The sequence below is a fragment of the Mobula hypostoma genome, chromosome 8, assembly GCF_963921235.1.
Source record: "Mobula hypostoma chromosome 8, sMobHyp1.1, whole genome shotgun sequence".
In the NCBI taxonomy this organism is placed as follows: Eukaryota; Metazoa; Chordata; class Chondrichthyes; order Myliobatiformes; family Myliobatidae; genus Mobula; species Mobula hypostoma.
In genome coordinates, this window is record NC_086104.1 from 9,063,887 (window position 1) to 9,565,735 (window position 501,849).

General features: G+C 44.4%; 3 protein-coding genes across 8 annotated transcripts; 1 reads left to right on the forward strand and 2 right to left on the reverse strand.

The window, feature by feature from the left end:
* Nucleotides 1-10,586: 10,586 nt before the first annotated feature.
* pex3 (peroxisomal biogenesis factor 3) lies at nt 10,587-70,495 on the reverse strand. The gene is made up of 12 exons (XM_063055443.1): nt 69,989-70,495; nt 68,327-68,458; nt 63,179-63,260; nt 58,879-58,922; nt 54,480-54,604; nt 45,603-45,669; nt 30,586-30,640; nt 26,310-26,472; nt 23,007-23,077; nt 16,573-16,695; nt 13,776-13,872; nt 10,587-11,125 (listed from the first exon to the last, which is right to left on the reverse strand). The coding sequence occupies exons 1-12, from the start codon at nt 70,059-70,061 to the stop codon at nt 11,042-11,044; spliced, it is 1,116 nt and encodes a 371-aa protein (XP_062911513.1). The 5' UTR covers nt 70,062-70,495; the 3' UTR covers nt 10,587-11,041.
* A 159-nt stretch (nt 70,496-70,654) lies between these two features.
* adat2 (adenosine deaminase tRNA specific 2) lies at nt 70,655-161,112 on the forward strand. 4 transcript variants are annotated; one of them, XR_010018878.1, is made up of 7 exons: nt 70,665-71,383; nt 106,792-106,896; nt 117,588-117,738; nt 126,159-126,265; nt 152,420-152,492; nt 152,822-153,201; nt 159,865-161,112. XR_010018878.1 is itself a non-coding variant. In XM_063055444.1 (6 exons), the coding sequence occupies exons 1-6, from the start codon at nt 70,736-70,738 to the stop codon at nt 152,851-152,853; spliced, it is 1,116 nt and encodes a 371-aa protein (XP_062911514.1). In that variant the 5' UTR covers nt 70,665-70,735; the 3' UTR covers nt 152,854-157,178. The 4 variants fall into 4 exon arrangements, 2 of the variants coding, with proteins under 2 accessions (XP_062911515.1, XP_062911514.1); XR_010018879.1 differs by lacking the exon at nt 159,865-161,112 and adding an exon at nt 159,795-159,808; XM_063055444.1 differs by lacking the exon at nt 159,865-161,112 and having other exon boundaries at nt 152,822-157,178.
* Nucleotides 161,113-219,595: 58,483 nt separating this feature from the next.
* aig1 (androgen-induced 1 (H. sapiens)) lies at nt 219,596-485,277 on the reverse strand. Of its 3 annotated transcripts, XM_063055446.1 has the most exons (6): nt 485,124-485,277; nt 366,201-366,356; nt 352,426-352,527; nt 274,123-274,238; nt 241,133-241,296; nt 219,596-231,837 (listed from the first exon to the last, which is right to left on the reverse strand). In XM_063055446.1, exons 1-6 carry the CDS (start codon nt 485,262-485,264, stop codon nt 231,797-231,799), a joined length of 720 nt encoding a protein of 239 aa, XP_062911516.1. In that variant the 5' UTR covers nt 485,265-485,277; the 3' UTR covers nt 219,596-231,796. The 3 variants fall into 3 exon arrangements, with proteins under 3 accessions (XP_062911516.1, XP_062911517.1, XP_062911518.1); XM_063055447.1 differs by lacking the exon at nt 352,426-352,527; XM_063055448.1 differs by lacking the exon at nt 274,123-274,238.
* Between the last annotated feature and the right edge of the window lie 16,572 nt (nt 485,278-501,849).

The following is a 501,849-nucleotide window of genomic DNA, read 5'->3' on the forward strand; positions in this document are numbered from 1 at the left end:
CTGACCTGCTGAGTTGCTCCAGCATTTTATGGGTGTTGGTATGGCCTTAGGGAGTTGCTGCTCCTGTCCTGGATTTGGAGGGCCATACCCGAAGTATTGAAACAGAATCAGGTTTATAATCAAAGTCAATTTAATATCAGAGTATGAATCATCATCATCATCATCCTCATCATTATGTGTCATGTCATATGACGTAGGTGATCGTGGTCTCATGATTGTTCTTGGCAAATTTTTTGACAGAAGTGGCTTGCCATCGCCTTCTTCTGGGCAGTGTCTTTACAAGATGGGTAACCCCAGCCATAATCAATACTCTTCAGAGGTTGTCTGCCTGGTGTAGGTGGTCACATAACCAGGACTTGTGATATGCACCAGCTGCTCACACGACCATCCACCACGTGCTCCATGGCTTCACACGACCTTGATTGTGGGGCTAAGCAGGTGCTACACCTTGCCCAAGGGTGACCTGCAGGCTAGCGGAGGGAAGGAGCACCTTACACCTCCTTTGGCAGAGATGTATCTCCACCCAGCCACCCAAGAGTACATATAAAATGAATCCCATGATCGTATATGGTAATATGTAGAGAATATTTATACTACCATGAGATTCATCATCTTTCAGGCATTTGCAGGAAAATAACAAAATACAATAGAATCTATGAGAAACTATACGTAAGTAAAGACTATGTATTGCTAGCTGATTTACAGAGGTTAATAAGACCAACTTCGACAACCACAAACAATCTGGCAGAGGAACTCAGCGAACTGAGCAGCATCTGAAATAGGAAAATAATTGTCAACGTTTCTGCATATGGTCTTGATCTGAAACGTCATCAGTACCTTTCCTCGCACAGACACTACTCAAATCTCAAGCTGCTGAGTTCCTCTAGCATTTTGTGACTTGCTCCAGATTCCAGCATCTGCAGAATCTCTTGGGCCTTTAAACTTGACAGCATTCAGGTTGTTGGGCCAGAAGCATAATTAAGCCATTACACCATTAAGGAGATAGAGAGATGGAGGGAATTCCAGAAATAAGAAGGCACATCGGCAGTGATTAGATGAGGTATCAGTTAAGGGAATGGAAACCTGGAGATGTCAAAGGTTAAAATAAATTTATTTTTGAAGTATGTATGTGTTACCATGGGCTACCTTCAGGCAGTTACAGAAAAAAATAAAGAATACAATAGCATTTACGAAAAACTATACATAAAGACGGACAAACAACTAATGTGCAAAAGAAGACCCCTTAATAGGACCAAGTGTGTAACCAGATTAAGGAAATGTGTAAAACTATTAGGGTTGTTTTCATAGGGGATTTCAATTTCCCTAATATAAACTAGACCCTTCTTAGTGTAAGAGGTTCAGATGGGGCTGAATTTGTTAAATATATCCAGGAAGGCTTCTTAAATCAGTAGGCGGATGGTCCAACAAGAGGAGAGGCCGTACTGGCCCTAGTTGTAGGACAATGAGGCTGGCCAATTCACTGACCTTTCAGTGGGTGAACAGTTAGGGAACATAGAAATATAGAAAACCTACAGCGCAATACAGGTCCTTCGGCCTACAAAGTTATGCTGAACATTTCACCTTACAACTACCTAGGCTTTACCCATAGCCCTCTATTTTTCTAAGCTCCAAATAGCCATCCAGGAGTCTGTTAAAAGACCCTATCGTTTCCACCTCCACTGCTGCTGCCGGCAGCCCATTCCACGCACTCACCACTCTCTGCATCTCTGTACCTGCTTCCAAGCACCTTAAAACTATGCCCTCTCGTGCTAGCCATTTCAGCCCTTGGGAAAAGTCTCTGACTGTCCACACAATCAATGCCTCTCATCATCTTGTACACCTCTATCAGGTCATCCTCCGTCACTCCAAGGAGAAAAGGCCGAATTCACTCAACCTATTCTCATAAGCCATGCTCTCCAATACAGGCAACAACCTTATAAATCTCCTCTGCACCCTTTCTATGGTTTCCACATCCTTCCTATAGTGAGGCAACCAGAACTGAGCACAGTACTCTAAGTGGGGTCTGACCAGGATCTATACAGCTGTAACATTACCTCTCGGTTCTTAAACTCAATCCCATGATTGATGAAGGCCTGAACACTTGCTGTATTTCTGCCGTGCATTTTTCCAAGAGCATCTGCTCCCAATTTATGTTCCTAAGTTCCTGCCTAATAGCATCATATTTCCCCCTACCCCAATTATATTATTTCTCAAATTGTCTGCTCCTATCCCTCTCCAGCACTATGGTAAAGGAGACAGAGTTGTAATTACTACCTCCAAAATGCTCTTCCACCGAGAGACCTGACACCTGACCAGGTTCATTTCCCAATACCAGATCAAGTACAGCCTCTCCTCTAGTTGGTTTATCTATATATTGTGTCAGGAAACCTTCCTGAACACACCTAACAAACTCCACTCCATCAACACCCTTGCTCTAAGGAGATGCCAGTCAATACTAGGAAAGTTAAAATCTCCCATCACAACATCCCTATTATTATTGCATCAGATCTAACATTATTCCACCGAACCTATTATTATAGCACTGCCCTATTATTACAGCACCACCTTATTATTGTTGCACTCATAGAACGTTTGATTGCGAAAGGCCCTTCTTTCATGGGATTGATGAAGTTGGACAAGTATGTACTACTTTGCAGCCGCTTCGCGATCCTGTGCATTGGAGCCTCCATATCAGAAGCGATGCAAGAAGTCAGAATTGTTCTCTACCATTCTGTACATCTGTAGAAATTTGCGAGGGTCTTTGGTGACTTACCAATTCCCTCAAATTCTTAATGACGTAGAGCCTTATTATACTCCAATAATTGTTTCACCCTTTGTCAAAGGTATTGTATGGGACTCCTCTTGGTCTCATTGAGATGAGTGAGGTCACATGATAAATAAATAAAGTTGAACTCTGAATGCCAGCGATGGAGAACTACAATATATATTTGCGTGAGTGGATGAGTGGGAGGATCGGGGGCTTGTTTTAGTCATAGTCATACTTTATTGATCCCGGGGGAAATTGGTTTTCATTACAGTTGCACCATAAATAATTAAATAGTAATAAAACCATAAGTAGTTAAATAGTAATATGTAAATTATGCCAGGAAGTAAGTCCAGGACCCGCCTATTGGCTCAGGATATCTGACTCTCCAAGGGAGGAGTTGTAAAGTTTGATGGCCACAGGCAGGAATTACTTCCTATGACGCTCAGGGTTGCATCTCGGTGGAATGAGTCTCTGGCTGAATGTACTCCTGTGCCCAACCAGTCCATTATGTAGTGGATGGGGGACATTGTCCAAGATGTTGTTTTCCGTGTTTATTTTTTCATTCTTACTTAGCACAGAACAGGCTCTTTCAGCTCGATGAGCTGCACGACCAGGAACTCTCTGATTTAACACTGGCACAACCACAGGACAATTTGCAATGTCCAATTAACCATGCTTTGTTTTATCGTGTCCGGCTGAGCTTTGTGGACATGCTATACTGGCGCCAGAACGTGTGGTGTCCCTTGCTGGCTGCCGTCAGCACATCGTTAGGCTGTGTTAATTGCTGACGCAAATGGCATATTTCACAGCAATACACACAAAATGCTGGAGGAATTCGGCAGGCCAGGTAGCATCTGTGGAAAAGAGTCAACGTTTCAGGCTGACATCCTTCATCAGGACTGGAAAGGAAGGGGGAAAATGCCAGAATAAAAAGGAGGGGGGAAGATGCCAGAATAAAAAGGTTAGGGGGAAGGGAAGGAGGATAGCTGGAAGGTGATGGATGAAGCCAGGTGGGGAGGAAAGGAAGGAGCCTGACTGGAGGGGAGAGTGGACCATGGGAGAAAGGGAAGGACAGGGGATCTGGAGGTATGGTGATAGCCAGCTGAGAAGAGGCATGAAGCCAGAGTGGAGAATAGAAAAGGGGAGGGGAGGGAATTTCTTTTTTACTGGAAGAAGAAATCAATATTCATGCCATCAGGTTGGAGGCTACCCAGATAGAAAATAAGGTGTTGCTCCTCCACCCTGAGAAGGATGAGGATTGTGGCAGAAGAGGAGGCTGCGGACAAAATACAATTAAGTTGGTCAGTAAAACTATTGAAATTCTTTTCTTTGTACTTTTGTCAGTTAAATAAAGGTTCACGTGAATTAACATATCACAGATTTTTGTTTTTATTGCATTTTGGAAAATATCCCAACTTTTCTGGAAATGGGGTTTGTAGATAAAGAGGATATATCAGGGGTATGTTTTTTGCGCAGAGAGTGGTGAGTGCATGGAATGGGCTGCCAGCGACTGTGGAGGAGACGGATATGATAGGGTCTTTTAAGAGACTCCTGGATAGGTACATTGAGCTTAGAAAAATAGAGGGCTATGGGTAACCCTTGGTAATTTCTAAAGTAAGTACATGTTTGGCACAGCATTGTGGGCCAAAGGGACTGTATTGTGCTGTAGGTTTTCTATGTTGTACCTCACTCTATTCCCTTTTATTTTCATACTCTAAGTCCCCATGTTAGACAGCTGGATCGATAGATAGATACTTTGTTGATCCCAAAGGAAATTACAGTGTCACGGTAGCATTACAAGTGAACGGATATACAAATATTAGAAGAAAAGTAAGAAAGAATAAAAAATAAGTTACCTCAAGCAGTCTAACAGGAGGGGTCATCACTTCCCCAGCTATAGGTGACTCATTGTAGAGCCTAATGGCCGAGGGTAAGAATGACTCATATAGCACTCTTTGGAACAGTGCAGTTGTCTTAGTCTATTACTAAAAATGCTCCTTTGTTCAGCCAAAGTGGCATGTAGAGGGTGAGAAACATTGTCCAGAATTGCCAGGATTTTCGATAGGGTCTTCTGTTCTACCACAGTCTGCAGTATGTTCAGTTGGACTCCTTATAACAGAGCCAGCCTTTCTCATCAGTTTATTGAGCCTGTTGGCATCACCCGTGTTGATGCCATTGCCCCAAAACCACCGCATAGAAGATCGTACTGGCGCCAACAGACTGGTAGGATGTAAAGAAAGGCATGCATACTCCAAAGGACCTCAGTCTCCTCAAGAAGTAGAGGCTACTCTGGCCCTTCCTGAGATTCTTCCCACACTTGTTTCTTTATTAATTCATACTCAGAATTACGTGGGCATGTGGCCAAGTGGTTAAGGCATTGGACTAGCGACCTGAAGGCTAAGCCAACGTGTTGTGTCCTTAAGCAAGGCACTTAATCACACATTGCTCTACGACGACACTGGTGCCAAGCTGTATGGGTCCTAATGCCCTTCCCTTGGACAACATTGTTGTTGTGGAGAGGGGAGACTTGCAGCATAGGCAACTGCTGGTCTTCCATACAACCTTGCCCAGGCCTGCGCCCTGGAGAGTGAAGACTTTCCAGGTGCAGATCCATGGTCTTGCAAGACTAGCGGATGCCTTTTACTCAGAATCAGAATCAGAATTATTATCACCAGCACATGATGTGAACTTTGTTAACTTAGCAGCAGCAGTTTAGTGCAATACATAATCTAGCAGAGACAGAGAAAAAAAAACATAATAAATAAACAAGTAAATCAATTACGTATATTGAAAAAATGTGCAAAAACAGAAATACTGTCTATTATAAAAGTGAGATAGTATCCAAAGCTTCAAAATCCAATTAGGAATCAGATGGCAGAGGGGAAGAAGCTGTTCCTGAATCACTGAGTGTGTGCCTTCAGGCCTCTGTATCTCCTACCTGATGGTAACAGTGAGAAAAGGGCATGCCCTGGGTGCTGGAGGTCTTTAATAATGGACGCTGCCTTTCTGAGACACCGCTTCCTAAAGATGTCCTGGGTACTTTGTAGGCTAGTACCCAAGATGGAGCTAACTAGATTTACAACCTTCTGCAGCTTCTTTCCGTCCTGTACAGTAGCCCCTCCATACCAGACAGTGATGCAGCCTGTCAGAATGCTCTCCACAGTACAACTATAGAAGTTTTTGAGTGTATTTGTTGACATGCCAAATCGCTTCAAACTCCTAACAAAGTATAGCCGCTGTCTTGCCTTCTTTATGACTACATCAGTATGTTGGGACCAGGTTAGATCCTCAGAGATCTTGACATCCAATCTCTCCACAATTGGTATTGGTTTAATACAGTACTGTCACATGTAACAAGAATCAGGTGACTGAACAGCGGCACTCCAATTCCCCTGTGTATGGTTCACTGCCACTGTCCATTTAAGACTCTGACTGCCAATGAATGCCTGCCACATTCCTTCATGGAACGTCTGTCCTGAATTGAATTGAATTGACTTTATTATTTACATCTTTCCTATACATGAGGAGTAAAAATCTTACGTTACATCTCTGTCTAAATGTGCAATTTATAGTAATTTATAATAAATAGTATGTACAACAGGACAGTCAATATAACATAGAAATACAATTGTATCAGCGTGAATGAATGAATCAATCTGATGGCCTGGAGGAAGAAGCTGTTCTGGAGCCTGTTGGTCCTGGCTTTTATGCTGAGGTACCGTTTCCCGGATGGTAGCAGCTGGGACAGTTTGTAGTTGGGGTGGCTCGGGTCCCAAAGATCCTACTGGCCCTTTTTACACACCTGTCCTAGTAAACATCCTGAATCATGGGAAGTTCACAACTACAGATATGCTGGGCTGTCCGCACCACTCTCTGCAGAGTCCTGCGATTGAGGGAAGTACAGTTCCCATACCAGGCAGTGATGCAGCCAGTCAGGATGCTCGTAATTGTGCCCCTGTAGAAAGTTCTTAGGATTTGGGGGCCCACACCAAACTTCTTCAACTGTCAGAAGTGAAAGAGGCACTATTGTGCCTTTTTTGCCACACAGCCGATACGTACAGACCACGTGATGTTTAAGCCAAGGAATTTAAAGCTGTTCACTCTCTCAATCCCAGATCCATTGATGTCAATAGGGGTTAGCCTGTCTCCATTCCTCCTGTAGTCCACAACCAGCTCCTTTGTTTTTGCGATATTGAGGGAGAGGTTGTTTTCCTGACACTACTGTGTCTGGGTGATGACTTCTCCTCTGTGGGCTGCCTTGTTACTATTTGAGATAGGCCAATCAGTGTACTACCGTCAGCAAATTTAATTAGGAAATTGGAGCACTGGGTGGTGACACAGTCATGGGTATACAGAGAGTAAAGGAGGGGGCTTTGGACACAGCCCTGAGGGGCACCTGTGCTGCAGTTCAGAGGGGCAGAGGTGTACTCAAAGGCTTCATGCTGAACTCTCAGTGGCAGTACTATTACTAGCACAATGGTTTATGATTTTTTTTGTCTTTGGATTTTGTGTTGTCTTGTTTATTTAGAGTCTGAGTTAATTCTAGACCTTACTCTGCACTTGGGTTCACCACCATCCATAGCTCTCTTGTTACATTACTGTTTAATTGTTATATTTCTTTGCAGCCTTTCTCATGTTGGAGGATAACACCTCCTATTCTGTCTGGACAGCCTCCAACCTGATGTCATGAACATTGATTCTCTAACTTCTGGTAATTTCTCTCCGTACCTTCTTTTGTAGCTTAGAAATTAATTGTCTGCTTACATTTTATATAACTACTGTACTTATATACATGTAACTATTTGGAATGTTCCCTAGTGGCCACAGTATGTGCAGTTGTTTCCTCAAGAAGGTCGAAAGTGTACTGGTTGGTGGGTTAATTGATGATTGTAAATTGCCCCATGACAGCTTGAAGGGTTGGAATGGCCTGTTCCCTGCTGTATCTCAATAAATAAATATATAGTGGTTTGTACTTTCAGGTTTTTGTATCATTTGATGGGAGAGAAGAATGTCCGGGTGGGTGGTAGCTACATTACCAAGGTTGTATCACAGGTTGAGTGCGCTAGGGCTTCTCGCTTTGGAATGAAAAAGGATGAGAGGTGATTTGATACAATATAATAAGGGGCATAAATTGACTGGATAGCCAAAGACTTTTTTTTCCAGGGCTAATATGAGGGGGCATCATTTTAGGAGTGGTATTACAATAAGTATATTTAGGAAATCATTGGCAGTGATGTGGATGATAGAAAAATGGGAAACTATGTATGAGGGAAGGGCTAGATTCATCTTGGAGAGGGAATAAAAATTAAGCACAACATTGTGGGCAGAAGGGTCTGTACTGTGTTCTCCACTCTAATCTTCAGGGAATGACATCTTGTTGTAGTGGAGTGGCTTATGTGTTCCTGAGATCCAGTGAGCAAAGTTCAGTTCCTGGTAGTCACCCAGGACAGTAAGGTCAAGGGAGATGTTCCAGACAAAGCGTGATCCAACCAAAAATCTCAATGGTGGACTGAGGGAGAAAGCGGAGGAAGGCTGCCACAGCCAATGGTCCCCAGTCGTCTTGCATTCCATGCCATTTGACCCATAGATTCATCATCCTCTGGCTAAAGAAATTCCTCCTTATCTCTGTTCTAAAGGGATGTCCTTGTATTCTGAGGCTGTGCTCTCTGGTCCTAGATTCTCTCACTATAGGAAACCTCCTCATTATATTCAATCTATCTTGGCCTTTCAATATTTGATAGGTTTCAACAAGATTCTCCCCCACCCCCACCCCCATTCTGCTAAACTCCAGCGAGTACAGACCCAGAGCCATTAAATGCTCCTCATGCGTTAACCCTTTTATTCCCAAGAACATTTTCATGAATCTTCTCTGGAATCTTTCCAACATCTTTGGAACCTGTCTTGAGCCAAATTAAGATGGATAAATCCCAGGGCCTGACAAGGTGTTCTTTCGGATCCTTTGAGAGGCAAGTGCAGAAATTGCTGGGAAGGGCCTCCTAGCAGGGATATTTAAATCATCCTCAGCAACAGGTGAGGAACCAGAGAAATGTTGTTCCACTGTTTAAGAAAGGCTCTAAAAATAAACAAGGAAATTGTAGGCTGGCGAGCCTGACAACAGTAGTGGGAAAGTTATTGGAAGGTATTCTAAGGGACTGAATATGAGAACTTGGATAGACATGGACTGATTGAGGATAATCGGTATGGCTTCATGCATAGATGGTCATGTAGGTCTAACTTACAGAGTTTTTCAAGGAAGTTACCAGGGAAGTGGATGAAAGCAAGGTAGTGGATGTTGTCTACATGGACTTTAACAAGCATTTGACAAGGTCCCACATGTGAGCTTGGTCAAGAAGGTTTAGTCTCTCGGCATCTAGTAGTAAATTAAATTAGATGTTGGCTTTGTGGAAGAAGCCAGAGAGTGGTAGTAGGGGGTTGCCTCTCTTACTGGAAGCCTGTGATGAGTTAATTGCTGTAGGGATTGGTGCTGGGTCCGTCATTGTTTGCCACCTATATCAACGATCTGGATGATAGTGTGATTAAATGGATCAGCAAATCAACAAAGATTGGGGGTGTACCAGACAGCAAAGAGGAGCATCGTGGCTGCAGTGGGATGAGGACCAGCTGGAAAAATGGCAGATGGAATTTAACGCGGACAAATGTGAGGTGTTGCACTTTGGTAGGACCAACCGGGAGAGGTCTTACAGTAAATGGTAGGGCACTCAGGGGTGTGGTAGAACAAAGGAATCTGGGAATACAGGTCCATAATTTATTGAAATTGGCATTCCAGGTGGATAGGGCTGTAAAGCAAGCTTTTGGCTCATTGGCCTTAATAAATCAAAGTATTGAGTACAGGAGATGAGATGTTATGCTGATGTTGTATGAGGTCTAAATTGGTGAGGCCTAATTTGGAATATTGGTCACCTACCGACAGAAAAGGTTTTTTTTTGGCATCCGTTAGTCTCGTGAGGCCATGGATTTGCGCCTTGGAAGGTTTCCAGGGCGCAGGCCTGGGCAAGGTTGTATGGAAGACTGGCAGCTGCCCATGCTGCAAGTCTCCCCTCTCCACGCCACCGATGTTGTCCAAGGGAAGGGCATTAGGACCCATACAGCTTGGCACCGGTGTCGTCGCAGAGCAATGTGTCTTGCTCAAGGACACAACACGCTGTCTCAGCCAAGACTTTAACTCGCGATCTTCAGATCCCTAGACGAACGTCTTAACCACTTGGCCACGCGCCAACACAAAGAAAGATGTAAATCAGGTTGAAAGAGTAAGGGTCTGGAGGCCCTGAGTTATGTGGAAAGATTGAATAGGATAGGACTTTATTCTTTGAAACAGAAAATTGAGAGGAGACTTGATAGAGTTATATGAAATTGAGGGGTATAGTTAGGGTAATAGCAAGCAGGCTTCTTCCACTGAGGTTGGGTGGGACTACAACTAGAAGTCATGGGTTAAGGGTGAAAGGTGAAATGTGTAAGGGGAACATGTGAGGAAACTTGATTCAAAGGGTCGTGAAAGTATGGAATAAGCTGCCAGCACAAGTGGTACAGGCCAGCTCGACTTCAACTTTTAAGAGTCGAGATAGGTACATGGAGGGTAGGGGTGTGGAGGACTATGATCCCGGTGCAGGTTTATGAGAGTAGGCAGTTTAAACGGTTCGGCATGGACTAGATTGGCCTAAGGGCCTGTTTCTGTGCTGTACTTTTCTATGACTATGCAAGCACATCCTTTCTTAGAAAAGGGGCACAAAACTACACACAGTACTCCGCATGCAATCTGACCAATGCCTTAAAAAGCCTTGTCTGCTATGTTTTTGAATGAGAAGACAACACAGATTAAGGATCTCCTTTGTGCTCTGTTATTTTAATACTGTACATTTGTAACAGATTTTTTAAATTATTACAGCAAGGAAACCAAAGTGAGAAGAGCAAAGGAAGAGCTGCCACACATTTAGGAAATCCCAGTCTCAGCTGGAACACACATACTTGCTCACACGCATACACACATACCGCAGTAAAAATACATACCCACACAACCCCAGGTCCAATCTATAACAGCTTATAATGTACAGTACACGAGTACAAATAACAGGCCGGTACAAAATATTTACAGGCAGATTAATGTGATTGTTTCCAGAAAGATGCTGTAGAAGCTAATGGCAAACAGCCATTAGAGACAAGGTGTTTAGTTGAGGGACGGTACCTCTGAGAATGACAAACATTTTCCGTCATGATAGGCAAGAACTGAGGCCGGGCCCCTCACTCGCTCACTGGGAGTTACTTCTCCAGCTGAACGGGGGAGCTGAATGCTTCATAGATGTTGGCGGCAAAGTCCTTGACTTGGTCCATCAGCAGAAGGTCCTGGACAACAGTCAAACCAGACAGTCAGTGATGTTGAATTTACACCCCACTTTAGCCTGAGAAAGCACCCAGAGGCAGGCTTTTCACAGGTGCACAGACAGACACAAGTGACTGCAATAAGAAAAGAATAACCAAAAGCCAGCCAAGATGAGGGTTTCAATAAATGCTTTAATGAAGCAGAAAGCTAGAAGATAGAGGTCATATCAATGCAGGTGCTGGAAATCTGAAGCAGAAGATGCTTGAAACATTGAATGTAGAACATTACCACACAGGATAGGCCCTTCGGCCAATAATGCTGTGATTTCATTTTAACCAATGATCGATCTAACCCTTCCCTCCCACATAGCCCTGTACTTTTCTAACATCAGTGCTCCCACCCAAGAGTTTCTTGAATGCCCCTAATGTATCTGCCTTTACCACTACCCTCACTCTCTTGGATATGGACCCCAAGATCACTCTGTTCCTGCACACTGCTGTTAACCATGTATGTTGTCTTCAGGTTTGACCTTCTAAAATTATCACTCCACAGTTAATTCTATTTCTCTCTCCACAGACACTGCCTGACCTGCAGAGTGCTTCCAGCACTTTCTGTTTTTATTGCAGTAGATGGAAGGTATGAATTCAGACAAAGGGTTAGGATGGTTGACAGAGGCTACAACAGCCCTAAGTGTGCGTGCAGATCAGTTCCTAAGTTGGATCGAGTGTTGGCATTTGTAATTTAATCTAAAAAGCGTGAGGTGATGAAGTTTGGGAAGTGAAATTAGGGTAGGACATGTACCGTGACTGTTAGGATACTAAGGAACAGTGCAGTATGGGATTGCAAGTATATATTCCCCTCAAAATGGCAACAGAGGTAGACAGGGTGCTGAAGACGGCATATGCATGAGGTATCAAAAACAAGAGAGCATATGCTTAAAAGTGAGGAGGATGAGGTTTTGGACCTCCCCTTGGTGCTGTGCTCCAGTGTTCACTCAGTTGGAGACGAGCTGAATTATGTTTGTTTTTGGCTGCACTAGCACAAGATGAGGTATTGCTGTGTACTCGTTCTTGCAGAAACGTGGCTCCAGGACAACATTCATGTACCATCAATCTACAGGCCATGACACCAGGGACTTGGGCTATATTATTACTTTTCTGACTTTTTGCTGCTACCGTAATTACATATGCTGTATGTGTCTTGTGCTGAGTGTTAGTGCTCTGTTTTGTGCCTTAGCCTTGGAGGAAAGTTGTTTTACTTGGCTATATTCATGTGTATGGTTAATGACAATTAAACTAGAACTTTTAAAGACGTAACACATGGAGAATAGTTGATATTTGGAACTCAGTGCCAGAGATGATGATGGAAAGAAATACACTCACTGTTTACAAGAAGCATTTGGAGAGAAAGCAGTACGCCAGGTGCAGCCTAACCAGTGTCCTGAATACCTATTTGGTTGCCATTAAAAGACTAAGTTCACTGTTCAGAAAGCTCAACATGCCAAATATATCTCTTCACGTTCCTTTTAGTTTGAGGTTTTAAAAGTGAAAGATGGTGAACAGATCAAACAAAGCTTGGGAAACTTCAAATTTTGGAAGTGACCCTGTAGTTATAGGATAGGAAAGACTTTGCAGGGGTTTCCAACCTGCGGTCCACTAACTCCTTGCTTAATGGTATTGTTCCATAGCATAAAAAAGGCTGGGAACCCCTGACTTAGAGGGATATAGGTCAAATGTGGGCAAATAGGATGAGCTTAGATGGGCATCTTGGTTGGCATGAACAAGTTGTGCTGAAGAGCTTGCTTCTGTGCTACATTGGCTTATTAAACTGAGAATTCACAGGGAGATCTGAGTACTGGGACGGCACAGTGGCGTAGTGGTTAGCACAAAGCTTTACAGTACTAGTGAGCCGAGCTCAATTCCTGTTGCTAACTGTAACGAGTTTGTACGTTTTCCCTGACCGTGTGGGTTTCCTCCGGGTGCTCCGGTTTCCTCCCACAGTCCAAAGATGTGCCGGTTGTTAGGTTAATTGGTTACAGTAAACTGCCCTGTGATTAGGCTAGAATTAAACTGGGAGATTGCTGGATGGTGTGGTTGGAAGGGTCTGTTCCATGCTGTATCCCAATAAATAAATAAGTACTGGGAACTACTTTACTGAAAACGGTAAGATTCTAGTTTGTTTATTGTCTTTTGTCAATTCCCAAGTATAAAGGAGAATGAAATTATTGCTATTCCGGATCCAACGCAGCTTTAAAATATATAAGCTTAAAGAACAATAAAAAGCACAATAAACACATAAAATCGGTTTACATACTGTATGTATAAAAACTGACTCAAGGTGCAGGAATATCTCTTAAATGAAATGATAAATTACTGGTGGTGGGCAGTACAACGTACAAGAGACTATTACATACATAGACCGATTGTATATAAATAAAGCAACTCTAGGTGATGTATATGTAGTGGTGGTGGGGTGAGATGGGCGAAGGTCTGATGGCCTGATGCTTTGAGTCCGGTGGTCCTGGTGTCAATGTCAAAATCGAGAAATGAGGCAAGTTTTAGCCTACTGGTGTGGGGAAAGGGGAGAGCTTGGCGAGCACTGCTGGGTAAATGATTGAAGCACAGTGAAAGCAGGAAGTGTAGAACTTGGATTCATAGAAGGACAACCACTCACCCGAACAAAATGGCTGGGAGTCTCGCTGCAAGTCGAATGGATCTGCCCATTAATAATGGGGATGACCTTGGCGAGGGGGAGCTTTGCATTGGATAAGCTGTAAGGTTGTGGAGAAGGACAGATGTGAAATATGAGTACAGTCTTCTGGAAAAAGAAATGAATTTATGCAATGGACCCTGGCCAGTACGGTCCACACCTCCTCCATCCTTCCAGGAATTGTGCCCAGAGCATTACAGCTCATCAATTAAACACGTTAATCTTCTCCCCTTTGATTCTTTATCAATCATCTTAAATTGATTTTTAAGGTTGTTAAGGTGCCCACATGGTTAAGGCATTCAACTAGCGACCTGAAGATCGTGAGTTCGAGCCCCAGCCAAGGCAGCGTGTTGTGTCCTTGAGCAAGGCACATAACCACACAGTGCTCTGAGACGACACCGTTGCTAAGCTGTATCAGCACTTGTCCTTCCCTTGGACAACATCAGAGTCGTGGAGAGGGGAGACTTGCCGGTCTTCCAGACAACCTTGCCCAGGCCTGCGCCCTGGAGAGTGAAGACTTTCCAGGCACAGATCCATGGTCACACAAGACAAACGGATGCCTTAATTAAAAAAAAAGGTTGTTATAGATGGGATGGTGGGGGGGGGGGGGTAGTGGGGATGAACGTTGTTCCCAATGGCATGTGATTCAAATAGTGTCTGATAACCAAGCCCATCTCCTGACCTTCACATGTGCCTTAAAAAGGCAAAGGGGAGGGAGGGAACGTTGACTCAGACCATGAGAGGCCTGCGTCAGGCATTTTCATGCCTTACAAGGTGCAGATTGGAAGTCTATGTGGGGCGCCACTCCTCGTACAGACTAGAGCAATGTGTGATTAAATGCCTTGCTCAAGGGCACCAACACGCTGCCACAGCTGAGGTTCAAACTAGCAACCTTGAGATAACTAGACGAACGCCTTAACCACTTGGCCACGTGAGGCGAAAGCAGGTTACTAGGAGAAGAAAAACTCTGATCTCAAATCTCCACTGCCTTCTAGCTATACCCACACATAGGGAAGACTTCAGGAGTAAATCCTGAGGAAAACTCCAGAGCTGGAGTCCCTAAGGCAGTCCTACATTGAGTTCAACGCAGACTGCCAACTCCTGCGACGCCACTGGTGACAAACTGTATCTGTCTCTGCCGTTCCTTTGGATTTATCAGCTGCATGGTGAGGGGAGGCTGCTGCATAGGCAATGGCTTGCTCTCTGTATTCCACAGCCCTGCCTCGCGTATCACGTAGACAGCTAGTCACAACATCCATGCTCAACCCTGACCTGCATCTTAAAATACTGGTTATTGACCCCCAAAGGCCGTAGGAGCCCATGACCAACCAAAGTATCTCCTAATTAGAGCAGCTGAGCACAGAAAACAGGCCCTACAAGCCGTTTAGTCTGTGCCGAACTATTATATTATTATTTGGCCTGGTCCCATCGACTTCCATACCCGTCCCATCCATGTATTACTCATCCAAGTTTCTGTTAAATGTTGAAATTGAACCCGCATCCAGCACTTCCACTCACAGCCAGATTCTGAATGAAGAAGTTTCCCCTTTGGGCCCCCTTAAGTATTTCACCTTTCACCAAACGTGGTGTTTCTATGTGCAGTCTGCTGTGGACCTTGCCCCGGCGGAACTTTCTTTTGTTTGCCTATGTTCATGTGTGGTTGAATGACAATTAAACCTGAACTTTTTTTTTCCTGAGTTCCTTTCCATACCTTGCGTGCATCAATTGGCAACATTGCCGTTTCTTTAGCATTTGTCTGTTTTTCACAAGGCCGAATTGCTAGCTTGATGCTCAACCCAGCACAGATGGAAAGCGTGCAAGGAGCTGGCCAGATTCGAACCCCAACCCCTCATCTTGAAGTCTGGTGTGGATGCCACTGTTCCACCGGCTGGCTTCAATCTGAGCTTTACATGTAACTTATGACCTGTCGTTCTAGTGTCACCAATCCTCAGCGGAAAAAGCCTGTTTGCACTTACTCTACCGCAAATAAATTCTCAACAATACTCAAAGGAGAACAACGCACTGTTCCCTACTCCAATAAATAATTCTTCATCTCCAATATTATAGAGCATATAACATTACAGGAGTACAGGCTCTTCGGCTCACAATGTTGTACTGTCCCTTTAACCTACTCCAAATTCAATCTCACCTTTCCGTCCCACATTGCCCTCCATTTTTCTTTCATCCTTCCGCATATCCAAGAGTCTCTTAAGTATCCTTACCTGCAGTAGTTGTTAACGCAAACAACACTTTTCACTTAATGTGCGTGTCATTAGTAAATCTGAATCTAATGTATCTGTCTCTACCACCACCCCTGGCAGGGCTTTCCACACACCTACCACTCTGTGTAAAAACCACCTCTAACATACCCCCTATAATTTTCTTCAAACACCTTACAGTTACAGTATACCCACTCATATTAGCCTTTTTCACCCCGGGAAAAATTCTAATATGCTTCTTATGTACACCTCTATCAAGTCACCTCTCATCCTCGTTTGCCCCAAAGAGAAAAGCCTTCGGTCACTCAACCTACCCTCATAAAAGATGCTCTCTAACCCAGGCAGCATCCTGGTAGATCTTCTCTGGGCCCTCTCCATACCCCTTGCTCCTGTTTGGTGCCCAGAATGAAGCACAATACTAATTAATATTTAGTGCAACTCGTTTGATTTGCAGACAAGATTTCGTTTGAGGTTTCCCTGTAGAGTTGGGTCCAGTCACAGCAAACGCCAAACAACGCCACACTACAGGTGGACAAACTGACCTGTTGACCTTTCCATTCTGAGTGGCCGCCTCTTCTGTGGGCTTGAAGAACTCTGCCATGTTGTCCAGCAGTCGGCTAAAGCCTCGATTCAAGCAGGAATTTAGAACAGTGTTGAAGTCTGCACTGTGGTATATAAACAGAGTGACAATTAATGACCACATTTTGGGCAAGTTAAAACTCAGTGAATGGTTAAAAACGTGGGTATGTACTACAAAGGACAAAAGTACCACTTGTCACTTCAGTGAATTAAGGAGCGGAGCTGAGATACAGTGAGAGTTCCCTCCAGCCTGACAGCTCCTTATAATAGGATAATTAAAGATTCAAGATAGCTTATTGTCATTCTTCAGTACACAAGTGTAAAGGAGAATGAAACGATTGTTATTCCAGAACTGATGCAGCATTAAAAGAAACACAATCACCATAAAATATATATAATTTCAATTCCTGCTGCTACTTGTAAGGAGTTTGTACATTCTCCCCGAGACCACATGGGTTTCCTTCCACATTCCAAAGTTGTACTGGTTGGTAGGCTAATTGGTCATTGTCAATTGTCCTGTGATTAGGCTAGGTTTAAAGCGAGGGATTCGCTGGGTGGTGCGGCTTGAAGGGATGGAAGGGCCAATTTAGTGCTCTATCTCAATAAATAAATAAATATAGAAGTAATCCTCTCAAACACGAAGTATAAGTAACTGTTTGAGTTTGGCCATCCAGATATAAGATTAGCTTATAGGTTCCTAAGGCTGTCATAGCCGGGAGGGGGTGATAGTGGGGATAAGCTTCCCCTTTCCTCTCCAGTCCCGATGAAGGGTCTCGGGTCAAAAATTTGACCTTTTATTCTTCTTCATATATGCTGCCTGACCCGCTTAGTTCCTCCAGCACTTTGTGTGCATTCCTCAAGTAGAAAGTTATGACACAGTGACAGATAATTATTCCAACACGATCCTGGCTGACTTTCTTCAGTTTACCTATCCCTTCACTCCGATGGCTCAAGGGCAGCGAACACACTCCACCTAGTTATACAAGGCTCACCATGATCCGTCCCGAAAAATCAGACCTACATTCATTCCTAACTAAACAAGGCTTCATTCTGAAAATTCTCATATTTTCCAGATTCCTCGATTGCCTCACCAGATGCTATTTTTAATAAGTCTCTGTGGCACAGAAGCCTGAGGTTCCACAGCCTAAATATAAGCGATTCTGCAGATGCTGGAAACCCAGAGTGACACACACAAAATGCTACAGGAACTCAGCAGGTCAGGCAGCACCTATGGAGAGGAATAAACAGTTGACGTTTTGGGCCAAACTCTTCATTGCTCAGGCCCGAAATGTTGAAAGCGTATTACTCTCCATTGATGCTGACTGACTTGCTGAGTTCCTTCAGCACTTTGTGTGTGTTGCTAAGGTCTCACATCGCGAAGTTCAGGAACAGTTATTATTTTACAGCCATCAGGCTCCTGAACTGACTAACCAGATTAACCAGGACTCTGTACTAATTCCACAACCAACAGACTCACTTTCAAGGACTCTCTATAACTCAAGAGGAGCTCAACCTTGTCGTGGCTTGGAGGCTTGTGTGCTTCAATAATCTGGAAAGCCATATTGGCTGGAGTCAGGGCTCTATGCTTTGGCTCTTGGTAGGGTCACCCATACCAAACAGATCAAATAGTAGAGGCCAGACTAAGAATGGTCCACCAGTCCTCCAGGTTTTTTTTTGGGTGGGGGGGTTCAGCTCAGGGCTAACAACCCCGAATGGTAAAAGAAAATCATTACAGAAATGAAGAATCCTTCTATATTTGAGTGTGATGGTATTCCTGAGTCTCCACCCGGGACATGCATGACTGACAGTTGTGAAAACTGAAAAGAAGCTACTGACATGATGAAGGAAGCCCTGAACACTGCCAGAGATGGACCTTCACTTCTGCCCTAAATGTTAGTGGCATAATGGGCAGCATGATAATAAAAATTCTCAGTATTCCTTATTTTATTTGCGCAGTTCATCTTAGAAGAGTACAGCACAGCAACAGGCTATTCAGCTCACAACGTTATGCCAGATGAGCTAAAAAACAAATCAAAAGCACCCAAACAATAATCCCTCCATCTTCCTAACATCCAGTGCCTATCCAGACAAGGCTTAAAGGCCTCTAATGTATTTGCTTCTACCACCATACCAGGCAGTGCATTCCAGGCATCGACTGAGTAAAAAAACTCACCCCTCACATCCCCCTTGAACCTACCCCCCCCCTCACCTTCAATGCATGCCCTCTGGTATTAGACATTCCCGCTATTAGACCCTGGGAAACAGATACTCTTTGTCTACTCTATCTATGCCTCTCATAATCTTGTAAACCTCTATCAGATCTCCCCTCAGCCTCCACTGTTCCAGAGACCCCAAGTGTATCCAGCCTTTTGTGATGCACATGCCCTCTAAACCAGGCAGCATCCTGGTAACCCCTTCTGCACCCTCTCCAAAGTCTCAAAATCCTTCCTATAATGGGGTGACCAGAACTGCACGCATTAATCCAGATGTGGCCCAACCAAAGTTTTATAAAGTTGCAACATAACCTCCTGACTTTTGAACTCAATGCCTCGACTAATAAAAGCAAGCATTCCATAAGCCTTCTTAACCACCTTATTGACCTGTGCAGCCACTTTCAAGGAGTTGTGAACTTGGATCCCAAGATCTCTCTGCTCAGCAACTCTGTCTCCATGCATTTGGCCTACCCAGGTGCAACACCTCACATTTATCTGGGTTAAACATCATTTGCCATTTTTCAGCACACATCTGCAATTGATCTATATCACGCTTTATTCTTTGCCAGTCTTCTACACTATCCATAGCTCCACCAATCTTTGTATCATCTGCAAACTTACCAGCACATCCATCTATATTTTCATCCAGGTCATTTATATACATTACAACAGAAGTCCGACCACAAATCCCTGCAGAACTCCACTAATTACAGAGCTCCATTTGAGTAAGTCTCTTCAACCACTACTCTCTGTCTTCTATGCGCAAGCCAGTTCTGAATCCAAAACAGCCAATTCGCCATGGATCCCATGCATCTTAATCTTCTGGATTAGCCTCCCATGTGGGACTTTGTTGAAGGCCTTACTAACATCTACGTAGACAACGTCCACTCATCTCACCTCCTTGGCAAAAAACTCGGTCATGTTGGTAAGGCACGACCTGACACACACAAAGCCATGCTGGTGCTCCCTAATTAGGCCATGGGACTCATATATCCCAAGGTTAAGAATTGTCTCCATCAATTTCCCTACAGCTGACGTAAGGCTCACAGGTTTACAATTCCCAGGATTTTCCCTCGTTCCCTTCTTCAATAGAGGTACAACATTAGCCACTCGGCAGTCCTCCGGGACCTCGCCTGTGGCTAGAGAGGACACGAAGATACTGGTCCAGGGCCCAGGAATCTCGCCTCTTGCCTCCTTCAATAACCTGGGGTAAATGCCATCAAGCCCTGAGGACTAATCCACCTTAATACTCATTAGGAGGCCCAACACCACCTCCTCCTCGATCTCTAAACGCCTTAACCTATTTATACATACAGCACTGATCTTCTGGCCCTCCATATCCTTTTCCTTGGCAAATACAGAAACAAAGTACTCAATAAGCATCTCACTCACATTCTCTGCATCCAAGCAAATGTTCACCCCTTTTTCCTTGAATGGTCCCACCCTCTCCCTAGTTATCCTCTTCCTCTTGATGAATGCCTTGGAATTCACATTAATCCTACCTGCCAAGAATTTTTCATGGCCCTTCCTGGCTTTCCCAATTCCCTTCTTTAGTTCTTTATACTCATCATGTGCTTTATTTGATTCTAACTTCTGGAGCTTTACATACTTTTCCTTTCTCTTCTTGACTAAATTCAACACGTATTTCAACACTCAAAGTTCTCTTATCTTTCCATCCCCATCCTTCCTACTCACAGGAACGTACCTTTCCTTTATTCTGTGCATTTGATCTTTAAACACCCTCCACATCTGATGTGGACTTGCCAGGGAAAAGGTGTTCCCAATTAACACTTCCTGGTTCCTGTCTAATGCCCTCGTAATTTACCCTACTTCAATTAAAACTTTCCCACAAGGGCCAAGCCTATCTATTACTATCCTGAAAGTTAAGGAAATGTGACACTCAAAGCTGCTACGCAGGTTGACTCTGTGGTTAAGAAGGCATACAGTGTATTGACCTTCATCAATCGTGGGATTGAGTTTAAGAGCCGAGAGGTAATGTTGCAGCTATACAGGACCTGGTCAGACCCCACTTGGAGCACTGTGCTCAGTTCTGGTCGCCTCACTACAGGAAGGATGTGGAAGCCATAGAAAGGGTGCAGAGGAGATTAACGAGGATGTTGCCTGGATTGGGGAGCATGCCTTATGAGAATAGGTTGTGTGAACCCGGCCTTTTCTCCTTGGAGCGACGGAGGATGAGAGAAGACCTGATAGAGGTGTATAAGATGATGAGAAGCATAGATCGTGTGGACAGTCAGAGGCTTTTCCCAAGGGCTGAAATGGCTAGCACGAGAGGGCATAGTTTTAAGGTGCTTGGAAGTAGGTACAGAGATGCAGAGAGTGGTGAGTGCGTGGAATGGGCTGCCGGCGGCAGCAGTGGAGGTGGAAACGATAGGGTCTTTTAACAGACTCCTGGATGGCTATTTGGAGCTTAGAAAAATAGAGGGCTATGGGTAAAGCCTAGGTAGTTCTAAGGTGAAATGTTCAGCATAGCTTTGTAGGCCGAAGGACCTGTATTGCACTGTAGGTTTTCTATATTTCTATGTTCCCTAACTGTTCACCCACTGAAAGGTCAGTGAATTGGCCAGCCTCATTGTCCTACAACTAGGGCCAGTACGGCCTCTCCTCTTGTTGGACCATCCGCCTACTGATTTAAGAAGCCTTCCTGGATATATTTAACAAATTCAGCCCCATCTAAACCTCTTACACTAAGAAGGTTCTAGTTTATATTAGGGAAATTGAAATCCCCTATGAGAACAACCCTAATAGTTTTACACATTTCCTTAATCTGGTTACACACTTGGTCCTATTAAGGGGTCTTCTTTTGCACATTAGTTGTTTGTCTGTCTTTATGTATAGTTTTTCGTAAATGCTATTGTATTCTTTATTTTTTTCTGTAACTGCCTGAAGGTAGCCCATGGTAACACATACATACTTCAAAAATAAATTTACTTTAACCTTTGACATCTCCAGGTTTCCATTCCCTTAACTGATACCTCATTTAATCACTGCCAATGTGCCTTCTTATTTCTGGAATTCCCTCCATCTCTCTATCTCCTTAATGGTGTAATGGCTTAATTATGCTTCTGGCCCAACAACCTGAATGCTGTCAAGTTTAAAGGCACAAGAGATTCTGCAGATGCTGGAATCTGGAGCAAGTCACAAAATGCTAGAGGAACTCAGCAGCTTGAGATTTGAGGAGTGTCTGTGCGAGGAAAGGTACTGATGACGTTTCAGATCAAGACCATATGCAGAAACGTTGACAATTATTTTCCTATTTCAGATGCTGCTCAGTTCGCTGAGTTCCTCTGCCAGATTGTTTGTGGTTGTCAAAGTTGGTCTTATTAACCTCTGTAAATCAGCTAGCAATACATAGTCTTTACTTATGTATAGTTTCTCATAGATTCTATTGTATTTTGTTATTTTCCTGCAAATGTCTGAAGGATGATGAATCTCATGGTAGTATAAATATTCTCTATATATTACCATATACGATCATGAGATTCATTTTATATGTACTCTTGGGTGGCTGGGTGGAGACATATCTCTGCCAAAGGAGGTGTAAGGTGCTCCTTCCCTCCGCTAGCCTGCAGGTCACCCTTGGGCAAGGTGTAGCACCTGCTTAACCTCCACAATCAGGGTCATGTGAAGCCATGGGAGCAGGTAGTGGATGGTCGTGTGAGCAGCTGGTGCATATCACAAGTCCTGGTTATATGACCACCTACACCAAGCAGACAACCTCTGAAGAGTATTGATTATGGCTGGGGTCACCCATCTTGTAAAGACACTGCCCAGAAGAAGGCGATGGCAAGCCACTTCTGTCAAAAAATTTGCCAAGAACAATCATGAGACCACGATCACCTACGTCATATGACATGACACATAATGATGAGGATGATGATGATGATGATTCATACTCTGATATTAAATTGACTTTGATTATAAACCTGATTCTGTTTCAATACTTCGGGTATGGCCCTCCAAATCCAGGACAGGTGCAGCAACTCCCTAAGGCCATACCAACACCCATAAAATGCTGGAGCAACTCAGCAGGTCAGGCAGCATCTATGGAAAGGAATAAACAGTTGACGTTTCCAGCAGAGACGCTCCATCATGACTCCTAAGGCCATATGTATTATAAGACTAAAAACCCAAAGCTGTTACCCCCAAAAATCCAGAATACAGACCTTTCCAACATATCCCTTGTTTCACTAAGGAGTCTGAGAGTGGTTAAATCTTTATCGGTCAAACCACAAGCCTGTAGAAAGAAAATCTAGATTTAGAAGTTGCAGCAATAAGTCATATATGGAAAAATTATACTCTAGTTTACTGTGCAAAACACAATGCTGGAGCAACTCAGCAGGTCTCTGTGGAGGTAGATGGATGGTTGATATTTTGGGAGGGTTGCAGAGGGAAGATATAAAAAGGTGAGAGGGAAGGAAGGGGCGAGACAAGAGGCTGGCAGCCAATAACAACAAACGAGGAGGGAGAGAATGGGCATTTGAGACCATGTGGGAGAGGGGAGGTTGGAGTTAGGATACAGTAGGGTGAAGAGTAGCGATTAATACAACTGCTTTACAGCATCAGCGACCACTGATCGGGGTTGGATTGCCACCACTGCCTGTAAGGGGTTTGTATATTTGCATTAATCACTGCCAGTGTGTCTCCTTATCTCCAGAATTCCCTTCATCTCTCTATCTGCTTAATGGTATGATGGAAGCACAGCATCACTTGGGGGCTGCCGAGTACAATTTGACCCGACGTAAAATGGCAGATTTCGCTGCAGGTTTCAACACTTTGATGTACACGTGATAAAGAATGCTGATCTTGATCTTGAGAAGAAAAGAGCAGTTGCAGCTTGGTGGGGAAGGGAGGGCAGAGGAAATCTGAAATTTAATAAATGGATAGGTGCTGGAATACGATAAGGAAGGTGGTAAGCGGAACCAGATGACGGAGCAATGATGGGGAGATTGTGTTCGGGTGACAGAAAAACCAGCTAGTGTGTAGATGGAACCAACAGGCTCTCGCAAATTTATACAGAGGTAATGTGGAGATTATTCTGACTGGTTGCATCAGAATGGAGGGGCCACTGCGGAGGGTTGGAAAAAAAGCTGCAAGAAAGTTGTAAACTCAGCCAGCTTCACCATGGGCACTCGCCTCCCCAGCATTTAGGACATCTTCAAAAGGTGATGTCTCAAGAAGGTGGCACCCATCCATCCATCCATCATGAAGGACCCCCACCACCCAGGACAAGCCCTTTTCTCATTGCTACCATCATGGAGGTAGTAGAGGAGCATGAAGATACACACTCAACGTGTCAGGAAAAGCTTCTTCCGTTCCAACATCAGATTTCTGAATGGACAATAAAGCTATGAACACTGCCTCACTACTGTTTTTCGCTTTCTTTTTGCATGACATTTAATTTTACTTTTTAATATACATTTATTATAATTTATAGGTTTTTAAAAATTATGTGTTGCAATGAACTGCTGATGGAAAGCAACAAATTTCACGACATATGCCTGTGGTACAAAACCTGATAGTGATTTTGAGGCTGACGGAAGTAGGTTGGAATAGCATGCAGCTGAGAGGTCACGATAGCCACTGGAGACAGAGAAGAGGTAGTCTGTAAAATGATCAACTAGTATACACTTGGTCTTGCTGATGTAGAGGAGATCACATCACAAATACAGTAGGCAAGGTGGGAGGAAATGCATGTTAACTTTCGCCTGCCCGGAAGGGTCATTTAGGTCCCTGGATGGTGGTGAAGGAGGATATGGCGCGGTAAGTGCCAGGTGGCGAGGAGTGCCAGGGTGTCACAGAGTGGCTGGTCCCTGTGGAAGGTAGGAATGGGTGGAGACAGGAAGATGTGACTGGTGGCGGAATCCTTTGTAACTACAGAAATAATAAAGGATGATTGTTCACAAGAGCAATCCCGGGAATGACAGGACTAATGTATGAAAAGTGTTTCGACGCCTCTGTGACTGTACTCACTGGTGTTTAGAAGAATGAAGGTGAGATCTCATTGAAACCTATCAAATACTAAAAGGCGTACATAGAGTGGACATGGACAGGATGTTTCCTGTAAAGGGAGAGCCTAGGACCAGAAGGCATAACCTCAGAATAGAAGTTTATTCCTTTAGAATACAGATAAGGAAGAATTTCTTTAGCAAGAGGGTGGCAAGTCTGTAGAATACATTGCCATAGATGACTATTGAGGCCAAGTCATTAGGTATACTTAGAGAGAAGGTTGATAGGTTCTTAATTAGAAAGGGCATCAAAAGTTAAGGGGAGCTAGCTGGAGGTTTAGTAGGATTTACAGGGATAACAAGTCAGCCATGATGGAAAGGCAGAGCTGACTCGACAGGCTGAATGGTGTAGTTCTGTTCTGATCTCTCATGATGCAGGTGCTGGTGATGAACCATCATTAAGAACACCTCACCTATCACCAGGTCACACCTTGTTCTCATTGTTACCATCAGGAAGGAGGTACAGGAGCCTGAAGGCACACACTCAACAATTCAGGAACAGCTTCTTCTCCCTCTGCCATCAGATTTCAGAATCGACTTTGAACCCATGAACACTATCTCACTACTTTTTTTATTTCTATTTTTTGCACTGCGTGTGTATGTTCACGCTTTATCTCCCCTCTATTATGTATTGCACTGTACTGCTGCCACAAAGACAGCAGATTTCATGACATACACCGGTAATATTAAACCTGATTCTGGTAGGGTAAAAGGTGAGGACAAAGGAAACTCCTATTGCTGTTCTGCGTGGAGTTAAGGTTGGGTGAGATCTGAATACCCTGAAATAAAGCAACTGTGAGTGATGGGGGCTGTAAAGTGAGGATATTTCAGATGTCCTGGAGTGGAAAGCCTCATTTTAGGATTGGACGTGGTGGGGGGAGAGGGGGAAACATAGTGTCCTTACAAGAGACAGGATAGAAGGGGATATAGGGTGGCGCAGTTGTTTAGTGGTTAGTGTGATGCTTTATAGTGCTGGCTGTAAGGAGTTTGTACGTTCTCCGTTACTGTGTGAGCTTCCTCTGGGTGCCCTGGTTTCCTGCCACATTTCAAGGACGTACGGGCTAGGGTTAGAAAGTTGTGGGCATGCAACGTTGGTGCTAGAAGCATAGTGACACCTGTGGGCTGCCCCCAGCACAATGTTTGGACTGTGTTGGACGTTTGGGAAAACAATGCATTTCACCGTACGTTTCGACGTACATGTGATAAATAACGCTAATCTTTGCTGTTGTTGCTCGTGCTGTTCTGCTGACCAGTGTGGGCACGCTATGATGGTGCCGAAATGTGGGGCGATACTGGCCAATTGCCCCCACCACATCCTTGGGTTGCGTCAGTTAACATAGAGGATGCATTTCACTGCATGTTTCGAAGTACACGATAAATAAATGAACGGGAATCTGAAAGCAATTCTGGTGTAATTGATGCAGAATTGCCAAACAGGTTTGTCTGCAGGGTCACCCTTACCTGAGAGGATAAGGCAGCTTCCTCGTCAGGGATGAGATAGCAACAGAGCGGACACTTGGTCACCTCTGAATGGCTGGGGTCACTGGGTTGTTCCACCTGCCGCCGGATTTCACCCAGGTATCCTTCCAGCTCCTGGATCGACACGCTTTGCTTCAGTGACAAACTGTGGGGAAATGGACTGGCCGTTAGCAACCGCATGGTGTCACACAGCATAACAAAGCCAATGAACGTGGGTCTCTAACTGCGATTATAGCTTGCTACTCAACCCCAAGCAAAATGATTGGGCTAGCGGAGGAACTCAGCGGGTCAGGCACCATTAGTGGAGGGAAACAGGCAGCTGACTACAGACAGAGATCTCTCGTCAGAGTTGGGAAGGAAGGGAACAGATGATTGAGGCCACTGTTGGTTGGGGTCCATTATGGATGTCTACGTGATACACAAGCCTGGGCAGCACGATATGAAGAGCAATATGTTGCTTATGGGCTTATGCAGCAGGCTCTCCCCCTCCACAAAGCTGATGAGTCCATAGGAAGGGCAGATACCGATACAGTTTGACACCAGCAGTACCGCAGGAATTGCCAGTCAGTGTTGGACTCAATGTAGGACTACCTTACATAGAAACATAGAAAATAGGTGCAGGAGTAGGCCATTCGGCCCTTTGAGCCTGCACCGCCATTTATTATGATCATGGCTGATCATCAAACTCAGAACCCTGCACCAGCCTTCCCTCCATACCCCCTGACCCCCGTAGCCACAAGGGCCATATCTAACTCCCTCTTAAATATAGCCAATGAACTGGCCTCAACTGTTTCCTGTGGCAGAGAATTCCACAGATTCACCACTCTCTGTGTGAAGAAGTTTTTCCTAATCTCGGTCCTAAAAGGCTTCCCCTTTATCCTCAAACGGTGACCCCTCGTTCTGGACTTCCCCAACATCGGGAACAATCTTCCTGCATCTAGCCTGTCCAATCCCTTTAGGATTTTATACGTTTCAATCAGATCCCCCCTCAATCTTCTAAATTCCAACGAGTACAAGCCCAGTTCATCCAGTCTTTCTTCATATGAAAGTCCTGCCATCCCAGGAATCAATCTGGTGAACCTTCTTTGTACTCCCTCTATGGCAAGGATGTCTTTCCTCAGATTAGGGGACCAAAACTGCACACAATACTCCAGGTGTGGTCTCACCAAGGCCTTGTACAACTGCAGTAGTACCTCCCTGCTCCTGTACTCGAATCCTCTTGCTATAAATGCCAGCATACCATTCGCCTTTTTCACTGCATGCCCACTTTCAATGACTGGTGTATAATGACAACCAGGTCTCGTTGCACCTCCCCTTTTCCTAATCGGCCACCATTCAGATAATAATCTGTTTTCCTATTTTTGCCACCAAAGTGGATAACTTCACATTTATCCACATTAAATTGCATCTGCCATGAATTTGCCCACTCACCCAACCTATCCAAGTCACCCTGCATCCTCTCAGCATCCTCCTCACAGCTAACACTGCCGCCCAGCTTCGTGTCATCCGCAAACTTGGAGATGCTGCATTTAATTCCCTCATCCAAGTCATTAATATATATTGTAAACAACTGGGGTCCCAGCATTGAGCCTTGCGGTACCCCACTAGTCACTGCCTGCCATTCTGAAAAGGTCCCGTTTATCCCCACTCTTTGCTTCCTGTCTGCTAACCAATTCTCTATCCACATCAATACCTTACCCCCAATACCGTGTGCTTTAAGTTTGCACACTAATCTCCTGTGTGGGACCTTGTCAAAAGCCTTTTGAAAATCCAAATATACCACATCCACTGGTTCTCCCCTATCCACTCTACTAGTTACATCCCCAAAAAATTCTATGAGATTCGTCAGACATGATTTTCCTTTCACAAATCCATGCTGACTTTGTCCGATCATTTCACCGCTTTCCAAATGTGCTGTTATCACATCCTTGATAACTGACTCCAGCAGTTTCCCCACCACCGATGTTAGGCTAACCAGTCTATAATTCCCCGGTTTCTCCTTTCCTCTTTTTTTAAAAAGTGGGGTTACATTAGCCACCCTCCAATCCTCAGGAACTAGTCCAGAATCTAACGAGTTTTGAAAAATTATCACTAATGCATCCACTATTTCTTGGGCTACTTCCTTAAGCACTCTGGGATGCAGACCATCTGGCCCTGGGGATTTATCTGCCTTCAATCCCTTCAATTTACCCAACACCACTTCCCTACTAACATGTATTTCGCTCAGCTCCTCCATCTCACTGGACCCTCTGTCCCCTACTATTTCTGGAAGATTATTTATGTCCTCCTTAGTGAAGACAGAACCAAAGTAATTATTCAATTGGTCTGCCATGTCCTTGCTCCCCATAATCAATTCACCTGTTTCTGTCTGCAGGGGACCTACATTTGTCTTTACCAGTCTTTTCCTTTTTACATATCTATAAAAGCTTTTACAGTCAGTTTTTATGTTCCCTGCCAGTTTTCTCTCATAATCTTTTTTCCCCTTCCTAATTAAGCCCTTTGCCCTCCTCTGCTGAACTCTGAATTTCTCCCAGTCCTCAGGTGAGCCACTTTTTCTGGCTAATTTGTATGTTTCTTCTTTGGAATTGATACTATCCCTAATTTCTCTTGTCAGCCACGGGTGCACTACCTTCCTTGATTTATTCTTTTGCCAAACTGGGATGAACAATTGTTGTAGTTCATCCATGCAATCCTTAAATGCTTGCCATTGCATATCTACTGTCAATCCTTTAAGTGTCATTTGCCAGTCTATCTTAGCTAATTCATGTCTCATACCTTCAAAGTTACCCCTCTTTAAGTTCAGAACCTTTGTTTCTGAATTAACTATGTCACTCTCCATCTTAATGAAGAATTCCACCATATTATGGTCACTCTTACCCAAGAGGCCTCTCACGACAAGATTGCTAATTAATCCTTCCTCATTGCTCAAAACCCAGTCTAGAATAGCCTGCTCTCTAGTTGGTTCCTCGACATGTTGGTTCAAAAAACCATCCCGCATACATTCCAAGAAATCCTCTTCCTCAGCACCTTTACCAATTTGGTTCACCCAATCTACATGTAGATTGAAGTCACCCATTATAACTGCTGTTCCTTTACTGCACACATTTCTAATTTCTTGTTTAATACTATCTCCGACCTCACTACTACTGTTAGGTGGCCTGTACACAACTCCCACCAGCGTTTTCTGCCCCTTAGTGTTACGCAGCTCTACTCATATCGATTCCACGTCTTCCCGGCTTATGTCCTTCCTTTCTATTGTGTTAATCTCATCTTTAACCAGCAACGCCACCCCACCTCCCCTTCCTTCATGTCTATCCCTCCTGAATATTGAATATCCCTGAACGTTGAGCTCCCATCCTTGGTCACCCTGGAGCCATGTCTCTGTGATCCCAACTATATCATAATCATTAATAACAATCTGCACTTTCAATTCATCCACCTTGTTACAAATGCTCCTTGCATTGACACACAAAGCCTTCAGGCGCTCTTTTACAACTCTCTTAGCCCTTATACAATTATGTTGAAAAGTGGCCCTTTTTGATGCTTGCCCTGGATTTGTCGGCCTGCCACTTTTACTTTTCTCCTTACTACTTTTTGCTTCTACCCTTACCGACTCCAGCACCAGACTTTTCCTCGAGGTTTACTTCCCCATGAGCCGCAAGGTGGTGGAGGTTTTGAGTTCAGAGTTTTCCTTCTCTTAGGTGAGCTACCAACCACAACTAATGAGCCCATCTGCTCAAAGCGAGTGCTTTTAAGGCCTCACTAACCCAACTTCACCCCTTCTCCTGTCAGTAGAAACAGTTCCATCGGGCTTTGTACCTAAGCCACACATGAAGGCCAGGAGCTGGATTTGATTGTCAGAGGCTGTTTGTGACGCATGCCATTGGGAGCATTTAATAGGTAATAGTTATGACAACCTTAAGGAACCAAGTGGGCAGAAGCTAGAACAAAAATGATCGGGAGAGGGGGAGGAACATAAGCTGGCAGGTGATGGGGGAAGGTGGGTGAGTGAGAGGTTGGGGGGAAGGAAATGATGTGAGAATCTAGGAGATGATAGTGGATGAAGCAAAGGGCTGAAGATGGAGGAATCTGATAGGAGAGGACGATGCCTTCCCCACTCACTTATCTTGTATTAGTGACCTCTCGTTCTGGATTTCAACCCTGCGGAAAAGACGACGATTGTCCAAACCCCTCATGTTGTTATAAACTATTAATGACACAGTCAGTACATAACATTGGCAAGTACCATGATATTTACCTTCCAATGACGTTCTGTACAGCTTTCTTCACCACCGTTATCAGTTCATTCAAACCTAAAGTGGGAGTCAGGTGGGGGTAGCAATAGAAACAGAACACAGCCGTGGTTACCTTGTGTGGAAGAAGCTGCCCTGAAGAATTCATAGCCACATTTACACCCAACTCATCAGGTCTACTTAAAGCAGGTTCTTGATTAGTCAGGGTGTCAAAGGATATGGGGAGAAGGCAAGAGAATGGGGTTGAGAGGGATAATGAATCAGCCATGACAGAAATGCGGAGTGGACTCGATGGGCCCAACGGCCTAATTCTGCTCCTATGTCTAATGGTATGGGCAGCACAGTGGTTAGCTTTACAGTAGCAGGGATCGGGGTTCAATTCCCACTGCTGCCTATAAGGAGGTTTGTAAGGTTATTCCCGTGTCCACATGGGTTTCCTCCAGGTGCTCCGGTTTCCTCCCACATTCCAAAGACGTACCAGTTGATAGATTAATTGGTCACTGTAAAGTGTCCTGTGATTCGGCTAGGATTAAATCCAGTGATTGCTGGGCGGCACAGCTTAAAGGGCCAGAAGGGCCAATACTGTGCTGTATCTCAATAAGTAAATAAATGAAGGCCTTATGGTCCAATTCCAATACCAAAACACAACATGCCCCTGGGTCTATCAGTACCTGGAGATCTTTTGTTTTGTGGTGATAATGACCCTGGGTCTACGTTATGAAGGGTAACTCTGCTGTTTTTGTGACTGTGCTGTGGGACCCGAGAAAAGATCTGAAGGGATACGAGCAAAAGCTGGCTCTCTCAGCTGCATAAGCTTTGGGGAAGAGCTCCTTCCTCAGTGCCCAAGACAGTCAGGGTGCATGGGTGTGCCCAATGCTGCAGTCACAGACTCTTATACATGCAGGGCTCCCCTCTATCTCAGTGAATCTTAGCCAAGTCAGAATGCAATCTTTGGAAGCTCTCTTGTAAATAAGTCCCTCATCACGGCCCTGGACCTATACCTCTCAGAATTTAATAGTTTTCGCTTTAAAGCTACAGCAATTTCCAGGATATGGATTTAGCTAGAAACCCTGGCATTTTTATCCATCCTTAACTGAACAAGACACTTAACAGTCAACTGGTTTGGTAGGTACATAGACCAGAATGGCAGGAACAATTATATTACGTAGTGAAGTAAATGACTTTATTTAAAATAACAATGCTGTGATAAGCATTGGTTCTTGATTTATTTAACTAAATTTAAACTTAGCTGCCATGTAGGAGTGTAAAATTATAATTACCGTGTGCATTTTCTGACTGAACATCATCCCTCAAACTTAGAGTACAGACCCTACGACATTGCACTGACCTTTTACTGTACTCTAATATTAATCTAACCCTTCCCTCCCAACTAATCTTCCACTTTTTCAACCTGTGCCTACCTTAAGAGTCTCCTAAATGTCCCTAACGTATCTGCCTGTACCACCACCCCTGGCAGCCCGTTCCACACACCCATCACACTCTGTGTAAAGAACTGTCATAAGAATATAAAGCATAGGAGTAGAAATAGGCCATTCAGCCCACTGGCTGTCTGCTCCACCATGGCTGATTTATTATCCCCCTCAATCTCATTCTCCTGCCTTCTTCCCATAAACTTTGATGCACTTACTAATCAAGAACCTGTCAACTTCTGCTTTAAATATACCCAATGACTGGGCCTCCACAGCTGTCTATAACAATAAATTCCACAGATTCACTGCCCTCCGGTGAAAGAAATTCCTCATCATCTCAGAATCCCTTGTATTCTGAGGCTGTGCCCTCTGGTCCTAGGCTCCCCCACTATAGGAAACAACAACTAAATGACCATGTCTAGGCCTTTCATTACCTTTGCAGATTATACAAATATTAGTAGAGTAGTGGATACTGAGAAAGTGTGTTAAAAGAGGTGAACAAGTTGATCAACACAGGAGATTCTGCAGATTTGGAAATCTAAAGTTACACACCAAATGCTGAAGGTTCTCAGCAGGTCAGGCAGCATTGATGGAGAGGAATAAACAGTCGTCGTTTTAAGCTGAGAGCCTTCACCCGGATGATTATAAGAGGCATAGATAAAGAGGACAGTCAGAGACCTTCTCCCCAGGACCGAGATGGCTAACATGAGGGGGGAAATTTTAAGGTGATTGGAAGAATATATGGGGGGGGGCGGGAAATGTCAGAAGTAGCCTTTCTTCACAGCGAGTGGGGGTGGTTCATGGAACACCCTGCCAGGAGTGTTGGTGGAGGCATATACATCAGGGACATTTCAAAGTTCAAAGTAAATTTACTATCACCATAAACAACCCTGAGATTTATTTTCTTACAGGCATACTCAATAAATCCAATAACCATAATAGAATCAATGAAAGACTGCATCAACAGTGTGGACAACTAGTGTGCAAATGACAAAAATTTGTGCAGATACAGAAAGAAAGAAAAAAAAGAAATAATAATAATAAATAAGCAATAAAATTGAGAACATGAGAACATTTAAGAGAATCGTAGGCATATGGATGAAAGAAAAATGGGAGTGCTAAGTGGGAGGGAAGGGTTACATTGATCTTCAAGTAGGTTAAAGGGTTGGCACAACATCGTGAGCCAAAGTGACTGCATTGCATTGTGATACAGCAGGATATACCGTAGATCAGTTGAAAAAAAATGGATAGAGAAATAGCATTTGGAGTTTAATTTGGTGCTGCATATTTAGGAGGCTAAATACAAGAGGAAAGAGTACTGTAAGTAGCAGAACCCTGAGAACCTCTTAGGGAACTTGGGGTGCAAGTCTACAGCCGCAGGTTAGTGTAGACACGGTAGTAAGAAGCCATAAAACAAAATAACTTTGGTCAGTCTGGGAACAGAGTATAAAAGATGGCAAGTGAAGTTCCAGCTGTCGAACACTCTGGCAAAATCACATTTGGAATATTATGTGCGGTTCCGGTTGCTCAAAGGAAGCGGAGGCTTTGGAGAGGGTTGCTCAAAAGGTTTGCCAGGATGTTGCCTGAATTAGAGAGTATGAGATTTAAGGAGAGGTTAGATAAATTTGAATTATTTATTCTGGAGCATCAGAGGCTAAGGAGCAGTATGGAGCTGTAGTGGAGTGTGTATCAAGCTTCAAATTCCTTGGTGTCCACATTTCCGAGGATCTCACCTGGTCCCTGAACTCCTCCATCCTGATCAAAGAGGCGCAACAGTGCCTTTATTTCCTGCGGAGCATCAAGAAAGCTCACCTCTGTCCCAGGATACTGACGAACTTTTACCACTGTACCATTGAGAGCACACTCACCAACTGCATCTCAGTGTGGTATGGCAGTTGTCCCGTATCGGACCGCAAAGCAGTCCAGCAGGTGGTGAAAACTGCCCAGCAGATTATCGGCACCCAATTGCCCACCATTGAGAATATCTACCATAAACGCCGCCTGGGCAGGGTGAAAAGCATTATTCAGTCTGCATCTCACCCTAACCATGGACTTTTCACTCTCCTCTCTTCTGGTAGGTGCTACAGGAGCCTCCGTTCCCGCACCAGCAGGCTCAGGAAGAGCTTCTTCCCTGAGGCTGTGACCCTGCTGAACCTCACATCACAGCTCTAAGCAGTATTGCACCCATATTGTACTGTCTCAGTACTTTTATATTTGTGTGCTGTAGCACTTACTTTTTATTGCAGTTATTTTGTAAATAACACTATTCTTTGCATTTCTGATCAGATGCTAACTGCATTTCATTGGCTTTGTATCTGTACTTGGCACAATGACAATAAAGTTGAATCTAATCTAATCAAATAAAGTTATCAGAGGCAGAGGCATAGATGGTCATGGATTTTTCCACAGCGTAGAAATATCAAATACCATGGCGTTATATTTTTAAAGTGAGAAGGAGAAAGTTTAAGAGATTTTGTGAGGCAATATCTGATACAAGACCCTACAGAGGAGAGTAAAAAACCTTCTCTCCCATTTGTGACATTTACCACGAGTTATATACAAAGAGCCGCAAAGTATTGTTAAGGATCCCTACTCACCACCCCACAATGTCTCTGATTCACTAAAGTCATGAGCATCAGGATGAGAACTGCCAGATGGGTAACAGCTTCTTCCCTCAAGCAATGAGACTAATAAATACCCTCCCACTTCTGAGGTCTTATCACCACGACAGCATACTGTTTACCGTACTGTTGAACGTTTATTGTTTATCTGTGCTGTGCACTACATGCATTTTGAACTATAATTTATTTGTGGCTATATTTTGCTTTATGTGCTGGGTGTAATATATGTTTTAGTAGCTCCACCATAGTCTGGCGTAACATCATTTCATTCAGTTGTACATATGTACAATCAGATGACAATAAACTTGGATATACGTTTCTCCCACCACAGAAGGGGTGGTGAGTGTCTGGAACACTATGCACATATAGACCATGTGCCGGCAGATTCAATTAGTTTCAATCGGCAAAGTGTTCAGCACAGTGTAGGCCAAAAAGCCTGTTACTATGCTGGACTAATTTCAATTCTGTCCTATGACAGCCATCACCCCTTTCTCAATAAGAGAACACTATCGACTTGGAGGTGCTGAGATTGCGGAGAATGTTCCTCATGGTCACTGAAATCTCGGAAAACGGCAAGGTGCTTTCACTGAAACAAAAACTTCACTGGGCAAGACGGGATGGAGCATATGAGGAGCTCCTTACTCCAGCTTCTTTGGTTCCAGTCTGCTTATTCTGCTCCACAGATGCTGCCTGACCAGCTGAGTCCCTCCAGCATTTTGTGTGTGTTGCTCTTACAAAGGAGTCCAATTAACCTAGCTGAACCTACACATCTAGCTGAACACTGAGGCTGTCTACAAGAAGGGTCAGAGCCGTCTCTATTTCCTGAGGAGACTGAGGTCCTTTAACATCTGCCAGACGATGCTGAGGATGTTCTACGAGTCTGTGGTGGCCAGTGCTATCATGTTTGCTGTTGTGTGCTGGGTCAGCAGGCTGAGGGTGGCAGACACCAACAGAATCAACAAACTCATTCATAAGGCCAGTGATGTTCTGGGGATGGAACTGGACTCTCTGATGGTGGTGTCTGAAAAGAGGATGCTGTCTAAGTTGCATGCCATCTTGGACAATGTCTCCCATCCACTACATAATGTACTGGTTGGGCACAGGAGTACATTCAGCCAGAGACACATTCCACCGAGATGCAACACAGAGCATCATAGGAAGTCATCCCTGCCTGTGGCCATCAAACTTTACAACTCCTCCCTTGGAGGGTCAGACACCCTGAGCCAATAGGCTGGTCCTGGACTTATTTCATAATTTACTGGCATAATTTACACATTACTATTTAACTATTTATGGTTTTATCACTATTTATTATTTATGGTGCAACTGTAACGAAAACCAATTTCCCCCGGGATCAATAAAGTATGACTATGACTATTCTCAACAATCAAGGACACATATACAGCAAGATGCTGAAAAGGGCTGGTAACGTCATGAAGGATCCCACCCACCCTGCTCATGGACTGACTGTGTATCCCACTCACATCAGGGAGGAGGCTATGCAGCATACATGCCAGGACCACCAGACTCAAGAAACAATTACTTTCCCCAAGCAGTAAGGCTGATCAACACCTCCACCCATTAAATCCACCACTGCTTTATTATTTCATATCAGTCACCTCATGGACAGCCTAACATCAATTTATGGATGCACAATCTACGCATATAAGCTATCTTATGTATTTATGTTTACTGCATTAATTATTGCGTTACCTTATTGTGTTTTTTTGTGCCGCATCCAATCTAGAGGAACAATTATTTCATTCTCCTTTACAATTGTGTACTGGAAATGACATTGAACAATCTTGGATCTTGAATCAATGTCGCTTTGTCAGTTTTCTCTTTAATATCGAATCTCTTTACAAAGTTCCCATTGAACCACTTCCAGCGCCCTCAAGCAGATGACTGCAACTTAGTTCATCAAAGCAGAAATAAAATCCTCCCTCCTCCTAATGGCACTTGTGCAAGTCACCTGAAGTTTGTATTGCTGACTGTTACCATGGTGATGCAGGGACAATGCTTCACTACTCTAGTTATCACCTTTCTGCACACTCATCCCAAATTGTAAATTAGAGTCCGCAGCATCATATAGGCTCTTCCGACTATTTATTCCATGCTCTCTGTTATTCTGCCTGGTCCTATGGCCCTAGTCCTGAATCATATCCCTCCATACCCCTCCCATCCATGTATCTATCAAAACTTCTTTAAAACGTTGAAATCAAATTCTGAACAACGTACAGCGCCAGATTCTCTCAAATTTACATAACATGGAACACTGTACAGGCCACCTGGCCCACGATGTTGTGCCACCTATTTAACCTACTCTGAGATCAATTTAACCCTTCCCTCTCATGTCACCCTCCATTTTTTTTCTTTCATCCATGTGCCTATCAAAAGTCTCTTAAATGTCCCTAAGGTATCTGTCTCTATTCCCCAGCAGTGGGTTTCACACACGCACCACTCTGAAAAAAAACATATCTCTGAGATACTTCCCTCCAATCACCATAAAATTATACCATCTCCTATTAACCATTTCTTTCCCAAGGAAGAATGTTTCTATTAAGTTACCCCTCACCCTCCTTTGTTCCAAATAGAAAGTACAAAATCTCCTCAGCACCTTCTCTAAAAACTCCACATCCTTCCTATAATGGGGTGACTAGAACTGAACACAATATTCCAAGTATGATCTAACTAGGATTTTATAGAACTGCAACTTTACCTTGTGGCTCTTAATCCCCCAACTAGTGAAGGCCAACACATCATATGCCTTCTTAATGAGCCTGTCAACATACACTGCAACTTTGAGGGATCTATGGACACAAGACCCTAAGGAACAGAATTTGGTCATTTGGCCCATCAAGTCTGCTCCACCATTTCATTATGGCTGATCCAATTTTCCTCTCAGCTCCAATCTGCAGCCTTCTCCCCATATCACTTCATCCCCAGACCCATCAAGAAGCTATCAACTTGCTAAGAGTGGTTTAAAGTAAAATGGGAGGGGAATGGGAACCAGTATGATAGAGCTGAGGATGAGCCAGCAGGTTTACAAGCAAATGATAGATGTAATATGAATGTAAGGAAGGACAAGCCATTAATCAATGGTACAAATGCAGACAGAGCAAAGAGTTAAATTGAAACACAGAGGCAAAAATCAAAAGGGCAAAGAATGCAGGACTGAAGGTGCTGAATTTAATTGCACATAGCAATTGGAATAAGGTGGACAAACTCATGGCACAATTAGAGATTGGTCAGTATGATGCTGTGGGCATCACTGAGTCATGGCTGCAAGAAGGCCATAGTTGGGAGTTTAACATCAAATACTTTATATTGAAGGACAGGCAGGAAGGCATAGGCGGTGGTGTAGCTTTATTGGTAACAGATGGATTTACATCTTTAGAAAGGGGTGACCTAGGGTCAAAGAATGTTGAATCTTTGTGGGTGGAGTTAAGAAACAGCAAGGGTAAAAAAAACCATGATGGGAATCATAAATGGGCTCCAAACAGTAGCCAAGATGTGGGGCTGAGATTGCAAAGGAAGCTGGAAAAGGAATGTAATAAGGGTAATGTCACAATTGCAATGGGGGACTTCAATATGAAAGGGATTGGGAAAATCAGGTTGGTGTAGGATCGCAAGAGTGGGAATTTGTTGAATACCTACAAAATGGCTTTTTAGAGTAGCTTGTGCTTGAGCCTACTCGGGGAAAGGCTATCTTAGATCAGGTGTTGTGTAATAACCCAGATATTTATCAGGAAGCTAAGAGTAAAGGAACCCTCAGGAAGCAGTGATCATAATATCATTGAATTCATACTGCAATTTGAGAGGGAGAAGCACAAGTCACATTAAAAGTGCAGATTGTTATTAATGAATATGATATAGTTGGGATCACAGAGACATGGCTCCAGGGTGACCAAGGATGGGAGCTCAACATTCAGGGATATTCAATATTCAGGAGGGATAGACATGAAAGAAAAGGAGGTGGGGTAGCATTGCTAGTTAGAGAGGAGATTAATGCAATAGAAAGGAAGGACATTAGCCGGGAGGATGTGGAATCGATATGGGTAGAGCTGCATAACACTAAGGGGCAGAAAACGCTGGTGGCAGTTTTGTACAGGCCACCTAACAGTAGTAGTGAGGTTGGGGATGGTATTAAACAGGAAATTAGAAATCAGTGCAATAAAGGAACAGCAGTTATAATGGGTGACTTCAATCTACATGTAGATTGGGTGAACCAAATTGGTAAAGGTGCTGAGGAAGAGGATTTCTTGGAATGTATGCGGGATGGTTTTTTGAACCAACGTGTCGAGGAACCAACTAGAGAGCAGGCTATTCTAGACTGGGTATTGAGCAATGAGGAAGGGTTAATTAGCAATCTTGTCGTGAGAGGCCCCTTGGGTAAGAGTGACCATAATATGGTGGAATTCTTCATTAAGATGGAGAGTGACATAGTTAATTCAGAAACAAAGGTTCTGAACTTAAAGAAGGGTAACTTTGAAGGTATGAGACGTGAATTAGCTAAGATAGACTGGCAAATGACACTTAGAGGGTTGACGGTGGATATGCAATGGCAAGCATTTAAAGGGTGCATGGATGAACTACAACAATTGTTCATCCCAGTTTGGCAAAAGAATAAATCAGGGATAGTGTCAATTCCAAAGAAGAAGCATACAAATTAGCCAGAAAAAGTGGCTCACCTGAGGACTGGGAGAAATTCAGAGTCCAGCAGAGGAGGACAAAGGGCTTAATTAGGAAAGCGAAAAAAGATTATGAGAGAAAACTGGCAGGGAACATAAAAACTGACTGTAAAAGCTTTTATAGATATGTGAAAAGAAAAAGATTGGTTAAGACAAATGTAGGTCCCCTACAAACAGAAACAGGTGAATTGATTATGGGGAGCAAGGACATGGCAGACCAATTGAATAATTACTTTGGTTCTGTCTTCACTAAGGAGGACATAAATAATCTTCCGGAAATAGTAATGGACAGAGGGTCCAGTGAGATGGAGGAACTGAGGGAAATACATGTTAGTAGGGAAGTGGTGTTAGGTAAATTGAAGGGATTAAAGGCAGATAAATCCTCAGGGCCAGATGGTCTGCATCCCAGAGTGCTTAAGGAAGTAGCCCAAGAAATAGTGGATGCATTAGTGATAATTTTTCAAAACTCTTTAGATTCTGGACTAGTTCCTGAGGATTGGAGGGTGGCTAATGTAACCCCACTTTTTAAAAAAGGAGGGAGAGAGAAACTGGGGAATAATAGACCAGTTAGGCTAACATCGGTAATGGGGAAAATGCTAGAGTCAGTTAACAAAGATGTGATAACAGCACATTTGGAAAGTGGTGAAATCATCAGTAGTTGTTCTCAAATGGCAGGGGGAGGTAACTGTGGCCTACAAGGGAAGTTAAGAACTGCACAAAAAGCCAAGAAAGGGGCATAAAAGGTAGCAAAAGTGAGTGGGAAGTTAGATGATTGGATCTTAAAAGCTTCACAACAAAAGGCAACTAAAAAAGTTACAAGAAGGGAAAAGATGAAATATGAGGGCAAACTAGCCATTAATATAAAACAGGAAACTAAAAGTTTTTTTTCTGTTATATAAAGAGCAAAAAGGGAGGTGACAGTTGATATTGGACCACTGGAAAATGATGTTGGTGAGGTAGTATTGGCGACAAAGAAATGGCAGATGAACTTATTGAGTACTTTGCATCAGTCTTCACTGTGGAAGACACTAGCAGTGTGCCAGAGGTCTGTTAGTGCCATTGCCTTAACAAAGGAAAAGATGCTAGCCAAATTCAAAGATCTTAAGGTGGATAAGTCACCTGGACCAGATGGTCTACAGCCCCGAGTCCTGAGAGAGGTTGCTGAAGAGATAACGGATGCATTGGTCATGATCTTTCAAGAATCACTTGATTCTGGCAAAAAAGTGGTAAGCGGAATACAGTGTTTGGAAATGTATGATAATGCATTTTGGTAAAGGGAACAAAAGTGTAGACTATTGTCTAAATGGAGAGAAGGTTCAAACATCAGAGGTGCAAAGTGACATGGAAGTCTTTATCCAAGGCTCCCAGAAGGTTAATTTACAGGTTGAGTCTGTGCAATGCAATGTTGGCATTTATTTCAAGAGGAATAGAATATAAAAGCAAGAAGATAATGCTGAGCCTTTAAAGACACTAGTCAGGCCATATGAAGTATTATCAACAGTTTTGGGCCCCATATCTCAGAAAGGATGTGTTGTCATTGGAGAGAGTCCAGAGGAGGTTCACGATGATGATTCCAGGAATGAAGGGGTTAACATATAGCTTTTGGCATCTATGGGCCTGTAATCACTGGCCTTTAGAAGGGGGGGGGGAAGAAATTTCATTGAAACCTACTGAATGCTGAAAGGACTAGATAGAGTGTATGTGGAGAAATTGATTCCTTTGGTGGGGGTATCTAGAACTAGAGGGCACAGCCTCAAAATTGAGGAGCGACCTTTTATCACAGAGGTAAGTAGGAATTTTTTAGCCAGAGAGTAGTGAATCTGTGGAATGCTCTGCCACAGACCACAGTGGAGGTCAAGTCCGTAGGTATATTTAAGGTTGAATTTGATCGATTTCTGATCGGTCAGGGCATCAACGAATATGGCAAGAAGACAAGTGAATGGGGTTGAGTGGGATTCGGGATCAGCCCTGATGGAATAGCAGAACTGAATGGCCTAATTCTGCACCTGTGTCTTATGGTCTAACCTCTGCCTTAAATATACTTAAAGACTTGGCCTCCACAGCAGCTTCTTGCAAAGAATTCCACAGATTCATCACTTTCTGGCTAAAGAAATTCCTCCTCATCTCCATTCTAAAAGGATGCCCCTCTATTCTAAGGCTGTGTCCTCTGGTCTTAGACTGTCCCATCAGAGGAAACATCCTTTCCACATCTACCCTATCCAGCCCTTTCACCATTCGATAGATTTCAATGAAACCACTCCTCATTCTTTTAATTCCAGTGAATACAGGCCCACAGCCATCAAATGCTCTTCATATAACAAGCTATTCAATCCTGGAATCATTTTTGTGAACCTCCTTTAAACCCTCTCCAGATTAAGCACATCCTTTCTAAGATAAGGGGCTAAAATCTGCTCACAATACTCAAAGTGATACTTCATTATTGCTTGATAAAACCTCAACATTTCTTTGTTTTTATATTCTAGTCCTCTTGAAATGAATGCTAACATTGCCTTTGCCTTCCTCACCACAGACTTAACTTGCAAATTAACCTATAGGGAATCCTGCACAAGGACTCTCAAGTCCCTTTGCACCACTATTTTTTGTATTTTCTCTCCACTTCTTAAATAGTCTACCTTTTCATTTCTTCTACCAATATGCATGATCATACACTTCTCAACAATGCATTCCATCTGACATTTCTTTGCCCATTCTCCTCATCTGTCTGTCCTTCTGTAGTCTCTCCACTTCCTGAAAACTATCTGCACCTCCACCCATCTTCATATAGTTTGCAAATTAATTCCATCATCCAAATCATTTGCATATAACGTAAAAAGAATCAATCGCAACACAAAACCCTGTGGTACACCACTAGTCACCGGCAGCCAACCAGAAACCACTCCCTTTATTCCCATTCTTTGTCTCCTGCCAATCAGCCACTGCTTTATTCATGCTACAATCTTTCCTGTAATACCATGGGCTCGTAGCTTGTTAAGCGGGCTCATGTGTGACACCTTGTCAAAGGCCTTCTGAAAATCCAAGCACACATCAACTGATACTCTTTTGTCTATCCTCCTTGTTACTTCTTCAAAGAATTCCAACAGATATGTCCAGAAAGATTTCTCCTTGACTACATCCTACTTTATCATGTGCCTCCAAGTTCCCCGAGACCTCATCATTAATAATCACCTCTAACATCTGAGGTCAGACTTACTGACCTATCATTTCCTTTCAACTGCCTCTCTCCCTTCTTGAAGAGTGGAATGACTTTTGCAATTTTCCAGTCTTCTGGACCCATTCCAGAGTCTAGTGATTTTTGAAGGATCATTACTACTGCCTCCATGATCTCTTCAGCCACCTCTTTCAGAACCCCGGGCTGTACAGCATCTGGTCCAGGTGACTTATCTACCTTTGGACCTTTCAGTTTCCCAAGGACCTTCTCTCTAGTAACGGTAATCACACACTTCATGACCCCTGACACCTGGAGCTTCCAGCATACTGCTAGTGTCTTTCACAGTGAAGACTGATGCAAAATACTTATTTAGTTCATCCACTTTTACATTGTCCCCCATTACTACCCCTCCAGCATCGTTTTCCAGCGGTCTGATAGCCTCTTTTACACTTTATGTTTACTTTCTTAATGACTTTTTTTAGATGCCTTCTGTTGGATTTTTAAAAGCTTCCGAATCCTCATAATTCAGAATCAGGTTTATTATCACTGCATGTGACGTGAAATTTGTTAATTTAGCAGCAGCAGTTCAATGCAATACATAATAGAAGAAAAAACAAAATAGTAATAAATCAATTACAGTATACAAATATTGAATAGATTAAAAATTGTGCAAAAAGCAGAAATACTACATATTAAGAAACTGCTCCTGAATCACCAAGTGCATGCCTTCAGGCAATGGCAACAGCAAGAAAAGGGCATGTCCTGGGCCGGCTGGTGGCGCAATGGCATCGGCGCCAGACCCGGGAGCGGAGGTTCCCGGGTTCGAAACCAGTCGGGTCCCCTCCCAAGTACGCTTTCCATCCGTGCCGGGTTGAGTGTCAAGATCGCAATTCGCCCTCGTAAAATAAAAGGAAAAATTCTGCGAAAATGTCTGTGAGAGGAGTGGCGCACCACACAGTCTCTCTCTCACTCCACGCCTTGTAAAAGCCATGAAAAGGACATCACGGACGCACGCACACACAGACGCACACGCACGCAAAAAAAAGGGCATGCCCTGGGTGCTGGAGGTTCTTAATAATGGATGATGCTTTCTGAGACACTGCTCCTTGAAGATATCCTGGGTACTTTGTAGCCTAGTACCCAAGATGGAGCTGACTAAATTTACAAACCTCTGCAGCTTCTTTCGGTCCTGTGCAGTAGCTTCCCCGTACCAGACAGTGATGCAGCCTGTCACATTGCTCTCCACGATATATCTATAGAAGTTTTTGAGTGTATTTCTTGACATACCAAATCTCTTCAGACCCCTAATGAAGTATAGCCAGTCTTGCCTTCTTTATAACTGCATCAATATGTTGGGACCAGCTTAGATCCTCAGAGACCTTGACACCCAGAAACTTGAAACTGCTCACTCTCTCCACTTCTGATCCCTCTAAGAGGATTGGCATGTGTTCCTTCCTCTTACCCTTCCGGAAGTCCACAATCAGCTCTTTTGTCTTACTGATGTTGGGTGCCATATTGTTGCTGTGACACCACTCCACTAGTTGACATATCTCACTCCTGTACACCTTCTCGTCACCACCAAGATTCTACCGACAATGGTTGTATCGTAAGCCAATTTATAGATGGTGTTTGAGCTATGGCTATCCTCACATAGGTGTGTGTGTTGTCCAGGTAGTCTAAAGCCATGTGAAGAGCCATTTAGATTGCATCAGCCATTGACCTATTGTGGTGATAAGCATATTGTAATGGGTCCAGCTCCTTGCTGAGGAAGGAGTTCAGTCTGGTCATGACCAACCTCTCAAAGCATTTCATCAGTCTAGATGTGAGTGCTACTGGGTGATAGTCATTAAGGCAGCTCACATTATTCTTCTTAGGCACTGGTATAATGGTTGCCTTTTTGAAGCAAGTGGGAACTTCCGCCCATAGCAATGAGAAGTTGAAAATGTCCTTGAATACTCCCACCAGTTGGTTGGCACAGGTTTTCAGAGCCTTACCAGGTAATCCATCAGGACCATCCGCCTTGCGAGGGTTCACTCTCTTTAAAGACGGCCTAACATCAGCTTCTGAGACAGAGATCACAGGGTCATCAGGTGCAACAGGGATCTTCACAGCTGTAGTTGTATTCTCCCTTTCAAAACGGGCATAGAAGTTGTTGAGTTCATCTGGTAGTGAAGCATCACTGCCAATTATGCTATTGGGTTTCACTTTGTAAGTAATGTCTTGCAAACCCTACCAGAGTTGTCATGCATCCAATGTTGTCTCCGAGCTCGTTCGAAATTGTTTCTTCGCACTTGAAATAGCCATCTGCAAATCATACCTGGTTTTCTAGTACAGCGCTGGGTCGTCAGACTTGAATGCCACAGATTTCGCCTTCAGCAGACGATTCACCTCCTGGTTCATCCACGGCTTTTGGTTTGGGAATGTGTAGGCATACATTCATCCACACAGATTTTAATGAAGTCGGTAACAGTTGCAGCATACTCATACAGGTTTGAAGATGAATCCCTGAATACAGGGATTCATCTAATTCACACTAATTTTTGCTCTATTATATGTCCCCTCTTTGGCTTTTATGTCGGCTTTGACTTCTGTTGTTAGCCACTGTTTTCTCATTTTTCCTTTAGAAAACTTCTTCCTCTTTGGCATAAATATATCCTGTGCCTTCCAAACTGCTTCCAGAAAATCCAGCCACTGCTGCCCTGCCGTCATCCCAGCCAATATTCTTTTCCAATTAATTATGGCCACTTTGTCTCTCATGCATCTGTAATTCCATTTACTCCACTGTAACACTGATACATCTGACTTTAGCTTCTCTTTCTCAAATTTTAGGGTTCATTCGATCATATTATGATCACTTACCCCTACGGGTTCTTATACCTTAAGCTCTCTGATCAATTCTGACACAGACCCCAAGATTCCCCTGTTCCTCCACACTGCCAAGGATCCTGCTATTAATTCTGTACTTTGCCTTCAAATTCGACCTTCCAAAGTGAAACACTTCACACTTTTCTGGGGATGAACTTCATCTGCCACTTCTGACGCGTACTTTGATTTTTAGATTTACTTTGAACTTTGATTTTGAAGCTGGTACCTGACAAGAGTAATGCTTACCGTCACCGAGAAGGTGCTGTATACTGGACAGGTACTGCTGCTGAACCTCAGGAGGGGCTAACGGCGTCTGCAACACAGAAGTGAAACAGTAACAGTAGTGGAGGGTTTAAATAAACAGCAACAAACCGGGTTGGCTGCTATATTAACATCAATACAAACAGTCATGAAATCTCTCATGGTATCCTTCTTGCTTATGTACAATGCAAAGTACTGGACATTCAGCATGACATCGAAGACTCTGACCCACTTCTACAGATGTGCTGGGGAAAGCATTCTGACTGGGTGCTTCACAGTCTGGTGTGGGAACTGCAGTGCACAGGCTTCAGAGAATGGGGGCTCATCTTGGGAACAGCTCTCCATCCATCAAGGACATCTACAAGAGGCAATATCTCAGGAATGATGAGGCATTGGTCAAACCGCACTTAAGAGTATTATACGCCTCATCTAAGAAAGGATACGCTGGCATTCCAGAAGGCCCAGAGGTGGTTCACAGGTATGAAAGGGTTAACATATGAGGAGCATTTGATAGCTCAGGGACTGTACTCGCTGAGTTTAGAAGAATGAGGGGCGGAACGTCTTTGAAACCTATCAAATATTGTAAGGCCTAGATAGGGTGGCCAAGTGGTAAAAGCATTCGCCTAGTGATTTGAAGGTTGCTAGTTCGAGCCCTGGCTGAGGCAGCGTGTGTATCCTTGAGCAAGTCACTTAACCGTACATTGCTCTGCAACGACACCGGTGCCAAGCTGTATGGGTCCTAATGCCCTTCCCTTGGACAACATCGGTGTTGTGGAGAGGGGAGACTTGCAGCATGGGCAACTACTGGTCTTCCATACAACCTTGCCCAGGCCTGTGCCCTGGAAACGTTCCAAGATGCAAATCCATGGTCTTATGAGACTAATCGATGCCTATACAGAAAAAAATAGGGTGGATGTGTAGAGGATGTTTCCATAGTGGGGGACTCTAGGACCAGGAGGCACAGCCTCAGAATACGAGGATATCCCATTAGAACAGAGATGAGGAAGAATTTCTTTAGACAGAGGGTGGTGAATCTGTGGAATTTATTGCCACAGATGGCTGCAGAGGCCAAGTCATTGGAAATAGTGAAAGCGGAGTTTGATAGGTTCTTGATTAGGCTTAAAAGGGGAAAAGCGTCATGATGAAATGGCAGAGCAGACTGAATGGGCCAAATGTCCAATTCTGCTCCTACATTTTATGACGAAAAACTATTCTGGGGACTGCCTGTGTTGACTGTGCCTGAGGAGCTAACATTTCCTAGCCTCCAAAATCGGAAGGTTGTGGGTTCTAGATACACTCCAGACACTTGACAGCAAGGAGAAAAGCTGGCGTCCCGGTAGGTTTCTGAGGGACAGCCAAGGGAAGAGCAAGATTACCATCCATCAGAAGAAGTGTTAAACTGAGGGACCCTTCCATTCTCTCAAGTGGATGCCACAGAGGTATTTCAAAACTCAGCACAGGGCCCGGGTCAGTACTCGCACTAAATCATTTACAATATTAAAAAAAAATCTGACCATTATCACCTTGGAGAGCTTGCTGAGAGTGGAAACAGGCCCTGTGGCTCATCAAGTCCATGTTGATCATAAACCAAACATCTGCAGTAATCCTACATACTCCCATTTCATTCCCCTATGTCCCTATCAAATCCCCCGACGTCAGGAATCTCTCACCTATACATTAGTGGCAATCAGAATCAGGTAGTTTGTCATCGATGTACGATGCAACATGTATTATTTCACAGCAGTACAGTGCAAAGGCAAAAAAGATCTATATATGTCAAAAATAAATAAATTATACAAAGGAAGAGCAAAGCAGTGAGGTAGTGTTCATTGGTTCACAGACCATTCAGAAATCTGATGGCAGAGGGGAAGAAGCTGTTCCTAATTCGTTGAGTTTGCATCCTCGGGCTCCTGTACCTCCTCCCTGATGGTAGTAATAAGAGGCCACGTCCTGGATGGTGAAAGACCTGAAAGATGGACATGGCCTTCTTGAGACACTGCTTTCTGAAGATGTCCTTGATGGCTGTGAAGGTCGCGCCCGTGGTGGAGCTGCAGGAAAACGGAGCACCAGGAGGGAACGCACACAGTCACAGAGCGAACTGTACACAAATAGCACCCGAGTTCAGGATTGAGCCTGGGTCTCTGGTACTGTAAGGTCGTCATCTACCCGAAAGAGCTCTGGGATAATGTTGTAGTATCACACACGGAGTTTTTTCAAATCAAATCAAGTTTAACTATCATTTAACCATACATGGATATAGCCAAACTAGACAGCATTCCTCTGGGGCCAAGGTGAAAACATACAAAGCCCATTCAAAATAGCGAGAAAAAAAAAGTCAGGTTAGAAAACACATACATAGCCCTGAACCACATGTCTCACAAATTGATGGTACAGTCCCCAGCAATCCAGCCAGTTATTCCACTGATCGAACACTGGAGGGCAGCACTGACGGGAGAGGCCTGCTCCCAACTGAGCACGGACGCCACGCTACCCCACCTCCGGTGTCTCCTCACCCAGACTGCAGCAGCAAGCAAGCCCACATCTTGAGACAAGCAAGGCTACGTGGCTCCCAAGCGGCCTGTCTCTCCACCAAACAAGGGAAACAGGCCTGTGGCATCTTACATTATCAATGTCCAACAGGGTCTTGCCATCGGAAGACCATCACCCATGGTTAAGCTGCACGCTGCTTGTGCACACTAACTCATTTGCTTTTGACTAGCAGGGAGCACCACATCCTGCAGCCTGGTCGGCTCATCGTTCTCCAACCTGCCGCTGGCTACACCAGTCAATGAGCAGCTCACTGATGCATTACCTGCTGTACTTGAAGTTCTTGGAGTCCAGTATAGTCTTACAATCATCAAAAACTCATTCAACAAAGAAAAGAACAACATCGGTTGGCCCCCCCCAAGAGGTTGCTGCATCCGAACGTGTCGTCATCTCACTGGAAGTTCAATGTAAGTCTGACTTCTCTCTCTCTTATTCTTGGGATATTACAAGATATCCTAGCATGCCTTGCTCGACAAGTAAGATCTCAACTGTTTGATTTCTGTATGCTGCAGTCTGGATCCCTATTCAAATGCTGGATTATTGGTGTTTGTTCACTACAGTCACATGTATTGAGATACAGTGAAAAGCTTGTCTTGCACACTGTTCATACAGATCAATCATTACACAGTGCACTGAGGTAAGACAAGGCAAAACACCAACAATGCAGAATAAAGTGTAAGAGCTACAGAGAAAGTGTAGTGCAGGTAAACAATGAAGCCCAAGATCATAACCAGGTAGATTGCGAGGCAATGAATCCACCTGTCGTTCAAGAGGTACATTCAAGAATCTGATAACAGTGGGAAAAGCCATCCTTGAGCCTGGTGGCACATGCTTTCTACACGATGGCAGAAGGGAGAAAGAATGTCCAGAGTGGATGGGGTCTTTGATCATGTCAGCTGCTTTACTGAAGCAAAAGTATAGACAGAATCTTTAAAGGAGAGGCTGGTGCAATGTGCTTATCCACAAGTCTCTGCAATTTCTTGCTGTCACTTGCAGAGCAGTTGCCATACCAAGCTGATATACATTCAGACAGAACTTCACTTAGCAGGGTTACTGACAGACAGTTGCAACTGAGAGGGCAACATGGGTAACAAGTTTTTTTTTTCTAAATTCATCTTTGTAAGGCAGACTCCGCAGCATCAAGAACACCTTCAAAAAGTGATACCTCAGGAAGGCGGCATCCATCGTTAAAGAGCGCCATCACCTAGAACGTGCCCTCTTCTCATCGCAACCATCAAAGAGGTGATACAGGGAACAAAGACACACTTAGCATTTCAGGGTCAGCTTCTTCCCTTCTGCCACCAGATTTCTGAATGGACAATCAACCCAGGAACTTGCTCTCATTTTGCACCATTTAATTTTTATATGCATTTCTTACTTTAATTCATAGGTGTTTTAAAATTATATTGCATTGCAATGTATTGCCGCCACAAAACAACAAATTTCATGACATATGTCAGTGATATTACACAATTCTAATTTAGTACAGGCCATGTGGCAATGATCCCCTGGCTTCCAGTGCCACCTTCTGGCAACATTAATGTACTGCAGAGGTTATTTGTCATCCTCTGTATACTGTACAATGAAGTTACCAGAGGTTTTCAGGGTAACAGGTCTTTCAAATCCCCAGTCTTGACACCGCAAACAGAAATTCATCACAGAGTCACCTCTTTCTTCACAGGTTTTCAGTGCATTATACATCAACAAGTTAAACTCGTGTGAAACACTGTATCTCAAGTATAATCAATCAGTACCCAAGGGCCCTAATCATCTGGGACAAGCCTATTTCTCATTGCTACCATCAGGAGGTAAAGGAGCCGAAAGACCTAGACTCAATGATTTAGGAGCAGCTTCTTTCCTTCTGCTACCAAATTCCTGAACCTTGTGTGAGACCGGCCGAAGAGTCTTTTCCATAGATGCTGCCTGGCCTCTTCCAGCATTTTGTGTGTGCTGCTACCTTGTGATTCCTAATTTTTGCACCTTTTACTTCTGTAATTTATCATAGGAATTTTTGTGTCTTGCATTGTACTGTTGCCCCAAAAGACCACAAATATCACGACATACATGTCAGTGATAACACATCTGATTCTGAATCTACCACTGAGACACAAAAGACAGCAGATAGAAACATAGAAAATAGGTGCAGGAGTAGGCCATTCGGCCCTTCGAGCCTGCACTGCCATTTATTATGATCATGGCTGATCATCCAACTCAGAACCCCGCACCAGCCTTCCCTCCATACCCCCTGACCCCTGTAGCCACAAGGGCCATATCTAACTCCCTCTTAAACATAGCCAATGAACTGGCCTCAACAGTTTGCTGTGGCAGAGAATTCCAGAGATTCACCACTCTCTGTGTGAAGAAGTTTTTCCTAATCTCGGTCCTAAAAGGCTTCCCCTCTATCCTCAAACTGTGACCCCTCGTTCTGGACTTCCCCAACATCGGGAACAATCTTCCTGCATCTAGCCTGTCCAATCCCTTTAGGATCTTATACGTTTCAATCAGATCCCCCCTCAATCTTCTAAATTCCAACGAGTACAAGCCCAGTTCATCCAGTCTTTCTTCATATGAAAGTCCTGCCATCCCAGGAATCAATCTGGTGAACCTTCTTTGTACTCCTTCTATGGCAGGAAATGGGAATGAAAGAAATGGGAGAGAAACCCAGCGCGTCAGGCAGCATCTACAGAGGGAAAGGTCCGAAGCACTGACTGATCACTTTCCTCCACAGATGCTGCCTTACTTGCTGAGTTCCTTCAGCATCATAGTTTTGACTCTGATATCTATCATCACTAAGAAAACAAAATACTGGAAATGCACTTCAGGCCCACCAACATCGTTGCAATGAACTCAGACCTTCTAATTAGCATTCTACAAATGATCTTGATCTATGATGTTTAAAGGAATCTCTCCTGCTTGTTTTTCAACGCCTGATCTTTTTCCTCTGGGAATCACTGTAGTTATGCTGACGTTTTGAGTTATAGAGCACCACAGCACAGAAACAGGCCCTTCAGCCCATCGACTCCATGCTAAACTATTATTTGCTGAACTAAGCAGAATAATAGTTTGGCATGGAGTGTTATTATTCTGCCTAGTTCATCAAATAATAGTTTGGCACAGACCTTTAAACCCTCTGTATGGGGACCTCTGTACTTATGGTAGTAATGATGACCTCTTGAAATTTCCATTTTTTTAATCACCCGATAACCACCAGGTGCAAAGCTCCAGGCTCCTTCAAATCCCTCCCTAAAGCTCTCCTCTACCCTCTGACTTCACAATCCTCTAACAAAGCCTCTGGCCATCCACCGCTAATTCTTCCTACAGTATACAGGTTCCAAATGGAAGACTGTAATCATTTATTTTTATGCTAATTGCTTATTAAAATGATTCTAGGAATGAAAGGGTTATGCATGAGGAGCGTTTGATGGCTCTGGGCTTGTACTCAGTGGAGTACAGCAAAATAATTGGAGGGGGAATCTCATTCAAATCTATCGAATATTGCAAGGCTCAGACGAAGTGGACGTGGAGAGGATGCTTCCTATTGTGGAAGAGTCTAGGGCCAGAGGCACAGCCTCAGAATAGAGGTATGTTCATTTAGAACAGAGAGGAGGAGGAATTTCTTTAGCCAGGGGGTGGTGAATCTGTGGAATTCATTGTCACGGACAACTGTGGAGGCCAAGTCACTGGGTGTACTTAAAGCAGAAGTTGATCGGTTCTTGATTAGTAAGGACATCAAAACTTATGGGGAGAAGGCAGGAAAATGGGGATGAGAGGGAAAATAAGATTAGATTAGATTCAACTTTATTGTCATTGTGCCAAGTACAGGTACAAAGCCAATGAAATGCAGTTAGCATCTAACCAGAAATACAAAGAATAGTGTTAATTACAAAATAACTGCGAATAAAAAGTAAGTGCTAGAGCACACAAATATAAAAGTACTGAGACAGTACAATATGGGTGCAATACTACTTAGCGCTGTGATGTGAGGTTCAGCAGGGTCACAGTCTCAGGGAAGAAGCTCTTCCTGTGCCTGCTGGTGCGGGAGCGGAGGCTCCTGTAGCGCCTACCGGATGGGAGGAGAGTAAAAATTCCATGGTTAGGGTGAGATGCATCCTTGATAATACTTTTCGCCCTGCCCAGCGCAAATTGAGATGTTCTCAATGGTGGGCAATTGGGTGCTGATAATCCGCTGGGCAATTTTTACCATACGCTGGAGTGCTTTGCAGTCTGATACGGGACAATTAATCAGCCATGATAGAAAAGCAAATGCCCAGTTCTGCTCTGATGCCTTATGGTCTAAGGTGGATGTTGAGTGGTCTCAAGCAGGTCTTGACAACATAAGAAAGTGAATAAGGAGTGCCGATGGGTTCTTGTTTATTAAGGGTGTTAAGTGGGAGAAGGCAGGATAATGGGGCTGAGAGGAATAATAATTCAGCCGTAACTCAATTCTTCCCCTTTTCCATCCGATTTCTGAATGAACATTGAGCCCATGAACACGACCTCACTTTTTTTTTTGCACTACTTAATTTAACTATTTAATACACAGTTGCAAGAAAGTTTGTGAACCCTTTGCAATCACCTGGTTTTCTGCGTTAATTACTCATAACATGTGGTCTGATCTTCATCACTAATAGACAAACACAATCTGCCTAAACTAACACACACACACAATTGTATTTCTTCTCATCAATACTGAGTACACCATTTAGTCAATCACACTCTAGGTTCAAAAAAGTACTTGAACCTCTGGGGTAATGCCTTCTACAAAGGCTATGTGGAGTCAAAGTGTTTCAATCAATGAGATGAGATTGGAAGTGTGGGTTGTAGAGGTGCCCCGCCTTATAAAAAAGGTACACAGAATCAGGTTTCTGACAGAGCCTGCTCTTCTCAAGTATGATCTCTTTATGTGCCCCATGACTTTCAGAGGACCTTAGAAGAATTGTAGCGATGCACCAAGTTGGAAAAGGCTATAAAATCATTTCTAAAGACCTGGGTGTTCATCAGTCCACAGTAAGAGAAATTGTCTCCAAATGGAAAAAATTCAGTACTGTTGCTACTCTCCCTAGGAATGGGCATCCTGCAAAAATCACACCACAACGTGCAAACTGAAGCAGGTGAAAAAGAACCCAGAGGTAACAGCGAAAGACCTGCAGAAGTCTCTAGAACTTGTTAAAGTCTCTGTTCATATGTCCATTATAAGAAAAACACTAAAAAACAATGGTGTTCGTGGAAGGACACCACGGAGGAAACAACTGCTCTTCAACATGGCTGCACGTCTCGAGTTTTCAAAAGAACACCTGGATGTTCCACAATGCTTCTGGGATGATGATTTGTGGACAGATGAGACAAAAGTTGAACTTCTTGGCAGAAATGCACACTGCTATGTTTAGAGGGAAAGGACACCGTACACTAACACCAAAACGTCATCCCAACTGTGAAGCATGGTTTGGGGCTGCTTTGCTGCACCTGGGGCTGGACAGCTTGCAATTGTTGAGGGAATGAATTCAAATTTGTATCAAGATATTTTACAGGAGAATATCAATGTAGTGGTCTGTCACTTGAAACTTAACAGAAGTTGGATGATGTAACAAGACAATGATCCAAAACACAAGACTAAATCAACAACAGAATGGTTTAAAAAGAAGAAAATTTGTGTTTTAGAATGGCCAAATCAGAGTCCAGACCTTAACCTAATTACCTAATTGAGATGCTGTGGCATGACCTTAAGAGGGCTGTTCATGCAAGATATCCCAGGGATATTGATGAACTGAAATAGTCTTGTATGGAGGAATGGTCCAAAACTCTTCCTCACCATTGTGCAAGTCTGATCAGCAGCTACAGGAAATGTTTGCTGTTAAGAGATTCCACCAGTTATTAAATACAAGGGTTCACATACTTTTTCCAGCCTGGACTGTGAACGATTAAACAATGTGTTCAATAAAGATATGAAAAGTACAATTGTTTGTGTGTTATTAGTTTAGGCAGATTGTATGTGACTGTTATTGTGACTTAGATGAAGATCAGACCACATTTTATGAGTAATTAATGCAGAAAGCCAGGTAATTGCAATTTTTCTTGTAACTGTATGTAATATACACAAACATACACATATTAAACTTGGTTCTGATTCAGAATGCCGGAACAGACTTGTCCTAATTCTACTCCTATGTCTTATGGTCTTAAATACAAGTTGCAGACAGTCTTTTGGAATGCGCTGTGTAATTTCAGCAATTTCTGGAGATTTTTTTTTGTCACCATTTTCCAACTGTTCGCTTTTTCTAAAATAAATGTTTCAGAAGGTTCTCAGAACCAGCTTACCATGCCATTCTTACCAACCGTTGCGTTGTCCAGGTAGATGTATCCTCCAATTATATTTAGCTGGACCCTTAAGAGGACAACCAGCATGCAAGTACTATACACGGCTACAATGGTCCGGCTGAAACCTTGGGGAAAAGAGGGAAGAGGAGGTGGTGGGTGAATGAACGAAGAAAGGGAAAGAAAGATAAAGATCAGCTTTATTTGTCACATGTACATCAAACCATACAGTGAAGTGCATTGATTGTGTCCGCAAATGTCGCCATACTTCTGGCACTAACAAAATGTGCCCACAACTTACTAACCCGTACGTCATTGGAACATGGGAAGGAATTGGAGAACCCGGAGGAAACCAAGGACAACATACAACTCTGATCTTGATCGCTGGCCCTGTGAAACATTACACTACCATTTGGTACTGCAAGATTTGAATATCTGAGCTCAAAATGGGGAACAACACGACCATGAGCTGTCAGAATTGGAGCTCAAGAACAACTACTATACCACAGTGTATTGGTATCTAAGGACAGCAGTAACCAAGGCTTTGAGCCTGGGTATGTGATAATGAAATATTTTGATTGCTTCATAAGCTGGCTTTATGTGCACAGGCACCCCCTCGTGGTTAGTGCAACGCTTTACAGCAGCAGCAATCAGGGTTCAATTCTTGCTGCTGTTTGTAAGGAATTTGTACGTTTACCCTGTGACGGCATGGGCTTCCTCTGCCTGCTCCAATTTCCCAAAGACATACAGTTGGTAAGTTGTAGACATACCACATTGGCGCTAGAAACATTGCAATACTTGCAGACTGCCTCCAGAACATCCTCAATCTGTGTTGGCTGTTGATGCAAATGACAGATTTTACTATGTTTTGATATACATGAGACAAATAAAGCTAATTTTTAATCTTTAAAAAGTACCTACAAATTAAATTCCTAAAGCATTCTTTAAATTCTCGTAATGTGAGCGTTTTTCTCAATGATAACATTTATTGCCAATATCCTAATTGAAATGAATGCCAGTGAGAAAGCAAGTAATGGGCAACATTGCGGGTCTGGAGTTGCAAACAGCCCGAACTAAACAAAATCATCAAGTTCAAGTTCAACTTCTGTCTTTCAACAATATACATGTACACCACCAAACGAAACATTTCTCCAGACCAAGTTGCAAAACTCAATACATATAACTCACACCCAGTACCCATAAAGTAATATTACCACTAGAAAATTAACAAGTAGTGAGACGCATATATGACACAAGTTAAACATAAACAATATTATGCGATGGGACGAGTGGCCTAATTCTGCTCCTATGTCTTATGGTCTTGGACTGCAGACTGCCCAGGCAAAGAAGGTTTTTAAAGAGCATAGCTTCTCTTAGCACAGCAGGCAGCAGGAACCATTTTGCTTTACTGAGACAAGATAAGGGTGTTATTGAAGTATGCAGGGATGACATTCACTGCATGTAATTTGATAATAAATTTACTTTGAACTTTGAAGGGGCACGCACACCAACTAAGAGACAAATATTTTACTAACTTCTTACTTCCTTAGAAGTTTGTGAAGATTCAGTTTGTTATCTGAAACTTCAACAAACATCTATAGATGCACGGTGGAGAGTCTACTAACTGTTGCATCACGGCCTAGTATGGCAACACCAATGCCCTTGAATGGAAAAACCTACAAAAGATAGTGGATAAAGCCCATTCACCATGGGTAAAGTGCTCCCCACCATTGAGCACATCTGCAAGGAGTACTGCCAGAAGAAAAGTACTATCTTCATGAAGGACTCCCACCATCCAGGCCATGCTCTCTTCTTGCTGCTCCCATCGGGTAAGAAATACGGGAGCTCCAGGACCCACACTACACAGTTCAGGAACAGTTATTACCCCTCAACCATCAGGCACCTGAATCATAGGTGTTAACTTCACTTACTCCAATACTAAACCTATTTCACAATCTCTCTCTTAAGGACTCTACAACTTGTGTTCTCAATATTTATTATTTTTTTTAATATTTGTGAAGTTTGTTGTCTTTTGCACATTGATTTTGTCCAGCTGTCGTGGGTGGTTTTTCTCTGATTCTATTGCATTTCTTGGTATCTATTGTGAATACCTGCAAGAAAATGAATAGCTAATAAAAAGATTGAAAAAGAAAGAAAGAAAATGAATAGCAGGGCAGTATATGGTGAGATATATGTACTTTAATAATAAATTTACTTTAAACTTTAAGTAAACTTTAAAGGTTGGGAGCTTGTAGTTTCTATGACTTTAATATCTGTATTGCGAATCATAATTGATCTTGCAAATAAGGAATTTGAATATTTACAAGGCCAACAATTGGTCAATATGCAAAACTGCTAGTCAATTCTGTGTAAAAAATGGCATTTCTCTGTTCAGACTTCAGATCTGAATAAATAAATAACCAACCAAACAAGACAGTGTGGGTGACAGGGATCATGCTGTTCGCCATATGAACGAGTAAATGAAGTGTGACCAAGGAACGAGTGTAAGTTTTCAGAGTCTAATTAATCAGCAGCGACATAAGGTTTTTAACCAGATGGACTGATGAACTGAGAACCAAGGGTTACAACTTCAAAATCCGGGAACAATTACTCCGGACTAAGACAAGGAGAAATTCCTTCACCCAGTATAATAATAATAAGATAATGAACTCTATTGACACTGAGTGGGAAATTCTTTCATTACAGCAGCAACATTTAAAAACACACACAGCATTGTGCATAATAATGATATACAGAATAGCAATATACTCAACAATAATTTACTAACGTGCAATAATAATGTACAAAATAATTGTACTACGATGCGTGTTCTCCTGTCACACAGAATTGAACTGTTGTATATGCTTATTGCATTTGGTAGGAAAGATTTCCTATAATGATCAAATCTTTGGAGATTCTGCACCCCAGAGGGCCATGAAAGATCAGTCATCAAATTCACTCAACACGAAGACTGTTAGATTTGTGAACATTAAGAGAAACAAGGTGCATAGGGATAGGACAAGAATATGGTGCTGAGCTAGACAATCAGGAGATTTTGATGAAAACAAAGCAGGCTCCCAAGGGCTGGAAAGCCTGCTCTTCTTTTGTTCCATGTTCCCTCTTCTAATATACTATGATGGGATTTGAACTCCCTATCATTAATCCAGGCCTCAGGGTACAAGTACTACCCCACTAGACCGGGATTATTCCTCAGTTCAAAGCAAATTTATTATCAAGGTATATGTAACCTTATACAGCAAAATGCAAAAGTCTCAGGCACAGATATACTAGTTAAGGTACTTAAGACTTTTGCACAGTACTGTAGTAATTGTATGCATTGCACTGTACTGTTGCCGCAAAAAAAAGCTAATTTCAAGACATGTGAGTGATGATAAAGCTGATTCTGATATGGGTCTCTATTGTTCAAATGACCTTACCTGGCGTCCCAGGCCTGGCGTGTCTCCACACACATCACCCTCTGCCTCGGGCACTCCTTCTCTGCCACCTGTCCCTCACCCCTCCTGCCGTGCTTCACCCTCCCCATTCCCAACATCCTTTGCTCCCGCCAGATCCACAAACTCTCTCTCTGCTCCATGCTGACGAACATAACACCGTGCAAAATTCTCAGGCATCCTAGCTACATATTTGAACAGTACTACCTTGAGACTACCTGGGCGCCCTCCCAAGACTATGGTCAACACGCTCCGAGAAGACAACAGCGCGGCTAATGTAGATGAAATCAACACACTGGTGAGGGAGAGGGGGAAGTGGAGAGTCCATCATCGTGCCCGACGCCGGCCCCCTAGGCCTGAGTCAACGTAGTAGTAGTAGTAGTACTTTAAGACTCATTTTCACACAGAAATTTACAGGAAAATAAAGAAATTCAATAAAATTATGAAAAACTATAAATAACAAACATTGACAAACATCCAAAATGCAAAAGAAAACAAATAATGCAAATAATATTTTTTAAAAAGTAAATAAATAATACTGAGTTGTGGAATTTGTCCAGTGTTGAGGTGAGTGAAGTTATCCACGCTGGTTCAGGAGTCTGATGCCTGAAGGGTCATAACTGTTCCTGAACTTGGTGGTGTAGGACCCAAGTCTCCTGCATCTCCTTCCCAATGGCAGCAACAAGAGGAGCATGGCCTGGGTAATGGGGGTCCTTGATGATGGATGCTGCTCTCTTGTAGCAGCACTCCTTGTACATGTAGTCAGGATTACATTACGTCTGTACTGCAGTGAATACAGTTTTAAAGAGAGGAAATTCCCCTGAAATCATTGTCTGTGCATTCAAATGTACTGACCAAAGATTACTAATGCTGGCATTCCTATCCAATTCTACATCTATAAACACCACCACCGTCACCTTAAAATACTACAGAATAGAAAGCAAGCTTACTTATTATCCTGAGATCCTCCCAAATCTCCAACTTGTTAGCAGGTCTGGAAAAGAGCCAAAAGAAGAAAAAATTATAAATTGGGCACCACAGTAACATAGGAGTTAGCACAACTCTATTACAGCTTGGGGCATCAAAGGTTGGAGTTCAATCCTAAGGTCCTCTGTAAGGAGTCTCTCTATGTCCTCTCCCCGTAGAATACATGGGTTTTCTCTGGGTGCTCCGGCTTCCTCCCACAGTCCAAAGGTGCACCAGTTAGTAGGTCAATTTGTCATTGTAAATTGTCCTGTGATTAGATTAGGGTTAAATCAGGTTGCTGGGGGTTGCTGGGTGGGGTGGCTTGAAGGGCCTACCTACTCCATGCTGCATCTCTAAAATAAAACCATGAAACTCCTACAGTGATGAGTGAGGCCATGGAACGTACAACAGTACAGCACAGAAACAGGCCCTTCGGCTCACAAATCGAGTTCAGCAAGATGTTCTCCGAAGGCAGGGGTTCATAACCTTTTTTATGTCATGGACCAATACCATTAAGCAAAGTGTTTGTGCACCCCAGGTTGGGAACTCCTGTTCTAAGGAGTTGTTTATTGGTGGGTCCTCGGGTGGCTGTTGAGGCCAGTCCAGGTTCCCCATATTCTGATGCAGTGTGGGCAAGAGTAAGTGGTGACTGTGGTGAGTGGTCAGGTCTTTTGGTTGTTCAGTCTCTCCTTTCGCAGCTGCCACTTGTTTTTTGCGGAGGTCACTCTCATGTAGCGCAGCTCTCGCTCAAACAGATTTCCTCCAAGCGTATCCGTTGAGTGCAACATCTTCCCAGCTTTTAGAAGTCATGTTGAATTTCTTCAGGCTGATTTGAATGTTGTCTTTGGAAAGTTTCCTTTGCTCACCAGGGCTCACTGACCTTTCTTCAAATGGGATTGAAGGATTTGTTTCGGGAGATGCGAGTTAGGCATCCGGATGACATAACCTATCCGTCATCGTTGGTGTTGCTTTATCACGGTGGAGATCCTGTTCATGTTGATCTCCTCCAGTACGCTGGTGTTAGTGCACCTCTCCTTCCAGGTGATCCTTAAAATCTTTCATAAGACTCTTTGGTGGTATTGTTCCCGGGCTTTCAGCTGTCTACTGTAGGTGGTCCATGATTAAGCTCCATACTGTAATATCAAAGACTCTTTTCCTTAACCTTGCATCCGCTACACCCGTCGTAAATTAGGGGATCCTCTTTATCGAGGTCCTCCGGTCCACCCACCAAAAGCGGAACCCTGATGGCCAAACATTTTAATTCCAATTCCCATTCCAAAAGGTCACTTGTGTGCCAAGATAAGGCTACCCTCAGGATAGAGAAGCAACACCTTACATTCTGTCCAGGTAGTCTCCAACCCTATAGCATAAATATTGATTTCTCCTTTGGGAAAAAAATCCTCCCCCCCCACCCCTCCTTTGATTCCCCCAGCCTCTTACCTCTTCTCAGCTGCCTATCACTTCCCCATGGGCCTGCTCCCCCTTCCCTTTCTCCCATGGTTCACTCTCCTCTCCTAATCAGATTTCCTCTTCTCCAGTCCTTTACCTTTCCCACCCACCTGGCTTCACGCATCATCTTGTAACTATCCTCCTTCCCCTCCCCCTACCTTTTTGTTCTGGCACCTTCCCCCTTCTCTCTCAGTCCTGATGAACGGTCTCGGCCTGGAAAGTCGACTGTAGATGCTGCCTGACCTGATGAGTTCCTTCAGCATTTTGTGTGTGTTGGTCCACTAGCACTGCTCAGGGGGTGGCAGATCTCGAGTCATTGGCTGTTTTTTTTTTGAGGAGAGAATATAGGGAAAGCGTCAACTTTTTCAAGGGTGACCTACCTATAGTGGGGTGACCAGATCTATGCTTTGTTTCCATGTTTTTGGTAGAGGGATAAATATTTGTCAGTATAGGCAATATTCCGCAAAGGCACCCTTCTTGTGGGCTTATTCCGTGATTTGGGGCGTGTGACTAGAAGCTGGGCACTTGGCAGAACTGACCATGGATCAGGCAGCCAAAACTGCAGTAATAATACTTGGCCCGAGTGCCAATGAATCAATCCTCAGTCATGTCTCCTTGCCAAGTCACGCAGGCTCAGTCAAGGCCAGCAACAGGGTTGACTGTTGGCAGTCAATTAAAGACCAGCTTATGGATACATAGAAGACAGCAGTACATACAAGGCCCTTTGGCCCATCTATCCTATGTTAAACTGTTATTCTGCCCAGTCCCATCGACCTGCACCTGGACCATATCCCTCCCATCCATGTACTTATACAAACTGCTCTTAAATGTTGAAATTGAACCTGCATCCACCACTTCCACTGGCAGTTCACTGCACACTCACACCACCCTCCAAGTGAAGGAGCTCCCCTTCGGGTTCTCCTGAAACATTTCACCTTTCACCCTTAACCCATGATCTCCATTTCTGGCCTCACCCAACCTCAATGGAAAAAGCCTGCTTGCATTTACCTTACCTAAATTACCCTTCATAATTTTGTATACCTCCATCAAATCTCCCCTCATTCTCCTACACGCCAAGGAATAAAGTCCAAACTTAACAGAAACATAGAAATCTACAGCACATTACAGGCCCTTCGGCCCACAATGTTGTGCCAACCAAGTAACCTACTTAAATCTTTCCCTACACCTCAGGTTCTCAATCCTGGCAACACCCTTGTAAATGTTCTAGAAGTTAGTTCAGTAAGGGCAAGGCATCTAGGCACATTAAGAGACTTGCATAGTGACTCAACCAGCCACGTTAGCTGTTGGTTATAATTTTTTTTGCAGAAACAGAAAATGCAAGAAAAAGCTGTTACCTTACTGAAGTTTATCTTAATATCCGAGTGGCATAGTAATGAATGATTAGTTAATGCTGTATAGCACCAGCAATCAGAGTTCAACTCCTGCTGCTGTCTGTGAGGGTGAGACTAGAACTAGATGCCATAAGTTCAGCGTGAAAGGTGAAATATTTACGGGGAAACTGGGGAGGGAGTTCTTAACCCAGAGGGTGGGGCGAGTGTTTCTTCCAGGTATTCTGGTTTTCTCCCACATTCCAAAGACATACAGTTACGGTTAGAAAGTTGTGGGGGGGCCATGTTGGCACTGGAAGCGTGACTGCACTTGTGGGCTGTCCCCCAGCACATTGCCAGATGCATGTCACTGCATGTTTCAATGTGCATGTGACAAATAAAGCTAATCTTTATTCTTCCAGCTCCTCCAGTCCAGTATCCAAACCTTTCAACACTGATTACTCCAAAGAGTAGCTCACCCCTGAATGAATTCACTTCTTTTTTTTTCACAAGTTTGCATTTACAATTAGAAGCACTGCTTCTAGTTGTTCATGCTTATTTTAAAACAATGTCCCAAATTTGCTTTATCTGGCCAGTTCGGTATTTTAATGTGGTCTCCCCTTAAATTGCTAAACTTGCTGCACTGAAGAGGCCATGTAAGGAAAATGATTTACACCAAGTTCCATTCCCTGCTTCAGCCATATTCCAGCCTTCACTTTCAGCTGCACAGAATTAAATTTTTTCTCCACTCTTTACTTATAGGATCCATTCTGTTGCTTTTTAAACTCTGCAGCCTCCCTCCAATGACCGTAGGTTGATTTTCGTAAAGCAGAAAGCAAAGTTATAGACCATGGGCAATAGAAAAGTCACTGTTGCAAACAGTGCAGCGAGCAACACTGTCATTATTTTGACCCCTATTAGGCAGGGGTACAGTTTAGTGTAGTCTGGGGTGACGTACGTTTTATATTTTCTTTTTTTTTGGAACACTCCGTCATGGCACGCTCTCGCTTACTTTTTTTCTCTCTCTCTTTCTCGTGGTCGCTCTCGCGCTCTCGCTTGCTTTCTCTCGCTCCCTCACTCGCTCTTAAAAAACTTGATTTCCGTGATATTGTATATAATTTGTGGGCATCAGGGAGCCACTATTAATACGCGGGAGACTCCCGGAGGCTTCCGGGAGAGGTAGGATGTCTGTTACTAATCAAGAACCTATCAACCTCCGCTGTAAATATCCAATGACTTGACCTCCACAGCCACCTGTGGCAATAAATTCTACAGATTTACCACCCTCTGGTTTAAGAAATTCCTCTTCATCTCTGTTTTAAAGTTGTGTCCTTGTATTCTGAAGCTGTGCCCACTGGTCCTAGACTCCTACTCTAAAGGAAACATCATTCCCTCTTCCACTTTATCAGTGCATTGTACTGACTCAGAAATGGCCTATGTATACAAGTTTTCCATTATTGTGGCACTTGAATAACCGTGGAAAAGTTTTTGCTGTTTTCATAATTACCTGTTTTTTAGTAGACATGTGAGACTCTCTGAGTTAAGCTGCTGCATGATTGCTTCTCTCAAAGTGGGCAGCATCGAGAGCACTGTCAAAGCAAAGGCAATCGAGTGTGAGGATTACTCGTTTACTCTGTCAAAGCTGTCCCACACCGATGGTACATTTCATTGCATAAGACACAGGAGCAGAAATAGAGTCTGTTCAGCCATATGGTCACGGCTGATTTATTATCCCTCTCAATCGATTCTCCTGCCTTCTCTCTCTAACCTTTGACACCCTAACTAATCAAGAATCTATCAACTTCCACTTTAAATATACCCAATGACTTGGCCTCTATAGCCATCTGTGGCAATGAACTTCACAGATTTACCACCCTCAGGCTAAAGAAATTCCTCCTTAACTGTATTCTAAATGAATGTCCTTCTATTCTGAAGTTGTGCCCCCGAACCAAGACTCCCCCACTCTCAAAAACATCCTCTCCATGTCTACTCTAAGCCTTTCAATATTCAGTAGGTTTCAACGCCAGTGAGTACAGCCCCAGAGCCATTAAACACTTCTCATCCATTAACCTTTCACTGCCAGATCTAATGACATTCCTCTGGATCCTTCAATGTGCTTGGCGAGCCCATTCAAAAGCCATGGGGAGAGAGCAATTTATCATTGAACCTGACAGGATAAGGAGTTTCAGTAATGTCGACAATAATTAGGGCACCATGGTAGTGTAACAATTAGCACAGCTTGGGCGTTCCGGAGCCATTTGTAAGGAGTTTGTACGTTTTCCCCGTGACTGTGTGGGTTTCCTCCAATTTCCTCCCACAGTTCAAAGACATGCGGGTCAGCAGGTTAATTGGCTATTGCAAATTGTCCTGTGATTAGATTAGGGTTAAAAACCAAGTGGTTGCTGGGCAGTGTGGCTCGTTGGGCCGGAAGGGCCTATACTGCACTGTATCTTTAAATAAATAACAACGAAGGTCAGTCACAATGTCATGACATCTTATGCTTTTAAGGTGCTGGCACATTGTCAGACCAATTAAAAGTCAATAATATCTTGAAATTTCATTTAGACTCCAAAACATAGGAGCAGAATTAGGGCATTTGGCCCATCGAGTTTGCCCAGCTATTCAGTCATGGCTGATCCATTTTTCCCCTCCTCATCCCACTCCCTGTAACCTCTGATGTTGCATCTAATCAAGAATCTATCAAGCTCTGCCTTAAATGCACCCAATGACCTGGCCTACACAGCTGCCTGTGTTAATAAATTTCACAAATTCAGCATCTTCTGGCTAAAGATATTTCTCTGCATCTCTATTTTAAATGGACACGCCTCTATCCTGAGGCTGTGCCCTCTTGAATGACTCCCCCACCATGGGAAACATCTACTCTGTCTAGGCCTTTCAACATTCAAAAAGTTTCAATGAGATCCCCCCTCATCCTTCTAAATTCCAGTGAGTACAGATCCAGAGCCATCAAATGTTCTTCATCTGATAACCGTTCATTCCCAGAAACATCCTCGTGAACCTCCTCTGAACACTCTCCAATGCCAGCACATCTTTTCTTGGATGAGGAACCCAAAACTGTTCACAATGTTCAAGGTGGGGCCTCACCAGTGCCTTATAAAGCCTCAGCATCACATCCCTGCTCTTGTATTCTAGACCTCTTGAAAGGAATGCTAACATTGCATTTGCAATCTTCAGGGTGTCCTGCACGAAGACTCCCAGGTCCCTTTGCATCTCAGATTTTTGGATTTTCTTCCAGTTTAGAAAATAGTCTGCATTTTATTTCTACTACCGAAGTGCATGACCATGCATTTTCCAACACTGTATTTCATTTGCCACTTCCTTGCTCATTCTCCTCACCTGTCTAAGTCCTTCTGCATCCTACCTGTTTCCTCAACACTACCTGCCCCTCCACTAATCTTCGTATCATCTGCAAACTTGGCAACAAAGCCATCTATTCCATCATCTAAGTCATTTATATACAGCATAAAAAGAAGTGGTCCCAACACCAACCTCTGCAGAACACCACTAATCACTGGCAGCCAACCAGAATAGGATCCATTTATTCCCACTCGCTGCCTCCTACCAATCAGCCAATGCTCTAACCATGCCAGTAACTTTCCTGTAATCCATGGGCTCTTAACTTGCTAAGCAGCCTCATGTGGCACCTTGTCAGAGGCCTTCTGAAAGTCCAAATATACAACATCCACTGCATCTCCTTTATCTATCCTACTTGTAATCTCCTCAAAGAATTCCAAAAGGTTTGTCAGGCAGGATCTTCCCTGAAGGAAATCATGGTAACTTTGTCCTATCTTGTCCTGTGTCACCAAGTACTCCATCACCTCATCCTTAACAATTGACTCCAATACCTTCTCAACCACTGAGGTCAGGCCACCTGCTCTATAATTTCCTTTCTGCTGCCTTCCTCCATTCTTAAAGAATGGGGTGACATTTGCAGTCTTCTACTTCTATGGCACCATGCCAGAGTCCAATGATTTTTGTAAGCTCATTGCTAATGTCTCCACAATCTCTACCACTGCATCTTTCAGAACCCTATCATGCAGTTCATCTGGTCCAAGTGACTTACATAACCTTAGGTCCTTCAGCCTTCTGAGTACCTTCGCCCTTGTAACAGTAACAGCATTCACTTCTCTTCCCTCACACTATTCAACATCTGGCACATTGCTAGTGTCTTCCAGAGTAAAGACTGATGCAAAATATTCATTTAGTTCATCTGCCATCTCCTTGTCCCCCATCTCTGGCCTCATTTTCTAGCAGTCCTATATCCACTTTCATCTCTTTTTTTAAAAAAATACACGCTTGAAAAAGCTTTTGCTATCCACTTTGATATAGTTTGCTAGCTTGCTTTCATATTTCATTTTTTCGCCTCCTAGTGATTCTTTTAGTTGCTCTCTGTAGGTTTTTAAAAGCATCTCAATCCTCTATCTTCCTGCTAATTTTTGCTTTGTTGTATGCCTTCTTTTTTTGCTTTTACATTAGCTTTGACTTCCCTCGTCAGCCACGGTTGTACTATTTTTCCATTTGACTATTTCTTCATTTTTGGAATACCCTGTACCTTCCTCATTTTTCCCAGAAACTGACACCATTGCTGCTCTGCTGTCATCCCTGTCAGCATCTCCTTCAAATTTACTTTGGGAAACTCCTCTCTCATACCACTGTAACTTCCTTTATTCCACTGAAATGGCATAATTTACTTCCTCTTTATCAAATTTCAAGTTGAACTCAATCATATTGTGATCACTACCTCCCAAGGGTTCCTTTATCTAAGCTCCCTAATTACATAACATCCAATCAAGTATAGCTGATCCCCTAGTAGGCTCAATGACAAACTGCTCTAAAAAGCTATTTCTTAGGCATTCAACAGACTCACTCTCTTGGGATCCATTACCAACCTGATTTTCCCGATCGACCTGCATGTTAAATCTCCCATGGCTATCATAACATTGCTCTTTTGACAGGTCTTTACAATTTCCCATTGAAATCTGTGATCCATATCCCAGCTACTGTTGGGAGACTTGTATTATAACTGCAATTGGGATCCTTTTACACTTGCAGTTTCTTAACTGAACCCACAAAGATTCAACATCTTTCTAATGATTTGATGGCTTTCTTTTCCAGCAGAGCCACAGCACCTCCTCTGCCTATCTTCCTATCCCTCCGATACAATGTATAACCTTAGATATTTAGCTCCCAACTATAACCATCCTTCAGCCACGAGTTTGTGACAATCTGTAGTAGTGCAACAAGATCATCCACCTTATTTCTTATACTCCATGCATTGATATAGAACACCTGTACTTTCTACCTTTTTTGATTCTGCATCCCTAATGCACTGATACTCACCCTGCTGGTTGCAATTTTGTTCTATTATCTGCTTTACTTTTTTTACCATCTGTCCTATCCTGAGCCCCTTCCCTCCTGCCAAATTAGTTTAAGCCCTCCCCAACAACTCTCACAAACCTGCTCGCAAGAATATTGGTTCAGGTGCAACCCACCTCTTTTGTACAGGTCATGCCTCCCCCAGAAGAGATCCCAGGAGTATCTGAAGCCCTGCCCCTTGCACCATCTTCTCAGGCAGTCATTACTCTGCCAAATCATCTTGTTCCTACCCTCACTGGCACATGGCACAGGCATTTGTTGAGAGATACAGGCAGAACTAGAAACAGTAACTTTAACTGACCATCTCTACCTGTTCTCAAGAACCAGCTGCCTTTTTGAATCACATCACTCCCCAGAGGCAATGTAATGAGTAGATGTTAAAATTCAGGAACCGGGAGCTGTGACAAACTGAGAATCGGCATGGGACAAAGTGGGGGGGTGCGGGGGGGGAGCCTGAGTGATGGTGTGGGACAGAGTGGGGGGGGGGAAGCCTGAGTGATGGTGTGGGACAGAGTGGGGGGGGGGGAAGCCTGAGTGATGGTGTGGGACAGAGTGGGGGGGGGCCTGAGTGATGGTGTGGGACAGAGTGGGGGGGGGGAAGCCTGAGTGATGGTGTGGGACAGAGTGGGGGGGAGCCTGAGTGACGGTGTGGTACAGAGTGGGGGGGGCCTGAGTGATGGTGTGGTACAGAGTGGGGGGGGCCTGAGTGATGGTGTGGGACAGAGTGGGGGGGGGAGCCTGAGTGATGGTGTGGGACAGAGTGGGGGGGGGGAGCCTGAGTGATGGTGTGGGACAGAGTGGGGGGGGGGGAGCCTGAGTGATGGTGTGGGACAGAGTGGGGGGGGGAGCCTGAGTGATGGTGTGGGACACAGGAAGTAATTTCTTTGATAGTTGCCACAAAACAAATGGATCTGTACTCGTGAAAGATAATATGTAAGAGCTCAACAGAGACATGCCTTAACAGCAAAAGCCTACCATTCCCCAGCACAACCAATGGTTAACAAATTTCACGACACACGCCAGTGATAATAAACCTGATTCTTATCCTAACATGTTACATATCCAGTGGACATTACTTGGGTTCAAACTTCAAATTCTTGACACACTTTGTAAGCACAGAGCAGGAGATCAATATTGCAGCAGCGGGTTGCTGTAATATTTATCACAAACAATTGCACAGGTACTCAGTGCTAAGCTGTCAGCAGGTTCCTTCAGGCCATGGGACAAAATTGCACGGCAGTGACAGAGAAGGTTTTACCGGTCATGTTGCAGGTTCGCTGGTTACTTTCGAAGTGGTACTGTCGTCGTGCTTGTGCAATGTACTCAGCTGCTTCTCGCTCTTGCAGGTCTCGAAGCTTCTTTTGTGCATATTTCCCCAACAGATACGCACCTAAGAGGGAAAACAAAGCTCTTAAAAGTTGTAATAGTCATGGCACATAAACAGCCCAACTAGTACATGCCAAGCTATACTCTGCCTAGTCCTATCAAACTGCACTCGGACCATAGCCCATCCATATCCCTCCCACCTATGTACAGTACATATCCCAATTTCTCTTAAACATTGCAATCGAACCCACATCTATCACGTCTGCTGCCAGCTCCTTTCACACTATTAACATCCTTTGAGTGAAGAAGATCCTCTCAGATTCCCTTAATCATTTCAGCTTTCACTCTTAATCGATTGACTTCACCCGAGCTCAGTGGAGAAAGCCTCCTTGAATTTACCCTATCTATACGGCTCATAAATTTGTAAGCCTCTAACAAATCTCCCTTTGTTCTCCTGTGCTGTAGGAATAAAGTCCAAACCTATTCAACCTTTCCCAAACTCAGGTCCTCAAGTCCTGACAACATCTTTGTAAATTTTCTCTGCGCACTTTCAATCTTATTGATACTTTTTCCTGTAAGTAGATGACCAGAACTATACACAATACTACAAATTTGGCATCAGTAATGTCTTATAAAACTTTAACATTATATCCCAACTCCTGTACTCAGTACTCTGATTTATGCAGGTATATGTGCCAAAAGCTCTCTTTATGACCATTTATGTACTTTATTATTAGTTAAAACTGCAGACTGCTATGTGTATGTATTTTTGAATGTTGCTGCTGTACCGAACGAATTTCCCACACGGGATCAATAAAGTATTTATTATTCTAATTATCTATCTATGACACCACATTCAGGGAACTATGAATCGGTATTACCAGATTCCCTTGTTCGAACACATTCTTCAGTGCTGCACCATTCACTGTGTCCTACCCTGGTTTGTCCTCCCAAAGTGAGGGGAGGACTTCTCTGACATTTGTCTGTATTAAATTCCACTAAATAAAAACAAAAATGCTGTGTACCTTTGTTCCCTGTACCCTCTCTCCCCATAGTTTCTACCTTCCCACCCTTCTCCCACATAATCTCTCCCTCACTGCCTCTTCTCACCAACTCTCCCCCACACCTTTCCCCATTCTTTCCCCACCACCCCTTCATTCTGCCACCCTCCCCCTCCTATCTCTGTTCCCTCTTCCCTCCCTTCCAAGCACTCACTTCTCCCCTATCCCCCCCACACTCCCTTCCCCCTCCTCCCCACTGTCCCCCTCCCCTACATTCCCCTCTCTCTCCTAAACTCCCACTCCCTTCCACCTCCACTCTCCCCTTACTCTCTCCTACCCACCCTTCTCCACACCACTCTCTACCCCCACCCTTCTCCCCCCACAGCCACCCTTCTTCCCCACCATACTCTCTCACCTCCACACCCACCCTTCTCCCCCTACCATACCCTCTCCCTCACACCCACCCTTCTCCCTCACCATACTCTCCCCAATCTATTTTCACTTCACCCCCATGTCTCAACTCCATATTTTTTCACCACTCCCCTTCTCTCCCCTCCCCCCAACACACACAATCTGTATTCCCAGATTTTTACCTCCTATCAGGGCTCCAGTGAACAGGAATTTCCTGCGGTGCCGCTTGACGAAGGCCCAGGCCGAGTGCAGCATACTGCAACCGGGAGCGCAGAGGTCCGAGGCCGGCCCGGTGCCTACTAGGGGTGGTAGTAGTGTGTGTGTGTATGAGGAGGGGGTTCTGTCCTCACTCCGGGAGGAGTAGATAAGGGAACGGGGTGCACTGACACTGGCGCCCGCCCGCCGGCGCCGCGCGTACCCGATCCTGATCCCCCCGCGCTCCAGATCCCGATCCCGATCCCAATTGTTGTACCACGCTCCGGGTTTCGCAGCAGATCGAAGATCCGGATCCAGCTATACTTCAGGCAGCTGTAATTAATCTCAGCTCCTATTGTCACGTCTTTTTATCTGAAACATCAAAGCGTTGGTTTCAGATCACTTCCACCGGATTTATCCCTGTAATTCGGATTAATCTCCAGTTTGAGAAAGGACCCGGCTCCCTGTTTTCCTGCGTCCCACTAGAATATCGGTCCCCACAACTGTATTCACTGACAATTGTTCCGCATCCAAGCCACCCCATTTAACAACAGAAAAATAACTAACGCATGAAATTTTCACCACACAGTGAAGACTGTTGGTTCATGCTTCTTTTGAATTTACGGCTCAGAATCCTGTAATCATTCCGCGAGGGGTAATGTTCCTCCACAGGAAAGTCCGTTCGTATCTGTCCGGGCGAAGCCAATGATTTCCGTTTTCTGGTGCCTTATCGCATGGAACTTCTGGGTGGTGAAGGGGAGAGGGGAGCGGGTAAAGTTTACTGTGAGTTTGGGGGAGACCGAGGAGGAGACGGTTCCTGTGGGATTGGAGGAGGAGGAGGAGAAAGAAGAAGAGGGCCCTGTCAATTTGGGGGAGAAAGAGGAGATGGAGGAAGATGTCTCCATGAGGTTGGACAACGAGGAGGAGAGGAGCCCTGTGAAGTTGTAGGAGCAGCGGGAAAGCATCCCTGTAAGTTTGAACGAGGAGGAGAGCGTCCCTGTAAGATTGGAGGGGAAAGAGGACACTGTGAGGTCGGAGGAGGTTGTGCGGTTTCTTGTGAGGTTGGGAGAAGAAGAAAAGGAGGAGGAAGAGGTGGCAGCAGTGGTCCCAGTGAAGATGGGGTGAAAGGAGGTTCCTGTAAGGGAAGGGCAGAAGGAGGGGGAGGACATACCTGTGAGGTCAGGTTCAGGACCAGGACCCCTAATAAAGGTGAGGTTGGGATTCAAGCAGCAGGGGTTACCGTTGAGAAAGGGATTGGAAGTGTGGAGCTCAGTGAGGATGCCCAAGGGATTCACGACAACAGAGAGGATGTCAATAAGAAAGAGTTTTGGCTGCCCAGTGAACAAGAACAGCAGAGCTGGATGGAACAGGCATTGAGTACGGTGAGAAAGTGTTTTTCTAAGAATTTACAGGTATTCTTCTAAACCAAAGATAGTGAATTCAAATCCTGAGTATGAAATCTGGTGTAACACTCCAATTCCATATTGAGAGCATGCCACAGATAAATCAATGTAGCACTGGCCCTTTGGCCTACAATGTTTAGCTGAGCCAAATAAATTAGTAATCAAAAGGCCAGCTAAACTAATCCCTAATGCCTACATAATGTCCATACCTCTCCATTTTCCTCACATTCATCTGCCTGTCTGATCTCATCTTAAAAGTATCTAATGTACAGTATCTGCCTCTACCACCACCACAGGCAGTGCATTCCAGGTACCCAACACTCTCTGTAAAAGAAACCTTGCCTCTAACATCACCTTTAAAATTATCCCCTCTTTTAAATCAGAATCACTTTACTGCCAGTGTGTGAAACAGACCAGAGATGACTGAGACTTAAGTACAGAACACAGGACAATATTATAGCAGACAGCATAATAGCAACCAACAATTTACAAGACAATAGTGCAAACAGCCATGAATAATCAACAGAATGGTCACATGCACAAACGTCAATAATCAAACCGAAATAAATGTGAACATATGAACAGACTCAATAATTACTAACAGAACAAGGAGAGCAGGAAAGACTATCTAACGGATGTTGTGCAAGGACAGCGAGGGCATTACACCTGTGTGAGTTTTGTTGAGAAGCTGGATAGCTACAGGAAAGAAGCTACAGAGATGATGTGTAGTCTTGGTGGTGATGCATGCCCTCTGGTAGTAGACAACTCAACGTTGCCTTACATAATCTTATAAACCTCTGTCAGATCTCCCCTCAGCCTCCTCCGTTCCAGAGAAAACAACCCTAGTTTGTCCAAACTCTCGTCAGAGATGTCTTCTTTCTGCCTTTCCTCTCTTTCAGTTGGAGGTAAAACACCACCACCCGAGAGAAAATAATTCTTTGATCACAGCGTTTATTGAATATGATCGTGAAATTCTCCCAGTCATGAGTCATCTCACAATCGCCATCACTGAAATTGATTATCAACTAATAGCCTCATTCATTGCTTACATATTTTGTCTGCGAATTCACCAGTCTGCTGCAGGCTGGAGGCCAAAGGTGGCCTGTGCTGAGGTTAGAGGACTGTGCATGGGTCTGGGTGGGTAGGTGGGTGGGAGGAAGGTGGCTTGTTTTGCTGTTACTGCTTTATCGCCTGGTAAGCTCTGGTTTGTTGTGTTCTGTGTTTCTGCTGAGAATTGTGGGCACACATATGGGCAACTCACCGACTGCCCCCAACACACCTTCAGCTGTGTTTAGAATTAGGTTTAATATCACTGGCATATGTTGTGCACTGTGTTATTTTGTGGCAGCACATACAGTACTGTGCAAAAGTCTTAGGGACATTATATATATATATCCAGGGTGCTTGAGATGTTTGCTCCGTACTGTAGTCACTTTAAGTATTGCACTGTACTGCTGACGCAAATTTCATGTCATACATGAGCGATGATAAGCCTGATTCTGCTGTGGGTCTCCACAGTGGACTGAGTGTGGGAAGGGAGCAGAGAAAAAGGAATTATGGTTGGGAAACGGGGAAGGGCAGGAAGCTCCAGAGAAACATTCTGTAGTGATTAATAAACCAATTGTTTGGAATCAAATGTCGTTGCCTTGTGTTTCAGGGCCGGGTGTGTCTGCACCTGCACCTGCACCACCCCCCACCCCGGCACTCCTTCAATGTCCCCTGTCTAACAGCCTGCCTGTGACACTCCACCGTCTCACACCCCGCCTGCGACACTCCACCATCTCACACCCTGTCTGTGACACACCATCCATCCCACACCCCGCCTGCGACATTCCACCGTCTCACAGCCCGCCTGCACACTCCACCATCTCACAGCCCGCCTGCACACTCCACCGTCTCACACCCCACCTGCGACACTCCACCGTCTCACACCCCGCCTGCGACACTCCACTGTCTCACACCCTGCCTGTGACACTCCACCGTCTCACACCCCGCCTGTGATACTCCACCCGTCCCACACCCCGCCTGTGACACTCCACCCGTCCCACACCCCGCCTGCGACACCCCACCCTGTCTCACACCCCGCCTGCGACACTCCACCCTGTCCCACACCCCACCTGTAACACTCCACCGTCTCACACCCCGCCTGTGACACCCCACCCTGTCCCACACCCCGCCCGCGACACTCCCCCTGTCTCACACCCCGCCTGTGACACTCCACCGTCTCACACCCCGCCTGTGACACTCCACCCTGTCCCACACCCCGCCTGTGACACTCCACCCTGTCCCACACCCCGCCTGTGACACTCCACCCGTCCCACACCCCGCCTGTGACACTCCATCCTGTCCCATACCCCGCCTGTGACACCCCACCCGTCCCACACCCCGCCCGTGACACTCCACCAATCCACACTGTGCCTGTGACACTCCACCCTGTCCCACACCCCGCCTGCACACTCCACCCATCTCACACCCCGCCTGTGACACCCCACCCTGTCTCACACCCCGCCTGTGACACTCCATCCGTCCCACACCCCGCCTGCACACTCCACCCGTCCCACACCCCGCCTGCGACACCCCACCCTGTCTCACACCCCGCCTGCGACACCCCACCCTGTCTCACACCCCGCCTGCGACACTCCACCCTGTCCCACACCCCACCTGTAACACTCCACCGTCTCACACCCCGCCTGTGACACCCCACCCTGTCCCACACCCCGCCCGCGACACTCCCCCCGTCTCACACCCCGCCTGTGACACTCCACCGTCTCACACCCCGCCTGTGACACTGCACCCTGTCCCACACCCCGCCTGTGACACTCCACCCGTCCCACACCCCGCCTGTGACACTCCATCCTGTCCCATACCCCGCCTGTGACACCCCACCCGTCCCACACCCCGCCCGTGACACTCCACCAATCCACACCGTGCCTGTGACACTCCACCCGTCCCACACCCCACCTGTGACACCCCACCCTGTCTCACACCCCGCCTGTGACACTCCATCCGTCCCACACCCCGCCTGCACACTCCACCCGTCCCACACCCCGCCTGCACACTCCTCCGTCTCACACCCCGCCCGCGACACTCCCCCCGTCTCACACTCCGCCTGTGACACTCCACCGTCTCACACCCCGCCTGTGACACTCCACCCGTCCCACACCCCGCCTGTGACACCCCACCCTGTCTCACACCCCGCCTGTGACACTCCACCTGTCCCACACCCCGCCTGTGACACTCCACCTGTCCCACACCCCGCCTGCACACTCCACCCGTCTCACACCCCGCCTGTGACACTCCACCCGTCCCACACCCCGCCTGTGACACCCCACCCTGTCTCACACCCCGCCTGTGACACTCCACCTGTCCCACACCCCGCCTGTGACACTCCACCTGTCCCACACCCCGCCTGCACACTCCACCCGTCTCACACCCCGCCTGTGACACTCCACCGTCTCACACCCCGCCTGCGACACTCCACCCGTCTCACACCCCGCCTGCACACTCCACCCTGTCCCACACCCCGCCTGCGACACTCCACCCGTCCCACACCCCGCCTGTGACACCCCACCCTGTCTCACACCCCGCCTGTGACACTCCACCCTGTCCCACACCCCGCCTGCACACTCCACCCTGTCCCACACCCCGCCTGCGACACTCCACCCTGTCCCACACCCCGCCTGTGAAACTCCACCTGACCCACACCCCGCCTGCACACTCCACCCTGTCCCACACCCCGCCCGCGACACTCCACCGTCCCACACCCCGCCCGCGACACTACACCCGTCTCACACCCCGCCCGCGACACTCCACCGTCTCACACCCCGCCTGCGACACTCCACCGTCCCACACCCCACCTGCGACACTCCACCGTCTCACACCCCGCCTGTGACACTCCACTCGTCCCACACCCCGCCTGTGACACTCTACCCGTCCCACACCCCGCCTCTGACACTCCACCGTCTCACACCCCGCCCATGACACTCCACCGTCTCACACCCCGCCCGTGACACTTCACCCGTCCCACACCCCGCCCGTGACACTCCACTGTCCCACACCCCGCCCGCGACACCCCACCCTGTCCCACACCCCGCCCGCGACACCCCACCCTGTCCCACACCCCGCCCGCGACACTCCACCCGTCTCACACCCCGCCTGCGACACTCCACCGTCCCACACCCCGCCTGCGACACTCCACCGTCTCACACCCCACCTGTGACACTCCACCCGTCCCACACCCCACCTCTGACACTCCACCCGTCCCACACCCCGCCTCTGACACTCCACCGTCTCACACCCCGCCTGTGACACTCCACCGTCTCACACCCCGCCTGTGACACTCCACCCGTCCCACACCCCACCTCTGACACTCCACCCGTCCCACACCCCGCCTCTGACACTCCACCGTCTCACACCCCGCCTGTGACACTCCACCCGTCCCACACCCCGCCTCTGACACTCCACCCGTCCCACACCCCGCCTCTGACACTCCACCGTCTCACACCCCGCCTCTGACACTCCACCGTCTCACACCCCGCCCGCGACACTCCACCCGTCTCACACCCCGCCCGCGACACTCCACCGTCCCACACCCCGCCCGCGACACTCCACCGTCCCACACCCCGCCCGCGACACTCCACCCGTCCCACACTCCGCCTGTGACACTCCACCCGTCCCACACCCCGCCTGTGACACTCCACCCTGTCCCACACCCCGCCTGTGACACCCCACCCGTCCCACACCCCGCCCGTGACACTCCACCAATCCACACCGTGCCTGTGACACTCCACCCTGTCCCACACCCCGCCTGCGCACTCCACCCATATCACACCCCGCCTGTGACACCCCACCCTGTCTCACACCCCGCCTGTGACACTCCATCCGTCCCACACCCTGCCTGCACACTCCACCGTCCCACACCCCGCCTGCACACTCCACCGTCCCACACCCCGCCTGCACACTCCACCCGTCCCACACCCCGCCTGCACACTCCACCGTCTCACACCCCGCCCGCGACACTCCACCCGTCTCACACCCCACCCGCGACACTCCACCCGTCTCACACCCCGCCCGCGACACTCCCCCGTCTCACACCCCGCCTGCGACACTCCACCCGTCTCACACCCCGCCTGCGACACTCCACCCGTCTCACACCCCGCCTGCACACTCCACCCTGTCCCACACCCCGCCTGTGACACTCCCTCCTGTCTCACACCCCGCCTGCGACACTCCACCCGTCTCACACCCCGCCTGCGACACTCCACCCGTCCCACACCCCGCCTGCACACTCCACCCGTCCCACACCCCGCCTGCGACACTCCACCGTCCCACACCCCGCCTGCGATACCCCACCCGTCCCACACCCCGCCTGCGACACCCCACCCCTCCCACACCCCACCTGCGACACCCCACCCGTCCCACACCCCGCCTGCGACACTCCACCCGTCCCACACCCCGCCTGCGACACTCCACCGTCCCACACCCCGCCTGCGACACTCCACCGTCTCACACCCCGCCTGCGACACTCCACCCTGTCTCACACCCCGCCTGTGACACCCCACCATCCTACACCCCGCCTGTGACACTCCACCCGTCCCACACCCCACCTGTGATACTCCACCCTGTCCCACACCCCGCCTGTGACACTCCACCCTGTCCCACACCCTGCCTGTGACACTCCACCGTCCCACACCCCGCCTGTGACACTCCACCGTCCCACACCCCGCCTGTGACACTCCACCCTGTCCCACACCGCGCCTGCACACTCCACCCGCCTGTGACACTCCACCCGTCCCACACCCCGCCTGTGACACCCCACCGTCTCACACCCCGCCTGTGACACTCCACCCTGTCCCACACCCCGCCTGTGACACTCCACCATCTCACACCCCGCCTGTGACACTCCACCCTGTCTCACACCCCGCCTGCACACTCCACCCATCTCACACCCCGCCTGTGACACTCCCCCCGTCTCACACTCTGCCTGTGACACTCCACCCTGTCTGACACCCCGCCTGTGACACTCCACCGTCCCACACCCCGCCCGTGACACTCCACCCATCTCTCACACCGCCTGCGACACTCCACCCTGTCTCACACCCCGCCTGTGACACTCCACCCCATCCCACACCACACCTGTGACACGCCACCGTCTCACACCCCGCCTGTGCACCCCCACCCTCACCATCTCCTGCATCCTTTGCTCCAGCCAGATTTACGAACTCGCTCTCCGTTCTTTCTTGACAAAATAGTACTGTGTGAAATTCTTACGCACCATAGCTACATAGCCCCAATCTCCCCGCCTTCTCTCTGTACCTCTTCATTCCCCTTTGGTTCTGCAGCCATGATGAGAGAGCAAAGCACTATTACTGATTGCCAACAGAAAATTAAAGAGTCCTCCACTGCAGAATAGGAATGTCAATAGCAAACAACAGCAGCTGGTGTCTCATCCAATAACTCTGATTGACAGTCCAGCTGTTTCACTGCAGTCTCCTATACAAATGTTTTCTGGTACAGTGATGTTGCACACTTAGTCAGTGAGAGAGTATAACAAGTTTCAAGGGGACTAGACTAACACTAGAAAATGCTGGAGGAACTCACCATGTCAGCTGGCATCTGTGCAAAGGAATAAAGTGTTGACATTTAGAGCTAAGACCCTTTATCGGGTCTGGAAAGGAAGAGGGCAGAAGCAAGAATAAGAAGATAATTTCAAGGGGATGTAATGCTGAGGTTTTATTCGGCATTGGTCTGTCTGATCACTTTTGGAAACTGTGAGCAGTTTGGGTCCCATATCTAAGAAAGGATATCCTGGCATTGGAGATGGTCTGAAGGATGTTCACAAGAATGATCCCAGGAGTGTGAAAGAGCTAACATATGAGGAGTGTTTGAAGGTTTTGGGCCTGTACTCACCAGAGTTTAGAACAGTGAGGGGATCTCAAACATTGAATGCCTAGATGACGTGTTCCCAACCCTTCTTATGCCATGGACCCCTACCATTAACCGAAGGATCCATGGACCCCAGATTGGTAACCCCTGGCCTGGCCTGGACTGAGTGGACATTGAGAGGATGTTTCCCGCATTTGGGGGGGGGGGTGTTTAGGACCAGAAAGCATAGCCTCAGAATAGAAGGCTTTAGAACAAAGATGAGGATAAAATTCTTTATCCAAAGGGAGGTGAATCTTTGGAATTCATTTGTGAAGGCCAAGTCATTGGGTATATTTAAAGCAGAGGTTGATAGGTACTCAATTAGTAGATGGGTGTCATAGATTACTGGGAAGGACAGAGAATGGGGTTGAGAAGGAAAATAAATCAACCATGATCGAATAGTGGAGCAGACTCGATAGGCCAAATGAGCTCATTCTGCAAAATGTAACTTAGACTACAAGATCGGATTTCTATAGTACTTTAACATAAAACAAGACCTAAATTATTTTTGAGGTACTTTCCCTCAACAAACTCTGACCTAGATCAGTTTTAGCATATAACCTAAAGCTTGGTGAAAGACACTCCCATGCGATCATAAGACATAGGAGCAGAATTAGGCCATTCAGCCCATTGTCTGCTCTGCCATTTCATCACTTCTGATTCATTTCTCTCTCAAACCTGCTTTATCCCAGTAACCTTTGACACCCTGACTAATCAAGAACCTACCAACCACTGCCTCAAATACTCCCAATCTCCCAGCCTCCACAGCTGCCTGTGGCAAAGAATTCCACAGATTCGCCACTCTCTGGGTAAAGAAATTTCTCCTCATTTCCATTCTGAAAGGACGTTCCTCTGGTCCAAGACTTTCCCACGATAGGAAACATCCTCTCCACATCCACTCTTATCTATCCCCTTCAACATTTGGTAAGTTACAGTGAGATCTCCCCTCATTCTTCTGAATTCCAGTGAGTACAAATAAAACACTCCTCATGTGATGAGCCTTTCATTCCCAGAATCATTTTCGTGAACCTCTGACAGCGGTTTTAAAAAGCTCTGGTTACCCCGTACACACTGCAACGGATATTAGGCGTTTTCAGATTTATTCATTCTGGAGACCGTTTCTGAAAATCGCCGTTTTCGGGGGCTGAAAACGCCGTTTCAGTGTGGACGGAAGGTCAAAACGAAGCGAAAAAGCTTCTTTTTCAAAATTATCCGGCATAGTGTGGACGTAGCCCAGATCTGCTCACAATACTCCAAGTGAGGCTTAACCAGAACCTTATAAAGCCTCAGTATTACATCCTTATTTTAATATTCTAGCCCTTCAAAATAAATGCTAACATAACGTTTCTATTCCTCACCACCAACTCAACCTGCAGGTTAACTTTTAGAGAATCCTGCAGAAGGACTCCCAAGTCCCTTTGCACCTCGGATTTTCAAATTGTCTGTCCGTTTAGAGAATAGTGTATGCCTTTTTTCCTCCTTCCAAAGTGCACTACCATGCACTTCCTGACATTTTATTCCATCTGCCACTTCTTTGGCCATTCTCCTAATCTGTCTGAAGTATTTTCTAACTGCTGCCATTTCTTAACTCTGTCTAAAATGTTTCTACTTCTTAATGGTCTGACCCATGGTTGAAGCAGGTATATTAACAGTGTCGGCACCAGTCTACTCATTATCAAGTACATATGTACAGAAATGAGCTTGAACAGGGGTCAGTAACATGAAGGATCCTACCCAACCTGTTCATGGACTGTTTGTCCTACTCCCATCAGGGAAGAGGCTAGGTAGCATCCACGCCAGAACCACCAGACCTAAAAACAGTTACTTTCCCCAGGCAGTACAGCTGATCAACACCTTGACCATTAACCCAATTAACCCACCCCTCACACCCTCAACCTACCACTACTTTATCATTTTCTGTCAATCACCTTACGTACAGAAACTCCTGTACCTAGTGTCACTCCATGGGCATACAGCAATCTATTGATATAAATTATCTTATTTATTTATTGTGTTTTTTAATTTTTATTATTGTGTTCTTTTTGTGCTGCATAAGATCCCGAATAACAATTATTTCGTTCCCCTTTACATTTGTATACTGGAGATGACATTAAGCAGTTTTGAATCTTGACAGATACATAGATAGGAAAGGTTTAGACCAGGGGTTCTGAACCTTTTTTTTTAATGCCATGGACCTCTTTGTCAGTCCAGTGAAGCCTATGGATCCCTTCTCAGAATAATGTATTTAAATATATAAAATAAAATACATAGGATTATAAGATCAACTGATTAAATTGAGAACAAGAGAAAGTCTGCAGCTGATGGAAATCCAAGCAACACACACAAAATGCAGGTCAGGCAGCATCTATGGAAGAAAGTATAATCAAAGTTTCAGGCCAAGACCCTTCAGCAGGACTGAAGAAAAAAAGATGAGGAGTAAGAGTTAGAAGTTTGGGAGGAGGAGAGGAAGAAACACTAGGTGGTGGGTGAAACTGGGAGGGGGGGAGATGAAGTTAAGAGCTGGGAAGTTGGTTGGTGAAAGAGATACAGGTCTGAAGAAGGGGCGGGGGGGGGGGATCCAACAGGAGAGGACAGAAGGCTATGGAAGAAAGAAAAAGGGGATAAGTACCAGTGATAGGCGATGGACATATTAGATTAATATACAGTTAACAAAATATTTTAAAAACTAATTTGTGATTAGTAATATATGTGCTTCTTTATTAATACATTAAATAATAAGACTATGCATTTAAAAATAGCCAAGTTAAAATTGTGAAGACTTAAAAGAAGTGAAAAAGATGGTTTTATGATTTATCCAGGTGATGCCAACCAAAAGAGCATTGTAAGCAGGCACCATTTTGACCAGAAGTCCCTTTTTTTTATCTCAACCTGAGAACAACTCATGTTTTGGTATTATTTATTTATCTATATATTTATTGTTATTGGTAGTATTATTGTTATATTTACACAGTTTGTCTCTTTTTTTTTAAATCGGTTGTTTGTCAGACTTTGTGTTTAGTCTTTGATTCTGTCGTATTTTTTTGTTTTACTGTGAATACCTGCTGGAAAATGACTCTCAATGTAGTATACGGTGACATACAACATCTTCTAGCTTGCGCTCCTTCATCTCACCCCCACCTTATTCCCACCTCCTTTCCAGTCCTGCAGAAGGGTCTTGGCCCAAAATGTCAACTGTTTATTCATTTCCATAGGTGCTGCCTGACCTGCTGAGATTATCCAGCATTTTGTGTGCGTTTTTCTGGATTTCCAGCATCTGTAGAATCTATTCTGTTTATGACTTGCTGCTCCACTGCAAACTCTCTTCGAGAGATGCCTGTCTGGATGAAATTTAATTCTTCTCTTCAACAGGAGTTTAGGGAGATCCTCTCTCACTGCTCCCGCCCCTCCCCCCCCCCCCCCCAGTGATCTCTACTGCCTTCCAACTGTTCAACCATGTGTTCACCTAGACATTGCACCTCTTCTAGCTTGTACCCTTCTTGTCCTCCACCTTCTTATTCTGGCATCTTACTTCTTCCGTTCCAGTCCCGAAGAAGGGTCTCAGCTTGAAATGTCGACTGCTTATTCATCTCCATAGATGTTGCCTGACCTGCTGTGTTCCTCCAGCATTTTGTGTGTGTTGCATATGGTGACATACAGTGATGCCAGAAAGTTTGTGAACCCTGTAGAATTTTCTCTATTTCTGCACAGGTATGACCTAAAATGTGATCTTTACTTTACTTTATTGTCGCCAAACAATTGATACTAGAGCGTACAATCATCACAATGATATTTGATTCTGCGCTTCGCGCTCCCTGGAGTACAAATCGACAGTAAATAGTAAAAATTTAAATTATAAATCATAAATAGAAAATAGAAAAGGAAAAGTAAGGTAGTGCAAAAAACCAAGAGGCAGGTCCAGATATTTGGAGGGTACGGCCCAGATCCGGGTCAGGATCCGTTCAGCAGTCTTATCACAGTTGGAAAGAAGCTGTTCGCAAATCTGGCCGTAAGTCCAGATCTTCATGTAAGTCCTAGATAAAGACAACACAATTAAATAAATAACACAAAACATTATACTTACTCATTTATTTATTGAGAAAAATAATTCAAGATTACATGCATTTGTTGGAAAAAGTATGTGAACCTCTGGGATAATGCCTTTTACAAAAGAGAAGAAAATGCATATTTTGGAATGGCCGTGTCAAAGTCCTGACCTTATTCCTATGGAAATGTTGTGGAGGGTTGTGAAGCAAGCAGTTCATGCGAGGAAGCCCACCAACATCCCAGAGTTAAAGCAGTTTTGTAATGACCTAAAATACCTCCAAGCTGATGTGCAGGACTGATCAAAAGTTGCTGGAAACGTTTGGTCGAAGTTATTGCTGTATAAGGTGGCGGGCGGGGGGGGGTGGTCACACCAGTTTCCAAAAGCAAAGATTCACATACAAAGGTACCACAGATAAATGTAATATTGGATAATTTTTATCAGTAACTAAATGAACAAGTTTTTGTGTTATTGATTTAATTGAGTTCTTTTTATCTAGTTTTGTGTGAAGATCTGATCACAGTTTAAGATACTTATGCAGAAAAAGAGAAAATTCTACAGGGTTCACAAACTTTCTACCATCACTGTAGGTACTCTGGTAAGAAATTTACTCTGAACTTTTTGAATGTTGAATCAGAGCCTAGAAAGTTGCCTCGGCAATTTGGTTCAGGCATCATTTGAAAACCATAGACGAAGGAGGACAGTGATTTAAAATAGTGCATTGAGACCCCTAAATGCTTAATGTTTATTAATGGGATTCAAAAGGCTAAGTTAAGGTGAGATGCACTATTTCAGAACAAGCAGTGCATCAATTTAGAGCAGACATGTTTCATGATGGGAGTCTCCCAGCCAATCCTACTATGGTAGGATTAGTCATCGAGATGTTAAGAGCCATTCTAGATGTTAAGCAGCTTGTCGTTGTTGAATATTTTCCATCCCTGAAGAAAGAGAAGAATCGGAATCAGGTTCATTATCACTGCCTTATATGACGTGTGGGGTGCATAGGGTGTTTAGATAGAGGCTTGTCGTGTCCATTCTGAGGCAGCTCACTCACCTTTGGGGTCCACCGGACACTCAGCTGTCAGCTCCAAGTTGGACACTCCAAGTTGCTGTTTGCATTCGACAGAAGCCACAGCCCGGTACACTCCTTCGACAGACAGGCTAAACCTGTTATCAGGGACGTACCTGTATATACAGAAAAGGGCCAACAGTATCAGGAAGGATCCCACCCATCTGCCTTGGACTGTTTGTCCCACTCCCATCAGGGAAGAGGTTACATAGTATTCACACCAGGACCAGCAGACCTTCCTCATGCAGCAAAACTGATCAACATCTCTGCCCACTAACTCCAACACTACTTTATTATCTCCTGTCAGTTACGTTGTGTACAGCCCAGCGCCACTTTAATGGACATGCAATCAATCTGAGTAGATAAACTACCTTATGTATTGTGATGTTCTGGGTGGGGGTGTGGTCGACAGCCTTCCCCTGTATTTCTAATGACCAGTACTGTTTATTGTTCTTGTTTTAAAATGCTTTTGTGGGATTATGGTGGGAAGTTTCAGTTCATTCATTGTTACATTTCAGCTTGGGTTATACAGTTATTTGCTTGTGTATTTGTGGGTCACCCTAACTGTAACCGGGGTGTGTGATGGTCACCTCCCCCACTGGTGTGAGACTGGTTGGGTTCAGTCTCCAGCTCATGGTGCCTGATCTGTTTTGTGTCTATCACAATAAAATGGTTGTTGAGTTAAAGAGCTTCCTCGTCTGTCATTATGGACCAAATGCTCACCACATTGGTGTCAGGAGTGGGATGCAAGTTCGACGATGAGATTGAAGAGCTACGACGATGCCTTAAGACCCGGGGAATAAGAGGAGGGGCTGAGCAGTGTGCCTCACCCCGCACCCCTGGGCAGGACTGATGATGACAAGACTTGGAGGGCGAATCTGGGAACCGGGCATTGTGCCTTCCCAGGGAGCCCCGACGGAGCGAGCGTACCCAGGCTCCCCAACCTGGAGGACAGGGCAGAGCACATCACTCGCCTCCATAGTGACCCACACCTGGGAACCCAAGACGCCGTAGCCATGGAAGGATGGGCACCATGGAGCAAAAGGAAGATCAACGGGCCTCAACGATTTGTGCCTCAAGGTCCACCCTGAAGCTCCCCAGATATGATGGTACCAGCTGCCTGGAGCCTCACCTAGCGCAAGTCAAACCCACGGAGACAGCGGAGCACCTTGCCTTAGCACTGGAAGGAGATGCCCTGCGGGCCCTCCTCGCCCTAACGCCAGCCCTTGTAGTGGCGCTCAAGTGGCGTTTCAAGCAGAGGTTGTGGGCGGAAGCAATGAGGGAAGAACTGTGCCGCAGACACGCCATATGGAAGAAAACTTGGGGGCGCTTGCTGCAGATCTCTGCCACTGTGGTCAGCGTGGCTACCCCGGGTTCCCTCCCGCGGCCCAGAAAGAGCTTGCCCGCCCTCCGCGCCTTTGTAGAGGCGCTGACACCCGAGTGCCTTCAGCAGCATGTTTACCTGATGTGACCATCATCGCTGGACGAGGCGGAGAGAGCAGAAGCGATCTTAGTCCCCCAAAGTGTTCCAGCATCGCCCCATATGCAGTGAACCCGGGTTTGTGTCACCGAGGCGGAGGAGGAAATTGACGAGGAGGAGCGAGGAGGAAATTGATGAGGAGGAGCCCATGAGACAAGTCCGACCGTCGCCACGCCAACCCCACCACCAGCCACGAAATGACCTCTGCTACCGGTGCGGTAAGGCAGGTCATTTCGCCTGGGAATGCCCCGCACCGGCACCACACCACAGCTCAGAGCGGCCATTAGGAAACGCCGAGCGGACAGCGCCGCCCGAATCCTCCAGCAGAGACTTCCGTTGTGGGCCGTTTGGTTGAAGAGCAAGGCTTGTACGTGGACTGCGTGGTGGAGGGCATCAGATGCCATGTGTTGGTGGATACAGGGTCAACCATCACTATCATCGGTCCCAGTGTTCTCCCCAACACGCACCAGCCATCCCTGTCTGGGTGGACAACGACGGCAGTTCAGCTGGCGACGGTCACTGGTGACTGTGTGGCGATGCGAGGGAAGAGGAGACTGCGCATCACAGTGGGGAGAAACACGGTGGAGCACGAAGTGTGGTTCGCCGACATCCGAGAGTCATGCATTCTTGGCCTGGACTTGCTGTCCCGCTGGGCGGCCCGTGTGGATGTGTTGGGTGCAACACTCTACCTAGGTGCTGAAGCCGTGGCTCTCCAGCAGGGCAGCTCCAGGAAGCGGTCCCAGTGGGGGCAGCAACCACCGCGGCCTGTGGCAGTGCAGCAGACCCGGCAGCGGCCCAACACCGCACAGCTGAACCACGGGCAAGCACGGTGACAGCGACGACCTTCCCATCGTGGACTAGCAGCTGCACGCCGAACGGGTGAGCGATTCCTTGTTGGCCCGGGTGAGGGAATGGCTGAGTGTGAGACGATGGCCCTGCCTCTTGCCTCACACAAACAGGCAGAAGTGTCAATGCCCTCCGGAACCTTTGGACCTTGCTATGGACTCTGGGGTTACTGACGTTCTGGGTGGGGGGTGTGGTCGACAGCCCGCCCCTGTATTTCTAATGACCAGCACTGTTTATTGTTCTTGTATTAAAATTGCTTTTGTGGGATTATGGTGGGAAGTTTCAGTTCATTTATTGTTAGATTTTAGCTCGGTTATACAGTTATTTGCTTGTGTATTTGTGGGTCACCCTAACTGTAACCGGGGTGTGTGATGGTCACCCCCCCCCCCCGTCGTGAGTTCATTCTCCGGGTCATCGTGCCTGGTCTGTTTTGTGTTTATCACAATAAAACTGTTGTTGAGTTAAAGAGCTTCTTTGTCTGTCATTATGGACCAAATGCTCGCCACAGTATTTATATTTATTGTGTTTTTTTTATTGTTGTTATTATGTTCTTTACCTTTTACGGGTTTTTTTGTGCTGCATTGGACCTGAAGAAACAATTATTTCATTTTCCTTTACACTTGCGTATTGGAAATGACATTAAACAATCTTGAATCTTAACTCCATCCAAAATGGTTCTACTGTTTGACTGTTTGACCATCGGTTGAGGCAGATACATTAATAACATTTAAATGATATTTGGACAGGTACATGGCAGAGGGATATGGGTCAAACACAGGCAAACTTAGATGGCCATCTAAATTAGATTTTACACTTTTATCTGCATTGTTATTGATTTTTCAACACACTTGAGCTCAACAACTCAATGATTTAATCTGTACAAATTCCACAACATAATGGATTCACTTTCAGGGACTCTACAGCTCATGTTCTCAATATTGTTTATTTTTTATTATTATTTGCATATTGGTTGTTTGTCAGTCTTTTTATGTGTGTAGTTTTTCATTGATTCTATTGTATTTCTTTATTCTAAATAATGCTGTGGGGAAGGGTTTAAACTAGATTTGCAGGGGATGGGAACCGAAGTGAAGAGGCAGAGGACGGGGCACTTGGAGCACAAGTAGACCCAGCTTGTAGGGAGGTTGTGAGGAAGGATAAGTAGATGATAGAGTAAAGGGCGCTCAGCCTGATCGTTTGAGATGCATCTACTTTAATGCAAGGAGTATCATAAAAAGGTGGTGAACTTAGAGTGTAGATCAGTACATGGATCTATGACATTGTGGCCATTGCTGAGACTTTGATGTCTCAGGGGCAGGAATGGCTGCTGAGAGTGCCAGGCTTTAGATGTTTCAGAAGGGCCAGGGAGGGAGGCAATAGAGGTGGAGGCTCTGGCATTGCTAATCAGAGATAGTGTCACGGCTGCAGAAAAGGAGGAAGTCATGGAGTTGGTGTGGATGGAAATCTGGAACGGGAAGGGGGAAATAACTCTACGGGGTGTTTTTTATAGACCCTCCAATAGTAACGGAGACATCGAGTAGCAGATAGGGAGACAGATTCTGGAATGGTGCAATAATAATAGGGTTGTTGTGATAGATTTTAACTGCTAATATTGACTGGCATCTCCTTAGAGCAAAGGGCTTAGATGGGGTGGAGTTTGTTAGGTGTGTTCAGGAAGGTTTCCTGATACAATATGTAGATAAGTCAACTAGAGGAGAGGCTGTACTTGATCTGATGTTGGGAAATGAACCTAGTCAGTTGTCAGATCTCTTGGTGGGAGAGTATTTTGGAGGTATTGATCAGAACTCTTTCTCCTTTACCATAGAACTGGAGAAGGATAGGAGCAGAAAATATGGGAAAACATTTAATGGGGGGGGGCGGAATATGATGCTATTGGGCAGGAACTTGGGGGCATAAATTAGGAGCAAATGTTCTCAGGGAAATGCAAGGCAGAAATGTGGCAAATGTTCAAGGAACATTTATGTGGTATTCTGCATAGGTATGGTCCTTTGAAGCAGGGAAGGGATGGTAGGGTAAAACATCCATGGTGTACAAAGGATGTAGAATCAGAATCAAGTTTATTATCACCGGCATGTGACGTGAAATTTGTTAACTTAGCAGCAGCAGATCAATGCAATACATAATATAGAAGGGAAAAACAAAATAATAATAATAAATAATAAATAAATAAATTGCAGCATACATATGTATGGGGTCTTTCTTTTGTTACGTTTAAAATGGCAACCTTGTTATGTTAATCTGGGGAATGCGGCTTTGTTGTGCTTTAACGCTGAAGAGAGTTTGCGCTAGCAGTTTGTTTTACTTTAAATTGAGATAGCAGCCTTTTATTAGCCAGTGGGTGGTTATGTATCGTTTTGTTTTCGGATACCATGCTGTATGATATGACTGTGGACTCAGTTTTGGCGTGGAGTCGGTGGAGAGACGGGGAGGACGGTGGAGAGACGGGGAGGACGGTGGAGAGACGGGGAGTCGGAGGAGAGACGGGGAGGACGGAGGAGAGACGGGGAGTCGGGGGAGAGACGGGGAGTCGGAGGAGAGACGGGGAGGACGGTGGAGAGACGGGGAGTCGGAGGAGAGACGGGGAGTCAGAGGAGAGACGGGGAGGACGGTGGAGAGACTGGGAGTCGGAGGAGAGACATGGAGGATGGAGGAGAGACGGGGAGTCGGAAGGGAGACGGGGAGTTGGAGGAGAGACAGGGAGGACCGCGGACGTGCGGGGGTTTTTGGCGAGGAGTCAGAGGAGAGACGGGGAGTCGGAGGAGAGACGGGGAGTCGGGGGAGAGACGGGGAGGACGGAGGAGAGACGGGGAGGACGGTGGAGAGACGGGGAGTCGGAGGAGAGACGGGGAGGTCGGCGGACGTGCAGAGAGGCTCCGGTCTATCACTCCGGGTGGTCCCGAGCCGGGAGTCGACAGGATCCAGGTGGTCATCAGGAATGGATTGAGCTCCAACGGTTGCGCGCGAAGAACTTGGACTTTGATAGGTGTTGGCGACTTTTTTTTTCATTACTTCCCTCTCTGTATCAAATGCATATTAATGTCATAGAATTAGTAATATCTATAAAGTGTATTTGTTAAAATTTACTGGGTGTGCTGGCTGATGATTGAGGTTTGTGATTGATTCGGGCAGCAACCAACCCTGTGGGGAGTGTTGAGGTGGGTGCTGGGCTGGATTTCCCCTAGACATACACGAGCCAATATGACTGAACGTTACAAGTGGGGGCTACTGTCCTGGATTTGGACTTTTCGGGAAAGTTGTACTTGTCGTTGTGGTAAGTGGTGTGAAGATGGATCGAGATAAGATTGTCAGTTGGTGTGAATTGGAGGAGGTACCGGTGAATCATGCGTGTGTGGTAAGCGGGGTCGATTATCACATTTCGGCAGAGGTACTGGTGCGAGGGTTGAGTTTGATTAAAGGTATCAGGCAGGTAGAACTTGTAGCTAGAAGGGGTGGGAAAGAACTGGAGGCTAGCTGGATGTTGGTGCGGACGAGTGCCGACGTCATGACGTTGGAACTACCAGCGACAGTCCACGCCCCGGGGAAGGCGGGGCCGTGGGGTCTCCACACCCTTCCCGAGGACGCAAGTGAGGAGGTGCCGGGAGAAGAGACTCCTGGCCCTTCCATCACTGAGTCAGGGGAACCGAGGGAGGGTGTTGCAGAGCCGCCTGTATTACAGCCGGGACTGGGGGAGGAGAGGGTGGAGGCAGAACCCGAGCCAGAGGGCTCACAGGGGCAGAGGGATCCCGGTGAGGGGGAAGGTCCGACAGAAAGGCCCGAGGGGTCAACTGGGGTGTCTGAACAGGGAGAGTCAGCAGAGGAGGTACAGAGGCCTCAGAGGAGTAGGCATCCCCCAGAAAGACTAACTTATATAGCGCCGGGAGAGCAGGGTGTGATCTCTACTGCCCTGCAAAGTTATGTCACTGCTTTATGCACCTGGGTTGGGTTTTGTGTTTTACAAGGAGCGCTGGTGAACTCTGTTAACATCATGAGGGCATGACTTTTTGTGGTGGGGGGAGAGTGTACACGGTCTTTCTTTTGTTACACTTAAAATGGCGACTTTGTTATGTTAATCTGGGGAATGCGGCTTTGTTGTGCTTTAACGCTGAAGAGAGTTTGCGCTAGCAGTTTGTTTTACTTTAAATTGAGATAGCAGCCTTTTATTAGCCAATGGGTGGTTATGTATCGTTTTGTTTTCGGATACCATGCTGTATGATATGACTGTGGACTCAGTTTTGGCGGGGAGTTGGAGGAGAGACGGGGAGTCGGAGGAGAGACGGGGAGGATGGTGGAGAGACGGGGAGTCGGAGGAGAGACGGGGAGTCGGGGGAGAGACGGGGAGTCGGGGGAGAGACGGGGAGTCGGGGGAGAGACGGGGAGGATGGAGGAGAGACGGGGAGTCAGAAGGGAGACGGGGAGTTGGAGGAGAGACGGGGAGTCGGAGGAGAGACGGGGAGTCGGAGGAGAGACGGGGAGGAAGGTGGAGAGACGGGGAGTCGGAGGAGACACGGGGAGGACGGCGGACGTGCGGAGAGGCTCCGGTTGATCACTCCGGGTGGTCCCGAGCCGGGAGTCGACAGGATCCAGGTGGTCGTCAGGAATGGATTGAGCTCCAACGGTTGCGCGCGAAGAACTTGGACTTTGATAGGTGTTGGCGACTTTTTTTTTCATTACTTCCCTCTCTGTATCAAATGCATATTAATGTCATAGAATTAGTAATATCTATGAAGTGTATTTGTTAAAATTTACTGGGTGTGCTGTCTGATGATTGAGGTTTGTGATTGATTCGGGCGGCAACCAACCCTGTGGGGAGTGTTGAGGTGGGTGCTGGGCTGGATTTCCCCTAGACATACACGAGCCAATATGACAGAACGTTACAAGTGGGGGCTACTGTCCTGGATTTGGACTTTTCGGGAAAGTTGTACTTGTCGTTGCGGTAAGTGGTGTGAAGATGGATCGAGATAAGATTGTCAGTTGGTGTGAATTGGAGGAGGTACCGGTGAATCATGCGTGTGTGGTAAGCGGGGTCGATTATCACATTTCGGCAGAGGTACTGGTGCGAGGGTTGAGTTTGATTAAAGGTATCAGGCAGGTAGAACTTGTAGCTAGAAGGGGTGGGAAAGAACTGGAGGCTAGCTGGATGTTGGTGCGGACGAGTGCCGACGTCATGACGTTGGAACTACCAGCGACAGTCCACGCCCCGGGGAAGGCGGGGCCGTGGGGTCTCCACACCCTTCCCGAGGACGCAAGTGAGGAGGTGCCGGGAGAAGAGACTCCTGGCCCTTCCATCACTGAGTCAGGGGAACCGAGGGAGGGTGTTGCAGAGTCGCCTGTATTACAGCCGGGACTGGGGGAGGAGAGGGTGGAGGCAGAACCCGAGGCAGAGGGCTCACAGGGGCAGAGGGATCCCGGTGAGTGGGAAGGTCCGACAGAAAGGCCCGAGAGGTCAACTGGGGTGTCTGAACAGGGAGAGTCCGCAGAGAAAGTACAGAGGCCTCAGAGGAGTAGGCATCCCCCAGAAAGACTAACTTATATAGCGCCGGGAGAGCAGGGTGTGATCTCTACTGCCCTGCAAAGTTATGTCACTGCTTTATGCACCTGGGTTGGATTTTGTGTTTTACAAGGAGCACTGGTGAACTCTGTTAACATCATGAGGGCATGACTTTTTGTGGTGGGGGGAGAGTGTACAGGGTCTTTCTTTTTGTTACACTTAAAATGGCAACTTTGTTATGTTAATCTGGGGAATGCGGCTTTGTTGTGCTTTAACGCTGAAGAGAGTTTGCGCTAGCAGTTTGTTTTACTTTAAATTGAGATAGCAGCCTTTTATTAGCCAATGGGTGGTTATGTATCGTTTTGTTTTCGGATACCATGCTGTATGATATGACTGTGGACTCAGTTTTGGCGGGGAGTCGGAGGAGTGACGGGGAGGACGGTGGAGAGACGGGAAGTCGGAGGAGAGACGGGGAGGACGGTGGAGAGACGGGGAGTCGGTGGAGAGACGGGAAGTCGGAGGAGAGACGGGGAGGACGGAGGAGAGATGGGGAGTCGGAGGAGAGACGGGGAGTCGGGGCAGAGACTGGGAGTCGGGGGAGAGACTGGGAGTCGGGGGAGAGACTGGGAGTCGGGGGAGAGACGGGGAGTCGGAGGAGAGACAGGGAGGACGGTGGAGAGACAGGGAGTCGGAGGAGAGATGGGAGGACGGTGGAGAGACGGGGAGTCAGAGGAGAGACGAGGAGGACGGTGGAGAGACGGGGAGTCGGGGGAGAGACGTGGAGGATGGAGGAGAGACGGGGAGTCGGAGGAGAAACGGGGAGTCGGAAGGGAGACGGGGAGTTGGAGGAGAGACGGGGAGGACTGTGGACGTGCGGGGGTTTTTGGCGAGGAGTCGGAGGAGAGACGGGGAGTCGGAGGAGAGACGGGGAGTCGGAGGAAAGACGAGGAGGACGGAGGAGAGACGGGGAGTCGGGGGAGAGACGGGGAGTCGGAGGAGAGACAGAGAGTCAGAGGAGAGACGAGGAGGACGGTGGAGAAACGGGGAGTCGGAGGAGAGACGAGGAGGACGGAAGAGAGACGGGGAGTCGGGGGAGAGAAGGGGTGTCGGAGGAGAGACGGGGAGGACGGAGGAGAGACGGGGTGGACGGCGGAGAGACGGGGAGGACGGAGGAGAGACGGGGAGGACGGAAGAGAGACGGGGAGTCGGAGGAGAGACGGGGAGGATGGTGGAGAGACGGGGAGTCGGTGGAGAGACGGGGAGTCGGAGGAGACACGGGGAGGACGGCGGATGTGCGGAGAGGCTCCGGTCGATCACTCCGGGTGGTCCCAAGCCGGGAGTCGACAGGATCCAGGTGGTCGTCAGGAATGGATTGAACTCCAACGGTTGCGCGCAAAGAACTTGGACTTTGATAGGTGTTGGCGACTTTTTTTTTCATTACTTCCCTCTCTGTATCAAATGCATATTAATGTCATAGAATTAGTAATATCTATGAAGTGTATTTGTTAGAATTTACTGGGTGTGCTGGCTGATGATTGAGGTTTGTGATTGATTCGGGCGGCAACCAACCCTGTGGGGAGTGTTGAGGTGGGTGCTGGGCTGGATTTCCCCTAGACATACACGAGCCAATATGACTGAACGTTACAAGTGGGGGCTACTGTCCTGGATTTGGACTTTTCGGGAAAGTTGTACTTGTCGTTGTGGTAAGTGGTGTGAAGATGGATCGAGATAAGATTGTCAGTTGGTGTGAATTGGAGGAGGTACCGGTGAATCATGCGTGTGTGGTAAGCGGGGTCGATTATCACATTCTGGCAGAGGTACTGGTGCAAGGGCTGAGTTTGATTAAAGGTATCGGGCAGGTAGAACTTGTAGCTAGAAGGGGTGGGAAAGAACTGGAGGCTAGCTGGATGTTGGTGCGGACGAGTGCCGACGTCATGACGTTGGAACTACCAGCGACAGTCCACGCCCCGGGGAAGGCGGGGCCGTGGGGTCTCCACACCCTTCCCGAGGACGCAAGTGAGGAGGTGCCGGGAGAAGAGACTCCTGGCCCTTCCATCACTGAGTCAGGGGAACCGAGGGAGGGTGTTGCAGAGCCGCCTGTATTACAGCCGGGACTGGGGGAGGAGAGGGTGGAGGCAGAACCCGAGCCAGAGGGCTCACAGGGGCAGAGGGATCCCGGTGAGGGGGAAGGTCCGACAGAAAGGCCCGAGGGGTCAACTGGGGTGTCTGAACAGGGAGAGTCAGCAGAGGAGGTACAGAGGCCTCAGAGGAGTAGGCATCCCCCAGAAAGACTAACTTATATAGCGCCGGGAGAGCAGGGTGTGATCTCTACTGCCCTGCAAAGTTATGTCACTGCTTTATGCACCTGGGTTGGGTTTTGTGTTTTACAAGGAGCGCTGGTGAACTCTGTTAACATCATGAGGGCATGACTTTTTGTGGTGGGGGGAGAGTGTACACGGTCTTTCTTTTGTTACACTTAAAATGGCGACTTTGTTATGTTAATCTGGGGAATGCGGCTTTATTATGCTTTAACGCTGAAGAGAGTTTGCGCTAGCAGTTTGTTTTACTTTATATTGAGATAGCAGCCTTCTATTAGCCAATGGGTGGTTATGTATCGTTTTGTTTTCGGATACCATGCTGTATGATATGACTGTGGACTCAGTTTTGGCAGGGAGTTGGAGGAGGACGGTGGACCGGGTTTTTGGCAGGGAGTCAGAGGGGAGGCAGGGAGTCGGAGGAGAGACAGGGAGGACGGTGGAGAGACAGGGAGTCGGGGGAGAGACGGGGGGTCGGGGGATAGACGGGGAGTCGGAGGAGAGATGAGGAGGACGGTGGATGGGGGTTTTTGAGGAGAGTTGGAGGAGAGACAGGGGGTCGGAGGAGAGACGGGGAGGACGGAGGAGAGACGGGGAGTCGGGGGAGAGACGGGGGGTCGGAGGAGAGACGGGGAGGACGGAGGAGAGACGGGGAGTCGGGGGAGAGACGGGGGGTCGGAGGAGAGGCGGGGGGTCGGAGGAGAGGCGGGGAGTCGGAGGGGAGACGGGGAGTCGGAGGAGAGACGGGGAGGACGGAGGAAAGACAGGGAGGACAGCGGACTTGCGGAAAGGCTCCGGTCGATCACTCTGGGTGGTCCCGAGCCGGGAGTCAACAGGATCCGGGTGGTCGTCAGGAATCAATTGAGCTCCAACGGTTGTGCACGAAGAACTTGGGCTTTGATAAGTGTTGGCGCCTTTTTTTTTCATTACTTTCCTCTCTGTATCAAATGTATATTAATGTCATAGAATTAGTAATATCTATAAAGTGTATTTGTTAAAATTTACTGGGTGTGCTGTCTGATGATTGATGTTTGTGATTGATTCGGGCTGCGACCAACCCGGTGGGGAGTGTTGAGGTGGGTGCTGGGCTGGATTTCCCCTAGATATACACAAGCCAATATAACGGAACGTTACACATATATAGAATAGATGAAAAATTGTGCAATAAAAACCAGAAATAATATATATTAAAAAAGTGAGATAGTGTTCAAGGATTCAATATCCATTTAGGAATGGGATGGCAGAGGGGAAGAAGCTGTTCCTGAATCGCTGAGTGTGTGCCTTCAGGCTTCTGTACCTCCTTCCTGATGGTAACAGTGAGAAAAGGACATGCCCTGGGTGCTGGAGGTCCTTAGTAATTGATGCTGCCTTTCTGAGACATCGCTCCTTGAAGATGTCCTGTGTACTTTGTAGGCTAGTACCCAAAATGGAGCCGACTAAATTTATAACCTTCTGCAGCTTCTTTCATTCCTTTGCAGTAGCCCCCCGCCCCCCCCCCCACACCAGAGAGTGATGCAGCCTATCAGGATGCTCTCCACGGTACATCTATAGAAGTTTTTGAATGCATTTGTTGACATACCAAATCTCTTCAACCTCCTAATGAAGTATAGCCGCTGCCTTGCCTTCTTCATAACTACATCGATATGTTGGGACCGGGTTAGATCCTCAGAGATCTTGACACACGGGAACTTGAAACTGCTCACTCTGTCCACTTCTGATCCCTCTATGAGAATTGGTGTGTGTTCCTTTGACTTACTTCCTGAAGTCCACTATCAGCTCTTTCATCTTACTGATGTTGAGTGCCAGGTTGTTGCTGTGGCACCACTCCACTAGTTGGCATATCTTGCTCCTGTACGCCCTCTTGTCACTACCTGAGATTCTGCCAACAATGGTTGTATCATCAACAAATTTATAGATGATATTTGAGCTATGCCTAGCCACACAGTCATGTGTATATAGAGAGTAGAGCAGTGGGCTAAGCACACACCCCTAAGGTGTGCCAGTGTTAATCGTCAGCAAGGAGGAGATGTTATCACCAATCCACACAGATTGTGGTCTTCTGGTTAGGAAGTCAAAGATCCAATTGCAGAGGGAGGTACAGAGGCCCAGGTTCTGCAACTTCTCAGTCAGGATTGTGGGAATGTTGGTATTAAATACTGAGCTATAGTTGATGAACAGCATCCTGTTTATGTTGTCCAAATGGTCTAAAGCCTTGTGAAGAGCCATTAAGATTGCATCTGCCATTGACCTATTGTGGCGATGGGCAAATTGCAATGGGTCCAGGTCCATGCTGAGGCAGGAGTTCAATCTAGTCATAACCAACCTCTCAAAGCATTTCATCACTATAGATGTGAGTGCTACCGGGCGATAGTCATTAAGGCAGCTCAGAAGAAAGGAAAAGCTTACGAAAGGTACAAGAAACTAGGTACTTGTAGAGTTTTAGAAAATTACAAGGTTGCCAGGAAGGAGCTTAAGAATGAAATTAGAGCTAGAAGGGGCCATGAGAAGACCTTGGTGAGCAAGATTAAGGAAAACCCAAGGCATTTTTCAAGTGTGTGAAGTACGAGATGATGAGCCGTATGAGAATAGGACCAAAATGGTGCGATAGTGGAAACGTGTGCATGGAGTCGGAGGAGGATAGTGGAGGTACTTAATGAATATTTTGCTTCAGTATTCATCAGGGAAAAGGTCCTTGGCAATTGTGGGGATGTTTACAGCAGACTGAAATGCTTGAGCATATAGACATTAAAAAAAAGGATCTACTGGAGCTTTTGAAAAACATTAAGCTAGATAAGTTGCCCGACTGGACGAGATATACCCCAGGCTCCTGTGGAAAGCAAGGTAGGAGATTGCTGAGCTTCTGGCAATGATCTTTGCATGATCAATAGAGACAGGAGGATTAGAGGGTTGCAAATGTTGTTCCCTTGGTCAATAAAACAGAGTAGAGATAACTCGGGAAATTATAGACCAGTGAGTCTTACTTCAGTGGTGGGCAAGTTGTTGGAGAAGATCCTGAGAGGCAGGATTTATTAGCATTTGGAGAGACATAATCTGATTAGGGATAGTCAGCATGGCTTTGTCAAGGGCAGGTCCTGCCTCACGAGCCTGATTCAACTCTGAGAATGTAACAAAACATAGTGATGAAGGTAGAGCTGTGGATGTATTTCATTAAGGCATTTGATAAGGTTCCCCCATGCAAGGCTCATTCAGGAAGTAAGGAGGCATAGGATCCAAGGAGACCTTGCTTTGTGGACCCAGAATTGGCTTGCCCACAGAAGTCAAAGGGTTGATTGTAGATAGATCATATTCTGCATGGAGGATGGTGACCAGTGGTGTTCCACAGGGATCTGCTCTGGGACCTCTTCTCTTTGTGATTTCCATAACTGACCTGGATGAAGAACTGGAAGGGTGGTTAGTAAATTTGCCGATGGCACAAAGATTGGAGGTGTTGTGGATAGTCTGGAGGATTATCAGAGGTGTCAGTGGGACATCACTAGGATGCAGAACTGGGCTGAGAAGTGACAGATGGAGTTCAACCTAGATGAGTGTGAAGTGGTTCGTTTCAGTAGGTAAAATTTGAAAACAGAATGTAGTATTAATTGGAAGACTTTTGGCAGTGTGGAGGATCAGAGAGATCTTGGAGTCCGTGCCCATAGGACACTCAAAGCTGCTGCGCAGGTTGACAGTGTTGTTAAGGTGTATGGTGTGTTGGCATTTATCAAATGTGGGATTGAAGTCAAGAGATGTGATCTACAGCTATATTACTATATAAGACAGCTACATAAGGCCTTGGGATACCCCAGTTGGAGTACTGTGTTCAGTTCTGGTCACCTTACTAAAGGAAGGATGCGGATACTATGGAAAGAGTGCAGGGGAGATTTACAAGGATGTTGCCTGGATTGGGGACCACACCCTATGAGAATAGGTTGAGTGTACTTGGCCTTTTCTCCTTGGAGCGACAGAGGATGAAAGTTGACCTGATAGAAATGTATAAGATGATAAAAGGTATTGATGATGTGGATAGTCAGAAACTTTTCCCCAGGGCTGAAATAGCTAACATGAGGAGGCATAGATTTAAGGTGCTTAGAAGTAGGTACAAAGGGGATGTCAGGGGTAAGTTTTTCACAAAGAGTGGTGGATGCGTGGAATGCACCGCCAGTGACAGTGGTAGAGACTCTTACATACTCTTAAGAACATGGAGCTTAGAAAAATAGAGGGCCTTGCAGTAGAGTAATTCCAGGCTGTGTCGAGAGTAGGTTACATGGTCGGCACAACATTGTGGGCTGAAGGGCCTGTAGTGTGCTATAGATTTCTATGTTCTGTGTTCTACTGTGAATGCCTGCAAGAAGATGAATCTCAGGATAGTATATGGTGATGTATACATACTTTGATGATAAATTTATTTTGAACTTTGGATGGTATGGTAGTGTAGCAGTTAGTGTAATGCTTTACTTTGCCAGCGATCAGTGTTCAATTCTCGCCGCTCTCTGTAAGGAGTTTTTACATTCTGCCCATGACTTGTGTGTGTTTCCTCCCACGTTCCAAAGACTAACAGATTAGTAGGTTGTGGGCATGCTGTGTTGATGCCAGAAGCATGGTGTCATTTGTGGACTGCCTGCAGGACATCATTGGACAGTATTGGTCCGTAAGGCCAGCAGAATTAGGCCAATTGGCTTATCAAGTCTGCTCCGCCATTTCATCACGGTGGAACAATTTTCCTTCTCACCCCCAATCTCCTGCCTTCTCCCCATATCCCTTCATGCTCTGACTGTCAGTGACGCAAATGGCGCATTTCACTTCATGTTTCTATTTTTCAATGTACATGTGACAAACAAAGCTAATCCTCTAATCTTCTTTTTCAAACTTTAATCAGCATACAAGGCAAGCTTTTCTCTGCATCTTGGTACCTGTGGCAATGATAAATGAAATACCGAGAGATGGGGAGACACAATAGAGGTGTGTCGAACAGGAAGATGATGGGTAGGAGACTATGAGGAAGAATCTTTCACTCCTAGGGTGGGTGAAAATCATGAACACACTGCTTGAGGGGGTGGCAGAGGTCGGCACTCTCGCAATGTTGAACAAGTAAAAAAAATTCAACAAGAATGAAAAATCCTACAAAAAGTAGTGGACGTGGCCTAGTACGTCATGGGTAAAGCCCTCAAAACCATTGACAACATCTACATGAAATGCTGTCACAAGAAAGTAGCATCCATCAACAAGGACCCCACCACCCAGAACATGCTGTTGAATCACTGCTGCCATCTGGAAGAAGGTACAGGAGCTTCAGGACTCACACCCCCAAGTTCAGGCCCTTAAACCAGAGAGGATAATTTCACTCAACTTCACTTGGCCCATCAATGAAATGTTCACACAACCAACAGATGCACTTTCAAGAACCCTTCATCTCGTATTCTCAATATTTATTGCTTGTTTGCTTATTATTATTATTATTTCTTCTTTTTGTATTTGCAGTTTGTTGTCTTCTGAACTCAATAGTTCAATACAGTTCTATTTAATATCAGAGAAATGCACGCAATATACATCCTGAAATTCTTGTGCTTCGCAGGCATCCACGAAAACTGAAGAGTGCCCCAAAGGATGAGTGACTGTAAAAACGTCCCCAGCTCCACCTCCCACGCACAAGCAGCAGCAAAGTCATAACCCTCCCCACCCACTTCCACAAAAAAAGCATCCGCACCCTTCACCCACCCAAGCAAGCAACAGCAAAGCCCCCAAGAAAGCCCATGAACTATAATATAACAAAAACTAATTGTTCACTGGACAATTCAACATATTACATTCTCCCTCCCTCCCTCCCTCCCTAATAAAGGGAAAAAGAGGTGTAAACACGAGGAATTCTGCAGATGCTGGAAATTCAAGCAACACACGTAAAAGTTGCTGGTGAACGCAGCAGGCCAGGCAGCATCTCTAGGAAGAGGTACAGTCGACGTTTCGGGCTGAGGCCCTTCATCAGGACTCCCTCTTTCACAGTGTGATGGGAGACACAACAAAACAACTTGCTAATTTGCAATGATAAAATCTGTTACATAACTTTTTTACTGAGTTTGCAGACTGGAGAATCGGCAACATGATCTCCTAAGATGAGAGGGAGCGCGATTCATCGGGTACAGAGCCTTCAACAGCTGATCCACTGTTCCTGATGATCTATTTTCGCCACAATGCTTCAGTTAGCAGCACTGACATAGAATCAGCCCATCCACATGGCCACGAAACCTCAGAACCCCCAAGACACTTAAAGAACTACTTTCATGCTGTTTGACTCCAGAATTATGCATAAATGTACATCAGTACTAGAATAACTCCCTTCTTACCTTGAATTACACTCAGTGATCATTTACACACTGAGTTTATGTTTGTGATCTTCTGCTGCTGTCGCCCATCCACTTCAAGGTTTGACAGGCCGTTCTTTCAGAGATGCTCTTCTGTACACCACTGTTGTAATGCTTGGTTATCTAAGTTACTGTTGCCTTCCTGTCAGCTTGAACCAATCTGACTGTAGTGTTCTTGTGCAGTGTGTTGAAACTCTGACTAAACACCAAGTTAAACCGGAACCAATGAAAACAGAGTCGTAGTAAGGTTAACCATTTACTGTTCAGTCTTCCACATTAACATCGTATGGTAAAAACTGTTGATAAAAAAAATACTGTCACGAACCCCGTGACGGGAATAAAGAACCAGCAGAGATGGAAAACACTTTGGAGTCCAACATTGCTATAAACTAATAATATTTATTAGTAACTACGCAATACAGTAATATAAATGTAGATGAATCAAACAGGTTAGCAATGATTATATATATATATATAAGTAAGTATATTAGTAAGTGTGGAAATATATGTATGAAAAACCAAGCTTCTTTAAGTCTAGGGCTAAAAAGATACAGTCTTACAGTGATGAGTAAAGTTCAGTTTGTGGTATTGAGTTGAGTAGTGATGGAGAGAGAGGGAGAGATTTGAGTCTTCAGGTGAGCTGACGCTGTTGATCTTCTCGTTGTCCTTCGAAGTCCTTTAAAAGTCACCGACTGTTTTTAACAAAGGGGACTGGTTTTCTGTGGTGGAGCTATCCCCCAGGCGAGGGTGGACACATGGATAATTCCCCACCAGTCAACCGTTTTCCTCTTTCCACGGCAATAGCGATGGATCGATCCGCCTGATCAATCCTCCAAAACCCACTTTTTCTGTGGGCACAACAGTGCTCATTCAGTGTCCAGAACATGTGTCTGAGGTCTATCATCTGACCTCCTATTTTGTCTTCTCGTGCTGAGCATCAACTGTCGTTCAAATAACTCCTCCTTCCTCTCTCTGAAGAAATGCAAGCAGGCAAAAGTCCTTGAAGAAAGTGTCAACAACCTGCCGAAAATCATAACATCGAGTGTCCATTAAATAACACCGCCTTCAGTCACCATAGCAACTTACGAGCTGCTCGGTGCTGTCTCCAACTCCAACTCAGTAGAAATCCAAAGTTACTTCCAGTGCCTTAAAGTGACAGTCCAACCGTTAGTCTTCGTCTCTTTCTCTCTCTTTTACAAACAAGCTGCTGGTGTTAAATAACTCTCTCTCTCTTTTCAAAAGCACTGTTCATAGGGCTACTTCAGGATCCCATCACAATACAAACATATACAACGTCTGTTTAATTCTGGAGACCAGGCGCGCTCTCTTCTTTTAGCAAGTGTCTCCAGCCGCCCAGAGTAGGGAGCGAGGGGGTGTCACGTCAAACCGCCATCGGGCTTGAGCCGACCCCGCGTTTGAAATTGAAAATCTGGCACGCGCGCCGCCCCAACCGCCACTTCCTTAACAGAAACCGTGTTAATATTTTTACTTCAAATATATTCTTATGAACTTAACGGTGTTGCTTCTATAATGTTTCTTTGTGGGTAGAAACGGAGCTCTTCACGATCATGCTGTACGCATGGCACCCGCCTTTACACCTTCCCGAACCGGAAGTTACCCATAAGACGCGGCGAAACAGGAGGTGACATCATCACATACCGCGATATACCATAGACAATGGATTTACCTTTGTTATACTGTAAGATAATTATCAACCTTTAACTTTAACTAGAAAATAGTTACAAACAAATCATTTAAAACGTAGACCCAACAAAGTCAAATAAATGCCTTAAGGGCTACACACCGACTATTAACCATGCATTTTTGCCCCCAGAACTGCTTCTTACTGGATGTTTTTTTTACAGCATTCTCTATAAACTCTACAGACTTGTGTGTGAAAATCCCAAGAGATCAACAGTTTCTGAGATATTGAAACCACCTGTCTGTCACCAACAATCATTCCATGGTCAATTTCCATTAGATCACATTTCTCCCCCATTCTGATATTTGGTCTGAACATAAACTGAACCTCTTGACCATGTCTGCATGCCTTTATGCATAGATTGGCTGATTAGATATTTGCAAAAACGAGCAGCTGTATGGATGTACCTAATAAAGTTGTCACTGAGTTTATATGCTTAAACTGATAATGATCAAGCTATCTTTCTATATCTCCCTTGAAAAAAATTGTTTTTGTACATTGTTCAACAGTCTGAAATAAAGGAACATGCTCCTTTGATGTACTGTTGTATTAGCTTGCTTTACTGGTGTATTACTCTTCTACAGCTTTATAGATGTCTCCTTTGAAATGTAATGGGCGGTAAAGGCTCTGCACAATTAGAAAACCTTTCCAGAATTCCCAGCACCTCTTAAACCTTCAACATCCATCCTTATACGTCCTGATGAAGGATCTTGACCCGAAACGTTGACTCTTTATTTCTTTCCATAGATGCTGCCTGACTTACTGAGTTCCTTCAACACTTTGGTTGTGTTTGATCTATAGGTATCAGTGCTTCTGCGATGAATCTAGAGCCTTTGTTCTAGATTAAAAACACCAATAAAATGGATTTAGTTCATCTTCAAAGCAACATTGTAGAGTTTATCCTTTTAGTGGGCTGACCAATTGATGAGTCATAATCCTTCAGTTGCAATTAAACAAAATGAAGAACTCAAGGTAATATGGGAACACAAATACTGTACTCTTATTGTAATGCAGACAAAATGTAGGAGGAACTCAGGTAAGGTTAGGCACCATCTATGGAAAAGAGTAAGTGTCGACTCTTAATTCCTCTCCATAGAGTCTTGGCCCAAAGTGTTGACTCTCCACAGATGCTGCCTGATCTGCTGAGTTCCTCCAGCATTTTGTGCGTGTTGCTCTGGATTTCCAGCATCTGCAGAAAATCTTGTGTTTGTGATTATACTGCACTCTATCAGCAGGGGTCAGTATTGGCTTTTGAAATGAAGATAGAGATCAGCTTTATTTGTCATGTACATGCAAATACACAGTGAAATTTTGCATCGTTGCTTGCAATATGCTGGGGACAGCCCACAAGTGTCGCCACACTTCCAGCGTCAAGATAGTAAGCCCTCAACTCACTAACCCTAAAAGGAATTCAAATTATATAATAGATCAGTTGACAAAATATACAGTTTGGCTTTGCCAAGAGTGGTAATCGATTGTACCAAGATTACTGGAACAAGTTATTTGCTTTAGCACATTATCTGTTACAGCTGGAAAATTACCAAAAATGAATTACATTTCAAAATTCTGGACACTCTCCTCTCCTGTCAATTCCTCCTTCTTCAGCACCACCCAATAGACTTCACCTATCACCTTCTAGCTTGTACCTCCCACACACCTTGTTCAGGCTGTTCCCATTCCTTTCCATATAACCATATATCAATTACAGCACGGAGACAGGCCATCTCGGCCCTATTAGTCCGTGCCAAACTCTTACTCTCTCCTAGTCCCACCGACCTGTACTCAGCCCATAACCCTCCATTCCTTTCCTGTCCATATGTCTATCCAATCTAACTTTAAATGACAATATCAAACCTGCCTCAACCACTTCTGCTGGAAGCTCGTTCCACACAGCTACCACTCTCTGAGTAAAGTTGTTCCCCCTCGTGTTACCCTTAAACTTTTGTCCTTTAACTTTCAACTCATGTCCTCTTGTTTTAATCTTCCCCACTCTCAATGGAAAAAGCCCACGTCAACTATATCAATCCCCCTCATAATCTTAAACACCTCTATCAAGTCCCCCCCTCAACCTTCTACACTCCAAAGAATAAAGACACAACTTGTTCAACCTTTCTCTGTAACTTAGGATATGAAACCCAGGCAACATTTCAGTAAACCTCCTCTGTACTCTCTCAATTTTATTGATATCTTTCCTATAATTCGGTGACCAGAACTGTACTCAATACTCCAAATTTGGCCTTACCAATGCCTTATACAATCTCAACATTACATCTTAACTCCTATACTCAATGCTCTGATTAATAAAGGCCAGCATACCAAAAGCTTTCTTCACCACCCTATCCACATGAGATTCCACCTTCAGGGAACTATGCACCATTATTCCTAGTTCCCTCTGTTCTACAGCATTCTTCAATGCCCTACCATTTACCATGTATGTCCTATTTTGATTATTCCTACCAAAATGTAGCACCTCACGTTTTTCAGCATTAAACTCTATCTGCCATCTTTCAGCCCACTCTTCTAACTGGCCTAAATCTCTCTGCAAGCTTTGAAAACCTACTTCATTATCCACAATGCCACCTGTCTTAGTATCATCTGCATACTTACTAATCCAATTTACCACCCCATCATCCAGATCATTAATATATATGACAAACAACATTGGACCCAGTACAGATCCCTGAGGCACACCACTACACACTGTCCTCCAATCTGACACACAGTTATCCACCGCTACTCTCTGGCGTCTCCCATCTAGCCACTGCTGAATCCATTTTACTACTTCCATATTAATACCTAACGATTGAACCTTCCTTTCCAGTTCTGATGAAGGGTCTCAGCCTGAAATGTCGCCTGTTTGTTCCTCTTCCTTAATGTTGCCTGACCTGCTGAGTTCTGTCAGCATTTTGTGCGCGTTACTCTGAAAATTCTGGCATTAGGATTTATTTTCTGTCCCATCAGATTTTAGATTTGCTGGTTCTAGGTTTCCAAGATATTGTGATTAGAGTTGGAATTGCCTTCATACTACATATTTCTTCAGGACAATTTTGCCTTTTTTTTTATCAAAGATTCAAAAGAATTCAAAGTACTTTTATTATCAAAGTACATATGCAGTTTACAAGCTGAAGATTTGTCTTCCCCACAGACGGCCACAAAACAAAGAAAAGACCGTGGAACCCATTCAAAGAAAACATGAAAAAAACACAACTCATGCAAATGGAAATCAAACCACAGAGTCTTTGAAACAGTCTTGGAATGTCCAGTTTAGTTTAGTTCAATTAAATTTAGCACTCTGTTGTTCATTCACTACAGGTTGCAGTGCCACTCCACCCCGATCAAAATTGCGCTTTCAAAATCAAAAATTCAGGACCAAACTACAGTACTTCTCTGTTTCTTTTGCTTTTGCAATTAAAGTAGGAACATTGAGCAATTCTGCATTTGGGAGTGCATATGCTGGACTTCAGTTGATTCTGTTTAACACGCCCAAAATGCTGAAGGAACTCAGCAGGTCAGGTGGCATCTATAGAGAGGATTTCCCAGCAGCCACCCATTTCAATTCCATAAGACATAGGAGCAGAATTAGGCCATCTGGCCCATCCAGTCTGCTCCACCGTTCAATCATGGCTGATTCTTGTCTTATCTCCTCCTCAATCCCAGTTCCCAGTCTTCTCCCCATAACCTTTGATGCTATTGCCAATCAAAAAGCTATCAATGTCTGCCTTAAATACACCCAACAACCTGCCTCCACAGCTGCATGTGGCAACAAATTCCACAAATTTACCACCCTCTGGCTAAGGAAATTTCTCCGCATCTCTGTTTTGAAAGGGTGCCCCTCTATCTGAAGCTGTGCATCACTCTCCCACCATGGGAAGTATCCTTTCCACATCTACTCTGTCTAGGCCTTTCAACATTCGAAAGGTTTCAGTGAGATCCTTCTGACCCAGAGCCATCAAACATTCCTTGTGAACCTGGAATCATCCTTGTGAACCTCCTCTGGACCCTCTCCAATGCCAGCACATCTTTTCTAAGATAAGGGTGTCGAAACTGTTCACAATACTCAAGGTGAGGCCTCGCCAGTGCCTTTTGAAGCCTCAGCATCACATTCCTCCCAATCCATTCCCTTTCCTATTCTGATATATCAGTCCATAGCCTCCACTGCAACAATGAGGCCACTCTTAGATTAAAGGAGCCAATACCTCATGCTCCATTTGGGTAGCTTCCAACTTGATGGCATCAGCATCGATTTCTTCAGCATCCAGTATTTCACCTCCTTCTCTTTCCATTCCCCAGTCTGGCTCCCCTTTTATCCCCTCTTCTCACCTCAGAATCAGATTTAATATTACTGGCATATGTCATTAAATTTGTATATAAAGTAGTTAAATAAGTCATGCACAATCAGTAGTGAGGTAGTCTCGTGAGTTCAGTCTCCATTCAAAAATCTGATAGCAGAGGGGAAGAAGCTGTCCCTGGATTGTTGAGTGTGTGTCTTCAGGCTCCTCTACCTCATCCTTGATGGTAGCAATGAGAAGAGGGCACGTCCTGGGTGATGGGGGTCATTAATGATGGATGCTGCTTTTTTGAAGCATCGCTCCTTGAATATGTCCTGGACGCCATGGAGGCTAGTGCTCATAATGAAACTGAGTCCACAACTTTCTGCAGCTTATTTCGATCCTGTATAGTAGCCCTCGCCACCCCCCACCACCATACCAGACAGAATGCTCTCCATGCTAAATTTATTCTCCCATCACCTCACTCTAGTGCCTGTCCTTTCACTTCTCCCATAGTCCACTCTCCTCTCCTATATATTCCTTCTTCTTCAGCCCTTTAGCTCTTCCACCTATCCCCTCGCAGCTTCTTAGTTCACCCCCTCTCCCAAACGCCAACCTTCCCCCTCACCTGGTCTCACATATCACCTTCTAACTTGTAGTGCCTCCCTTCCTCCCATCTTCTTAAACTGGCTTCCTCCTCCCTTCCTTTCCAGTCCTGATGAAGGGCTTTGGCCTGAAACGTTGACTATATTCCTTGCCATAGATTGTGTCTAACTTACTAAGTTCCTCCAGTATTTTGTGCGTTGCTTTGGATTTCTAGCATCTGCAGTATCTCTTGTGCATGTGCGTTTTATTGATTCTATTTGTTTGGTTGGCTTACAGGCAAAAGGAGCTTTGGAGAAGGGTGAGGTGCCTGTTGGGTGTCTGATGGTTTACCACGATGAGATATTGGGACAAGGGAAGAATGAGGTCAATGAAACTAAAAACGTAAGTTAATTCAATATTCAAGATTGTCAAGCCGAGGAGTGGTAGTGGGGACAAGCTCCCACTACCTAAAAGTGCTCCTCACGGCATGCGCCTCAAATAGTCTCCGACAACCAAGTCCAACTCCTGGCCTTCTCGTGTGGCTTAGCCTCTAAGCCCGGCGGAACTGTTTCTACTGACAGGAGAAGGGGCGAAGGTGGGTCCTGGCACCTTAAAACCAGTGCTTCGGGCAGATGGAGCTAATCAGCCTGGGAAGGCAGTCCATCTAAGAGAGGGAAAACTCTGATTTCAAACCTCCGCTGCCTTGCGGCCATACCCACTCATGGGAAAGGCTTCGGGAGTAAACCCTGAGGACAAATCTGGAGCTGGAGTCCCTAAGGCAGTCCGACGTTGCTTTCAACCTCGTTCTGGCAACTCCTGCGACGTCACTGGTGCCAAGCTGTATCGGCCCTTGCCCTTCCCTTGGACAACATTGGTGGCGTGGAGAGGTGGAGACTTGCTGCTTGGGCAACTGCCGGTCTTCCATACAACCTTGCCCAGGCCTGCGCCCTGGAGAGACTGAACCAAGACTTTCCAGGTACAGATCCATGGTCTCGCGAGACTAACGGATGCCATCCAAGATTGTTTAATGTCATTTCCAGTACACAAGTGTAAAGGAGAATGAAATAATTGTTTTCTTGATCTGATGCAGCACAAAAAACAAAGGCACTAAGATAAAGAACACAACAACAAAAAGCACAATAAATATAAATATGTAAGATAGCTTATATACGTAGGTTGATTGTATGCCCATAAAGTGATGTTAGGCACAGGAGTGTCTGTACATAAGGTGAAACTGACAGAAAGTGATAAAGTAGTGCTGGTGGGAGTGTGTTGAGGTGGGTTAGTGGGTGGAGGTGTTGATCAGTCTTACCGCCTGAGGAAAGTAACTGCTTTTGAGTTTGGTGGTCCTGGTGTGGATGCTATGTAGCCTCCTCCCTGATGAGAGTGGGACATATGGTCCGTGAGCAGGGTGGATGAGATCCTTCATGATGTTGCTGGCTTTTTCTGGTTCCTTTCTCTACAGATGTCCTTGATGGCGGGTAGGCTGGTGCCAGTGATGCGTTGGGCACTTTTGACTACCCATTGTAGAGCCTTCCTGTCTGCTGCAGTGCGGTTCCCAGCCATGCAGGAGGCTCTCCTTTACACATCTTCCGAAGGACGTGATTGTTGATGCATGTAGCCCAGCTCTCTTCAGCTCCTCAGAAAGAGAGGCATGGCTGAACTTTGTTGGTTGTGTATTATGTGTCCTGGCACCATGAAAGGTTGTGCGGGATGTGCACTCCCAGGAGTTTAAAACTGCTCACAGTTTGCACTGCTGTGCTTCCAATGTACAGAGGGGTGTGAATCGTGCAAGTTCTCCTGAAGTTGATAACCATTTCCTTTGTCTTGTTGACATTGAGGAAGAGGATATTTCCCTGGCATCAGGCCTCGAGATCTACCATCTCCTCTCTGTAGGCAGTCACATTGTTGTTGGCGATGAGCCCCACCATTGTTGTGTCATTGGCGAACGTGACAATGTGATTACTCAGGTGTTTGGCCCGGCATTTATATGTGAGCAGAGTGTACCACAGTTCGATCAGCACACAGCCCTGGGGAGGGGCACATGTGTTGAGGATGATGGGGATAGAGGAGCAATATACGGTGTGCAAAACAGCACAGCAAAACACACGGAAGATTGTTTATTACTTGGCTTATCAGAATCAGAAATTGGGTTTAGTCACTCTGTCTTGTATGGCGTGAAGCCAAATGTAAGATGAGCTTAGATGGGCATCTTTGATAACATGGATGAGTTGGGCTGAAGGGCCTGATTCCATGCTGTATGACTGTACGACTCTTGTCTCCAGGCTTCGGAAATGTTGCCTTACTGCAGCAGTCCAGTGCAAAGGCATAAAAAATGCTATAAATTACAAAATAAATGAGTAATAAAATGAAAACTGAGGCTGCGTTCATGGACAGTTTAGAAGTCAAATGAAGGAGGGGAAGAAACTTTTCCTAAATTATTGAGTGTGCTTCTTCAAGCTTCTGTACCTCCTCAATGGTAGTAATGAGAAGATGGGATGTCCTGGATGATGAGGGTTCTTAACGATGTGTAACGCTCAGCCATATTGGCTCGTATATGTCTAGGGGAAATCCCGCCCAGCACCTGCCTCAACGCTTCCACGGAGTCGGTTGCTGCACCACTGTCGCCCGAATCATTCCCAAACATCAATCATCAGCCAGCACACCCAGTACGTTTCACCAAGTACACTTTATAGATATTACTAAGTCTGTGAAATTAATATAAATTCGATACAGAAAAGGAAGTAATGAGAAAAAAAGGCGCCAGACTTATCAAGTTCAAGTTCTTTGTGCATAACCGTTGGAGCTCAATCGATTCCGGACAACCACCCGGATCCTGTCGACTCACGGCTCGGGACCACCCGGAGTGATCGACCGGAGCCTCTCCGCACATCCGCCGTCCTCCCCGTGTCTCCTCTGACTCCCCGTCTCTCCTCCGATTCCCCGCCAAAAACCCCCGTCGGCCGTCCTCCCCGTCTCTCCTCCGACTCCTCGTCTCTCCTCCGACTCCCTGTCTCTCCACCGTCCTCCCCGTCTCTCCTCCGACTCCCCGTCTCTCCCCCGACTCCCCGCCAAAAACCCCCGTCGGCCGTCCTCCCCATCTCTCCTCCGACTCCCCGTCACTCCCCCGACTCCCCGCCAAAAACCCCCGTCCACTGTCCTCCCCGTCTCTCCTCCGACTCCCCCCAAAAACCCCCGTCCACCGTCCTCCCCGTCTCTCCTCCGACTCCCCCCAAAAACCCCCGTCCGCCATCCTCCCCGTCTCTCCTCCGACTCCCTGTCTCCCCTCCGACCCCCCTGTCTCCCCTCCGACCTCCCCCCGTCTCCCCTCCGACTCCCCGTCTCCCCTCCGACTCCCCGTCTCCCCTCCGACTCCCCGTCTCTCCACCGTCCTTCCCGTCTCTCCTCCGACTCCCCGTCTCTCCTCTGACTCCCCATCTCTCCGCCATCCTCCCCGTCTCTCCTCCGACTCCCCACCTAAACCCCGTCTGCCATCCTCCTCGTCTCTCCTCCGACTCCCCAACTCTCCACCGTCCTCCTCGTCTCTCCTCCGACTCCCCGTCAAAAACCCCCGCACGTCCGCCGTCCTCCCCATCTCTCCTCTGACTCCCCGCCAAAAACCCCCGCACGTCCACCGTCCTCCCCATCTCTCTTCCGACTCCCCGTCTCTCCTCCGTCCTCCCCCAAAAAACCCCGTCCACTATCCTCCTCGTCTCTTCTCCGACTCCCCGTCTCTCCACCGTCCTCCTCGTCTCTCCTCTGACTCCCCCTCAAAAACCCCGTCCACCGTCCTCCCCGTCTCTCCTCCAACTCCCCCCCAAAAACCCCGTCCACCATCCTCCTCGTCTCTCCTCCGACTCCCCGTCTCTCCACCGTCCACCTCGTCTCTCCTCTGACTCCCCGTCCACCGTCCTCTCCGTCTCTCCTCAGACTCCCCCCCCCGCCCAAAAACCCCTGTTCCCAGTCATATGAGACAGCATTATCACCCGAGAAAATATGATATATGAACACCCACTGGCTAATAGCACTCTGCTGTCTGTATTAACCCAAGCAAATGTCTAGCTAGAGACTTTCTCAGCATTTAACATAACAAAGAAGCATTCCCCAGTATAATATAACAAAGAAGCCATTTTAATTAGTGTATGCAGTAACATAAGAAACGAAACCCCCTTACAGATGGATGCCACTATCTTGAGGCACCAGCCTTGAAGGTGTCCTCGATGGGGGGGAGGGTTGTGCCTGTGATCGAGCTGGCCGAGTTTATAGTCCTCCGCAGATTCCTATGGTCTTGTGCATCAGCACCTCGATACCATTCTGTGATACAACCAGTTAGAATGCTCTCCACCGTACATCTGTAGAAATTTGCGTCAGTCTTTGGTGACATACCAAATTTCCTCAAGCTCCTAATGAAATATAGCCATAGTATGCCCTCTTCATAATTGCAACTCCATGGTGGGCCCAGGATAGACCTTCCAAGATATTGACACCCAGAAATAGGAAGCTGCTCACTCTTTCCGCTGCTGGCCCTCTGTGGACTGGTGTGTGTTTCCTCGATTTCCTCTTTCTGAAGTCCTTGGTCTTACTGATGCTGTGTGGAAGGTTGTTGTGACACCAGTCGATGCACTCCAAATATTAAAAATCTTTGGGGTTACTTGGAGAAGTGCTGATCCAAGTCTACAATCACTGGCAACTCTACACAGGGTTTGGGAAAACAAGGAGCCATGCACAAAGCATGTCAACACTCTGAAGTTATCGAATATTGAAAGGCAGAGATAGAGTAGATGTTTCCTATAGTAGGGGAGTCTAGGACCAAATGGCACTGCCTCAGAATACAAGAACACCCCTTTAGGACAAAGATGAGGAAGAATTTCTTTTGCCCAAAGGGTGGTGAATCAGTGGAATTCACTGCCACAGAGAACTTTGCAGGCCAAATCATTGAGTATATTTAAGATGGAGGCTGGTAGGTTCTTGATTAGTAATAGCATCGTAGGTTACAGGGAGAAGGCACAAGAATGGAGTTGAGAGATAATAAATCAGCCATGGTCAAATGGTGGCAGCACACTCAATGAGCTGAATGGCGTAAATGTGCCCCCATGTCTTATGGTCTCAACTAAAGTCTGTTCATCCATCGGCCCATGTTCACTAACCAATTGTGGTCCCCTGTCAGGCAAAACCTTGGTTTTAAAACATCTCATTCTTGTTTCACTACCTTCTGTGACCTTACACCTGTCTATCTCTACAATCTTTCCCAGCTCAATCACAAATAAATACCTCCAATCCTCCAAGTGTGAGCTCTTAATCTTCCCTGAATTGAATTGCCATCGGAAGCATGTGCTTTCAAATGTCAACAACCCAAGTCAAAATGTCAACATCTAGCCACCTCTTTTCATTACATTAACCTCTTTGAGTAAGCTTTTGTTCACTTGCTCTAATTCCTGTGGATTTTTTTCTATTCCCAGAGGGTTGGAGGTGGAGTCATTGAAAGTTGTTATTTTATCTCCTAATGTGGCTGGATTTTGACACCTTTTACCCTATTAAAGGTGCTTACAAATACAAATTGCTGTTGAAAAGCTGCATTGACAAGGCCCGGCTGATAATGTAACTACCAATGCTTGTGAAGGTTAACAGAAAATCTGTAATAGCACAAAGGAACGGAAGTCATCTGATGCCAAGGTTGGGTTTCAGAAATCTGTAGATTATTAAATAAAGGAAAGATTAAGGTGCATCAGAGACTTAAGAGATGACGTATACTGAGAGGAAGAGTAATAAAAAACTGTTGGAAGGTAGGTTGGGAGAAGAATGTTGATGTGGGGAGAATATTTCCTATGGTGAGTGAGCCTAGGACCAGAGGGCATGGCCTCAGAATAGAGAGATGGCCATTTAGAACTGAGATGAGGAGGAACTTGTTAAGCCAGAGGGTGGTGAATCTGTGGAATTCATTGCCAGAGGTGGCTGTGGAGGCTAAGTCATTAGGTATACTTAAAGTGGAGGTTGATAAGTTCTTGGTTAGTCAGGGCATCTGGGTTTATGGGAAGAAGGCAGGAGGATAGGGCTGAAAGGATAATAAATTAGCTGTGATTGAATGGCAGAGCAGACGATGGGCCAAATGGCTAAATGCTGCTCCAATGTCTTATGGTTTAAGACGGAACGTCCGAGGTGAGTGGGTTCTTTGATTATATTGGCTGCTTTACAGAGGCAGCAAGATGTGTTTTTTTGAAATGCACATTAAGTAAGCGGATCCAACTTATGCATTGAATAACTTGTTGCAGAATGTCTCCAACTTGCTCTTGTCACCAGAGCTGGTCAATGACTTCAGGAAGGTGGGTCATTGCATGTGCCCCTGTCTGCATCAACAGTGCTGAGGCTAAGAAAGTTGAAAGCATCAAGTTCCAAGATGTGAACATCACCAAATGCCTGTCCTGACCCAACCAAGCTGATGTCATGGCGAAGAAAGCTTACCAACACCTACTTCCTCAGGAGGATAAAAAAAATTTGGCACGTCCCCATTGACCTTGTCAAATTTTATTGATGCGCCATTATGTCTTGGTATGGCAACTGCTCTGCTTGTGACCACAAGAAACTGCTGAGAGTTGTGGATACAGCTCAGTACATCACAGAAACCACCCTTGCCTCTATGAACTCATGTCTGTACTTGCTGTCATAATCAAAGACCCACCCATCTTGAACATTCTCTCTTCTCCCCTCTCCTACATTGCGGAAGATACATAACCCAGAAAGGGCGTACCACCAAGCTGAAGGACAGCTGCTAACCTGCTGTTATCAGACTCTTGAACGGACCTCTTGTACAATAAGATGGACCCTTCACCTCACAGTCTACCTCGTTATGATCTTGCACCTTATTGTTTACCTTCACTACACTTTCTCTGTGGCTGTTGAACTTCATTCTGCATTGTTATTGTTTTACCTCATACTGGCACGGTGCACTGTCTTAATGATCTGCTATGTATAAACAGTATGCCAGACAATTTTTTCACTGCATCTTGGTACATGTGACAATAATAAATCAAAACCAATGCCTCTACGGCTCTACTTCCTCAGGAGGCTAAAGAAATTTGACATGTCCCCATCAACCCTCTCAAATTTTTTACCAAAGCACCATAGAAAGCCTCCTATCTGGTGCATAATGCCTCGGTATGGCAACTGTCCTAAACGGGACTGTAAGAAACTGCAGGAGGCTGTAAACTTATCTCGGCACATCACGAAAACCAGCCTACCTTCTATGGTGTTTGTCTATACATCACTGCCTCAGTAAACCCTAGAGCAGATTAATCAAAGACCCCAACCATCCCGGGCATTTGCTCTTCTCCCTTCTCCCATTGGGCAGAAGATACAAAAGTCTGAAAGCACATACCATCAAGCTCAAAGACTGCTTCTCCCTGCTGTTATAAGACTATTAAATGGTTTCTGAATACAATAAGATGGACTCTTGAACTCACAATCCACCTTGTTATGATCTTGCACCCATTGGTTACCTGTACTGTACTTTCTCCAACACTCTATTCTGCATTCCTTTTGTTCTACCTCAATGCACTGTGTAATGATTTGATCTGTATGAACAGTATGCAAGACAAGCTTTACACTGTATCTCGGTAATAAACCAATTCCATTTCTAATTTAATAACTAATCTACCTAGGTTGTTGACCACTCCTCAGTGATTGCCCTGCCTTTGAATACAAGAATAAGTGGTTATATATTCTGGTCAGAACTGATCAATGACTGACTCTTTTGTGGCTTAAATGTTCTGTGTCACTTTACCCATGTCTGTATGTTCGAGGTTTTGCTTCATGCAGGCAGGGACTGCCACACATTTATCCACTTTGGTTTCAAATGCCTTATGCTGATGATGCTAATGTCCAGTTCTACATTGGTCCCCATCTCCCAAGTTCCTCAGCCATCTTTACTCACTCCTTAATGGCCTCGAGACTGCTCCGCATCCACCTTAAACCATAAGGCATGGGAGTAGAGTCAGGCCATTTGGCCCGTGAGTGTGCTTTGCCACTTCATCATGACTGATTTATTTTCCCTCTCAAACCTATTCTCCTGTCTTCTCCCCATAACCTTTGACACCCTGACTGATCAATAACCTATCAAACTCTACTTTAAATATACTCAATGACTTGGCCTTCACAGTTGTCTGTGACAATGAATTCCACAGATTCACTCCCCTCTGGCTAAGGAAATTCCTCCTACCTCTGTGATGGGGGATTCCAGGTGAACAATGTAGTCTTTGGGGTAACTGCCAGTCTGTGTCGTTACTGTTAGTTTGCTCACTCTTGAGTGCTCAGTGGTGAGTGCTGATGCTTTTATTTTGCTGGTGGGGTGAGGGGGGTTGTTGCTTGTTGCCACTTGCACACTGGCAGGGTGGGGAGCTGGGGGTACTTTGGGGTTCTATCATTTAACTGTTGTTCATTCTTTGGGAACTCCTCTGTTTTTGTGGATGGTTGTGAAGAAAAAGCATTTCAAGATGCATATTGTATACATTTCTCTGCCATTAACTGTATCTTTGAAACCCTTTAAAGCCTTCTATTCAGAGTCTGTGCCCTTTAGTCCTTGACTCTCCCACTATAGGAAACATCCTCTTGTCCACTGTCTAGACCTTTCTATATTCAGTAGGTTTCATGATGCCCTCTCACTCCTCTAAAGTCCAGAGAGTAGAAGCCCAGAGCCATCAAATGTTCCTCATATAGTGACCCTTTCATTCCCCCGATCTTTCTTGTGACCGTCCTCTGGACCCTCTCAAATGTCAGCAAACTCTTTTTTATATAAGGGGCCCAAAACTGCTCATAATTACACTGACTCCAAGCCTATCCATACATTGTCAGCACTCTTATTATGAGACCCAGTCCTTGCCTCTTTCTCTTTTTTTTTAACCAAAATAAGCTTTATTCCTAATAAAGATTAATTACTAGAGTAAACTGTGCAATGCCTTTTCATTCTTACATTCATAGTCAATGCTTTCTGTCCTATTTCTATTATATTCCGACTCATTAGTGGTACTGCTGCGACTCGTGGCCCCCTGGGGTAGCACGCTAGCTACAATGATGGAGGCATTTCCTCCCCAACCCAGACCCTCCCTGTCCAGGAGATGAACCCAAGACTGTGGTCCTTCTCTACCGAGACCTTGTGGTGGCTGTACCAAGCTTCAGTGCGTCCCTCAGCATCTACTCCAATTGGTAGCATTCCTGCATGGACATCTCGATGTGTTGTGAGACCAACAAGGTGTTGTGTTCTATTACATTGCTTAAAATCGATCGGACTGCTACCTCTCATGCGACTGCCAGAGGTGGTACACTTCTACAATCCTCAAGGGGTTTCCTCACCCTCCCCACCTTCCTCTACAGTAGCAAAAGAACCCTATAATGTTGTCCTTTTTCACCAAGCCCTTGAAGTTGCTCCACTGAGTTTCAGTGTATCCCTTAGCATGAACACCTGTGGCCTGGAATGTGTCTGTCAACGGCATTCCTCCATGGATATCTCGGTGGAGGCAGACCAACAAGTTTCGGGCAGATCAAAGGCCGTCTTTCATGTTGAGTTGATGATACTTGCCTCCTTCTGTGGATTATCAACTCACCGACAAACAACAGAGAGTTGAGACGTTGACCTATTGCCTACCTCCCTAACATTGAGCCGCTGCCTTGGTGAGAGAAGGGGAAGGAAGCAAGGAAAAATCTGTAGACAATTCAAAGCCATTCCAAGTGGAAAAACCTACCTACAGCAAGTGGTGGATACAGCACAGTCTGTCATAGGAAAATCCCTCCCCACCACTGACCACACCTACAAGGAGCAATGCCCAAGAAGGCAGCATCAATCATCAAGGACCCCCACCATCCAGCACATGTTCTTTTCTCGCTGCTGACATCGGGAAGGAGGTACGAGAGCCTTCAATCCTACACCACCAGATTTAGGAACAGTTATTACCTTTCAACCAATCAGGCTCCTAAACCAGTGTGGATAATCTCAACTCTGAACTGGTTCCAAAACCTATGGACTCACTTTCAAGGACTCTACAACACATATTCTCAGAATGATTCATTTACTATTTATTTATTATTATTTGTTTCTTTTATTTGAAGCTAGTTGCCTTTTGCTCATCAGTTGTTGGTCAGTCTTTGTTTATGTATAGTTTTTAACTGATTCTGTTTCATTTCTTTGTGAATACCTTTAAGTAAATGAATCTCAGGGTAGTATACGCTGACATATGCATACTTTGATAATAAAGTTACTTTGAACTTTGATTAATAAGGAGATGGTTGAGCACTTCTGAATCAGAATCAGGTTTAATATTGCTGGCATTTGTTGTGAAATCTTGTTTTGCAGCAGCAGTACATAGAATATATAAGAGTAAAATCTGAATTACAGTAAGAAACATGTATATGAAATTAAATTTGTAGTTCAAAAAGAGAGCAAAAGAACAAGAAAAAATGGTAGGAAGGTACTGTAAATAGTGTTATTGTCCATTCATAAGTCTGTTGACGGGGGGGAAAAGCTGTTCCTAAATCATTGAGTGTGTGTCTTCAGGCTTCTGCACCTCCTCCTTGACGGTAGCAATGAGAAGAAGGATTGTCCTGGGTGGTGAGAGTCATTAATGATGGATGCCAACTTTTTGAAGCCTTTTGAAGATGTCCTTGATGTAGGGGAGGCGAGTACCCATGATGGAGCTGGCTGAGCAACTTTCTACAGCCTTTTCCAACCCTGTGCAGTGGCCACTCCATTTCAGATGGTGATGCAGCCAGTTAGAATGCTCTCTGCAATACAGCTGTAGAACATTGCTAGTATCTGGTGACATACTAAGTCTTCTCAGTCTTCTAATGAAATATAGCTATGTCGTGCCGCCTTTTGTAATTGCGTCAATATGTTGGGCCCGGGATAGATCTTCAGAGATGTTGATGTCCAGAAACTTGAAATTTCTGACCATTTCATTGTACCATTGGCAACATCACGCTTCAAGTTCTTATGCTTAAAAGAAGCAATTTGAAGGTTTGAGAGAAGGTTCATAGCAATAAAAGTGATCTTTCTGTAAGTCCTTAGTCCTATATTGTACTCAATCCATAATTTATCTCTGTTCACACAGGCTACTCGCCACGCGGAGATGGTCGCCATTGGCCACGTCTTGGAGTGGTGTCGCCAGAAAGGCATGAGGTGGCAGGAAGTGTTTAAAGAGACGGTGTTGTACGTCACTGTGGAGCCTTGTATCATGTGTGCTGCCGCCTTGCGACTGCTGAGTATCCTTTCAACGGTTTTGAACTTTCACACAAGGGACAACTTGGGGAACCAGCTGAACATGCTCTGAAATGAACATTTGTATGTTAAGCAGCATTCCCTTGCTCTTCCTCCATAGAAAAGGACAAAAATTCTCAAAATTGGAAACCAGTAGTCTGTTGACATTCTGGGCAGTTTGGAATCCAGAGAAAATCACAGATTGGGAAAATTGAGGCAAGAGGTTCTATAGATGTTAGAAATCTTGAGCAACAGACGCAAGATGCTGGAGGAGCTCAGCAGGTCAGGCAGCGTCTATGGAGGGAAATGGACACTCAACATTTTAATCACTTGAACAGTTGGCTGATTATGCTCCTCCATAGATGTTGCCTGACGTGCCTTCAGGTTTCTGTTTCACCTTCCTGATGGACCTGGTAGGAATTAGAAAAAGGCATGACCTGGGTGATGGGGGTCTGAATGATGGACGCCACCTTTTTGAGGCATCTCACCTTAAAGATGTCCTGGATGTTGGGGAGATGAGTGCTCATGATGGAGTTGATTAAGTTAACAACTCTCCGTAGCTTATTTCGATCCTGTTCGGTAGCCCCACCACACCCCCCACCCCCTCCATACCAGATGGTGATGCAGCCAGTTAGAATGCTCTCCACGGTACATCTGTAGAAATTTGTGTGTGTCTTTGGTGACATACCAAATCTCCTCAAACTCCTAATGAAATGCCTTCTTTGTAGCTGCATCGATATGTTGGTTCCAGGTTTGGTCCTCAGAGTTCCTGTATACTCTGTTATCCCCCAGCTTCATTTTTGGTGACTGCTATTAGCTTCTAGGACCTGATCCCTTAAATTTTCTCCATAAGCCTCTAAGCCTCACACGTCTTGTTTGCACACAAGAGGTACTACAAAATGCTGGAAATCTAGAACAATACTCACGATGTGCTGGAGGAGCTCAGTAGGTCAGGCAGCATCTATGGATGACTATAGACAGTTGACGTTTTGGGCCGAGACCCCACATCAGAACTGCAAAGGAAGGGGAAAGAAGTCGGAATAAGAAGGTGGGGGAGGAGAGGAAGAAGTACAAGGTGGACAGTGATAGGTGAAACCCGGAGAGGGGGATGGGGTAAGTAAAGAGCTGGGAAGTTGAGTTATAGAAGAGATAAAGGGCTGGAGAAGGGGAAATCTAATAGGAGGTGACCAGAAGTTTGAGAAATCGATGTTCATGCCATCAGGTTGGAGACTACCCAGATGGAATATAAGGTGTTGCTCCTCCAACCTGAGTGTGGCCTTATCATGGTAGTGTAGGAGGCCATGGACTGACATGTCAGAATGGGAATGGAAAGAAGAATTGAAATGGGTGGCTGCCTTGAAATCCCGCATCTTGTAGCGGACAGAGCAAAGGTGCCTGAGGAAGTGGTCTCCTAATCTACATAAATTTCATCAACTTTTTCTCTAACTCTCACCCTGCCCTCATATTCACTTGGTCCATTTCTGACACTTCTCTTCCCTTTCTCAATCTCTCTGTCTCCATTTCTGGAGACAGTCTATCTACTGATATCTTTTATAAACCCACTGCCTCTCACAGCTATCTTGACTATACATCCTCCCACTCTGTCACTTGTAAAAATGTTATTCCCTTTTCTCAGTTCTTCCACCCCGCCTGTTCTCAGGATAAGTCTTTTATAACAAATGAAATGTCCTCCTTCTTCAAAGAAAGGGTCTTCCCTTCCTCCACCATCAAATGCTGCCCTCACCCGCATCTCTTCCATTTCACGCACGTCTGCCCTCACTTCATCCTCCCACCGCCTCACCAGGGATAGCATTCCTCTTGTCCTCACTTACCACCCCACCAGTCTCCGTATCCAGCGCATAATTCTCCGCAACTTCCACCATCTCCAACGGGATCCCACCACCAAGAACTTCTTTCCTTTCCCCCCCCCCACCACTTTCTGCTTTCTGCAGGGATCACTCCCTACACGATTCCTTTGTCCACTCATCCCTCTCCACTGATCTCCTTCCCAACACTTATCCTTGCAAGCAGAACAAGTGCCACACTGACCCTTGCACCTCCTCCCTCATTCAGGGCCCCAAACAGTCCTTCCAAGTGAGGTGACATTTCACATGTGATTCTGTTGGGGTTGTCCACTGTATCCGGTGCTCCTAGTTACGTTACAGGCCCTTCAGCCCGCAATGTTGTGCCGACCATGTAACCTACTCTAGAAACTGCCAAGAATTTCCCGACTGCATAGCTGTCTACTTTTCTAAGCTCCATATACCTATCTAAGAGTCTCTTAAAACAGTGGTCCCCAACCACCGGGCCGCGCGGAAACGTTACTATTTGGCGATATGAAATGATATGAGTCAGCTGCACCTTTCCTGATTCCCTGTCACGCACTGTTGAACTTGAACACTCCCCCACCCCCCACCCCGGCCGTTGGCCGCTCCGCAAGAATATCGTCAATATTAAACCGGTCCGCGGTGCGCAAAAGGTTGGGGACCACTGTCTTAAAAGACCCTATTGTATCTGCCTCTACCACCATTGCTGGCAATGGCTTCCACACACCCTCCACTCTCTGTGTGAAAAACTTACCTCTGACACTCTGACATCCCCCTTGTACCTATTTCCAAGCACCTTAAAATTATGCCCCTTCATGTTAGCCACTATGGCCCCTTGGTCAGATCCAATGAAGATTGAGAGACCGCTTCGCCAAACGCCTACGCTCCATTTGCTGGAAAAATTGGGATCACCTGGTAACCACCCATTTCAGTTCTCCTTCCCATTCCCATTCTGACATGTCAGTCCACGGCCTCCTCTACTGCCATGATGAGGCTACACTCAGGTTGGAGAAGGACCACCTTATTTTCCATTTGGGTAGCCTCCAACCTGATAGCATGAACATCGATTTCTCGAACTTCCGGTAATTAGACCCCCCACCTCCTTTTCTTCACCATTCCCCATTCCTGGTTACCATGGACTCTTCTCCTTACCCGCCCATCACCTCCCTTTGGTACTCCTCTCCCCTTTCTTCCATGGTCTTCTGTCCTCTCCTATCAGATTCCCCCTTCTCCAGCCCTTTGTCTCTTTCACCTATCACCTACTATCTTATATTTCTTCCTCCCCTTCCCCCACCTTCAAACTCTGACTTCTTCCCCCTTCATTTCCAGTCCTGATGAAGGGTCTCAGCCTGAACTGCTGACTGCTTATTCCCATCCGCAAATGCTACCGAGTTCCTCCAGCATTTTTAGTGCGTTGCTCTCTTTATAAACCAACCTTTCTGACCTCACAATCTACCTCAGTATCATTTTCCACCTTATTGTTTACCTGCACTGTACTTTCTCTGTAGATGTTACACTTTTTAGACTCCATTCTGTTATTGTTTTACATTGTTCTATCTCAGTGCATTGTGTATGATCTGTATGAACAGTTTTTTTCACAGGATCTCGATACATGTGACAATAATAAACCAATTCTGATTCCAATACTAAGCTTTTTTTTAACCTGCCCAATGGCACATATAGGGCATGTTAAGCTGTCAAAATTCATAGTAAATTTATTATTGAGGTACATGTACGTCACCTGTTTTCTTCCGGGCATTCACAGTAGGACAACAAAATACAATAGAATCAATGAAAAACCACTCACTAACAAATACAAGTAAACAATGTGCTAAAGAAGGCAAACTAAGCAAATAGAAAATAAAAACAAAAATAATAAATAAATGCATATATACATCATTTCAATAATTCTAAAAACCTGTGTTGTAGAGTCTTTGAAAGTGAGTCCGTAGGTCGGACTATGTCTGACTTAAGCTCCAGTGAAAATCCTCGAGGTGTTTTTGCCAGGTAGTGTTTAAAAAAAAAAGTGTTGTTTCCATTTGTCAAGGGTGACCAATACCATAAGATATTCACTAATAAGTCCAGGAGAAGTGTTTGATGGTATAATTTATGATAAATATCCCTCATAAATTCCAATTATTACTGACAAGGTAATGAGCTGTTCTAGAAGTCTGGATTTTTCTTACTTCATCCCACTGTTTAATTATTTCCAGTTAAGAGTTATCAAGTCATGCAAGTCTGTTACCCCCATATTATTTCATAGCCTAATAAACAACTCTGTCTGATCCTGTTCCCTCATTGCTGGCTCCAAGTGCTGGTTTCATTTAATTTTAATTCTATATATATATATTTTTTTTTTACCAGATCCAGGGAACTTTAATGACTTTCAGAGGCTACAATGAGCGGTTAAAGATCTGCAGCGAAAAGAAAGAGAGAATGGCAGAAATTATTAAGATTAGAAGATTTTAATTAAAAAATTAAATATATCTATACCTTTTGCCCAGAACACCTTCCTGCTCTTGAGATTTCATTATGGAGTTGTTAAATATTCTGACGCGGTGTCACTTTCTGCTGCTATTTGGAACAGAGTGGATCTATTTATAGAGGTAAATTGCAGCATTCTGTTGGCACTCATGTGAACCACACGACAGAGCAGCCACTTGGGAGAGTGATTAAGTGGGACGCAAACCTCTTCACCCACAATCGTACTGAGCAGCAATTATCCCTGTTGCTCTGTAGCTCCTGTCGTATAGTGGAATGAATGAGACCACAGCTACAGTGTGGGGGTGGCTCGGAGGCAAGTGTAAGGAGGTCTTGCAGGACGTCCAGGGGCTTGGCTTTTCTCCTTGAGGATACGGTGTTTTGCACCAAATCTTCCATCGTTCATTCTTTCTCAGGAGCGTAATGCTTCACAACTCCCTGCCTCTAATTACCTATTCCTCCCACACAACATTCAAATCCAAAATGTTACCTTACCACTGCTCTCTGTTTTACCTTTTCTCTCGTCCTACTTTAGGTGGAATTCAGTAGTAGAGCATTTCCATAAATAACTTGCATTTCTACAGAATTATTGAGAACTTTTACAGAGTCATAGAGTTGTACAAGATACTGAGTCTAACTGAGCCAAGGGGTCTCCCTGAACTAGTCCCATTGGCCTCCATTCGGCCCACATCCCAGTCTAAACCAGGGATTCCCAATCTTTTCTTTAATGCCACCGACCAATAAGCAAGGGTTCCGTGGACCTCTGCTTCTAAACCTTCAACCCTGGTCAATCCTGATGAAGGGTCTTGGCCTGAAACATTGACTTTTTATTCCTTTCCATAAATGCTGCCTGATCTGTTGAATGCCTCCGGAATTTTGTGCATTGCTCTGGACTTCCAGCATCTGCAGAATCTCTCGTATTTAAGATTTCTCAAGCCGTTTCGCAGCCAACTTAGTATTTTAGTGCAGCACACGCAGACTGCTGGAGGAACTCAGCAAGTCAGGCAGCATCTACGAAGAGGAGTAGGCAGTCGACGTTTTGGGCCGAGACCCGTCATCGTGATTCAATGAAAGGGAGTCGAAGCCAGGCTAAGAAGGTAGGGGCAGGAAGAGGAGTATGTGCTGGCAGGTGAGAGGGAAGGTGGGTGGGTGTGGAAGGAAGGATGAAATAAGAAGCTGAGAGGTGATAGGTTTTCTTTCCCTGGAGGATATTAGACAGGTGAAGTACGTGACATCTGTGAGACCCAACACAGATAGGGGGTAACACACACAAAATGCTGGCGGAACTCAACAGGTCAGAGGAATAAATAGCTGATGTTTTGGGCTGAGTCCCTTCAGGACTGGAAAGGAGGGGGGAAGATGCCAGAGTAAGAAGCTGGGGTGAGCGGAAGCAGTACAGCTAGAAGGTGATAGGTAATGAGAAGGTGATGAGGTTCTAGGTGAAATCGGGTGAGGGGGAAGGTAGATGGTTGGGTGAGGAAGGAGAGGATAAAGTAAGAAGCTGGGAGGTGATAGATGGAAAGGGTAAGGGGCTGAAGAAGTAGGAATATGATAGGAGAGGAGAGTAGACCACAGGAGAAGGGGAAGGAGGAGGAGGAGCACGAGAGGAAGGTGCTGGGCAGGTGAGGAAAAGAGAAGAGTAGGAGGGGAGCCAGAGTAGGGAAAATAAAAAGAGAAAAGGGGACGGGGGGAAAACTACTGGAAGCTAGAGAAATCAGTGTTGATAACATCACGTTGGAGACTGGTATGAGGTGGTGCCTCTCCTACCTGAGAGTGGCCTCAACGTAGCAGTAGGGGAAGCCATGGACTGACATGTCAGAGAGAGAATCAGAAGTAGAATTAAAATGGGTGGCCAATGAGAAGTCCCACCTGTTGTGGCAGACGGATTGCTTGACAAAGTAGTCCCGCAATCTACATCAGGTCACACCAATATCAAGGAGGCTGCACTAGGAGCACTCTTTCACTATTTCTGCTCTCCTCTCTACGTGCCAGTCACCTCTCCTGTCCTGGATCACCTATCACTGTACGCCCACCTCCTTATAGTGTGACGCTATTACACCGTGGGACGTTGGAGATCTGAGTAGAGTTCCAGTGGAGTTTGTATGTTCTTCTTGTGAACGACGTGGATTTCCTTCAAGTATTCCGGTTTCCTCTCTCATTCCAAAGATGTACTGGTTAGTAGATTAATTGGTCATTGTAAATAGTCTGTGATTAGGCTAGGGTTAAATCAGTGAGTTGCTGGGCGGTGTGGCTTACTGGGCTGGAAAGGCCTGTACCACTCTGAATCTCTAAATAAATACCTATTAGTCTTGGTGAGGAGTCAAAATCAGATTTATTAAAACTGAATTGCATTTGTTGTTGAAATTCATTCTTTCGCTTCAGTTCACTGTTGGAGTGAATAACGATACCCATTTTTGTAACGCTACGAAGGTTGTCATAGCCTGGAGTGGTAGTGGGGATAAGTTCCCACTACCTATTAAATGTTTCTAATGGCATTCATCTCAAACAGCCTCTGATAACCAAGTCCAGATCGTAGCCTTCACGTGTGGCTTAGCTACTGAGCCTGGCGGAACCATTTCTACTGACAGGAGAAGGGGCAAAGGCTGGTCACTGGTAGCCTAAAACCAGTTGCTGCAAGCAGATGGTCTCATCAGCCATGGCAGGCAGCTCAGCCAGGTGAAGGAAGACTTTGATATCAAGCCTCCACTGCCTTGCAGCTATACCTGCTCATGGTAAAGGCTTTGGGGGTGAACTCCAAGGAAAGATCCAGAGTTGGAATCCCTCAGGCAGCCCAGTGTTAGATTCAATGCTGACTGGCAACTCCTGTGATGCCACCCATGCCAAACTGGACCAGTTTCCGTTGTTGCTTTAGATTCATCAGCTGTGTGGAGAGGGGAGCCTGCTACACGGGTAACAATTGCTCTCCATGTGGTACTGTCCTGACTTGCGAATCATGCAGACAGCTGGGACACCATCTCCATGGTTGACCCTGACCAACGGAGGGCCTCAAACAAAGACTAAGTAACAAAACTTGGTAAGAACGCAAGGAAGCATTTTATCTTCCCTTGTGAGGTGGGAGGGTCTGGAACGCACTAAGTAATAGAAACAGTTTCTAGAACCTTCATATGGGATTTTGGGAAATACTTCAAGGAAGAAAGAATACAGGGCCATGGGAAGAGGCAGGGAGTGTGAATCAGAAAACTACCTGAAAGAATTGAGTAACACACCCAAAATGCCAGAGGAACTCAGCAGGTCAGGCAGCATCTATGGAGAGGAATAAAGAGCCAATATATGGGGAAGGGTCTCAGACGGAAACGTCGGGTCTTTATTCCTTGCCATAGATGCTGCCTGACTTGCTGAATTCCTCTGGCATTTTGGGTGTGTTTCTCTGGATTTCCAGCATCTGCAGCATCCTTAGTGCTTATGAAGGGAAGTAACTGTTCTTGAACTTGGTGATGTGGGACTTCAAGCTTCTGTGCTGTGAGGAGATGGCATAGCCCAGATAGTGAGGATCGTTGATGATACATGTTTCCTCTTCAGGCAGTGCCTCAAGCTGATACTACTGATGGTGGGGAGGGATGTGCCTGTGACGTATTGGGCAGAATCCACTGCTCTCTGCAGCTTCCTACATTCCTGCACATTTAAATTCCCAAACCAGAATATGATACAAAAAGTCAGGAAACTTTCAACAGTTCATCAGTCGAAGTTTGTAAGATTATTGTGCTCCTACATCTTGAGTCCTGATGAAGAGACATGAATCAAAACCTCGACTCTATGTTTCTTTCCATAGATGCTGCCTTACCTGCTGAGTTCCTGCTGCATTTTATGTGTGTTGCTCTGGATTTTGCAGCATCTGCAGAATCTCTTGTGCTTAGGAAAGAATTGACGAAGGCAGATGTGACGGGTTGGCTGAGGTCTTTCTGCCTTGTGTCATTCCGGGCCAGCGGCCATAACGTTTGGCATTTCCCTTTCCAGGAACCAATTAGATTATTAAAAAAAAATGCAAGGGAAGTCCAGGAGGTTGGATGGGGAAGAGGGGCTGGTAAGGGGTGGGAGGGAGCTGGGTGGGTGGTTTTATTTGGAAGAAAGGCTCTTTGTTTTCCTGAACTTCATGTCAGACATTCCACTAGTGGTGTACGGCTGTCGGAATGAGCGTTTTGGAGGCTGCGGTTCAGTGCTGAATGTTCCCGCTGATAATTTACAACACACTGGAGCACCCTTCCAGGTAAACCTATTACAATGATCTGCATGCAACGCCTTTGCATAATAAGTTCCAACTAGTGCCCTGGAGGCGCACGGGACCGTGGATCATAAGACGTGGGAGCAGAGTGGGGCTATTCAGCCCACTGGGTCTGTTCCACCATTCCATTATAACTGATTTATTATACCTCTCAACCCCATTCTCCTGCCTTCTCCCTGTAACCTTCGACACCCTTACTAATCAAGAACCTATTAACCTTTGCATTAAATATACCCACTGACCTTGGCCTCCCATGGGGAGGAATTTTGTTAGCCAGTGGAATTCATTACTACAGGCAGCTGTGGAGGCCAAGGCCGAGACCCTTCAGCAGGACTAGAGAAAAAAAGATGAGGGGTCCGAGCACGAAGGTCAGGGGGAGGGGAGGAAGAAGTACAAGGTGGTAGGTGATAGGTGAAACTGGGAGAGGGGGTGGGGTGAAGTAAAGGGCTGGGAAGTCGATTGATGAAAGAGACAAACGGCTGGAGATGTGGGAATCTGACAGAGGACAGAAGGTCATGGAAGAAAGGGAAAGGGGAGAAGCACCAGAGGGGTAGGTAGGTGAGAGAGGGAAATGGGAATGGGGAATGGTGAAGGACAGGGGGTTGGCATTACCAGAAGATGGAGAAATTGATGTTCCTGCCATCAGGTTGGAGGCTATCCAGACAGAAAGTGTTGCTCCTCCAATCTGAACGTGCCCTCATCATGACAGTAGAGGAGGCCGTAGACTGACATATCAGAATAGGAATGGGAAGTAGAATTAAAATGGGTGACCACTGGGAGATCCTGCTTTTTCTGGTGGATGGAGGGCAGGCGCTCAGCGAAGCGATCTCCCAGTCTACGTCAGGTCTCATCAATGTACAGAAAGCCACGCCAGGAGCACCGGACACAGTATATGACCCCGACAGACTCACAGGTGAACTGTCGCCTCACCTGGAAGGACTGTTTGGGAGCCTGAATGGTGGTGAGGGAGGAGGTGTAGGAGCAGGTGTAGCATTTGTTTCACTTGCAAGGATAAGTGCCAGGAGGGAGATCAGTAGGGAAGGACAAATGGACAAGGGAGTTGTGTAGGGAGCAATCCCAGCGGAAAACAGAAAGTGGGGGGAAGGAAAAGATGTGCTTGGTTGTGGGATTATTCTGCCACTTCCAACAGGATCCCACCATCAAGTGCATCTCTCCCCCCCCCCCCACTTTCTGCGGGATTGCTCCCTACGCGACTCCTTTGTCCATTCGTCCCTCCACAATGACCTCTCTCTTTGCACTTATCCTTGCAAGCGGAACAAGTGCTACACCTTCTACCATCACTACCACTCAGGGCCCCTGACTGTCCTTACAGGCGAGGCAACACTTCACCCGTGAAGCTTTTGGGGTCAATCACTGTATCTGGTGCTCCCGGTGTGGGCTCCTGTATATCAGTGAGACCTAACATAGATTAAGAGACCGCTTTGCCCAGACAATAGACCCCACCAAAATGCTGGAGGAACTCAGCAGGTCAGGCAGCATCTATGGAAAAGAGCAAACAGTTGATGAATTAGGCTGAGACCCTTCATCAGGACTGGAGAAAAAAGATGAGAAGTCAGTGTAAGAAGGAGGGGGAGGGGAGGAAGAAGTACAAGGTAGTAGGTGATAAGTGAAACTGGGAGAGGGGGAGGGGTGAAGTAAAGAGCTGAGAAGTCGTTTGGTGAAAGGAGTAATCCCTGCAGAAAGCAGAAGGTGGGGGAGGGAAAGATGTGATTTGTGGTGGGATCCTGTTGGAGATGGCTGAAGTTGCAGAGAGTTATGTGGTGGGCGCAGAGGCTGGTGGGGTGATAGTTGAGGACAAGAGGAACCCTATCCCTGGTGGGGTGGCGGGTGGTTGGGGTTAAGGCAACTCCTACTGTCAACTCTCCTCTCCTATCAGATTCCTCCTTCTCCATCACTTTATCTTTCATACTTGCCTGGTTTCACCTATCAACCTCGCTATCTTCTTTCCCTCCCACCATCTTTTTATTCTGGCATCTTCCCCCTTCCTTTTCTTTCCTGAAGAAGAGTTTCCATCTGAAACATCAACTGTTATTTCATTTCCATGGATGCTGCCTGACCTGCTGAGTTCCTCCAGCATTTTGTGTGTGTTGCTTTGGACTTGCAGCATCTGCAGATTTCCTTGTGTTTATTAAAAGCAAAACAATGCCCTTTCCTCCCTCCCATCCACCCACACACACGAACAGTCCTCCACTCACAGGCCAGGCCTCCTATCACATGATAGGCCTCTCATCAGAGGTCTGGTTTTCAATCACAGGACAGGCCTCCAGTTTCCAGACTTTGGCTATTGAGCTTTGACGTCTTGATTTGTGAGCGCCCCGCAAGCGCTGATTATACATTTGTTTGTTTGTTCTATGCCGTGTCGTATGACATGGGAGATCATGGTCTTTCCATGACCATGATTGTTCTTGGTAAATTTTTCTACAGAAGTGGTTTGCCATTGCCTTCTTCTGGGCCGTGTCTTTACAAGATGGGTGACCCCAGCCATGATCAATACCCTTTAGAGATTGTCTGACTAGCGTCAGTGGTCACATAACCAGGACTTGTGATCTGCACCAGCTGCTCATACAACCATTCACCACCTGCTGGTTGGGGGGCTAAGCAGGTGCTCCAACTTGCCCAAGGATGACCTGCAGGCTAGCGGAGGGAAGGAAGTAAAGACGTATCTCCACCCCGCCATCTAACTGGTTGTGATAAAACACGCAAAGTACCGGAGTAACTCAGCAGGTCAGGCAGCATCTAAGGAGAGGAATAAGCAGTTAATGTTTTGGGGCAAGACACCTTGCCAAGATGGGAAAGGAAGGAGAAGGTGGGTGAGTAGATGAGGGGGCATGACGTAAGAAGCTGGGTGGGGATAGGTGGAAAATATAAAGGGCTGTCGAAGAAGGAATCTGACAGGAAAGGCTCTGATCTTCGGTATCGACCCCTGGACTAGCCGATGGCAGGAGCCCAAACTTCAGATTCAAAAGATCCTGGAGTGTGTTGCATCTGCAGGATCTCTTGTGTTTATTAGTTTAAAAGGATGCCTGGAAGTCATCAATGTCTTGGAAGTCTAAAAGGTCTGTATCCATGCCCTATGACTCCATAACTCCTGGGTTTTTACTGGAAAGAGTAGCTTCATGAGTCAAGATTGTTTATGTCATTCTCCAGTACAAGAGTGCAAAGGAAAACAAAATGATTGATACTCTGGATCCAATGCAGCGTTAAAAACACAATAAGCATAAAGAACACAATATAAATATACAGTAAATATAAAAGCAATCCTATAAAACAGAATGTAACTTTTCGAGTATAGCTGTACATAGAGTAATTGGCCACATTACCAGGCACCTCCTGTATCATATACCTCAGACACTGCATAATGCTACTCCGCAGAGCGCTGATTCAGTACAACGCGGTTATTTAATTCTTTATTGAAATTTTTAAAAAATAACAAAAATTAATTCTAAACAACACTTAAAACTTCTCAAGAGCGGCCACTATTACAATAAACATTCAATCAGCCAATGAGAGTGGATTACATACGCTCTGAGCCACTCATAGCCAATCACGTATTAGTTCATACTCTGCCTCCCCCGCGTGTGTAGAAGTCCTTGCCCCCTCGCCAATTTATTCTGTTTTTTTCACCGATAATGTCTGGAAAACGGCCTGTAGCTTCCAGTGAGGGTAGTACATCTGAGGTGTCTAAGAAAAGCATTAGCATGGATGTGAAATTGCAATTGGTACAGCGTTTGGAAGCTGGGGAGCGTCAGGTTGATGTTGGTGCCTCTTTGAAATTGGCTACATCGACAATCAAAACAATTATAAAATAATGCAGACAAGATAAAAGCTTCTGCAACAATGACCTCAAAGTTATCATCAATAAAGGTGACTCATTCAAGGAGACATTTGCTTGAAGAAGTGGAGTATAGACTGAATATATGGATGGGTGACCAAACGCCACAAAACATGCCCCTAAGCCAGCTGATAATAATGGAAAAGGCAAGAAGCATCTTCAGTCATATTCAAGAAGAGGAAGAAGATACATCAGTAACATTCACAGCCAGCAGAAGTTGGTTCGGTGGATTTAAACAGTGTAGTAACTTCCATAGCATATGTATCTCTGGTGAAGTGGCTGGCACAGACAGCAAGGCAGCCTGCGATTTTCCTGCAAATCTGAAGGGCATAATCGAAAAGGGTGATTATCCTCCCAAGCTTGTCTTCAATTTTGGAAGAGAATGCCCTCTTGTACCTTCATCTCCCGAGAAGAGAAACATGCATCTGGGTTCAAGGCTGCAAAGGACCAGTTAACTCACTTGCTAGGAGGCAATGCTGAAGGTGTCTTTTAAGTTAAAGCCTATTATTGCGTATCACTCTGAAACACCACGAACAATGAAAGGCATTTTAAAGTCAAGTCTACCAGTGATCTGGAAATCAAACAAAAAAGCCTGGGTGACGATTGATGTTGTCCAAAGTTGGTTTGTTTCACATTTTTGTGCAGCAGTGAAGCGGTATTGTGAAGAGCATGGCCTTCAACTTAAAGCATGTTGGTGCTTGATAATGCCCCAGGCCACCCTAAGAATCTTGACATGCTTTGGACCTGCATTCCTGTAGAAGTAGTTTACCTTCCACCCAACGCCACTTCATTACTCCAACCAATGGATCAAAGAGTAATATCAAATTTTAAAGCCTACTACCTTCGTCACACAGTCAAGCAACTTGTAGAGGAAACAAAAGGTCAAGACAAACAATCCATAACATCATGAAAGCTGTAGACAATATCAAAGCAGCCTGGGATGAAGTAACTTCAAACTTCATGAACGGAGTGTGGAAGAAGCTATAGCCAGAAGCATAGCTTGACATCCTAGGATTTCAGGCGGAACCAGTCATCCAAAACATCGTTGAACTGGCCAGTGAAGCAGGATGAGAGGATGTTAATGATGGCAATCTTGAAGGCTTACTACATTCTCATGGTGAGAGCCTTAATAACGAGGAGCTTCGAGGTTTGGCAGAACAGCGCATCCTGGGTGAATCTAAGGACACGGATGGAGAAGAGGAAACATCAGCAAGGAACTCACCACAAAATTCCTCAGTGCTGGCATCACCACGATCACACAAATCATGGACCAGTTCATCGATAATGACCCTGACAGGGAGCAAAGCAAAGAGAGGTGTTCTTGGCATGATTTTCTGCTGCCAAGAGCAGCTTCATGAGAGGAAACTTAAAAAAAGGCTGTCAAATCTCGAGGCCTACTTGAAGAAGAAGCCTTAATTTAGAGGAGGACCCACAGCCTAGTCCCTCCTCTGAGATGTAACCACCACCCGCTCCCCTCCGCTGCTTCTGTGATGTGTTGCTGCTCCACTGATGTCCAGGTTAGGCCTATTTACGTGTTTGTTACTCCACAAATTGCTGTCTATACATAAAATAAAATCTCGTATATCTCTGGCTTGATTGGTTTTCTAATCAGGCACGCGTGTCCATTTACATAATGTTATAATGACCTCGCAATGACCACTGATTTACATAGCGGTTCACCTCCGAGGAACGCATCCTCAGCGTTGAGAGGGGTCTGAGCGTGAAGTGGCCACTGAGTACACATTCATGGTTAGCTGCTGCTGTGGCCCATCCACTTCAAGGTTCAGTGTATTGTGAGCTTAGAGATGCTCTTCTGCAAACCACTGTTGTAGTGCATGGTTATTTGAGTTACGGTCACCTTCCTGCCAGCTTGAACCAGTCTGGCCATTCTCCTCTGGCCTCTCTCATTAACAAGGTGCCACTCTCTGGATGATGTTTGTTTTTCACACCATTCTCTAGAGACTGTTCTGCATGAAAATCCCAGGAGCTCAGCAGTTTCTAAGATTATCAAACCACCCTGTTTGGCACCAACAATCATTCCGTAGTCAAGTCATTTAGATCACATTTCCTCCCCATTCTGATGTCTGGTCTGAACAGCAATGGAACCTCTTGACCATGTCTGCATGCTTTTATCCATTGAGTTGCTGCCACATGATTGGCCAATGAGAAATTTGCATTACGAGCAGGTGTATAGATGTACCAAATAAAGTGGCCACTGAGTGTAAACAGATTGCACGTACATAAAGTGACACTAGGTGCAGGACTACCTGAACATAAAGTGACCTCATTGTCACCATCATTGAAACTAGCGTTTCATTCCAGATTTAGTTATCAAATTAATTTAAATTTTCCAGATGCCGAGTTGGAATTTGAGTGCCAGTCTTTAAGTTGCCAGTTCCTGCCTCATTACTTGCACGGTAATATAAACACTGTGTTAACACAGCACTGGTTTCTGTGATCAAAGGAAACATGTTGCTCCATTTGATCTGAGCCATAAGACTGAGATGCAATAGCAGAAAAAACTGGTATTCTGTAGCTGACACAAAATACTATGGGTGCGATCGTGCTTCTTGTGAATAGGAAGGTCCTGATGATACTGAATGCACACAGTGCCGCAGCTGGTAGAGTCGCTGCCTCACAGTGCCTGGGTCCCAGGTTCCATCCTTACCCAGGGCGCTATCCGTATGGAGTCCAGACCTTCTCCAGAGTGTTACCCTAGAATGCTCCAGCTTCCTCCCGCTTGCCAAGACATGAAGGTTAGTAGGTTAACCCACTGTAAATTGTGCAAGTGAGTTCATGTACGGAGATCCAGTGAAAAACCTGCCTTGCATTACTGTTCATACAGATGAACTCATTACACAGTTTACTAAGATCACGCAAGGTAAAACAATAACAATGAAGGGGCGCAATGGTAGGGAGTGGTTAGCTTGACGCTGTCACAGCTTGGTGCGCCAATTCTGGCGTTCCTCTGTATGCTCCTTCTCTTGTGCACGTGGGTTTCCTCCCACAGTCCAAAGGCATATCACTTTGAAGGTTCATTGGTCTTTGGAAATTGTCCCGTGTTTAGGCTCGGGTTAAATCAACGGCGTGCTCGACAACATAGTTCAAAGGACTGGAAGGGCCTATTCTGTATTGTATCTCTAAATAAATAAATAAAGTGTAATAGCTACAGAAAGAGTGCACTGTAGATGATCAGTAACGTGCAAGATCAAAACAAGGTCGATTGTGAGGTCAGAGAGATTAGTAATTATACTAGTGAAGGAAACAGAGAAGTTTTCTTACACAGAGAGTGGTGAGTGCGTGGAATGGGCTACCGGCGGCGGTGGTGGACACGGAAACGATAGGGTCTTTTAAGAGACTCCTGGATGGATACATGGAGCTTAGAAAAATAGAGGGCTATGGGTAAGCCTAGGTAGTTCTAAGGTAAGGACATGTTCGGCATGGCTTTGTGGGCTGAAGGGCCTGTATTGTTCTGTAGGTTTTCTCTTTCTATGTTTCTAGAAAAAGGCTTAGAAGTTTATGGAGAGAATTTAAGGGGTTAGCTCCTAGAAGCTAATAGCAGTCACCAAAAGTGAAGACGGAGAGTGATGGAGTAGACTGAATCACAAATAATTCAGTGTTGTATGGACTGGATATCACAGAGAAGGGAAGAGAGGTTGTGTGAGCTAGGACAAATAAGATAGAGGGAAGAGTCAAGAGCCTGGAACTGGGTAAGGCTCAATTTTCTCCACACATGCAAAATAGTGGAGGAACTCAGCAAGTCAGACAGCATCTATGGAGGGAAGTAAATATTGACATTTCAGCAATTGAAATATCAGCTGTCCATTTCCCTCCATAGATGTTGCCTGACCCGGGTTCCTTCAGTATTTTGTGCCTGTTGCTCAAGATTTCCTGTATCTGTAGTTTCTTTTATTTTTGACTGTTTTCTAGTCTTGAACGTTGACCTTCCGAACACTTGCACTGTAAAGCGTTATGCTCGCCACTGCACTACAGTCTGAAGTGTGAAGGAGATCCTCTCAGGTACAAACAAAAATTAAAAAAAAAACAACAGGCATCAGCCCAAGGTCAGTGATTTGCTGCAGAAAAATCCCATTGATTCAGATTTATTTATCACGTGTGTATCAAAACGTAGACTGAAATGCATCATTTGTATCAACAACCAACCCAATCTATTGATATGCTGGGGGCAACCCGTCAACATAGCATACCCACAATGTTCAGCAGAACAATTCAAGCAACAGCAACAAAGATTATCTTTATTTAAAGATTAGCTTTATTTGTCTGTGACTCTGTTGTCCATTCATCCCTCCCCACTGATCTCACTCCTGACACTTACTCCTGAAAGTGGGGCAAGTGTTACTTCTGCGTATTCGCCTCCTTCCTCCCACCATTCAGTACTTCCAGGTGAGGCAACACTTCACCTGAAAGTCTGTCAGGGTCGTCTACTGTACCTGGTGTTCCCAATGCGACCTCCCCTACATCGGTGTAGATTGAGGACACCGTTCTGTCTGCCACAACAGGTGGGATTTCCCTTTAGCCAACCATTTTAATTCTACTTCCCGTTGTCTCCTCTACTGCCACAATGAGGCTACTCATTCCAAGTAAGAACTGGAATTTGATTGTTAACAAGGTAGGACAAATGAAACCTGATTGGTTGAGGACTAAACATCATCCCTGATGAAGATGGCAGAGCTTGTCATCGAAACAGCGGTTAAAATTGATACCTGTACCTGACTGGAAGCCGGAGAAGAGCTTATTCAACACCTTGTTCTGTCTGAGTAGCCTCCTACCTGATGGCATGAACATCGATTTCTCTAATTTCCCCTCTCCTTCTTTCTTTATCCATTGCCCATTCTGGCTTCCCTTTTACTCCTTCTCCTCACCTCCCTATCACCTCCTTCAGGTTTCCCTCCTTCCCTCTCTCCTATGGTTCACTCTCCTCTCCTATCAGATTCCTTCTTCAGCCCTTTACCTTTTCCACTTGCACCACCCAGCTTCTCAATTCATCCCCTCTTCCCCACCCACCTGGTCTCACCTGTCATCTGCCAGCTTGTATTCCTTCCTCTCAACCTATCTTCATATTCTGGCTTTTTCCCCTTCCTTTCACAGTCAGTCCTGATGAAGGGTCTCAGCCCGAAACATGGTCTGTTTATTCCGCTCCATAGATGTTCCCTGACTTGCTGAGTTCCTCCAGCATTTTGTATGTGTGTGTGTGTGTGTGTGTGTGTGTGTTACTCTAGATTGAGCTGAAGGGCAGAAGGGTTGAGGGGAGAATGTAAATTGGTATATTACTGTCATATACTGAGGCACAGTGAAAACCACTGTATTTTGCATGAAATTGACCGTTGCATCAAATCAGGACATCAAGATTGTCTGTCTGTCTAGGTACCATATCCGATGCGGACTTTGGTGACCATGTTTTTCTATATAGATCTATCCTTCGTTTTTTGGATGACTTCCATTTCCTTGATGTGTAGCCACCTGGCTACGCTTTTGATGTACATAAGCCGATGTCTTCCTCTAGGTTTGCTCTCCTCAATCTTTCCAGAGAGTATGAGTTTTTCTAGTTCATCTTTCTGCATGATGTGTCCTAGGAATCTGAGTTGTCTTTCTCTTGTTGTTGGTATGAGTCATCAAACTGCTTGGGCTCTTCTGAGAACTTCTTCATTTGATGTGTGTGTGGTCCATGGTATTTTTAACATTCTCCTATAGAACCATATTCAGCTGCTTCTATTTACTTGTTATTAGACTGACAAGATAATTGAATTTGTTGACTTGTTTGATGTTTGCAGTTCTGATCTTGATCACACATTGTCTTTCTGGAGATGACCATGCTTTCTGTCTTCTTGGTGTTGATTGAGAGGCCTCTGCAATTACTTTCTGCTGCCACTATAGTGAGTAGCTCTTGAAGTTTTGTTTCTGAGTCAGCTATTAGTACGATGTCATCAGCATATCTGATGTTATTTATATTATGGCCTCCAATTGTGAATCCTTTAATGTCTTTGATACTTCTCAAGATATTTTCACTATACAGGTCGAATAAGTCTGGCGAAAAGACACAACCTTGCCTGACTCCTCTCATGACATTCACATACTCACTCACTTCTCCTGCTATTCTGATGGATGCTGTCTGGTCCCAGTATAAGTTTCTTAAGAACTGTATATCTTTCCCATCTACGTCAAGATCTTGAAGCATTTCCAGAAGATCTTGCTGTCTGACAGTGTCAAAAACTTTTGTATAATCAATGAAACATAGGTCGATGTCTTTTTGTACCTGGATGGCTCGTTCACAGATCATCCGTAGCATATCAAGATAGTACAAGGGAAAATAATAACAGAATGCAGAATAATGTGTTATAGTTACATAGAAAGTGCAGTGCAGGCAGACGGTAGTGTCCAAGACAACGACAAGGCAGATTGTATAAGAGAACCATTCAGCAGTCTTATAACAACAAGATAGAAGCTGTCCCTGAACCTGGTGATATGTGCTCTCAGAGGATTTCTAAGGTGAGGAGTTACTGGGGCGTGGGGAGCATAGGGGAAGTCAGATTCAGACTCATTTATTTATCATACATACATTGAACCATTCAGTGAAATACATCATTTGCGTTAAAAACCGACACAACCTAAGGACGTGCTGGGGACAGCCCACAACCATTCTGGCGCTAACATGGTACATTAACAACTTTCAGCAGAACAACAGAGAAGGCAACAAGCAACGAAACAACAACAACAACAAAAAAGCACTTTTCAGCGCAGCCACCCACGTATTTACAAAATCCTCCGACCCCAGGACTGCCCTTCTTCAGCCTCCTGTGCATACGTAGAATTGCAGACCATTGAACTTCAACTTGGCCAGCTGATTCTCAGACCTAGGTTTCCGCAGATTTCCGGATTTCCGATCGGCCTTCCAGGTTTTGATCTTCGACATCGACGCCAGGGCTCGCCGATGACAATAAATGAGGACCCTGAACAGTGGACCTCAAACTCCAGTCTCACTGAGCAGGGTCACCGGCCCTTGTGCTTGCTATCACCATAGAACTCTGATTCCAGGGCTGCGGTCCACTCAGTGACGGGGGAGGCCTCCAGCCCTTGCCTTCACAGGTCTGCCGGCCCATCGTCCGACCACTGATGTCCATTCTGCTGACCTTCAAGCACGGAGCACGGGCAGGGGCCTATACTAACACATGCAAAATGCTGGAGGAACTCAGCAGGTCAAGCAGGAGAGGAATGAAGAGGTGATGTTTCTGGCCATGGCTTCCATCAGGACCGGAAAGGAAGGAGGGAGAACCTCCCCCTCCCCCCCCAACTGTTTGCATTTTGTGTGTGTTACTCTGGATTTCTGACATCTGCAGGATCTCTTGTGTTAATGAGAGGCCTAAACTCTGTCCTGACCCCTAATTCCTTCACATTTATTTATTTAGATAGAGAGCACAGAACGTGTCCTTCGAGCTGCGCTGCCCAGCAACCCCTGATTTAACCCTAGCCTAATCATGGGACAATTTACAAAGACTAATTAACCTCCTTGCTGGTACGTCTTTGGACTGTGTGAGGAAACTAGAGCATGTGGAGAAAACCCATGCGTTCCATGGAGAGGAAGTACAAACTCCTTACAGAGATAGAACTCCGAACTCTGATGCCCCGTGCTGTAATATCTGTCTCTGAACCCTATCCATCCCCTATCTCAACTCCCTGTACCCAATGCCATCCCTACAGTCTGCAGTGAGGCCAGTGCTTGTGATTCTCCGGGTGATACACCTTGTCGTGCCTCACTAACAGGTGAATGACTGAGGATCTGGAGGTGTCGCAGTCCATCATTGCCTGCCCCCAACTCTCATCCCACCGAATTGACCTGCTTTGTGTTGTGAGCTAATTTAATTAATCTTAGGCTGACAACTTTGATGAGCCCTAGGGGAAAAAAATATTTCTACTATCTAATGTTGCTTTAACCAGAAATTGTGTCAGAACAGAGATACTTAATTCTATTTATTTATTTCATGACTTACTTTTCAATAACATACGCTTACTGAGCTTGTAGTTAAAAGTTGGCAGGGTAAAGCTGAACAATCACTAAAATACAGGTGGGTGAGAGGAGATAAGAACGAGGTGCATGGAATTTGAAGAGGGTGAGGTAGAATGAATAAGGATTTATTTTCCTTAATGCAGGTGCTTAAATCTAAAACTATTAGTGCAAAAGTAAGTAAGTTATAATTACTTACTTATGATGGAGGTGTATACAAAATGATAAGAGGATAGATCGAGTGGACAGCCAGAGACTATTTCCCAGGATGCAAATGGCTTATACAAGAAGCCAAAATTCTGAGGTGATTGGAGGAAAGTACAGGCTTGGAGGTTAATTAATCAGCGGTAGGTTTCTTTCACAGAGGGTGGTGGGTGCGTGGAACATCCTGCCAGGGGTAGTAGTAGTGGTAGAGGCAGATACATTAAGGGGCATTTAAGAAACTCGTAGGTAGCCTTTTGGTTGATAGAAAATGGAGGGCTGTGTAGGAGGGAAGTGTTAGATTGATCTTGGAGTAGGTTAACAGTTCCTGGGCCAAAGAGCCTGAACTGTGCTGTACTATGTTCCGTGTTCAGTGACACACTAGCCTTCATCATTCAGGGCATTGACTATAGGAGTTGGGATGTTATGTGAGGCTGCACCTGGATTTTGGATACCCTGGTATAGGAAAAGCTTATTAAACTAGAAAGAGTGCAAATGTTGCCAGGACTCAAGGGCTGAGGTTGGACAGGCAAGGACTTGGAGCACTGGGGTAGTGGCGATCTTATAGAGGTTTATAAAATCGTGAAGAGCATAGATAAAAGAAAGAAAAAAAAGATAAATTAGTTTTATTTGTCACAAGTACATCAAAACATACAGTTTTATGTCAAATCAACTCGGTGAGGATTGTGCTGGGCAGCCCACAAGTGTTCTGGCGCCAGCATAGCGCGCCCTCAATTCGCTAACTGTTCATCTTTGGAATGTGGGAGGAAGCCGGTATTGGTCCATGGCATAAAAAATGGTTGGGAGAAAAAGTATCGAGGGATATGGGTCAAATGCTGGCAAATACCGAGCTCAGCTCTTATCTTTGAAGCAAAGAGGCAACTTGATAGAAGTGTGCAAGATGATAAGAGGCACAGACAGAGTGGACAAACAGAGACTTTTCCCAGGATGGAAATGGCTAATTTTAAGGTGATTAGAGGGTAGTATAGTGGGAAATGTCAGAGGTAGGTGACTTACACAGAGTGTTAAGTATGCACAGCCGTACATGGTGGCAGAGGCAGACACATTAGGAACATTCAAGAGAATCTTGGATAGGGACATGGATGAAAGTTAAAAATGGAGAGTTCTATGGGAGGGAAGGGTATTGATCTTGGAGTAGGTGAGGTGGTCAGCACAACATTTGTGGCCGAAGGGTCTGAACTGTGCTTACTGTTGTATGTTCCATGTTCTAAATAGGACTAGCTTTATAGCATTTTCAGTCAGTATGGATGATTTGAACCAAAGGGCCTTTTTCCTTGTCGTATTAGCAAGGAAACAGCGTGGAGAAGACAATTTATTCTCCAACGGGGTGGGGGGGGGGGTCAGAGTAGTTATTTAGGTCGAGAGTGTAATTAGTGGGAGGAGAAACAGTGAGTCTGGCAGTGAGAGCAAGTGAGAATTTTATTTATTTCATTATTGAGGTACAGCGTTGAAAAGGCCCTTCTGGCCCTTCAAGCCACGGTGCCCAACAATCCGCTAATTTAATCCTAGCCGAATTTACAACGACCAATTAAACTACCAATCGTTACGTCTTTGGACTGTGGGAGAAAACCAGAGCACCCAGAGGAAACCCATACAGTCACAGGGGAGAACGTACAAATTCCTTACGGGCAGCAGTGGGAATTGAACCCTGGTCACCTGTACTGTAAAGTGCTGTGCTAACCACTGCACTACTGTGCATGATGGTGAAGCTGTGGGCTGCACAGGGCCAGCATCCATTGTGCAAATTAGACTCTTTTTTTCCCCCCAGTAAGTGAAGATGGAATGAATTCAAACCTAAGCTGTGTCCATTTTAATGCAAGGTGCGTAACAAGTAAAGTAGATGTACTCAAAGTTGATGTTTCCAATTGTGGGGAAGTCTGGAACCAGAAGGCACAGACTCAGAATAGGGGGACATCCATTTAGAGCAGAGATGAGGAGGAAGTACTTTAGCGAAAGGGTGGTGAGTCTTTGGAATTAATTGTCTGTGGAGGCCAAATCATTGGGTATTTTTAAAGCAGAGGGTCATAGTCAGGACGTCAAAACTTACAGGGAGAAGGCAGGAGAATGGGGTTGAGAAGGATAATAAATCAGCCGTGATGGAATGGCGAATGATCAATAAGCTGAATGCCCTAATTCTCTAATGTCTTGTTGTTTTATGGTCTAAAGCTCTTAATTGAGATGAGGGCTTGCTATACTGTTGCTATCACTGGAACATGACTGAGAGACAGGCAGGACTAGCAACCCAATATCTCAGGGTATGGGGTTTCCAGACGAGGCGGCTTATGTAAATGGGGAGGAAGTATTGCACTGCAGGTTAGAGACTAAAGGGGGATATCCAAGATAGGTCCTCAAACAAGACCATGTGGGTAGAGATTACAAACAAAAAGAGTGTTGTCTCCTTTCCGGTGTGTATTACAGACCTCTCAACAGTCAACAAGAGATAGAGGGACAGTAATCAGATATCAGAGACATGCAATAAAAATAGGGTTGTAATACAAGGGGACTTTGATTTCCTAAGTTTTAGCTGGAATTGCCTTATTAATAAAGGCTCTGAGGTTGGCATTTTTGAGGGTGTGTCTAGGAGAGCCTTATGACAGTGTATAGATCAAGGATCAACTTTATTTGTCATGTATATTTGCATGTATTCGGAATTTGCTGTGATGTGTGGGTCAGGTTGTGACATGCAACGAAGAACAACATTCAAAGTAAATGTATTATCAGAGTACATATATGTCACTATATAAAGTCCTAAGATTTACTTTCTTGCGTGCGTCCTCAATAAATCTATAGAATAATAACCAAAACAGAATCAATGAAAGCTTGCACCGATTAGGCACACCATCTGAGGCTATGTTTTCTGATCTTAGACTCTCCCACCATAGGAAACATCTTCTCCACATCCACTCTATCGAGGGCTTTCATCATTCAATAAGGTCACCCCTCATGCTTCTGAATTCCAGTGAATACAGGCCCAGAACTATCAAATGCTCTCCCTATGACAAGGCATTCAATCCAGGAATCATTTTTGTGAACTTCTTTTGAACCTCTCCAATTTCAGCACATCCTTTCTAAGATAAAGGGCCCAAAACTGCTCACAATACACCAAGTGAGACCTCACAAGTCCTTGATAAAGACTCAACATTACATCCTTAATTTTATATTCTAGTCCTCTTGAAATGAATGCTAATATTGCATTTGCCTTCCTCACCACCAGCTCAACCTGCAAATTAACCTTTAGGGAATTCTGCACAAGGACTCCCAAGTCAATTTGTGCCTCAGCTTTTTTGAATTTTCTCACCATTTAGAAAAGTCTACCCTTTTATTTCTTCAACCAAAGTGCATGACAATACACTTCCCTACAGTATATCCATTTGCCACTTCCTTGCCTATTCTCCTAATCTGTCTAAGTTCTTCTGTAGCCTCTCTACTTCATCAAACTTCCTGCCCTCCACAAATCTTCATATCAAAAGCAAACTTTGCAACATCCAAATCATCCAAATCATTGACATATAACATAAAAACCTCTCTGACGGTGGTGTCTGAAAAGAGGATGCTGTCCAAGTTGCATGCCATCTTGAACAATGTCTCCCATCCACTACATAATGGACTGGTTGGGCACAGGGGTACATTCAGCCAGAGACTCATTCCACCGAGATGCAGCACTGAGCGTCATAGGAAGTCATTCCTGCCTGTGGCCATCAAACTTTACAACTCCTCCCTTGGAGGGTCAGACACCCTGAGCCAATAGGCTGGTCCTGGACTTATTTCCTGGCATAATTTACATATCACTATTTAATTATTTAAGGTGCAACTGTAATGAAAACCAATTTCCCTAGGGATCAATAAAGTATGACTATGACTATGAAAAAGAAGCGGTCCCAACACAGACCCCTGTGGAACACCACCAGTCACTTCAGCCAACCAGAAAAGGCTCCCTTTATTCCCACCCTTTGCCTCCTGCCAATCAGCCACTGCTTTATCCATGCTAGAATCTTTCTCGTAATGCCTTGGGCTTGGAGGTTGTTAAGCAGCCTCGTGTGGCACCTTATCAAAGGCCTTCTAAAAATCCACATACACAACATCAACCAATTCTTCAGAGACCCCCACCACCCAGGACATGCTCTCTTCTCAATGATGCTATCAGGAAGAAGGTGCAGGAGACTCCGGAGTCTCACTACCAGGTTCAGGAACAGTTACTATCCCTCAACCATCGGGCTCTTGAATCGAAGTGGCCATTCTTTTGAGTGTGCCAGTGTTTCGAGAGGTTTTGGCTCATATGGCCTAGGTGAGATCAGGCTTGAGCAAGGTAAAGTTTCTCTCTTTTTGTTCTGACTGGTTCATTCCTCCTCTGTTTGGGTATAGTAGTGTAGTGAGAATTGTTCCAGGGGCAGTGTTTTGTAGTCTGGGATGTGGGAAGTCGGGGAGACCTCCAGTCTCCTGGATAAACATACCTGCACCAGGTGCACTAACTTGTCTACTTCTTGGGGGTACTTGCATTCATGACCTCTGGTGATTAGGCCTGTCTTTGAGTCTGCTGGCCCTGGCATGGATGCTGCGTAGCCTCCTCCCTGATGGGTGTGGGACCGACAGTCTATGAGTAGGGTGGGTGGGATCATTCATGATGTTACTGCCACCTTTCTGAAAAAAATGTCCTTGATGGTGGGTAGGCTGGTGCCAGTGTTGCGTTAGGCAGTTACTGCTGCTGCTTCCGTTCTGCTGGGCATTGTGGGCATGCTATGTTGGTGCCAGAATGTATGGTGACACTTCAATTCCATTCAATTCAAAAGCTTTATTGTCATTCTAACCGTACATCAGCTCTGCAGGGCAGAATGAGACAGCGTTTCTCAGGAGCAGTGCAATCATAACATAACAAACGCAACACTAAATAATAAACATAACAATAAATAGTAAAACGCAACAGCCACATGTCAGTTAAAATCAAGTTATAAGTGTCCAGTGCAAGTTAAAAGTGTCCAAAGCAGAGTCAGGTAGAGCAGCTATTTAGCAGTCTGACTGCCTGTGGGAGGAAGCTGTTTAGTAGCCTTGTGGTTTTAGTTTTGATGCTCCTGTAACGTTTGCCTGATGGCAGAAGAACAAACAGTCCATGGAGAGGGTGTGAGGGGTCTTTTATGATGTACCGTGTCTTCTGTCTTCATTTCCAAGCTGCCCTCAGTTATTGAGCACTATAGCACAAAAACAATCCCCTGGGCCCACCCAGTTCATGCCAAACTATTGTTCTGCCTCGTCCCATTAACCCACTCCAGACCATCGCCCTCCATACCCCTCCCATCCATGTACCTATCCAAACTTCTCTTAAATGTTGAAGTTGAACCCACATCCACCACTTCCGCTGTTAGCTCGTTCCACACTCTCACCACCCTCTGAATGAAGAAATTCCCCCTCCTGTTCCTTTAAACATTTCACCTTTCACTCCTAACCTACGACCTCTTGTTCTATTCTCACCCACCCTCAGTGGAAAATGCCTGCTTGCATTTACCCTATCGACACGCCTCATAATTTTCTATACCTCTATCAAAGCTCTCCCCGTTTTCTTAAGCTACCTAGGTTGTGTTGGTTGTTAATGCAGATGACACATTTCACTGTATGTTTTGGTGTGCATGCGATAAATAAATCTCAATCTGAATCTGAAAGCCATGCAGGAACATGACTCGAAGCATGATGTAGCAATGCCTCTCAACCCACTGAGATCCCTTAGGAGATTGTGTGCTGCTCCAGATTCCAGCGTCTGCGGTCTCTTCTGGCTCCATTCTCAACTTGTCAGAGTGTTCCAAGTGCACGTTTCCTCCTCCATTCCTTTATCTTTCAATCTTCTCTCCATATCCCACTGAAAGGCCAAGTGGATTAGGATGTACTCAGACTTTCGGTGAATCTGGCTGCATTCCTTTATCGGAGTGCACGAACGGTTTTATTCAAGAGTGCTTAGTGTCATTTTTCAGTACACAAATGTAAAGAAGAACAAAATGATTTTTACTCTGGATCTAGTGCAGCATTAAAAATATATTAAGCATAAAAGAAAACAATAAAAAACACAAAAATACACAATAAATATAAATATGAAAGCAATTATATAAAACACAATATACAAGTAACTGTTATCTACTTAAAATCAGTCTATACATAGACTAATTGTATGTATGTACACAAGGTGATGCTAAGTGGTGCGTATTTAGTGGTGCTGGGGTGAGTTTGTGGGTGGACATGTTGATTAACCGGACGGCTTGGGGGAAGTAACTGTTTTTCAGTCTGCTGGTTCTGGCATTGTTGCAGCTCAGCCGCATCCCTAATGGGAGTGGGACAATCAGTCCATGAGCAGGGTGGGTAAGATCTTTCATGATATTGCTGCCCTTTTTTTCCACCACCTTTCTCTGTATGTCCTTGATGGCGGGTAGGCTCACTTCTCTGGCAGGGATTCGGTAATCCAGGAGCCTTGGGGTTATATCAGTGCCTATGTTCTCAGAATCCCTGTCTGCATTGAGAAAATTAACCGTCGGTTTTACTGCCTGAGCTCCGTTCCAGAAGACGAGAAGACAATGTTGGAACAGACATCCTGAATACATATGGAGATGTCATTTGGTCTGCGTGCACACTGCAATACTAGAAGTCAGCACTAGAAGGTAGTCATTGTATTCTTGGAGCTGTTCAAAGCAGCCCGTGGACTGGTCGGCCTGGTGCTCTGTCCAATCGGACGAGCTGTTTCTTGCCTGGCCCTTCCCAGCCAGGAGCACAGACAATCCTGCTTAGCTGATAGTTATCTGGCTGGATTGCAGTCTGAAGGGCCCAACCATCCAAAGTGCACACAGCACATTCAAAGTTCAAAGTAAATTTATTATCAACGTAATTTAATCAAAGTAGCTCAATTTATTCCTTTTTTTTGTATTTGAACAGTTTGTCTTCTTTTGCACATTGGTTGGTTGTCGGTCATTGTGTATAGTTACATTTCTTTAGTCCTCGGGTGGGATCCCAGCCTGAAACGTCGACTGTTTATTCTTTTCCATAGATGCTGTCTGACCTGCTGAGTTCCTCCAGTATTTTGTGCGTGTTACTTTGGATTTCCAGCATCTGCAGATTTTCTTGTGTTTATTATTTCTTTGTGTCTACCGTGAATGCCTGCAAGAAGGTGAATCTCAGGGAAGTATGTGGTGAGATATACGTACTTTGATAATAGATTTACTTTGAATGTTGAAGTATATATATGTCACCTTGAGACACATTTTCTTGCAGGCATTTACAGTAGAACAAAGAAAAGATAAGCCACATTGTTACCCACATTGCTTCAGGATCCTGATGGCTGACGGATAATAGCAGTTTCAGAACCTGGTGCTGTAGGACCCGAGGCTCCTGTACCTCCTTCCCGATGTCAGCAGTGAGAAGACAGCATGGCCTCGGATGGTAGGGGTCCTTGATGTTGGATGCTGCTTTCTCGAAGCAGCACACCTTGTAGATGTGCACAATGGTGGGGAATGCTTTCCCTGTGGTGGACTGAGCTGTGTCCATTACTTTTTGTAGGCTTGTAGTTGGCCAATGGCTTATCTTAACTCTCTAATTAGTGTCCTGAAAACCAACAGCTTCTTAAAGCAGCCTAATATCTGTGAATCACAGCCTCTGCAACAAGCTCGATCCCAGCACTGTCATATCCTCTATGTAATCTCCTCGACGGGAGGAGACAGAAAGCAGCGCGCCACGCGTGTGCAGCCCTCCGGTGAAAAATGATATCATATCCGTTAACTAGGGGCCGTGGACAATTCTGATTTGATGGAGACGGACGTGAAAGCACAGAGGAACATCTGGAGAAATTTCTGAAACGCTCATTCGCTGCTGTTGTTACTGCGCGGTCGGGAATCTTCCGGAGGGAAGGCCTCAAAATCCCCGGCTTTGCCTGCTGTTGGTGACTGAGGTTGAGGTCGAATCGTTCGGACAGAGATGGCGCTCAGTACTCGATGTCGGAGAGCTGATTCGGAGGCTCGAAGTTTTCGGACAACTCAGAGACGGATTGTGGTCGGGCATGGCAGGGAGAGTTTTCCTTCCTTCTCCCGTCTGCGTGAGACGTGGGACATTTGAGAGACTTTGAACTTTTTACTGTGCTCATGGACTTCTTCATCAAGTTATGGTATTGTTGCACTGTTGTAACTATATGTTATAATTATGTGTTTTTTTCAGTCTTGGTCTGTCCTGTGTTTCTGTGATATCACACCGGAGGAAATATTGTATCATTTCTTAATGCATGCATTACTAAATGACAATAAAAGAGGACTGCGTGTCCTCATAATCTAATAAATCAGCCATGATTGAATGACAGAGCAGACTTGATAGGCTGAATGGCCTAATTCTGCTCCTATGTCTGACAGTCTTTTGGATACTGGATGATGGGGTGTGGTGGGGAAATCACCCCGCAAATCTTTTAACTCTGTTGTGGACACTACTTAGCACATCTTGGGAAGTAGCACCACCTTTATGGACTCTCTTTATATTTCTTGCTGCCTCTGTAAAGCAGCCAACATAATCATGCACCCTAGACACTCTCTCTTCTCCCCTCTCTCACTGGGCAGAAAGCATGTACGACCAGGTTAAAGGACAACTTCTATCCCCTGTTATCACACTGTTGGTACGATGAGATGGACTCTTGACCTCACAATCTACCTCGTTGTGGTCTTGCACTTTGCTGTTTACCTGCACTGTCTCTGTAGCTTTTACACTTTATTCTGCATTGTTATTGTTTCACCTTGTCTGCCTGCACTGTGTAATGATTTGATCTGTATGAACAGTATGCAATATGAGCTCTTCACTGCATCTCAGTACATATGACCATAATAAACCAATTCCATTGCCAATGCTGGATTAGTCACCTAGGTTTCTTGGCAGTGTTGAGACACTTCTAGTGAAGTGTTGACTGCTGTTTGTGTCCATGTTGTTAGCACAGCTTTAGTGGGAAGCACTCTTGGCTTCATGAGATTAGGTGGTGGTTCCACTGTAGTGCAGAAAATCTGGGCTATCTTCCTCCTGAAGGCGGAGTTTTTCCGACCAGGTGGGTAAGCACTGTTTGATTACCTGACAGATCATAGAACTGTACAGCACAGGACCTTGGGCCCATCTGCTCTGTGTTGACCTGCTCTTCTGCCCAGTCTCATTATAAGACCAAAAGGCATAGGGGCAGACTTATGTCATTTGCCCCATTAAGTCTGCCATGCCATTCCGTCGTTGCTGATTTATTAACCCTCTCAACCCCATTCACCTGCCTTCTCCCTGTAACCTGTGATGTCTTGATTGATCAGGAACTTATCAACCTCTGCCTTGAATGTACTCTATGAATTGGACTGCACAGCTGTCTGTGGCAATGTATTCCACAGATTCACTGCCCGCTGGGCACATGGCCAAGTGGTTAAGGCATTCGACTAGCCATCTGAAGGTCGTGAGTTCGAGCCCCAGCCGAGTCAGCGTGTTGTGTCCTTGAGCAAGGCACTTAATCACACATTGCTCTGCGACGACACTGGTGCCAAGCTGTATCGGCCCTTGCCCTTCCCTGGGACAACATCAGTGTCGTGGAGAGGGGAGACTTGCAGCATGGGCAACTGCCGGTCTTCCATACAACCTTGACCAGGCCTGCGCCCTGGAGAGTGAAGACTTACCAGGCGCAGATCCATGGTCTCGCAAGACTAACGGATGCCTTTAAATTAACCTGCTGGCTAAAGAAATTTTTCCTTATCTCTGTTCTAAATGGACACCTCTCTATTCTGAGGCTGTTCCCTCTGGTTCTAGACTCCCCTATTACAGGAAGTATCCTATCCACTTTTGCTCTATCTCCGCCTTTCAATATTGGAGAACTATCATATCCCTCCAGTCCATATACCTATCCAAATGTCTCTTAGATGTTGAAGTGTCAAGAAATCGTTCCATCATGAAAGAATTGAGAGCCATTCAGCCCCTGCAGTCTGTTTCACCCATTTATACTTGAATATGTGCGCATGTAGTACAGCACAGAAAAGAAAACCCTTCCGCCCACAATGTTGTGACAAACGAGTTTTGCTAATGACTCCTAATCCCTTCTGTCTGCACAAGATCACATATCCACCCATTCTCTGCATATCCACATGCTCAATGTATTGTGAATAAAGTCACCAAACAGACATTGAAGCTAATGGATATAGTAGTGCTTTATTCGACAAAAGTGAACAGGCATCATATTCGAGAAACTCTTAGAAGAAGGGGCCTCCCCGACCCAATATTACATGACATTTTTATATGCTAAAGATCAAAGGTAACAGCAGGACAATTCTAAAGTTACAATGTATCTACAGTACTTCCTTTAAATTACATATAGTTTTCATACACCTCCTTCTTCACACCCACACTCCAGACAGCCAGAATGAATGTTAATCCCCTCTGCATATGCAGGGTTCTAAGGTTGAAGTGGAGTGTTTCGTTGTTTGTAATTGGCCCCAACCTGCAGCTTCAGGAAACCCATAGCTCTGAGCTGTGTTTTAAATTTCATCTGCAATCCACATTCAAATCTGAAGAATGGCTGCTGTTGAAATTAATATTTGCTCTGTACCCAAACTCTGGAATATGCCCTAACACTTAAGAGCTTCTTAAGCATCTTTATCGCATGTGCCCGCACCACCACAGCTGGCCGCACATTCCAGGCAACTGCAAAAATAACCCTACCCTGCACAGCTTCTTTGAGCTTACCCCCCACGCGCACACCTTAAATGCATGCAGTCAAGTATGAGGTATTTCCATTCTGAACAATGATTCCATGACACCGTTTCAAAGAAGAGCCTTAAAGTAATCAAGTGCAGAAACAGGCCCTCCAGCCCATCATGTTCTCACTAACCAAGCTAGCTGCATTTTGATCATGGTTTATTTGTCCTTCCGATAACACCTGTCGCTTTCTAGCTATCTTCCTTCCCCTTCCCCCACTTTTTTATTCTGTCATCTTCCCCTCCACCCCCCCCGCCCCCCAGGTCCTGAAGAAGGGTCTCAGTCTGAAATGCTGCAATGTCCACAGATCGTGCTTGACCTGCCGAATTCCTCCAGCATTTTGTGTGTGCACCTTTGGTTATTATTGTCACACATACCAAGTGAAAAGCTTATCTTGCATGCTGAGGGGAAAAAAAAACAGTTTGACCTTATCTCCATGCATTAAGCTAGAATATTCCCAGAAATTTGCCTCACATCTGCCTACAAAGGTTTAAATGCCATGGACCCCTACCATTATCCGAAGAGTCCATGAACCCCAAGGCAGGAACCCCTGCTCTAAACCTTTTCTATCAATGTCTTTTAAATGGTGTAATAGCACTAGCCTCAATCACTTCTTCTGGCAGCTCGTTCCACATGTTCCCCGTTCCCTGTGTGGAAAAAATGCATCTCAGGTCCCTTTTCAATCTTTGCCCTTTCACTGTAAACCTACGCCCTTAGTTAGACTCCACTACCATGGAGAAAAGAGCTGTCAAATCTGTAGGTGTCCTGGTAAATATTTATCTGTAACTATGGCTACATCATTATGTGGTTGTCGACATATGTGGGAGCTTGTTGTACATAAGTGTGACTGTCACATTTCCTACACTCGAACTACGATGTTGAGAGAAAAGCAGGTCTGGCAGCTGTGCTGTAGGTCTAAATAAAAAAAACACTGAACTGAACAGTTGAAGGAAAGTAGCCGTTCTCGAACCTCGGGATGTGGGACCCCAGGCTTCTGTACAAAATACAAGCATGAGTAGAAGATTGGCTGACTGGCAATAGGCAAAGAGTTGGAATAAAGAGTGGGAGGCCACTTCTGGTTGACTGCTGGTGGCTAGTGGTGTTCCACTGAGGTCTGTGTTCAGATCACCTATTTTCACATTACATGTCACTGATTTGGATGACGGAATTGTTGAGTTTGCAGATGATACGAGGATAGGTAGGGGGACCGGTAGTGTTGAGGAAGCAAGGAATTTGCAAAAGGACTTAGATTACAGTGCCACTGTAGCATAGTGGTTAGCAAGATGCTATAACAGCTCAAAGTATCGTAGTTCAGAGTTCAATCCTAGCATCCTCTGTAAGGAGCTGGTGTGTCCTCCCCTTGGAATGCATAGGATTTCTGCCACAGTCCAAAGACGTACTGGTTAGTTGGTGATAGTAAATTGTCCCGTAATTCGTCTAGGTTTAAATCTAGGGTTGCTGGCAGTGCGTCTCAAAGGGCCGGAAGGGTCTATTACACTCTGTCTCAAAATAAATAAATAAATGGGTTGGGGGAATGGGCAAAGTACTGGCAGATGGAATATAATATAGAGAAGTGCATGGTCATTCACTTTTATGGAAGAATAAACAAGGAGAAAATTCTAAATTCAGAAGTGCAAAGGAACTTGGGAGTCTTCGTGCAGGATTCCCTAAAGGTTAATTTGAAGGTTGAGTTGGTGGTAAGGAAGACACATGCAATGCTAGCACTCATTTCAAGGGAACTAGAATATAAAAGCAAGGAAGTAATGCTAAGCCTTTACAAGGCGTTGGTCAGACTAGACTTAGAGTGTTGTGAACAGTTTTGGGCCCCCTATCTGGGAAAAGATGTGATGGCATTGGAGAGTTTCACGAGAATGGTTCCGGAAATGAAAGGGTTAGCATATGATGAGCATTTGATGGTTCTGGGCCTATACTCACTGGTGCTTATAAGAATGGGGGTGGGGGGATTGCATTGAAACTTATCAAATATTGAAAGACTGAGATAGAGTGCAAGCAGAGAGGATGTTTCCTGTAGTGGAGGAGTCTAGGACCAGAGGACACAGCCTCAGAATAGAGGGACGTTCGTTTAGAACAGAGATCAGGAGGAATTACTTCAACTAGAGGGTGGTGAATCTGTGGAATTCATTGCAACAGACAGCAGTGGAGGCCAAGTCACTGGGTATATTTAAAGCAGAGGTTGATGGGTGAAATGACCTCATTCTGCTCCTATGCCTTAAGGGCTAAAATCGGGGAAGTCATGTTGCAGTTGTAAAAACGTTTGGTGTTCTGTGTGTAATATTGGTCATCACATTACAAGGAGGATGTGGAAGCTTTGGACAGGCATAGAGACGGTAGCTAGCATCTTTTTCCTAGGTGGAAATGTCAGATTCTGGAGGGCATTGTTTTAAGCAGAGAGGAGGGAAGTTTAAAGGACGTAGCTTTCAAGTGATTTGAGGAAAATATAGGGGGGATGTCAAAGGTACATTCTTTACACAGAGAGGGTGGAACACCCTGCCAGGCTTGGTGGTGGGGGCAGATATATTAGGGAAATTTAAGACAGTCTTAGATAGGCACGTGGATAATAGAACAATGGATCTTAGAGTAAGTTAAAAGGTCCTGCACCTGAACGGGATGTGGGGTGAAGATATGTCGCTACCAAAGGAATGGTGTTCTTACCCTCTGCTAACCTGCAGGTCACCCTTGCACCCTTGGGCTTAGCACCCCCCCCACCCCCCAACTCCAATCAGGGTCACATGATGCCATGGTCATATGAGCAGCGGGTGCATATCACAAGTCCTGGTTATATGACCACTGATGCCATGCAGACAACCTGAAGAGTATTGATAAGGGCTGGGGTCACCCATCTTGTAAAGACACTGCCCAGAAGGCAATGGCAAACCACTTCTGCAGAAAAATTAGCCAAGGACAATCATGGCCATGGAGACCATGATCCCCCCACATTATGTGACAAGGCATGTAACGATGATGATGAACTGTTTGCATTTCTATAAGGTGTCAGCACAGAGTGTGGCTGGTGTCTGGAATGTAAGTGAGGTGGCCAGATGAGTGGGGAAAGTTGACACATTAGCGGTGTTTAGGAGGCATTTAGGTAGGCACATGAACAGGCAGGAAATGGAGGGATATGGACTATGCAGGCAGCTGGGATTCGTATACATTTCCATCGTGGTACGAATAGGTCTAGAGGGCTGAAGGGCCTGTTACTCTGCGATACTATTGTTGCAGCAGTGACTAAATTCAAGACCACACAATGCTTTGGGATGCCCTATGTTTAATGCAGATTAATACAATCCATCTCCCTTTCTTGTTGCAGTGTATCGGTGGATACCGAGCTGAGGAAGCTGTGGAGCTGTTAAAGACCTTCTACAAAGCTGAAAACCCCAATGGTTTGTATTTCCTAATTAGATTACATAGAGATAAGTTTTATTTGTCACATGTACATCACCACACTTCCGACATCAACGTAGCATGCCCACAATTCTCTAACCCTAGCCCTAACAGGAATGTGGGAGGAAACCGGAGCACAGTGGAAACCCATGCGGTGAGAGCGGAATAGTCAAACTCCTTGCAGACAGCGGTGGGAGTCGAACGCTGACACTGACCGCTGCACGTTCCTGCGGCCCATCGTTTATGCGTCGTCCTTCGTGCAATGTTTAGATGCTTGAATAAAACCAGCTGCACTTTAATTTTAAAAATTTCTTTCTCCAATATACAGCACCAAAATCAAAAGTACGGAAGAAGGTATAATGCCTGCCTCATCAACCTCACATTCATAGAGCACGTGGCACAGCGCTTGGTGGGTTGAGAGAGAAACACTCAGTGTTTCACGTGAACTGACTGGACAGAAGAAGTGCGTGGCGTTCGACTGAGTCGAGACAAAATACAGAACAATAACAGCAATTATAGGCAGCATCAGAATATCTCGGAGCCTGTTTCCCCGTCTGGTTAACAGCCTCGCCCCTCCATTCAACCCGCCCATTCTGACAGTTTAACAGGATCTCCTTCCTGTGGCACACCTGCAGAATTCAATCCCTACCCTCTGCCTTCTGGTCGGGAATGAGAATCTAAATGTCTGCTGGGGTGTAGGGGTGCCAGGTATGAACATGTTCCCCACCCCTTTGATTTGGGTGTATCACAGCTCGCGGTGAAATTTAATCATCCAAGTGTAAACTTTATTTCTTAAGTATCATTCATAAATTACAATGTTCATCAAAATGGCCTTCATAAATGAAAGCATTGAGTACAGGAGATGGGATGTTAGGTTGAAGTTGTATAAAACTTTGGTGAGGCCTAATTTGGAATATTATGTGCAGTTTTGGACAACTTCCTGCAGGAAAGATGTAAATACGTTTGAAAGAGTGGAGAGAATATTTACAAGGATGTTGCTGTGTGTGGAGGACCTGAGTTATAAGGTAAGATTGAATAGGTCAGGACTTTATTCCTTGGAAAATGGGAGATTGAGGGGAGATTTGATAGAGGTATTCAAAATTATGAGGGGTATAGATAGGGCAAATGCAAGCAGCCTGTTTTTTTACTGATTTTGGGTGAGACTACAACTAGATATCATGGGTTAAGGGTGAAAGGTGAAATGTTTAAGAGGAACATGAGGGGAAACTTCTTCACTCAGAGGGTGGTGAGAGTGTGGAATGACCTGTCAGCACAAGTGGTGCATGTGAGTTCGATTTCAATGTTTAAGCGCATTTTAAATAGCTACGTGGAAGGGTGAGGTATGGAGGGCTATGGTTCGGGTGTATGTTGATGGAACTAGGCAGTTTAAATGGTTCAGCGTGGACGAGATGGCCCAAAGGACCTGTTTTTTTTTGCTGTACTTTTCTAACACTCTATAACTCTATGGTAAGTGAACAAAACGTTTCCCCAAGTGCGTCATATTGTGCGTAGGCCACCTGAACAAAATATAGCACAAGCACAAGGGTAGATGGTTATGATTTGGCCCTTTTGTAGGTCGTACACTACACTCGAACCTAATAGATTGCAGCTCCTCATGAACACAAGAGATTCTGCAGATGTTGGAAATCTTGATCACCACACATTAAATGCTGGGGGATCTCAGCATGTCAGGCAACATCTATGAAGGAAAATGAACAGTTGACGTTTCGTCCCGAAACCCTCATCAGGAATGGATAAAAACATACCACTTTGGATAAAGGAGGACGTACTAATTCATGATGGGATAATTTATCCCAACAGCAGTGGCTTAGACAAACAGGCACTGAACCTTGAGAGATTTGGCTCGTTCACCCACTGAGTATTCCTCCACTTTTGGCCTCTTGGTATTCCCTGCTTTTAATCCCTCAACCACTGGCAAGGCCTTACATATGGAATTCCTTTCTCTCTCTCTCGTTCCTCTTTGAGAGGATTCTTTAAGCTTCATCCTAATCAAGGTTTCAGGTCCTCTGTTCCAATCCACTCTTGCAGTTTGATTACCAATCCTGCTCAAATACACTCCTTGTGATATATTGCTCAGGTACATTGAGGGTGCATAATAAGTGCAAGTGACCGTTGCTTTGTGGGTGCAAGGGGAGGTAGGGAGGAGTGCAAAGTTCAGAAAGTTCAAAGTAAATTTATTATCAAATTATGGTTATGTTGGCATCTTCGACGCTGAGATTCATTTCATTGCAGACATTTGCAGGGGGAAAAAGAAATATGATTAAATTTACAAAAAAAAATACGTGCAGACAGAGCCTGACAAACAACCAATGTGTAAAGAAGAGAAACTGTACAAATAAAATAATACTGAGAACTTGAGTTGTAAAGAGTCCTTGAAAGTGAGTCTGCATGTTGTGGAATCTGTTCAAAGTTGTGGTGAGTGAAGGTATCCACACTGGTTTAGGAACCTGACGGCTGAAGGGTAATAACTGTTCCTGAATCTGGTGGTGTGGGACCCAAGGCTCTTGTACCTCCTGCCCTGATGGTCCCAGCGAGAAGAGAGCATTGCCTGGATGGTAGGGGTCTTTGATGGTGGATGCTGCTTTCTTGTGTCAGAGCTCCTTGTAGGTGTGTTAATTAGTGAAGAGGGCTCTGCCCGGGATGCAAGTTGCACTTGTCGTCTTGGACCTGAGATTGGCCAGGGTGGGCAGGCACAGTGCAGTGGAATGGTGCAGGGAAGATCCACCAGGACGCTGTCTCAGATGAAGTATTTCAGTCATGAGTGGTTGCTTTCCTTGGAGTAGGTGAGGCTGAGGAGAAATAATGATAGCGGTTTAGAAAGTTACGAGAAGTGGATAGGATCGATGGTGAGAAGCATTTCAGCAAGGCAAAGTCAAGGAACCACAGACCAATCCTCATTGAGGGATCAGCAGTGGAAAGGATGAGCAGTTTAAGTTCCAGGGTGTCAGCATCCCTCCTGGGTCCAACATATTGATGTAATTCACAAGACAACAGCTGTACAGTATTTCATTAGGAGTTTGAGGAGATTTGGTATGTCACCAAAGACACTCGCAAATTTCTACAGATGTAATGCAGAGAGCAGTCTAACTGGTTGTATTACGGTCTGGTATGGAGCGGCCACTGCACAGGATCAGAAAAAGCTGCAGGAAATTGTAATCTCAGCCAGTTTCATCATGGGCACTAGCCTCCCCGGCATCGAGGAAATCTTCAAAAGGCAATGCATTAAAAAGGCAGCATTCATCATTAAAGATGCCCTTTTCTGATCGTTACCATCAAGGAGGTACCTGAGCCTGAAGACATACAGTCAGTGTTTCAGGAGCAGCTTCCCCTCTGGCGTCAGATCTCTGAATGGACAATCAACCCATGAATACTACTCACTCATTTTTTATTTGCTCTCTTTTTGCACTACTTGCTTAATTTAATGTGTATGTGTGTGTGTATATATATATATTTCTTTCTTTTTGTACTTTATATTTTTCTGTATTGCAATATTCTGCTACCACAAAACAACACATTTCACAACATATGCCAGTGATATTAAACCTGATTCTTATTCTGAACAGTATGCCATAGCAATGGTGTATAAAACTGGATGGCATTAGCTTAAGGTAAAAGCCAAGGGTTCTGAAAGAGAACTTTCTCATCCAAAATGTGGTTGGAGTTTGCACAGTTCCAGTTGGAGGGCGTGAAGGAGGCTGAGATTTTTGCAACTTTTTATTGTACCTAGAATGAGCTTTCAGATGACAAATTCACATAACATAAGGCTAGGAATTGAATGCTGGTGCTGGTGAAGTTTGAGGAGATTTGGTGTGTCATCAAAGACTGAAAATTTCATGGATCATTCTCATTGCCAATTAATAAATCCAGTGGCGGAGGGGAAGAATCATTGAGTGTTTCTCCACTAAGTCTTGCAAGACACAATTCCAACACAGAGTAGATCTTTATCAAGCACCCTTATTACTTGCAAGGGGAAAATTCACCTCTACTCCCACTAGGGATGGTAGACTTCCAACACGCTGTTAACAAAGGGTTCTTTTTATATGTAATGCTCCAGTAAGGGTTTCACTGATAACGTGGGGTATTTCATGTAGTGGTCTTTCTGTAGAAGCAGTATTTGGGTTATTGTTAGAGATAGTGGGTGCTTCAGAATGTGAGCCATCCAATCAGGAGAGAAGGATGGGGAGCAAGGTTTTCTTGTGCCTGACGCCGACCGGTGTGAGCTTTTAGTCTTTGACGGGAGATGAACAGAGAACATAGAATAGTACAGCACAGTACAGGCCCTTCAGCCCACAATGTTGTGCCAACCCCTAAACCCTGCCTCCCATATAACCCCCCACCTTAAATTCCTCCATGTACCTGTCTAGCGGCCTCTTAAACTTCACTAGTGTATCTGCCTCCACCACTGACTCAGGCAGTGCATTCCACGCACCAACCACTCTGAGTAAAAAACCTTCCTCTAATATCCCCCTTGAACATCCCACCCCTTACCTTAAAGCCATGTCCTCTTGTATTGAGCAGTGGTGCCCTGGGGAAGAGGCGCTGGCTGTCCACTCTATCTATTTCTCTTAATATCTTATATACCTTTATCATGTCTCCTCTCATCCTCCTTCTCTCCAAAGAGTAAAGCCCTAGCTCCCTTAATCTCTGATCATAATGCATACTCTCTAAACCAGGCAGCATCCTGGTAAATCTCCTCTGTACCCTTTCCAATGCTTCTATATCCTTCCTATAGTGAGGTGACCAGAACTGGACACAATACTCCAAGTGCGGCCTAACCAGAGTTTTATAGAGCTGCATCATTACATCGCGACTCTTAAACTCTATCCCTCGACTTATGAAGGCCTACACTCCATAAGCTTTCTTCACTACCCTATCTACCTGTGAGGCAACTTTCAGGGATCTGTGGACATGTACCCCGAGATCCCTCTGCTCCTCCATACTACCAAGTATCCTGCCATTTACTTTGTACTCTGCCTTGGAGTTTGTCCTTCGAAAGTGTACCACCTCACACTTCTCCGGGTTGAACTCCATCTGCCACTTCTCAGCCCACTTCTGCATCCTATCAATGTATCTCTGCAATCTTCGACAATCCTTTACACTATCCACAACACCTAAAACCTTTGTGTCGTCTGCAAACTTGCCAACCCACCCTTCTACCCCCACATCCGGGTCGTTAATAAAAATCACGAAAAGTAGAGATCCCAGAACTGATCCTTGTGGGACACCACTAATCACAACCCTCCAATCCGAATGTACTCCCTCCACACGACCCTTTGCTTTCTGCAGGCTAGTCAATTCTAAATCCACCTGGCAAAACTTCCCTGGATCCCATGCCTTCTGACTTTCTGAATAAGCCTACCTTGTGGAACCTTGTCAAGTCCATGTAGATCACATCCACTGCACTACCCTCATCTATATGCCTGGTCACCTCCTCAAAGAACTCTGTCAGGCTTGTTAGACGTGATCTGCCCTTCACAAAGCCATGCTGACTGTCCCTGATCAGACCATGATTCTCTAAATGTCCATAGATCCCATTTCTAAGAACCTTTTCCAACAGCTTTCCCACCACAGACGTAAGGCTCACTGGTCTATAATTACCCGGACTATCCCTACTACCTTTTTTGAACAAGGAAACAACATTCGCCTCCCTCCAATCCTCCAGTACTATTCCCGTGGACAACGAGAACATAAAGATCCTAGCCAGAGGCTCAGCAATCCCTTCCCTCGCCTCATGGAGCAGCCTGGGGAATATTCCGTCAGGCCCCAGCGACTTACCTGTCCTAATGTATTTTAACAACTCCAATACCTCCTCTCCCTTAATATCAACATGCTCCAGAACATCTACCTCACTCATATTATCCTCACCGTCATCAAGTTCCCTCTCATTTGGTGAATACCGAAGAGAAGTATTCATTGAGGACCTCGCTCACTTCCACAGCCTCCAGGCACATCTTCCCACCTTTATCTCTAATTGGTCCTACCTTCACTCCTGTCATCCTTTTTTTCTTCACATAATTGAAGAATGCCTTGGGGTTTTCCTTTACGCTACTCGCCAAGGCCTTCTCATGCCCCCTTCTTGCTCTCCTCAACCCCTTAAGATGCTGGAGAGAACCAGTTGTAGGATTTGATCCAGTGGAGATAGTGATTCGAAGGAGCATGGTGCAGGAGTCTACTGAGGATCAGCGAATATAACTTTTGGAAGAGTTGAGCTTCAATCTGTGCACATTTGATTGTTAAATATTATAACAGGCTCTTTTTGTTTTTTTTCTTTACTAACCCTTTAGTTAAGTTAATGTTCTGAAATATACTTCCTTTAATTTTATGCAGTCTGTTATTTCCTAGCAACGAGTTGTAACAGGGCAGCAAATCACACAGAATGCACACAAACCAGGGTTTGGATGGGAGGGAAGTCCCAATCTCACAGATTTTATTGGGACTGGAGTGTGTATTTCCTCAAGGCATGCAGCTGAAGAACGGTGGGTCTTTCTGCACTGAGTTGGGAGACTGCAATTTTCCTGAGATGCCTGAGAAGAAAGGGGGTTCATATCCATAAGAACAAGACGATGTTACCAATTCCAGTGAGTTCTGTCCTTTGTTGTAGTTTGCCATCTGCAGTTGACTGGTCCGTGCTACTTCCTTATTTTTGCACAATGTTCAGTACATTGTGTGCTTGCAGTCACGTATTCTCTTAGTAAGTACATTTCTTGTAGTTTCTTCTGGTTACTTTAGCCACGTACATATATTGCAACATATTAGCTCAGCACTTTGGGATTGTCTGTTCCATTTTGTCACATCAAATGTTCATAAAAAGTACAAAATTCAGTACTTATTTATATATTTCCTCCTTTTTGTCATCCCATGACAACATACATTCAATATTATCAGGATTTACAAAGTGAATTATGTTTTCAAGGGTATAATGATTCAGCTCTCGGGACTTCCTTTTGCCTTTTATCCCATCCATTACCAATGTGTACCCAAACCCTAACATCCCTTCCTTTTCAGGTCTACTGAGCACAAGAATCGTAATAGGATTATTGCCATTATTATTACGCCAATGATTATTCCATAATGTCAAACAGTAGTGCCCCATCCTCCCAGCATCCCAAATGGCCACCAGCTTCCTAAGGTGTTATAATTGTGGAACTGCTCGCCCACTTTTCTGATTCTATCTGCTACCTCTTAGATATAATCTGTGAGATTGCTTACATTTTCAGCTTTGTCTGGTATGTAGGTAAAACATTCCTGCCCAATTAAAGCACACATGCCCTCTGTTTCAGCTAATATAAAGATCAGGGCCATTGAGTTTTGCAGAACTACAGTTCATACTGCCATACTGCTTTGCTGCAGCTGCTGCTGTGCAATCAAGAATCTCCAGAGGGGAAGGTCCCAAATCCTCGGCTTTGCCTACTACCTGTTGCCGGATCCGGGGACGAAGCATTCGGCAGAGATGGTGTCGGAGGGCTGGTCAGAGGCGCAAAGTTTTCGGATGGACTCAGAGTCAGACTGTGGTCGGGTGCTTCCAGGATGCTGCATCAGCAAGTTTGCAGCGCTGGAAGCTCACATCAGGGAGAGTTTTTCTTCCTTCTACCATCTGCGTGAGATGATAGGACTTTCAAGAGACTTTGATACTTTTTTTTACAGTGCCCATGGTCTGTTCTTTATCAAATTACGGTATTGCTTTGCGCTGTTGTAACTATATGTTATAATTATGTGGTTTTTGTCAGTTTTTCAGTCTTGGTTTGTCTTGTGTTTCTGTGATATCATTCTGGAGGAACATTGTATCATTTCTTAATGCATGCATTACTACATGACAATAAAAGAGGACTGTGTGACCTCATAATCTAAAAAAATGTGTGCTTTGATTGGGCAGGAATGTTTCACCTACATACTGCCACTAACTCTGCCAATATTTCAGAAATTGCCTGTTGTGCCTCATCAAGGGAGTCAGCTGTGTCATTTGCCAATTTCTCAAGTGCGGAAGCCATGTTACTTAGTTTCTGAGCAGTTTGTCCAGTCCGATATTGAGGGAACACTACCATCCAGAACCTTTCAGCTTCAGTAATGTGTCATTTTCTCCTTTTTATATGATGCTGTTCAAGTCCCAAATCATACGTATGATGCATGAGGGGACCACAGATCCCAAATAAAAGCAGTCCTTCCAAGTCCAAGGGAGCCATGGATGAGCTTGGTCACCACTTATCCAGTATGTGTCATTTAATGCCCAAAGTACTTTTACCAGTCATCCATTAAGTTATCACACATACAGAATGGTATGCTGGCATTTATAGCGAGAGGATTCGAGTACAGGAGCAGGGAGGTACTACTGCAGTTGTACAAGGCCTTGGTGAGACCACACCTGGAGTATTGTGTGCAGTTTTGGTCCCCTAATCTGAGGAAAGACATCTTTGCCATAGAGGGAGTACAAAGAAGGTTCACCAGATTGATTCCTGGGATGGCAGGACTTTCATATGAAGAAAGACTGGATGAACTGGGCTTGTACTCGTTGGAATTTAGAAGATTGAGGGGGGATCTGATTGAAACGTATAAGATCCTAAAGGGATTGGACAGGCTAGATGCAGGAAGATTGTTCCCGATGTTGGGGAAGTCCAGAACGAGGGGTCACAGTTTGAGGATAGAGGGGAAGCCTTTTAGGACCGAGATTAGGAAAAACTTCTTCACACAGAGAGTGGTGAATCTGTGGAATTCTCTGCCACAGGAAACTGTTGAGGCCAGTTCATTGGCTGTGTTTAAGAGGGAGTTAGATACGGCCCTTGTGGCTACAGGGGTCAGGGGGTATGGAGGGAAGGCTGGGGCGGGGTTCTGAGTTGGATGATCAGCCATGATCATAATAAATGGCGGTGCAGGCTCGAAGGGCCGAATGGCCTACTCCTGCACCTATTTTCTATGTTTCTATACTCAGGCCCATGAACTGACTCCTATTTTCCCTCTTACACTAGCACTGATTGGCTGGCTATGGGATAACATGCAATGTAGGGGGTCTTAATTTAGTCAAATTATATTTGGGAACCACCAATCCCATGTAAAATAAGGCCAACCAATATTATTCATCAATCCCTTCATTACTTATTAAATAGCCTGGGGATGTTGGGGCCATCTGAACAAGTTCACTGCTAGGGCTAAGTTGTTTTCCAAATGCCCAGGGACTGAAAAAATGACAGCATAAGTTCATCATTGCTAATTTATTATGCATCTCAATCAGGGGTTCCTAGCCTGGGATCCATAGACTCCCTTGGTAATGGTAGGGAACCATGGCATAAAAAGTTTGGAAACTCCTGCACCCTATTTTCTTGCCTTCTCCCCTTAAGTTTTGACACCTATCTACTAATTTTATACCTAATATCTCCAGTTTAAACATACCCAGTGACTTGGCCTCCACAGCTGTCTGTGGCAATGAATTCTACAGATTCACCACCCTCTGGCTAAAGAAATTCCTCCTCATCTCTGTTCCAAAAGGGCACACCTCTATTCAGAGGCTGTGTCCTCTGGTCTTAGACTCCCCAACTTGAGGAAACGTCATGTCCACTCTATCAAGGCCTTTCTATATTTTATAGGTTTCAATAACATCACCCTTCCATAAAACTAGATGCACTGCTAGAGAAAAAGAATCATCTTCTCAGTCTTTGATCAATCACCTAAATGATCAATTAATCAATAAAAGATAATGAGTGCCTGGTCATCTGGCTCACAGTGCTCCCCCTTCACTGTGGAAATCGGATATTCTTCCCAAGTACAAAGGCCTGGGCCAGCAGAAAATATGAAAGGCTGTGATTAACTGAGGTAGGTGGAGGGGTATTGGAAGATTTAAGTGAGAGCATGGGGCTGAAGCAACCAGCGGCCAATGAAGATGGTCTCAGGAGGAGAGGAGAAAGATTCAAGATTGTTTAATGTGATTTCCTGTGCATAACTGTAACGAGGAATGAAATAGCTGTTATTCTGGATCTGATGCACTATTAAAAGCATAGAAGATAACCACAGTAGCGTAGTGTTTGTGCAATGCCCCCACAGTGGTTGAGTGGTTAATGCTATTCCCTTGGGTAGCATGATGCTATTACTGCTCAGGACTTGGATTCCCAGTGTCCTCTGTAAGGAGCATACATACTGTATTTTCCCCATGGAATATGTGGGTTTCCTCTACATGCTCTGGTTTACTCCCAATAGTCAAAAGATGTACTGATTAGTTGGTTAATTGGTCACTGTAAATGTTACTGTGATTGGTTTAGGGTTAACTCAAGGGTTTCTCGAAGGTCTAGAAGGGGTAATTCCATTCTGTATCCCTAAACAAAAAATAAAATTTTACAGCTTGGCTGTTGGAGTTCAGTCCTGGACAGTGTCCTCTGTAAGGAGTCTGTACGTGATTCCTGTGGAATGTCTGGGTTTTCCCCAGGCACTCTGCCTTCCTCCCACTGACGACCCAGTGAGTAGGTTAATTGGTCATTGTAAATTGTCCCATGATGAGGTTAAGGTTAAATGTGGGTTGTTGGAGTTGCTGGGGCGGCAGCTGCAGTTTGAAGGACCTATTCCACACTGCCTCTCTAAATATCATCATCATTATGTGCCGTATCGTATGACATGGGCGGTCATGGTCCCATGACTTTGATTGTTCTTGGCAAATTTTTCTACAGAAGTGATTTGCCATTGCCTTCTTTGGGCAGTGTCTTTACAAGACCGGTGGGTGACGCCAGCATTTGTCAGTACTCTGCAGAGATTGCCTGCCAGGCGTCAGTGGTCACATAACCAGGACTTGTGATATTCACCAGCTGCTCATATGACCTGCTGCCATGCCTTGATGTGACCCTGATCAGGGGACTAAGCAGGTGCAAGACTTTGCCCAACTGTGACCTACATGCCAGTGGAGGCAAAGAGCACCTGACACCTCCTTTAGTAGAGCCGTACCTCCACCCCACCACCCACTTTATTATTATTGTGTTCTTTATCTCATTGTATGCTTTTTTGTGCTGCATCGGATCTGGAGTAACAATTTTGTTCTCCCTTGTATATGGCAGATGGTGAATTGGGCAGCTTTGACCACTCGTCGTTGTACAGTTTTTGTACCAAACAGTGTGTCACGCTGCATCTAGATAACAATTCCACCTCCTTTACCATAGTATTGGAGAGAGATAGGAACAGACAAGTTAAGAAAGTGTTTAATTGGAATAAGGGGAAATATGAGGCTATCAGGCAGGAATTTAGAAACATAAATTGGGAACAGATGTTCTCAGGGAAATGTTATGGAAGAAATGTGGCAAATGTTCGGGGGATTCTGCATAGGTACATTCCAATGAGACAGGGAAAGGATTATAAGGTGAAGGAGCTGTGGTGTACAAAGGCTGTTGTAAATCTAGTCAAGAAGAAAAGAAGAGCTTACAAAAGGTTCAAAAACTAGGTAGTAATAGAGATCTGAAAGGTTATAAGGCCATCAGGAAGGAGCTTAAGAAAGAAATTAGGAGAGTCAGAAGGCGCCATGAGAAGGCCTTGGCGGACATGATTAAGGAAAACCCCAAGGCATTCTACAAGTATGTGAAGAGCAAGAGGATAAGATATGAGAGAACAGGACCAATCAAGTGTGACAGTGGAAAGGTGTGTATGGAACCGGAGGATAAAGCAGTGGTACTAAATGAATACTTTTTGCTTCAGTATTCACTACAGAAAAGGAACTTGGTGATTGTAGGGATGACTTACAGTGGACTGTAAAGCTTGAGCATGTAGATATTAAGAAAGAGGATGTTCAGGAGCTTTTGGAAAGCATCACGTTGGATAAGTCACTGGCCCCGGTCTAGATGTACCCCAGACTACTGTGGGAAGTGAGGGAGGAGATTGCTGAGCCTTTGGCGATGATCTTTGCATCATCGGTGGGGACGGGAGAGGTTCTGGAGGATTGGAGGATTGCGGATGTTGTTCCCTTATTCAAGAAAGGGAGTAGGGATAGCCCAGGAAATTATAGGCCAGTGAGTCATAGAAACATAGAAACATAGAAAATAGGTGCAGGAGTAGGCCATTCGGCCCTTCGAGCCTGCACCGCCATTTATTATGATCATGGCTGATCATCCAACTCAGAACCCAGCCTTCCCTCCATACCCCGTGACCCCTGTAGCCACAAGGGCCATATCTAACTTCCTTTTAAACATAGCTAATGAACTGGCCTCAACAGTTTGCTGTGGCAGAGAATTCCACAGAGTCCTACTTCAGTGGTTGGCAAGTTGATGGAGAAGATCCTGAGAGGCAGGATATATGAACATTTGGAGAGGTATAATATGATTAGGAATAGTCAGCGAGGCTTTCTCAAAGGCAGGTCATGCCTTACGAGCCTGATTGAATTTTTTGAGGATGTGACTAAGCACATTGATGAAGGTAGAGCCATATATGTAGTGTATGTGGATTTTAGCAAGGCTTATTGAGGAAGTAAGGAGGCATGGGATCCAAGGGGACATTGCTTTGTGGATCTAGAACTGTCTTGCCAACAGAAGGCAAAGAGTGGTTGTAGACGCATCATGTTCTGCATGGAGGTCGGTGACCAGTGGTGTGCCTCAGGGATCTGTTCTGGGACCCCTTCTGTTCATGATTTTTATAAATAACCTGGATGAAGAAGTGGAGGGGATGGGTTAGTAAATTTGCTGATGACACAAAGGTTGGAGGTGTTGTGGATAGTGTGGCGGGCTGTCAGAGGTTACAGTGGGACATTGGTAGGATGCAAAACTGGGCTGAGAAGTGGCAGATAGAGTTCAACCCAGATAAGTGAGATAGTTCATTTTGGTAGGTCAAATATGATGACAGAATATAGTATTAATGGTAAGACTCTTAGCAGTGTGGAGGAACAGGGGGATCTTGGGGTCTGAGTCCATAGGACACTCAAAGCTGCTGCGCAGGTTGACTCCTTGGTTAAGAAAGCATACGGTGCATTGGGTTTGAGGTTAGGAGCCGAGAGGTAATGTTGCAGCTATGTAGGACCCTGGTCAGACCCCACTTGGAGTACTGTGCTCAGTTCTGGTCACCTCAGTATAGGAAGGATGTGGAAACTTAAGAAAGGGTGCAGAGGAGATTTACAAGGATGTTACCTGGATTGGGAAGCATGCCTTATGAGAATAGGTTAGAAACCATAGAAAAACAACAACACAGAAACAGGCCTTATGGCCCTTCTTGGCTGTGCCGAACCATTTTCTGCCTAGTCCCACTGAACTGCACACGGACCATACCCCTCCATACACCTCCCATCCATGTATCTGTCCAATTTATTCTTAAATGTTAAAAAAGAACCCGCATTTATCACCTCGTCTGGCAGCTCGTTCCACGCTCCCACCACACTCTGTGTGAAGAACCCCCCCTAATGTTCCCTTTAAACTTTTTCCCCTTCACCCTTAACCCATGTCCTCTGGTTTTTTTTCTCCCCTTGCCTCAGTGGAAAAAGCCTGCTTGCATTCACTCTATCTATACCCATCATAATTTTATATACCTCTATCAAATCTCCCCTCATTCTTCTACGCTCCAGGGAATAAAGTCCTAACCTATTCAACCTTTCTCTGTAACTGAGTTTCTGAGTAAACTCAGCCTTTTTTCCTTGGAGTGACGGAGGATGAGAGGTGACCTGATAGAGGTGTATAAGATGATGAAAGGCATTGACCGTGTGGATAGTCAGAGGGATTTTCCTAGGTCTGAAATGGCTAACATGAGAGGGCACACTTTTAAACTGCTTGGAAGAAGGTACAGAGGATATATCAGGGGTAAGTTTTTGATGCAGAGAGTGGTGAGTGTGTGGAATGGGCTGCCGGCTACAGTGGTGGAGGCGGATACGATAGGGTCTTTTAAGAGACTCCTGGACAGGTACATGGAGCTTAGAAAAATAGAGGGCTATGGGTAATCCTAGGTAATATCTAAGGTAAGGACATGTTTGGCACAGCTTTGTGGGCCGAAGGTCCTGTATTGCGTTGTAGGTTTTCTCTGTTTCTATCTTCAGACCCAATCACTGAATCACACTGAGACTTGGAAGGGTTAAGCAAAACAAGGAATTTTATTAACAAGACAAAACAGTTGAACTTACAAGGTCTTGGATAACTTGGGATAACTCAACCAGAAATACACCAGCACGAGGAAATCTGCAGATGCTGGAATTTCAAGTAACGCACATAAAAATTGCTGGTGAACGCAGCAGGCCAGGCAGTACCTATAGGAAGAGGTACAGTCGACGTTTCGGGCCGAGACCCTTCGTCAGGACTAACTGAAAGAAGAGATAGTAAGAGATTTGAAAGTGGGAGGGGGAGGGGGAGATCCGAAATGATAGGAGAAGACAGGAGGGGGAGGGATGGAGCTAAGAGATGGAAAGTTGATTGGCAAAAGGGATATGAGAGGATCATGGGGCAAAAGGGATATGAGAGGATCATGGAGCAAAAGGGATATGCCCATCCTCTGGGCTTCCCCCCCCCACTTTCTTTCTCCCTAAGCCTCCCATCCCATGATCCTCTCATATCCCTTTTGCCAATCAACTTTCCAGCTCTTAGCTCCATCCCTCCCCCTCCTCTCTTTTTTCCGTTGGTCCTGACGAAGGGTCTCGGCCCGAAACGTCGACTGTACCACTTCCTATAGATGCTGCCTGGCCTGCTGCGTTCACCAGAAATACACTAGGTAAGAACTGAGATGACCAAGCTAACAAGTTTGTGCTGCCCATGGGAGCGTACTGGTCAGCACAACGCTTTACTGTACCAGCAACCCAGGTTTAATTCCTGCCGCTGCCTGTAAGGAATTTGTACGTTCTCTCCGTGACTGTGTGGGTTTCCTCTGGGTTCTCCAGTTTCCTCTCACATTCCAAAGACGTATGGGTTGGTAGGTTAATTGGTCATTGTAAAGGCTGGCGTGAAATGGAGGGATTACTGGGTGCCACAGCTCAAAGGGCCAGAAAGGCCGATTCCATACTATATGTCAATAAATAATAAGTAAATATTATTTTTCAATGTTACAAACTAATTGCTTTGTACGAATATATGGTAAGGAGTCTTTATATGCGATTTAGTTTAATGTATTGACATATGTATTTTTTCCTGTACTCTGTATTCTTATATATAAATTAATAAAAATATTGGAAAGGAAATAAATCAATAAATTCACTCCAGGGGATATGAAAGAATCTGTGCCCTGCTGATAGAAACCCAGATTAATTGCAACTAACAAGTAACTATTCTAATAAGAGACAAAAGTCCAAGGATATTGGAAGTGTTCAAGGACAATTGCAACTTAAATGTAAACTAGAGAAGACCTATTATAACTGTAACACAAAAACCCAAAGCACAACAATACAGATAATTATAATTAATAAAATGCAGAGAATACAAAGAAAGAACAACAGCCAAAAACCTCAGAGCCCTCAGAATACTCTACTGATGACCTGAGGTGGTGACAGAGTGATACAGGTTGTCAGGGTACTTTCTGCTCCACATCTGTAGAATGATGTGAGCAGAATACTTACTCTGAGGTTTGTAGAGAGAGAGCGGTAAAATGGGAAGTGAATATAGAACAGTATCGCACAGTACAGGCCCTTTGGCCCATGATATTGTGCCGACCCTTTAACCTTCTCCGAAATCAACCCTTCCCTTCTGCATTGCCGGCTGTTTTTCTTTAATCCACATATATATCTCGGAGTCTATTCAATGTCTCTAATGTATTTGCCTCTACCACCACCCCAGGTAGGGCATTGCACGCACACGCAACTCACTGTGTAAAAGATAAAACCCTCACTCTGACATCCCCCTCTATTTTCTTGCAAATGACCTTAAAAGTATGCCCTTTCACATCAGCTATTTCTGCAATGGAAGAAAGTTGCAGGCTACCCACTGTATCTTATCGTCTCATACATCTCTATCAAGTCACCTCTCATCCTCCTTCACAATGAAGAGAAAAGTCCCAGCTTGTTCAATCTAACCTCATAAGCATGCTCCTTTTGCAATTGGATCCTTGATTTCCTCACTTGCAGTCCCTTGTCAGTTCAGATTGGCAACAACATCTCCTTCACAATCTCCATCAGTACAAGGGCTACGTGCTCAGCCTGCTCGACTCACTCTACACTTATGACAGTGTAGTTAAGCACAGTTACAATGCCATAATCAAGTTTGCAGATGACACCACTGCCGTAGGCCGAATCAAAGGTGGTGACGAATTAGCGTATAGGAACGTGATTGATGACCTGGCTGAGTGGTGCCACAGCAACAACCTCTCACTCAATGTTAGCAAGACCAAGTTCTCATTGGAGGATCAGAGGTGACGATGGTTAGTAACTTTCTCGGTGTTATCATTTCAGTAAATCTGTCCTGAGCCCCACATGGTGCAATTCCTAAGAAAGCACGGTAGCGCCTCTACTTCCTTAGGAATTTGTGAATATTCAGCATACCTAAGACTTTGGCAAACTTTTATAGATGTGTGGTGGAGAGCATATTGACTGGTTGTGTCGCAGCCTGGTATGGGTACACCAATGCCCTTGAATGGAAAGTACCACAAAACGTAGTGGGTAGGGCCCAGTCCACCACAGGTAAAGCTCTCCCCACTACTGAGCACATCGGCATGAAACACTGTCGCAGGAAAGCAGCATCCATCATTAGGGACCTCCACCGCCCAGGGAATGCTCTGTCTCACTGCTGCCATCAGGAAGAAGATACTGGAGCCTCAGGACTCACACCACCAGGTTCAGGAACAGTTACTACCCCTCAACCATCAGGTTCTTGAACCAAAGGAGATAGCTTCACTCAGCTCTCTTGCCCTATCATTGAAATGTTTTTTTTTATTTTTGTATTTAATTGTGGACCAGGAAGAGTAAGATGAGGGAACATGATCCAATCTTCAGAGAGGGATCAGAAGTGGAGAGAGTGAGCAATTTCAAGTTACTGGGCATCAAGATCTCCAAGGATCTCACCTGGTCCCAACAAAAAGTTATAAGGTTAGTCAGCTCCATCTTGGGTACTAGTCACTTTAGTACCCAAGACATCTTCAAGGAGCAGTGTCTCAGAAAGGCAGTGTCCATTATTAAGGACCTCCAGCACCCAGGGCATGCCCTTTTCTCACTGTTACCATCAGACAGGAGATACAGAAGCCTGAAGGTACACACTCAGTGATTCAAGAACAGCTTCTTCCCCTCTGCTATCCGATCCCTAAATGGACATTGAACCCATGAACACTACCTCACTTTTTAAAAATATATATTATTTCTATTTTTGCACTTTTTAATCTATTCTATATGTATACACTTACTGTAATTGAATTACTTTTTTTTCTTTCTATATTATTGTTGCATTGAACTGCTGCTGCTGCTAAGTTAACAAATTTCATGACACATGCCAGTGATAATAAACCTGATTCTGATTCTGCACAATTTGTTAACACAAAATACTCTGCAGATGCTGGGGTCAAAGCAACACTCACAACACTCTGGAGGAACTCAGCAGGTCGGGCAGCATCCGTGGAAAAGATCGGTGGATGTTTCGGGCCAGAACCCTTCGTCAGGACTGAAGAGGGAAGGGGCAGAGGCCCTATAAAGAAGGTCGGGAGGGGGGGGGAAGGTGGGAAGGAGAAGGCTGGTAGGTTCCAGGTGAAAAACCAGTAAGGGGAAAGATAAAGGGGTGGGGGAGGGGAAGCAGGGAGGAGATAGGCAGGAAAGGGGAAGAAAGAATAGGGGGAAACACAATGGATAGTAGAAGGAGGAGGAACCATGAGGGAGGTGATAGGCAGCTGGGGGAGGGGGCAGAGTGAGATAGGGATAGAGGAAGGGAGGGGGAGGGAATTACCGGAAGTTGGAGAATTCTATGTTCATACCAAGGAGCTGGAGACTACCCAGACGGTATATGAGGTGTTGCTCCTCCAACCTAAGTTTAGCCTCATCATGGCAGTAGAGGAGGCCATGTATGGACATATCTGAATGGGAATGGGAAGCAGAGTTGAAGTGGGTGGCAACCGGGAGATCCTGTCTGTTGTGGCAGATGGAGCGGAGGTGCTCAACAAAGCGGTCCCCAATCTGCGCAACTTGTTGTCTTTTGCACACTGGTTGAATACTTAGGTTGGTTCAATCTTTCATTGATTCCATTATGGTTATTATTCAATTATGGATTTATTCATTATGCCCACAAGAAGTTGAATTTCAGGGTAGTATATGGTGACATATATGTACCTTGATAATAAATTTACTCTGAACTTTGAACTCTAATCCAGGCAGCATTCTGGTAAAGCTCCAATGCAAAATAACCATTAACAGTCATCTCTGTGCATTTGTAAAAGATCTGACTGAACAAATTTATGAGAGGCATGAAAGAAATCAGCAGTGGCTGATTGGCAGGAGGCAAAGAGTGGGAATAAAGGGAGCTTTTTCTGATTGGCTGCTGGTGACTAGTGGTGTTCCACAGTGATCTGTGTTGGAATCGCTCCTTTTTTGCGTTGTATGTCAATGATTTGGATGATGGAATTGAAAGCTTTGTTGCAAAGTTTCAGAGAATATGAAGATAGGTGGAGGGGCAGATAGTTTTGAGGAAGCAGAGAGGCTACAGAAGGACTTAGACAGATGAAGAGAATGGGCAAAGAAATGACAGATGGAATAGAGTGTTAGGAAATGTATGGTCTTGCACTTTGGTAGAAGAAATTAAAGGGTTGACTATTTTCTAAATGGAGAAAAACTATAAAAAACTGAGAGACAAAGAGACTTGGGCGCCTTCATGCAGGGTTCCCTAAAGGTTAATTTGCAGGTTGAGTCTTTGGTGAAAAATGCAATTGCGATGTTAGTGTTCATTTCAAGAGGACTAGAACATAAAAGCAAGGATGTAAAGTTGAGACTTTATAAAGCACTGATGAGACTTGCTTGGAGAACTGTGAGCAGGTTTGGGTTCCTTACCTTAGAAAGGACGTGCTGAAATTGGAGCGGGTTCAAAGGAGGTCCACGAAAATGATTCCAGTATTGAATGGTTTGTCATATGAAGAGTGTTTGATGGCTCTGGGCCTGTATTCACTGGAATTCAGAAGAATGAGGTGTGACCTCATTGAAAACTATTGAATAGTGAAAGGCCTTGATAGAGTAGATGTGGAAAGGACGTTTCCTATGGTGAGGGAACCTAAGACGAGGACACAGCCTCAGAATAGAGGGGTGTCCTTTTAGAATGGAGATGTGGAGGAATTTCTTTAGCCAGAGAGTGGTGAATCTTTGCCGCAGGCAGCTGTGGAGGCAAAGTCTTTATGTATTTTTAAGGCAGAGGTTGATAGACTATTGATTGGTCAGGGCATGAAGAGATACAGGGAGAAGATAGGAGATTGGGGCTGAGAGAGAAATTAAATTAGATCAGTCATGGTGAAATCACAGAGCAGACTCAATGGGCCAAATGGCCTAATTCTTCTCCAATATCTTATGGTCTTATGGTCTTTTTGAACTTTCTCGTTAGAGCCTTGTTGCTCTTCCTAGCCTAGACAAAGTAGATGTGGAGAGGAAGTTTCCTATAGTGGGAGAACATAGAACCTTACAGCCCTTTGGCCTACGATGTTGTGCTGACCTTTTGATGTACTCTAACGTCCATGTATGCAATAGAGGCTATAATATTTCTCCATATATCCAGTAGGGAAATTTAGACCATGCTCCTTTCTTAGAGAATGGCGTGAATACTGAACCTGCCACAAGCAGAGTGTTTGAGGTCTTAAAAGGGGAAGCTATCTGTTACTCCACCATCATGCCATCTCCGACATGCCCTCTTCCACCATTGGGGTGGAGACAGAAGAACCTGAAGACATGTACTTAATAATTCAGGAACGGATTCTTCCCCTCCACCGTCTTATTTCTGAATGGAACATAAGTTCATGAACACTATCTTACTATTCCTTTTATTTTGTTATTTCTAGTAAATTTTATGTCTTGTGCTGTACTGTTGCTGCAAGACAAATTTAACAGAATTCAAGTGACAATAATTCCAATGTACAGGCAGAAGCATGTTGTGAGGAAATTCTGGATTTTGCATGACTGACAGTAGTGAGAACCTAGTGGAAGCTACTGACACGATGAAGGAAGCCCTGAACACCGCCAGAGATGGGGGACCTTCATTGCTGCCCAAAAAGCCAGCCATCAGCATAATGGGCAAAAACACCATCATGGGCATAAGCCTCTCCACCATTGAGGACATCTTCAAAAGGCAGTGTGTCCAGAAGATAGTATCCGTCATGAAAGACTTTCACCACCTGAGGCATTGCCACATCAAAGGCCTGAATACCCACACTTAGCATTTTCAGAACAAGTTCTTCCCCTCCACCATTGGATTTCTGATCAATTGGCTCATGAACACCATCACACTATTCTTCCTTTACAGTTATATCTTATAACTGCACTGTACTACTGCCACAAAGCAACAAGTTTCATGACTTTCAGTATATAAGTGACAATAAATCTGATTCTGATTCTTTGTTTTGTGTGCTGTGACTCGGAAAAAGGTGGTGAACTGTTCCTTTCCAGAGGCATTTTATTATATGAGAGGGATTGGATTGGTGGTGGTCTATAAGTAATGCTCCATCTGATGTGAATGACCCATAGGACAGGGCAAGGAGTGACAATATGCTCCCAGCTCCAATAGGTTTCTAACTGGCTGCACCTGCATGGGGTGGGGGAGCACTGCGCAGAATTGAAATAAGCTGCAGAAAATTGTAAGCTCAGTCAGCTCCATCAGGGGCACTAGCCTATATAGTATCCAGGACATCTTCCAGGAGCAATGTTTCAAAAAGATGGCATCCATCATAAAGGACCTCCATCACCCAGGCCAAGCCCTTTTCTCATTGTTACCATCAGGGAGGAGGTACAGGAGCCTGAAGACACACACTCAATGATTCAGGAACAGCTTCTTCCCCTCCACCATCAGATTTCTGAATGGACCCATGAACACTACCTCACTACTTTTTCTTCATGTTTTGCATTGCTTATTTAATTCAACTTTATATATATATTTATTGACTGTAATTTACAGGTTTTTTTAATATTGAGTATAGCAGTGTACTGCTGCTGTAAAACAACAAATTTCATGATATACGTATGCCAGTGGTATTAAATCTGATTCTGATAGGTGCTGCCTGGATTTACTGGAATAATGAAGAGGAGGTTGAGACGTCAGTACAGGTTTGTCTCTCTCTTAGAGTGCTGTCCAGCTACATTCCTCTGCTCTTTACTTACAACCCTACACCACCTTGCTCAATATTTATCTAATAACCTTGAATGCTCCTTTTGAAGTTACAGACACCTTGAAATCACTGCTACTGCCTGGGTTACAAAGATTCAAACTTCAAAGTAAATTTATTATCAAATTACATATATGATACCATGTACTATCTTAATGTCTTTCAGGCAATTACAGGGAAAAAAGAAATACAATAGAATTTTAGGAAAAAACTATATACTGTACATAAAAACTGGAAAACAACCAATTTGCAAAAGAAGACAAAGTGTGCAAATAAAAACAATAATGAGAACAGGAGTTGCAAAGAATTATTGGAAGTGAGTGTATAGTTCATAGAATCAGTACTATGAATTACCATAAACACGAGGAATTCTGCAGATGCTGGAAATTCAAGCAACACACATCAAAGTTGCTGGTGAACGCAGCAGGCCAGGCAGCATCTCTAGGAAGAGGTGCAGTCGACGTTTGAGGCCGAGACCGTTCGTTAGTCCTGACAAAGGGTCTCGGCCCTAAATGTCGACTGTACCTCGTCCTAGAGATGCCGCCTGGCCTGCTGCATTCACCAGCAACTTTGATGTGTGTTGCTATGAATTACCATGTTCAGGAACAGTTATATTACCCCTCAAGCATTAGATTAGATTATTGAGGACACGCAGTCCTCTTTTATTGTCATTTAGCAAGGCATGCATTAAGAAATGATACAATGTTTCTCCAGAATGATATCACAGAAACACAAGACAAACCAAGACTGAAAAACTGACAAAAACCACATAATTATAGCATATAGTTACAACAGTGCAAAGCAATACCGTAAGTTGATGACGAACAGACCATGGGCACGGTAAAAAAAAGTCTCAAAGTCTCTCGAAAGTCCCATCATCTCATGCAGATGGTAGAAGGAAGAAAAAAAACCTCTTCCTGCCATGAGCTTCCAGCACTGCAAACTTGCCGATGCAGCATCCTGGAAGCACCCAACCACAGCTGACTCTTGAGTCTGTGCGAAAACTTTGAGCCTCTGACCAGCTCTCCGACACAGAGCACCGAGCACCATCTCTGCCGAGCGCTTTGACCCCGGCCCCGGCAAAAGGCAATAGGCAAAGCCGAGGATTTGGGGCCTTCCCCTCCGGAGATTCTCGATCGCACAGTAGCAGCAGCAGCGAAGCAGGCATTTAGGAAGTTTCTCCAGGTGTTCCTCCGTGCTTCTCACGGCTGTCTCCATCAAATCAGGATTGTGCACAGCCCCTAGTTAACACATATGATATCATTTCGGAGCAGCCACGGGCGCTGCGTCATGCCGCCATCTTCTCCTCCCACTTTTAGCATTAGGCTCTTGAACCGGATGGGATAACTTCATTCAACTTCTCTCATCTCAACAGTGAACTGTTCCCACAACTGATGGACTCACTTTCTAGGATTCTTCATCTCATGTTCTTGATATTTTAGTGCTAGATATATCATGTTCTAGTAATGATCTTTCAAAAATCTCTAGATTCTGGAATGATCCTGGAAGACTGGAAAATTGCAAATATCACTTCACTCTTCAAGAAGGGAGAGAAGCAGAAGAAAGGAATCTATAGGCCAGTGAGTCTGACCTCAGTGGTTGGGAAGATGTTTGGAGTCAATTATTAAGGACGAAGTCCCAGGGTACTTGGAGGCACATGCTAAAATAGGCGTAGTCAGCATGGTTTCAACAAGGGAAAATCTTGCTTGAAAAATCTGCTGGAATTCTTTGAAGAAATAACAAGCAGGATAGACAAATGAGAATCAGTTGATGTGTACTTGGATTGTCAGAAGGCCTTTGACAGGGTGCCACATATGAGGTTGCTTAACCAGCTACAAGCCCATAGTATTACAGGAAAGATTCTAGCTTAGATAAAGTAGTGGCTGATTGGCAGGAGGCAAAGAGTGGAAATAAACAGAACCTTTTCTGACTGGCTGCCAGTGACTAGTGGTGTTCCACAGGGGTCTGTGTTGGAACAAATAATCTTACATTATTTGGGTGAAGGAATTGATGAGATGGAGGGGCAGGTAATTTTGATGAAGTAGAGAGGACTTAGACAGATTAGGAGAATGGCAAAGAAATGGTAGAGGGAATACAGTTTTGGAAAACGTATGGTCATGCATTTTGGTAGAAGAAACAAAAGGGTTGACAATTTTCTAAATGGGGAGAAAATACAAAAAATACTGAGACACAAAGGGACTTGGGTGTCCTTGTGCAGGATTCCCTAAAGGTTAATTTGCAAGTTGAGTCTTTGGTGAAAAATGCAAATGCAATGTTAGCATTCATTTTAAGAGTACTAGAATATAAAAGCAAGGATGTAACATTGAAACTTTATAAAGCACTGGTGAGGCCTCACTTGCAGTATTGTGAGCAGGTTTGGGCATCTTATCTTAGAAAGAATGTGCTACATCTGGAGAGGGTTCAAAAGAGGCTGATGAAAATGATACCAGGATTGAATGTCTTGTCATATGAAGAGTGTCTCATTGCTCTGGCCCTGTATTCACTGGAATTCAGAAAAATGAGGTGTGACCTATCAAATGGTGAAAGGCCTTGATAGAGTAGATGTGGAAAGGACGTTTCCTATGGTGAAAGAATCTAAGACAGGAGGACACAGCCTCAGAATAGAGGGGTGTCCTTTTAGAATTGAGACGAGGAGGAATTTCCTTAGCCAGAGAGTGGTGAATCTGAGGAACTCCTTGCCGCAGGCATCTGTGGAGGCTGTCTTTATGATTTTTAAGGCAGATGTTGATAGATTCTTGATTGATCAAGGTATGAATAGATATTGGGAGAAGACAGGTGTTTGGGGCTGAGAGGAAATTTGGATCAGCCTTGATAAACTTCGAAGTTGTACAGTACTGTTTATTTCATATTGAACCCCTGCAGTCCAATATCTTATGAAGAAAGGTTGAGCAAGTTAGGGCTTTTCTCTTTGGAGAGAAGGGGTATGGGAGTTGACTTAATAGAGATGTATAAGATTATGAGAGGCATCAGCAGAGTGGACAGCCAGCACTTTTTTCCAACATGGCAATGGCCAATACCAGAGGAAATCCATTTGCCAACACCAAGGGATATCCATTTAAAGTGACAGGGAAAAAGTTTATTGTGGATGTTACAGGTGGGATTTTTACTCAGAGAGTGATGGGTGCCCGGAACACACTGCCAGGGGTGATGATACAGATTGATATTGTCAGACCTGCTGCCGCTGACACCTCCCACCCTGCACATGCAGGCACCTCCCCGACCCCACCCAGACACATAGGATTCACCTGCCGCTCACCCCAGACTCATCACCTGCAGCCTATTTAACCCCGGTTCTCAACCACAGTCCTTGTTCTCTCATCGGACTAGCTGGTCAATTAGTTACTCCGAGCTTTCACTCTGCCTGCCTAATCTTTACTGTGTTGCCTGTTTGCTTTCTGTTCTCAGTTGGTTTGTGGCCCCTTATGGCATGTTATTGTTTACTGCTGAATCATCTCCACTGCTCTGTTTATGGGTCAAGTCTCCTCTACGTTTCCTGACAGATACAATAGGGGCATTTAAAAGACATGGATTGTGATGGGCTGTGTAAGAGGTAAGGGTTAGGTTGATCATTGAGTTGTGTTATATAGGTCAACACAACATCATGGTGTGAAGGGCTGCGTTGTACTATTTGACATTCTATGTGCAGAAGCTAAGAGTGGTTGATGGGGTAACATAAAGGCAAAAGGTAACTAATATTTGCTGCATGTAACCTGGGTTGTCTGTTGTATCCGACAATGACTGTTCAGAATCAGAATCAGAACCATAATCAGGTTTCATATCACTGGCATTATGTCATAAAATTTGTGCCAGCAGTACACTGCAATACATAATAAAAAGAACTATAAATTACAATAAGTATATATTTTAAAAATTGAATTAAATAAGTTGTGCAAAAAGAGAGCAACAAAAAGAAAAGAAATACTGAGGTAGTGTTGACAGGTTCACTGTCCATTTAGAAATCTGATGGCAGAAGGGAAGAAACTGTTCCTGAAATGTTGAGTGTGGGACTTCAGGCTTCTGTACCTCCCCCGTGATGGTAGCAATGAGAAGAAGGCATCCTGAGTGATCAGGGTCCTTAATGATGGATGCCTTTTGTGGTGTCCTCAAGGCTGGGGAGGCTAGATGGAGTTGGCTGAGTTTACAATTTTCTGCAGCATTTTCAGATCCTGTACACTGGCAGCTCCAAACCAGATGGTGATGCAATGAGTTAGAATTCTCTCCATGGTACATCTGTCGAAATTTGTGAGCATCATTCATGACATACCAACCCTCCTCAAACTCCTAATGGAATATAGCAGCTGTAGTGCCTTCTTTGTAATTGCATCAATATTTTGGGCCCAGGATAGATCTTCAGAGTTGTTGGCACCCAGGAGCTTGAAACTGCCCACCCTTTCCACTGCTCGTCCCTTGATAAGGACCGCTGTGTTCCCTTGACTTCCCCTTTCTGAAGTCCACAATTTGTGCAGCCCTTCTGTTATGCATTTGAAGGTGGCTGCTGAGTACAAGTTGTGAGCAACAAGAACATCTAAGGACATGTAAACTGTCCTGGATCTGGTATTGGAACCAGTGCTATAGCTTTAGATGATGTGAACTGCACAAAGGTACCTGTGGTGAAGAGATTTTAAAGTGGAAAGGCCGTTGTACTGGCGCAGTTCCACTCTCCCAATCTCAGAAGTCTAGGGCAAGAAACATGAACATGAGCATGAGCATGAGACCATAAGACATAGGAGCAGAATTAGGCTATTTGGCCCAATGAGTCTGCCATTCAATCTTGGCTGATTCTTTTTCCCTCCTCAGCCCCACTCCCCAGCCTTCTCCTCATAACCTTTGATGCCATTGCCAATTAAAAACCTATCAATCCCCACCTTAAATACACCCAGCAACTTTGTCTGCACAGCTGCCTGTGTAACAAATTCCATAAATGCAGACCCATCTCTGTTTAAAATGTATACCCCTCTATCCTGAGGCTGTGCCCTCTTGTCCGAGACTTCTACACCACGGCAAACATTCTTTCCACATCTACTCCGTCTAGGCCTTTTAAAATTCGAAAGGTTTCAATGAGATCCCCCCTGCCCCCTGGAGCCTTCTGAATTCCATTGAGTACAGGCCCAGAGCCATCAAACATTCCTCGTATGATAACCCTTTCATTCCTGGAATCATCCTTGTGAACGTCCTCTGGACCCTCTCCAATGCCAGCACACCTTTTCTAAGATGAGGGGCCCAAAACTGTTCACAATATTCAAGGTGAGGCCTCACCAGTGCCTTATAAAGCCTCAGCATCACATCCTTTGCTTTTGTATTCTATACCTCTTGAAATGAATGCTAACATGGCATTTGCCTTCCTCACCACCAACTCAACCTGCAAGTTAACCTTCAGGGTGTTCTGCACAAGGACTCCCAAGTTCCTCTGCATCTCAGATTCCTGGATTTTCTCCCCATTTAGAAAATAGTCCGCACATTTATTTCCACTACCAAAGTGCATGACCACATCGCATTTTCCAACATTGTATTTCATTTGCCATTTTCTTGCCCGTTCTCCTTATTTGTCTAAGCCCTTCTGCATCCTACCTGATTCCTCAATGCTACCTGCCCCTCCACCAATCTTTGTATCATCTGCAAACTTGGCAACAAAACCATCTATTCCATCACCTAAATTATTTATATACAGCATAAAAAGAAGTGGTCCCAACACCGACCTCTGCGGTACATCACTAGTCACTGGCAGCTAACCAGAAAAGGATCCTTTTAGTCTCACTTGCTGCCTTCTACCAATCAGCCAGTGCTCTAACCATGTTAGTAACTTTCCTATAATACCATGGGCTCTTAACCTGGTAAGCAGCTTTATGCGTGGCACCTTGTCGAAGGCCTTCTGAAAGTCCAAATATACAACATCCACCACATCCCCTTTATCTATCCTACTTGTAATCTTCTCAAAGAATTCCAATAGGTTCGACAGGCAGGATTTTCCCTGAAGGAAACTATGCTGACTTTGTACTCTCTTGTCTTGTGTCACCAAGTACTCCATCACCTCATCCTTAACAATTGACTCTAACATCTTCCCAACCACTGAGGTCAGGCTAACTGGTCTATAATTTCCCTTTTGCTGCCTTCCTCCTTTCTTAAAGAGTGGAGTGACATTTGCAATTCTCCAGTCCTCTGGCACCATGCCAGAGTCCAATGATTTTTGAAAGATCATTTCTAATGCCACCACAATCTCTAACGCTACATCTTTCAGAACCCTAGGGTGCAGTTCCTCTGGTCTGGGTGACTTACAGTATGTACCTTTAGGTCTTTCAGCTTTTTGAGCACCTTCTCTCTTGTAACAGTAACTGCACCCACTTCTCTTTCTTCACACACTACAACATCAGGCATACTGCTAGTGTCTTCCACAGTGAAGGCTGATGCCAAATACTCATTTAGTTCATCAGTCATCTCCTCATCTCCCATTATTATTTCTACTGCCTCATTTTATAGCAGTCCTATATCCACTCTCATTTCTCTTTTAATAACATTCTTGAAAAACTTTTACTCTCCACTTTGATATTATTTGCTAGTTTTCATGCTTCATCTTTTCCATTCTAATGATTTTTTTAGCTGCTCTCTGTAGGTTTTTAAAAACTTCCCAGTCCTCTGACTTCCCATTGATTTTTGCTTTGTTGTATGCCCTTTCTTTTGCTTTTACAATAGCTTTGACTTCCCTCGTCAGCCAAGGTTGTACTATTTTATCATTTGAGTATTTCTTCATTTTTGGAATACACATGTCCTGCACCTTCCTCATTTTTCCCAGAAACGCACACCATTGCTGCTCTGCTGACGTCCCTGCCAGCAGCTCCTTCCAATTTACTTTGGCCATCTCCTCTCTCATACCACTGTAATTTCCCTTACCCCACTGAAATACTGCTACATCAGACTTTGCTTTCTCCCTATCAAATTTCAAGTTGAACTCAGTCATATTGTGATCACTGGTTCCTCAGGGTTCTTTTACCATAAGCTCCCTAATCACCTCTGGTTCAATACATAACACCCAATCCAGTATTGCTGATCCCCTAGTAGGGTCAACGACAAACTGCTCTAAAAAGCTATCTCTTAGACATTCAACAAACTCACTCTTTTGAGATACATTACCAACCTGATTTTCCCAATCGACCTGCATGTTAAAATCTCCCATGACTACCGTAACATTGCCCTTTTGACTCGCCTTTCCTATTTCCTGTTGTAACCTGTGGTCCACCTCCCAGTCACTGTTGGGGGCCCTATATATAGCTGCCATCAATGTCCTTTTACCCTTGCAGTTTCTTAACTCAACCCACAAGGATTCAACATCTTCCGATCCTATGTCACGTCTTTCTACTGATTTGATGCCATTCTTTACCAGTAGAGCCACACCACCCCCTCTGCCTACCTTCCTATCTCTCCGATATAACGTGTAACCTTGAACATTCAGCTCCCAACTACAACCATCCATCAGCCATGATTCAGTGATGGCCACAACATTATACCCGGCAATCTGTAATATTGCAACAAGGTCATCCACCCTATTTCTTTTTTCTACCCGCATTTAGATGCAACACCTTGAGTACCATACTTGCTATCCTTTCTGACTCTGCGTTCCTAATGATTTAATACTCAGCCTGTTCACTGCAACCAAGTCCCATCACCTGCCTGCCCTTCCTGACAATTTGACTGCACGCTATCTTTACTTTTTTACCATCCGTTCTTTCCTGAGTCCCTTCACCCCAGTTCCCACCCTTCTGCCAAGTTAGCTTAAACCCTCCCCAACAGCTCTAACAAACCTGCCCACGAGAACGTTGGTCCCCCTCGGGTTCAGGTACAACCCGTCACTTTTGAACAGGTCATACCTCCCCCAGAAGAGATACCAATTATCCAAGAACTTGAAGCTCTGACCCCACACCAGCTTCTCAACCAGGCATTTATCTGCCAAATCATCCTGTTTCTACCTTCACTGGTGCGTGGCACAGGTTGCAATCCAGAAATTATTACCCTGGAGGTCCTGCTTCTCAGCTTTCTACCTAGCTCTCTAAATTCTCTTTTCAGGACCTCATTGCTTTTCCTTCCTATTTCATTGGTGCTAATATGTACCAAGATATCCGGCTGCTCCCCCTCCCTCTCCAAAGTGTTGTGGACGCGATCTGAGACATCCCCGACCCTGGCACCTGGGAGGGAACATACCATCCGGGTGTCCCATTCACATCCACAGAATCTCCTGTCTGTTCCCCTCACTATCGAGATCTCTATCACTACCACTCCCTTCTTCTCTCTCTCTTTCCCTTCCCTGGGAGGACATTCCCCACAAAAGTATCCAAAACGGTATACAGTACTTGTTCTTGAGGGGGATGGCCACAGGGGTGCTCTGCTCTAGCTGCCCATTTCCATTTCTCCTGACAGTTACCCAGCTACTTGCCTCCTACAACTTCGGGGTGACTACCTCCCTGTAACTTTGATCAATTATATCCTCACTCTCCCGTACAAGCAGAAGGTCATACAGTTCCTGCTCCAGATCCCTAAAATAGTCTGCAAGGAGCTGCAGCCGGATGCACTTCATGCAGATGTGGTTCCCCGGGGGACTCTGAGTCTCCCAGTTCTCCAACATCCAGCACGAAGAACACACCACAGCCATTTAAATGGCACAGTAAGAGAGGAGAAAAAAAACAAAAGGAAACCTTAACAGATGCTTTACAAAAGAGAGCCGACGCCTTTTCCAAGCTGAAGCCTGGTTTGAGCCAAAGCCTGTGGCTTGTACTCTCGCCACTGGCCTAGTCCCGACAGTGGCTGCCCCGACAATGCACGCTCGTCTTATCCCTTTTGTACTTTTATTTAGTTCATAAAGCTCTGTTGACGCTGCTGACAGGCCACGTACCATGGACAAACATTCTCGAAGCTCCCTTTTTAAATAACCGCCGCCGACCTGCGGGAAATCCCTCTTGGTAGAGTTCTGTTGACGCCACTGATAGGCCATGTCTTTCGTTGATTCTGTTGTGTTTCTTTGTATTTACTGCAAATGTCCACAAGAAAATGAATCTCAGGGTTGTACCTGGTGACATATAAGTACTTTGATAATAAATTTACTTTGAAATTTGAACTTTGAGAACACGTTTAGTTCCTCATCAGGACTCTCTGATGAATCCGAAAAGGAAAAGTTAAAAGAAACACGCTTTCGCCAGCTAACTATTTGATCGTTTGCTATATTGTCTCTCAGTGGGACATTCGGTTTGATGTAAAAATAGGAACACAGAGAGAGTTTCAACAAAGATATTTTGATCTGTGACTTAGATACAATAGCTGTCTTGGACTCAAACCACCAGACTGTACTGTTGCTACTCCTAAATACTACTTGCAATGATAAGTAACAATTTGCATTGCAATTAAAGATTATGCTTTGTTAAAGCAGATAGAGGGGAAGAAACCAATTAGAAATGTTTTTTCAAAGACCATCCAGACATCCAAAGGGCTGAATGGCCTCTTGTCTAAGATTCTGTGTTGATCTCTTTTACTGATTCATTTGAATGATTATGGATCAGTTTTAATATGATCCTATCACAAAGTCATACAGAATGTAAACAGACCCTTCAGCCCATCTGGTTCATGCTAACCAAGATTCCCATCTAAAGTAGTCCCACTTGTCTCTGCTTGGTGTCCTCTACCTTTTTATGCCACGGACCCCTATCATTAACCGAGGGGTCCATGGATCCCAGGTTGGGAAACTTTGCTCTAAACCTTTCCTATCCATATACTTGTCCATCTGCCTTTTAGATATTAATGTACCTCGGGTCAAGAATGATGAGTTCGGAGAAGGACATAAAGATATGGAAGGCACTGGCGTGGAGGGCTATGAACGACATGAAGGAAATCTGGAAGTCGTACCTGACCGGAGGGCTTAAAAAGAGGATTTCCATAGCAGTCATAGAGTCCATTCTCACGTACGGATGTGAGACGTGGACACTCACCAAGACTATGCGAAAGTCTCTAGCTGGTTGCTATACACGAATGCTCCGGATGGCTCTTGACGTGAGTTGGCAACAGCACATGACGAACATCGAGCTCTATAACAACCTGCTGATGCTCTCCACTAAAATCGAGGCGAGAAGACTGCAACTAGCAGGGCACTGTCTACGCCACCCCGAGCTACCTGCCAGCCTAGTCATCATATGGGAGCCCAAGCACGGGAGGATGAACCCTGGGCACCCTCCCAAGTCTATGGTCAACACGCTCCTAGAAGACAGCGGCTCGGCTGATGTAGATGAACTGAACACACTGATGAGGGAGAGGGAGAAGTGGAGAGTCCGTCATCGTGCCTGACGCCGGTTCCCTAGGCCTGAGTCGATGTAGTAGTAGTAGTACCTGCTTCAGCCACTGCCTTAGGCAGGCCATTCCATATACTGACCATACTCTGCATAAGAAGATTTCCCCTCATGCACCTACTAGATCTTTCCATTCTCACCTGAAATCCAACACCCCTTAAGTTCTTGATTCCTCAACCCAGTGAAAAAGACTGTGTGTGTTCACCCTGTCTATGACCCCATGATTGTATACCCCTCTATCAGATCAAACCTCATTCTCCAATGCCTAAACAAATAAAGTGCCAGTCTGCTCAACCTCTCTCTACAACCCAGGCCCTAGAGTGCCGGCAACATCTTGTAAGTGAGGGTGTGGCACAGTAGTGTAACGATATCACAGCGCCAGTGATCTGAGTTCAATACCCACCGCTGTCTGTAAGGAGTTAATACGTTCTCCACATGACTGCGTAGGTTTTCTCCGGGTGCCGTGGTTTTCTCCCACATTCCAAAGACCAATTCACATTCTAAATTGGTCATGTGGGTGCAATTGGGCAATGCAGGCTCACATGGCTAGAAGGGTCTGTCATCCTAGAGTATTTCAAAACTTCAAAATATATTTATTAACAAAGTATGTATGCAGTATACAACCCTGAGATTTGTCTTCCCACAGACAGCCACGAAACAAAGAAAACTATGGAGCCCATTCAAAGAAAAGCATCAAACATCACCTCCCACTCCAACATGCTAAAAAACAAATTCAGCAATAAAAATATAAATAAATCTTCACTGCACTCTTTCAAGCACTTGGAGATGGACAACACACAAATACTGCTCAATGTGTCCCCATCCCATGAAATAATAGGTTTAAAATTGGAATTGGGTTATTTTTGTCACATGTACTGAGATACAGTGACAAGCTTGTCTTGCATACTGTTCATCCAGATCAGAATATTATGCAGTGCACTGAGGGAGAACGAGGTAAAACAATAACAGAATGCAGAATAAAGCGATTGAGCGGTTGCAGTTAAAAGAAAGCCCGCCCCTAACCCTCATCAAAGTATTAGTCTTCCAAAGTAAGAGGTCACCAGCAAAACTTTCCACCAGTGTAAAACTCTTAGTGTAGAAGAGCATGCCAAGACTCCACACAGAAGTGTTAACATATAACATAGGCACCCAAAATCAAGGTGGATGGATGGATAGATAGATAACCTGAGAACATGGGTTGTAGATTCCTTGAAAGTAAGTCCATAGTAGAATCAGTTGAGTGTTGAAGTGAGTGAAGTTACCCATGCTGGGTTCAGGAGCCTGATGGTTGAAGGGTAATAACTGTTGCTGAACTTGGTAGTGTGGGACCTAAGGCTCCTGTAGCTCCTTCCTGATGGTAGTAGTGAGAAGAGAGCATGGCCTGGATGGTGGGGGTCTTTGACGATGGCTGCTGCTTGTAGATGATGGCTGGGGATGCATGGGAAAGCTCGAGCTGGGCTGTGATTCTGTCTGCTTTTCACTATTTGCTTGATAAGCTGAGGGCAGGTACTAATTATCAGCGGCTGAGGAAGCAGTGAACTAGACTGCACTGTCTGAAGCTTTTTTCAGTATTCCCAAATAGCAGCTCAAGGGAAGAGTAAACACCAATAAACATACCCTTCATCGAGCACCTCATCACCATCTGCCACAAGTATGACTTCCCAGCGGCTGGACATTTTAATTCCCATTCCCATTCCCCCTCTGATGTATCAATCCATGGCTTCCTCTTCTGCCAAGCTGAGGCCACCCTTAGGGTGGAATAGCAACATCTTAAATTCCATTTGGGTACCCTCCAACATGATGGTATGAATATCAATATCGCCTTCCGGTAACAAATTCCACCCCCCCCCCCCCCCGCCATTCCCCTCTCTGACCTTCCACTTCTTCTCACCTGCCTATTACTTCCTCCTGGGTCCCCTCCTCCTTCCCTTTCTCCTATTTTTTTCTTTTTCTTTTTTTTTTGTTTGTTTTTCTTTTTGTGTGGGAGGAGGGCCTGAGTGATTTCCGTGGTTTTTGTGTATTTTATGGCTGTCTGGAGAAGACGAATCGCAAAGTTGTATTCTGCGTACATACTTTGATAATAAAATGAGCCTTTGAACCTTTGTCCTCTCCTATCAAATTCTTTCTTTCCCAGCCCTTGATCTTTCCTAGTCACTTGGCTTCAGTAATCACCTTCCTGTGGCCTCTTTCCCCTCCGCCCACCTTTTTATTCGGGCTTCTTCCCCTTCCTTCTCAGTCCTGAGAAGGGTCTCAGCCTGAAACGTCGACTGTTTACTCTTTTACCCAGATGCTGCCTGACCTGCAGGGTTCTTCCAGTGTTCTGTGTGTGTGTTGCCTTCAATAAACATGGGGTGCTTTTTAACCCTTTAATGGTACACCGCATGATCTCCATATTGATGTGCACCACCTTTCTTACTAAAATAGTCATTCATGGGGATTTTTGTTTACACTCATTTATGAGATGTGAAATCAGACTTGCCTGCATTTATAAATACAAGCGATTCTGCAGATGCTGGAAATCCAGAGAAACACATACAAAGTGCTGAAGGAACTCAGATGGTCAGGCAACATTTACAAAGGGGAATAAGCAGTCGGCATTCTCGGCCGAGACACTTCATCTGGACTGGAAAGGGAGGGGGAAAAGCCAGAATAAGTAGGTGGAGGGGGAGGGGAAGGGGGCAGGTGCTGGGTCCTTCCTTTCCAGTCCTGTTGAAGGTCTTGGCCCTCTACAGGTGCTACCTGAGCTGCTGTGTTCCTCCCACATTTTCTGTATGTTACTTTGCTTTTATTGCCATAGAGACATAGAGCAATATAAATACAGCACGAATTCCTTCAACTCAACCAGTCCATGCCTATCACTGTGCCCACCTGACTAGTCCCAATTTCCTGCTTTTGCCCTGTATCCCTCTAAGCCCCTCCACTCCACCTATCTATCCAAGTGCTTCTTAAATAATAGTTCTGTACCTGCCTCAACCACTTCCACTGGCAGCCTATTCCATGTACTCACCACCCTCAGAGCCAGGGGTGCAGTGCTAGCCGGAGTGCATCCGGCAGCTCTTTAAGAGAAAAGCCGAAATAAACAAGCTAATTAATTAGGTGCCGCCTAGAGTGATTTGAGTATCTCAGAAACTGCTGATCTCCTGGGATTTTTACACACAACAGACTCTGGAGTTTACAAAGAATGGTGCCAAAAAAAATCCAATGAGTGGATTTAACAAGATGTTTTCACTCACAGAACAGCCACTCGCTGGATTTTTTTTTGTTTTTGGCACCATTCTTTGTAAACTCCAGAGTCTGTTGTGTGTAAAAATCCCAGGAGATCAGCAGTTTCTGAGATACTCAAATCACCCTGGGCGGCACCATACAGTGAAATGTATCATTTGTGTTGATGGCCAGCACAATCCAAGGATGTGCTGGGGGCAGCCCGCAAGTGTCACCAGACTTCCGGTGCCAACATGGCATGCTCACTATGGAAACTGGAGCATTTGGAGGAAACCTACATGGTCAAGGGAGAATGCAGAAACTCCTTACAGACAGCCTTGGAGTTAATTCAAGAGTTAGATGGCCTGGGTGTGGGGCATGGGAGAGAGGAGAAGGGTGGATGGGGTCTTTGGTTAGGCCGGTTGCTTTACCGAGGCAGTAAGAAATATATACAGAGTCCTTAGAGAGGAGGCTATATAGAAAAATATGAAATGTTCCATTTGGATCAAATCAGTTAAGAGGATTGTGTTGGGGCAGCTCGCAAATATTGCCAAACTTCTAACCCGTACAACTTTGGACTGTGGGAGGATGGCACACTAGCATAGCGGTTAGTGTAAAGCTATTAGCATCAGTGACCTGGGTTCAATTCCTGCTGCTTTCTGCAAGGAGTTTGTATGTTCTCCCTGAGGCTGCATTGGTTTACTCCGGGTGCTCCAATTTCCTCCCAGATCCCAAAGACATAAGGGCTTTGTAGGTTAACTCATCACATGGGTGTGATTGGGCAGCACAGACTCCTACAGCACCTGTTAACGTGCTGTATCTCCAAATTAAATAAAAGAAAAGAAACACCTACCCAGCATTCCTAATGACCAGTGCTATTTATTGTTCTTGTGTTAAAATGCTTTCGTGGGATTATGGTGGGATCCTCAAGTTCATTTATTGTTACATTTTAGCTTGGGTTATACAGTGAGTCGCTTGTGTGTTTGTGGTCACCCTGGCTGTAACTGGGGTTTGTAATAATCACCTCCCCCATCAGTATGTGGCTGAGTGGGTTCTCTCCTCAGGTCATAGTGTCCAGTTTTTTTTTGTGCTTGTCGCAATAAAAACGGCTGCTGAGTTAAATGAGCTTTTTTCTGTCAACATGGACTGAATGCTTGCCACAATGTTACACCAGATGTAGAACAGCCTAGCTCAGAAATCTCAGCTAATTTTTTTTCTGTTCATCTTAAAAAGGTGTCCACTGGTATTAGCCATTCCTGGCCTTGGAAAACGTCTCTGGCTGTTCACTTGGCCTATTCCTTTTATCATGTACACCTCTATCAAGTTACCTCCTATGCTCCAAGTAGAAAAACCCTAGCTTGCTCGACCTATCCTCATAAAACATGCTGTCTAATCCAGGCAGCATCCTGGTAAGTTTCCTCTGCACCCTCTCCAAAGCTTCCACATCCTTCCTATAATGAGGTGACCATAAGTGAACACAACATTTCAAGTGTGGTCTAACAAGAGTTTTATGGAGTCGCATCATTACTTCACAGTTTTTGAATGCAATCCCCTGACTAATGAAGGCCCGCAAACTACCCAACTTCTAGCCTCTCTATCAATTTGTGCCCCCAGAGTACAAGCTTGCCTTGCTAAACTTAAGGACATCCCACCCCGAATTCTAGACTTCTGAATTTTTTTGAAATTCATTACTCTCTCCTTGACTTCAGCTGCTGGGGACTAATATCTGGAATTTCCTCTCGAGAACATTCCAGTTCCTACAAGTGCATTCTTACCCTCCTTTCTGAGAGCTTTAATGCATCCACTTTAGGGAACTGATGTCAAAGCTTTACTAAGGCTGCTTTGAGTTTTATTGTTAAAGATGTTATATAAATGCAGCTAAGTGCCCACAGTGGGCACGTGGCCAAGTGGTTAAGGCTTTGGACTAGCGACCTGAAGGTCGTGAGTTTGAGCCCCAGCCAAGGGAACATAGAACGTGTTGTGTCCTTGAGCAAGGCACTTAATCACACATTGTTCTGCGACGACACTGATGCCAAGCTGTATGGGTCCTAATGCCCTTCCCTTGGACAACATTGGTGTCATGGAGAGGGGAGGCTTGCAGCATGGCCAACTGCTGGTCTTCCATACAACCTTGCCCAGGCCTGTGCCCCGGAGAATGAAGACTTTCCAGGCGCAGATCCATGGTCTCGCAAGACTAACGGATGCCTTTTATAAATTAACATCATAAACACAAGAGATTCTTCAGATGACGGGAATCTAGAGTTACACACACATTGCTGAAGATCAGCGTATCAGACAGCATCTATGGAAGGGAACAATCTATGTTGGTCTTTGGCCTCCTCTGCTGCCATGATGAGGTCAGTCTCAGGTTGGAGGAGCAACACCTCATACTCCATCTGGAAAGCCTCCAGGCCTGATCGCATTAACATCGATTTGCCTAACTTCTGGTGATTTCGCTCCCCTTCCGTCTTCTCTATTTTTCCATTTCCTATTCTGGTTCCCCCTCTTACCCCTTCTCTTCTCCTCACCTCCCAATCATCTTCCACTGATGCTGCTCCTCCCTCCCTTTCTTCCATGTTCCACTGTCCTCTCCTATCAGATTCGTTCTTCTTCAGTACTTTCCCTCTTCCACCTATCACCTCCCAGATTTTTACTTCAGCCCTCCCTCCTCAACCCACCCACCTTCCTCCTCACCTTGTCTCACCTTTCATTTCACCTGCCAGCTTGTAATCCTTTCCCTACCCACCCACCCCTTCTTATTCTGGCTCCTGCCTCCTTCCTTTCTAGTCCTGAAGAAGGTCCTAGGCTTGAAATGTTGACTGTTTATTCCACTCTATGGAATCCAGATGCTGCCTCACCTACTGACTTCCTCCACATCCATCATAGGTAACCCCCCCCCCAACCCCCCCAATATTGAGCACATCTATGTGGAGTACTGTCACAGGAAATCAGCATCCATCATCAGGGACCCCCACCATCCAAGACATTCTCTCTTCTTGCTTCTGCCACTAGGAATGACGTGCAGGAGCCTTGGGACCCACTTCTCCAGGTTCAGGAACAGTTATTACCCCTCAATCATCAGGCTCTTGTGCCAAAGAATAACTTCACTCAACTCCACTTGCCCCATCACTGAACTATTCCCCCAACCTATGAACGCACTTTCAAGGAGTCTTTATCTCATGTTGGCGATATTTATTCCTTATTTATTTATGATTAGTATTTGGTTTGTTTCTGTTATTTGAATGCCTGCAAGAAAATGAATCTCAGGGTTGTATATGGTGACATATATGTACTTTAATAATAAATTTACTTTGAACTTTGATCGTTTCTGTCTGTCGCTTTATATAAAGGCAAGTTGGTGTTGGAATCTGTCATTCACGGAGCTTGCTCTAGCAATATGTTCTATATAATGCCTTGAGCAACACACAGAGGAACTCAGCGGATGAGGCAGCTTCTATGAAGGGGATTACACAGTCAACACTTCAGGTGGAGTGGTGAGACGTTCCCTTCCAGGACATCCAAGATGCCCTCCATTTTCAGAAAATGGGTTTCCCCCTCCACTGCTTTCAATTGAGCCCTGACCTGTATCACTTCTATTTCTCATAATCTGCCCTGCCCCATCACCCCCCAGACTAAACAAGGAGAGAGTTCCCCTCGTACTCACGTACCACCCCAAGAGCCCATGAATCCAACATATCATTATCCGCAATTCCATTCCCTCCATCAAAGTCAAAATAACTTTATTATCGAAGTGCATACATATGTTATCATATACAACCCTGAGGTTCATTTTCTTGCAGGCATTCACAGGGAAAAAAGAAATATAATAGAATATATTAGAGACTAAACAAAGACAAACAATGTACAAAAGCAACAAATTGTGCAAACACAAAAAAGAAAATAATAATAAATATGAGTTGTAGAGCCCTTGAAAGTGAGTCCAAGGGTTATGGAATCAGTTCAGTGTTGGGGTAATTGAAGTTACCCCCTCTGGTTCAGGAGCCTGATTGTTGAAGGGTGATAACTGTCCCTGAACATGGTGGAGTGGGTGCTGGGGCTCCTGAACCTCCTCCTTGATTGCAGCAGCGAGAAGAGAGCTTAGCCTGGATCGTGCAGGTCTTTAACGATGGACACTGCGTTCCTGCAACAGCACTCCTTGTAGATGTGCTCAATAATGGGGAGGGCTTTATCTGTGGTGATGGACTGGGCTGTATCCAGTATTTTCTGTAAGGTTTTCCATTCAAAGGCACTGGTGTTTTCATACCAGACCGGGGTGCAACCAGTCAATATACTCTCCACTGCACATCTATAGATGGTTGAAGGGTAATGTATATTCCTGAAGCTGGTAGTGTGGGACCTAGGTCTTCTGTACCTCCTGCCTAATGATAGTTATTAAGGAGGAAGCATGGGCTAGATGATGGGGGTCCTTGGTAATGGATGCTTCTTTCTTGTGATGGTGTTCCTTGTAAATGTGCTCAATAGTGGGGAGGGCTTTGTCTCTGATGGACCACTAACTTTAGACTTTCCTGTCCCTGGGTATTGGTGTTTCAATACCAGCTCGTGATGCAACCAGTTAGGATACTCTCTGCTGTGCATCTGGCCTGCTGAGTTCCTCTAGCATTTTGTGTGAGTTGCTGTGCATACTCCTCCAAGAATACCACAACCTTGTTGTGGCTTGGAGGCTTGCATGCTGCAATGACCCAGAGAGCCATGTTGGCTGGAGTCAGGCCTTACACTTTGGCTCTTGGTAGAGTCACCCATGCTGAACAGGTCAAAGGGTAAAGGCCAGATTAAGAGAGGTCCTCTGGTCCTATAGGTTTGGGGGTTCAGCTCAGGCCTAACAATCCTGACTCGTCAAAAAACATCGTTACGGAAACAGCATTGAAGAATCCTTCTACATCTGAGTGCGATGGTATTCCTGAGTCTCCACCCGGGACTTGCACAACTGACAGTAGTGAAGACTGACAGAAAGCTACTGCCATGATGAAGGAAGCCCTGAACACCACCAGAAATGGAGGATTTCCATTGCTGCCCTAAGTGCCAACGGCATAACCGGCAGTAGGTAAGTAACCTATGTATACTAGATATAGCCTTGCAGGTAGCCACAAAACAAAGAAACTCAATAGAACTCATTTAAAAAAGACCATCAAACACCCAATGTACAGAAAAAAGAACAAATCGTGCAAACCATAAAGTAAGCAAATATAATTCAGAACTGAAATTCACGAAAGTGAGTTCACAGCCACGAAGCCAGTCACAGCCGATCCAGAGTGTGCAGAGTGGTGAGTGCGTGGAACGGGCTGCCGGTGACGGTGGTAGAGGTGGATACGATAGGGTCTTTTAAGAGACTCCTGGATAGGTACATGGAGCTTAGAAAAATAGAGGGCTATGGGTAACCCTAGGTAATTTATAAGGTAAGGACATGTTCGGCACAGCTTTGTGGGCCAAAGGGCCTGTATTGTGCTGTAGGTTTTCTATATTTCTAGTTAGATTGGCCACACCTCGACACATCCCTCAGTCTCGGACCCAGGCCCTGCCATTTTGATATGGTCTTGGGCCTAGGACAAGCCACCTCGATTTAGCTCATACCTGACCTTTCCAATCTGGCCCAGCACTTAAATCAGTCAAAGGTCGCCTTGTTCCTGCTCTCGGACCCAGCCCCTGCCACCTCAACTCTGATTTGCCTCGGTTCTGCCGCTTCAAATCATCTCCAAGTCCACACAATGGCCAAGCCTTAGCTTGTTCCCCACTCTTGGTCCTGGGCCCCACTGCCTCAGTTCAGCTCCTACATACCACGTGGTCACCATCCTGCGCCTTCAGGACTTACATTCACACCGCAAAAATACCAGGTCGTACGGGCAGTTCAAAAGCTCAATTCTGAAAGGGTAGGTACAGGCTATTGATTGCAGATATCGTTTTCCAGAAAATGTGTGATTAATAAAGTAGTTGTTTGCTGTCAGGAAGTCATTGTTGTGCTTCACCACCACTATCTTAATCAGGATAGCCACCTTAAAACTATGCAAACTACTAAAAAAAGTAAAGGTTGTGTACGCGCCTTCAGCACCTACCTGCTGGTCCCAGGACAGATTCTCAGACCTCTGCCTCAGTATCCTCAGCTCCTTTGTGTGTTGTTCTTGATTTCCTGCATCAGCAACCTCTTGCATCTCCATTGTGCGATATCTTTCCCTTACAGTCAATTCTGAGCTGCTGCTTCTAATGGACAGCAGATTGAGAAACTTGTTGGATTAGACTGTCGAATTTTGTTTTCGCAGGTTATTGATTATTTTCTGCTAGTATTTTTTGTAGCTACTTGTCTACATGGGACTCTACAGTATGTTCCCTAGTGGTGTGGTCACAGTATGTGCGGTTGTTCAGTGTGTCTCCACATGATTACAGTCCGTCATATTCTGGAAAGCTCTAGAAGCTTCTCTGGTGTTGCATTATTTGAATCTGACTGGTTAACTCTTATCTACAGATTTGAATGGAATGCTTCATATCTGTGGAGTATAAAAAGAGATGACCACGCAGCAGGACCATCTTCTTTCTGTTTCCCTTTCCCTTTCTCTTTGTAGACCTTTATCCTGCCTGGTTTCAAATTCTCTTTGTTCTATTTATGCTGAATAAAACTGCCATGAAGCAATAAATTCTGTCCCTCTTTCTCGACTTCCGAATGAACCTCGGATTAAAAACATCAGAATCTAACAAACTCAACTGGCAAATTATTTCCTGATCTAAGGCTTCTAAGATTAACAGGAGGTGCAAGTATAAAAGTTAGATAATTATCAGTAAAGTAGAACTTTATCTCCCAGCAGGGAAAGAGATTAGTGAAGATTGTGAATAACTTCCCTGGGCAATTACATGTTACTGAAGAGCATTACTGCCATAAGCAATAATTAGTTAATAATTTATTGATATTTGCACCCGTATTTTAAAGCATCTGTTTAATGTCTGGGAAGTGAGAATTATCCCCCTTCCCTGTGAATAGAACATAGATCATAGAACTCGAGAGATTCTGCAGATGCTGGAAATCCAAAGCAACACACAAAAAGTGCTGGAGGGACTCAGCAGGTCAGACAGCATCTGTGGAAATGAATAACCATATAACCATATAACAATTACAGCACGGAAATAGGCCATCTCGGCCCTTCTAGTCGGTGCCGAACTCTTACTCTCACCTAGTCCCACCGACCTGCACTCAGCCCATAACCCTCCATTCCTTTCCTGTCCATATAGTTGTCCAATTTAACTTTAAATGACAACATCGAACCTGCCTCTACCACTTCTGCTGGAAGCTCGTTCCACACAGCTACCACTCGCTGAGTAAAGAAGTTCCCCCTCATGTTACCCCTAAACTTTTGCCCTTTAACTCTTTAAAGTTGCCCTTTGCCCTTTAAAGTTGAGGGGGGACTTGATAGAGGTGTTTAAAATTATGAGCGGGATAGATAGAGTTGACGTGGATAGGCTTTTTCCATTGAGAGTGGGGGAGATTCAAACAAGAGGACATGGAACAATACAGCTCAATACAGGCCCTTCAGCCCAAGATGTTATGCTGACACTTTAAACTACTTCAAGAACCATCTAACACTTCCCTGACACATATTCCTCCATTTTTCTTGCATCCATATGCCTAAGAGTCTCTTAAACTTTCCTAATATATCTGCCTCTATCACCACCCCTGGCGGGGCATTCCAAGCACTTGCCACTCTCCGTGTAAAACAAAAACCTACCTCTGTCACCTCCGCCCTATACTTTCCTACAATCACCTCCAAAGGATGAGAGGTGACCTGATAGACGTGTGCAAGATGGTGACAGGCGTGGATCAAGTGGACCAGCCTGAGGCTTTTTTTCCGGGGCAGAAATGGCTAATATGAGGGGAAACAATTTTAAGATGATTGGAAGAAAGTAGAGGGGGGGATTTAGATGAGGGTGGCAGGTGTGTGGAATGTGCTGCCAACAGTGGTGGTAGAGGCAGGTATGTTAGGGACAATATAGAGACTGTTAGGTGCATGGATGAAAGGAAAACAGAGGGTTATGTGGGAGGTAGGGGTTAAACTTATCCCAGAGTAGTTTAAAGGGTTGGCACAATATTGTGGGATGAAGGGCCTGTACTGTGCAGTACTGTTCTATTGTAATAAATTAGTTATCAATGCAAAAAAAAAAGTTGGTGTTCTTGGAAATGAAGTAGAACATTCTCCTACACGAAGCTGAGATCTGTCAGTTCATAGAACAGAAAACCATAAGATGTAGGAGCGGAATGAAGCTATTTGGCCCATCAAGACTGTTCCACAATTTTCCATCATGGATGATTTATTATCCCTCTCAATCTGAGTCTGCTGCCTTCTGCCCATAACCTTTCACGCCCTTACTAATAACAATCTAACTGAGAACACTGCAGCAAGCGGGGAGCCTGCAGGTCTCAGGAGAACAGCCGCTGTAGTGAACGGGGGCGAGGAGCCCCCCCCCCCCCGATGTGCTCGTCAATCAAAGCGATTGAGAAAAATGCAGCCCTTGGATCTCATTCACAAATGCACGATGGAAACCGAAGAAATAACAGCCCCGTGCCATAAGAGATGTAATCTCGTGTAAAAAAAAAATCTCCACTGGGCACAATTTGTGTAAGACAAAGCATTTTATTTTTCCACTGAATTGGCTGTCTGGGATTCGAGCCATGTTTGTTCTACAGAGACTCATTATCTTCCCGTGACGCAAAACATATTTGAGAGCTGGACAAATACATTAGGTAAAGATACAAAACAGTAACACTTAAAATGGCTGTGCAATTTCAGTGAGCTTTATCCTTGAAATTCACTGCAATTTCAAGTCAAGTTTATTGCCATTTAACTACATACATGTATGCTGTCAAACAGGACGTTTCTCTGAACCAGAGTGTAAAGCACAGACCTGCATGTAACACACATGCAACACACAACGACTTAGGAAACTAAGAATTAAATCTGCAAATTCATTACGCATAGATAAACAAAGTAAAGTGCATAAGTTCAATATTGTTGGGTACAGTCCAAATTATCCAGTGACACTTCAAAAGCAATACGGCAGGGAGTTCAGAACCCTCATAGCCTGAGGGGAAAGCTGTTTACTGTCCTGACTGTTCTTGTTTTTATGCATCCGAGTCTCCTCTCAAAGAGGATGCTGAACAGATGGGTGGGATCCTTGGTAATGCCAAGGGCCCTGCATCTGCAGCGGCCCTGATAAATGTCCCCGATGGATGGTGGGGAGATCTCCTCAGCCATTCTCGCAGTCCTTTGTAGGGACTTCTGGTCTGATCCTCGGCTGCTCCCATACCAGATGGAGATGCAGCTTGCCAGGATGCTCTCCTGTTACACAGCTGAGCTGGGTGGAGGGGAGGGGGGGGGGGAGTCTCGCTTGTCTCAAACCCTTCAGGAAGTGAAGGTGCTGCTGTACTTCAATGCGGTGACATTGAGGGACCGGGAGAGGCCATCCATGATGTGATCTCCTAGGAACAAGATGGTGAAGAACCCAAGGGCTTATTTTAAGGCGCAGTCTTGATTATAGTGTAAGAAAGATGAATGACAGATACTTGTCCCATTTGCCCATAATCGGCCCACATCCATCTTAAACTCTCCTATTCTTCCGGAGTTCAGAAGAATGATGGGGGAGGGGTCCAAAGAAGGCTTCATGAGCAAGATTCTGGGAATGAAAGGGTTAATGTACGAGGAGCATTGAATGGCTTTGGACCCGTACTTGCTGGGGTTTAGCAGAATTGGAGGGGATCTCATCGAAGCCTATTGAATATTAGAAGGCCCAGAAAGTGTGGATGTAGGGAGGATTTTTCATATAGTGGAGGAGTCTAGGACAAGAGGGCACAGCCCAGAATAGAAAGTCGCCCCTTTAGAACAGAGACGAGGAGGAATTTCTTCAGCTAGAGGGTGGAATCTGTGGAATCTGTAGGAGTCTGTACGTTTCCCCTGTGATTGCGTGGGTTTCATCCAGGTGCTTCGATTTACTCAAAGGTGTACGGGTTAGGAGGTTAATTGGTCACTTGGTTGTAATTGGCAGCAGGGACTTGTTAGGCCGGAAGGGTCTGTTACTGTACTGTATCTCTAAATAAATGAGAGACATTACTGCATGATGGGGCGTTCATGCACAGAATAAGAAAACCATCTGACCACTAGACACAGGAGCAGAACTAAGCAATTTGACCCATTGAGTCTGCCCCATTATTCTATCATGGCTGATTTATTATCCGTCTCAACCCCATTCTTCTGCCTTCTCCCCATAACCTTTGACAACCTGATTAATCAAGAACATCAACATCCACTTTAAATGAGGGAGGAGAAGATGGCGGCGTGACGCAGCGCGTGCGGCCGTTCCGAATGAATATTGTATTTGTGAAGTAGGATGCCGTGCACAATCCGGATTTGATGGAGACAGCCGTGAGAAGCGCAGAGGAACATCTGGAGTAACTTCTGAAATGCCCGCTTCGCTGCCGCTGCTACTGTGCGATCGAGAATCTCCAGAGACAAAGGCCCCAAATCCTCGGCTTTGCCTATTGCCTGTTGCCGGGGCCGGGGTCGAAGTGCTCAGTAGAGATGGTGCTCGGTGCTCGGTGTCGGAGAGCTGGTCGGAGGCTCGGAGTTTTCGGACGGACTCGGAGTCGGACTGTGGTTGGATGCTTCCAGGATGCTGCATCGGCAAGTTTGCGGCGCTGGAGGTTCACCGTCTGCGTGAGATGATGGGACTTTCGAGAGACTTTGAGACTTTTACCATGACATGGTCTGTTCTTATCAAATTATGGTATTGCTTTGCACTGTTGTAACTATATGTTATAATTATGTGGTTTTTGTTAGTTTTTAAGTCGGTTTGTCGTGTGTCTTCGTGATATCATTCTGGAAAAACATTGTATCATTTCTTAATGCATGCATTACTAAATGACAACAAAAGGGGACTGCCTGTCCTCATAATCTAAAAAAATATACTTATTCACTTGGCCTCCACAGCCATCTGTGGACCCTCTGGCGAAAAAAATTCCTCCTCATCACCATCCTAAATGGACGCCCCTCTACTCTGAGGCTATGCCTTCTGATCTTAGGCTCCCCCACTACTGGAAATATACCCTCCGCATTCACTCCAACTAGTTCTTTCAATATTCAAAGGGTTAAAATGAGATCCCCCTCATCCTTCTAACCTCCTGTGAGTAAAGGCTGAGAGCCAGCAAATGCTCCTCACTCACTAACCCTTTCATTCCTGGAATCATTGTTGTGAACCTCCTCTGGACCCCCTCCACTGAGGTTCAGACAGACGTAAGTGAGGGGCTCCAGTGATCCTGGCAGAGGGGAGGAGGAGTGCAAAAGATAGCAGGCAATGAATCATTTTGTGTGAATGGTGAGCACTGAGTGGGGAAGGATTATTTGTAAACGATTTAACATTAGACCATAAGACCTTATGACATAGGAGCAGAATTAGGCCATTTGGCCCATTGAGTCTGCCCCGCCATTTCATCATGTCATCATGGCTGATCCAATTTTCCTCTCAGCCCCAATCTCCTGCCTTCTTCCTGTATCCCTTCATGCCCTGACCAATCAAGAATCTGCCATAAATATGCATAAAGACTTGGCCTCCACAGCTGCCTGGGGCAATGAATTCCACAGATTCACCACTTTCTGGCTAAAGAAATTACTCCTCATCTCTGTTCTAAAAGGACGCAGCTCTATTCTAAGGCTGTGTCCTCTGATCTTAGACTCTCCCACCATAGGAAACATCCTCTCCACATCCACTGTATCAAGACCTTTCACCATTCAAAAGGTTTCAATGAGGCCACCCCGCATTCTTCTGAATTCCAGTGAATGCAGGCCCAGAGCCATTAAATGCTCCTCAGTTGACAAGCCATTCAATCCTGGAAGCATTTTCATGAACTTCCTTTGAACCCTCTCCAGTTTTAGCACAACAAATATAAATATATAAGATAGCTAGATTGTATGTTCATAAAGTGATGCTAGGCACAAGAGTGTCTGTCCAGGAAAAGATAAAGTAGTGGTGGTTGGGGATGTGGTGGGTTGAGTTAGTGCGTGCAGGTGTTGATCAGCCTTACGTCTTGGGGAAAGTAGCTGACTTTTGGAGTGGATGCTATGTAGCCTCTTCCCTGATGAGAGTGGGATAATCAGACCATGACAGAGTAGGTGTCTTTCTCACGTCTTACAAGGATTGGAAGATCGCCCATCTATAGACCACAGAACCTGCTGTCTCCTTTGCTGGCTGGCCTGGACATCTACAGACCCCGATACCTGCTGCTCAGCTCATTGGCTCTAACGATCCAGAGCAGATTCAAAACCTGGATTCCACCACCATCAATGCAGGTTCCAATGACCTCAAGCACTTCCAAAATGCTGATTGCACAACCTCCAACTCTGACTCCAGCCTTGACCTCCAGGCTGAGTCTTCACACACTGCCGCTGGAACCCCCGTCTCCCCTTCTCCCACCACCAGCTCTTGGGCCCTCGGAGACTCCATCTTCCTTTCACCCCACCATCCCTGATCTCCCTTCTCCTCAGACACAACTGACCCTCTTCCCTCCTCCAATCCCAGCTCTCCCCCATGCTGGGGTTTCACTATTCCCTCTGACCTTCCCCTCTTTGAGGCAGAACATTCTGTCCTCCATAAGGGCCTCACGCTTCCCCCCTCCACGCCCACACCTCAGTGAGTTCCATGCCTGCCACGACGTTGAGCTCTTCTTCCGCCACCTCCGTCTCTGAGCCTATTTCTTTGGCAAGGACTCCCCCACCCCGCACCAATGACTCCTTTCCCCATCTTCATCCCTCCTCTTCTTCCTTGACACCCCGCCCTGGTCTTCTGCCTGCTCTGGACCTTTTCATTGCCAACTGCTGACAGGACATCAACCGTTCAGACTTCAACACTTCTCTCTTCAATTCTAACCTCATTCTTTCCGAACGCTCTGCTCTCCACTCCCTACGCACCAATCCTAACCTTACCATCAAACCCGCAGATAAGGGGGGAGCTGTTGTAGTCTGGTGTACTGACCTCTACCTTGCCGAGGCCCAGTGACAACCCTCAGACACCACCTCTTACTTACCCCTCGAACAGGATCCCACTAAGGAACATCAGGCCATTGTCTCCCACACCACCACCAACCATATTGACTCTGAGGATCTCACATACACCACTCCCAACCTCATAGTTCCTGCACCCTGCACCTCCTGTTTCTACTGCCTGCCCAAGATCTACAAACCCGTTCATCCATGTAGACCCATTGTTTCAGCTTGTTCCCACCCCAATGAACTCATTGGCATACATCAACTCTGTTTTATCCCCCCTAGTTCAGTCCCTTCCTACTTACATCCGTGACACCTCACAGGCTCTTGATCTTTTCAGTGATTTCAGGTTCCCTGGCCCCCATCATCTTATTTTTACTATGTATGTCCAGTCCCTATACATCTCCATCTCCCACCTGGAGGGCCTTAGAGCTCTCCATTTCCTTCTGGACACCAGACCCAACCAGTTCCCCTCCACCACCACTCTCCTCCACCTAATGGAGCTTGTCCACACACTAAACAGTTTCTCCTTTGGCTCCTCCCACTTCCATCGAACAAAAGGCCTAGCCATGAGCACTTGCATGGGTCCCAGCTAATCCTGCCTGTTTGTCGGCTACATGGAACAGTCTATGTTCTAAGCCTACACTGGTGACCGTCTCCCACTTTTCCTACATCACATTGACAACTGCACCCGTGCTGAACTAGTCGACTTCATCCACTTTGCCTCCAACTTCCACCCTGCCCTCAAATTCACCTCCCCTTTCTCAATCTCACTGTCTCTATCTCAGGAAACAGTTTATCCACCGATGTCTATGACACACCCACGGACTCTCACAGCTACCTAGACTACAGTTCATCTCACCCTACTACTTGTAAAAACACCATCCCTTTTTTCTCAATCTCTATGTCTGCCCCACATCTGTTCACAGGGTGAGGCTTTTCATTCCAGGACGAAGGAAATGTCCTCCTTTTTCAAAGAAAGGGGCTTCCCTTCCTCTAGCATCAACACTGTCCTCAACTGCATCTCCCCCATTTCACGCACATCAGCTCTTACCTCATCCTCCCCCCACCCTACCAGGGATAGGGTTCCTCTTATCCTCACCTACCACCCCACCAGCTTCCGTGTCCAGCACATAATTCTCTGAAACTTCTGCCTCCTCCAACAGGAACCAACGACCAGGCATATCTTTCCCTCCCTCCACCACTTTCTGCTGTCCGGAGGGATCGCTCCCTGTGCGACTCCCTTGTCCATTCATCCCTCCCCACTGATCTCCCTCCTGGCACTTATCCTTGCAAGTGGAACAATTGCTACATCTGCCCTGACACCTTCTCCCTCGATACCATTCAGGGCCCTAAAAAGTCCTTCCAGGTGAGGCGACACTTCACTTGTGAGTCTGTTGGGGTCATATACTGCATCTGGTGCTCCCAGTGTGGCCTCCTATTACTGGAGTGACCCGATGTAGATTGGGAGACCGCTTTGCCAAGCACCTATGCTCCATCTGGCAGAAAAGGCAGGATTTTCCGGTGGCCACCCATTGTAATTCCCATTCCGATATGTCCATCCATGGTCTCCTCCACTGTCGTGATTAGGCCACACTTAGGTTGGAGGAACAACACCTTATATTCTGTCTGGGTAGCCTCCAACCTGATGGCATGAACATCGATTTCTCAAACTTTGGTAATGCCTCCCCCAACCCCCTCTCCTTCACCATTTCCCATCCCCTTTTCCCTCTCTCACTCTATCTCCTTGCATGCCCATTGCCTCCCTCTGGTGCTCCTCCCCCATTTTCCTTCTTCCATGGCCTTCTGTCTGTTTCACCAATCAACTTCCTGGCTCTTTACTTCATCCCTCCCCTCCAGGTTTCACCTATCATCTGGTGCTTCTCTCTGCCCTCCTCCCACCTTTTAAATCTACTCCTCAGCTTTTGTTCTCCAGTCCTACCTAAGGGTCTCGGCCCGAAACGTCTAATGTACTCTCTTCCATAAATGCTACCCGGCCTGTTGAGTTCCTCCAACATCTTGCGTGTGTTGCTGGGATCGTTCACGATGTTTTCTGGCACCTTAATGGAGTTTCATACAGACAAGTGTGAGGTGTTGCACTTTGGTAGGACCAACCAGGGTAGGTTGTATAAGGCATTGATGAGGTCGAATTTGGAGTATTGTGTACAGTTTTGGTCACCTAATTACAAGAAGGATATTAATAAGGTTGAAAGAGTGCAGAGAAGGTTTACATGCATGTTGCTGGAACTTGAGAAACTGAGTTACAGAGAAAGTTTGAATCCGTTAGGATTTATTCCCTGGAGCGCAGAAGAATGAGGGGAGATTTGATAGAGGTATATAAAATTATGATAGTATAGATAGAGTGAATGTAAGCAGGCTTTTTCCACTGAGGCAAGGGGAGAAAAAAACCAGAGGACATGGGTTAAGGGTGAAGGGGGAAAAGTTTAAAGGGAACATTAGTGGGGGCTTCTTCATACAGAGAGTGGTGGGAGTGCAGAATGAGCTGCCAGAAGAAGTGGTAAATACGGGCTCACTTTTAACATTTAAGAAAAACTTGGACAGGTACATGGATGGGAGGTGTATGGAGGGATATGGTCCAGATGCAGCTCAGTGGGACTAGGCAGAAAAATGGTTCGGCACAGCCAAGAAGGGCCAAAAGGCCTGTTTCTGTGCTGTAATGTTTCTACGATTTCTACGATTTCTATTTCTGTATGGAAGTAGGTGAGTGTCGGTGATGCATTGGGTAGTTTTGATGACCCTTTGCAGAGGGTTGTAGAGCCATGGTTGTTAAACAACAGGACATCACAAATAGTCTGGGCTGGGCTTTACTCTGTGAATTTCCAAGATCTCATTCCCTTAAAACACTCAAATCCAGGCTCATTCCTGAGGTTTGACTTAAATATTGGCAGGTCTGCTGAGGTCTCATTACCAGATGCTGCATTTAGCAAAGCATAGGTAAGGGAATTGTCAAAAAGAATCAGTAACCCTTTGAATGTACAAGCTATTGTTAATCACGCTAAAATTTCTGTCAACAGCATTGCGCAGGAATGTTGAGGTATTTTGTTCAATGCCAGGCGAGGAAGATATTTTGCTCAAGACAATTACAGAGACAAGGAGGAATTCCTTTAGCCAGAGAGTGGTAAATCTGTGGAATTCATTGCCACAGGCGGCCGTGGAGGCCAAGTCATTGGGTATATTTAAAGCAGAAGTTGCTAGGTTCTTGATTAGTCAGGAATCAATTTAGAAGTAAATCAACTATGATGGAATGGTAGAACAGACTCAATGGGCCGAATGGCTTAATTTACTCCAGTGTCTTAGAGCTCCAAGTTGAATAATACGTCAATTGCTTCCGATTGTTGCTCATATAAAAACATCAAGTTTTAATTAAATTCACTTTAAGTGGGACCCAGTCGATAATATTTACCTTCCAATGACGTTCTGAACAGCTTTCCTCACCACCGTTATTAGTTCATTCAAACCTAAAGTGGGAGTCAGGTGGGGGTAGCAATAGAAACAGAACACAGTCATGGTTAGCGTGTATGAAAGGAGCTGCACTGAAGAATTCATAGCCACAGACGGCTGTACAGTACCAGTCATCAGGTATATTTAAAGCGGAGGTTGACAGGTTCCTGATTAGTCAGGGTCTCAAAGGTTGTGGGGAGAAGGCAGGAGAATGGGCTTGAGAGGGATAATAAATCAGCCTTGATGGAATGACAGAGCAGACTTGATGGACCGTATGGCCTAATTCTGCTCATATATCATCTCTTATGGTCGATAAATACATGATTCATAGATTTGCATGGGGCGCCACAGTAGCATGGTGGTTGGCATGACAATATTACAGCTCAGGGTGTCAGAGTTCAGAGTTCAATTCCAATGGAGCAGGCTCAGTGAACCAAATGACCTAATTTGCTCCTATATCTAATGGCCTTATGGTCATCTATAAGGAGCTTGTATGTCTCCTTTGTGGAATGCATGTATTTTTTCCCCTGAATCTTACCGTTTCCTCCTACCATCCAAAGACGTACCAGTTAGTAGGTTAATTGTTATGGCGTGATTAGGCTAAGGTTAAGTCAGGGAATGCTGCAACAGTGCGGCTCGAAGAGCCCGAATGATTACTCTATGTTATATCTCTACATAAAAATGAAGATATATAAGAACATAGAGAATAGAACCTTATAGTACAGTACGGGCCCTTCAGTGCCAGCCTTTTAACCTACTCTGAGATCAATCTATCCTTTCCCTCCTACAGAGCCCTCCATTCTTCTATCATCCATGTGTCTATCTACTAGTCTGTTACAAGTCTCTAGCAGGGAGATCAGCCTAAAACTCTATAAAACATTATTTAGATGTCAGATTAATTACAGTTTAGAGTTCTTTTTTTTCAGAGATACAACGCGGTAACAGGCTTTTCTGACCTTAGGAGTCCACAATGCCCAGTTACAGCCATGTGACCAATTAACTTCCAAACCCATATGTCTTTGGAAGTTTGGAGGAAACCACAGCACTGAGGGGGCAGCAGGAACTGAACTCAGGTCGCTGTTGCTGTAATAGTGAGAGATTATTTTCAGGGATTGAGTTCAAGAGCCATGAGGTAATGTTGCAGCCGTATAAAACCCTGGTTAGAATACTTTTTGAGTATTGTGTTCAGTTCTGGTCACCTCATTATAGAAAGGATGTGGAAGCTTTAGGGAGGGTGCAAAGGAGATTTACCAGGATGCTGCCTGGATTAGAGAGCATGTTTCAAGGGAATCGTTAAATGACCCAGAGCTTTTCTCTCTGGAGCAAACGGGGATGAGAGGTGACTTGATAGAGATGTACAGGTTGATGAGAGAGACAGACTGAGTGGAGAGCTGGAGACTTTTAACCAGGGCAGAAATGATAACTGCAAGGGGGCATAATTTTAAGATGACTGGAGGAAAGTATAGAGGGGACGTCAGAGGTAGGTTTTTTTCACTCAGAGTGTGGTGGGTGATTGAAATGCCTTGCCGGGGTGGTGGTTGACACAGATACAGTAGGGATATTAGATAGGCACATGGATGAAGGAAAAGTGGAATGTATGTATGAGGCAATGGTTAGATCTTGGAGTAGATTAAAAGGTCTGCACACCATTGTGGGCTGAAGAGCCTTCACTGTGCTGTACTGTTCTGTGTTCAATGTTCATCGTGCACTACAACATGGAAACCGACCTTTCGGTCCATCTAGTCCATACCACCCGATCTTTCACCATTAATTCCAGAGATGAGAGGTTAGCCTGTGAGGAGAGATTAGGTCACCTTGGCAGAATTCAGAAGATGAGAGAGATTTTATAGAAACATATGGTATAAAGTGTTGAGGGGGATGGATAAGATTGAGGTAGGAAAGTTGTTTGCAAGACTAGAACTAGAACAGATAGCCTTAAGATTCAGGAGGGTAGATTTAGGATGGTGAAGAGGAAATGTTTTTCCCGGAGAGTAGTGAATCTTTGGAATTCTTTCCCCAGAAAAGTTGTAGACGTTACCTTGTTAAATATATTTGAGACACTGTTAGATAAGTTTTTGCATAACGGGCAAATTAAAGGTTATGGGGAAAAGGAGGTAGGTGGAACTGAGTCCACAATCACATCAGCCATAACTTTACTGAATGGCAGAATAGGCTTGACGGGCCAGATGGCCAACTCCTGCTCCTTGTTCGTATGGCCTTATGTGATCGGAGGAGGACGAGAACAGCACTGCTGTGAATTGGGCCATGGATTTCCAAATGGCAACCAACAGAACGTGAAACATAGAACATAAAACATAGAATAGTACAGCACATTACAGGCCTTTAAACCTACGATGTTTTGTCAACCCATTTAAACACTCACAACCCGCTGGAGGAACTCAGCAGGTCAGGCAGCATCCATGGAAACAATCAATCGACGTTTCGGGCTGGAACCCTTCATCAGGACTGTAGGGGGAAGGGGCAGAGGCCCTATAAAGAAGGTGGGGGGAGGGTGGGAAGGATTGATCGTTTCCATGGATGCTGCCCGACCTGCTGAGTTCCTCCAGCGTGTTGTGAGTGTTGCTTTGACCCCAGCATCTGCAGATTATTTAGTGTTAACCCATTTAAACATACTCCAAGATCAATCTAACCCTTTGATCCTGCATAGCCCTCAATTTTTATTTCAACCATGTGCCTATCTAAGAGTCTCTGAAATGTCCCCATTGTTATCAAGGAGGAAAGATCTATGTCTTCATGATTCTATTCTATCTGCCTGAAAGGTCAATCTGGTCTCCACCACCTTCCCATCAATCCTGGCAGTGTGTTCCAGGCATCTACCACTCTTTGTGTAAAAAAACCTACCTCTGATGTTTCCCCTATACCTTCATCCACTCATATTGCATTTCCCTCTGAGAAAGAGTCTCTGGCTGTCCATTCTGTCTATGTCTGTCGTACTGTACATCTCTCTCAAGGCTCCTCTTATCCAACTTCCACTCACCCTCAAATGCCCAACTTCCACCCTGACCTTAAATACCCAACTTCCACCCCACCCTTAAATACCCAACTTCCACCCCACCCTTAAATATCCAACTTCCACCCTGCCCTCAAATACACAACTACCACCCTGCCCTCAAATACCCAACTTCCACTCCGCCCTCAAATACCCAACTTTCACCCTGCCCTCAAATACCCAACTTTCACCCTGCCCTCAAATACACAACTTCCACCCTGCCCTCAAATACCCAACTTGCTCCCTGCCCTCAAATACCCAGTTTCCACCCTGTCTTCAAATACCCAACTTCCACCCTGCCCTCAAATACCCAACTTTCACCCTGCCCTCAAATACCCAACTTCCACCCTGCCCTCAAATACCCAGCTTCCACCCTGCCCTCAAATACCCAACTTCCACCCTGCCCTCAAATACCCAACTTTCACCCTGCCCTCAAATACCCAACTTCCACCCTGCCCTCAAATACCCAACTTTCACCCTGCCCTCAAATACCCAACTTCCACCCTGCCCTCAAATACCCAACTTCCACCCTGCCCTCAGATACCCAACTTTCACCCTGCCCTCAAATATCCAACTTCCACCCTGCCCTCAAATACCCAACTTCCACCCTGCCCTCAAATACCTAACTTCCTCCCTGCCCTCAAATACCCAATTTCCACCCTGTCTTCAAATACCCAACTTCCACCTTGACCTTAAATATCCAACTTCCACCCCGCCCTCAAATTTCCAACTTCCACCCTGCCCTCAAATACCCAATTTCCACCCTGCCCTCTATATCCAGAGGCAATTTATCCAACGACTTCTATTACAAACCCACAGATTCTCACAGCTCCCTAGACTACACCTCGTAAAAATGCCATCCCCTTTTTTCAATTCCTCCGTCTCCACCACTTCTGCTCTCCAGATGAGGGTTTTCATTCTAGAACGAAGAAAATGTCCTCCTTCTTCAAAGAAAGGGACTTCCCTTCCTCCACCATCAACGCTGCCCTCAACCGCATCTCTTCCATTTCACGCATGTCTGCTCTTACCCCATGCTCCCGCCACCCTACCAGGGATAAGGCTCATCTTGTCCTCACCTACCACCCCACCAGCCTCCACGTCCAGCAGATAATTCTCCGAAACTTCTGCCATCTCCAGCAGGATCCCACCACCAAGCACATCTCTCCATCTTCTCCCCACTTTCTGCTTTCCACAGGGATCACCCCCTATGTGACTCCCTTGTCCATTCATCCTTCCCCACTGATCTCACTCCTGGCACTTACCCTTGCAAGCGGAACAAGTGCTACACCTGCCCCTACACCACCTCCCTCAGTACCATCCAGGGCCCTGAACAGTTCTTCCAGGTGAGGTGACACTTCACCTGTGAGTCTGTTGAGGTCACTTACTGTGTTCAATGCTCCTGGTGTGGCCTCGTGTACATGGGTGAGACCCGATGTAGATTGGGAGACCGCTTCACCGAGCATCTACACTCCGTCTGCCAGAACAAGCAGGATCTCCCAGTGGCCACCCATTTTAATTCCACTTCCCATTCCCATTCCGATATGTCCATCCATGGTTTCCACCACTGTCATGATGAGGCCACACTTATTTTGGAGGAACAACACCTTATATTCCGTTTGGGTAGTCTCCAACCTGATGGCATAAACACTGATTTTTCAACTTCTGGTAATGCCCCTCAACCTCCGCCCTCCATTTCTCATCCCCTTTTCCTTCTTTCATCTCATGTCCTCATGTCACCAGTCAACTTCCCAGCTCTTTACTTCATCCCTCCCCCTCCCGGTTTCACCTATCACCTGGTGGTTCTTTCTTCCCTCCCCCTACCTTTTAAATCTACTCCTCAGCTTTTTTTCTCCAGTCCTACTGAAGGGTTTTGGCACAAAATATCAACTGTACTTTTTTCCATAGATGCTGCCTGGCCTGCTGAGTTCCTCCAGCATTTTGTGTGTGTTGCTCCTCTTAACCTCCTTCATTCCAAAGAGACGAATTCTAGCTCAGTCAATCCTCCAATGTTCCTGGATTGCCCTAGCGTGTGCTTCTGACTGCAAGAATCAGTATCAGGTTTACTATCACTGGCTTATGTCGTAAAATTTGTTCTTTTGCAGCAGCAGTATATTGCAATACATAATAACCTATAAATTTCAATAAGTAATATAAATTAAAAATAAATAAGTAGTTTAAAAAGAGAGAAAAAATAGTGATATAGTGTTAACAACAGGAATTCTGCAGATGCTGGAAATTCAAGCAACATACATCAAAGTTGCTGGTGAACGCAGCAGGCCAAGCAGCATCTAAATCTAGATGCTGCTTGGAGTGATATAGTGTTCATGGATTCACTGGCGCGTGGCCAAGTGATTAAGGCGTTGGACTAGTGATCTGAAGGTCGCTAGTTCGAGCCTCAGCTGAGGCAGCGTGTTGTATCCTTGAGCAAGGCACTTAACCACACATTGCTCCTGCACGTTAATAGCCCAGCAGCGGTGGTTAGTGCAGTATGGACAAGACAAGACAAGATATTATTGTCCTTGGTGAGGAAGAAGCTGTTCCTGAAACATTGAGTGTGTGTCTTCAGGCTCCTGCCCTCCTCCTTAATGGCAGCAATGAGAAAACAGCTTATCTTGGGCTATGGCATCCTTAATGATGGATGCCACTTTTTGAAGGTGCCTTTGATGCTGGGGAGGGCTAGTGGCCATGAGTTTATAACTTGCTGCAGCTTTTTCCAGTCTTGAGCAGTTGTCCTCTTTATCCAGTACTGTGCGGTGGCCTACATACCAGATTTCTGATGCAACCCACCACCAATGAGGAGACAATGAGACCCCATCACGAGCCCTAAACTCTCTACCTGAAGGGGCCAGGCTAGGTGCCCAGCTGAGGTCAACAGAAGGACCAGATACCGAGACCCTACTCTGCCCACTTCATCGTCGGGGATGGCATTGTCCTGCTGAGTTGTCAGGGCAAGGCATCAAGAAAGTGCAGCGAAATGCATTTCAGCCAAGGCAATGGAAATTAAGGATCCTGGAATGTCCTTTGGCTAATATTGTGGCATTTTCAAAATAACAAGTTAAACTTGGAAGGAACAATAGTTTCCACCAGTTTGGTTTGTGGCGAATCTCCTCTTTCCCATTTAATTACAAAAGAGAATTCTGCATGTAGTCTTAATGGAGTGCACGTGCAGGCGATGGGTGGTGAGTAAATCAAAACAGCTCCTTTGGGTAATAACATCCCCCCCCCTCCGTTCCATCACCTTTCAATCCCCACTCTGGCTTCCTTCTTACCTCTTCTTTTCTCCTCACCTGGTGCCCGCTTCCTTCCCCTTCTCCCATGGTCCTCTCTACCTCTCCTATCAGATCCCTTCTTCTTCATCCCTTTACCTGTTCCACCTATCACCTACCAGTTTCTTACTTCACTCCCCCCTCCCCCACCCACCTGGCTTCACCTATCATCTTCCAGCTTGTATTCCTTCCTGTTCACCTACCTCACATTTTTCCCTCGTCCTTTCCAGTCCTGATGAAGAGCCTTGACCTGAAACGTCCCCTCCATAGACGCTGCCTGTCCTGCAGAGTTCCTCCAGCACTTAGTGGGTGTTACTCTAGATTTCCACCATCTGCAGAATGTCCTGTGTTTATCCCTCTTCTCGACCCTGCCGAAACATGTGTTTGCATCTTGTGTTAGGTTGCTGGCTTGCAGAATGACCTCTCCCTGCCAGATGTTACAGGCTTGAAGCAAACTTGGCTCTAATTCCCAGCAGAGAGGGCTCAGCAGCAGGGAAAAAAATGAGGAAGGCAGCACACGGATCACCAGTAACCGCAGCTGGAGATTCTGCAGAGTGGCAGGAGTGGAAACTGGAAGGAGTGCCAGCAATGATCTCCCGTTTGCTGAAGGGCGGGCAAGACTTAAATCCGGAACAAGACTCAGCTGGAATGTTGTTGATAATCGGGCACAGTAGGCAGTGAAATGCTGCTTCTTATCAACCATAGACATCATCTCACCATCAAAGCAAGAGTGGCTGGGGAGCACAGAGCTGATGAAATCAATAGCAAAGCCACATCATATTGTAAGGTCAGTATTGTGAATGTAGTATGAACATTTATTTCAAGAGGATGGGAATATAAAGGCAAAGGTGGAATGTTGAGACTTCGTAAAGCCTGACTTGGAGTGTTGTGAGCAGGTTTGCTCCCCTTATCTTGGAAAGGATTTGCTGAAACTGGAGAGGATTCAAAGGAGGTTCATGAAAATGATTCCAGGATTGAATGGCTTGTCATATGAAGAACGGGAATTCAGAAGAATGAAACGTATCGAATGGTGAAAGGCCTCGACAGAGTGGATGTGGAGCGGATGTTTCCTATGATGGGAGAGCCTAAGGCCAGAATACACAGCCTCAGAATAGAGAGACGTCCTCTTACAATGGAGATGAGGAGGAATTTCTTTAGCCAGAGAGTGGCGAATCTGTGGAATTCTTTGCCACAGGCAGCTTTGGAGACCAAGTCTTTATGTATGTTTAAGGCAGAGGTTGTTAGATACTTGATAGGTCAGGGTATGAAGGCATACGGGGAGAAGACAGGAGATCGGGGCTGAGAAGAAAATTGGATCAACCATGAGGATATGGTGGCGCAGACTCAACGGGGCCCAATAGCCTGATTCTGCTCCTATATATCTGATGGTAAGGAGTTTGTGTGCTCTCCCTATGACTGCCTGGCTTTCCTCTGGTTGTTCTGGTTTCCTCCCACATTCCCAAGACGTAAAGGTTAGTACGTTAATTGGTCACATAGGCGTAATAGCTACTTAGGCTCATTGGCCAACAATGGTTTGTTACTGTGGTGTATCTCTAAAGAAAAATATTTAAAAAATCAAAATCAGAATCACGTTTGATATCATTGGCATATGTTGTGAAATTTGTTGTTATGCATCAGAAGTACATTGCAGTATTTAATACTAAAAACTAAATTACAGTAAGGTATATCTACATATATATATTATTTAAAACGTTAAATTAATTAAGTTGTGCAAAATGAGAAAAGAAAGTTGTGATGTAGTGTTCATGGGTTCACCATCCATCCAGAAATCAGATGGCAGAGGGGAAGAAGCTGTTCCTGAATTGTTGAGTGTGTACCTTCAGGCTTCTGAACCTTCTTCCTGATGGTAACAATGAGAAGAGGGCATGTCCTGGGTGATTGTGCTCCATAAAGACTGATGCCACTTTTTTGAGGCTTCGTTCCTTGAAGATGTCACGAAAATGCTACCAGGTGTGGAAGGGTTTGATCTAATGAGTAGGCTTGGACTGTTTTATGAGGAGCCAAGGATTCTTATGGAATGGGGTTTGAGAGGGATAATAAATCAGTGTATCAGTGCCGGTGATCTCTGATCGGGGTTCAGTTCCTGCCACAGTCTCTAAGGAGTTTGTACAATTCCCCCATGACTAGGTGGGTTTCCTCTAGATGCTCTGGTTTTATCCCACATTCCAAAGACATATCGGTTAGGGTTAGTGAGTTGTGGGCATGCTGTGTTGATGCTGGAAGTGTGGCAATGCTTGCGGGCTGACCCCAGAACAATCCTTGCTGATTTGATTTGATGCAAAATGTACGCATTTCACTGCATGTTTCAACGTGCATGTGACAAAGGAAGTGAGGATCTTGGCCTGAAACATCGATTGTACTTTGTTTCCATAGATGCAGCCTGGCCTGCTGAGTTCCTCCAACATTTTGCGTGTGTTGCTCAGATTTCCAGCATTTACAGATTTTGTCTTGTTTGTGCTTTAAAAGATCTTTATCTTTACTTACATGGCCTCAACTTCATGCCTCCAATAATGTCCCTTGGTGGTTCAGTGGTGTGGACTTCCACACCTGGGACACTAGTGAAGGTCATTGTTACCCCAGTTGTTGTAAGTCCACTCCACTGAGGAGTGGTTGAAGAGGTAGAATTCAAGGAGGAGGAAGAGGTGAAGGGGGGAACACCAGAGCTTAGGCAACTGGATAATCTGCTGGAGGAATTCAACAGGTTGACCAGCTTCTGTGGGAGGAAAGGAATTGTCAATGTTTACATCAGGACTCGTAACATTACGACCCAAAACATTGACACTTCTTTTCCCCATGGATGCTGTTCAACCCAGCAAGTTCCTCCAGTAGATTGTAGTTGCTCCAGATTGCAGCATAAGAGATATCTTCAGCACAAGAGATTCTCCGGGATATACGTGGTAACATGTATGTACTCCGATAATAAAATTTACTTTGAACTTTGAACATGAGATGCTGCCGATGCAGGAAGTCTAGAGCAATGAAATGCTGGAGGAACTCAGCAGGTCAGGCAGCATCGATGAAGAATAAACAGTTGATGTTTTTGGCCGAGACTCTTCATCGGGACTGGAAATGAAGGGCGAAGAAGCTAGAATAAGAAGGTGGGGGAAGGTGTAGGAGTACAAGCTGGAAGGTAATAGATGAAGGCAGATGAAGGGGAAGGTAGGTGGGTGGGGGAAGGGGCTTGGTAAGCTGGGAGGTGATAGGTGGAAGAGGTAAAGGGCTGAAGAAGAAGGAATCTGATAGGACAGGAGAGAAAGGGGAGGAGGAGGTCACCTGAAGGAGGTAATGGGTAGGTAAGGAGAAGAGGGGGTAAGAGGGGAGCCAGAGCGGGAATGGGAAAATGAAGAAGAGGGGGAGGGGGAGAAATTACCAGTCATGAGTGAAATCGATGTTCATGCCATCAGATTGGAGGCTACCCAGGCAGAATAGGAGATGTTACTTCTCCATTCTGAGAGTAGGCTCTTTGTGGATGGAGTGGAGGCCATGGACCAACATGTTGGAATTAAAATGAGCAGAGGAATTAAAATGGTTGGCCACCAGGAATCCCTGCCTGTTGTATTCCTTTGTATCTGCTGAGTCAACTGTAGGTATGATTAAGCTTGGGAATTTCCAAAAGATCAGAACTGGAGAATACTGAGATCTTTGCAGTTTCTGGTGTTGTTGGGGAAAGAACAGTGAAGGCTAATAACTGGTAAATAGGGATGTGAATGATGATAAAAGGGTAACAGGGAATCACTGACCCAGCCTAGAAATAGAGAGAAAAGCCGAGACAGAATGGATCTGAAGAGGATGCTTCCTGTAATGGGTGAGTCTAGGACCAGAGGGCAGAGATGCAGAACACAAGGACATCCTTTAGAACACAGATGTTGATGAATTTCTCTAGCCAGAGAGTGGTGAATCTACTGCCAATTAGAGGCCAAGCCATTGGGTATAATTGAAGCAGAGGTTGATAGGTTCTTAATTAGTCAGGGTGTCAAAGGTTACAGGGAGAAGATAAGAGAATGGGATTGAGAAGGATGATAAATCATCGCAGATGGAATGACAGAGTGGACTGAAAGGGCCGAAAGACATATTTCAGTTCCTATGTTGTATGGTCTTATGGTCTTATGGTCTTATGGAAGTGACACATAGTCCTTGTCACCGGGTCCAGATTGCTGAGTCTGACTCGATTGCCTGCTGACATAGACACTTTAAAACTTCAGAGGGCATGAGGAATAATGTCCCCCAAACTAAAATAAATACTCTAGTTCAGTCATGTTACAGATCTATTTCTCGCTTGAATTTGAGGTGAATTTCAACACAACAGGGAAAGTAAGCTGGGGATAGTTTCCGTTTCCTTTATGCTGTCCACCTATTGGATGGTTTCCCGGCTTTGGGGGGAGGGGTGGGGCTATTAGTTTAGACTTTTTCAACTGGGCAGTCCTAAGAGGTTTTCCTGTCAATTATGTTGTTTTTTTTTTCCTCTCTGATTGAATCCGTAACTTGTTCTTCCCTGCAGGTGTGGTCTGTGCCAGTGCACAAGCTTATTTTATAAAATCTTAAATTAAAGCCTTATTATGGATGTCAATAAAATTAATATAATCTCGTGGAACCTGAATGGCTTGAACCAACCTAATAAGCATAAAAAGATCTTTAAGAAATTAAAAACACTCCAAGCTGATATTATTTTTGCGCAAGAGACCCATATCCGTAGGGAGGATGAAAACCGTTTTTTTTTAATTTTGGAGGGGCTCTCAGTTTCACTCTTCATCAGTAACTAAAATTAGAGCGGTATCTATTTTTATTAATTTTAAAAACCCTTTTGTACATTTTAATACTGTCACTGATTCAATTGGAAGATACTTAATTGTTACTGGTTTGTTATGTGGTTAAAGGATGGCTTTGGTGTGTGTGTGTGTATGCACCTAATATAGATAGCTCTGAATTTTTAAAGAGGTTATTTTCTGCGTTGTTGAATTTAAATGAATATAAGTTGATCATGGGTGGTGACTTTAACTGTTGTCTCATTCCTTCGATTTATAGGTCATCAACTAATCTGTGGCTTCCTAATAAGGCTGCAACCTGTATTAATTCTTTTTACTAAAATACGGTTTGGTTGATATTTGGAGATTTCTCCATCCTAGAGATAAGGATTTTTCTTTTCTTTTTCACATCTACATCATAAATATTCAAGAATTGATTATTTTTTGTTGGATACGCGATTGGTGCCTTTTGTTGCTGACTGTGCATATGACACTATTGCTTTGTCGAATCATGTGCCCACGAAATTAATACTGAAGTTCCCTGATAATATACAGAATGCATCTCAGTGGAGGTTTAATGCTATACTGCTGCATGATTCAGCATTTGTAAGTTTTATTAAAAAGCAAATTTCTCTGTTTTTTGAATTAAGTACAACTGAGGGTATGTCAAATTTGGTTATTTGGGATGCGATGAAATCTTTCCTTAGGAGACAGATAATCTCATATTCAGTAGCTTTAAGAAGAAAAACTAAAGCAGAACTTTTAGTGATTACTAACAGGATTAAAAAGATAGATAAAGTTTATTCAGTAATACCTAATGAAAATCTATATAAGGAAAGGGTGGAACTTCAAACACAGCATGATCTGCTTTTGACTTTTCCCATTAAGCAGCAACTTTTGAAATCTAAAAGTCAATTTTATATACATGGGGATAAGTCAGGTAAATTGTTGGCCGGGTAACTTAAAGCAACTATGGCTAGAAGGCAGATTTTGAAAATACGAAGAGCTGATAGAACTGAATCATCAGATTGTCAGGAAATTAATAAGGTATTTCTGGATTTTTACTCTAACCTTTATAAATCTGATTTTCCAGACAATACTACTTTTATGAATCGATTCTTGCATAGTTTGAATATACCCAAAATTTCTATTCAACATATGAATACATTAGATGCACCTTTTAAACGAGAGGAAATAGCAAGGGCTATATCCTCTTTTCAATCAGTTAAAGCTCTGGGACCAGATGGATTTACAGTAGAATTTTTTAAGACTTTTACTGAAATATTTACACCTCATTTATGCCAAATTTTCACTGATTCTATATCCTCTGGGACCCTTCTGGAAACTTTCTATGAGGCATCAATTTCATTAATTCCCAAAAAAGAAAAAGATTTATCTGAATGTGCCTCTTACAGACCAATTTCCTTATTAAATGTAGATTCTAAAATTCTTTCTAAGATTTTGGCTAACAGGCTCGAGAATATTTTACCTAAGGTTATTTCTAAGGATCAAACTGGATTTGTTAAGCATAGATATTCATATTTTAATATTCAGAGATTATTGAACATTATTAATTCCTCTCCATCTAAAGAATCCGAATGTGTTGTTTCCCTTGATGCAGAGAAAGCCTTTGATAAGGTAGAGTGGTCTTATTTATTCGAGGTTCAAGAAAGATTTAATTTTGGTCCAGGTTTTATTTCCTGGATTAAGCTGATCTATCAAGCTCCTATGGTGGCAGTTATAACTAACAATCAAAATTCTCCTTATGTTAGGCTATACAGAGGTACTCGGCAGGGTTGTCCTCTTAGTGCGCTGTTATTTAACCTGGCTTTAGAACCTCTTGCTATTGATCTTCAAGACTCCAACAATGTTCCACGTATTAAGAGAGGAGATAAAGTGCATAAGGTTTCGTTGTATGCAGATGACTTGTTAGTTTATATTTCAGAACCTAAGAAATCTATTCCTTCTATGTTACCTATATTTTCTGAATTTAGTAGTTTTCCTGGATATAAATTAAATTTGTACAAAAGTCAGTTATTTCCTATTAATAACTACTTGGATCAATATGATCAAATTACTTTTAGTATTGCTAAAAATAACTTTACTTATCTTGGTAATAAAGTTACCAAAAATTTTAAGGACCTGTATAAATATAACTTGCTTCCATTAATTGAATACACACAACAAATACTTTCTAAATGGTCTCCTATGACATTATCGATAATTGATCGAATTAATGCTATTAAAATGGTAGTGCTACCACAGTTCTTATATTTCAAGCAATTCCTTCCGTTGTTCCTAAACTGTTTTTTGATAGAACAGACTCTAAAATTTTATTTTATATTTGGAATAATAAAAATCCTAAATTGAGTAAACCTCTTGGTGGTATGGCTTTGCCAAATTTTATAATGTATTACTGGGCAATTAATATTCGATATATTTCATTCTGGATTCATTATTCAGACGTACATGACTGTCCTTTATGGGTGGATTTGGAGAAAAACTCGGTGAAGGGGTATTCTTTGGCCACTTTACTGGGAGCTCCTCTTCCTTTTTTGCTTTCCAAGGTTGGTAGCGGAGACCTCAATCCCATTATTAAACATACATTAAGAATTTGGTTTCAGTTTCATAGATTTTTTTGAGTTTAATAACTTTGTTCTTTCTAGTAAGATCCATCTTATTTTTTTAAGCCATCAATTTCTGATCAGACCTTTTTAATTTGGAAAACCAAAGGAATAATAACTTTTTTAGATTTGTTTATGGGGGATTGTTTAATGTCTTTCACTCAGTTAGTGGACAAATACAACTTATCTATTGCACACTTTTTTAGATATTTACAAATTAGGAATTTTTTACGTAGTTTACTTCCAAATTTTCCCTCTGCTTATCCACCCAATATGATAGATACTCTTTTTCAGGTTAAACCATTTCAAAAAGGACTGATAGCTATAACTTATAAATGGTTATTGAATTTGCGCAAGGTACCTAACGATAAAATTAAAGGTGTGTGGGAATTGGAATTTCGAGAGTCACTTTCAGATACTGTAATCAATGGGATAAAATTTTTCATTTGGTAAGTACTTCATCTATTTGTGCCCGTCATTCCTCGATACAGTTCAAGGTAGTACATCGGGCACATATGTCAAAGGACAAATTAGCCTGTATTTTTCCCAATATTAATCTTATTTGCGACAGATGTAATATTGAGGTGGCTACTTTAACTCATAAGTTTTGGTCTTGTATCGAGATAGATAAATTTTGGAAAGATATCTTTCAAACTTTATCAAAAGTCTTGAATTTGGACGTACAACCGAATTTATTTACAGCAATTTTTGGGATCATTCCACCGGAAGCAGGATATATTCCTGTTTCCGCTCAACAGATGATAGCTTTTACAACTTTATTGGGTAGGAGAGCCACTTTGCTTAAATGGAAGGACTCTAATCCACCTATGTTTTTTATTGGCTGTCCTCCATTATGTCCTGTCTAAGTTTAGAGAAAATAAGAAGTCAAACATTTGATACATCCTTTAAATTTGAAGAAACCTGGCGACTTTTTATTGGCCTGCTGCGTTCACCAGCAACTTTGATGTATGTTGCTTGAATTTCCAGCATCTGCAGAATTCCTGTTGTTTGACTTTTTATTCAATATTTTAATATGGTTTGATTTTATTGCTCTTCCAGTTACTTTCTCGAAACTTTGGATTTGATCAGAAAGTTTCTCTTTTTTCTTGTTTTTACTCTCAGTATGGGCTGCCCAGTCCCCCCCCCCTTTTTTAAATTTTTTGTTTTTGTTTATGGAGAACAGTGTTTTTTTATATATATAAAAATTATAAAAGTTTCTTTATTGTTTTCTCTTTGTATGAAATGATAAGAGGAGAATTGATTATCTCAACACACATCAAAGTTGCTGGTGAATGCAGCAGACCAGGCAGCATCTCTAGGAAGAGGTACAGTCGATGTTTCGGGCCGTGACCCTTCGTCAGGACTAACTGAAAGAAGAGCTAGTAAGAGATTTGAAAGTGGGAGTGGGAAGGGGAGAGGGAGATCCAAAATGATAGGAGAAGACAGGAGGGGGAGGGATGGAGCCAAGAGCTGGACAGGTGATTGGCAAAAGGGATATGAGAGGATCATGGGACAGGAGGTCCGGGAAGAAGGAAAAGGGGAGGGGGGGGAAACCCAGAGGATGGGCAAAGGGTATAGTCAGAGGGACAGAGAGAGAAAAAGGAGAGAGAGAGAAATAATGTGTGTATATAAATAAATAACAGATGGGGTACGAGAGGGAGGTAGGGCATTAGCAGAAGTTTGAGAAGTCAATGTTCATGCCATCAGGTTGGAGGCTACCCAGACGGAATATAAGGTGTTCCTCCAACCTGAGTGTAGCTTCGTCTTTACAGTAGAGGAGGCCGTGGATAGACATATCAGAATGAGAATGGGAATGTTGCTTGAATTTCCAGCATCTGCAGAATTCCTCGTGAATTGATTATCTTATTTTTTATTATATACTATTAAATTAATACTATGTATGATCTTGATAATGTTTATTTTATGTATTGTTATCGATATAGATACTTGAGATAATTCTCCTCTTGTTTGTATATATGTACTTTTTTAAATTAATAAAAAGATTGATAAAGAAAGATCTATTTCAGTTCCTATGTTGTATGGTCTTATGGTCTTAAGGAAATGACGTAGTCCATGTTACAGGGGGCCGCATTGCTGAGTCTGAGTCGATTGCCTGCTGACATTGACACTTTAAAACTTCAGAGGGCATGAGGAATAATGTCCCCCAAACTAAAATAAATACTCTAATTCAGTCATGTTACAGATCTATTTATTGCTTGAATTTGAAGTGAATTTCAACACAACAGGGAAAGTAAGCTGGGGATAGTTTCCATTTCCTTTATGCACACGTGATGATTAAACATAGAGTCATAGAATCACAGAGCAGAACAGCACAGAGAACGGCCATTTGGCTCATCTGTTCCATGCTGCCCTGTTTTCTGCCTAATCCCATCTAACCGCACCTGGACCAAAGCTTTCCCTATCCCTCCTGTCCATGTACTTGTTCAAACCTCTCTTAAATGTTGCAAACAAACCTGAATCCAACATTCCCTCTGGTAGCTCATTCCACACTCACGCCACCAACTGAGTGAAGTTCCGCCTTATGTGTTTCACTCTCCGTGCTTAACCTATGACCTCTAGTTCTAGTCACACCCAACCTCAGTGGAAAAAAGCCTGCTTGCACTTAGCCTATCTATACCCTTCATAATTTTGTATACCTCAGTCAAATCTCCCCTCATTCAAATAACACTATTCGCTTTCACTCTCTCTCCCTCTCTCTCTCTCCTTCTTTCTCTCTCTCTCCCTCTCTTTCTCTCTCCTTTTCTTTCTCTTTCCTACTCTCCGCTTTCTCTCTCTCATTCTCTTCCTCTCTCTCTTTCTTCTGCACTCTCTTGCCCTCTCTTTCTCCCCTTTCCTCTCCTCTTCTTTCTGTTTCTTTCTGTCTCTCCCCCTCCCTTTCTCTTCCTCTCAACTTAATCTATTCATCCTTTCCCTAAACCCAGGTCCTCAAATCCCAGCAACACAGTCAGAGTCACAGAGCTAAGTGTCCCAACAATAGCCACATGTCAATTGTCACCAATAACCATTATCCGTGATGGGCATCATAAAATCTGATTCATATGTTCTTTTGTATATTGGATTCTGCACATGATTGGCTTTGATTGCAACTAATAACATGGTGGGCATGTTGGCAAAAATCTACAGGTGGTTAGTATTTGGATAGTATTTCCAAGCAGTTAGGTTAGAGCCATTTCTACAGAGAGACACAGCCCAATGCTCGATCAGAGGGGAGAAAGTCCAAAACATACAAACCACAAAGTATGAGGCTTAGTCAGAGTGGACAGACAGCTCCACTTTCCAAGTGCGAGCACTGGCCAAGACCAGAGGACATCCATTAAAGATAAGTAGAGAAAAGTAGAGGAACTTCTTCCCCTCTGTATCAGATTTCTGAACAGTCCATGAACCAATGAACACTAACTCACGGTTCTTCTTTTACACTATTATTATAACTTACAGTCATTTTTTTATTTCTCCCTCAGAAAATACAGACCGACTGCTACTCTGTGTTTTTCATAATTTTGTAAACTTCTCCACCTCCAACGCTCCGGAGAAAAGAACCCAAGTTTGTCCAACCTCTTCTCATAACACATACACTCTAATGAAGGCAGCATCCTCGTGAACTTTCTCTGCACCCTCTTTAAAGCCTATCATAGAACTGTAGTTATTGAATGCAAGGGTATAGACTGATCAAATTTACACCACTGAAGACCAAGAGGTCCATCCTAGAGTTAATGCTCCATATGAGTCATAAAGCATTAGAGGCCCTTCAGCCCCACCAGTGCATGCTGTTATGGTGCTCACACATCTAGACCCAATGTCCTGCATTTCGCCCATATTCCTCTAAACCTCGCCCCTCCAAGTGCTTCTTCAATTATACTATTGTACCTGCGTCAACCACTTCCTCTGACAGCTCGTCCGTGTACTACCATTTATATTGACTACTGATATTATCGAATACATTGACTGGCAGCATCACAGCCTGGTATGGGAACACTAATGCCTAGTACATCACGGGTAAAACCCTCCTCAACCAGTGAGCACATCCACATGAAATGCTGTTTCAGGAAAGCAGCATCCACCATCAGTGATCCCCAGCACCCAGGTCACGGTCTTTTCCCACTGTTGCCATTAGGTAGTAGATCCAAGAGCCTCAGGACTCACACCACCAGGTTCAAAAACAGTTATTACGACTCAACCATCAGGCTCGGAGATTTGGTATGTACTGAAGATTCTACAGATGTAAGGTGGTGAGTATTCAGACGTGGTGCATCACCATCTGGTATGGAGACTCCAATGCACAGGATTGGAAATACTGCAGACGGTTACAAACTCAACCAGTTCCATCGTGGGCATTAGCCTCCCGACTGTTGAGGATATCTTCAAAAGATGACGCCGCAAAAAGGAAGCATCCATCATGAAGCACTGTCAATATCTAGCAAATGCCCTCTTTTCAATGCCACCATCAGGGAGGACGCATAGGAGTCTGAAGGTTTTAAGAATGGTTTCTTCTCCTCCACTATCAGATTTCCTATGGGCACTGTCATTCATAGCTTGTCACACCAGACAGACAGCCAGCCACTCTAGTGTTGTTTGGTTGATGTTGAGCAGGTGAGCTAAATCAGGTGAGAGTGGGCAATTGCACAGAACATGTTCAATGTACTGCACCCTTTCGCCACACTTACAGGACTCGCTGCTCTTTAAACCCCACTTCACCATATTGTCTTCCGTCCTACCACCTCCCGCTCTCGCTCTGTTGAGAGTGCACCACTTCCGTCTGTCAAGCAGTGCCCCCTCTGGTAACATTTCTGTGGGGTCTTGCACAGTATTGTTTGGTGGGGTTCTGGCTTCTGTTTGTTGCCAGAGGTCAATCCTGTATGTTTGGAGGGATGTTCCATGCAGTAGTCCCTCCACTGTAGCAAAGCTTTTCCTTGACTTTAGGTGGTTGGAAACTGGCACGTGATGATGTAGTGGGTGTCGTGGATCCGAGTTCTGTTTACCTTTTTCAATTTTTGTTGTAGTGTGTCTTCAGATCTCTGGGGGAGCAATGCCTGCAAGTCTGTAAATGATGTTAGTGGGTGTGGGGCAGTGTGCCCGTAATTATTCAGCAGGCTTCGTTAAGCAGCTAAAATCCAACAAAGCTGCTGGCATAGATGGGATTCTTAATGAATTCCTTAAACATCTTGGACCTAAAGCACTCCACTGGCTTCTGAACCTTTTTAACTGTTGCCTAAGATCATTTAAAATACCTAAAAAGTGGAGAAGAGCCAAAGTTGTTGCTTTCCTAAAACCCAATAAAGACTCCAACATTCCTAAAAATTACAGACCGATTTCCTTGCTCTGCACTGTCTATAAACTCTATGAGAGACTCATACTGAAAAGAATATCCCCCTAAAGAATATCAAAGATCTAACACTAGACCAAGCCGGGTTCAGGTCAGGCCGCTCTTGCTGCGGTCAAGTCCTGAACTTAACCCAGTATATTGAGGATGGCTTTGAAATGCGACAAATTACAGGGGCAGTATTCGTTGACTTAACAGCAGCATACGACACTGTGAATCACAGAGGCCTTCTACTGAAATTATCTAAAATGTTAAAGAACGAAACCACAGTCAAAGTAATAAGAAGCCTCCTAGAAAATTGCAGATTTTATGTAGAAATGAATGGAATTAAGAGTAGGTGGTGTCCACAAAAGAACGGACTACCACAGGGATCAGTCTTGGCCCCTTTACTATTTAATGTTTACACAAACGACCAACCAACCTTTCCTAACACACGCAGGTTTATCTATGCAGACGGCCTATGCATAGCAACATAAGCTAACTCCTTCCAATAAGTTGAAGTACGACTTACAGCAGTCCTCGATGCAATGAAACAGTATTATGAAAAATGGTCTCTGAACCCAAATCCATCAAAAACTCAAGTGTGTGCATTTCACCTGAGGAATTGAGAAGCAGTTCGGAAACTCAAGATCTTCTGGTGTGGGGAGGAGCTCGAACACCATCCGACTCCAATTTACCTGGGTGTGACACTGGATAGGGCGCTCTCATTTGCCACCCACATCCAAAAACTTCGAAGGAAAGTTGGCTCTCACAATTCTCTCTTGAAAAAATTAGAAGGCATGAAATGGGGAGCTAATGCTCACACTTAGAGTCAACTGCCCTAGCACTCTGCTATGCACCTGCACCTGCAGAATACTGTGCACCTGTGTGGGGCAGATCAGCCCATGCGAACGGAATAGACCCCATGGGCACGACCTCATTATTTTGTTCTCTTTTTGCACTATATGTTTTATATATTCTTATTGGAACTTACTCTAATTTTTATGCATTGCATTGTATTGCAATGAATTTCATGACATACAGCATGTCAGTCATATTAAACCTGATCCTGATTCTTCTCTGACTTAAGCCAATTTTGTATCAAATTTAGCATTCTTCATGGATCCTATATGTCTTAATCTTCAAGACCAGCCTGCCATGAGAGACCTTAAATGATTTACTGAAGTCTGTGTAGACAACATCTACTGTGCTACCCTCATCCACTATCCTCAAAAGACTCAATCAAATTTGTGCGGCACACACAAAGTCAATACTGACCATCCCTGGTAGGTCCATGTTCTCCCAGAAGCAGGTAAATCCTGACCCTATGGATCTTCTCAGATTATTTCCCTTCACTGATGTTAGGCTCACTAGTCTACAGCTTGTCCTCAGTACCATTCTTAAACCAAGGAACAGCCTTGGATCTTCTCCAGTCTTTCAGAACTCCAGCCATAGCTAACGACGACGCAGAGATCTCTGTCAGGACCCCAGCAGTTCCTCCCTGTATCTCTCAGTATCCTGGGAGAGATCCCATCAAGCTGTGGACATCCACTGATTTCCAAGACAGCATCTCTTGCTTCTTACCGTAATATTGACGTGCCTCTGAATATCAACATGGCCCTCTTTTTTCCCATTAGACAAATAAATGGAATTAGGCCCTTCAGCTCATTGAATCCACTCTGCTGATTTATTATCCCTCTCAAAACCATTCTCCAGCTTTCTCCCTGTAACTTTTGATGCCTTGACTAATCAAGAACCTATCAACTTTGGGATTGAATATACCCAATGACTTGGCCTCCCCAGCTGTCTGCGGCAACGAATTCCACAGATTCACCGTCCTCTGGCTAAGGAATGAATGATAAGAACAATGGAGCGCGATGTAGGAGGGAAGGATTAAATTGATCTTAGAGTAGGTTAGAAAGTTGGTACATTGTGAGCCGTGAGCCTGTTCTGCACTGTAATGTTCTATGTCTAACACTGCAAAGCAGGTGTTTCAGGCTGCCTTTCACAATTAGAATGGTACTTCAGTTTCCCTGGGGCAGATGCTGTTAAGGAGGAGTGAGTGAACGGACCTCAACTGCTGCCTGACCCAGTTTCCCGGGAAGGACCCACTCCAAAGGCAGATGTGATGTAATGTTCAATGCTCTATGTTCATGTTATACGTACAGTAATGTGCAAAAGACTTAGTGACTTGTATAAAAACACAATTCTGTAAAGTGAAGATGCTTTCCAAAACAGTGAAATCAAAAATTTCTAAAATTTGTTCTGAAGAGCAGTAAAAAGTAAATCAGATCAATACCTAGTATGCCTTTAAAACTGCATCAAATCACTTAGATATGCTGTTTTGCAGTTTTATAAGAAAATCAGCTAGTAGGTTGTTCCAAGCATCTTAGGGAACTTGCCACAGTTCTTCTGCAGACTTTGACTGTTGCGCTTGCTTCTTTCTCTGCAGGTGATCCCAGGCAGCCCGGATGATGTTGAGATCAGGGCTCTGTGGAGGCCGTACCATCTGAAACCATATAAAACATCTAGTATGCCTATGACTTTTGCATAGTAAGAACAAGAAAGTAGCTGGGGAACTTATGCGTGGAACTAGAGCAGATCCTAAAATGAGAACCCTGTATCAGTGTTCACCAAGGAGAAGGAGGTATATTAAGGGTTAATGTATGAAGAGCGTTTGATCGCTCTGGGTCTGTATTCGCTGGAATTTAGTAGAATGAAGGGGGATCTCATCGAAACGTATCAAATATTGAAAGGTATAAAAAGTAGATATGGAGAGGATGTTTCTGGTAATGGGGGAGTGCAGCCTCAGAGTAGAAGAAGGAGGCCCCTTTAGAACAGAGTTGGAGGAATTGAATTTCTGGAATGGAGGATTATGGGCTGAGTGCAGGTCGGTGAGACTAGGTGGGAGTTCCGTATGGAATAGAAGGGCTGAGATGGCCTGTTTCCGTGCTGTAATTGTTATATGGCTATATGGAATTGAATCTGTGGAATACATCGACAGATGGCTCTGGAGGCCAAGTCAATGGGTATATTTAAAGCAGAGGTTGATCAGTTAGTGAAGGTGCCAGAGGTATGGGGAGAAGGCAGGAGAATGGGATAATAAATCAGCCTTGATGGAATGGCAGAGAAGATTTGATGGGCCAAATGGTCCAATCCTGCTCCTACGTCTTATGGTCTTATAATTTTTATAAACTTCTGTCAGGTCTTGCCTCACCCTCTGGTGACACAACAGAAACTGCCAGTGCTGGAAATCCTGATGACACAAAATGCAGGAAGAAGTCAACTCATCAAGCAGCATCTCTGGAGGGAAAACAGCAGCCAGTGTTGTATTTTCCTTCATCAGGACATCCTAATGAAGAGTCTTGGCTGGAAACATTGACTGTTCATTTTCATCTATAGATGCTGCCTGACCTGCTGAATTCCTCCAGCTTATTGGCAAGGAAAGCACATTCCATGTTATTCATTTTGAAGACTAGAATATCAGAGCAAGGATGTAATGCTGAGGCCTTATAAAGCATTGGTCAGGCTGCACTTGGAGTATTGTGAGCAGACTTGGGCCCCTTATCTCAGAAAGGATGTGCTGGTATTGGAGAGGTTCCAGAGGAGGTTAGTGAGAATGATTCTGGGAATTAAACAACTAACGTATGAGGAGTGTTTGATGACTCTCGGTCTGCATTCACTGGGGTTTAGAAAAATGAGGTGTGATCTCATTGAAACCTAGCGAATCTTGAAAGGCCTAGATAAAGTGGATTTGGAAAGGATGGATGTTTCCTATAGAGGGGGAAGCCTAAGACCAGAGGACACAGCCTCAGAATATAGGGATGTCTTTTCAGAACCAAGATGAAAAGGAATTTTTTTAGCTAGTGGTGGTGTATCTGTGGAATTTGTTGCCATGGATGGGTGTGAAGGCCAAGTTGTTGAGGATATTTAAAGTAGAGGTTGATAGATTCTTGGTTGGTCAGAGTGTGAAAGGGTATGGGGATAAGGCAAAAGAAAGGGGTTGAGAGGGATAATAAGTCAGCCACGATGGAATAGTGGAGGAGACCTGATTCACTGATAGGCCCAATTCTGATCTTACGTCTCGTGGTCTTATGGTCTTATAACTGGTGGACAGAGATTTAATTCATAGAGCAGTACAGCACATAAAGAGGCCTTCAGACAATTTAGTCCCTTTTGAACTATTATTCTGTCTCTTCCATTCAACTTGCACCTGAACCATACCCTCCTTTCCATTTGTTAATTGAAGCACAGGCTTTGAGGAAGGATTTTTTTCCACCTGATGTGGACACCAGGAGCTCACGTGTGAAATGGGGTGGGGGGAGAGGGGCGGAAACAGACAGCCTCATCACATGAAAAGAATCAGGAAATAACTATGAGGAGCTGAAGGACCTAGGCTGAAACACCGACTATTTATTCCCCTCCATAGATGCTGCCCAATCTGCCCAGTTCCCCCAACATTTTGTGTGTGTGTTGCTGAAAATTTCCAGCATCTGCAGAATCTCTTGTGTCTATAAGGAGCCGTGATCTGTTCAGTTGGCGTGTAGTGTATGCCCCACAGAAGGGCCAAATCATGACCATCTGCTGCGTGGCACCATCTACACTTAGTGTTCAATGGTATCATCATCTTCCAGTTCCCCACCATCAACGCACCAGCTTTCAACATTCATCAAAAACTCAACTAAGCCAACCCAGAGGCCACAAAGACAGGTCTGAAGCTGAGTTATAGGTAGCAGGTGACTTATCTCCCAACACCACAAATGGACAAGGCTCAACTCAGGAGAGGAATAGAATATTCTTAGTTTTGCCTGAATGTGGAGTTTGATGGATTCTAGATCATGGTCTCTTTGGGGGCTTTACTGTTGCTTGTATGATGGGTAGTGGAGGGCTAATGCCTTCTGCTAGAACAAGTGGGGAGAGGGGGAGTGTTGATGTTTTGCTGCTGCTTGTGCGTGGAGGGGGAGCGGAGGCTTTGGTGTTCTAACGTTTTTCTGTCATTCACTCTTTGGGGTGTTTCTTCTGTTTCATGGGTGACTGCGAAGAGCCAGAATTTCAGCTCGTATGCTGCATACATTCTGCGATGTTAAATGGAGCCATTGAACCTTTGAAAGCATGTTCAACAACACTGAATAAGTCCGTCAATGTACAGAACAAGACAGGCTATGTGATCATCTTCCTGTTCACCACCCTGAGTCACTCATGTTCTCCACTGTGGCTGCAGTGTACGCCTTCTATAAAATACATATCAGTTATTTACTTAGGCTAATCTGTGACCAAGAAGTGCAACAGGATAGCACAAACAAGAGAAACTCTGCAGATGCTGGAAACCAAAGTAACACACACAAAATGCTGCAGGAACTCAATGGGTCAGGCAGCATCTATGGAAAAGTGTAAACAGTTGCCGTTTCAGGCCGGGCTCTTCATCAGCACTGGAGAAAAAGATGAGAAGTCAGAGTTAGAATGCAGGGAAAGGGAGGAAGGAGTACAACGGGCAGGAGACAGGTGAAACCAGGAGAGGGGGAGTTGTGAAGTAAAGAGCTAAGAACTGGATTGGTGAAAGAGATAAAGGGTTGGAGAAGGAGGAATCTGAGAGGAGAGAGTAGAAGACTATGGAAGAAAGGGAAGGGGGAGAAGCACCAGAGAGAGGTGATGGGCAGATAAGGAGGTGAACTGAAAGAGGGAATTGGGAATAGGGAATGGTGAAATGGGGGGGGGGTGCCATTACCAGGTTTGGGAATTTGATGTTCATCCCAACAGCTTGGAAGCTACCCAGATGGAGTATAAGGTGTTGCTTCTCCAACCTGAGTGTGGCCTCACTCGCAGTAGTAGAGGAAGCCATGGACTGACATGTCTAAACACCATGCTCTTTTCCATCAAAAACATCTTCACTTGAAAATAAGATCTTTGTCGTCATTATGTGCCAGGTCATATGACATGGGCAATCTTTGTCTTCCCATGACCATGATTTTCTTAGCAACTTTTTTTATGGTAGTGATATGCCAATGCCTTCTTCTGGGCAGGGACTTTACAAGATGGGTGACCTCAACCATTATCAATACTTTGTCTGGCAGCAGTGGTCACATAACCAGGACTTGTGTTACGCATCAGATGCTCTTATGACCTGCCCCCATGGCTTCACATGAGCCTGATTGGGGACTACAAGTGACCTGCAGGCTAGTAGAGGAAAGGAGCGCCTTACACCTCCTTTGTTAGAGTTGTATCTCCACCCCACCACTCAAGATGGTCACCATGTCTAAACCCCAGAACTATGCTCATTTAAAACATAGAACATAGTACACTACAACACAGTACAGGCCCTTTAGCATACGGTGTTGTGCCGACCATTTAACTGATCCTAAGATCAATCTAACCCTTCCACCTTACATAGCACTCCAAATTTTCTGTCATCCATGTGCCTCAGAATCTCTTAAAGTCCCTAATGTATCAACGGTTTCAACAAGCCGGCTAAACCAGGTGAGCGTAGCCGACGGGTCTCAAACCCTCGGTGAGATCACATGTCTATCCCAGCATGTGAAGACAGACTCCGGCGGATTGAGCAGACGAGACCAATGGAAGGTCCAACGGTCAAGAAGGCGGTCTCTGCAAGCATCGTGGAACGTGTAGAGCAGGACAAGACACAGAAGACGTCCTGGTCATCCACTGCGCCTAGTCCCATCTCCAGCCGTCTCGACTCTGTCTTGCCACTGGATCCAGATGGGAATTGGGAAGAGAGAGTGAGGCTGACGCTGTGCAACTCTCCCTCACTTAAATCCAAATCACGCGCTAGTCTCGACACCATCAATAATGGTGTCGGGGTCCTCATCGACGTACGATGGATGAACAACAACCACCACCCCTGCCAGGGTGTTCCACTCTCTGTGTAAAAACCTATCTCTGACATCCCTCCTATACTTTCACCTTAAAATTATGCCCCCTTGCATTATGCATTTAGCGTCATAGAGTACCGCTGTACTTCAGCCCATCTAGTCCCTGCCAAAAATTCTACCTAGTCCCATTGACCTGCTCTTGGACCATACGCCTCCCATCCATATAGTTGTACAAACTTCTCTTAAATGTTGAAATTGGATCCAATTGGCTCTTCCCAGTCCCTGCTGCTAAAATATAACAGGCCTTGCATCTCTGCATTTGCCATTGGGTTGGAGGAGGCTCAGAGAAATGTTAACACAGCAGCTCTTCATAACAGAGTGGCCAGATGTATAAGACTGACAAAGAAAGTTTGAGCAGGAGCAGAAAACGTATGTTTCTCAGTAATCACAGTATTTCTCAATGCTATCCCTCAATGTCAGCAAGACGAAGGAATTGGTTGTTGACTTCCGAAGGAGTAGCAGACCACACGACCCAATTTACATCGGTAGCATGCAAGTGGAACTGGTCAAAAGCTTTAAGTTCCTCAGGGTCAATATCACAAATGATCTGACTTGGTCCAACCAAGCAGAGTTCACTGCCAAGAAGGCCCACCAGCGCCTTTACTTCCTGAGAAAACTAAAGAAATTTGGCCTGTCCCCTAAAACCCTCACTAATTTTTATAGATGCACTGTAGAAAGCATTCTTCTAGGGTGCCTCACAACCTGGTATGGAAGTTGTCCTGTCCCAAGACCGGAAGAAGCTGCAGAAGATCATGAACATGGCGCAGCACATCACACAAACCAATCTTCCATCCTTGGACTCACTTTACACCGCACACTGTCAGAGCAGTGCTGCCAGGATAATCAAGGACGCAACCCACCCAGCCAACACACTTTTCATCCCTCTTCCCTCCGGGAGAAGGCTCAGGAGCTTGAAGAATTGTACGGCCAGATTTGGGAACAGCTTCTTTCCAACTGTGATAAGACTGCTGAATGGATCCTGACCCAGATTTGGGCCGTACCCTCCAAATATCCGGACCTGCCTCTCGGTTTTTTTGCACTACCTTACTTTCCATTTTCCTATTTTCTATTTATGATTTATAATTTAAATTTTTAATATTTACTATAAATTTGTAATCCAGGGAGCGGGAAGCACAGAATCAAATATCGCTGTGATGATCGTACGTTCTAGTATCAATTGTTTGGCAACAATAAAGTATAAGTATTTGGTCAGCACCTCATGTACCTAACAAAGCGACCATTGTATGTATATTTGTCGTCATCTGCGATTGTAGCCCATCTACTTCAAGGTTCGACATGTTTCGTGTTCAGAAATACACTTCTGCACACGTGTTACAGGAGTTCAAAGTTCAAAGTTTAAAAAAAATCAAAGTACATATATGTTACCATTTACTAACAAAGGTAAAGTTTTGAACTTTGAACTGTTGGGTTATTTGAGTTACTGTTGCCTTCCTGTCAGCTTGAACCAGTCTGCTCATTCTCCTCTGACCTCTCTCAATAACAAGGCATCTTTGCCCACAGAACTATCACTCATTGGACGCTTTTGTTTTTCACAACTTTCTCTGTAAACTCTAGAAACCGTTGTGTGTCAAACTCCCAGGAGATCAGCAGTTTCTGAGATACTCAAGCTGCTCCATCTGGCAGCAACAATCATTCCAAGATCAAAGTCACTCAGATCACATTTCTTCCCAATTCTGATGTTTGGTCTGAACAACAACTGAACCTCTTGATGAAGTCCGCATGTTACTATGCATTGAGTTGCTGCCACATGATTGACTGATTAGATATTTGCATTAACGAGCTGGTGTACAAGTGTACCTAATAAAGTGACCACTGAGGGTAGAAGACTGACAGAGAAACAGTATGAGAAGGATCAGATCAGGTATGTTTGTCAAACCCAATGAAGATAAGGAACCAGTTTGCTTGATTACATTGACTGAAAACCACCACTGATCCTAGAAAAACTGTGTTCTCACCAGTGTTCAAAGATATTGCATACCTAAACTGAACTTCTGTACTTCACAAGTAAGAGTATTACTAATTACGAATTAATAACTAGTTTTGATGGGATGATTTGGTTAGTCAGATGATATGGATTCAGGTGATTTAATGGTGTAAACATCGGATCCATTTTGATGATGAGGCAGAATTTATGTCTCCATCCGTCCATCTGGTCCTCGAATGACCTTGTCTGGCTTGTATCAGTCGACCTTGTTCTTATCTTTGAGTTTTTCTTCTATATCTAGGAATGACAAAACAGGTTAAGTTTGTGTGTTTCGTGAAACCTGCTCCATTTCACCTCAAAATGCAAAATACTGCAAATGTCAAAGATCAGAAATTTAAAAAAAACACAAGAAATAGCACCTTACATTCTGCCTGGATGGTGCACAGCCTGTTGGTATAAACACTGAATTCTCCAATTTCAGGTAATTTTCTCTCCTTCTGTCCCTTTTCTCTCTCCTCCTGATCTACCCAGTTCCTCCTACACCCACATAGCTCCCCCAACACCCTCTTTCCTTCCCCTACTTCACTCATTTCATTTGCCCATCACTTACACACCCCTCCCCCACTGCTCTCATCAGCTCTCCAGTCGTGCTGAACCCTTCAGCAGGACCACCTTTTCACACTGACTGTCTCCCCTCTTCTTTTCCAGTCTCAGTGAAGGGTTTTGACCCAATACACCGACTGTTCATTCCCCTACACAGACGCTGTCAGACCCGTTGACTTCCTCCAACCCCTTTGTGTGTTGTTCCAGATTTCCAGCAACTGAAGAATCTCTTGTGTCATCTGGAACATAGTTCGCTGTGGGTAAAGAACAAAGGAAATATTTAAAAAGGAAAACAAAATTGCAGAGTGACTGGGGGAAAAAATCAAGTGATTGATTGGATCGTTCCTTAAAGAACTGAAACTGGTCCAATGGCCCAAATAAACTCCTGCTAGTGTTGTGTTATACCACAAAAACCATTTTAATAAAGTCATTCATTTATTCATAAGGAGAGGTAAGATGATTTGGCCATTCCCTTCAGCAACAAGGGATACTGCTGGGGAGGATGACCCATCAGATCATGGCAGCAGCTGCCAGGCAGGTGACACTCTGGCCGCCTTTGAGGCTTGACAGGGCAGGGTAAAGTCATGCAGTGCAGTTGTTATAGGAGACGCAATAGTTCTGCGGGAGGTGGGGGGGTAGAATGGAAATTCTGTGGCTGCTAAAGAGACACCAGAATGACATCTTGCTTCCCAGGTGCTAGGGTCCAGAGGGGCTGCAGGATTTTCCCAAGGGAGGATGAACAGCCAGCGGTCGTCGTGCACATTGGCACCAATGACATAGGCAGAAAGGAGGAAGAGGTCCTACACGGTGAGCATATGGATTTAGGAAAGTGGCTGAAGAGGGGGACCTCCAAGGAAGCCATCTCTGGATTACTCCCAGTGCTGCAGGCTGGTCCAGGAAGGAATGCAGTAATAGCACAGATAGATGAGTGACTGCAGAGATGGTGCAGGGGAGAGGGTTTCAAATTCTTGGATCATTGGAATCTTTTCTGGTGAAGATGTGGCCCGTACAGCAGGGTTGGGTTGCACCTGAACTGGATGGGACCCAACGTCCTGGCTGTGTGGTTTGCCGATGCTACTCGTTTGGCAGGGGGCTGGGAAACAAAGCCCCATGTATGTATGCGAAGGATCAGATTGGAAGGGAGATATCAAGGAAAGTATTGAAAGGCAAAATCAAAATGACAGGCATGGTGGGTCAGATAGTTTGAAGTGTGTATATTTTAATGCTAGGAGTATTATGGGTAAGAGTAATGAACTTAGAGCATGAATCAGTAAAGGGAACGATGATGCTGTAGCCATTTCTGCAACTTGGTTGAGAGAGGGGCAGGAATGAGTGATTAATGTACCATGTTTTCGAAGCTTTAGAAAAGATAGAGGAGCAGGTAAAAAGGGGGGGGGCGGAGTTGCACTACCAATAAGGGACAATATTACAGCTGCAATCAGGGGAGACAAATATGGAGGGTTCAGACACTAAGTCCATTTGGGTGGAACTCAGGAATAGGAAGAGTGCAATCACACTGATGGGATTGTACTAGAGACCTCTTAATAGCCACCAGGATACTGAGGAATCAGATTAAGGAAATATGTAAAAATAACAGGGATTTTTCATGGGGAATCTCAATTTCCCTAATAAACTGGGACCTTCTTGGTGCAAGAGGTTTAGATGTTGGGATAGAAGGGTGGGTTGGCAAGTTTGCAGATGACACAAAGGTTGGTGGTGTTGTAGATAGTGTAGAGGATTGTCAAAGATTGCAGAGAGACATTGATAGGATGCAGAAGTGGGCTGAGAAGTGGCAGATGGAGTTCAACCCAGAGAAGAGTGAGGTGGTATACTTTGGAAGGACAAACTCCAAGGCAGAGTACAAAGTAAATGGCAGGATACTTGGTAGTGTGGAGGAGCAGAGGGATCTGGGAGTACATGTCCACAGATCCCTGAAAGTTGCCTCACAGGTGGATAGGGTAGTTAAGAAAGCTTATGGGGTGTTAGCTTTCATAAGTCGAGGGATAGAGTTTAAGAGTCGCGATGTAATGATGCAGCTCTATAAAACTCTGGTTAGGCCACATTTGGAGTACTGTGTCCAGTTCTGGTTGTCTCACTATAGGAAGGATGTGTAAGCATTGGAAAGGGTACAGAGGAGATCTACCAGGATGCTGCCTGGTTTAGAGAGTATGCATTATGATCAGAGATTAAGAGAGCTAGGGCTTTACTCTTTGGAGAGAAGGAGGATAAGAGGAGACATGATAGAGGTGTACAAGATAATAAGAGGAATAGGTAGAGTGGATAGCCAGCGCCTCTTCCCCAGGGCACCACTGCTCAATACAAGAGGACATGGCTTTAAGGTAATGGGTGGGAAGTTCAAGGGGGATATCAGAGGAAGGTTTTTTACTCGGAGAGTTGTTAGTGCGTGGAATACACCGCCTGAGTCAGTGGTGGAGGCAGATACACTAGTGAAGTTTAAGAGACTACTAGACAGGTATATGGAGGAATTTAAGGTGGGGGCTTATATGGGAGGCAGGGTTTGAGGGTCGGCACAACATTGTGGGCTGAAGGGCCTGTACTGTGCTGTACTATTCTATGTTCTATGTTCTAGATGGGGCAGAATTTTTTAAGCGGATCCAGGAAGGTTCCTTAAATCAATATGAGGTCTGTTCAATGAGAGTAGGGGCTGTACTGGACTGGTGCTGGGTAATGAGCCTGGCCAGGTGACTGACCCTTCAGTGGATGAGCAGTTAGGAAACAGTGACCACAATTCCTTAACTTTCAGGACAGCAATAGATAAGGGGACGGCAGGTCCTTGAGTAGGGCAAATTACAAAGATATTAGGCAGGAACTAAGAAGAGTTAATTGGGAACACCTTTTCTCTGCCAAGTCCACATCAGATATGTGGAGGGTATTTAAAGATCAATTGCCCAGAGCACAGGAAAGGTATGTTCCTGTTAGAAGGAAGGATGGGGTTGGGAAGATACAAGAACCTTGGTTGTCCATAGAGGTGTTGGACTTAGTGAAGAAGGGAAAGCTTCAGAAGTAGCATGAGGAGTACAAAGAAGCAGGAAAAGAGCTAAAGAAGGGAGTTCAGAAATTCAGGAGGAGCCATGAAAAGTCCTTGGCAAGTAGGATTAAGGTGAATCCCAAGTCATTCCATACATACATCAAGAGTAAGACGATAACCAGGGACAGGGTGGATCCACTCAAGGATAAATTGGGGGGGGAGCACTTTTGCTTGGGTATGGAGAGTGTGAGTGAGGGTACTTAATGAATACTTTGCTTCAGTATTTACCAAGAAAAAGGATATGGAGAACCAGGAGATCAGTGCTCAGTGTATAAATACATTAGGGCGTTTAGAGGTCAAGGAAGAGGAAGTGTTGGGCCTCCTAATGAGTATTAAAATGGATAAGTCCCCAGAGCCTGATAGGATTTACCCCAGTTTATTGAAGGAGGCAAGAGGCAAGATTGCTGGGCCCTGGACCAGTATCTTTGTGTCCTCTCTAGCCACAGGCATGGTCCCGGAGGACTGGTGAGTGGTTAATGTTGTACCTCTATATAAGAAAGGAAGAAGGGGAAATCCTGGAAACTATAGACCAGAGAGTTTCACATCTATTGTAGGGAAATTGCTGGAGAAAATTCTTAGAATAGGATCTATGAGCATTTAGAAACCCATGGCCTAATTAGGGAGAGCCAGCATAGATTTTTGTGAGGCAGGTCATGTCGTCCAACTTGATTGAGTTTTTTGACAAGGTAACGAGTGAGATTGAGGAGGGTAGCACAATGGATGTTACCTACATGGATTTTAGTAAGGTGTTTGATGAAGTCCCTCATGGGAGGCTGATCTAGGAGATTATGATGTATGGGTTCCATGGCAAATTAGTTGTTTGGATTCAGAATTAGTTTGCGCAGAGAAGACAAAGGGTAGTTGTTGAAGGTACTTATTCGAGCTGGAGGTCTGTAATTAGAGGAGTTCTGTGGGTACTTTTGTTATTTGTGATGAATATAAAATACCTGAATGAAATTGTAGATGGGTGGGTTCGTAAGTTTGCAGATGATACCGAAGTTGGTGGAGTTGTGGATAGTGTAGAAGAGTAGCAAAGAATACAACACAATATAGATCAGTTGTAGATATGGACAGAGAAATGGGAGATAGAGTTTAACCCAGATAATTGTGAGCTGTTCCACCTTAGTAGGACAAAAGCAAGGAGACAATGCACTGTTAAGGGCAAAATCATTAACAGTTTTGCAGTAGAAGTGTTCCTGCACTGGTCTGGTGAAGAACTTTAAAAGGTGGGAAGGTTTTTTCGATGGGAATTGTTGATTGGAGTGTTGTGCAGATGCAGTAGAAGCGTTCTCACACAAGTCCAGTGAAGAGCTTTAAAAACCCAGTCTCCATAAAAGAGGGGTACCATCTAGCGGAGCGGTCATCATGGGAATGGTCGTCATTGGAGTGCTCTGAATCAGAGTAGTAAGGCTTTGGCTCAACAGGGCTTTGGCGAGAACAGGCAGAGGCAAGGTAAGTAAGTAAGTTATTTCATTTCTTATTTAACTCGAGAGAATAGGGGTAAGTCTACGGGGCCAATGGTCTGTGCTGGGTGTCAGATGTGGAATTCCCAGGTGACTACCAGCCTTCCCGATGGCCACATCTGCATCAGGTGCATCGAGACGCAGCTCCTTAGAGACCATGTTAAGGAACTGGACCTGCAGCTTGATGACCTTTGGCTTGTTAAGGAAAGTGAAGAGATGATAAAAAGGTGCTACAGGAAAGTAGTTACCCCATGGCTACAGGAGACAGATAAATGGGTGACTGTCAGGAGAGGGGAGGAAGAAACCCACTGAATATTGAAAGGACCAGATAGGGTGGATATGGAAAAGATGTTTTCTATGATGGGGTATCCAGAACTAAAGGGCACAGCCTCAGAATTGAGGGGTGCCCTTTAGAACAGAGGTAAGGAGGAATCTGTGGAATGCTCTGCCACAGACTGCGGTGGAGGCCAGGTCACTGGGCATATTTATGATGGAAGTTGATAGTTTCCTGTTTGGTCAGGGCTCAAAGGATATGGTGAGATGGCAGATGTGTGGGGTTGAGTGGGATCCGGGATCAGCCATGATGGAGTGGCGGAGCAGATGCGATGGCCTAATTCTGCTTCTACATATTATGGTCTAACATTATAAAACTCTGGTTAGGCCACATCTGGATTGTTGCTTACAGTTCTGGTTGCCTCACTATAGGAAAGATGTTGAGGCTTTGGAGAGGATGCAGAAGAGTTTTATCAGGATGCTCCACAAACTAGAGAAAATCTGCAGATGGTGGAAATTCAAAGCAACCCACACAAAATGCCGGAGGAACTCAGCAGCTCAGGCAGCATCTATGGAAAATAGTGAACAGTCGACATTTTGAGCCAAGACCATTCATCAGGTCATAAGTACTGCTGGCTTTGCACCTGTATTTGTTAATTGTTGTCTGAACGAGATTTGTTAAACCCTGGTGTTTTCTGTTTAACCTTGTCAAGTTAATTGTGACTGGCACATGCGTTTCGCATTCTGAAATGATTTAAGCAGACTCAATTAACGCTCATTGCCGTATGCGCGCGCGTGGTTACGTGTTGTTGCACAGTCAAGCCACCAAAGTTCAGTTGGAGTTCCGATGATAGCCTAATCACAGGACAATTTACAATGCCAATTAATCTACCTATTGGTACGCCTTGGAAATGTGGGAGGAAACCGCAGCAGCTGGTGGAAACTCACACAGTTCATGAGGAGAACGTTCAAACTCCTTATAGACGGTGTTAGAATGAAACTCCAAACTCCAGATTGGCCCTTGCTGTAATAGCGTCACATTAACCACAACACTACCATGTTGCCCAGCATTTGAGAGCTATGTGACTATTCTTTGGGAAATAGAAGTGGGTGGCATGCTAGTGTATTGGTTAGTGTAGGATTTTACATCTCCAGCAACCCAGGTTTAATTCCTGCCGCCATCTGTAAGAAGACTGTATGCTCACCCTGTGACTGTGTGAAATAGATTCTTCTTTATGCTAATATTAAAACAGACATTTTGATTAACCAGGATTCCTTAAAACAGTTATAATCTGTGTTGAATAATATTGGCCATTGGCCACAGGATCTGATATACCAATGGGTGTTATTGGGTGGTACAATAATGTAGTCGCTGGTATAATGTTCTTGCAGCACCAGTGAGCAGGTTCAATTCTGCCCCTGTTTGTAATGAGTATGTATGTTCTCCCCATGACGTATGGGTTTCCTCCAGGTGATTCAGTTTCCTCCCACAGTCCAAAGACTGTACAAGTGAAGGTTAGAGAGTTGTGGACATGGTACAGTGGTGCCAGAAGCATGGCAACTCTCGCCAGCAGTCCCCAGCATGTCATTGGACTGTTTTGTTCATTGACGCAAATGATGCATTTCACTTCATGTTTCAATGTTTTGATGTAAATGTGACAAATAAAGCTTATGTAAAAATCTAAATCTAATATAAAATAATTTTTTCTTTGCCAAAAACCCGGTAACAAGCTCTTTCAGCTCAAAGGTTAGACTGAACAAGTTGTTGTTGCCTCCTTGAAGAAGTCATGGGGTACTGTGACGGACTTTTAGTTGACCATGACATGCTTAGAGAGATGGACAGAAGAAAACAATCCTCATTAGCTAATTAAGGACTTGTATAATTTAGTTATTTTTTCCTTTTTTTGCGAAAGGTGATTTTCGGAAGCTCTGAGTCTATGCTTCTGCTGTAGATAAGATTTTCATTGCACCTGCACACACATGCACTTGTGCAGATGACAGTAAACTGAACTTGATTGGGGACATGGATTTGAAAATTAAGGGAAAATATATAATGACAATGCGAAGATAAATGTTTTTATTTTACTTAATATTTTATTGAGATGCAGTGCCTTTGAGCTACGCTGCCCAGCAACCCCTGACTGAACTGTAGTGTAACCATAGGACAATTTACAAGGACCAATTAACCTACCAACTGATGCATCTTTGGACTTTGGGAGGACATGGGGGAAACCGAGGAGTCACAGAGAAAACGTACAAGCTCCTTACAGATAGTGGTGGGAATTGGATCAGGATCACTGGTACTGTAAACCGTTGTGCTAACCGCTATGCTACTGCGTCACCCCACTTTTGTAGAGCAGTTATGGGACGGCAGAAACAGCATCATTCAGGCCATTCAGTCGGAGTTGGATGGGCGCTTGAGACAGAATAATTTACAGTGCTGTGTGGACTCAGCATCAACTCGATTGGATAAGTGGTCTCCATCTGTGCTGTGACAGGTCTGAGGTACCCAGGAAGAGGCTGAGTAAAATCAAAACACTTAAATGGAAATTAAATTTTAACTAAAATGATTGTTGTGCTTACTTTGACAAGATTGTATTGTTACCCGAACAAGGTGTTTATAAAGCAGCTTCGTGACCTTCATAAATCAGAGGATTGAGTACAGGAGCTGGGATGTTATATTGACATTGTATAAGACATTGGGAAGGTGAATCAGAGAATTGTGTACAATGCTGGTCACTTACCTACCGGAAAGTTATCAGTAAGGTTGAGAGAAAATTGAAAAGGATGTTGCCAGGACTTGAGGGACTGAGTTACAGAGGAAGTTTAAATAGGTAAGGAGTTTATTTGCTAAAGTCTAGGGAAATGAGGAGAGATTTGACTGAGGTATAAAAATTATGAGGGCTATAGGGTGAATGCATATAGTCTTTTTCCTCTCAGGTTGGGTGAGACTAGGACTAGAGGTCATAGGTTAAGAGTGAAAGGTGAAATATTTAGGAGGAACCCGAGGGGAAACTTCTTCACTCAGAGAGTGGTGCAAATGTGGAACGAGCTGCCAGCAGGAGTGGTGGATGCAGATTCAACTGTAGCATTTAGAAAAATTCAGATGAGTTCAAGGAAGGCGGGGAAGGAGAGCTATGGTCCAGGTGCAGGTAGATGGGACTAGGCAGAAGATTAGTTTGGCATGGACTGGATAGGCCAAGGGGCATGATGTAGTGCTCTGTGACTTTATAACCTTTGAGTGACTTTTTTATGCCCACGAAATTGGTGCATGGGTAGCATGGTGGAGATACGTCCCTACCAAAAGAGACGTAAAGTGCTCCTTCCCTCCGCTAGACTGTAGGTCAGCCTTGGGCAAGGTGTAGCACCTGCTTAGGGTCGTAGGAAGCCATGGGAGCAGGTGGTGGATGGTCGTATGTGCAGCTGGTGCATATCACAAGTCTATAGTTATGTGAACACTGATGCCAGGCAGACAATCTTTGAAGAGAATTGATAATGGCTGCACTCATCCATCTTGTAAAGACACTGTTCAGAAGAAGGCAATGGCAAAGCACTTCTGTAGATAAATTTGCTAAGAACAATCATGGTCAAAGATTGCCTACATCATGAAATGGCACATAATGATGATGATATTGGTGTCTGACAACCAGACAGAACAGGAGGCTCCCTGTGTTTGTAGGGTTGACAAGAAAGGGCTTGCTTGAGAAGCATCACGAATGACAGACAAGAGCTGTAATGTGTATTGGTAGAAACAGATGGACACTGAATAGAATTGCCTTGAGTGTTTTAGTCAGCTTAGAGTAGAAAGCTAATATCTCCTGGTGAATTAGGGTCCTATTGTAGCGTAGCGGTTAACGCAACGCTGTTACAGTTTGAACGTCCTGAAATTCAGAGTTCAATGCAGTGCCAACTTGTAAGGAATCTCTGTACGTCTTCCTCATGGAATGTGTAGGTCTTCTCTGCGTTCTGCAGTTTCCTCCCACAGTCCGACAACATTCCAGGTAGGTTAATTGGTCATTGTAAATTGTCCCATAATTAAGTTAGGGTTAATGGAGTTTGTTGGAGGTTGCTGGGACAGCACAGCTCAAAGGGCCTGCTCTGCTGTATCACTAAATAAATGATAAATAGATTAAGTGAAATCTTTAGATCTTTCATGTCTGTTTCAACAGTATAAAAACAGAACCTAAGCAATGTCGGTACTTACATCTTGACTTGTCCCAGATGTAACCATTTAGTGTTTCACCCATCAGGTACAATACATTGATGACACCCACCGATGAGACGAAGACAAACAGCTTCGGAAAGCTGGGTAGGTGGTCGAGGAGTGGATAGACCCACATTCCCGTCACGTGATGGACCCAACAAATCCTGGAGGAGTGAGGGGTGAAACAAGGAAATAGAAAGGGTGAGTGCTTCCTCCTTGAAGATGATATGCATCACCCTCACAACCGAATTTCCTGGGTAGCATTTGCCTGGAACAATCCTCACCTGTTCTCCGACCAGCCACAGACTCTTCACTCTGTCCGCCACAACAGGTGGGATTTCCCGGCGGCCTCCCATTACAGGACTTGTGACTTGTCAGGCTCTTGAACCAGACGGGATACTTTACTCACCACAACATTGAACTCTTCCCATAACCTATTCCAGAACTCTTCATCACATGTTCTCGATATTTATTGCTTATTTATTTATTATTATTATTTTGTTCTTTTTTTTTTCTTTTTGTATTTGTATAGTTTATTGTCTTTTGCCAATTGGTCATTAATTCACCTTGTTGTGTGCTGTCCTTCATTGATTCTATTGTGTTTCTTTGTATTTACTGTGAATGCCCACAAGAAAGTGAACGTCGGAGAAGTATGCAGTAATGCATATGTACTTTGTGAATAAATTTATTTTGAACTTTGAACTGTTCTTCATCCACCATTGTGGGGCTGCACTGCACAGGTAGAATAACACTTTTACAGCGTCAGTGACCTGGGTTCAATTTCTGTTACAATTTGTAACGAGTTTATACTTTCTCCCTGTGACCGCGGGGGTTCCTCCATGCACTCTGGTTTCCTCCCATACACACGGGTCAGTAGGTTAATTAGCAGTACGGGCTCGTTGGGCCGGAAAGGCCAGTTACTGGGCTGTATCTCTAAATAACAAAAGCAAATTATAGAGTCATTGCTGCGGCACAGAACAGAAACGGGACTTTCATCACATTTGCGCTGACCATCATTCCTGTCTATATCTTTCCGCTTGCCTGAATTTATTCCACATCCTTCTCTGCTTTGTTTATCCTGTCTTGATACCCCTTAAATGAAGCTTTCCATCAAGAAGCCCAAGATCCAGCCACAGAGAGGGGTGTTGATTCTGAACGAGTACAGTTTATCCATTATCCTTTTACTGTTTACTGCTCCTGCCTCCACTACCTCCTCTGGAATCTCATTCCCTTTCCAGTTCACCTTCCGCTCATGATGCCATAGTCTCGGCTCTCCACTCTGTCCTGTCCCACCTAGAGAACAATTCCTCATACGCCAGGATATTGTTCATCGATCTCAGCTCAGTGTTTAACACGACCATCTTTCAGAGGCTGATGGGTAAAATGTGCTTGTTGGGACTCAACACACCTCTCTGTAGCTGGATCGTGGATCTCTTGATGGAAAGACCCCAGTCAGTCTGAGTTGGCAGCAACATCGCAAAATCCATCGTGATGAGCACTATTGCCCCCCAGGGCTGCGTGATCAGCCCGCTGCTGTTCATGTTTCTGACTCACGCCTGCTCTGCCAGATTCAGCTCAAACCGCATCATCAAGTTCACTAAACACACAAAATGCTGGTGAGTGCAGCAGGCCAGGCAGCATCTATAGAAAGAGGTATAGTCGACGTTTCGGGCTGAGACCCTTCGTCAGAACTAACTGAAAGAAGAGATAGTAAGAGATTTAAAAGAGGGAGGGGGAGAAGACTGAAACTCCTATCTGAAATGATAGGAGAAGACAGGAGGGGGAAGGGATAGAGCTAAGAGCTGGGAAATTGATTGGCTAAAGGGAATCAAGAAGGCTGCACCGGGAGCACAGGACACAGTATATCACGCCAGCCAACTCACAGGTGAGGTGTCACCTCACCTCTCCCAGTGGCCACACATTTTAATTCCTTCTGGTGCAGCCTTCTGTATATTAGTGAGAGCCGACACAGACTGGGAGACCGTTTTGCTGAACACCTACGCTCTGTCCACTAGAGGAAGCAGGATGTCCCAGTGGCCACACATCTTAATTCCACGTCCCATTCCCATTCTGATAGGTCATCCATGGCCTCCTCTACTGTCGAGATGAAGCCACACTCAGGTTGGAGGAACAACATCTTATATTCTGTCTGGGTAGCCTCCAACCTGATGGCATGAACATTGACTTCTCTAACTTCCACTAATGCCCCTCCTCCCCTTCTTACCCCATCCCCTATTTAATTTATTTATTCATTTATTATTCCCCCCTCCTTTTTTCTTTCTTTCCCTCTCACCAATCACTCCTTGCCTGCCCTCCATCTCCCTCTGGTGCTCCCCTCCCCCTTTCTGTCTCCCGTGTCTCCAGCTTTGTTTCCCTTTTGCCAATCAACTTCCCAGCTCTTAGCTTCATCCCTCCCCCTCCTGTCTTCTCCTATCATTTCGGATCTCCTCCTCCCCCTTCCACTTTCAAATCTCTTACTATCTCTTCTTTCAGTTAGCCCTGGCGAAGGGTCTCGGCCCGAAATGTCGACTGTACCTCTTACTATAGATGCTGCCTGGCCTGCTGCGTTCCACCAGCATTTTGTGTGTGTTGCTTGAATTTCCAGCATCTGCAGATTTCCTCGTGCTTGCGTCATCAAGTTCGCTGATGATATGAGAATGGTTGGTCTCCTCAACAACAATGATATAGAGAGAAGGCGGGGAAGCTTGTCAAATGGTGTGAGAACAACATCCCGAGTCTCCATGTGGACAAGACAAAAAAGATTATTGTGGGCCCCAGGAAGGCACAGGTCAAACATTCTCCCCTGCACGTCAATGGCTCTGCCGTGTAGAGAAGGAACAGCACAATGTTCCTTGGTGTGCACATAATGGACGATCTAACCTGGATCCACAACACCTTCTCATTAGTCATGAAGGCGCCTATACTTTCCAAGGAGATTGAGACATGCAAGGTTCCCGCCCCCATTCTTACAATCTTCTACAGGAACGCTATTGAGGTGTTCTGTCTGGCTGCATCATTGCGTGGTACAGAAGCTGAGAGGCGTTGGACCACACGACTTTATCTTAGTAGGCAGCTGTCGATCCCAGGAGATCATGGGTTTGCCCCTCTAGTGGACTGTGCGGGAAGATTTGAAGAACCGGCTGTTGCCCGTGCAACAGGTTCCCTCTCTCCATGTCACTGATATAGCCCGAGGGAAGGGCAAGCACCAGTACAGCTTGGCACCAGTGTTGCCGCAGAGGTTGCCAGAGTGAAGTTGTAAACAACATCAAACTGCCTTAGGGACCCCGGCTCCGGATTTCTTCCTTGGGGTTTACTCCTGAAGCCTTTCCCATGGGTGGGTATGACTGCAAGGCAGTGGATGTTTAAAATCAGAGTTTTCCTTCTCCTAGGTGGGCTGCTGTCCAAGGCTGATGAGCCCCACCTGCCTGAAGCAACTGGTTTTGAGGCACCAGTGGTCCACCTTTGCCCCTTCTCTTGCCAGTGGAAACAGTTCCACCGGGCCTAGTAGCTAAGCCACACGTGAAGCCCAAGGGTTGGACATGGTTGTCAGAGGCTGTTAGAGACACAGGCCATTTGGAGCACTTTATAGGTACTGGGAGCTTATCCCCACTACCACCCCCGGCTACAAGACTTTACAGTAAAAATCACCAAGAGGATCATTGCAATATCCCTCCTCATCATTTGTGACATTTACTTGGAGCATTGAAGATGAAGGCCCAAAGCATTGTTGAAGATCCCCACCACCCATCGCACAATCGCTTTGACCCATTGACATCAGGAAGGAGGTACAGGAGCATCAGGACTAGGACTGTCAAACTGGGTAACAGCTTCTTCCCTCAGGCTGTGAGACTAATGAATACCCTGTCACCATCAAGGTCTCGTTACTAGGACAGCGAACTGTTTACTGTTTACATTTGCTGCATAATACTAAATGCATCTTGAATTAATTTACTTATAGTATTATATTTTGGTTTTTGTATTGTGTATGATATACTGTATGTTGTGTTGATGCACTTGGTCTGCAGGAATGTTGTTTCATTTGATTGTATATATGTATAGTCAGATGACAATAAACTTGAACTTGATAGCAATTATTCTATGAGTGAAAAATGTACCCCTCAAAGATGTACCTCCATGAATTTAAACCTCCTCAATCTTACTTTAAATCTCTGTCTTTTTGGTACTCCTACCTTATGTAAGTCTCTGATAAAAAAAAGGCAGATTTCCAGGTGTCCATCCATTTCAATTTGATTTGCCATTTGCTTTTCAACAAGTTGGTCTATGGCCTCCTCTACTGCCAAAATGAGGCCACACTCACTTTGGAGGAGCAAGACTTTATACTCCGTCAGGGCAGCCTCTGACCTAGTGGCATGAACATCGCTTTCCCTAACTTCTGGTTGTTTCTCACCCCTCCCTTCTTCTCACTTCTTCCTTCCCTAATCTGCTTCCCCTTCCACCCCTTCTATTCTCCTCACCTGCTTATCATCCTTCTGGTTCCCCTCCTGCTTCCCTTTCTCCCAAGGTCCACCCTGCTCCCCTATCAGCTTTTTCTCATCTTCAGACCTTTACCTCCTATACCTATCGCTCCAAGCTTTGCACATCATTTCCCTTCCTCAAACACTCACCTTCCCCCTCACCTGGTCTCACTAACCAGAGATGTCAAGAAGGCATATCGTGTGTTGACTTTCCTTAGTCAAGGGCTGGGGGAATTGAGTTCAAGAGCTGCGAGAGAGTGTTTATAAAACCTGGTCAGACCACACTTTGACTATAGTGTTCAGGTCTGGTCACATCATTATAGGATGGATATAGAAGATTTAGAAAGGATGTAGAGGAGGCTCACTGGGATGCTGCCTGGATTAAAGAGCCTATCTTATGAAAATAGGTTGTACAAGCTGGAACTTTACTCATTGGAATGAAGGAGAATGAGAGGCGACAACAGAGAGATGTACAAATGATATCAGACATAAATCAAGTGGACAACCAGTAATTATTTTTCTCAGGTCAGAAGTGGCTAAGACAAGGTGGCACGATTTTAAGGTGATTGGATGAAAGTATAGGGAGGATATCAGAAGTATATTTTTTTACACAGTGAGTGGTGAGTGCGTGGAATGCCCTGCCAGAGGTGGTGGTAGAGGCAGATACATTAGGGGCATCTAAGAAATTCTTAGATAGGCACATGGATCAAAGAAAAATTATGGCTGTGTAGGGGGTATGGTTAGGTTCATCTTAGAGTAGACTAAAAGATCAGGACAGTATCATGTGCCATAGGGCCTGTACTGTGTTGTACAGCTCTATGTTCTATATTATATGTTCTATTATCTATAGAGTCAGGGAGTCATAGAAAAATACAGCACAGAAACAGGCCCTTTGGCCCATCTAGTCCATGCTGAACCACTTAAAACTGCCTCGTCCCATCAACCTGCACCTGGACCACAGCTCTCCATACCCATCCATGTACCTATCCAAACTTCTCTTGAATGTTGAAATTGAAATCGCTTCCACAACTTCCACTGGCAGTACTTTTCATACTCTCACCACCCTCTGAGTGAAGAAATTTCCCCTTATGTTCCACTTGAATATATCACCTTTCACCCTTAACCCATAGCCTCTGATTGTAGGCTCACCCAACCTTAGTGGAAAAAGCTTGCTTGCATTTACCCTATCTATCTATCATCATCACCATTATGAAATCCACCAGCTGCTCATATGATCATCCGCCACCTGTTCCCATGGCTTCACGTGACCCTGATCTGGGTGCTAAGTAGGTGTTACACTTTGCCCCAGGGTGACCTGCAGGTTAGCCTATCATCTCCTTTGGTGGAGGCGTGCCTCCACCCTGCCACCTGATCTATACCCCTCGTAATTTTGAACCGCTCTATCAAATCTCCAATGTCTTATGTTCTATGTACAATACTCCCGACTCTCCCTGTAGTTCGTCATGGTAGTTTAGCAGTTAGTGCGACACTATTACAGCTCAAGGCATCCGCGGCCAGAGTTCAATCCTAGCGTTCTCCCCATGGAATCAATGGGATTTCTCCGGCAGCTCCGGTTTCCTCTCACAGTGCAAAAATGTACCAGATAGTAGGTTAATTGGGCATTGTAAATTGTCCTTGGTCTAAATCAGGTGTTGCTGGACAGCACGGCTCAAAAGGGTGGAAGGGCCTACTCTGTACTCTGTCTCTAGATAAAAAACTTAAAAATTTAGGCCTCCGAGTCCTTTCAATACTCTTGTTTATCTTTGTACTCTCTGCAGCTTAATGACGCCTTTCCTATAACTGAGCAACCAAAGAGGGAACCACAAATTGCAATTTACCTTGATAAAAAGAAGCCGGAAAGTCTCCCAGATAGTAATTGCACCAGAAAGCATTGGCACAACACAAGACTGGCAAATCTCCTCTGAAGTGGCTGCCAAGATGGAGGAACAGAATGGACCTGCCCTGATTAACCTGAATAAAATGCACTTTATCCACAGCTGTACACTGTTGATAACTGATTAATGATGGCAATCTCCATGACATTGCCTTGGAGACCCCAGAAAATAAAGATTTATTTCTGGAGATTAATTATTATTAACCCATGAGAAGTATCCCACTGAAGTTGAAAGAACTCTTGAACATACACTCAATGGCCACTTTATTAGTTACCTCCTGTTCCCAATAAAGTAGCCACTGAGTGTATGTTTATGGTCTTCTGCAGCTGCAGACCATCCACATCAAGGTTTGATGTGCTGTGCATCCAGAAATGCTCTTCTTCACACCACTGTTGTAATGCATGGTTATTTGAGTTACTGTTACATGCCTGTCAGTTTGAACCAGTCTGGCAATTCTCCTCTGGCCTCCCTCATTAACAAGGCATTCCACTCACAGAAATGCCACTCACCAGATATTCTTGGTTTTTTTTTTTTTTTTTTTGCATCATTCTCTGTCAACTCTAGAGACTGTTGTGTGTAAAAATCGCAGGAGATCAGCCTGAGATACTCAAACCACCCCATCTGACACCAACAATCATTCCAGGGTCAGAATCACTTAGATTGCATTTCTGTCCCATTCTAATGTTAGGTCTGAAGAACAACTGTACCCCTTGACCATGTCTGCATGTTTTTATGCATTGAGTTGCTGCCACATGATTGGCTGATTCAATACTTGCATTAACAACCAGGTGTACAGGTGTACCTAATAAAGTGGCCACTGAGTGTATGCTCTGAAAATATTGTTGAATTGGAGTTGAGAGGTAGGAAAATTGAAAGGAAGAACCTTAGGAGTCCTGTTAGTGGGCAAATTCTTTTTAGCTCCTCAATCTTATCAATAGTCTCCCCGTCCCTGATCAACATCACTGCCTTGCACATCATTCCAATGTTAGTCCCCTACAAAGTTCTGAATATCTATGCCATACCTGGTCCACCTCTGTACAAGGATATATTCAGTGTTCCCGTCACGGGACCCTCTGTGCGTTAGTCTACCTGGCCAGAATACATCCCCATTCATACTTACGCCCAAGGAACTAGTACCAAAAGCATATTCTTGTGGTCATTGCTTCCAATTTCTAGTGTTTAATTTCCATTATAGAGTCTATAACTCTATGACATCACTAATTGCCCCTAAGCTGGGCATTTAAGTAGGTAGTTAGGGGGTCACCCATATTGCTGAGAGACTAATTGGATACGCACAACCCATGTTTCGTGTCATGACCAAGGAAGCACACCAGCACTTCTATTTCCTCAGGAGTCTGAAGAAATTGAACATGGTCCTTCTGATACTCACCAACTTTTATTGATGCACCACAGAGTGCATCCTATCTGGATGCATCACAGCTTGGTGTGGTAACTGCTCTTGCCCTTGACAACGAGAAACTGCAGAGGTGTGTGGATACAGCTGAGTGTATCATGGAAAACAGCTTCTCCTCCTTGGACTTCATCTACACTTCTCACTGTCTTAATAAGCCGGACAGCATAATCAAAATCCCCACCCATCCTGGACCACCACTCTCTTCTTCACTCTCATATCGGGCAGAAGACACAAAAATCTTTAAAGCATGTACCATCAGGCTCAACGACAGCTTTGCCCCACTGTCATAGGATTATTGAATGATTCCCTAGTATGATAAGTTGGACTCCCTACCTTACTATCTAACTTGTTATGACCTTGCACTTTACTGTCTACCCGCACGGCATTTTCTCTGTAGCTGTTATACTTCATTCTGCATTCTGTTTTTGTGTTCCCTTGTTCTACCTCAGTACACTGTGTAGTGAATTGATTTGTATGAATAGTATGCAAGACAAGATTTTCACTACACCTCAGTATGTGACAATAATCAGCCAATTTACCAATATGATTCAGGTTACAGTGAAAAATTTCAGACAGTTGTGGACATAGCTCAGGACATCACAGAAACCAGCCTTCTCTCCATGGACTCTGCACTTCTTGATATCATAGTAAATTATATAGGCATCTGTTAGCCTTGCGAGACCATGGATCTGCACCTGGAAAGTCTTCACTCTCCAGGGCACAGGCCTGGGCAAGGTTGTATGGAAGACCAGCAGTTGCCCATGCTGCAAGTCTCCCCTCTCCACGACACCAATGTTGTCCAAGGGAAGGGCATTGGGACCCATACAGTTTGGCACCAGTGTCGTCACAGAGCAATGTGTGATTAAGTGCCTTGCTCAAGGACACCACACGTTCCCTTGGCTGGGGCTCAGGTAGCTAGTCCAATGCCTTAACCACTTGGCCACGCGCCCACCTACCATAGTGAAGAAGCCAGCATAATCAGAAACCACTCCCATCCTGGACATTCTGTACCATTGGGTAGAGCACACAAAAGTTTGAGCCCATGTACCACCAGACTCAAGAACAGTTCTTATCCCACTGTTATCAGACTCCTGAACAGACCTACTGTACAATAAGGTGGACTGCTGGCCTCACAATCTACCTCGTAATAATCTTGCAAGTAAGCATTTACTTCCATGCACTTTTTTCTTTAACTTTTACACTTTATTCAAAGTTCAAAGTAAATTTTTATCAAAGTACGTACGTATATGACACCATATACTACCCTGGGAATCATTTTCTTGCAGGCATTTGCAGTAGGAAAATGAAATACAATAGAATCAATGAAAAGCTGCACACAAAGTTTGACACGTAACCAATGTGCAAAAGACAAACTGTGCGAATACAAATGACAATAAACAAATAAGCAAATACTGAGAACATGAGCTGCAGTCTTCAAAGTGACTCAGCATTATTATTCAATTATAATAACTTGATATTATTCAGCATTTTATTGTTTTAGCTTGTTCTACCTCAACGCACTGAGAAATGATCTGATCTGTATGAGCAGAATGCAAGGCAAGCTTTGCACCAGATCTCAGTGCATGTGCCAATAATAAACTAATATCAATAAACCAGTATTGTTCTGTGCTTTAGAACAGAGATGAGGAGGAATGTCTTTAGCCAGGGAGTGGGGAATCTGAGGAATCCATTGCCACAGATGGCTGTGGAGACCAAATCATTGGATATATTTAAAATGGAGGTTCTTAGGTTCTCGATTAGTCAAGGCATCAAAAGTTATGGGGAGAAGGACAGGAGAATGGGGTTGAGAGGGATAATAAATCAGCCATGATGGAATGGCGGAGCAGACTTGATAGACTGAACGGTCAAATTCTGCTCTTGTGTCTTATGGTCTTATGGGTTGAATGTTCTAATTCTCTTCACTGTACGCTGACAGACAAATCAGCTAATATCCCTGTGTGCAGTTGTACGTTCACCACTGCAGTCTCCCACTATAATAATAATACAGAAAGTGACTCAACCTCATTAGAGAATGATATTTGTTGAAGGTGCGTAAGAGCGGTGGTGGGTTCTGCGCCAGATCTCGCCATTTGATTGATTTGTCCCTGACGCTGTAGGTGTGTGCTATGCCACTGCTCACTCTGACATCCTCGAGGCGTTGGTTTATCAAAACAAAGATATCATTTTGCCTTTCTGTATACAGAGGTGCATTTTCCTCCCACGATCCACAGATTTGCTGTTGGCCTTTAGTTGTAGCAGTAACAGTGATGTGAATTAATAGAGAGCACTGTGGAGAGTAGCAACACAGCCTGTTGGAACATTTCGGCAACTGCAGAGACACAGGGGTCAGATCATAAGATATAGGAGCAGAAACAGGCCATTCAGTCCATCAATTCTGTTGCACCATTCTATCATGCATGGCTGATTTATTATCTCTCTCAACCCCATTCTCCTGCCTTCTCTTCATAACCTTTGACACCTTTACTAATCAAGAACCTATCAACCTCCGCTTTAAATACCCCCAATGATTTCGCCTCCACAGTCATCTGTGGCAACAAATTCAACAGAATCAGCACCATCTGGCTAAAGACATTTGCCCTCATCTCTGTTCTAAATGGATGTCCCTCTCTCCTAAAGCTGTGCCTCTGGTTCTAGATTGCCCCACTATAGGAAACATTCTCCCCACACTCACTCTATCCAGACCTTACAATATTCGATAGTTTTCAATGAGGTTGATGTCAAAGTCAAAATAAAATCTATTATTAAAGTACATACAGTATATGTTACAATATACCACCTTGAGATTTTTTTTCTTGCAAGAATTTACAGGAAGATGAAGAAATGCAGTATGTTTCAGATTTTAGGGCCAGACCCTGTATCAGTTTCGAGAGTGTAGAGGGACGATGGATAGTGCAAAAAGGTGAGAGGGAGGGGATGAGACAGGCTTGGCAGGCGATAAAGTGGAACCATGTATGGTCGGCGGGGGGGGGGTCAGTGATGGGCAGATGGAGTTGGATGGAGGGGAAGGGGTACAGAGGTTGGAAAAAAGTGATTGGTGGATGGTTATGTCAAAACAGATAAGAAGCGTTATAGAGTCAGAGAGCTAAACAGCATGGATACAAGCCCTTCGGCCCAACTAGTCCATGCTGACTATGGTGACAACCCAGCTAGTCTCAATATCCTGCGTTTGACCCTTTAACCCCTACCCTTGCATGTACCTATCCAAGTCCCTCTTAACTGATATTATTGCACCAGCTTCAGCCCCTTCCTCTGGCAGTCTCATTCCATACACTCACCACCATCTTCTGTGTGAAAAAGCTGCCTCTCACGTCCCTTTCAAAATGTTAAGCTCAAGGGATTCTGCAGATGCTGGAAATCATAAGCAACACACACAAAATTCCGGAGAAGCTCAGCAGTTGAGGCAATATCTATGTAGGGAAAACAGTCAATATTTCAGGCTGCAACCCATCATCAGAACTAGAAAGAAGAATGAAGAAGCTATAATAGGAAGGTGGGGTAATGTAAGCTGACAGATGATAAGTGAAACCACATGAGGTTTAATTTGTTAAATCTTTCTCTTCCCACCTTAAATCTACAACCCGTAGTTTTAACACCATAAGACCATAAGGCCATAAGATATAGGAGAAGCCTGTATCTCTCAGTCCCAGTCTCCTGCCTTCTCCTTGTATCCCTTCATGCCCTGACCAATCAAGAATCTGAAAATCTGCCTTCAATATATATAAAGACTTGGCCTCGATGGCTGCCTGTGGCAAATAATTCCACAGATTCACCACTCTCTGGTGAAAGAAATTTCTTCTCATCTCCATTCTAAAAGGCTGCCCCTCTATTCTGAGGCTGTGTCCTCTGAACTTAGACTCTCCCACCATAGGAAACATCCTCACCACATCCACTCTATCAAGGCCTTTCACCATTTCATTGGTTTCAAAGAGGTCACTGCTCATACCTCTGAATTCTGTTTAGTACAGGTCCAGAACCATCAAATGCTCTTCATATGACATTCAATCCTGGAATCATGTTCATCAACCTCTTCGGAACCCTCTCCAGTTTCAGCACATCCTTTCTAAGATAAGGGACCCAAACCTGCTCACAATACTTCAAGTAAAGCCTCACCAATGCTGTATAAAGGTTCAACGTCACTTGCTTTTATATTCTAGTCCTCTTGAAATGAATGCTAACATCATTTTTGCCTTCCTCACCACAGACTCAACTTGCAAATTAACCTTCAGGGAATCCTGCACAAGGACTCCCAAGTCCTCTTGCACCTCAGTTTTTTAATATTTTATCTTCATGTAGAAAATAGTCAACACTTTCATTTCCTCTACTAAAGTGTATGACCATACATTCCCCGACACGGTATTCCATCTGCCATTTCTTTGCCTGTTCTCCTAATCTGTCTAAGTCCTTCTGTAGCCTCTCTACTTCCTCAAAACTACCTACCCTCCAGCTGTCTTCATATTGTCTGCAAACTTTTCAACAAAGCCATCAATTCCATCATCCAAATAACATAAAAAGAATTGGTCCCAATAGGGATCCCTTTGGAACGCCACTCGTCACCAGCAGCCAGCCAGAAAAGGCTGCCTTTATTTCCACACATTACCTCCTGACAATCAGTCACTGCTTTATCCACGCTAGAATCTTTCCTGTAATACCATGGGCTCATAGCTTGTTAGGTAGCCTCATATATGACACCTTGTCAAAAGCCTTCTGAAAATCGAAGTACACAACATCCACCTATTCTCCTTTGTCTATCCTGCTTGTTATTTCTTCAAAGAATTCCAACAGATTCGTCAGGCAAGATTATACCTTGAGGAAACCATGCTGACTATGGCCTATTTTATCATGTGCCCCCAGGTACCCTGAGACCTCATCCTTAATAATCAACTCCAACATCTTCCAGACCACTGAGGTAGACTGTGAGGCCAAAGCTTCATCTTCTTGCACAAGATGAAGAGTCCAGTAATAGTGGGATAGAAGCTGTCCTTGACACTGGTGATTCCATAAATGCACTGAGGTAGTACAAGGCAAGGCAATAACAGAGTGCAGAATAAAGTGCTATAGAGAAAATGCAGCGTGGGCAAATAATAAGATGGAAAAGCATAATGACATAGATGATTAGGCCAAGAAGCCATATTATCATTCTCAGGCAGGGGTTCCATGAACCAATACCATTAAATAAGGGGTCCGTGGACCACAGTTTGGGAATGCCTGTACCAGAGAATTATTCAATATTCTTATAACAAAGAAACTGTCAGAATTAGAATCAGAATCTGGTTTAATATCATTGGCATATGTTGTGAAATATATATTTCTTATTGTAATTTATAGTATTTTATATATCTTTTATATACTGTATATATACAATACTGTACAAAAGTCTTCGGCACGTATATATACTAGCTAGAGAGCTTAAGATGGTTCTGTAGTGATTTTATGTATTGTACTGTGCTGCTGCTGCAAAAAAAACAAATTTATGACATACGTGAGTAACGATAAACCTGATTCTGATATGGTTCTCTATTGTGGACTGAGAATAGAAAGGGGCAGGGAGAGGGGAATTACGGTTTGGAAATGGGGAAAGGAGAAGGGAGGGAATAGGAAGCTCCAGAGAGACATTCTGTAATGATCGATAAACCAATTGTTTGGAATCAAATGACCTTGCCTGGTGTCTCAGGTCTGATGTGTCTGCGTCTGTGTCACCTCCTGCCCCTGGCACATCTTCCCTGCCACCTGTCCCACGCTCCTCCTGTGGTGCTCCACCATCACCATTTCCAACATCCTTCGCTCCCGCCAGATTTACAAACTCACTCTCTGCTCCATGTTGACAAGTACAATATCATGCAAAGGTCTTAGGCACCCTAGCTATATATATGTTCTTAAGACTTTTGCACAGTACTGCTCAGGTCTTAAATGATGGATACATGGATGCTTTTTCAGGCATGAGGGTCCAAGAGCTGGGCAGGACCTGTTAGGGTTTTGTATCTTCTGCCCAAAGGAAGGGGGGAAGAGAGAGAGAATGCTTGAGGTGGGTACTAGGTTAGAAGTCTGAACAGTATGTCGTCCCTAATCTAAAGAACTTGTCCCAACATGCCACGGATATTTGACACTGCCTCTGATAACTGTTGTCTCAGCAGATTCTCCTTTTCACAATCCTCACGAAAAGGTGGAGATAAGAATGTTTTACTACATCACAATGGTACTCTGGAAGAATTTCTTCATTCATGGGATCAAAGTATGTGAAAATAGGTTAGATTCATATTGGAATAGGTTAAAAAGTCAGCACAACATTATGGGCCGAAGGGTCTGTACTGTGTGGTACTGTTCTATGTTCTACACTCAGTGGCTACGTTATAAGGTACACCTGTACACCTGCTTGTTAATGCAAATCAGCCAATCATGTGTCAGCAACTCAATGCATCAAAGCATGTAGACATGCTCAAAAGGTTTGGTCGTTATCCAGACCAAGCATCAGAATGGGGAAATGTGATTGAAATGACTTTGACCATGCAATGTTTTGGTGCCAGACAGGGTGGTTTGAATATCCAGAAACTGCCGATTTCTTGGGATTTTCATTATAACAGTTTCTAGAGTTTTGCAGAGAATGGTGCAAAAAAAAACCAAAAAAAATCCTGTGAGCAGTAGTTCTGTGGCCAAAAATGCCTTGTTAATGAGAGGGGTCAGAGGACAATGGTCAGACTGGTTCAAACTGACAGGAAGGTGTCAGTAACTCAAATAACCTTAGATCACAACTGCGGTGTGCAGAAGAGCATCTCTGCATTCACAACATGTTGATCCTTGAAGTGAATGGGCTACAGCAGCAGAGGACCATGAACCTTGACCCAGTGTCCATTTTATTAGGTACAGGATGCATCGAATACAGTGGCTTCTGAGTGTATGTTCTCTGTTCCGTTTAATGTCAAGATTTAGCCTAAAACTAACCTTGATCTCAACTACAATTAAAAGCCAAGAGTTCAAATCCATTGTGTCTATGTGTGAAATAGTAATGAGCACAGAATGTGAAGCCAGTGGTGCAGAAACACAGGTGGATGATTGACTATGACACAGAAGTCTGTCTGACTGGAAGGCACCCTGTACAGTACATTCAGGAGATCATCAACAGCAAGGTTTCTTTGTCTCCCAATCTGATCTCTTTAATGCTGTTGTGGTCCAACACGAGCTGCATGCTGTGACTTCCTTTGGCATCTCACCCTCCATCAGAGACACGAGTGTAATAAGTGTTTTGTGGCAATGCTGTTTGGTTGCCTTTTTGTGCAGCTTGGATGAGTACAAATGTGAGGGGAGTTTAGCCCTGCAATATGTTGTATTTAAAGAAATATTCTGCGTGGCAAAATCAGCATCTCCTTTATTATCACAGGCTTAAGTTGTCAGATTTGCTATTTTGCGGAAACAGTACTGTGCAAGACAAACTAATTACTACAAATTGTAATAAGAGATATTAAAGCAATACAGTACAGGATAACAAATTACTATTAGTGACAATAAACTTAAATAAATTAATAGTCCAAAAGAGGAAAATATACTGAGGTAGTGTTCGTGGATTCATTGTCCGTTCAAAAATCTGGTAGTGGAGGTGAAGAAGCTGTTCCTAGAATGTGTATCTTCCGGCTCCTGTACCTCCTCCCTGATGGTGGTAATGAGAAGAGGGCATGTCCTGGGTGGTTATGGTCCTTCATGATGGATGCTACCTTCTTGAGGTATCACCTTTTGAAGATGTTCCTGATGGTGGAGAGGCTTTTGACTATAATGGAACTGACTGAGGCTACAACCCTTCAGTATTGTTGAATATACTGAGAAACTGGTTACGCGACCACTGACACCAGGTAGACAATCTCTGAAGGGTATTGATAATGGCTGAATCATCTGTCTTGTAAAGACACTGCCCGGGGAAGGCAATGGAAAACCACTTCATTAGAAAAATTTGCCAAGAACAATCATGGTCGTGCGACGAGGATCAACTATACCATACCACATGGCACATAATGATAATGATGATTGAAATAGAGGTTCCTTTAGGTTGTCATAGCCGGGGTGGTGAGGGGGAGAGTAGTGGATAAGATCCCACTTTCTATTAAATGCTCCCAAATATGTTCATCTCAAATAGCCTATGATAACCAAGTCCAGCTCCTGGCCTTCATGTGTGGCTTAGCTACTAAGTCCAGCAGAACATTTCTACCGACAAGAGTCAAAGATGGGCTGCTGGTACCTTAAAATTGTGTATTGCATGCAACATCCATGGTCGAACCCAACTAATGGAAGCTTCAGAAACTCAGATAGATTGAAATGCTTTTGCTTTGCGTGCGATCCATACCAGTCATACCAAACAAAATTACACAGAGATAGTAAAAAGAACACAAAATGTACTGTAAGTCCATAAGACACTGGAGCAGAATTAGGCTATTCAACCCATCGAGTCTGCTCTGTCACTTGGTTTATTTTGTGGAGGACAAGCCATTGGGTGTATTTAAAGTGGAGGTTGATAGGTTCTTGATTAGTAAAAGTGTCAAAGGTTGTGGAGAGAAGACAGAAGGATGACATTGAGAGAGATAATAAATCATGCATGATGGAGCAGACTTAATGGGCTGAATGGCCTTGTCCTGCTCTTATGCCTTATAACCATTAGCTTGCACTGTGTGGCTTGAATGTTAGTCACATTTACCCAAATCAATTTGTTTTATTATTTTCACCTGTACCAAAGTGTAGAGAAAAATTTGTCTTTTTTACCATCCTGACAGATGAATGCATCACGTCTGAGATGGTACAATAACAGAATGTAGAGTGAAGTGTTGCAGTTACAGAGGAAATGCAGTTTAGGCAGACAATGAAGTGCAAGGTCATGACAAGATAGATTGTAACATCAAGAACACGAGAAAGTCTGGAGATGCTGGAAATCCCAAGCAACACACACAAAATGCTGGAGGAATTCAGCAAGTCAGGCAGCACCTATGGAAATGGACAAACAGTTGACGTTTCAGGATGAGATCCTTGTTCAGGACTGGGAAGGAAGGGGAAGATACCAGAATAAAGAAGTTGGGGGAGGAGCAAGAAGGCTAGCTGGAAGGTGAACGGTGAAGCCAGGTGAATGGGAAAGGTAGAGGGCTGGAGAAGAAGGAATCTGATAAGAGAGAAGAGTGGACCATGGGAGAAAGGGACCTAGTAGGAAGTAATAGACAGTTGAGAAGAGGTAAAAGGTCAGAGTGGGGAATAGAGGAAGGGCATAGAGGGAATGTGTTTACTGGAAGGAGAAATCGGTGTTCATGACATCAGGTAAAGAGTCCAACTTATTGCACAAGGGAACCATTCAATAATTTTACAACAGCAGGGTAGAAACAGTCCTTGAGCCTGGTAGTACATGCTTTCAGACTTTCATATCTTCTACCCAATGGGAGGGAGAGATGAGAGAAAGTCTCGGATGGGCAAGGTCCTGGCATAGGAGAGCATGATTCACTTAATACCTGGAAGAATGATGGAACCATTCTCCACTCTAAATACACCCAATGACTTGGCCTCCACTGCCTTCGGTGACAATGAATTCCACAGATTTACCATCCTTTGGCTAAAGAAAGTCCTCCTCATCTCTCTTCTAAAAGGACATTTCAATGCCAGGGAAATGTCAATGTCAGTGTTCTGGAATATCTTTTATTCTTTATTAATTTATGTGTGGTAATATTGCTTTATGTGTTGTGTGTGAGTTATATGTACTGTGTTGTGCACCTTGGTCTGGAAAAATGTTGTTTTGTTTGGCAATATACATGTTGAATGACAATAAACTCGAATTTGAACTTGTGAAAAACAAACTGAATGGGATTTGATGAAGTGCAGCTCATTCTAACTATGGGCCAGCAGTACACTTGCAAACCAATCCACTGTGAGACTCAGTAATGAATTTCCGTTCTGCAAGGGATCGGTTTATGTATCTGGGGGTGGTGATGTTCATTGTGGTTCTTAATGAAAGGGGATGACGTGTTTCTGGAGAGGAGCATCCAGTGGGAGTTGGGAGGTGTGAAACTGCCAGGATGGGTGCCAATGTTCTGAGGAGTGTTGCTCGGTGATTGTCATGGAAACGGAGCGCAGGAAATTTCTAAGTGGATTAGTTGGGAAAATTGAAGGGAAATTTTTAAAAAGCAGTCTTCAGTACCCCAGTGCAAGGTGATGTTCAGTGATCTTATAAGGAAAGCCACGAGAGATGTGATTTCTTCAAATGATAAGGTTTTGCTTGACTTCTACCTTTCCTGTATTCTTTGTTTCACTGATATAGATATGACATCTTTGGCAGGACAATAGCTTATTGTCCATCCCAAATGTTTCATTAAATTTAAGACCATAAGACATAGGAGCAGAAGTAGACCTTTTGGTCCATTGAGTCTGCTCTGCCAACCAATCATGGCTGAATTATTATCCCCCTCAACCCCATTCTGTTGCCCTCTCCCGTAAACTTTGACTCACTGACTAATCAAGAACTCCCACTTTAAATATACCCACTAACTTGGCCTCCAAAGCCATCTGTGACAGCAAATTCCACAGATTCACCACCAGAAAAGAGAGGAGGAGGAATTTCTTCAGCCAAAGGGACATGCTTCTTTTCTGAAGCTGTGCCCTCTGGTCCTAGACTCTCCCACTATTAGAAGCATCCTCTCCACATCCACTCTGTCTAGGTTAGGAAGAGCAGCAAGGCTCCAACGAGAAAGCTCAATATGGTCTGAATCCTTCCACAGCCATCGTACAATCAATTTGTCAGACTTCCACAAACCCATATAGACTTCTGTGAATGGTTACTTTGCAGAGGAGATTTACCAGGATGCTAGCTGGGGAGAGCATGTCTTAGGTTGATCAAGCTAGGACTTCTCTCTTTGGAACAAAGGAATGTGCAAGTTCACTTGATAAAGCCGTAGAAGATGATAAGAGCCAGACAATGAATGGATAGCCAGGGACATTTTTTCACAGCAGAAATGGGTAATAAGGTGCATGATTTTAAGGTGATTAAACCTAACTTCTTTACTTTACCTTGTCCCTTGTCTAATAACAGACTTAAGTTTCTGTAGAAAGTCTCAACAAGTCTTGTTTGCATTTTTAATTTGATGCTAAAGCCTGCAAGTAACTGTCACAGCGAACTCGTGTTCCGCAGAAAGTCACATTGATAGAGTTGGCAGCCAGCACTGTCTTCCCAAGGCGGCACTGGTTAATACCAAAGGAAATCCTTTTTAGGTGATGGGAGGTATCAGAGGTACGTTTTTTACACCAAGAGTGGAGGGTACATGGAATGCCCTGCCAGAGGTGGTGGTAGAGGCAGGTACATTAGGGACACTTAATAATCTCTTAGGTAGGCACATGGATGATAGAAAAATGGAAGCTATGTGGGAGGGGGAGGGTTAGATTGATCTTAGAGTAGGTTAAAATATCGACACAACATCATGGGCCAATGGGCCTGTACTGTGTGCTGTACTATGTTCTAAGTTTCCACTCAGCCCCACGAGTACAACAGACTGAAGGCATATATGCCAGCAGAACTCTCAGTCCTTAGACACAGAGATTCTGCAGATGCTAGAAATCTAGAACAAAACACACAAATTTCTGGAGGGACCCAGCAAGTCAGGCAGCATCTCTGGAGGGGAATAAACAGTTAACATTTTGGGTGGAGACCCTTCATTAGCTGTTTATTCTCCTCCATAGACGCTGCTTGACCTGCTGAGTTCCTCCAGCATTTTGTGTGTGTGTTCCACATCCTACTTTGTTCTCTCAGTTTCCGGGTCATTCAGACAATCAGGAACTTCCTTGTCCTCTTGGCGTCTCAGGCGCTTCACAGCACAAACCTGAGTTAGTCACTCATTACTGGTTGTCCGCTTTGAACTTGTTTGTTAGACAATAAGGTGCAAGGTCATACTGAGATAGATTGTGCGGTCACGAGCCCATTTATTATATTAGGGCACTGGTAGCAGTCTTATAATAACAGGATAGATGCGGTAATTGAGCCTAGCTGTACATGCTTTCGGGCTTTTGTATCTTCTGCCGATGAGAGATGACAGAAGAGGAATGTCCAGGGGTGTGATATATGTGATTAAGTTGGGCAGCCATGACAATGTAATGGTTACCACAATGCTTTCCATTACTAGAGATCATTGACTGACATTCAACTTCCATTGGAATCTGTAAGGAGTTTGTACATTCTCCATGTGAACCTGTGGGTTTCCTCCCACATTCCGAAGACATAGGAGTAAGTTGTGGGCAGGCTTAGTAGGCACTGGGAGCATGGCGACCATTGTGGGCTGACACCAGCACATCCTCAAAGCATGCTGGCGGTTGACACAAATGACACATTTCACTGACTATTTCAATGTTTTGATGTACATGTGACAAATAAAACTCATCCTTACCTTTACCTTATACTAACCTAGTATAATTGCATGCTTGATTATTGGCATGGACTTGATGGACTGAAGGGCCTGCTGCCATACAAAGTGTCTTACAGGTACATCCCACTTACAGATACAGGTGAGGGAGCTACTGCACAGAATCGAAATAAGCTGCAGAGTGTTGTAAGCATAGTCATCTCCATCATGGGCACTAGACTCCATTGTATCAATGACATCTTCAAGGAGTGGTGCCTCAGAAAGGCAGTGGCGTCCATCATTAGGACCCCCGTTACCAAGGTCATGCCCTCTTCTCATTGCTACCATCGGTGGGGGGGGGGGGGTACAGGAGTCTGAAGACATACACTCAATGATTCCGGAGGAGCTTCTTCCCATCTACCATCTGATTTCTGAATGGACACTGAACTCATGAATACTCCTTTACTGCTTTTTATGTCTTTTTTTGCACTAATTTAATTTAACTATTATATATATACTTATTGTAATTCAGTTTTTTTCTCTGTTTTAATGTATTGCAATGTACTGCACCTGCATAACAACAAATTTCACAACATATGCCAGTGATATTAAACCTGGTTCTGATGTTTATCAACTCTGTATGGTGTCGACCTTCCCAAATTGTAGGATTGCCTTTTTGTTGACTGGATGTCTTGAGATCTTTTTTATACTCCACCTCAAAGACAGACCAACTTCATAAGACTATACGGCCATAACACATAAGAACAGAGTTAGGCCATTCAGCCCATTGAGTTGACTCCAGCTTCCCATCATGGATGATTTATTATCCCTCTCAATTTCATTCCCCTGCTTTCTCCATGTAACTTTTGGTAACCTAGCTAATCAAGACCCTATTAAACTCCACCTTTAATATACCCAACGACTTGGTCTCCACAGCTGTATGTAGCAATGAATCCGCAGATTCATTACCCTCTGGCTGAAGAAATTCCTCCTCATCTCTGTTCTAAAAGGACTTCCCTCTATTCTGAAACTGTGCCCCCTGGTCCTAGTCTCATCCACTATAGAAGACATCCTCCCCAAATCCAGTTAATCCAGACCTTTCAGTATTTGATAGATTTCAGTGAGGTCCACCCTCATTCTTCTAAACTCCAGTGAGTACAGACCCAAGCCATCAAATGTTAACCCTTTCACTCTCAAAATCTTGTTTTTTTTTAGACAAGGGGCCAAAACAGCTCGCAATATTACAAGCGTGGACCGATGAATGCCTTACAATGCCACAGCATTACATCCTTGCTCTTATATTCTAGTCCTCTCAAAATGAATGCTACCAATGCATTTGCCTTCCTCATCAAGGACTCAACCTGCAAGTTAAGCTTTAGCAAATCTTACATGAGGACTACAAAGTCATTTTGCATCACTGATTTGTGAATTTTCTCCCCTTTTAGGATATAGTCTACATCTTTATTCCTTCTACCAAAGTGCATAACCATAAACTTCCATACACTACATTCAATCTGCCACTTACTTGCCCATTCCCTCAACCCCTCTTTGTACTTCTTGAGACTTCCTTCCTCCTCTACACTTCCTGCTCCTCCACCTATCTTCGTATAGTCCACAAAGCTATGAATTCCATCATCCAAATCATTGACATGTAATGTGAAAAGAAGTGGTCCCAACAGCAAACCCTGCAGAACAGAGCTGTCATCGGCAGCCATCCAGCAAAGGACACGTTTATTCCTACTCTTTGCTTCCCGCCAGTCAGCCAATCTTCTATCCATACTTGTATATTTCTTGTAATACCATGGGCTCTCATCTTGTTAAGCAGCTTTATGTGTGGCACCTTGTCAAAAGCCTTCAGAAAATCCAAGTACACAACATCAATCAATTCTCCTTTGCCTATCCTGCTTGTTATTTCCTCAAAGCATTCCAATAGCTTTGTCAGGCAAGAAATCCTCCTTGAGGAAACAATGCAACACACATCAAAGTTGCTGGTGAACGCAGCAGGCCAGGCAGCATCTCTAGGAAGAGGTACAGTCGACGTTCCGGGCCGAGACCCTTCGTCAGGACTAACTGAAGGAAGAGTTAGTAAGAGATTAGAAAGTGGGAAGGGGAGGGGGAGATCCAAAATGATAGGAGAAGACAGGAGGGGGAAGGATGGAGCCAAGAGCTGGACAGGTGATTGGCAAAAGGGATATGAGAGGATCATGGGACAGGAGGCCCAGGGAGAAAGACAAAGCCGGGGGGAACCCAGAGGATGGGCAAGGGGTATAGTGAGAGGGACAGAGGGAGAAAAAGGAGAGAGAGAAAAGAGTGTGTGTATATAAATAAATAAATAACGGATGGGGTACGAGGGGGAGGTGGGGCATTAGCGGAAGTTAGAGAAGTCGATGTTCATGCCAGCAGGTTGGAGGCTACCCAGACGGAATATAAGGTGTTGTTCCTCCAATGGGGCTTTTCATTCCAGGACGAGGGAGATGTCCTCCTTCTTTAAAGAAAGGGGCTTCCCTTCCTCCACTATCAGCTCTGCTCTCAAACGCATCTCCCCCACTTCACGTACATCTGCTCTCACCCCATCCTCCCGCCACCCCACTAGGAATAGGGTTCCCCTGGTCCTCACCTACCACCCCACCAGCCTCCGGGTCCAACATATTATTCTCCGTAACTTCTGCCACCTCCAACGGGATCCCACCACTAAGCACGTCTTTCCCTCCCCCCCCTCGCTCTGCTTTCCGCAGGGATCGCTCCCTACGTGACTCCCTTGTCCATTTGTCCCCCCATCCCTCCCCACTGATCTCCCTCCTGGCACTTATCCTTGTAAGCAGAACAAGTGCTACACATGCCCTTACACTTCCTCCCTTACCACCATTCAGGGCCCCAAACAGTCCTTACAGGTGAGGCGACACTTCACCTGTGAGTCGGCTGGGGTGATATACTGCGTCCAGTGCTCCCGATGTGGCCTTCTATATATTGGCGAGACCCGACGCAGACTGGGAGACCGCTTTACTGAACACCTACGCTCTGTCCGCCAGAGAAAGCAGGATCTCCCAGTGGCCACACATTTTAATTCCACGTCCCATTCCCATTCTGACATGTCTATCCACGGCCTCCTCTACTGTAAAGATGAAGCCACACTCAGGTTGGAGGAACAACACCTTATATTCCATCTGGGTACCCTCCAACCTGATGGCATGAACATCGACTTCTCTAACTTCCGCTAATGCCCCACCTCCCCCCTCGTACCCCATCTGTTATTTATTTTTATACACACATACTTTCTCTCACTCTCCTTTTTCTCCCTCTGTCCCTCTGACTATACCCCTTGCCCATCCTCTGGGTTCTCCCCCCCTTGTCTTTCTCCTCGGACCTCCCGTCCCATGATCCTCTCGTATCCCCTTTGCCAATCACCTGTCCAGCTCTTGGCTCCATCCCTCCCCTTCCTGTCTTCTCCTATCATTTTGGATCTCCCCATCCCCCTCCCACTTTCAAATCTCTTACTAACTCTTCCTTCAGTTCGTCCTGACGAAGGGTCTCAGCCTGAAATGTCGACTGTACCTCTTCCTAGAGATGCTACCTGGCCTGCTGCGTTCACCAGCAACTTTGATGTGTGTTGCTTGAATTTCCAGCATCTGCAGAATTCCTGTTGTTTGAGGAAACAATGCTGACTTTGGCCTATTTTACCATGTGCCTCTAAGTACACCAAAACTTCATCCTTAGTAATAGACTCCAACATCTGGAGTCAGGCTAACTGGCCTATACTATCCTTTCTTCCACCTCCCTCCCTTCTTAAAGAGTTCAAAGAAGCTTATGACACAGTAGGTGTGGGGTGTTGCTTGATGATCTGACCCTAGCAATGCATTATTTATTGGTCAGTTGCTGGTTAAATAACGCTCAGACTGTATGTCATTAAGAAGGTGAAGGTGACCACATTCTTGAACCACTGCAGTCCTTTCTAGGGAACTTCTTAATACAATAAAGCTATAGAGTCTGTAAGGCCATTTCGCAAGGCATGTAGGAATTAACTTACTGTGATTATGAAGTTCCACATACAAATTATCACTTATATTTATTTATTTTATTTGGAGACCGAGCACGAAAGGGGCCACTCTGGCCCAATAATCTGCTCTGCCCAACAGCCCACCTATTTAACCCTAGCCTAATCATAGGAAGATTTGTAATGAGCAATTAACCTACCAACCAGTACGTCCTTGGACTGTGGGAAGACACGTGCGTGAACACACATGGTCACAGGAAGGATGCACGAACTTCTGATAGAGGACACCAGCATTGGGTATGAACTCCGAACTCCAACACCCCAAACTGGCAATGCATTGCGCTCACTGCTGCACTACCATAGCATCCTATCAATAGTCTGAATAACATGCTCAGGGCATAATTAGTAATTTTGAAGAGGACACTGAAAAAAAAACAATCTTTGGACTCACTTTCAAGGACTCTGCAACTCATGTTCTTGGTATTTATTTATGCATCTATCTAACCATGTATTTATTTAATTGCACAAGTTTATCTTCTTTTGCACATTGGTTATTTGTTACTCTTTGTTTATGTGTAGCTTTTCAATGATTCACTTGTAGGAACACTCTATTCTTGCCCACAAGAAAGTGTCTCAGGCTTGTATATGGTGACGTATACACACTTTGATAATTTACTTCAAACTTTGGAAAAATAGATGGTGTAGTAAACAATGAAGAAGGTTATTGAAAATTACAGGGGAGCATTGATCAGGTGAGGAAGTGGGCCAAGAAATGGCAAATGATGTTTAATTCGGATAAGTGCGAAGTGTTGCAGTTTGGAAAGTTAATTCCAGGTTGGACTTTCATAGTGAATGGCATGGCCCTGGAGAATGTCATAGAACAGGTGGACCTTGAAGTACAAACACATGGGTCCCTCGCAGTGGTGTCACAGGTAGACAGGGTGGTAAAGGAAGCTTTCATCAATCAGGGCGCTGAGTATCGAAGTCTGAATCTTATGTACAGTTATATGTGACACTGGTGAAGCCACACTTGGAGTATTATGTTCAGTCAAACCCTTTCTCTTCTGAGCCACAGAGCCTGACTCAGTGCCAGAGACTTGGTTGCTGCAGCTTTTCCTTGGTATGTTATCCCCCCAGAAGTATTCAGAATGATATACTTATTATTGAGAGAAGCCCATTTCCTTTCCCTCTGTTGACAGTCACTCAGCTACCTACGTCCTGCAACTTAGGGGTGACTACCTCCCTGTAGCTCCTAACCCTCACCTCCTCATTCTCCCTTATGAGCTAAAGGTGATCCAGGTCCACCTCCTGTTCACGAACACGGTCTGTAATGAGTTGTATCCAGATGCAGTTCTTGCAGATGTAGCAATCAGGGAGACTGGAGCCCCCCTGGCTCTCCCACATCTTGAATAAGGAGCGCATCACTGACCTGGGGTCCATCCTCACTGCTCTAGTTGGGCACTCATAAAGAAATAAAGAGAAACTTGACAAAAAACCTTAACCTAGTCTCCCTCTCTCCTTGTCGAAGCCTCAGTTCCCCACACTAATTTTGTCCCACTCCAACACTCTGGCCACCCCCACAATGGCCGCTCCACTTCCACTTAACTTCTTTATTTTGGCCCTTGCTAAGTGTCTGATAACCCAAATAATTTAAAGTTTCTGCAGAAATTCCCAACAGGTCCAGTTTGCCTTTTGGATTTGGTGTAAACTCTGCAAGCAACAACCCCAGCGATCTCATGCTTCGCAGAATATCAGATTGTTATAGTTGACAGACAGTACCGTTTTCTCAAGGCGGCAATGGCTAACACCAGAGGGTATCCTTTTATGTAGGGTGGTGGGGTGGTGAGACATCTCTATCAATGGAGGTGCAAGGCACTTCTTCCCTCTGCTAACCTGCAGGCCATCCTTGGGCAAGGTGTAGCACCTGCTTATCCCTCCAGATCAGGGTCATGTGAAGCCATGGGAGCAGGTGGTGGATGGTCATATGAGCAGCTGGTGCATATCACAAGTCCTGGCTATGCCACCACTGATGCCAGGCAGACAATCTCTGAAGAGTATTGATAATAGCTGGGGTCATCTGCCTTGTAAAGACACTGCCCGGAAGAAGGCAATGACAAACCACATCTGTAGAAAAAATTGCCAAGAACAATCAAGGGCAAGACCATGATCACCCACGTCATATGACATGGCACATAATGATGATGATGAACCTTTTATGGTGATTAGAGAAAATTATAATGGAGATGTCAGAGGTAGGTTTTTTACACAGAGAGAGGTTGGTGCATACAATGCCCTGCCAGGGGTAGTGATAGAGGCTGATACCATAGGGACACTTAAAAGACTCTTAGATAGGCACATGAATGGTAGAAAAATGGAGGGCTGTGTGGGAGGGAACCGTTAGACTGACCTTGGAGCAAGTTAAAATGTCGTCACAAAATGGAGGACTATGGGCTGTTTAGGAGGGTGGGGGTTAGATTGATCGCTGAGTAGGGTTATGAAGGTTGGCACAGCTTCAAAGTTTAAAGCTGAAAGTAAATTTATTATCAAAGTGCATATATATCAGCATATACAACTTTGAGGTTCATTCCGATGTTACAATGTTCTGCATCACTGCTCCAAGTGACCTACTCTGGCAGAGTAGATCAGCACAACATTGTGGGCAGAACAGCCTGTATTGTGCCGTAATGTTTTATCTGTTGAATTGATTCAGGATTTGGTTGACTGATTGGTATTGGTCATGTTGAAAGGCCCCCTCTGTTGATCTACTCTTGACCACGCTTTCAGAATAAATCACTCTAAAAACATAGAACAGAGTACAGTTCAGAACGATTTTAGAGGCACTATGGTGGCATAGTGGTTAGCGCAACATGATTATAGCTTGTGGTGTCAGAGTTCAGAGTTCAATTCCAGCACAGTTCGTAAGTAATTTATATGTCCTCCCCATGAACCCGTGGTTTCCTCCGGGTGCTCCAGTTTCCCCCCACAGTCCAAAGACATACCGGTTAGTGAATTGGTCATTGTAAATTGTCCTGTCATTAGGCTAGTGTTAAATAGGGGGGGAACGGAGTGGCGTGGGCTCATTGAACCAGAAGGGCCTGTTCCATGCTGTATCTCTGAATAAATAAATGAATGCAGACCTTTTGGCCCTCAATGTTGTGCTGACATTATTACCTATTCCTAACCGGCCTAACCCTTCCCGCCCACCTAACCCTCTATGGCCAACAATTTCAATTCAATTTCCTATTTCCATTCCAACATGGTCTCCTCTCCTGCCACAATGAGACCAAAACTCAGGTCAAAGTAGCAACAACTCATATTCCATCTATTAACTTCAAACTTTCTGCATAATTACTCAAAGAGTTGAACTGCACATGCATGTAACGAGAGCTGTATAACTCATCTCCTTCTACCTTAGGCCACAAACTTATCAATCACCCCTGCTGTGGACCACTTTCTGGAGGTCCAAGTTGCCGACTTCTACAAAGAAGGGATCCGTATGCTCCACGACCGCTGAACTGAGTGTGTAAATGTAGAGGGGGACGATGTTGAAAAATAAATGTGCTAGGTTTTCTAAAATTGACTCCTTCTACCTTAGGCTACAAACTTATCAATCACCCCTGCTGTGGACCACTTTCTGGAGGTCCAAGATGCCGACTTCTACAAAGAAGGGATCCGTATGCTCCACGACCGCTGAACTAAGTGTGTAAATGTAGGAGGAGATTATGTTGAAAAATAAATGTGTTAGGTTTTCTAAAATTGACGCCTTGTACCTTAGGCCACGAACTTATTAATCACCCCTCGTATGTAAGTAAGTTATCTTATCTATTTATTGTGTTTTTTATTATTCTGTTCTTTATCTTTTGTCTTTGTTTTTGTGCTGCCTTGGATCTGGACTAACAATTATTTTGTTTTCCTTTACGCTTGAGTACCAGAAATAACATTAAAAAATCTTGAATCCTTGCGACTGTCTAAATCCTTCTGCAGACCTTTCTTCCTCAACACTACCTGCTCCTCCACCTATCTTTGTATAGACAATAAAGCTATCAATTCTGTCATCCACGTAATGGGTTAGCATCTTCTGGACGGGCTGAAAGGAATGTGGAAAAAAGGATGCCGTCACCTTTTCAAGGCCTCGACACCAAAAATGCACAAAAGCGGGTCTGACTCATTTATAACTGCTACACCTTGATGACAGCCTGCAGAGTTAATTATTATTCAGAGTGTTTAAAATAATTCGCTGCCTATCAGCCTTCGCCAGAGCTCCTGTCTATACCACTTCAGAGCTCTGCGTGGGATGTGTGCTGGAGCGATAGCTCCTGATTTAGGTCCTTTATTGTCACTTCAACAGCCTCCAGTTGTTGAAGAGAAGTCGTTATTAATTAAAACATTGCTGCGGTTCCTCTGAATAACAGAGGGCTTGTAAATCCAGGATCTGCTTTTGTATCAGAAGGGAAACATCAGCAGAGAAGGGCTACGGTTAAATTGCAGTGTGGTGGTGAGGTTTACTGGTTCGTTGAAGACCCCTGGCTCAATGGATGGCCTTGGACTCTCCATAATGTTCAAGGGCACACACTGTGGCCCATTAACTTCTGGCCATATGGACTGACATCTCATTGGTTCAATAAAAATTGTCCCATTCAAATATGTGAACCCATGAACACTACCTCGCTGTTTTGGTCTCTCTGGAAACCACTTACTTCTTCATCTATACACTCACTGTCCACTTTATTAAGTACACCAGCACATCTGCTCATTAATGCAAATATCTAATTAGCCAATCATGCGCAGCAACTCAATGTATAAAAACATACAGACATGGTCAAAAAGATCAGACTGAACTTCAGAATAGGGAGGAAATGTGATCTAAGTGACTTTGACCATGGAATGATTGTTAATACCAAGCGGGGTGGTTTGACTATCACAGAAACTGCTGATCTCCTGGGATTTTCATGCACAACAGTCTCTAGACTTTATAGAGAATGGTGTAAAAAAACAAAAATATCCAGCGAGAGGCAATTCTGTGGGCAAAAATGCCTGGTTAATAAGAGAGGTCAGAGAGAATGGCCAGACTGGTTCAAGCTGACAGGAAGGTGACAGTAACTCAAATAACCACACATTACAACAATGGCGTACAGAAGAGCATCTCTGAATGTACAACACACCGAACCTTGAAGTGGATGGGCTACAGCAGCAGAAGATCATGAACAAACACACAGCGGCCACTTTATTAGGTACAGGAGGTACTTAGTAATGTGGCTACGGCGTGTACTTATTGCAATTTACGATATATTTTATGTATTGTATACTGTGTCACAAAACGACAAATTTCACATGTTTCAATGATTATAAACCACCTTCTGATTCTGGTTCAGTGAAGGAATATAATTACAATGCATTTGGGAATGTATTTTGATAGTGAAATTGCTATCGGATTTTGTTAATCAGTGGTGACACAGTCCAGATTTGGCTGAGCATTGTGTAGCAGTGAGCCTAACTCTTTACAGCATCAGCAATCAGGGTTCAATTCTTGCCGCTGTCAGTAAGGAGCTTGTACATTCTCCCCGTGACTGCTTGGGTTTCCTCCGGGTGTTCTGGATTCCTCCCACATTCCAAAGCCATATTGGTTAATTACTTGTGGGTATGCTATGTTGGCACCAGAAGTATGGCAACAATTGGCGTCTGCCCCCAGCATATAGAACATGGAAAATAGAAGACGACAGCACAGTAGAGGCTCTTTAGCCCAAGATAATGTGCCAACATTTTAACCCACTCTAAGATCAACCTAACCTTCCTTCTTACATAGTCCTCAAATTTTCCATGTGCCTACCTAAGAGATTGTTAAATGTCCCCAATGTATCTGCCTCTATCACCACCTCTGGCAGAGTGTCCATACAGCCACCACTCTCTGTGTAAAGAACCTATCTCTGACTTCCTCCCTGTACTTTTCTCCAATCACCTTAAAGTTATGTCTTCTTATATTAACTATTTCTACAGTGGGAATAGGACACTGGCTGTCCACTCGATCTATGCCTCTTATCATCTTGTACACCTCCATCAAGTCACTTCTCATCCTCCTTTTCTCCAAAGAGGAAAACCTGAGCTCACTCAATCATTGCTCATGTTGGTTGTTCGATAAATTTGCTGTGTCCCATCCAGTACATCTGAATATTTACGTTGCATTTGGGAATACTATTCAATGGTCCTGTTGTTATCAGATATAGTTAGCCATCAGGTCACAGTTCAGATTTCACAAAAACACTCATGATAAGAGACTTTTGGATAGGAATATGGATGAGAGACTCTTGATCCAAAACATTGACTGTTTATTCCCCTCCACAGATGCTGCCTGACCTGCTGAGCTCCTCCAGCAATTTGTGTATGTTGCTCTGGATTTCCAGTATCTGCAGAATCTCTTGTGTTTACAGTGATGGATAATTCCACTTGATTTCTTTGAGTCTCTGTGGTACCTTTGAATGCACGGTCAGCATTCTCACACCTCAGTAAAATGGTGCCCCTCTAAAGACATGAACACAAAGATCTGAGTTACCCCACTGTCTATACTGAGGATATATCAGCAGTGAACAACTCCTGGGTGGACACAAAAGTTCCTGTCGAAGGACTGTAGAGGTATTGCATCACAGGTAAAGTCCTTCCCAATGCCCAGCACATTTACATGGAATGCTGCCATAAGAAAGCAGTATCTACCATCGAAGACCCTCACCATCCAGGCCATGCCCTCTTCTCGCTGCTGCCATCAGGAAGGAGGTACGACACCACAGGGTCAGGAACAGTTATTGTCAAAAAACCATCAGGTTTCTGAACCAGAATAACTTCACTCACTTCAACGCTGAATGATTCCACAGCCTATAATCCCACTGTCAAGGACCCTACAATACATGGTCTCTATATTATTATTTACTGTTTTTATTATTCAACATTTTGTCTTCTTTTGCACTTGGGTTATTTGTCAGTCTTAGTTAATGTATAGGTTTTCATAAATTCCATTGTTTTTCTTTATTTTCCTGTAAATGCCTGCAAGGTAGGACACGGTGACATAGACATACTTTGATAAAAATTTACTGTGAACTTTGAACATTGACTACTGTATCTACATCTCAGCTGACAATACTAGAAGTTTGCTATAAGCAAATTGGCAGCAAATTTTCTAATCTTAAAAATAGTATCCACAAATAAAATGATATTCCACTGACCATAAAAGCATTTTTGAGAGATAGTATCCTTCTAATAGATCCCTCCTTCTTCAGCCCTTTAACCTCTTCCACCTCTCCCCTCCCAACTTCTTACTTCATCCTTCTCCCCCACCCACCCACCTTCCCCATTATCTGGTCTCCCCTGTCACCTGCCAGTACGCTACCTTTCCCTCAGCCTACCTTCTGCCCCCAGGTCTTAAAATGGCCAACATATCTTAATCCATTTCACCCCCAATAATTTTAGTCACTAATACAGAAAGCTAGAGAGAGAGAGAGAGATAGAGAGAGAGAGATGGAGAGAGAGAAAGGAGAAAGACAGCGAGAGAGAGAGAGAAAGAGAGAGAGGCAGAGAGGGGGGGGAAGAGAGAGAAGGGGAGAAAGAAAGAGAGAGGGGGAGGGGGAGGGGGAGGAGGGAGAGGAAGAGAGAGAGGGATAGAGAGAGGGAGGGAGAGAGGGAGAGATAGAGAGAGAGAGAGGGAGAGGAAGGAGGAGAGTGGGAGAGAGGCAAAATGTTTCCCTTTTTCAATGCATGCTATGATGTGCACTTAAAACCACCAACACCAGTTAAGTACGTGATAATTAATGGTTAATACCAAGGTTCTTCAGGACAGTCTTGAGGGTTAAGCAAAGAAATTTTTGCTGGTGTTCAGTCATCAAGCACTAAAGCACAAAAACAGGCCCTTTGGCCCATCTAGTCCATGACAAACTCTTAAAATGTTTCATTCCATCAACCTGTACCTGGACTATAGCCTTCCATACCCTTCCCATCCATGTATCTGTCTAAATTTCTCTTAAATGTTGAAATCTAACCCACATCCTCCACTTCCACTGGCAGCTCGTTCCACACTTGCACCAACCTCTGAGTAGAGATATGACCTCTCCTCTTTCCCTTAATCATTTAACCCCTTAACCCAGAAACTCTAGTTCTAGTCTTACCCAACCTCAGTGGAAAAAGCCTGCTTTCATTTACCCTCTCTATACCCCTCATAATATTGTATACATCTATCAAATATCTCCTCATTCTCCTATGCTCCAGAGAATAAAGTCCTAACCTATTCAGCCTTTCCCTATAGCTCAGGTCCTCAAGACCTGGAAACAATCTTGTAAATTTTCTCTGCACTCTTTCAACTTATTGATATCTTTCTTGTAGGTAGATGACAAAACAGCACATAATACTCCACCAATGTCTTATAAAACTTCAACATAACATCGCAACTTCTGTACTCAATACTTTGATTTCTGAAGGCCAATGTGCTAAAAGCTTTCATTATGACCCTATCAACCTGTGATGATACTTTCAATGAATTATGAAGCTGCATTCCTCAATCCCTTTGTTTTAGCACACTCCTCAATACTCCAAATTAGGCCTCATCATCACCTTGTACAACTTCAACATCCCAACTCCCGTACTCAACACTTCAATTTATGAAATAGATCACATTTGGAAAGCTAAAGATAGTTACGTGTTGACAGTTGCTTCTTGATTTCTGCAGCAGTTTACAATAGTGCTCTTAAGGCTGAAAATGCATCCGTAATTGAGATTTCAGCTTGACTGAGTGGGAATTGGTGATGACTGCGTCCATTATGTCCAAATATAGCAGTGGGTGACTCAACTATGGTGCCGTTAAGTGGAGCCACTTACCATAGAATATATCCAGTGGAAAAGAAGCTAACGGCAGCCTGGCCTGTCGTTCTGTTTGGGTAATGATGATGAGTTGTCCTCATTTCAATCAGAATGAAGGGAAGGACTGTGGTGTGCTGCAAGGGGAAATAACAAAATAAAGATGTATCATGCTGGGACTGAGAAGTAATAAATATACCTATTAGCAATTCAAATTGGACACCTTGAATAATTGAAGAAAAGGAGGGGGCTGCAACATTGCAATGAGGCGGTTTTCGAATCTGTCTCGTTTGGAAACTTCACGCCCCCCCCCCCTTTTGCGTTGTCAGCTCATTACTGTGATCCCACACCTCAAGGGTCCTCTCTTCAGGCAGTCAGAGGACTGAAAACAGCTCTGTCAATCAGTAGCAGGAAGCTTAAACAGTTCCTGCATTTCTTAACCAAATGTGGCAGCCGTCTGCTGATGTGGAGAGGATGTTTCTTAGAGTGGGAGACTCTAGGACCAGAGGGTACAGACTCAGAATGCAAGGATGTCCCTGTGGAACAGAGATGAAGTGGAATTTCTTTAGCTAAAGGGTGATGAATGTGTGGAACTCACTGCCACAGACGGCTGTGGAGGCCAACTCATTGAATATTTAAAGTGGAGTTTGATCCGTTCCTCATTAGTAGTCAGTGTCAAAGGATATAGGGAGGAGGCAGGAGAATGGGGTTGAGGGGGATTATAAATTAGCCATGGTAGAAGGTACTTGATGGGCTGAATGGCCTAATTTTGGCCTTCTAAGGCTGAGTGAACTAGACTTTTCCTCTTTGGAGTGAAGGAGGATGAGAGGTGACTGGTTAGGTGTGTATAATGATAAGAGACATAGATTGAGTGGAGAGCCAGAGACTATTTGTCAGTGTGGGAATCGTTAATACCAGGGGGATATTTTTAAGGTGATTGGAGGAAAGTATAAGAGGGATATCTGAGGTGAGGTCTTTACACAGAGCAGATGTACCAGGGTGCTGCCTAGATTAGAGAGCAATCCTCATGAGAATAGGTTGAGTGAGCGAGGGCTTTTTTCTTTGGAGTTAAAGAAGACGAAAGGTGAATTGATAGAGATAAACAAGCTGATAAGAAGCATGGATCAAGAGGAAAGCCAGAGACTTTATCCCAGGGTGGAAATAGTTAATACCAGGAGGATATTTTTTGGTGATTTGGGGAGAATATAAGGGGGATTTCAGAGGTAAGTTCTTTATACAGAGAGGGATGAGTGTGTGGAATGCCCTGCCAATGGTGGTGGCATTAGGGACATTTTAAAAACTCTTAGATAAGCACATACATGACAGAAAAATGGAGGGATACGTAGGAGGGAAGGGTTAGATTGATCTTAGAGTAGGTTAAAAGGTCAGCACAACATTGTGGGCCGAAGAGCCTGTGCTGTTCTGTGTTCAGAAAGCTTTGGAGGGAAGAGGTAAACTTCCGTCCTCAGTGAACAAACCGGCAAAGTTTCTCATTTCCCAGTGCATGCTGAGTTATTTTGAAAAGGTAGTAATTACACCACATTTGCAGAGCTGGCTGACACTAATGGTGACAGCAGGCAATTAAAGCATTTTTAGCGGAGTGGAGTGAAGTCAGAGTAAAAATGCTAATGCTAAAAAAGGAAACAGAAAGCTCTGGAAACTCAAGTCAGCCATTCCAGCCCATATTTTCAGCTTTCACAAAATTTCCTGTCAACCAGCAAATGCAGGTTTATTTTTCTATCTTCAAAGTTTAAAGTTCAAACTAAATTTATTACCAAAATACATCTATGTCACTATATACAATCCTGAGACTCTACTTTTGCAGGCATACTCAATACATCCGTAACCATAACAAAATCAATGAAAGACCACACCACAGGGTGACTAACTATGTGCAAAACAAAACAAACTGTGCAAATACAAAAAGAGAAAAGCAAACAAAATAAAAATAAATACAAAAGCAATAAATATTAAGAACATGAAATGAAGAGTCCTTGAAAGTGAGTCCATAGGTTGTGGGAACGCTTCAGTGATGGAGTGAGTGAAGTTGAGTGAAGTTATCCCCTCTGGTTCTAGAGCCTGATGGTTGAGGGGTAAAAATTGTTCCTGAACCTGGTGATATGAGGCCCTGAGGGTGATTCTCCCACAGGTTCACCAATTAATATTCGGTAGTCTATTCTCTAATCAGCCATTAACTTTGTTACCAGATATTCTCCCCACCTGTCGTAGTGTCAATCTTACCTGCTCATCGAGAGCTGTTCCCCTGTGCTAGCTAGGAAGTGGTGTGTTTAAGGAACATTGGAGGCCATCTATTGGCTGCCATTTGGTGCCACGACAATGACACCAACAGAGTTTAAATCTATTGTGCTGACTGCACCTGGTCCCTTTTTTATTCTTTTTGATTCAGGTGACAGGATTGCGACTGGTGCCGTGGAAACAAAGATAGAGTACTGTGGGAGAGAGTACCCGAACGTACACTTTACATAAGTATTTGTAACGGGCTGTAACTTGAAGGATTTACTGAATGTTTAGAGTCTATCTTGTCCTGCAAATAAATAGATCACTTTGTTAGTGGTAGTCAGTGTCTTCAATCCCCATTTAAACCTAATTCAACACAACACCACCCCACTACACTCAAACCTGATTTCACAGAACACCTCACTTCACTGAAGCCTGATTTCACACACACCTTCAACTTCACTCAAACCTGATTTCACACACCACCCCACTTTACTCAAACCTGATTTCATACACAACCCCACTTCACTCAAAACTGATTTCACACATCACCCCATTTCACTCAAATCTGATTTCATACACAATCCCACTTCACTCAAACCTGATTTCACAAAACACCACACCACTTCACTCAAACATGATTTCAGAACATACCCAATTTCACTCAAATCTGATTTCATACACAACCCTACTTCACTCAAATCTGATTTCATACACAACCCCATTTCACTCAAATCTGATTTCATACACAACCCCACATCACTCAAGCCTGATTTCACACACCACCCCACTTTACTCAAACCTGATTTCACAGACCACACCACTTCACTCAAACATGGTTTCAGAACATACCCTATTTCACTCAAATCTGATTTCATACACAACCCCACTTCACTCAAGCTTGATTTCAGACATCACCCCACTTCATTCAAACCTGATTTCAGACAACACCACCCACTTCACACTTTCCTTCTTTTTCTTGGAATCAAAGTCAGGTCTGTTGTCGGTGACATCCTGTATGTTGTGAAATTTGTTCTCTTGTTACAGCTGCGCAGTGCAAGATAGGGTGCTATGGTTGTGCAGCAGTTAGCACAATGCTACTACAGTCTAGGGCGTTCCGGAGTTCAGAGTTTAATTATGGCACTGTCTGCAAGGAGCTTGTATGTTGCTATGTGACCACGTGAATTTCCTCTGGGCGCTCCAGTTTCCTCCCACAGTCCAAAGACATTTCTGTTAGTAGATGAATGGAATCCTACTACCAAACACATCGTCACCATGCCCTCACTCTATGCTTTCCACAGGGATCATTCTCTTTGTGATTCCCCTGTCCATTCATCGCTCCCTACTAAACTTCCTCCTGGCACTTATTCTTGCAAGCAGCCTACGTGATACGCCTGCCCATTCACCCCCTCCCCAAGGAGACCTTCCAGGTGAGGCAACACTTCACCTGCGAATCTGCTGGGGTTGTCTATTGTGTCCAGTGCTCCCGCTATGACCTCCTTTACATTAGTGAGGCCCATCCTAAATTTGGCTCCAACAACCAAAAGCAGAATTTTCTGTTGGCCAAACAGTTTAATTTGCATTCCCATTCCGGTTCCGACATGTCGGTCCATGGCCTCCTCTTTTGCCGTGATGAGGCCACTCTCAGGGTGGAGGAGCAACATCTTGTATTCCGATGGATAGACTCCTACCTGATGGCATGAAAATTGACTTCTCCTTCCAGTAATTGTTTTTCCTCCCCCTCCCCTCTTCTTCAATTCCCCACTCTGGCCTCTTAACTATTCTCATCTCCCTATCATCTCCCTGGTGATCCTCTTCCTCTTTCCCTTTCTCCAGTGGTTCACTCTCCTCTCCTATCAGATCCCTTCTTCTCCTGTCCTTTACCTTTCCCACCCCCACCTGGCTTCACCAATCATCTTCCAGCTTTTGGCTATTCTCCTTCCCCTTCCCCCACTTTTTCATTCAGTCATCTTCCCCCTTTGTTTCCAGTGCTGAAGAAAGGTCTCAGCTCAAGACATCAATTGTTTATGCATTTCCATAGATGCTGCCTGACCTGCTGATTTCCTCCAGTTTTTTTTTTGTGTGTGTTGGTTAGATAGGTAGATAGACAGATGGAGTTGATAGACAAATAGATTTAAGACTTTATTCCCTGGAGCATAGGAGAATGAGGGGAGATCTGATAGAGGTATACAAAATGATGAGGGGTATAGATAGGCTTCCATAATGTTGTTATATCTGGGGGTGGTAGTGTGGATAATATCCCACTACCTATTAAATGTTCCCAAAGGCGTATATTTTAAATAGCCTCTGCAACCAGGTCTGGCTCCTGTCCTTCACATATGGTTTGGCTACAAACTCGGCTCTAGTGTCAGAAGAGGAAAGGCCAGGTTATTGTCACTTTAAAACCAGATGTTTTGGGCAGTTGGACTCAGCAGCCATGGGTGGCAGCTCATCTATGCGAAGGAAATTTCTGATCTCAAACCTTCGCTGACTTGCGGCCACACCCATTCATGGGGAAGGCTTTGGGAATAAACGCTGAGGAAAAAACCAGACCTGGCATCTCCAAGGCAGTCCTATGTTGAGTTCAATGCTGACAGGCAATTCCTGTGAAGCCACTAGTGCCAAACTGCATCAGTCTCTGTCATTCCTTTGGGTTTATCAGCTCCATGGAGAGAGGGAGACTGCTACATAGCCAGCAGCTTGCTCTTCATACAGTATCTTACCGCCCTGGCTTGCAAACTGACTTGATGAAGCTGCACCGATGGTGTAGACAGCTGGGATGCGACATCCGTGGTTGACCCTGGCGAATGGATGGCCTCAAGACAGGGTTAATGTGGATGGGTGAGAATAGAACTAGAAGTCATAATTTAAGGGTGGAAGTTGAAATATCTAAGGGAAATATGAGAGCAAACATCTTCACTCACAGGGCGGTGAGAGCGTGGAAAAGCTGCTGACGGAAGCGATGGATGCGGGGTCGATTTCAACATTTAAGAAAATTTGGACAGGCACTTGGATGGGAGGGCAATGGAGGGCTATGGTCCAGATGCAGGTCAAAATGACTATCCTCAGACTAGGTGGATCCTGGGGCCTGTTTTTGTGTTGTAATGCTCCGCAACACTATGCTCTGACTCTCACTAGATAGATAGATAGTTAGGTATAGATAGCTGGATAGATAGATCGATAGATAATTAGACATAGATAGATAGCTCGAGCAAAACATGAATTGCAATGTAGTGTTTATGGGCCATTCAGAAATTTGGTGGTGGAAGGGGTGAAGCTGTTCTTAAGATGTTAAGTATGTGTCTTCGGGCTCCTGTATCTCCTTCCTGATGGCAGCAATGAGAAAAGAGCATGTCCCATGTAGTGAGGGTCCTTGATATTGAATGGTGTCTCAATGAGGCTCCACCTTTTGAAGATGTGCTCGATGGTGGGAAGATTGTGCCTATGATGGAGCTGGCAGAAGCTTTGTGCCTGCTCCTACTTTAATTGTTAATGGATTTATGATTGTTCTATAGAGTGAGATATGGAGAAAAGCTTCATTCTGCATGTCAGCCAAACCATGCCACCAGGTACAAGGACAACTTCTACTCCACTGTTATAAGCCTATTGAGTGTTCCCCTAGTATGCCAGTTTGGTCCTTTAGACCTCAGAACATACCTCGTTATCACCTTGCATCTTATTGTTTACTTGTGCTGCACTTTTGCACTAACATTTTATTCACTATTCTGTGGTTGCTTTTCTCTTTTACTACTCCAATGCACTGAATTGATGAAGCGATCTGTTTGCAAATCAAGTTTCTCACTGTACCTTGGTGCATTTGACAACAATAAACTACATTTTGTTTATTGCTTCAAAGCAGAACTACTTCAAAGGGAAGGGCAATAACAGAATTCAGTGTTAGAATTACAGAGAAAAATGCAGCACAGGTAGAAATATAAAGTGTATATCAATAAACTTGGAAGTTGGTTTATTATTGTCACATGTACAAAAGTACAGTGAAAAAACAGTCCACACCATGAACCTCCAAGACTTTTCCCTCCACGTACCTATTCAAATGCCACACAATGCTGTCTGTTATGCTGCTGGTGTTTAGGGCAGCAATGAAGGTCCACTATCTCTGGTGGTGTTCAGAACTTCCTTCATCATGTCAGTAGTTTCATCTTGGTTTTCATTTCTGTCAGTCATGTAAATTCCAGGTGGTGATTCAGGAATGCCATCACACTCAGATGTAGAAGGAGTCTTCATTACTGTTTCTGTAACAATTCTGTTTTAGCTGAGCCTCTGAACCTGGACCACTCTTAGTGTGGCCTCTACACTTTGACCTGATTGGCATGGGTGACCCTATCAAGCGTCAAAGCACAAGGCCCTGAGTCCAGCCAGCATAGCTCTCCAGGTCATTCAGACATACACGCCTTCAAATTATGACAACACTGTGGCCCACTTGGAGGAAATGCCACACAGGTACAATGAAAAAACAAGTTCTCCTTGTTCAGCCCATGACTCTCCAAGTCTTTCCCTTCCATGTACCTATCCAAATGCTTCTTATATTTGGCAAGTTTACAATATTAAAGAATAACTTAATTTCTATGAGGTACGAAACTCATAGTGTTGCAATGCTATGTTCATTCCACATTGATATATGGAAGCAAATGTTGGACAATATCAAAGCAAAATGAGGGAAGACTCGAAGCTGCAGAAATGCAGTTTCTGAGAAAAATGATGAAAATATCATGGAATGACAGGGTAACAAATGAAGAAGTGTTGCTAAAAGGCAGAATAAGAAGAGAGCTGATATCATCAATCAGGGAGCGGAAGCTGGAATTTCTGGGTCATGTACTGAGGAAAGAGAATCTCGAACATCTTGCATGGACGGGAAAAACTGATGGAAGAAAAAGTCGCAGAAGATAATGCATGATATTCATGAGTTACATCAAGGGATGGACAGGCAAAAGTTTTGACAAGCTTACTAGAACTGCACAGATTAAAGACAGATGGGAAACAAAGATCACCCATGCCATATGACATGGCACATGATAATGATGATGATGGCCCACCTCCACCACTTCCTCTGGCAGCACATTACAGATACTCACTACCCTCTGTGTAAAGACGTTGCTATAAGACATAGCAGCAGGATTAGGCTATTCAGTCCATTGAGTCTGCTCCACCATTTGATAATCTAACCCATGCACATTTGGAACGTGGGTGGAAACCGGAGCACCTGGTGGTCGTGGTGAGGACAGACAGCAGTGGAATTGAATCTGAGTCGTTGGCACTGTAATAGCATCATGATAACCACAACGATACCATGCTGTCCTGTTCACACTATAGAGGGATGAGTAAGCACTGGAGAGCAAGCAAGGCCATGAGACCATAAGACATAGAATCAGAACTGGCCCGGTTGGCCCATCGATTTTTCACCACCATTCCATCTGATTTATTACCCATCTCAACCACAATCTCCTGTCTTCTTCCCATAACTTTTCATGTCCTGACTAATCCAGAAGCTATCAACCTCTGTTTTAAATAGGCTCAATGACTTGATCTGCACAGCTATATTCACCACCCTCTGGCTAAAGAAATACCTCATCTCTGTTCCAAATGGATGTCCCCCTCAGTTCTCTTTTAAATCTCTCCCCTCTTATCTTTTATCTGTGCCCTTTAGCTTTGGACTCTCTGGCCCTGGGAATAAGACTGTGATCGTCCATCTCAGGCATGCTCCTTGTGATTTTATAAACTACGTGAGGTTATTACTGATTCTCCAATGCTTGATGCCCCCGCCTCCCCAGTCCAGGCCATATCCTCATAAATCTCCTCTGAACCCTCTCTGGATTGACAATATCTTTCCTGTAACAGAGAGAGCGAAAATGTACACAATAAAACATAGAACATTATAGGCTATTTGGCCCACAATATTGTGCTGACTGTTTGTCCTACTCTAAGATCACTTTAGCCATAAGATCATAAGATATAGGAGCAAAATTAGGCCATTTGGCCCATTGCGTCTGCTCTGCCATTTCATTATGGGGATCCAATTTTCTTTTCAGCCCCAATCTCCTGCCTCCGTCTCGTATCCCTTCATGCCCTGACCAATCAAGAATCTATCAACCTCTTCCTTAAATATACATAAAGATTTGTCCTCCTCTGGCAAAGAATTCCCCAGATTCATCACTCTCTGACTAAAGAAATTCCTCCTTCAATCCTACATAGCCCTCCATTTTTCTATCATCCTTGTGCCTATCTAACAGTTTCTTAAATGCCCTTGCAACACACATCAAAGTTGCTGGTGAACGCAGCAGGCCAGGCAGCATCTCTCGGAAGAGGTACAGTCGACGTTTTGGGCCAAGACCCTTCGTCAGGACTAACTGAAAGAAGAACTAGTAAGAGATTTGAAAGTGGGAGGGGGAGGGGGGAGATCCAAAATGATAGGAGAAGACAGGAGGGGGAGGGATGGAGCCAAGAGCTGGACAGGTGATTGGCGAAAGGGATATCAGATAATCATGGGACAGGAGGCCTAGGGAGAAAGAAAAGGGGAGGGGGGGAAAAACCCAGAGGATGGACAAGGGGTATAGTGAGAGGGACAGAGGGAGAAAAAGAATGTGTGAATAAGGTACAAGGGGGAGGTGGGGTATTAGCAGAAGTTTGAAAAGTCAGTGCTCATGCCATCAGGTTGGAGGCTACTCAGACGGAATATAAGGTGTTGTTTCTCCAACCTGAGTGTGGCTTCATCTTTACAGGTGAGGAGGCCGTGGATAGACATATCAGAATGGGAATGGAACGTGGAATTAAAATGTGTGGCCACTGGGAGATCCTGCTTTCTCTGGCGGACAGAGCGTAGGTGTTCAGCGAAATGATCTCCCAGTCTGCGTTGGGTCTCGCCAATATATAGAAGGCCACGTCGGGAGTACCGGACGCAGTATATCACCCCAGCCGACTCACAGGCGAAGTGTCGCCTCACCTGGAAGGACTGTCTGGGGCCCTGAATGGTGGTAAGGGAGGAAGTATAAGGGCATGTGTAGCACTTGTTCCGCTTGCAAGGATAAGTGCCAGGAGGGAGATCGGTGGGGAGGGATGGGGGGGACGAATGGACAAGGGAGTCGCGTAGGGAGCGACCCCTGCTGAAAGCAGAGAGGGGGGGAGGGAAAGATGTGCTTAGTGGTGGGATCCCGTTGGAGGTGGCGGAAGTTACGGAGAATAATATGTTGGACCTGGAGGCTGGCGGGGTGGTAGGTGAGGACAAGGGGAACCCTATTCCTAGTGGGGTGGCAGGAGGATGGAGTGAGAGCAGATGTGCGTGAAATGGGGGAGATGCGTTTGAGAGCAGAGTTGATGGTAGAGGAAGGGAAGCCCCTTTCTTTAAAAAAGGAGGATATCTCCCTCGTCCTGGAATGAAAAGCTTCATCTTGAGAGCAGATGCGGCGGAGATGGAGGAATTGCGAGAAGGGGATGGCGTTTTTTCAAGAGACAGGGTGAGAAGAAGAATAGCCCAGATAGCTGTGAGAGTCAGTAGGCTTATAGTAGACATCAGTAGATAAGCTGTCTCCAGAGATAGCGACAGAAAGATCTAGAAAGGGGAGGGAGGTGTCAGAAATGGACCAGGTAAACTTGAGGGCAGGGTGAAAGTTGGAAGCAAAGTTAATAAAGTCAACGAGCTCAGCAAGCGTGCAGGAAGCAGCGCCAATGCAGTCATTGATGTAGCGAAGGAAAAGTGGGGGACAGATACCAGAACAGGTACGGAACATAGATTGTTCCACAAAGCCAACAAAAAGGCAGGCATAGCTAGGACCCATACGGGTGCCCATAGCCACACCTTTAGTTTGAAGGAAGTGGGAGGAGCCAAAGGAGAAATTATTAAGGGTAAGGACTAATTCCGCTAGATGGAGCAGAGTGGTGGTAGAGGGGAACTGGTTAGGTCTGGAATCCAAAAAGAAGCGGAGAGCTTTGAAACCTTCCTGATGGGGGATAGAAGTATATAGGGACTGGACATTCATGGTGAAAATAAAGTGGTGGGGGCCAGGGAACTCAAAATCATCAAAAAGTTTCAGAGTGTGAGAAGTGTCACGAACATAGGTAGGAAGGGATTAAACAAGGGGGGATAAAATGAATTTGCTGCTACCACCACCTCTTGCAGGTAAGTTCACATACATATCAATTTCTGTGTAAAAATCTTACCTCCAACATCCCACCCTTATGCTTTTTCCAATCACTTTAAAATGATTCCTCCTGCTATTAGCCATTTCCACTGTGGGAAAAAGTCCCTGGATTTCCACTTGATCAATGCATCTTGTCATCTTGTACACCCCTACCAAGTCACCTCTCCCTATCCTGGTTAGACATGCTCTCTAGTTCAGGAGGTATCCTGGCAAATCTCTTCTGCACCCTCTCTAAAGCTTCCACATCCTTCCTTTGATGAAGCAACCTGAACTTCAAACTCACAGTGTCAATGTAAAATGACCTCCTCCAAGATCATTCTAACTCTTCCCTAACACATGGCCATCCATTTTTCTTTCATTCATGTGCGTGTCTCTTAAATCTCCATAATGCAGCCAACTCTCCCACTGCACTTGGCAGTACGTTCCATAATACTCAAAGTTCTAAATCGTTTTTGTGTTATTTTATCAAAGATGTTCTGAAAGTCCACCCAAGACACAGCAGCTGGCTCAGCCTGATCTATTCCACATTTTCAACCTCAGAGAATTCCAGTGGATTTACTGAAGATGATTTTCCTTTCATACATTCTTGTTGACTCTGCCCTATTCTTTTATTATTTTATGTGTGGCCACTCACCACTTCCTTAATAATAGGTTCCTGCATTCGCTCTGCTGTTGTTAATAGACAATAAGGTCTATTTTCTCTCTCCTTTACTTTCAAGTTCAAGATTCAAGATTGTTGACACATTAAATACATATAAATACATAAGTTAGCTTATACACATAGATCGAAGTGATGCTGAGCACCGGGGTGTCTGTGTATAAGGTGATTCTGACAAGAAATGATAAAGTAGTGGTGGTTGGGGGTGTGGAGGGGTGGGTTAGTGGGTGGAGGTGTTGATCAGCCTCACTGCTTGGGGAAAGTAACTGTTTTTGAGTCTGGTAGTCCTGCCATGGATGCTACGTAGCCTCCTCCCTAATGGGAGTGAGACAAACAGTCCATGAGCAGAGTGGGTGGTATCCTTCATGATGCTACTGGACCTTTTCCAGCACCTTTCTGTATATATTGTCCTTGATGGTGGGTAGGCTGGTGCCGGTGATGCATTGGGAAGTTTTGACTACCAATTGTAGAGCCTTCCTGTCCACCACAGTGCAGTTCCCGTATCAAGCAATAATTCAGCGTGTTACGATGCTCTGTACTCCACATCTGTAGAAGGATGTGAGTATAGATGTGCATTGTCCTGGTGTCTTCAGCCTCCTCAGAAAGGAGAGATATTTTCTTAAGTAGAGTTACATTTAATCACTTTCGTCCAGTGACAAACCTTTTAGAATTTTAATGGTTGGGAAATGACAACCACGTTTTAGGGTTAGGGTTCGAGTCCATTATCTCTGTCAAATCCCTGGTGCAAGTGATCAAATCTTGGGAATTTATCAATTAGCCTGCAGGGTATGGGGAGTGAGGAAGGAGCTTTCTCCACTTGAAAATATTAACTGTACTGGATGGGAGAAAATTGGTAATAGGTTTATTATTGTAATGTGTACCAGGATACAGTGAAAAGATTGAGCTTGGCTGCTACCCAGACAGATCATTCCATACACAAATGCATCAAGGTACAAAAGGCAAAAAACACTAAATGTAGTGTGTAGTTATTACAGAAAGGGCAGTGCAGGTAGACAAATAAAGTGCAAGAGCAGTGATTAGATGAGATTTTAACTCCCATCAGGGTCTTTTTGCCCTTACAGTTTCTCAGTTCTATCCATACTGACTCTACATCTCCTGATTCTATGTCTCCCCTCGTAAGTGACTGAATTTCATGCCTCACCAATAGAGCCACCCCACCCCCTCTGCCAACCTGTCTGTCCTTTCGATAGGATGTATATCCCTGAGTAGTCATTTCCTAGCCCTGGTCCTCTTGCAGCCATGTCTCTGTTATTCCCACAACATCATACTTGCCAATTTCCAGCTGAGCCTCAAGCTCATCCAATGGTTTTATTTTATTTTATTTTATTTTATTTTACCAGTGGCAAACCTGCCTGCCAGAACGCTGGTTCCCCGTCTGTTAAGGTGCAACCCGTCCCTTCTGTACAATTCATCCTTACCCCAAAACAGATCTCAGTGGTCCAAAAATCTAAATCCCTGCTTCCCGCACCAGCTCCTCAGCCACACATTCAGATCCCCTATTTCCCTGTTCCTGCCCTCACCAGCACAAGGAACTGGAAGCAAACTGGAGATAACCACCCTCGAGGTCCTGCTTTTCAGCCTTCTTCTGAGTTCTCTGAAGTCACCTTGCAAAATGTCTCTCCTCCTCTTCTTACCTCAACAACAATGGTAAGTATTTCTGGGAATAATACAGAGGGTGCAGGATCAGTTCATTCCAAAGAGGAAGAAAGATTCTAAGAGGAGTAAGGGGTGACCGTGGATGACAAGGGAAGTCAAGGACAGTATAAAAATAAAAGAGACGAAGTATAACATAGCAAGAATGAGCAGGAAGCCAGAGGATTGGGAGACTTATAAGGAGCAACAGAAGATAACTAAAAAGGCAATACTGGGGGAAAAGATGAGGTGCAAAGGTAAGCTAGCCAAGAATATAAAGGAGGATAGTAAAAGCTTCTTTAGATATGTGAAGAGGAAAAAATTAGTTAAGACCAAAGTTGGGCCCTTGAAGACAGAAACGGGTGAAATTATTATGGGGAACAAGGAAAGGGCAGACGAGCTGAACAGGTACGTTGGATCTGTCTTCACTAGGGAAGACACAAACAATCTCCCAGATGTAATAGTGGCCAGAGGACCAAGGGTAACAGAGGAACTGAAGGAAACTCGCATCAGGCACAAAATGGTGTTGGGTAAACTGATGGGATTGAAGGTTGATACATCCCCAGGGCCTGATGGTCTGCATCCCAGGGTACTTAAGGAGATGGCTCTAGAAATCGTGGACGCATTGATAATCATTTTCCAATGTTCTATAGATTCAGGATCAGTTCCTGCGGATTGGAGGGTAGCTAATGTTCTCCCACTTTTTAAGAAAGGAGGGAGAGAGAAAACAGGCAATTATAGACCAGTTAGTCTGACATCAGTGGTGGGGAAGATGCTGGAATCAATTATAAAAGATGAAATAGCAGCATATTTGGATAGAAGTAGCAGGATAGGTCCGAGTCAGCATGGATTTACAAAGGGGAAATCATGCTTGACTAATCTTCCGGAATTTTTTGAGAAGGTAACTATGAAAATGGATATGGGAAAGCCAGTGGATGCAGTGTACCTGGACTTTCAGAAAGCCTTTTATAAGGTCCCACATAAGAGGTTAGTGGGCAAAATTAGAACAAATGGTATTAGGGGTAGGGTACTGACATGGATAGAAACTTGGTTGGCAGACAGGAAACAAAGAGTAGGGATTAATGGGTCCTTTTCAGAATGGCAGGCAGTGACTAGTGGGGTACCGCAAGGCTCGGTGCTGGGACTGCAGCTGTTTACAATATACATCAATGATTTAGATGAAGGGATTAAAAGTAACATTAGCAAATTTGCAGATGGCACAAAGCTGGGTGACAGTGTGAAATGTGAGGAGGATGTTATGAGAATGCAGGGTGACTTGGACAGGTTGGGTGAGTGGGCAGATGCATGGCAGAAACAGTTTAATGTGGATACATGTGAGGTTATCCACTTTGGTGGCAAGAACAGGAAGGCAGATTACTATCTGAATGGTGTCAAGTTAGGAAAAGGAGAAGTACAACGAGATCTGGGTGTCCTTGTTCATCAGTCACTGAAAGTAAGCAGGCAGGTACCTTAGGCAGTGAAGAAAGCTAATGACATGTTGGCCTTCATAACAAGGGGAGTTGAGTATAGGAGCAAAGAGGTCCTTCTGCAGTTGTACAGGGCCCTGGTTAGACCACGCCTGGAGTACTGTGTACAGTTTTGGTCTCCAAATTTGAGGAAAGACATTCTAGCTTTTGAGGGAGTACAGCATAGATTCACGAGGTTAATTCCTGGGATGGCAGGACTGTCATATGTTGAAAGATTGGATCAACCGGGCTTGCATACACTGGAATTTAGAAGGAGGAGAGGGGATCTCATTGAAACATATAAGATTATTAAGGGATTGGACACGCTAGAGGCAGGAAACATGTTCCCGATGTTGGGGGAGTCCAGAACCAAAGGCCACAGTTTAAGAATAAGGGGGAGACCATTTATAACGGAGTTGAGGAAAAACTTTTTCACACAGAGGGTTGTGGTTCTGTGGAATGCTCTGCCTCAGAAGGCAGTGGAGGCCAATTCTCTGGATTCTTTCAAGAAAGAGGTAGATAGAGCTCGTAAAGATAGTGGAGTGAAGGGATATGGGGAGAAGGCAGGAAAAGGGTACTGATTGTGGATGATCAGCCATGATCACAGTGATGCTGGTGCTGGCTCGAAGGGCTGAATGGCCTACTCCTGCACCTATTGTCTATTGTCTATTACAGGCACAGGGCTAGAGAGAGAGAGAGAAAGATTAATAATAATAATACCAATAGGGTATTAATGATAGGACAATCTATAATAACTGTCCAGATATAATAATACAGGATTAACAAGCAAGAACAACTTATGAAATAGGTACAGCCATCCCAAACACAGGTAATGTACAGAAATCAATAAGTGAAAAACACTAGAAATATGTTGAATTAAAAGAGGAAATTGAAAGACTATGAAACTACAACTGGTATCATCCCAAAGTCACTACACAATGGTATTACACAATTTGGCCTAAACAGTAATATCTATGTAAATCTCCACAAAGCCACAATACCAGACATGACCAGAATAGCCTGAAAGTTCCTAGCAATTGAGAAATGAGTGTACTTAGTTATGCCCATATCACAGGATTTACCAGCTCGAGCTGAGAAAAAATATTAAATAATAATAACTTATAGCGCAAACACGAGGAAATCTGCAGATGCTGGAATTTCAAGCAACGTACATAAAAATTGCTGGTGAACGCAGCAGGCCAGGCAGAATCTATAGGGAGAGATACAGTCGACGTTTTGGGCCCAGACCCTGACGAAGGGCTCGGCCCGAAACGTCGACTGTACCTCTTCCTAAAGATGCTGCCTGGCCTGCTGCATTCACCAGCAATTTTTATGTGTGTAACTTATTTATAGAGCACTTTTCATACAGGCAATATAATTCAAAGTGCTTTACAATGGGGTAAAGTGCAAACATTAAAATAAACAATAAAAAATGTTTATTAAAATAACTAGGTTTTGAGCTAGTGTTTAAAAGTGTCAACTTGAGTCTGTATCCTTTATATTTTTAGGTATTGAATTTTGCAGTTTAGGAGTGTAGTTCAAAAGTGCCAATTATCTTTTGAGGGAGATTGTTTAAACTTAAAAGGCAGGCAGATAAAAAACCTGAGAGCTTGAGCGTATTATAAAACAAGAATACCTCTGTGATGTACTCCGGCCACAGACTTTTAAGAGCTTTAAAAACAAGCAAGACGACTTTAATATCAGTTCTAAAAGAAACAGGAAGCCAATGCAGAATAGCAAGGATGGGAATGATGTGTTCCTTCATCCTGGTTTTGGTTAAAAGTCTAGCAGTGGCATTCTGAATGAGTTGACGTTTGTCAATAGATTGCTTTGAAAGGCCAGTACAGAGTGTATTGCAGTAATCTAGTCTATTCAATACAAAGGCTTGAATTAGCTCTTCAGTATCATTGTGTGACAGAAATGGACTTATCTTTGCAAAATCTCTTAAGTGCAGAAATGCTGCTGTAGAATAGGCTGAGGCTGTTGTACAACACAGCCCTACATTCACGGTCTATGCCGACCATCAAACCTACAGTATCTATACTAATTCCACTTGCCTGTGTTAATTCCATATCCCTCTATACCTTGCTCATTCAACAACCCATCCAGATACTTGTTACTGTTCCTGCATCCATCACTTCCTCTGGCAGCTCATTCCACACAATTATGTGAAGATTCATCCCACAGATCCTCTTTAAACCTTAGACCCACACCTTCTAGCTTTCGAGTAGTGGGCTCTGACCAGCTCATCTCCGGCACATCCCTCCCCACCTTTGGTCATATCTACAGGAGACATTCCCTCAAGAAGCTGCCCACTGTCTATAAGGAGTTTTATGTTCTCCCCGTTACTGTGTGAGTTTGCTCCCACATTACAAAGATGTTCAGGTAGTAGGTTAATTGGTCACGTGGTTGTAATTAGGCTTGCTGGGCCAGAAGGGCCTGTGAGCATGTCATATCTCTGAAATAAAAGAAGGCCAGTTCTTCATCAAAGATTCTCACCATCTGGTCCATGCAAAGTTCTTGCAGTTACCATCAGACAGGAGGCACTGAAGCCTTAAGTACCAAACAACACATACGAAATACTGGAGGAACTCATCAGGTCAGGCAACATCTATGGAAGTGAATAAACAGTTGATATTTGGGGCCAAGTCTTTTCTTCAGGACTGGGTTGTGTTCAAGCCTCGTGCTTATGGCTTGAAGTCCCTTATCATCAGGTTCAAGGACATCTATCTCCCTTCCATCATTTGGTTCCAGAAGCAACCAGCACAACCCTAATCAGTACATTAGTATAGCAAACCTACAGCACTTTGATCACTTTGCACTAAAACGGATGTTTGCTTTTTCCTTTCTTGTAAAAATCATGTTCAGTTTCTGTTTTCTTATGGATAGGGCTCAGTCCTTCACAAGTAGATATCCTCACCATCTACATGAAACATTGTCGTAGGAAAGCAGCATCCATCATTAGGGACCTGCACTACCCAGGACATGCTCTCTTCTCACTGCTACCACATGGGAGGAGGTACGGGAGCCTCAGGACTCACACCACCATGTTCAGTAACAGTTCAACCATTAGGCTATTGCACCAGAGGGGGTAACTTCACTTGCCCCATCCTTGAAACGATCCCACACTCAATGGACTCATTTTCAAGGACTCTTCATCTCATGTTCTCCATATTCTTTTTTATTTGTTTATTATTATTATTATTAATAATTATTTTTCAGGTTCAGGAACAGTTATTATCCCTCAACTATCAAGTTCTTGAACCAGAGTGGGTACCTTCGCTCAACTTCACTCACCCCAACACTGAGCTGTTCCCACAATCCACAGATTCGCTTTCAAGGACTCTTCGTCTTGTGTTCTCCATACTTATTGCTTTATTAATTTTTCTCTTCTTTCTTTTCGTATTGCATAGTTTGTTGCCTTTTGTACACTGGTTGTCTGTCCTGTCTTTCACTAATTCTATTATGGTTATTGGATTTATTGAGTATGCCTGCAAAAAAGACGAATCTTAGGGTTTTATATGATGACGTATGTATGTACTTTGATCATAAATATACTTTGAACTTTGAAGTCCAACTCCACCAAGTTCCAGAGCAGCTACTTCACTTCAACCACTTGGCTCTGGTACCAACCAGCACAACCCTAATCAATACATCAGTGTAGCAACACTGTGACACTTTGATCACCTTGCATTACCATGAACATAGGCTTTTTTGTTCTAATTGTGTGCTTTCTTGTAAAAATTGTATTCAATTTCCATTTTTCTGTGAATGCTCTGATGCTCTGTGTCTGTGATGTTGCTGTAGGTATGTTTTTCATTGCACCTGTGCATACATGGACTTGTGCAGATGACAACAAACTTGGCTTTGACTTTAAACACTCCTATCTTGGGAACAGACACTGGCTCTGCATCCACTCTATGTATGCCTCTGTTAATTTTATATAGTTCTATCATTGTCACCTCTCAGCCTCTTTCACTCCAGGGAAAACTGTTCCATCTATTCCACCTCTCTTTACCACTCAAGCCCTCCGGTCCAGGTAACATCCTTGCAAATATTTTCTGATCAATGAACACAAAATGGTGCAGGAACCCGGCAAATCAGGCAGTATCTAAGGAGAGGAACAAACAGTCAACGTTTCGGGCCGAGACCCTTCATCAGAACTAGAAAGGAAGGGAGGAGAAGATAGAATAGAGACTGGGTGGGAGGGGGGAATTAGTACAGGTGCCAGGTGAAACCAGGTGAGTGGGAGTGGGGCTGAAGTGAGATGCTGGAAGGTGAAAGGTGATGTAAACCTCTCACCGGGCTCACATACAAACTTGGCTCATTAGCTAGGACTGCTGACAGCCACAGGACTCAGCAGTGCGAAGGCCACCTTTCATAAGTAATGTACGTCTAGGGTCAGTATGATTTGGGGTTCAACCAAAAGGGAACATTGTGATGTACCGATTAAAGAATGCAGTGTAAATGCTGCCCATACAGAATTGTCAGTAGGCCAGAAGTAACAGATCGTACACCACATACAGTTATAAAGAAAGTATATTTACTAATTTCAGCTTTATCAAACAGTTAATAGGAAAAAGAAAAGAAAAATAAGAAAAGGGCCCATTATAGTTAAACCAGTACAATGTCCACAAGACCATTAGAGCTCACACTGGTGTCATCTTATGAACTCACGGTCTGCTTGACATTCCGAACCTCCCTCAAAGTCCAACTTGAACAAACTGGTGCTCTCTCAGGAGTATTGAGCCTTCCCCCTTGGAGCCATTCATCTGCACAATGTACTTTTCCCAACCCTCAAAGTCCCGCCTGTTGCTCCCACCAAAATCCCCCGAACCAGACCACTGTCCTTCAGAAAACTATTCCCCACAATCCTGATTGGCTGACTCACATTCTTAAGTTGGAAAACATGTGTCCTTATCTTAGCCAAAGATACACACTTTCCAGCATGGCACACTCGCTTTTATAGAAAACTGCTAATATAAGCAACCTAAAACAAGAGAAAATCTTCAGATGCTGGAAATCCAAGCAACCCACACAAAATGCTGGAGGAACTCAGTGGGCCAGGTAGCATCTGTGGAAAAAAGTACAGTCAACGTTTCAGGCCGAGACCCTGATCCATGTCCTGCTGTGGGGTCTTGGCTCGAAACGGCGAATGTACTCTTTTCCAGAGACACTGCCTGGCCTGCTGAGTTCCCCCAGCATTTTGGGGGTGTTGCTTAATATAGACTACCTCACAGCAAAGCAGTAGAAATCTTAACCAGGGAATTACAGTGGAAAAGGTAAAGGACTGGAGATGGAATCTGATAGGAGAGGTGAGTGGACCATGGGAGAAAGGGAAGGAGGAGGAGAACCAGAGTGATATGATGGACAGGCAAGAAGAAGAGAAAGACTAAGAGGGGAGCCAGAATGGGGAATGAAAAAATAAGGGAGAAGGGTAGAGGGAAGAATTTACTGGAAGTTAGGGAAATTGGTGTTCATGTAATTAGATTGGAAGCTATCCAAAAGGAATATGAGGTGTTACTCCTCCAACCTGAAAGTTTCCTCATTGAGGCCATGGACTGACATGGTGGAATGGAAATGAGAAGTAGAATTAGATGAGTGACAATCAGGAAACCCCACCTTTTGTTGCAGGTAGAGCATGGTTTCTCAATGCAATGGTCCCCCAGTCTACATCAGGCCTCATCGATATAGAAGAGCACTGAGAGCACCAGATAGAGTAGCCGGCTCCAGCAGATTTGCAAGTGAAGTGGGGCCTCTCCTGGAAAGACTGTTTGAGGCCCTAAATGGTGGTGAGGGAAGAAATGTAGCACGGTTAAGTGTCAGGAGGGAGATTAGTTAGGAGGGAGGAATGGATAAAGGACTCACAGAGAGAGTGATTTATTTGAAAACGCAAACAACAGGAATTCTGCAGATGCTGGAAATTCAAGCAACACACATAAAAGTTGCTGGTGAACGCAGCAGGCCAGGCAGCATCTCTAGGAAGAAGGGTCTCAGCCTGAAACGTCGACTGCACCTCTTCCTAGAGATGCTGCCTGGCCTGCTGTGTTCACCAGCAACTTTTATGTGTGTTGAGTGATTTATTTCCTAGCTTAATCACACCCTTCCTGCAGAACTGCTCAGAATACTGCAAGTGTTGTCAACCCAACCTGTTAATCCACTTCGGAGAACATATAAGTGACAAACAAATCGATCTAGATCAGGAATCAGACCTGATAATGATGTCAGCTTTCCTTCCCTGAAAGACAACAGACAGGTGAAGTCTGCGGGGCTTTTCTACACACAGAAAATATTGGAGGAACTCAGCAGATTAGGCAGCACCTAGCACCTAGAGAGAGTTATAAAGAGGCAATGTTTCCAGCTGGGGCCCTTCATCAGGACACAGATTGAGGGACTGCTTTGTCAAACACAAAAGGCAGGATCTGTCCACCATCCACTACAAAATATGGCCTCCTGTATATCGGTGAGACCCAACGTAGATTGGGAGCAACACACATAAAAGTTGCTGGTGAACGCAGCAGGCCAGGCAGCATCTGTAGGAAGAGGTACAGTCGACGATTCAGGCCGAGACCCTTCGTCAGGACTAACTGAAGGAAGAGTGAGTAAGGGATTTGAAAGTTGGAGGGGGAGGGGAAGATCCAAAATGATAGGAGAAGACAGGAGGGGGAGGGATAGAGCCAAGAGCTGGACAGGTGATAGGCAAAAGGGGATACGAGAGGATCATGGGACAGGAGGTCCAGGAAGAAAGACAAGGGGGGGGACCCAGAGGATGGGCAAGAGGTATATTCAGAGGGACAGAGGGAGAAAAAGGAGAGTGAGAGAAAGAATGTGTGCATAAAAATAAGTAACAGATGGGGTACGAGGGGGAGGTGGGGCCTTAGCGGAAGTTAGAGAAGTTGATGTTCATGCCATCAGGTTGGAGGCTACCCAGACGGAATATAAGGTGTTGTTCCTCCAACCTGAGTGTGGCTTCATCTTTACAGTAGAGGAGGCCGTGGATAGACATGTCAGAATGTGAATGGGTTGTGGAATTAAAATGTGTGGCCACTGGGAGATCCTGCTTTCTCTGGCGGACAGAGCGTAGATGTTCAGCAAAGCGGTCTCCCAGTCTGCGTCAGGTCTCGCCAATATATAAAAGGCCACATCGGGAGCACCGGACGCAGTATATCACCCCAGTCGACTCACAGGTGAAGTGTTGCCTCACCTGGAAGGACTGTTTGGGGCCCTGAATGGTGGTGAGGGAGGAAGTGTAAGGGCATGTGTAGCACTTGTTCCGCTTACATGGCTAAGTGCCAGGAGGGAGATCAGTGGGGAGGGATGGGGGGGACGAATGGACAAGGGAGTTGCGTAGGGAGCGATCCCTGCGGAATGCAGAGAGAGGTGGGGAGGGAAAGATGTGCTTAGTGGTGGGATCCCGTTGGAGGTGGCGGAAGTTACGGAGAATAATATGTTGGACCCGGAGGCTGGTGGGGTGGTAGGTGAGGACCAGGGGAACCCTATTCCTAGTGGGGTGGTGGGGTGGTAGGTGAGGACTAGGAGAACCCTATTCCTAGTGGGGTGGTGGGGTGGTAGGTGAGGACTAGGGGAACCCTATTCCTAGTGGGGTGGTGGGGTGGTAGGTGAGGACTAGGGGAACCCTATTCCTAGTGGGGTGACCACTTTGCTGTACACCTGTCTGCCAGAAAAAAAAACAGGATCTGCCCGTAGCCACCAATTTCAATTTCTTTTTCTATTCCCATTCCATCAGGTTGGTCCGTGGCCTTCTCTACTTCCACAATGTGGCCATTCTCAGGTTGAAGAAGTAACACCTCATATTCCATCTGGGTAGCCTCCAATCTGATGGCATGAACATCGATTTCTCAATGTTCCAGTTGTCCATTTTCATTCCATAACCCTCCAAGCCCCTCCCCTCTATATACCTATCCAAATGCCTCTTAAATCATGCAATTAGAATATGAAACATATACAGTCCCTATAAAAAGTATTCACCCGCCCCCCCCCCAAATTTTTCATGTTTTAATGTTTTACAGCATTGAATCACAGTGGAATTTATTAGGCTTTTTTGACAATGAACAGAAGAAAAAGACTCTTTTGTGCCAAAGTGAAACAGATCTCTACAAAGTGATCTAAATTAATTACAAATCTAAAACACAAAATAATTGATTACTAATTATTCACCCTGACCGCACACCCCCCCCCCCCACCACCACCACCTTTAATATGACACACCAAATCACACCAAATTGGTGCAGCCAGCAGGTTTTGGAAGTCACATTATTAGTTAAATGGAGATCACCTGTGTACAGTCAAGGTGTTTCAATTGATTGTAGTAAAAATACTAGTCCAACTGCTAGAAAGTCAGTATCCTGGCAAAAACTACACCATGAAGATAAAAGAACACTCCAAGCAACTCTGCGAAAAGATTATTGAAAAGCACAAGTCAGGAGATGGATACAAGAACATTTCCAAGTCACTGAATATCCCTTGGAGTACAGTTAAATCAGTCATCAAGAAATGGAAAGAATTTGGCACAGCTGTAAATCTGCCTAGAGCAGGTTGTCCTCAAAAACTGAGTGACTCTGCAAGAAGGGGACTAGTGAGGAAAGTTACCAAGAGACCTATAACAACTCTGGAGGAGTTATGAGCTTCAGAGACTGAGATGGGAGAGACTATGCATACAGCAACTATTGTCTGGGTGTTTCACCAGTTGCAGTTTTATGGGAGAGTTGCAAAGAAAAGGAAAAAAAAAACTCACATGAAATCTCAGCTAGAATTTGCCAGAAGTCATGTAGGAGACTCTGAAGTCAGCTGGAAGAAGCTTCTATAGTCTGATGAAACCAAAGTTTTTGGACATCAGACTGAATGCTATGCTTGGCATAAGCCAAACACTGCACATCATCAAAAACACACCATCCCTACCATGAAGCATGGTGGAGGCTGCATCATGCTGTGGGGCTGCTTCACTACAGCAGGCCCTGGAAGGCTTGTGAAGGTAGAAGGTAAAATAAATCCAGCAAAGTACAGGGAAATCCTGGAGAAAAACCTGATGCAGTCTGTAAGAGAATATGACTTGGGAGAAGATTTGTTTTCCAGCAAGACCAGCATAAAGCCAAAGCTACATAGGAATGGCTTAAAAACAACAATGTTAAACTCCTGGAGTGGCCAAGTCAGAGTCCAGACCTCAATACAATTGAGACCTTATGGCTGGACTTGAAAAGGGCTTTTCACTTGCAATCTGACAGAGCTTAAGCAGTTTTGTAAAGAAGAATGGGGGAAAATTGCAGAGTCCAGATGTGCAAAGCTGATAGAGACCTAGTCACACAGTACACGCCAAAGCTGCATCTACTGAATGGTGACTTGAAGGGGTGAATACTTGTGCGATCAATTATTTTGTGTTTTATAATTCTCTGTAATTTAGATCACTTTGTTGAAATCTGTTTTCACTCTGACACGAAAAAGTCTTGTTCTGTTGCTCAGTGTCAAAAAAGCCAAATTAAATCCACTGTGATTTAATGTTGTAAAACAACAAAACATGAACACTTCCAAGGAAGCACTCTCTTTTTTTTTGTAGGCATTGTAACATAGAATAGTACAGCACAGTACAGTCCCTTTGGCCAACAATGTCGTGCCAACATATTAATCTATTCCAAGGTCAATCTAACCCATCCTTCCCACATAGTTCTCAATTTTTCTTTCAGCCAAGTCCTGATCTAAGAGTGTCTTAAATGTCTCTAATGTACCTGCATCTGCCACCATCCCTGGCAGTGCTTTTCAAGTATTTACTGCTCTCTGTGCAAAAAAAACTTACCTTTGACATCGTCCTAAACTTTCCTCCAATCACCTTAAAATTATGTCCCCTTGTATTATCTATTGACTCCCCCATGAATAAAGTCTCTGGCTGTCCACTCAATCTATGTCTCATATCATCTTGTACACCTCCATCAAGACATATCTAATCCTCCTTTGCTCAGCAGAGGAAAGCCCTAGCTCTCTCAACCTATCCTCATAAGACATGCTCTCCTATCCAGGCAGCATCCTGGTAAATCTCACTGGCGCCCTCTCTAAAGCTTCCACATCCTTCCTAATATGAGGAGACCAGAACTCACCTTGAATCACTTCCTTTGGCAGGTCATTCAAAGTACTCACTACCCTTTGTCATGGACGGTCCCAAGCCTGGCTGTGAAAGGAGGGGGGTTGGGCATTGGGCTATCAATCCCATCCTGTAAAAACCTAGAGCTACAAAAACTTCAACAGGAGCTCCAAAAACTCATCCCTGGGAGAAGGATCTTTAAAGATGGGCTAGACGTGGGGACAAATTGAAAGACTGCCCAGGACAGAGGACTCTAGTGATCTGCTGTCAGCATCCTATACCCCAGTTAGGGTGATGGGCCTAAGTAAGCAACTAGCCTCTATGTAATCTCTCGGATCTTTAAATTTCCTTTGTCTTATTTTGTATTTGTCCCATAGGTTTGTACTCCCCAAACCTGGTGCCACTGCTGTGCTAAAACACCTGAGAGGTGGTCAAGAATAAACTGGTAATCAACCTTATATTCCGTCTGGGTAGCCTCATGGCATGAAGATCGATTTCTAGTAATTTCCCCCTCTTCTTCTCCATTACCATTCCTCATTCCCTTTTTCCTCTCTCACCTCATCTCCTTACCTGCTCATCACCTCCCTCTGGTGCTCCTCCTTCTTTCCTTTCTTCCATTATTTCTACCCTCTTCTATCAGATTCCCCCTTCTCCAGCCCTTTATCTCTTTCACCAATCGACTTCCCAGCTCTTCACTTCATCTCCTCCCTGTCTTCCTGTTTCACTTATCACCTACCACCTCGTACTTCTTCCTCTCCTCCCTCCACCTTCTTACCCTAACTTCTCCCCTTCCTTTCCAGTCCTGATGAAGGGTCTCAGCCCAAAATGTCAGCTGTTTGTTCTTCTCCATAGATGCTGCCTGGCCTGCTGAGTTCCTCCAGTATTTTGTGTGTATTGCAGTGATAAAATTGCTAAATTTGCTCATTATCGTCACATGTAATAAGATGGAGAAAATGACTGCTTTGTGTACCACCCTTATGGATTATTTCATTACAACGTGCATTGAGGTAGTACAAGGGAGAAACAACAAAATACTGGAGAATAAAGTGTTGTCATTACAGAAAAGGTAACTGTAAGCAATAAGGCACATGCATGTAGATTGTGAGGTCGAGAGTCCATCCAGGGGACCATTAAATCATCTTATAACAGTGGGGAAGAAGCTGTCCTTGAGCCTGGAGATAAATTCTTTCAGGCTTTGGTACCTTCTGCCTGATGGGAGAAAGGAGAAGTGAGAATGGCCGACGGGATGGGTGGGGTCTTTGATTATGGTGGTTTATTTACTGAGGCAGCAAGAAGCACAGGCAGAGTCCATGGAAGACTGGTTTCTATGATGTGCTGAGCTGTGTCCACAACTCTCTTCAGTTTTTTGGGGTCCAGGTAGAGCAGTTGTACCAAGCTGTGATGCATCCAGATAGGATGCTCTCTAAGGTGCATCAATAAAAACTAGTGAGGCTCGAAGGGGACATACAGAATTCCTTTAGATTCCTGAGGAAGTAGAGGCACTGGAGCACTACTGGCTGTGGCATTTACATGAATAAGCTATTGGTTATGTTCACACCTAGAGAACTCGAAGCTGACAACCCTCTTAACCTCAGTACTGTTGACGTAAACAGGATTGTGTGCAATCTCCTACTTGCTGAAGTCTCTTTTGGTTTGCTGATATTGATGGACAGGTTGTTGCCATGACAATAGGTCAGTAGGCTCTGAATCTCCTCCCTGTACTCTGACTCATTGTTATTTGAGATTCGGCCCACTATGGAGGTGTCTTCTGCAAACTTGAAGTCTGAGAGAGAGCATAATTTAGTTATGTAGTCACGAGTTTACAGGGAGTAGAGTAGAATAGGGGGTCTAGAGAATGGTTACCATGGATATGATGGGCTGAATGACCAGCTTCTTTATGGCACACTAAGAGGCCATTTTATTAGGTACACCTGGTCAATAATGCAAGTATCTAATCACCCAATCATGTGGCAGCAACTCGATGCATAAAAGCATACTGAGGGCAAGAGTTTCGGTTGCTGTTCAGACCAAACATCGGAAAGGGGGAGAAATGTGATCTAAGTGACTTTGACCATGGAATGACTGTTGGTGCCCGATGGGATGGTGTGAGTATCTCAGAAACTGCTGATCTTCTGGGATTTACACACACAACTGTCTCTTTAGAGGCTACAGAGAATGGTGCAAAAAAAAGCACAAGAACAACCAGTGAGTGGCATTTCTGTGGGTGAAAATGCTTCATTGGTGAGAGAGGTCACAGGAGAATGGCCAGAATAGTTCAAGCTGAGAGGAAGGCGACTGTAACTCAAACAACCACATGTTACAACAGTGGTGTGCGGAAGAGTAACTCTGAATGTACAACACATCAAACCTTGAAACAGATGGGCTTCAGAAGCAGAAAATCAGACACACATACTCAGTGGTCACATTATTAGGTATGGGAGGTATCAAATAAAGTGGCCATTGAGTTTATATAGGTGATTATATAAAAATACAAGCAAGCTTAAGAAAGTTAAATTACTAGTTAAATAACTATTATACAGCCCAATCCAACACCATAGGTACAGTAGGTCGTAGTTTCTGTTTCTTTGCAGTATGTCTCTGTGATTCTGGGGTTTGTAAAGGCCACAGCATGTGGGCTATCTCAAATAAGCAATAATTACACTGCAGAAGTAGTGTGTGCAGACACATTTGTCGAGGACAAGTAATTAAACCACCATAACTGTGGAGTAAAATCAAAAGTAAGAATTGTAAACGTTAGCAATCCAAAATAGAAACAGATGGAGTTGGAAAACCACAGTGGGTTAGTCAGTATCAGGAACCAACACTTTTCCCTTTGGCATAGCATCATCAAAAAGTAAAAACACCCCAAAGTTGTTTACAGAAGTGCTACCGAGGAACACTTGATGCTGAATCTTGTACTAGTCTTTGATGATAGATGTTACATTCTTTTGGCAATGCTCCATGTAAACGTACTCACTGGTAGGGAGGGCTCTATCAAGGACCTGCACCATCAAGGCCATGCTCTCTTCTTGCTACTACCATTGAGCAGGAGGTACCTTATGTCCCACATCACCAGATTCAGGAGCAGTTATTACCCTACAACCATCAGGCTCTTGAACCAGCTGCGATAACTTCACTTACCTCAGCATTGAGCTGATCCCACAACCTGTGGTCTCGTGTTCAAGGTCTCCACAACTCATGGTGTCAGTATTATTTTTTTATATATTCATAGTTTGCCGTCTTTTGTACATTGGTTGTTTGTCAGTCTTTATTTATGTATAGGTTTTCATAAATTCTACTGTATTTCTTTTTTTCCTGTAAATGTCTGCAAGAAAATAAATCTTAAGATGGTAACTCTTCAGATTCTGGATTAGTTCCTGAGAATTGGAGGGTGGCTAATGTAACCCCGTTTTTTGAAAAAGGAGGGAAAGAGAAACCGGGGAATTATAGACCAGTTAGCCTGACATCGGTGGTGGGGAAAATGCTAGAGTCAGTTATCAAAGATGTGATAACAGCACATTTGGAAACCGGTGAAATCATCAGACGAAACCAGCATGGATTTGTGAAAGGAAAATCATGTCTGACGAATCTCATAGAATTTTTTGAGGATGTAACTAGTAGTGTGGATAGGGGAGAACAGTGGATGTGGTATATTTGGATTTTCAAAAGGCTTTTGACAAGGACCCACACAGGAGATTAGTGTGCAAACGTAAAGCACACGGTATTGGGGGTAAGGTATTGATGTGGATAGAGAATTGGTTGGCAGACAGGAAGCAAAGAGTGAGAATAAACGGGACCTTTTCAGAATGGCAGGCAGTGACGAGTGGGGTACCGCAAGGCTCAGTGTTGGGATCCCGGTTGTTTACAATATATATTAATGACTTAGACGAGGGAATTAAATGCAGCATCTCCAAGTTTGTGGATGACACAAAGCTGGGCAGCAGTGTTACCTGTGAGGAGGATGCTAAGAGGATGCAGGGTGATTTGGATAGGTTGGGTGAGTGGGCAAATTCATGGCAGATGCAATTTGATGTGGAAAAATGTGAGGTTATCCACTTTGGTGGCAAGAACAGGAAAACAGATTATTATCTGAATGGTGGCCGATTAGGAAAAGGGGAGGTGCAACGAGACCTGGGTGTCATTGTACACCAGTCATTGAAAGTGGGCATGCAGGTAGAGCAGGCGGTGAAAAAAGCGAATGGTATGCTGGCATTTATAGCGAGAGGATTCGAGTACAGGAGCAGGGAGGTACTACTGCAGTTGTACAAGGCCTTGGTGAGACCACACCTGGAGTATTGTGTGCAGTTTTGGTCCCCTAATCTGAGGAGAGACATTCTTACCCTAGAGGGAGTACAAAGAAGGTTCACCAGATTGATTCCTGGGATGGCAGGACTTTCGTATGATGAAAGACTGGATCGACTAGGCTTATACTCTCTGGAATTTAGAAGGTTGAGAGGGGATCTTATTGAAACGTATAAAATTCTAAAGGGATTGGACAGGCTAGATGCAGGAAGATTGTTCCCGATGTTGGGGAAGTCCAGAACAAGAGGTCACAGTTTGAGGAAAAAAGGAAAGCCCTTTAGGACCGAGATGAGAAAAAACTTCTTCACACAGAGAGCGGTGAATCTGTGGAATTCTCTGCCACAGGAAACAGTTGAGGCCAGTTCATTGGCTATATTTAAGAGGGAGTTAGATAAAGCCCTTGTGGCTGAAGGGATCGGGGGTACGGAGAGAAGGCAGGTACAGGGTTCTGAGTTGGATGATCAGCCATGATCGTACTGAATGGCGGTGCAGGCTCGAAGGGCCGAATGGCCTACTCCTGCACCTATTTTCTATGTTTCTATGGTATATGGTAACATATGGGTGATGTGGCAGCGTGGCGTTTACACAATTGTTTTAAAAAAACGCCAGCGACCACCACTTGTGGTTGGATTCCCGACGTTGCTGGTAAGGAGTTTGTTCATTCTCCCTGTGACTGTTGGAGTTTCCTCCAGGTGCTTTGGTTTCCTCGGATGTTCCAGAGACGTACGTGTTAGGGTTAGTAACCTGTGAGCATGCCATGTTGGCACTGGAAATGCGGCAACACTTACGGGCTGCTCCCAGCACAATCCTCACTGATTTGATTTGACACAAACAACACATTTCACTGTATGTTTTCATGTTTCGATGTGTATGTGACAATTGAATCTAATCTCTTCTTTCTCTCTAGATTTGATAATAAATTTACTTTGAAGTTTGGCCTTTGAAATCTGATTAATGCTGATGATTTAAGAGCAATGTTAAAGGAGTGAAGGATAAAAATGATTTACAAGGTCAAAGTCAGAATCAGGTTTAATATTACTGCATATGCCATGGAACTTGCTGTGTTGCGGCAGCTGTACTATGTAATACATAATAATAAATACTACAAAGTACATTAAGATGTGTACATTTGAAATTAAAAGTGCAGTGCAAAAGGAGGGTGAAAATAAAAGTGAGGTATTGTACCCCTGTTAATTGTTCATTCAGAAATCTGGTGGCCGAGGGGTAGAAGCTGTTTCTGATAAGTTGAGTATGTGTCTTCAGGCTCATGAACCACCTCCTTGATGGCAGCAATGAGAAGAGGGCATGTCCTGGGTGATTACGATGGAGGCATCACCTTTTGAGGATAGCCTCAATGTCGGGGAGGCTACTACCCGTGATGGAGCTGGCTGACTTTACATCTTCTTGCAGCTTTTGTCCTGCAGTGACCTCTCCATATCAGATGGTGATTCAACCAGATGGAGAAGGCTGTCCATGTGACATCTGTAGAGATTTGCAAGTGTTTTTGTTGATGCACCAATTTTCAAATCCCTAATGAAATATAGCTTTTGTTGTGCCTTCTTTGTAATTGCATCAATGTGTTGGGCCCAGGATAAATCCTCAGAGGTGTTAACAATCAGGAATTTGAAACTGCTTACCCGTTTCACTGCTGCTCCCTCGATGAGGGCTAATATGTTCTCTCGGCCTCCTTTTCCTGAAGGATGATGAAATGGGCTGAACAGACTATTCCCATGCTGTACAACTTTGTAGGCCAAATCAAAAGTGGTGACAAATCAGCATATAGGAGAGAGATTAAAAATCTGGCTGAGTGATCCCACAACAACGACCTCTTACTCAAGTGTAAGCAAAAACAATTTTTGACCAGGAGGAGGAAACCAGAGGTCCATGAAGCAGTCCTCATTCGAGGATCAGAGGTGGAGAGGGTCAGGAACTTCAAATTCCCTCATGTTACCATTTCAGAGGACTGTTGCTGTGCCCAGCACTTAATTGCAATTATGAAGAAAGCATGGAAGTGCCTCAGTTCCTTAGGAGTTTGTGAAGATTCAGCATGGCATCTAAAACTTTGACAAACTTCTATAGATGTGTGGTGGAGATTATATTGACTGGCTGCATCATAGCCTGGTATGGAAACACCAATGCTCTTGAATGGAAAATCCTAGAAAAAAGTAATAGATATGGCCCTGTCCATCTTGGGTAGAGCCCTCCCCACCATGAGCCCATCTACATGAAGCGTTGTCGCAGGAAAGCAACAGTGATGATCCCGTCACCCAGGACATGCTCTCTTCTCACTGTTGCCATCAGGAAGAAGGTATGGGAGCCTCAGGACACACACCACAAGGTTCAGGAACAGTTATTACCCCTCAAACAAAGGAGAGAACTGTTGAACCAAAGGGGATAACTTCATTCAACTTCACTTGCCCCATCTTCGAAATGCTCCCTCAGCCTTTGGACTCACTTTCAAGGACTCTTCATTCACATTCTTGATATTCACTACTTATTTATTTATTTATTATTACTTTCTTTTTGCATTTGCACATCTTGTTGTCTTTCGCACTTTGGTTGAATATCCAAGCTGGTGTGGTCTTTCATTGATTCTATTGTGGTTACTATTCCGGTATGGATTTATAAAATATGAACACAAGAAAATGAATCTCAGGGATGTATTTGGTGACATATATATACTTTGAACTTGGGCTCTGAAGGTATATCAGGAGTTGGATGGTAGACTGGTGGCTGAAGGAACAGTCAGCCTGCATGGAGGCATCAAAGACAGGGGTGAGCAAGGCCAGATTTAGAGGAACAGAGTGGCATGGGCTGACTGGATGAGTCACAGTGGCAGAAAAATCTGAGGAACATACACAAAATTCTGCAGGAACTCTGCAGGTCTGGCAGCATCTAAAGGGAGGAATAAACAGTCAATATTTTGGGCTGAGACCCTTCATCAGGACTGGGAAGGAAGGGCGAAGAAACTAGAATAGAAGATGGAGTGAGCGGATGGAGTACAAGCTGGCAGGTGTTAGGTGAAACCAGATGAGGGGGAAGATGGGTGTGTAGGGGAGGGGGAATGAAATGAGAAACTGGGAGATGATAGACCATAAGACATAAGACCATAAGACAAAGGAGCAGAAGTCGGCCATTCGGCCCATCGAGTCTGCTCCACCATTTTATCATGAGCTGATCCATTCTCCCATTTAGTCCCACTCCCCCACCTTCTCACCATAACCTTTGATGCCCTGGCTACACAGATACCTATCAATCTCTGCCTTAAATACACCATATGACTTGGCCTCCACTGCCGCCCGTGGCAACAAATTCCATTGATTCACCACCCTCTGGCTAAAAAAATAGGTAGAAGAGGAAAAGATCTAGAGAAGAAGGAATCTGATAGGAGAGGAGGGTGGGCCATGGGAGAAATGGAAGGAGGAAAATCACCAGGAGGAGGAGATGGGCAGCTGAGAAGTGGGGAAATTGAAACCAGAATGGAGTAAATCAAAAAAGAGAGAAGGGGAATGCAGGACGGTGAGAGCATTTACTGGAAGTTATGGAAATCAATATTCATGTCATCAGGTTGGAAGCTACCCAAGCCGATGTAACACCCTGGGAAAGGTTTCACTGCTAATGTAATGGTCTTTCTGTAGCAGCAGTGTTTGGGTTATGGTTAGAGATAACAGGGGCTTTGGAATGTGAGCCGTCCAATGAGGGGAGAGTGTTTTCATGCTATGTGCCTGACACTGAAGCGATCTGGGTCCTTTTGTTTGGCGGAAGATGGAGAGAGAAGATGCCAGAAAGGAGCGGTCATAGAGACCAGAAAGGAGTGGACTTGGAGTGGGGCCAGGAGTCGACGAAGCCCGGGGAAATCGATGGAGGGCCAGTGGTAGGGAAACCGTGAGCTCCAACTTGTGCACGTTAGACTGTTTCATTAAAATGGGCCCTCTTCTTTTTGTTTTTCTTTACTAACTCTGTATTCAATTTAAGAATTATAAAGCTAAATCGTTTAATTGCATATGGAGTACTCTCTGTTATTTTGTGGTGCTGATTTGTAACAGGGGAGCAAATCATACAGCATCCACACAGACAGGTTTTGTACCTCAGTTTCACACTTGGTAGGGCCAGAGGTTGCCTTCCCCAGACTTACACAGCTGACAGAACCTGACCGTTACATGGAATTATAAGGTGTTGTTCCTTCAGCCTGAGTTTGGCCTTATTGTGGCGATAGAGTTGGCCGTGGACGGACAAGTTGGAATGAGGTAGGACGAGGAATTGAAATGGGTGGCTGCCAGGAGATGCTGCCTTTTGCTATGGACAGAGTGAAGGTGCTTTACAGAACAGTCCCCATTCTGCATTGGATCTCACTGATACCTCGTTAGTCCTTTCGTTTATCAGAACTTATTTATTTATCTTTGTAATTTATAAGAATGTTCTGTCTTAGCAAAGTACTGCTGCCACTAAACAACAAATTTCACATCATCTCAGTCAGTGATAATAAATCGGAGTCTGACTGGAACATCTTCACGTTCACTGTGTCCTGGCCTTTCAGAATCCGGCAGGTTTCAATGAGCTTCACACTGCCCACCACCCATCCCGGTATGAGAATAAACATAGCGGCAGTGGTTGAAACACAGTCGAGATCTGACAGCGAACTATGTAAGAGTTGTCCAACCATCTTCTGCATTATTACACAATCTATATTTATCTATTTTTTGTTTAGACACCTATCTCTAAAGCTGAGGCTCTAGTCAGACTGCACTTGGAGCATTGTGAGCAGTTTTGGGACGTCTGTTTAGAACAAGATGAAGAGGAATTTCTTTAGCCACAGGACAATGAATCTGTGGAATTCATTACCACAGATGGCTGTGGTGGCCAAGTCACTGAGTTTATTTAAGGTGGAGGTTGCTAGGTTCTTGATTAGTCAGGATGTCAAAGGTTATGGGGAGAAGGCAGGAAAATGAGGTTGAGGGATAATAAATCAGCCATGATGGAAACGTGAAGGAGACTCGATGGGCCAAATGGCCTAATTCTACTCTGATGCCTTATGGTCTAACGACCATATAAATAGATAGATAACTAGACCATAAGGCCAAAAGATATAGGACCACCACTTCAGATATACCCATTATCTTGGCATTCACAGTCATCTGTGGCAATGAATTCCACAGATTCACCACCTTGTGGCAAAGTAAGTTCCTCCTCATCTCTATTCTGAAGGGACATCCATCTATTCTGAGGCTGTCCCCTTTGGTGTTAAGACTCCCCACTGCAGGTAGCATCCTCTTCACATCCACTTAGGCCTTTCAATGTTTGGTAAGTTTCAGTAGGATCCTCCCTCATTCTTCTCCTTTACATTCCAGTGAGTACAAGCCTAGGGTCATCAAACACTTCTCATTCAGAAACCCTTTCATTCTCGTGGACCTCCTCTGATTCTTCTCCAATGCCAGCACATCCTTTCTTGGATATCTGAACATTTATTTATTTATCTATATATTTATTTAGAGGTAAAGCATGGTAGCAGGCCCTTCCGGCACCACAACCCTGTGCCATCCGATTACTTTAGATGAAATTGTTAGCCAAATGTAAGAGAAAGATCATGAGGCATTAGTTTCCGTAAATTGCCTCTGTCTCTAGAGGACTTTTCACAGAGCCGGCTGGGAAGCATCAGACTCTTTTCCCTAAGATTTTGTTCAGTTTTCACACAAGAGCCTAGAGGCAGCATAGAAGGCACCATGCCTGAACCTTAATGGAGGTCACAGCTCACGTTTAGTTGTATTTCATAGTTACTTTTTAGGTTGGTATGGATGGTTTTGGGAACACAGAGGGGAGTCAGGGGTCAGATTAAGATTTAGGAACAGATTTATGGGGGAATTGGAGGTCAATTTAGAGTCTAAGTCTCCACTCCACTCCGCTTTTGAAGGCCAGCGATTCAGATGTGGGACATCTGAGGGCCTGGCCAAGATGTCCTGGCAGACCAGCTTGGATGAGGGCAGGTGCCCTGGTCCAGGGTTAGCGAGTTGTGGGCAGGTTCTGGAGGTGGAGTTTTGTGCATGAGGGAGGAATGAGTTCAAATGACTGCCTAAGTTCACAGAGCAGTGAGATTTGAGCTCAAGGTCTAGTGTTGGAGATCAGTAGTTCCTGAGGTCAGTGCCAAGGATCAAGGCTCAAGAGTTGAACCAGAAGTCTGGAAGTCGAAGCCCATTGTCTGGAGCTGAGTCCGCGAGCGCGTTGGGGAAGTCAAAGCCCAATGTCTATGAGCCTGAGTCTGAGTTCAAGTCCACAAGAAGCTGGAGTCTGAAGAAGAGTCTGGGTCAGACAGGTGATTCTGTAGACACAGGAAAGATGGTAGTTTGCCTCCCAAGTTCCAGGGTCCGGGATGTTTCTGATTTGTCCAAGATATCCTGATGTGGGAAGGAGAACAGCCAGGGGTCATGGTACATATTGGTACCAACCATATAGGCAGGAAAAGGGTGGGGGTCCTGAAAGCAGACTACAGAATGTTAGGAAGAAGTTGAGAAGCAGGACCACAAATGTAGTCATCTCAGGATTACTGCGTGTGCCACATGACAGTGAGCATAGAAATAGAGTAAGGTGGAGGATAAATGCGTGGCTGAGGGATTGGAGGAGGGGCAGGGATTCGGATTTCTGGATCATTGGGACCTCCTTTGGGGCAGGAGTGACCTGTACAGAAAAGACGGGTTGCACTTGAATCACAGAGGGACCAATATCCTGGTAGGGAGGTTTGCTAAGGCTACTGGAGAGAGTTTAAACTAGGATTGCTGGGGGGGGGGGGGGAACCAAAATGAAGAAATGGAGGAAGAGGTGATTGGCTCACAAGTAGACAAAGCTTGGAGACAGTGTGAGAGGGAGGATAAGCAGGTGATAGAGAAGGGACGTGCTCAGACCAATGGTTTGAGATGTGTCTATTTTAATGCAAGGAGTATGATGAACAAAGAGGACGAGCTAAGAGCGTGGATCAGTACTTGGAGCTATGATGTTGTGGCCATTACAGAGACTTGGGTGGCTCAGGGGCAGGAATGGTTACTTTGAGTGCCAGGCTTTAGATGTTTCAGAAAGGACAGGGAAGGAGGCAAAAGAGGTGGGGCCATGGCACTGTTAATCAGAAATAATGTCATGGCTGCAGAAAAGGAAGAAGACATGGAGGGATTGTCTATGGAGTCTCTGTGGGTGGAAAGTAGGAATAGGAAGGAGTCACTAACTCTTGACCACCCAGTAGTAACAGGGACATCGAGGAGCAGATAGGGAGATAGATTCTGGAAAGGTGTAATAATAACAGGTTTGCCATGGTGGGAGATTTTAATTTCCTAAATATCGATTGGCATGTCCCTGGAGCGACGGGTTTAGATGGGGTGGAGTTTGTTAGGTGTGTTCAGGAAGGTTTCTTGACACAATATGTAGATAAGCTTACAAGAGGAGAGGCTGTACTTGATCTGGTATTGGGAAGTGAACCTCGTCAGGTGTCAGATCTCTCAGTAGAAAACAATTTGGAGATAGTGATCACAACTCTATCTCCTTTACCATAGCATTGGAGGGGATAAGAACAGACAAGTTAGGAAAGTGTTTAATTGGAGTAAGGGGAAATATGAGGCTATCAAGCAGGAACTTGGAAGCATAAATTGGAAACAGATGTTCCAGGGAAGTGTACGGAAAAAATGTGGCAAATGTTCAGGGGATATTTGCGTGGAGTTCTGCATAGGTACATTCCAATAAGACAAGGAAAGGGTGGTAGGGTACAGGAACCATGGTGTTCAAGGGCTGGTGTAGATCTAGTCAAGAAGAAAAGAAGAGCTTACAAAAGGTTCAAAAAGCTAGGTAATGATAGAGATCTGGAAGATTATAAGGCTGCCAGGAAGGAGGTCAAGAAAGAAATTCGGAGAGCCAGAAGGGGCCATGAGAAGGTCTTAGTGGACAGGATTAAGGAAAACCCCAAGGCATTCTACAAGTTTGTGAAGAGCAAGAGGATAAGACGTGACAGAATAGGACCAATCAAGTGGAAAATTGTGTATGGAACCGGAGGAGATAGCAGAGGTACTTTGCTTCAGTATTCACTATGGAAAAGGATCTTGGTGATTGTAGGGATGACTTACAGCAGACTGAAAAGCTTGAGCATGTAAATATTAAGAAAGAGGATGTGCAGGAGCTTTTGGAAAGCATCAAGTTGGTTAAGTCACCGGGACCGGATGGGATGTACCCCAGGCTACTGCGGGAGACGAGGAAGGAGGTTGCTGAGCTTCTGGCAATGATGTTTGCATCATCAATGGGGACGTGGGAGGTTCCGGAGGATTGGAGGGTTGCGGATGTTGTTCCTTTATTCAAGAAAGGGAGTAGAGATAGCCCAGGAAATTATAGACCAGTGAGTCTTACTTCAGGGGTTGGTAAGTTGATGGAGAAAATCCTGAGAGGCAGGATTTATGAACATTTGGAGAGGCATAACATGATTAGGAATAGTCAGCATGGTTTGCTAGTGTCAAGGGCAGCTCATGCCTTATGAGCCTGATTTAATTTTTTGAGTATGTGACTAAATACATTGACGATGGTAGAGCAGTAGATGTAGGGTATATAGACTTCAGCAAGGCATTTGAAAAGGTACTCCATGCAAGGCTTATTGAGAAAGTAAGGAGGCACGGGATCCAAGGGGAAATTGCTACTCTTCATGATTTTTATAAATGACCTGGATGAGGAAGTGGAGGGATGGGTTAGTAAATTTGCTGATGACACAAAGCTTGGAGGTGTTGTGGATAGTGTGGAGAACTGCCAGAGGTTACAGTGGGACATTGACAGGATGCAAAACTAGGCTGAGAAGTGGCAGATGGAGTTCAACCCAGTTATGTGTGAGGTGGTTCATTTTGGTAGGTCAAATATGATGACAGAATATAGTATTAATGGTAAGACTCTTGGCAGTGTGGAGGATCAGAGGGATCTTGGGTCCATAGGATACCCAAAGCTGCTGCACAGGTTGACTCTGTGGTTAAGAAAGTATACGGTACATTGGCCTTCATTAATTGTGGGATTGAGTTTAGGAGCCGAGAGGTAATGTTGTAGCTATTTAGGATCCTGGTCAGACCCCACTTGGAGTACTGTGCTCAGTTCTGGTCGCCTCACTATAGGAAGGATGTGGAAACCACAGAAAGTGTGCAAAGGATATTTACAAGAATGTTGCCTGGATTGGGGAGCATACCTTATGAGAATAGGTTGAGTGAACTCGGCCTTTTTTCCTTGGAGCGATGGAGGATGAGAGGTGACTTGATAAAGGTTATAAGAGGCATTGATCGTGTGGATGGTCAGAGGCTTTTTCCCAGGGCTGAAATGGCTATCACGAGAGGGCACAGTTTTAAGGTGCTTGGAAGTAGGTACAGAGGAGATGTCAGGGGTAAGTTTTTTACGCAGAGAGTGGTGAGTGCGTGGAATGGGCTGCCGGCGAAGGTGGTGGAGGCGGATACAATAGGGTCTTTTAAGAGACTCCTGGATAGGTACATGGAGCTCAGAAAAATAGAGGGCTATGGGTAACCCTGGTTAATTTCTAAGGTAAGGACATGTTCGGCACAGCTTTGTGGGCCAAAGGGCCTGTATTGTGCTTTAGGTTTTCTATATTACTATGTCTATGTTTCTAAGATGGCCTGTCCTGGGGTTAAAGGTTTGTTAACGTGTGTGGGAGGGAGAGTGGTAGGGGCTTACTTTGCTGTTGTTGTTTTGTTCCTTGTTGTGTTCTACATTCTTCAGCCAAGAATTATTGACATGCTATGTTGGTGCTGAATTGTGTCGTGACACTTGTGGACTGACCCCCAGCATACCTTCGGGTGTATTGGTTGTTCACACAAATGAAGCATTTCTCTGTATGTTTCAATGCACATGTGATAAATAAACTAGAATCTTGAACCGCGTACTTGAAACATCAATCTGCAGAGGGATCAAAGGAGGTTCACAAAAATTATTCCAGGATTGAAAGGCTTGTCATATGAAGAGCATTTGATGACTTTGGGCCAGTACTCAGTGGATTTCAGAAGAATGAAGGGTAATATCTTTGAAAACTATCAAATGGTGAAAGGCCTTGATAGCATGGATGTGGATAGGCTGTTTCCTTTGGTGGGAAACTCTATGAGCAGAGGATACAGCCTCAGAATAGAGGGGAGTTCTTTTAGAACAGAGAAGAGGAGGAATTTCTTTTGACAGGGAAAGGTGAATCTGTGGAATTATTTGCCACAGGCTGCTATGAAGACCAAGTCTTTATGTATATTTAAGGCAGAGGTTGATAGATTCTTCATTAGTCGGGGAATGAAGGGATATGGGAAAAAGGCAGAAGATCAGGGCTGAGAGGTAAATTGGATCAGCCATGATGAAATGGTGGAGTAGAGTCGATAGACCAAATGGCCTAATTCTACTCCAATATCTTTTTATCTTATGGTCTTATGGTCCCTTGCAACAAAGGCACAACCCAAAGGTCTTCAGATTGTTGAGTGTCATAACATAGGAATTCCATGCATGACAAGCATTTTAAAAGAATGAAGGAGTTTGCAGCTGGAACTATCCGTATGATTGAACGTCTGGGATCATTCAATCTGTTTGCAAGATTTGTTCCCACACTTCTGAAGCATATTGGCAGTTAGGTTCAGAAACACTTCTATGTAAACAAGTTACACACAGATTTCAGAAATTTTACTTCAAAAAATGCAGATCACAAATTGAGTTTGTTGCAAATAGAGTTGGTTTGGAAGAGGTAAAGGTGATTGATCTTAGATTTTATTTTATGGATGCAAAGAAGTAAGCCTGAGACTGCAATCATGGTACAACCCAGGTCTTTTCCAGATTTTCATAAATATTTCAGATTTCTGGGTGGACAATGACCCCCATGCACAGTACCTCACTATTTTTCTTTGTATTTTTTTTGCTCTCTTTTTGCACACTTACTTAATTTAATTTAATACAATCAAATATGATGGCAGAATATAGTAGTAATGGTAAGAATCTTGGCAGTGTGAAGGATCAGAGGGATCTTGGGGTCCAAGTCCATAGGACACTCAAAGCAGCTGCACAGGCTGATGCTGTGGTTAAGAAGGCATATGGTGTATTGGCCTTCATCAACCGTGGAATTGAATTTAGGAGCCGAGAGGTAATGTTGCAGCTATATAGGACCCTGGTCAGACCCCACTTGGAGTATTGTGCTCAGTTCTGGTCGCCTCACTACAGGAAGGATGTGGAAGCAGAGGAAATTTACAAGGATGTTGCCTGGATTGGGGAGCATGCCTCATGAAAACAGGTTGAGTGAACTCGGCATTTTTTCCTTGGAGCGACGGAGGATGAAAGGTGATCTGATAGAGGTGTATAAGATGATGAGAGGCATTGAATGTGTGGATAGTCAAAGGCTTTTTCCTAGGGCTGAAATGGTTGCCACAAGAGGACACAGGTTTAAGGTGCTGGGGAGTGGGTACAGAGGTGATGTCAGGGGTAAGTTTTTCACTCAGAGAGTGGTGAGTGTGTGGAATGGGCTGCCGGCAATGGTAGTGGAGGCAGATACAATAGGGTCTTTTAAGAGACTTTTGGATAGGTACATGGAGCTTAGAAAAATAGAGGGCTATAGGTAAGTCTAGTAATTTCTAAGGTTGGGACATGTTTGGGACATGTTTGGCACAACTTTGTGGCCCGAAAGGCCTGTATTGTGCTGTATGTTTTCTATGTTTCTAATATACAGTACACCATTCATTCATTATATGCCATGTTGTATGACGTGGGCAATCATGGTCTCTCCATGGCAAGTATTTTTGCAGAAGTAGTTTGCCATTGCCTTCTTCTGGGCAGTGTCTTTGCAAGATGGGTGACCTTAATCATTATCAATATTCTTCAGAGCTTGTCTGCCTGGTATTGGTGATAACATAACCAGGACCTACTCATACGACCATCCACCACCTGCTCCCATGGCTTCACATGGCCCTGATCTGGTGGCTAAGCAGATGCTACATCTTGCCCAAGGGTGACCTGCAGGCTCGTGGATGGAAGAAGCACCTTGCATGTCCTTAGGTAGAACCTCACATATACTATATTTATTTATTTCATACTGTATTTTTTTTTTAAATTTATGCATTGCAATGTTCTGCAGCTGCAGAACAACATATTTCACAACATATGCTAGTGATATTAAACCTGATACTAATTCTGAAATTTCTGGTGAAATTTTTCACTCACCAGCTAAGCAGAGGGGATTCAGCATGAACATTAAATCAAAGCTCAGTAAGAACTAAGTCAGGAAACATGACATAAACATAAGAGAGTCTGCAGATGCTGAAAATCCAGAGCCACACACACACACACACACACACACACACACACACACACACACACACACACACACACACCAAATGCTGGAGGAACTCAGAAGGTCCTGATGATTGGTCTCTGCCCACACTTTTGGCTCTTTATTCCTCTCTATCGATGCTGCCAGATCTGCAGAGTTCCTCCAGCATTGTGCGTGTGTTACTTAGCTCTGCTCCATGCCAAAGGTAACCAAAGTTTGGAACTTGCCCCAATAAGTGCCAATTGCTTACGTGGGATTCGGATTCAGATTATTTATTGTCATATACACCAGGGTGCAATGAAATCCCTTATTTGTGTGAAGCTCTCAGAGTAAACTGTATCTGAATCACATTCATTATCATAGACATACTGTATGTTGTGAAATTTGTTGTTTTGTGGCAGCAGTGCAGTGCAAAGACATAAAAAATTACTATAAATTACAATAAATTGGGCAGAAAAAGATCGGAATAATGAGAAAGTGTTTATGGGTTTAGAAATCCGTTAGCAGGGAAAAAGAAGTAGTTTCTGAATCATTGAGTTTGGGTCTTCAGGCTCCCTGAAAGTAGTAATGAGTAGGGGGCATTTCCTGTGTGATGTGAGTCCCTGGTGATCAATCTGAGCTAGTTCCATTTGCCTGCATTTGGCCCATATCCCTCTAAACATCTTCTAGTTACGTATCCGAGAAAATATATTTTACACACTGTTATCTCCTCTACCACTACCCCCGGCAGCGCATGTCATACACTTTCCAATTTCAGCCTGAAAAAAAATTACCCCTCAATTGCCCTTTAAATCTTTTCCCTCTCATTTTTAACTTATCCCCTCTATTTGTGGGTAGCAGGGTGGAAGTACGTCTCTACCAAAGTAAGTGTAATAGTATATCTTATGTTAGTGTGTTATATTGTACTGCTGCTACAAAACAACAAATTTCATGATATTTATCAGAGATAATAAACCTGATTCTGATTCTTTGACAAAATTGTTAATCTTCCTGAAACAATGCACCATGAAGTTGGACTGGATTAAGTAAAAGATGGTGCAGAAAAGATTCACAGGGTTGCTAGAGGGTCTGGAAAGCTGGAGTAAAAAGGAGGCCCTGGATAGGATGGGGCTTGTTTTCCCTGGAGTGCTCGAGGATGAAGAGAGACCTGACCAGGTTTTATAAAATCATAACCTTGTGGAGGTTTATAGAGTCACAGAATCGTAGAGGGCAACAGAAAAGGAACAGTTCCTCTAGTATTTTGTGTGTGTTGTTCTAGATTAGTTGATTGCGATATACACCAGGGTCCAATGAAATTCCTTGTCTGCATGAAGATTGTAAACAGTTTCATAAATACAGCAATAAATACCGTGACAAGTGCAAAACAGCAGAATAAAACAGAAACAATAGGAATTCTGCAGATGCTGGAAATTAAAGCAACATACATCAAAGTTGCTGGTGAACGCAGCAGGCCAAGCAGCATCTGTAGGAAGAGGTGCAGTCGACGTTTCAGACCAAGACCCTTCGTCAGGACTAACTGAAGGAAGAGTGAGTAAGGGATTTACTCACTCTTCCTTCAGTTAGTCCTGACGAAGGGTCTCGGCCTGAAACGTTGACTGCACCTCTTCCTACAGAATAAAACAGAGATTGGTGTGTAGCCTGAAGTAATGCAAGAGGAAATGCTAACATTGACAATAACAGAAGAAGTTCCAGTTCAGACAGCACCACTGTGGAGGGGATGCAAGAGAGGTGACTGGTTCACAAATCTGACAGCAGCTGGGAAGATTCAAGATTGTTCCAGTACACGGAGAACAAAATAATTGTTACTCTGGATCTGATGCAGCACAAAAAAAACCACAATGAAATAAAGAACACAATAATAATAAAACGGGTGGTGAGGTGGAGATACATCTCTACTAAAGGAGGTGTAAAAGCTCCTGCACTCCGCTAGCCTGCAGGCAAGGTGTAGCACCTGCTTAACCCCCAGATCAGCGTCACAGGAAACCAAAGGACCAGGTGGTGGATGGTCGTATGAGCAGCTTGTATCCATAACCAAGTGGTGGATATGTAGCTGTAGCTATCAAAATGTCAGTGAGATGGAAAGAATTTTCAGGGCCTTAGGCAGAGGGCAGGGGACTGGGTCTGACTGGATTCTTCTCACCTTGATCTGGTTACAACAGGATGAGGCCAAATAGCCTCTTACTCAAATTCAAATAGTTCTTGCCTTCTCCGTTTGAATCAGAACCAGTCAGTTCTGCTTCAGCCATCCCTCTGCAATATTCACGCATTCTCCCTCACCCCCCGGACACCACCAGCATCGATGATCCTTTCACAGTTTATACAGTTATTTTATTCATTGTCCCTCCATCCCCCTTAATCTCTTTATCTCTCTTTCCCCTCTATCCCTATCAGTCTCTGCCTTTCTCTCCGTCATCTTCTCTCTCCCTTCTGCTCTCATTGAATCATGGAGTCATAAAAAAGCACAGCACAGAAGCAGGCCCTTGGCCCACCTAGTCCATGCCAAGACCATTTAAACTGCCTACTCACATTGGGACCACAGCCCTGCAAACTCCTACTATCCATCTATATACCTAGACTTCTCTTAAATGTTGAAATTGAGCTCGCATGCACCACTTGTGCACTCTCACGACCCTCTGACTGAAGACGTTTTCCCTCACGCTCCCCTTAAACTTCTCACCTTTCACTCTTAACCCATGACCTCTGGTTATAGCTTCACCCACTCCCCCACCATGGCCTCGGTAGAAAAAGCCTGCTTGCATTAACCGTCGTTATATTTTATACCAGGATCAGAATCAGAATCAGGTTTATTATCACTGGCATGTGGCATGAAATTTGCAGCAGTTCAATGCAATACGTAGTTATATAGAAGAGAGAAAAATAAATAAATAAATTACAGTATACATATATTGAATAGATTAAAAATCATGCAGAACACATAAATAATATATATTTAAAAAGTGAGGTAGTGTTCAAGGGTTCAATGTCCATTTAGGAATCAGATGGCAGAGGGGAAGAAGCTGTTCCTGAATCACTGTGTGTGTGCCTTCAGGCTTCTGTACCTCCTACCTGATGGTAACAGAGAGAAAAGGACATGACCTACCGTTCACTGCGTAAAATCTTCCCTGGTTGGTCCTACTGAAGTGCAAAACCTCGCACTTGTCCGCATTAAATTCCATCTGCCATTTTTCAGCTGATGCAGATCCCTCTGCAAGACATGATAGCCTTCCTCACTGTCCACTATACCCTCAATCTTGGTGTGATCTGAAAATTTGCTAATCCAATTAACCACATTATCATCCAGATCCTTGATATAGATGACAAACTACAAAGGATCCAGCACTGATCCTTGCGGCACACCACCAGTCACAGGCCTTCAGTCAGAGAGACAACCCCCTACTACCACTCTTCGGCTTCTTCCACAAAGCCAATATCTAATCCAATTTTACTTCCTCATCCTGAATGCCAGCAACTCAAACTTCTTCACCATTTTCCCGTGCAGGATCTTGTCAAATGCCTTACTAAAGTCCATGCAGACAACATCCACTGCCTTGCCTTCATCCACTTTCCTGGTGACCTCAACAAAAAAAAAATCTGTATATGATTTGTTAGACCTCTCCTACCACGCATGAAGCCATGCTGACTCCTCTTTATCAGTTCATTTCCATCCAAGTACATATTTATCTGCTCCCTGCGAATACCTTCCAATAACTTTCCCACAACTGATGCCAGACTCACTGGCCTATAATTTCCTGGTTTCTATTTAGACCCTTTTTTAAACGGTGGAATGATGTTGGTTAATCCTCTGGTACCTCTGCTGTCGCAAAGGATGTTTTAAACATCTCTGCTAGGGCCCCAGCAATTTCTGCACTTGCCTCCTGTAGGGTCCAAGGGAACACCTTGCCAGGCCCTGGAGAATTATCCACCCTGATTTGCCCTAGGGCAGCAAACACCACCTCCTTTGTAATCTGTACAGGGTCCATGAAGTTCATGCTGTTTTGCCTCACTCCTATAGATTCTGTATCCATCTCCGGATTAAAGGCCGATGCAAAGAATGTATTTAAGATCTCCCCATCTGTTTTTGCTCCACACATGGATTACCATTCTGGTCTTCTTGGGGACCAATTTTGTCCCTAGCAATCCTTTTGCTCTTAACATCTCTGTAGACTCCCTTAGGATTCTACCTTCACCTTGTCAGCTAGGTTCATGCCTTCTTTTAGCCTTCCTGTTTTCTTCCTTAAGTGTTCTCTTACATTTCTTAAGACCACAAGACCATAAGACACAGGAGAAGAATTAGGCTATTCTGCCCGTCAAATCTGCTCCGCCATTCCATCTTGGCTGATCCCAGATCCCAGTCAACCCCATATACCTGCCTTCTCGCTAAATCCTTTAATTCCCTGACTGATCAGAAAGGATCAGCTTCCACTTTAAATATACTCATGGACTTGACCTCCACCGCAGTCTATGGCAAAGCATTCTACAGATTCACTACTCTGGGGAAAAAAAGAAACCTCCTTAACACTGTTCTAAAAGGTCACCCCTCAATTTTGAGGCTGTGCCCTCTAGCTCTGGAATCCCCCACTATAAGAGACATTTGCTCCTCATCCACCTACTTAGTCCTTTCAACATTCGGTAGGTTTCAAAGAGATCTCCACAAATTCTTTTAAATTCCAGTGAGTAGGGGCCCAAAGCTACCAAATGCTCCCCATATTTTTCCCCTTCATTCCCAGAAACATCATGAACCATCTCTGGACTCTCTGCAGTGGGAACACATCCTTTCTGAGATATGGGGCCCAAAACTGTTGACAATACTCCAAGTGCGGCTTGACCAATATCTTATAATGGCTGTATTCCACCTACTACTTTTTTGCCCATTCTTCCAATTTGTCTAAGTCCTGCTGCAAACATGTTGCTTCCTCAGCATTGCCTATGCTTCCACCTATCTTTGTATCATCCACAAACTTTGCCACAAAGCCATCAATTCTATTATCCAAATCATTGACAAACATTGTGAAGGGTAGCGGTTCCAATATTGACCCCTGAGGAAAGTCTCTAATCACAATCAGAAATTCCCATTCGCTGCTTCCTGCCTGTCAGTCATTCCTCTATCCATGCCAGTATCTTTCTTGTAATGCCACAGGATTTTATCTTGTTAAGCCGCCTCATGTGTGGCACCTTATCAAATGCCTTCTGAAAATCCAAATACCTGACATCCACTGCCTCTCCTATTTGTTACTTCCTCAAAGAACTCTAACAGATTTGTCAGGCAAGATTTCTCTTTACAGAAACCCTACTGACTTTGACTTATTTTATCATTAGTCTCCAAGTACCCCGAAACATCATCCTTAGTAATGGTCTCCAACATTTTCCCAACCAGTAAGGTTAAGCTAACTGGCCTATAATTTCCTTTCTTTTGGCTTCCTCCCTTCTTAAAGAGTGGGGTGACATTCAATTTTCCAGTCATTCGAGACCATGCCAGAATCAAGTGATTCTTGAAACATCATGACCAATGCATCCATTACCTCTTCAGCAACCTCTCTCAGGACTCTGAGATGTAGTTCATCTGGTATAGGAGACTTATCCACCTTAAGAGCTTTGAGTTTTCCTTGCAATTTTTCTTTTGTAGTAGCAATGGGACTCACTCCTGCTCCCTGACACTCACAGACCTCTGGCCCACTGCTAGTGTCTTCCAGAGTGATGACTGATGCAAAGTACCCATTAAGTTCATCTGTCATTTCTTTGTCCCCCATTATGACCTCACCAGAATCATTTTCCTGTGGTCCAATGTCAACACTCACCTCACTTTTATTCTTTATCTAACTGAAAAAACTTTTGGTCTCCTGCTTTAGATTATTGGCTAGTTTGACCCATATTTCATCTTTTCCTTTCTTATGGCTTTTTTCGTTGCCTTTTGCTGGATTTTGAAAGCTTCCCAATCATCAAACTTCCCACTCACTTTTGCTACCTTATTTGTCCTTTCCTTGGCTTTTATGAAGTCCTTAACTTCCCATGTCAGCCACAGTTGTCTACCCCTGCCATTTTAAACCTTCTCTTCCTGAGAATAACTTCTTGTACTCCATAAGTACCACATTTGTTACTTGCCTATACCTGCTAAACATCTTTTTTTTCTCAAACAGGGCCTCAATAGCTCTTGAAAACCAAGGTTCCATATGCTTGTTATTGTTACCTTTTAATCTTGCAAGCACATAAGAGTTTTGTACTCTCAAAGTTTCATTTTTGAAGACCACCCACTTTCCCAGTACACCTTTTCCAGAAAGCAGCCAGTCCCAATCACTTGCCAGATAATTTCTGATACCATCAAAATTGGTCCTTCTCCAATTTAGAATCTCAAACCGCAGAACAGGCCTGACTTCTTGCATACTTACTTTGAAACTCTTTCTCTTTTTGCACTATTTTTAATTAGAAACATAGAAACATGGAAAACCTACAGCACAATACAGGCCCTTCGGCCCACAAAGCTGTTCCGACTATTTCCTTACTTTAGAAATTACCTAGGGTTACCAATAGCCCTCTATTTTTCTGAGCTCCATGTACCTGTCCAGGAGTCTCTTAAAAGACCCTATTGTATCCGTCTCTGTCGCCGGCAGCCCATTCCATGCACTCAGGACTCTCTGCGTAAAAAAAAAACTTACCCCTGACATCTCCTCTGTACCTATTTTCAAGCACCTTAAAACTGTGCCCTCTCGTGCTAGTCATTTCAGCCCTGGGAAAAAGCCTCTGACCATCCACACGATCAATGCCTCTCATCATCTTACACACCTCTATCAGGTCACTTCTCATCCTCCATTGCTCCAAGGAAAAAAGGCAGCATTCACTCAAACTGTTTTCATGAGGCATGCTCCCCAATCCAGGCAACATCCTTGTAAATCTCCTCTGCACCCTTTCTATGGTTTCCACATCCTTCCTATAGTGAGGCGACCAGAACAGAGCATAGTACTCCAAGTGGGGTCTGACCAGGATCCTATATAGCTGCAACATTACTTCTCGGCTCCTAAGCTCAATCCCACGATTGATGACAGAGTCAACCTGCACAGCAGCTTTGAGTGTCCTATGGATTCGGACCCCAAGATCCCTCTGATCCTCCGCACTGCCAAGAGTCTTACCATTAATACTATATTCTACCATCAAAATTGACCTACCAAAATGAACAACCTCACACATATCTGGGTTGAATTCCATCTGCCACTTCTCAGCCCAGTTTTGCATCCTATCAATATCCCGTTGTAACCTCTGAAAGCCCTCCACACTATCCACAACACCTCCAACCTTTGTGTCATCAGCAAATTTACTAACCCATCCCTCCACTTCTTCATCCAGGTTATGTATAAAAATCACAAAGAGTAAGGGTCCCAAAACAGGTCCCTGAGGCACACCGCTGGTGACCGGCCTCCATGCAGAATATGACTCATCTACAACCACTCTTTGCCTTCTGTGGGCAAGCCAGTTCTGGACCAACAAAGCAATGTCTCCTTGGATTCCATGCCTCCTTACTTTCTCCATAAGCCTTGCATGAGGTACCTTGTCAAATGCCTTGCTGAAATCTATATATACTATATCTGAGGCTCTACCTTCATCAATATGTTTAGTCACATCCTCAAAAAATTCAATCAGGCTCGTAATGCACGACCTGCCCTTGACAAAGCCGTGCTGACTATTCCTAATCATATTATGCCTCTCCAAATGTTCATAAATCCTGCCTCTCAGGATCTTCTCCATCAACTTACCAACCACTGAAGTAAAACTCACTGGTCTGTAATTTCCTGGGCTATCTCTACTTCCTTTCTTGAATATTGGAACAACATCTGCAAACCTCCAATCCTCAGGAACCTCTCCCATCATTGATGATGCAAACATCATTGCCAGAGGCTCAGCAATCTCCTCCCTCACCTCCCACAGTAGCCTTGGTTACATCTCGTCTGGTCCCGGAGACTTATCCAACTTGATGCTTTCCAAAAGCTCCAGCACATCCTCTTTCTTAATATCAACATGCTCAAGCTTTTCAGTCCACTGTAAGTCATCCTTACAATCACCAAGATCCTTTTCCATAGTGAATACTGAAGCAAAGTACTCATTAAGTACCTCTGCTATCTCCTCCGGTTCCATACACACTTTTCCACTGTCACCCTTGATTGGTCCTATTCTCTTAAATCTTATTCTCTTGCTCTTCACATACTTGTAGAATGCCTTGGGGTTTTCCCTAATCCTGTCCGCCAAGGCTTTCTCATGGCCCCTTCTGGCTCTCCTAATTTCTTTCTTAAGCTCCTTCCTGCTAGTCTTATAATCTTCTAGATCTCTATCATTACCTAGCTTTTTGAACCTTTTGTAAGCTCTTCTATTCTTCCTGACTAGATTTACAACAGTCTTTGTACACCACATTCCTGTCCCCTACCATCCTTTCCCTGAACATTTGCCACATTTCTTCCGTACATTTCCTTGAGAACATCTGTTCCCAATTTAAGCTTCCAAATTCTTGCCTGACAGCCTCATATTTCCGCTTACTCCAATTAAACGCTTTCCTAACTTATCTGTTCCTATCCCTCTCCAATGCTATGGTAAAGGAGATAAGATTGTGGTCAGCATCTCCAAAATGCTTGCCTACTGAGAGGTCTGACACCTGACCAGGCTCATTTCCCAATACCAGATCAAGTACAACCTCTCCTCTTGTAGGCTTATCTACGTATTGTGTCAAGAAACCTTCTTGAACACACCTAACAAACTCCACCTCATCTAAACCCCTCGCTCTAGGGACATGCCAATTGATAATTAGGAAGTTAAAATCTCTCACCACAACAACCCTGTTATTATTACACCTTTCCAGAATCTGTCTCCATATCTTCCTCTTTTTCTACGGCTGTGACGCTATCTCTGATCAACAGTGCCATGCCCCCACCTCTTTTGCCTCCTTCCCTGTCCTTTCTAAAACATCTAAAGCTGGCACTCGAAGTAACCATTCCTGTCCCTGAGCTATCCAAGTCTCTGTACTGGCCACAACATCATAGCTCCAAGTACTGATCCATACTCTAAGCTCATCTGCTTTATTCATAATACTCCTTGCATTAAAATAGACGCATTTTAAACTATCGGTCTGAGCACATCCCTTCTCTATCACCTGCCTATCCACCCTCTCGCACTGTCTCCAAGCTTTCTCTATTTGTGAGCCAATTGGCTCTTCCTCCATCTCTTCAGTTTGGTCTCTTCAGTTTGGTTCCCAATCCCCAGCAATCCTAGTTTAAACTCTCCTCAGTAGCCTTAGCAAACCTCCCCACCAGGATATTGGTCCCCCTGGGATTCAAGTGCAACCCGTCATTTTTGCACAGGTCTCTCCTGCCCCAAAAGAGGTCCCCATGATCCAGAAAGTTTTATATATATATATATATAAATTTGGTGTATTTGATTTGCTCATTTTTTCTATATATTGTATTACATTGTACAGCTGCCGCTTTCTAAGTTAAGAAATTTCATGACATATGCTAGTGATATTAATCCTGATGCTGAAACTAATGGAATTGTTCTCACTGGATGCGAAGTGTTACCCAACACAAACTTTTGTCATCTGCCCTGTCTCATTCCCTAAGAGCAGATCCAGTATTGTTCTCTCATTGTGACTTCCACATACGGATGAAGGAAACTTTCCTGAACACATCTGACAAACTCTATCCCATCTAGTCCTTTTACAGTATGGGATTCCCAGTCAATATGTGGAACGTTAAAATCACCTACTATAACAACCTTATGTTTCTCGCAACCGTCGGCGACCTCTTTACAAATTTGTTCCTCTAAATCCTTTGGACTGTTGCATAGTCTGTAACATTGCCCCATTAAATTGGTCATACCTTTCTTATTCCTCAGTTCTGCCCATAATACCTCACTAGACAAGCTCTCCAGTCTGATCTGTTGAGCACTGCCATGACATTTTCCCTGACTAGTAATGCCACCCCTCCTCTTTTAATCACTCCCGTTCTGTCATGTCTAAAACAATGGAACCCCGGAATATTTTACTGCCAGTCCTGACCCTCCTGCAAACAAGTCTCCCTAATGGCTACAACGTCATAATTCCAGCTGTTAGGTCAATCCCCCCTCCCCAAAGACAGTATTGATATACTATTGTTGAGGGGGATGGCCACGGGGTACTCTGCACTGGCTCCTTAACTCCTTTCCCCTTCCTTACTGTCACCCAGTTTCCTGTGTCCTACACCATGGGTGTACCTATCTCTCTATACATACGTTCTTTTTATCACCCCTTCAGCCTTTCAAATAATCCAGAGTTCATCCAGTTCCAGCTCCAACTCTTTAAAGTGGTTTGGTAGAAGCTGCAGCTGGATGCACTTCTCACAGTTATCGTTGTCAGGGTCCCTGCCTTCCCACATTCTGCAAGCAGAGCATTCAACTCTCCTGCCTGGCATTTCTACTGTCCTAGCTGAGCAGATATAAAGAAGGGAAGGAAAAAACTCTTAACCTAGAACTTTTCTTTGCTTTCTCTGACTGAAGCCTCGAAGAGCTAAAGCCTCAAGGTCACCACTCTGACTGTCCATTCTGATGATGGCCATTGTGCTTGCCCCTGCCTTCTTTTAATTTACTCTTGCTAATCAATTCCAAATGCTGATTGGTTACTGGTCAAAGTCCAATTACACTGCCGCAACTCACTGCTACCTTTTTCTACTCAGGCTGCGGACCTGAGTGAACTCCCTTTCTCTAATACTTCTGATGTCTGGATTGGTCTCTGATCAAAGCTCAAATCCTTTTTCTGTTTTCCTCTTTTCCCCTTCTTTCCCTCTTCCTATTTCTTCAGCTCTTTGTCTGTCTCTCTGTATCTCAATCTCTCTCTCTTTCTCTGTCCCTCTCACTCCATCTGTCTGTCTGTCATTCTCTCTGTCTTTCTGTCTGTCCTTCTCACCGTCTCTCTCTCTCTCTCTCTCTCTGTCCCTCTGTCACTTGGTCTCCATCTCTCCATCTCAGTATGTCTGCATGTCTCCATCTCTGTGCCCTCACTAACCTATCAACCAGATGACTTCATCCGCAGCTTCTCACGATAGCAACCCTGACCCCTCACTCACTGCAGTTTAAGACTCACTTGTTCTTGCTCTTTCTCCATTCTGGTGAACATCTGAAACATGGACTCTGGTTTCTCTCTCAGCAGGTGCTACCTCCACTGTCGAGCATTTCCAGCATTTCCTACTTCTCTTTCAGATCTCCAGCACCTGAGGCTAGATCCACACCCGAGACTCAACGAGGTTGTGCTTGTTAAGGAGAATGACTTTGTAATCAGTTACAGCCTGGTTGTGTTCTCTTTCTGACAATGATTCACACTCAGCTCCTGATAGTTAAGAATACTGCTAATTAAATTCACATATCATCAAACAACTAGCAGGAGCCCCTGGCATACTAATTCACTTAAACATGGAACACAAAACAAGGGGAATAAGAGATTCAAGAATCAGAATTGTTTAATGTCATTTCCAACACATAAGTGTAAAGAAGAACAAAATAGTTGTTACTCCTGATCTGATGCAGCACAAAAAAACCTCACAATAAGATAAAGAACATAATAATTAAAAAAACACAATACGAGGGGTGATTGGTAGGTTCGTGGCCTAAGGTAGAAGGAGTCAATTTTAGAAAACCTAGCACATTTATTTTTCAACATAGTCCCCTCCTACATGTACACACTTAGTCCAGTGGTCGTGGAGCATACGGATCCCTTCTTTGTAGAAGTGGTCCACAGCAGGGGTGATTGATAAGTTCATGGCCTAAGGTAGAAGGAGATGAGTTATTAACTTCAAACTTTCTGCATCATCACTCAAAGATTTAAACTGCACGTGCATATAATGAGAGTGTCTTGGACCTCCCGGTGGTCCACAGCAGGGGTGATTGATAAGTTCGTGGCCTAAGGTAGAAGGAGATGATTTATACAGCTCTTGTTACATGCACGTACAGTTCAACTCCATGAGTGAAAATGCAGAAAGTTTGAGGTTTCATTTCCTTCTACCTTAGGCCATGAACTTATCAATCACCCCGGCTGTGGACCACTTTCTGAAGGTCCAAGACGCCGACTTCTACAAAGAAGAGATCCGTATGCTCCATGACCGCTGGACTAAGTGTGTAAATATAGGAAAAATAAATGTGCTAGGTTTTCTAAAATTGACTCCTTCTACCTTATCAATCATTTATCTGTAAATAAAAGTACTTAAGATAACTTCTATACACAGATTGATTATATGTCCATAAAGTGACACAAGGCACAGGAGTGTTTGTACATAAGGTGACTGGCAGGAAATGATAAAGTAGTGGTTGATGGGAGTGTGGAGAGGTGGGTTAGTGGCTGGAGGTGTTCAAGTCTGGTGGTCCTGGTGTGGATGCTACGTAGCCTCCTCCCTGATGGGAGTGGGGCAAACAGTCCACGTGAAGGGTGAGTGTAATCCTTCACAATGTTACTGGTTCTTTTCTGGTAACTTTATGATCTTGATGGCGGGTAGGCTGGTGCCAGTGACACGTTGGGCAGTTTTGACTGCCAGTTCTAGAGCTGTCCTTCCACCACAGTGCAGATTCCGTGATGCAGCATGTTCGAATGCACATCTACAGAATGGTGGGAGTATGGATGTGCATAATCCAGCTCTCTTCAGCCTTCTCATTATCATAGTCATAGAAGACTACAACATGGGGCACGGCAGCATCATGGTTAGCACCAGCAACCCAGGTTCAATCCCCACAACTGCCTGTAAAGAGTTTGTACATTCTCCCCATCTTCACACTGGTTTCCTCCAGGTGCTCCAGTTTCCTCCCATATTCCATATTCCATGTTCATGTTAATATGTTAATTGGTCAGATGGGTGCAATTGGGTGGTGTGGACTCATTGGACCAGAAAGACTTTTGTTACCATGCTCTAAATTAAAAACTAAATTAAATTAAAGTTACAACACAGAAATAGGCCATTTGGCCCATTTAATATGTGCTGAACTATTATGCTACCTAGCCCCATCAATTTGCACCCATGTGATACCCCTCCCATCTATGTACCTATCTAAATTTCTCTTAAGTGTTGAAGTCGTAATTTCTGCTGGCACCAAGTTCCACTCTCCAAGTGAATTATGCCAGGTTTGCCTTAGTAGGCGACCTTCTACTGGGGCAAGTTCAAGTACAAAGTAAATTTATTATCAAAGTATGTATATGTCACCATGTACGACCTTGAGATTCACTTTCTTGACAGCTTTCACAGTAGAACAAAGAAATACAATGGAATCATTGAAGAACTACACACAATAACTGACAAACAACCAATGTGCAAGAGAAGACAAACTGTGCAAATACAAAACAAAATAATAATAAATAAATAATACTGAGAACATTAGTTGTTAGGGCAGCATGGTAGTGTAGTGGTTAGCACAACACCTTACAATACGGATGACCAAGGTTTCAATTCCCACCACTGCCTGTAAGGAGTTTGTATGTTCTCCCTGTGACCGCATGGGCTTCCTCCGGGTGCTCCGGTTTCCTCCCACAGTCCAGAGACATACCGATGGGTAGGTTAATTGGTCGTTGTAAATTGTCCCATCATCTAACTAGTGTTAAATCAGGGGTTGCTAGGCAGCACGGCTCGAAGGGCCAGTAGTCAGAGCTGCCCAATGCTGTAAATAAATAAAGTTCTTGAAAGTGAGTCCGCAGGTTGTGGAATCCGTTCAGAATTGAGGTGAGTGTAGTTATCCACGTTGGTTCAGGAGTCTGATGGTTGTAGGATAATAACTTTTCCTGAACCTGGTGTTGTGGGACCTAAGGCTCCTGTATCTTCTAAGTCAGTGCCTATCCAGTTTGACAGCTGCCACCAGAACCGAGACTACCATGGATAAAGGATTACGACGACGGCTTTCCAATGAGTGAAACACTTTTCTGAAAAAGTTTATAAAATTATTAAGAGCACAGATAAGGTGGCCAGCAGGTACCTATTTCCCAAGGGTTGAAATGTCCAATACCAGAGAAAAATGCATTTAAGGAGAGAGGGAGTAAATTAAAAGAGATGTGCGTGACAAGTTTTGCTTTTACACAGAGAGTGGTGCTGGACACAGATATGATAGAGGCTCTTAGACAAACACCTGAATGTGCCAGGAATGGAGGGATATGGGCATTGTGCAGCAGAAGGGATTAGGTTATTTAGGCATTTAATAACAATTTAAATTATTTCAGCACAACGTTGTGGGCTGAAGAGTCTGTTCCTGTGCTATACTGTTCTGTGCCCTTTTTTAAACAGTTTTTAGAAGAGCTTGTGGACTGTTTTGGTATTGAGTGCAATAAGCCAAACACTGCAAAGTGTGATTATTGTAAATGGCTAGCATCTGCTGTGGGCTGAAGGGCCTTGTTTCTGGGCCTGTTTCGTTCTCCCATATGCATGTTTCAACCTTCTCCTTAAATATTCAGATTCTGATTTAAATTTCTTTAATTATCAAATAATACAGTGAAATGTGACATTTGTGTTAACAACCAACACCACCTAAAGATGTGCTGGGGGCAGCCCGCAAGTGTTGCCACACTTCCTGGAGCAAACATAGCCTGCCCTCAGCAGAACAACACAGGCAACAACTTTGAGGTGCAAAGGGCCTTGGGAGTCCTAGTGCAGGATTCCCCGAAGGTTAATTTGCAGGTTGAGTCTGTGGTGAGGAAGGCAAATGCGATCCTAGCGTTCATTTCAAGAAGACTAGAATATAAAAGCAAGGATGTAATGTTGAGTCTTTATAAAACACTGGAGAGGCCTCACTTGGAGTACTGTGAGCAGTTTTGGGCCCCTTATCCAAGAAGGGATGTGCTTGTATTGGAGAGGGTTCAAATGAGGTTCATGAAAATGACTCTGGATTGAGTGGCTTGTCATATGAAGAGTATTTGATGGCCCTGGCCTGTACTCACTGGAATTCAGAAGATTGAGGGGTGGCCTCATTGAAACCTATCGAATGGTGAAAAGCCTCAATAGAGTGGATGTGGAGAGGTTGTTTCCTACGGTGGGAGAGTCTAGGGCTAGAGGACTCAGCTTTAGAATAGAGGGGCATCCTTTTAGAATGGAGGTGAGGAGGAATTTCTTTAGCCAGAGAGTGGTGAATCTGAGAAATTCATTGTCACAGGCAGCTGTGGAGGCCAAGTCATTGGGTATATTTAAGGCAGAGGACGATAGATTCTTGACTGGTCAGGACATGAAGGGATACGGGGAGAAGGCAGGAGATTGGGACTGAGAGGGAAATGGATCAGCCATGGTGAAATGGTAGAGCAGACTGCATGGGCCAAATGGCCTAATTTTCCTCCTATATCTTATGGTTTTAACAAAAGCATCTGAACAACAGCAACAAAACAATAACAGCAAAACAAGCCCCTTTCTTCCTCCACACACACAGCGACCTCTAACCCCAAGATAGGCCACTTGAAGTGGACTCACAGTATATCCATATCATTCACCTTCACCATTCCCTGTGGGAATATGTTTTTCAGAACATCCTCAACTCTCTCACATTTCTCCTGAATTCCTTATTAACAGCTGCCTGGCCTTTTTCACCCAGCTGCTATTTCAGAGTGCTGCAAGCCTCAGACAGAGCTGCAGGATTCTAGGAACTGAGTTATGAAGAGAAGTTGGAAAGGCTAGGAATCTATTCCATGGAGTGGGGAAAACTGAGAGGTGTCCTTATTCTTCTTCTTCTCTTCGGCTATCCATCGATTTCGATGTTGACTGATAATAGTGTATAAAATCATGATAGACATAGATAAAACATAGAACAGCAGAGTGCATTCCCTTCAGCCCATGATGTTGTGTTACCTTTTAACCTACTCTAAAATCAGCCTAACACATCCCTACCACATAGCTCTCCATTCCTCTTTCATCCACGTGTACGGTCATGCGCTTTGAAAGAAGGAATAAAAGCATAGACCATTTTTCAAACAGGATGCAAATTCAGAAATCAGAGGTGCAAAGCGATTTGGGAGTCCTTGTGCAGGATTCCCTAAAGGTTAACTTGCAGGTTGAGTCTGTGGTGAGGAAGGCAAAGGTGAGCATTCACTGCAAGAGAACTAGAATACAAAAAGTAACAATGTAATGTTGAGGCTTTAAAAGGCATTAGTCAGACCTCACTTGGAGTATTGTGAGCACTTTTGGACCCCTTTATCTAAGAAAAGATGTGCTAGCATTGGAGAAGGTCCAGAGGAGGTTCATGAGAATAATTCCAGGAATGAAAGGATAAATTAATGTATGAGGAGTATTTGATGGCTCTGGGCCAGTACTTGCTGCAGTTTAGAAGAATGAGCAGGGGATTGCATTGAAAGCTATCAAATATTGAAAGGCTGAGATACAGTGGACAGGGGGAGAATGTCTCATATAGTGGGCGAGTCTAGGACCAGAGACAACAGCTTCAGAATCGAAGGACGTCCCTGTAGAATAAAGATGAGGAGTAACTTCTTCAGTCAGAGGGTGGTGAATCTGTGGAATTCGTTGCACAGATGGCTGTGGAGGCCAAGTCATTGGGCATATTTAAAACGGAGTTTGATAGATTCTTCATTAGTCATGGTGTCAAAAGTTACAGGTTGAAAGAAGGACAATGAGGTTGAGAGGGTTAATAAATCAGCTATGATGGAATGGAGGAGCAGACTCAATGGGCTGAATGGCCCAATTCAGCTTCTCTATCTTATGGTCTTATGAGTCTTAAGTGTCACTGGCGTATTGCTTCTACCACTATCCTTGGCAGGGCGTTCCATACACCCACCACGCTCTGTATTAAAACAACTACCTCTGACATCAGCCCTGGAGGCAAGGTGAATGGAATGAGTCTTTTTCCGAGGGTTTAAGAGTCAAGAACTTGAGGGAATAGATTGAAGTGTGGGGGAAAGATTTAATTGGAAACAGATTTAATTTCAACTGGAAGATGGTGGGTATATGGAACGAGCTGCCAGAGAAAGTGGTTGAGGATGGTAAATTAACAATATTTAAAAGCCAACAATGCAAACACCAGGAATTCTGCAGATGCTGGAAATTCAAGCAACACACATCAAAGTTGCTGGTGAACGCAGCAGGCCAGGCAGCATCTCTAGGAAGAGGTACAGTCAACATTTCAGGCCGAGACCCTTCGTCATCTGAAATGTCTCGGCCTGAAACGTCGACTGTACCTCTTCCTAGAGATGCTGCCTGGCCTGCTGCGTTCACCAGCAACTTTGATGTGTGTTGCTTGAATATTTAAAAGCCACTTGGGCAGATTGTCAGATTCCGATTTACTTATCACGTGTACATCGAAACAGTCAAATGTGTTGTTTGCATTAATATCCAACACTCCGAGATGAGGTGGGGGCAGCCCTGATTTACAAAGACAGGAAAGATTTATCGGAGGATATAGGCAAAACACAGGCAAATTGGAATCGCTTGGGTGCAAAACATGGTTGGCAAAGGTTAAGAAGAGAAGGTTGGAAAATAGGGTTGAATAGGATAATAAATCAGCCATGATGAAATGACAGAGCATGCTTGATGGGCCGAACAGCCTAACTCTGCTCCTATGTCTCATGGTTTTATGAGCTGTTCAGGCTGAAGGGCCTGTTTCTGTGCTCTGTGACTCTACAACTTGAAGTTGGCAAAAAGGGGACAAAAATAATTATTTAAAAAAAAATAAAATACACTCAATGACCCACTTCATTAGGTACACTTGTGTGTTATTGTAAATATCTAATCAACAATCACATGGCAGCAACTCAATGCATAAAAGCATGCAGACATGGTCAAGAGGTTCAGTTGTTGTTCAGACCAAACATCAGAATGGGGAAGAAATGTGATCTAAATTACTTTGACTGTGGAATCATTGTTTGTGCCAGACGGGGTGATTTGAGTCTCTCAGAAACTTCGGATCTGCTGGGATTTTCACACAGAACAGTCTCTAGAGTTTACAGAGAAAGGTGTGAAAAACAAAAAAAAATCCAGTGAGTGACAATTCTGTGGGCAAAAGCACCTTGTTATTGAGAGACGTCAGAGGAGAATCGGATGTCTACACTGACTCAGGCTGACAGGAAGGCCACAGTAACTCAAATAATCATGCATTACAACAGTGGTGTGTAGAAGAGGACCTCTGAATCCACAACATGTTGAACTTTGAAGCGGCAAGATTACACAGCAGAAGACTACACTGGATTCCAACCCTGTACCTAATAAAGTAGTTACTGAGTGTGGTTCTGCCAGAGAGACTCTTTCAGGAATTCCATTCTAACAGACTGAGAGCTATTACTTCCTTCTGCTTTTAGATTCCTGCTCTGATATCACACCACTCACACTGTACACATCTGCTCTCTGGCACTCAGAGCCTTTTTGCAGAATTTCCTGATGCCTTCAGACAACCGCGCAATCTGATTATGATCTGCAAAGGTTATTTGCTGTACAAGAGAATTCGTTCAGAAAGAAAGTTCACCCTCGGTGTGTTTGTTTGGTGTCTTTCTCCAGCACGGAAATCCCTGCGGCTTCCTAGCAGTCTGCTGCGCTGTTAAGAAAATGCAGAAGAATGCAGCCAAATATAGGCATGTGTGAATACACTCTGCAACACTGCACTTGTTCTCTGATGCCCCTGTACATGTCAGTTAATTTACAAGTGATGGGAGAAAATGAAATTTTCTGCGTTACCGCAAAACCCTGTTTCCTTTCGTCTTTGGAAGCCTACAGCCCTGTCTGAACCACACCAGTGCCAGCCAAACAGGCGGAAACCCTGCTGCAATTTCACTGACATTACCCATGTTCTTGTGGTCAGAATCTACTCTGATAAGAGCAGGCACAACTGCAAGCATGTACTTGGGTGGCAGGTAATGGAAATTCGTGCAGAAAGCAACTGAGGAAGATTAAAAGACCTCATTTTGGCCTAATCTATCTGACGGGTGTGATGAGTGATTTTGTTTCCTGACCAATTATACACACGAACATAGGCCCTTCAGCCCACAACATCTGTGCCCCACGTGAAAATAAATTAAAATAATCCCTTCTGCCTACACATAGAACATAGAATAGTACCGGACAGGACAAGCTCTTTAGCCTATGATGTTGTGCCAAACTTTAACCTCTTTCAAAATCAGTCTATCCCTTCCCTCCCACATAGCCATCCATTTTTTTAAAATCCATGTGCCTATCGAAAGAGTCTCATCAATGACCCTAATATATTTGCCTCTACCACTGTGCCCGGAAGTGTTCCACATACTCATCACTCTCTGTCTAATTTACCTACTTCTGACATTCCACCCCCCTGCCACACTTTCCTCCAATCACATTAAAATTTTGCCCTCTCATATTTGCCATTTCCACCCCGGTAAAAAGGTGCTGACTGTCCACTTTATTTATCACTCTAATTCTCTCATACACTTCTACCAAGTCACCTCTCGACTTGACTATAATGTATAGGAGCAGATCTGGGCCATTCGGTCCATCTGCTTCACCATTCCATCATGGCTGATATATTATCCCTCTCCATCCAAATTATTTATTTATTGACACACAGTGCGTTGTAGGCCCCTCCAGCCCTTTGAGCTGTGCTGTCTAGTAATCCCCCAATTTAATCCTGGTTTAACCATGGGATAATTTACAATGGCCAATTAACCTACTAACGTACATCTTTGGACTATGGGAAGAAACCAGAGCACCCGGAAGATATCCACACGGTCACGGGGAGAATGTACGAACTCTTTACAGGCAGCAGTGGGAATTGAACCCTGGTCACTCATACTAAGGTGTTGTGCCAACCACTGCACTACTGTGCTGCCTATTCTCCTGACTCTGCTCTGTAACCTTTGATGCCCTAACTAATTAAGAACCTATCAACCTCCATTTTAAATATACCCAATGACTTGGCCTCTACAGCTATCTGTGACAATGAATTACCCAGATTCATCACCCTCTGGCTAAAGCAATTCCTCCTTGTCTCTGTTCTAAATGGATGCCCCTCTATTCTGAGGTTGTGCCCTCTGCCGCTACACTCAACCACTATATGAAACATCCTCTCCACATCGATTCTCTCTGGGCCTTTCAATATTCAATACGTTTCAATGAGGTGCCCTGCTCATTCTTCTAAATTCCTGTGAGTACTTGCCCATAACCATCAAACGCTGCTCAAACATTAACCCTTTCATTCCTGGAATCAATCTCACGAACCTCCTCTGCACCTTCTCCAATGCAGCACATCATTTCTAACATAAGGAGCCCAAAACTACTCACAATATTCCAAGTGCCATTGGACCAAAGCCTTATAAAGCCTAGATGTTACATCCTTACTCTTGTATTCTAGTCCTCAAAATGAGTGCAAACATTGCATTTGCCTTCCTCACCATAGGCTCAACCTCCAAATTAATCTTTAAGGAATCCTGCACAAATCCTTTTGCACCTCAGATTTTTGAAATATCTCTCGAAATGAATTCTACCTTTGCACTTGCTTTCCTTACCACCAACTTAACCGAACATGTCCCTACACAAAATTCCCTGCCATTTCTTTACCCATTCTCCTAATCTGTCTAAGTCCCTCTGCAGACACCTTGCTTAAGACCAAAAGACATAGAAGCAGAATTAGGCCATTCAAGCCCATCAAGTCTGCTCTGCCATTCCATCATGGCTGATCACAGATCCCACCCAACCACAATATCCTTTAATGCCCTGACAAATCAGGAAACTTCTGCTTTAAATATACCCATGCACTTGTCCTCCGCTGCAGTCTGTGGCAGAGCATTCCACAGATTCACTACTCTCTGGCTAAAAAAAATTTCCCCTTACCCCTGTTCGAAAAGGTCACCCCTCAATTTTGAGGCTGTGCCCCCACCATAGGGAACATCCTCTCTACATCCACCTTATCCAGTCTGATCAACATTCGGTAGGTTACAAAGAGATCTCCTCACATTCTTCTCAATTCCAGTGAACACAGGTCCAAAGTTGCCAAAACGCTCCTCATATGTTAACCACTTCAATCCCAGAATCATCCTTATGAACCTGACCCTCCATCTTTCTTCGTAACGTCCATAAACTTGGCCATAAAGCCATCAATTCTGTCATCCAAATCATTGACATTTGACATGTAAAGAAACAATCTCAACACTGAACCCTGAGTTACACCACTAGTCACCGGCAGCAAAACAGAAAAGTCTCCTTTTATTTCCACTCTGTGCCTCCTGCCAGTTGGCCAATTTCAGTCCATTCCAGTGTCTTTCCTGTAATACCATGGACTCTTAGCTTTTTAAGCAGGCTCATATGCGACACCTTCTCAAAGGCCTTCTGAAAATCCAAGTAAATAACATTTATAGATTCTCCTTTGTCTATCCTGCCTGTTAGTTCATCAAAGAATTTCAATAGATTTGGCAGGCATGATTTCTCCTTACGGGAGGGTTTCCCAACCAGAGGTCCATGGACCCCTTGCAGGGGATGGGAATCAAGATGATAGAACTGAGGATGAGCCATCAGGTTTAGAAACATAGAAAATCTACAACACAATACAGGCCCTTCGGCCCATAATGCTGTGCCAAACATGTACTTACTTTAGAAATAACCAAGGGTTACCTATTGCCATCTATTTTTCTAAGCTCAATGTACTTATCCCTGAGTCTCTTAAAAGACCCTATTGTATTCGCCTCTACCACAGTCGCCAGCAGCCCATTCCACGCACTCACCACGCTCTGCATAAAAAAACTTACGCCTGCTATCTCCTCTGTACCTACTTCCAAACACCTTAAAACTGTGCCCTCTCGTGCTAGCCATTTCAGCCCTGGGAAAAAACCTTTGACTATCCACACGATCAATGCCTCTCATCATCTTATACACCCCATCAGGTCTCTCATCCTCTGTCGCTTCAAGAGAAAAAGGCTGAGTTCACTTAACCTATTCTCATAAGGCATGCCCCCCAATCCAGGCAGCATCCTTGTAAGTCTCCTCTGCACCTCTTCTACATTTTTCACATCCTTCCTGTAGTGAGGTGACCAGAACTGATCACAGTACTCCAAGTGGGGTCTGACCAGGGTCCTATATAACTGCAACATTACCTCTCGGCTCTTGAACTCAATCCCACAAGTTGATGAAGACCATTACACCACATGCCTTCTTAACCAGGCAGTCAACCTGCACAGCAGCTTTGAGTCTCCATTGGACTTGGACCTCAAGGTCCCTCTGATCCTCCGCACTGCCAGGTTTACAAGTAGATGATGGATGTAACATGAATGTAAGGAAGGACAAGCCAACGATTTGATACAAATGCAGACAGAGTAAAGAGTTAAATTGTACCACAGAGGCAAAATTCAAAAGGGCCAAGAATGCAGGACTGAAGGTGCTGAATTGAAATGTGTGTAGCGTTCAGAATAAGGTGGACAAACTCATGGCACTATTAGTGATTGGTTGGTATGATGAGGGCATCACTGAGTCGTGGTTGAAAGAAGGTCGTAGTTGGGAGCTTAACATCAAAAGACATATTTTGTATCAAAAGAGCAGGCAGGAATACATAGGCGATGGTGTGGATCTGTTGGTAACAGCTGCAATTACATCTTTAGAAAGAAGTGACATAGGGTCAGAGAATGTTGAATCTATGTTAAAAGTTAAGAAACTGCAACAGTAAACAAACCATCATGGGAATCATATATAGGCTTCCAAATAGTAGCCAAGATGTGAGGTTGAATTTGCAAAGGGAGCTGGAAAAGGAATGTAATAAGGGTAATGTCACAATTGTAATGGAGGATTTCAATATGCAAAGGATTAGGAAAATTAGGTTGCGGATCGCAAGAGAGGGAATTTGTTGAGTGTGACAAGATAGCTTTTTAGAGCACCGTGTCCTTGAATCTGCTAGAGGAAAGGCTATCTTAGATTGAGGGCTTTGTGAAATAATCCAGATCTTATTAAGGAGCGTAATGTAAGGGAACCCTCAGGAGGCTGTGGTCATAATATGTTTGAATTCATACTTCAGTTTGAGAGGGTGAAGCATAAGTCACGTGTATCAGTATCACAATGGAATAAAGGGAATTACAGAGGCATGAGAGAGGAATTTGCCCAGGTGGATTGGAGGAGGATACTGGCGAGGATGACAGCAGAGCAGAGGTGACTGAAGTTTCTGGGAATAGTTCACAAGGCGCAGGAAGATATCTCACACAGAAAATGTCATCAAATGGCAGGTATGGGCAAATGTGGTTGACAAGGGAAGTTATGGACTATATAAAAGCTGATGAAAGGGCATATAAAGTGAGTGGAAAGTTGGATGATTGGGAAGCTTAAAATCCAACAAAAGGTGACTAAAAAGCTAAAGAAGGGAAAGGAAGAAATATGAGGGCAAACTAGCTAATAATATGAAGCAGGATATTAAAAGTTTTTTTCAATTATATTAAGAGTAAAAAGGAGGTGAGAGTTGATATTGGAGCTCTGGAAAATGATGCTGGTGAGGTTATAAAATGGGGGACAAAAAAAATGGCAGAGGAACTTGCTGAGTACTTTACATCAGTCTCCAGCAGTGTGCCAGAGGTCCATGAGTGTCAGGGAACGGGAGTGAATGCCATTGTTATTACAAAAGAAAAAGTGCTAGGGGTAGAAGGGTGGGTTGGCAAGTTTGCAGACGACACAAAGGCTGGTGGTGTTGTAGATAGTATAGAGGATTGTCAAAGATTGCAGAGAGACATTGATAGGATGCAGAAGTACGCTGAGAAGTGGCAGATGGAGTTCAACCCGGAGAAGTGTGAGGTGGTACACTTTGGAAGGACAAACTCCAAGGCAGAGTACAAAGTAAATGGTAGGATACTTGGTAGTGTGGAGGAGCAGAGGGATCTGGGGGTACATGTCCACAGATGCCTGGAAGTTGCCTCACAGGTAGATAGGGTAGTTAAGAAAGCTTATGCGGTGTTAGCCTTCATAAGTCAAGGGATAGAGTTTAAGACTCGCGAGGTAATGATGCAGCTCTATAAAACTCTGGTTAGGCCACACTTGGAGTACTATGCCCAGTTCTGGTTGCCTCACTATAGGAAGGATGTGGAAGCATTGGAAAGGGTACAGAGGAGATTTACCAGGATGCTGCCTGGTTTAGAGAGTATGCATTATGATCAGAGATTAAGGGAGCTAGGGCTTTACTCTTTGGAGAGAAGGAGGATGAGAAGAGATATGATAGAGGTATACAAGATATTAAGAGGAATAGATAGAGTGGACAACCAGCGCCTCTTCCCCAGGGCACCACTGCTCAATACAAGAGGACATGGCTTTAAGGTAAGGCGTGGGAAGTTCAAGGGGGATATTAGAGGAAGGTTTTTTAACTCAGAGAGTGGTTGGTGCGTGGAATGCACTGCTTGAGTCAGTGGTGGAGGCAGATACACTCGTGAAATTTAAGAGACTACTAGACAGGTATATGGAGGAATTTAAGCTGGGGGGGTTATATGGGAGGCAGGGTTTGAGGGTCGGCACAACATTGTGGGCCAAAGGGCCTGTACTGTGCTGTACTATTCTATGTTCTATGTTCAAACTCAGAAGTCTAAAGGAGGATAAGTCAACTGAACCAGATGGACTACATCCCAGAGCCCTGAGAGAAGTCGCTGAAGGTATATTAGGTGCATTGGTTATAATCTTCCAAGAATCATTAGATCCTGGCATGGTCACGGAGGATTGGAAAGTTGCAAATCTTTACTCTTTAAGAAGGGAGGAAGACAAAAGAAAGGAATTATAGGCCAGTTAGCCTAACCTCAGTGGTTGGGAAAGTGTTGGGGAATATTATTAAGGATGAGGTTTCGGGTTGCTTGGAGACTAATGATAAAATAAGTCAAAGTCATCATGGTTTCTATAAGGCAAATCTGTTAGAGTTCTTCGAGGAAGTAACCAGCAGGGTGGATGTCACTTACTTCAATTTTCAGAGGACATTTGATAAGGTGCCACACATGAGGCTGTTTAACAAGATAAAATCCTATGGCGTTACAGTAAAGATACTGGCATGGATAGCGGAATGGCTAACAGGCAGGAGGCAGCAAGTGGGAATAAAGGGGGCCTTTTCTGGTTGGCTGCCAGTGACTAGTGGTGTTCCTTGGGGGTCAGTACTGGGAACACTACTTTTCACATTGGTTGTCAATCATTTAGATAATGGAATTGATGGCTTTGTAGCAAAGTTTGCAGATGATACAAAGATAGGTGGTGGAGGAGTAGGTAGTGCTGAGGAAGTAATGCGATTGCAGCAGGACTTGGACAAATTGGAAGAATGGGCAAAGAAGTGGCAAATGGAACACAGTTTTGGGAACTGTATGATAATTCATCTTGGAACAATAGTGCGGCCCATTATCTAAATGGGGAAAAACTCAAAATCCGAGGTGCAGAGGGACTTAGAAGTCCTCATGCAGGATTCCCAGAAGGTTAATTTACAGGTTGAGCCTGTGGTAAAGAAGGTAAATACAATGTTGACATTTATTTCAAGGGAAAAGAATATAAAAGCAAGGAGATAATGCTGGACCTTTATAATACACTAGTCAGGCCACACTTGGAGTATTGTCTACAGTTTTGAGCCCCATATCTCAGAGAGGATGTGTTGTCATTGGAGAAAGTCCAGAGGAAGTTCACAAGGATGATTCCAGAAAAAAAGAGGTTAACATATGAGGAGCGCATGACAGCTTTGGGCCTGTACTGACTAGAATTTAGAAGATTGTGTGGGGATCTCATTGAAACTTATAGATTATTGAAGGGTCTAGCTAAGGTCAATGTGGAGAGGATATTTCCTATGGTGGGGGTATCCTGAACCAGGGGAAATAGCTTCAAAATTGAAAGGCGACCTTTTAGAAAAGAGGTGAGGAGGAATTTCTTTAGCCAGAAAGTGGTGAACCTGTGGAATGTTCTGCCACAGAATGTGGTGGAGGCCAAGTCCATGCATATATTTAAAGCAGAAGCTGGAAATTTCCTGATCTGCCAGGGTGACTAAGGTAATGACAAAAAGGCAGGTGTATGGGGTTGAGTGGAATCTAGGATCAGCCACGGTCCCACCTACCTCTCCAAGGAGCAGACTCAATGGGCTGAATGGCCTAATTCTGCTCCTTTGTCTTATGATCTTAATGGTATTGGTCCATGGTATAAAAAAGGTTGGAAACCTCTGCCTTAAGAAACCATACTGACTTTGGCCTATTTTATCATGTGCCCCCAAGTACCCCAAAACCTCACCCTTAATAATGAACTCCAACATCTTCCCAACCACTAAAGTCAGACTAACTGGCTTATAAGTTCCTTTTTCCTGCTTCCCTCCCTTCTTAAATCATTGAGTAACGTTTGCAATTTTCCAGTCCTCTGGAACCATTCCAGGATATAGTGATTCTTGAAAGATTATTACTAATGCCTCTATAATCTCTTCAGCCATCTCTTTCAGATCTCTGTGGCATCGTCCATCTGGTCCAGGTGACTTTCAAATTCCCAAGCACCTTCTCCTTAGTAATTGTCAAGATATGTAGAGGAGGCTTGACCCATCTTAGAGCAGCAGAGACAATTTAGTGGTTAGTGATAACTTTAATAGTAAACTGCTGAACAACAGGCCATCAGAGAGCACAAGACAAGAAAGAACAGATGCTTAACATGACAAGGCAACAAGGTAACTGAAATAACACACTGAAATGAACTTCCTAACTGAAGGTTAGCAGAAAGTGGTTGAAGCTAGTTGGGTCAATGGGTGAACAAGGTCTCTGGATAAGAACTGGGTTTAAATAGGTTGCAGGTGACAAGCTAGAAATGAGTGGCAGGTGATTCCTATTAGCTGGATGGAGACTGGGAAGCAGTGTATGCGGCTGAGTGGGTTCCAGGATCAGCCATGATAGAATTAATGGCAACTAAGCTCACTTCTGTCCTGTAACTCTCTACCTTTGCTCTAAAGAGAAGAGCCCTATCTTGCCCAACCTATCCTCATAAATCATGCTCTTTCACCCAGGCATTATCAACTGCACCTACTAAAATCAGTAGAAGTTCGCAGATTTATAAGCCATGCGGAAGTCTCACATGTATAAAATCATGAGGGGTGCAGGAAGTTTGAATGCACTCAATCTTTATCCCAGAATCACAGAATCAAAAACTATAGACCATAGACTTAAAGTGAGAAGGGAAATATCTAAAAAGAACCCAGGGACGAAACCTCTTCAAACAGAGAGTGGTACGTACATGGAGCACGCTGGTGATGGCAGGTATATTAACAATACTTAAAAGACACTTTGACACATATGTGGATAGGAAAAGTTTGGAGGGATATAGGCCAAATGCAGGCAAATGGGATTGGCTTAGTTGGGAATTTTGGTCAACATGGAATGGTTGGGCCAAAGGCCTGTTTCCATACAAAGCTTATTATCAGCAAGGAGAGATTGGCAAGATTTTGTGGAAAGTAGAGGGGAGAGAGCTGATCGGGCTGTTCTCAGAAAAGAACAACGGATGGGCCAATTGTCACGATGGCCTGAAGGGCCCTTTCACTCTGAGCTGCAGTTCACCACCTACTTCAATGTGATGCTCCATTAATGGCCTTCCCTTGAAGTGACCATAAGACATAGGAGCAGAATTAGGCCATTTGGTCCATCAAGTCTGCTCCACCATTCAAGTATGGCTGATTTATTTTCCCTCTCGACCCTATTCTCCTGCCTTCTCCCCGTAACTTTTCACACCATTACTATTGAAGAACTATATCAACTTCCGCTTAAAATATACCGAGTAACCTGGACCCCACAGCCGTCTGGATTCACCACCCTCTAGCTAAAGAAATTCCTTCTTATCTCTGTTCTAAAGGGGAAAGTGTTTTAGTGTTCCAAAACTGTGCCCTCTGGCTTAGACTCCCTGCTATAGGAAACATCCTCTCCATGTCCACTCTATCTAGGCCCTCAATAGGTTGCAATGAGACCTCCTTCCCCACCCCCCACTATGCTTTTTCCTCAGTGCCAGGAAATGGAAAACAGAGGACGGCCTTGAACTCTGCTGTAGCTGGGCGGGATTCATTTTGATCAGTGTTCTGGGACCCTGGAGGCTTGGCTGTTTGGAACCACCTTGGAATGTCTAGCACGAAGCGTTCCCTGCGAGCTAACTTTGGGAAACCTCAGAATGATCTCAGCTCTGGCCAGGAAGAGGGCTCCCAACAGCCGGCACTGATTCTGAAGTCAGAACTTGGCATGGATGAATTTTTTTTTGTGAATAAACAAGAAACGGAGTTTAAACTCACCAGAACAAAAATAAATCCCAGCAAGCTGGGGTCAGGGATTGTCTCAAAGAATGTCTGAAGATAAGTTAATGGCTGCACATCAGAAACAATTAATAGCAGTGAAAGGAATTTTATTGTAAGGAGGTCTCTCAGGAAGGCTTTGTTACAGTCAAAGAGTCGTAGTCTATCCGGCCCTTCAGCCTATCATTTCAAACACCCTTTGGTTGTTCTACACTAATCCCATTTACTACACTTAGATTGTACCATTCTCTGCCTTACCTAGTTAAGTCAGTCAAAGTAAATTTATTATCAAATTACATATATCTCACCACATACTACCCTAAGATTCAAGCAGCACACAGAAAATGTTGGTGGAATGCAGCAGGTCAGATGGCATCTATTGGAAGAGGTACAGTCGATGTTTTGGGCCGAGACCCTTCGTCAGGACTTCCAATAGATGCTGCCTGACCTGCTGCGTTCCACCAGCATTTTGTGTGTGCTGCTTGAATTTCCAGCGTCTGCAGATTCCCTCGTGTTTGCGACACTAAGATTCATTTTTGTTGTGATCGCAAGATCCTGTTGGACATTGTTAATGTGGAATACTGCAAGTCTGATTCACCGTTTCATTGACAAGACTGATAGCGGGGTCGGGGAGTCGGCTGCGTCACCTCAGTTGTGGCACGGACCGGGCTTTCATTCGCGCCTCGGGGTCATGTGCTATGGCCGCCGAGGAAGGAGACGCTGGAGCTGGCTGTGTGCCGTTAGAGACTTGCCCCTCCTGTAGGTGCTGCTCTCCAGTGTTCGCTCCTGGGAGGACAAGCTGGATTGCCTTTGTCTGCAGCTGCGTTGCGTGACATGAGGAACTGCTACGGACTTGTTCTGCAGAAATGTGACTCAAGGACAACATTTGTTCATCATCAATCTATAGGCCACGGCACCAAGAGACTTGGGTTATATTACTTTTTCTATAACTGTATGTTATTCTGCTATCATAATTATTTGAGTTATATGTGCTGTGTTCTGTGTACGACTGTTGGTTCTGGGTCTTGTACTGTGGCCCCAGAAGAATGCTGTTTTGTTTGGCTGTGGTAACGTGTACAATTGAATAATGATTAAAATTGAACTTAGACTTGATTTTCTTGCAGGCATTCACAGCAGGACGAAGAAATACAATAGAATCAATGAAGAATTCACACAAGCACAAACTGATAAAGCAACCAATGTGCCCAAGAAGACAAATGGTGCAAATGCAATAAATAAATAAATAATACTGAGTGAATGAGTTGTAGAGTCTTTGAAAGTGAGTCCAGTGGAATTAGTTCAGTGTTGAGATGAGTAAAATTATTCAGAGTGGTTTCAGGAGCCTGATTGCTTAAGGGTAATAACCATTCCTGAACCTGTTGGTGTGGGACCTCTTTCCCGATGGTAGCAATGAGAAGAGAGCTTGGCCTGGTTGGTGGAGGTACTTGATCAGGGATGCTGCTTTCATGTGGCTGCACTCTATGCAAATGTGCTCAATGTGGAGAGGGCTTTTTGTAGTATGTCTAAATGCCCCTTTAACGCTGTGATTGAATCAGATTCCACACCTTCTCTGTCAATGTGTTCTAGATTTCAACTACCTTTTCTATACATAAACTTATCTCTAAGATTCCCTTTGAAATCTCCCACTCTGATTGTGGCCTAGGCAATATTTTATAAATACAAAAAATTCTGCGGATGACGGAAATCTTGAGTAAACACACAAAAAGTGCTGGAGGAACTCAGCAGCATCAATGGAGAGGAATTAACAGGCAACATTTCGGGCCAAAACCCTGCATCAGGGCTCTTTTTAAAAAATGTAAATGCTGCTGTGGCTGTTTTGTATGGTGGACAGTGTGGCTGACGTAAGTAGCCTTAGGCCTCTGCAAGGGTCTCTCAAACTGAATTGAAAATGAGAAAATGATATGTACAAGTTAAGTTGAAGTTAATTTGTGTTTGTCGTGCTGTATTGTACTATGCTGAAGTTGGTGCATAGAACAAAGAACAGAACATCACGGGAGCAGGCACTTTAGTCCACAATGTTGTGCCGAACCATTAAATTCATAATCAAATGGCTAACTAATCTCTTCTGCCTACACAAGGTCAATATCCCTCCATTTCCTCATTCATGAAACTATCTCACAGCCTCGTGAATGCCCCTGATGTATCTGCCTCCATCACCACCCCTGGCCGCACATTCCAGGTACCCACCCCTCTCTGTGTAAAAACTTGTCCTGCACATCTCCTTTGAACTTACCCCCTCTCACCTTAAATGCACGCCTTCTGATATTAGACCTTTCAACCCTGGGGTAAAAGATATCAGCTGTTTACTCTATCTATGCCTATCATAATCTTAGAAACATCCATCAGATCTCCCCTCAGTCTCTACCCCTCCAACCCAAGGTTGTCTAATCTCTCCTTATAGTTCATGCCCTCAATTCCCACCAGCATCTTAATAAACCTTTTCTGCACCTTCTCCTAAGTCGCCACGTCCTTCTTATAATGGGAACTAGCCTCCCCTCCATGGACACTGTCTACGCTTACTGCCTCGGCAAATCAGTCAGCGTAATCAAGGACCCCCCAATCACCCTGGACATCGTTCCTTCTCCTGTCTCATTAGGGCAGAAGATGTAACTAAAGGACAGCTTCAATCTCACCGCTAACAATTATTTCACTGTGTACCTCAACATGGTCCTGCACCTTATTGCCTACCTGCATTACAGTTTCTCTATAACTTATTATTCTGAATTCTGTTATTCACTGAATCTCGGTACATGTGATAAGAATAAACCAAACCCCTGCCAGAGTCAACATACACTCTGATTGCAAGTATGGGCAGAGCAGATATTGTAAGGGAGTGTTCCATTAAGTGGGAACTGAGCCAACAAAGGAACTAGCAATTTCCTGAGCCCAAATGCTTACTTTCCACCAGGGCATGCATCGATGCCAAGTAGTCATTTCCATATTAATGTAAGCAGTTGGGAAACTGTGTGCAGACTGAGGTTAAAAACACATCAACCTTGAAACTGGCTGGTTGCTGATCACTCAAAATTCGGAGGCATTAGAAGCCGTAAAGAGTTCAAAGTAAATTAATTATCAAAGTATGCATATATCACCTCATACGACCCTGAGATTCATTTTCTTGTGGGCACTCACAGTAGAACAAAGAAATACAAAGAACCAGTGAAAAACTACACACAAAGACAGAGAAACAACCAATGAGCAAAAGAAGGCAAACTATGCAAATACAAAATGAAAACAAATAATAAATAAATAAGTAGTAAACAGATAATACTGCAAACATGAGTTGCAGAGTCCTGGAAAGTGAATCGATTGGTTGTGGAATCAGTTTAGAGTCGAGGGATGGATTTAGCTTTGCCCCATTCTAGGCTGTGGCTTTCAGCATTTATAATTAATGAATGCAAAGAGAATGCCTTCAATTTGGTTTAACCAAACGGCCTGTAAACACCAGCCAGGGAGGTGGGAATGACAGTTATCTCATCACATCTGCCTTTGGAGCTTGACCTTCCTGTGAGATGGGGTCAGACTGCAGCTGGCTGGAAATAGGCTGCTGAAACCCATTCGCTCACCTCCTCCTTAACAATGACTGTCATGGGAAAACTAATGCGACATTCTGATTGTGAAAGGCTGTCTATCCACTTTGCTGTGCTAAAACATGGGACATAGAACGTAATTTAGGTCTTTCAGCCCATAATATTGTGCTGACTTTTCAACCTACTCTAAGATCAATATAACCTTTCCCGCCCACACAACACTTCATTCTTCTTTCATCAATGTGCCTTTCTAAGAGTCTCTTCAATGACCTTAATATGTCTGCCTCTACCACCATCTAGCACCGTGTTCCACACACCCATCACTCTCTCTGTAAACAGCTTACCTCTTACGTACTCCACCACCCCACCCCCCACACTTTCCCCCAATCTCCTTAAAATTATGCCCTCTTGTATTAGCCATTTTCATCTTGGGAAAAATCTCTGACTATCTACTTGACCTGTGTCTTTTATCATAATGTTCATCTCCATCAGGTCACCTCACATCCTCCTTTGCTCCAAAGAGAAAAGCCCAAGCTCACTCAGACTTTCCTCATAAGTCATGCTCTCTGATCCAGGCAGCATCCTAGTAATGCCATGGTCCCACCTGAACAGCGGCAGGCATCCAAGTTTCTGCACTCCAATTCCCCGTATGGTTAGCTGCCTTTGTTTTTCAAGACTCAGACTGCCGGTTATTGTCTGCCTCATTCCTTTCATAGAAAGTCTGTACTTAAAGACCTCATGCTGACCACTCTGCGCTCAATCGTAGGAGCTTCATTTCTAGTACTATGCTTTGTGATCTTGCATTTGGATTTTGTTTGTGTCACCTTTTTTATTTCAAGTCTGAGACTTAGTGTATGCTAGACCTTAATCTGCACCTGGGTTCACCACTATCCATATCACTCTTGTTCCAGGTAAATCTCCTCTGCCCCCTCTCAACAGCTTCCACAGCCTTCCTATAATGAGGTGACCAGAACTGAACACAATATTCCAAATCTGGTGTAACCAGAGTTTTATAGAGCTGCAATACTACCTCGTGGCTTTTGAACTGAACCCCCTGATAATAAAGGTCTGCACACCCTATGCCTTCTTAACAACACCACCAAGTGGTGCGTCTATTTTGAGTGATCAGTGGACGTGGACCCCAAGATCCCTTAGTTCCTTGGATGAGGATGTCCCAGGAATACTCCCACTCTACACTCGGGCCAGCTATGCCGGGGTGTCACACCCTCCTGCAGACTGTGTGTCTGCCAAGAGGTTTCAGCAATTTACTGACAAGGCTATCTGAAATAACACAGAACTTTGTGTTCTATTGGCCGTCCCCAAGAACACGTGCCGAAGTGAACGTTGAGGAGAGACCAACTAAATGAAAGATACACTCCAATATAGCAGGAAAGCAGAGCCATTCAGCGCAGAATGTGTACTTCACTGGAGTTCAGAAGAATGAGGGGAATCTCATTGAAACTTATCGAATATTGAGATGTCTGGATAGAGTGGATATGGAGAGGATGTTTCCTTTACTGGGGTGGGGGGGTCTAGAAGCAGAGGCCAAAGCTTCAGAATTGAGGGATGGCCATTTAGAACAGGGATGAGGAGGAATTTCTATAGCCAGAGGGTGGTGAATCCATAAAATTTATTGTCACAGATGGCTGTGGCAGCCTTCATTGGGAATATTTAAAGTGGAAGTTGGTAAATTCAGAATTAGTCAGGGTGTCAAAGGTCACGAGCAGAGGGCAGAAGAATGGGTTTGAGAAAAATAATAAATCAGCCATGATGGAATGGTGGAGCAGACTCAATGGGATAAATGGCTTAAATCGCTTCTTTGTCTTTTAGTCTATAGAAACAGGCCAAATGGTCCATGCAGACCAAAGTCCCCATCAGAGTAGGTCCCATTTGCCTACTTATCCTAAACAGATGGGCCACACTAGGCCTGATTGTAAAGATCAGGATTTTGGGGCTGGATGCAAGCAATGGGCTGGTGTTTACTCGTCTCTGCACTGAACAGAGGCTATGGGCTGCAACTAGCAGGCTCCTGGATTGGCTGCAGTGATGACTGACTTCATGGCAGTGAACTCAGCTTTGTGAACTTCAGTTGTTTCTCTCGCTTTTGTTGTTTGCATGATTTGTTTTTTTTCTGCACATTGGGTGTTTGATGTTCTTTTTTTAATGGGTTCTATTGTGTTTTGTGGCTGCCTGTAAGAAGACAATTCTGAAGCTTGTATATAGTATACATACTTCGAGAATAAATGTACTTTGAACTTTGAACCTTTCCTATCTATGTACTTAACCAAATGTTTCTGAGCTCTTGTTATTGTACTAGCCTCAACTACTTTCTCTGGCAACTCATTGCATATATTTTCCACCTTTTGTGTAAAAAACGATGTCCCTGAAATTCCAATTAAATACAGTCATAGAAGCGTGGAAAAGTACAGCACAGGAACAGGCCCTTCAACACATTTAGTCCATGCCTCATCCATTTAAACCTGCACTGGAACCATAGCCCTCCATACCCCTACCATCCATGTGCCTATCCAAACTTGCTTAAACATTGAAATCGAACTGGCATGTACCAGTTGTGCGGGCAGCTTGTTCAACACTCTCACAACCCTCTGTGTGAAGAAGTTTCCCCTCTTGTTCCCCTTAAACTTTTCACCTTTCACCCTTAACCCATGACCTCTGGTTGCATGTACCACCCAACCTCAGGGAAAAAAAAATCTGCTTGCATTTACCATATCTATACCACTTATAATCATGTATACCTCTATCAAATCTCCTCTCAATCTTCTACCTCCTAAGGAATAAACTTCTAACCTAGTCAATCTTTCCTTATAACTCAGGTCCCCTAGACCCGGCAACATCCTTGTAAATTTTCTCTGTACTTTTTTGACCTTGTTTACATTTTTCCTGTAGCCAGGTGACCAAAACTACACACAGTACTCCATATTAGGCCTCACCAAAGTCTTATACAACTTCAACATAACATCCCATCTCCTGTACTCAGTATTTTGATTTATGAAGGCCAATGTGCCAGAAGCTTTCTTTACGACCTTATCTGCCTGTGACGTCACTTTCAACAGATTAGGGGTCTGTATTCCCAGATCTCTCTCTGTTCTACCATACTCCTCAGTGCCCTACTGTGTAAGTCCTACCCTGGTTGATTCTACCAAACTGCAACATTTCAAACTTGCCTGCATTAAACTCCATCTGCCATTTTTCAGCCCATTTTTACAGCTGGTCCAGATCCTGCTGCAAGCCATAGTTACTATCACTGACTTCAGTGCATGATTCCCCTTCATTCTCACTGGTGAAGCATCCTCTTAGTGTCCCCTCTGTCAAACCTTTCATGTTTCCTGTGCCTCTGGGCAGAACTGAGATGCAGATAGAATTGCTTCACAGCGGCAGAGACCCAGGTTCGTTCCCAACCTTTGGTGTTGTGTGGAGTCTGCGTGTTTTCCCTGTGGTCAGATGGGTTTCATCTGGGTAACACTGTTTCTTCCCCCATTGCAAATTGTGTTATTTGGTCCCCGTAACTTGCCTCTGGTGTGCTTACCAAGATGATATTAAGAAAAGTGGAGGGCCAAGATGTGCAGCTGAGGCAAGGAGTCTGCAGAAGGACTCGGTCAGGTTGGGAGAGTGTGCAAAGAAGTGACAGATGGAATGGTGAATCAGTGGAATTCATCGCTGCAGGCGGCTGTGGATGCCTACTTACGGCAGATGTTGATAGATTCTTGATTAGTCAGGGCATGAAGGGCTATGGGCAAAAGGCAGCAGATTGGAGCTGCAAGGAAAAATGGATCAGGCATAATGAAATGGTGGAACAGACTCAGTGGGCCAAATGGCTTAATTCTGTTCCCATATCTCATGGTCTTATGGAATACAGCATAGGGAAGTATGGGGACTTTGGTCGGAAGAGTAAAGGTATAGACTATTGGGGAGGGAATTCAAAAATTGGAGGACTCTCTTAAGGATAACTTGTAAAAGCAAGGATAGACTGTTAAGGTTTTATCAGGCATTGGTCAGACTATTGCGAGCAATTTTGGCCCCATATCTAAGAAAGGATGTGCTGGCCTTGGATAGAGTCCAGAGGTGGTTCACAAAAATGATCCCAGGAATGAAAGGGTTAACATACGATGTCGCGATGTCAGCTGTTTATTTCCCTCCACAGATACTGCCTGACCTGTTGAGTTTGCAGCATTTTGTGTATAAGTCCTCAGCTATGCCAGCCTTTTCATTAGCTACATAGGGAAGTCCATGCTCCAAGCCTTCCCTGGTAATGCTACCCAACTCTTCCTACGCTACATCAACAACTGCATTGGTGCTGCTTCATGCACCTATGCTGAGCTCGTCAATTCCATCAACTTTGCCTCTAACTTCCACCCTGTCCTTAAATACACTTGGTCCATTTCTGACACCTCCCTCCCCTTTCTCAGTCTCTCTGTCTCCATCTCTGGAGACAAACTTTCAACTGACATCTTTTATAGACCCACTGATTCCCATGGCTACCTTAACTATACCTCTTCTGGTCAAGGTGGCACCAGCGAAATGTTTCTGGAACAGTCAGAGCCTGCAATTTAAGGTTTGGATATCGACTGAGTGATCTAGCGGTCCGAGAACATTTCAGGAGACGAGTACAGATCTCCTAACAAAGCTTAGGGATGGGGCATGAGCCTACAATCAACTCCAGTTAGCCAATTAAAGCATCCATTAATTACTGGTTGAAGAAGATTGAAACATCAAGGTGAGTGCATAAGGCGAGCAAGGAGTTGTCGCCGACTCCCTGCCTCTTGCAGTGCTGTGACGGATCTTTGCTGGATGAGGTGTCTGTGAGTGACCACTCATCTCCCTTGCTGTTCTGCCTCTGTGTTCGAGTGACCTCCCCCTCCCTCGAAGGCGTCGCAGGAAGTTACCCAAGTCTTGCAATTTATAGACTGGACTAAATCCATTTTTTGGTTTTATGTCATTTATATGTTTTTCTTGTTACCACCTGAGTAATTTAATTTTGGAAGTGGGGTGGTTGGGGTTTGATGTTCTCGCAGTTCACCCGATTTGTTTTTCTGTGTAATGGGGGTGGGTTTGGTACGATTTAAATTTGGGGTGATTTGTAAATTTTTTTTGTGTGGGGGTGGGGGTCTGATATTTTTCTTTGAATGACTCCATGACTTTCTTTGTTTTGTGGCTATCTTGAGAAGATGAATCTCAGAGTTGTATACTGTATACATACTTCGTTAATAAATGAACCTTTGAACTTCTGAACCTTTTTTTTCCATGCTGTCTCCTGTCAAAACACTATTCCCTTTTGTCAGTACTTTCATCTCCACTGCACTTATTGAATCAACAGTAAGAAAAGCAAATGCAAAGTTAACATTCATTTCAAGAGGACTAGAATATGCTACTACTACGTCGACTCAGGCCTAGGGGGCCGGCGTCGGGCAAGACTAGAATATAAGAGCAACTGTATAATGCTAAAACTTTAAAAGGCATTGGTCAGACTGCACTTGGAGTATTGTGAGCATTTTTGGACCCCTTATCTAAGAAAAGATGTGCTGGCATTGGAGAGGGTCCAGAGAAGGTTCACAAGAATTGTCCAGGAATGGAAGGGTTCACATATGACGTTGCGATCAACCGTTTATCAACTGTTTATTTCCCTTCATAGATGCTGCCTGACGTGCTGAGTTCCTCCAGCATTGTGTGTGTGTATGTGTTCCAGCATCTGCAGAATCTCTTGTCATCAGTGAACAATCCCTAGATCATTCCTTGCGTCTTTCTAGTACTCACCATGCCATGGTTAATCCACTGTGGTATAAAGTTGTCCAATATTTTTGGGTAAACCAGTTCTCGATCATACAGGTACAGAGCCCAGAACATTGTCACAACCAACTGCAGCAAAACAAGAAAAAAGTACAAAATAACATATTGCCAACAAGTCACTGTTTCACCCTTGTTGTAATTACAATTGGAAACATAAGCTGACGTTCAAAGTTCAAAGTAAATTTATTATCAAAGTACATATATGTCACCATATACTACCCTGAGATTCATTTCCTTGTGGGCATTCACAGTAAATACAAGAAGCACACTGGAATTGATGAAAGACTACACACAACACAACAAAACAAAAAGCAATGTGCAAAAGATGTGCCTATCTTAGGAAGGAAGTGTTGCCATTCGAAAGAGTCCCAAAGAAGTTCACGAGGATGATTCCAGGAATGAAGGGTTTAATATATGAGGAGTGATTGGCAGCTTTGGGCCCGTGCCCTCTGGAATTTAGAAGACTGCGTGGGGACATCATTGAAACATGCCAAATGTTGAAAGGGCTAGATTGGGTGGATGTGGAGAGGATGTTTCCTATGATGGGGGTATCCAGAACTAGAGGGAACAGCCTCAAAATTGAGGGGTGGTTTTTTAGGACAGAGGTAAAGAGGAATTTTTTTTTAGCCAGAGAGTAGTGAATCTGTGGAATGTTCTGCCACAGACTGTGGTGGAGGCCAAGTCCGTGCATATCTTTAAGGCAGAAGCTGATCATTTCCTGATCGGTCAGGGCATCAAAGGATATGGCAAGAAGCCAGGTATATGGGGTTGAGCGGGATTCAGGATCAGCCATGATGGAATGGCGGAGCAGACTCGATGGGCTGAATGGCCAAATCCTGTCCTTTGTCTTATGGTCTAAGACAGAACTTCGAAGAAACATGCCCTTATTAAGGCAACTGACTTTACGCACTCAAGCACCTGGGTGTCAACGTCTCTGATGATCTATCCTGGGCCCAACATATTGATGCAATTACAAAGAGTTTGAAGAGATTTGATTGTGTGGCTAGCCACAGCTCAATTATCATCTATAAATTTGCCAATGATACAACTATTGTTGGTAAAATTTCAGGTGGTGATGAGGAGGCTTATTGAAGTGTGATAGATCTGCTGGATGAGTGGTGTCGCAACAACAACCTTGCACTCATTGTCAGTAAGGCCAAGGAATCGATGGTGGACTTCAGGAAGTGGAAGTCGAGGGAACACACGCCAGTCCTCACTGAGGGATCAGCAGTGAAAAGGGAGAACAGTCTCAACTTCTTGGGTGTCAACATATCTGGGAGCAACATATTTTTGCAATTCAAAGAAGGCACACCAGTCTTCTGTTCTCATAATGAAACTTCTATTTCATTCAGAGTTTGTGGAGATTTGATATGTTACCAAAGATGAGCAAATTTCTACAGATGTACCACAGAGAACATTTATCCAGGTTGCACCCTCATCTGCTAAGCATAATGCACAGGTCCAGAAAAAGCTGCAGAAAGGTTTCTCAGCCAGCTCCAACATGGGCACCAGCCAGCATCGAGGACACTTTCAAACGACCATGCCTCAAAAGACAGCATCCATCATTAAGGGCTCCCACCAAACAATTTTTTAAATATATCTTTCTTATTATAATTTGTAGTATATTCTATGTACTGCACTGTACTACTGCCATTAAATAACAAGATTTGTGACATATATAATACTGTGTAAATGTCTTAGACATATAGCTAGGGTGACTCAGACTTTTGCACAGTAGTGTATTTGTCAAGGTAGAGCAGAGAGCGAGTTTGTAAATCCGGCGGGAGCAAAGGATGTTGGGAATGTTGAGGGTGGAGCCTCACGGGAGGGGTGAGGTGGTGTGAGTACAGACACGCCCAGCCCTAAGACACCAGGCAAGGTCATTTCATTTCAAACAATTGGTTTATTGATCATTACAGAATGTCTCTCTGGTGCTTCCGGCTCCCTACTCCCACCCTTCCCCTTTTCCCAACCGTGAATCCTCTCTTCCTATGCTCTTCCCGCTATCAGTCCACAATAGAGACCCATATCAGAATCAGGATTATCATCACTCTCATATGTCATGAAAGTGATTTTTTTGCAGCAGCAGTACAGTGCAATGCACAAAATTACTGCACCGCTGTGCAAGTCTTAGGCACCCTAGATATGCAGCATGTGCTTAAGACATTTGCACAGTACTGTTTCATTAATAATAAACCTGATTCTGATTTTGACTATAAAGTATTTGAATTAATAATAAAACCATAAAATAACTTCTGATCCCTTTCAGGCTGATACCCATCCCCTTCTTGTCACAATGGCGGGGCATTGGGAGCAAGGGTGGACCCAAATGCAAGACACATCTTGTGAGGTTACTTAGATTTAGTTTATTGTTCGATACCAGGAGAGCAAGGCAGGAGCAGGAAATAGCCAACTGGACAAGGACTCAGGACTACGACTAGGCTGGGACCAAGGGTCTGGGCTAGGACTCGGAATCGGCTCCCAGAACTAGAGGAGACATAAAGAGGCTAGGGTATGGACTCCGAGCCCGAGACTGGGCAAGGACCCAGTACGTGGGTCTTGCCTCGGGCTTGGACCCCAGAACCAGGCAAGGACATGACATGGGCCAGGGAGAGGAGGAAAATAGGAACACAGAGCCTCGGTCTCGGGGAGCAGGTACATGGAACCATGGACACATACACAGGACACAGAGTCGGGACCCCTCCTTGGGTACAGGACATAGGGCCGAAACTCACACACAGAACAGACAGCCGAGACCCCTCCTTGGGTACAGGACATAGGGCCGGGACTCGCACACAAAACAGGGAGCCGGGACCCCTCCTTGGGTACAGGACATAGGGCCAGGACTCATGACCCTCCGCGGGGCAATGGCAAGACGGCCTGACTTACCCCACGGAGGCGAGGACAAGACAAGACAGAACATGACCGCTCGCGGGGCAACGGCAAGACGGCCTGACTTACCCCACGGAGGTGAGAACAAGACACGACAAGACATGACCCCCCACGGGGCAACGGCAAGATGGCCTGGCCTACCCCACGGAGGCGAGGACAAGACATGACAAGACCAACACGAATGAACACCAGACAGTACCTATCTAGCTCCGGTGATGGAACTAGCCAGAAGTGCAGGTGGGGGCTGCAGACGAGGGCTAGAGGCGAGAGGGGCAGAGAAGGGATTCAGACAAGGGTGTAGGACAGGAATCACAGACCGCCAGGGCCAGGACTTGACTTGGTGCTTGAATGCCGCCGGAGCCAGGACTTGACTTGGAGCCTCTGGGTAGTGGCGAGCCCTCGACTCGACCCGGGAACAGTAGACAGCGGTTCTTGATTCCCTCTGGCGGGTTAACTGATGGACCCACCTTGATGGGGAAACTTTGCAGGCTCACTTTGGCGAGGTAACTGGACTAGGTTGCTCCAGTGAGGAAAGGCGAATTACTGGCACTCGCTTCGGCAGAGACTAGGCTTGCTCCGGCCAGATGACATTGGCAAGCCGTGACTTTGCAGACGCTCCCGCACCGAACGGCTGAAAGCCAGAGACTATAAACCACCGGTTCAGCCGAGTGTTAATTGCCTCTAATCACCAAAGTCGAGGGACATGGGAAAACAGGGAATCAACGGTCCGGATCGTAACATAAACAAGCTAAATTTAAAGGGACCCCGATCTGGACCATGACACTTCTCTGCTTCCCCACCCTTACACATTCCTCCAAAGCTGTCTTTTGGTGGTAATGAGGACCTACCCTCATTTCATCAGGGAGGAGGTACAGGAGCTAAAGACACACATTGAACTCTTTAGGAACAACTTCTTCCCCTCTGCTGTCAGAGTTCTGAATATACAATGAACCCATGAACACTACCTCATATATATAACTAATAAAGTGGCCACATATAGAGTGTATGTCCACGATCTTCTGTTGCTGTAGCCCATCCACTTCAAAGTTTGATGTATTGCACATTCAGAGATGCTGTTCTGCACACCGCTGTTGTAACATGTGCTTGTTTAAGTTACTGTCACCTTCCTGTCAGCTTGAACCAGTCTAGCCGTATTCCAATGACCTCTCTTATTAACAAGGCTCTTTCACCTCCAAAACTGCTGCTAACAGGACGTTTTCTGTTCCTCATACTGTTCTCTGTACTCTGGAGATTGTTGTGCATGAAAATCCCAGGAGATCAGCAATTTCTGAGTTACTCAAACCACCCCACCTGGCACCAACAATCATTCCACAGTCAAAGTTATTTAGATTACATTTCCTCCCCATTCTGATGTTTGGTCTGAACAATAACTGAACCTCTTGATCACGTCTGCATACTTTTATGTATTGAGTTGCTGTCACATGACTGGCTGATTAGATATTTGCATTAACAAGCAGGTGTACATAAAAAGATATATATTTTATATAGTTCATAGAAACTTATAGGTTTTTACAACCATATTGCATTGTGCTGCTGCCACAAAACAAAGTTTGAATAGATTAGGGCTTTTTCCCCTGGAGTGCAGGAGAATGAGGGGAGATTTGCCAGAGGTATATAAAATTATGAGGGTATAGATAGGATAAATGCAAGCAGGCTTTTTCCACTGAGGTTGGGTAAGACTTGAACTAGAGGTCATGGGTTAAGGGTGAAAGGTGACATATTTAAGGGGAATTTCTGGGGAAACTTCTTCACTCAGAGAGTGGTCTGACTGTGGAATGAGCTGCCAGTTGAAGTGATGGATGGAGGCTTGCTTTAGATGAAGTACGTGGATGGGAGGGATATGGAGTGCTAGGGTCAATGGGAGTAGGCAAAATATTCATTCTGAACTGATGAGTTGAGCTGAAGAGCCTGCTTCTGTTCTTTAGCTCTCTGTGATCCTCTGCTGAAAATTCTGTTACCAAGTTAATGACATGACACAACATATTGAGGTAATATCAACTCCATTAAACTTAATAGCTTTGTGCGGCAGTTAGCATTCATGAGCCGCCAGTGAGCGCAGACACACCACAATACTCTCCTGCAAGATATTGCTTCACCACCCACTCCCAAAGGAACATTAATGTCCTGATACAGTCATCTATTATAAGCTGCGCTGTAGAGTTTTGCAGACAGTCAGAAATAAAGAGGATTTCTGTGGTTTCCATAAGGAGCTGAGGGAAGAAGCAAAGAGGAATGTAGCAGGGGAACCAGCCCTTCAACTCATTGAGTCCACAGTAATCCTATCCCAATTTATTCCAGCAGATTGCCATTAATTCCCTGTGTAGCTGAGTGTAGGTTGTTGTGGGAAGTGGGAGTTGATGGAAGTAAAATAGTTCAGCATAAAATTAGTAAAAGTGGGTGGTCATTGGTCAGCATGGGCTTGCTGGGACGAATGGCCTGTTTCTGATCGCTAGCTCTCTCAGAATCACAGGAGTATATCAGGGTGAAACAGGCCGTTTGGCTAAACGGGTCCATTCCGACCGGGATACCCCGTCCAAGATGGACCCATTTGCCAGTGTTTGGCTGGAAACCTTCTAAACACTTCCAATCCATGTACCTGCCCAACTGCCTTGTAAAAGTTGTTATTGTACCTGCCTTGACCACTTCCTCTGGATGCTCATTCCACATATGTAGATACCATCTTTTGTGTAAAAAAAGGTGGCCCTCAACTTCCTCTTAAATCTCCCTCTTCTCACCTGAAACTTCCAGTTCCATCACTGAACTGTTCCCATAATCTATGGACTCACTTTTAAGGACGCTTCATCTTGCATTCTGGATAGTTATTGCTTATTTATTATTACTTTCTTCTCTATCTTTTTGTATTTGCAGTTTGCTGTTTTTTTGTATATTGTTTGTTTGTCTGTCATATTGGGTGTGGCCTTTCATTGATTGCATTATGTTTTTCGTATTTACTGAAAGTGAAGAAAGTGAATCTCAGGGTTGCATATATGTATTTTGATAATAAATTTACTTTGAACTTTGATTCTCAAGACCTGGGAAAAAGACTCTCTCTATCAAAAATTGAAGAAACATACAGAGAAATGTATTGCTTGTCACCATTCTTCTGTAATGCTGTAGATTCTACCAGCCACCTACCCTACAGTCAATTTACAGCAACCAATTAACCCACCAACCACTACATTTTTGCGATGTGGAAAGAGGTAGGCACAACTGGAGCAAACACACACACACACACACACACACACACAGCAAGAACACACAAACTCCACACAGACGGTGCTCAAGATGCAGGTCACTGGAGCTATAAGGCAGAGGTTGTTCCACAGTGCCACTGCACCAGGATTGAGACACAGGAGACCACCTGCCTTACTTGCCGAGTTCCTCCGGGAGATTGATAGTCGCTCCAGATTCCAAGTGTGGTTTAACCAAAGTTCAAAAGTTTGAAGTAAATTTATTATCAAAGAATATATATGTCACCATATACTACTCTGAGATTCATTTTTGCGGGCATTCACAGTAAACTCAAAGAAACACAATTGAATCAATGAAAAACTGCTCATGGCAAAGATGGACAAACAATCAATGTGCAGAAGGCAATAAAGTCACTTACATCGCAATTCTTCCCCATTCTGATGTTTGGCCTGAACAACAACTGAACATCTTGACCATGGCGGCATGCTTTTATGCATTGAGTTGCTGCCACATGATTGGCTGATCAGATATTTGCATTAATGAGCAGGTGTACAGGTGTACCGAATAAAGTGGCCATTGAGTGTATGTGTTCATTCAGCGATCTTGGAGTCAAGACATTAGTGTTTATAACAGGCAACATAAAGGGTATTAAAACAAAACATTCACCGGTTGGTACTTCAGTGAGGTGCACCCCTAATCGCACGTGTTATGTTTTGTAACTTCAAAACATTAAACTAACTCAAAGGAAGACACAGGAGTCCAAAATGTGAGTCAAACTTTGTGTTTACTTCAAGCGAAACATGTACATATCATGTGGTAGTGTGATGATGTATGTTATTATAGGCATCAGTTAGTCTCATGAGACCATGGATTTGCGCCTTGGAAGGTTTCCAGGGCGCAGGCCTGGGCAAGGTTGTATGGAAGACCAGCAGTTGCCCATGCTGCAAGTCTCCCCTCTCCACGCCACCGATGTTGTCCAAGGGAACGGCATTAGGGCCGATACAGCTTGGCACCAGTGTCGTCGCAGAGCAATGTGTGGTTAAGTGCCTTGCTCAAGGAGACAACACGCTACCTCAGCCAAGGCTCGAACCAACGACCTTCAAATCACTAGACGAACGTCTTAACCACTTGGCCACGCGCCAACACCATGTATGTAATTCACACATTTTTACATATAACCATAACGAATTATTTAAACAATCCAAGAATGCTTAATCTAACAATATGTATACAAGATTTGAATGTGGTACTTGGATTTTATTAATATTGGCCTATCATTCAAAACTTCAGTAGTGGTTTTTGCTTTGATAAATAATAGATAAGATGATTACATTCTATATAAGTGCATTCTCACTATGTTGTGATTGTCATAGTGCAATACAGAAAAGAAACAGCTTGTTTCGAGTTGGGATGTCATAATGGAAGATCAGTTTTGAAGTAAAGGATTGGCAAATGGAGAAAGATGGAATTTTTTCACTTGGAGTGTATTTGGAGTGTATTTGGAAGGCAGCAAACCGGGGTAAGACTTGTATAGTGCATGGTAGACCACTGAGGTGTGTGGTAGAATAAGGGGACCTGGGATTACAAATCCATAATTCTTTGAAAGTGGCATCATGGGTAGATAGGTTCATAGAGAGAAATTCTAGCACACTGGCATTGTAATTCAGGGTACTTAGTGCAGGAATTGTGATGTTAAAATTGTACAAGATATTGGTGAGGCTGAATTTAGAATATTGTGTATAGTGCTAGTCACCTAGCTACAAGAAAAATATTAATAAGCTTGAAAGGGTACAAACATCAGAGGTGCAAAAGGACCTAGGAGTCCTCATGCAAGACTCCCTGAAGGTTGATTTACAGGTTGAGTCTGTGGTAAATGTTAGCATTCATTTCAAGGGGAATAGAGTATAAAAACAAGAAGATAATGCTGAAGCTTTATAGGAGACTAGTCAGGCTGCACTTGGAGTATTGTCAACAGTTTTGGGTCCCATATTTCTGAAAGGATGTGTTGTCATTAGAGAAAGTCCAGAGGAGGTTCATGAGGATGATTCTGGAAATGAAGAGGTTAACATATGACAACAACAGGAATTCTGCAGATGCTGGAAATTCAAGCAACACACGGAATATAACGTGTTGTTCCTCCAACCTGAGTGTGGCTTCATCTTTACAGTAGAGGAGGCCGTGGATAGACATGTCAGAATGGGAATGGGATGTGGAATTAAAATGTGTGGCCACTGGGAGATCCTGCTTTCTCTGGCGGACAGAGCATAGGTGTTCAGCAAAGCGTATGAGCTGACCACTCTTTCACAATGGCAGCTATCTGATATTCCGTCTGGGTAGCCTCCAACCTGATGGCATGAACATCAACTTCTCTAACTTCCGCTAATGCCCCACCTCCCCCTCGTACCCCATTTGTTATTTATTTTTATACACACATTTTTTCTCTCACTCTCCTTTTTCTCCCTCTGTCCCTCTGAATATACCCCTTGCCCATCCTCTGGGCCCCCCCCCTTGTCTTACTTCCCGGACCTCCTGTCCCATGATCCTCTCGTATCCCTTTTGCCTATCACCTGTCCAGCTCTTGGCTCCATCCCTCCCCCTCCTGTCTTCTCCTATCATTTTGGATCTCCCCCTCCCCCTCCAACTTTCAAATCCCTTACTCACTCTTCCTTCAGTTAGTCCTGATGAAGGGTCTCGGCCTGAAACGTCGACTGCACCTCTTCCTAGAGATGCTGCCTGGCCTGCTGCATTCACCAGCAACTTTTATGTGTGTTGCTAGATTAACATATGAGAAGCATTTGACTGCTTTGAGCCTGTACTCACTGGAATTTAGAAGAATGCTGGGGCATCTCATTGAAACCTACTGATTGTGGAAAGGACTGGATACGGTGAATGTGGAGAGGATGTTTCCAATGGTGGAGGTGTTCAGAACTGAAGACCAGAACTTCAAAATTGAGGGGCGACCCTTTAGAACAGAGGTAAGGAGGAATTTTTCTAGCCAGAGAGTAGTGAAGCTGTGGAATGCTTTGCCACAGACAGCTGTGGAGGCCAAGACTAGTGGGTATATTCAAAACAAAAATTGATAGTTTTCTGATTGGTCAGGTCATCAAGGGTTATGGCAAGAAGGCAGGCGTATGGGGTTGAGTGGGATCCAGGATCAGTCATGATGGAATGGCAGAGCAGACTTGATGGGCTGAATGGCCTAATTCTGCTCCTATGTCTTAGTCATAGTCATAGTCATACATTATTGATCCCAGGGGAAATTGGTTTATGGTATCCATTATGGTACTAAGATTATTCAAATATTTCTAAAGTGCACAACATTCCTCCCCACATAGCTATAAACTACACTCAACAGAAGGATTAATAAGAGAAAATTCCAATGAATTAAATACATCTTCCTAAGATCAAAGTGCACATCCTAAAAAAAAGGAAAAGAAAAAGAAAGGCAGGAAGTTGCAAAGGACAAGAAAGGTGTCCAGTGCTGTCTGAATAACTTCTTGCAATCCCAGAGTCAACTCCTACGACAGCACTGAGGAGGCCCCAGAACCTGAGATTGAATTGGATTGACCTTACATCCCTCATATACATGAGGAGTAAAAATCTTTACGTTACGTCTCCGTCTAAATGTGCATTGTGCAATTTATAGTAATTTAAAATCGAGCATGTACAACAATATAACATAGAAATACAGTTGTGTCAGCATGAATTAATCAGTCTGATGGCCTGGTGGAAGAAGCTACCCCTGAGCCTGTTGGTCCTGGCTTTTATGTTGTGGTACCGTTTCCCGGATGGTAGCAGCTGGAACAGTCTGTGGTTGGGGTGACTCGGGTCCCCAATGATCCTTTGGGCCTTTTTTGCACACCTATCTTTGTAAATGTCCTGAATCATGGGAAGTTCACATCTACAGATGCGCTGGGCTGTCTGCACCACTCTGCAGAGTTCTGCGATTGAGGGAAGTACAGCTCCCATACTAGGCAGTGATGCAGCTAATCAGGATGCTCTCAATTGTGCCCCTGTAGAAAGCCCTTAGGATTTTGGGGCCCATACCAAACCTGTTCAACCGGCTGAGGTGAAAGAGATACTGTTGTGCCTTCTTCACCACACAGCTGGTATGTACAGACCATGTGAAATCCTCGGTGATGTTTATGCCAAGGAACTTAAAGCTATCCACCCTCTCAAACCCAGATCCATTGATGCCAATAGGAGTTAGCCTGTCTCCATTCCACCTGTAGTCCACAACCAGCTCCTTTGTTTTTGCGACATTGAGGGAGATTGTTTTCTTGACATCACTTTGCTTTCACCCGTAAGTCTCACCTGCTAAGCAGAGTGATTTCCCTTGCCATGACAAAAAATCCCATCTTCATCATCACTGTTATGTTTTGTAACATCAAAACATTAAACTAATTCAACAGAAGACATGGGAGTCCGAAATGAGAGTCTAATTTCAGGTTTTACTGTAAGCAAAGCATGCACATATCGCACAGTGGTGTCACGACAAATGCAATTTACACATTTTTCATATAACCACAATGAATTATTTAAGCAACAAAGAATGCATAATCAACCAATATATATACAAGATAACTCAAATATCACTGAAACATCAAATACACATCAGACCAGTCTTATCTTTATCTATCAGAAAATTCTTTCCTCTTTCCAACATTACAAAGTATTTACCTAAATGTGCTTCACACAATGCTTCTTTATCTCATCCATCAGTACCTTCTACTCCATTCCGCCTTTTGGGTATGCTCCTTGAAGACGAGTCATCTCCCAACCTCCGCACTTTAAAGATTCTCTGAGTTACTGATTGGACTTGAGCTGATCTTATATTCATGGGTCTTTTATGGCTCTTTGTTCTGATCTTGACTACAAGTAGAAACATCTTCCTATTTTCTACTTTAAACTTACCGAAGTATTTCATAATCTTAAAAGCCTGGCCACACGCAATACGCCAGCGGCTGTACTTCAAAAAAGGTAATTTCATTATTAAAAGTTTTGGCCAAATCTGAGTTCATTTTCTTTATCTTCAATAGTAAAGACCATAAGACCACAAGATATAGGAGCAGAATTAGACGATTTGGCCCATCAAGTCTGTTCTGCCATTTCATCATGGCTCTCAGACCCAGTTTCCTACCTTCTCCTCATAATCCTTTATGCCTTGACCAATCAAGAATCTATCAACCTCTGCTTTAAATATACCCAATGACTTGGCTTCTACAGCCACCTGTGGCAATTAATTCCACAGATTCACTACTTACTGGTAAAGAAATTTCTCATCATCTCCGTTCTAAATGGATGTCCCTCTATTCTGAGGCTGCATCCTTTGTTCTTAGACTTATGCAAAAGAATTTAAATCCAACCCTAATCTGTTCACTGGACCATTGAAGCTTAGGTTGCAATGTTCATCAAGATCCTATGTGATCTGAACAAAGTATTGATTCTTTGATTCCACCCGGGCCAGGTTTTAAATTCAGTATTGAAAATGTGGCCTGTGTGGACAATTATAGAGAGTCATAGAGCACAGAAACAGGTCCTTTGGCCCACCTAATATATGCTGGAATGTTATTTTGCCTGGACCCATCAATCCACAACTGGTTAATAGCTCCCTATACTCCTCCCATCCATGCACTTATACAAACTTCCCTTAAATGTTGAAGACAAATCTGCACCAACAACTTCCACTGGAAGCTTGTTCCACATTTATACCACCCTTTGAACGAAGAAGTTCCCTCTCATGTTCTGTCATGTTAACCTATGACTTCTAGTTCTAGTCTCACCCAAGCTCAGTGGAAAAAGCTTGCTTGTATTTACCCTATCTATACCCTTCATCATGCCTGCTATGGAAACAAGAACTGAAAAGCCTGAAAAGTAGTGGATACAGCCCAGTGCGTCATAGGAAAAGCCCTCCACCCTCACCCCCATTGAGCACATTTACAATAAGTGCTGCCACAGGAAAGCAGCATTCATCATCAAGTACCCCCACCATCCATGCCAAGCTCTCTCTCTCTGCTGCCATCGGGAAGAAGGTGCAGGAGCCTAATTGGGTCCAAACCACCACATTCAAGAACAGTGATTATCCTTCAACTATCAGGCTCCTGAAACAGCATGGACAACTTTACTCATCTCAATTCTGAAGTGATCACTGACCACAACTTCTGGACTCACTTTCAAGGACTTTACAGCTTATGTTCTCTGTAACATTTATTTACTTATTTATTATGCAAGGAGGGAGGAGAAGATGGCAGCGCGACGCAGCGCGCGTGGCCGTTCCAAATGAATATCGATATGTGTAACTAGGGGGCCGTGCATCAATCCAGATTTGATGGAGATAGCCGTGAAAGAGCAAAGGAACATTGGGAGCAACTTCTGAAATGCCTGCTTCGCTGCCACTGCTACTGTGTGATCGAGAATCTCCGGAGACGTAGGCCCCAAATCCTCGGCTTTGTGTATCGCCTGTTGCTGGGGCCGGGGTTGAAACGCTCGGCAGAGATGGTGCTCGGTGTCGAATAGGTGGTCGGAGGCTCGGAGTTTTTCAGACGGACTCGGAGTTGGACTGTGGTCGGATGCTTCCAGGATGCTGCATTGGCAAGTTGGCGGCGCTGGGGGTTTACCATCTGCGTGAGATGATGGGACTTTGAGAGACTCTGAGACTTTTACTGTGCCATGGTCTGTTCTTATCAAATTATGGTATTGCTTTGCACTGTTGTAACTATATGTTATAATTATGTGGTTGTTGTTCGTTTTTAAGTCAGTTTGTCATGTGTTTTTGTGATATCGTCCTGGAAAAACATTTTTATCATTTCTTAGTGCATGCATTACTAAATGACAATAAAAGGGGACTGTGTGTCCTCATAATCATCATCATAATCATATTACTACATCACTTTGTATTTGCAGTTTGTCTTCTTTTGCATATAGGTTGCTTGTGAGTCTTTGCTTGTGTGCAGTTTTTATTGATGCTATTGTGTTTCTTTGTTCTACTGCGAATACTTCAAGAAAATCAATCTCAGGGTAGTATTCGGTGACTTTGGTAATAAAATTACTTCGAACTTTGAACTTATTGCTACTATGCTCCAGGGAAGAAAGTCCTAATATATTCAACTAGTCCATATACCTCATATTCTTAAGTCCTTGTAATACATGAGTTTAGTCAGCTGCCTCAACAAAGACATATCTCTTTGATGCTCTGCGCACAATAATCCAAATTTGGTCTCACAAATGCCTTAAACAACTTCAGCGTAATGCCTCAACACCTGTACATAATACTCTGTTTTATGAAAGTCAATTTTCCAAAACCTCTCTTTATGACCCTACTTGCCTGTGACACTACTTTCAAGGAGTTATAGACCTGTATTGCCAGATCCCGCTGTTCTACTTCATTTTTCAGTACTCAAACATTCATTGTGTACATCCTACCCTGGTTGGCCATCCTAAAGTGCAACATCTCACATTCGTCTGCATTAAATTCCATCTGCCACTTGTCAGCCCATTTTTCCAGCTGGTCCAGATTCTGCTGCAACCTCTGATAGCCTTCCTCGTTGTCCAATACATCCCCAAACTTGGTGTTGTCTGCAAATTTGCTGATCCATTTTACAGCATTATAATCCAAATAACTGATATTGACCACTTACCACTCCAACAGGAAACGCCAGGACAGCCATGAGCCAATCCCGAAGGGAGATCAACTTCCTCAGTTGTCTCTGTTGTTCTAGGTCATCGGAGCCTTGGGTCAAGAGGCTGGACAGATCCGTTAGGACGCTGATCCCAAAGAATACAGTTTGGATAACCTGTTCAACAAAGCACAATGAGGATCAAACTCTTAGAACATAGAACATATAATAGTACAGCACAGTACAGGCCCTTCAGCCCACAATGCTGTGCTGACCCTCAAACTCTGCCTCCCATATAACCCCCCCACCTTAAATTCCTCCATATACCTGTCTAGTAGTCTCTTAAACTTCACTAGTGTATCTGCCTCCACCACTGACTCAGGCAGTGCATTCCACGCACCAACCACTCTCTGAGTAAAAAACCTTCCTCTAATATCCCTCTTGAACTTCCCACCCCTTACCTTAAAGCCATGTCCTCCTGTATTGAGCAGTGGTGCCCTGGGGAAGAAGTGCTGGCTATCCACTCTATCTATTCCTCCTATTATCTTGTACACCTCTATCATGTCTCCTCTCATCCTCCTTCTCTCCAAAGAGTAAAGCCCTAGCTCCCTTAATCTCTGATCATAATGCATACTCTCTAAACCAGGCAGCATCCTGGTAAATCTCCTCTGTACCCTTTCCAATGCTTCCACATCCTTCCTATAGTGAGGTGACCAGAACTGGACACAATACTCCAAGTGTGGCCTAACCAGAGTTTTATAGAGCTTCATTACATCGTGACTCTTAAACTCTATCTCTCGACTTATGAAAGCTAACACCCCATAAGCTTTCTTAACTACCCTATCCACCTGTGAGGCAACTTTCAGCGATCTGTGGACATGTACCCCGAGATCCCTCTGCTCCTCCACACTACCAAGTATCCTGCCATTTACTTTGTACTCTGCCTTGGAGTTTGTCCTTCCAAAGTGTACCACCTCACACTTCTCTGGGTTGAACTCCATCTGCCACTTCTCAGCCCACTTCTGCATCCTATCAATGTCTCTCTGCAATCTTTGACAATCCTCTACACTATCTACAACACCACCAACCTTTGTGTCATCTGCAAACTTGCCAACCCACCCTTCTACCCCCACATCCAGGTCGTTAATAAAAATCACGAAAAGTAGAGGTCCCAGAACAGATCTTTGAGGGACACCACTAGTCACAATCCTCCAATCGGAATGTACTCCCTCCACCACCACCCTCTGCCTTCTGCAGGCAAGCCAATTCTGAATCCACCTGGCCAAACTTCCCTGGATCCCATGCTTTCTAACTTTCTGAATAAGCCTACCGTGTGGAACCTTGTCAAATGCCTTACTAAAATCCATATAGATCACATCCACTGCACTACTCTCATCTATATGCCTGGTCACCTTCTCAAAGAACTCTATCAGGCTTGTTAGACACGATCTGCCCTTCACAAAGCCATGCTGACTGTCCCTGATCAGACCATGATTCTCTAAATGCCTATAGATCCTATCTCTAAGAATCTTTTCTAACAGCTTTCCCACCACAGACGTAAGGCTCACTGGTCTATAATTACCCCGACTATCCCTACTACCTTTTTTGAACAAGGGAACAACATTCGCCTCCCTCCAATCCTCCGGTACCATTCCCGTGGACAACGAGGACATAAAGATCCTAGCCAGAGGCTCAGCAATCTCTTCTCTCGCCTCGTGGAGCAGCCTGGGGAATATACCGTCAGGCCCCGGGTATTTATCTGTCCTAATGTATTTTAAGCACTCCAACACCTCCTCTCCCTTAATATCAGCATGCTCCAGAACATCAACCTCACTCATATTGTCCTCACCATCATCAAGTTCTCTCTCATTGGTGAGCACCGAAGAGAAGTATTCATTGAGGACCTCGCTCACTTCCACAGCCTCCAGGCACATCTTCCCACCTTTATCTCTAATCGGTCCTACCTTTACTCCTGTCATCCTGTTTTTCTTCACATAATTGAAGAATGCCTTGAGGTTTTCCTTTACCCTACTCACCAAGGCCTTCTCATGCCCCCTTCTTGCTCTTCTCAGCCCCTTCTTAAGCTCCTTTCTTGCTTCCCTATATTCCTCAATAGACCCATCTGATCCTTGCTTCCTAAACCTATGCTGCCTTCTTCCACCTGACTAGATTTTCCACCTCACTTGTCACCCATGGTTCCTTCACCCTACTATTCTTTATCTTCCTCACCGGGACAAATTTATCCCTTACATCCCGCAAGAGATCTCTAAACATCGACCACATGTCCATAGTACATTTCCCTGCAAAAACATCATCCCAATTCACACCTGCAAGTTCTAGCCTTATAGCCTCATAATTTGCCTTTCCCCAATTAAAAATTTTCATGTCCTCTTTGATTCTATCCTTTTCCATGATAATTATAAAGGCCAGGGGGCGGTGGTCACTGTCCCCCAGATGCTCACCCACTGAGAGATCTGTGACCTGACCCGGTTCATTACCTAGTACTAGATCTAGTATGGCATTCCCCTGGTCGGCCTGTCCACATACTGTGACAGGAATCCATCCTGGACACACTTAACAAATTCTGCCCCATCTAAACCCTTGGAACTAATCAGGTGACAATCAATATTAGGGAAGTTAAAGTCACCCATGATAACAACCCTGTTATTTTTGCACCTTTCCAAAATCTGTCTCCCAATCTGCTCCTCTGTATCTCTGCTGCTACCAGGGGGCCTATAGAATACGCCCAGTAGAGTAACTGCTCCCTTCCTGTTTCTGACTTCCACCCATATTTACTCCTTTATGTTAGGGCTTGGCATCGACAATATTGGATCCTTTCAATAAAGCTAATGATCTAAGTGTAGAAAACAATGCTGGAGAGGTAGTAATGGGGGACGAGGAACTGAATAAATTCTTTGCATTAGTCTTCACTGTGGAAGACATCAGCAGCATGGTTGAAGTTCCAGGCGTCAGGGGCATGAAGTGTGTGAAGTTACCATCACTAGAGAGAAGGTTCTTCAGAAACTGGAAGGTTTAAAGTTAGGTAGGTCACCTGAACCAGATGGTGTATACCCCAGGGTTCTGAAGGAGGTTGCAGAAGACATTGTGCAGGCATTCTCAGAGAAGACATTGTGATCTGTCAAGCTGTAATGCTGGAATGGATCATGAAGACTGAAAAATTGCAAATGTCACTTGATTCTTCAAGAAGGGAGAGAGGCAGAAGAAAGGAAACTAAAGGCCAGTCATTCTGATCTCAGTGTTGAGAAGATGCTGGAGTTGATTATCAAGTATGAGGTCTCTGGCTATTTGGAGGCACATGATAAAAAAGGCTGTAGTCAGCATGGATTCAGCAGTGGAAAATCTTGCCTGACAAATTTGTTGGGACTTTTTAAAGAACCAATGAGCAGGATAGACAAAGAAGAATCAGTTAATGCTGTGTACTTGGATTTTCAGAAGGCCTTTGAGAAGGTGCCACACATGAGGCTGCTTAACAAGTTAATAGCCCATAGTATTATAGGAAAGATTCTAGCAGGAATAAAGCAGTAGCTGATTGGCAGGAGGCAAAGAGTGGGAAGAAAGGGAGCCTTTTCTGGTTGGCTGCCAGTGACTAGTGGTGTTCCACAGGGGTCTGTGTTGGGACCAATTCTTTATTATGTTATATGTCGATGATTTGGATGATGGAATTGATGGCTTTGTTGCAAAGTTTGCAAATGACATGAAGATAGGTTGAGGGGCAGGTAGTTGTGCAGAAGTAGAGAGACTACATAAGGGCTCAGGCAGATTAAGCGAATCAGCAAATAAATGGCAGATGGAATACAATGTCAGTGTATGGCCATGCACTTGGTAGAAGAAATGAAAAGGTTGACTATTTTCTAAATGGAGATAAAATACAAAAATCTGAGACACAAGGTACTTGGGAGTCCTTGTGCAGGACTCCCTGAAGGTTAATTTGCAGGTTGAGTCTGTGTTAGGGAGAGCAAATGTAATATTAACATTCATTTCAAGAGGACTAGAATATAAAGGCAAGGATGTAATGTTGAGAATTTATAAAACACTGGTGAGGCCTCACTTGGAGTATTGTGAGCAGTTTTGGGCCCCTTATCTAAGAAAGGATGTGCGGATATTGGAGAGGGTTCAACGGAGGTTCACAATAATGATTCCAGAATTGAATGGCTTGCCATATGAAGAGCATTTGATGGATCTGGACCTATATTCACTGGAATTCAGAAGAATGAGGGGTGACCTCATTGACACCTATCGAAAGGTGAAAGGCCTAGATAGAGTGGATGTGGAGAATACGTTTCCTCTGGTGGGAGAGTCTAAGACCAGATGACTGTCTCAGAATAGAAAGGCGTCCTTTTAGAATGGAGATGAGGTGGAATTTCTTTAGCCAGAGAGTGGTGAATCTGTGGAATTCTTTGCCACAAGCAGCTGTGGAGAACAAGCCTTTATGTATAATTAAGGCAGAGATTGATAGATTTTTGATTGGTCAGGGCATGAAGGGATACAGGTAGAAGGCAGGAGATTGGGACTGTGAGGAAAATTGGACTGGGTATGATGAAATAGCAGAGCAGACTCAATGTACCAAATGGCCTAATTCTGTTCCTATATCTTACGGTCTTATGGTCTAAATAAGAATAAAGTGAAAGATTATGTCAAGTTATGGAGATATACAGCACAGAAAACAAGCCTTTTAGTTCACCACATTTCAGGCTTCTATTAATCCTACTCAACTCTTGATCCATAACCTTGTAAACTTTCAGATTCATATTTACTTATTTATCACATGTAGAGCCATTCATGTTAACAACCAACACACTCAAGGATGCACTGGGACAGTCCACAAGTGTCATAGAGTCGGAGAGTCATAGCGAAGTACAGCACAGAAACAAGCACTTCGGCTCCTCTAGTCCATGCTACAACCACTTAAACTGCCTAGTCCCATCGACCTGCACCAAGTCCATAGCCCTCTATACCCCTACCATCCATATACTATCTAAACTTCACTAAACATTGAAATCAAGCTCACATACACCATTTGTGCTGGCAGCTCAATCCACACTTTCACAACCCTCTGAGTGAAGTTTCCCCTCATGTTTCCATTAAAGTTTTCACCGTTCATCCTTATCCCATAACTTCTGGTTGTAGTCCCATCCAACCTCAGAGGAAAAAGCCTGCTAGATTTTACTCAGTCTAAACTGCTCATAATTTTGTATACCTGCATCAAATCTCTTCTCAATCTTCATAGTCTAAGGAATAAAGTCATAACCTATTCAATCTTTCCTTATATTTTTGGTCCTCCAGACCCAGCAACATCCTTGTAAATTTCCTCTGTACTCTTTCAAACTTATTTACATCTTTCCTGAAGCTAGTTGACCAAAACTGCAAACAAGACTCCATATGAGGCCTCGTGAATGTCTTCTACAACTTCAAGTGTCCATTAGACCCTGAGACATAGAGCAGAACTGGGCTATTTGGCCCATCGAGTCTATTCCGCCATTGCATCATGGCTAATTTATTATCCCACCCAATCTCATGTATAAACGTTGATGCCCTGACTAGTCAAAGTCAATTTAACATTAAATTATGCATATGTCATCGTATATTAACTTGAGATTGATTTTCTTGCAGGCATTTACAGCAAAATAAAGAAACGCAGTAGAACTTATGAAAACTATACATAAAGAAAAACTGATAAACAACCAATGTGTACAGGAAAACAAATTGGGCAAATAAATAAATAATGTTACTGAGAGCATGAGTTGTAGAGTCCTTGAAAGTGAGTCTGCAGGTTGTGGAACCAATTCAGAGTTAAAATGTATGCAGTTATCCACACTGGTTCAGGAGCCTGATGGTTGTAGGGTAAGAAATGTTCCTGAATCTGGTGGTGTGGGATTTAAGGTTCCTGTGCTTCCTAACTGATGGTAACATCTGCTAGGCCCTGCCCTCAATCAGGGTCACATGAAGCCATGGGGAGCAGCTGCTGGATGGTCACATGAGCAGCTGGTGCATGTCACAAGTCCTGGTTGTGTAACCAGTGAAGCCAGGCAGGCAATCTCTGAAGAGTATTGATAATGGCTGGGGTTACATGTCTTGTAAGGGTATTGTTCTGAAGAAGGCAATGGCAAACTACTTCTGTAGAAAAAGCTGCCAAAAGCAGTCAGAGTCATGGAAGGACCATGATCACCTACATCATACAACATGGCACATAATGAATGATGAATGATGAATGATTTCATTAGATTGAAAAATAAGCAAAGATAACTCTCCAAAAAGGGAGGGCGACAGAAAGCAGGAAAGTATGGGCCAGTCATTGGAAAAAACCTAGAAGCTGTTACTAAAAATATCACTTCCGAACATCATTGAAGTAATCAGGAAAAATCAATGTGGCTTTCTGAATTGGGAAGTCATGCTTGACCTGCTTATTGAAATTCTTTGAAGAAGTAACATCTGCTACGGATAAAGGGGAGCTGGTATATTACTATTCTTAGATCCACAGAGGACATTCAATTCAGTGTGGCATCAAAAATTATCGTAGAATGTAAAACGTCATAACATCATACAAGATATTAAACCTGATTCTGATACAACATATTGGTGTAGTTAGTTATTGATTAACTAACCGGAAATATAGTGGGCATGAATGAGTCTTTTCCTAGTTATAACAAGTGGGGCCCCAGTGTGTTTGAAGGGAAAGTAGGGAACAGATCTCTGGTGAACAATAAGAATGTCCAAACACTAAGCTTGGAAGACTATTACTGGATGTACGGTAAGTTCTTCAGTTCATCCTCTCCCCAACTCTGTTCAAATACCTAGTTTATCCATAATAAAAATAAGTAACTATCAAAGCCAATAGTCCTTCTCCACATTTTTTGATGAATGAAAATACAATTACATTCTCCAGCTGAACCACCAAAACAATCGGTGAATAAACATAATAAATATGCATTCATAGCTTATAAGATTGTCAAATGCTCACCCAATACAATAAGATGGACTCTTGACTTCACAATCTACCTCGTTCTGAACTTGCAACTCACTGTCTACCTGCACTGCACTTTTTCTGTAACACTTCATTCAGCATTCAAGATTCAAGATTCAAAGTATTTTTATTATCAAATAATGTGTAAATTATACAACCTTGAGATTTATCTGCTTACAGGTAGCCACAAAGCAAGAAACCCAAAAGAACCCAGTTAAATAAAAAGAAAGACCATAACCACTGCACTGAGAAAGAAAGACAAAACACACACATGCAAACCAGATTTGAGTCCTTAGATCCACTCCTGGAGCAGCCACAGTGGGCCCAAGCCTTGATCTGAGTTCATCATATCAATGCAAGACGCACAGAGAAGCCACCCTCGATCTCACCAAATTGGCTTGGCGCTTGGAGCAATCTAACCTCACTTAGATAGGCAGGCATCAAAACTCTTCTGCATTGACTCTTCTCCAAATTGTTCACTCCAACAGTGACAGTGATACCCACTCTGTCTGCAACCCCATCTTGAACACATTGCATTTTGGCTTTGCGATACATCAGCATGGTGCAGTGTTCAAATCAGCTTCGCTTCCACTACTCCTTACTGTTTTCCCTTGTACTACCTCAATTTACTGTTGTAATGAATTGATCTGTATGAACATGGTTTTCACCGTACCTCAGTATTTATCAATTTACCTACTGGAAGGATATAGACCATGAAAGAGTGCAGCACTGGGAAGACTATTTGTCCTGATGAAGGTGAAGAGTCTCGTCCCGAAATGTCGACTGTTTACTCTTTTCCATAGATGCTGCCTGGTCTGCTGAGTTCTTCCAGCATTTTGTGTGTGTGTTGCCTTGGATTTCCAGCATCTGCAGATTCTCTCTTACTTGTCCCACAATGCTGTGCCAACCTTGATGCCAATTAATACTAAATGGCCTCACAAGACAACGAAGATAGTTATCGAGAAGTCACACCACTCACACCCCCCTTTATACTGGTGGCACAGCAATGGAAACTGCAAGCAATTTCAGACTCCTGACTTTCCATATCATACACATCCTCTCATGGTCCTAGAATACATCCTCCACAATCAAAACCAGTACTTTCTGAGGAGGCTGAAGAGAGCTGGACTTTGCTCATCCATACTCAGGTCATCCACCAGATGAGAAGTAGAGAGCATCCTAACAAACTGCATCACTGAGACTAGAAAATCTGCAGATTGCTGGAAATCCAAGCAAGACACACAAAATGCTGGAGGAACTCAGCGGGTCAGGAAGCATCTATGGAAAAGAGTAAACAGTCGATGTTTCAGGCCCAGACTCTTCTTCAGCACTGGAAAAAGGGATGAGATTTTTTTCCAGTTCTGATGAAGGTCTGGGCCTGAAGCACTGGCTGTTTACTCTTTTCCATAGATGCTGCTTGGCCTGCTGAGTTCCTCTAGCATTTTGTGTGCGTTGCTTAAACCGCGTCACTGCTTGGTATGGAAATTGCACTGTGGCGCACAGGAAGGCTCTATAAAGGGTAGTCAAAAGCACCCAACTCATCACCGGCACCAGACTACCCACTATCAAAGACGTATATGCAGAAATGGGCAAGAAAAGGGCCAGTAATATCATGAAGGATCCTATCCAACTGGGAGGAGGCTACGTAGCATCCATGTCAGAACCACCAGACCTACCCCACATATAACTCCATCACTACGTTATTATTTCCTAACAGTCTCCTTACATACACGTGAGCATCAGTTTATGGGCAAACAATCAATCTATGCATATATATATATATATATATATATATATATATATATAAGCTATCTTATGTACAGTATTTATATTTATTGTGTGAGTGTGTTTTAGTATTATTATCGTGTTCTTTATCTTTTTTGTTATTTCATTGTCCTTACACCTGTGTACAGGAAATTACATTAAATATATTCCTCCATTCCTTCCTATTCATGTGTCTGTCTGAAACCCCACTACACTGTCTTCTTCCACTCCTACCCCTGGTAACCCATACCAGACACATATCTCTCTCTGCTAAGCTCCACCACACTGCCTTCGTTTCTACCCTGGTGACATTTCTACCTTGGGGAAAGATACTGTCTATCCCATCTCATAAATTTAAAATGTCTATGCATTTTCAACTCTGCCACATAGGGTCCCAAGCCTAGCTGCGAAATGAGGAGGGCTGGGGATGGGGCTAGCAACTTCATTCAATAAAAGCCAAGAGCTACAGAAATGCCAACAGAAGTTCAAAAGACCTCATCCCTGTGAGAGGAAAAACACATCAAGAAGATGGGCTAAATGTAGGGACAACATGAGAGACTGGCCCAGGTTGGAGGACTCTGTTGGCAGCCTATGCCCATTTGGGGTGATAGGCTTAAGACGAAGAAGAATGAGGTCTCCCCTCAGCCTCTGATGCTCCAGGGAGAGAAATCCAAGTTTGTACAAACTTTCCAGATAGCTCATTCCCACTAATCCTCGCAGCATCCTGGTGGGTCTCAATGCACAGGATCAGAAAGAGCTGCAGAGGGTTGTGAACTCAGCTAGCTCCATCATATGCACTGGTGTCCCCACCATCGAAGACATCCTCAACAGACAATTTCTCAGAAAGGTGGCATCCATCATGAGTGACCCCCATCACCCAGGACATGCCCTCTTCTTACTGCTACCACCACAGTAGAGACATAGACCATAAGACCATAAAACATGGGAGCCATTCAGCCATTCAGCCTATCGAGTCCACTCTGCCATTTCATCATGGCTGACTCCAGATCCCATTCAACCCCATACACCTGCTCTTTCACCATATCCCTTGATTCCCCGACCAATCAGAAATCAAGTTCCGCATTAAATATATCCATGGACTTGGACTCCATCTCAGTCTGTGGCAGAGCATTCCACAAATTCACCACTCTTTGGCTACAAGTAATTCTTCCTTATCTCTGTTCTAAAAGGTTGCCCCTCAATTTTGAATCTGTGCCCTCTAATTCTCGATACCCCCTCCAGAGGAAACATCCTCTCATAGTCATAGTGATACTTTATTGATCCTGGGGGAAATTGGTTTTCTTTACAGTTGCACCATAAATAATTAAATAGTAATAGAACCATAAATAGTTAAATAGTAATATGTAAATTATGCTAGAAAATTATGAAATAAGTCCAGGACCAGCCTACTGGCTCAGGGTGTCTGACCCTCCAAGGGAAGAGTTGTAAAGTTTGATGGCCACAGGCAGGAATGACTTCCTATGACGCTCTGTGTTGCATCTCGGTGGAATGAGTCTCTGGCTGAATGTACTCCTGTGCCCACCCAGTACATTATGTAGTGGATGGGAGACATTGTCCAAGATGGCATGCAACTTAGACAGCATCCTCTTTTCAGACACCACCGTGACAGTGTCCAGTTCCATCCCCACCACATCACTGGCCTTACGAATGAGTTTGTTGATTCTGTTGGTGTCTGCCACCCTCAGCCTGCTGCCCCAGCACACAACAGCAAACATGATAGCACTGGCCACCACAGACTCGTAGAACATCCTCAGCATCATCCGGCAGATGTTAAAGGACCTCAGTCTCCTCAGGAAATAGACCCTTCTTGTAGACAGCCTCAGTGTTCTTTGACCAGTCCAGTTTATTGTCAATTCATATCCCCAGGTATTTGTAATCCACAACCATGTCCACACTGACCCCCTGGATGGAAATAGGGGTCACCGGTACCTTAGCTCTCCTCAGGTCTACCACCAGCTCCTTACTCTTTTTCACATTAAGCTGCAGATAATACTGCTCACACCATGTGACAAAGTTTCCTACCATAGCCCTGTACTCAGCCTCATATCCCTTGCTGATGCATCCAACTATGGCAGAGTCATCCGAAAACTTCTGAAGATGACAAGACTCTGTGCAGTAGTTGAAGTCCGAGGTGTAAATAGTGAAGAGAAAGGGAGACAAGACAGTCCCCTGTGGAGCCCCAGTGCTGCTGATCACTCTGTCGGACACACAGTGTTGCAAGCACATGTACTGTCGTAGGCCAGTCAGGTAATCAAGAATCCATGACACCAGGGAAGCATCCACCTGCAACGCTGTCAGCTTCTCCCCCAGCAGAGCAGGGCGGATGGTGTTGAACGCACTGGGGAAGTCAAAAATCATGACCCTCACAGTGCTCGCTGGCTTGTCCAGGTGGGCGTAGACACGATTCAGCAGGTAGACAACTGCATCCTCAACTCCTAGTCGGGGCTGGTAGGCGAATTGGAGGGGATCTAAGTGTGGCCTAACCATAGACTGGAGCAGCTCCAGAACAAGTCTCTCCAGGGTCTTCAGGATGTGGGAGGTCAATGCCACCGGTCTGTAGTCATTGAGGCCGCTGGGGCGCGGCGTCTTCGGCACGGGGACGAGATAGGACGTCTTCCACAGTACAGGAACCCTCCGGAGCCTCAGGCTTAGGTTGAATACATGGTGAAGTACTCCACATAGCTGAGGGGCACAGGCTTTGAGCACCCTGGTACTGACACCATCCGGTCCTGCAGCCTTGCTTGGGTTGAGACGTTTCAGCTGTCTTCTCACCTGTTCAGCTGTGAAGCCACTGTGGTGGTTTCGTGTGGGGAAGGGGTATAGTCATGAAAGCAGGGTGGGGGACTGTGAGGAGGGTTAGGAGGGGAGAATGGAATATGTGTTGGTTGGGGGCCGACAACAGATGGCTCATGTGGGAGATGGGCAGGGGCCACAATGTCAAATCTGTTAAAGAACAGGTTAAGTTCATTGGCCCTGTCCACACTGCCTTCAGCTCCTCTGTTGCTAGTTTGCCGGAACCCAGTGATGGTCCTCATCCCACTCCAGACCTCTCTCATGTTGTTCTACTGGAGTTTCCACTCAAGCTTCCTCCTGTACCTGTCTTTAGCCTCCCTGATCATGGCTTTCAGGTCCCTCTGTATTGCCCTCAGCTCCTCCCTATTTCCATCTCTAAACACCCTCTTTTTAGCGTTCAGGATGTCCTTAATGTCCTTTGTCACCCATGGCTTGTTATTTGAATAACAAAGGACAGTTCTTGTCAGAACATTGCAGTCCACACCGAAGTTGATGTAATCAGTGATGCACTCTGTGAGCCCATCAATATCCTCTCCATGTGGCTCACAGAGTGCCTGCCAGTCTGTCACCTCAAAACAACCCTGGAGCGCCTCATAAGCCTCCTCCGACCATTTTCTCACTGTCCTCGAGGTTGCAGGTTTACTCTTCACCAGAGGCACGTAGCAGGGTTTTAGATGCACCAGGTTGTGACCTGACCTTTCCAGTGGGGGGAGGGGAGAGGAGCTGTATGCGTCCTTAACATTAGTGTACATCAAATCCAGAGTCCTCTCCCCTCTGGTTGTACAGCTCACATACTGTGTGAAGTTGGGCAGTGTTCTAGCCATGGTAACATGGTTGAAGTCACCCGAGATGGTAATGAGGGCACTCGGTTGCTGGGTTTGTAATCTGGCTATGATGGTGTAAATGATGTTACATGCTGACGTCGCGTTGGCAGAGGGAGGGACGTACACAACAACCACAATTGCATGCGAGATTTCCCTTGGCAAATAATATGGCCGGAGTCCAACAGCAAAAAGTTCAATATCCGGGCTACAAACACGTTCCTTGATCGTAATATGCCCAGGATTGCACCATCTGTTGTTTACCAGAACCGCCAGCCCCGCTCCTTTACACTTACCGCTCTCAGTGCAACTCCGGTCAGCTCGAACGGTCTGGAAGCCCTCTATGGAAACGCTTTGATCGGGTATGTCCTCGTGCAGCCATGTCTCAGTAAAGCACATGACACTGCTCTCCCGAAATGTTCTCTTCATCCACCTTATCTAGTCCTTTCAACATTCGATAGGTTTCAATGAGATCCCCACGCATTCTTCTGAATTCCAGTGAGTACAGACCCAAAGCTGTCAAACCCTTTCATTCCTGGAATCATCCTTGCGAACCTCCTCTGGACTCTCTCAAATGGCAACACATCCTTTCTGAGATAGGTGGCCCAAAACTGTTGACAATACTTCAAGTGCGGCCAGACTAGTGTCTTATAAAGCTTCAGCATTATCTCCTTGTTTTTATATTCTATTTCCCTTGAAATAAATGCCAACACTGCATTTGCTTTCTTTACCACACAGTCATTCACTGCTCCCAGGGCCGCTCTGACCCGGAACGGTAGCACCTGCAAGGGTTCCTGCTCAGGATACGAGCGAAGGCCAACAGCAGATTCGGCAGGTTCAGTCACTGAACTTATGATGGAGAAGGCAGATGAGCTACAACCTCAAATGTCAACGGCTATAGTACAGGCGGATGAACATTTGGGAAGAGAAATGGCAATTTCTTCAGTTCGCCCAACGGAAGGCAATAGCAAACCACCATTGTTAGATACTAGATTTCCTAGAATCAATTTGCTAAGAAAACCATCAAACTCACAAAATGTATCCCACAACAACAGCGTCAAGAGGATCTTTAAGACAATTCTGAAGATGCTTCACTTGGTAGGGTTGACTCTGGGCAGCAGGAGATCCCTGACCATCATCAAGCTACTGCTCATAAAATTCAAGTAACACAAAAGAAAGTAATTGCCACTTGGAATGTAAGAACCCTATATCAAGCAGGATGTTTGGACAATGTGATAAATGAAATGGAAAGACTAAAAACTAACATCATGGGAATTAGCGAAGTTCATTGGACAGGTGCTGGAACATGCCAGAATAGAAATAAAACACTAATTTATTCTTGTGGAACATCCCATACTAATGGAGTAGGAATTCTTATGGATGAAAACATGGCAAAAAGTGTTTTAGGACATTGGGCAATATCAGAAAGAGTGCTCCTTATTAGATTCAGAGGACTACCATTTGATTTAGCAATTACACAGGTATATGCACCAACAACAGATGGAACAAATGAGAATATAGATAAATTCTATGAAGAGCTTGAACAAGCAAAGAATGCATGCAAATCTCAAGATATTGTTATTGTCATGGGAGATCTAAATGCTAAAGTAGGACAAGGTGCTGATGGAAACACCATAGGAAAATTTGGACTAGGGGAAAGAAATGAAAGAGGTGAGAAATGGGTAGAATGGTGCAAGATGAATAATTAGGTCGTTATGAATGCCTACTTTAAAAACCATCCAATATGCTTGTGGACCTGGAAAAGTCCAGGTGATAACACCAGAAATCAAATTGACTTTATTACTATAAACCAAAGATTTAGAAATTCTGTGACTCAATGCAAAACATATCCAGGTGCAGACTGTAATAGTGACCATAGCCCAGTGATATGTCATGTAAAAGTAAAACTTTAAAAAACTAAAGAAGCAAAAACCTAAACAATCCTTTGACTACTTGCAATTAATTAAAGAAGAAAACTTAAGACAAAAATTTACAATTGAAGTAAGGAATAGATTTCAAAGTCTAGAAATAGAATCTGTTGAAAATGATAGCAATCATGTAGAAATGAAGTTTAACTCTTTGAAGGATGCCTTGGTAGAATCAGCAAAGTCAGTGATTCCTAAAAAAGAAAAAAGCACAAAGAATAAATGGATGACAAATGAAATCAAAAATCTAATGGAAGAAAGCAGACTGAAGAAAGCAAATCCTAAAGAATATAAGTCTTTAGATAAAAAAGTTAAAAGCTTATGTCAAAAAGCCAAAGAAGAATGGTTAAACCAGTAATGTGAGCAAATAGAAAGAATCCCTATTACTGATCCAAAAAGGTTACATCAACAAATCAAGAATATCACCAAGAATGGTAAAAAGCTCCTTTGTTCTTCAGGTGGATGTTTGAAAGCAAAGGACGGTACCATTATCATGGAAAAAGATGAGATTATGAACAGATGGACTAAGTATATTCAGGAATTGTTTGAAGACGATTGAGGTGAAAAACCAGAAATTAAGAAGAACATTGAAAGTCCAAGTATTTTAAAATCTGAAGTTCGTAATGCAATAAATAAGATGAAGAAAGGAAAGGCAGCAGGTCCTGATGAATTAGTAATAGAACAAATTATCGCCCTTGAAGATTATGGAATTGTAAAACTTACTGATTTAATCAATGACATTTATGAGACTGGAATAATACCAGAGGAGATAAAAAAAACAGTATTTATCACTCTTCCTAAGAAACCTGGAGCAATAGAATGTGAATTACATAGGACCATAAGTTTAATGAGTCATATCTCTAAGACACTTTTAAGAATTTTGACGACAAGAGTTGAAAGTAAGATACAAGCTGAAATAGGTAAACAGCAATGTGGTTTTATGAGAGACAAAGGTACAAGAAATGCAATATTGATGTTAAGGATACTATCAGAACGAGCTATTCAAGTGCAAAGAGATTTGCTTGCTTGTTTTATCGACTACATAAAAGCATTTGATGAAGTGAAGCACATTAAGTTATTTAAAATATTACAGGAAACTCTAGATCTAGATTTGAAAGACCTCCGCCTAATCAGAAATCTGTACTGGGAACAAACTGCCGCTGTAAGAATAGATGGAGAAGTGAGTCAGTTTACGAAAATCAAGAGAGGCATAAGACAAGGGTGTGTTTTCTCCCCTGATTTGTTTAATGTGTACAGTGAAACAATATTACAAAAAATAAGAGACATCTCGGGAATCAAAGTAGGCGGTGAAAACATCAATAATTTCAGATATGCGGATGACACAGTGTTAATTGCAAGTACGGAGGAAGAACTACAAAACTTAATTGATATAGTTGTTGAAGAAAGTGCAAAAATGGGTCTATCTATCAATCGCAAAAAGACGGAATGTATGGTGATATCCAAAAAGATGGCACCTGATGATGATGATGATGAACCCAGATTAATCTGTGAATTAACCTTCTGGGAGTCTTGCCTGTGGACCCCTAAGTCCCTCTGCACCTCTTATGTTTGAACCTTCTCCCCATTTATATAATAGTCCACACTATTGTTCCTTTTACCAAAATGCATTATCATACATTTACCAACGTCTGCTACTTTTTGCCCATTCTTCCAATTTGTCTAAACCCTGCTGTAATCAAATTGCTTGCTTGGCACTACCTATCTTAGTTCTATCTGCAAACTTTGCCACAAAGCCATCAATTCCATTATCTAAATCACTGACAAACAATGTGAGAAGTAGTGGTCCCAATACTGACTCCTGAGGAACACAACTAGTCACTGGCAGCCAACTCAGAAAAGACTTCCTTTATTCCCACTCACTGCCTCCTGCCTGTCAGCTATTCCTCTATCCATGCCAGTATCTTTCCTGTAACACCATAGGATCTTATCTGGTTAAGCAGCCTAATGCGAGGCACCTTATCAAATGCCTTTTGAAAATCTAAATAAATAACATCCACTACCTCTTCTTTGTCCACCCTGTTTGTTACTTCCTTAAAGAATTCTAACAAATTTGTCAGGCAAGATTTCACTTTCTAGAAACCCTGCTGACTTAATTTATCATCAGTCTCCAAGTACCCTGAAATCTCATCCTTAATCATGGACTCCAACACTTCCCCAACACTGAGATTAGGCTAGCTGGCCTATAATTTCCTCTCTGTTGTCTTCCTGCCTTCTTAAAGAGTGGAGTGACATTTGCAAATTTTCCACTCCTCTGGGACCATAAGACCATAAGATATAGGAGCAGAAGTAGGCCATTTGGCTTATAGAGTCTGCTCCACCATACAATCATGGGCTGATCCAATTCTTCCAATCATCCCCACTCCTCTACTTTCTCTCCATATCCTTTGATGACCTGGCTAATCAAGAACCTATCTATCTCTGACCTTGCCAGAATCAAGCGATTCTTGAATGATCATCAAGTATCTCTTCAGCAACCACTTTCAGGATGTAGTACAACTGGTCCAGGTGACTTATCCACCTTAAGACCTTTGAGTTTGCCTAGCACTTTTTCCTTTGTAATAGGTCACTCACTCTTACTCCCTGATGCTCACGGACCGCTGGCATACAGCTAGTGTCTTCCACAGTAAAGACTGAATCAAAGTACTTATTAAGTTCATCTGCCATTTCTTTGTTCCCCATTACTACCTCACCATTTTCCAGTGGTCTATTATCAGTTCTTGCCTCCCTTTTACTCTTTATACAACTGAAAAAACTTTTAGTATCCTGCTTTATATTATTGGCTAGTTTGCCCTCATATTTCATCTTTTCCCTTCTTACATCTTTTTAACTTGCCTTTTGTTGGATTTTAAAGGCTTCCCAATCATCCAACTCCCCACTCACTTTTGCTACCTTATATGCCCTTTTCTTGGATTTTATGCAGTCCTTTGTCAGCTATGGTTGCCTAGTCCTGCCATTTGGGAACTTTTTCTGTGAGACATTTCTATCCTGTACTTTGTGAACTATTCCCATAAAATTCAGCCACCTCTGCTCTGCTGTCAATCCCGCCAGTATCCTCCTCCAATCCATCTGGGAAGTTCCTCTCTCATGTCTCTGTAATTCCCTTTATTCCATTGTGATACTGATACACGTGACTTATGCTTCTTTCTCTCAAGTATAGGAACCCAAAGACATCCACTCAACATTTTAAGATTCTAAAAGGAAAATGAACTGATATACACTACCTCACTTTTGCACTACATATCCTTTTTTAAAAATTTCTTATTGTAAATTATAGGAATTCTTATGTTTTTCATTGTACTGCTGCCACAAAACAACCAACTTCTCAACTTATGCCAGTGATAATAGACCTGATTCTGATTCTAACTGTGAACCTCTTAGAGTCATAGAACACAGCAGCATAGAAACTGACCCTTTGGCTGTCATGTCCATGCTGAACTGTTAATTCTCCCATCGATCTGCCATCCATGTAACCTATCCAAGCTTTTCTTAAATATTGATATTGAACTCTCGTCCACCACTTCCACTATTGCTTGTTCCACACTCTCACGACCCTCTGAGTGAAGAAGTTTCCCCTATAAATAGTTCACCTTTCAAACTTAATCCATGACCTCTAGCTCTAGTCTCACCCAAATTTAATGGGAATAGCCTGCTTATAACCCTATCTATACCCCTCTTAATTTTGTAAACCTCTAACAAATCTCCCCTCATTCTCCTTCGCCTCAGGGAATAAAGTCCGAACCTGTTCACCCTTTCTCGACAATTCTGCTGCAATTTCCACATGCTTAAGATACTAAAGCATCCTGGAAACATTATGAGATAAAAAAACCAGGTTTCATTATCCATTAAAAGATCAGAATGATGAAGTATGAATATCACTCGTTCACATGATGACTCATGATTAAGGGTGGCCAAAGAGAGAAGATCCAGGCAGGGAGTCCTGTGGATGGAGCTCAGCCAGCTGAATAAAGGGCCACTGGGAGAGGGAGGAGGGATGGGGAGGGCGGGGATGTTTGAATCCTCTTCAGATGGTGGCCAAGTTCATTTTAGGCCATGGAGCCTTAGGAACCTCAGGTCCCACACCATTCAGGAACAGTTATTACCCTTCAATCATCAGGCTCCTGAACCAATGTAGATAACTTCATTCACCTCAACGCTGAACTGATTCCATAACCTACAGACTCACTTTCAAGGACTCTACGACTCATGTTCTCAGTATCATTTTTTTTATTTTTTATTATTATTATTTGTTTCTCTTTTTGTATTAGCACAGCTTGTCCTCTTTTCCACATTAGTTACTTCTCTTTTTTTGTTTGTAAGTAGTTTTTCATTGTTTCTGTTGTATTTCTTTGTTGTACATGGCTAGGCACAGCACAAATATCATCGGTAAATTTGCTTATGATCCAACCATTGTTAGTAGGATCTCAGGTGGAGACAAGAGGGCGTACAGGAGCAAGATATGCCAACTAGTGGAGTGCTGTCGCAGCAACAAACCGGCACTCAGCATCAGTAAGATGAAAGAGCTGATTGTGGACTTCAGGAAGGGTAAGACAAAGGAACACATACCAATCCTCACAGAGGGATCAGAAGTCAAGAGAGAAAGCAGTTTCAAGTTCCCGGGTGTCAAGATCTCTGAGGATCTCACCTGGTCCCAACATATCGATGCAGTTATAAAGAAGGCAAGACAGCAGCTATACTTCATGAGGAGTTTAAAGAGATTTGGTATGCCAACAAATACACTCAAAACTTCTATAGATGTACCATGCAGAGCATTCTGTCTGGTATGGGGGTGGGGGCTTCTGCACAGAACCGAAAGAAGGGTGCAGAAGGTTGTAAATGTAGTTGCCTCCATCTTGGGTACTAGCCTATGAGGTACCCAGGACATCTTCAAGGAGCGGTCAGAAAGGCAGTGTCCATTATTAAGGATCTCCAGCACCCAGGGCATGCCCTGTTCTCACTGTCACCATCAGGTAGGAGGTACAGAAACCTGAAGGCACACACTCAATGACTTAGGAACAGCTTCTTCCCCTCTGCCATCCAATTCCTAAATGGACATTGAACCTTTGGGCACTACCTCACTTTTTTAATATATATTATTTCTACTTTTTGCAGGATTTTTAATTTATTCAATATACGTATAGTGTAATTGATTTATTTATTATTAATAATTTTTAAATTTTTATTTATTATTTTTTTCACTTTTATGTTATGTGTAGTATTGAACTGCTGGTGCTAAGTTAACAAATTTCACGGCACATGCCAGTGATAATAAACCTGATTCAGATTCTGATTCTACTGCAAATACCCACAAGAAAATGAATCACAAGGTAGTATATGGTGACATATTAGGTTATGAGGACACTCAGTCCTTGTGCACATGCGCCGGTCGTGCATGCAGCCTGGTACAGCCGTTCCGATCTATTCTTACTTTCTTCTTCTTACTTTCTAATTTACGTTATTTTTTGTATTTTTTTTCTCACGGTAACACATCAAAGCTGCACCCTCTCTAACATGCTGGTAGAGAGAGTTTTATTTGGGTTTTCTTTAGCGCTGGAAATGGTTACATCCCGACACGCGAGACAGAAGCAAGGTCGCATTGTGTTTTCCATGGACCAGCAAAGACCGGCCGGCTTAGCGAACAGAGCAGTGGACACCCCTGCTGAAATCCGGAGGAAAACACACAGAGGGGGATCACAAAGCCGAGGAAAGAGGACCGGGTCGAAACAGAGACTTTTGGAGAAGAGGAGTTCGGTGGGTAATATCGTTCCGGCTGACCAGAAGTGCACTGAGAGTGGTAAGCGTAAAGGAGTTCGGTGTTACTGTTCTGGCTAACAACAGATGGTGCAATCTGGGGTATATTACGATCGAGGAACATGTTTGCAGACTGGATATTGAACTTTTTACTGTTGGACTTCGGCCACATTCCACCGTGATACAACACTTGGCGGCACAGGAGGTCGTTCCTGCCTGTGGCCATCGAACATGCAGCTCCTCCCATGGAGGGTCAGACACCCTGAGCCAATAGACTGGTCCTGGACGCCAAGTGCCGCTAACCTGCCGATGCAGCACCATTGGAAGCACCCGACTGCAGCAGACTCCGAGTCCGTCTGAAAACTTCGAGCCTCCGACACAGCCTCTCCAAACACCATCCTCTGCCGAGCACTTCGACCCCGCCCCGGCCGCCGAGCAACAAGCAAAGCCAAGGATTCAGGCCTTCCCCTCTGGAGATTCTGGACCACACAGTAGCAGCAGCAGCGAAGCAGGCATTTCAGAAGTTTCACCAGATGTTCCTCTGTGCTCTCACGTCCGTCTCCATCAAATCAGGATTGTGCACAGCACCCTACCTGACAAATAACAGACATCACCACCGAGTGGCTGATGCGAGCTGCGTCGTGCCGCCATCTTCTCCTCCCACCACATATATGAACTTTGTTAATAAATTTATTCAAAGATTCAAGATTCAAAAAACTTTATTGTCATTCTAACCGTACATCAGCCCTGCAGGACAGAATGAGACAGCGTTTCTCAGGACGCTGAGAACGCTTTATATTGAACTTTGAACTTTGGAGTTTGAATTGGACATAATTAAAACCCCAGGCATGGGTCCCCTTACAATTTCAGCTTTGCAGTAAGTTTTAAAATTAAAATGTATATTTATTCAAGGGATGTGGGCTACACAGGTTCAGCCAGCATTTAATTGCCTCTGCTCAGTTGCCCTAGATAAGGTGATGGGCTGCCTTCTTGATCTGCTGAGTCCTTGAGATGTGGGTTTACTCAATATTACAAGTCATATCATTCTTACTGATGTGCCTTAACATAATTTACAATTTTTACTAGTTTAAAGATGATCATTGACAGAACAGCTCAAACTTATTGTTTCCTTTTTGAAGCAAGTGGGAACTTTTGCTTGTAGCAGTGAGAGGCTGAAAATGTCCTTGAATACTGCTGCTAGTTGGTTGGCACAGATTTTCAGAGCCTTACCAGGTACTCCATCAGGACCAACTGCTTTGCGAGGGGTCACTCTCTTTAAAGGCAATCTAACATCGGCCTCTGAGATGGAGATCACAGTGTCCTCAGTTGCAGTGGGGATCTTCACAGCTGTAGTTGTGTTCTCCCTTTCAAAGCGTGCATAGAAGGCGTTGAGTTCATCTGGTGGTAGAACCTCAAGTAGTGACGAGAGGGCGTACAGGAGTGAAGCATGCCAACTAGTGGAATGGTTCCATAGCAACAACCTGGCACTCAACATCAGTAAGATGAAAGAGCTGATTGCGGACTTCAGGAAGGGTAAGATGAAGGAGCACATACCAATCCTCATAGAGGGATCAGAAGTGGAGAGAGTGAGCAGTTACAATTTCCTCGGTGTCAAGATTTCTGAGGATCTAACCTGGTCCCAACGTATCGATGTAGCTATAAATAAGGCAAGACAGCCTTTACTTTATTAGGAGTTTGAGGAGATTTGGCATGTCAACAAATACACTCAAAAACTTCTATAGTTTACCACGGAGAGCATTCTGACAGGCTGCATCACTGTCTGGTATGGAGGGGCCACTGCACTGGACCGAAATAAGATGCAGAAGGTTGTAAATCTTGTCAGCTCCATCTTGGGCACTAGCCTACAAAGTACCCAGGTCATCTTTAGGGAGCGGTGCCTCAGAAAGGCAGCGAGCATTATTAAGGACGTTCAGCACCCAGGGCATGCCCTTTTCTCACTGTTACCATCAGGTAGGAGATACAGAAACCTGAAGGCACACACTCAGCAATTCAGGAACAGCTTCTTCCCCTCTGCCATCCAATTGCTAAATGGACATTGAAGCTTTGGACACTACCTCACTTTTTTTTAATATATACAGTATTTCTATTTACACACATTTTTAAAAAATCTATTCAATATATGTAATCGATTTACTTGTTTATTTAATATTATTTTTTCTCTCTCTACTAGATTATGTATAGCATTTAACTGCTGCTGCTAAGTTAACAAAGTTCACGTCACATGCCAGTGATAATAAGCCTGATTCTGATTCTGAACTTGCTTCAAATTGCCTATAATGTGCCTAACCATGGCATAAGCTTATGAATACTTTGAACCACGTATACTGCACCCTTTGATATTTCACAATGAGGGGTATAGATAGGGTAAACGCCTGCAGGCTTTTTCTACTTGGTTGGGTGGGACTACAACCAGGGGTCATAGGTTAAAGGTGAAAACTTTAAGGGGAACATGAGGGGAAATGTCTTCACTCAGAGGACTGTGAAGGTGTGGAAAGAACTGCCAGAACAAGTGGTACATGCAAGCACAATTTCAACATTTACCAAAAGTTTGGATAGGCACGTGAATGGTAGGGGTATGGAGTAGGCAGTTTAAATGCTTTCAGCATGGATTATACGGGTCAAAGGGTTTGTTTCTGTGCTGTACTTTTGTACGACTCTGTAACTCTAACTCAAGTATACATAATGAAAATACCACATGTCTTTTTCTGCCTCTGAACTGTCAAATGTAATAATTCTAAGTGTGTGATTTAGGATCGGGGGGGGGCGCGGGTGGAGAGATTGTTGGATCTGACTGTTCAATTGTCATTTTCTTTGTAGTTTAACATTTTAATTATCTGCTTGTATCTTAAGTAGCCATATAACATGGGTGGTGGGGTAGAGATACATCTCTACCAAAGGAGGTACAAAGAGCTCCATCCCTCTGCTAGCCTGCTGGTCATCCTTGGACAAGGTGTAGCATCTGCTTAACCCCCCCATTCAGGGTCATGTGAAGCAGGCGGTGGATGGTCGTATGAGCAGCTCGTGCATATCACAAGTCTTGGTTATGCGGCCATGGACACCAAGCAGACAATCTCAGAAGAGTATTGATAATGGCTGGGATCACCTGTCTTCTAAAGACACCGCCCAAAAGAAGGCAATGGCAAACCACTTCCGTAAAAGAATTTACCAAGAGCAATCATGGTCATGGAAAGAGCATGATTGTCTGCTTCATAGGCACAGTATATAACAAACGAAATGCCTTAACAGTTTAATATGTCTCGTGGGTATACAAAATATAATTCTAGAAGCTTCTTTGTTCATTAAATAAACAAGTGTTTTCTTATTGATTAATTTTTTTGATGCAGTATTGAATAATTATTTTCGAATTGATTTATTATTATCTACAGATTTGGATAGAATTTTTCTTATCTCTGGGTATAAAAAAACTGTTTTGTAGTTTTGTACTAGGTGCCGTATTCTTTAATCTTTGCTTTCCCGATCACTGTCTCAAACAAGAGAAAATCTGTAGTTGCTGGAAATCCAAGCAACACACACAAAACGCTGGAGGAACTCAGCAGGCCAGGCAGCATCTATGAAAAAGAGTATAGTTGACATTTTGGGCCGAGACCTTTCAGCAGGACTGTCTGTTTAAGTTTCGTATGTTTTATCAACTCATAATAAAATGATCATGAAGCAACAAGTTTTGTGCCTCTTTCCTGACTTCTGAAAGAACCTTGGATTTGAACACCAAATTCCATCAGCTGTTAGGGAGGGAGTTTCAGAATTTTGACCTAGCAACTGTGAGGGGGTGATATAAAGTCATGACGGTATGTGGCTCAGAAAGCCACTTCCAGGAGTGCTGTTCCCTGTGTTTTTACTGCCCTTGTTGTTCCCGCTGGTAAAGGTGGTGGGTTTGGAAAATGTTGTCTAAGGAGTGAAAATGCTTCTACAGTGTCAGTGAGTGGTGGGCTAGGCCCACAGCCTTGAGATGCGCTGGTGCTATGGTGAATGTGGATGTTGTTGCCAGTGAAGGTGACTGGGTCTCTTCAGCCTATAATGTTGTGGTGACATTTTACCTACTCTAGGATCAATTTGACCTTTCCCTCCCAGGTTAGCTCAGACTCAGCAGAAAGCAGCTGATTGGGCAGTCGAGGTCACGTAACCAAGCATTTTGAAAAGCTCAAACAGATAAATAGAGGGATAGCTCAAGCGAAGCAGCCAGTGGAAAGCAGCCATTGAGTGCGCGGCCGGTGAAGGAGTGGAGCTTTGAGGCTTTGACGAGAAGAGGCGGAGGACAAGCTAACTCGCAGTTAGTTTTTACAATGTCTCCTGAGATGGTGATGTGCCTCTCATGTGAGATGTGGCAGTCTTGGGGGAACTCCCCTCTCCCGCAGAGTCACATCTGCCAGAAGTGCATACGGCTGGATGATCTGGAAGACCGAGTAAGGAATCTGGAACAGCAGCTGGATGACCTTCGACTCATAAGGGAGAATGAGGCAGTCATAGATGAGAGCTACAGGGAGGTAGTCACACCTAGGCTGTCGGAAGCAGGTCGTTGGGTGACAGTCAGAGGGGGGAAAGTGAAGGTGAGCAGACAGGTAGTGCAGAGCACCCCTGTAGCCATTCCCCTGAATAATAAGTTTACCGTCCTGGATACTGTTGGCGGGGACGACCGACCAGGTGTGAGCCATGGTGGCAGGGCCTCCGGCACTGAGTCTGACCCTGTGGTGCAGAAGGGTGGGACGGAGAAGAGGAGAGCTGTCGTCATTGGAGGCTCTATAGTCAGGGGAGCAGACAGGAGATTTTGTGGACGTGAGAAGGACACCCGCATGGTTTGTTGCCTCCCAGGTGCAGGGTCCGGGATGTCTCTGACCGGCTGCACAACATCCTGTTACGAGAGGGAAAGCAACCAGAAGTCGTGATACATATTGGGACCAACGACATAGGCAGGAAGAGGGATGAGGTCCTGAAGTGTGAGTTTCGGGAATTAGGCAGAAGGCTGAAGAACAGGACCTCAAGGGTGGCGTTCTCAGGATTGCTGCCAGTGCTACGTGACAGTGATGGTAAGAATTGGAGGAGATGGCAGTTGAATGCGTGGCTGGGGAGTTGGTGCAGGGAGCAGGGGTTTAGATTTTTAGATCACTGGGATCTCTTCTGGGGAAGGTGGGACCTGTACAGATTGGATGGGTTGCACCTGAACTCGAGGAGCAATATCCTTGCAGGCAGGTTTGCTAGCACGGTTTGGGAGGGTTTAAACTAATTTACGAGGGGGATGGGACCCAGAGCGATAGAGCAGTGAAAGAAGTGCATGGAGTAAAGCCAGATCTAACATACAGAGAGGCTTTGAGGAAAGAGAAGCAGAATAAACGGTGTAAAGACAGTGAGGTAGAAGGGCTGAAATGTGTGTACCTCAATGCAAGAAGCATCAGGAACAAAGGTGATGAACTGAGAGCTTGGATACATACATGGAGTTATGCTGTAGTGGCCATTACAGAGAATTGGCTGGCACCAGGGCAGGAATGGATTCTCAATATTCCTGGATTTCAGTGCTTTAAAAGGGATAGATAGGGAGGAAAAAGGGGAGGAGGGGTGGCATTACTGGTCAGGGATACTATTACAGCTACAGAAAGGGTGGGTAATGTAGCAAGATCCTCTTTTGAGTCAATAATGGGTGGAAGTCAGGAACAGGAAGGGAACAGTTACTCTATTGGGGGTATTCTATAGGCCCCCAGGTAGCAGCAGAGATACAGAGGAGCAGATTGGGAGGCAGATTTTGGAAAGGTGCAAAAATAACAGGGTTGTTATCATGGGTGACTTTAACTTCCCTAATATTGATTGGCACCTGATTAGTTCCAAGGGTTTAGATGGGGCAGAGTTTGTTAAGTGTGTCCAGGACGGATTCCTGTCACAGTATGTGGACAGACCGACTGGGGGAATGCCATACTAGATCTAGTACTAGGTAATGAACCGGGTCAGGTCACAGATCTGTCAGTGAGTGAGCATCTGGGGGACAGTGACCACCGCCCCCTGGCCTTTATAATTATCATGGAAAAGGATAGAATCAAAGAGGACAGGAAAATTTTTAATTGGGGAAAGGCAAATTATGAGGCTATAAGGCTAGAACTTGCAGGTGTGAATTGGGATGATGTTTTTGCCGGGAAATGTACTATGGACATGTGGTCGATGTTTAGAGATCTCTTGCGGGATGTTAGGGATAAATTTGTCCCGGTAAGGAAGATAAAGAATAGTAGGGTGAAGGAACCATGGGTGACAAGTGAGGTGGAAAATCTAGTCAGGTGGAAGAAGGCAGCATACATGAGGTTTAGGAAGCAAGGATCAGATGGGTCTATTGAGGATTATAGGGAAGCAAGAAAGGAGCTTAAGAAGAGCAAGAAGGGGGCATGAGAAGGCCTTGGTGAGCAGGGTAAAGGAAAACCCCAAGGCATTCTTCAATTATGTGAAGAAAAAAGGGATGACAGGAGTGAAGGTAGGACCGATTAGAGATAAAGGTGGGATGATGTGCCTGGAGGCTGTGGAAGTGAGCAAGGTCCTCAATGAATACTTCTCTTCGGTATTCACCAATGAGAGGGAACTCGATGATGGTGAGGACAATATGAGTGAGGTTGATGTTCTGGAGCATGTTGATATTAAGGGAGAGGAGGCGTTGGAGTTGTTAAAATACATTAGGACAGGTAAGTCCCCGGGGCCTGACGGAATATTCCCCAGGCTACTCCATGAGGCGAGAGAAGAGATTGCTGAGCCTCTGGCTAGGATCTTTATGTCCTCGTTGTCCATGGGAATGGTACCGGAAGATTGGGGGGAGGCGAATGTTGTTCCCTTGTTCAAAAAAGGTAGTAGGGATAGTCCGGGTAATTATAGACCAGTGAGCCTTACGTCTGTGGTGGGAAAGCTGTTGGAAAGATTCTTATAGATAGGATCTATAGGCATTTAGAGAACCATGGTCTGATCAGGGACAGTCAGCATGGCTTTGTGAAGGGCAGATTGTGTCTAACAAGCCTGATAGAGTTCTTTGAGGAGGTGACCAGGCATATGGATGAGGGTAGTGCAGTGGATGTGATCTATATGGATTTTAGTAAGGCATTTGACAAGGTTCCACACGGTAGGCTTATTCAGAAAGTCAGAAGGCATGGGATCCAGGGAAGTTTGGCCAGGTGGATTCAGAATTGGCTTGCTTGCAGAAGGCAGAGGGTGGTGGTGGAGGGAGTACATTCAGATTGGAGGATTGTGACTAGTGGTGCCCCACAAGGATCTGTTCTGGGACCTGTACTTTTCGTGATTTTTATTAACGACCTGGATGTGGGGGTAGAAGGGTGGGTTGGCAAGTTTGCAGACGACACAAAGGTTGGTGGTGTTGTAGATAGTATAGAGGATTGTCAAAGATTGCAGAGAGACATTGATAGGATGCAGAAGTGGGCTGAGAAGTGGCAGATGGAGTTCAACCCAGAGAAGTGTGAGGTGGTATACTTTGGAAGGACAAACTCCAAGGCAGAGTACAAAGTAAATGGCAGGATACTTGGTAGTGTGGAGGAGCAGAGGGATCTCAGGGTACATGTCCACAGATCGCTGAAAGTTGCCTCACAGGTGGATAGGGTAGTTAAGAAAGCTTATGGAGTGTTAGCTTTCATAAGTCGAGGGATAGAGTTTAAGAGTCGTGATGTAATAATGCAGCTCTATAAAACTCTGGTTAGGCCACACTTGGAGTACTGTGTCCAGTTCTGGTCACCTCACTATAGGAAGGATGTGGAAGCATTGGAAAGGGTACAGAGGAGATTTACCAGGATGCTGCCTGGTTTAGAAAGTATGCATTATGATCAGAGATTAAGGGAGCTAGGGCTTTTCTCTTTGCAGAGAAGGAGGATGAGAGGAGACATGATGGAGGTGTACAAGATAATAAGAGGAATAGATAGAGTGGATAGCCAGTGCCTCTTCCCCAGGGCACCACTGCTCAATACAAGAGGACATGGCTTTAAGGTAAGGGGTGGGAAGTTCAAGGGGGATATTAGAGGAAGGTTTTTTTTACTCTGAGTGTGGTTGGTGCGTGGAATGCACTGCCTGGGTCAGTGGTGGAGGCAGATACACTCGTGAAGTTTAAGAGACTACTAGACAGGTTTATGGAGGAATTTAAGGTGGGGGTTTATATGAGAGGCAGGGTTTGAAGGTCGGCACAACATTGTGGGCCGAAGGGCCTGTACTGTGCTGTACTATTCTATGTTCTATGTTCTATTAGCTTCCATTTTTAAGGACTAAGATGAAGATGCATGGGGTCCGTGGCTATTCGGCTGTTTGGATTCAGAACTGGCTTGCTGGAGGTCTGTAATAAGTGGTGTTCTGCAGGGATCTGTGCTGGGACCTCTGCTGTTTATAATAGACAATAGACAATAGGTACAGGAGTAGGTCATTGGCCCTTCGAGCCAGCACCGCCATTCACTGTGATCACGGCTGATCATCCACTATCAATGCTTAGGTGCTTTGATTTGCTTTATAGATGATTCAACACATTCTGGAATGAATGGCCTGTTTCTGTGCTCTACTATTCTATGTATGTTCTATTTTTCTATCATCCATGGGCCTATCTAAGAGTCTCTTAAACATCCCTAATGTCCCTAGCTACCAGCATCCCCGGCCATGAATGCCTCAGACCCACCACTCACAGTATAACAAACCTTTCTCTAAATCCCCCTTATTCTTTCCTCCAATCACCTAAAATGATGACCTAGAACTCTGAACTAGAAATAGTCTCTGGTTATCCATTTATCAACTCGTCTACCTCGATCAAGCCACCGCTCATCCTCCCTAGCTTGCTCAGCCTATCCTCTCGTTAGATAGCATTCTGGTATATCTCTCTGCAGGATTCTTTGTCTCTTTCCTGCTCTGGGGACCACATTGTGTGCATGGCTATCATGATAATAAAATGGTGGAGTAGACCCGATGGGCCAAATGGCCTAATCCTGCTCTTATATCTTATCGCCTTATGTTGATACTTTATACTTTATTGTTGCCAAACAATTGATACTGGAACATACAATCATCACAGCGATATTTGATTCTGCGCTTCCCGCTCCCTGGAGTACAAATCGATAGCAAATGTTAAAAATTTTAATTATAAATTATAAATAGAAAATAGAAAATGGAAAGTAAGGTAGTGCAAAAAAAACCGAGAGGCAGGTCCGGATATTTGGAGGTACGGCCCAGGTCTGGGTCAGGATCCGTTCAGCAGTCTTATCACAGTTGGAAAGAAGCTGTTCCCAAATCTGGCCATACGAGTCTTCAAGCTCCTGAGCCTTCTCCCGGAGGGAAGAGGGATGAAAAGTGTGTTGGCTGGGTGGGTCGTGTCCTTGATCATCCTGGCAGAACTGCTCCGACAGTGTGTGGTGTAAAGTGAGTCCAAGGACGGAAGATTGGTCTGTGTGATGTGCTGCGCGTGATCATGGTCTTAATAACTCAAATAACCACGTGATACAACAGTGGTATGCAGAAGAGCATCTCTGAACATGGAACACATTGAACCTTGAAGTGGGTGGGCTACAGCTGCAAAAGACCATGAACATACATTGAGTGGCTTCTTTATTAGGTACAGGAGGTAACTAATAAAGTGGCATTTTAATAATATTTTAACTTTGACTTTCAGTCTAGTCCTGGTGAACAGTCTCTGCCTGGAATGTTGACTGTTCTTTCCCCTCCACAATTACAGCTCGCCTGTTCCCAGACGCACTGCACTTTCTCACTGGAATTGCCTTGTCAATTTTTAATTTTGCGAAGGACAACAAGCGAGATTTTAAATAATTCTACTGAAATTCTGCAAGGCCAAGGGAGAATTTTAAGCATCATTTTTCAGGTGTCAACATACGGCATTGTAGGGCTCAGTGGGAAAATCAGAGCCGTTGCTCAGTTCATGCAGAAAACCGTTTAATATTTACGGAAATGTTGCTTTTAATTGGCGGAGAAACAGCAGGTCCTTGAGGGAGAGCCACTGTGTTTTCACATCCACTTTAATGCAATGTTTCACACCCTAATTGAATAGCTGATGCAGCCTTCACATTGAAAACTAATGAGTAACAAGCAAGCCTTAACTCTCACTGTGCTGAGAAAAACAGCCACAAGATTTAATCTGAAGTGTATTGCAACAAAGTAGGCAATATCTATGAAGAAAAATATGCAGTTAACGTTCTGAGTCGAGACTCTTCATCAGGACCTGATAAAGAGTACTGACTGGCCCGAAACATCTTCTCTTTACAATTCAAAGTTCAAAGTTCAAAGTAAATTGTTTATTAAAGTATGTGTTTGTCACCGTTTACTACCCTGAGATTAATTTTCTTGCAGGAATTTGCAGTAAATACTAAGAAACACAATAGGGTCACGATATGCACTGGCAATATTGGAACCCAAGTGTGGAGAGCAGACAGACTTCAATGTAGAGATGGTGATGAGAAATTATTCAAAATAATTCTAAAAGGACATTGGTGGCTCAGTCAAGGACTACTGCGAGAAGTAACAATCTCAAAGCCAGGACCTGCAATTAGCGCTAGTCGGGCATCCGCTTAAATAATGAGTCACACAGAATCCCTGAGTTTATCAAAGTAAACTTAACAAGCTTAAACAGAAAGCACCAGGAAACTGCATTACAAAGAACAAGTCACTTGAGAAAAACACAAGGAACTCAAAATGATTATTGACTCTCATTAAACAACAATTAACCAATCCAGGAGTTCAACACCCAATGCTCTCTAGCACACCACACAGGTCTGAAGAGCTCATTACAAATAGAATCAATGAAAAACTGCACACAACAAATACAGACATACAGCTAATGTGCAAAAGACAACAATGGTGCAAATACAGAAAAGATAAAACAAAATAATAAATAAATTAATATTGAGAACATGAGTTGTAGGAGTCCTTGAAAGTGAGTCCAGAGGTTGTGGAATCAGTTCATTAATGGGGTGAGTGAAGTTATCCTCTCTGGTTTAGGAGCCTGATGGTTGATGGATGATAATGGTTTCTGAACCTGGTGGTGTTGGACCTAAGGCTCCTGCACCTCCTTCCTGATGGCAGTTGTAAGCAGAGAGCATGGCGTGGATGGTGGGTGTCCTTGATGATTGATGCTCCTTTCCTGCGACAGAGCATCATGAAGATGTGCTCAATGGTGGTGGAGCTTGACCTGTGAAGGTCGGGCCATATCCGCAACATTCTGTAGGCTTTTCCATTCAAGACCACACCAAGCTGTGATGCAACCAGTCAGGATACTTTCCACCATCCATCTATAAGGTTTGTCAAAGTGTTAAATGATGTGCTGAATCTTTGCAAACTTCTAAGAAAGTAGAGACACTGTCGTGCCTTCTTTAATCACCTCCATAGATGCTGCCTGATCTGCTGAGTTCCTCCAGCATCTTGTGTGTTTTACTCTGGATTTCCTGTGCCTGCAGAATCTTCTGTGTTTATATGTGAAGTGCATTACCAAGTTCCAATGTGTGCCCATAGCCTAACACCCAACCACCACCACTAACTCCAAAGGGTGTAAATGCTGAACTGTATAAGGGAAGTCAGTGTCAAATTCTTATTGACTGGTTACATATAACAATGGCATTTGGTGCCAGTGTTTGTAGGGAGATAGATAAGATATAGGTGAGCCTAAACCTGCATGTCCAATTAACACAATGGCCCTAGAGTAGTGCCCTTGTCTCAGTACAACCATCAGGGAGGAGGTAAAGGAGCCTGAATCAGAATCAGAATCAGGTTTATTATCACTGATATACATCATGAAATTTATTGTTTGTGGCAACAGTACAGTTCAAGACATCAAACAATTTACTATAAGTTGCAATGAAAAAAACCTCCTACAAGTGACAATGAAACAAAGAAACACCGTGGAATCACTCCCAAAGGCATGTGCCTCAAATAGCCTCTGACAAATAAGTCCAACTCTTGGCCTTCATATATGCCTTAGCTACTAAGCCTGGCAGACCATTTCTACTGAGAGGTGAAAGGGTAAAGGTGGTTTACTGAACCTTAAGACCCTTTGCTTTGGGTAGATGGGTCTCGTCGGCCATGGTTGGCAGCTCATCTTGGAGAAGGAAAACTCTGATCTCAAACCTCTGCTGCCTTGTGGCATTCATGGAGAAGGCTGCGGGAGTAAATCCTGAGGAAAATTCTGGAGCTGGAGGTCAACACTGACTGGCAACTCCTGCGATGCTGCTGGTGCCAAATTGTATTGGTCTCTGCCGTTCCTTTGGGTTCATCAACCCAAAGGAAACCTTGGGTCTGTTATTTGTCAAGTAGGGTGCCGTGCACAATCCTGATTTGATGGAGACGGACATGAGAGCACGGAGCAACATCTGGTGAAACTTCTGAAATGCCTGCTTCACTGCTGCTGCTACTGTGTGGTCCAGAATCTCCGGAGGAGAAGGCCCCAAGTCCTCGGCTTTGCTTATTGCTCGGCAGCCAGGGCGGATTCGAAGCACTCGGCTGCTCAGAGAGGCTGTGTCAGAGTGGCTGGTCGAAGGCTCAAAGTTTTCGGACGGACTCAGAGTCCGCTGCAGTTGGGTGCTTCCAATGGTGCTGCATCGGCAAGTTGGCGACGCTTGGAGGTTCATGGAAGGAAGAGTTCCTCCCTTCTGCCGCTGCGTGAGATGATGAGTCTATCGGGATTTTGAGACTATTTTGTACCGTGCCCATGGTCTGCTCTTTATCGAATTATGGTATTGCTTTGCACTGTTGTAATTATATGTTATAATTATGTGGTTTTGTCAGTTTTAGTCTTGGTTTGTCCTGTGTTTTCTTGTGATATCATTCTGGAGGAACGTTGTATCATTTTTAACTGCATACATTTCTAAATGACAATAAACGAGGACTGAGTGTCCTCATAATCTAATCTAATCAGATCCATGTAGAAGGGCAGCCCTTCTACATGGGCAACAGCTTACTCTCTATATCATTCAGCCCTGCGTTAAGTATCATGTAGAGAGCAGGGACATAACTAACATCGATGGTCGATCCTGACTGACAGAGGCCTCAGTACTCAGTACCAATACAAATAACATGCTGTGAATAAATCAGTGCTGTCCCAAGTTTAGGGAAACAAACTCTATGATATATTCACCGGCAAAGACAATTCTATACAGCCAAAGCAGTTGACACAGTGAGCTATTGACTGTTTCAAAACATTTGCTTGATGCTAGGAATTTAAGACTCGTGGTTACAAGAGAACAAGAGATTTAAATTCATCCCGGTCACTGAGCATACAGACTCATCACCACATTATATTCTGTCTCCAAAATTCTGCTGACTTGAAAGAAAAAAACATCTGGAACTCTGCAAAGTGTTTTTTTTTCACTCAGTAGAACAGCAGCTGTATGTAATAGCAGAGAAATGAGAGATAAGATCATATTTTGCATTGCTTATAGTACAGATAGGTACTCGATGGCTGGCACAGACAGAGGGGTTTCAATAGCTTCTTTTAGTATGGTATCATTTTTTACCTAAGTCAAAATAAGTAAAGTAAGTAAGTTTATTGTTACACACTTAAAATTCTGGAAGAAATCAGCAGGTCAGGCAGCATCTATAGCAAGCAATAAAGAGTTGCTATTTCGGGCTCAGACCTTTCATCAGGACTCGGCCCTAAACATCGACTTTTTACTCCCCTCCATAGATGCTGTCTGACCTCCAGCATTTTGTGTGTGTTTCTCTGGATTTCCAATAACTGCAGAATTACTTGCCCTTAAGTAAATTTATTATCAAAGTTTGCCATATGCTACCTTGAAATTCACTTTCTTGCAGGCATTTACAGAGGAAGAGAGAAACAACAAAGTTTATGAAAAAACTAAACATGAAGAGACATAGAATAACAAAAAGCAATATGCAAAAGAAAACATACTGCAAATTTTAAAAAACAATATTGAAGACTTGAGTTGTAGAGTCCTTGAGAGTGAGTCTGTAGATCATAGAATCAATTCAGAGTTGACGTGAGCGTTCGGGAGCCTGATGGCTATTGAATAATATTTGTTCCTGAACCTGGTGGTGGAGGACCTGAGGCCTCCATGCCCCTGCCCGATGGCCATAGAGGGCACGGCCTGAGTGGTGGCAGTCTTTGATGATGAATGCTGCTCTCTTATGGCAGTGCTCCATGTACACCTATGTCACATACTTACAGAAAAGTAACAAACATTAAAGTTACTAATTGCCACAGGCAGCTGTGGAGGCCAGGCCACTGGATGCAGTTAATGCAGGGGCTGATAGGTTCTTGACTAGTTAGGGCATGAAAGGCTACGGGGAGAAGGTAGGAGGTTGGGGTTGAAAGGGAAATGGATCAGCCAGGATAGAATGGCAGAGGAGACTCCATATGCTGAATGGCCTAATTACGCTCCTACGTCTTATGGTCTTATCAGTCTGGGATAAAACCAGTCCAGTTCTCCTCATTGCTTTTTAATTTATTTAGAGATACAGCATGGAACAGGCCCTTTTGGCCTTATCTGAACTTCATCGCCCAGCAACCTACCAATTTAATCCTAGCCTAATCCAGGATGATTTACAATGACCAGATAGCCTACTAACCAGTATAGCTTTGGGCTGTGAGAGGAAACCAGAGCACCCAGAGAAGGAACATACAAACTTGCTAACAGGACACTGGAATTGAACTCCGAACTCTAACGCCCTGAAGGTAATAGCGTCATGCTAACTGCTATGCTACTGTGAGGCCCCACTAAGAAGAACGAAGGAATCTATGTCTCAAAAGTATTCCCTATTTGGGCATTTTATAAAGTACCTTTTGTACACAAGAGACCCTTAGCACTTTTTGAAACTCAATGATTGCTTCCAGGCCAAGTAGCAATGATCTGGATATTTGCCAGGGCACTTATAGGCATGATTTGCCACAAGATGTCCGGCAATATCAGTACATGGGCAGTGGCCAACTCTGTATTTCCTGGCAGAAACTGGTCATCAAAAATAAAACGATGTTAGATTGGGGTTTTACATCAATAAACTCGTCAGATTTAAATTAGAATGTCTTTGCATAAACACAACAGATTCTGCTGGAAATCTTGAGCCACTCGCACAAAATGCTGGAGGAACTCATCAGGTCTGGCAGCATCTGTGGAAGGGAATAAACAGTCAACGTTTCGATCCAAGACCCTTCTTTTCTTTTTCTTCAGCACTTTGGCCAGATGTTAGTGAGTCTGTGGAATTCGTTGTCGCAGAGAGCTGTAGAGGTCAAGCCACTGGGTATATTTAAAACGGAGCTTGATAGGTTTGTGGTGTCAAAGGTTATGGGGAGAAGGCAGAGAATAGGTTGGGGGGGGGAAAACAAATCAACCATGATGGAATGGCAGAGTAGACGATAGACCAAATGGCTTAATTCTGCTCTTGTCTAACACTGTTTACCCCTTTCTCTCATCCCCACCCATCTTCATACTTAACCCCATCCCCGTACCTACCCACCTTCCCCCTCATCTGGTCTCACCTGTCAGCTTGGATTACCTCCTCTCCTTCCACCTCCTTATTCTGGTTCTTCCCCTCTTCCTTTGCAGTCCTGATGAAGGGTCTCAGCCTGAAACGTTGACTGCTTATTCCATAGGTGCTGCCTGACCCATTGATTCTCTCCAGCATTTTGCATGTATCGCTCTGCAGTCTCTTGTGCCTTCACAGAATCATAGTTGGACGGCATCAGACAGCAGGTACTGGGGAAATGGCCAAAGAAATCAATTTGCAAAAAGACCTTCAATGAAGAAAGACCTGGAGGCTTGGAGAGAAAATTACAGAACACACCAGCTTGGCAGCTGGTCAGACCAGTGGTGGTCTAACTAAAAATGGTTATGGTCAAGGGGCCAGAACTGAGGTCAGAACAGAGATTGTGAAGGATTGTGTTCCTGTAAATGAGAAGATAAGGAAAAGATTAGCTTTATTTGTCACGTGTACAATGTCACACATTTGTCACTTGGCACAGCCTCAGAATAGAGAGGCATCCTCTTAGAACAGAGATGAGGAGGAATTTCTTTAGCCAGAGAGTGGTGAATCTGTGCCACAGGCGTCTGTGGAGGCCAACTCATTGGGTATATTTAAGGCAGGGGTTGATAGATTCTTGTTTAATCAGGACGTGAAGGGATACAGGGAGAAGGCAGAATACCGGGGCTGGGAGGGAAATGGATCAGCCATGATGAAATGGCAGAGCAGACTCGATGGGCCGAATGTTTCTGCTCCTACATCTTAAAGTCTTATTCTACATCATAACATCAGAACTTGCAGAGAAATGCATGATTTGTATCAATGACCAACAAAGTCTGAAGATGTGCTGTGGACAGACTGCAAGTGACAGGTACTTTCAGGACCAACATAGCATGCCCACAACTTACCAACCCTGAGCTGTACGTCTTTGGAATGCGGGAGGAAACCACAGCACCTGGAGGAGATCCACGTGGTCACAGGGAGAATGTACAGACTCCTTACAGACATTGGTCGGGAATTGAAACCCAATTGCTGGTGCTGATAAACATTTTTCTCGCCACTCTGCTATTGTACCAGCAAATCCTTTTACTTAGTCAAACCACCAGTGCCTTACAGCTGCCAAGGTACTATGCTTTGGAATTTCCTCCAGATTTCCCTTTGCCATTTCTTCTTTGTTGAAGGTTTGCAAATTGATCTCTTTGGCCATTTCCCCAGTATCTGTTATCTGCTGCGACTGAATTGTGTACAAGAGAGTACAGATGCTGAAATCTAGAGCAAGAAGTCAAGAGGAGCTGCTTTTAGTGACCAGTTACTCGGAGAGGTAAAAGATAAAGAGTAATTAGCTTTATTTGTTATGTGTACGTCAAAGCATCAAAAAGTGAAATGCGTTGTTTACATCAACAACTAATGCAGTCCAACGATGCACTGTGGGTGGCCCCCAAGTGTCGCTATGCTTCCAGCACCAACATAGCATGCCCACAATTTACTAAGCTGTATTGAATATGAAAGGAACCAAGAGCGCCCAGGTGAAACCCATGGGGAGAATATACAGACTCCTTACAGGCAGCAGCAGGAATCGAAACCTGATCGGTGTTCACTGGTGCTGTAAAGGGTTACGCTAACCGTTACCCCAACCCAAAACACAAACCACTGGTAATGTCAGAAATAAAGGAATAATTTGTAAGAAACTGTTGCCAGGAGAAATGTCCCTCGTCTTTAGGTAGGTAACGTTTCCTCAGAAGAGCTCTGATCGAAGGTGATCGAGTTAAGTGCTTCATTAACTCTGTTTCTCTGTCTCCAAAGATGTGTTAAGTGTTTCCAGCAGTAACAGCTTACATTCGATAAAGTCGCCTGCCTTTTGACTTTGAATTTCCCAAGGCAAAGGAACAAAATAAACAAAAGAACGTTTCAAGAGCAATACAACCTTCGCTCTTTAAAAGCAAGACCAAAAGTTACCACAGCCACGGACACCAGCCCCTTGTTGAGCCCCTTCCTCCATAGCTCTCACTTACAGCTGGACAATGTTCTTGATTTAATGCTTCTTGTTTTGCTATGGTTTGACCAACCATAGGTTTCTCACAACTAGCCAATTTACTGCAGTCTGTGGTTTTGGAAACGGCCCACAGCATCCGGAAATGCCTCGTCAAAGCGAAGAATACCACCACCACATTCTTTCACTCCTTATCCACAAAGACGCTGGCAAACAAGCTCCAATACCCAAAGGTGGTGAGCTAGAGGTACTAAAGTTGTGGAAAACACATACGGAGCTTGATTTAATCAACTGGCTATATATAGGCATCCATTAGTCTCATGAGACCATGGATTTGTGCCTTGGAAGGTTTCCAGGTTGCAGGCCTGGGCAAGGTTGTATGGAAGACCAGCAGTTCCCCATGCTGCAAGTCTCCCCTCTCCACGCCACTGATGTTGTCCAAGGGAAGAGCATGAGGGCCGATACAGCTTGGCACTAGTGTCGTTGTACAGCAAGGTGTGGTTAAGTGCCTTGCTCAAGGACACAACACGCTACCTCAGCTGAGGCTCGAACTAGCGACCTTCAGATCACCAGACAGACACTTTAACCACTTGGCTACGCGCCAACTGGCTCTGAAGTGGTTTCTAAGGTTGTAATAGCTGGGGGGGAGGGGGTTAGTGGGGATAAGCTCCCACTACCCATTAAATGCTTCCAATGATGTGCATCTCTAAAAGCCTCTGATAACTAAGTCCAGCTCCTGCCTTCACACATGGTTTAGCTACTAAGCCCAGCAGAACCGTTTCCAGTGACAGGAGACGGAGCAATGGTGGGTTACTGGCGCCTTAAAAGCAGTTGCTTCGAGCCGATGGTGCTCGATGGTTGGCAGCTTATCTAAGAGAAGGAAAACTCTGACCTCAAACCTCCACTGCTTGCAGTTATACCCACTCATAGGGAAGGTTTCAGGAGTAAATCCTGAGGAAAAATCCGAAGCTGGAGTTCCTGAGGTCGGCCTATGTTCAACGCTGACTGACAACTCCTGTGATGCTGCTGGTGCCAAACTGTACTGGTCTGTATGTTGCAGTTCCTTTGGGTTCATCAGCTGTGTGGAAAGGGGAGCTTGCTACATGGGCAACAGTTTGCTCTTCATATTGTACTGCCCAGGCTTGTGTGTCACATAGACACCTATAGGACACAACATCCATGGTCAACCTCAACCAACGGAGGGAAAATCCAAAATGCTCTTGCTGACAGAATAAATGGATTTATTGGAGGGAAGTAGGGTTACTGTATAGTGTATCAGATTATTAGAAGCACCGAATCTATCTCCTGAGGAGTAAATCAGAATTACAATCAGAATCAGGTTTATTGTCACTGACATAAGTCATGAAATTTGTTTCATGACAGCAGTACTGTGCATGTGTGACAAATTACTGTAAAGATTGGCATCATTAGCTTTATCTGTCAAATTGTAATGCTGAGAAACATCCTGGGATGCGCTGGGACACTTCATCGGTGATGTAACCTGGGGTCATCGAGTGTTTCAGGTCTTTCAGCATCGGACACTCTCACCCAGGGTTGACCAGGCGCTGGCTTGTGTCCCAGCAGTGCCAGTCCACGGGTCACACCTCTTGATCCACGGCCATCTGGAGACTCGCTCAGAGTCAGCAGCCTCTGTGACAGTGCTGATGGCTCTTTCCTTTGCAGCCCCTGTAATGCCAGGGAGAGAGCAGGTTCTGCAGAGCGAGTAGCCGGCAAAACCTCTACACCCCACATCTACAGGCATAGTACTGCGCAAAAGTCTTAGGCACATATACTGTATATGGCTAAGGATGTCTAAGACTTTTGCATAGTACTGTGGAAATTTTATATATTGCACAGTACCGATAATTTCATGATGGTATGTAAGCGATGATAAACGTGATTCTGATATGCGTCTCTACTGTGGATTGAAAGTGGGAAGGGGGCAGGGAGCAGGGCATGCAGTAATAGTTGAGCAAAGGGGAAGGGAGAGGGGAGGGAGCAGGAAGCACCGGAAACATTTTATCATGAACAATAAACCAATTGTTTGAAATCAAATGACCTTGCCTGGTTTTTCAGGGCTGGGTGTGTCTGCACCCGCACCATCTCCTGTCCCAGGCACTCCTTCTCTGCCATGAGTCCCACACCCCTCCCTCATCATTCCTAATATCCTTTGCTCCCGCCAGATTTACAAACTCACCCTCCACTCCACATTGACACATACAGTACGGTGCAGAAGTCTTAGGCATCCTAGTGAGATATATATGTGCCTAAGACTTTTGCACAATACTGCATACGATTTTTTTGATTTATCGCATAGTACTATTGCGGCAAAACAACAAATTTCATGACATGTGTCAGTGATGATAAACCGGATACTGATTCTGACTCTACGAGTCCACCAGCTCACCATGAATTTTATAAGTATATGTATATTAGTCGTTTGAATGCTAATAAATGTAGCTGGCTAAGCATTCTACAGGAAGAGCTGGTGCTTCGTGATGTCAAGCTGAGGGGATTGGGTTATAAAAATGTATGGGAACCTTGGGCAATATAAATAATTTGAAAGTGCCCAAAGCAGAGTTTTAACAGCAGAGAGATTTCTCAGGAGAAGAATGACAGCTCGTCACATAACAGCCATTGGGAATAACATCATTGTTACAAGGCTACTTAGAGATAAAGTGGATTTTGGAATGTTTCCCTTTCATCCAGCAATTCACATGCAGCCTCTGACAGGATATAGTTATACAGCAGTGTTGTTAGTGATGGCTTTCGTTAGAAGTTTCCTCCTGGCTTGTGGGCATGACTGACAAAGTAAGTATTCACTCCTAACCCCCACCTGCTCTTGAGAAGCACTGAAGTCAGTCCGTGTGGCGATGGTGCTCTTGCTACACTGGGAGAGTTTTGGCTGCCAGTCGTAAGCTGCTCTGTCAGAATTATCAAATTCAAAGAAAGAAAAAAATTATTATAAATGTGTACAAGAGATTGTCCTGATGAAGAGTTTCAACCTAAAACACTCACTGGCCAAATTTCAAAGTAAATTTATTATCAAAATACGTATATGTCACTATATTCATCTACCCTGAGATTTATTTTCTTCAAGATTCAAAAGTGAAAAGTAAATTTTTTATTCACAGTTATTTTGTAAATAACACTATTCTTTGCATTTCTGGTCAGATGCTAAATGCATTTCATTGGCTTTGTATCTGTACTCGGCACAATGACAATAAAGTTGAGTCTAAATCTATATGTCACCATATACAACCATGAAATTCATTTTCTTCTGGGCATACGTAGTAAACCTATAGAATAGTAACTATAGGAGAATCAATGAAAGACTGCCCAACTTGAGCATTCAGCTAGTTGCAGAAAACAATAAACTGAACAAATGAAAAAAGAAAAATTAATAAATAAATATCAAGACCATGAGATAAAGAGTCCTTGAAAGCAAGTCCACTGGTTGTGGGAGCATTTACAAAGAATCAATGGGAAACCACACATAACAACCGTTGTGCAAAAGACAACAAATTGTACACCTGCTTATATACTGTAACTTTGATTTTTTTTCATAACCAAGTAGTTTTTTGATTATTGTATACATAACGTAGATACCACAAGATTTTCTGCCTCTGAATTTCAGGTTCTAAATCTGTGACTTAGGAATCAAAGGGCTGATTGTCAGATCTGATTGTTTAATCGTCATTTGTAGTTTAACAATTAATTATCTGCTTGTATTTTAAGTAGCCTTTATATACATAACATTGGTTGGTTGGTGGGGGGCGGTGGGCATTGCGATACGCGACTACCAAAGGAGCTGTAAGGAGCTCCTTCCGTCCGCCAGCCACTCTTGGGCAAGCTGTCATACCTGTTTTCCCCCCTACCTTCCCTAGTCAGAGTCACGTGAATCATGGGAGCAGCTGGTGATTGGTCATATGAGCAACTGGCGTATATCACAAGTAGTCCTGGTTATGCGACCACTGACATCAGGCCCACAGTCTCTGAAGAGTATTGAGAATGGCTGGGGTCACCCGTCTTGTAAAGACACTGCCCCGAAGAAGGCAATGGCAAATGACTTCTGTAGAGCACCCTCCCCCACCCCGGTAATGCAGCTGGTTAGAATGTACTTATGTGTACATGTACTTGTGTGTAGGACAATAACCTCTACGATCATCTTGGTGGAAGGCATGTCATTGATTATGAGCTCAATGGTTAGATAAGTCGCTGGGACCAGATGAGCTATAACCCAGGCTACTGTGCGAAGCGAGGGAGGAGATTGCTGAGCCTGTGGCAATGATCTTTGCATCATCAATAGAGAAGGGAAAAGTACTGGAGGGTTGGAGGGTTGCAAATATTGTTTCTCGTTCAAGAAAGGGAGTAGCGATAACCCAGGAAATTATAGATCAGTAAGTCTTACTTCAGTGGTGGGCAAGTTGTTGAAGCAGGATTTATGAAGATTTGGAGAGACATAATCTGATTAGCGATAGCATGGTTTTGTCAAGGGCAGGTCATGCCTTACGAACCTGATTGAATTGTTTGAGGATGTAACAAAATACATTGATGAAGGTAGGGCAATGGATGTAGTGTATATGGATTTCAGTAAGGCACTTGATAAGGTTTCCCATGCAAAGCTCATTCAGAAAATAGGGAGGCATGGAGACCTTGCTTTGTGAATCCAGCATTGGCTTGTCCACAGAAGTCAAAGGGGCATTGTTGATGGTTTATATTCTGAATGGAGAATGGTGACCAGTGGTGCTCTGCAGGGATCTGTTCTGGGACGCATACTCTTTGTGATTTTTATAAATGACCTACATGAGGAAGTAGAAGGATGGGTTAGTAAGTTTGCTGATGACAAAAAAGTTGGGGGCATTGTGGATAGTCTGGAGCGTTGTCAGAGGTTACAGCAGGATATCGATGGGATGCGGAAATGGGCTGAGAAGTGACAGATGGAGTTCAACCCAAATAAATGTGAAGTGGTTCATTTTGGTAGGCCAAATTTGAAGACAGAATGTAATATTAATGGTAACACTCACAACACGCTGGAGGAACTCAGCAGGTCGGGCAGCATCTGTGGAAACGTTGATTGATTGTTTCCACGGATGCTGCCCAACCTGCTGAGTTCCTCCAGCATGTTGTGAGTGTTGCTTTGACCCCAGCATCTGCAGAGTACTTTGTGTTTAATATTAATGGTAAGACTCTTGGCAGTGCGGAGGATCAGCGGAATCTTGGGGTTCATGTCCATAGGACACTCAAAGCTGCTGTGCAGGTTGACAATGTTGTTAAGAAGGCTTATGGTGTGTTGGCCTTCATCAACAGTGGTATTGAGTTCAAGAGCTGTGAGATAATGTTAAAGCTATATTAGTCCTTAGTTAGACCCCACTTGGAGTGTGGTGTTTATTTCTGGTCATCTCACTACAGGAAGGATGTGGATACTATACGGAGAGTGCAGAGGAGATTTACAAGGATGTTGCCTGGATTGGAGAGCGTGCCTTATGAGAATAGCTTGAGTGAACTCAGCCCTTTCTCCTTGGAGTGATAGAGGATGAGAGGTGATATGATAGAGGTGTACAAGATGATGAGATGCATTGTTCATGTGGATAGGCTGAGGCTTTTTTTCAGGGCTGTAATGGCTAACACAAGGGAGCATAGTTTTAAGGTGCTTGGAATAGGTATGGGGGAATGTCAGAGATAAGTTTTTCAAACAGAGAGTGGTGGGTGTGTGGAATGCACTACCAACAACAGTGTAGAGGCAATACAATAGGGTCTTTTAAGATACTCTTAGATAGGTACATAGAGCTTAGAAAAATAAAGGGCTATGTGGCAGGGAAATTCTAGCAGTTTCTAGAATAGGTTACCTGGTTGGTATAACGTGTGCTACGTTCTCTGTTCCTGTTCCTCTGACTGGTATGGAAACACCAATGCCCTTGAATGGAAAAGCCTGCAAATAGTAATAGATGCAATCTAGTCCATCCATCACAGGTAAACTCCTCCCCATCAAAATTTCAAAGGTTCAAAGGTACAATTCAATGTCAGAGAAATGTATACAATATACATCCTGAAATGCTTTTTCTTCTCAACCATCCATGAAAACAGAGGAGTACCCCAAAGAATAAGTGACAGTTAAATGTTAGAACCCCAATGTCCCCCTCAGCTCCTCTCCCCCCATGCGTAAGCGGCAACAAGCACGATCCCCCCTCCCCTCACCGGCAAAAAGAGCATCGGCACCTGCCACCGAGCACTCAAGTGTGAACAAAGCAACAGCAAAGACACAGACTTGCATTTACCCCAAAGACTTCGCATTTCACCTGGTATACGACATACCACAGGTTCCCTCTCTCCCTAATAAGGGAGAAAGGGGTGTCTCCGTTTCACAGAGAGTGAGAAGAGATAACAAACAACTCGCTGGTTTACGATGTAAAAAGCCTGTTACATCGCTTTTTTTTCGAGCTCTGTGCCCAAAAATCTGGGCACACAGCCGTAGATATCCCAACTCCCCCGACGACACACAAGTCTCTTCCCGTGACACCGACCCTTGATCCGCCCGTCTCCAGAGCCCCAAGATCCTAGGCTTCCAAATCTGAGCCAAACTCTTAGGCTGAGCTCTTGGCGTGCTGAACAGCAACGGCCAGTTATGAAACCCCAAGGGCGGGTCCCATTCCCATAAAGAACCATGGTCAGCATGTGACTCCAGGTCAGGGTCTTCAAAAGGACCCTGAAAGGGAAAAATAAAGATATTGAAGATGGAAATAGAGCTGTTTCCGAAGATGCAAGCAAAGGAGTCGCTGTTTAGCGCCATCATCACTCCACTCCACCTCCAAAGAGCAGATCTTCAAGGAGTGCTGCCACAAGAAAGCAGCTTCTTCGTCATGGGCCTCCACCATCCAGACCATGCTCTCTTGTTGCTGCCATCAGGAAGGAGGTACAGAAACCTTAGGTCCCACACCACCAGGTTCAGGAACAGTTATTTCCCCTTGACCATCAAGCTCCTGAATGTGTTCAGGTTAGTAGATTAATTGATGATCACATGGGTGTAATTGGGTGGTGCAGGCTCGTTGGGCCTGTAACAGTGCTTTATTTCTAAAATAAAAGAATTCAGATCATTGCAGACCATCAGATCTTGTTGATAAGAAACAGAAAGTATCTAGACTTTAGATGATTCATGCATTCCTGAGGTTTTATTTCCTGGAGTCTTCATGGCTGCATATGATAGGAGTGCAAAACATTCCTTCTTGCAAAATATTAAATATCCCCCTATTATTCAGCCAAAGTTATTTAAGTTGTTTCATTATTTTTACTATTTTATTGTTACCAGTCACCTTCCTAAAGGAAAGATATCAATAACATTGAAAGAATTCAGAGAAAATGAAGATCTGAGTTATGGGGAAAGGTTGAATGGGTTAGGACAGAACAGAATTGATGGGCTGAAAGGTCCTACTCTACTCCTGTATCAAAATGTTCTATTGATCATACCCTAGCCACACATCAGTGTTTACTTTCCCTCGTCCACCCATTCCATCTGCCTATCACTCACATTCTCTTCCCCTTAGGTCCCTCACCACTGTCCCCATGTCCTTCACTTGAATCCATTTTCCACCTGGATTTTCTCTCAGATCTCACCATCTGCAGCCCTTTGCCACCTCCCACCTCTCAGCACCTCTGCAGAACCCTCCTCATCCATCTGCCTATCATCCTCTCTTCAGTTGGAGCCACTGTTCCAGCTCTAAATCCACACCTTCCCATCATACCACTATATCTCCTCAATCTTTCAGTCCTGGTGAAGGTTCTTGACTCAAAATGTTGACTGCCCAATTCTCTCTGCTGCAGAGAAGAACAACCTGATAATGAAACTTTTGAGTGAAGGTTTTTAGGCTCCTGTATCTCCTCCATGATGGAGTATTGAAGAGTGTGTGTCCTGGATGGTGGGGGTCCTTAATGATGGATGTTGCTTTCTTGAGGCATTGCCTTTTGAAGATGTCCTTTATGGTGGGGAGGGTCGTTCCTGTGATTGAGCCAGCTGAGTCTACAACCCTTGGCAGCCTCTTTCAGTCCTGTACATAGGAGCCCCCATAACAGTCAGGAGGTGATGCAACCAGTCAAAATGCTCTCTAATCTGCATAAATTTGCGAGTCCTTGGTTACGTGCCAAATCTCCTCAAACTCCTAATGAAGTATAGCCGTTGGTGTGCCTTCTTCATGATTGCATCAATATGTTGGACCCAGGCAGGTCCTTTGAGATGTTGACAATCATCTAAGCTAATCCCACTTGTCTGCAATTGGACCATATCCCTCTGAAGTGATCCCATCCATTTCTAATCCTTATTTTTGAGACTGTGACCTCTAGTTATAAATTCCTCAGCCAGGGGCAAAGTTTTCCACATATCTATTCTGGGATGTGTTAATTGAACTCTGTAAGATCCTCTGTTAATGTATGTAGAGAAGAATCATTTCCAGATTTCTCACATTTTTCAGCTAATTCTCGATATCATTCTATGCCAAACTTGAGCCATAGAGTGATATTCTTCTGCAGGCAATATATCATTCTCACAACTGGCTTTACCAGCCATCAGCACCATTTTGCTTTTAGCCTCTAGAGAATACTACACTTTTGCATCCACTCACTGAGTGAATGTTTGTGGTCTTCTGCCCATCTACTTTATGTTTGACATGCTGTGCATTCAGAAATGACCCTCTGCACATCACTGTTGTAACACGTGGTTAGTTTTCTGTCACCTTCCTGTCAACTTGAACCAGGCTGGCCGCTCCCCTCTGACCTCAGAATCAGAATTGGGTTTAATATCACTGGCACTGAAAGCAGTATATTGTGGATAGAGTCACGAAACATGTGTTAAGTCAGTTCACTGAGCAGATCTCCCAGCACATCTGCTGGGAAGTGCAGGAAGTTAGCTCCTATTGCTAAACTGTAATTGTACTGCTATAAACAGCAAATTACTACAAATATATTGTTTGTCATATATGTTAATGATCTGGATGATGGGGTGGTAAATTGGATTAGTAAGTATGCAGATGATACTAAGATAGGTGGTGTTGTGGATAATGAAGTAGGTATTCAAAGCTTGCAGAGAGATTTAGGCCAGTTAGAAGAGTGGGCTGAAAGATGGCAGATGGAGTTTAATGCTGAAATACGTGAGGTGCTACATTTTGGTAGGACTAATCAAAATAGGACACACATAGTAAATGGTAGGGCATTGAAGAATGCTGTGGAACAGAGAGATCTAGGAATAATGGTGCATAGTTCCCTGAAGGTGGAATCTCATGTGGATAGGGTGGTGAAGAAAGCTTTTGGTATGCTGGCCTTTATTAATCAGAGCATTGAGTATAGGAGTTGGGATGTAATGTTCAAATTGTATAAGGCATTGGTAAGGCCAAATTTGGAGTATTGTGTACAGTTCTGGTCACCGAATTATAGGAAAGACGTCAATAAAATTGAGAGAGTACAGAGGAGGTTTACTAAAATGTTGCCTGGGTTTCATCTCCTAAGTTGCAGAGAAAGGTTGAACAAGTTAGGTCTTTATTCTTTGGAGCGTAGAAGGTTGAGGGGGGACTTGATAGAGGTGCTTAAAATTATGAAGGGGATTGATAGAGTTGATGTGGATAGACTTTTTCCATTGAGAATGGGGGAGATTCAAACAAGAGGACATGAGTTGAGAGTTAAAGGGCAAAAGGTTAGGGGTAACATGAGGGGGAACTTCTTTACTCAGAGAGTGGTAGCTGTGTGGAATGAGCTTCCAGCAGAAGTGGTTGAGGCAGGTTCGATGTTGTCATTTAAAGTTAAATTGGATGGATATATGGACAGGAAAGGAATGGAGGGTTATAGGCTGAGTGCAGGTCGGTGGGACTAGGTGAGAGTAAGAGTTCGGCATGGACTAGAAGGGTCGAAATGACCTGTTTCCGTGCTGTAATTGTTATATGGTTATATGGTTATTACAGTAAGAAGTATACATATATTTAAAAAGTTAAATTAGTGCAAAAAGAGAAAATAATGTCATGAGGTAGTGGTCATGGGTTCAATGTCCATTCAGAAATCGTATGGCAGACAGGAAGAAGCTGCAGTTCCTGAATCACTGAGTGTGTGCCTTCAGACTCCAGCACTTCCTCCCTGATGGTCGCAATGAGGAGAGGGCATGTTCTGTATAATGGGGCTCCTTAATGATGGCTGATACCTTTCTGATGTATCACTCCTTGAAGGTGTCTTTCACAAGACACTTTGCCCTACAGTACTGCCATTGACTGGATTTTTTTTTTGTTTATCACACCATTTTCTGTAAACTTGATAGATGCATGAAAATCCCAAGAGATACTCAAACCACCGTTTGGCTCCAACAATCATTCCATGGTCAAGGTCACTTAGATCACATTTCTTTCCCATTCTGATATTTGGTCTGAATAACAATTGGAGCTCTTGACCATGTCTGCATGCTTTTATGCATTGAGTTGCTACTACATGACTGGCTGATTAGATAGTTGTAGTAATGTGCAGTTGTACCTAATGAAGTGGACACTTGAGTGCATGTTTGTTTGTAAGTGTACGCATTTGAGTTCATTAATATTAGTTCTCAGAATCGGAATGTTTATTATTACTGACATATGTCATGATATTTGTTGTTTTGGTGACAGCAGCACAGTGCAGGATATTAAAAACCCTAGAAATTTCAATAATAAATGAACTAAATAAGTGCAAAGGACAACTGGTGAGATACTGTTCATGGGTTCATGGACCATTCCGAAATCTGATGGCAGAGTGGTTCCCAAAACTTGCCCCTGAATCTGCTCTTCGACTGAAATGGATGAAGTCGCGGAACATGTATTCAGTCAGTTCCCCGAGCAGATTCCCAGCACGTCTGCGAGGAAAGTGCAGGAAGTTAGCTTCATACTGCTAAGCTCCACCAGTGGAAAAAAATGGCTTGAGCTAAGCCAGAAGTGAAAGCTGTGAGGATCCTTTAAGAAAGTCAAATGGCCTTCAGAAGTGACTTGGGCCTCTGGATTGTGGTGTTAAGGCAAGACAACACAAAGTGAGCTCAATGGGTATGTTTGATAGGTACACAGGGATGAAAAAAGGCAAGAGTCCAGAGGACTAATCCCAAGGTCAGGGGTTGGAAATTTGATGTCTGCGAGTTTGGGGACCACAGTCTGAAGGACTGTGACCTGGACGTGGCCTGACCTGGGGTTGGAGGCTTGAAAGTGTGTGTGGAGGTGGGGGGGGGTGAATGGGATAGGGGTTTGTTTTTGCTGTTGTTGCTTGTTCCAATATGTACACTAGCCTCCCCACTATTAAGGACATCTTCAAGGAGCGATGCCTCAAAAAGGCAGCATCCATCATTATGAAACCCCCATCACCCAGGACATGCCTTGTTCTCATTGTTACCATCAAGGAGGAAGTACAACTACACCTACCCTGAAGAAATTTAGATCTTCTCTTTGATGGGAGCCAAGGAGACCCTCTCTCAATAGTCCGCCACCGTGATCTCTGCACCTTGTACTTCTTCCTCCTTCCCTCCACCTTCCTATTCTGACTTCCAGTCCTGATGAAGAGTCTCAGCTCGAAACCTCAACTGTCTATTCCTCTCCATAGATGCTGCCTGACCTGCTGAGTTCCTCCAACACATTGTATGCATTGCACACTCAATGTTTTAGGAGCAGCTTCTTCCCCTCCGCCATCAGATTTCAGAATGGACAGTGGGCCAACCAGCCCATGAGCATCATCTCACTAATTTTGCTCTCCTTTTGCCCTACTTACTTGATTCATTTTAATATATATTTCTTATTGCTATTTATATGTAGTTTTATGCATTGGAGTATACAGCCACTGCAAAACAACATATTTTACTTGTTTTCTGGTTCTGAATGTTGGCTGAACGCTGAGTATTGCGGGCTTGCGATGCCAGTGCCAGAATGTGTGGCAACACTTGCGGGCTGCCCCCAGCACATCCTTGGGTCTGCTGGTTGTTAATGCAAATGACGCACTTCTCTGTATGTTTCGATGTGCGCATGATTAATAAATAAATCTAAATCTAAATCTAATCTGTTAAATCATTGCACAGTTCTGAATGTCGGGGAAAGTGTAACATTACTCATTTTCAAAATCTGCCTTTAATATATTTTGGAAATTATCCAGCTCTATTAAAAATCTGAAAGGAATTTGCATTCATGCCAAGTTTGAGTTGTACATTCTGTTTGTTTGTGTTAAGCCAGTAGCAGCCTGGGCTCTTGATATTATTGGTAATGATGGCCATCTGGTAGTGTTTCTTGCAGGGAGATAAAAATGATTTGATCAACATCAAGTGGCCGATTCCACCTGCTATGTCAGCGGGACTGGTTTTGCTTTGGGAGGTTGTCTCCCCACCACGCTTTGAGACTTCTCTTGGTGCCTTCCGGTGTTTCAACCAACAGGATGATGAGTCCTTGGGAAAGATGGAAGGATTACCAATACACCATAGAAATGCATTCCATCTGGACGGATCATGGCTTGGTATGGCAATGGTTCTGCAAGTGACAGCAAGGAACTGCAGACAGTTGTGGACACAGCTCAGCACGTCACAGAAACCGGTCACCCCTCCATGGACTTTATTTACTGCCTCAGTAAAACAGCCAGCTTAATCACAGACCCCACCCACCCTGGACATTCCCTCTTCTCCCCATCAGGCAGAAGATGCTAAAGTCTGAAAGCAAGTATCATCAGGCTCAAGGACAGCTTCTACCCCAATGTTCTCACACCAGTAAATATTTCCCTCGTACAAAAAAATGAACTTTTGACCTCACAATCCACTATTTCCTCTGGGTGCCTCGGTTTCCACCCACATTCCAAAGTCATATAGATCAGCAAAGGTTAGTAAGTTGGACACCCTCTCCAAAGCTTTCACATCAGAATTGGAATTTATTTATGTGCTATTTATTTATTGAGACACAGTATGGTACAGGCCCTTCAATCCCCCAATGTAATCCTAGCCTAATCACGATACAATTTACAATGACCAGTTAACCTACTAACCAGTACATGTTTGGCCTGTGGGAGGAAAGCAGAGCACTTGGAGGAAACACACATGGTCACTGGGAGAATGCACCATCTCCTTACAGACAGTGATGGGAATTGAACCCGGATTATCTGTACCGTAAAGCGTTGTGCTGACTACAACATTACCATGTCACTCCATTATTGTCACGTACCCAGGTTCAATGAAAAGCTTCTCTTGCACACTGTTCGTTCAGATCGAATCATTGCACAGTGCACTGAGGTGGAATGAGGTTAAAACATTAACAGAATGCACAATAAAGTGCAACAGAGAAAATGCAGTACTGGTGAAAGGCCAAAATATCCACTGTTTGTTCATTCCCATAGATGCTGCCTGACCTGCTGAGTTCCTCCAGCATTTTTTGTGTGTTTCTTTGTGTTTATGCAGAGCTCTTCTAATTAGGTAAATCTCTCCCCTCTCACTTTAACCTCTGTCCTTTAGTTCTTGATTTCCCAGCTCTAGAAGAAAGGCTGTGAGCATTTGCCTTATCTATGCCCCTCATGATTTATACCAGTACACTGTATCTCAATAAGTACCTTGTATTGGAGGGCAACATAGTAACAGAGTGGTTAGCGTAACAGTTCGCAGGGCCAGCGATCTGGGTTCCGTCCCACTGCTCTCTGTAAGGGGTTCGCGCATTCTCCCCGTGACCATGTGGGTTTCATAGTCATAGTCATAGTCATACTTTATTGATCCCGGGGGAAATTGGTTTTCATTACAGTTGCACCTCTGAGTGATCTGGCTTCTTCCCACCGTCCAAAGACGTACGATTACTGAGGGTTAGCAAGATGTGGGCATCCCTCTCAATGCCACGTGACAAATAAAGTTAATCTTTAGAAATCTTTAAAATCACCTCTCAACCTCCAAGTTTCCAGGGGAAAAAGTCCCAACCTATCCAGTCTCTCCTTACAACAAGCCCTCCTATACTGGTAACATCCTTATGAATCTCTACCTGGCACCCTGTCATAACGTCACCCTTCATACATAATAAACACAAGAGATTCTGCAGATGCTGGAAATCCAGAGCAGCACATACAAAATGCTGGAGGAACTCAGCAGGTCAGGCAACATCTATAGAGGGAAACAAACAGTTGACGTTTCAGGCAGGGTTGGAAAGAAAGGGGGTAGAAGCAAAATAAGAAGGTGGGGTGGGGAGGTCGAGAGAGGAAGGAGCACAAGCTGGCAAGTGATAGGGAAAATCAGTTGAAGGGGAAGGTACAATTTATGGGTGAGGGAGAGGGTATGAAGTAAGAAGCTGGGAGATGATAGGTGGAAGAGGTAAAGGGCTGAAAAAGAAGGAGAGTGGAGTGGAGAATCAGAGAAAGAAAAGGAGGTGATGGGCAGGTCAGGAAGAGAGAAGGAGTAAGAAGGAGCCCAAACGGAGAATGCAGAAAGCGAGAATGGGAGGGGAGAGAAATTACATGAAGTTTGAAAAATCATTGTTCATTCAGTCAGGCGCTCGGCTACCCAGATTGAGTATGAGGTGTTGCTCCTCCAACCTGAGAGTGGCCTCATCGTGGCAGTCGAGGAGGCCACATTTCATTCCTATGTAGTTAGGTAACCAGGGCTGTGCAATTACTTATACAGGTGTATCATGACGTCCCAACTCACTGCTCTGACTGATGAAGACAGATGTGCCAGATACTGTTTTATGTACTTATTTCCCCGAGTTTCTTGCCATAGCAAAGTTCAAAGCAAATTTATTATCAAAGTACATATATGTCATCATGTACAATCCTGACATTTATTTTCTTGCAGGGGTACTCAGTAAATCCAAGAACCATAACAGAATCAATGAAAGACCACACCCAACAGGACAGACAAACAACCAATGTGCAAAAGACAACAAACTGTCAAGTACAAAATAATATAAATAATAATAATGCACAAATAAGCAATAAATATCAAGAACATGAGATGTTGGCTTTGAAAGTGAGTCCATTAGTTGCGGCAATATTCTCAAATCTCAATTATGCTTACAAGAGGAATTAACATATGTGATTCAGATAAAACCACACCAGCTTTATTTTGAAGAATAACTCGGAGCTAGCTACATTGCTTAAAAATTACTTGAAAATAATTTTTTCATGAATACTTACTGCGGGCACTTAACTCTTAATCTGCCTGATGTAGTAGGGGTGTCATAGAACATTGAATATAAATATAGAATAAAATATGAGTGCCATAAATAGGGTAAATGCAAACAGGCTTTTTCCACTGAAGTTGGGTGGGACTACAACCAGAGATCATGGGTTAAGGGTGAAAGTTGAAAATTTAAGTAGGACATGAGGGGACCTACTTTACTCAGAGAGTCATGAGAGTGTGGAACGAGTTGCCAGCATAAATGGTGCATGTGAGCTCAATTTCAAGCTTTAAGAGAAGTTTGGGTAGGTACATGGATGGTAGGGATATGGAGGGCTATGGTGGTGGTGCAGGTCAATGGAACTAGGCAGTTGAAATGGTTCATCAAGGACAAGGTGGGCCGAAGGGCCTCTTTCTGTGCTGTACTTTTCCATGACTCTATAAAATAGTACGTAGAACATACAATGGCCAATAGTATGGCCAAGTGGTTAAGGCGTTCATCTAGTGATCTGAAGGTCGCTAGTTCGAGCCTTGACTGAGGCAGCGTGTTGTGTCCTTGAGCAAGGCACTTAACCACACATTGCTCTGCGACGACACCGGTGCCAAGCTGTATGGGTCCTAATGCCCTTCCCTTGGACAACATGGGTGGCATGGAGAGAGGAGACTTGCAGCATGAGCAATTGCTGGTCTTCCATACAACCTTGCCCAGGCCTGCGCCCTGGAAACCTTCCAAGGCGCAAATCCATGGTCTCATGAGACTAACGGATGCCTATAATATAAAGAACATAGAACATGGAACACAGAACAGGACAGGACCTTCAGCCCATGATGTTGAACTGAACTAATTAAGCCAACGGCACAACACTAAACCTTTCCACCTGCAGATAGTCCCTATATTTCTGTCTCAGCATATTCATGTGGCATTGAGTCAGGGAAGGACCAAGAAAAAATCAGTGCTGTTTTAATTTCCTGTAAATTCTTTGTCTATCACTTGCAGGCATACCAGATATAGAACGTTCAATATAGAACAGTACAGCACTGTACAGGCCCTTCGACTCACAATGTTGTGCTGACATTTTAAACTACTCCAAGTTTAATCTAACCCTTTCCTCCCACATAGCCCTCTATTTTTCTATCATCCATGTACCATTTATTAACATATTAATTGCAAGAGTGTCTCTGATGTTTGAACTTTGCTTAAAATCAGAAAGAGTTTTCCAAAACAGAATCATGGATCATTAATGATGGATTGCCACCTTTCTGCAGTATCGCCATGTGAAGATGTTTTCAATGTTGGGGAGGCGAGTGCCCATGTTGGAGCATTTTGACAGGATTTTGGGACATGATGGGCTACCAGTCAGACAAGCCCATGAAGTTTTCAATGGAAATGTAGCAAAAAATGGATAAGAGTGGACTTTCCTTAACAAAACGCTGCTATTTCAAAGTTCAGAGAAAGTGTTATTATCAAAGTACATGTATGCCACCATATACAACCATGAGATTTATTTTCTTGCGAGAATACTCAGCAAATATATAGAACTTTAACTATAACAGGATCAATGAAAGGTCAACCAGAGTGCAGAAGACAACAGACTGTGGAAATGCAAATATGAATAAATAGCAATAAATAATGAGAACATGAGATTAAACGATAAATAATCCATAAAGTGAGATCACTGGTTGCCCAACTCAATGGATGGGTAAGTCAGTATTGCTTACTTTTGTTCAAGAGCCTGTTGGTTAAGGGGTAGTAACTGCTCTTGAACCTGGTGGTGTGAGTCCTGAGGCTCTTGTATCTTCTACCTGATTGCAGCAGCGAGAAAAGAGCACGGTCTGGGTGGTGAGCTTATCTGATGACAGATGCTGCTTTCCTATGACAGCACTTCATGTAGATGTGCTCAGTGGCTCTGTGATGTACTGGGCCAAATCTGCTACATTTTGTAGGATTTTCATTCAAAGCCATTGGTGTTTCCATACCAGGCTATGATGCAGTCAGTCAGTATACTATACACCTGTAGATCTTTGTCAAAGTTTCAGATGTCATGCTGAATCTCAGCATACTCTGAAGGAAGTAGAGGCACTGTTGTGCTTTCTTTCCAATTGCACATACTACATGTGCTGGGTCAAGGATGGATCCACTGAAATAGCAGACCCAGGAATTTAAAGCTGCTGACCCTCTCCATCTCTGATCCTCCAATGAGGACTGGCTCATGGACCTCCACTTTCCCTCTCTTGAAGTCTATAATCACTTCCTTGGTCTTGCTGACATTGAGTAAGAGCTTGTTGGTATGAAACAACTCAGCCAAATTTTCAGTCTCCCTCCTGTATGCTGATTTGTCACTACCTTTGATACAGCTCACAACAGTGGTGTCTTTAGCACCCCCCACCCCTCTAATCTCTGTACAGACAAGACTGCGTGGCTAAACGCAGCTCCGATGCTATATACAAATCCACCATTGTTATTGGACAAATCACAGGTCATGCAGCTTTTCACAGTTCCCTTCAGACAGGTGGCACCAATGCTTGAAGTCCCACACCAGCAGGTCCAACAACGGTTATCTTCACCTCTTCAACCTGTTGGTTCTTGAACCAACTTGCACAGCCTTAATCATTAAAAATAAAGATAAAGCTGAGCTTTATTTGTTACACGTACAACAAAACGTACAGTGAAATGTGTCAACAACAAAAACAACAGGAATTCTGCAGATGCTGGAAATTCAAGCAACATACATCAAAGTTGCTGGTGAACGCAGCAGGCCAAGCAGCATCTGTAGGAAGAGGTACAGTCGACGTTTCAGGCCAAGACCCTTCGTCAGGACTAACTGAAGGAAGAGTGAGTAAGGGATTTGAAAGTTGGAGGGGGAGGGGGAGATCCAAAATGATTGGAGAAGACAGGAGGGGGAGAGATAGAGCCGAGAGCTGGACAGGTGATAGGCAAAAGAGATATGAGAGGATCATGGGACAGGAGGTCCGGGAAGAAAGACGGGTGGCGGGGGGGTGACCCAGAGGATGGGCAAGAGGTATATTCAGAGGGACAGAGAGAGAAAAAGGAGAGTGAGAGAAAGAATGTGTGCATAAAAATGAGTAACAGATGGGGTACGAGGGGGAGGTGGGGCATTAGCCGAAGTTAGAGAAGTCGATGTTCATGCCATCAGGTTGGAGGCTACCCAGACGGAATATAAGGTGTTGTTCCTCCAACCTGAGTGTGGCCTCATCTTTAAAGTAGAGGAGGCCGTGGATAGACATGTCAGAATGGGAATGGGATGTGGAATTAAAATGTGTGGCCACTGGGAGATCCTGCTTTCTCTGGCAGACAAAGCGTAGATGTTCAGCAAAGCGGTCTCCCAGTCTGCGTCGGGTCTCGCCAATATATAAAAGGCCACATCGGGAGCACCGGACGCAGTATATCACCCCAGTCGGCTCACAGGTGAAGTGATGCCTCACCTGGAAGGACTGTTTGGGGCCCTGAATGGTGGTAAGGGAGGAAGTGTAAGGGCATGTGTAGCACTTGTTCCGCTTACACGGATAAGTGCCAGGAGGGAGATCAGTGGGGAGGGATGGGGGGGACGAATGGACAAGGGAGTTGTGTAGGGAGCGATCCCTGCGGAATGCAGGGGGGGGGGAGGGAAAGATGTGCTTAGTTGTGGGATCCCGTTGGAAGTGGCGGAAGTTACGGAGGATAATATGTTGGACCCAGAGGCTGGTGGGGTGGTAGGTGAGGACCAGGGGAACCCTATTCCTAGTGGGGTGGTGGGAGGATGGAGTGAGAGCAGATGTACGTGAAATGGGGGAGATGCGTTTGAGAGCAGAGTTGATAGTGGAGGAAGGGAAGCCCCTTTCTTTAAAAAAGGAAGACATCTCCCTCGTCCTAGAATGAAAAGCCTCATCCTGAGAGCAGATGCAGCGGAGATGGAGGAATTGCAAGAAGGGGATGGCGTTTTTGCAAGAGACAGGATGAGAAGAGGAATAGTCCAGATAGCTGTGAGAGTCAGTAGGCTTATAGTAGACATCAGTGGATAAGCTGTCTCCAGAGACAGAGACAGAAAGATCTAGAAAGGGGAGGGAGGTGTCAGAAATGGACCAGGTAAACTTGAGGGCAGGGTGAAAGTTGGAGGCAAAGTTAATAAAGTCAACGAGTTCTGCATGCGAGCAGGAAGCAGCGCCAATGCAGTCGTCGATGTAGCGAAGGAAAAGTGGGGGACAGATACCAGAATAGGCACGGAACATAGATTGTTCCACAAACCCAACAAAAAAGCAGGCATAGCTAGGACCCATACGGGTGCCCATAGCTACACCTTTAGTTTGGAGGAAGTGGGAGGAGCCAAAGGAGAAATTATTAAGAGTAAGGACTAATTCCGCTAGACGGAGCAGAGTGGTGGTAGAGGGGAACTGATTAGGTCTGGAATCCAAAAAGAAGCGTAGAGCTTTGAGACCTTCTTGATGGGGGATGGAAGTATGGACATCCATGGTGAAAATAAAGCGGTGGGGGCCAGGGAACTTAAAATCATCGAAAAGTTTAAGAGCGTGAGAAGTGTTACGAACATAGGTTGGAAGGGATTGAACAAGGGGTGATAAAACAGTGTCGAGGTATGCAGAAATGAGTTCGGTGGGGCAGGAGCAAGCTGAGACAATAGGTCGGCCAGGACAGGCAGGTTTGTGGATCTTGGGTAGGAGGTAGAAACGGGAAGTGCGGGGTGTGGGAACTATAAAGTTGGTAGCAGTGGATGGGAGATCCCCTGAGCGGATAAAGTCGGTGATGGTGTGGGAGACAATGGCCTGGTGCTCCTTAGTGGGGTCGCGATCGAGGGGTAAATAAGAGGAGGTATCCGCGAGTTGTCGCTGTGCCTCGGCAAGGTAGAGGTCAGTACGCCAGACTACAACAGCACTCCCCTTATCGGCGGGTTTAATAATGTTAGGATTAGTGCGGAGGGAATGGAGAGCAGAGCGTTCCGAAGGAGTGAGGTTGGAATGGGGACAAGGTGCGGTGAAGTCAAGACGGTTGATGTCCCGTCGGCAGTTAGCAACAAAGAGATCCAGAGCAGGCAGAAGACCAGAGTGGGTTGTCCATGAAGAAGAGGAGGGTTGAAGACGGGAGAAGGGGTCATCAGTGAAATGTGTCATTGGGTTTCAATAACCAGCACAGTCTGAGGACGTGCTGGGAAATGTCTGCGAGTCTTGCCATGTTTCCAACACCAACATAGCATGCCCACAGTTTACTAACCCTAACCCGTATGTCTCTGGAATGTGGGAGGAAAATGTAGAGAGCATCCAGAGGAAACCCACACGGTCCTGGGGAGAACAAACAACTTCCCTACTGAAGGACATGGGAATTGAACCCAGAACACTGGCACGGCAAAGCATTATACTGACCATTACACTGCCATGCCACCCTCAGTACAGCAACACCATGACCACATATGTCGTTTTGGAAAAAATGGATTTTGTTCTTTTTTTGTTTTAATAGAAAGCAGAACATTACAGCACAGTACAGGCCCTTTGGCCTGCGATGTTGTGCTATACGTTTAACCTACTCTAAGAAAATCTAACCCTTCCCACCTACATAGCCGTCCATTTTCTGTTTCATTCATGTGCCTATCCAAGAGTCTGCTAAATGTCCCTAATGTATCTGCCTCTACCATTGACTCAGGTGGTGCGTTCCACTCACTTACCACTGTGTGTAAAAAAAAAACCCCTATTCTTTAAAAAGATTCAAAGGATTCAAAGATTCAAAGTACATTTATTAGCAAAGTATGTATACAGAATACAACTCTGAGTTTCGTCCACCTGCAGGCAGCCATAAAACGAAGAAACACCATGGAACCCGTTCAAGAAAACATCGAACACCCAATGCAGGAGGAAAAACAAATTGCACAAATGGCAAAAAGAGAGCGACCAACACATAGAACAGCAAACATTAAACCAGGAGTCCAGCTGTATTTAGTTTGCTTCAGTTCAGAGTCGTGCCTCTAGCCCACTATAAGGCACAGAGCCATTCTTCAGTGAAACACTCCAGTGCACATCGATTACCCTGATCAAACTGCTCAAAAACAGCAAAAGAAGAGTAACCAGCATCCAGAAATACACGCAACATGAACCTCAAAATCCTCCAATACGAGGCCAAAACCTCAGCGATCAATCCTGGCAATGTGGTCCCAAGACCCTTGCACTTGAGACCATATAAGACCATAAGACGGAGGAGTAGAATTATTCCATTTAGCCCATTGAGTCTGCTCCGCTATTCCACCAAGGCTGATCCCGATCCCACTCAACCTCATACACCTGCCTTCTCACCATATCCTTTGATGCCCTGACAGTTCAGGAAAGATCAACTTCCACTTTAAATATATGCAATAACAACACATCCTTTCTGAGATACGGGGCCCAAAACTGTTGACAATACTTCAAGAGCAGCCTGACTAGGTGCCTCACATGAGGCTTCTTAACAAGATAAAATCCTATTGCGTTACAGGAAATATATTGGTGTAGATAGAGGAATGGCTGACAGGCAGGAGGCAGCGATTGGGATTAAAGGGGGCCTTTTCTGGTTGGCTGCCAGTTACTAGTAGTGTTCCTCAGGGGTCAGTATTGGGACCACTACTTTTCACATTGTTTGTCAATGATTTGGATAATGGAATTGATGGCTTTGTAGCAAAGTTTGCGGATGATACGAAGATAGGTGGAGGGGTAGGTAGTGCTGAGGAAGCAATGCAGAAGGACTTAGACAAATTGGAAGAATATGCAAACAAGTGGCAGATGGAACACAGTGTTGGGAAATGCATGAGAATTCATTTTGGTAGAAGGAACAATAGCGCAGACTATTATCTAAATGGGGAGAAAGTTCAAACATCAGAGGTGCAGAGGGACTTAGGAATCCTCGTGCAAGACTCTCAGAAGGTTAATTCTCAGGCTGAGTCTGTGGTAAAGAAGGCAAATGCAAGTTTGGCATTTATTTCACGGGGAAACATAAATACAAAGACATAATGCTTTAGTTTTATGAGACACTAGTCAGGCCGCACTTGGAGTATTGTCAACAGTTTTGGGCCCCATAAATCAGAAAGGATAGAAACCATAGAAACCATAGAAACTACAGCACAGAAACAGGCCCTTTGGCCCTTCTTGGCTGTGCCGAACCATTTTCTGCCTAGTCCCACTGACCTGCACACGGACCATATCCCTCCATACACCTCCCATCCATGTACCTGTCCAATTTATTCTTAAATGTTAAAAAAGAACCCGCATTTACCACCTCGTCTGGCAGCTCATTCCATACTCCCACCTCTCTCTGTGTGAAGAAGCCCCCCCCTAATGTTCCCTTTAAACTTTTCCCCCCTCACCCTAAAACCATGTCCTCTGGTTTTTTTCTCCCCTTGCCTCAGTGGAAAAAGCCTGCTTGCATTCACTCTATCTATACCCATCATAATTTTATATACCTCTATCAAATCTCCCCTCATTCTTCTACGCTCCAGGGAATAAAGTCCTAACCTATTCAACCTTTCTCTGTAACTGAGATTCTCAAGTCCCGGCAACATCCTTGTAAACCTTCTCTGCACTCTTTCAACCTTATTTATATCCTTCCTGTAATTTGGTGACCAAAACTGAACACAATACTCCAGATTCGGCCTCACCAATACCTTATACAACCTCATCATAACATTCCAGCTCTTATACTCAATACTTCGATTAATAAAGGCCAATGTACCAAAAGCTCTCTTTACGACCCTATCTACCTGTGACGACACTTTTAGGGAATTTTGTATCTGTATTCCCAGATCCCTCTGTTCCACTGCACTCCTCAGTGCCTTACCATTAACCCTGTATGTTCTACCTTGGTTTGTCCTTCCAACGTGCAATACCTCACACTTGTCAGTATTAAACTCCATCTGCCATTTTTCAGCCCATTTTTCCAGCTGGTCCAAGTCCCTCTGCAGGCTCTGAAAACCTTCCTCACTGTCTACTACACCTCCAATCTTTGTATCATCAGCAAACTTGCTGATCCAATTTACCACATTACCATCCAGATCATTGATATAGATGACAAATAACAATGGACCCAGCACTGATCCCTGTGGCACACCACTAGTCACAGGCCTCCACTCAGAGAAGCAATTCTCTACCACCACTCTCTGGCTTCTTCCATCGAGCCAATGTCTAATCCAATTTACCACCTCTCCATGTATACCTAGCGACTGAATTTTCCTAACTAACCTCCCATGCGGGACCTTGTCAAAGGCCTTACTGAAGTCCATGTAGACAATATCCACTGCCTTCCCTTCATCCACTTTCCTGGTAACCTCCTCGAAAAACTCCAACAGATTGGTCAAACATGACCTACCATGCGCAAAGCCATGTTGACTCTCCCTAATAAGTCCCGGTATATCCAAAAGGTTGTAGATTCTGTCTCTTAGTACTCCCTCCAATAACTTACCTACTACTGACGTTAAACTCACCGGCCTATAATTTCCCGGATTACTTTTCGATCCTTTTTTAAACAACGGAACAACATGAGCCACTCTCCAATCCTCCGGCACTTCACCCGTAGACAGCGACATTTTAAATATTTCTGCCAGGGCCCCCGCAATTTCAACACTAGTCTCCTTCAAGGTCCGAGGGAACACTCTGTCAGGTCCCAGGGATTTATCCACTTTAATTTTCCTCAAGACAGCAAGGACCTCCTCCTTTTCAATCTGTACAGTTTCCATGGTCTCACTACTTGATTCCCTTAATTCCATAGATTTCATGCTAGCTTCCTTAGTAAACACAGACGCAAAAAACCTATTTAAGATCTCCCCTATTTCCTTTGGTTCCACACAAAGCCGACCACTCTGATCTTCAAGAGGACCAATTTCAACCCTTACAATCCTTTTGCTCTTAATATACTTGTAAAAGCTCTTTGGATTATCCTTCACTTTGACTGCCAAGGCAACCTCATGTCTTCTTTTAGCCCTCCTGATTTCTTTCTTAAGTATTTTCTTGCACTTCTTATACTCCTCAAGCACCTGATTTACCCCCTGTTTCCTATACATTTCATACAACTCCCTCTTCTTCTTTATCAGAGTTGCAATATCCCTTGAGAACCAAGGTTCCTTATTCCTATTTAATTTGCCTTTAATCCTGACAGGAACATATAAACTCTGCACTCTCAAAATTTCCCCTTTGAAGGCTTCCCACCTACCGATCACATCTTTGCCAGAGAACAACCTTTCCCAATCCACGCCTTTTAGATCCTTTCTCATTTCTTCAAATTTGGCCTTCTTCCAGTTCAGAACCTCAACCCTAGGACCAGATCTATCCTTGTCCATGATCAAATTGAAACTAATGGTGTTATGATCACTGGAACCAAAGTGCTCCCCTACACAGACTTCCGTCACTTGTCCTAACTCGTTTCCTAACAGGAGATCCAATATTGCATCCCCTCTAGTTGGTCCCTCTATATATTGATTTAGAAAACTTTCCTGAACACATTTTACAAACTCTAAACCATCTAGACCCCTAACAATATGGGAGACCCAATCAATATATGGAAACTTAAAATCCCCTACCACCACAACTTTATGTTTCCTGCAGTTGCCTGCTATCTCTCTGCAGATTTGTTCTTCCAAGTCTCGTTAACTATTGGGTGGTCTGTAATACAATCCCACTAATGTGGCCATACCTTTCCTGTTTCTCAGCTCCACCCATAAGGACTCAGTAGACAAGCCCTCTAATCTGTCCTGCCTGAGCACTGCTGTAATATTTTCCCTAACAAGCAATGCCACTCCCCCACCTTTCATTCCTCTGCCTCGATCACATCTGAAACATCGGAACCCTGGAATATTAAGCTGCCAGTCCTGCCCCTCCTGTAGCCAAGTTTCACTAATTGCTACAATATCATGTCTGTATGTATGTATGTATGGTAATTGGATGTATGGTAATTGGAGACAGTCCAGAGGAGTTTTGCGAGGATGATTCTGGGAATGAAGGGGTTAACATCTGAGGAGCCTGTTTGGCAGCTTTGGGCCTGTTCTCACTGGAATTGAGAAGAAGGCAGAGGGATCTCATTTAAGGCTACTGAATTTTGAAAGGACTAGATAAGGTGGATGTGGAGAAGATGCTTCCTCTGGTGGGGATATCCAGAGCTAGAGGGCACAGCCTCATAATTAAGAGGTCCTTTCATAACAGAGGTAAGGAGGAATTTTTTTTAGTCAGGGAGTGGTGAATCTGTGGAATGTGGTGCTGCATACTGTGGTGGGGGTCAAGTCCATGGGTGTATGTAAAGTGGAAGCTGATGTCCTGATTGGTCAGGGCATCAAGGAATGTAGTGTGAGGGCAGGTGTATGGGTAGAATGGGATCCGGGATCAGCCATGATGGAATGGCAGAGCAGACATGATGGGCTGAATGGCCTAATTCTGCTCCTATGTCTAATGATCTTATCACTCAATCAGCCCAAAAACACACTATCAAAATGCAAATCACAGGTTCCAATCACTCAGCTTAGTAGTAGAATCAGATTTAAAACAAGAAGTCAAAGAAGTAGTTTTGGGAACTGTTTGCAGGATGCCGCCATTGGACGCATTGCTCACTGGCGCCATCTTGAAGATATCTTTATTCCAAAACCTTAGAATTATGCTCTCTAAATGCCTTCTTTATTATAAAAATTGTGTCTCATTTATGTTTAGTTCCTGCCTTCTTTTTATGAATGCTGCTGTCTGATACTACACACTTAATGTTTTAAGAACAGCTTCTTCCCTATGAATGGACTATGGACCCACGTACAGCCCCATTATTATTTTTTCTTTTATTTTGTTCTCTTTTTGCACTGCTTATTTTATTTATATATATTTTTCTGTGTTTATTTATATATATATATATTTTGTTTACTGTAATTCAGAATTTTTATTATAATGTACTGCTGCTGCATAACAAATTTCACACCATATTCCATGATATTAAACCTGATTCTGATTCTGATTTGCACAGCTGACTATAGATTTGACTTGTAGTTTGACTGAAGTTTGAAGCTGGTGCAGGAGACAGAATATATCCCTTTACCTCACCTTGGTGCCACAGGGACAAACCCATCGGAAGAGAAGTTGGGGAACAAACACAGGATTGCATCCACAGAGTTTCTGAAGACTGTCACAGCCAAACAAAATCACGTTCACAGGATTGACTTTAAGATCAGAGATCAGAAGACATGATGCTGGTGAATTGCGTGATTCTGAAAACTGGGCAGTAGCTGTGTGTTTCATATAATTACTTTGACCAGCGGCCAATGTGGACATTGGAAGTTTAGAGAGGAGGGGATTTCAATCAGGTCCACTGCCTGAAGATAAAAGACAGCAGCAGGCCACAGCAGTATGATAGAGCTTTGACCAGCACCCAATCCAGACATCAGAAATTTGGAGAAGAGAGGATTTCAATCAGGTCCACTGTCTGACGATAAGAGGCAGCAAGAGGTCAAGGCAATGTAATAGAGTTTTGACCAGCAACCAATCGGCATCAGGGATTGATTAGTAAGAGCAAATTAAAGGAAGGCAGGGGCAAGCGCAGCAGCCATTCTCAGAGTGGTGACCCTGAGACTTTTGCACTTCGAGGCTTCCGCGAAGAGATGCTTCAGTCAGAGAAAGCAAAAGAAAGAAAAGCTCAAGTTTTTTTACATTACCCCTTTGCATTTGCTCAACCAGGATGGTAGAGATACCAGGAAGTATAGTGCAATGCTCCTCATGCAGTGAGGGAAGCTGTGAGATCTCCAGTGTCCCTGATGACTACAAGTGCGAGAAGTGCATCCAGCTGATGCTTCTAACAAACCATGTTAAAGAGTTGGAGCAACACACATCAAAGTTGCTGGTGAACGCAGCAGGCCAGGCAGCATCTCTAGGAAGAGGTACAGTCGACGTATCGGGCCAAGACCCTTCGTCGGGACTAACTGAAAGAAGAGCTACACATTCTTTTTCTCTCTCTCTCCTTTTTCTCCCTCTGTCCCTCTGACTATACCCCTTGCCTATCCTCTGGGTTTTTCCCCCCTCCCCCTTTTCCTTCTCCCTGGGCTTCCTGTCCCATAATCCCCTCATATCCCTTTTGCCAATCAACTTTCCAGCTCTTAGCTCCATCCCTCCCCCTCCTGTCTTCTCCTATCATTTCGGATCTCCCCCTCCCCCTCCCACTTTCAAATCTCTTACTAGCTCTTCTTTCAGTTAGTCCTGACGAAGGGTCTCGGCCTGAAACGTCGACTGTACCTCTTCCTAGAGATGCTGCCTGGCCTGCTGCGTTCACCAGCAACTTTGATGTGCGTTGCTTGAAATTCCAGCATCTGCAGAATTCCTCGCGTTTACGTTTTTAAAGAGTTGGAGCTGGAACTGGATGAACTCCAGATCATTCAGGAGGCTGAGGAGGTGATAGGTAAGACATATAGAGAGGTAGTTGCACCCAAGCTGCAGGACACAGGAAACTAGATGACAGTCAGGAAGGGGAAAGGGTTTAAGGAGCCAGTGCAGAGTACCCCTGTGACCATCCCCCTCAACAACAGGTATATCACTTCGGATACTGTCGAGGGGGAATGACCTAACAAAGGACAGTCACAGTGGTCGGGTGTCTGGTGCTAAGGCTGCTTCTGTAACTCAGATGGGAAGGGGGAGAAGAGACACGCAGTGGTGATAGGGGATTCGTTAGTTAGGACAATGGGCAAAGGTTCTGTGGGGGAGAAGGAGTTCCTGGGATGGTATGTTGCCTCCTGGGTGTCAGGATCTGGGATATCTCGGATCGAGTCCTCATCATTCGCAAGTGGGAGGGTGAACAGCCAGAAGTTGTGGTCCATGTAGGTACCAATGATTGGGTAGGATGAGTGACAAGGTTCTGCATAGGGAGTGCGGGAGGTGAGATGTGAGGTTAAAGGTCAGGACCTCCCCAGACTGCTACCCATGCATGTGCAAGTGAGGCCAGAACTAGGAATATTACATAGCTTAATACGTGGCTAAGAACTTGGTGTAGGAGGAAGGGTTAAAGGTTTTTGGATCATTGGATTCTCTTCCAGGAAAGGTGGGACCTGTACAAAAGGAACCTGACCTGAAGGGGGACTAGCACCCTAGCAGGAAGGTTTGTTAATGCTGCACAGTGGGGTTTAAACTCGAGTTGCTGGGGGAAGGAACCAGGGTGCCAGGACAGTTAGTGGAGAGGTTGTGGAGGCAGATGTTGGCAAGACCTCAGACAAAGTCAGGAATCCAAAGGATGAGCATGGTGCAACTTGTGTGCTGGGCTGCCTAAATTTCAACACAAGTAGTATCGTAGGAAAGGGAGATGATAGTGCTGAAGATGAGGTAGTTGGTTCACAAACAGAAGCAATATGTAGTGAGGGAAGGCCGTTCTTAGGGCAAAATTGCAGTCAATATGATGAGTTGCAATGTAAAAGGTGGACAAAATCAAAAAGGGTGAATACAGAACTGAAGGTGAACCTGAATATGTGCAGTACACGGAGTAAGGTAGATGAACTTGCAGCACAATCACAGTTTGGCAGGTATGATGTTGTAGGCATCACTGAATCATGGCTGAAAGATTATATCTGGGAGCTTAATGTTCAAGGATTCTCATTGTATCGAAAGGATAGACAGGAAGGCAGAGGGGGCAACATCACTCTGTTGGTAAAAAATGAAATCAAATCATTAGAAAGAGGTGACATAGGGTCAGAAGGTGTTGAATCTTATGGATAGAGCTAAGGAACTGCAAGAGTAAAAAGACACTGATGGGAGTTATTTCCAGACCATCAAACAGTGGTAAGGATGTGCCCTAAAAATTACAATGGGAGACAGAAAATGCATTTCAAAAGGGCAATGTTGCAATAGTCATGGGGAACTTCAATATGCAGGTGGATTGGGAAAATCAGATCGGTGCTGGATTACAGGAGGGGGAATTTCCAGAGTGCCCGCGAGATGGCTTTTTAGGCAGATTATGTTTGAGCCCACTGGAGGATCAGCTATTCTGGATTGTGTGTTGTGCCATGAGCCACAGTTAATTAGAGAGCTTAAGGTAGAAGAACCATTCGGAGAAAGTAATCATAATATGATTGAATTCACAGTGAAATTTGAGAAGGAGAAGCTAAAGTCAGATGTATCAGGATTACAGTGAAGTAAAGGGAATCACAGAGGCCTGAGAAATGAATTAGCCAAAATTGATTGGAAAAGAACATTGGTAGGGATGATGACACAGCAGCAATGTTTGGAATTTCTGGAAGCTATTTGTAAGCCACAGGATGTATACATCCCAAAGAAAAAAAAGTATTCTAAAGGAAAGATGACACTACTGTGGCTAACAAGAGAAGTCAAAACCAATATAAAAGCCAAAGTGAGGGCATATAATAGAACAAAAATTAATAGGAAGTTAGAGGATTGGGAAACTTTTAAAAAGCAACAGAAGGCAACTAAAAAGTCATTAAGAAGGAAACGATGGTACTTGAATGTAAACTAGCTGATAATATTAAAGAGGATAACAAAAGTTTCTTCAGATACATGAAGTGTAAAAGAGAGGCAAGAGTCGATATCAGACTGCTGGAAAACGATACTGGAGAGGTAGTAATGGGTGACAAGGAAATAGCGAATTAACCAAATAAGTATTTTGCATCAGTCTTCACTATGGAAGACACTAGCAGTATGGAGGAAGTTCCAGGTGTCAGGGGTCATGAAGTGTGTGAAGTTACAATAACTAAAGAGAAGGTTCTTGGGAAACTGCTGAAAGATCTGAAGGTAGATAAGTCGCCTGAACCAGATGGTGTACACCCCAGGGTTCTGAAAGAGGTGGTTGAAGTGATCGTGAAGGCATTAGCAATGATGTTTCAAGAATATCTGGATTCTGAAACGGTTAGGAAAGACTGGCCAATTGTTAACATCATTCCACTCCTCAAGAAGGGAGATAGGCAGAAGGAAGGAAACTATAGGCCAGTTAGTCTGACCTCAGTGTTTAGGAAGATGTTGGAGTCAATTATTAAGGGTGAGGTCTCTGGGTACTTAGAGGCACATGATAAGATAGGCCATGGTCAGCATGGTTTCCTCAAAGGAAAATCTTGTCTGACATATCTTTTGGAATTCTTTTGAAGCAGTTGATGTTGTGTACTTAGATTTTCAGAAGGCCTTTGACAAGGCACAACATATGAGACTGTTTACAACAAAGCTACAAGCCCTTGGTATTACAAGAAAGATTCTAGCATGGATAAAACATGGCAGAATGGCAGGAGGCAAAGAATGGAAATAAAGGGAGCCTTTTCTGGCTGGACAGTTTACAAATTCTCTCTCTTGAGAAAGAATTTGGAGAATGTCTAAGGGATGGCTTTTTAGAACAGCTTGTTGTTAAGCCCAGCAGGTGATCGGCTGTGCTGGATGGGGTGTTGTGAAATGATCAGGGGTGAAAAGAGAACTTAAGGTTAAGGAACCCTTAGGGAAGAGTGATCACAATATGATCGAGTTCACATTGAAATTTGAGAGTGAAAAAATAAAATCCAATGTTTCAGTATTTCAGTGGAATAAAGGAAATTACAATGGCATGATAGGGGAACTGGTCAAAGTTGACTGGAAAAGGACATTTGCAGGAAGGACAACAGAGCAGCAAATGATAGAGTTTCTGCGAAAAATGAAGGAAGCGCAAGACAGATATATCCCAAATAAGAAGAAATTTTCAAAGGGAAGAAGGACACTACCGTGGCTGACAAGTGAAGTCAGAGCTGAAGTAAAAGCAAAAGAGAGGGCATACAAGGAAGCCAAAGCTAGTGGGAAGACAGAGGATTGGGGAGCTTTTAAAAACTTGCAGAAGGAAACTAAGAAGGTCATCAGGAAGGAAAAGATGAATTATGAAAGGATGCTGGCGACTAATATCAAAGAAGATACTAAAAGCTTTTTTAAGTATATAAAGGGTAAAAGAGAGTCGAGGGTAGATATAGGACCAATAGAAAACGACACTGGAGATACTGTAATGAGAGATGCAGAGATGGCAGAGGAACTGAATGCATATTTTGCATCAGTCTTCACAGTGGAAGATGACTGCAGTAGACCGGACATTCAAGAGTGTCAGGGAAGTGAAGTATGTGCAATGAAAATTATGACTAAGAAGGTGCTCAGGAAGCTTAATGGTCTGAGGGTAGATAAATCTCCTGGACCTGATGGAATTCACCCTCGGGTTCTGAAGGAAGTAGCTGGAGAGATTGCGGAGGCATTAACAATGATCTTTCAAGAATCAATAGATTCTAGCATTGTACCGGATGACTGAAAAATTGCAAATGTTACTCCGCTATTTAAGAAGGGTGGGAGGCAGCAGAAAAGAAACTATAGATCTGTTAGCCTGACATCAGTGGTTGAGAAGATGTTGGAATCGATTGTTAGGGCTGAGATAATGGAGTACCTGTTGACACATGGAGATTACTGGAGTACCTGGAGGTAGGCCAGAGCCAGTATGGTTTCCTGAAAGGAAAATCCTGCCTGACTAACTTACTGCAATTTTTTTTTAGGAAATTACAAGCAGGGTAGACAAAGAAGATGCAGTAGTTGTGGTGTACTTGGATTTTCAGAAGGCCTATGACAAGGTGCTGCACATGAGGCTGCTTAGCAAGATAAGAGTCCATGGAATTACAGGGAAGAAGAGGAGGAGAAGATGGCAGTGCGACGCAGCACGCGCGGCCACTCCAGAAATGATATCTGTATTTGTTAAGTAGGGTACCATGCACAATTCTGATTTGATGGAGACAGACGTGAGAGCACGGAGGAACATCTGGAGAAACTTCTGAAATGCCCACTTCACTGCCGCTGCTACTGTGTGATCCGGAATCTCCGGAGAAGAAGGCCTCCGAATCCTCGGCTTTGCTTGTTTCGGTGGCCGGAACAAGGTAGAAGGCGCTCAGCAGAGGATGGCGCTCCGGAGGCTGTATCAGAGGGGCTGGTCAGAGGCTCGAAGTTTTCGGACGGACTCAGAGTCGGCTGTCGGGTGCTTCCAATGCATCGGCAGTTGTCGGTGCCTGGAGGTTTATGGCAGGGGAGTTTCTCCCTTTTTGCCACCTGCTATCGGGGACTATCGGAGTCGATCGGGACTTGAAATTTTTTTTTACTGTGCCACGGTCTGCACTTTATCAAATTATGGTATTGTTTTGCACTGCTGTAACTAAATGTTATAATTATGTGGTTTTGTCAGTGTTAGTCTTTGGTTTGTCCTGTTTTTTTTGTGATATCACTAGAGGAACATTGTACTGTACCTCTTCCTAAAGATGCTGCCTGGCCTGCTGCGATCACCAGCAACTTTGAAGTGGGAATAAAGAGATCCTATTCTGGCTGACTGCCGGTTACCAGTGGAGTTCCACAGAGATCGGTGTTGGACCATTGCTTTTTACGATGTATGCCAATGATTCGGACTATGGTATTAATGGATTTATGGCTAAATTTGCCGATGATATAAAGATAGGTGGAGGAGTGGGTAGTGTTGAGGAAATAGAGAGCTTGCAGAAATACTTAGATTGTTTAGAGGAATGGGCAAAGAAGTGGCAAATGAAATACAATGTTGATAAGTGTATGGTCATGCTCTTTGGCGGAAGAAATAAATGGGAAGACTATTATTTGAATGGGGAGAGAATTCAAAATGCAGAGATGCAAAGGAACTTGGAAGTCCTTGTGCAAGATACCCTAAAGGTTAACCTTCAGGTTGAGTCAATTGAGAGGAAGACGAATGCAATGTTGGCATTCATATCTCAAGGTATGGAATGTAAGAGCAGGGATATGATGTTAAGGCTCTATAAGGCATTCTTGAGACCACACTTGGAGTATTGTGTGCAGTTTTAGGCTCCTTATTTTAGAAAGGATATACTGACATTGGAGAGGGTTCAGAGAAGATTCACAAGAATGATTCCAGGAATGAAAGGGTTACCATATGAAGAACATCTGGCAGCACTTGGGCTGTATTCCCTGGAGTTCAGGAGAATGAGGGGGGGGATCTCATAGAAACATTCTGAATGTTAAACGGCCTGAACAGATTAGATATGGCAAAGTTATTTCCCATGGTAGGGGATTCTCAGAGAAGAGGGTATGACTTCAGGATTGAAGGACGTCCATTTAGAACTGAGATGCAGAGAAATTACTTTTGTCAGAGGGTGGTAAATCTGTGGAATTTGTTGCCCCGAGTGGCTGTGGAGGCCAAGTCATTGGGTGTATTTAAGGCAGAGATAGGTAGATTCTTAATTAGCCAGGGCATCAAAGGGTATGGGGTGAAGGCAGGGGAGTGGGGATGACTGGAAGAATTGGATCAGCCCATAATTGAATGGCAGAGCAGACTCGATGGGCTGAGTGGCCTACTTCTGCTACTATATCTTATGATCTTATGGATGCGGGTGACTAGTGGTGTTCCACACGGGTCTGTGTTGGGACTAATTCTTTTTAAGTTACCTATCAATGATTTGGTTGATGGCTTTGTTGCAAAGTTTGCAGATGATATGAAGATAGGTGGAGGAGCAGGTAGGCTTGAGAAAGTAGAGAGACTACAGAAGGACTTAGGCAAAGAAATGGCAGCTGCAATACAGTGTTCAGCAGTGTATGGTCATGCACTTTGGTAGAAGAAATAAAAGGGTTGGATATTATCTAAGTGAAGAAAAAATACAAAAAAAAAACTGAGGTGCAAAGGGAGATAGGAGTCCTTGTACAGGATTCCCTAAAGGTTTATTTGCAGTTTGAGTCTGTGGTCAGGAAGGCAAATGCAATGTTAGCATTCATTTCTAGAGGACTAGAATATGAAAGCAAGGATGGAATGTTGCTTCAAAAGAATCCTGTCAACACTTGTGCGCTACACTGGCACGTCCTTGGATTGGGTTGGTCGTTGATGCAAATAACTCATTGTCATCCAGCTGAAAAACACTGATCCCATTGCCAACAAAAGCTGTTGCTTCCAATCTATTGCTCTGCCTGGCAGCCTAGTTCATTCTTTCCCTTAACTTTTATTTGCAATATGACTTTTTTCCCCACAAATCTTAACACATTGTGCTAAAAGCAGCAGATAATTCACTCCTGCGGAACTTATATTTCCTTCTACAGTTCCAACTCTCCACTGTCTGTGGCTTGCTTTAAGATTCAAGATTGTTTAGTGTCATTTTGTGTGTAAGGAGAACAAGATAATTGTTACTCCCCTTCCAATGCATACAAAAACAACACAAAAGGTAAAGAACACAATAATTATATTAATGGACACACAATAAATATAAGTGCACGAAATAGCTTATACACATTCATTGTATGTCCATAAAGTGGCTGTACATAAGGTGACTGACGGGAAATAATAAAGTAGTGGTGGAGGATTCTCCCTTCTCCAGCCCTTTATCTCTTTCACCAATCGACTTCCCAGCTTTTTACTTCACCCCTCCCCCTCTCCCAGTTTCACCTATCACCTACTACCTTGTACTTTTTCTTTTTCTCCCCCACCTTCTTTCTCTGACTTCCTTACAGTCCCTTTTTTCAATCTCTTTTCTCCAGTCCTGATGAAGGGTCTCAGCCTGAAATGCCGACTATGCCCTTTTCCATGGATGCCGCCTAGCCTGCTGGGTTCCTCCAGCATTTTGTGTGTGTTGCTTGGATTTCCAGCATCTGCAGATTTTTCTCTTGTTTGTGGTACAGCAGAATGTAGGTCACTTGAAAAGTTTAGTGCAGCCTTGGCAGATGGAATATAATCCCAGCATGTGTAAGGTGAGGCGACACTTCACCTGTGAGTCGGCTGGGGTGATATACTGCGTCCGGTGCTCCCAATGTGGCCTTCTATATATTGACGAGACCCAACGCAGACTGGGAGATCGTTTCACTGAACACCTACACTCTGTTTGCCAGAGAAAGCAGGATCTCCCAGTGGCCACACATTTTAATTCCATGTCCCATTCCCATTCTGATATGTCTATCCACGGTCTCCTCTACTGTCAAGATGAAGCCACACTCAGGTTGGAGGAACAACACCTTATATTCTGTCTGGGTAGCCTCCAACCTGATGGCATGAACATTGATTTCTCAAACTTCTGCTAATGCCCCACCTCCCCCTCGTACCCCATCCGTTATTTATTTATATACACACACTCTTTTTCTCTCTCTCCTTTTTCTCCCTCTGTCCCTCTCACTATACCCCTTGCCCATCCTCTGGGTTTTTCCCCCCTCCCCCTTTTCCTTCTCCCTAGGCCTCCTGTCCCATGATCCTCTCATATCCCTTTTGCCAATCACCTGTCCAGCTCTTGGCTCCATCCCTCCCCCTCCTGTCTTCTCCTATCATTTCGGATCTCCCCCTCCCCCTCCCACTTTCAAATCTCTTACTAACACTTCTTTCAGTTAGTCCTGGTGAAGGGTCTCAGCCCAAAACGTCGACTGTACCTCTTCCTAGAGATGCTGCCTGGCCTGCTGCATTCACCAGCAACTTTTATGTGTGTTGATTGAAATTCCAGCATCTGCAGATTTCCTCGTATGTGCAAGGTGAAGCATTTTGGGAAGTCAAATTGGGGTAGGACAAACACCAGAACTGGTGGGGCACTGAGGAATATTCATGGATAGAGAGACCAAGGAATCCATCAAGAACCTATCAACCTCTGCTTTAAATATACCCAATGACTTGGCTCCCACAGCTATCTGTAGCAATAGATTCCACAGATTCACCATCCTCTTGCTAAGGAAATTCGTCCTCATCTCTGTTATAAAGGGATAAGCTTGTATTTTGAGGCTGTGCCCTCTGTTTCTAGAATCCCACACTATAGGCACCTTCCTCTTCACGTCCACTGTATCTAGGCCTTTAAGTATTCAATAGGTTTCAATGAGATCCCCCTCATTCTTCTAATCTCCAGTGAGTCCACTGAGTATAGGCCCAGAGCCATTAAATACTCCTCATACATCAGCCCTTTCATTCCTGGAATCATTCTTGTGAGCCTCCTTTGAACCTTCTCCAGTGACAGCACATACTTTCTTAAGTAAGTGATCTAAAACTGCTCACAATACTCCAAGTGTAGTCTGACAAATGCCTTATAAAACCCTCAGCATTACATCCTTGAATACAATGCTATCATTGTATTTGCCTTCCTTACCATTGACTCAACGGTGCAGGAGGGAGGTGTCAGCGTTGGTGCCCTCCATCAGAGTGCTGGTGGTGATGTGGACAGTGTCCATGTCGGAGTCAGTGTCACCCTCCACTGTTCACTCGGCAGAAGTCAAGATGTATTATGTTCGACCTCAGAATGCTGCAACAATCATGGAGTTAGGAACTTGGACTATATTCTTTTGTGTGTGTGTGACTGTATTTTGCAGCTGCCTTATATGTGCTGGGTATGCAATGTGCTGTGGCTGGCTGTATGACAAACACTGGGACTGGTGGGTCATGAGAGAGCACTCACGATCAAAGTCAATAGGTGGATGTGGAAAGGTTGGCTGACTGTTGGAATTGTGTCTTGCACCTTGGCCCCAGAGTAATGCTGCTTCATTTGGTGTGCTCATGGCTATTCAAGTATGGCTGTGCAGGGTAATGTAATGGGTGAAAGATGACGCATATTGTTCACATTAGAAACTGTTCTACAAAATTCACAAACACTGTCATTGAGTTGATGTGTTCATTTTCAGAGATGGTGTCTGATGTAGCGACGTCAGTGTAAAGCTTTTGGTCTGTTTGTAATGGAAGTATAGAGCTGTGGCTTTAGTTAAGCAGATAAAACAACTCTTGCATGTTATATTCACAAAATCCTATATGGTGACCCTGATGTTCTTGGATGATTGCAGAGTTACTCACTGACATGTCGACCAGTGCAGTAGCTTTGAAACTATTGGAGTTTTGGGAGCAGCACACTACCATGTGGCTTGCACAGACATAAGCCCAGTTCTCACTGCCATATGTTTTATTCACAAAATGCTTCAGCTGGATGGCAATTGTGGGCTTGAACTTGAACTAGCCTGTGGTAAGCTGTTGGTCTGCCTCGTCCCATTGACCAGCATCTGGACCAACACCCTGCATGCTGCTTCCAACTACATATTAATCCAAACTTCTCTTTATTCAAAACGCCACTCACCACTTCAGTTGGCAGCTCATTCCTCCCTTGTAACACTCTCTGGATGATTCCATTCTTGGGAGAGTCTAGGATCAGAGGACACAGTCTCCGAATACAAAGACGTCCCTTTAGAACAGAGATATGGAGGAATTTCTTCAGCCAGAGGGTGGTGAATGATAATTTCCTGATTAGTAAGGGTGTTAAAAGTTACTAGGAGAAGACAAGAGAACGGGGTTAAGAGGGAGAATAAATCAGCCACGATGGAATCATGGAAAAGACTTGATGGACCGAATGGCCTAATTCTGCTCCTATGTCGTAGGGTCTTAATTCCATCACCTGCAGAATCTCTTGCATTTATATATTTATGCTTCTTATTTTAACTTGTAGTATTTTTAACATATTGCACTGTAATTCTGCTGTAAAACAACAAAGTTCATGACATATTGTATGTATCGCAATGATAATATGTTCAAGATTAAGTTCAGTTTATTGTTATTCAACCGTTCACATGTATACCACCAAATGAAACAACATTCCTCTGGACAAAGGGACACAACACAGTACAAATAACTTACACACAACACATAAAGTAATATTACCTCTCGTAAATTAACAAATAATGTGTATTCACAACACAAGTTAAAAAGTAAACAGCATAACGCTACTAGCGCTTCATATGTGATCACTCCTGGGTGGTTTCAGGGAGTTCAGCAGTCTCGTGGCCTGAGGGAAGAAGCTGTTTCCGATCCAAATATTTCTTGTCCTAATTATACATTACCTCCTGCCTAACGGCAAGGGTTAAAGAGATTGTTGGACAAATGGGAGGGATCATTGACAATGCTAAGGGCCCTGTGTATGCAGCACTCCTGATAAATATCTCTGATGGGTGGGAAAGAGACCCCAATGATTCTCTCAGCAGTCCTCGCAATACTTTGCAGGGACTTGCAGTCAGATTCCTTGCAATTTCCCTACCAGACAGTGATGTAGCTGATCAGGACCCTCTCAATGGTGGACCTGTAAGAACTAGTTAGAATGGGGGGGGAGGGGAATGGGGGAGGGTGCTGAGGAAGTGCTTCCTTGAGCAAAGGGCTGGTGTGGAGGGACCTGATTCTGAGAATTGAATGCAATACTCCAGACTCAACTGATCAAACTTTTATAAATCTGCAACATAACCTCCTAACTCTTGATCTTAATGCTTCAACTAATAAAGGCCAGCATGCCATAAATAAAGCTAGCCAGCATCCGTCAAAATAGAAATAGAGTTCATGTTGCGGTTTGAAGAGTCTATAAAATTCTTCTGCCTGACGGTTACTTGATTTTACTTTAAATAAAAGTTTATTCCCTTCTGTACCAATTCTTGACTGTGCTCATTGTTAAAGAGGAATTGTTAGAAATGGTCTCAGTGGCCACTTTATTAGGTACAGAAGTAGAACCTGGTGTGGTCTCCTGCTGCTGTAGCCTGTCCACTTCAAGGTTTGACATATCAGTGTATCAGTGACCACTTTATTAGTTATACCTATTGCAAAGGTTAATGAAAATACTCTATCCAATCAGCCAATCATGGTGGCAGTAACTCATTGCATTAAAGCATGCTGACATGGTCAAGAGGTCCAGTTGTTGTTCAGACCAAATATCAGAATGGGGAAGAAATATGATATGAGGGACTTTGACCATGGAATGATTGTTGGTGCCAGACTATAAAACTGCTGATCTGGGATTTTCACACACAACAATCTCTAGAGTTTACCAAGAACGGTGCAAAAAACAAAAAACATCCAGCGAGTGACAGTTCTATGGGTGAAAACACCTTGTTAATAAGAGAGGGCGGAGAGAAGAATGGCCAGGCTGGTTCAATCTGCCAGGAGTGCAACAGTAACTCAAATATCCATGTGTTACAGCAGTGGTGTACAGAAGTACATCTCTGAGCACAACACAGCGAACTCTGAGGTGGAAGAGCTACAGCAGAAGACCACGAATGTGCAATCAGTGGCCGCTTTATTAGGTACAGGAGCTACCTCATAACATGGCCACTGCATAAACATCTTTTCTTATGTATAGGCACTCCTGTAACTAGCGTCACTCTATGGACATACAAGCAATCTATGAATATAAGCTAACTTATGTATTTATATTTATTGTGGATTTTTTATTGATTTCTTAATTTTATGCAACACACATGAAGTGCTGGAGGAACTCAGCTGGTCGGGCAGCATCTATGGAAAAGAGCAAACTGTCAACGTTTCAGGCCTAGACCTTTCTTCAGGACTGAGAAGGGAAGGGAAGGATGTCAAAATAAAAAGGTTAGGGGAGGGCGGAAGGGAAGGAAGCTAGCTGAAAAGTGATAGGTAAAGTCACGTGTGTGGGGAAGGTCAAGTCATAGTTATAGTCATAGTCATAGTCATACTTTATTGATCCCAGGGGAAAAGGGCTGGAGAAAAAGAAATCTGATAGGAGAGGAGAGTGTACATTAGGAGAAATCGAAGGAGAAGGGGACCCAGGGGGAGGTGATTGGCAGGTGAGAAGAAGTGAAGGATTGGAGTAGGGAATACAGGAAGGGAGAGAGCGGGGAAAATACATTCACCAGCAGGAGAAATCAATATTCTTGTCATCAGGTTTGGTTCTTTATCCTATTTTGTGTTCTTATGTATTTCTATTTATGTATTATTATTATTATTATTATTATTATTATTTTCCCTTGTTGCGTTTTTTGTGCTGCATCAGATTTGGAGTAACAATTATTTCATTCTCCTTTACACTCGTTACGGGAAATAACATTAAACAATCTCAAATCTTCTGCTCTTTCATGTTTAACAATTTAGGCAAATATATTGCACACTTTTGAAGGGAATTTGTTTCAAGCTTTTAAACCCTCAGGCATTACAAAACAATCTCCTTTCTGTCCACCTTTCCTCGCTGCCTGTGAAGCTGGAAACTTAACGCACAATACATTTCAACAGGATGATTAATAAATATTCTGAAAAACAGGGGAAACCAGAATCAGTGTCTGGAGACTCCAATGGTCACGGCTGCCAAAGGCAAACAGGCATTTGTTTATTTATAGATAACAAGGCTGTTTCCCATTATCCAGCTAATTCATAATCCAATTTACCACTGTACCATGGATCCCAGGAGATTTTGTTCTAAAGTCTTTAGTCATGGGCAGCAGATGTTTTCTGGAAGTCAACCACATTATTTTCATCCACTAACTACATTACGTTCTTAGACTTTCAGCATTTGGGTAAGAAGCAGCTAGCCCTTTGTACATTCCTGATGCAGAAGTACGTCTGGGTAGCTTCACTAAAGCAGCCTCCGATGTGACTGTCCAGATTAGCTTGAGCTTCATTTGTCACAGGCACATCAAAACGTACAGAGAAATGCATCGTTTTGTGTCAACGACTAGCACAGTCTGAGGATGTGCTGGGGGCAGCCTGCAAGTGTCGCCATGCTCCCAGAGCTAACCTAACGTGCCCAAAACTTACAAACTCTAGCCTGAATATTTCTTCATTGGAACATGGGAGGAATCCAGAGCACCCGAAGCAAACGCACACAATCGCAATGAGAACATACAGTGGTGAGAATGCAACACTGATTGGTGATCGCTGGCACAGTACTATAATCACCTGAGTCGGGTATGATGTTCTCCCTAGATCATAAGACATAGGAGCAGAATTAGGCTATTCAGCCCATTGAGTCTGCTCTGGCATTCTATCATGGCTGATCCTGGATCCCAATCAACCCCATACATAGACAGAGACATAGACATACTTTATTGATCCCTAGAGAAATTGAGTTTCGTTACAGCTGCACCAACCAAGAATAGAGCATAAATATAGAAATACAAAAACCACAAACAATCAAACAACAATATGCAAACTATGCTAGATGGAAGTAAGTCCAGGACCAGCCTATTGGTACAACATATCACCATATCCTTTGATGTCCCGACCAATCAGGAAACTATTAACTTCTGCTTTAAATATACCCACGGACTTGGCCTTTACCACTGCAGTCTGTGGCAGAGAATTCCACAGATTCACTGCTGTCTGGCTAAAAAAACACGCTCCTTACCTCTGTTCTAAAAGGTCGCCCCTCAATTTTGAGACTGTGCCCTCTAGTTCTGGACTCCCCCACCAGAGGAAACATCCTCTCCATATCCACCTTATCTAGTGCTTTCAACATTTCATAGGTTCCAATGAGATCCTCCCCACATCCTTCTAAATTCCAGTGAATACAGGCCCAAAGTTGCCAAACGCTCCCCATATGTTAACCCCTTCATTCCTGGAATCATCCTCATGAACCTCCTTTGGACACTTTCCAATGATAACATATCCTTTCTGAGATATGGGACCCAAAACTATTGACAATACTCCAAGTGTGACCTGGCTAGTGTCTTATAATGCCTCAGCATTATCTCACACACAAAATGCTGGTGGAATGCAGCAGGCCAGGCAGCATCTATAGGAAGAGGTACAGTTGACGTTTCGGGCCAAGACCCTTCGTCAGCACTAACTGAAAGAAGAGATAGTAAGAGATTTGAAAGTGAGAGGGGGAGGGGGAGATCCAAAATGATAGTTGAAGACAGGAGGGGGAGGGATGGAGCTAAGAGCTGGACAGTTGATTGGCAAAAGGGATACCAGGCTGGAGAAGGGACAGGATCATAGGACGGGAAGCCTAGGGAGAAAAAAAGGGGGAGGGGAGCATCAAAGAAAGATATAGTGAGAGGGGCAGAGGGAGAAAAAAGAAAGAGAAAGGGGAAAAAATTAAAATATAAACAAACAAACAAATAAATAAATAAGGGATGGGGTAAGAAGGTGAAGAGGGGCATTAACGGAAATTAGAGAAGTCAATGTTCATGCCATCGGGTTGGAGGCTACCCAGACGGAATACAAGGTGTTTTTCCTCCAACCTGAGTATGGCTTCATCTTGGCAGTAGAGGAGGCTATGGATGGACAGATCAGAATGGGAATGGGACGTGGAATTAAAACGTCCTCTCCCTTCACCAGCCTGATATCCCTTTTACCAATCAACTTACCAGCTCTTAGCTCCATCCCTCCCCCTCCTGTCTTCTCCTATCATTTCAGATCTCCCCCTCCTCCTCCCACTTTCAAATCTCTTACTATCTCTTCTTTCAGTTAGTCCTGACGAAGGGTCTCAGCCCAAAACGTCCACTATACCTCTTCCTATAGATGCTGCCTGGCCTGCTGCGTTCCACCAGCATTTTGTGTGTGTTGCTTGAATTTCCAGCATCTGCAGATGTCCTCGTGTCTGCATTACCTCTTTGCTTTTATATTCTATTCCCCTTGAAATAAATGCCAACATTGTATTTGCCTTCTTTACCACAGATCCATCTTGTGAATTAATCTTCTGGAAGCCTTGCACGGGGACTTCTAAGTCCCCTTACACCCCTGATGTTTGAATTTTCTCCCCACTTACGTCATAGTCTGCACGATTATTCCTTTTACCAGAGTGCATTATCATACTTTTACGAACACTGTATTCCATCTGCCACTTCTTTGCCCATTCTTCCAATCTGACTAAGTCTTGCTGCAATCGCATTGCTTTCTCAGCACTACTTACCCCTCCACCCATGTTTTGTGTCATCCACAAACCTTGTCACAAAGCCATCAATTCCACTATCCAAATCACTGACAAACAATATGAGAAGTAATGGTCCCAATACTGACCTCTGAGGAACACCACTAATCACTGGCAGGCAACCTGAAATGGTCCTCTTTATCCTCACTCACTGCCTCCTACCTGTCAGCAATTCCTCTATCCATTCCTGTAAAACCATATGATTTTATCTTGTTAAGCAGCCTAATGTGCAGCACCTTATCAAATGCCTACTGAATATCCAATTAATTGACATCTACTGCCTCTCCTTTGTCCACCCTGCTTGTTACTTCCTCGAAGAACTCTAACAGATTAGTCACGCATGTTTTCCCGTTACAGACCCAATGCAGACTTTGACTTATTTTATCATCAGTCTCCAAGTACCCTGAAACCTCATCCTTAGTAATAGACTCCAACACTTTCGCAACCGCTGAGGTTAGGCTAACTGGCCTATAATTTCCTCCCTTCCTCCCTTCTAAAAGAGTGGAATGTCCTTGCAATTTTCCAGTTCTCCGGGACTATGCCAGGATTAAGTGATTCTTGAAAAATCATGACCAATGTATCTATTAGCTCTTCAGCAAACCCTTTCAGGATTCTGGGATGTAGTACATCTGGCCCAGGTGACTAATCCACTTTAAGATCATTGAGTTTGCTTAGCACTTTTTCCTTTGTAATAGTAATGGCACTCACTCCTGTTCCCTGACACTCATGGACCTCTGGCACATTGCTAGTGTCTTCCACAGTGAAGACTGAAGCAAAGTATCCATTAAGTTCATCCACCATTTCTTTTTCTCCCATTACTACTTCACCAGCATCATTTTCCAGTGGTCCAATATCAATTCTCACCTCCCTTTTACTCTCGATAACTGAAAAATCTTTTTGTATCCTGCTTTATATTATTGGCTAGTTTATTCTCATACTTCATCTTTTCCCCTCTTATAGCTTTTTTTGAGTTGCCTTTTGCTGGATTTTAAAGGCTTCCCAATCATCCAACTTCCTTTTTACTTTTGCTAACTTATATGCCCTTTCCTTGGCTTTTATGCAGTCCTTAATCTCCTTTGTCAGCCACAGTTGTCTACCCCTGCCATTTGAGAACTTCTTCTGTGGGACATAGCCATCCTGCACCTTGTGAACTATTCCCAAAATCTTCAGCCATCTGTGCTCTGCCGTTGTCCTTGCCAATATCCTCTTCTAATCCACCTGGGCAACCTCCTCCCTCATGCCTCTGTAATTCCCTATATTCCATTGTTTGGCTATTAATGGGTCTTCAGATGGCTGTAGAGGGTCCTTGACAGATCAGGGGCAGGGTCCAGTGGTATGGAGTGCAAGATGACTTAGGACCCTTCACTGCCGCAGCCTTCCGCTATCTTTACTGCTTTTGTGATGTGTCATCATCTGCCACCAGCTCCACTGTTTACTTCTTGGTGGGATTGCTCTTTGTCTGGATCCTCCCCCTTGACCTTATCACGATGGGCGACTCTGCCAGGAGCTAAGTGCCAGATGGCTAAACTCCAGACGGCATTACGTTTGGGATCTCAGGAACTCACAATCATGCCATGTTGCCCTCTATAGAGTTATAGCCATGCCTATATCAGTCAACCATCTGTGATATTGGTGCAGTTTGTTTTTTGATTTGATCTATATATTTCGTTTCCTCATCTGCGAGTGGTGGACATGTCCATTCTGATCCACTGGGCACAACTTCCTACTCTGCATTTTGCAACTCTTTCATCCTCCTGTCTATATTCTCACTCTCTAACTGCACCCAAACACTAATTGACCAGATGACTCTGTTTGCTCTCATAGGATGCCAGCAGAAGTGATGGATGTGGCTTCAGTTGCAACATTTCAGAGAAGTTTGGATATGTATATAGAATTGTAGGGGGTGCAGATTGATAGCACTAGGCAGAATAATAGTTTGGCATGAAGTAGATGGGCAGAAGGGCCTGTTTCTGTGTTGTAGTGCTCTGTGGCTCTATGACTTTAACTCAAGATAATTGCGTAAAGGTCTGCAGAGTGCAATTTATTTTGAAGTAGAGCCACGATAGTGCAGTAGGAAATTCCATTAGTTCTCAGCAAGATAGCCTCTGGATAAATCTGCTCTGCCTGTGACAGCAGGGAAATAAATGTGCATGCCCCCTGGCCAAGCCGGGAAATCATCTTATGGAGGATTTCAGTGAGTCCAGGCTTCCAGATGTGACGTGTCTTTAGATAATGTCAAGCCAGTAGTGAACATCTATCGTTTAGCCTGGCGGCACTCCAGCTTTAGTTTGTCACCTTTTGACATCCATCTGTAAAGATAAAAGATTCTGCAGATGCTGAAAATCCAGAGCGACACACACAAAATGCTGGAGGAACTCAGCAGATCAGGAAACATCTATGGAAAGGAAGAAACAGTCGACATTTCAGGCCAAGACCCTTCATCAGGACTGAAAATGAAGGGGGAAGATTGCAAAATAAAAAAGTTGGAAGGGAGAAAGTGGACAAGCTAAAAGTTAACACACACAAAATGCGGGAGGAACTCAGCAGGCCAGGCAGAATCTATGGAAAAGAATAAACAGTCGACGTTTCGGGCTGAGACCCTTCATCCGGACTGGAACCTAGAAGGTGACAGGTGAAGCCAGGTGGGTGGGAAAGGTAAGGGCTGGAGAAGAACGAATCTGCTAAGGCAGTAGAGTGGACCATGGGAGAAAGAGCAGAAGAGGGGCACCAGGGGGAGGTGATAGGCAGGTGAGGAGAAGAGTAAGAGAACAGACTGGGGAATTGAAGAAGTGGGAAATGGGATGGGAACAAGTTTCTCATTTGTTAATGCTAGTTACTCTGCATTTTCAAAGGTGAATACTTTATTTTTTATTATTCTTATATTAACAAAACAATATTCTGACTAATAAACACTTTTCAGGCTTCTAGCCGGGTGCAGGTATTGATTATAACTGATATTTCGACAACAAACTCTGCCATCTTCATCAGGGACAATCAAGGAAGATGGCAGAGTCTGTCATCTAAGCATCAGTTATAATCAATGCCTGTACCCAGCTGGAAGCCCAAGAAGAGTTTATACGCCGGGAAAGCACTGGATCCTTTTTCAATATTCTGACTCTCTAATGTGCGAACTCTGAAATATTCTCTCCAACCAAGTCTGAACATAAATTGCTGAATTAGTGAGGTCCATGCCTGCGTGCCTGTGGAGCAACACACACAACATGCTGGAGGAACTCAGCAGGTCAGACATCATCTAATAAAGAGTCCGAAATTTCAGGCCAAGACTCTGCATCAGGATTGGAAGAAAGAAGCCAGATTTTGTGTGTGTTACTCTGTATTTCCAGCATCTGCAGAATCTCATACATGTCTGTAACACTGCACAGGATTGGAAATATCTGCAGATGGTGTAAACTCGGCAAGCTCCATCACAGGCCTAACCGCCTCACCTTCAAGGATATCTTCACAAGGTGGTGCCTTAAAAAGAAGGCATCTGTCATTAAAGACTCTGATCATCCAAGACATGCCCCCTTTGCATTATTGTCATCAAGGCGGAGGTACAGGAACCCAAAGATGAACACTCAACATTATAGAAACAGCTTCTTCTCCTCCTCCATCAGATTTTTGTTCTATGTTCTATGTTCTATACATTCCTTCGTCTCTGCTTCTGGTCCAAAGCCCTTCCAGCCCACCGTCATGCAGTTTCATTCCTCAACTCCACCTCTTTCTATCTGCCTATCAGCCACACACAACCTAAGGAGTCTCCTAACTCCTTCCTCAACTGATTACATCTCCCTATCATCCCTCCTTTATCTGGTTCCCCTTGTCATCTTTATTTCTTATCAGATTCCAGCACCTGCAGCGCCTTCTGATTCCACATCATCTCCCAGCCACAGTCTTCATCACCACCCTTCACTCCACCCACCTGGGTCCACCTGCCCACCATCTCCTTCCTCATCTGCTTCCACCAATCATTTCCCAGCCACAGTCTCCATCGCCACCCCTCACTCCACCTACCTGAGTCCACCTGCCCATCATCTCCTTCCTCATCTGCTTCCACCAATCATCTCCCAGTCAGTCTTCATCGCCACCCTTCACTCCACCCACCTGAACCCACCTGCCCACCATCTCCTTCCTCATCTGCTTCCACCAATAATTTCCCAGCCACAGTCTTCATCTCCACCCTTCACTCCACCTACCTGAGTCCACCTGCCCATCATCTCCTTCCTCATCTGCTTCCACCAAACATCTCCCAGTCGGTCTTCATCGCCACCCTTCACTCCACCCACCTAAGCCCACCTGCCCATCATCTCCTTCCTCACATGCTTCTATCTTTCAGCCCTCTCCCTTTACCAACTCACTCATGATGGAGGGTCTCGACTCAAAATGACAGCCACCTCTCTGCCTTCACAGGTGCTGCCTGGTCCATCAAGTTACTCCAGCAGTTATTTTCTCATCAGTCAATCCACGTCTGTTTTGTCAATTATAGACCTTCTGCCTGTACCTGGTCCACCTCCCTTCCTACCCTGCATAGCATGTGCCCATGAGCTTCAAAGAGTCAAAGTACATTTATTATATAAGTACGTACGCAGTTACAACCCTGAGATTCGTCTTTTCACTGACAGCCATGAAATAAGGAAACGCCATGGAACCCAGTTAAGAAAACAAATGTCTAACATGCAAAGAAAAATAGAACAAATCGTGCAAATGGCAAAAAACACAGAATATAAGACACCAAATCACATTGAAACAGGGTAGGTAGGTTCGGTTTAGTTCAGTTGAGTTCAATTTATCGCCATGTCGTTGATTGACTACAAGCCGCAGAGCTGGTCCAACCCGATCAAAATCACACAAAACAGCAATTAAAAAAGGGGTAACCAAAAACCAGAAACACACATCACATGAACTGCAGGGTCTAATCCACAAACCGCATCAATTAAACCTTGCCCAAGACCCAAGACATTGGCTCTATCCTCTAGTAGCATCGGTTGAGAGGGAAAGAGAGACTTAATGCCTCTATTGTATTTGCCTCCACCACCACCCCTGGCAGCACGTTCCAGGCACCCACCAGCCTCTGGGTAAAATCCTGCCCTGCGCTTCCTCTTGGAATATTCCCCCTCTCTCCTTACGGCAATATTGACCCTGGGAAGCTGACTCTGACTACCTACACCATCTATGCCACTCCTAATTTAAGACTTCTAACAAGTTACCTTGAGTAATACACAGAATGCAGGGCAATCTCAGCAGGCCAAGCGGCATCAATAGAGAGGAATAAACAATTGATGTTTCAGGCCGAGACCCTTCGTCAGGTCACAGATGAAGGATCTGTGGTACTGTGATGAAATGCTTTAAGAGGTTGGCTGTTATTGTAAGTTATAATAATTTTTCACGTCTTAGACTGTAATACTGCCACAAAGCAGCAAATTAAACAACGTATGTCAGAGATAATAAACTCAAATCTGATTTTGGTTTATTTTAGTTAGAGATACAGCACAGAACAGGCCATACCAGCTCAGTGAGCCAAACCACACCACCCAGCAACCCACCTATTTAACCCTAGACAAACCACAGGACAATTTACAATGAGCAATTAATCTACTAACAGATATGTCTTTGGAATGTGGAAGCAAACCCATGCAATCAGTTTCAAAGTTCAAAAGCATTTATTACTGAAGTATGTATACTATACACAACCTTGAGATTTGTATCATTACAGGCAAAGAACCCAATGGAACCCTAATAATAAGCAAAAAACATTCAGAACTAAAGTTCACGAAAGCGAGTCCACAGCCGCAATGCCAGTCCTCACTACAGTCTCCACATAAAGTACCTAATAAAGTGGCCACTGAGTGTAGATTTTTTTGTAACTAAGAGCGATGTTTACATCTTACACTGTCATGCTGACTAAAACAACAAAACTCATGACATATTAGATCAGTTAGTTGTCAAAGATTCAAAGTACATTTATTATCACAGAATATATAAATTATACACCTTGAGATTTGTTTGCTTACAGGCAGCCACAAAGCAAGAAACCCGAAGAACCCAATTAAAAGCAAGCAATACCATGCCTGCTGCGCACAGGAAGAGGGGAAAAACAAATACACACACACACACACACACACACACACACACACACACACACACACACACACATCATGCTAACAATAGAAGCAAATAACAGCATTCCAAACCAGACTCAGTCCTTCCAGCCGCTCCCAGAGCAACCAGAGTGGGTCCAAGCCTCAGTTTTAGTTCATCATATTAGCAAGGCAGAAGTGCCACAAAACTCGCAGAGACAACAGCCGCTGGAGCAGTACACAGGCTCAGCACATGGGAGAGAGGAATGAACATTGCAGGGGAACAAGCGAAATCAGCCTGACCCTCGCCTCCGATGAAACATTAAAAACCTACACCAGAACGTGTCATTTGCATCAACGGCCAACGCATTCCAAGGACATGCTGGGGGCGGTCCACATGTGTTACTATACTTCCAGCACCAACATAACATGCCCACATAACATGTACGTCTTTGAAATGTGTGAGAAAAATGGGGTACCTAAAGGAAAGTACCCAGTCACAGAGCGAATGTCCAAACTCCTTACAGACAACTGCAGAACTGAACCCAATTGCCAGCACTGTAAAACATTACATTAACCTCAACGTCATTCTGATTCCGAATTTGATTCTGATTTGTATGGCCACAAATTTTTCTCAGCGTCGAGCGAGGGAGGAATGATTTGAAAGAGACCTGAGGGGAAATCTTCTCATATGGAGCGCATTAAGTATATAAAACACAAAACGTCGAACAATACAGCACAGGATACAGTTCAGTCCACAATGCTGTGCAAAAACTAATTCTACTAATCAAACTGCTTACTAAACCAAACCTTTTGCCTAGACAATGTCCATTCACATGCTCCTGAATGTTTCCATTGCAGTTACTTTGTCTACCACTCCAGGCACCCACCTCCCAATGTGTAAAAAGCATGCCCCTCACATCTCATTTGAACTTACTCTCCTCTCACCTTCAATGCAAGCTCTCTGGTATTAGGCATTTCAACCCTGGGAAAAGATGCTGGCTGACTATCCTATTTAACCACTGACCTCAGTGATATGGAAGGTATGGAGTTGATTGCTAAGAATGAGGTCTCAGGGTATTTGGAGGCACATATAACTATATAACCATATAACAATTACAGCATGGAAAGAGGCCATCTCGGCCCTTCTAGTCCGTGCCAAACTCTTACCCTATCTTAGTCCCACCAACCTGCACTCAGCCCATAACCCTCCATTCCTTTCCTGTCCATATATCTATCCAATTTAACTTCAAATGACAACATAGAACCTGCCTCAACCACTTCTGCTGGAAGCTCGTTCCACACAGCTACCACTCTCTGAGTAAAGAAGTTCCCCCTCGTGTTACCCCTAAACTTTAATTCTCAACCCATGTCCTCTTGTTTGAATCTTCCTCACTCTCAATGGAAAAAGTCTAACCACGTCAACTCTATCAATCCCCCTCATAATTTTAAACACTTTTATCAAGTCCCCCCTCATCCTTCTACGCTCCAAAGAATAAAGACCTAACTTGTTCAACCTTTCTCTGTAACTTAGGAGATGAAACCTAGGCAACATTTTAGTAAACCTCCTCTATACTCTCTCAATTTTATTGACATCTTTCCTATAATTCAGTGACCAGAACTGCACACAATACTCCACATTTGGCCTTACCAATGCCTTATACAAATTCAACCTTACATCCCAACTCCTATACTCAACGCTCTGATTAATAAAGGCCAGCATGATAAAATAGGGCATAGTCATCATGGTCTCCTGAAGGGAAACTCCTTATTTATTTTTATTAATTGAGAGACTGCATAGAATAGACCCTTCCAGCACATCAAGCAACGCCACCCAGCGATCCCCAATTTAATCCTAGCTTTATCATGGGACAATTTATAATGACCAACGTACCTACCAAATGGTACGTCTTTGGACTGTGGGAGGAAACCCACACGGTCACAGGGAGAACATACAAACTCATGACAGACACCGGTGGAATTTGAACCCGGGTCGCTGTTACTGTAAAGCGTTGTGCTAACCACCACACTACTGTGCCACCCGAAGTCTTACCTGACAAATCTGTTGGAATTCTTTGAAGAAATAACAAGCAGGATAGACGAGGAGAATTAGTAGATGTTGTTAATTTGGATTTCCAGAAGGCCTTTGACAAGGTGTCACACATGAAGATAAGAACCCGTGTCATTACAGGAAACATCCCAGTATGGATAGAGGATTGGTTGATTAGCAGGAGGAAAGAGTGGAATTTTTCTGGTTGGCTGACAGTGACTAGTGGTGTTCCACAGGGGTCAGTTTTGGGATCACTTCTTTTTATATTATATGTCAGTGATTTGGATGATGGAATTAATGGTTTTAAGGCCAAGTTTGTGGACAATACAAAGATAGGTAGACAGGCAGGTACTGTTGAAGAAACATGAAGGCGAGAGAAGGACTTAAACAGCTTAGAAGAATGGGCAAAGAAGTGTCAGATAGAATACAGTGTCAGGAAGTGTATGGTCATGTACTTTGGTAGAAGGAACAAAAGCATAGACTGTTTGCTAAATGGACAGAAAACTCAAAAATCTGAGGTACAAAGGGACTTGGAAGTCCTTGTGCAGGATTCCTTAAAGGTTAATTTGCAGTTTGAGTCAGTGGTGAGGAAGGCAAATGTGATGTTAATATTCATTTTGAGATAACGAGAATATAAAAGCAAGGATGTAATGCTGAGGCTTTTATAAAACGCTGGTGAGACCTCATTTGGAGTACTGTAAGCAGTTTTGGGCCCCTAATCTAAGAAAGTATGTGCTGACATTGGAAAGGGTTCAAAGGAGGTTCACGAAAATGATTCCAGGAATGAGAGGTTTATCATATGAGGACCATTTGATGGTCCTGGGCCTGTCTTCACTGTAATTCAGAAAAATGAGGTGGGATCACATCGAATGTTGAAAGGCCTAGATAGAGTGTATGTGGAGAGGATGTTACCAACAGCAGGGGGAGTCTAGGACCAGAGGGCACAGCCTCAGAATAGAGGGACATCCATTTAGAATGGAGAGGAGGAGGAACGTCTTTAGCCAGAGGGTGGTGGAATTCATTGACACAGGTGGCTGTGGAGGCCAGGTCATTGGGTGTATTTAAGGCAGATGTTGATAGGTTCAGGGTGTGAAATGTTATGTGGAGAGGGCAGGAGATTGGGTTTGAGAGGGAAAATTGGATCAGCCATGATGGAATGGCAGAGCAGACTCAATGGGCCAAATGGCCTAATTCTGCTCCGATCACATGGTCTTACTGTCTGATACCTCTCATAATCTTACACACCTCTCTCAGATCTCCCATCAGCCTCCACCACTGCAGAGAAAACAACCCAAGTTTGTCAAACCCCTCCGGATAGCACGTGCCCGCTAATCCGGGCAGCATCCTGATAAACCTCTTTTGCAACCTCTTCAAACCTTTGACATCCTTCCTATAATGGGCAACCAGAACTGTACACAATACTCCAGATGAGTCCTGACTAGAGTGTTATAAAGCTGCAACATAACTTCCTAACTTCTGAACTCAGTGCTTCAACTAATAAAGGGAAGCATGCCATATGACTTCTCGACCACCCTACCAACCTGGATAGCAACTTTGAGGGAGCTATGAACAAGGACCCCAAGATCCTTCTGCTCAACAACACTGTGAAGGACCTTGCCATTAACGGTGTACTGTCTCTTTACATTTGACCTTGCAAAGTATGACACATTTGTAATGTGAAGTGCTACACTTTGAAATTGTGTAGTACGAGCTGCCAGATAAAGTGGTAAAGGCAAATATAGTTATGTTTAAAAGATATTTGGATAGGTACACGGAAAGAAAAGGTTTAGAGGGATGTGGGCCAAATGCAGGAAATGGGATTAGCTTGGATAGAACACGGGACATAGAACAGTACAGCACAGGAACAGGCCCGACGGCTGACAATGGCGTGCCGAACCAAATAAATTAGTAATCAAAAGGCCAACTAAACTAACCCCCGCTGCTTACACAATATCAAAACCCTTCTATTTCCTTCACATTCATGTGCCTACCTAAAATCTTTTTAAAGTCCCTAATGTATCTGGCTCTGTCACCACCTCAGCCAGCACATTCTAGGCACTCACCGCTCTCTGTGTAAAATAAAACTTGCACTCACATCTCCTTCGAAATTATCCTCTCTCACGTTGAATACATGCCCTCTGGTATTAGACATCTGGAAAACAATATTCTCTGTTTATTCTATTTACGCCTCTCATAACCCTATAAATCTCTATCAGATCTCCCCTCAGCATCCATCACTCCAGTGAAAACAACCCAAATTTGTCCAACCTCTCCTTGGTCAGCATGGACAAGTTGGGCACTATTTCAGTGTCGTACGACTCTGTGATACTGACACGACCCTTATTGGTCTATCAGGGGTAGAGGCAGTGCTATGAGTTAGCACAATCTTTTCTTATTGTTCAGAACTGGGCTTCCATCGAGCTCCTACGTTGACAGTCTGTACCAGCTACAAGTCACGCAGGGCGATGTGATATTCACCTCAGCCAAGTCAGGGTTGTTGGGAAAGGATTCCCTGCCAATGACTTCACTTGTGCCTGTTTGTCATCCAGCACACTTAAGGAGACCGGCTGTTGATGGCAGGAAAAAGAAAAGTTACATGTGTGCTGGGAGGTTATAGAATTTGGATTGCAATTTTAAAATCTCTTTCTTTTTTTGAACAGATTTTGAGCATTACTTTTGGAAGAATATTTTAATATCGAATCTAATGGCAGAAGGTATTTAAATTGGGTTTTTGAAAACTCTCAAATGAAAGAAAGAGTAATGAGTTCAGCTTTTATTTGTTGAGTTCGCTTGTACATCCATCAAGGCAGACATGTTTAGTGAATCATAGAGTCATGGAGCACAGCAGCACAGAAACAGGTTTTTGGCCGATCTAGTCCGTTCCAAACTTTTAATCTGCCTAGTCCTATCAACCTAAGTCCTGGACCATAGCCCTCCAAACCCCTCCCATCCATGTACCTATCCAAATATCTCTTAAATGTTGAAATCAAACCTACATCCACCACTTCTGCTGGGAGCTCGTTTTACACTCTCACCACTCTCTGAGGGAAGAAGTTTCCCCTCATGTTCCCCTTGTTCGCGCAATCACATTTTAAATCATTTAGTGTTCCAAGGTTTAAAAAGTAAGCAGCATGAAAAGTTAAAAGCAATTTATTCACTTGTTTTATTTTATTTAGAGATACAACTAAGAACAAGTCCTTCAGGCCCAACGAGCCATGCTAACTAGCAACCCACCTATTTAGTTACTGTCACTGGCATTTACAGCGGCAATGAAGGTCCTCCATCTCTGTCTGTCTTGATCTTGGCAGTGTTCAGGACTTCCTTCATCGTACCAGTACCACTTGGTTTTCACTACTGTCAGTGATGCAAATCCTGGATGGGGACTCAGGAATACTGTTGCACTCCGATATAGAATATTTCATTGCTGTTTCTGTATCAATCTTTTTGACCAGTCAGGGTTGTTAGCCCTGAGATGAAACCCCAATCCCACCTATTTAACCCCAGCCTAAATTACAGGACAATTCACAATGACCTAAATCAATTAACCTACCAACTGTTCTGTCTTTGCATTGTGGGAGGAAACCAGAGCGCCCAGAGGAAACCCACGCAATCATGGGAAAGATGTACTGTACAAAATCCTTACAGACAGCGCCGGAAATGTACCCCCAACTCTGACGCCCTGAGCTGTAATAATGTTGTGCTAGCCGCTACACTACTGTAGCTATGCAGGCGGGGTCAAATCTCTGCTGTCAATTCAATGCAGATGCTCAACGCCATCCGCTATTCCAAGGAAAACATCAAACTTCTAGTTTGTACACTGATGAAGCCTATCTCTGAGCAACTAGAACAATGAAATTTCCAATGAACTGTTATGAGTATTTCCAACTCTCCTTTCCTTGTATCTATTGTGATAATTTTAACCCATTCTTTGCTTCCTCACATTTATTTACATTTCCAAATGACTTAGACAAGGGAATTAAATGCAGCATCTCCAAGTTTGTGGATGACACGAAGCTGAGTGGCAGTGTTAGCTGTGAGGAGGATGCTAAGAGGATGAAGGGTGACTTGGATAGGTTAGGTGAGTGGGCAAATTCATGGCAGATGCAATTTATTGTGGATAAATATGAGGTTATCCACTTTGGTGGCAAGAACAGGAAAACAGATTATTATCTGAATGATGCCCAATTAGGAAAAGGGGAGGTGCAACGAGACCTGGATGTCATTGTACACCAGTCATTGAAAGTGGGCATGCAGGTACAGCAGGCGGTGAAAAAGGCGAATGGTATGCTGGCATTCATAGCAAGAGGATTCGAGTACAGGAGCAGGGAGGTACTACTGCAGTTGTACAAGGCCTTGGTGAGACCACACCAAGTGTGCAGTTTTGGTCCCCTAATCTGAGGAAAGATATCTGTGGAATTCTCTGCCACAGGAAACAGTTGAGGCCAGTTCATTGGCTATATTTAAGAGGGAGTTAGATATGGCCCTTGTGGCTACGGGGATCAGGGGGTATGGAGGGAAGGCTGGGGCGGGGTTCTGAGTTGGATGATCAGCCATGATCATAATAAATGGCGATGCAGGCTCGAAGGGCTGAATGGCCTACTCCTGCACCTATTTTCTATGTTTCTATGTTTCTATATTCTTGTCATAGAGGGGGTACAAAGAAGGTTCACCAGATTGATTCCTGGGATGGCAGGACTTTCATATGATGAAAGACTGGATCAACTAGGCTTATACTCGTTGGAATTTAGAAGATTGAGGGGGGATCTTATTGAAACATTTAAAATCCTAAAGGGATTGGACAGGCTAGATGCAGGAAGATTGTTCCCGATGGTGGGGAAGTCCAGAATGAGGGGTCACAGTTTGAGGATAAAGGGGAAGCCTTTTAGGACCGAGATGAGGAAAAATTTCTTCACACAGAGAGTGGTGAATCTGTGGAATTCTCTGCCACAGGAAACAGTTGAGGCCAGTTCATTGGCTATATTTAAGAGGGAATTAGATATGGCCCTTGTGGCTAAAGGGATCAGGGGGTATGGAGGGAAGGCAGGTACAGGGTTTCTGAGTTGGATGATCAGCCATGATTGTACTGAATGGCGGTGCAGGCTCGAAGGGCCGAATGGCCTACTCCTGCACCTATTTTCTATGTTTCTATGTTTCTATGAAATTAGCAGGCTGAGAATATATGACAAAACAGATTGTGTTGTTGTGGGTATGAAGTCACATATGAAGTTATTACCCTTCAACCATCAGGCTGCTGAAGCAGCATGGGTGATTTCATTCACCACAACTCTGAACTGATTCCACAACCTGTGGATTCACTTTCAAGGACTCCACAAATCATGTTCTTGGTAATACACTCAGTAGTCACCTTATCAAGTACACCAGTACACCTGCTCATTAATGCAAATATCTAATCAGCCAATCATGTGGCAGCAACTCAATACATAAAAGCATACAGACATGGTCAAGTGGTTCAGTTAGTGTTCAGACCGAAAACTGGAATGGGGGAAGGAATGTGATCTAAGTGACTTTGACCATGGAATAATTGTTGGTGCCAGACAGGGTGGTTTGAGATTCTCAGAAAATGCTGATCTGGGATTTTCAAGCAAAATGGTCTCTAGAGTTTACTGAGAATGGTGGGGGAAAATATTCAGTGAATAGCAGTTCTGTGGAAGAGATGTCAGAGGAGAATGTCCAGACCGGTCCAAGCTGACAGTAACTCAAATAATTACATGTTACAACAGCGGTGTGCTGAAGAGAATCTCTGAGTACACAACACATTGAACCTTGAACTGGATGGGTGACAGCAGAAGACCACAAACGTACACACAATGGCCACATTATTAGATACAGGTGGTAAGTAAAAATGTAGCCACTGAATATATACCCTATTGTCTTTTAAGAGTTTTGACTTCTGTCCTCTTTCTTTCCAGTCCTGATTAAGGGACTTTTCATTCCTCTCCATAGATGCTGCCTGGCTTCTGGAGTTCCTGAGCATTTTGTTTGTGATGTTCTGGGTTTCCAGAATCTGCAGAATCTCTTGTGTGTCTGTCTTTTAAAAGTTTTTAAGTCATCAATTTCCTCTCTCACTCTCAATGAGAATGTAATCACAGATGAGCTGACCCCAACGATCATCACCAACCCAAAGGACTTTATCAACTCCGGGGTTAAATACTGTTGCATTAAGTTCAAATTTAATGTCATTCAACTGTGTTACCGTATACCACCAAACAAAACAACATTCTTCCAAAACAAGGTGCACAATGCAGCACATATAACTCACACACACAACATATAAATTAATATCACCACAAAAAAGTTAACAGATAATAAGGAGCATTTATAATGTAATTTCAAAAGTAAACAGTAAAACTCTACGTGTGATGAAACTGGAGTGGTAGCAGAGAGTTTGGTAGCCTTACGGCCTGGGAGAAGAAACTGTTTCCTGTCCTAACACCACCCTAATGCTAAGGCACCTCCTGCCTGATGGTAGGGGGTTCAAAGAGATTGTTGGGTGGATGGGAAAGATCATTCACAATGCTAAAGGTATTATGTATGCAGTGCTCTTGATAAATATCTTGGATAGGTTGAAGAGAGACTCCGATGATCCTCTCAGTTGTCCTAGCATAGCTTATAGGGACTTGTGGACAGAAGCCTTACAGTTCCTGTACCAGACGGTGATATAGCCGGTCAGATCACGCTCAATGGTGCTCATGTAAAAGTTGGTTAGGATGGGGACTTTGTCCTAAGGATATGGTACCCCCTGCCTCATTTAGGTTAACAGCAACATAACTAGAATTGCAGTGAGATCCAGATTCCTCAATTTTTTTGATAACTTTCCACATGAGTACAAACTAAAAGCGTCGGTGTCTTAAGTAAATGAAAAAGGGAGTAAAAAGATAGAGTGGTGGAGGGATATGCTAAAGATTTCACTAAATTTTGAATGGTAGAGTCATTGAGTTACAGTCTTGAAGCCAGGCCCTTCGGCCCAATTCATCCATGCTAACCAAGTTGTCTAACTAAGTGAGTTCTACTTGCCTGCATGCCTGTATCCCTCTATTCCAGAGTTTCCAACTTTTTTATGCCATGGACCCCTACCATTGGGAACCCCTGCTCTAAACTTTTTCATATACCTAAACAGATCTCTTTTAACCATTGTAATTCTACTCACCTCTACCATTTCCATATACTCACCATCCTCTGTGTAGAAAAAGCTGCCCCTCAGGTCCCTTTTAAATCTCTGCACTTTAAACCTATGCACTCCCCCACTCTGGGAAACAAACTACTGAGGCATTTCCATAAGACCATAAGACAAAGGAGCAGAAGTAGGCCATTCGGCCCATCGCGTCTGCTCCGCCATTTTATCATGAGCTGATCCATTTTATCCTATTTAGTCCCACTGCCCCACCTTCTCACCATAACCTTTGATGCCCTGGCTACTCAGATACCTATCAATCTCTGCCTTAAATACTCCCAGTGACTTGGCCTCCACTGCTGCCCGTGGCAACAAATTATTCCATAGATTCACCACCCTCTGACTAAAAAAATTTTTTCGCATTTCTGTTCTGAAAGGGCACTCTTCAATCCTGAAGTCATGCCCTCTCGTACTAGACTCCCCCATCATGGGAAACAACTTTGCCACATCCACTCTGTCCATGCCTTTTAACATTCGAAATGTTTCTATGAGGTCTCCCCTCATTCTTCTAAACTCCAAGGAATACAGTCCAAGAGCAGACAAACGTTCCTCATGTGTCAACTCTCTCATTCCCGGAATCATTCTAGTGAATCTTCTCTGTACCCTCTCCAACGTCAGCACATCCTTTCTTAAATAAGGAGACCAAAACTGCCCACAGTACTCCAAGTGAGGTTTCACCAGCGCCTTATAGAGCCTCAACATCACATCCCTGCTCCTATACTCTATTCCTCTAGAAATGAATGCTAACATTGCATTCGCCTTCTTCACTACCGACTCAACCTGGAGGTTAAGTTTAAGGGAATCCTGTACGAGGACTCCCAAGTCCCGTTGCATCTCAGAACTTTGAATTCTTTCCCTATTTAAATAAGTCTGCCCATTTATTTTTTCTGCCAAAGTGCATAACCATACACTTTCCAACATGGTACTTCATTTGCCAGTTCATCTTATCTATGCTCATGATTTTATAAGACCAAAAGATACAGGAGCAGAATTAGACCATTTGGCCCATCAAGTCTGCTCCACCATCTCATCATGGCTGATCCATTTCCCTCTCAGCCCCAGTCTGCTGCCTTCCTCCCATATCCCTTCATGCTCCGACCAATCACGAATCTATCAACCTCTGCCTTAAATATACCCAAATGACTTGCCTGTGTCATTAAATTCCACAGATTTACTGCCCTCCGGCTAAAGAAATTCCTTCTCATCTCCATTCTAAAAAGACATCCCCCTATTCTGAGGCTGTGCCCTTTGGTCTTAGAATCCCCTACTACAGGAAAGCCTCTATTTGTTCTTGAATGTGGCTAAACCAGTTCTACCCTCACACAACACACATCAAAGTTGCTGGTGAACGCAGCAGGCCAGGCAGCATCTCTAGGAAGAGGTACAGTCGACGTTTCAGACGGAGACCCTTCGTCAGAACTAACTGAAGAAAGAGCTAGTGAGAGATTTGAAAGGGGGAGGGGGAGATCCAAAATGATCGGAGAAGACAGGAGGGGGAGGGATGGAGCCAAGAGCTGGACAGGTGATAGGCAAAAGGAATACGAGAGGATCATGGGACAGGAGGCCCAGGGAGAAGGAAAAGGGGGAGGGGGGGAAAAGCACAGAGGATGGGCAAGGGGTATAGTCAGAGGGACAGAGGGAGAAAAAGGAGAGTGAGAGAAAGAATGTGTGTATATAAATAACGGATGGGATACAAGGGGGAGGTGGGGCATTAGCGGAAGTTAAAGAAATCAATGTTCATGCCAGCAGGTTGGAGGCTACCCAGACGGAATATAAGGTGTTGTTCCTCTAACCTCAGTGTGGCTTCATCTTTACAGTAGAGGAGGCCATGGATAGACATGTCAGAATGGGAATGGGATATGGAATTAAAATGTGTGGCCACCGGGAGATCCTGCTTTCTCTGGCGGACAGAGCGTAGGTGTTCAGCAAAATGATCTCCCAGTCTGCGTCGGGTCTCGCCAATATATAAAAGGCCACATCGGGATCACCGCATGCAGTCTATCACCCCAGCCGACTCACAGGTGAAGTGTCGCCTCACCTGGAAGGACTGTCTGGGGCCCTGAATAGTGGTAAGGGAGGAAGTGTAAGGGCATATGTCGCACTTGTTCTGCTTACAAGAATAAGTGCCAGGGGGAAGATCAGTGGAGAGGGATGGGGGGGACGAATGGACAAGGGAGTCGTGTAGGGAGCGATCCTTGCAGAAAGCAGCGGGGGTGGAGGGAAAGATGTGCTAAGTGGTGGGATCCCGATGGAGGTGGCGGAAGTTACGGAGAATAATATGTTGGACCCGGAGGCTGGTGGGGTGGTAGGTGAGGACCAGGGGAACCCCATTCCTAGTGGGGTGGCGGGATGATGGATTGAGAGCAGATGTGTGTGAAATGGGGGAGATGCGTTTGAGAGCAGAGTTGATGGTGGAGGAAGGGAAGCCCCTTTCTTTAAAAAAGGAGGACATCTCCCTCGTCCTGGAATAAAAAGCCTCATCCTGAGAGCAGATGCGGCGGAGACGGAGGAATTACGAGAAGGGGATGGCATTTTTGCAAGAGGCAGGGTCAGAAGAGGAATAGTCCAGATAGCTGTGAGAGTCAGTAGGCTTATAGTAGACACCAGTAAGTAAGCTGTCTCCAGAGATAGAGACAGAAAGATCTAGAAAGGGGAGGGAGGTGTCGGAAATGGAACAGTAAACTTGAGGGCAGGGTGAAAGTTGGAGGCAAAGATAATAAAGTCAACGAGCTCAGCATGCGTGCAGGAAGCAGCACCAATGCAGTCGTCGATGTAGCGAAGGAAAAGTCAGGGACAGATACCAGAATAGGTACAGAACATAGATCATTCCACAAAGCCAACAAAAAGGCAGGCATAGCTTGGACCCATGCGGGTGCCCATAGCTACACCTTTAGTTTGGAGGAAGTGGAAGGAGCCAAAGGAGAAATTATTAACAGTAAGGACTAATTCCGCTAGACGGAGCAGAATGGTGGTAGTGGGGAACTGATTAGGTCTAGAATCTAAAAAGAAGCAGAGAGCTTTGAGACCTTCCTGATGGGGGATGGAAGTATATAGGGACTGGACATCCATGGTGAAAATAAAGTGGTGGGGGCCGGGGAACTTAAAATCATCGAAAAGTTTAAGAGCGTGAGAAGTGTCACGAACATAGGTAGGAAGGAATTGAACAGGGGGATAAAACTATGTCGAAGTATGCAGAAATGAGTTCGGTGGGGCAGGAGCAAGCCGAGACAATAGGTCTGCCAGGACAGGCAGGTTTGTGGATCTTGGGTAGGAGGTAGAAATGGGAAGTGCGAGGTGTGGGAACTATAAGGTTGGTAGCAGTGGATGGGAGATCCCCTGAGCGGATAAAGTCGGTGATGGTGTGGGAGACAATGACCTGGTGCTCCTTAGTGGGGTCACGATCCAGGGGTAAATAAGAGGAGGTATCCGCGAGTTGTCGCTGTGCCTCTGCAAAGTAGAGGTCAGTACGCCAGACTACAACAGCACCCTCCTTATCGGCGGGTTTAATAGTAAGGTTAGGATTAGTGCGGAGGGAGTGGAGAGCAGAGCGTTCGGAAGGAGTGAGCCTTCCATATATTGGCGAGACCCAACGCAGACTGGGAGATCATTTTGCTGAACACCTACGCTCTGTCTGCGAGAGAAAGCAGGATCTCCCAGTGGCCACACATTTTAATTCCACATCCCATTCCCATTCTTACATGTCTATCCACGGCCTCCTCTACTGTAAAGATGAAGCCACACTTATGTTGGAGGAACAACACCTTATATTCCGTCTGGGTAGCCTCCAACCTGCTGGCATGAACATCAACTTCTCTAACTTCGGCTAATGCCCCACCTCCCCCTCGTACCCCATCCGTTATTTATATACACACATTCTTTCTCTCTCTCTCCTTTTTCTCTCTCTGTCCCTCTGACTATACCTCTTGCCCATTCTCTGGTTTCCCCCCCTCCCCCTTGTCTTTCTCCCCGGACCTCCTGTCCCATGATCCTCTCATATCCCTTTTGCCAATCACCTGTCCAGCTCTTGGCTCCATCCCTCCCCCTCCTGTCTTCTCCTATCATTTTGGATCTCCCCCTCCCCCTCCCACTTTTAAATCTGTTACTAGCTCTTTCTTCAGTTAGTCCTGACGAAGGGTCTCGGCCTGAAACGTCGACTGTACCTCTTCCTAGAGATGCTGCCTGGCCTGCTGCGTTCACCAGCAACTTTGATGTGTGTTGCTTGAATTTCCAGCATCTGCAGAATTCCTCGTGTCTACCCTCACACTTCTACTGACAAAAATATAATCCCCTAAAACCTCATCACAAATTCTCTTCTCTCCCTCTTTTACCTCTTCTCACCTGCCTATCACCTTCCGTTTGGTCTACTCTCCCTTCCCTTTCTCCTCTAGTCCATTCTACTCTCCTATCAGATTCCGTCTTCTCCAGCCCTTTACTTTTCCTATCCACTTGGCTTCATCTTCCAGCTATCCCACTTCTCTCCCACTCCCCCCCCACCTTTTTATTCTGGCATCTTCCCCCTTCCTTTCCAGTCCTGAAGAAGGGTCTTGGCCTGAAATGTTGACTGTTTATTCCCCTCCATAGATACTGCCTGACCTCCTGAGTTCCTCTAGCATTTTGTGTGTGTTGTGTATGATAGGTGAGACTAGGTGAGGGGGAAGGTGGGTGGGTGGGGGAGGGGATGAAGTAAACAGCTGGAAGGTGATGGTTGAACAATGTAAAGGGCAGCAGAAGAAAGAACCTGATTGGAGAGAAGAATGGAGCATGGGAGAAAGGGACAGAGTTAGGGGACCAGAGGAAGGTGAGAAGAGAAGGCGTAAACAAAAAAAGAGCCCAAGTGAGGAACGGAAAAAGAGAGAAGGGGAAGGTGGGAAAATTTACTGGGAGTTGGAGAAGTTGATGTTCATGCCATCAGGTTGGAAGCTACCCAGATGGAATATGAGGTGTTACTTCTCCACCCTGAGGGTAGCCTCATCATTGCAGTAGAGAAGGCCATAGACCGACATGTCAGAATGGGAATGGGAAATGGAATTAAAATAAGTTGGCCAGTGGAAAATCCTGCCTGTTGTGGGCGGACCGAAGGATAGGGTAATAGCAACATAATTAGAATTGCCCTCAGATGCAGATTCCTGAAACTTTTTGATAAATTTCCACAAGAGCACACCCCTCTGCCTCCTATACTCTAGGGGAAAATAAACTTCCAATTTATCCGGCCTCTCCTTACAACTCAAACCGTCCAATCTCAACAACACCCTCGTAAATCTTTTTTTTAAAATCCTTCATAGTTAACATAGGACTCCAGAGACAGATCATTTGTGTTCAGTCCAACAGAAATAAACTGGAAAACCAAAAGAGATTGTTTAATGTTGCTGTTGAACGTAGGAGTATGAATGAAATCTGACACTATTGAAATACCTGGGTAAAATTTGCAAATTGTGTTAACAGTGGCAGACAAAACTCAACAAGAAAGTGAAAGGTGCTGGCAGAAAAATGGTGTGACCAGGTTGGAAACCGAAAGCAATGTGGGAGTGGTTGCTGATTCTGAGTTCCATCACCGCGAAAAAGAGCAACTCAAATGCTGACTTGCATCATGCCAATGCAACAACATAATCTAAGGCTGTCACATTGAAACCACTTCTGACGTGTATGGTGCTGCACCTTGTGGGCTTTCAGAAAGGCATAGAAACGTCATTAAGTATTGAGTACTGTAGTGCTGATACAAGCCCTTTGGCCCATCAAAACCACGCCAGTGTGGTCTTCTGCCGAGTCCCATCTTCCTTCTCTTGGACCATATTCCTCCATACCCCTCCCATCCATCTACCTATCCAAACTCCTCTTAAATGTTACCAATGAACCACTCATTCCACCACTCATTTGCACCACTGTCAGAATGAAGAAATTCCTTTCAGATTCTCCTTGGAAGTTTCATCTTTCACTCTAAACCCGTTACCTCACTGAACCTGAGGGGAAAATGCCAGCTTGTGCTTACCCTCTCTATACCCCTCATAATTTTGTACACATCTACCAAATCTCCCCTTGTTCTCCTATGCTCCAGTGAATAAAATCTTAACCCATTCAATCTTTCCCTTTAACTCTAATCCTTAATTTCTAACAGGACCCAACATCTATAAGATAAAGAAAAGCTCCTGAATCAGTTAGACACTGTTGTCTCAGAGTACCTGATCCAAGCATGATGGAACTCAATATTTTCTGCTGTCCTCAAGTCCATTCAGAACATAGAATATTAAAAAATAATATTGAACATATACATAGAACATTCAATAGCACTGGAAGAGGCTCTTTGGACTTCAGGGTCTGTGCCAAACATGAAAGAATTGATTTGGAACTAGAACTGGTTTATTATTGTCACATTACACTGAGATACAGTGAAAAGCTTGTCTTACATACTGTTCATACAGATCAGATCATTACACAGTGCATTGACTCTGGGTGTCAGGGATGGAGATACGTCTCTACCAGAGGTGGTGTAAGGCACTCCTCCCCTCTGCTCACCTGTAGGTCACCCTCGGGCAAGGTGTAGCACCTGCTTAGCCCCCCCACCCAATCAGTGTCATGTGAAGCATGGGAGCAATGGTGGATGGTCATATGAGTAGCTGGTGCATTTCACAAATATGCGACCACTGATGCCAGGCCGACAATCTCTGAAGAGCATTGATAATGACTGGGGTCACCCATCTTGTACAGACACTGCCCATAAAAAGGCAATGGCAGCCACTTCTGTTGAAAAATTTGCCAAGAACGATCATGGTCATGGAAAGACCATGATCGCCCACATCAGAAGACACAGCCCATAACGAACGAATAGACCACACTTTAAGTATTGTCTTCAATCTGGCTGCCTAATTATAGAAAAGAATTAGAAGCTTTAGAGAGGGTGCAGTGGAGATTTACCAGGATGCTACCAGGATTAGAGAGCATGTGTTATGAGGAAATGCTGATTGAGCTAGGGCTTTTCTCTTCAGAGCGAAGGAGGATGAGTGGCAATTTGACAGAGGTGTTAATGAGAGGGATGGATAGAGTGGACAGCCAGCACTTTTCTCCCCAGTGTAACAATGGCCTACACCAGAGGACATCCATTTAAGGTGAGTGGAGGAACGTTTAGAAGAGATGTGAGAGGTACGTTTTTTTTTGCACAGACATCAGTGGGTGCCTGGAATGCACTGCCAGGGGTGGTGTTAGAGACTGATGTAATAGGGACAGAGGCACACGAATATAAGGAAAATGGAGGGATATGGGCTGTGTGGGAGAGAGATTTAGATTGATCGTGGAGTAGGTTTATATTAGTCGGCACAACATTGTGGGCCGAAGGGCCTGTACTGTTCTTTGTTTTGTCCTCAGTTTGAAAACAGGATATGGAGTTAAAGGCAGGGTTCTCAGCAGTGCAGAGGAGCAGAGGGATCCTGGGTTCCTCAGAGTAGCCACCCAAGTTGGTAAGGTGGTTAAGAATGCATATGATGTGTTGGTCCTCATTATTTGGAGGGTTGAGTTCTATGAGCCACGAGGTAATATTGCAGATCTATTAAATTATTGTGCTCAGTTCTGGACTGTAAGACCATAAGATATACGAGCACGAGTAGGCCATTCGGCCCATCGAGTCTGCTCCACCATTCGATCATGGCTGATCCAATTCTTCCAGTCATCCCAACTCCCCTTTCTTCTCCCCATACCCTTTGATACCCTGGCTAATCAAGAACCTATCTATCTTTGCGTTAAATACACTCAGTGACTTGGCCTCCACAGCCACTCGTGGCAACAAATTCCACAGATTTACCACCCTCTGACTAAAGTAATTTCTCCACATCACTGTTCTAAATGGACATCCTTCAATCCTGAAGTCATACCCTCTTGTCCCAGGCTCCCCTACCATGGGAAATAACTTTGCCATATCTAATCTGTTCAGGCCTTTTAACATCCGGAATGTTTTTATGAGATTTCCCCCCTCATTCTCCTGAACTCTGAGGAATACATCCCAAGAGCTGCCAGACGTTCCTCAGACAGTAACCCTTTCATTCCTGGAATCATTCTCATGAATCTTCTCTGAACCCTCTCCAATGTCAGAATATCCTTTCTAAAATAAGGAGCCCAAAACTGCACACAATACTCCAAGTGTGGTCTCACGAGTGCCTTATAGAGCCACAACTTCACATCCCTGCTCTTATATTCTATACCTCTAGAAATGAATGCCATCATTGCATTCACCTTCTTCACCACTGACTCAACCCGGAGGTTAACCTTTAGGGTATCTTGCACAAAGACTCCCAAGTCCCTTTGCACCTCTGTGTTTTGAATTCTCTCTCCATCTATATAATAGTCTGCCCATTTATTTCTTCCACCAAAGTGCATGACCATACACTTTCCAACATTGTATTTCATTTGACACTTCTTTGCCCAATCCCCTAAACTATCTAAGTCTCTCTGCAGGCTCTGTGTTTCCTCAACACTACCTACTCCTCCACCTATCTTTGTATCATCGGTAAATTTAGCCACAAATCCATTAATCCCATAGTCCAAATCATTGATATATATCATAAAAAGCAGCAGTCTCAACACCGAATCCTGTGGAACTCTACTGGAAACCGGCAGCCAGCCAGAATAGGATCTCTTTATTCCCAGTCTCTGCTTTCTGCCGATCAACAATGCTCCACCCATGTTAGTAACTTCCCTGTAATTCCGTGGGCTCTTATCTTGCTAAGCAGCTTCCTGTGCGGCACCTTGTCAAAGGCCTTCTGAAAATCCAAGCACACCACATCCACTGCATCTCCTTTGTCTATCCTGCTTGGTAATTTTCTCAAAAAAATTGCAGACGGTTAGTCAGGCAGGATTTTCCTTTCAGGAAATCATGCTGGCTTTGGCCTATCTTGTCATGTGCCTCCAGGTAATCTCATCTGTAATCTGTAATCTCATCCCTAACCATCGATTCCAACAACTTCCCAACCTCTGATGTCAGGCTAACAGGTCTATAGTTTCCTTTCTGCTGCCTCCCGCCCTTCTTAAATAACGGAATGGCATTTGCAATTTTCCAGTCATCTGGTACAATGCCAGAATCTATCAATTCTTGAAAGATCATCGTTAATGCCTCCGCAATCTTCCCAGCTACTTACTTCCTGGTCACCTCATTATAGGAAGGATGTGGAAGCTTTAGAAAAGGTGCAGAGGAGATTGAGCAGAATGCGGTCTGGATTTGAGAGCACATCTTATGATGAGAGATTGTGTAAATTAGGGCTTTTCACTTTGGAGCGAAGGAAGATCAAAGGTGACTTGATAGAGGCATATAAAATGACAACAGGCATACATAGAATAGATAGCCACATACTTTTTCCTCAGGTAGAAATGGCCAATGCAAGGGGCCATAATTTTAAGGTGATTGGAGGAAAGTATAGGGGGGATGTCAGAGTTAAGTTCTTTACACAGGGAGTGCTGGGTGAGTGCAGTGCCCTGACGTGGGGTGGTGTAAGAAGCAGATACATTAGGGGCATTTAAGAAACTCTTAGATGGGCACATGGATGACAGAAAAAAGAAAGATTTTGAAAGAGGGAAGTGTTGGATTGATCTTAGAGGAGGTTAAAAGCTTGGCACAGCATTGTGGACTGAAGGGCCTCTACTGTGCTGTAATGTTCTGTGTTCTGTGATCGATAACTTGCCGGGATTCTTTTAAATTCATCTGACTTTGAAACAAAGCTGTACTCAATCTAGTGTCATGTCAGTGTCTCCTCCAGAGGGCCCTACACTACATTGATTCAGAGTTCTGAGCCCCAGATTCCCACGGCACCTTAAAGCTCAATCACAGCGGAACTCCTTGCTGCAGTCAGGACCGAAAGCTTTGATGAATGGACTGTGTTTAGCTCAGGAGCTTTTGCTGCCTGCGGCTCGTAGTTCAGTGCCAATTCTGTGTAGAGCTGCTCTGGAGATAAGATGCAATGGGCTAATCCTGTCAAAATTCAAGATTCAAATTTATTTCGCATATGTACATCGAAACATAGAGTGAAAAGCTTCATTTGTGTTAACAACCAATGTACCCAACAGTGTGCTTGGGAGCAGGCTGAAAATTGTCACTGCGCATTCCAACACCAACGTAGCGGGGTTCAAGTTTTAAATTTATTTAGCATTTGTACATCGACACATACGGCAAAATGCGTCATTTGCATTAACAACCAACACAACCAAGGGTGTACAAGGGGGAAGCCCACAAGTGTTACTGCACATTCCAGTGTCAACATAGCATACCCATAATGCTCGGCAGAACAACACAGAGCACAACAAGCAATAAAGCAATAACAGCAAAACAAGCCCCATTCCTCCCACCCACGCACGCACTCACACAGCCCTCCAACACCAGGACAGGGTGCCTTCAACCTCCTGCTTCGAGCGGTCTCAGATTCAGACTCACAGACTCAGGTTCTGGCCAACAGGCCTCATTTTCCAGACTTCCATTTCAACCTTCAGGCCTCAATCGTCAGCACCAATGCCAGGAACCACTAATCACCCAACACTGGGCCTCAAACTCTGGAATCACCAGCAATGGGACCCCGATACTAGGCCCCGAATTCCCATCTCACCGACTGGTAACCAGCAGGGGTTGGGTGGGGGGGGGGGGGGGAGGTCACTGGACCTTGTTCCTCCTACCGAGTCAGACTACTTCTGCCAAAAACTCACTGACCCCGGAGGGGTGCCAACAGCCCCAGTCCTTACTGGTCTGTCTGCCTGATACCGACCACAAATATCCCACATTTGCATTGTTGGCTTTTCAATGCAGAGCAGAGGTTTAGACTTCAGCCTGACTTCTAATTCCCCCTACATTCCTGTCCCTACACCTTAACGTGGCCCCTAACTAGCCTTTCAGTCCCCAAAACCAGCCCTACGAACCTAACAAACAGCTAAAAGACAACTAAATCTGAGCCGCAGACTCAATGGAGACCGCATCTCGGCACCATCTTGGGAAAAAAAGGGCAACTTCTGCTCTCTGTCATCCCCCATTGCTTTTATTCCCATTATTGTAATTATTGTCCAGATGATTTATTTCTATTGCAAAGGTTGCAAATGGATCTGGGAGTCTTAATTCAGGATTCTCTCAAGATTAATTTGCAGGATAAGTTGGTGTAAAGACGACAAATGCAATGCGAGCATTCATTTTGTGAAGACAAGAACGTGAAAGCAAGCATAAGGTCACGTCTAACCAATCTTATTGAGTCTTTCGAGGAATTTACCAGGAAAGTGGATGAAGGCAAGACAGTGGATGTTGCCTGCATGGACTTTAGTAAGGCATCTGACAATGTTCTTCATAGGAGGCTGGTCTAGAAGGTTCTGTTGATCGACATTCAGAAAGAGGTAGTAAATTGGATTAAATGTTGGCTTTGTAGGACAAGCCAAGCGAGGTATTAGAGGGCTGCCTCTCTGACTGGAGGTCCGTGACTTGTGGAGTGCTGCAGGTATAGGTGCTGGATCCTTTGTTGTTTGTCATCTATATCGATGATCTGGATGATAATGTGATAAACTGGATTAGCAAATTTGCAGATGACATGAAGATTGAGTGTGTCGTGGCCAGCGAGGAAGGCCATTATGGCTTGCAGAGGGATCTGCATCAGCTGGAAAACTGGGCTGAAAAATGGCAGATAGAATTTAATGCAGACAAGTGCAAGGGTTTGCATTTCTGTAGGACCAACCATGGTAGGTCTTACACAGTGAATGATAGGGTACTGAGGAGTGTGGTAGCACAAAGGGTTGTGGGAATATGGGTCCATAATTTATTGAAATGGGTGTCACAGGTAGATAGGGCCGTAAAGAAAGCTTTTGACACATTGGCCTTCATAAATTAATGTATTGAGTACGGAAAATGGGATGTTATGTATAAGATGTTGGTGAGGCCTAATTTGGAGTATTGTGTGCAGTTTTGGTCATCCGCCTACAGGAAAAATGTAAACTAGGTTGAAAGAGTACAGAGAAAATTTACGAGGATACTGCCTGGTCTGATTAGGAAGATTGAATTGGTAAGGACAGTATTCTTTAACACATAGAAGATTGAGAAGAGATTTGATAGGGTATGCAAAATTGTTAGATTTTTTCCACTGAGGTTGAATGGGACTACAACCAGATATCATGGGTTATGGGTGAAAGGTGAGAAGTTTAAGGAGAACATGAGGGGAAACTTCTTCACTTGGAGTGACATGAGAGTGTGGAATGAGCTGTCAGTGCAAGTGGTGCATGCAAGCTCAATTTCAATATTTAAGAGAAGTTTGGATTGGTATATGGATGGTAGGGATATGGAGGGCTATGAGCCCTGAGCAGGTAGGTTAAATGGTTTCAGTATGGACTAGATGGGACAAAGGGCCTGTTTCTGCACAATACTTTTCCATGACTCTGTGACTCTGTACTGCTGAGGCCTAACAAGGTGATGGTCAGAACGCATTTGGAATACAGTGACCAATTTGAGATGCGTATCTAAGGAAGCAGGTGCTGGCCCTGGAGAGTGTCCAGAGGAAGTTCACGAGACTAACGCCAGGAATGAAAGGCTTAACATATGAGGAGTATCTGGTGTCTCTAGATTTGTACTCAATGGAGCTCAGAAAGAGGGAGGGTGATCTCATTGAAACTTACTGGACACTGACAGGCCTGGATAGAGTGATCAAGGAGAAGTTGTTTCCATTAGCAGGGCAGTCTCTGTGGGTGCACAGGCTCAAAATAAGGGGAAGAGCTGAGGAGGAGCTTTGTCATCCAGAGGGTGGTGAACCTGTGGAATTCATTGCCACAGAGGGCTGTAGAAACTAAGCTATCAGGTGTGTTTGAGGCAGAGATGGATAGGTTCTTAATTGCTAAAGAGGTTCAGGGTTAGGAATGGCGAACCAAACTTGATGGGCCAAATTACCTAATTCTGGTTCTGCTCAACTGTTTATTTCCCTCCATAGATGCTATCTGATTTGCTGAGTTTCTCCAGAAATTTGTGCATCTTGCTGAAGATTTCCAGCATCTGCTCCCATGCTGTGCTCTACCGACATTGATTATAAACCTTCCAATTACTGGAGCTACCTTGACCATACCCCTTCCATTCCTGTCTCCTATAAAAAAAAAATGCCATGTTCTTTTCTCACTTCCTACATCTCTGCTGCATCCTTTCCCAGGCTGAGGTCTTCCTTTCCAGAACCATAGAGATGCCCTCTTTCTTCAGAGAACGGGGTTTCCCTCCATCCACCATTGATGCTGCCCTCATCCGCATTTCCTCCATTTCCCAGATATTCATGCTCACCCCATCTTTCCACTGCCTTAACAATGTTAGAACTCCTCTTCTCCTCACCCACCACCCCCTGAGCCTCCACATCCAACACATCACTCCACGTAAATTCTGCCGTCTTCAATGGGACCCTACCACCGACCAATTTTTTTCAAAGTTCGAAGTAGATTTGTTATCAAAATACATATAAGTCACCATATACAGCCCTAAGATTAATTTTCTTATGTTCATACTCAATAAATCCAATAGGCATAATGGAATCAATGAAAGACCACACCAACAGGGCAGACAACCAGTATGCAAAAGACAACAAACTGTGCAAATACAAATAGAAAGAAAAAAATAACTCCGGCTTCACTCCATGTGCAAAAAGCATTTCCCATTGGCCAAGCATTTTAATTCCAGTACCTATTCCCATTCCAACATGCTTGTTCATGGCCTCCTCTCCTGACACAATGAAGCCTCTCTCAGACTGGAGGAGCAACACCTCATATGCCGTATAAATTGTAGACAACCTGATGGAATGAAAATCGAATTCTCCAACACCCAGTGATATTCCCGTTCCCCTTTCCCTTTTCTTCAAATCCCCACTATGGCCCTACTCTTTACCTCTTCTCACCTGCCCATCACATCCCCTGGGATCCCCCGCCTCCTTCCCATTGTCCCATAGTCCACTCTCTCTTCTATCGTATTCCTTTTTCTCCAGCCCTTTACCTTTCACCTCCTAGCTTCATACTTCATTCCTCCTCTCCCCACCCACCTGGCTTCACCTATCACCTTCTAGCTTATACTCCTTCAACTCCCTCCACTTTCTTATACTGGCATTCTTTGCCTTCCTTTCCAGTCCAGATGAAAGTTCTCAGCCCAAAACATCAACTGTTTATTCCTCTCCATGCATGCAGCCTGACTTGCTGAATTTTTCCAGTATGTTCTGTCAGTTTATTGGCAGAATCATGCCCCCGTCTCATATTAACCATTTCCACCCTAGGAGAAAGTCTTTGGTGATCTACTCAATCTATGGCTCTTAGATCTCTCATCTTCCTCCTTCCCCCCAAAGAGAAAGGCCCTAGCTCACTCAACTTCTCCTCTTAAAACAGGATCTCTTTTGCACCCACTCTGAAGCTTTCACATCCTTCCTATAATGAGGTGACCAGAGCTGAACATAATATTCCAAGTGTGCTCTAACCAGGGTTTTATAGAGTTGCAACATTACATCGAAACATAGAAACATAGAAAACCTACAGCACAATACAGCCCCTTTGGCCCACAAAGTTGTGCTGAACATGTCCCTGCCTTAGAAATTGCTAGGCTTACCTATAGCCCTCTATCTTCCTAAGCTCCATGTACCTATCCAAAGGTCTCTTAAAAGACCCTCTCGTATCCGCCTCCACCACTGTTGCCAGCAGCCCATTCCACACATTCACCACTCTCTGAGTAAAAAACTTACCCCTGACATCTCCTCTGTACCTACTCCCCAGCACCTTAAACCTGTGTCCTCTTGCAGCAGCCATTTCAGCCTGGGAAAAAGCCTCTGACTATCCACATGATCAATGCCTCTCATCATCTTGTACACCTCTATCAGGTCACCTCTCATCCTCCATTACTCCAAGGAGAAAAGGCCGAGTTCACTCAAACAACAGGAATTCTGCAGATGCTGGAAATTCAAGCAACATACATCAAAGTTGCTGGTGAACGCAGCAGGCCAGGCAGCATCTATAGGAAGAGGCGCAGTCGACGTTTCAGGCCGAGACCCTTCGTCAGGACTAACTGAAGGAAGAGTGAGTAAGGGATTTGAAAGCTGGAGGGGGAGGGGGAGATGCAAAATGATAGGAGAAGACAGGAGGGGGAGGGATGGAGCCGAGAGCTGGACAGGTGATAGGCAGAAGGGGATACGAGAGGATCATGGGACAGGAGGTCCGGGAAGAAAGACGGGGGGGGGGGAGTGACCCAGAGGATGGGCAAGAGGTATATTCAGAGGGACAGAGGGAGAAAAAGGAGAGTGAGAGAAAGAATGTGTGCATAAAAAAGAGTAACAGATGGGGTACGAGGGGGAGGTGGGGCCTAGCGGAAGTTAGAGAAGTCAATGTTCATGCCATCAGGTTGGAGGCTACCCAGACGGAATATAAGGTGTTGTTCCTCCAACCTGAGTGTGGCTTCATCTTTACAGTAGAGGAGGCCGTGGATAGACATGTCAGAATGGGAATGGGATGTGGAATTAAAATGTGTGGCCACTGGGAGATCCTGCTTTCTCTGGCGGACAGAGCATAGATGTTCAGCAAAGCGGTCTCCCAGTCTGCGTCGGGTCTCACCAATATATAAAAGGCCACATCGGGAGCACCGGACGCAGTATATCACCCCAGTCGACTCACAGGTGAAGTGATGCCTCACCTGGAAGGACTGTTTGGGGCCCTGAATGGTGGTAAGGGAGGAAGTGTAAGGGCATGTGTAGCACTTGTTCCGCTTACACGGATAAATGCCAGGAGGGAGATCAGTGGGGAGGGATGGGGGGGACGAATGGACAAGGGAGTTGTGTAGGGAGCGATCCCTGCGGAATGCAGAGAGAGGTGGGGAGGGAAAGATATGCTTAGTGGTGGGATCCCGTTGGAGGTGGCGGAAGTTACGGAGAATAATATGTTGGACCCGGAGGCTGGTGGGGTGGTAGGTGAGGACCAGGGGAACCCTATTCCTAGTGGGGTGGTGGGAGGATGGAGTGAGAGCAGATGTACGTGAAATGGGGGAGATGTGTTTAAGAGCAGAGTTGATAGTGGAGGAAGGGAAGCCCCTTTCTTTAAAAAATGAAGACATCTCCCTCGTCCTAGAATGAAAAGCCTCATCCTGAGAGCAGATGCGGCGGAGACGGAGGAATTGCGAGAAGGGGATGGCGTTTTTGCAAGAGACAGGGTGAGAAGAGGAATAGTCCAGATAGCTGTGAGAGTCAGTAGGCTTATAGTAGACATCAGTGGATAAACTGTCTCCAGAGACAGAGACAGAAAGATCTAGAAAGGGGAGGGAGGTGTCGGAAATGGACCAGGTAAACTTGAGGGCAGGGTGAAAGTTGGAGGCAAAGTTAATAAAGTCAACGAGTTCTGCATGTGTGCAGGAAGCAGCGCCAATGCAGTCGTCGATGTAGCGAAGGAAAAGTGGGGGACAGATACCAGAATAGGCACGGAACATAGATTGTTCCACAAACCCAACAAAAAGGCAGGCATAGCTAGGACCCATACGGGTGCCCATAGCTACACCTTTAGTTTGGAGGAAATGGGAGGAGCAAAAGGAGAAATTATTAAGAGTAAGGACTAATTTTGCTAGACGGAGCAGAGTGGTGGTAGAGGGGAACTGATTAGGTCTGGAATCCAAAAAGAAGCGTAGAGCTTTGAGACCTTCCTGATGGGGGATGGAAGTATATAGGGACTGGACATCCATGGTGAAAATAAAGCGGTGGGGGCCAGGGAACTTAAAATCATCGAAAAGTTTAAGAGCGTGAGAAGTATCACGAACATAGGTCGGAAGGGATTGAACAAGGGGTGATAAAACAGTGTCGAGGTATGCAGAAACGAGTTCGGTGGGGCAGGAGCAAGCTGAGACAATAGGTCGGCCAGGACAGGCAGGTTTGTGGATCTTGGGTAGGAGGTAGAAACGGGAAGTGCGGGGTGTGGGAACTATAAGGTTGGTAGCAGTGGATGGGAGATCCCCTGAGCGGATAAAGTCGGTGATGGTGTGGGAGACAATGGCCTGGTGCTCCTTAGTGGGGTCACGATCGAGGGGTAAATAAGAGGAGGTATCCGCGAATTGTCGCTGCGCCTCGGCAAGGTAGAGGTCAGTATGCCAGACTACAACAGCACCCCCCTTATCAGCGGGTTTAATAATAAGGTTAGGATTAGTGCGGAGGGAGTGGAGAGCAGAGCGTTCCGAAGGAGTGAGGTTGGAATGGGGACAAGGTGCGGTGAAGTCGAGACGGTTGATGTCCCGTCGGCAGTTGGCAATAAAGAGATCCAGAGCAGGCAGAAGACCAGAGCGGGGTGTCCATGAAGAAGAGGAGGGTTGAAGACGGGAGAAGGGGTCATCGGTGGGGGTGGAAGAGTCCTTGCCGAAGAAGTAGGCTCGGAGATGGAGACGGCGGAAGAAAAGTTCCGCATCATGGCGAACACGGAACTCGCTGAGGTGTGGGCGAAGGGGGACAAACGTGAGGCCCTTACTGAGTTCACTCAACCTGCTTTCATAAGGCATGCTCCCCAATCCAGGTAACATCCTTGTTAATCTCCTCTATGGCTTCCACATTCTTCCTATAGTGAGGTGACCAGAACTGAGCACAGTACTCCAAGTGGGGTCTGACCAGGGTCCTATATAGCTGCAACATTACCTCTCGACTCCTAAATTTAATTCCACGATTCATGAAGGCCAATACACCGTACACCTTCTTAACCACAGAGTCAACCCGCACAGCTGCTTTGAGCATCCTATAGACTCGGACCCCAAGATGCCTCTGATCCTCCACACTGCCAAGAGTCTTGCCATTAATACTGTATTCTGCCATCATATTTGGCCTACCAAAATGAACCACTTCACACTTATCTGGGTTGAACTCCATCTGCCACTTCTCAGCCCAGTTTTGCATCCTATTAATGTCCGGCTGTAACCTCTGACAGCCCTCCACACTATCCACAACACCTCTAACCTTTGTGTCATCAGCAGACTTACTAACCCATCCCTCCACTTCCTCATCCAGGTCATTTATAAAAATGACGAAGAGAAGGGGTCCCAGAACAGATCCCTGAGGCACACCACTGGTCACTGACCTCCATGCAGAATATGACCCGTCTACAACCACTCTTTGCTTTCTGTGGGCAAGCCTGTTCTGGATCCACAAAGCAATGTCCCCTTGGATCCTGTGCTTCCTTACTTTCTCAATAAGCCTTGCATGGGGTACCTTATCAAATGCCTTGTGGCTCTTGAGCTCACTCCCCCAAAGAATGAAGGCCAACATGCCATATGCCTTCTTTACAGACTTATCAACATACATGGCAACTCTGAGGGATCTATGGATATGGACCCCAAGATCCCTCCGTTCATCTGAGCGGTTAGGTGCCACTGCACAGGATTAAAGTAAGTGGCAGAAAGTTGTGAACGCAGTCAGCTCCATCATGGGTACTCGCCTCCCCAGCATCCAGGCTATTTTCAAGGAGCAATGCCTCAAGAAGGTGGCATCCATCATTAAGGGCCCCCATCAACCAGGACATGCTCTCTTCTCATTGCTACCATCAAGGAGGAGGTACAGGAGCCTGAAGACACACACTCAGTGATTCAGGAATAGCTTCTTCCACTCTGCCATCAGATTTCTGAATGGACATTGAACTCATGAACACTACCTCACTACTTTTTTTCTCTTTTAGTACTATTTATTTAGTTTAACTTACTAATATATATATTTATACTTACTGTAATTTAAACTTCTTATTCTTATGTATTGCATTGCCACTGCAAAACAACAAATTTCACAGCATATGCCAGTGATATTAAACCTAATTCTAATTCTGATTCAAAGTATCCTGCCATTAACCCAGAGACCACAGATACTGGAATCTGGAGCAAAAAAAAACTGCTGGAAAAACTCAATGGGTCAGGCAGCATCTGTGGAGGTGAAAGAGATTGTTGACATTTTGGCTAGTTCAACCTTGCATCAGGACTCTTGTTCTGATCAGGGATTATCCTGGTACTGCTACACAACATTGGTGCGCTATAGGGGTGTGTACTTAGCCTACTGCTCTACTCTCTATATACACATGACTGTGTGGCTAGGCAGAGCTCAAATACCATCTATAAATTTGCTGATGATACAACCATTGTTGGTAGAATCTCAGATGGAAACAAGAAGGCGTATAGGAGCGAAATATGCCAACTAGTGGAGTGGTGTTGCAGCAACAACCTGGCACACAATGTCAGTAAGACGGAAGAGCTGATTGTGGACTTCAGGAAGGGTAAAACAAAGGAGCACATACCAATCATCATAGAGGGATCCAAAGTGAGCAGTTTCAAATTCCTGGGTGTCAAGATCTCTGAGGACCCAACCTGGTCCCAACATATCGATGCAGTTATAAAGAAGGCAAGATGGTGACTATAGGAATTTGAAGAGATTTAGTATGTCAACAAATACACTCAAAAACTTCTATGGATGTATCGTGGAGAGCATTCTGACAGGCTGCATCACTGTCTATTATGGAGGAGCTACTGCGCAGGACTGAAAGAAGCTGCAGAGGGTTATAAATTTAGTCGGCTCCATCTTGGGTACTAGCCTACAAAGTACCCAGGACATCTTCAAGGAGCGGTGACTCAGAAAGGCAGCGTCCATTATTAAGGACCTCCAGCATCCAGGGTATGCCCTTTTCTCACTGTTAGCATCAGGTAGGAGATACAGAAGCCTGAAGGCACACACTCAGCAATTCAGGAACAGCTTCTTCCCCTCTGCCATCCGATTCCTAAATGGACGTTGAACCCTTGGACACTACCTCACTTTGTTAATATATATTCTGTTTTTTGCACAATTTTTAATCTATTCAATATACGTATACTGTAATTGATTTACTGATTTAATTACTTTTTTCCCCCCTTCTTCTTCTATATTATGTATTGCATTGAACTGCTGCTGCTTAGTCAACAAATTTCATGACACATGCTGGTGATAATAAACCTGATTCTGATTCTGATTTGCAGTCCCTCAAACACTTCACTTATGAAACATCACTAACATTGGCACAGTGATTCGGGGCAGACTGGTTTGGTGGCCTGCCGTCAACGATCTACACAGCACTAACTTAACACAACATAAACATTTCTAACTGTTTCAAGGACTCCGTGGTTTGAGATGTTGTATATTTTCGTTTGTTTTTTTGCTGGGTTTTTTTGTGCATTGGGTGTTAGATTTTTTTCTTGAATAGGTTCCATGCTGGACTTTGTTTCATGGCTGCTAGTGGGAAGACAAACCTCAGGGTTGTATACTTCATACATACTTTATTAATTACTGTACCTTGACTTTTTGAATTATTGACATTGTCAAAGTATTGACTGTGAATGAAGATATTATCATCTCCCATTTGTATGTTTTGAAAAAGTATATTTTTTGGGAAGAAAACATCTTATTCTGATCTTGGTATTGGTGTGTTATTGGATAAGACAGACTCTTGGCTTCACAATCTTCCTCGTTATGACCGTGCATCTTACTGTTTACTGGCACTGTACTTTCTCTGTTACTGTTATACTTTATTCTGCAGTGCTATTGTTTTACTTTGTTCTACCTCAATGCACTGTGTAATGATCTGATCTATATGCAAGACAAGCTTTTCACTGCACCTCTGTACACGTGACAATAATAAACTGATGCCAATGCCAATTCCAAGTTGTCACATATACCAAGAGGCATCGGAAAGCTTTAATTTGCGAGCCATCCAGGCAGACTTCCTGCTCCTAATAAAGTGGCCACTGAGAGCGTGTACTCTGAATTTTGAAGGGCAATGTGCCTAAAGTTCTCTTTGTGATCCTTGGTGATATTCATGCTCAGTGTCATTTGGTGAATCCAGCAGCCAGTAGAGAGGAAATGGGATTAATGGGATTGCTGAGTGAGCCAGCATTGACTCAATAGACTGAACAGACTCCTTCGGTGTCCTATGTACAATAGAATCATACACTCATGGCCACTTTATTAGCTACCACATGTACTTAATTAAGTAGCCACCGAGTGTATGTTCATGGACTTCTGCTACTTGAGCCTGTCTACTTCAAAGTTCGACATGTTGTGCATTCAGAGGTGCTTTCCTGCACACCACTGTTGTAACATGTGGTTGTTTGAGTTACCGTCACCTTCACCTTCCTGTCAGTTGGAACCAGTCTGGCCATTCTCATAAGACCATAAGATATAGAAGCAGAATTAGACCATTTGGCTCATTGAGTCTGCTCAGCCATTTCATCATGGCTGATACAATTTTTTCTCAGCCCCAATCTTCTGCCTTGTCCCATATCCTTTCATGTCCTGACCCCGTATCAATTCTCCTCTGACCTCTCATTAGCAAGGCTTTTTCACCCAAAGAACTGGTAGCCACTGGATATTCTTTTAGTTTTTCAGACCATTCTCTGTAAAGCATAGACCCCTACCATTAACCAAAGGGTCCATGGACACCAGGTTGGAACCCTACTGTAAACTCCAGATGTTGTTGTGTGCGAAAATGTCAGATTAGCAGATTCTAAGTTACTCAAACCACCCCATCTGAAACCAACAATCATTCCATGCTCACATTTCTTCCCCATTCTGATGTTTGGTCTGAGCAACAACTGAACCTCTTGATCATGTCTGCATGCGTTCCATGCATAAAGTTGCTGTCACATGACTGGCTGGTTAGACATTCCCATTAGCGGCAGGTGTACAAGTGAGCCTAATGAAGTAACCACTGGGTGTAGCAACATCAGGGTGGTAAATAGGAAACAAAATGCGGGGCCTGATGGAGGGTCTCGGCCCAAAATGTCGTTGTTCATTTCCTTGCATAGATGCTCCCTGACCTGCTGCGTTCCTCCAACACTTTTTGTGTGTTGCTCAATTCTTTGTCCAGCATCTGCAAAAACTCTTGTGTCTTTAAGAATGCAGAATTTTGCATTGCCATTACAGAGTACAGAGCAGGTAAAGATATAAAGTAGAGTGAGAGAACAAGAATTCATCTTTTACATAGGAGAGGTCTGCTCGAGTCTATGACACCCCTTAACAAAGCCCCATGGTCCTGAGGTACAATGATACCATTCCTGTTCTTGTTTATAGCAATACTAATATCCATAAGGGCCCCTGGGCTGTATGGGTTGTCTAGGGAGGGGTAGTACCTCTGATAAAGGGGCTTGTCATGATTATCCCAGGGCAGCTGTTTCACCTTTAGTCCCCACTGGACACTCAGCTCTCACTTGTGACTCCGAGAAACTGTTTGCCTGAGACAGCGACCACACCCCAGTCCACCACTTCGACAGGCGGGCTAGACCAGTTGAGGGTAGCCGGCAGCCTCATACCCCAGTGAGATAAGGACATGCCCGTCCCAGCATGTAACTCAGCTCCGGTGGACTGGGTGGATGAGATCTACAATGAGATCAAACGGGCAAGAAGGCAGCACTGCAACGCTCATTGAAGAGCGAAGGGTATGACAAGGCACAGAGGACGTCATGGTCATCCACTGCAACCAAGGAAGAGCCCAGTTCAGGACATTTGTTCGTACTACTGGACCTGGACTTCCGAGGTCATAAGAGTGGACCTGCCTCAGTGCAACGGCTTTTCTACTCTAAAAATTCTCCTGCACAGGTTTCCTGTCATGGTTGGGTATGCTGGACAGCCACCATAGGCTCCTGCAGACATTGAGGACATCTCCAAAAGGCAATGTCTCAAAAAGGTGGCATTCATCATTAAGGAACCCCATGAATCAGGACATGCCCTCTTTTCATTGCTACCATCAGAGAGGACATACAGGAATCTGAAGACCTACACTCAACATTTTAGGAACAGTTTCTTCCCCTCTGCCATCAGATTTCTGAATGGTCCATGTACCCATAAACATTACCACACTATCTTTGCTCTTTTTTTGCACTAATTATTTGGTTTCTTAAATATATATTTCTTATTATAATTCATATTATATTTTATGTATTGCCCTTTACTGCTGCCACCAAACAACAAATTTCATAACATATCTCGGTGATATAAATCTGATTCTAATTCTCATTCTGACTATAAAGTATTTGAATTTTTAAAAAACGATAAAAATGACTTTTGATCACTTTCTGGTTGCTTCCCCGCCCTTATATATCCCTCCAAACCTGTCCCTTGATGGTCTGAGGGGAGACAGGAACTCAAATGGTTAAATCAGAACAGCCACAGTACATTATATGCAGTGCAAATGATCGTAATTCCTAAAAACAGACACACACAGGATCTGGAATAAAATTAAAACAATCTCCGTTGCTTTTTTTGTGTGAATAATGATCTGTTAAGAGAGTTGGAGAGGGGGAGGGACGCCCACAGATAAATAGCATCCATTGAGAAGGGCATTGTCAGTATGTATGTGCGTGTTTTGGGGGGGGGGGAGTGGATTGAGAAAGAACAAAATGATCATCAATGCAACACTACAGGATTGACCATGATGGCGGTGTTCCCGGGACTCACCAGGTTAATGAACGTGAGGAACTTCCAGCTGCCTCCGTAGGTCTGGTGGGCCGGGATATCGAGAGCTCTGTAGCTGCACAGGGTTGAGAGATAGGAGAGCAGAATGGCGACCCGCAGCACCTGAGACGGGATGAGAGCCATGTTGCCGCCACCACCGCCGCTGCTGATGCTGTTCCCCCTCCCCTAGCAACCAGCCACAGCAACCGAGCCCGTCGCCATGGAGACAGCCGGCCTGTGCCTAGGCTGCTGGCAGTTGTAGTGTTGCACAGGCTTGGACAGCAATGAGAGCAATTTTAAACCGTCAGAGTCAGTCTCCGCATGTAATATTACAGGCTGGGGGAACTACCCTGCTGTTGTTCTGCCTGCGTACACAAAGGAATTGCAGGATAATTATTAATGCCTGTAAGTCTAAGGGCAGAAAAATAATTAGTTATCTTGCTGTAACAATGCATCCTCTGCAACGTCTAACTAATCAATCAACTTCTCTCTCTCTCTCTATCTATCTATCTATATCTATCTATTTATCCATCTGTCTATCTATCCATCTATCTATATGAGTATCTGTCCATCACTCTCTTTATGATTCTACCTATCATTTTATCTGTTTATTCATCTATCAAAAGAAATATCAGTCCATGTCTATCTATCTACTATCTATATATCTGCACTGTATGAATATCTGTTCACCTTTTTCTCTCTCTATCTACCTACCTATCTACAGTATCTATTGACATAAATATCTGTCTATGTCTGTCTGTCCATTCATCTATCAGTATTGCTACCCATTTTTCTCTCTCTCTCTCTCCCCCCTGCTCTTTCTCATTCTGTCTCCCCCTCCCTTTTCTCTTGTGCTATCTATCTATCTTATGACTGTGTGGCTAAGCACAACTCCAATGCCTTATTCAAGTTTGCTGAGAACACCACTGACACAGGCCGAATCAAGGGAGACTGAAAATCTGGCTGAGTGGTTTCGAAACAACAACTTCTCAGTCAATGTCAGCAAGACCAAGAAACTGATTACAGACTTCAGGAGAAGGTAACCAGAGGTCGATGAGCCAGTCCTCATTGGAGGATCAGAGGTGGAAATTTTAATACCTAGCTTTTCTTATTTCAGAGGACCTGTCCGGGGCCCAGCACATAAGTGCAAGTACAAAGAAAACACGTAAGCACTTCTACTTCCTTAGGTGTTTGAGGAAATTTGGCATGACATCTAAAATTTTGACAGACGTCTATAGATGTGTGATGGAGAGTATATTGACTGGTTGCATGACAGCATGGCATGGAAACACTAATAGCATTGAACAGAAAATTCTACAAAACGTAGTAAATATTGCCCAGTCCATCACAGGTAAAGCTTTCCCAACCATTAAGCACATCTACATGAAGTACTATCACAGGAAAACAGCATCCATTGACAGAGACCCCCAACACCAAAGACATGCACTGTTCTTCTTGCTGCCATCAGGAAGAGGGTACACGAGCCTTATGACTTGCACCACCATGTTTAGGAACAGTTATTACCCCTCAACCATCAGGCAGTTTAACAAAGGGGATAACTTCACTCAAATTCACTTACCCCATCATTGAAATGTTCCCACAACCAATAGTCTCACTTTCAAGGACTCTTCATTTCATGTTCTCAATATTCATTGATTATTTATTAATATTATTGTTTCTTCTTTTTGCATTTGCACAGTTTGTTGTCTTCAACATTTTGGTTGAAAGCCTTAGTTTGGCAGTAGTTCATTGATTCTGTTATCGTTACAATTCCATAGATTTGTTGAGAATGCCCACTAACTCTGTTTGGTTTCAAGTTAGCCCATTGCTTTGCTTTGCTTTTAGTTAGTTGCACGGTGGGTTTTTTTGGGGTTTTTTTTTTCCTTTTCTCTATTGATATATATATAAAATTAGTATACTATTATGTTACCTTGGTATGTTATGTTTAAATTACATTGTTTGTAGTTTTTTTTGTATTAATATCTTCTGTAATTTTATTATATTCTAACAGTGTATTAGTGTCTATATGGCTTACCTTTTTGTATACTTATTTAATAAAAAGATTTAAAAAGAAAGAAAGAGAATGCCCACAAGAAAATGAATCCCAGGGCTGTATATGGTGACATATATGTACTTTGATAATAATATTTACGTTGAACTTTGAACTATCTATCTATCTGTTTATCTATCTGAATCTAACGTGTATATGACATTTCGCTCATATCTGGCGCAGCAACCACTCCGGTGATGAATATCTGTTATCTGTCAAGTAGGGTGCCATGCACAATCCTCATTTGATGGAGACAGATGTGAGAGCGCGGAGGAACATCTGGTGAAACTTCTGAAATGCCTGTTTCGCTGCTGCTGTTACTGTGTGATCCTGAATCTCCGGAGGGGAAGGCCCCGATTCCTCGGCTTTGCCTGTAGCTCGGCGGCTGGGGTCGAAGCGCTCGGCAGAGATGGTGCTCAGTGCTCGGTGTCGGAGGGCTGGTCGGAGGCTCGAAGTTTTCGGACGGACTCAGAGTCGGCTGTGGTCAGGTGCTTCCAGGATGCTGCATCAGCAAGTTTGCGGTGCTGGAGGTTCATGGCAGGGAGAGTTTCTCCGTTCTACCGTCTGCGTGAGATGATGGGCTATTGGGACTTTGAGACTTTTTTTTACCGTGCCCATGGTCTGCTCTTTATCAAATTACGGTATTGCTTTGCACTGTTGTAACTACATGTTATAATTATGTGGTTTTTGTCAGTTTCAGTCTTGATCTGTCCTGTGTTTCTGTGATATCATACTGGAGGAACATTGTATCATTTCTTAATGCATGCATTTCCAAATGACAATAAACGAGGACTGAGTGTCCTCATAATCTAATCTAATCACTCAAGCCAGCCATGGTTGGTTCTGAGCAAAGTTATGAATAACTCATGCCACAGACATGCATAAACCTGCAGATATTGCAACCCACATTTCTTCTGCTGCGATACATTCATGATGTGCTATGTGACACCCCCAGCAATGACACTTGCAATGCATGAACCGGTGAACAGTCAGTGAACATGCAGAGAGTTGGCATCAGTGGTGGAAAATTACACGAGGGGATTCAGCGATAGATCCTATCTGCATTTGAAAAGGCAAAAACTGATTAGGGATAGTTGGCATGGTTTTTGAGATGGGAAATCATGTCTTGTGAGTTGATTGTGTTTCGTGGTGGTTGTTTACGGCCCAGAGTGAGTGGAGTAGAGAGGATGTTTCCTACATTGGGGGAGTCTAGGACCAGAGGGCAGAGCCTCAGAATAGAAGGATGTCCATTGAGAACAAAGAAGAAGAGGAATTATTTTAGCCAGAGTGTGCTGAATCTGTGGAATTCATTGTCAAGAAGAGCTGTGGAGGCCAATTAACTGGATATATTTAAAATGGAGGATGATAGGTTCATGATTAGTAAGGATGTCAAAGGTAATGCGGAGAAAGCAGGAGAACGGAGTTGAGCGGGATAATACATCAGCCCTGATGGAAAGATGGAGCAGACACGATGGGCTGAATGGCCTAACCCCGTTCCTATGTCATATGGTCTACATGGACTTTAGCCAGACCTTTGACAAGATCCCACATAGTAGGCTGGTCCACAAGGTTAGATCACAAGAGCGAGCTAGCCAATTGGCCTGGTAGTAGGAGGCAGGGGTTGTTAGTGGAGGGCTGTATTTCAGATTGGAATCCTATAATCAGTGGTGTGCCGCAGGGGTCAGTGCTAGGTCCCCTGTTGTTCATCAAGAAAATCATGATTTGGATAGGGATGTAGGTAACATAGAAACACAGAAACATAGAAAATGTACAGCACAATATAGGCCCTTTGGCCCACAAAGCTGTGCCAAACATGTCCTTCCATGAGAAATTACCAAGGGTTACCCATAGCCCTCTATTTTTCTGAGCTCCACATACCTGTTCCGGAGTCTCTTAAAAGACACTATCATATTCGCCTCCACCACCGTCACCGGCAGCCCATTTCACGCACTCACCACTCTCTGCGTAGAAAACTTACCCCTAACATCTCCTCTGTACCTACTTCCAAGCACCTTAAAACTGTGCCCTCTTGGGCTAGCCATTTCAGCCCTGGGAAAAAGCCTCTGACTATCCACACGATCAATACCTCTCATCATCTTATACACTTTTATCAGGTCACCTGTCATCCTTCATCGCTCCAAGGAAAAGAGCTCATGTTCTTTCAACCTATTTTCATAAGGCATGCTCCCCAATCAAGGCAAGATCCTTGTAAATCTGCTCTGCACCCTTTCTACGGTTTCCACAACCATCCTATAGTGAGGCAACCAGAACTGAACACAGTACTCCAAGTGGGGTCTGACCAGTGTCCTCTATAGCTGCAACATTTCCTCTTGGCTCCTAAACTCGGTCCCACGGTTGATGAAGGGCAATGCACTGTATGCTTTCTTAACCTCGGAGTCAACCTGCGCAGCAGCCTTGAGTGTCCTATGGACTCGGACCCCAAGATCCCTCTGATCCTCCACACTTCCAAGAGTCTCACCATTAATACTATAATCTGCCACTATATTTGACCTACCAAAACGAACCATCTAATAATTTCTCCTTTGGCTCCTCCCACTTCCTCCAAACTAAAGGTGTAGCTATGGGCACCCGCATGGGTCCGAGCTATGCCTGCCTTTTTGTTGGCTTTGTGGAACAATCTATGTTCTGTACCTATTCTGGTATCTGTCCCCCCACTTTACCTTCGCTACATTGACGACTGCATTGGCGCTGCTTCCTGCACGCATGCTGAGCTCGTTGACTTTATTAACTTTGCCTCCAACTTTCACCCTGCCCTCAAGTTTACCTGGTCCATTTCCGATACCTCCCTCCCCTTTCTAGATCTTTCTGCCTCTATCTCTGGAGACAGCTTATCTACTGATGTCTACTGTAAGCCTACTGACGTCTACTATAAGCTTACTGACTTTCACAGCTATCTGGACTATTCCTCTTCTCACCCTGCCTCTTGCAAAGATGCCATCCCCTTCTCGCAATTCCTCCGTCTCCGCCGCATCTGCTCTCAGGATGAGGCTTTTCATTCCAGGACGAGGGAGATGTCCTCCTTTTTTAAAGAAAGGGGCTTCCCTTCCTCCACCATCAACTCTGCTCTCAAACGCATTCTCCCCCATTTCACACACATCTGCTCTCAATCCATCCTCCTGCCACCCCACTAGGAATAGGGTTCCCCTGGTCCTCACCTAACACCCCACCAGCCTCCGGGTCCAACAAATTATTCTCCGTAACTTCCACCACCTCCAAGGGGATCCCACCACTAAGCACATCTTTCCCTCCCCCCCCTCTGCTTTCTGCAAGGATCGCTCCCTACACGACTCCCTTGTCCATTCGTTCCCCCCCCATCCTTCCCCACTGATCTCCCTCCTGGCACTTATCCTTGTAAGCGGAACAAGTGCTACACATGACCTTACACTTCCCCCCTTACCACCATTCAGGGCCCCAGACAGTCCTTCCAGGTGAGGCGACACTTCACCTCTTGAGTCGGTTGTGGTGATATACTGCGTCCGGTGCGTCCGGTGCTCCCAATGTGGCCTTTTATATATTGGCGAGACCCGACGCAGACTGGGAGATTGTTTTGCTGAACACCTACGCTCTGTCCGCCAGAGAAAGCAGGATCTCCCAGTGGCCACTCATTTTAATTCCACATCCCATTCCCATTCTGACATGTCTCTCTATGGCCTCCACTACTTTAAAGATGAAGCCACACTTAGGTTGGAGGAACAGCACTTTATATTCCGTCTGGGTAGCCTCCAACCTGATGGTATGAACATTGACTTCTCTAACTTCCACTAATGCCCCACCTCCCTCTCGTACCCCATCCGTTATTTATATACACACATTCTTTCTCTCACTCTCCTTTTTCTCCCTCTGTCCCTCTGACTATACCCCTTGCCCATTCTCTGGGTTTCCCCCCCCTCCACCTTTTCCTTCTCCCTGGGCCTCCTGTCCCATGATCCTCTCATATTCCTTTTGTCAATCACCTGTCCAGCTCTTGGCTCCATCCCCCCCCCCCCGTCTTCTCCTATCATTTTGGATCTCCCCCTCCCCCTCCCCCTCCCACTTTTAAATCTCTTACTTGCTCTTTCTTCAGTTAGTCCTGACGAAGGGTCTCAGCCTGAAACATCGACTTCACCTCTTCCTAGAGATGCTGCCTGACCTGCTGCGTTCACCAGCAACTTTGATATGTGTTGCTTGAATTTCCAGCATCTGCAGAATTCCTCGTGTTTGCATCTCACACATATCTGGTTTGAACTCCATCTGCAACTTCTCAGCCCATTTTTGCATCCTATCAATGTCCCGCTGTAACCTCTGACAGCCCTCCACACTATCTACAACACCTCCCACCTTTGTGTCATCAGCAAATTTACTAACCCATCCCTCCACTGCCTCATCCAGGTCATCTATAAAAATCACGAAGAGTAGGGGTCCCAGAACAGATCCCTGGGCACCGACCTCCATGCAGAATATGACGCATCTACAACCACTCTTTGCCTTCTGTGGGCAAGCCAGTTCTGGATCTACAAAGCAATGTCCCCTTGGATCCCATGCTTCCTTACTTTCTCAACAATCCTTGCATGGAGTGCCTTGTCAAATACCTTGCTGAAATCCATATGCACTACATCTACTGCTCTACCTTCATCAATGTGTTGAGTCACATCCTCAAAACATTCAATCAGGCTCGTAAGGCATGAACTACCTTTCACAAAGCCATGCTGACTATTCCTAATCATATTATGCCTGTCCAAATGTTCATAAATCCTGCCTCTCAGGATCTTCTCCATCAACTTACCAACCACTGAAGTAAGGCTTACTGGTCTGTAAGTTCCTGGGCTATCTCTGCTCCCTTTCTTGAAAAATGGAACAATATCCACAACCCTCCAATCCTCCAGAGGTTCTCCCGTCCCCATTGGTGATGCAAAGATCATTGGCAGAGGCTCAGCAATCTCATCCCTTGCCTCCCACTGTAGCCTGGGTTACATCGCGTCCGGTCTGGTTGACTTAGCCAACTTGATGCTTTCCAAAAGCTCCTGCACATCCTCCATCTTAATAACTACATGCTCAAGCTTTTCAGGCCACTACAAGTCATCCCTACAATTTCCAAGATCCTTTTCTGAATACTGAAGCAAAGTACTTATCTAGTACCTCTGCTTTCTCCTCCGGTTCCATACATAATTTTGTACTGTCACACTTGATCGGTCCTATTCTCTTATGTCTTATCCTCTTGCTGTTAACATATTTGTAGAATACCTTGGGGTTTTCCTTAATCCTGTCCGCCAAAGCCTTCTCATGGCCTCTTCTAGCTCCCCTAATTTCTTTCTTGAGCTCCTTCCTGCTAACCTTGTAATCTTCTAGATATCTATCGTTACCAAGCTTTCTGAACTTTTTGTAAGCTCTTCTTTTCTTCTTGACTCAATGTCCAACAGCCTTTGTACACCACGGTTCCTGTACCCTACCATCCTTTCCCTGTCTCATTGGAACGTACCTGTGCAGAACTCCACGCAAACATCCCCTGAACATTTGCCACATTTCTTCTGTTCATTTCCCTGAGACCATCTGTTTTCAATTTATGCTTCCAAGTTCCTGCCTGATAGCCTCATATTTCCCCTTACTCCAATTAAATGCTTTCCTATCTTGTCTGTTGCTATCCCTCTCTAATGCTATGGTAAAGGAGATAGAGTTGTGATCACTATCTCCAAAATGTTCTCCCACTGAGAGACCTGACACCTGACCAGGTTCATTTCCCAATACCAAATCAAGTACAGCCTCTCCTCTTGTAGGCTTAGCTACATATTGTGTCAAGAAACCTTTTTGAACACACCTAACAAATTCCACCCCATCTAAACCCCTTGCTCTTGGGAGATGCCAATTGATAGTTGGGAAATTATAATCTCCCACCACAGCAACCCTGTTATTATTACACCTTTCCAGAATCTGTCTCCCTATCTGCTCCTCGATGTCCCTGTTACTATTGGATGGTCTATAAAAACACCCAGTGGAGTTATTGACCCCTTCCTGTTCCTAATTTCCACCCACAGAGTCTCTGTAGTCAATCCCTCCATGACTTCCTCGTTTTCTACGGCCGTGACACTATCTCTGATCAACAGTGTAATGCCCCCACCTTCTTCGCCTCCCTCCCTCATGATCAGTAAGTTTGCAGATGACACCAGAATCGGTGGAATAGTGGACAATGAAGAAGGTTCTCTAAGTTTACAACAAGATGAAAATCAACTGGGAAAGTTGTCAAGGGAGTAGCAGATGGAATTTAACCAGACAATTGCAAAATTTATTAATGAGTTTATTTAGAGATATAACAGATTACAGGCCATTTTAGTCCAATAAGCATGCACCAGTATGACCAATTCAAATTTGGAATGTGGGAGGAAACCCACGTGGTCGCAGAGAGAATGTAGAATTGAACCTGGTTCGCTGGCGCTCTAATAGCATTATGTTAACTGCTATGGTTAGTCTAAGTGATGCACTTCAGGAAGATAAACCAGGGCTAGACATACACAGTGAACGACAGAGACCCAGAGAGTGAAACACCAAGGTGTACAAGTATATAGTTCCCTGAATATGGCCTCTCAGGTAGTCCGGACGGTGAAGCCAACACCTTTGCTTATATTGGACAGGGAACTGATACAGGAGTTAGGATGTCACGTTACGGCTGTACGAGTCACTGGTGAGACCACAGCTGGATTATTGTGTGCATTTCTTGTGGTCCAGAAATGGGAAGGATGTGTTTAAACTAGAGAGGGTTCAGGAGAGATTCACAAGAGTGTCACTTGGACTGCAGGACTTCAAAGTTCAATGTGACAGTAAATTTATTATTGAAGTACACATATGTCACCATATACTACCCAGAGATTTGTTTAATTGCAGGCATTCACAGTAGAACAAAGAATTACGATAGAATCAATGAAAAACTACACACAAAGACTGACAAACAACCAACATGCAAAAGAAGACAAACTGTGCAAATATAACTCACTAACAAAACAAATTAATAAATAATTAATAGATGGGTAGATAAATAAATAAATAACTGAGAACATGAGTCGTAGAGTCCTTGAAAATGAGTTTGTAGTTGTAAAATCAGTTCAGTGTTGAGCTGAACGGAGTTATCCGTGCCAGTTCAGGAGCCTGATGGTTGAATGATAATAACTGATCCTGAACCTGGTGGTGTGGGACATTAGGCTCCTGTACCTCCTCCCTGAATGCAGAAACCGGAAGAGAGCACAGCCTGAGTAGTGGGCATCCTTGATGATGGATGTAGTTTTCATGGGCAAGCGTTCCTTGTTGATGTGCTCAATGGTACAATCAATCAGACTCTCCATTATCTACCTATAAACAGCTGTGTCTACCCCCCTTCAGCTGCCTCCATTCCATCAACCTCGGGTTATCTTTCTATCTATTTTCTGTTAATCTGTGTGTGTTTGTGTGTTCTTGCTTGCTTATGCAGCACCTGTGTGTTTGTGAGAAAGGGAAGGTGTTGTAACAATTATTCTAAATATATATATCTCAAGCTATTCAAATATTGCTTCTCTATGCCAATGGTTTCATACATAATTCATGCTGTTCACCAAAACACATTCTGCTGCGGGACAAATAATTGGTAAATACACCAGTCTCAGGGACAATAATTAATACCTAGATGTTGTTAGTCGACAATAAAAAGCTCCCTACTGTGCAGAGCCGTCGTTTGAATCTACACAGGGCTGTTTGTTCCTTCTGTAGATTTAATTAATTCAATTGCTCAGTGATAATGGGAAAATATTATAAATGACAATGCCATCCAAAAGCCATGAGAATAATTCTGAAAACAATCTTATCTTGTGGCCACAGTGTCATCAAGTTGGCCCACTGCCTGTGATTTCACGAGTACACCGAAGGCCGAAGATTGCCTGTCCTGGGGTTAGAGGACAGTGGATGTGGGTGGGAGGAATGGGGCTTGTTTTGCTATTGTTGTTTTGTTACTTGTTGCGTTCTGTATTGTTCCACTGAGCACATTACATTGGTGCCGGAATGTGAGGCGAAACTTGGCAACCTATGGGCTGCCCCCAGCACATCGTCGGGTGTGTTGGTTGTTAAGGCAAGTGACACATTTCACTGTATGCTTCAATGTACATGTGATGAATAAATCCAAATTTGAATCCTCAATTAGATCATCTCCCGGAATGCCCCTAAAACCATTCATTATTCATATTCTTGTTCACTCATTTCCCAGTTATCACATAATAGCGTCAAGGCTTCACATGTGCATACGCACGCAGAGCTTTTTCACACTGAGAATTTTATTACTAAATGTAATGAGCAGTGACAGAGATTAAATACTCCACTGAACCTCTGTTTTTTGTTTTCAAAGCAGAACATCAGCAATCTTGTCTCCAACACAAAATACGCTGCAGATGCTGGGGTCAAAGCAACACGCACAACACGCTGGAGGAACTCAGCAGGTAGGGCAGCATCCGTAGAAACGCAACCTTGTCTCCATTTCACACTTCAGGCTTCTGCCAGTGTGCTCTAACTTTTCAAAAATAAAATGTCAGCTATTCAAAAGGAAATCTCTGTCATCACTTTAATGAAAATACACCCAATAGACACTTTATTAGGTACCTCCTGTACCTAATAACATAGTCACTGAGTGTATGTTCATGGTCAGGATAGATCTACAGAGTCTCTCAAAAGCAGAGGTGGAGGAGTATGCCTCATGATCAACTCTTCTTGGTGCACAAATATATCAATGCTGTCCCAATTCTGCTCACCAGACCTGGAATATCTAGCAGTAAAGTGCTGTCCTTTTTACCTACCATGGGAGTTCTCTGGGGTCATTTTGGTAGCAGTTTACATTCCACCTCAGGCCAATGTCAGGCAGGCTTTAGATGATCTGAGCAATGGGATCGACATGCACAAAACAACGCACCCTAATGCCTTCACCATCGTTTTGGGAGATTTTAACCAGGCCAATCTGAAAAAAATCACTAAGCAACTACCATCAACAGATCACTTGCAATACCAGGGGAAGCAACAGACTGGACCATTGCTACACCACCATCAAGAATGTCTATCATGTTATTCCACGCCCTCACTTCAGGGAGTCTGATTACCTGGCTGTACTTCTACTCCCTAAGTATAGGCAGAGACTGAAGACTGTAGCACCATCAGTGAGGACCAAGAAGGATTGGACAAGGGAAGGACAGGAGCACCTACAGGACTGTATTCAGGGATTCATCTTTGAACCTGGATGAGAATGCTGCAGTTGTTACCAACTTCATTAAAACCTGTGTGGATGAGTGTGCGCCCACAAAGACTTACTGTACATTCCCAAACCAAAAGCCATGGATGAACCAGGAGATACGTCGTCAGCTGAAGGCTAGATCTGTGGCATTCAAGTCTGGCAACGAGGTAACCAGAAAACGAGGTATGATTTGCAGAGGGCTATCTCAAGGGTGAAGAGACAATTTTGTACAAGGCTGGAGGCGACATCAGATGCACGGTAACTGTGACAGGGTCTGCAAGACATTACTTCCTACAAAACGAAACCTAATAGCATGTATAGCAGCAAGTCTTCACTACCAGATGAACTCAATGCCTTCTATGCCCGCTTTGAAAGGGAGAATACAACTACAGCTGTGAAGATCCCTGTTGCACCTGATGACCCTGTGATCTCTGTCTCAGAGGCCGATGTCAGACTGTCTTTAAAGAGAGTGAACCCTCAGAAGGCAGATGGTCCCAACGGAATACCTGGTGTGGCTCTGAAAACCTGTGCCAATCAACTGGCGGGAGTATTCAAGGACATTTTTAACCTCTCACTGCTTTGGGCAGAAGTTCCCACTTGCCTCAAAAAGGCAACAATTGTACCAGCGCCTAAGAAGAATAATGTGGTCTGACTATCGCCCGGTAGCACTCACATCTAGAGTAATGAAATGCTTTGAGAGGTTGGTCATGACTAGAATGAACTCCTGCCTCAGCATGGACCCATTGAAATTTGCCCATTGCCACAATAGGTCAATGACAGACGCAATCTCAACGGCTCTCCACATGGCTTTAGACCACCTGGACAACACAAACACCTACATCAGGATGCTGTTCATCGATTATAGCTCAGCATTTAATACAATCATTCCCACAATCTTGATAGAGAAGTTGCAGAACCTGGGCCTCTGTACCTCCCTCTGCAATTGGATCCTCGACTTCCTAACCAGAAGACCACAATCTGTGCGGATTGGTGATAACGTCTCCTCCTCGCTGACGATCAGCACTGGTGCACTTTAGGGGTGTGTGCTTAGCCCTCTGCTCTACTCTCTATATACACATGACTGTGTGGCTAGGCATAGCTCAAATACCATCTATAAATTTGCTGACGATACAATCATTGTTGGTAGAATCTCAGGTGGTGACGAGAGGGCATACAGGAGTGAGATATGCCAACTAGTGGAGTGGTGCCACAACAACAACCTGGCACTCAACGTCAGTAAGATGAAAGAGCTGATTGTGGACTTCAGGAAGGGTAAGACAAAGGAGCACATACCAATCCTCATAGAGGGATCAGAAGTGGAGAGAGTGAGCAGTTTAAGATTCCTGGGGTTCAAGATCTCTGAGAGTCTAACCTGGTCCCAGCATATCAATGCAGTTATAAAGAAGGCAAGGCAGCAGCTATACTTTATTAGGAGTTTGAAGAGATTTGGCACGTCAACAAGTACACTCAAAACTTCTATAGTTGTACTGTGGAGAGCATTCTGACAGGCTGCATCACTGTCTGGTATGGAGGGGCTACTGCACAGGACTGAAAGAAGCTGCAGAAGGTTGTAAATCTAGTCAACTCCATCTTGGGTACTAGCCTACAAAGTACCCAAGACATCTTCAAGGAGCGGTGTCTCAGAAAGGCAGTATTCATTATTAAGGACCTCCAGCACCCGGGCATGCCCTGTTCTCACTGTTACCATCAGGTAGGAGGTACAGAAGCCTGAAGGCACACACCCAACGAGTCAGGAACAGCTTCTTACCCTCTGCCATCCGATTCCTAAATGGACCTTGAATCTTTGGACACCATCTCACTTTTTTTTAATATACAGTATTTCTGTTTTTGCACATTTTTAAAAATCTATTCAATATACGTATAGTGTAATTGATTTACTTGTTTACTTATTATTATTTTTTATTTTTGTTTTTTCTCTGCAAGGTTATGTATTGCATTGAACTGCTGCTGCTAAGTTAACAAATTTCATGTCACATGCCGGTGATAATAAACTTGATTCTGATTCTGTCTTCTGCTGCTGTTGCCCATCCACTTCAAAGTTCAATCTGTTGTGTGCTCACAGATGCTCTTTGGCACACCACTGTTGTATCGTGGTTAATGGGTTAATGGTGAAAGGTGAAATATTTAAGCAGAACTTAAGGGGACCTTCGTTCAGAGGGTCGTGAGAGTGTAGAATGAGCTGCCAGTGCAAGTGGTGCATGCAACCTCAATTTCAACATTTAAGAGAAGTTTGGATAGGTACATGGATGGTTGGCGTATTGAGGGCTATCGTCCCAGTGCAGGTCGATGGGATTAGGCAGTTTAAATGGTTTGGCACAGACTAGATGAGCCGAAGGGCCTGGTTCTGTGCTGTATGTTTCTATGGCTCTATAGCAATTCATGATTTCTGGAACTTTCTGCTCGATTTATTGGTGGCTGCCTTACATTGATAGCCTCTAATTCTGCTCTTCTTCATTCTGTATGTATGGTCATTCTCTCTCCGTCCACTTCTTCCTCACCCATTCTAGATCTTAGTGAAGTCGATTGCGTACTTCATTTCTCAAGAAAAAAGGTATCAGTACAGAAATGCTTTCCTGATAAGGCACACTAGCGGCTCTACTCCATCAGGGGTTGAGGAGATTTGGCATGTCACCAAAGACTCGTTCAGATTGGATCCCATCCACTCTGCTCATGGACTGTTCCTTCCACTCCCATCAGGGAGGAGGCTACTCAATATCCACGCCAGGACCACCAGACTGAAAAACAGTTACTTCTCTCAAGCCATCAGGAACTCCAGCCACGAACCCGCCCCATCACCACTGCATACACATCTCCTATAATAACTTAATGTACAAATAATAAGTTAGTGTGTATCATAGTTACTGGTGCTTTGTGTTTTATAGGATTACTATTATATTTATATGAATTTTTTTTGCCTTTTTATTGTGTTCTTTATGCTTATTGTATTTATATTATACTGCACCAGATCCAGGGAAACAGTAATTTCATTTTCCTTTACATTTGTGTACTGAAGAATGACAATGAACAATCTTGAGACTTGAATCTTGATATTTCTACAGCTGTATGGTGGAGAGCATTCTGACTAGTTACATCATGATCTGTTATGGAGACTCCAATGCACAAGATCAGAAAAAGCTGCAGAGGATTGTAGGTTCAGCCAGCTCCATCATGGACACAGCCCTCCTCACTGTCAAGGCCATCTTCGAGAGGTGATGCCTCGAGAAGGCTGCATCCAACATTAAGGGCTCTCACCATCTGGGTCAAGCCCTCTTCTCACTGCTACCATCAGGGAGGAGGTGCTGGAGCCACAAGACACACAAAGATATAGGAGCAGAAGTAGGCCCATCGAGTCTGCCCATTCAAGTATGGCTGATCCAATTCTTCCAGTCATCCCCACTCGCCTGCCTTCTCCTCATGCCCTTTGATGCCCTGGCTAATCAACAACCTATATTTTAAAAACAGTACCTTCCCCCCACCCCCCACCCCCACCTGGATTTCTGGAATGTCCATAAACCCATGAAAACTACCTCACTATTTGTCCTAACACCAACTATTTATTTCAGAACTTGTAGTAAATATTGTTTTAAAGACTAGACATTGGAACATTAAAACATACACAAAAATACATCACTTTGTGGCAACAACCAACACAGTCTGAGGACTTTGCAGGGGGCAGCCTGCAAATTTCACCATACTTCTGGCACCAACAAAGTGTGCTCGTACATTTTTATGCCTTGCTGCCATAAAACAGCAAATTTCACAGGGATAATAAACCTGATTCTGATTCTCCTCAAAGCTTGAGAGAGTGTGCAGGATGCTGCCTGGATTAGACAGCATGTCATATGAGGATAGGCTGATTGAGCTAGGACTTTTCTCTTTGGAGCGGAGGATGAGTGGCAATTTGACAGAGGTGTGTAATTTTATGAGAGGCATGGGTAGAGTAAACAGTTGACACTTTTTCCCAAGGGTGATAGTAGCCAATACCAGAAGACATCTGTTTAAGGTGAGAGGAGGAAAGTTTAGAGGAGATATCAGTGTAGGATTTTTTTTCACACAGAGAGTCATGTGTTGGATATGTGGGCTTTGTCCAAAGGAAAAAATGGCTGGAGTTGTTTAGCACTTTGGTGCAAGAGTTTTTACTAGGTGCGTCAAAAAAACGAACTTAGAAAAATTAGCGAAAATAGTGCAAAGAAGATTGTCAATATTTTCGTTAATTTTTGTAAGTTTGTTTTTTGACCCATTATGAGAATTTACCAGGGAAGACATTGAAGTGCGCCCACTCAGCATGACAACAGCAGAATGACAAGACAGTGTGTGTGTGTGTGTGTGTGTGTGTGTGTGTAAGGAGTGATCTCCATCACAGGGTGGGCGTCTGGACTGCACTGGTGTTAGAGACTGATAGAATAGGGATATTGAAGAGACTCTCAGGCACATGGATTTTGTGATTTGAAGAAGTGTGTGTTTGATGTATTCACTGATTTAAGTGTTATCTATGCTCATTGCCATACCTATCTCATGTAGTTTCCTAATCTACCATCCTCTATACCTCTGCAGTTTGCTTTGTAAAGATTTATAACCCTGACTTCAGAGTGAATTAAATCACCAAAGAGTGCTTCAATGAGAAGAGACTGGACTCGTTTCCTTTTCCTTGGAGCAGAAGATGCTCACAATCAGTTTATCGTCACTGACATATGTAGTAATTTTTTTTTGCAGCAGTAGTGCCTTCATAAAAATACTATGTTACAATAAATAAATAAGGCCAAAAGAGGAACTGTCAGATAGTGTTCATGGGTTCATGGACCAGGGTGGCACGGTAGCACAGTACAGGTGACCGGGGTTCAAATCCCACCGCTGCCTCTAAGTTTGTACGTTTTCCCCCTGACTGCATGGATTTCCTCCCACAGTCCAAAGCATATCGGTTGATAAGTTAATTAATCATTGTAAATTGTTCCGTGATTAGGCTAGCGTTAAATTGAGTTGCTGTTTGGCGTGGCTCGAAGGGTCGCAAGGGTCTATTGTACGCTGTATCTCAACAAATAAACATACCGAACCTTGTACTGGATGGGATACAGCAGCAGAAGGCCATGGGACAGGAGGTACCTAATAAAGTGGCCAGTGTGTAAGGAAGGAGCCGGATTTAGAAGACCAGTGTCTTGCCATCTCTCTTTTCAAGGGGTATGACTCTAATCAGTGCGGAATTTTGATTCCGATTAAATTAATAAAGCACTTTAATACTATGTACAGAAAACCAGTGTGAGTGTCTCATTTATTTATTACAAATAATTTTTATTTTCTATTTATTCATTTTATATTGATTGATTGATTGACTTATACATTTTCACAGTTTGGTGTCTGGTTGAACACCCAAGTTGGTGCTGTCTTTCCTTGATTTTATGATGGTTATTAGGGTGTAAGCTATGACTCCCTGG

Bases quoted from the DNA above. Each gene is read 5' to 3' on its own strand.
- aig1 (XM_063055446.1), bottom strand. From the start codon at position 485,264: ATGGCTCTCATCCCGTCTCAGGTGCTGCGGGTCGCCATTCTGCTCTCC. The intron at 366,357-485,123 runs GTGAGTCCCGGG...TTTGTTGAACAG, and splicing joins TCCTCACGTTCATTAACCTG to GTTATCCAAACTGTATTCTT. The intron at 241,297-274,122 runs GTAAGTGGCTCC...TCACTCCTCCAG, and splicing joins TCCACTGGATATATTCTATG to GATTTGTTGGGTCCATCACG.
- adat2 (XM_063055444.1), top strand. From the start codon at position 70,736: ATGGAACTTCTGGGTGGTGAAGGGGAGAGGGGAGCGGGTAAAGTTTAC. The intron at 71,384-106,791 runs GTGAGAAAGTGT...GTTGGCTTACAG, and splicing joins TGGAACAGGCATTGAGTACG to GCAAAAGGAGCTTTGGAGAA. The intron at 126,266-152,419 runs GTAAACCTATTA...TTCTTGTTGCAG, and splicing joins ACACTGGAGCACCCTTCCAG to TGTATCGGTGGATACCGAGC.
- pex3 (XM_063055443.1), bottom strand. From the start codon at position 70,061: ATGCTGCACTCGGCCTGGGCCTTCGTCAAGCGGCACCGCAGGAAATTC. The intron at 68,459-69,988 runs GTAAAAATCTGG...TTTCCCTCTTAG, and splicing joins CACTGGAGCCCTGATAGGAG to GTGCGTATCTGTTGGGGAAA. The intron at 11,126-13,775 runs GTGAGTGGTTGT...ACTGTTGTCCAG, and splicing joins CTCCCAGCCATTTTGTTCGG to GACCTTCTGCTGATGGACCA.